This window comes from Tiliqua scincoides, chromosome 1 (assembly GCF_035046505.1).
Source record: "Tiliqua scincoides isolate rTilSci1 chromosome 1, rTilSci1.hap2, whole genome shotgun sequence".
Lineage (NCBI taxonomy): Eukaryota > Metazoa > Chordata > Lepidosauria > Squamata > Scincidae > Tiliqua > Tiliqua scincoides.
In genome coordinates, this window is record NC_089821.1 from 262161331 (window position 1) to 262613988 (window position 452658).

General features: G+C 44.5%; 1 protein-coding gene across 1 annotated transcript; it reads left to right on the forward strand.

Annotated features, from left to right (window-relative positions):
* The first annotated feature begins 11923 nt into the window (after positions 1 to 11923).
* On the forward strand, positions 11924 to 418218 carry PRKCE (protein kinase C epsilon). The gene is made up of 15 exons (XM_066624640.1): positions 11924 to 13170; positions 172046 to 172109; positions 282554 to 282713; positions 284018 to 284052; positions 285160 to 285245; positions 288430 to 288559; positions 294239 to 294381; positions 298301 to 298397; positions 301114 to 301325; positions 305791 to 305964; positions 364298 to 364452; positions 382743 to 382881; positions 384308 to 384496; positions 391103 to 391249; positions 410546 to 418218. The coding sequence occupies exons 1-15, from the start codon at positions 12823 to 12825 to the stop codon at positions 410696 to 410698; spliced, it is 2232 nt and encodes a 743-aa protein (XP_066480737.1). The 5' UTR covers positions 11924 to 12822; the 3' UTR covers positions 410699 to 418218.
* The last annotated feature ends 34440 nt before the right edge of the window (positions 418219 to 452658 follow it).

The following is a 452658-nucleotide window of genomic DNA, read 5'->3' on the forward strand; positions in this document are numbered from 1 at the left end:
TGTCTACAGAGTTCCTTGATTCTTGGCTTTGCCATTTGCCTCTCTTTGTTCTTGAGTTATCTTATGTTGCAGCACACAGGAGTTAGGACCCAATCCTATCCAATTTTCTGGTGCTGATGTGTCAGTCGGGTGCACGTTGCATCCTGTGGTGCAGGGGCAGTCGCTGGAGGCTTCTCAAGATATGGGAACGTGTATTCCCATACTACAGGGCTGCATTGTAGCTACACCAGAGCTAGAAAGTTGGATAGGATTGGGCCTTTACTTATGATTAAGCATCCTGCCATGGCAGAGACAGGCAAGGGCATTGATAGGTCACTGATGGAGAGAGGTGGCCAGCTTTCCATTTCCAAGTGCTCCAGCCTCCATCAGTCTGTCATTGCAAGAGGCAAACTTGCAGGAGAACAAAGTTCTTTGCACTGGATAAAACAGATAGAAATGAGGAAGATAACTTCACAAGCCAGTCTTCTCTTAAATCCTCCTTTCTCCACTATGCATTTACGACTGGGAATACTGGGGACATCAGTCTGGGGAACTAATGTTAATTCAATTATTTATCATGCTTAGCATTTATATATCACTTTAAAGGGCTCAAAATATCTCACATCACAGTACTTTTTACAATAAACCTACAGGTAGGGCAGTATTAGTATCCTCACACTTTAGATTCTAGAGGACAGTGGCTCATCTTAAAGTAATCTAATAAATTCAGTGGCAAAGATGAAACTTGAACTAGGATCTTCCTATGACTCTGCCACTGCAGGGACACTAACTAAAGACGTCATATGTTAGGGCAAAGAGGTTGCCAACATTTTTCTCATTCCCTACTCCTGTGCTGTTAACTGTGCTTGCAGATATTATTCTCATTTCCATGCGATGAAAAGCTTCTACAGATCACATTGCTGTTAATGGCACTGGATCAAGCCAGGCCTTTTTCTGCTGGCTAGTTAGCAACCATAACTGCCCATGAAACAGCCCATTTGGGGGGGGGGAGATACACCTGCCATCTTCCTTGAAGTACGCAAAGCCATTGTGTGAATATAAATAACCTCCTAGGCTATAAATGTAAGCATTTGATCTAGAGTTGTGGTTTTTTTTTAATATTGGTGATGAAAGGCTTGGATACACCCTCAAAATAGCTCTATGCGTCATCTGCTTCCTACAGTGCTCTGCTGTAGAATTCTGTGTTTTAATATTAATATTAAATTTAATATTTAATTGTGTTTTAATTGAGGCATCACTCTTGTAAGATCCTGATCCAGTCTACACATGCTGTAGAATGAGGAGGTAGAACAGACTCTGACACTTTGGACTTGCAGTTGGGGGGGGCACTAGTTTTGAAATGCTCCTTCATGTTGTTTTTGTTTTTTTTATTCAGTGCAAGGTAAAAAAAAAACATACAAAAAATTGAATCCAGCAAGGAGAAAGATGTGGTCCAGACTGTCCTCTACTATTTTAACAGCAAAGACAATCTTTTTGTTTTGGTTCAGTTAAAGCCTAAAGCTATCCTACAATATATTACCAACAACCACAGTGCATAAAATGACTGTTTGCTGTGTTGTGCTTTACAGGCCAGTCTTCAGCTATCCAGTGCCCAGAGAAGCAGCAGCACCAAAATGGCTGCTGCTGCATCCTATGCATACTGGGCAGCCACCGGAGTCTCCTCCGGGAAAGGGGACATTCTTCCCCTTCCCCCAGGGAAAGGCCCAAGCCACACAATGGGGCTGTCAGTTGTAAACAGGAATACACTTAATAGCATCAATGAAATGGGAGGTGAAACTCTGGCTTCTCCTACCTGTACCATCCTCTGACCTTTTGCCAACCATCTCCCCTTGCTTTAGCAGGCAGAGGAGGAGCAGGCATGAGGTCTGTGGGCAGGGAAGCGGGGTGGTGAAAACACCTTTACTGCTTTGTCTTTTTGCTTCAAAAATCATATAGCACAAATGTCCTGGTTGTCAGCTGGCAACCCTTGGTACAACATCCCCCACCAGAAAAAAAAAGTTGACCATTCTAATTTCTAATACTGGCAAGCTTCTGCAGCAATTGGACAACAGCTGAAATACAATGCAAAATAAACTGTATTCCAAAGGAGCCACAGAACACTTATTTCTGCTTCAGTTGCTAGTACAGTATTATTCTTTACAGATGAAGAATCAGGAGTCCCTGCGATCTCAGAGCTAAAAACACTGTAGTTGATTTAGATCAATGCATGCTTTCAATTAGAGCTAATCTAGAGTACATATTTCCTCTTCAAGGAAGAACGTTCTATCATGAACGGAAGTTGTGAGCCAATCAGTCTTCTAAATGCATTTGAAACCTTCCTGGTGGAAGACTTCAGCTATTTAGTTGCTGGGGTGTCAGTCAATTGCACGTAAGAAGCACTCGTTATATATCTTTATGAAGATTTTCACATCATTAAGCCATGAAATGCAGTCAACAGGGATGAGCACAGTAGCATTTGCACACAAGTAGGCTTTTCTCATTGCTGGTGATGTGCCACCTCCTGAAACAGACATAGGTGCTTTTCCTAGAATTTCTTTCACTGACATTATTTTGCTCCCCCCCCCAAGAGAACTATCCATTGAGCTTATGTGAGTTGGGATGTGGCTATGTTCTTTGCAAGGAATAATCTTCCCACCCCCACCCCATTATTATCTCCCCACCCATCTGGGAATGAACCCTGAACCATAGACTATAGATCCAAAACACTAAACCAAGTCCTTTGGCAAAGGCTACTGTCAACTGAGAATCTAAGGAAGCCAACCTGCAGCCAATCGCCTACCTGACAAGAAACTGATGCAATGATATCAGGAAGTGAGGAATTTGCAAACCCAGTGATGGCAGCAATATTACATTCAAGAGTCCACACATTGCTGGAATCTGGCAAGCTGGACCTTGATGTGACTGATTCTGACATTTTGTAAACAGGTTCCCCCCCCTCCCGCCTCTAGGGCTGTGACCACAGACAAGAAAAGAAGAGGAATCAGAGCTGCTGCAAACCAAGACACAATAGGAAAAGAACAGGAATAGCTGCAAAGACTATTGTTTGTACTTGTTTATAAGCTTTATTAGCCGCCTTGGGCATTTGCTTTGGTATGGGTAAGGTGGGATATAAATAAATACATAATTTGATATCATCTTGGTCAAAGAAAGAAGCTTTATTGGGCCAGTTCAATATGAAACTTCAGACAAAATTAAACTGTTGTCAGGAAATGAGCACTTGTAAAAAAGAGCTTTGAGAGGGTGCATGGATGCTCTCCTGTGGCCACAGCTGGGGCATGCTCCCAGAGTCTTACAAATTCTTCAACAACCCTGTGCAAGCACATGGCTCCTGTGTTTGTGCTGAAGGAAGCTAATGAAACATCCAGTCCCTGTTGGGGATTTGCACACTCTTTCCACCAGATAGTGCTGTTTCTCCACACAGCCCACTGATCTCATTCACAGGCCATACAGAGGTCAGGGACTGACTTCAAGGTAACACAGGGCCTGCAGGCCTCAAGCTCTTCCCATTACACTGTGGTTACAAAGGAAGAGAAAGTGTGGATTCAGGCTGCAGAACACCACAATCTCTTCATATACATTTGGGTTTAAAACACTACATGAATCACACCTGCAAAACAAAACACAGCTTCTTGCTGTGATTGCAAGATTACCATAGATACTCTCCTATAGTATGTGAAATTTTTGCCAAGTAATCAAGCTCCAATTCTCACTTGGCCTTATCTCCAGATCAATCAGAGGGCAAAGACTTTCAACTCTGAAAAGCTTCCTTTCTCAAGGGCAGGCAGTGGCCAAGTTTCTCAAGCAGCAAGCAGGCAGGCACAGCTCCTTAGAAGCAATTTGTTAACCTTTTATTCTCCTTCCTTCTGCTGCAGCCTGGTTCTCTGATTTTTGAAACACCAGGATGGGAATCCTTCTTTCCATTTGAAACAGGCTACAATTCAATGCAGCATTACTTAAGCATAACACCCATGAAAAGCAGTGGGTCTACTTCTAAGTAAAAAGGGTTGCAAATATATTCAGCTCCATCTCTCTGTTGTGAATTGAATTGCACTCTCTCAGTTATTTGTTATGGTTGTATGTTGTCCATAGAGCTTCTGGCTTAACACACCAGACACCTTAAAGGTGGATTTGATTCATGGTTCTCCTGCAGTGGTTCCCAACCATTTTCACTTGCATATCCCTTGGCAGCCCATTTCCATAAATTGTACCCTTCCTATTAGCAAAATGTTTGTAATAATACAAGCCCTCATCTCCTCTATATGAAAGCCCAGACTTCATGTATTCATCAGAGTGTTTTCTCTTTTCATTTGTTTGAAGAACAGAAGACTCTGCCTTTGCACTGTTTTGCACCAGAAGTGTGCTGAGAAATTCTGGGTGATTGATCACTTTCCATATTATGTTTCAGCTTTTTTACTGTGCTGGTTTTCAATCACTGGTTCATACATGAATTGATGACCAAAAACTAGCTATTGGTGGGGCTTTCACAGCCAACTAGCTACCTCCCTTCCTGCCTTGCTGGTCCTTGCAAGGCATTCCTGTCTTGTAAGGCATTCTGGAGCATGACCTGCCTTTTTCTACCTTTATTCCATTCTTTTTCAAGTACCCCTAAAGGTCCTGTTGAGTGTCCCTGGGAGTACATGAATACCAGGTTGGGAACCACTGTTTTACTGGTATGTTGTTTACAGTACACTTACACTGATAGTGCTTACAAAAAGGTGATGAAGACCAGAATTTAAAAAGAATAAAAATGTATCTTATGATCTTCTACTATGCTTTAAATAAATTAGAGACTGTACAGTTCTTAGGTAACAATTAGTGGTGGGTTATTTTTCAGGATCTGGCCTCAAGTAAAATCAGACAAAACTATAGTCAGACACCCCCCTAAGTTTAACCCCTGACTTATCCGAGGGTCATAGAAAATTCCATGGTTGTTGGCTCAAAACCTGCCCTCGACTTATCTGTGGGATCGACTTATAGGCGAGTATCAGCGGTAATTGAATTTGCAGAAAAAAATCAGTGCATTAAGGTCAAGAAGACATCTCCACCAGCCAACCCTTCAAATTTGCTGAAGGCCTAAAGGTTTTGTTTTTGCCTTTCTAGGAGGCAAATAAATGCACAGGACCAATCTCTGTAAGTCAGACTTCAGTGCAGTACATTTTGTATATCCCAGGGTCAGGTAGACCAGGATCTACCCAAAGAGCTCTGGATGATTTGTATATCTGCAGATCTTTCCAACTTTTAGGCTGCAATCCTAACCACACTTTCCTGAGAGTAAGCCCCATTGAACAAAATAGGACTTACTTCTGAGTAGACCTGGTTAGGATTGCGCCCTCAGTGGTTTAACAATAGCAAGTAAAAAAAAAAAATTATTTGCAATGGCTGGCCCTGTACTGATTACTTATCTCTCAGCCTCTACCTCTAAAACAGAAGCAGGAATCAGATGCCTTTGACCAGCAATTTGTGCATCTGACTTGCTATTCTTCGGTTGAGTGCTGTACAAGTCAGAGAGGTGATCTGTCCAGCAAAGACAGTTCTTGCATACTCATCAGTGTGTGGTGCACAACTGAAATTATCAGTCACGTACAAAGCACTCACCAGGGGAGGATTCCCACAACTACTATCCACTAGAGAACTCCAGTTTACCATCTCAGTTTTAGTGAGATCAGCACATGCATATAAGTAAAAGTACAATTTTGTACAGAACGCATGCACTTTGTGTACAGTTGAAAAGGTACACATCATTTCTGGACCATGTGCGTAAATCAGTCACAGCAGGCACCAGCTCCAAAGACAGGAAATGCCTTTCTCCAAGAGTGGCCTCTGCCATGTGCTGTTTACTGCCCACAAATATACTGTATATGCATTAAAAATAATGGAAATAGTTTTAAATATTTTAAAATAATGGAATAGCACTAAAATATCCTCTGCCCAATTGGTGGACCCTTTCTCATCTACCAAACATTTCAAATTATTTCAACCAACCAATTCAATTAGGCAACAAGGGCTGTGATCCTATGCACACTTACTTGGGAGTAAGTCCCATTTAATTCCATTGGGCTTTCTTCCGAGTAGACAGGCCTAGGATGTTACTGTAGCCCTAAATGTTGCAGCTCCAAAAAAAAAAAAAATGCTACTCATATTTTGTTATATCTGAGTGTCTAGCAGGGGTTAATCACACTGTCTATCCCTGGTATTGCAGATGCTGCCAGAATTTGCGTGTATGAGGCCAAAGGAACTCATTGGTGGAAAAATAATTCAAACTCCATCCTGCTGCACTGTTTTGCTGGTTTGGATTTTCCCCTCCTCCTTCCAAACCTCTCTGTCACAAGAGGGATATCCACTATTCTCTTTCTTCAGTTTAGTCTCGGATCCAGCTGGGAAGACTGTTTCCCTTTGGTTTTCCGTTCATTTCCCAGACACGTAAGGGTTTGAGGAAATTCTTCCTGCAGAAGCCAAGGCTCGGCACCCCCCCAGTAGTGTAGGAAGTGATGTCTATCCACTTGATTCTGCTTGAAAGAGCATGTGCTGAAATCCGGACATGTTACCTCACTGTCCCTTGTGGGCGGAGGGGGAGTTGGGGAGGTGTACTGGAGCCAGCCACAGCTCATCAAAGCAATTAAAGGAGAGAAAGGATTCCAATCCTCCTGGTGTCCAAGCTTACATTTGTCAATGATTTATCACAGTGTGGAAAGTGCTAAAAGATTCTAGTGGGATTTTGTACAAGATAAATTATAGCAGGCCAGGGAAAAGCTAAACAGCTGGATGGAAAATCCTAAGCAAGTCATATTCACACCAGGTTTTTTATATTATGCACTGTCATGTATTGACACCAGTCTCCATAGGTTTATCTTCTTTACTCATGTTCAACAGTGTAATAGCTGACTTAGACATAAACAATTACTATAAGTTTACAGCCGGGGGAAGGGTATGGACAGGAAAGTGGGCAAGTGTTTGTCCCTTGAGTGGAACTTACTTCTAAACATATACAGTATGTTCAGAATTTGGTTGCATGCTGGAAAAGTTATTCAAGTGATATGGAAGCAGCACAACTGAAAGTATAAAGCACTTGTGCAAAGGGGAGGAGGGGCTGAGCTTGTTATAACAAGTAAGGTTGCTTTCAATTTCTTGCACCAAATAGCACTTGTCATCTCCCATTCAGTCAAACAGTTAGCATGTTATCTCTGTGTTTATCTTTCTACATGCCTGATTTCCTTAAACATTTTTTTTTTCATTTTTGTCCATGTATATTCCAAAGCTCTGGCCATTCAACAAGGCATTACTAGGTCTGATATTATGCAATTTGGATACAATGATCTGGAAGAGTTGGAAAAGTTCCTGTATTACATTAAAGGGGGGGGGTGTCACATAAACTTCACAACATTTCCAACAATGCAAATTTTCTGTGATTTTTTTTTTTCTAGACCAAGCAATTCCCACATAGGTATAAATATGTAGGAATATGGTGGTAGCTACCCTGGGTTAAATCCAGGTGTAAAAACAGGTCAATTTTAGACTACTGACCTCTGACCAAAGTATCTCTGATATATGGCCCTTTAAAGTGTGGAGTACATGTGCTCAATGCAGTGTTCTGAATTTTACAGCTTTCTGTTTCATTGCTGTACACAGTGGGGCTGCAGGTATTCCCCCCCCCCCCTTTTAATGCTAGGACTTATCCCTGGAACATTTAAACCAACCAATAGATTGTATCTAAGGGCCACTTGGAAGCTGACTCAAGTTCAATACACAGAATGAAAGTATTTCTGTGTGGGAAATAGCATGCAGCCTGGCTGTGGGTTGTTCTTTTTGATGAGTGAACAAGTATGCATTTCACTACATGCAGATTTGCTAGGAGACCCTGGCCAACTGCAGCATGCCAGTGTGTTTATAAGCAGTAAAATATACATGATTGTCACAGTCAGTGCACTGCTATGCACATGTTGCATGCAATTTCCCATCAGAAATGGGCTTTCTGTACAGTAGTTTTGAAGCACCCCTGTGTCAGCACTGAAAAATGCTTTGTCTGTACAGCTGAAGAGCTACAGCCTCACATATCTGGGATTAGAGGCCAGGGCTTCCAGAGCAAATGGCACACTTTCTAGCTAGGCTTAACCCCCAAATGCAAACACTTCAGAAATGAAACACCGCTTGCAGTCACCCCTTAGAAGGCCTCACCTGACATCTCACTAGCAGACAACCTGCTGCTTTGGTGAAAAGCAAATGGAGGATGGAGTGGGAGTGAAGGAGATATTTTTAGTCTTTAATTAAAGGAGGGAGAGAGAAAGAGAGAAGCACATCATCCTTTGCACTTCCAATGCGGCCTATGGCACCCCAGCACACTCAGAGTGAATTATTAAGGCTGCAATCCCATACATACTTTCTTGAAAGTGATAGCACAATCCTCTGTGTACCTCCTCAAAACTAAATCCCATTGTGTTAAATGGGGTTTACTTTCAGGAAAGTGTGTACAGGATAGGATTTCAGCCTAAGGCTATTTGTGTGGGAGTAAGTCCCATTGAATGTAGTAGGACTTACTTCTGAGTAGAAATGCCTAGGATTATGTTGTCAGTCTAACTGAATTCTTACTTCTGATGAGATGTTCATATGATTACATTGCAAGGCTGCAATCCCAGGCACATTTAGCATAAATCCCTCTGAGATTGAATTTACTTCTGAATAACCATGAATAGACTTGCATAGACACACCACAGCTAGGTATATGTTTGGGCAAGGTCCATACAAGGTAGCTTTGGGGGGGGGGGTGGATTTTATTCTTGGATCTGCCAAGACTATATACATTTGTCATCTTATTCTTGCTACAAATATTCCAGAACAGATAATTTGCTAGAGATGCAAAAATAAGAATACCCATTTTTCCTTCCTTCCCTCAAATTTGTGTCTAATTGAGGCAGAGATGATGTCTTGATGTTGGATTCAGATTGAATAAAAAAATGGTTGGCAACCTTCAGTCTCGAAAGACTATGGTATAATATGGCACCCGGTATTCCCAGGCGGTCTCCCATCCAAGTACTAACCAGGCCTGACCTTGCTTAGCTTCCGAGATCAGACAAGATCAGGCATTAGATGGGGGTCAGATTGAATAAATGGCATGACTTCCACAGGGGATTGGGAAGGTTGATAGCCCTAAGCTTTGAGTGGCATTTGATTGCCTGCATTTTTCTCTCTGTATATTGTTTTATACCTGTTGTGCTCTGATCTGTGGTGTTGGTTTATGGCCCTGTTCTTATAATATAGTTTTTGGTGATTGTGGGGCATCTTGGGAGATCAAAGTGGTCAAAAAGCAGAGCAGAACCTTAAATACAGATTTTATTTATCTTAAATAAAATAAGAAAAAGCCTGGGTCAGATTTCTTTAAATTGCTTCTTTCAGATGCTCCAATGGTTCCTGTTTTATTCTGTCCCTGGTACAACACATCATCCTTGTTTTGTTTTTATGGGGAAAAGAAAATCCATTGAGTTCAATTGGACTTACTCCCAAGAAAGTATGTGCAGGATTTTAACCATAATATCCTGGGATGACAGCTCCTGCCTTATCAAAGGCTGTAGTAAAAGCAGAGGAAAGCCTCTAGCAATGTTTAATTATGTCCTTGTTTAATCAAAAGTAGTAATCCCTGGATCTGAGACACACACTAGCCTTGGAGTGCAGTCCAAGCCTAGGCATGCTTACTCAGAGAAGTAGGTTCAATTCATTTCAATGGGACTTACTTTCAGGTAAGTGTGCATGGAATTCCAGCCAGAATCATTTGTGTGTAGCAGTGTGCATTAGGGATGCCTAGAGGTGTTTGTTTCTGGTGAGTAAGACAGGTTTATACCCTAAGTCTTCCTGAGCACAGTAGGCTTACATACAGTAAATAATAGGCTTAGTAAGGTAAATAACACCATTTTCAAAAACCTCTAGAGATGCCACAGTTTGCACTGGGAACTGCAGAATGGCATAATAATATAATTACTTTGGAACACCCAAAAAGGGCAATGTATCCAGGGTCAACTCCAGAGAAAGTACCTGGTGGGGCAAAAGCATTTTTTGAGGTGGAGGCAGGCTTGCTTTTGGAAAGAAAAAGGTGTATTTAATATGAAGGCTCCTGTCTCCTGTCTAGCCTGTATTGATGCAGGCTAGCCTCTGGGGAACCTGCTCTTTGTTTATATTAATGCTTTCTTAATTTATATGTTGACAGGCGACATGAAAGAAAAACATTTTCCTCCTTTCCAGCAAGTTAGCAGCAAGATCCAGCAATGGGGAAAGGGGGGGGTGAGGTGAGCTATTCCTCTAGGGGGCGCTTAACTCCCCCCTCCCAGTTCCACCTATAGCTGTATCTATTTTCCCAGATGGGCTGATTATAATAATTCTCCTTCATTTCTATTTTTTGTAATGGTTCTAGAACAATGATTTTCAAACTTTTAGCACCAGGACCCACTTTCTAGAATGAGAATCTGTCAGGACCCACCAGAAATGATGTCATGACCTGAAGTGACATCATCAAGCAGGAAATTTTTTGCAATCCTAGGCTGCAATCCTACCCACACTTACCCAGGAGTAACTACCATTGACTATAATTGTTTAAAGCATATACATAGTAACCTATTCAAAAGACAGATCTGTAACATTTCTCCAATGCAGTCACATGCCATGGTAGCATCAAGTCTAATATATTAAAAATAAAATATTGAAATGAATGGGGACCCTCCTGAAATTGGCTCGTGACCCACAGTTTGAGAAACACTGTAGAATGAAACCCTCTAAATCAGTGGGTTCTCACACATTTAGCACTGGGACCCACTTTTCAGAATGAGAATCTGTCAGGACCCACCAGAAGTGATGTCATGACTGGAAGTGACATCACCAAGCAGGAAAATTTTTAACAATCCTAGGCTGCAATCCTATCCACACTTACCCAGGAGAAAGTCCCCATGTATCATTGTTAAAAGAATATACATAGTAGCTTGTTAAAAGTACAGGTCTGTAACATTTCTCCAAATGAAGTCATGTATTATGGTACTGTCAAGTCTAATATATTAAAAATAAAATATTGAAATGACTGGGGACCCACCTGAAATTGGCTCACCACCCACAGTTTGAGAAACACTACTCTAGATAAATGCCTGATCAAACAAACATACAGTGTACCATTAAGGGGAGGAGAGCACATAAGAATATTTATTTAAAACCCTCCAAGATGGCTGTGTTTTCATGGATGAAAGGTAGTGGCATAGCTCGAGGGGGTGCCATGCACTAAGGGCCCAATCCTACCCAATTTTCCAGTGCCTGTGCAACCATGCCAGTGGAGCATGCACTGCATCCTGTGGTGGGGAGGCAGTCATCACAGAGGCCTCCTCAACGTATGGGAACATTTGTTCCCTTATCTCAGGGCTGCATTGCAGCTGCACTGGAGCTCGAAAGTTGGGTGGGATTGGGCCCTAAGTCTTGCAGGGAGCCTCACTGAAGCGTGCAAAGGACCCCTCCCCTTCGGTGCCATTGCAAGTCGAGGAGTATACGCCTGTTTTGCTCCCCCCCCCGCGCTCCAAAGGGGAGGAGGAGGTGAGGCACGTGCGGTGAGGCTCCCTGCAAGACTTAGTGCTTTGCACCCCCTCTGGCTACGCCACTGGCTGTGGGAGGGGGTGATGGCGATCAGCCCCCCTAGGCAGGGGCAGCACCGACTTCCGAAGGAGGAGGCAGGGGAGTCACACCCCAAGTGCCGCCCAGGAGGAGACCGGCTGAAAGTCACGACCCTGAGCGCGGCAGCAGCGCCTGGCCGGCTGCAGGGCGCTGTGGCTGGCTGGCTCCGCGCGCACTGCTCCCCCAACAGGCAAAACTTTCTGCTCGCTCGCAGCAGGAGCAGCGGCGGCAGAGACACACTGACGTCTTTTGCGCATTTCCTGCACTGGGGAGAGACAGACACGGCGGGCGGGCGGGCGAGCGAGCGAGGCAGAGGTGGGGTGGCGCTTCGGAGCCCAGCCGGCGGCGGAGGCACCGGCCATCCCACCCAGCAGGCGCTTGCCGAGAGCCCCTCTCCAGGGCTCTCTCTCCGGACAGGCGAGCCGCCCGGCGCAGATCCCGCCCAGCAGCGCGATCCGGAACAGCCTCTCCTCATGCATTGGATCCGATCCATTGGATCCTTGGCCTTGGAGGAGGAGGCGGAGGACGAGAAGGCGGCCAGGAGGCTCCTGCAGCCGATGCGGATGTAAGGCTCCCCGGGCGGCGTGATTGGGGCTCTCCCTCCCCTGCCCTCTCCAGTCGGGAGGCTGCGAAGGAGGCAGGGCTGCTCGTCTGGTGGGGGGCTTCCCCCTCTCCCCCACCCCTGTCCCTCCCGCCCCCTCCTCTGCTGCTGCTACTACAACCCAGACCAGGCAGCACCAGAGCTTCGGATTCCTTCTGGCCAGGGACTGATCCAGGATTATGGTCTAGAAAGGGGGGGAGGAGGGGGGGAGGAAAATCTGCTGTTGCATCTACCTCCGAGGATCTTTGGAGTGTGCTAGGATTGCATTTTGGATTTCTGCAAACAGGGACGTTCCCCCCCTCCCCTTCCCTCCTGTCCCCTCCTTGTTTTTCCGTTAGAAAACACACAGATTCTATACACATGTGTGTGTATGTATGTATTCACTGGGTGTCGCAAGAGGAAAGGCTAAATAGTCATAGGTAGCAAGCAGAAGGAGCCCCCCCCCACTTGTAGCCCGCAGCCTTCCCTCTCCTCCTTCATTCAAGCCTGCCTTCTTATTTATTGGAGAGGTCTGCTAGGCTCCCTCCTCACTCCAGAGAGTGCTGAATCCCAGGAAAAACAACAACAACAAAAAGTGAAGCCATCTAACCATGGTGGTTTTCAATGGCGTCCTGAAAATCAGAATCTGTGAAGCGGTGAATCTGAAACCCACACCTTGGTCACTCAGGCATGCAGTGGGTCCCAGGCCCCAGACCTTTCTGCTGGACCCATACATTGCCCTCAACGTGGACGATTCCAGGATTGGGCAGACCTCGACCAAGCAAAAAACCAACAGCCCTGCCTGGAACGATGAGTTTGTTACCGAAGTTAGCAATGGCAGGAAGATTGAGATGGCTGTTTTCCACGATGCCCCCATTGGGTACGATGACTTTGTGGCCAACTGCACCATCCAGTTTGAGGACTTGCTGCAGAACGGGAGCCGCCACTTTGAAGACTGGGTGAGTGTTCGAATGGCTGGGTCAGCCCGCTATTCTGTAGGGAGCATCTCCCTTTGTTTGACAGATGTCTCAGCAGCATGTGTGGCTTGGATAGGCGGTTTTGCTGGTGCTCAGGCAGGTGGCAGAGTTGTGTAGACAGATGTGGTGAGAGGAGGGTTTCTAGGCTGCCATGTGAGCATGAAGATAAAAATTCATATAAAAATTATCAGCTGTGAATCCTGACAGTTACAATTTTCACACATGTTACTCACCAGAGAGACATGTGCATTCCCAGGTGCCTTACCAAAAAAAAAGTACAATCAGATATGCTGAGAGAACAGCTACTGTTTTGATACTACTAGGCCCACATTGTCTCATGCTGTCCAGGTTCACACTGGAATCAAGACCCGTTTTTGCCACAGCTTCTCAGCTCCTTTACCTTGTTAGCAAAGGAAATGCATTACTGAAGTAATTTCTGATTTTTGTTTCCATGTGTGTGAACGTGGCCCACACAGTGAAAGAACGCCCCCCCCCCCGAGATACCCAGATCTGGAGACTTGGTCCTCCGTTGCTGCTTTCCATGGCCTGGATTATGGACAGGACTGGCCATATGGAAATCCTAAAGGCACCTTGATGCTTGTGGGTTCCCTGTGAAGTAAATCAAGGGATAGATTGTTGCAACAGGATCTGATGTTTGAGAAATGACAGAATTTAAAGACCATGGCATGAAGGGCTGGAGTATGCCGAAGAGAAGCAAGTAAGAAATTAAAATAAATGATAACGTAATGTTGACAACAAAGCAATCTGATTTCTGATAAGAGATGAGGCTGGCCAAGACTGTTTGGGGCCTGTTCAGATGTTACTTTGCCCTGAGATCCTTCCTGGGGTGACATCAGCAAAGGAACTTTGGCATGCTCTCCTGGTTGTGGATAGAAGGAATGAATGAACTGGGACATCCAACATCTATTTGAATGTGGAAATCTCCTGGTTCATAAGTTATTTTCTACACATCCACAGGTTACCCAAGGCTCCCTCTTGACCTCATCCCAGGTAGACTCCTGGGGAAGTAGTAACATTTAAACAAGGTGCAGAGTGTGAATTCTGTGATTTTTGATGTGCAAGTCTCACACAGTATGACTGAGAAAACACAAGTAGAATGTAATTGGGCTTTGGAGAACTGCTGTGATGCTTGGTCTTATAAACACCTTGGCAGTTGTTTTGATTAGCGGCTTTAAGTGAAACTATTGCTCCATCTGTAAATGGGGCATAAGATCTCTGCATAATTCTGACCATCTACAGTGACTATACTCAGGGTATAGATGAGTAAAAACATCATTCATGTGTCTCTTCACCCTGTTCTTATGGAATAGCTGCAAATTATGAAACTCCAACCCCCTGTATGTCATGGCTAGGAAACAGATAAAGCCCATTGTATATCTTCCTTTCGTTCATGTTTTAAATTCCTCTGTGTGTCATTTAAAGTAGTTCTGTGTTGCAAGTAAAGATTTGTGCTTAGCAAAATATACATCTGATCTGAATGTTCTGAGCCCTGTGGATTTTTATAGTTGGAACAGGAACTAAATCTGCAGGATCTTTCATCCCAAATCCTGAAACCATTTTTCTTGGAATCAGCCCCAGTTATTCAATGAGATTATCCCTAAAGAAGTGATTTGAGGATGACAGTTTTGGATGGGGAAGTTGAGGGCAAGAAAAAGATGTCCATGTGCACATTTTGCATCGTCCCTGAATGTTAGTGTTTTGGTAGGACAGTGACAGTAACATGCTTTCTATAGTATGTGGAATATCTTGTTCTGTAAATATACTGCATTGAGGCAGCCTCTTCCAGAAACCATTTTCTTAGAATTCATCATGTAGAAGGCCCATTTGATGTGCAAAGTAGTTGGCAGTCTTTATCCTCACAATCACCATGTGCCAGGTTTTTGTTGTGCCCATTTTTACAGGTGTGAATTTTAAATTACGAGAGGGTGCCTTGCCAAAGGCCACCCAAAGTGTCTATTGCTGGGCAGGGGTTGATCAACTTTGGGCTGCCAAGTCCAACACTCTTAACAGGACCACATTACTTCCAGTTACTGGTACAAATTCGAGAATTTTGTAGTGTGATCTTATGCCCCTAAGTCAGTCTTATGAAAAGAGTGCAGATTTGCACAGAACTTTGCAGCTGAAATATCTGCCAGTGGTTCCCAAATTTTTTTCAACTGCGGACTCCCTTGACCTATGGGGCCGCTGGCTGCAGTTCCCCACTAGGGCTACCATCCTATACATTGTATAAGAAGGCGAGTTTTTCATTAGGATTCCACGGCTCCCCTGGCTGGTTTCTGTGGCAACCTGGGGAGACATGGCTCACGGTTTGGGAACCACTGCCCTACCCCAAACTCTTGTGGCACACGTGGACCACTTGCAGCACACTGGTTGAAGATCACTGGAATATTTGAAGCTGCCTCAGGATGAAGACAGATGTGCACTCTGTGGCTGGGCATACATTGTCTGCCCAGATAACAAATGCCTCACAATGCTGAGGGTGCAACAAAAATGTGGGTAACTGTCATATCCTGGCTCAGGATTGCATATGCTTATTAGCAACTGCTATCCAGAATTTCAAATAAAATTTTACCCAATCCTGCCTACAGCTGTTGGGGATTGAATCTCACAGTAGGGTTTGATGAAGAAAGTCTGTATTCTACCATTTAGCTGTAACATCTCTGAGTACACATAAAGCAGCCTTCTACCAAGTAAAATCATTGGTCCACTCAGGTCAGTACTGTCAACACATGTTGGCAGTGACTCTAATATTTCAGAGGGAGTTTTCCCTGGAGATGGTAGGATTGTGTTTTTTGTGAGAGAAAAATGCTTTTGCTTTCAACCATTCATTTCTTCATGCAAAGCACAAATTCTGCCTCAAAGATATTAGACCACCCCAAAACTGCAGAGATGTTGGACTCCTCTTCCTTGGAATAAATAGTTCTGACCCAGGGACCAGATCAGTTCTTATATCCACAACACTCTGAAAATGGGGATGTTCAGCAATTCTGCACACATGTCTCCTGGAACTCATGCATTCAGAGCATGATTATTTGGGAATGATACATTTAAATGATACGTTAAATGATAAAATGTATCACTTTTGACTGTGTGACTTTTGTTGTTCCTGGTATAGAAAAACTGAAGAATAGAAGGAGCAGAGTGGCTGGTGTAGTGCAGGTGTATCTGATCATGATGTCATCTCACCTGTAGTGTTAGAAATTTATGAAGAGCCCGCTGGATCAGGCCAAAGACCCATCTAATCCAACTTTCTGTATCTCATAGTGGCTCACCAAATGCTTCCGAATGATGGATGAAGCCAAATATTGGCAAGGTTCAGATTTCCCTTTTGGAGAAATGACTTACATCTTCATCCCATGGATATTACCTTGGCCCAGAATTGCGGCCCTAATGCTTAGGGTTTACGCAAATAAAAAGTATATTTATTTTGGAAGCTGGAAGGGGAGTGGGAATTAATACTTTCAGCAAAAAATGGGACTTGGTTTTTAGAACAGGTAGACTTGTAGTGAGAGCTATTTTACTAATTTCACAGAGGTTGTTTCTCAAACTGTGGGTCAGGACTCACTAGGTGGGTCGCAAGCCAATTTCAGGTGGGTCCTCATTCATTTCAGTATTTTATTTTTAACATGTGTGATGTGATGGTATGTGACTGCATTTGGGGAAATGTCACACATTTGTACTTTTAATAGGCTACTATGAAGATGCTTTTAACAATGATAGTAAATGGGAACTATCACTCCCGAATTGGCCTTTTCAGCCACACTAGACGCTGTTCCAGAACCACCTTTCAGAGCACGATACCATAGTCTTTCGAGACTGAAGGTTGCCAACAATATAGTAAATGGGATAGTAAATGGGACTTACTCCTGGGAAGTGTGGGTAGGAAGTGTAGCCTAGGACTGTTAAAAATTTTTCCCTATTTGATGATGTCACTTCTGGTCATGACACCACTTCTGGTGGGTCCTGACAGATTCTCATTCTAAGAAGTGAGCCCTAGTGTTAAAAGAGTGAGAACCACTGACACAGAGGCAAACACAGAGCGCGTACTTAAAAGGGAGCTGCAGCCAACCCCAGTTCCCTATTGTATGATTCATGTGTTTGACATGTTCATATATTACATGTTTAGGTGTACTCTTCAAATATCTTCAGTGTGCACATGAAAATGTAATACGTGTGGTAGTTCTATCAGTATCCATGAACAATGTGTATAAAGAAACAGGTGTCTCAACTATTTTTATAGCATGAAATAATTTGTGAACATAAATTACTTTTGCCTCATGTATTGGGCGAGCAGGAGGGAGAAAATGCACATGACCAAAACCACCCAACATATAATCTCACTTGTAATAATACCATTGCCTCTTGTGATCCTTAGGGATGTTACCATTCTCAGGTTTTTAAAGAGAAGCAGTTGCTGTTTTTCTGCTCTATAAACTGAAATGAGGTGGCTTTCTTTCTTTCTTTCTTTCTTTCTTTCTTTCTTTCTTTCTTTCTTTCTTTCTTTCTTTCTTTCTTTCTTTCTTTCTTTCTTTCTTTCTTTCTTTCTTTCTTTCTTTCTTTCTTTCTTTCAGCGGCTTTCTGAATTCTTCACAATAAAAAAACCCAAAAATATACAAGTGAAGAAGCACATTCCTAATCTGTTCATTCAAATACAGCATTACATTAGTGGAAGTAATAAAGTATCTTTAAAATATTATTTTTTAAAAAATTATGAACACTAATAGTCACATCTTAGTTTGTTTTACAAGAGGTTAGTATGGCTCCAAACATTTTCCAATGTCTTTGTTCCATTTATCATAAATTCTCTGTTTTAAGACCAGTTTATACTTTCCATGGTAGGTGGAAATGTAGATGGACTACTCCTAATCTGTTCCTTCATATGTTGTGGACATTAACCTCCCTGTCAAACATTAGGTTTCCACAGGGATCACATAGGAAAGTCATCTCCTGCTTAAAGCATGGATTGGCCCACAATATTCCCACATTTCAGTTTGAACACATAAATTATCTGAATTGTTTGAACTAGGTAAAGGTTAAAGAATAATTCAACCACTTAATATGCATAGGATCAATTGCCACAGTTAACATACATACAGCATATACTTTGGAGAATCTTATATCCTTTTATAAAATAATAACCATAACACCATTTTTATATTTGCCTTCCAAGCTGCATATGTATAAATGATGTACATCTCTCAGAGTGCAATCCAAAGGCCCAGCTGGGCTGGCACAAGTCCCTTGCACTGGCCCAGAGGTGTTGCAAAAGTGCTGTAAGGCACTTTTGTGCCATTGTGGGAGAGGGGTAGGTTGACTCACAGACGTGCGACAGCTTTCAGACACCGAATTTGTCTTCTGGTGCACCAGCAAGGTAGGTTTGCTCTGGCCTGCCTTAGCCAGCACATGAGTCTGGGGAAGGTTGGGAGAAGGCAGTTAGGAGGTGTACTGGGGCAGGGGGAGAGCAGGCAGCATGGTGGACTGTGCCTGGGAGTGGAATGGAGCCAAGATCTGGCACTTAAGCTGGATCCTAACCCTGCTCCCGGGCTGCCTGGCCTAGTGCTAGGCTGCTCAGATCTGCGCCACCTTTTTAGGTGGCACAGATCCAAGTAGCTCCATTAGGGCCGCTGCCTCGTTACCTGATTGATTGGCGACTTTCAGTCTCGAAGGACTATGGTATAAGCCTACAGCACCCGGTATTCCCAGGCAGTCTCCCATCCAAGCACTAACCAGGCCTGACCTTGCTTAGCTTCTGAGATCATGTGGTAAGGAGAATCCGTTCCCCTTGCCCCGGGTTGCATTGTAGCCAGGCCCAACTCTGCACTGTTCCAGCAGCCTGCCTGTTCCAGCACAGGATAGAAGTATTTTCTTTCACCCGTTATTGTCTGTGTTTGTGTTAATTTCCAGGTCTTTATAACCAATATACTTGCTGTAATTTTTAAATTATTAACTAGTTCTCCATGATTTGAGCATGGCTTTTTTACAGTTCCGGAAAGCACAGAAAAGGTATTAAGCCTGCTAATTTATTTTCTTTATCATCACCTTATATTTAGAGTGTTGATTCAGTGCAGCTGCTATCGTTTTTGCATCTCACACAATGCTCTTAGGTACTGTTACCAGAACCGCACTTTCTTATTACAGTGGAATTGCCAAAATCATAATACATTGGTAATGGGTCCCATCAGCACATTAATAACTTGGATGCATTCTACTGTAAACCAAAGATAATTTTTAATGGTGCATTTTCCAGCAAACGTCATTCTTTATTTGCAAATGTCAGTGAGAAAAAGAGATCACTGATTGTGTCTTGTATTCTAGAACAGTTGTTATGGAGCCCATATGTAGAAATGGCATCTGAGTCAATACTGCATATGAAAAGGAATGTTGTATTGTTTCTGAAGAAAACATGGCCCCCATATGCAGTTAGTCATTTCACTTGCTTTGGTTGTTGTAGTTCATTGCGCACATTTTAATATCCTATTTGAGATGGTAATTGTTTTCAGAGGACCCAGGACTTATCCCTGTTGTTTAATCCCAACAATAAATTGACTTCCACCATATATTTCTGCACATTCTCTCCGTTCTCATTCTTTCTATCTGTGACTCTCTGTCTTCTCTTAAGGAAACATAAACAGCAACAAGATGCAGTGGTGGTATCACTGGCATGACCCACCTTACAGTAGGTCAAGGCATGACCCCACATGTGGGTGACATCAGTTAAAGGCCAATAGTTTCTGAAGATTAGAGTTCTTTATTTCATTCTCTCCTATAGGAAGATGCTGGATATATTTCTCTCTCTACATGGATGTGAGGTAGCCCGATTCCATGGTTACAGAGCAAACGCTTGCTGTGATACACAAGTACAGTGCTTAGAATCACAATAGCAACTGTTGTCTTGGACAGAGTATGACATGCATGCACAAAACCATTTTCCTTCTCACTTATGAAATATTATTCCATGGTCCACCAAGTAGCCTAATCCTTAATTGGTTACGTAGGCCACGTCAAAGTATATCTGTAATTCACAGGGTATTATCACTGAGGGGAGCCGTATAAGGTATGATTGCTCCCACAGATCAGATGATTGATTTGTGTGTGTGAGGGCGAGAAATGGTATTCTCTGCTTTAAAAAACAGTTTGCGTAATTAGAGCAATGGCTGTTCATTTCTGGAAACAGAAATTAGAAAGAGGGCTGCTTTTTAAAGACATATCAGTTTGTTCAGTTTTGTGTGATGGTCCTACAGTATTGAAGACTAACTTTAAAAGGTTTGATGGTAAGAGAACATCATAAGCTATATAGCATAGGAAAAGTTGCTAAGCCAATAAATTGTGTGTGTGTGTTATAAATTAATAGTTGGATGAGGTACCACGAAACAACAGTGACAAATATATATGTTGAATGAATGACTTCATGCTGATTTAGATGCACAGAAGCTTGTTTATTGTATGACTGAGGGCGCAATCCAAACCTGCACTGGAGCAGGCAAACCAGGAGGCTTGCGCTGTATCCAATGTAGGTTCGTTGGCTGCAACAGCTCAGCCAGAGGCAAGGGGAAGCTCTTCCCCTTAACCCGGGGTAAGGGCTGCTCACCTCAATGGGTCTCCTTGGACCTGCACCACCTCTGGAGGTGGTTCAAGTCTGAGGAGAGTGGAGCGGCTTGAAGCCGCTCTGTTCTCCCTGGGGTCGGGGGTTGGGATCTGGAATAACCACCGGGTCCCAGCCCCGCCCCCGACTCCCCTCATGCCCAACCCTGGGGCCAACCATCACCTGCCCTCCCCCTGCCCAGAAACTCCTCCCTCCCACCTCCTCCACGCCCCCCATGCCTACCTTTGCCACTTGTGTTGGTGCGGGTGCGCTCACACAAGTGGTGCTGAGGAAGCCGCCGCGGAGGCTTCTGCTGGCCTCTCTAGTAGTATCTATCTTCTGTTACTTCTGGCCTTCTGTAGTATCTTTGAAGTAGCCACAGAATTGTCAGTACTGGTTCTTCCTTAGAGGAGAAACAAGAGCCCTCGCATAGCGAAGGATCACATTGCTCAAATTAAAGCCGGATTTCTCAGGTTTAAACATGGCATTCCTCTGGTTTCTGTCAAAGTATGCAGTGAAACTACACTTAAGCTTTATGTGCTGGCCTGAATTTAAACTTGTCTAAACAAGGGGCCTTCCACACTTGGAAGATTTGATGGTGGGGAGAGGTGGAGGATATAGCAAGATTTGTTTGATAATTGTGTGATTTTTGTTTTTCTTTCTGTACTTCTTCTCCATTTTCTTGCTGACTCTGAAGAACTGTCAGAAAGGTTCTATCTTTTAAAACAGTTCTGTTTTTCTCTGCCTGATTGATTTGGTGATAGCACAAGTACTGCTTAATCACATTGCATTTCTGTGAAGACGTCTGTGGCTTCAAATATGCAACTACAGAATTACTATGTGATCCAAGATTGGATATATCCTAACCAGGCACTTAAACTCAGTTACACTCAGTACACTTGTTGTTTTGCTGTGTCCAGAGGTGGGTAATGGGAGCTCTTGAGTGAGTCTTTCCCCAAATACAGGCCACTTTCATTTGCAACTCTTTATTTTCAGTCACTACATCTGGCTACCCTCTTTGGCATTAGCATTTCTGAAAACAGGTGGGTGCCCCCAAAGGGTGTGAAGGAAAGAGGTGTGGTACAGGAAGCAGGTGGTATTGACTGATGATTGTCCTCTCTGTCTGGTGGAACAAGGTCAGAGGCAACCTGCTTTAAAAATTGGAGGGATGTCAATCAGAACCAGAGGCTAACATATCTCTAGGAAGTGCAGTGGTGGCCCACTGAAGGGTCATATCTATAGGTTGCCCCTTTTCCTTGAGAGGTAGAAGAATGATTTACATGGTTCTCATTCACACGCCAAGAATCCTACACCATCTAAAGGACTATATAGGGACAAGAAAGCTTTTCTGGATCAGATCTGGTCTGGCATTCTGCTTCCCTGAAGAGCCAATCACTGGGACATGAAGAGAATATGAAGCAAATAGCTTTTTCCTGTTGTTGGTTTCCAGCAACTGATATTGACAGCATCCAGATCTGAAGATGCAATATTAAGCAATATGACTTGTAGCCATTGATACACCTTTTCTTCATATATCTAATGAAGATATATGAGATCTAATGAGATTACCCATTAATCTCAGTGAGTGACTCTCTCCACTTTTGTGGTGGTTAAAAATACATATTAATAATGCCTGGCTGTAATTTTGTTTTTAGTAAAACAGCTTTGGAAGAGATGATTGAGAGCAGAGAAATGGCAGTGGGGAGGGGGCAGTTAACCTTTTCTGGACTGACTACTTTTCAGTAGCTGCCTCAAGCAGCTTTCTTCTCCCAAGGAATTCGGTATGATTTTCATTGCCTGTTTGTTTCTGGTGATGGTTCTGACCTTCTAGACCTTAGCTGCTTGGGACCTGGTGCTCTGGGTCCACTGCTTAGACAGTAAGAATATAAGAACAGCCCCACTGGATCAGGCCATAGGCCCATCTAGTCCAGCTTCCTGTATCACAATGGCCCACCAAAAGCAGTGCTTGCTGACGAAAGATGTCTTCAAGCAGAGCATTTTTTCAGTTGTGGCACGAGCATTAGCTTTATGCAGATGTTATGAAACCATAGACAGTCTCCACAGTTTCCTAACCTTTGCATCTGGTTCTTAGGGAATGCACTCCCAAAGGAGGCCTGCCAAGCCCCCAACTCTAAGCAGATGTCAGATAAAAACAAGCATGCTTTGGGTGACACTCTTTGGCATATGCTAAACTGTTGTTTAATTCTCTTCTCCAGCTCTCACTGCGATTTGACTGCACTCGTTTTTGGGGGGGGGGGGCTATGAGATAATTGCCTCAATTTACAGTAGCTGTTTTGGTTTTATTACATTTTATCTTACTTTTGAGAACCGTTCTGAGTGCTTCTTAGAAGAATAGGTTGGGCTAGTCCAGTGTTTCTCAACGTTTGTCCCCTGCCGTACCACTCTGCATGATTCACCTATTGGAAATATAATCAGAAGAAACTGGTGATGGTGTCATCGCCAGTTACTTCTGGATTAGGAAGCCAGATGCGACACAACACTGGTAAGAGACTCAGGGTGATCAGGAGGGGTTTTTCAAGCATGCGGAAAGCACATGCTGGAGCTCTGCCTGCTGAGCCAAGTCTCCTACCACTGTTTGTGGCATTGCGTTGTTGGTCTCACTGACAGGTGGCAGGGGTCTGGGGGTCCCACGAGTACCACTGGACACTACCCCAAGTACCACCTGTGGTACAAGTACTACTGGTTGAGAAAAGCTGGGCTAGTCAATGTTTATGATATGTGAATAACTGGATATCTCATTTTCTCCGGTGACCTAGTAGGTCACATAGGATGGTGGGAGGCGTGGCAGTACTTGGGGTACTTACATTGGGGCAAAAATACTTAGGTTTCTTTTTGCAAATCTGAGCTTCTTATGTGGCACTCCCTGTGCCATTCTTTTCAATGAGACTGGCAGTATTTTCATTGTAGGAAAGGAAAATAAATGAGAGAGAATACCAAATGTATTTACTGGGGGTGGGGAGATACAGCTAGTGGTGATATCCCTTGAAAAGGAACATGCTGCAGCCAGCCACTGCTGTTCTGTGTGCTGATTTAATTGTAGAGGTTGCATCAGTGCCTGGCCTTGCCTTTCAGTTGTTTTACCTCTCCTTGCCTTCTGTGATAACTCACTGTAGCTGTCAGAGCCAGAAGTTCTGCTGTAGCCAGAGGACACCAAATTAAATCATAATTATTTTCATGCAGGTCAGCCATCACGTTAACCTCTTCGTATGCTCAAGGTAGCCTGCTGGAAAGCAGGCTAGTGGAGCGCAAGTCCTTTCCATTCTGTTTGGTTCTGGTTTCTCATTTTTTATGCATTGAGCCAATCTGTACAGAATATAATGCTTATAGGACTGTGCTTGTAAAATACTTTGCTTCTCCATTGCATAGCCAAGAGGAGATTCTGACAGGTGAAACTTGGTTCTTAAGTGCATAGCTTCTAGTGGTGATCTGCTAAGTGTGATCCAAGTATCATTTTAAGGTCTTGCCAATCTTTTGTGGTTGTTGTTGTTGTTGTTGTTGTTGTCTTGTGTGCTCCCTGAAACATTTGGTGGGCCACTGTGAGATACAGGAAGCTGGACTAGATGGGCCCTTGGCCTGATCCAGTGAGGATCTTCTTATATTCTTATGTAACATCTTTTCTCTTTTTCCCTTCCTCATCAATGCCATAAACATCAGTGCTGAATTTTCTTCACTTAATAAGTGTGACTGAAGGAAAGCACTGCTGTCTGTTTCCTTTACCATTCAATTCTGATCTCCCTCACTAGCAGCCTGCATCTACTTAGCAAGGCTCCTTTCAAAGTCAGCAGCTATGAGATACTGCTGGCATTTTCATCATACCTGCTATAAAGCCCTTCTAACCCATCCTGATCCTTGAGATCAGCTGTACTGTTCCTCCATCCAATGCTTTCTGTGCTCTGAGACAACACAAGAAGGGTAGAGGGATTTTCACCATGGCTGTTCCACATTTGTAGAAATCCCATCTCCTGGAAACTCACCAAAGTGGACAGCTTTTTGGAGTTTAGTAGTATAGCAAGGAAAAGGTGCTTCTGGGTGAAAGGATTTGCCAGTGGCAACACCATTGCCCAGGGGACGCCCAATTGCCAAAAATAGCGAAGTCAAAGCAATCTTCAAGGAAGCTCCTTTCTACTTTCCCCCTCCTAAATTTCATAGGGGAAGTGTGGTGCAGAAAGAGTGGGTTAAAGCAACGTCCTTAGGAACACATCCACTATATGGCCATCAACTCCCACAGTCAAGATTGAGATCGAGGAATAGTTTCCTTTGGACTGCGCCCCCCCCCCAACAACCAACCACCACAGATTGCGCTGGAATTATGGAAAGTAAATAAGGAACTGCTGAGTGAATGGGCACAAACGCATGTCTGCCCATCACCCGGCCATGGACAACCTTGTCCGATATGGAAATCTTTAAACAGATTGCATACTGGGGTAGGAAGAACAAAGAATAATTTTGTTTGACCCTCCTCCCTCTTGCTGCTTCTTTCTCTACTCTCACACAGAGATGGTGAGCAGAGACTCGCAACTCGACTCGAGTCAAGCTGCTCTGGATTTGCTCATCCCTGCAAATAACTTTGGTGAAAGTATATCTAGGATGCCATGTAGGTATGTTGGAACATTCTGCCAAAGAACCATGGTTGATTATACAGCAACAAACAGGGCAGTCTGACCGAGCAACATATGCTTAATGACATGCTTCAGAAATCTCATAGGATTCACACATTAAATGTCACCTGAAGTTTGACCCTTACTTTGGATTAAATATCGTTAAGCTGCAACTGTGGGCGTCTGTTTTCAAAAATATATTTCACAATGCATTTTATCATCTCTGTGTCTTTTGTTTTAGCAAGAGTAGTATGACTCTTTAAAAAGTAAACTGGCAACCTTTGTGCATAGAATGCATTTGTTACATAATCATTGATTTAATTAAGTGCTTTTGTAGACATCTGCATATGAGAACATCATGAAATATTTGAATAAAATTGCTTAATTATCTGTACACAAATAATTGCTATCATACAGTATTATATCCCAAGAAGCTGAACAAATGTGTATTCTGCAGTTATTAAATATCTGGATTAGCAAAATAGGATTCCATGGAAACAGCAGTTAAAGCAATACATATGGAATGGCCTTACATCAAGCCAGGATTGTGCCAGCCCAAGACACCCTGGCATCTAAAGCTGCACACCACATCTGCCCCTCCCGCACCTGATGACATTGCAGTCTCTGCTCCTCCCAGTCTGTGAACTGGAAAAGAGAGGAATGGCGAGAAAGCGGAAGTGTGGAGGAGAGTATGAAGAGCTGGAGGGCTAGAGCGTTGGAGACTTTATTATTAATTTAAACTCTCTAGCAGCCTACCACTCTCCTCCTCTTCACACTTCCTCTTCCGCTTTGTTCCCTACTTCCTTTTCCAATTCAGTGGGTGGGAAGAAGAGCAAGGAGGGTGAGTGGGCAAATAGAGGTATGTGCCTCCACCAATCTGCTGCCTGAGGCCACCACTTTAGTTAACCTCATGAATGGGTCAGTCCTGGAAGTGGCTCTAGGGCAGAAACCTTTCATATCTTCTGTTCTTTTTTGGCTGAAGATGCTAGTGATTGAACAGGTGACCTCCTGCATGTATGTGCTCAACCACTAGCCTATGTCTGACTCCCGAACTGCTAGTATTCCATAAAAGAAATTTTAGTAAACTGTGGAGGGAAAAAAGGGAAACCAATAGTTTCCTATGAGCCAAAGGTATCTACTTCCAGAGAATAATTGTGCATAATTTTCTCCTTTAGCCTTGCCTCCTCCCTTAGAATTTTATTCTAAGAATGGGCAGTAAGTGTTTTGAAAAGGAATTGGTGTTTGTGCACCTGCGTGTACATATGCATGTTTGTGTGTGAAATTAAAAAGGCTCTTTTAACCATTAGAGAGCTAATATATCATAGTGGCTAGAAAATAAGTTATGACTCGGGAACTCCCTGGTTTGAATCTCACCCCTGCCATGAGCTCCCTAAGTGGAATTGGGGAAATAATTCCAGCCTCACCTGTAGTTTGGAAGAATAATGACTCTTACTCCTTATCTTAGGGGTGAAGCATTTCACCTGAAGTGCTTTGAATGTGTGAAAGGGCTATACAAGTGCTAAGCATGATGGGTGCAACATGCAAATGTAAAACAAAAGTGAGATAAACTTCCTGGGTGACCTTGGGCCAGTCACTTTCTCTCAGCCTCACCTAATTCACAGGGTTTTGTATTTAATTTACAGGTTTTAATTCTGTGTACACCGCCCTGGGCCCTTCGGAAGAAGGGCAGTATGAAAATGAGAAAAATAAAATAAACGCATTTTAATATTAAATGTCATTTCACAGCTTTTAACCATCACAACTTTAGAAAAAAAACTGGATTATGGTAGTTTGGTGAAAAAAAATGATGCATTTTCCAACTTCTGCTCCTGTAAAATAAATAGAAAGGCTTCCGGGTTGCATGAACAGAAGCAGCATGTGGAAGATGTAGAAAGAAAGAGCCATTTCATAATCAAGCTTTTCCTATATGAGGATAATCTCTGGGTCGAGAAATGCACAGACAAGGCCGTGGCTGAAATGCTGCATGAAAGAGGCTTTGCCTGGAGGATTCCCATCAGGCAGACCATATGCGCAGCAGCTGCCTGTTCCACTGGGGGGTAGAAAACAATCCCATCTAAACCCAACCTGAAACAAAATGCATCCCTCCTCTTGCCCCACAACGCAGCCATTATAGTGCAAAGGCATTCTCCTCTGCAAGGATCCTATCTACACTTCAGAATACACACCCATTTCTAGAAGTTCATCAAATCTTTCCCCAAATGAATGGTACTTGGGTGAGGACCTATTGCAAATTCTATTACACCCACCCACCCCTGCGATTCTCATAATTCTCTGATAAGAAGGAATGACTGTTAAAGCAATTTAAGCCTGTAATGTAAGCTTCAAGATTATCTCTGCACAGGAAAAACATTTGTTAAGGAGGTAGTCCTGAGAATCCCATTCCTCTCCCTGCTGTTTGAACCCTGAAGCTTACTGGGGTGGCCTGGGGAGTTGGGAGAGCAAGTCTTTGCTTGAACTAGGGAGTGGATAGAGTATTGTGCAAACATTTGGATCCCCATTCAGCTGTAAAGCTTGGTCCAGGTACCATCCCTTGACCTAGCTTATTTTAAGAGGTTTTTGCAAGATCAGTAAAAGAGAGAGAACCCCACCTGAGCTGCATTCAGCCCCTTGAGAAAAAGAAAAAGATATAATAGAAGCATTAATATAGTACAACTAGAGATTGTATAGCTTCCAGCATCTCACAGATGCAAATGAAGACATATTTGTAACCCCCTTATTTTCATAACCAGGATCACAATCTGAGCCTCCGCACCCCAGGTTATTATGCCTTGCTGGCTGCTCTACAGCAGCCATTTTCAACCACTATGCCACTGCACACTGGTGTGCCCTGAATGGTCTGCGGGTGTGCTGTGGGAGTTTGGGGGAGGATTATTTGTTAGCAGAACCACTGTGGGATGCAAGCTCCTGCCAGCGGTGCAGTGCATTGCCTTCTGTGCATTGGCAATTTTAGTACCATGTCAGTGTGCCATGAGATGAAAGAGATTGAAAATTGGTGCTCTTCAGTGTGCTGGAATTATTCATTTACTCTGAAATCGCTAGGCCTTTAATAATTGGACAACAAAGGAACTCTTTTTCATCTGATGAAAGAAAAACATGTCTTTGTGAGTTACATATCCCACCCCTCATAGGAAATTTGCCAGCATGGTTTACACAACAAAAATAAAAAATAGCTTGTGATAAAAATCAAACAGGATAATGCAGCATAAGTCCACTACCAGTTCAGGATAATAATTTTTTTACACTTCTGGGAAAATTTAAAATTGCCTTGCATGGAAAAGAGTTCAGCATGGGTGACTGTTGAACCTCTCTGGGAACCTCATATTCTTGCTAAACAGTAGTACTTTATCAACAACTCATAATACTGCATGTAGCTCAGCAGCTGCAGAGTATGAAATGACATGTGTGATGCTTTAGTGTCCATGCACTTTTATTTATTTTTGGCATACACACTAGAATTGAGGTGCATTCACCTCCCTGGGAAGGGAGCTTAACTCCAGCAAAAGAAGTGCCCAACAAAAATAGAGTACCAACCAAATGTTGCCACAAGGCAAAAATAGGACTTGAATAGGTGTAATGTGACTGATGGAGCTGAGGTTAAGGAGAACACGTTCCCTGGAGGGAAACTGTTTCCAGGCAAGCAGCTCACACAGCATCATTGTGGACAGGGCTGGTCTAAGGTCTTCTGAAACCTAAGGCACCATGTCAAATGCTGCCCATTTATCCAGTGATGTGCTAGTTTCTGCTGCTCCTACTCTCCAGTGTTCTCAGCTCAGCACTCTCCTGCCTTCCACATTTCCTCTTCCCCTCTGTCCCCCCTCTTCCTTTTCCAATCCAGGGAGTGGAAGTGGAGTAGTGGAGGCAAGAGGGTGGACAGAGATGAGTGCCCCCCCACCAACCTACTAGCTGTGTTGATTGCTTCAGTTAGCCTAAAGCAGGGGTGCCCAAACCCCGGCCTTGGGGCCACTTGTGACCCTCGAGGCCTCTCAATGCGGCCCTCAGGGAGCCCCCAGTCTCCAATGAGCCTCTGGCCCTCTGGAGATTTGTTGGAGCCCACACTGGCCCGACGCAACTGCTCTCAGTCTGAGGGCGACTGACCTCTTGCATGAGCTGTGGGATGAGGGCTCCCTCCACTGCTTGTTGTTTCACATCGTGAGGCAGTAGTAGCAGCAAAGGAAAGGCCAGACTTGCTTTGTGCAAGGCCTTTTATAGGCCTTGAGCTATTGCAAGACCTTCATTCATTCATATAAGTTCATCTTTAATATATTCATTTATGTAAACTTATGTAAATTTATTCAAATTTTTAAATATAAATTATTTTCTTCGCTGGCCCCTGACATAGTGTCAGAGAGACGATGTGGCCCTCCTGTCAAAAACTTTGGACACCCCTGGCCTAAAGCATGAGCTGGCCATGATTGTAGCTATAGCTCACAGCTCAGTATAGCTTTTGTTGCAAGTTTTTGTCCTGAAACTCTTTCTTTCCATTTGAAAACATTAGTGGTTTGCCAGGGCCAGTGACCAGAAAATAGGGAAAGTTTGAGCACATTCAGTTCAGTCTCTAGTTTTCCTTGTTGCATTTCAGAGAGCAACTGCAATGAAGATAATAAAGGCTTTGGAATCTAGGGCATATGGGGAATGACTGAGAAGACCCGGGCATTTTTAGCTTAGGAGAAAAGAAGATTAAGGGGGAAGCATGATAGCAATGTTTAAATATCAAAAAGACTGACTTAATGATGGGGAGGACCTGTGCTTAGGCCTATTGGGGGAGGTCTAGGTCATTTTTGAACAGGCAGCAGGTCGACTTGTACATTGCAGAAGATAGTAGTTTCTCAAAGTTAGGTAGAGAGCAAACTGCATGGTCTGGTGACTGGCATTTTCTACTAAGCAGTTTTTGGAACTTTGTTGTTGGCAACCTTCAGCCTCGAAAGACTATGGTATCGCGCTCTGAATGGTGGTTCTGGAACAGCGTCTAGTGTGGCTGAAAAGGCCGATTCGGGAGTGACAATCCCTTCCACACCGGGAGCAAGTGCAGTCTGTCCCTGGTCTGTCTCCCTGGCTATGGGCCTTCCTTCTTTGCCTCTTCAAACTGGGAAAGGCCATGCTGCACAGCCTGCCTCCAAGCGGGCCGCTCAGAGGCCAGGGTTTCCCACCTGTTGAGGTCCACTCCTATGGCCTTCAGATCCCTCTTGCAGATGTCCTTGTATGAAATTTCAAATATATGTATTTCCAAGCATGTTGAAAGCACATCTTTGTCCACAGAACTACCCCAAATCTATAAAATTTAGGTATAGATCTGTTTAATTATTTGGTACTAAGGAAAGAGAGTGATAGCACAGTTCCTGCCATCCTGGCAGAGGATTGCAGTCAGCGTATGGCAACAGCTGAGATGATTTGCCTTCTTTGGGCTCATGGCTCTTTGTTTATTTTAGATGCAGGTTAAGCATTTTCAGTGTGGTATGTCATAATTCTTCATCCATGATAATGTAAACATGATGAATGCAAACTGCTATTCACACGTACAAATACTATGGCCTGGTGCAAACCTCTTAACCATGTTTTACGTATATTGCATTAATGCACATGCAATGCAAAATTATGGCTAGCGTTAGGAAGGAATGGGAAAATCATGATGTGGAGGGTTCATGTGAACCTGTATCAGTGGCATTACATCTGCACTAAACCAAAGTGGCTCATGCAGGCCCTTTCTCATCTAAACCAGTTAAGTTTATTGTCTGATTGTCATGCATGCACTGTCAGAAATGCTTTGACTACCACAGAGATGATTAATTCAAATCATTACCTTGTTTGCATGCATCAGGGCAAAAAGCTGAGCAGCGTTTATTGTGTATTGCATCAGTCTGTCCCAGGGGTGTCCAAACTTTTTGACAGGAGGGCCACATCATCTCTCTGATACTGTGTTGGGGGACAGGAAAAAAAGAATTAATTTACATTTCAAATTTACATAAATTTATATAAATGAATGTATTAGAGATGGAACTTATATGAATGAATGAAGGCCTTGCAATAGCTCAATGCCTATAAAAGGCCTTGCACAAAGCAAGGCCGGCCTTTCATTTGCTGCCGCTGCTGCTTCACAGACATGAAACAGCAAGCAGTAGAGGGAGCCCTCACCCCACAGCTCCCGTGGGAGGCTGAACAGTTGCCCTCACACTGAGAGAAATTGCGACGGGCCAGCATGGGCTCCAGCAAGTCTCTGGAGGGCCAGAGGCTCATTTGAGACTGGGAGCTCCCTGTGGGCCGGATTGGGAGTCCCCAAGGGCTGCAAGTGGCCCCCGGGCTGGGGTTTGGGCACCCCGGTCTATCCAATCTTTAATGTCTAAAAATGCTGAACTGAATTTTGGTTTTATTTTACATGTTATTGTCTAAAATAATTACATGACAAACATTATAGCTTTACTTCCTTGTTAAGTTACCTTTTTCATAAAGTGTGCTTATTTAACTTAAAGTATGGAAACTGCCTTATACTGAGTCAGATCATTGATCCACCTCGCTTATTATTGCCAACACAGTCTGGTAGCACCTCTCTAGGTTTTTAGAGAGAAATGTTTCTCTGCTATACCTGGAGATGCCAGGGATTGGACCTGGAACTTGCTGTATGCAAAGATGCGATCTATCTCTAATCTACAACCCATCCCTTAAATCGGGAATTCTTAACCAGGGGTATCCATCCCCCTTGGGTATATGGGAACCAAATGATGGAGGTGTGGGACTCACAGCACAATCCTGCGTACTTACTCAGATGGCACAGCCGTCTCTGCACGGCCTAGAATGTCCTAAACCTGCAAACACTAGTAAAGCACATTTGCAACTATTCTAGTGCAGGCAGTGCTGGGAGGAAAGCCTGCTGGTGCTGAATCCAAGCCCTGGCTGCCAGTGGAGGTGAGTAAAGTGCTGAGCAGTGCAGGAGCTGGGAGAGGGCATCGGGAGGGTGTTCCAGAGGTGGGGAAGGGGTGTAATAGGGTGGGGGAGGGTAGAACGGGATAGAACAGACCTGGGAGGGGAGCAGGATTGACAGAGCAAACCTCCACCATATCCTAAACCCCATCCTGATCCTGGAAGTCCTACGCTGGGCTTCTCAGACTTGCACTAGTTAAATAGCTGTGCAGATCCAAGCAGCCCCATTGGACAGGCTGGAGTGTTACATGAGATAAGGGAAAAATATCCTTTTACCCCACCGCCAGCCTGTTCCTAATGAGTGCTGGATACAGTGGAGGCCACTTGACCAGCTGTGCCAGTGCAAGTTATGATTGGGCAGCCCATCTTTGAACATGAAAGAAAAATGTTGTTAGATGATCACCATTATCAATACAGATTGAGACCTTCAGTTCCTAGCTACCCAAATGTAAAGTAAAACCAAGCTATTGACATCTTTTGAAGTCATTCTGATACCTAATTGGACTGTTGATTATGATTTTGTCTCTGTGGCAATGGGGATATTGGGTAATTCATTTGGGGGAGGTCTGTAATCATAAAAAGATTAAGAACCCTGTCTTAAATATATAAACCTCAAAGGCCTGAAAGGTCATATTTAGCATCAAATCTAGAGAATAAAACTATAATGCAGTGTGAAGAACTCATACTGTTAGCCTGTCAGGATCTAGCCTCCTTTGAGTGAATTTCTGGACTTCAAAACTGACATGTTTTAAAACAGTCCAGCAATTATATTCCCTTTAAAAGCAGGCACTCCAGCCAAGTGCTGGTGTGTGACTCCCCACCCCCCCTTCCCTTTTCTATTTAAGTGTGAGTAACTTGTCACAAATCTTTCAAAATCCTTGCAGCATAATCCAAAGTTTAGATCAGAGGCCAGTTTTTTGTTTTTTTTTAAAGTCAGATTTGAAGCGTGAGAAGGTCATTTGGCAAGAATTACAGTCTCTGTAAAGCTGGGGTGAAAATTACCATGCAAGTGAAACTGAAGACTTAAAGATAAAGTGTGTTTGCCTAAGGAGTGCAAAACCATTTTGAATCATGGTTTCATGGCTTGGTTTGCAGCCAGTTCTTAATTTTGGTGTAAGTATTCAGATGTAATGCTTAACCATGGTTAAATGCCTACACAGAAGCATAACAGAGTGAGTCAAACATGTAACACTAAACTACGGATTGGAATTATGTGAATGAGCCTCAGGCTTGCTTGCACCCTCTTCCCTTTGGGCACAGTAAATCCCTTTTTCCTTTCCTACTATGAGACAAGCTATAGTTTGCCATTTCTAACCAGGAAATGTTTGTACGTCTGCTGCAGACCGGACTGAAACCAGAGTGCCAAGTCCAGCTTGATCATATCAGTGGCATAGCTAAGGGGGTGCAGGGGGTAGCAGCTGCACCAGGCATCAGGCTTTAGGGGAGCAACAAGCTGAGCTTGACACTAGTGACCAAAATTGTGAAAATCTTGGTAAGTATGAATAATACCATCATGTTATATATCATTGGAAAGGTATTTTAATGCAGAATGCAATGAAACAAACTGCACTGGAATATTTGTTTTCTATCAAAAGTTATGGCCAATTAACTAGAAAATGAAAACACAACTATCTCGCGGAACAAAAGTGGATTTGCTTAACTCCAAACTTACCTATGAGACTGATTGTTCTGAGTGCCAATGAGATGTTATTATGATACGGCATGTAACCAATAACTTTTTATTTATTTACTTAATTAAACTTGATTTTATTATGCAGGGGGGCCTACAAAATCTTCTTTGAGCCCAGGTAGCAGATAGATGCCTTAGCTATGCTACTGACTGAGGGGAGGCAGTAGCGCAAGTGGGTGGTGAGCTGCTGGGGGGGAGAAGGTGGGTTCCTCCCAATTTTCACTTTTTAAGAAGCCTCGGTGTGATGTCACTTCCGGTTGTGACACCACTTCCGGGGCAACATTTTGAGCTTGGCACCCGGCTACATGATCATCAGCTACGCCACTGAGTCATATAACTCAAACTGAGTCAGTTACTGTAGTGGCTCTGGACTTGAGCTTAGACCTGGAAGATCCAGGTTCAATCCTGGCTCAGCCATGGAGCTTCCTGAGTCACAGAAGGCCAGTCACTCTCTCTCTCAGACTCACCTCCCTCACAGGGTTCTTGTGAAGAAAAAATGGGGGAAGGAACTATGTACACTACCCTGAGCTCCTTGGAGGAAGGGTAATATGTGTGTATGTAAGTACATCTGTGCATGCAAATAAATAAATCTGAACCAGCTCAGTGCCCCTTCTAGCTCCAGCAGAGCTTTATAATATTCAGAGGGATTCTGCAGCGCAGATGGTAGGCATTTCTCGTGCTTACTGGGTTGCAAGTCCTGCTCCCCCCGCCCCAAACATGACGGCGCCTCAGGATGAGTGTATCTTGGCCTGTGCATAGTATTTCTTCTTGGCAAAGCGGGCTGGCTTTTCTTTAAAATGTGTCTAAGGGCACTGTGCCTCTGAGAATCAATGTCAGTGTATGGAAAAAGTGCCCCTGTAGTGTCCTGCTTTGGGGTGTTTCATCGCTGGTTTACTAAAACCCGTATTTTATTTATTACATTCCCATGCCACCTTTCTTCCATCCAGTGCCAGCATCAGAGGTCAGACCTACTTGGGCACATGCTGGGAGCCCATGCCCCTTATCTGCTCCATGGCTGGCTGCCAGGGGACTCAGCTGCTGCAAAATCACTTTTAAAATCTAGAGTTACGTCTGTGTGTGCCTCCAGATTTTGAAAGTGCACTTTTGTATCCATAAGGCTATCTAAGTACCCTTGGAAAGGGGCCCCCTGTTGACTACTGAGGAGGGAAAGGAGAAGGAGCACTGGACACTTCTTCATTCTTCAGTGGCCAGTAGTTCCAAGTGAGGATCACACTGCCCGGGGGAATTGCAAGATGGGAAGGTGGGAAATTTCCCATTGCCTGCCATCAAGTCAAGCCCCGTGTCAGCAGGGGAAAAGGAAGGCTGAGATGGAGGAAGACAAGGAGGGGGGGTGAGCTGCAGGAAAAGAGGGCCTAGAATTGGCCTGTGCCCAGCACTGTTGAATGCAACAGAGATTCCCCTCTAAAGTGGTTACCCATTCAGGTACTGACCAGACCTAGTCCTGTTGAAATTTAGCAAGAAGATTTTATCACAAGACACACCCTGGACTATGTTTGTAGAGGAGGTCCATAAGAACAAAAAGACTGGACATACATTTTTTTCCTGGCTTTCTGTCCTTATTTTCTTGTGACTGGCAAGGAGGATGAAACTCTGGCTGATTGTCAGCACCGCTTACTACTCCTGGCCTCATGCATTCCTGGGATTTGAAAGGAGTGTTCCTTGCTGCTGATCCATTGCTGAATTTTAGGAGAGAAGAGCACAATGCGCAGGGTTAAAAGGTGCCCTGTGAAAAGGGGCAACTTGGGAAGAGTTATGTATGTGTCATACATTGTCTGGGTGTTGATTTAATCCAGACCTGTACTCAAGTAGGCAGTGAAGGAGGCCAGGCTGAGCACAAGCAGTTGGAATCTTGTTTACGGGGAAGTGCACTTAGCACATTATACAAATGGCATGAATAGACTACTGTTTGCAGAATTATAGCCACAGGACAGTGTGAAAGTTGCTCCAGTTAATTTGTTCGGCTTAAACAAATTGGGCCGATTCAATGCCCCTGACAGGTTCTTCTTTACAGCCTTGGCTGTTTTTGAATGAGACACAGTGGTTGCAGGGAGCAAACTGTCTTCAGCATTGCCCAGTTTGAATTGGGCAGGCAAGTTCTTCCAAGTATTTAAAGTGGTGCGCCTGCTCCTGGACTACTTTGCCAACTACCTCTTTAGCGTCCATGGCGTTTTTTGAGACACTTTCTGAAATCCAGGCAGTGTGCTCTTACAGTTTAAGTTCCAATGTTGGCTCTGGAGTTATGTGCTTCTCCTTAAGGTAGCTCCTGCCAACCAGTTCTTCTTGCGGATCTTGTCGAGGGGTTGTGGCTGCAGCTCAGAAATGGGGTACATTCACTGCATGCACTGCATTCCAGGTTTAATCCCTATATGTCCGGGTAGAGCTGGGAAAGGCCCCGGAGAGCTACGGCCAATGACCATAGATAATACTGAGCTCAATGGCCCAGTATTCTAACTCAGCAAAAGACAGTGTCATGTCTTTGCTTTGGATCCATGAATTTCTTAGCAGACATTTCTAGTCTGGCTGTGTACACTGTAATTGCAATAGTACCCTCAATCACGGCTTTCTTGAACTGCTGAAACCGATCTATAGTACAATCCTATGCATATTTACACAGAAGTCTCATTGAGTTTAATGGAACATGCAGCGCAATCCTATCTTGTGCTGGAACGAGAAGGTCAGGAGGCTTGCGCTGTATCCAGCACGAGATAGGGCGCCAAAATGGCTCAGCCAGAGGTAAGGGAAAATTCTTCCCCTTATCCCTGGGTAAGCCACTGCAGCCCCTATGGATCTCCTCGTACTTGTGCCACCTCCTGTCCGCCCTCCCCTGCCCTGGAACACCTCCCTCCCGTCTCCCTCCCCCCAGACCCCTGCATTGGCTGAGCCGAGCTGATACAGCTTACCTGGGAGAAGCTGCCACGGAGGCTCAATGCAGCCTCCATGCTCCAGCGCACCTCTATGTGCTGGGACAGCTTCTTCCTGAGGAGGTGCAAATGTGCTTGTGGCACGTTTGCAACCCTCCTAGGCTGGCGCAAGGGAATTGTGCCAGCCTAACATGAAGTTAGGATTGTGCCGTTACTCTCATAAAAGCGTGTATAGGACTGTAGCCCTAGCTTGCTTCTAGCCAAGGATGTAGTGTGATACCATCCCATGTAAATCTGCCCATCTGAGGAAAACTATGTAAATAAAATACCCCTATACTCCACGGTTACAAACATTTGCAAGATGTAGCATCTGTATAGATTTTCTAGGAATCAGAGGAAGAGAATGTGTCAGTAAGGGGATAGATCTAGTTCTCACTGGTACATTCTAATTTTGACCTCCCTGCTTCCAGGCAGAGCTTAATTGAAAGATGCTACTGCTCACGTTGATCTGGAACACATCATTCCTGATTTGATTCCTCTCTCTGATTACCGACTGCTCCTTGCAGTCACTTATTCTCTGGTGAGGGAAAAACAGTCTGCATCTGCTTACTGGATAACTGGTTTGCCAGTAGGATGACTGCTAGTAGGACAACTGCTTGCTGTGGCCACCACTGTGGGACAGCCAGAAGGGGCAGAGCAATCGTGTCCTTACCAGAAAAGGGCAGGAAGTGGCAGTGGAACAGGGATTCCTCAGTCAGCACTGTATAAACATGTAGTTGCTGACTGGCTAGTTGCCCTTGCTGATGTCAGCAGGCTATACCTGCACAGAGGATGGCTAACCCATCAGCAGCTCCTGACTGGAGCAAGCCCCTGCTGTTACCACTGCACCCCACCCGTTCCTGGCCGGGACAGGAATTCCACTCCTACTTTGATTGCCCTTCAGTGGCAGCTGGTGGTTTTTATGAGCACACTGCTTCACCAGCCACTGTCAGTTGCGTACTATTTTATATCATGCAGATTTGAGGCGCAGCACTGAAAGGGGTTTTGGAGCATTGCCCTGGAAGGCCTGACTTGAATTAGGTCCTGCTTCCAGGGAAGTCTAGTGGAGAAAAGGGAAAAAGCATGTGTCATGCTCTATGTATGTAGAGGCTGTTTTCATGCAGTGAGCTGAACACATGGGCATCAGAGGCACATCCTGGGCTGGGTGCCAACAATGGGGGCATGCCCTACAGGTGCAGTCCTGCTGCCCCCTCTACATATGTCTTGGGAGGGGGTGACTAAACAACTAGCCATGGTGACAGCTAGATCCTATGCACAGCAATGTGCATGGGAGGAATAGAGTCTAGTCTCTTACCCTCTTAAGCAGTGCACGTGTCCATCACATGGCTCAATGTTTATGTTGCCAGGAGCAACTGGACACCTGTATTTTTGCCCCTCAGATTTTTATCTGATTACTGAGCAGTGAACATATGCAATGTACATAAGCATTGTGGTAGAATCACCAACCACACAGGGGACAAAGAAATAAAGACAACAAATGCATCAACAGCTGAATTCTCATTAAGCTTTACAGCACTGATGCAGCTGTGCCAACATTGTGCCTGCTGCATCCTGCATTGAGGGGGCAGTCACAGGAGTCTCCTCAAGGTAAGGGAACATTTATTCCCTCACCTCAGGGTTGCACTGCAGTTGCATCAGTGCTGAAAAGTTAGTTAGGATTTGGCTATAAAATAAAGAAAATAAAGAATTGGATACAGTAAAATCCTCCTTGGTTGTCTAGATACAGAGAATACTAGAAGTTACTCTCTGCTATGGGTAATTTGCTCTTGCTATCCTGTCTTAGGGCACAAGCCTAACCAGGTCTACTCAGAAGTAAGTCCTGTTTTGTTCAATGGGGCTTACTCTCAGGAAAGTGTGGTTAGGATTGCAGCCTAAGAAACATAATACCTAAAGTCTGCATCAGGCCTCCTGATGTCACCAGGGGTCTGGCAAATATGGGATCTGACAACTGGTTCACATCAGAGCAGATCAGCCAATGGCATCCAAAGAGGTGGGGCTAGCATATGGATGCTGTCAGACAGCATCTGGTGCCGTTTTTGGTCATGCTGCCCATGGCTCCATTGTACAGGATGCGTCCTTCAGTGCTTAGCACATCTACACATATGCATAAAGATAGCATGTGCCCAAGTAAACGGCACTGACTCAGAAGCAAAACTATATTCTAACTTAAGATGTGGGTAAGTTAGGAAATGAAGGTAATGATAGTGGTTGAAGGCAAGAGCTGTAGACTGCGACAGCAATAGGCAGTTGAATGAATATATAGTAACATCACAGTTAAAGGCCTCTAGAAATCTTATTTACTGACACTGTGACTTGCTCATGTTTGTATCCTACTTGCTATTCCTCCGCAAAGCTCAGGGCTGCATACGTGGAACGATTTCGCTTTATTTCTGTGAGATGGTTTTGGCTAAGGGATGGTAATTTACCCAAGGTCTCCCTGGTACAGGAGTGACTTTCAAACTCCATGCCTTCAGGGAGCCTAAATTCCATGACAACAAGAAGAGGGAAACCTTCAGCTTTGCCTTAATTCTAAAAGACATGCTAATGTGCTGCTAAAATGCTGCACAGTGAATTATTATGGCATGTGAGCTATAACTATTGTTATTTCTATTGTTGACAACAATAGTGATTGCTTGTAGGGAGGTAAGGAGTTTTCCCCAAGTCCTACAAAGCCTCTCCCTTTTTGGTTGGATTCAGCCTGAGACACTCTTGACATGATGGTGCGGTGAGGCTGGGGTGTTCTAGCACAGGGGTCTCCAAACCCTGGCCCAGGGGTCAGATGCAGCTGGTCGCGAGCCTTTATCCAACCCGCGCTAGCCTCTGATCCCCTGTGAGCCTCTGGTCCAGTTGACCAAACACGACCAGAGTTGTGCTTGTGGGGTGGGGGAATGAGAGTCAATTTAAATGTGTGCTTTATTTCTTGGGCTGTGTTTATGGTTGGAAAAGTCCTGCACATTTGAGCCCATTCATTTACTCATTTATCTGTGTTCCATCTCTAATGTATTTATTTAAATTTTATATAATAAAGTCTTGAATAAAGACCAAGAAAGGCGGTATATAAATACCTGTATTTTATTATTATTATTTAGTTTTTTTCTGGCCCTTGACACTGTGCCAGATATTTGATGCGGCCCTTTGGCCAAAGTTTAGAGACCCCTGCTCTAGCAGATGACTAAAAATGCTACAGAAACCAGCAAAAGCAAGCCCTCTGACTAGTGGGACAGAAACAAACCAAGTGTATATACTACAGGCACCCATGGCTCTTTCGTACTGCCTTTAATTTCCTTTAAAAAAAAGCAAACCATTGTTTCCAGTCTTACATTCAGTGACTAGAATTCAGCAAATTATAAGCACCGATTCACCCATGTAACAGAGGTTTTTCTGCCTCCTCTTTCAACTGCAGGCCCTTGAAAAACTATTCCTGAGAGGTGAGAGATTCTTCCAAACAGTGTTTGATGCAACTCAGGCTCTGTATGGAAGTTCATTCAATGGAATAATAATAATAATAACTTGGTATTTATATACTGCCTTTCTGGTCATCAGATTACTCCTCTGACTTTATTCAAGGCGGTTTACATAGGCAGGCGTTTCTAAATCTCTCAAGGGGATTTTTACAATCATAAAAGTTCTCTCTTTCAAGAACCAACAACATTTCAGAATGAATCTTCCTGGTTTGGTCTCACTTCTGGCCTCCAGTTCTCCCACACAGACTGACAAGCAGCTCCATCTCACACATGGAGGGCAGCCAAGACGCTTCTTGCTCACACCAAGAGCAGGTGGAATCACTCAGCTCGACTTGTCAGCTACTTCAAGGTCTCGCCATTCTCAGCCGTTCAGGGAGCTGCCACTGTCCTCGAACTGACGACCTTCTGATGTTATCTTCAGGCTAACGGAGGTTCTACCCTCTAGACCAGACCTCCTGCAGGAATGAATGGAAGTTCCGCAATTGGCACTCACAAGAGTGTCCTACTGCTCATGGAAGTGCTCTTTGCTCTATTAGAAAATGTGCCTGCAATAAGTCCCCTGAAAAGCCACTATCTTGGCTCATCTTGGTCCATCTTGTCCAGTCTTCCATCTTCAACAGTGGGTAGCCTGAGAACTGCACAGGGCAAAGCATGCGCAATCTCTCCATGATACCTTAAAAGTCAGTTTACCACTTCCCCGTTCAGGAGCTGAAGATAACTATGAGCTGCCTTTAAGACATGCAAAAGCTTGAATGATCTGATGTTTTACTTTGGACAGTGAAGTTACAAGGAGAGGACAATTCTCCATCCTTCTCCCATCTGATCAAAATCTCCCACTCACCCTAGCCCTCCAGGTTTGATCTAGTCTGAGACTGCACAGTGAAAAAAGCATGAGAGCCTTGCTTGACTGGCACTACTCCAGCTGAGCCCAGCCAGAGTTGTCAGTGTTTGGTAACAGGTGCTCCGCAGTGGGAGACAAACATGCTCATAATTAACACCTGAGCACGATGATAACCTCCCATTCCTTTGTGTGTGATTTTATTAATGTGGATGGTGTTTTTTCATTCTCTGCAATGTTGCGCTTTATTATGAAGGCCACTTCACTTCTTATAATTTTCACTTTACACCTATGATTTATTTTTAAAGTATATACCTAAGAATGTGAATATGAAAAATGCATGTTTGGAAAGGCATATACATCACTAGGACATACAGTGCATGTTGGAGAGCCAGGATTGAATGCAGCCATCTGTTGAGCGTATGCTTAGTAGCAAACCTGGGTTTACTCAGTGGTGGACCTCCCATTATATTTGATGGGGCAAATGCCCCAGGCGCGAGCCTTTAGGACCCTGTGGAAGCCTCTCTGAGGCTCCTGATGGGGTCGGAAACTGTGCTTCCAGTAAAGCGGAAGCACAGTTTAAAGCCTCAGGAAAGCCTCAGGAAGCTTCCCCGATGCAGCCTACAGTCATGCGAGGCTCCATGAGCCTCAGGTGAATGGGGGGTGATTTTGCACACGGGGGGAACAGGGTGGGTGCCATCACAGACCTTTGCTCTGGAACGCGGGGCTAGGGAGATCCACCACTGGGTCTGCTTCAATGTGATGTGTGAAAAAGCCCAGTCAAAGCTCTCTCTCTCTCTCTCTCTCTCTCCCTCTCCCTCTCTCTGCTATCCACCTGAAGAAATACATGAAACAACAAAATACTTGATTTGTGTGTTTTGTGCTGGACTCTTACATCCTGAGTCTAAATGCAGAATATGGATGTTCTGTTGAAATCAACAGGCTTTAATTCTATGAGCATACTTTAGCAAAGGTGTAGAGTGCAGATCAAGAGAAGCAATAATTCCACTTTATCCTGCTCAGTCAGACCTCACTTGGAGTACTGTCTCCAATTCTGGGTATCGCATTTTGAGGACACTAATATGCTGGAACAGGTTCAGAGGCGAGCAACTAAGATGGTGAGGGGTCTGGAAACCAAGTCCCACAAGGAATGGTGAAAAGAGCTTAGTTTGTTTAGTCTGGCAAAGAGAGGACTAAGCCAATATTTGATAGAAGTTTTCGTGTCTGTGAATTAGGGTCACATAGAACAGGATTTCTCAAACTGGGGTTGCAACCCAGTTGGTGGGTTGCGATCTGATTGTGGGCGGGTTGCGAAGGTCAAGCTGTTAGCTGAGAAGGAAAATGCACGGAGTTCTATGAAAAGTGAAACCGAGCCACATTGTGTGTGTACTTGTGAGTAGGCAACTGTGCCTTGGCCCATTGCAAAGGACAAGTGTAGAGGAATCCAGCACCACCGGAATGGTAACAATCCAATGAATGCAGCCCGAAATAACACTCGAGAAGGAGGTCCCTCCCTGCAAGCTTACAAATGTATAGAGCCTGTGGAAAGCAAAAGTAAGCTGCATTTCTTTGTGAGTCAGCAAATGTGCCTTAGCTCACACTGAAAGTCAGGCAAAGGGGAAAGCAAGGCCATCAGAATGGTCCCGATCTGATGAAAGTGGAGCTCAACAAATGCTCCAGAAGGCGGCCCCCTCCCAACACTAAAAAGAGATAAAAACAGAGGCTTGAGCTGGTAAGGGGAATTTTTTTTCTTTTTTTGACTTGTAAAGCTAGGTGGGTCCTGAAAGTGTACAATTTTAAAAAGTAGGTCAGGTGCTAATAGGTTTGGGAAGCACTGCTTTATTGGAAAGGGTTGTTGTCTTTTCCACACTCCTCTACCCTCTCCCCCAGAGCCCCATTTCCTCTCCTAATCACTCTGAAATTTTCATGCTGTTTAGAGGGAAAGTTTAAATCTCAATCTAGCCCAAACAAAAAACATGTTGGATTTAAATTATTTCATCCTAAATCACATTAAACTGGTTTAAATATAAGAACTTAAATTGAACTGTCAGTAGGTAGGGCTGATTTTTTGGCAGGCAGTTGAGGTTATTGCAGTACTGATAGAACAGTACTGGCTTCCCCATCTCATCTCCCTTTATTTATTTGTTTTACTTTAATTATTTGTAGTTATTTATTTTAATTTGCTTGATGATGTCACTTCCTGCCATGACATAAGTTCCAGTACGTTCCAGACAGATTGTCATTCTAAAAATTGGATCCTGGTGCTACAAAGTTTGAGAACCACTTACAAAGAAGAAGAAGAAGAGGATTTATTTTCTGAGATCCTTGAGGTCAGGGAAAGAACCAATGAGTTGAAACTACAGGGAAGTAGAGTTAGGCTAGACACGAGGAAGATTTTCTTAAGAACAGTTGTGCCTTGGTATCTGCAGACTGTCAGTCCTGGAAACCCCCCCCCCTGCAGTTAATTGAAACCGCGGATACCAGGGAACACCCCCCACCTTCTGAGGTGAGGGGAGTTGAGCTCCCCTTGCCTCTGGAGGATTCGTGACCTCTGCCATCCATGACCTCTACTGGGCTCAGGCTAAGCCTTACAATAAAAAAGATGTCACTTCCTTATGAGGCATTAAAACATCACTTCTGGTTTTATAAAAAAAAACTCTGTCTGAGCCCAGCAGAGGCCATGGATGGACGTGCATGGCCTCTGTGGGCTCAGAGAACCCTCAGAGGCGAGGGGAGTGGAGCTCCAGTTGCCTCCAGAAGGGGTGCGTGTGTGTGTGTGTGGGGGGGGGGTCCCACAGACCTGCTCCACAGATAAATGAATTCACAGATATGGGATCAGTAGATACAGGATGTGGCCCTGTATAAGATCTGTCTATCTTGTGCAGTTGTAAGTTCTCCTGTATTGGTGGTTTTCAAGCAGAGGCTGGATAGCCACCTGGCAGAGATGCTATAGCAGTTGCCTGGACTGGACAGCAGGTTGCACTATACAGCATACAAGGTCCCTTCCAACTCTGACATTCTAGGATTCTATGGTTGAAAAAAGAAGCATGCATTCTGTTTACAACTAGTTAATGCACAGTGGCACAAGTGGCAGAACAAAAAAAATTGCAGAATTTTTGTGAATTATAAACAAGATACTGAAAATTCAGGAGTGTCAGACAGTGAATTCTCAAGCAATGATAAATAGATTTTACATAGATTTTAAAAGTCCACTAGAATGATAATTAAAGCAAAAACCGCTGCCATGCCAATTTGAAAAGTTCAGGTTTGGTCTCTGAGCATCTGATCTGGCTCTAGTCAGATTTTGTTCATTCTTAAATATTAGTAGCATTCCTCATTGTGAAGAATTTATATTTCTTTTGTTCATTGCAGCAACCAGAAATCTTAGGCTCATGGAAGCAGTTTGTGCTAGTCCAGTATAATTTTTTGACTTTTCATTTTCATACCCTTGACCGAAACATTTCAAACTGTTTTTGAAATCGTGGGTGATTTTCTTGGGGTTGAGGGGACGGCTAATTTTTGAGAAAAAAACAGCACCCCCTCCAGCTCATTGTTTCATAGATACTTGGATCTCAGTCCAGGAACTAGGGGACACTAACCAAATGTGTAGGCATGAGTTATCTGAAGGTTTTCAGCCACACTAGACGCTGTTCTAGAACCACCATTCAGAGCGCGATACCATAGTCTTTCGAGACTGAAGGTTGCCAACAGCAACAATATAGGAGTTGAAGGGACAAACTATTGACTTTGCTTGGAATTGTGCTGTTTGCAGAAGGGCTGAGCTCTGTCATTAGGTTGTTTTTTTAATCACTTAAGGTGCTCTTGATATTTCTTTCCGTGTGAAACAGTGAACTTCCTAGATCAGATACACACATGTATTCCCTTAGCAAGGACAGAACAAGTTATTTTAAGGCCAAGGAAGGTCAATTGAGTTATAACTGGCTCTAATTATCACGCAGCTAAACAGCAGTTTGCTTTGGTCCATCTGGTTGGCTCTCAGAAAGGGGAGAGATTCTTTCCTGCCTTTTGAAGCCATCAAAGAAAATGAGAGAAATTATTTCCAAAACGATCTGCATGTCGGAAAGCCCTGCAGTTCAGGATAAGTGAGCAGTAAACAAAGCAAACTCATGCCGTTTGCAGCTTTTGTAAAGTAAGGGCTGGATCCTCTGATGTGCTGAGTACCTCCAGGAAGGGCAAGGCGAACACACTCAGTTTGTGTAGAGAGTCAAGGAGTGCAAAATGTTCATTCCCAGCAGCTGCTTACTGTAGCGTTGCCACCTTCCATTCACAGTGATCACTTTTAGTATGGATACTGTGCTGCAGCTGTTTGCCCAGAGAAGCTGTTTGCTTCTCTGGCCTTTGTGTTTTGAATTTCTGATTGAAAGCAACAGAAATTACACATTATGGATAAAATATTGATCTTCTTAAATGTGATTAGAAATAACTGTAGGTTTAAAAACTCTGTAGGCGCTGAACTCTGATGATTATGTAGTTCTACAGAATGAGAATGTGTCTACATGGCAGGTGTAATGGGGTTTCTTGAGCATTTCCTATCCTTGGGGAACCCTGGGAACTGTAGCTCTCTGAGTCAGGAACCAACAATCTCTAACCCAGTGGTTCTCACACATTTAGCACCGGGACCCACTTTTTAAAATGATTATCTGTCAGTACCCACTGGAAGTGATGTCATGACCAGAAGTGACATCATCAAGCAGGAACATTTTCAGAAATCCTAGGCTACAATCCTACCTACACCTACCCAGGAGTAAGTCCCATTTACTATCATTGTTAAATGATAGTACATAGTAGCTTGTTAAAAGTATAGGTCTGTAACATTTCCCCAAATGCAGTCACGTACCATGGGAGCATCAAGTCTAATATATTAAAAACAAAATATTGAAATGAATGGGGACCCACCTGAAATTGGCTCGAGACCCACCTAGTGGGTCCCAACCCACAGTTTGAGAAACACTGCTCTAACCTATATGAAACCCTGGGAAGCAATAGAGATACTGTCTTCATGCACCTGGTTGGCCACTCTAGGAAGCAGGATTTTGGACTTGATTTAATTTTGAACTGATTTGATAAGATCATTCTTATGAGATTTATTAGTCATCTCCCTGATCTACAATCCCCAAGATACTTTGGGAGAAGTCTTGATAAGTTACTATGAAACACATGTTTGTAGTGTTGATACAACAATTAAAAATTCATACTAATATGTGTTATTTATAAGGCACTGCTGAAAAAGTGCTTGACAAAGATTTTGTTAAAAGTCAGACACCATGTTCACACAATAAAAGGTTAAGACTTTAAGGAAAGGGAATGCAACACCAAATATGTCCCCAAAAGACTTATTATTCTTAGGAAACATCCACTAAAATTGAGTGGTGGCAGAGTAAGAATAGACAAAAGAAAATTTTTATTTACCCATAGAATAATTAATATGTGAAACTCCTTGCCACTGGAAGTTGTGATGGCACCTAGTCTAGGTGTCCTTAAAAGGGAATTGGACAGCTTTGTGGGAGGAAAGTCCATCACAGGTTACGAGCCATGATGACTATATATAGTCTCTGTATTTTAGAGGTGGCCTGTCTCTGAATGCCAGATGCAAGGAAGTGGCAACAAGATACAGGAAGATGGGCTAGATGGGCTCTTGGTCTGAAGCAGGGCTCTTCTTATGTTTTTCCATTCATTCAAATATATATTCATATTTCTTTTTTTCATCTTGGCATGTGGTCAAAAGGATAGTAATAAGCAATCTGTCCCAAGTCATTTGCTTTAATTCCCTGCCTTATACCAAAGTACAAAACTGCCAACAAGAGTTTTTGTCTTAACTGTTTTTATAGCAGCATATATTTCCAGTGCATCCATGTCATGGATATGTACAGTTCAGGCCTAGTAGCATTGCAAGGCCTGAACTAAGCTAAAACAGTAACACAGAAGTGGCTTGCATTTCCTAGCTGCTAGGATTTACATCTCAATGGAAGGTGATTATGTAGCACCTAGGCAGCCAGAAAGACACCCATCAAGGATGGAATGCAGCTGCAGATGTCCAGGGGGGAGGGAAGAGCTGAGAGGGTGAGCTTCCAGCCCCACTACTTGAGGACAGGGTCTTGGTTCCTAGTCTCTTGGTGAGAGAGGTGGTGGGTGCACATCCTGCCCCGCCAGGGCCATGTGGCCATAGGTAACTGGCCTGAGGATCTACAAAAGAAGCTGACCCAGGTGAGGGTTAGAGAATAATAGAGTTAGCAAGTTAGCTTTGTTGTTTTATGCTGTTATGTTTCCTAGAAGTTTTTACGCCTCTAGCATTTGCTGCCTTTTGTAACCTTTTGTAAGCCTATGTATTTAATAAAGTAGAAAATCTTTTTACCATGTTGGTTCATTGTCTGTTGGGGACAAAGGTTCAGAATCCTGCCTAGCCGTTCAGCAAGCTACCAAACATCCTCATTGTGGACTAGTAACTTGAGGACTGAGACTTTAAGTAAAGAAAGTGCTCTGTGCCTACAAGGGATATAGTTAAGCCTAAAGGGTCTTGGTTTCCCTGGACTGAGGCACTGGCTCTTACAGGGTGGTGGCAGTACTACCGAACAGGGATCTTTGAGGGCTCTAGGGTTCAGAACCAACAACTCTGAGCACCCCAAAACCCTGGGAGTGAGACCCAAGTGTACGACAATCCAGAAGAAAATTACCTTGGGAATGACTTCCTATTGCCTCTACAAACAAAATCAAATCAGAGCAGCTCCTTGTTGAGTTTTTCACTCCAAGCGAAGCAATAAAATAATGATAGAACCTTAGCATAGTTTTAGAATTTCTTTTATGGTGATACAAAAAGCTATTTAACTTCATCACTGCTTTATTTTGATAAAAGTCTTATGTAATACCGAGCAAGGCGGGAAATGAGGTGTTATCCTTCAAATGCCTGATGTACAGAAAAGGGTATTTCTGATGCATGACCTTAACCAAACAGGAATTCCTTTGCTCCTTAGCTTGAGCTTCATCTCTGTGATACATCCTTTTGCAGCTGTGCAAAATGCAAGGGTTTTGAATAAGGGATTTCAATCAGGATACATTATGTAAAGGTTGATCAGGCTTTTTAGCCCTAAGGACTATACCAAAGCAGCATGATGAGCAAAAGTCCTGTGGATAATTTTATATGCAGTTAACTCATCTGCACATCCACTTTGGTAACACTAAAACAACTCAACTAAAACAATACCTGATAGGAGTGTTGCACTTTTTAATTATTCTTAACATTCTGTGGTTATCACTGTCAGATTAGGAAAAAAATCAAGTCAGTCCTTGAACAGCTGTTTCCAGAGAATTGGGACACAATCCTATCTTGTGCTGGAACAGGCAAGCCAAGATGCTTGCACTGTATCTAGCACAGGATAGGGGCCCAAAGTGGCTCAGCCAGAGGTAACCTTTCCACTTACCTCCGGGTAAGCTACCCAGGCCGCAATGTGTCTCCTCAGACTTGTGCCACCTCCTGAGGTGCCACCTCCTTGCACCTCACCCCCTTGAGGTGGCACAAGTCAGAGGAGAGCGGAATGGCTTGCAGCCACTCCACGCTCTTGGGAACTGGAGTTGGGATCCAGCATAACTGCGGGATCCCAGCCCTGCCTCCCGCTGTTGGAAGCTGGTGAGTTCATAATTTCCCAGAACTATGTGTATGAAGTCAACAGTGACAATAAATAAGAAAGTCTCCTATGGCTGCTGTCGATGTAGCAAGACCTCCAGAAGAGAGGAAAAAAATGGGAAAACACACTGCATGTCATTCCCCTTGATAAAATGCTGTGTATGGACCATGATTCAGTTGTTGTATCACACAAGTACCACATTAGGTTCTGGCTGTAGGATTAAAAATAATCGCAACCTTCGCCAAGTTACCCAGTTACCAGTCCTTTTGGATTCAGGGATAAACCTGGAAAATTCTTAGAAGCCAAATGAAGATTGAGGAGAACTTCCTGTAGGACCTGTAGATCATCAATCTCCAATATTCTCCTGGCTGAGCTCTTTTGACTGTAGATATAGAAAGTTCAGTTCTGACTGAAGCGCTAAGCTTCAGTCATAAATTGTGCAGTAAAAATATAACTTTAGAGGTTGGAGTGTGGTGGGGGGCAGTAAGGAAGGGAGCAGGTGGCCTGTAGAGAGCTTGCATCCACAATTTTAGGTGGGCAGCTGACAAAAGTGTGTTGGGCTTGAAGTGTGCTACACACAAGTCCCTCTTCCCGATGACTTAAATTCCAAATAAGGTATGATTTGTTCCCCACTCAAGCAGTACAAAGTAATACTAAACCTAAGAATTCTTTTACATATGGACACTACTGCTCCAACAGTTTTCCTGCTATCTGTTTCATTCTAGTCATTCCAATTGAATATGCAGTTAATATTACTCTGGGGAAATCATGTCTGTAATGAAAGGTGTGTGGTTATGAAATTGGTGTAGTGGTTATTGTAGGAGCTGTTTATTACATAGCAATTAGAAATGGGTGGCAGAAAACCTGTCACACTATTTTTTTTTTTTTTTTAAGTACAGATGGGCAGAACCGGCTTCTGTAAAACCAGGAAAGCGTCTACTTGACCTCCCTGGGATTTCTGCCAATAAAGATTGTCACACTAAGTCAGGACTTGGCTGCAGAGCCTGTCCCATAGGAAATCAGTGAGGGGAAAAGCAGGAGTGACTGTATTCTGAAATATGCTCATTACAAATTGCAAATAAGAGCATAAGGAAATAGCATACATATGTGGTTTCTTTAATAGCAGGCTGTCAGGGAGAATCAGGGCTTTGAAGAATCTTTGTGGGCTGTAAGTCTTGGGAGCACAGGATTAGGAGGATACTAGCCCCTTGTTTCTAGAAAGTCTGTAATTGTAAATAGCCTAAATCAAAATAACATTAACACAACACTGTACTAAATAAGTAGATAAGGTTAGTCATGACTAATGCCTAATATGACAAGACGCTTGTGGTCTGCATGTTTTTTTTTGTTAATACGAATAGCAACTAGGGAAGATCCAATCTAGATCAGGACCACAGAAGATTAAAGCTCACCTGCCATGATCCTGTACCAGATTGGGGCTCCATGCAACTGCTATTTCATGGAACTATAGAGTTGGAAGGGGTCTTTCAAGGCCATCTAGTCCAACCCCCTACTAAAAACAGAAAAGGCCTCTCTAGAGCATCTCTAGTAGGTGCCTATCCAGCTTGAAGATCTCCAGCAAGGGAAAACCCACTACTTCAGAACAGAACACATAATAAAAATTCACTTGAAAAACCAAAGCCAACCCAATTTATATGTAACAACCCCTTTTATAAGATTTGCCCTTCCTTATTCTTTTCATAATAGAAAACTTATAAAAATAGTTCTCAGTTTTATTATATTTTCTGTGTATTTTTTAAAATACATTATGAAAAATTTCAGCTTTGCTAAACATTTTCATTTTGAACATGCCGTCTTCACTTTCTTGTTCCATGTTTAGAAGAAACTAAAAGGACATTGTCAGTACCAATGAAGACAGAACACCTGTCTCATTTTAAGACAATTAATTTTTATTTTTTATTTGTACATTTATAACCTGCCTTTCTTCCATTAGGAAACTCAAGGCAGGGAACTTGAGCTTTGCACCCAAGACCTTGACAGTTTCAACAAGGTGGTTGGAATGTACCTTTAATCAGATCACTGATACAAGCTGAAAGGTGCCTTTATTTGTAGAAACAGTTTTTTTCAAACTTTTGGAATTTGGTCACTTCTTCTGAACTTCTTTTAAGCTGCCCTAGCCTGGCATCAGCCACAGCATGCAGAGCCACAGCACAGCTTGCAGGGGTTCCTGCATGCAACCTGCATACAACCATGTACATACACTGTGAGCAAGGAGCATCTAATATTGGTGTGCAAAGGGGACATAGAATGAGACATCTCTGACCCCTTCTAAAATCCTATGTAAGGGGAAAAACGATTGGACCAAAATATCAAATAAAGTATCAAATAAATATCAAATAAAGTGGAGCTGATTGAGCAAGTTGGGGGGGGGGAACAGTCACCTACAGAAATTCAAAGTGAATCAATGAAGATCCTTTGCTTGGAGGCCATTCAGTCACCCATGTCTTGGCTAGTCAGGGGAGGAAAGCTTAACCTGTATCCGTCTTACTCCTCTCTTGGTCCTTCCAAGTATTTGCACCCTCCAAAGCTTGAGAACCACTAGCCTAAGTCTAACGCAAAATCTCCATAGACTTCAATTTTTAGCAGTTCAGAACACAATTATGCTGATGTACTAACTGTACTTTTTTGCATATTACTTTATAGAAGAAACAGTATACCTGCAGACAGAACATTCTCTAATTTCAGTGGTTTGCAGCCAGATTATGCAATCCATACTGGATTTACATCAGTTTCCTCCACATTCCTTCATATTTGTGCTGGTCTTGTCTTGGGCAGCTTGTGTGGCTCAGATCTTATAATAATGACACATTGCTGTGTTTCCAAAAACCTGAGCTGGCTAGAGAAGTCTAGTATTCAGTAAGATGTGCCATTTTGGTACATTTGAATAGGTTCTGAGAAGCTTGGCTGAAGGAAATTCGAAACAACCAAGGATCAATGTTGTTTGTCATAAAGGTTATGAGTATGAGAGTTGCATCTTTGCAAAGCCAGTGGATCTTCTCACCAGTTTGCACACCACATGCATGCATCTGATGGTGATCTGTGATAAAGATAAACATGTTCAGCCATTTCCCCCTACAAGTATTATCCTCTGTCCTGTTAATGGCGGTGCAAAATGTGCCCCACCATTGTTCATTCCTGAACCTTTGGTGAAAATGGCTGGAGGCTCTGTGCACCTGCCAGTGGATCCTGGATGCCCACTGGAGCAGGTACCTGCTCCAGTGAGCATCCAGGAAAGGATGGGGGCAGTTTGGAAAAGGGTCAGGGCAAGGGTTGGATCAGGCAGGGGGCAGTTTGTTGGCAGGAGAGGGAGGATCTTGGTAGCAGCAGCACATGCCAAGACCTTATGCCCCCTTCCTAGCCCGCCTCCTGTTTCTCCTCAGAGCTGGCATAGGTTTGAGGAGACCCATTAACAACCAGGTGGCCTATGGGCCTTCTGTCCATCCCCTGCCATTGCATGCATGCACTGGCAGTGTAGCTTTGTAGCATAAACTGGCAGAGAATAGGATTGGGCCATTCATTATGTAACAGTTTAAAATAGTTGAAATGGTTTATCTTCCTCTTCTTTCCCTGTTCCTTTTTCCTTTGGTGTCATGCAAGCCATTGTGATGTGCAAACTATCTTGAGTGCTGTGATACAGAGATAAATGTAGCAAGCAGGTACGTTTTCAAAACATACTATTTTCAGTCAAGGCGCATGTTTGATTCTGAACGCGGGCTCCAAAACTGGATACAAGCACTTACCCATGTTCACGAGGGTTTCCTTTGTTTGTTTTTTGACCTACTTCAATTCTTCATCCTTTGTCAGATCCCACAAGCAGATGCCTGGTGCACTTGGACAGTGGCTTCTTGGAAAGCAGAGGGCACTGGTTGTAAGAGGCCGGCCCAGAAGCCCTAATGTGCGTGTGAAGCTCTCTGTGACCAAAACTAGATTTTGTCATAACTTGATTCAAATTTGGTAGGGATGCCAGGATTAGGTAAAGTAACTTCTCCTCCACAGGTCACCCCTTCTTTATAATATTAGCACCCACTTCTGTTAGACAGCGCTGTAACAAAGTGTTTGCTTTCAAGGCAATTATATCTTTGAGCTTCAGGGTCCAACATTTTGTGGGCCAAACTGGACAAGCCATCAATCATGTTGTTTGGCCTGCATTTTTTTTTATTAAAACATTTTTTTTAATGTTTAAGGGCCCAGTGCTATCCATCTTTCCAGTGCTGATTACAACAGGGTGTGCACTGCATTTTGCAGTGGAGGTACAGTCACAAGAGCCTCCTCAAAGTAAGGGAATGTTTGTTCCCTTACTTCGGGGCTGCACTATGGCTGCATCAGTGCTGGAATGTTGAATAGGATTGGGCCCTAAGTCAGTAGCGACTGAGGGGGTTGGGTGATCTGGTTCAGGACCATATGGTAGGAGGAGGGGGGCTGAGGCAGAGGTCAAGGGTCAAAGCCCCCCCATCACCTCAGTCCTAATCGAGATAAAGGGAGCAGGCTCCATGGCTGCTGTTTACATGAAAAATATATTATAAATAATTTTTTATTTATAAAAAATAAATATTTATCATGTGACCAAACAACATGACAAATAATATCTTGTTTGGCCCGAGGGTTACATGTTTAGCAACCCGGTGCCACAAAGGCTGTGGGGACCTGGCCAAAAATGTTCTCTTAGTTGTTGCCCAAGAAATGATGGAATGGGAGGCTCAAGTTTTCACTTGTCCACTGGATGATGACCCAAAACTCTTAGTGGAAAACCACTTTCTTTGGAAACAATCAATAAAGACTTTAGGGAAACATGAGTCTTAACCTAAGTATTTACCATTCAGTTTTTCCTCTACGATGAAAATTAGAGATGGAAACTGTATGAGGTGACAAATATTACCATATTCAAAGCAGCAACACATTTAATACTTTCCTCATGAGCCCTTGGAAAATAACCCATAAATCTGCCATTCTTACTATAGTTTATAGGTAGGAACACACTGTTTATTACTTAAAATTCCATAGAGTCCATCGCATTGATTCTTTTTTTTATTAAACGTTTTTGGAACCACTGGAGCAAATTATTCCAACTAATATTATTCCCTTTGTTTTGTGCCAAGGTGGTAAAAAAGAAAACAATTTGCATTTCTGAAAAAAACGTTAAAATGAGGTTCAATTATACAGTCAATGAGTTTGGAATCTAAATAGGTATAAAATGGTGTCACTGTAGTTGAGGAAAATCATTCAGATTTATGGCCCAATTTTGAAGCCGCTTTGATGGGTGCAGCAGCATCAAAACAGCTACCACTGCATCCAGTGGCACCGCCAAAGGCCTGGAGGTTTCCTCAGGAGGTTTCTGCTGGCTTTTTTGCTGGTGCAGACTTGAGGGATTCTGTGTCGGACCTTTCAGCCCCACATAGAGTTCAGGATCTGGTGGAGTTGAGCTTTACTGGTCCAACCCACCTCCCGCTCCAGTTCCTCTCCTCACCCTGCCCTCCCTCACACAGTTCTGCCCATTACCTGCCTCCCCTCCACCCCAAAACTATTTTCTGCTGGCCAGTGCTGCTGGAGCACCGGCTTGCCCTCTACGTGGTGCTGAGGCTCGGTGCCGACTGTTGCTGGCCTAGCTCCTCCTCACCAGGTACATGCCTTTAGGGCACATTTAAAACATTCAGCACTGGTGCTGGAGCTCAGCACCGATGCTAAGAGAGTTCAGGATTGGGCCTTTGGACACTTGTATCCAACAAGTGAGATACATGTGCACGCACATAGGTCAGCCATGACTGTATACCCGTGTTCCATTGATCATGATGGATGAACTTGCTTAATGGAGGTGGGGATGCGCAGCATGGGTATGCACTCCAATCATTTCATTTCAGAGCCTGGTTTTTGGCACCCTTTAATTTAAAAAAATTAAAAAAAATTAAAACCCTTTAATTAAAAAATCAGACCCACTTGGGCCCTTTTCCTTTCATTTCCTGTTGCCTCAACAAAAACTACTTGTTAATTAGCAAAAACTACTTGTTAAAGGAAATCTTTTTTTATTCCATAAAAAATCCTGAAAATAAATGGGTATGAATGGAATGCTAAAAATACTAATTTGCATCATTCAATTTCCTGCATGTCCATTTTAGAACAAATGGGAATCGATCCGAATAAGCCCCATTCAGTTTGGTTTCCATTCATTTTGAAAACAAATGCACCCCATATATAATAAATGTAACCCCATGTATAACAAATTCAGATTTCTTTGTAGCTGATCAGTTTCCAGGTAGCCCAAAACACTGCAAAAAGACTCTGCCTCACCCAGGCAGAGAAATAGCCCTGGAGCCCTGGAAGAGGTTACCCTTTCGAAGGAACAGTAACACTCTTGGAGCCCCTGAGCCAGCAAAGAGGCTGAAGAGGGGGGGGGGTGGAAAACTGCTGTAGCCAGAACATGTGCAGCAAGGTGGAGCTCTCTCTCTCTCACTCACACACACAGGGGCAGGTGTGGTAGCAACAGAGGGGATTGCTTTAAAAAACCCAGGGAGTGTTTGCCAAATTTCCCCCCCCCCCCAGATGGTGCAGGCTCTCCATGCTCCAGCCTATGGAAACAAAACAGTCCAGCAAGGCTACAATCCTCTCCACACTTTCCTGGGAGTAAGCCCCATTGACTGGAATGGGACTCTGAGTAGAAATGCATAGGACTGGACTCTTAAAAGCTCAGCATCCCACCTGTGAATAAAGCTGGCAACTGGGAGGGCTGAGTATGGAGGGGGAGGAGAGGGAATTGCTTTAAAAACCCAGGGAGTGTTTGCCAAATCCCCCCCAGATGTCGAAGGCTCTCCTGCTCCTGCCGACACAGACAAAATGATCCACACTTTCCTGGGAGTAAGTCCCATTGACTACAGTGGGGCTTACTTCTGAGTAGGCAGGCATAGGACTGGACTCTTAAAAGCTCAGCATCCCACCTGTGAAAGAAGCGGGACAGCTGGCAATGGGAGGGCTGAGGGCTGAGTACTCTTAGGGGAGGGGATTGATAACAGCTGCCTTAGTTTTCTTCCTTCCGGAAGTGTCAGGCTGCAGTGTATTTGTGTAACTCTATGGAATTTAGCACAAAGTGTTTTTTGTTAATCACACCGAGTCATGGGATGGAACTAACGTGGATAAATAAGCTTCACCTGTACCTCATTACATTGAAATTAAGATGGCAGTGATTAATGCTGTTAGGGCGCAATCCTAACCCCTTATGTCATTGCTTTCCAGCACTGACATAAGGGCAATGCAGCATTGAGGTAAAGGAACAAACATTCCCTTGCTTTGAGGAGGCCTCTGTGAGTGACACCCAACTGCAGGATGCAGCACACATCCCATTGTCACCACTATGCCAGTGCTGGAAAGCATGGACACAAGGAGTTAGGATTGTGCCCTTAGTTGATTACAAGCCAGAATTTCAGAATCTTTATAGTTGAAGGTTATGAAATTAGAAGTATAACATCATTCTGAGTGGGGCTTCTGGGAAGTAAAAATGGCAACTTCCAGCTACATGGAGGAGTGTTGCTGTCAGTGATATGAAGCAGTGGCAAAAAATGGTAAGCTGGGGAGGGATGAGGTTTGACTTCCCTTCCATCTCCACCTTCCCAAATTTTGAGTAGGTGTTCTTTTTAAAGAACTTACATCCCAGCATTAGTTCTGATTGGCTGAGTGATTGATAGCAGACTTCACAGTTTATCCAATTGTGTATTTCTGGTTGAGTGATTAATTAGTCAACAACAACAAAACAACAACAACAAGAGATTTCTTCTGTTGTTAACAGAGTAATGAGATACCTAGAAAGATATCTCTGTAATTCCCAGAATCTTGTCTAGATCCTGAACTGAAGAATATAACCACAGCCAGGCCAGCATAGGCTGTGATGATGTCTGATCTACAACAACAAAAACAATAATAAAAAATAAAACACAAAACAGGCCCAGCCTGCAGGTTTAAAATCTAAAGTTAAAGAGAAGACAGAATGTTATTCTAAATGTAGAATAACCAAATGCATATAAAGTGTATTGATCCCTTAGTCCTTCCTTATGAAGCTCTTCTCCTGGATCTGTAGGTGGAGAATCACTAACAGAAAAAGACCTTTGTCTTAATGAGAGCCGACTTCCCTGGTGGCCTGTGGTTCACAAATCACACTTAAGAAAGGTAGTTAACCTGTGAAGGTCTTAAAATGCTGATGCTTTCCTCTAGGAAGACAGAAGCAGCAGTATCAGTTTCAAGGCTCAGCGAGAAGCCTGTGCAGGTGGCTAATCTTGTTCTCGTAATAACTGTTGTATGATTGTTTATAATTGAGATCTTCTCCCTACTGCACAGCAGCATCCTGTAAAAAAATTGGGATCAATGCCAGCCTTGGGATTTGTCAGCAGAACAAAATGGTTAGGCTCCCTTTGGAACCTATAGTAACTTGCTAGGTAAGCAATGTCACTGCCTTTAATATTTGGCAGCCCATGGCTGTTTTCTCCTGTCTGTGAATGGTAGATAGTGCATATTTGCCATAAGTGTCACCATTGTGTGGACCAACAGACCTGTGACTCCTCCAGCTGGTTATTCTGTAGGGTGTTGTATTTCCTACTCACATTACATCTTCTGTGCTCTACTGATTAACTGAAAAGTGTGCACATTATCCATTCCCCATGTCTCACTTCCTGCACTGTGGTAGGTTCTTATAATGACTTTGGCAGAAACTAACAGTGGCAAGGGAATTCTCTTCTGTTGGCTTACTGTGGTTAAATTCTTCCTGGGCCAATCCTACTTATATGAAACTGCTTGATCCTGCCCAGATTGTCTCCACTGGCTGGCAGCAGCATTCCAAAATTTCTGGTGTATGCCTTTCCTACCCCTACCTGGAGATGCTGGATTTCCTACGTACAAAGCATGCATACTACTGATCCAGAGCCCTTCCCCACTTCCGAAAGGAGCTGGTGGATCGCATGCTCGAATGTCCATCACATTGAAAGCTCTTTTTACATAGAAAGCTAGCACCTATGCGAGAGAGCTAGTTCAGATCCTTTCTCCCTAGCATGCTGACTTCCTGCAGCTGGGGAGCTTTGCATTTGGAGAGAAGAGTCATATAATCCACAGGCTGCATCCTGAAATGAAGCTGTCCCTGGAGGGATGAATAATGTGAATGTATAGATCAGTGATAAGATAGTTGCTTGTTTTACATCCACATTGGAACAAATGACAGGGTGGGATACCACATATGGACACAATTTTGGGAAAAATAGTTAGGCTGTACCTTTACTGTAAACAGGTTGTTTTATTTTGAAAGTGTGTCCAGAAAATAACTGCAGTGCATAAAATACAAGGTCCTGATTAGGTTTATGACGAGCACACTGGACACACAGAAGGCTGCAAAGGAACAGAAAAGGTTGAATTAGTTTCCATTGCCAGACTCCAGATAAGATGTGTTTTTTATTTAAACAAGTATTCATCTAACCAATAGGAAGAACTTGCTGAATGCAGGCTAGGCAGGAACCCAGAAGTGGCAGACATCTGATTGATATGTCTGTCAAGTTACACTATTGCGAAGAGGTGTCACAGGATCATGTTGTCAGAGGACCGTTGACTGTGACATTTTTATTTGCTGGAGGGTCATGTAGGAGCTAACCCAGGCTGTAAATTGCAAAATGACTGGTTGCTTTTGGAGAGAGAGAAAAGTATTGCTAACTTGGGAATTTTCGTGACCTGAAGCCCTTCCCACTCAACTCTCAAGATACAGAAAGGTATATTACTATCAGATTTTGGCAATTCTGTTGCTGAGCCTCACATCCTATGCACAAGAAGCTTGATGCTGCTGGAAGGCACACAGGCAGAGAATGCAGGCAGTGGCCCTCAAGCGGGCAGCTCATATTTCACAACTTCCTGCCTCTGAACTTGTTCCACACAGCTGTCAATGACCAATGCCCAGAGATATACTGCCATCCTGCAAAAGCTTTGGGGCCTCCTGAAGTGGGGCTGCTGTAACAGTCTCTGCAATCCAATTGCTTGGCAAAGCAGCTGGTCAACTGGGAGAGGTGGAGGGCGATGATCCTGCCCCCGATCCTACTTTGTTACCTGCAGCTTTTGTGTAGACTCCTTGGAGTTGTTGATATGGGCTGGGAACAGAACTGCAGTTTGAAGGCTGACGCAGTGGCGGGAGTTTTATTTCCCCCTTCTTCAAGTAGCATTGGAATGGGACTGCCACTGGCCCGATCCTGCTTTCTCTCAGTAAGCAGAAATAGGATTGGAGAGCCAAATGAAGTGGTTCAGTGAGCTGGAGAGGGTGGTGAAATGAGGCATCTCTCATCAGTTCACCACTGCCCCCCACTCAAGCGACTGCTTGCTGTGGACAGTTCAGGCAGCATCCTGGATAGCCCAGCCCCGGATAGACCTCTCCTCCTCTGTGAATTCTCTCACCCCCTTTCAAAGCTATCTAAACCAAGGGGGCATTACTGCATTTTGTTGGCATCCTTCAGTCTCGGAAGACTGTGGTGTCACGCTCTGAATGGTGGTTCTGGAACAGAGTGTCCTCTCCAGTGCGCAAAGCCTGGGTAAAGTAGGTATGGAGGATAGGCTGTTACCCATGCAGCAAATCCCCCCTCTCCACGTCGCTGAAATGGTCCAATGGAAAGGCAGAGGCCAATACGGTTGGTTCCAGCGGCATCGCAGGAGTTGCCAGAAAGTGACTGTGTTCAGCCATGAACTGCCTCAGGGACTCCGGCTCCGGATTTTGCCTCGAGGTTGTCTCCTGAAGCCTTTTCCACAACTGGATGTAGCCACAAGGCAGTGGAGGTTTGGGATCAGAGTTTTCCTTCTCTCAGATGAGCTGCCTTCCCAGGTTAACGAGTCCCATCTACCCGGTGGCTGTTTAATCGCCTCTTACGACAAGTACAGCCAAACTGAGGGCCTATTCTTATCCCCAGCCCCCAGAGGAAACTGGGGTGCTGAATGGTGTCTGTGTGTGAGTCTTGAAGGTATTGCCAGTACATTTTATTAGATGACCCCAATTTCTAGTATTATGAAACAGGAAAAAATCTCTCTTTCAGCTTTCCACTGAAAGAAAGCTTCCTGTCCACTTTCTTTACATTATGAATGAATTTATAAATACATTATTACTGCTAATTGTGCAATTAAGCACTTCATGAAGTGTTACTGCTGTCGTATTTAGCAGGGGGAAGCAACTATTCAACCTTATGTAGCAGGGTTTCTCAGACTGTGACAGACCAGATGTCTGGTGGGTCCTGAGGTGGGTGGTTGATGATGTGGAAAGGGTATCAAGATTTTGGTACAAATGGACTTGATCATGTTTGCCTCCCCCTATTTAATCTGTAAAAAGAGAAATGGAGAAATGTATGAAGTACACATTTACCTGAACATGCAGTTAAGTCCTTTGGGCACTGAGCCACACATCATGTGTGGTTTCTGTTCATGTATTTCCGCCCTAAATGTTGCGAGGGGAGTTGTAGAACAAAGGATTCACGGCAAGACAGTGGAATGTATCTGTTAGGCTGCAACCCTGTGCACTCTTTTCTATGAGTGTCAGTGAATTCAACAGAAATTCTTTCCAAACAGACCTGCATAGGATTGCACTGTAGCAGTGTGATGCTATTTTGAGGCTTAATTGTTAGCACCACCCAGTGTGCAATATGAAACCAGAATTTTTCCTGTTCGTTTTGGAAATAGTTCTAAGCTCATTTCTAAATACATCAGCTGCTTGAACAGCCATGAATCATGTCTTCCTACCTTGAGATGTTACCCTGCTATATACAGCACACTGCAGTGTAACCTTCTTGTCTACCTTTTTTCCCCCTTCCTTGCTTTACTCCTTGTGATTAAGTGCACTGCACCGAACAATTACTCTTTCAGGAGACACTGCCCTTGTTTCTAATCTGTAGTTAAGTGATTAAACAGCCATGAATCACAAGTTATTGCTGCCTGCCTTGAGGGAGTCCCCATAGTGTATTTTCCATGGAAGAAGGCTCAAGTTAACCTTCTAGGTTTTTTGTTTGTTTGTTTTGTTTTGCAAACTGAGCATTGACTTGTAAAAATACTATACTTTTCAGAAGATTTTGGTTTCAGTTTCCTTCTTGGCTCAGCTGCTGTGGGCTTTCGTTTTCCTTCCTCCCTTTGACAACTGCAAAAACCTTCACCAGGATGTGGAAACAAGAGTCGCGTCACTTTGAATTATGCTGCATCAAATTGTATGCTCTTGTTTTTTAAAATACCTGTAACTCCCCCTGGTAACTGAGCAAAAATTCCTGGAACGCCAGGCTTTCGTTGTGCAGAACACTGTAGTCTGGTTGGAGCCACACCTCCCACCGGACCAATCAAGTATTTGCTTTGGCTGCCAGCACTTGACTTTCTTTCCCTCTCCTTCCATTTCCATTTCCACACCTGGATTCTGTTCTGCTGCCATCTCCCAGTACATGAAGGTGTCATTTAGTTTTCCTTGCCAGCAACAAACAATACACCTGTCTCTTATAGATTTATTTACAGCTAAGCAAGTAGGCTGTTCAACCATGGGGCAGCAAATTCCATACATTCATAACGCACTGCATGAAGAAGTACTTTTTTTTAAGCCAGTGCTAATCCATTTCCTATCTCTTTCTGCTTCTGCAAACAGAGCTGGATCTAGCTTTTTACTGACTGAAAAACGCACCTCCAGCATGGCAACATTGGTCAGCGAGGTGTCTGTGTAGACAGCTCTCAATTTATATGGTCTTGATTTCCCATTTTCGAAATAGCGTTATTTGCCAATTAATACCTGAAGTTTAATTTATGGTGGCAATTTCTGAAATAACACGGCCAATTTGTTGCTAATTAGCTGCTGATGAGCAACCCTGTTCAATGTTAGCAGCTTCCTGTTGGGAGGTGTGGGTGGGGAGTCTCCTCAGAGGCCAGAAGATAAAAAATAGAGAAAGAAAATGCATTCACAGAGCTGCCATATACCACTTTCTCAGTTTCTTTACCTGCATCTTTGCCTTCCTCATTGCTTTCTCAGTCATTGACTTCAGTAGCCATTTCCACTCCCAATAGCCTCCATCCTCAACCCTTCCCCTAAAAAAACAGGTTCCAGTAAAGGTTACATAGATACACACCCTTTCCCTACACCACTGGTTTCCAAACTTACCTGTGCCCCTGCAGTCCCTTCTTCCTGGCTCAGCTGGATGTCACTGTCTTGGATCCCATGAAATCTTGCAAGATTTCTTGTAAGATTTTGTGAGATCCAAGGTGGTAGCACCCAGGTGAACAGGGAGAAGGGACAGCATCCTGTGAGTGTGTCTTGACACACACTCACCCTAAGGCATCATGACACACACTTTAGTAACACCTTCCCTACACCATCTTTGATGTTGGTTCCTATGGGGAAAATATTTTTAGTTGATATGTTTTCAATATATGCACAGGTTTCTGGGAGTGCAACTCCCATGTAAATTGAGAGCTGCCTATATTGTCTGGTCAAGGATTTGGGACACTACAACCTTGACAGATTTCTAATTGGATGCTGAAATGCCGTAAACCTGGCAAGACAATGAGGATGACTGGATTGCCATGGAAGTTACAACTGGAAAAGAGAATCTATATTTGCTCTCAAATGAGTCATGTGTATGAATTGGGAGAGGGTCGTGGTTCAGTGTTAGAACATAAGAAGAGCCTTGCTGGATCAGACCAAAGGCCCGTCTAGTTCAGCTTCCTGTGTCTCACAGTGGCCCACAAGATGCTTTAGAGCAGGGATGTCAAACATGAGGCCCAGTGCTGGATGTGGCCCACAGAACCTCTTTATTCAGCCCTTGGGCTCTCCTAGCACCACCATCAGCTGCTTTCAGTTGCTGAATTGTGCTGGAAGGGCAGTTCACACAATAATTGGACTCTTCCGTATCTTGAAAATATGATCAGGATTTACTTAGTTTCTCTTCTGTCATTTGCAGCTGAGTTCCTAAGTGAGAACAAAGTGCTAATTTCTGGTCATGACCTGCTTAGTTACATTACTTTCTGCTTAATGACATCAATTCTAGCCCTCAGCAGGCATCAGGAATGCTATTTGGCCCTATGAACAAAACAAGTTTGACACACCTGCTTTAGAGAGCACATCTAACAACAAGATACCTGTATCTTGTTACCACTCCTTTGCATCTGGCATTCAGAGATAGCCTATTTGTCATGGCTTATAGTCTGTAATGGACTTTTCATCCATAAGCCTGACCAATCCCCTTTTAAAGGCATCTGCACCATATACCATCACCATGTCCATATACCATCACTAAAGAAATATTTTCTTTTCATGTGTCCCAGAAGGTCCTGGATTCAGTTCCTGACTCTGGATATAGTATTGAGTTATGATGGGAAGTTTTTATATTGTGTTCTTTGGTTTCTTTAAAATGTTTTATGTCTTTTTTTGCTGCCATTTTTGATGTCTTCCTTTTCTTGCTTTATTATCAGTTATTGAGGTATTTATTTTTCTGTGCTGCTACATTTTTATGCATGTTCCTATGTTATATATATTTTTCATCTACCCCTGACGTTTTTTATGTAATAATGATGGTTCTATAATGTTTGTGCTGTTGCATCTGGCTTTTTTGATGTTTTATTGCTGCATTGTATTTACATTGTTTGATCTTTATGTAAGCTGTCTTGGGCACCCATGGCACTGGGGGAAAGGCAGAGTAAAATTGCCCGACATGAAATAAATAAATACCCAGGCTGATATTTCTCATAGTGACAGGTAAACCTCTCTTGACTTGATTTTGGATCAGGACAATGGGAGGGAAACAATGACTGCAGCCAGCCAGAAGAGTGTATCAGTGGGCAGTGAAAAAGGTGAGCCAGGGGCTGTTTGGAGGCACCTCTCCCAAGTTTTAAGCTGTTCAGCTCCCTCTAGATAGACAGATATCAAAATGAAGCAATTGCATTTCAGCCATTAGTATTGTACAATATCAGTCTTCCCCAGAAGGGCCCAGTCACTTTTTCCATTATAAACTCCTGCAACACAGATTTGAGAGAGCTTGGCATTAAGACTTCCACTCTAGGAATGCCAGCTCTTTTTTTTTTTTTTTTTTTTTAAACCCACATCTTATAATGTTCTCCAGATGTTTTTGGTTTTTAGGGATTAAATGTAATTTTAACTTTTTCATAGCTGGATTTTTTTGGAGCATGTGTGCAGTTGAGTACGCATGCAAAAGCTGTGACACTATTCACATTTTGATGTGGCATTTTTAAACAGGCAGAGTATGCTATAGTGTCTTGCACAACAAACATGTAAAGTTGGTGACAATTGTTTCGATTCCACAGTTGTGGAACTGAAGTTGCCCAATAGCAACTGGAACCTTGGCATAATGAACATTGGCATAGCTAAGGCATCTAGCATACAACGGCACAAAAATTTTTAACACCCCCATATCCCCAACATGCCCTCATTTTTAACACCCTATACAACATCTTGTCCTTTGACAGGCACTTCAAGTTTTTGCCAAAAACCAGAAATGCCTTTTGGAGGCCTCTAAGACCCCCTCAAGGTGTGGTGCCTGGGGCAAGGTACCCCGCCTTAGCTACACCGATGATAATGGAACAGTCATATGCATGCTCTGACCTGTGTGGAGGCCATTATCCACCATGTTCCATGTAGCCCAGTTCCTGAAGATGTTCCTGGTGTTGGAACATTAATGCTCCTTGCCAGAATCTTCCCAGATTATCTAGTCATGGAGTCAAGTAAAACGTTACAGTAAAAATGTTGATGAAAGCCTTTTTATTCATGAAACAATTGTAGGGAACAAGGCAATTTGGATGTGCTTCACCTTTGCCCTTCCCTGAAATTTGGCCCCAGTCTGCTTCCTTGCCAATCAATACATGCCTAAAAACCTGGTGCAGGCAGGGTTAAGCATGCACACATTCTGCCGCTTTTCTGTTCCATATCACTCTCTCCCTGTGTGGCTTTTCAGTGAAGAAGCAGGCTGCTGGGCTTTGATTTGCACAGTAGTTCTAAAAGGCAGAATATATATCCAGCAAGGAAAAAAAAAAAAAATTGCTTGCTTAGCCAGAATTGGTGACTGCAATGTGTACCCTCAACAGGGTGTATGAATCAGCCCTTGGTATCTTTCTGTAATTTCTTATTTGGAAAAAGATGTCTAATATTCTAGTATGGCAACTATCTTATACTGTACTAAGGGACACAGGGACAGAAGTTCATCCTCAACTGTCTTGTGCCCTGGGACTACCTGCTGCCTGGCCTCTAAGGTCAGACTCCCAGGGCATGCTCTCTGGTCCCCTGTTAACAGAAATTGGGCCGGTGGTTACCAGAGAAAGGGCCTTTTCCATGGTTGCACCGCAGCTTTGGGACTTCTTCCCTAGATTCTCATGGCTCCTTCTTTTTTCCATTACTAAATGAAGGCTGGAAACTTTCTCGTTTCAGAAAGTGTTTAATATTGTGAGTAGTCGTCCTTCTGCTGATTTTGTTCACTCTGTTATCGGTGGTTTTTTTTACCGTGGTTATTATTTTTTAATTGTTTGAAATGGACTTCTTTTCTAAGCTGTTTTGCCATTATTAAATGAAAGATGAATACAGAGAATGAATAGAAAAAATAAATGGGGCACTAGCTTGTGCTTTGGGAGGCTTAGGCTCAAACCAGATGTGATGTTGGGAGTTCCATCTCTCTAAATGCGAGTCTACTCCCCAAATAGATTTAGAGTCTAGGCCAGGGGTGTCCAAACTTTTTGGCAAGAGGGCAACATCATCTCTCTGTCATGGAGTTGGGGGCTGGGGAAAAAAGAATTAATTTATGTTTAAAATTTGAATAAATTTACATAAATAAATGTATTAGAGATGGAACTCATATGAATGAATGGTCTCGTGATAACTCAAGGCTTATAAAAGACCTTGTGCAAAACAAGGTTGGACTTTCCTTTGCTGCCACTGCTGCTTCACAGACATGAAACACCAAGAAGCAGAGGGAGCCCTTAGCCTGCAGCTCACGCGAGAGGTCAAATAGCTGGCCCTCGCACTGAGAGTAGTCGTGTTGGGCCAGTGTGGGCCCCAGAAAGTCTCTGAGCCTTTCTACAGGCTCATTGGAAACTGTGGGCTCCTTGTGGACCAGACTGGGCCAGCTTGGGGGTCCCCGAAGACCGGGTTTGGGCACCCCTGGTCTAGGCTATGGGCAGGTGGACAGTGCTGTCTGAGGTTGGGCACTGTCAGAATGCCTGACATCAGTGTCAGAATGCCATCAATCAAGGTGCCCACTTGGCTGCATTGACCCCTGAACCCCCAGAGGCAGTGGACAACTGTTACCCTGCACATGCCTGATCTTGTCTGATCTTGGAAGCTAAGCAGGGTCTGGCCTGGTTAGTACTTGGATGGGAGACCACCTGGGAATACCGGGTGCTGTAGGCTTATACCATAGTCTTTCGAGACTGAAGGTTGCCAACCACTCTCAGGGAGGACTATTGAGCAGTGCATGGCTTGGCCCAGGGGCTTTCAGCAACTTGGTGTCAGCAGTGGCTAGGGGGGTCAAATGTTAAAGTGGTGCATTGGTGAGGGGTGCTTCACCTCCCACACACCATGGCTATCCTCTTTGTAGTCTGTCTTTCAGTGTCACTTTTCCTTTGGTCATGTTCAGCTCTGTTATTTGGGCTTGGTTGAGGGGAAAGTGCATGCAGAGTGCATTGAGAAGAGAGATGATGGAGGGGTAACCCACAGGGGCAGGGAAGATATAGCACTCTTCACCTGTGCACCCCTTTTGATCTCAAAACTGAATACCCAGCCGCTGTTGCATTTGTGATTGAAGCACATCTGCATTTAAAAGAAATGACTGTACCCAGCCAGGAGCCTTGCTTTTGTGAGTGTGTGTATGTAAAAACTCTCAGTTGCAAGTCTTTCTCTCACTGTGCAGCTGATGAACTGACAGCGGTAAAGGCAGTCTGAGCAAATTTGCAGCCAAGGCAGAAACCTATTCTTATGCTGTGGTTTTAGAAATAGATACCAGGGGACCAGTTAGTGGGTAAAAATGATTGCCAGCATTAGCTGGAGTAATTTAGGTGTAGGCTTGCCCATTGATGTTGCCAACCAAGGAATGATCTGATGGTGTGTGCTGTCAAACATGCTTTCCAGCTAATGCCAAACTAGAGCTCCCCCTCATCTCTCCCTTGGCCCTGTGTGTTGTCTTTTCCTTTTCATCATTCTGACTTTCCACTACTCCCTCCTCCCAGAGTGGGAGCATAATGCTGCCTGTCTTTGCAATGACCCAGCAATAGTTGTTTGCTGCCACAGTGTAAACAATACCACAGTGAAGCACTTTGGGACATGCCATGCCAGAGCTGTGCAACTGGAACTCCCAGTGTAGTTTTAATCTTGGAAAAGTAGGAGGGGAGGCTAATTTGGATCAGGATCACAACATGGAAGGAGGGGTACAGTCTTTTCCCCCATGCCATGGCTCTGATCAGATTGCCTCCCCCTGTTTCTATTAGCCACTGGGGGGAAATGGGACAAGAACTGTGCTGCTTTTTCAAGAAAGTTACATTAAACTCACCCACATGTACAGGGCAGGATGCTGGCATTCGCTTTGACGTTGCATCATTAAAAAATGCTTTATCAAGATTGAACTGTTGCACGCTACTATTTAAAAATGGGTCTCTGCAGTAGAAATAATGTAGCTGTTATTCAGCAGTGCTGAGGGTACATCTTCTATTGAATGACATATTATCCTAATCTTGTGAAGTTCCCTAGAGGTGAATGTGATTCATTATGTCTTCATAGGTTTGCATTGAAGCTACATTATCCAGTGCATCGCTGAGAATAATAGAGCATAGGAATGAATTTTGGCCCACCTAAATGCATATAAATGCCTTTGCACTTTCAGAGAAATTCTGGCAACCAGAGATGGTTTCTTTTGCCCCAGTGAAAAATCCTAGCCTTTGTGCTGAAGGCAAGAGAAGAGAATTCTGACAAAGCTAGGGTGGTATGGTGGTTAGAGTGCTGGACTAGGACTTGGGTTCAAATATCTGCTCAGCTGTGAAGCTTACTTGGTACCCTTTTTCAGAGTGGGAATGTGTCTCAGATGTCAGCCATATGCTTCACTTGTGGGAGAACACCATCATCATCATCATCATCATCATCATCATCATCATCATCATATTATTATTATTATTATTATTATTATTATTATTATTATTATTATTATTATTATTAACAGTATTTATATACCGCTTTTCAACAATAAGTTCACAAAGTGGTTTACAGAGAAAAATCAAATAACTAATGGCTCCCTGTCCCAAAAGGGCTCACAATCTAAAAGATGCAAAACACCAGCAGGCAGCCACTAGAAAAGACACCACTGGGGTGAGGAGGCCAATGACTCTCCCCCTACTAAATAAAAGAGGAGCACCCACTTGAAAAAGTATCTCTTACTCAGTTAGCAGGGGTTTATTGTATTGTATTGGCAACCTTCAGTCTCGAAAGACTATGGTATCGCGCTCTGAAAGGTGGTTCTGGCACAGCGTCTAGTGTGGCTGAAAAGGCCAATCCGGGAGTGACAATCCCTTCCACACCGGGAGCAAGTGCAGTCTGTCCCTGGTCTGTCTCCCTGGCTATGGGCCTTCCTTCTTTGCCTCTTAGCCTCAGACTGTTGGCAAAGTGTCTCTTCAAACTGGGAAAGGCCATGCTGCACAGCCTGCCTCCAAGCGGGCCGCTCAGAGGCCAGGGTTTCCCACTTGTTGAGGTCCATCCCTAAGGCCTTCAGATCCCTCTTGCAGATGTCCTTGTATCGCAGCTGTGGTCTACCTGTAGGGCGCTTTCCTTGCACGAGTTCTCCATAGAGGAGATCCTTTGGGATCCGGCCATCATCCATTCTCACGACATGACCAAGCCAACGCAGACGTCTCTGTTTCAGCAGTGAATACATGCTAGGGATTCCAGCACGTTCCAGGACTGTGTTGTTTGGAACTTTGTCCTGCCAGGTGATGCCGAGGATGCGTCGGAGGCAGCGCATGTGGAAAGCGCTCAGTTTCCTCTCCTGTTGTGAGCGAAGAGTCCATGACTCGCTGCAGTACAGAAGTGTACTCAGGACGCAAGCTCTGTAGACCTGGATCTTGGTATGTTCCGTCAGCTTCTTGTTGGACCAGACTCTCTTTGTGAGTCTGGAAAACGTGGTAGCTGTTTTACCGATGCGCTTGTTTAGCTCGGTATCGAGAGAATGAGTGTCGGAGATCGTTGAGCCAAGGTACACAAAGTCATGGACAACCTCCAGTTCATGCTCAGAGATTGTAATGCAGGGAGGTGAGTCCACATCCTGAACCATGACCTGTGTTTTCTTCAGGCTGATTGTCAGTCCAAAATCTTGGCAGGCCTTGCTAAAACGATCCATGAGCTGCTGGAGATCTTTGGCAGAGTGGGTAGTGACAGCTGCATCGTCGGCAAAGAGGAAGTCACGCAGACATTTCAGCTGGACTTTGGATTTTGCTCTCAGTCTGGAGAGGTTGAAGAGCTTTCCGTCTGATCTGGTCCGGAGATAGATGCCTTCTGTTGCAGTTCCAAAGGCCTGCTTCAGCAGGACAGCGAAGAAAATCCCAAACAAGGTTGGTGCAAGAACACAACCCTGCTTCACTCCGCTTCGGATGTCAAAAGGGTCTGATGTGGAGCCATCGAAGACAACAGTCCCCTTCATGTCCTTGTGGAAAGATCTGATGATGCTGAGGAGCCTGGGTGGACATCCAATCTTGGGGAGAATCTTGAAGAGGCCGTCTCTGCTGACCAGGTCGAAAGCCTTTGTGAGATCTATGAAGGCTATAAAGAGTGGCTGTCGTTGTTCCCTGCATTTCTCCTGCAGTTGTCTAAGGGAGAATACCATATCAGTGGTGGACCTGTTGGCTCGGAATCCACACTGCGATTCTGGATAGACGCTCTCTGCAAGTACCTGGAGCCTCTTTAGTACAACTCGGGCAAACAGCTTTCCTACAACGCTAAGGAGAGAGATGCCGCGGTAGTTGTTGCAGTCACCCCTGTCACCTTTGTTCTTGTACAGCGTGATGATGTTTGCATCCCTCATGTCTTGAGGTACTCCACCTTCTCTCCAGCAGAGACAGAGGATTTCATGCAGCTCAGTGACGATGATTTCTTTGCAGCATTTTAGGACTTCAGCAGGGATGCTGTCTTTTCCAGGTGCCTTGCCAAAGGCAAGGGAGTCCAGGGCCACGTGAAGTTCTTCTAGGGTTGGTTCACTGTCAAGCTCTTCCAGCACAGGCAGGCACTCAATGTTGTTCAGTGCTTCTTCGGTGACTACATTTTCTCTGGAATATAGCTCAGAGTAGTGCTGCACCCAGCGTTCCATCTGCTGCGCCTGATCCTGGATGACCTCGCCTGTGGCAGACTTCAGAGGGGCAATTTTCTTCTGTGTTGGACCTAGGGCCTGCTTGATACCATCATACATCCCCTTGATGTTGCCCGTGTCAGCTGCTATCTGTATCTCGGAACAGAGCTGGAGCCAGTAGTCGTTAGCACATCTCCTGGCAGTCTGTTGGACTTTGCTGCGAGCAGTTCGGAGGACCTGCAGGTTGCGCTCACTGGGACAGGCCTTGTATGCTGCTTGAGCTCTCCTCTTTTCCTCAATGACTGGTGTCAACTCCTCAGAGTGGGCTTCAAACCAGTCTGCCGCCTTGTTGGTCTTCTTGCCGAATATGGACAAGGCGGTGTTGTAAACGGTATTCTTGAAATGTTCCCATCTGTTGGATGCGTTTGCGTCGGCCGGGCCTGGAAGAGATTCCTCAAGCGCTTGTGCAAATTCCTCCACTTTTCTCTGATCCCATGTCTTGCTGGTATCAATGCGAGGTCTTCCTTCCTTTTTCGTGTGATACAGTCGCTTTGTTTGCAGTTTCACTCTGCTGCACACCAGGGAGTGGTCAGTGTCGCAGGCAGCACCATGATAACTGCGTGTGATCTTGATGCTGGGAAGGCTGGAGCGTCTGGTGAGGATCAGGTCGAGCTGGTGCCAGTGCTTTGATCTTGGATGTCTCCAAGAGACTCTATGTTGGGGCTTTGTGTTGAAGAACGTGTTGCTGACACAGAGACCGTGATGACAGCAAAACTCTAGCAGGCGTTGGCCATTTTCGTTCATCCTCCCAGTGCCAAACTGACCTAAGCAAGTGGGCCATGAACTGTTATCAGCACCAACTCTAGCATTGAAATCGCCGAGGATGAACAATGGCTCTTTTACAGGGATTTTCTTGACAGTGGTGGCCAGGTCATCATAGAATTTGTCTTTGGCTTCTGCTGGAGACGACAGAATCGGTGCATAAGCACTGATGAGAGTGATAGGTCCTGCTGATGACTGGAGCTGCAGGGACAAAATTCTTTCACTTCCCACAGTAGGTGGGATGATGGATTTCAGCAGGGTATTTCTGACCGCAAAGCCAACGCCATGTTCCCTGGTTTCGTTTGGTGGTTTTCCCTGCCAGAAAAATGAGAAATTTCTCTCCTTGACAGATCCGGAATCTGGCAGCCTAGTCTCTTGAAGGGCGACGATGTCCATCTGCAGTCTGCTCAGCTCCATGTCGATGACAGCTGTTTTGCGTGCGTCGTCTATTTCTTGCAGGTCATCAGAGAAGCCAGGTGTCATTGTCCTAACGTTCCAGGTGCCCAGCTTTAGGGCAGTAGTTTTCTGTTTTCTGTTGCATGGTGCAGAGTTGTCGATCCGCTTGTCGGTTTTCACCCTAAACCCCACGCACCCCATGAGGTTAACGGACCGTGGCGAGGCAACACCTTACTGGCTGGGGACTGCCCAGCTTAAGGCGGGCGGTAGCTGCCCAATGAGATGCAGTGATCTCTCCCACCGTCGGAAGCAGCCCCTGGCGTCATGCTCTACGCCAATCGAGCAAAGACTTATAACCGGTAAACTGCTGCTTCCCGTGTTGTGCCGACGCCGTATGGCGAAGTTGGAGTGTCCTCTCCAGTGCGCGAAGCCTGGGTAGAGAAGGTATGGAGGATAGGCTGTTACCCATGCAGCAAATCCCCCCTCTCCACGTCGCTGGAATGGTCCAATGGAAAGGCAGAAGCCAATACGGTTGGTTCCAGCGGCGTCGCAGGAGTTGCCAGAACGTGACTGTGTTCAGCCATGAACTGCCTAAGGGACTCCGGCTCCTGATTTTGCCTCGAGGTTGACTCCTGAAGCCTTTTCCAGAACTGGATGTAGCCACAAGGAAACTCTGAGGGGTTTATTAGGGATTGTGTATCATTAGGGACAGTGCAGAGAAGATCAAGAAAAGTACCCAGTTTGGCACAGCTGTAAGTGCCAAGAAGAATTCTTATGCTAGAAGCTTGATTATGGAGCATATGGAGTGAATGCTGAGCACATGGATAGAGGATCAGAATTGGTGCAGTGTACTGGTCAGCATGTTCCTGTTGTAGGAGAAAACTATGCAATTGGGGAAGAACTGCAGAAAGAGGAAGCCCCCCGAAGCTATTCAAGGCAAACTCTATCTGGTTTGCTAACTTTTGGCGAAGATGGTAACTTTTTGACTACCACAAAATAACAATCATTGGAGACGTAGCATCTGCTTATGCTGTGGCCGCTGAGTGGTTCATGGTCACCCTGAAGGCTATTCTTGAAAACTGAGGCTACTCTGCAGAGCAGATGTTCAAGGTGGACAAACCAGCTCTGTTTTGAAAATGAATGCTAGTGCAAACTGACATTTCTCGGAAGGAGAAACAGGTACTTGGTTTCAAGGCCTCTCAGAGTCACTACACTTTGGGCAACTCTGGATTGGGGCCACACCACCTGCCTCGTCTAGCCCGTGGATCAGGGTGTGACTAGTGTGTTTAAGGTTCTTATCTCTGTAAAACTTTTGATTCTGTTGTGAAGGCTACCAATGATGGGGGAATGACTGTTAAAGTGTTCTGAAAGTCATTTAACATCGGGGACTGTCATGCTTGTCAATGAGATATGGGAGCCTGTTAGTCATTCATATATGAATAGGCGGAGGTGTTTGAAAACAATTTATTTTACTCAGATGTAAGCCCATTGTGTTCAGTAAGATTTGGGCTGTAATCCTGTCTTACTCACTGGAAACAAGCACCTCTATGAATAGCGTTTGGAGAAAGGTGTGCTTGTGACTCTTGAGGCTTCAGGGTTGAAAGTGACCTATCTGAGCAGGGAGAACCCTGAGCTTGAAAGTGGAGATGAGGTGGAGTTAGAAGATGAGCAGGAGATGTTAGAGTCTTAAATAGAGGAGCTTTCACCTCAAGATCTGCTTGTGCTTGAGAAGCAGAAGGAAAGTGAAGAGGAGGAGAACAAAGAGGAGGTTGATGTCATGCAAACTCTGACAGCTGAGAGGTTGATAGAGGCATTCAGTTTAATCAAGAGTCCTTTGACTATCTTTGATGAGGACTGTCCAAACACCAAACATAGCTTCAAACGGAGTAGAGCTGTGCAGTCAGCTATGCAGTGTTACTTGCAGAAAAAAAATTAATGAAAGTCATGCAAAAGACATTGCTACCTTACTTCTTCAAAACATGCAAAGACTACAAACTATTGAGCCATCAGCATCTCTGCCTCACTCCCAGGAATCTCTCACCATAATTGCCATTTGTCAAAGTGAGCACTTGCAAAATGCTCTCCTAAACTATACCAATCCTTCTGTTTCTTATGGGAAAGCCAGTTTTTGTTTACACGTTTTTGATATACATGTGACATTCTAGGAACCTAACCCCCTCGTAAATTGAAAGCTACCTGTATTATAATTTATTTGAGGGAGTTGGCTTGAACTGAAAATCCTGCATGCCTCCAATGGGATTTAATTACCTTATCTGTTCCAAGGACGGGAGCTAACTTTTTGATTTTTTTATAGTAGGAAAAATGTCATTCAGTTTTAATGATCTAACAGGATGATCACACAGATGGCACTGCTGGGTCCATCTGACAGTATGAACCGCAGGGAATTTCTGTTTTTTTCTTAGATTTCCTGCGTTTCCTGTTGAACTTAAAAAAAATGGATTTTTAAAGTCCTGTTGGATTAAAAAATTTTTTTTCTTTTTTCTTTTATTTTAAATAGTGTTTTAAAAAACGGATGGTCAGTGTGTGGTTTAGATGTCCACTTCCTGACTGTGACCTCGGTTGCCCCAACCTGCCTAAGAAGGGAGTTGGAGCTGGAAGACTCCTATTCAATTTTCCAATGCCGGTGCAGCTATGCCATGGGGCATGCACTGCATCCTGTGGTGGGAAGGCAGTCACAGAGGCCTCCTCACAGTATGGGAACATTTGTTCCCTTACCTCAAGGCTGCATTGTGCTTGCACTGGTGCTGAAAAGTTGGATAAGATTGGGCCCTAATGCTGCAACCCTGTACACACATCCCTGAGAGTAAGTCTCCAATGAACACAATGGGACTTACTTCTGAGTAGGCAGGCATAAGATTGTGCTGTAAGGGAAAGTGTGGCTGTGTGGAGGCTAAGTTGTAAACCTGAGCAGTATGTCAGACCACAGAATATTGTTATTACTCAGAAGGCATGGAAATTTCCATGCTTTTTGGTTCTTGTGTGAATTTTTAAGTGACTTTATTCTTTTAAACCAAAACTTTTTGTGTTTTTTAATTGTATTTATGTGACTTTTAAAATGGGAATTCACAGAACTACATGAGGCTCTGTAGCTGGCACATGTGTGTGTGTGGGGGGGGGCATTTATATTTCCTGTGGTTCTGTATAGTTATAATCAGTAGTTAGACAGTAGTAGTTAAACAATGGACTGAAGCGTGCAGACATGACCGATTCGGGTTGTTACATATATTATTATTATTATTATTATTATTATTATTATTATTATTATTATTATTATTATTATTAAACAGTATTTATATACCGCTTTTCAACTAAAAGTTCACAAAGCGGTTTACAGAGAAAAATCAAATAACTAAATGGTTCCCTGTCCCAAAAGGGCTCACAATCTAAAAAGATGCCAAGGAATACCAGCAAGACAGCCACTAGAACAGACAGTGCTGGGGTGAGGTGGGCCAGTTACTCTCCCCCTGCTAATAAAAGGAGCACCCACTTGAAAAAGTGCCTCTTACCCAATTAGCAGGGGTTATTATGAATACTTCTATACTGCTTTTCCACAAGATAGTTCACAAAGCAGTATATATAGGGAAAGCTGAGCTCCATTTTTAGCCATGAAGATTTTTTAGACAAACACATACTTCCAAGTCTAATTTATATCACAAAATGTGTTGGTAAAACATTTTGTTCAATATAGAAATTCAATATAACAAAATTTTTAAGGCTGGAGTCGATATTAACCACAGTACCAAATATGTAATTAATTAATCCCCCACAGTTTTGGCTTCCGAGGTGGGTTACTGAGGAATGATGCTGATGTGCATTGATAATTTCCTTCGTTGCAACTCTTCTTTAATACCTGACAGCCAATCAATGTAAATCCCCATGCTGTGTCACAGCAGTGCTGGTGCAGGCTATCCTACATCCTGTGGGGGATTTTTGGCTACTGGAATATCTTGTCAGGGTAAAGGGACATTTGTCCCCTTGTCCCAGGATAAACCCCAGCAGCTGCAACTGGTCAAAATGGGATTACAGCCTAAATCCTACTGAGCAGGATGGGCTTACTTCTGAGTAAAATAAATATCATACTTTTCAAACACTTCTGCTAATTAGCTCTTGCTGAAAATGCATTGGCCCATGTAAACCTTACAACTTGATAACTACACAATGGATTTTGATCAAAACAGGAACGCCAAAACATCTGCTATTCATTGGGACTTCTGGATATATTTAAAGGGGCAAGGGGGAAAAGGGTACATTTTGTTTTGCTATGTAAGCCACTTTGTGAACTTTTTGTTGAAAAGAGGTATATAAATATTTTATTGTTGATGGTGATGCCTGGACAAAAAAGGATTCCCAAATGGGAAAAAGAAACGAACGAGGCAATGTATTTAAACTGCTGTATCTCAGCCATCTATCAAGGGTTATGTCTGAAGTGCAGCCAGCATATGTGGCTTAACATGTAGATACTCCATGCCAAATTTTAGACAGGCTGGACATATGAACTGAATTTTATTTGCATATGTAGCATTCAGAGTTTATAATGGTGGAATGTAGTCCTGTCAAACTACAGAATGTACATCTGTCTAGCTTTACTATACAGGAATTGAATATTACTACAATTTCTTTCATATTTCTTCATATTTGCTTCGACATAGTTCCAGGTGTCTTTCCTCAAAATTCTGAACTGAGGCACAGTTACTATGGCATATATTGTCACTTTCCGATATGAAATGCACAACTTCTCAGTTTGAAAAAATGAGTTGCAAATCCCCCCCCCACAGCCAGTTTTTCTTCTTTCTCAAGAAAGATCATGAAATGGCAGTTCTAGGCATGCTCAGAATCATCATTTGCTATCAGATCAAGAGACAAGCAGTTTTCTGCACCCAGTGAAAACTACAAAGCCCCTTAATTCAGCAGGAAATGGCAATTCCACCTGCCTGATGTCTTCCTGCTGTCAGTTTGTCTCCTTGTAAGATGTTTTTTCTAGGGGGTGTGTGTGTGTGTGTAAACATGCCATTTCCAGTTTGCAGGCATTCTTTCCAAATGCGCAGTAAAGGGTTTTGAGCACTTTGAACTTGGTTTCAGAACTGAATGGGGTAGTTTACCCATCCTTAGTCATGTTTCTATTTAGTACTTGTGAGCAGATGAGCAGAACTAACCAGCCAACCAGCTGTGAGCCCCCTCGTTAGTTAAGGTCATCATCTAAGTTTCTGCTATGCTCCCACGCAGTAAAAATATCAATAGTTAGAAGCAGGGACTTTCTTGTGGCTTCAAAACTGTGGAACTGCTTCCTGAATGAGATATACAAATTACTTCTTTCAAGAAGGGTTAGGAAAATATACAATATAGAGAGACTGTTAAGTTCCAGTCTGTTACATGTTCAGAATTTAGGTAGCTACCACTGCAATTGGAAATTGTGCTGTTATGTTTTGTGCTTTGGTTGTATTCAAAGTTTTTATGAATACCACCATTAATGTGTTGTAAGATACAGTATGTTGTAAACATGTCAAGCCATGGAGAGATGAACTAGCAGTCTTTTAACTAATGAGTGGAATATTGCTATGGTTAACATAAATGAGATTTTGAATGAAATTAATGTATGTAATTTCAGAATCAGCCTCGACAGACTGAAAACTGTAAAGCCTGCAAACGTCAGGCAGACATTATCACCTGCATAGCAATGAATCTGTGGTTGGTGGGGAGAAAGTGTGCCCCAATGTCAATGTGATCTTGAAGTTCTGCCCAGGTGTTGTTACAGATGTTGATTGTTAAAGTTAGTTGCAGTGATAAATGCCGTAATCAGGGAGATAATTCCCCCCATGCTTAGGAAATGCTGGGCAGCCATAGAAAGAATCTTTTTGGGTACACTGTTTTTCCATGCAGGTACAGTCTACATGTGGGGTCAGAGGAGAAATTTTGGGAGCATGGTCTCATGGGAAGTGGGCTTACCGCTGCATTCTCAGCATTTCCATCCCCCGCTGCCATGTGTTCTTTACGACTCAGACAATGTCACCTTCATTGGACTTCAGATGTGCTACAATCATACCTCCATTTCAAATAATTGTCTTTTTTGTAGTTTCTAGAATGGGGGAAAAGACCAGGGCAGCTCCAGATCCAAACCACTGAATGCTATTACTGACCACATCCTGTTGGCAACCATAAAACTTTTCCCTGTCCTCTAGCACTGACTGGGCCTTAAGCACAGTGGTGATAGAGGACGTTGGAAACTGGCTACACAGAGATAAAGGGGGGGGGTTGGAGAATACAGAGCAGAAGTTGAAAAGGCAGGGAAACCATGATCCAGACAGAGGAATGGGTCAAAGAAACTGTCCTCTGTCCATGGTGCTCAAGTATACTGTACAGTATATGACTTGTCTAATGCCACCCCAGCACCTAACTGTTGGTTAAAAATACCATTTGGAGCCGAGGTGGCATTATTACACATGAGGACAAGCTATATATACTTGAGCACCATGAACAGAGGGCAGTTTTGTCAGGGGGGAAAACCAGGATTCAGATCTAGTTGAGCCCTGTGCTGCGTTCAGTGATGTGTTTGTGCCAGACTGCACAAATAAATCAAACCTTTTGTCATGGATAGAGCCTATGGCTTGAGAGGCAAAATTCAAGTCTTACTTCAGTTACAATGAACGTCCTAGGTACCGCAACTTGCTACATATCAGCCTGCCTTTCCCATCTGTAAACTGGGAAGAACACAATCCTGTTCAGTCATTCACCTCTATGGTTTCTTTCAGTGCATGGATTGGGACAGCAGCCATTGGCCATACATGGATCCTGCACTTGCAGCTGAATATGTCAAAAGGACCTTTGCATGCATACATTCTGGACAAATGGTAGTCCCGGTCATATGGAATTTCCAGTCACGTGGAAGCATAGAGGCCATTTGTACATGCAGAGGAAAGATGTCATAGCCAGAGAATTTGCTGAACTCTGTGTTTGGTATATCTATGGAACGGAGTTACTGAGCTGTGCTTTCAATAAAGAAACCATTTTATCAATGTATTTCTTTATTTAGTGGTTTGTTTCTGAAGGTGGGGGGAATGGTCCAATAAGCCTTGGATGTGTGTGTGATAAGATGCAAGCAACTCCCTTGTATGATTTTGTACCACAGTGTGAGAACTCTGTGGTTTTGAGTCAGGAGGTGGGGAAGCTGCTAGAAGGACAGTGGAGACCAGGTTGGCAGGGAGCAGCAACTGTACTTGGACCATTCAGAGTCTTGATGTTGCTCAGGGATGATAGGTATGCAGGATTGTTACCTGGTTCTGGATACCTCTAGCACAGTGCTTCCCAAACTCCTGTAAGGGAGTTGGGAGTACGGTTAGTGTGTGTGGGGAAAGGGCTATGGCAGCAACACAACCCCCAGGAACATGCTACTGCTGGGGGAAGGGGGTGTTTTCACTCACCTGAGGAAGTGCCAGCTCAGAGCTTGGTCAGCCAGAAGTCGGTGATGACATCATTATGTTGTTGCTGAATGCTAGGAAGTTCCCATCATGCTGTTGCACAGCCATGAGAGGGTTCCGCACAGCAGCATCAATTCTAGGGGGAGCCCTATGCTTTAGTTGCCATGTTTCTAAGTATGATTCTTTGGCTTGAGTCACAGTGTTCTTCTGCTTCTCTGTTTTCACCTTCATATTTTTATATATTGCTGACTGCCCTGTCCATGATTGGGAAGTGGGCTGGGGAGCAGGTAAGAAATCATTTAGATAAATGAATTAACTAGAGAGGCAAGAGGAAGAACGGTGAATGCGTAAAGACTCAAGGTGTGAGAGACAAAGTTGATATAACTGTGGAATTGCTAATTGCTCACCCAAGCTGTTGCTCACAAAATGCTGTTCCTTATGATATAGCCCACTGCAAATGTAGTTGGCTTCTATGCTGCTTCTGAAATACAACAGGTCTCATTGGGAGCCTGAAATGTAAACTTTACATCCTCGTGTTCTTCCCTCTGTACTGCTCAAATATAAATGTTTGCAGAATGGCGAACCTGCATTAAGCAAGAACATGAGAGCTTTGGGGGTCAGCACTTCTGAGTTGGGAATGTGCCTTCCAAAGAACTCCTGTCAATATTCAACACTATTCCAAATCCTTACCAAGGCAGATTTTCTGAAACAACTCCCAGTGTCTGTAGGTGGGCTCGGCACCCAGCCATGAACAGATGGGCATTTGTGTAAGCATTGGCGAGGGATGTTTTGGGCACAATTCCCCAAGTGAAAGCGTTTTTAGAATGTCCTGAGCCCTCAGCTCCCACAACGAAGGTAAAAGAGATGTGTTATTGCTTATCCGTCTCTGAGGAGGATTAACATTTGAACGTTAGAACTCGCCGTTGCCAAAGTTACATAAACAGAGCTCAACAGACCCAGATTCAAGAAATAACCTGCCAGGATGGCACTTCTGGGTCTGTGCATGCTTCTGAGCATGGAGTGTACGCTGAAATTGATGACATTGGTTTACATGTGCATAAACTGCACAGGGTTACAGTTATTTCCTATAATCAGGCAATGGCTCCTATGTGAAGGCCTCTGGCTGTGTGTGGGGCACAGAGCTGCCTGATTGTATGAACTGGTGCCTCCAGAGGAGAGTGGCTATAGTGATTTGCAGCATCACAGCATCTCAGAAAAGGTTGCCAGAATAGCACAAATGGTGATGGATTCACGGAGCAGCCATAGCTCTGTGGTACAGTGCATGCTTTGCATCTAGGTATGTCTCAGTATAAGGTAATGGAATTCAAGGCATGGAAACTGATATTACAAAAGTCTACGAAACTGATTTTACCCTGTGATCTGGATGGGGTCCTGGACCCAGCAATGGGCTCCTAGGGGACCAGTGCATGTTAGGCACTAGTTGTATGATTTAGGGCCACTTCAGAGCTGTTTAAAAAAAAACAACACAAAGCTTCCAGGTGTTATTCCCTGACTCTTCCTGAGATGCAAAGAGGTTGGAAATGTAACATATGACCCAGACTGTTTCACCATTCCGTGTTAAAACCAAGGCAGAACTGTCCACAAAAAGTTTGTCTCCATTTGCAGGCTGTACAGATGTTCTTCAGAACCTTACCCCCATCCAGATAATTGGAAGCAGGCTTTCTGGCATATGGCAGCAGAGGCCAGTGTGGCTCTTGGTCTGCTGGAGCTGCTGCGAAAGCTGCATGTTCCAAAAATAGATCTCAGAAAGCAGCACAGTTGAGGCTCACCTGCCTATCCAGCCATTGTCTCCGAGGATGGTGGTTTTACATCTCACTTGTTTATCAGAGCAAGAGCCTCCTTGTCTTTGTATTTATTTAGAAAAGTGCAATGGATGTTTATGATGGCACAGTAAGACTTTGGTAATAACAGTGCTCTTGGTCTGGCACCAATTTTAATGTTTTCCCTTTTGGTTTACAACTATGTAAACCCCATGCACTGGTAGCTAGCTGCTTTTGGCAAAGACCCTGGTGAAAAAAAAGGAGCCTCAGAGCATGCCAGTGATCCAGAATTGGGACTCTCATTCTTTCTATTATTTTTTTAACTTTTTGTGTGTGTTTATTGAGAACTCCTATAGAGAAGAGTGAATTGGTAGCAACATGCAGTCTCAACAAGGCACCATGGTTCAGAGCTATAGGTTGGGTTCAACATGGAATTCCAGAGCGTTCATTCACATGAAACATGAATATGATGAAGGTGTTGTCTTGCTGGGAAAGACGTATTTTATATATTTGTGATATTTAAATATTTTGATACAATATTTTATGTATTGTATCACTTGTATTAGTTTGTTCTCAAATCCACTTGTATATTTGCATGTGCTTTTTTAAAAAAGTGACAACTTGAGTGCTTGGGAAAACATGTTCTTCCCCCTTGAAAATTTCAGGCACTGAATTTTACAATAGTCCCAAATTCTTTTTGCTTTGAAACTGACTATTCATACATCAAGTGTCCTATCACAGCTAATAATTGATGTTAAGTGACAAAGGAACACTTTGCTGTCATTTTTCGTTTTAGGTTCTACCCATCATCTTGATACTGGGGAGTATATTATTGAAGTGAATAGAAAAAAATGTTTCCAACATGTAACAAGCATTTGCACCAATGTGAACTCTATGTTTTCCAGTCAGCTGGTGAGATCAGTTACTCTTAGGTAAATGACCACCTAAAAACAATGTTAAAGGAGGTTTAACAACAACAAAATGAGAGAGAGAGAGAGAGAGAGAGAGAGAGAGCATATCTCATAGGTATTTCAAAAAGAACAGATTCTGCTTTTGGAGAGACTTACAGCCCAATCTTAAAGGTGGTGCTGCCACCAGGTGCAGTGGTGCCAAATCGGCTCTACTGCACTTTCATCCCCTTTCCCCAGGAAAAGCCCCAAGCCCCACAATGGGGCTTCTTGAGTCTGCACTGGCTATTTTGCTGGTGCAGGCTTGAGAGACTCTGTGTCAGGCCTTCTGGCCTGACACAGAGTTTAAGATCTGGCAGAGCAGAGAGCCGCCAGTCCCACTCCCTTCAGCTCTGTCTCCTCCCCCATCCCACCCTCCCCCACCCCAGAACGCCCCCCCCCGAGGCTGTCACCACCGCCCAGAGCTCTTACCTAGTTCCAGGCGATGTCTGGCTGGCACTGGGCTCAGCGCTGACTGGCGCTGGATCAGAGCTGGCACTGGCTTGACGCAGGGTGTCACAGGCACACCTTATGGCATGTTTGTGACATCCAGCATCAGCACTGGAGGTCAGCACCGGTGCTGGCCCAGATCAGAATTGGGCTCTCCAAGAGTTATTTTAGTGCTAGTTCAGTTGGCAAAAGTGTTCCTGGATATTCCTGCTGTGGGGAAAATTTCCTTCACATAGAAATCCAGAATCTAGATATTAGGGAGAAGTAATCTTGCTACCTTTCTATATAAAGGGATTTTCTTTTTCCTTGTTGGAGAAGCATTGAGCGATATACTCCTCCACCTGCCATTTGAAGTGGTACAGCCCAGGAACAGGTTTGCCATATGATGCACCACTTGCAGACACCAGGCCTTAGTTCAAATGACTGCAGTGTTGGCCAATTCATTCTCACTTCTCCTCCCACAAATATAAGGATAAATGCCATAATTTCTGGAACGTACCGACCACAGAGAAAGCCTTAACGATTGACAAGAGAAATGAAATTGTATGAAAGCTTAGTTGAAATGTTTCAAAATTCTTGCTGTGCTCCCAGAGCATGCTGGAGCTTGGCCTGCCTCAAGTCTATAGGAAAACAAGGTGATAGCACAGCAGCTTCCAAAGCTGTACATAGTTGGCTATTTCTTGGAGTGATTTGTCTCCCCCCTGCCCTCACCATATTGGTTCTGGAATTTATGCTCATGGTAGAACAAAGGCAGCTGCAATGCTGAGTTGAAATGTTTCAGGATTGTCTACACTGGCCATGGTTCTCTGATTCAAGAAGGGGTTGACCTGGAGATTCCAGGGACTGAACCTGGTGCTTTCTCCATGCAGACCACATGTTCTCCCATTGAGCTGCAGCCTCTCTGTAAGCTTACACTGTGGTGAAGCAGTCCTCAAACTGCTACCCCAATTTAGTGTCACAAGCCCAAATCAGAATCTTCCAGGCCTATGTGCCAGAAAAATGCTGTGGAACCTCCTTGGGTGCAGGTCTAAGGAGAAAGGGAAGAAGATTTCTTTCAAGAGGCAACTCTCGCAGCAGTGCTGGTTGAAAGTTAACGATCAGATGAATGCTGGACGTCTGGAGGCTTATTCTTCTTGGCATGTTGGTCATCAGGAATCTCTAGGTTAATCCCTTCTGTTTAGGTACAAATGTGAGGAATTTGAAGTCTTCAGTGCAAGCTAAATTGAAGCTGACAGGAGACCTAGTAACCCTGACTGCTCTGTTCTGGTGAGTGGCAGAGAAAAAAAATTCTGCTTTGGGTTGACAGAACCTGGATACTGCAGGCTTGTCTTTTGTGGATTTGTGCGAGCCAGGGCCAGACTGAGAGAGAGAGAGAGAGTGAGAGAGAGTGCAGAGCAGTTTCTCTGGATTTCATTAAAGGATCTCAAAAACTTGGCAGGCTATTTTTTTCCTTCTCTGTTCTTGTCTGTGTGTTGACTTCAGCAGTTGAAGCTACTGAAGTCATATTATTCAGAGTACTGCATCTTTTGAAATAATTTTCTTTATCTACGCTCTGCTGCAACTTGTAGGTAGATGCTCTGCAAATGCGCTTTGGGAAGTCTGTGCCAAACTAGAGGCAATAGGACAACCCCCTGTATTTAAACTACATGTAGGCCTTGTTTACCTATGAAGGGTGGGAGATCCGCTCTTTGCACAGGATGGAGTGTGCAAAGTAGAGGATCGAAACCCACCTTTGTCCTGGACCTTGGAGGACCCTCATGAAAGACCCTTGCTTTAAACTTTGGAGAACAACAGCCCCTCCGCGTTGCCTGAGACCTTGAGGACAATTCTACCAGTCAGAGAAGGTAATAATGGACCCGATGCCCAATAATTAGGGTCAGCGGAGGCTGTTCTTCATGTCCCACTGGCATTCAAAACCTGGATGGTTGGATGCGGGGAGTGGGTTTTCTCCCTGGTCACACTCTGTTCCTTGCCTTCTCCCTTTGTGACCAGTCTGTTGCCCTCTGAAACAACTTAACTTTGGCCTGCAGGCTGTTTTCTTAAGCTCACCTGGTTGGCTCTGTAGTGTTGTTTTTCCCCCCAGTGTGATCTTCATCTGCTAGGCTGTTGCTTTCTATTTTAAATTGCATGTGATACTATTCATGTTTTATTGCACATTTGTTTTCTGTTGTTAACCACATGGACATTCTTTGGAAACAATACCCAAACAAAGGTGGATCAATGGTGTCACTCACTATCCAGTAGCATCATACTTTCATATATATGCCCACTGCCAGTGGCAAACCTCCCCAGCCCAGTGCCCCAGGGCAAAGATCCATGATGGCACCCCCCTGTGGGCTGTTGCCACCCCTCCACATGCAAAGCTGCCCCCCCACTCACTTCATGGAGCCCCGTGTGACCTGAGCCCCCGTCGGAGAAGCCTCTCTGGAGGCAGTTTCCAACCCCGTCAGGAGCCTCAGAGCAGTGGCGTAGCTGGAGGGGGGCAGAGCACCCAGCCTGGCAGGGAGCCTCAGTGTGGTGGGCAAGCGGCCCCTCCCTTCGGAGCCAGGGGGCAAAACGGCTCCAGTTTGCCCCCAGCAGGGAATGGCTCCAAAGGGAGGGGCCGCTTACCCGCCATGCTGAGGCTCCCTGCCAGGTGGAGTGCTCTGCCCCCTCCAGCTACGCTACCGCCTCAGAGAGACTTCTGCGGGGTCCCTGGGGCATTTGCCCCATAGACTTCTATAGTAGGTCCACAAGTGCTCATTGCTCCCCTGCCTTACTTCATTGCTCTCCAGTTTACTCTCAAACAGCCTGCCTCCAGCATTAGAGCAGAGCAGGGAGAAAAACCAATTCACTGCTGCTTGAAGCAGCAGTGAAGCAAGGTAATGCGGGGAGGTGGGTTGTTGCATGTTTCACTCCCTTCAACTGTGTGCTGCTTTTCGTGTAATGAGTAGAGCCTCCACTCATTTTATCTGGGGACCTGTACCCTATCCCATCCAGTCTGGCCCTGAGCTGTAGGAGAACTTTCTGATGTCCCTTCCCTGCAATGCCATGCAAAGCCATGCCCAAGGCAAGGAGTACCTCAGCAAAGACCAGTGTCTTATGACTGGGGCTTGGACCTTCTGTGGCTGGTTTGCCTGTCCTGCCAGCATGGTGGCTGACAACCTTCAGTCTGGAAAGTCTATGGTATAAGCCTACAGCACCCAGTATTCCCAGGCAGTCTCCCATCCAAGTACTAACCAGGTCTGACCCTGCTTAGCTTCCAAGATCAGACGAGATTGGGCATGTGCAGGGTAATTTCTGGCATACTGGCAGGTTGGTCACCTGCAGAAATGATAGGCTATTAATAACACCTTACACTTCAGCTTTGCAGCTCGTCACTTCTGCCCAATCAGACTTGGAACAATCTCTCCTTTCATCACCAGGTCACTTTAGTTGAAGAGTTTATTACATTGCTTCAGAAAGCTCAGTGGTAGCACACAAGGCTTGCATGCAGAATAGCCCAGGTTTTTTTTGTCAAGGATTTTGTCCCATTCAAGGATGGGGAGAGACTGCAGCTAATGGTAGTGCATGTGTTTTTTCCTTGCAGAAGGGCCCAGGATCAGTCTCCAGGCAGTACTGGCAAAAGCTACTCTCTGAAACCCTGGAGAGTCAAAGCCAGATGGTGCTGATAAAATGGGCCAGTGTTCTCAGTCTGCTGTAACTTCCTATGACTTATTTACCCCTCAAGCTGACTGTTACCTGTGGCCATTGGATGTGCCGTTTCCCATGCAATATTCGTACCCATCTTGTGCTTAGGTGAAGTCTTTCAGAAAGTCAGTGAATACAAGTATTTGCAGGCCTTGTTTTATGGTGATATAACACATTCATATGGGAGTGAATTGGTTTTGGACCTTCTCCAGCTATAGGAATGCTGGACAATGAAGCGTATCTGAAGACAATTCAGTGTATATTATTATTCTTGTATCCCACTGTTCCCCCCAAGGAGCCTAGGGTGTTGCATATGGTCCTCCCCCCACATTTTATTTTCACAGTAAAACTAGGTGAGGCTGAGAGCCACTGATCTAAGGTTACCCATTGGGCTTCATGTTGAGTGAGAATTTGAGTCAGAAAGATGTGCCAACTAACTTATGGACCCTCGTGGGGGAAATTTGGAATGGCAGGTGAGGAAAGGTTTGTGCACTCTTCCTTCTGCCACTTCTTCATTCTCAGTTACACTTGGAGGTGGCTTGTCTTGTTCAAAATTAATATCTTGGTAATTGTTACACACATTTATATGAATGTCCAGTTTGGACGCCATATGTGGACAAGTGGAAGAGTGTGATTTGGGCCCCCTTTCCCTCTACCGATTTATTCTACATGCTGGGATTTGCTCAGCTTGCATCTAGAAGTTTCTTTTGTGATAGCCTACCTTTGCTCCTCAAATCAGTTAATCCATACTGCTTAGATTTCATTTATGCATACCTAGACTGCCATGGGTGCTGGTACCTTTTTAGTTATTCCCAACTGACTGGGGTGCATGTATGATTTGTGCCAATTGTGTTCAAGAGAGGACAGTCCCTTTGTTTTAACAGAACCTAACCTCTTTTCAGCAAATTTATCTAGTAGTGGTTTTACGCATAAAATTTACACATAATGTTTTGCACAAAATGTTGTGAATGCCTTTTAGTTTGGGATGCATACCTTTGGAATGTTCTCCTTGCAAAATAAAGCTTTTTTTTAAACACAGTGTACATTTTATTTAGTCAATGCAGCTTTTTCATTATATTTACAGATCAGAAAATGAAAAAAACCCTACAAAATTTGTCACTTGTAAAAACAGTCTCAAATGGTTTTAGTACAAGTAGAAAGCTTAACTGGTTTGTTAAATTGCAATTTAAAGTCAGCGGTCCATCATGGATCTAGTCATGGTTAACTCCATGGAAATCAATGAGCCTAAACATATTTAATGCCTAAGTCAAATTATTTTCCCTTAGGTAAAAGTAAAATAGATTTTATAATAGATCATGGAGGATCTTACTTGTGTACCTTGGCTTCTGCTGCTGAAAGACAGTGACTAATTGTTATTTTTCCATCCCTGCTGGAGGAATTTATGCTTCTAACATGCAACACATTTAATTTAGCCTTCAGATCCAAATTATTACTATTTAAATGCCACAGTGTAATCTGCAGTGCTCTTTGACGTGTTTTCGATGAGGAAGGAGTCATATTCTAGCAGTATCAGATGTTAATTCCATATGGCACTATTGTGTGAGGCAATGTTGCCTGCTAGTTAGCATTTAGAACACGGTATTCGACGCAAATAGATCATGATGTGGTAGAACTCCCCAGAGGCTACAAACACAAGAGTTAAGAGTTGACCAGTCTGTTGAACGTCCCTTCATCTACTCATCCATAAGACCAACTGAGGTGGTCGCCTCAGGCAGCACAGTGGTAGGGGCACCTCCTGCCATCTGGCCATTTACCTCTCTTACTGCTCCTCTTCCTGGATTGGAAAAAGGAAAGGGGGATGAAGTGCGGAGGAGGGTTGTAGGCTACAGCTCAGGAGATGCCCATCCCTTTCCTCTTCATGCACAATGTGGTTTGTTCAGTTCAAAGATTTGGTTGGAATGGACACATGCAGTCTCTGAAAAAAATTGCTGTGTGGATACTCAAACCAAGCAGCAACAATATTCTTGGCGTTTGTCACTTCTGAGCTAAGCAAGAGGCAGATGCATGTCAGCCTTCATTTGAAATTGCTGAAGAATCCTGAACAGCATTGCTGAACAAACCTGGGAGCTTAGAATGCCTCTGAATGTGAGATACTGTTGGCAAAAAAACCCACAAGTGTCTTGGGCACATGGCAGGGATGGATCCTGATTAGTTCATCCTGTTAGGTTGACTTATAAATGTCAATAAAGATGGGTACAGTACTGATGACTGAGCACCCAAGCTGGCAAATGTGTCACTGCTCAGTTACTCAAGCTGCTTGGAAATAAGGAAGAGGAGAAATTGGTACCTTGAATCAATCTCTCTCTCTCTCTCTCTCTCTCTCTCTCTCTCTCTCTCTCTCTCTGTGTGTGTGTGTAAAACAAACATTGCTTTTTGAGAAACAAGCTTGTTTCATCTGTCCACAGGACTCCAATAAATCATTGCTCTTTTATTATAGGCAATGTATGAGAAATGTAGGCCTTTTAAAATCACTTCACAGATTCTGATCTGCCCGATTCGGAAGCACTTGCCATGCTCTGATGCACATGGTTCCTCTGTCATTTGAAAGCTCAAGAGTTCACAACTTTGCAGAAAATAATGCCAGGAACAGAACTTGAACCCACATTCAATAAATAGCACTCAGTCACACATCCTACGTGTACACCCATCCTAACCTTCAGTTCCCCATATCTCCCTGCCATCCAACCACTCTTTGCCAACGCCTTCACGTTCTGTAAAATGTCAGGTTTTTGAATGATTAATCCAAACTGAGCAAGCTGTTCCTGATGTAGTACCATAAGGATTGCCTATGCCGGATCATTCCAAGGGCCTGTCTAGTTCAGTGTCTTGTCCAAGAGCAACCAACCTGATACTGACAGGATACCCATAAGTAAAGAAAGATTACTCCCAGGTGATTTGGGTAACGGCCCAATCCTAAAGGGGCTGGCTGTCCTTTGCACTCCTCTTACGCTGTTGTAAAGCAGTGAGTGCCAGTTGTAAAAGGTGCTCTGACAGTGTGCTCAGTGAATGCATCCCGGTTAGATTATTGAAAAATGGTTGACTTTGAAGACCTAAACTTGTCCAGAATGCCACTTCAGATTATTGTCAGGAGCAAATAGATGGGAATGTATAACACCTATTTTGCATCAACTAGATTAGTTACCAGTTCGCTTCTGCACCTAATTCAATTGCTAGTTTTGCCATTTAATTTCCTTAATAAACTTGGATCAAATGACCTGAAAGGTCACATTCTCCCATATCAGACTGTCTCGCTCATGAGATCTGCATCAGAGGCTCTCCTCTTTGGCACGTTGTTGACGCAAAGCAGGCTGGCATGCACAAGAGGCAGAGTCGTTTCAGTGATAGCCCTAATGGTGTGGAACTCCTTTCCTGAGAGACACATGCAGCTTCCACACTTGCAAATTTTTGCAAATATTTTTATTTGGCAATACTTTCCCAACTTTGTAATTGGTTATTGATTTTAATCTTATTTTACTGTTGGATCGACACTGCATTAATTATGAGTTTACAATTTTTTTAAAACTATCAGTTATTGTACACCACTTTGATCTCTGGGAAGAGTGGACTAAAAGTTAAGTAAATAATAAAAATAAAGATGAGACGATGGAGATGTTGTTAGTCTTGGGCATTTGGCAATCTAAGATTGCCACCACCCTCTTTCTACCACCACCATCTTGTCACTTTGCTCGATGTGGTGAGATGGGCAAAGAGATTCAAGTATGTGGTCCCATCAGTCTGCCTGGTGTTAAGTTTAAAATGTAAAGGTAACTGGAAGATGAATATAAATCTGTATCTGGATGATGCAACTGGCAGTGTGGTTATTGGAAGCAAATCAGTTGCACAAAATTGTTTCTCTCTGTTCTCAGCGCCCTGGCAGAATTAAGTAAAGCCATTCCTGATTATGAAGGTGTTCATGATGCAGTGTATTGGCATCAGTATACCGATTTTCTTCGTTTCGTCACAGAATTTGTGTTTCCTTGACATAGAATTTGCAGTCCTTTGTGATACAAACAAGGAACTGTCTTCAGCCACAATCATAAATTCATTCGGACTTGGTCTGAGCGACGGAGATTTGACCTGAAAACCAAGTGGTAGACCACATGCTTTGCCTGCAGAAAGGGCTAGGTTCAATCCAGGCTTCTGTAGGTGAGACTGGGAAAGACCTCCTGGGAAAGGTTTGACACTGGCTCAAAACCTCCTACTGCCTGAGGTATCTTGCTGAATGCTGCCAATCCTTAACCTGGTGATGTGCTAGGCTGCACTCCTTCCATTTCCTGGACTGGAAGAGTAAACCGTAAAGAGGAGGCTGGAACAGGAGAGGTAGCATGAAGGAGGTGCTCTAGCCCTTCAGTCGCCTATCCGTTACACTTCAACTCTATTGCCCTCTTTCTTTTACAGTCTTGGGAGTGGGAGGAGGAGCAAAGGAAGTGAGTGGGTGGATGGAGATGGGCAATGCCCAGCAATCTGCTGCCTTAGGCAGTCTGCTCCCTCAGTTGACCTCATTGATGGGGCATCCCTATAAAGATCTAAATCTGTCTAAATCCCTGCAGAACTACTTTTAGTCATGTAGACAATATTGAACAGGCAGCTCAATCCTAATTCCCCTGCGCTGTCACAGGCTATGCTACAGCCTGTGGGGAATTTTGGCTACTGAATGCCTCCTCAAGGTAAGGGGACATTTGTCCCCTTGCCTTGGGGTCAAGCTTAACTGACGTGTTGATTTGTGTCGGCAGATCAGGGCTGGGAAGGGGAATAAGATATGATGCGTGCTGCTGGTGCCACCTATCCTGGCCACCTTTGCACCAATCACTGCCCACCCTGTTCCACCACCTCCCTGCCCTCCCCTGCGCCATACTTTCCTGCTTTGGCAGGCATTCATGTGGCCATTGGCACTGGTGGGAAGGCTCTGGCCTTCCTATCTGCATGTCTATCTTTCGAGCCATCACAAAGTGCTTTACTGTGCTTTTGCAACAGTTCAAAGGCCTGGTGCGCTGGCTGAGCGCCAGCACTCACTTAGTTAGAATTGGGACCTAAATGGACCACTGCCCTGATTCGGACAGCTTTTGTATGTTCAATATCCTAAGATGGAATAACTGTTGAAAGTGCTGCCTTCAAAGATGTAGGTCTTTTTTTCTTTTTCTTTTTTAAAGCATTGAATTATTATGAGTGGTGTTTACAGAATGAAATCAATGTAGGAGTGAGCTGTGCTACTTCTCAAGGTCATTGACCAAACAGATACCAAGCTATGAACATGTCGTGCCTCAGGGAAAGGTTGCTAAAAGGAATAATTTATATTTCATCTGCAATAAATATTTCATCTCTAGGAATTAATCTTGCAAACAGGGTCTGGTCAACAGCCTGCCTCCTGCTTTAGGGTAAACTCTTCAAGAGATGTCCAACTGACAGCCCTGATGTCAGGAAATAAAGGATTGTGATTTTATGCTTTTAAAATGTACAGCAGATAGTATCTTGGCTCTTATTTAGAACTGTGTCATGCTCTGAATATCCCAATTTTCAGAAGAGAGATTAAAGACTACAAATAATGCAGAGGCAAGATAATAATAAATCAAGAAACTGAAGCTCAGGACAGGTGAGATGAAGGTGCTGTTGGTAAGTGATTTGTCTGATGGGGGGTTCTAGATCCCTTTTTGCAGATCAGAGTCACAGTTTGGGGGTGTAGTTTAGATTTGGTCCCATATTTGGAGGTTCAAGTACCGTCTAAAGCAGGGGTGTCCAAACATTTTGGTAGGAGGGCCACATCATCTCTCTAACACTGTGTCAGGGGCCAGGAAAAAAAAAGAATTAATTTACATTTAAAATTTGAATAAATTTACATAAATGAATACGTTAGAGATGGAACTTATATGAATAAATGAAAGTCTTGTAGTAGCCCAGGGCCTGTAAAAGGCCTTGCACAAAGCAAAGTCAGCCTTTCCTTCGTTGCCATTGCTGCATCACAGATGTGAAACAGCAAGTAGTGGAGGGAGCCCTTATCCCACAGCTCAGGTGAGAAAACAGTTGTTCTCACATTGAGAACAGTTGCATCGGGCCAGCACAGGCTCCAGAAAGTCTCTGGAGGGCCAAAGGCTCATTGGAGACTAGGGGCTTCCCATGGGCCAGATTGGGAGCCCCCAAGGGCCGTAAGTGGCCCCCGGGCTGGGGTTTGGGCACCCCTGGTCTAAAGTACTGGCAAAAGAAATGTAAGAAGGTGATATGGGAGACCAAGCGAGACTATGAGGAACGCATGGCTAGCAACATTAAGTTGGCATCCTTCAGTCTTGGAAGACTATGGTGTCATGCTCTGAATGGTGGTTCTGGAACAGAGTGTCCTCTCCAGTGCGCAAAGCCTGCGTAAAGTAGGTATGGAGAATAGGCTGTTACCCATGCAGCAAATCCCCCCTCTCCACGTCGCTGAAATGGTCCAATGGAAAGGCAGAGGCCAATACGGTTGGTTCCAGCGGCGTCGCAGGAGTTGCCAGAAAGTGACTGTGTTCAGCCATGAACTGTCTCAGGGACTCCGGCTCCGGATTTTGCCTTGAGGTTGACTCCTGAAACCTTTTCCATAACTGGATGTAGCCACAAGGCAGTGGAGGTTTGGGATCAGAGTTTTCCTTCTCTCAGATGAGCTGCCTTCCCAGGCTGATGAGTCCCATCTGCCCGGTGGCTGTTTAGTCGCCTCTTACGACAAGTACAGCCAAACTGAGGGCCTATTCTTATCCCCAGCCCCCAGGGGTTTAGCAACATTAAGGGGAATAATAAAAGCTTCTCCAAATATGTTAGAAGCAGGAAACCCACCAGAGAAGCGGTTGGCCCTCTGGATGGTGAGGGAGGGAAAGGGGAGATAAAAGGAGACTTAGAGATGGCAGAGAAATTAAATGAGTTCTTTGCATCTGTCTTCACGGCAGAAGACCTCAGGCAGATACCACTGCCCGAACGGCCCCTCCTGACCGAGGAGTTAAGTCAGATAGAGGTTAAAAGAGAAGATGTTTCAGACCTCATTGATAAATTAAAGATCAATAAGTCACCGGGCCCTGATGGCATCCACCCAAGAGTTATTAAGGAATTGAAGAATGAAGTTGCTGATCTCTTGACTAAGATATGCAACTTCTCCCTCAAAACGGCCACGGTGCCAGAAGATTGGAGGATAGCAAATGTCACGCTGATCTTTAAGAAGGGAAAGAGGGGAGACCCGGGAAACTATAGGCCGGTCAGCCTAACATTTATACCGGGTAAGATGGTGGAATGCCTCATCAAAGATAGAATCTCAGAACACATAGACGGACAGGCCTTGCTGAGGGAGAATCAGCATGGCTTCTGTAAGGGTAAGTCTTGCCTCACGAACCTCATAGAATTCTTTGAAAAGGTCAGCAGGCATGTGGATGCGGGAGAACCCGTAGACATTATATATCTAGACTTTCAGAAGGCGTTCGACACGGTCCCTCACTAAAGGCTACTGAAAAAACTCCACAGTCAGGGAATTAGAGGACAGGTCCTCTCATGGATTGAGAACTGGTTGAAGGCCAGGAAACAGAGAGTGGGTGTCAATGGGCAATTTTCACAATGGAGAGAGGTGAAAAGCGGTGTGCCCCAAGGATCTGTCCTGGGACCGGTGCTTTTCAACCTCTTCATAAATGACCTGGAGACAGGGTTGAGCAGTGAAGTGGCTAAGTTTGCAGATGACACCAAACTTTTCCGAGTGGTGAAGACCAGAAGTGATTGTGAAGAGCTCCAGAAGGATCTCACCAGACTGGCGGAATGGGCAGCAAAATGGCAGATGCGCTTCAATGTCAGTAAGTGTAAAGTCCTGCACATTGGGGCAAAAAATCAAAACTTTAGATATAGGCTGATGGGTTCTGAGCTGACTGTGACAGATCAGGAGAGAGATCTTGGGGTGGTGGTGGTGGACAGGTCGATGAAAGTGTCAACTCAATGTGCAGCGGCAATAAAGAAGGCCAATTCTATGCTTGGGATCATTAGAAAAGGTATTGAGAACAAAACGGCTAATATTATAATGCCGTTGTACAAATCTATGGTAAGGCCACACTCGGAGTATTATGTCCAGTTCTGGTCACCGCATCTCAAAAAAGACATAGTAGAAGTGGAAAAGGTGCAAAAGAGAGCTACTAAGATGATTACGGGGCTGGGGCACCTTCCTTATGAGGAAAGGCTACAGCATTTGGGCCTCTTCAGCCTAGAAAAGAGGCGCCTGAGGGGGACATGATTGAGACATACAAAATTATGCAGGGGATGGACAGAGTGGATAGAGAGATGCTCTTTACACTCTCACATAACACCAGAACCAGGGAACATCCACTAAAATTGAGTGTTGGGAGAGTTAGAAAAGACAAATGAAAATATTTCTTTACTCAGTGTGTGGTTGGTCGGTGGAACTCCTTGCCACATGATGTGGTGATAGCATCTGGCCTGGACGCCTTTAAAAGGGGATTGGACAAGTTTCTGGAGGAAAAATCCATTATGGGTTACAAGCCATGATGTGCATGTACAACCTCCTGATTTTAGAAATGGGCTATGTCAGAATGCCAGATGCAAGGGAGGGCGCCAGAATGAGGTCTCTTGTTATCTGGTGTGCTCCCTGGGGCATTTGGTGGGCCGCTGTGAGATACAGGAAGCTGGACTAGATGGGCCTATGGCCTGATCCAGTGGGGCTGTTCTTATGTTCTTATGTCTATGGCACAAAGTGCCCCTCCTATACAGAAATAGCCTAGGTGTAGTTATCCATGCTCTGGTAACATCTAATCTCTTGTCTACTGCAATGCATTGTGTATGGGAGCTCCCCTTGAAAAATGCATGGCTGCTACAGATAGAAACAAACTTTTGTAATTTGCACTTAGTTAAGACCAGGCATAATATGGAATGTATCTCACCCATTTTGTAACAGTCATATTTCTGAGAATATTTCTGAGCACAGTTCAAGGGCTTTGAAAGCCCTTGGGTTCAGGAGGTTGAGACGTCTAGCATTGGTTGCTGTCATGGTGCGTACATGTTGGTGCTTACTTGTTCTGCCCCAGGTGAGAGTAGGCTGAGACAGTTCTGCCCATGCTCCACCACAGCATCTCTCTTGAATGGTAATTCCACAGTTGGGGCACAATGGAGACTTGTTCTCTGGCAGCTGCCTGCCTAGGCTTTCCAGGGAAAGGCACATGTTCATACAGAACAGGTAGTCCTTCACTGTAATAGTTCCTTGATATGTCAGTTTGCTTTATAGATACAATCAGCAGGCAGTGAGCTTAAAAAATGATAGTTGTTTGTAACAGATTTTATGTACTATATTTTCTCATGTTTTTACAGCACATAGAGGTCCATGTTAATGTATATTTCATTTTGGATTTGAATTCTGCACATCATCTCTGCATATTCATGGTGTGACCATATTGGGCCCCCATTAGGCATATTCTAATGGTAGCTTTCTTGTGCTCTTATTGATACCATCCCTGTAGTTTTCAAGTGCAGGACCTATGGTAGGAATAAACATAACCCTCATGTGAAAAGTGCAATGTTTTTTTGACCCTTTAGTTCTTTTTGCCACTGTACAGTATTTTCAAATTTACAGTGCATCCCTACGCATGTCTATTCAGAAGTGAAGCTCAATGAGTTAAATAGGCTCTCTCCCAGGTATGTTTGTATGGCATTACAGCTTAATGGTCCAATAATATCCTTTCCCACTCCTGCTGGTGCAGCTGCAATGAAAAAACATGTGCTGTGTTGGGGGGGGGGGCAGAGTGAGAAATTTTGGAAGCGAAAGAGGATGTATCCCTTTTCCCCCTATAAGTCTCCTACCCCACAGTGGATCTCCTTGAAGCTGTGCCAGCTAAAGAGCTGTGCCAGCTGTGCCAGCTCTTTAGCTGGCACAAGTCTGAAGAGTGAAAAGGGATGGAGAGGCTGCTGCTGGAGGGGATAGGATTTGTGGCATGTCATCCCCACTGGATCCACCCCCAAAGTCTCTGTGTCCCTGTTCCTCCCCCTCCCCATTCGGTTTCATCCCTCCCCACCCCCTTCTGCCCTTCCCCGCATAGCCTCCTGCACTGGGTTACCTGCTCCGGCAGGCAGCCAGCATTCCTATGACACAAGCAGGAAGGCTTTGGTCTTCCTGCTGGTGCTGCAGCAGCATACTCCACTGGAGCATGCTTTACGGCTGATTTACAGCAGCCAGCCCTGGCAGAATGCTAGCTCTGCCAGCAGGATAGCCCAAAAAGATTGGGCTGTTAGTTGCAAACAAAAGAGCGCTAGAAACTTTTTTTAAAAATTAGTATACCCTGTTAGTTGCTTTGACAATGACTTCTGCTTTACCAGCCTTCTCTTAGGGCCTGTGCATATCTTACAGCCATCAGAGCCAATCTACCTATGATGCAGGTGGTAGAATTCTGGACTGTATCATTTCAGACTGCAGGGGAGGAACATCCTCATGTTTGAATGCTTTCTCACATAAAAAAAGCCATCCAACCTTTAATGGACTAGCTAGTACATCAGAAAGAAGCATTATCCTAGCCCCCCTGTCTCTGAGAGAGAGGTAGTAGCTTACTAATTGCAGGGGAACGTTCTGAAACCAATTCCCTCACCTGGAGTCTGAAGTAGTAGGGTCCAGAATTCTATCAATGCATTCTGCATAATATGTAGATCACCTGTACAGCGCTCTAGGTGGGGATAATCACCACATTTTGAATGGTTGATGTGTATAAGGAAGTAGCCCACACATGGTGCCTGTAACATGAGCACCAAGCTATATTTGGCAGAATGTGATTGTGGAAGAAATTCAAAACAAGTGCGCTGTAGTAACGCAAAAGAACATACCCTTGGAAAGGGATTAGAGTTTTGTCTGTGTCTCTTCCTGGAGTGTTTTAGTAAAGGAATATTTCTACCCCCACCAACTTGTCACTTTGCTAGATGTGGTGAGATGGAGCAAAGAGATTCAAGTATGGGGTCCCATCAGTCTGCCTGGCATTCGTGTTAAGTTTAAACTGTAAAGGTAACTTGAAAATGAATATAAATATATATCTGAATGATGCTGCTGGCAGTGTGGTTATTGGAAGCAAATCAGTCACACAAAGTTGGCTCTCAGTTCTCAGCGCCCTGGCAGAATTAAGAAAAGCCATCTGTATCCTATTGTTTCTTGGGCCTGATTTATTCATTGAATTCCTGCTCCCCACAGTTCAGCTCTGTGTGATAGCCACAATAACATAAGAATATCCATATACACGCCAATGACATATAAACATCCACAAGAAAATCATATTGTTAGACAAAAATGGCTTCATTATGAGCCACAATGGAAGAGGTTTGGAAAACATGGGCAGCAAGTTAATGAACTCACAACAGACCTTTGATTGCAAATGCATTCAGCATTCAACTGGAGATGAACTAGAGGATTAAGTTGACAACAATGGAGTCTTCATTCTATATTTGGTGTGGTTGCAGTCCTGTTGTTAAGTGCATCCAAAGACCGGCAGCCGATGGGCAGATATGCTGAACACTGAAAGTTGAAATAATGCAGTTTGAAGACTGAAGATATTTTGGTAATGTTGTCCAGATGGAGGAAAAGCAGTGGCCTAAGAGGTTTATATCTCAGTTAAATGAGCGTTGGTGCATCACGTGATTTTCTAAACCAGAAGGATTATGTGCTGTCATGTGAATACTGCAATGGGAAGTGCCTGTGGACTGGTGTAGGCTTTGTGGATCATGCCTTATGTAGGCTTGGTTTAATGGGAAGTGGCTTTCTCTCGAAGATCATTAAAGAGTAAATACATCTTTGTAACTAAAATTCCTACCTACCAACCTAGTGCCAGATATAAGTTACAAGTCAATTCTTGTTAACCGCGGACTCTGATTCTGCAATTTGCTTGTCCATGTCAATAAAAGTGTTACCTATTTCACCATAAATGCAGTCTCTTTGCATCCATTTGTGGCCAGAAAATTCTCGCAACTTCTATTGTTCTCCCAGTTTAACACATTCTCAGTCATTCTCCCAGCTTAACCAGTCTTCACATGCTCCTTTTCCCATAGGATCAATGATTTAGTAACCATCCAGAACCATGGGGTTTTCCAGGAACCTGACCCCAGTAGTTAACAAGAATTGACTGTATATCCAACAACTCTACTAGTCGTGCACATTTAGTTATCCTAAAATTATTTTTCTCACTATCTTTCACTGTTACTCAGAAAATTCAACCATCCCTGCTCCTTTCCTTAAATCTTCAGGCAAGTTAAGCTGTTGTCTCCCTTGCAGTTGGAGATCCTACGTACCACGTCCTGCTCATCAGCCTTGCACATTGAGTCTTAGATGATGATCCCTCAGAACTTGTGTGGTAACTTTCATTAAATCAGTGGACTGTAACATTAAACTGTTTAAAAGCATTGAATTTCATTCCCCAGTCAGGGAACTACAGTACATCTCCTTTTACCTATGATTCCTGAGATGGAGCCAGGTTTTGTGAACTTGAAGTCACGCTGCTCTGAAACGTGAATAATTGGGTGCATGATTCATAATGACAGATGGGAAGCTTTCCAAATCAAATTTACAGTTAGAAATATTAACATGTTACTCAGATTGGCTAATAATGCTTTTTGAGTGGCTTTCCGGCTTGGTTTGCAAGCAGCATTGCATCTTTAGACTTTACACTGAACTTCTGCCCCAAAATCTGTGATTTCATGCAATCTAAGAATTTGTTCTGCTTGAAAAATATGCTCAGCCTCCTTGTTTGTGACCTCAGAGAGATGAATTCAGGCTGCAGTCCTGTGGACACTTACCTGGGAGTAAGACACATTGAACTCAGTAACATTTCTGAACAGGCATTCATTGGATTGTGCTGTAAATGAATTTGGGGGGAAATAAAGTCTAGGAGAAATTTAGAATTTTGGAGAATAAGAAGCAAATATGGATGATTGGGTACCTCAAAAGAGTTGGGGGGGGGAATTTGGGGAGCAATGGCTAAATCTAGGATCTTCAGTATGAGGAGAATCCGATCTTCAGTATGCAAAATCTAGATTTCCTTATAGGGCATTGTATATATAACACTCTTGGCTGCTATGAATTGGCAGAAGGTGCCATGCTTTCTCTGCCTCTTCTGATCAAGCTGGCTTCCATCTTCCCCTGCAGATGGGAGGAAGGCATGGCAGTGTAGAGAACAGAGAGGAGTCAGTAATTTGGAGGAAAATTGGAGCTTGCCTGAGCTTCTGGGCAAGCACTAGCATAGCTAGAGGGGTGCAAAACAGTAAATACTGCAGGTGCTGCAACACATTGTGTAACCGGCCCCTCCCACTCACTTTTGGAGCCATGCCAGGCAGTGATGGCAATGTGGAGGCCCCCACTGAACCAAATGGTGTTTTCTGCACATTGCTGTCGCTGTCTGGAATGGCTCTGATGGTGAGTGGGAGGCGGTCGCTTACACGGCGCATTGCAGTACCTGGAGTACTTATCATTTTGCCCTCCTCTAGCTATGCTATTGTGGGCAAGATCTGCTCCTGTCCCAAGGAAACTGAAATAACTTCATCTTCAGAGTTCTCCTTTTCCGGTCGGACCATGCTGCTTTTTGCTAAGCTAGATCCTTGGTCCATCTAGGCCAGTGTTGCCGCCACTGACCAACAGCTGTTTACCAAGTCTTGAGACAGGGATCTTTTCAGTTCTGCCTAAAGATATCAGAGTTTGAAACTGGGACCCTCTCTGTGAAATGCAGGTGCTCAACCACTGAGCAATAGCCCCTTCTTTCTGACTGACTTGTATCCAGAGCATATGCAAAGCAGGGCTGGCTCAAGATCTCTTGACACCAAATGCTGCCCCCCTGTATGCGATAATGTGTCAGCCTCTGCTCTTCCCAGTGGTCTAACACAACACTTCCCTCTTCCTCTCTATCCTCCTCTTCCTTTTCCAATCCCGGGAGTGGAGAGAGGAGGAGGAGCAGTGCTATTAGGTGGACAGGGGTGAGTGTCCTTCACAAGTCTGCTGCCTGAGGCAACCCCTTCAGTTGGCCTCATGGTTGGACCAACCCTGACCACAAGGGATAAGAAGGAAGAAGGCCAGTCAATACTGATTGAAACGCCACTGATTCTTCCTATGCTATATGGCAAGCTGCTTCAGGTTTTACAGTTGCCATATGGAGGTACTTCCCATAGGGGTAAGGTAGCTTATGGACTGACCCTGATGCCAAGTGGCACTGCACTGTGACAGGCATCCATGCACATGCACTCCCAAACCATGGCATAGCAGCATCCCATGGCATGGATATGATGATATAAATATCACACCATAGCTCAAACTGTTCTGTCAAAATGGGCTCAACAGCCTGGAGTTCATCCAGTTTTCTGCATGCAGGTCCTGTCTTCCTTCCTAGAGATTTCCTTCCATCCGTACATCCTTAGCAGATGGTCTTTCTACCCTTTAGCATTGCTTTTCTAGTAGAGGGTAGTAAACATAAGAGTATAAAATCAGAAGATTTGTCCTGCTTCTTACATGGGTGGTGGTGGTCTTGAGATAATGTTGCCAATTGGATAATGGCTAATACTGACTCTGCTATTTTTAGAATATTACTCAGATTCTACCAATAACAGCTTGTGTCCAGTGACTGAAGTCAGTGACAGAATCCCCCCAAGTGGCTACCCTTTCCTCCCTTGCAATTAGTGTGGCCATCCATCAAGAGGAAAATAATCCCTAAAGGCTCCTTTTTTGTGCAGCAGATGGAATTGTGCTAGTGCACAATCTGGCCAAAAGTAGGCCGGTTTAAGACTGGATACAAGTGGCAGTTGTGCAGAGAGCTGAAGATGATAAGTGAAACTGTTGCTGCCTGTGGCTACAGATATCCATTTTTCCCCTATCCTGTGATATCTTTTGACAAAAGCACTTTATCAAGTTTTTGAAGCCCTGCAGAAACCTGCTGAAAAAAGGAACTATGTTTTTGCGCAATATGTACATTGATTTTTGGAATTTGCAATTTGAGGATGAAATGATGGCCAGAGGTTTTAAATGCCTTTTTTTAACAGGCATTTAACAGGCTTTTAAAAAGCCCATTAGGCTGTAAACTTGAGTGGCTTCTAACCAGCACTAGAGCTGAGTGGCCCATGCTGTATCCTGTGTTGGTTAGGAGCAAGCTGAAGTCTACTCAGGGTAAGAGGACATGTGTCCCCTTACTCCATGTAAAGCCCCAGCCTGCCCAATGGCCCTTCTCGGAAACTGTGCAGGCTAAATAACTGGCACAAATCTGAGAAGACCCTGTTGGGGGAAGAGTCTTGGGAAGAAGGCATAGGATATGGCGTAAGCCAGTTTCACCAGTCCCACCCCACTCAAAGGGCTGATCCACCCCCTTTCCTTCCCCACCCAGAAACACCCCCTGCCTGCCTCCATCTCACCCTCTCCCCGCCCCTGCACTGCACAGAGCAACACTTTCTTGCTCTTGTGGCCACAGGTCCAGATCTGGTGCCAGCAGGATGGTGCAGGCCTTCCTGACAGCACAGCTTACTCCTGAGTCATTGCAGAGTGCTTTATGGCACATTTGCAACACTCTAGACCTGAGCAACAGCTGGTGCGGCACTGGCAGAGTGCAAGGTTAGGACTGCACTTGGGCAGCCCAGTTCTGAGCTGTTGAGGGGCTGTAGTGCTGCCGAAAATGGCTGCCACTGCATCCAGTGTGCCCCAGGCAGCCACCGCTGCCTCCTCAGGAGAAGGGGACTTTTGTCCCCTACCCCTTGATAAAGCAAGTAGCCCTGCAACAGGGCTACACAATTCTGTGACAACCCAAGGGTTGGTGTAGAATTCAGAGCCTCTGTGTTGGGCAGATGGCCCTACATGGAGGCTCAGAATTTGGTGAAGTAAAGCTCCACCTGTATGTATGTATGTATGTATGTATAAATAAATAAATAAATAAATCTCAGCACAGTTGTCTGTAACCAAATGGGAAACAACCGTGTCTACAGGGCTGTACTACCATGTCTCTGATCAGCAAGTTTCCCCATCTGGCTACCATGTTGAAATTTCCAACATCATGATCACGGTCATCTCTTATTTGTGATCTAATCTAAAACTTTTCTAATCTAAAACTTTGCAGTTTCTAATTTGCAAAGATTAGTTTCTGCATTTTCTAATCTAAAACTTTTCTTCGGTTAGAAAACTGTGGCTCTTCCAATCCATGGATCTTCCAATTCAAAACTGAGCAGCCCAATGGGAAGGAGGGAGGGAGTAAGTGGACTGAGGCAGAATGATCAAGATTATAGTCCTCATATAGTCTACAGTGGGAGATCATGTAGCATAGTGACTAAGCAACTGAGGCCTAAATCCTAACCCACTTTCCAGCACTGGCATAGCTGTGCCAATGGGACGTGTGCTGCATCCTGCAGATGGAGGTCACTCACAGAGGCCTTGTTAAGGTAAGGGAATAAGAACATAAGAACATAAGAACATAAGAACAGCCCCACTGGATCAGGCCATAGGCCCATCTAGTCCAGCTTCCTGTATCTCACAGCGGCCCACCAAATGCCCCAGGGAGCACACCAGATAACAAGAGACCTCGTCCTGGTGCTCTCCCCTACATCTGGCATTCTGACTTAACCCATTCCTAAAATCAGGAGGTTGCGCATACACATCATGGCTTGTACCCCATAATGGATTTTTCCTCCAGAAACTCGTCCAATCCCCTTTTAAAGGCGTCTAGGCTAGACGCCAGCACCACATCCTGTGGCAAGGAGTTCCACAGACTGACCACGCGCTGAGTAAAGAAATATTTTCTTTTGTCTGTCCTAACCCGCCCAACACTCAATTTGAGTGGATGTCCCCTGGTTCTGGTGTTATGTGAGAGTGTAAAGAGCATCTCCCTATCCACTCTGTCCATCCCCTGCATAATTTTGTATGTCTCAATCATGTCCCCCCTCAAGCGTCTCTTTTCTAGGCTGAAGAGGCCCAAACGCCGTAGCCTTTCCTCATAAGGAAGGTGCCCCAGCCCCGTAATCAGCTTAGTCGCTCTCTTTTGCACCTTTTCCATTTCCACTATGTCTTTTTTGAGATGCGGCGACCAGAACTGGACACAATACTCCAGGTGTGGCCTTACCATCGATTTGTACAATGGCATTATAATATTAGCCGTTTTGTTCTCAATACCCTTCCTAATGATCCCAAGCATAGAATTGGCCTTCTTCACTGCCGCCGCACATTGGGTCGACACTTTCATCGACCTGTCCACCACCACCCCAAGATCTCTCTCCTGATCTGTCACAGACAGCTCAGAACCCATCAGCCTATATCTAAAGTTTTGATTTTTTGCCCCAATGTGCATGACTTTACACTTACTGACATTGAAGCGCATCTGCCATTTTGCTGCCCATTCTGCCAGTCTGGAGAGATCCTTCTGGAGCTCCTCACAATCACTTCTGGTCTTTACCACTCGGAAAAGTTTGGTGTCGTCTGCAAACTTAGCCACTTCACTGCTCAACCCTGTCTCCAGGTCATTTATGAAGAGGTTGAAAAGCACCGGTCCCAGGACAGATCCTTGGGGCACACCGCTTTTCACCTCTCTCCATTGTGAAAATTGCCCATTGACACCCACTCTCTGCTTCCTGGCCTCCAACCAGTTCTCAATCCACGAGAGGACCTGTCCTCTAATTCCCTGACTGTGGAGTTTTTTCAGTAGTCTTTGGTGAGGGACCGTGTCAAATGCCTTCTGAAAGTCCAGATATATAATGTCCACGGGTTCTCCCGCATCCACATGCCTGTTGACCTTTTCAAAGAATTCTATAAGGTTCGTGAGGCAAGACTTACCCTTACAGAAGCCATGCTGACTCTCCCTCAGCAAGGCCTGTTCGTCTATGTGTTTTGAGATCCTATCTTTGATGAGGCATTCCACCATCTTACCCGGTATGGATGTTAGGCTGACCGGCCTATAGTTTCCCGGGTCCCCCCTCTTTCCCTTTTTAAAAATAGGCGTGACATTTGCTATCCTCCAATCTTCTGGCACTGTGGCTGTTTTGAGGGACAAGTTGCATACCTTAGTCAAGAGATCTGCAACTTCATTCTTCAATTCCTTAATAACCCTTGGGTGTATGCCATCAGGGCCCGGTGACTTATTGATCTTTAATTTATCAATGAGGTCTGAAACATCTTCTCTTTTCACCTCTATCTGACTTAACTCCTCGGTTAGGAGGGGCCGTTCGGGCAGCGGTATCTGCCCGAGGTCTTCTGCCGTGAAGACAGATGCAAAGAACTCATTTAATTTCTCTGCCATCTCTAAGTCTCCTTTTATCTCCCCTTTCCCTCCCTCACCATCCAGAGGGCCAACCGCTTCTCTGGCGGGTTTCCTGCTTCTAACATATTTGAAGAAGCTTTTATTATTCCCCTTAATGTTGCTGGCCATGCGTTCCTCATAGTCTCGCTTGGCCTCCCCTATCACCTTCTTACATTTCTTTTGCCACAGTTTATGTTCCTTTTTATTCTCTTCATTAGGGCAAGACTTCCATTTACGGAAGGAAGCTTCCTTGCCCTTCACAGCCTCTCTAACTTGGCTGGTTAGCCATGCAGGCACTCTCCTGGATTTAGTGGAACCCTTCTTTCTTTGTGGTATACACCTCTGCTGGGCCTCTATTACTGTTGTTTTAAGCAGCCTCCATGCACTCTGGAGAGACTGGACTCTTTTTACCCTCCCTTTCAACCTCCTTCTAACCAGCCTCCTCATTTGAGGGAAGTCCGCCCGTCGGAAGTCAAGGGTTTTTGTTAGAGATTTGCCTGGTATTCTTCCCCCAACGTGCATGTCAAAACGGATCGCAGCATGATCACTGTTCCCCAATGGCTCAGTAACGTTTACATCTCTAACCAGGTCCTGCGTACCGCACAAAATTAAATCCAGAGTCACCTGTCCTCTGGTGGGCTCCTTGACTAGCTGATCTAAGCCACAGTCATTTAGCACGTCAAGAAATCCGGTTTCCTTATCGTGACCAGAACACAAATTGACCCAGTCAATATGAGGATAATTGAAGTCCCCCATGATTACAACCCTGTCCTTCCTTGTCACCTCCCTGATCTGTTTCCTCATTTCAAGGTCCCCATCAGATTTCTGGTCTGGAGGACGATAGCACATCCCCAGTATTACATCGCTGCACAAGCCTGGTAATTTAACCCACAGAGATTCTACGGTGGAGTCGGACCCACCTTCAATCTCTACTTTGCTGGATTCTATCCCTTCCTTAACATAAAGGGCCACCCCACCTCCAACACGCCCCTGCCTGTCCCTCCTGTAGAGTTTATAGCCCAGGATTGCGGTATCCCACTGATTCTCCGCATTCCACCAGGTTTCCGTTATGCCCACTATGTCAATATTTTCCCTTGTCACCAGACATTCCAGTTCTCCCACCTTTGCTCGTAGACTTCGGGCATTCGCATAAAAGCATTTATACACGGAATGCCCCAGGATGGGCTGCTTATTCGCTCCTTTGTCCCCGCATCCTCTCATTGTGCCAAACCGTCTATCACATCCCATCACCCTACCTTTCCCAATTTCTTCTCCTACCCTGCCTTTGTCTTGTTGTTCTCTAACCTCCCCATCCTCATCCCATAGGGATGAGGAGTCCCGAACCGGATGCCCCTCGGCTCCTGTCGGCCTTCCCCCAGGGATCAGTTTAAAAGCTGCTCTGCCACCTTTTTAATGTTATGCGCCAGCAGTCTGGTTCCATTCTGGTTCAAATGGAGCCCGTCCCTCTTGTACAGGCCCCGCTTGTCCCAAAACGTTCCCCAGTGCCTAACGAATCTAAACCCCTCCTCCTTACACCACCGTCTCATCCACGCATTGAGACCCCTGATCTCCGCCTGCCTAGCTGGCCCTGCGCGTGGAACAGGTAGCACTTCAGAGAACGCTACCTTTGAGGTCCTGGCTTTCAGCTTCCTGCCTAAAAGCCTAAATTTGGCCTCCAGGACCTCCCAGCTACACTTGCCCATGTCGTTGGTGCCAACATGCACCACAGCCGCTACCTCTCCCCCAGCACTGTCTACTAGCCTGTCTAGACGAGAAGTGATGTCCGCAACCTTCGCACCAGGCAGGCAAGTCACCATGCGGTCCTCACATCCCTCCTCTCTATGTTTCTAATAATCGAATCCCCCACTACAAGAAGCCCCCGACCCCCCTCCCACCGAGGAGTATCCCGAGTGCGCTCGGATACGGGTGCGCTCGGACATGTGGTGCATGTCCCCTGGAGAAGGGATCCCCCCTAGGGGATTGTTTCCCTCCTCTCCAGGATGACGTCCTCCAGTCCCGAGACTTCCCACCCGGGCAGCCGAGGAGCTGCATGCCTGAGGTTGGGACGAAGCCTGATCGTCCCCGGAAGTCTCCCCACGGTCCTCCTCTGGCTGCCTGCGCTTCTCCAGGTCGGCCACCAAGGCTTCAAGGGAGCGGACGCGTTCCCTGAGAGCCTGGAGCTCCTTGCACCGAGGACACACCCATGACTTATGCCCCAGAGGCATATAATCATACATGTGGCACTCGATGCAGAACACTGGATAGCCCCCACCCTGCTGCTGGCTGTCTGACTGCATAGCTTTTTTGTTGTTGTTGTTGTTGTTTTATTTATGGGTCCTTTTAAAAACCGTACACTGGATAGCAGCCCTCTTCTCAAGGGAAGAGGAAGGGCAGCGTATGGGGCCCTGGCCTCCTCGCCCTGCTGCTGAACTCGCCCAGATGCTAAACTCTTGTGCCTTACCTGGCACTTAGTTCCCGAGGCACTGGGTTCCCAGAGGCCACACGCGTCTGCAGAGAGCCTCACGCAATGGCCCGCCTAGCTTTATACTCCTGGCTGGCTCCTCCCCCCTCCTTCCTTCCTGATTGAAAGGGGGCTGGCCTTCCCAGGTGAGTTTACAAAAGCTCAGGAAGGCAAATGGCTGCTGATGGGCGTGACCTACTCTGCAGGCTCCTGAATGGACTGCTTGGATTAGCCTAATGGGGCTCTTAATGGGTTGGGAATTGGCCCTTCCTAGGTCCTTTCCCTCCTAGTTCTGTTCTCTTAGGCTGGACTGTTTTTGTAACCTCAAGCTAGTTTTTATTTGGGTTTGTTTAATTATTTATTGCTCTCTAGATCCTGTGTCCCAATTTACTGACCTGTTTAGGTTATGTTCTAACTTAGATTAGGTTTAACCTGGGTTAAGTATAGGTTTAATTTAAACAAGTAGAAAAACCTGCTTTCCACTTTATCCTCCTCCCTTCCTTCGATTAAGTGCTACCTTAGGTGCAGCTAACTTTCAACTTTGATTTAAATGCCTGACCCTTGGGCTCTTACTCACAAGTAGGACTCTGTACCCAGAGTAGCCCTATGTACCTCCCTTAGGTGCTAACTTTCAATTTTGATTTAAGGTTGCTTTAAAGGTAAGATTAAGGTTAGAAGACAGGGAGTTAGAAAGACAAAGCGTTAGAATGAGTACACTTACCTCCTCCTCCTGCTCCTCCTCCTCTCCTTCTCCAAAACTCAGAGGTCTCCTTGCCTTCTCCTCGCCCAGATGCTAAACTCTTGTGCCTTACCTGGCACTTAGTTCCCAGAGGCACTTGGTGTCCCAGAGGCCACACCATGGCCTTTTCCTTGTTTGTTTCCTTACCTAGGTGGTGCATTGCCCTTAAGTTGGTGCTGGAAAGTGGGTTAGGATTGCTCCCTGAGCTCCTTAACACACTGGCACTCAAACTTCTTGTGAGTAAATCCTCTGAGATAAGTCTTCGGGGGCTATTTTTAAACTTTCCTTACATGCTGCCAGGGTCTGGGAGGTGCCTGGAGCCCCGCAGAGCACTCTTCAGGGCTCCCTGCGGCTTTTGTGCAAGTGAAAGTAGCTATAGCTGGACCCACTTCCAGTTTTGTGATGGCAACCGAGAAGTGGGTTGCGATCATTACTTTCACTTTCTACAAGTTGCGGGGAGCCCTACAGAGCGCTTTGCAGCCCGTGGACCCCGGCAGCAGGTGATAAAGTTTAAAAATACCCCCCTTCCCCTGCAGCGGCATGATCTTGGAGGACAAGTGCAGGGGTTCTCAGGCTGGTGGTCGCAACCCACCAGTTTGAGGACCACTGTCTTAGCATGATTTTTCCATTTCAAGCTATGAATTCTGTGGGTGGTGTTAGCTAAGTCACTCTCTCTCAGCCTGTTATACATGGATAACACGTAAAACAGTTATACATGGATAACAATATGTACTACCTTACAAGGTGGGTGCAAAGATTGCATCAAGGTAATACTTACGAAGCACTCTGCACCGTCAAAAAGCACTATGCAAAGTATGATTGTTATAGTGGCAGAGGGCTGAAGTACATTTGCAAACTGTGGTTGATGCTGGCTTTTGGCTTGGTGTGATGAATTAACAACTTAAGGCCATTCTCCTTCAGGATCAGGGAGTGCTGAGCTGATGACATTTGGGAAAAAATTTGTATGCCATGAATTGTCTGGCCATGTGGATGCTCCGTCCATGCCTTCACATGATGTCTCACTGGAGCCTGCAGTTTTTATGGCAAAACAAACTTTGCACTTGCGTCTCTTAATAAAGTGTTGGTAGCTTATAAAACAGCGTAAGTAAATAAGAGTTTAGAATATGAGATTAGTACAACAGGTGATTATTGTGTGATTCTATAGCTGCAGTGTGTTTGTCTTTCCATTCAGATTATGGTGATTGTTTTTCATTAACTCAGGTGGCTCTTATCATTAAAACCAGAAAATGAATGTGATTCTTCATAGCTTTTTCTGAGAAGGTTAATACCCTTTCAGATCTGAGAAGTGACTTTCCAAGGGTCAGCAAAGGTAGCATTGGGTGTTAAAGTAATTTTTCCTAAAGATTGAGATAGGTGGAACTGCATGCTCAGGGAACTACACTCTAATAAATGGGGAATGAAATACTTAATAAGAAGATAAGTTACAAAAATTATTTCCTTGGAGCCTTAAAAAAAGAAGAAGAAGAAAGCAAGATATATGTCAATAACAAACATAGTGTCCTGGTGTGAGGTTCTCTATATTTTAGTCCAGTGGTTCCCAAAGTCCTCCTTAGGAGGAAGGAACCACGTAAAGTATTTGCTGGGGCAGGGGGATTGCAGCAACACAATTCCCAGGATTGTGCTGTGACTGGGGCAGGAGGGTTTTTTTTAAAACTTACCTCCAACAGTGTTGGAGCCCTCAGAGATCTGGAGGAACTGGGGAGCTCTCCGCAGTGTAAAAAAATTAAGAAAAAACTGGGCACTTCCAATTTCTGTCACAAAACCAGAAGTGCCCTTTATTTCTTCTTTTTGGCTTGGGGAGCTCTGCAGAGAGCTCCCCAGACCCCCCCCCACCTCCCAGGACTCCAGTGCTGGCTGGAGGTAAGTTAAAAAAAACAACTCTCCCGTCCCTGGCAGCAGCTTGATTCACTGGCTGGTGGGACGCAACCCACCAATTTGGGAACCATTGCTTTAGTCTAGTGCAGTAGTTCTCAAATTTTTAGGGAGTGTTCCTCCCTAAGTAAGTCTTTGTGGGGGAGGGGTGAGGGCAGTGATGCGATCCCCAGGATCACGTCACTAAGGGGGGTGTTTTTACTTACTGTGGGCTTCTGCAAGCAGCAGGAGGTGCAGGGAGCTCCATGCAGCCCTCCACAGGGCTCCCCATGTGTTAGAATGCTGAGAAACAGCATGCGCACACCACCTCCTGCAAACCAGAAGTGTTTTGCATGCACTGTTCTAACATTCTAACACTTGGGGAGCCCTGCAGAGGGCTGCGCAGGGCTCCCTACACTTCCTGCTACTTGCAGAAGCACACAGTAAGTAAAAGCACCCTCCTCACCCCCTTTAGCGATGCAATCCTGGGGACCTTGTCACTGCCTCCCCTCTTCCCCTGCCCCTTAAAGGGATGGGGGAAGCCTTACATGAACTGGTGGGTCGGGACCCACCAGTTTGAGAACCACTGGTCTAGTGGCTTTTGAACTTGCAATCAATCCGGGCCTCTAACCTTGCCAGAGGTTCAACCTTGCCAGAGGCGAAGACAATCACACCCTCCAGTGACATTCCTGCTATTTTGTAAATTTTGAATTGGCATCCTTCAGTCTCGGAAGACTGTGGTGTCACGCTCTGAATGGTGGTTCTGGAACAGAGTGTCCTCTACAGTGCGCGAAGCCTGGGTAAAGTAGGTATGGAGGATAGGCTGTTACCCATGCAGCAAATCCCCCCTCTCCACGTTGCTGAAATGGTCCAATGGAAAGGCAGAGGCCAATACGGTTGGTTCCAGCGGCGTCGCAGGAGTTGCCAGAAAGTGACTGTGTTCAGCCATGAACTGCCTCAGGGACTCCGGCTCCGGATTTTGCCTCGAGGTTGACTCCTGAAGCCTTTTCCATAACTGGATGTAGCCACAAGGCAGTGGAGGTTTGGGATCAGAGTTTTCCTTCTCTCAGATGAGCTGCCTTCCCAGGCTGACGAGTCCCATCTACCCGGTGGCTGTTTAGTCGCCTCTTACGACAAGTACAGCCAAACTGAGGGCCTATTCTTATCCCCAGCCCCCAGGGAAATTTGTAAATTAGTTATATATGAAATATATTATTAATATAGATTCCACTTTAAAAGCCCTGAAGATTGTGTAATGTGAAGGACCCTAATCAATTTCAGTCCCCTGCTTCTGATGATAGCAGCAATGAAAGTGACACAATGGATTGATAGCTGTTAGATATACTGCAGGGCAGACATAGAAAGAAAGCAATTGAGATGAAAGATGCAATCCCTTCTCTGTAGTGCTGAAGATCTTTGTGGCTCCCAGCCCTTTTAAAATGAGAGTATTGTACTTTGCTTTGTCTCATTTTGGCAAAGAAAATACTGTACTGCAATAGCTGGCACAAAGATTGCTCCCTACCTGCCCTGTCTAGTTCTCTTGTCGACTGGATGTAAAAGCATTGTAATTTCCTTGGGACTTATTTTGCAGGATCGTTTGGGTGAGCCCTTAGGGTAGGAGCATGTAAAGGCTACGGTATGAATATTAAAAACTCAGATGTTTCGTCCTTTTCGCCCCTTTTCCTAAACTTTCCAGTCTTTAACAACATGTGGTTGATGTGTACACATGAAGCTGCCATAGATCCAATCCTGCTGTTAGTCCAGTGTAACTTAGTATTACTCGCTTGGACCAGGAGTGGCTCTCAAGGGCTTCCCACCCCTACCTGAACCAGGAACCATCTGGATGTAAAGTACCTGCTCCTCATCCCACATCTGTGTGTAAAGCATCTGCTCTACATGAGCTACAGCCCCACCCTAGTTCACAGCAAATTCACTGAAGCTCAGTTCATTCTGTTCCAGTTTGTTTCTGAAACTTACAGAGAGTTCCTGGAGGTTCAATCAAGCTAATTTCTTCTTCCTGAGTTTAACCTGCTGCTTATGCCGTGCTACCAGTGCCTACTGACCCAGAACGTGATGATCAGGGTTGGAGATCTAGCTGCAGCAAAATCCTACTTAACACTCTGATTTGCATAATCTTCTGTCTAGATCAGGGGTGCTCAAACTTTCAACTTTAGGGATGCTGGACCTTTAACAAGTGTATAGAAGAGAGAATTGCAGCAGGTGCAACTTGTCATCCCACAGATGACAAGTTGCACCTGCTGAAATTCTCTCTTCTATACACTTGTTAAAGGTCCAGCATCCCTAAAGTTGAAAGTTTGAGCACCCCTGGTCTAGATGCTTCTGACTCTGTTGCTGCTTTAAGTTTGTGGTTGTTGCTGCAGGGACTGACAGTGGAGGTGGTGCTCCCACACCATTTCAGATATACCACAATGATTTTCACCCCCAGAAAATGCTAAAGATCAATTTCTCTCTTCCTTTTATTTACTGATAATTGGCTTCCTGCTCTTGTAAGCCTGCAAGAAAACAATACTGCCATCTAGTGGGAATGGAGATGTTGCCCTGTTAAATTCCCTTTGCCTCTAAGAGAATATCCTTTTTATCTTTTTCTTTCTTTCTTCTTTTTAAATAAACTTCCAGCATTTCTTCCAGCATTTCTGTGCTCTGGTTAATCCCCAGTTTTGAAGGGAAAAAAACACAATTACAGTTCCAGAATTCTGTGTTTTTTTTTATTTCTCATCCTTTGCACAGGATGCACAGCTACACCTATTGCCTTACCCTAGTTATGGCTTTGTGAAGCCTCCCTGGTCTTCTCCTCCGGAGACATTTTAAAATGGAGACTGTTGTTCACGAGACTGCCAAATCTTTGCAATTGCTGTGTAAAGTACTTTAATTATGAAGTTGCCATACAGAGAAGTGGATTTGGCCAGTCCTAAATGCTGAGCATACACAACTTTCAAAGCCAGCAATCCATTCTCTTATACAATTAATTGTCTTCCTTGGTCCTTCTGGAGACATCATGGGATTAAATCACACCTCATACCTCCAAGACATGTGGATCTTTTGCTACTGCCTGTCCCAACAAGATTTGAAGGGTTAAATCATGGAATTCCTTGCCACAGGATGTTGTGCTGGCACCTAGCCTAGATGCTGTTAAAAGGGGATTGGACAGATGTATAGGGGAAAGTCAATCACAAGTTACAAGCCATGAAGACTACACACAACTTCCAGGTTTCAGAGGTAGCCTATCTCTGAATGCCAGATGGAAGTTAGTGGCAACAGGATGCAGGTATCTTGTTCTCTTGTGTCTTGTCTTCTCCAGAAGCATCTGTTGGATCACTGTGAGATACAGGAAACTGGACTAGATGGACCTTTGGCCTGATTGGGCTGGCCAAAGGGCTGTTGTTATGTAACAGAGCTGTTATGTAAATTGAACCTGAACCTACTCCTACAAAACATATAAGGTTGCCTTAGGTGGACTGAGACCATTGATCCAAATTGCCTGGCAGTGCTTGTTCTGACCATTGCCACAAGGCTGATAGATTGTCATTGAGTAAAGAGCCTTCCTCTGCACAAAATAGTCTATGGCCAAGTTGTTCTTTAAAGGCCTTTAAATATCTCTTTAAATAGCTTAAAAATAGATTTTTCCTTGTTTTCAGCACAGGTTTAGGTGGTCTTACCAACTCATACACAAAAACATGCCCCATGAACAGAAAGTGGTATTTGAAAAGCACAGAAGACATTTCTTCTTCTGGTATTTGCATGTGCTTTGCCATGTACTTCCAAGCTGACAAAACAAAATCTGTCTAGCTGCTCAAACTCTGACTGCCCAGTCAATGTTCTGCTAGCATGTGAGGACTTGTATTCATACTTGAGTTAGTGGTGGTTGAAAGATCAGGGCACTCTTCCTGGTGGGTTTTCATTGCTCCAATTTGCCCTCACCTCCATTCCCTTTTTATTTACTGTTTCCTTTCAGACAACCAGACAACTGTAGTAATCTCTAACAGCTGATCAGTTTATTGAAGTAATCCTTAAAATATGTATGTTTCCTGTTTGTGTCATTATCCCTGAATTTGGCCAGGATCCACCATGTATCTACAGTCAGTTCTCTTTAGATGTGAACTTGCTATCTGTGAATTCACTTATCTGCATGGGGCAGAATTGCTACCTTCTCTCATTATCCACGCCACTGTTCTCGTTATCTGCTGTGCAGAGACCTTCTTGAGGCTGCAGGGACCTTTAGAATTGTGCTTGTGACAATTTCAGACTTCTTTAAAATTGCCAATGGAAGCTTCCACCAGCCATTTTAAAGGTGTCTGCTCTGGTTGCGGGTACTAGTCTCAAGGTCCCTGCAGCCTTTGGAAGATCACTGCAGTACTCAGAGATATTTTTGGCACTTCCTGCTGCACTCTGCTGGCTTCCTGAGGGTCTTTGCTGGATTCTTCTGATGACAGAGAGGTATCCCTTCCCCCCCAGGGTATCCCTTGTACCTAACCCCACTGATCACTTGTTCATTATTTGTGTATTCACTATCCGCTAGGGTTTCCCGGAACCTAACTGTCTTGGATACCGAGAACTGGCTGTACTTCCAACCACAGCATTTATTTAACTTCTTGACTTTTTTTTTTTTTAAAGAGAGATATTTTGACTTCATCTTGCATCACAGGAATTTCTGATTCCCTGGTTTCCTTTATAGCAAAACTGTTATGATGTTGCCCATTTGTATTGCAGAAGTAGCAGGATAGAGTAAGATGATTTTGGACTCTCCTGCCACCCAATTTGTTTTTCCCCTTCCTACTTCAGTTTTCTCCTACCTGTTACCCCAAATATCTGGCTTTTCTGTGGCTCTTCCTCACCAGAAGATGGAGGGTGCTTCCTGGCCTCCCTTTCTTTGAAGCTAACCCTACCCACAGCGGAACACCTGTTGACCTGATATGAAATCAAATCTTTGGGGCTATTTTATGCTTTTTCTTTAAATAAAGGATTTTATAAATGATGTGGGAATCATTAATTCTTCACAGAGGGTAATGCAGACATTGGCTGGAGTACAGAGTAAGCTTAAATACCAGATGAGAGCTGAGCTTGTGCAAAAGGAGCCTTTTCATAAATTGATTCACCCCCCCCCCCATTTGATTGTAGGAGAGGAGATGAAAGGAGGAATGTTTGTTCCACTAATGCAACTTTTAATATCTCACCCTGTAGTTGGCAGTGATGGGTGTGTGTCAGGGCTAGTTCTTACATACATACACAGCACTCAAGTTCTCTTCACGATGACTGACAGTTGAATGTGTGAATTGCTGCCATTGAAGACCACTCAGTTTATGTTGATGCAGAATTCTGCCTGTTGTGATATATCATGATGGTTTAGTCACATGTACAGTTCTTCACTGGATTTGCATTTGCTTGTTCACAGATGCATGTTCACTGTGTGATTCCTGCAACTTCCACCAGCTGTATGTGTGAAGGAGTCATCACACTTAGAAATACCACAGATGATTTTTTTTCTCTCTCTTACCTCATCTCACAGTGCTTTTCAGTTGAGTGGGTTTATATATTTAACTGGCAGTCATGAAGTGCATAGTAATTAGATGTAGAAAATTCAAGTGATGCTCTGTATGTATATACATGTGCAAATCAGGCCTTACCCTTCTTAGCACATCCACAACTGAGATTCTGGTCCTGGAGGATACACTGTGTTCCATCATACATCAGCTGAGTTATATGTTACTAATGAACCTTCTCTATAAGTGAAAACATTCTTTTTCAAGTGGACCTTTTGCATATGATGAGATTGGAGTTTTAATCACTTCTGTTTCCTGCTACTTTTAAAATGTTGTAAGCTACTTTGGGGGCCTCTTTGGAGGTAAAAAGGCAGGATATAAATACCTGGATCAAATAAATCGGTAATATTGACCCAATTCAGATTATAATCTCAATAATGATTTAGGGCCCAGTCCTATCCAAATTTCCAGCACCAATTACATAAGAACATAAGAAGAGCCCTGCTGGATCAGGCCAAAGGCCCATCTAGTCCAGCTTCCTGTATCTCACAGTGGCCCACCAAATGCCCCAGGGAGCACATAAGACAACAGGCACAATCTACATCCTGGTGCTCTCACCTGCATCTGGCAATCAGAGGCAGCTTGCCCCTAAAACCAAGAGCTTGCACATACCTACTATGACTTGTAACCTGTAATGAACTTCTCCAGAAATTTGTCCAATCCCCTCTTAAAGGCATCCAGGCAAGATGTCATAACTACTTCTTGTGGCAAGAGTTCCACAAACTAATTACACGCTGGGTAAAGAAATATTTTCTTCTGTCTGTCTTAACTCTCCCAACACTCAGCTTTTGTGGATGTCCCCTGGTTCTGGTGTTATGCGAGAGGGAAAAGAGCGTCTCTCTTTCCACTCTGTCCATCCCATGCGTGACTTTGTATGTCTTTGTCGTCCCCCCTTTTCTTTTCTCTTTTCTTTTTCTTTTCTCTAGACTCTTTTCTAGACTGAAGAGGCCCAAACACTGTAGCCTTTCCTCATAGGGAAGGTGCCCCAGCCCAGTAATCATTTTGGTTGTTCTCTTTTGCACCTTTTCCATCTCCACTATATCTTTTTTGAGATGCGGTGACCAGAACTGGACGCAATACTCCAGGTGTGGCCTTACCATCGATTTGTATAACGGCATTACAATATTAGCTGTCTTATTCTCAATGCCTTTCCTAATGATCCCAAGCATGGAATTAGCCTTCTTCACTGCTACCGTGCATTGGGTCGACACTTTCATCGAGCTGTCCACAAGGACCCCAAGATCTCTCTCCTGATCTGTCACAGACAGCTCAGAACCCATTAGCCATGCCATGATGCAAGGGAGGGCACCAGGATGTAGGTCTCTTGTTATCTGTGTGCTCCCTGGGGCATTTGGTGCGCTGCTGTGAGATACAGGAAGCTGGACTAGATGGGCCTATGGCCTGATCCAGTGGGACTGTTCTTATGTTCTTAAGCCTATATGTGAAGTTTTTATTTTTTGCCCCAATGTGCATGACGTTGCAGTACAGCTGCAATGCAGCTCCAAGGTAAGGGAACAAATGATCTCATACTTTGAGAAGGCCTTTCTGACTCTCCCTCCACTACAGGATACAGTACATGTCCCATGGGTACAGCTGTGCTGACCCTGGAAAATTGGATGGGATTGGGCCCTTAGTTCACTATGAACAAGCTATGGCGAGCCTGCAGCTCTTGTGCTCCCCTTTCCTCCCCCTCACATGAGGGGAAGAGATTGAAAGCTGCCGTGTTTGCTTTTGAATAGATCACAGTTTCCTGTTATATCTTGAGAAACTTGAACTTGAGAACCTGTGGCTTATTTTAATGTGGCTAAGCGAATGTGGATCAAAACATAGGTTTAGATATTGGTTTGTTCGGAATACAGTTTCCTGGGTTTGGTTATTATAGGAAATTGTTGTTTATTCCAGATCCAAAAGTGGACACTTTCAATTTCCTCCCATAGAGTGTAGGCATTAAAGATGTGGGGTGGAGGGGGGAACGTGTTAGCCCTAGACTCATGGTAGCTCATTCACAAATAATCTAAATCATGGTTTTGATGACTATCTGAGCTGGGCCTATGTTTATTACTGTCTTGTTAAGAGAGATCTGTCCTGTTTTCAAGGAGTAGGCCATATTTTAAACATCTTCTCATTGACGCCCCTGTGCTTCATCACCAGCTTACAAACCCATCACAGCAGCCCTTTGTGTATGTGTCGTGGCAGGCAAATAATTACTTTTCTCCCTTTGACCTTGGGCAGAATGAAATGGTCTCATGTAAATGGTACAAATTTGACATGCCCCTCTTTGGCTTCCAAATTCTGCTGCCTTCAGCGCCTCACTTCCTTCTCTGTCTTTTCATTCATTTTAGCATACACTTCTGCCTGCCCTGGGCATTTTTGCTGCTTTATTGCTTGTCTCCTTTATTCTTCCTCCTTTTGATGTTTTGTGTAGGAGGCATTTGTATCCACAGTGCCCATATGGCAACTGCTGAGAATGTCCAGGATCATAATTTCAGTCCTTTCCCTCCTCAGACTAGATCTCTCTCTTGCTCTCTCGCTCTCATATGAGGAAAATGGCATGCTATTCTCATTATCTAGCTGAATGTACAGTGTGGGCAGAATCCCTGTGTGGGAGACAAGAATGAAGAGAAGTCATGTTCTGCCACAGTTTTGGTGCATCCATATGGAATGGCAAGGAGTTTGAGGGCTAAATGAGATTAAAGCAAGGAAGCAAATTGAGCATGAAATTGCTGGTGTGTATAGCTCTGGGGGAAAGGGGGACATGTACAGATGGGGGTAAATGAAACATAGATAGCTGTTTCAGAGAAACTGGAATAGCACTAAAGGTGTCCACACCATTACTCTCTAATACATATACTCGAAGTTGGGTAAATTTTGTCCTCACCTTGTTGTCCTTACTTTGGGGGCTTGTCAGTAAGTGCTGGAGATGTATTTGTGGGGCTTCTATCTTGGATTTGTTCCTGACTAATGAACATATCAGAATGCAAGGAGGCCTATGTACTCTAGTTATGGCATGTGGTGTGTCTCCTCTGATCCTGGAGATCAAATTCAACTGTTGAGGACAGGGTTGCATTTCCTCTTCATGAGTCATGTTCATAGCTTGAGGGTATCATTAGGTCTGATCCTTACTTTGGAAGTCCAGATGGTCTTGTATGGCATAAAGGCCCTTTCATCAGCATAGCCAACTGTGTGCTACCTGTAATTCCTCCTGGACAGAGATGCTGTTATCCATGTCCTGGAGGCATCCAGATTCGGCCACTGCGAGACTCTTGAAATGTGTTGTGCATGAGCCAACTTTGAAGATAAGTTTGACACATCAAAATGAAGTTTAAAAAATGATCACAATGTGGTTGATCAGTATGGGTCAGCTGGGACAAATCTCTCCATTTTTGAAGCTCATTCAGAGGCTTCAGCTGCAATCCTTTAACACTTTCCTAGCAGTAAGTCCCATTGAATTTAATGGGTCTTACTTCTTAGAAGACATGCGTAGGATTATGTTGTTCCTGCACATTTCTCAGCACAAGTCAAAGTGATGATCTTAACCTAGGGTCTTATGTGACTTAGGGCACAATCCTAACTAGTAGTTAGGCCAGCACAAGTCCCTTGCTTCAGCCCAGGGGTGTTGTGAAAGTGCCATAAAGCACTTTCATGCCACCCTGGAGGCAGTTAGGCTTGCGCAAGAGACTTGCACCGGCCTAACTGCACCATTGCAGGCCCCAGGGATGGTGAGTTTGTGCGTGCTGAGCTTGGCCGGCGCAGGAGTCTAGGGAGTGTGGGGAGGAGGCGGGGAGGAGGCATCTTGCCGGGAGGGCGGGCAGTGAGCGGTCCCAGGGGCAGGTGGGTGGGGAGTGGGAGGTGGGGCTGGGACCCAGCAGTTATGCCGGATCCCATCCCCATGTCCGAGCCACGCGGACCAACTCTAAGTCGTTCAGTTCTCCTCGGACTTGAGTCACCTCCTGAGGTGGCACAGGTCCGAGGAGACCCATTGGAGTTGTGGTGGCTTACCCAGGGATAAGGGGAAGAGTTTCCCCTTGCCTCTGGCTGAGCCGATTCTGGCCCCTCTCTTGTGCTGGATACAGCGCAGGCCTCCTGGTCTGCCTGTTTGCAGTGCCAGTTAGGATTGCACTGCATGGAACACACATACAAACCTGCTTATTTGTTACGCTCCTCTGGAGATGATAGGTTTCCCCGAAACCTCTATCTGTGAAGCTTAGGGAAGTAGTAACCAGGGACTAAACTTTCTCAATAGCAGCTTAAGAGGCTTTAAAACTCCCTCCTCCTGAGTCCTGTTCACCTGTTACCTACTCTTACTGTTTCCTTTGTAGTGTTAAATCTTCTGATTTTATCGCTGCTGCTGGTTTAGGCTGCTGCATTGCTGCTGCTTCATATTATAGATTTTTTTTTGTTTTTCTATTATAACTGGTTTATTGATGTCTCCAACATGTGTAATTGAAAAGCAGGGTGAAAATGTTTCAACCAAATAATGTAAAGTAACATGCCAAATAAGTAGGGGGGTCTGCATGCATTTTGATAAAGCCTCAGATGGATGTATCTGGAGGATAAAAATAGGGAAGCATGGCGTTGGCATGAGCAGTCTCTCTTCCTCTAGATTCCAGACCTAAAAGGAAATATGATGCTGTTCATCATTCATTTATATTGAAAAGTAGATTTCAATTGTTATATGAAGTTGCTTTATATTTGGTGAGACCAGTGGTCAGCCCAGCCTAGGATTATCTACTGGGACTGGCAGCAACTCTCTAGGGTCTTAGGACCCAATCCTGTTGTCCCTTAGCAAGAGGACTGAGTCCAGTGCTGGTGCTAGGTGCCGTAAATGTACTGAAAAGCATGTTTATGGCACCTTTAGAGGAAGGAGCACTGATGCCAGCCAGCGCCAGGAGGATGCTGGCTGGAGCTGAATAGCACTGCCGGCTGCAGGTGTTTGCGGTGGACAGGAAGCATTCTGGGATGAGGGAAGGGTGGAATGGGGAAGGGGCTGGAGGGGATGGGATTGGTGGAGTCCTCCTCCACCAAATCTTATCCCCCAGGTCAGGCTGAAAAGCCCAACCTGGAGGTACACAAGTCTGCACCGACAAAATAGCGCAGATTTGAGAAGCTCCTTGCAGGGCCTGTGTCCTGACTTGGGGGAAGGGGACAAACCTCCCCTTCTCCCAAGGAGACCTCTGTTTGCCTTTGCGGTCTCCATTTTGGCAGTGCTGCACCCAGCGGTGCTAATGCCCATAGGATGGGGCTACTAGGCAAGCAGGTCTCCCATAACTTGCTCTCTGACTCTCTTAACTGGAAATGTCATGGCTTGAACCTGGGACCTTCTGCATCCAAGCAAGCACTCCTAAGCTTTGATCCTTCCTCTAAGGAGAATCCTGGGGACAGAGGTTTGGCTTGTTTTGATAAATTAGTATGTCAAATGAAAGCCCTCCTCACCTCTCTATAACTCCTTTTTGACATGTACTTATTTAAAAGATTTCTGAACAGCACATCAGCAAATGAATTACAATATAGTTCCATTTTACTAAAAAAAAAAACCTATTTACGTTTTCATGGCAAAAGGTTTGTTTCCAATTTTTCCCTTCTTCATTACATTTTATAACATCTTTGCTTAACTTTTTAACATAATGCATTTAAAGAACATCAATTTAGAGTATTTTCCAGAGATACCTATTTTAACAAATTTTCTGCCTCCTGCCTACTGCATTTGCCAGTACTCTGTTAGTCCCTCGAGGCAGAGTTTGTCTGAATAGTTAATTTAGCCTCAACTTTATTGAGATTGTATAGCTGAGATGGAAGTTACACTTCATCTTCATGCACTTGCTTAACAACATAATTCATTTTTCTAATGTGCAGAGTTTTTTTCCTGGCTTATTTATGCATGCATGTACACAGGAAAAGGTCCTGCAACTACACCATAATATAGATGAAACATCAGCAACAGGCACTGGAAAAGACATCATGTTTTTTATCATCTGGAGTGCCCGCAGGCTCGGAGAGCTTTCACACTTGCAAGATGTAACACTCTTCTATCGGCCTTGTTAAGGGGCAGGTTCAGTGGTATCCCCTACTCAGAGAGGAAATGCAAAAGTGGTAGGGATTGTACTGAGACTCTAACACAGGGGTGCTCAATAGGTGGATCGCGATCTACCGGTAGATCGCGAGGCAAAATGAGTAGATCACGGAGTGCCGACCCCCCCTTCAGGTGCCTCTGGGAGGAAACACCGGGAGTAAGGCCCATTGTACTCAATGGGGCTTACTCCCAGGTAAGTGTGGCTAGGATTGCAGCCTCACAGCCTAATCCTAGGCATGTCTACTCAGGAGTAAGTCCTGTTATACTCATTGGGGCTCAAGGTACACCAACATACATTCTACACATAAATGTTATATGTTATGATGGCGCGAACATTGTAAAAAAAACTCTGGTAGATCTCCGGGCCTTGCTGGGTTTCAAAGTAGCTCTCGAGCCAAAAAAGTGTGAGCACCCCTGCTCTAACACATACCTTTTTCTACTGCCAGTTACATGATGCTTCACGCAAGAAATATCTAGGCCCATTGTTAGTTAGGATGCAGGTCTGGGAGGATTCAATCATGCTCCAGTTTCTTCTTTCCACATCTGAATCTGAGTCCCTGGATAAGACCGCTTCCTTTTTATCTGGGGTAATAGCCAAGCGGAACTCTGAGACTCTGGGCAGTATGTGAGGAAAGGAGTGGCGTTTATGTTGTGTTGTCTTTGTATATTTGTGTTTTGTTTTGTTTCTTTCTCTGTATTTTATGCCACTAAAGGTCCTACTGAACTGAACTGACATCATGCTGGGGAGAAAAGGGACAGTGGTTCTCCCTTTTCCAAATATAAGAGGGCACCACTTTGAAAGGTGCCTTTTTGCCCAGTTAGAAAGGGTAATTGTATGAGTTACAGGCAGCTTAGCTAAACGCAGTCACCCTGAGTCAGTACAGAAGAGATGCATATGGAAGTGGAGGCCTGTGGTCATTGTGAATGAAGTGGTGTGCCCATATTTCAGTGCTCATCTGCTTGCAATTGGACTGGCTGAATGTCTCCTGTAATATTTATTTCATATGCATCCACACAGGCAGCCCTTCCCTGCCCTCAGGCTCTCAGTGTCAGGAGGGGTCTCTATGACTCTCCCTGCTCCCTCCCTCAAGTCCTGTTGCTGGAGGAAGATTCCTTTCGCATATTTCAGGCAGGACTGCATCCTGGAGTACAAGGCACAAGTTTCACTTTCTTGAGCAGTGCAGTAACTTATCTTGCAATGGTATTTGCCTTAGCAGTTTTCCAAGTCAGATATGGTAGATATGTGTCGTATGCCATGTTGTGAAGTGAGCACAAATGGGGACGAGAAGAGCTTTGTGGAAGAGACCACAGGTACAGTTCGTACTTCTCCTTCCCACAGATGTCAGGCAGATGCTGCCAAAATGGTTGGCAACCTTCAGTTTCGAAAGACTATAGTATAAGCCTACAGCATCCGGTATTCCCAGGTGGTCTCCCATCCAAGTACTAACCAGGCCTAACCCTGCTTAGCTTCCAAGATCAGATAAGATCAGGGATGTGTAGGATAACAGATGCTGCCAGGGAGCTCACAATCTCCATACTGACAATTCCCAGTTTTGTAATATTTTATTCCCATTTAAGGTGTGTCCTGTTTTGAAGTGGTATTAGTATTGTCATGGTTATCAGAATTAGTTTGTCTGAATTGATGTGTTCCGTTATCAAGTGTTTTTTGCCATGGTGGGTGGTGGCTTAGGGTTAAATCATCGCTTTAAACAATAAATCTAGATGCTAACTGGGGTTTGTAGGGTGATGAATTATGTTTTCAGAAAATCTCTCATAGAGCTGTCTTATAGTTCTTATAGTCTTATAGTTCTTGCTTGCGTTCTTCTGCGTGCGTGCGTGCTTGTGTATGTGTGTGTATCAAAATATAACTTAAAAAAAAAAGTCCAATCATGTAAGGCAAGATACTGTTCCCTTCAAATGCACTAATACAAATAAGAAAAACAATTAGACAAAAATGGTTCAGTGAATTCATACTGTACTGGTGTAGTACAGAGAAATGTTTGAAGTTGTAAACACCTTCAGTGAGGATGTGAAGTGTGCCATCTACACAGAAGCCTGTTGGAAGTGCTGTAGGCCAGGGGTGACAAGCATAAAGCCTGCAGGCCAGATATGACCCATGGAAGCTCTTTATCTGGTGTATGTGACAATTGGGCTTTCCCGGTGTCACCCTTTCAGCAGTGCTGCTTCTGCCAAAGCTCCCTGTCCCAAGAGAGGGAGCGACAGAAGGAGGCCTCAGCAGGTAAAGAACACTATGAGGGAAGGGGAAGACCAAGAGGGATGAGAGAGGGAGATGCTGCTATGGTGCTGGTAGAGCCCAATCATCACACGGGCTGCCCTTTCAGCAACATCACTTTTGCTGAGGCATCACTTCACAGAGCACCTCTCTGCCGCTGAGCTGTGAACTGACCCCTCGGCAAAAGCGGCACTGCTGAAAGGTCAGCCCACTTGATAAGAAGAAGAACCCTGCTGGATCAGGCCCATCTAGTCCAGCTTCCTGTATCTCACAGTGGCCCACCAAATGCTTCAGGGAGCACACAAGACAACAACACGCAACCTGTGTCCGGGTGCCCTCCCCTGCATCTGGCATTCTGAGCTAGCCTACTTCTAAAATCAGGAGCTTGCACTTTTATTTATTTATTTATCTATCTATCACATTTTTATATTGCCCTTCCTCCAAAGAGATCAGGGTGGTGTACACAGCTGCTCCCCTCCTTTTGTCCTCACAACAACCCTGTGAGGTATGTGAGGCTGAGAGAAAGTGACTGGCCCAAGGTCATCCAGGAAGCTTTATGGCTGAGGGGAGATTTAAACCTGGATCTTCCAGGTCTAAGTTCACCTCCCAAACCACTACACCACCCTGGTTCTTGTAACCCATGATGGACTTTTCCTCCAGAAATTTTTCCAATCCCCTCTTAAAGACATCTAGGTGAGATGTCATCACCACTTCTTGTGGCAAGGAGTTCCACGGACTAATTACACCCTGGTTAAAAAAAATACTTTCTTTTATCTGTTCTAAAAGGTATGATAACTGGGCACTTCCAGTGTAATAAGTGGGGTTTCCCATATCTTGAAAATACTGCATGATCAAGATTTGGACATTTTCTCTTCTGTCATTCGCAGCTACTGATTTCCTGCCCAAAGTTCTTGTTTTAGGCCACCATATACTTAACGATATCACTTCCTGCTTAATTATGCCACTTCCAGCCCTCAGCAGGCACTCATGAATTCTATTCAGTCTGCTGCATTAAATAGGCATTAAATAGTAAGGCTGCAATCCTATCCGTACTTTCCTGGGAGTAAGCTCTATTGACTCTAATGGGACTTACTTCTGAGTTGACAGGTATAAGATTGGGCTCTTTGACACTCTTTGACACTGGCTCTAGGCCAGTGGTTTTCAAACTGGGGCGTCGCCCTGGCCTCTGCCCCCTTAAGGGCTGGGAGCAGCGAGGAGGCAGGGAAGAGGCAGCCAGGTGATCCCCAGGATTGCGTTGCTAACAGGGCTGCAGGGACTGGGATGCACTCACTAGTCCCTGCAGCAGCCTCCTTGGGGTGCGGGGAGCCCTGCGCGAATGTCTGCAAGGCCCCCCAGCTTGTCCGAAGTGAAAGTGGAGCGATCGCGCTTCACTTCCAGTTTTGAAACTCACAGCATTCGTGAGTAAGGAACCCTAAATGCGACAGCTGTGCTCCCGTGCCAGTCTTATGCATGTACAGCCTCTTTCTCACCAACAGGGAAGAAGTTGTGGCCACCAGGGAAAGGTCTGCTTCCCACCCATGATTTTAGCAACATGTAAGGGAGAATGTGAAGGCAGTAGTCTTTTCTCTGTGGAGAAAAGATCTGAAGATGTCAGAGGACTTCCAGTTAAATCAGAGAACAAAATTAACTCCTCCTACTCCTTTGACTTGAGCTCATCCAGAAAGCAGCTTTATTTGATTTTGCCCAGATGTGGCCACAGATGGCAAACACGACTCCACTAGTTTTACTCATTTAAAATTGCCTGAGGCAGGATTTGCATCTTTGTTTTTATATTTATACCCTGCCAGCCTAGCTTAAAGGACCTGTTAAATTTGTTAACAAAATTATTAATAAAATTACAAACAATTTAAAAACATTAAAAGACACAGTTTACAATTCATACTAGTTAAAGGCACAATCAAATTAAAAAGCAAATATAAACTACTTGATGGATTTGCAGACCATCCCTATGGATGTTTACACAGTACAGTAGTTGGTTCCACTGAGTCCCATGAAACTTTTTTCCAAACACGTGTGTGTAGGTTTGTGTATCAGTCTGTTGATTTGAATTCAGGTTTAGATCAAGGTTTGTTGAATCTGAATTGAGCTGTGTGCTGTATTTCTTTACCCAGCATGTAATTAGTCTGTGGAACTCCTTGCCACAGGAAGTAGTGATGGCATCTTGCCTGGATGCCTTTAACAGGGAATTGGACAAATTTCTGGAGGAAAAATTCATCATGGGTTACAAATCATGATAGGTATGTGTAAGCTCCTGGTTTTAGAGGTCAGATTGCCAGATGCAGGGGAGGGCACCAGGATCCAGGTTGTGTCTTGTTGTCTTGTGTGCTCCCTGAAGCATTTGGTGGGTCACTGTGAGATACAGGAAGCTGGACTAGATGAGCCTTTGGCCTGATCCAGTGGGGCTCTTCTTATGTTCATGTGTCCCCTTCTCCCCCTTTCTGTTTCCTTCTCCTCCTGCATGCTCAGCTGAGTGCTCCCTACATACCAGGATCCAATGGCTTCCCTCTGTGGATGAAAGATCTGGAGATGTCAGTGCGCAAACCACAGTTTCCTCTTTTGGATTTCATGGAAAACTGTGGTTTAACAAACCAAGAAGTTTGCAGTTTAACCACATGTGCAAGAGGCTCAGGGAAGGGGTGTACATCAGCTGCTCATGCTCAGTTCAGCGGATGAAGAATGTTACATCTGAACCAGACCTCAGTGTGACATAATACTGACCTTCAAAGCAAACTGTCAGGCTTCTCTGGAACTGTAAGAAAGCACCTTATGGGTGCAGGGATAATATCCACATGAATACAAATTGCTGAGTTTGATTTTCACAAGCAGAGTCTTTGAAGAAGATAAAAGCATTCATGAGGGCCTAACATTTTGAAGTCATAAAATGATAAATTATATGTAATGCCTGGTAATAATGTTTTAGTGCACTTCTGTTCACCTTGGAAATTAATACCATTGGAAGAGCTTTATATTGAAAACCACATGAAAAAACATATTAAACCTGATTCCATCAAAGAAATTCGCATTTGAAACTTGTTTTCCGTTGGCTTTCATACATATGTGCACCATTTGTTTCTGCATGCCTAATGGTAGAGTAGAATAATGAATAATGAATCAGAGCTTGTTATTTAAAATAACCTATGTTGCTAAATGATGGCTTAGTATAGAAATTTTGTTCCACTGAAAAACAATGAAAGGAAGCTAGATAACAGGAAGTCTTCTTTATATCAGGAGATCCACTTTTGCTGAGATCAAGCTATCTCACTGAACTGTACTGTGCTATACAAAATTTGGCAGCAATGTTTAATTCTGACGCCTTTTTGTTTTTTGCTATTAACCCTTTGAGACATCTCCAATAGGAAATAAGGATTTGGTGGGAATTTGCATGACTGCCCCAGAACATGCTGGATTAATGCGAGATATTTTTAAATTATGAGAATTCTGAAATCCTTATTGACACCACACCGTCTTCACCATTTCCTTGCAACTTCCTGGCTTTTCTAATTCTCTTGGGAGCTGCATTCCAGGTTACTAGGTTTGGCATACTCTCCCACTGTCCCTGTTTGCCAGGAAAAGTTCCAGTTCGGGGGTCAAGTCCCTTTCCATCATAATTCATTGCACCTATTTTGCCATTGGGGAATCTGTTTTTAAAAATGTGTTAGTCTGCAAAGATGTGCATTAAACGTTTTTGACATTTCAGCTCTCTCACACATACCCCACAGTCTCTTGAAGTTAAATCTCTGAGTGACTTGCAGAAACATCCTGACTCTAGTGTGCATACATGTACATCAGGGCTTTTCAAAGTGGGGCGTCGTGACGCCCCAGCCAGAGAGCCCTGGCCACTTTCCACTTAAGTGGCGGGGGCAGGGGGAGGAAGTGACGCAATCCCTAGGATCACGTCGCTAAGGGGGCTGCAGGGACTGAGATGCACTCACCAGTCCCTGCAGCAGCCTGTTGGGGGTGTAGGGAACTCTGCACGAGTGTCTGCAGGGCTCCCTGAAGCTTAAAAAGTGAAACTGCAGTGATTGCACTCTACTTCTGTTTTTGTGGAGGTGGGGCACAATGGCTGCGCTTTCACTTTTACAGTCCCAGGGAGTCCTGCAGAAGGTCGCTCAGGGCTCCCTGCACCCCCAACAGGCTGCAGCAGTGATGCAATCCTGGGGATTGCATCGCTGCCTCCCCCTGCCCCGCAAGAACTTACTGCGGTTCTGTACAACCGCTGATGTACATGATCGCAGATTGCCAGCACGTGGCTTCCTCCATCACTCCAAATTGGCATTCCCAGCAGATAGGCTTCTTGCTACAGAAGCTCATGCAGGACAGGCTCTTTCCGAGAGAATAATCATCAGGCAGCCAAGAGCCGTGCAGTGCAATCCTAACTTATGCTGGAAACAGGCAGGCCAGGAGGCCTGCGCTATATCCAGTGCAAGATTTGGGCCAGAATCAGCTTAACTGGAGGCAAGGGGAAACTCTTCCCATTACCCCCAGGTAAACCACCACAGTCCTAATGGTCTCATCAGACCTGCTCGACCTACACCTCAGTAGGTGACTCAAGTCCAAGGGGAATGGAGTGGGGTCTCAGCCCTGCCTCCTGCTCTCTGCCTGCCTACCCCCTGGAATGCCCTCTGCTTTCCTTCCACCTGCCCTGGAACACCTCCCACTCTCCTCCTCCCTGACTCCTCCCTGCCTTCCCCAGATCCCTGCACTGGCCGAGCTTAGCTGGTGCAAACTCACCGTCCCTGGGGCTCACGACTCCACAGTTAGGCTGGCGCAAGTCCCTTGCGCCAGCCTAACCACCTCCAAGGTGATGCGAAAGTGCTTTATGGCAGTTTCGCAACACCCCTGGGCCAGCTCAAGGGACTAGTTAGGATTGTGCCCTTAGTTATGTGTAATGATGTCCCACTTCAGATGTCATACTTCTGGTCCAATAAACTGTGAGTTGTTTGACTAGGAACGAGTAATCAACTCATGGATATCCTCTTCTCCCTTTCTTCTGTCCCTCATGCTCCCAGCTTCATGGAAAATGTCCAGGTTTGTTAAACCACAGTTTGCCATAACATCCAAAGCAAGAAGCCATGGTTTGACTGCTTCCTACAGATCAGCATTGCAAACCATGATTTCTAACTCGGGATTGTAGAGAGTGCTTAAACTATGCTTTCCTGGTTCCGACAACATGGCTGTGGTTTAACAAGCCAGGGTGATTCTGTAAAGTTGGGTGCATGGGGGGGGGGGGGGAGAGGAAGGAATTATCAGGCTCAGTGCTCATTCCTCCAATAACACATGGTTTGTTGAACCAAGGGTGTATCTGAATTGATCCAGTGTGTGTGTATGTGTGTGTGTGTGGGGGTGTAAATCTTGAAATACTGACCTTGAATTGAAAATAGGAATGCTCAAAAGTATGCAAGTGGCCCTAATTTCCTTCATGAAATGTTGGAGAATTGGGTTTTAGTTGATAGATCTCCCAGCAAAGCGAGGTAATGCTTGCAGCCTTCATAGCCAAAAGTAGTCTGTTCATTCATTTGAGCATTTTCTACAGAGAACAGAATTTCCTCTAAAGAATGTCTTTTTGCTGTTCTTGTCTTTATGCGGTTGTTTCCCATATAAAGCTGAAAAACTTGCATTTGCAAAATGTTCCTTAAAATGACATTCACTCCACCATTGTCTCTGTGCATGTTGGAAGAAAGCCCATGTCTTAATGGAGCATTCAGAGGGCAGATGCTTATAATAACACACTCTGTTGCATTTCCTTGCTGTATGAAATGTGTTCTGGAATTGTCCCTGCATGTTCCTTTTGGGTCCTTACCAGGTGTTTCAAGAGTGATGCCCACACCTTAAAAAAACCAGATCCAAACATTAGCTGGGTAATGTTGATTGTTCATTCCTCATTCAGTTGCCATTCCATACCCACTCCTTCCCTGCTGTTTCTCCCCTTTGCTTTTCTCAATGCAAGATAATGCTGAAATGAAAAAGCTGTTATTTTTGGAAGTATTTTGAGGAGGTTGTGTTCGTTGCTTTGTGTACCCAACAATTAACTGTGACTGGTGGGAAAGGGAGGGTATGATTGTGCAGATGACTGCTGGATGTTGAATAGGATTTTAGCACATTTGCGTTTTAGGAGTATCAAATATGTAACTATAATCTGGATCACTGCATGTGGATATGCTAAACATGCTGTGCACTACATTGGTCTGTACCCCACAATGTAAAGTCATTTGGGGAGTTACGGTGATCAAAAAGCTTATCCTTTTAATTGGGCCATTTTGGAGCAAGTAGTCTGAGAACTGCAGCCTGACTCCATGGGACTTTGTGCTGTCAAATGCGTGTGCATAGGAAGCTTGAGCTACACTTAGCCAGACCATCTAGTTCAGTATTGTCTACTCTGGCTAGCAGAAGTTCTTTCAAGTTTTCAGGCATGAGATCTCTTTAGTAGTTTCCAGGGATTTAGCCTTGGATGTCATGCTTACATTGTAAGTACTATGAAACTTTTCTATTTACTTTCATCTCACTGAAAAAATGGTATTTAGGACATCTGCCCATGAGAATGGATTTGTGATTTTCACAAGGGTAGAATTATTCTGAATGTATTTATTTTATCTGCTTGTTGTAATTGCTCCTATCCTGCCTTCTCACCCCAAAAGGCCTATGAGATGACTTCCAAAGAGTAATATATATATCTTTTCCCATCAAATGTGCTTATCAGTTTTCTGTTATATATGATACTGGACTGATGTCCAAAAGATCAATTTTTTGTTCATTTTATGAACTGCCTTCGTTATGAAAGGTATTGTGAGCGCAGAAGAAAAGCCTTGCTGGATCAGACCAAAGGCCTAACTAGCATCATACTTTCCACAGTGGTCAATAAGATGCCTCTGGGAAGCCCAGCACAAGACATTCCTGATTAGAATGAAGATGAATACACTGTAGTTGGAGACCAGTTGCTTTATGCTGACATACATAAATAGCTGTGAGCATTTTGTTTCCCACTGGGAACTGAAAACTATGGAGATTTGTTGGATTCCTACCAGCGACAGTGTGAAAAGACCCTTTCTCACACCGACTTCCCATCTTAGCTTAAATAACATTTGTGTGAATTTTCTGAAAATCTGCTTACGTTGTTATGTAAAAGTGTGCTAATGTAGGAGGGTGAGTTGTGCATGTATGATGCTGCCTTCTGCCAAGTCAGATCAGTGGTCCATGTCAGTTAGTACGTCTGCCCTGACTAGCTGGGGCGCTCTTGGGTTTCAGGCCCCTTTTGTTCCCGATTCTACCTGAAGACTCCAAGGACTGAACGTGGGACCTTCTGCACGCAAAGTATGTGCTCTGTGCCTGAAAGGATTTCTGCTTTCCTTTTTTTTTCCACCTGTCATGCTGATCTATAAGCATCTATTGTAAGTGGATGTAAGTAGGTGTGGCCACCTACGCAAAGAACCACCTGGAAGCTCTGAAAATCACAGCTCTTCTAGCACTGCCTCTGCAAATGTGGTTGCATCATCGGAAGAGTCCTTTTAGGGAATAGCTTTGCATTATTGATGGCTGAGTACTGTGCCTTTCAGGCGCTCTGCTTATCTTTCCCGTTTTTCAGCTACTGACTTCTTTGCCTGCTCCCCCTGAGCTGCATCTTTCCTTTTTTTTTTTTTTTTTTTTTTGCCATCAGGAAACCTTTTCAAAACAAGTTTGAGATTTGTTATTTTAAAAAAGAAGAAGCCAGCATCTGAACATTCAATTTGTAAGAGAAGGGATCAGGGATTTCACATTGCTAAATATATTTCACTGTAGAGCTGGAAGGATGTTGTCATACAGTCTGTAAAGCTTCTCAGTTTAGTTTAGACTCATTTCAGGAGAAGGATCATATTGGGCCCCTTTCAGAAACTGTGAAATGGGAACTGCTTCTCCTTGGTGTGATTCCACCTTGCTAGATTTTAACTACCTGGGTGGTTGCACAGGTCTTTTCCACATATTTGACTTGCTCCATCATGGGATATGGATCAGATGATAATGATGTACTGCCTTTCGACAAAAAGCAGTACAGGTGGAGCCTCTTTATCCTTGGAGGTTCCATGCCCGGACCCCATACGGATACCGAAAACTGCTGATAAAAAAATCCATGGTTTTTGGAGCCCACTTTTGCTCTGAATGCTACTGAACCTGCTCTGGTTTATGGTTTCTTGCTTCCAGTTTTACTGGAAGTTGTCAGAAAACCACTCCGGGCATCATTCTGAGCCTCAGAGAGGCTGCATGTGGTGGCATGCAGCCTCTCCAAGGCTCCGAAAACCTCTCATACGCAACTAGAATGAGGTTCCAATCATGTCTGGGAAGTCTGAGGGGGGGTCATCTGGGGGTTCAGCATTCGTGGTGGGGCAAATCTTTGGATGTCAAATCCGCAGATAAAGAGGCCCCACCTGTACATAGCAACGTAAATCAATAAATGGCTCCCTGCCCCAAAGGACTCACAATCTAAAAAAGATGGGAAAGTCTTATATGATCAGCCACTTGCTTATGGTTGTAGTATCTATACATATTCTGCAGTGACAGGGAAGTGCACCATGGGGAGGCAGCAGTTCCCACAACACTAGGTGTGTGTCTGAATGGGCCTTAGACTGTTGAAGCAATCAGAATAGCGAATCACCACGTTGCTGAGGGGCCCAGGGCAAGATCCTGTGGTGCCTCCTCCACGACACATTGGGTGCTACCTTTGCAACCTTTCCTAAAGGTTCAAGGTCAACGTGGCCATGTAGACCCACTGATAGGCATGGATCCAAAGCCAGTGCCCAACCTGTGTGGCATCAAGATGTGGAGTGGAAGAAGATGTTGATGGAAGAAGAGAATTCATTGTGGGGCTCTTGGTCTCCATGGTGACCTTGTGTTCCTTACTGTTCTATTCATAGTAGAAAAGAAACCGAAACTCATAAATTCTTTCTCTACATTTGAACTCTCAGGAAATCAGATTTAAATTGTTGCTCCTTCTGAATTTATATTGTAGTTAGAGCTGAGCAAAAGCAAAAGTACTATTTTAACCTGCTTAGATAAGAACATAAGAAGTGCCCCACTAGAATCTCAAAACACATAGACGAACAGGCCTTGCTGAGGGAGAATCAGCATGGCTTCTGTAAGGGTAAGTCTTGTCTCATGAACCTTATAGAATTCTTTGAAAAGGTCAACAGGCATGTGGATGCAGGAGAATCTGTAGACATTATATATCTGGACTTTCAGAAGGCATTCGACACGGTCCCTCACCAAAGGCTACTAAAAAAACTCCACAGTCAGGGAATTAGAGGACAGGTCCTCTCGTGGATTGAGAACTGGTTGAAGACCAGGAAACAGAGAGTGGGTGTCAATGGGCAATTTTCACAATGGAGAGAAGTGAAAAGCGGTGTGCCCCAAGGATCTGTCCTGGGACCGGTGCTTTTCAACCTCTTCATAAATGACCTGGAGACAGGGTTGAGCAGTGAGGTGACTAAGTTTGCAGATGACACCAAACTTTTCTGAGTGGTGAAGACCAGAAGTGATTGTGAGGAGCTCCAGAAGGATCTCTCCAGACTGGCAGAATGGGCAGCAAAATGGCAGATGCGTTTCAATTAAGTCAGTGTAAGGTCATGCACATTGGGGCAAAAAATCAAAACTTTACATATAGGCTGGACAAGTTTCTAGAGGCAAAATCCATTACGGGTTACAAGCCATGATGTGCATGTGCAACCTCCTGGTTTTAGAAATGGGCTATGTCCAAATGCCAGATGCAAGGGAGGGCACCAGAATGAGGTCTCTTGTTATCTGGTGTGCTCCCTGAGGCATTTGGTGGGCCGCTGTGAGATACAGGAAGATGGACTGGATGGGCCTATGGCCTGATCCAGTGTGGCTGTTCTTATGTTCTTATCAAACCAAAGGTCCATCTAGTCCAACTTCCTGTATCTCACAGTGGCCCACATGAGGCCTCAGGAAGCACACAAGACAACAAGAGACCTGCATCCTGGCGCCCTCCCTTGCATCCGGCATTCTGAGGTAGTCTACTTCTAAAATCAGAAGCTTGCACATACTTATCATGGCTTGTAACCCATGATGAACTTTTCCTCCAGAAATTTGTCCAACCCCCTTTTAAAGGCACCTAGTGCAGATGCCATCACCACATCCTGTGGCAAGGAGTTCCACAGACTAATTATGCACTGGATGTGGAAACAGGTGTGGAATCAGTGCTCAGATTTCTGTCTAGAATATTTTATGCGCTGGCCCTTCATAAAGAATAAATTAATTGAAGGCTTTTGCAATTTTGTAGGAAATAATTGCACTCTGTTGGAACTAACTTTATGTCTAATTTTGTAAGGTTTTATTTACCTGGACATGGTTTATTGATTAATGTGATAAAGTCTTGAGACACAGGTGGCCACTTGTGGCCTGGCTAAATATCTAGGCTTGGCTTGGACTTTGAGTATAAATAGTCCTGATTTGAATAAAATGAGAGAATCTGGGGCCAGCCATGGACAGAGATTCAGAAACGCTCTGCTCACCTTCTCTCTGTAGCCCTTGGCAGATGTTACTGTCATTATGGAGACCATGCTGTCAAGCCCTGTTCCTCCCCTGTGTGCATACAGTGTTTGGAGTGACAAATGCAGCAGCTGTAGAGCAATTCTACTTGTGCATAGGGAGGCTGGGCTCCTCTGCTGGCATGTTCTTCATCCACCTCTGCCACCCCACATTATCACTCTTGATGCAGTCATGTCTGCACAGAATGGAACCCATGGAGGTGGAGCACAGTTGCATGTGCAAGCCCCACTCTCATTTTCCACATGTTCGGCAGGACGTGGGAATTGGACTGTATCAGCATACTAAAACAGAAGTCTCCTTCCCCGCCCCTGTTTTCACTATCCCATTTTAAGGCAGTGAAAATGGGGGCATTTTGGTGATTTTTGCAAGATGACTTGCCAGGGTAGCAGGAACAGAAATTCAACTGTCTTGTTTTGTTTTGTTTGGCTACTGCTGCTTTCTTTTTAATGGACGCAACAGAACTCCTCTTAGTGGCTACTGGCTGACAGCCACTATTTTTGCCTTCAGAAGGCTCTGCACAACATTGCATAAGCAGCGGCAAAAGGTGAGCCCCTTTTGCCTCCCAAAATTGGCTGGAAGTTCTTGTGTGTCTTCCATCCATGGGAGTTTGTCTATGGCATTTCCAGGCGTTCACCCATCCAGGCACTGCCTGGAGTTAGACCTGCTTAGCAGCAGCTGGCATCCTGTGCCCTCATGCCCCTCAAGCCCTCACCTACAGCCTGATGTGGCCAGATTCTCCCATCCACATACCTCATCTGTACCAATTGATTTGCTTTGTTGAATCAGCCAGCTCTGGTTTTTCTGCTCTCCTTTGGACTGTTTACGCAGATTCTCTGCACATGGCTCCCCTGACCTGTAGTGTGATCCTTGTTTCCCTAGAGCGGAGTCTGACAAGAACTGCAAATGCATTCTGAGCCTCCCAGGCGGTTCTCAAGGAATGCCTCGGGCAAGTCAGCGAAAGGACGAATAAACAGCAGGCAAAAAAAGTAACTGAATCTCTGGTTACTTAGCATGTGTCCTGACGTGATGCTTGCGAAAAGTGCTGGAAAGAAGGAAAAGGAAAAGCTTGTGGTGTGTGAAGAATGCAGGGCCTTAACAGTGCAGTCCTATCAATGGTGGCAGGGTTGGCATTCAGGGACAGCACCCCTTGGCCCCTGAAGGCCCACTGCCAGTGCCTGAAGTGCCTTGAGACAGCATGCCTTGAGGGCTGCTGGCTCCCCAAGAGCATAATTTTGCTGCCTCTTCTGCCAAGCACCATCACATCACCTGTCAATGGGAGCTTGCCCCCTGATGACCTGCATCTTCATGGGGGCCTCGGGGGAACAGATCCCATTTGCAGATGGAGCAACTGCGAGGAGAGGAGATGACAATGTAGCCTCCTCCTATTTGCAAATGGGAATTGTATGCTTTGGTCAGAGTTCTGTAATGCATTTTCCCCCCATGGGCTGCTACCATGCAGAAAAGACTGCTTGGTATTGATGTAAAATTCTGATCTATGGAAATTGAGAGACAGAAACAAGAGCCCAGTCGGTCTCTTGCTGTGTGGTGGTTTTTAAACAACCTTTTCTGGCAGGTCTTTTAGGAAGAGTGAAACTGAGAAATCATTCCTCTGCACCCCATCTATTGAAGTGCTTTCTGGCTCAGTTCTGCCTTAGAATCCAGGGGTGTTCTGGTGGGGATAAAGAATGTTGGGAATGGTCTGTAGCTGTCCCTCTCTACATCTATTCCTTTGGCACTTTAAATTGGATCTCTTGCCTTATGTTTTAGGTGGGATTGGGGCAAATCTTGAAGACATAGGTTTGCTTCCACCCTATGAAACTGAGCCCTGTCTTCTGCATAATCAGAATCATGTTGACCTGGCAGAATAGATTGTACCAATTCAGACTGCATGGGGGGGGGGAATCTCATTTTTGAATCCTTACTTATGAAGGAAAAAAAAACCCCATCCAGCTACTAGCATAGCGTGGAGCACCCTTGATCTGCTGTGCTAGTGTTTTATTTGCAGAGAGTTTTTACATGGGAATCATTAAAGAAAGGCACAGCCCTTTTGCTATGTGAAGGGGTGTCACCCACCTTGCTACTTCTTTCTGCTGTGTGCATGGACCAGGCCTTTATCCCAAAGCATTAGTATGCTCCAACTCGGATGGGTGAGTCCCTTCAGAACTCATCCACAGCACTACACTTTGGCAGATTAGGAGTTAAAACCCTGTCCCCCGACAGCTGGACTGTTCTCCAGATGCTGCCAGCAGTGCAACAATTAGGGTTAATAAAACAGCGGGAGCTCCTTGTGGGGAATGTTAACAAGTCAAATTGGCAGCACATCCTTCATTCCCAGGGGACAGGAGACTGTAAACCATCAACTGGTGAGACTTCCTAGAAGGTAGTGCGGAGGAGAAAGACGAGTGTGCTGTGTCCTTCCTCATCCTCTGATCTTCTTTTGCTTAATCAGGCAATGCTCTTCCCTTGGAGATTCTATAGGCTATTTCACTGTGCCATTTCTGGCCTGCTGATTCTTAGCTGTCAGTCTACAAAGTTTCCCTCCTGCTTCCTTATTTTGTATGCTCTCCCAGTATCCCTGTGATAGTCCTGCTCCTAGAAATGCAGAACTGGCAGTGAGCATATAGGGAGATGCCTTCTACTGAATTGATGACTTGGCCCATCATTCTTGGAATTGTCTACACTGTGACTGGTAGCAGTTCTCCAGATTTTGGACAGTGGTCTTTTCTCAGTCCTAACTGGAGATGTGAGAGATTGAGGTTAGGCCCTTGTTTGTGCATCCCACCCATCACTGAGCTACAGCCCCTCTCCCTGAGAGAGCAACTGGACTTTCCAAGGCAGTCTGGTTCAAAACCAATAGGGTTCAAACTACACCTCCCCTGTCTTCTTTAGTGTTTCTGTTCTGTTGACTCAGAATGTGTGCATGCATGCACTTGTGCAGAGTTGTCAGCTTCTTTTCTGGTGGGACTTCTGTGCATTTGACAGCTATCTTGTACCTGGAAATGTATAGGGTGAAATATTTAAAATTACTTCATATCTGTGCCATGAACAGCTTCATGTGCTAAATTGCTGCCTACTGGACAGCTAAGAAAGTCATACAAGCCCTGTTAGGGAAGAAGAAGAAGAAAAAACTGGCACTCCTAATTGTTGCAGCTTTTCATGCAACTTACAAGACATGTTGAGAGGGGACTGTAGGAAAAATAAAGATAAGCTTTAGTTCAGAGTAAAAGATCGTTCTGTTGGTTATCAGGTCATTCAAGGTTCTTTTCTAGGGAATTCGAGACAAACATTCTGGAAGAAAAAATAAGTGGCTAATTCTGTTTTGATGTTGGATTGTGCATTGCTTCCCCTCCTAACTTGTACTATTGCTAGCTTTTATTGTCTTCTCAAAGCGCTTCTGTACCTTTAAAGCTTTGTAACAGGCAGAGACTAAGAAAGCAAATCTCTGCCTCTGTATGCAGGAAAAACTTCACCTGCTCCACATCTGTTTGTCCTAAGCTGCCAACTGTTTCCTAGCACCTGTTCCTCCCTTTTACTGATGGAGTTGGGAGCTCTGCAGTGTGTGTCAAAAGCGGGTGGGGGGGGGGCAGGCAGGCAAGGGCTGACCCCTTTATGTTGCCATTTCATAGGAAAGCTACGCTTTCAACTACATCCCAAACAGGAGGGAGGAAAATACAATTATTTGCAAAATGGTGTTTTATTTTTTCTTAGTCAGTTTCAATAACAGTGAGTGGGTGACAATGCAGTGCATGCTCCCATTTAAAGGCAATAACTGCATAATGGTCTGAGTGGGAACAGTTCAGTATAAGGTGTAGAGACTACCCCCCTTTTGTCAGAGGTAGCAGCTCATTAGGTTATTATGGCTGCATAGAGATTTCCACTTAAAACTGGATGAATCACTCTCTGTTTCACACTTGAATGGTTTAATTAAGTCTCTAAATTTGGTGCAGTAATTCTTTACAGAATAATTGTGTTTTCTACCTAATATATTTAGTAAAATGTTTACCCCCTTTTTTTCTTTCTGTCTGTCAGTGGAAAAGACATTGAAATAGGATTACCTCTTTCAGAGTAAAACAGTTTGTTCTCCAATTGTTTGAGTTTAACTAAACAGCTATTGTTCCTGTACACTGCTAATTTAATGATTAGGCTGTTATACTTGTTTCTGCTAGAAAACAGACCCTTTCAGACCATTGGATGTTCGAGAAAACAGTGCCCTTGGAAATACCCTATTTGTGTGTGTGTGTGTGTGTGTGTGTGTGTGTGTGTGTGTGTGTGTGTGTGTGTTTATCAGTATGTTTGAATTGGCTTTCATAAGATACTACACCGGTGTCTTATACTATACTATGTCAGTGGTCTTGACGCCTTATTGTTTGAACAAGATTTGCAGCAAGGTAGCCAAAGCTTGCATTTTGCATGTTTGGTGTAATTGTCCTAAGATTAAGGATTTGGGAGATAAGATTGTCTATATGCAATTGGATAAATTGATAACTGTTTAGTACTCTCCCCTTGAGCCAAACAGTGTTCTCACTTGGATATTTGGGTAGCACAGTTCAGAAAGAACATGACAAATTTACCTGTATCTGAAATTTACTAACTATAGTAAAAGATTCTATTTCCAGAGAAATTTTGTAATCTAACTGTGTTTTAATGTAAAGAATAATTAGTGATGATTTAGAGCCTACCAGTGATTAGAAGTCAATAGGGGATTTAATTTAGAAGTGGAGGATTAGATAACTATCCAACTAATTGTATACTATATGTCCATCAGGCGTCAATGGACAACTAAAGACCTGGAGAGTGGAGGAATGCCTTCCCTTTTAACTGCTAAATATAATTTAGGTATAGGTGTAAAAAGAGTTTCCCCCTAGTTTAAGAGGATATTGTTGCTTGTGTTTGTATGTTTCAATAATTTGAATTTTAAATAGCTAAAAATGCAGTGCACTCTTTTTTGTGGCATGTTCGGTTATAGAGCTATTTGATGTTGGAGACACCAAGTAGAGGAGCAACCATCTGTGATTCTAAGTGCAATTGTGTGGACCTTATTATTTTTCATTATGTTTAGAAGGATGACATTGGTTCTTTCATCCTTCCTGTTAAGAGAACCACAGTGGTGGTTATTTAAAGCACAGAATAAATTATCCTGTTCTTGAGTGTCATGGCATGATCACCGGTGCTATTAGGATTTATTACCTTATCGCCATTTGGATTGCTTACTCTGAGCCATATTATCATGCACGTTGTAGAGACAAAAGATGCTCCACAGTGCATCTTTACAAAATGTTACAAAACGCTTATATGTCTCTTAAAGAGAGAAAGAAATATACTGGAAAATGAGAGGAACTAGTCATCTCATCCTAGAGTCCAGTGCAGGGGTATCAAGCATAAGGCCAGGGGGCCGGATGTGGCCCGTGGAAGCTTTTTATCCGGCCCTCAGGCTCTCATCTGCTGAGCAGTGCTGTGGTGTTACTGCTGAAAGGGCAGCCCACGTGAAAATTGGGCTCTCCCATATCTTGAAATATAATCAAGATTTGTGTATTTTCTCTTCTGTCATTTGCAGCTAATGAGTTCCTAAGTGAGAAAAAGTGTTTATTTTTGGTTATGACTTGTTTAATGACATTACTTCCTGCCTAATGACATCACTTCTGGCCCTCAGCAGGCATCATGAATACTATTCGGCCCTCTGTTTGAAATGGATTTGACACCCCTGGTCCAGTGGTTTTCACACATTTAGCACGGGGACCCACTTTTTAGAATGAGAATCTGTCTCTGGACAATCCCGGAAGTGATGTCATGACTGGAAGTGACATCATCAAGCAGGAAAAGTTTTAACAATCTTAAGCTGCAATCCTAACCACACTTTCCTGAGAGTAAGCCCCATTGAACAAAATAGGACTTACTTCTGAGTATACCTGGTTAGGATGTGCCCTTAGGCTGTAATCCTACCCACACTTACTCAGGAGTATGTCCCATTTACTATCATTGTTAAAAGAATGTGCATAGTAGCTTGTTAAAAGTACAAGTCTGTAACATTTCCCCAAAAACATTTCCCCATATCACAGTAGCATCGTCTAATATATTTAAAAAAATATATTGAAATGAATGGGAACCCACCTGAAATTGGCTCGCGACCTACCTGGTGGGTCCGAACCCACAGTTTGAGAAACACTGCTCTAGTCCTATATGTCAAAGCAAAAAAATAAAAATTATTTCATCTATCCTATTCATGAATCCTATTCATTTCTACTCAGAAGTAAATTCAACTGTAGTCAATGGAGCTTACTCCCAGTTAAGTGTGGATAGGATCACAGTCTTAGTTAATATGTTCCCCTCCCTTCATGTGCTTTCTGAGGACAGAACTATGTTTAAGACACACAGAGCTGCCGCTGAAGGACAGTACTGAGTTCTCCCTTTCTCCTCCATAACATGTAGTACAACTGACCTTATATCATGTCATTTATGCTGTGAATTTTTCCACATCTGCCTTCATCAAATTTGCCCACTATTGACTAGGGCTAGGGCAAACGTTGCCTTATGATGTCAAGACATGCGGTAGACTGTACCATGCCATACAGAATGGGAGAACCTAATATGGGGCTGCAGCAAAAAATGTTTCTTGTAAACTCAATGAAAGACTGTGGGAGACTGTCATGTTTGAACTAGCTGCTATCTTGAAATGAGATCTGTAGATTTCAGTGACATAAAACTGATGACGCTGCCTAGATGAGGGTTATGATCTGAGAGATCTAGTGTATGTGTAGGGGCATGTGCCTTTCTCCTGGTTCTCCCTGAGCATGCAATGGGGAACCCAGTGTATACACTGGACAATTCATTTTGTAAACTAGAATAGGTCTGTATGTACTGGCTTTGGATCTTGTCCACCTGATATTCCAAAACATGAAGGCAGCGAAATGGTTTATCCTTAGGAATTTGAGTATCTGAATCGATCACTCCTTGTTGATAAGACTGGCTTAATTACATGTATAGATTGATCATGCTAATAATGCTTATTTATCTAGGCCACAGTAATACCTTATTATTTACGTAGGAACTTTCAGGGCTCCACTTGATGTTACAATAACCTTCTGCGCTGCAACTGTGTGCATGTTTTTTCTTTGTCAAATAGCACACTTGGTGGGTGTGATCCAGATCGAGACCATAGCAAGTGGGCGTCTGGCCTGGACGCCTTTAAAAGGGGATTGGACAAGTTTCCATTGGAAAAATCCATTACGGGTTACAAGCCATGTTGTGCATGTACAACCTCCTGATTTTAGAAATGGGCTATGTCAGAATGCCAGATGCAAGGGAGGGCACCAGGATGAGGTCTCTTGTTATGTGGTGTGCTCCCTGGAGCATTTGGTGGGCCGCTGTGAGATACAGGAAGCTGGACTAGATGGGCCTATGGCCTGATCCAGTGGGGTTGTTCTTATGTTCTTATCAGGCCAAAGGTCCATCTAGTCCAACTTCCTGTATCTCACAGTGACCCATATGAGGCCTCAGGAAGCACACAAGACAACAAGAGACCTGCATCCTGTGCCCTCCCTTGCATCTGGCATTCTGAGGTAGTCTACTTCTAAAATCAGAAGCTTGCACATACTTATCATGGCTTGTAACCCCATCATAGTCCCAGTTGGGACTGGGGACATCCACCTCCCTGCACATGCTATTTAACATAGCAAAACAAGCCTGCCGCTTCATAGCACATATTAAAGTAATGTCTACTTTAGTCTTGGGTGTATATAAGCATACTATTTCTTATGTTGTCATTTAAGGGTGGAGGAACCCCACAGTATAAATGACACATTATTCCTTCCTACAGAATTCCCGGTGATGAAGTGTCTACTAGTTCTGTAGCAATGATTTTTATCCCCAAGGACCCCAACGTATCTTTTCTCTGTGTGTGTCAGAGCTGGTTTTTCACATTTATAGGAGAAAGTGAAGAATGAACTCAGAGGGTGAACACTGCATTGAGAGTTGTCAGGGAGAACTCAGTGGGTGGTCTTGAGAACTGAGACATCCTGAATCTGCATAGCCCTGCCCCTCTTTCTGTTTCTTAATATGAAGTGGGGATGTGGCTAAAGCCAATGGATTAGCGTTTACATATATTGATATGTACATAGTTAGCATCCTCATATTATAACCTGTGAGCTGCTCTGAACTATTGGAAGAAGTATATGTTTCACTGTCAAATTTTACACTTGACATGTGTGATAAGTTTGGGATGTGATCTTTTATAGGTGGAATGTTAGCATAATTCCCATTTATAAAGAACTCCCATGAAATGTATCGTGTTTGTCTTTAAGGAAAAGATGTAGGCAATGAATCTCTCTGAATATTTCCACCCCCCTCCTTGATTTATATGTCTTACAACAGAGTTAAAACATAATTACACTTAAATAGCTCCAATTAGCTGCCTTAAGTTAACATTTTCTATAGGTGGGAGCTGTGCAAATCACTCCTTCCTGTGTGCTGTTGCTATTTAGGAGGTGATGGCAGGATGGAATTTGAAGGGCAACACCATGTAAATTTACACATTGTTCAATGTTTTAACATTGTTTTAATTAATGAATTCTCCTCTGCGTTTGTCAGCGACCACAATGAATCATAGTTCCCCTGCAGATTTAATTTCCTTGGGTAGATAAACGTAAGGGTAGCTTCAAGAATAGCAGAGCCAGGATCATTTGAACATTTAGAGAGGACCCCAATATTTGTATATAAACCTCCTCTGGAACATAGTCATAGAATTACAGACTAGTAGTAAGAGTTGGGAGGCACTTTGAAGGCCATCTCTTCTAGCCCCCTGCTTGTTGCAGGCAGCTGCAGCATTCCTGATAGGTGGCCCTGCAGCCACCTCCACTTGAAAGCACCTCTAGTGAGGGAGAACCCACATTTGTACATGGCAGGCTGTTCTAGAGCCACACAGCTCTTATAGTTAGGAAATTTGCCTGAATCTACTTCCCTGCAGTTTGAGCCTATTGGCTCTAGTCTTGCCCTCAGGAACTACCAAAAGCAATCTCTCCCCTTTTTTTTATGTGTGATACTTGAAGTTAGCTAACATATTTTATTTATTTATTTATTTATTTATTTATTTATTTATTTATGGAATTTATATCCCGCCTTTCTATCCAAATGAAGGGCACTCAAGGCAGCTCACAATTAAACCATATTAAAAACATAAAATATACATATATGTATAAAATACATTTAAAAAACAAACACATATCCCCTAACAAAAATACACATATCCCCTATAACTTTTTCTTCTTCAGGCTATGCATGCTGAGCTCTTTTAATCATTACTCACAAGACAGATGTCTCACCACCTTAGTTGCCCTCCTCTGAACTCACACCATCTTATCAGTGTCTTTAAAATGCACTGTCTTTAAAATCCAGGACAGGGTGCAGTATTCCAAGTGAGGTCTGACTAGTGCAGTATAGAGTGGAACTATTACTACTCTTGATCTGGACTCTAGGCCTCTGCTGATGTAGGTCAGCAATGTGTTTGCTATTTTTGCAGCCACATCACACTGCTGGTTCATGTTCAGCTTCTGGTCTCCTGAGGGCCCGATCCATTGCCCGTGTGCACTGGCTTACTGCCAGCGCGCATTGTCACAAATGTGCCATAAGACACATTTGCAAGCCTTACTGCGGTCCTAGCGCCAGAGCTTGTGCTGGGGTTGGGCCAGCGTTCGGCTGCTAGGAAGTCACCCAGTGGCAGAGAGGTGAGTGGGCGTATGGGTTGAGACGGGGAGTAGGCGTTCTGGGACTCTCCAGTTCTATGGCAGCTACAGAGCTGCCGTAGAATCAAGTAGCCCCATAATCAAGTGGGACTGCTTCCCTTACCCAGGGGAATGGGACAAAAGTCCCCTTCCCCTGATGAGCCGCTGCAGTCTGCCCGAGGTGCGCTGGATGCTGTGGGAACCATTTTGGCGCTGTGGCAGCCCTGCCAGCCAAGCAGCTCAGGATTGGACTGTAAGACGCCTATAACTTTTTTGCACATACTGCTGCCTAATCAGGTTTCCACCAACCTGTACTTCTGCCCTGATTATTTGTTCCAGAATTCAGGATTTTATATTTGCCTCCATGGACTGTCTTGTTGATATTGGTCCACTGGTTGAGGCTGCCAAGATCATTTTTGTCCCCATCCTACCCCATGCCAATGTGTAGGATGCAAGGCCATCAGTGCAGTGGCTCCTGTATCCTACCTCCCTTGTAGGGACCAGGCCAGCCAGGAGAGGTAAGTAAAGAATTATTTTACTCACCTCTCTGGCTTCTGTCAGGTCCCTTAAGGGACTCCTCAGATCTTCATCATCTTGCTAGTGTAGAACTGAAGTGCTGAAGGGGGCATGTTTGGTTCAAGGGTGTTTGGGTGCAACAGGCACCAGTGCTACTGTGATCTGCCCCATCCCACCCACCCCCCGTCCACCCTGCTTTCAGGCCTTCCCCCAGCAGAACCCTGCTGATGACTGGTCTGCATGGTGCTGCTGCTGGTGCCTGGTCTTCTGGACCTTACACCAGCTGCAGTGCTCCACAGATGAGCGGAGGGCCTGCCAAGCTGATGGCTTACTGCAAGGATAGGACTGAGCCATATAAATTCCAGTTCAGTCTTCCAGGATGTTAGCTCTCACTCCCAGCTTGGTGTTATCTGCAGATTTAATACACATCTCCTCTGCCTCAAGGATATGATGGGGGCCTTTGTCAAATGCTTTGCTGAAATCTAGGGATGTTCTGCCTGTTGTATGTTCATGCTATTCCAGACTAGTCACATTAACGAAGAAAGTGATGCGTTTTGTCTGGCATGTAAGGGCCCAATCCTATCCAACTTTCCAGCACTAATGCAGTCTCAATGCAGCCCCAAGGTAAGGGAACAAATGTTCCCACTGGCGTTGCTAGGGGGGTGCGGGCCGCACCGGGTGACGCGCCGGGGGGTGACGCGCCCTGGGAGGAAGACGCTCTAACATCGCGGGGTTGGGAGCTATTGCATCATGCCATACACCGTTGGATGCGGAATGGCCAGTGGAGTGCAGTGCTAAAACAGAATTGAAATTGCTCCTTTCGTTCAAATGTTATGGCCAAAAGACCGGAAGGAAAATTGTATGGAGCCCTATGGAAAGTGAAAGTGAGCCGTATCACATGTGTACTCGTGAGTAGGCATACTTGCCACAGTCCTTCGGAAAGGGCAGGTTGAGAGGAATCCAACAACACCAGAACGGTCCCGATCCAATGAATGCAGCCCCCAAAAACACCTGAGAAGCTCCCCCCTCCCAGCTGCGAGTCTGAGCCCGAAACAAAGCCACATGGCCGCGTTTACTCGCAAGTGGGCGGATTGCCTTAGTCGAGGCAGGCTGAGAGGCTCCAAGGACATCAGAATGGTCCTCATCCAATGAGTGCAGCCCCCAAAAACACCGGAGAAGGAGGTTCCTCCCTCCCAGCTGCTTCCCTCCCAGTCTATGAAGCCTTATGAAAAGTAAAACAATCCACATTGAAATATCTGTGTTCTAACAAAAGGTACAGCCAAAAAACTGGTGGGGGTGGGGCAATGGTACATCACCATGCCCACCACCTGGGGCATTGCCCTGCCCACTACATGGGCTGATGCACAGGCCTCCTGCACCAGGTGACGCGAATCCTAGTGATGCCACTGAATATTCCCATACCTTAAGGAGGCCTCTATGACTGCCTCTCCATCACAGGAAGCAGTGCATATCCCATTGGATCAGCAGCACCAGCACTAGAAAATTGGATAAGATTGGGCCCTCAGTCAGGCTGCATTGCTGGAACATGAATTCTGGCAGTGCAGCCTGATGATAGGATTGGGCTATAGATGTTTCCTTACCATCTCTTTGCCTATCCTGAGTTGTGGTGCCCCTGGAACTTCATGAGTATAATATTTAGAGTAGGCCATCTTCCCCTTGTGGAGGAAGACAGATGCAAAATGAGGATTGGGCAGCTCTGCCTTCCATCTGTTTTCTGTTGCCCCTTCTGCATCTTCTCTGTTCAGCCAGCCTCCACTTCCTTGACCATCCTCTTCTTTCAGGCATAAGCAGAAAACCCCTTTTTCTTGTCTTTGGCATTCTCACCAGCCTCCACTCATGCTGTGCTTGAACCTTCCTGACATCATCCCTGCAGGTGCAGCCTAAACTTGTGTGCTGTTCCTTCAATAATGGACCCCCCCTTCCACTTCTTGTACACATTCCTCTGACTCCTGCTGCATTTTTCAGAAGGCTCTTTGTGCAGCCACACTGGTTTCTGTAGGCATTTCCCAACTTTTCTTCTCTTGGAAATGGTCTGAAGTTGTGCCTTCAGTATCTTGCTTTTTAAAAAATCCCATCTCTCTTGGACTGTTTTCTTCCTTAACAGTTCTAGCCTTGGAATATGACTAATTTGTTCTCTGAGCTCATTAAAAGTCAGCTTTCCCGAACTCCATAATTATATCAGACTGCCCTTAGCTGTCCTTTCCCTAAGTATCAAGAATTCTAAGATTATGTGGTCGCATTCATCCAAAGTCCTTACCACTTTCATTTCCTTGACCAATTCTTCCCAGTTGGCAAGGATTAAATTCAGGACTGGAAAATTGGATAAGATTGGGCCCACAATGGGCTAACTTCTGAATAAGGTAAATAACACCATTTTCAAACATCTCTACCGATATCAGACAAGTGAGGGACATGAAAGAAGTCACCCCACTGGAAGCTCTTTGGGCACAGGGTTGCATGTGGACACAGAGCACATGGACATTATGGAGTAGGGTGGGGGCCATATGATTGGGGGCCCAATCCTATCCAACTTTCCAGTGCTGATGCAGCCACAGTGCAGCCCCAAGATAAGGCACCAAATGTTCCTTTACTTTGATGAGGCGTCTGTTACTGTCCTCCCACTGCAGGATGAAGTTCATGCTCCATTGGCACAACTGCATCAGTGATGGAAAGTTGATAAGGATTGGGCCCTTAATGCACCCTTTCTGGCTTTCTTGGATCCTTTATGGCAGTGGTATTCAAACTGGGGTATCACAATGCCCCAACCTGAGGGTCCTGGTCCCTTTCCCCTTAAGGGGCGGGGGCAGCCAGGAGGCAGGGAGGAGGCAGCGGTGCGATCCCCAGGATCGTGGCGCTCAGGGGGGCTGCAGGGGCTTGGTGCACTTGCCCAAGCCCCCTGCAGTCCCCCGGGGGTCCGGGGAGCCCTGCGCGACCTTCAGGGACGCCACTTCAGGGACGCCACCTTCAGCCCTGCGCTAAACTGGAAGTGCTGCGCGATCGTTCCTCTTCCCCTTTTGACCGGGCTGCAGGGACTGGGGTGCACCCTCCAGTCCCTGCAGCAGCCGTCCCTGGCTGTGGGGAGCCGGGCGCGAGCGCCTGCAGGGCTCCTCGGGTCAGGGAAAGTGAGAGTGGAGTGATCGTACTCTGCTTCCCGTTTTGCAGAGGCGGAGCGTGATCGCCCCACTCTCAGTTTCCCTGACATGGGGAGCCCTGCAGGCACTCGCACCTGGCTCCCCACATCCAGGGACGGCTGCTGCAGGGACTGGAGGGTGCACCCCAGTCCCTGCAGCCCAGTCAAAAGGGAACGTGGAGTGATCGCGCACCACTTCCGGTTTAGCAGAGCAGGGTGCGAACTCTCCACTGTCACCTTCCCTGACCCAGGGAGCCCTGCTGAAGGTCGCCCAGGGCTCCCCGCACCCCCAGGAGGCTGCAGGGGGCTTGGGCAAGTGCACCAAGCCCCTGCAGCCCTCCTGAGCGCCGCGATCCTGGGGATTGTGCCGCTGCCTCCCCCCGCCCCCGCAAAGACTTACTGCGGGATTCAAACTCCCTGCGAGTTTGAAAACCGCAGCTTTATGGGTAACTGTTTCTTCTGTGGAACTGTGTCTGTTAATTGTGGAAAAGATATGCTGTCATTCTTAGGTGATCACTTATGCAAGGGTGAATGAGGGCCACCTCATACATGTCCACTTAAAAAAGTAAGGTGTGAATATGATGAACACTTATTTGCAAACATGTGTGTCATTCAGATGTACTCATCAGGAGGTGAAAATTGGTTGCAGCAGGGTGTTCACTGTACCCTCAGCAGTACTCTCAGTGTACCCAGGTTTGCCTCTAGTTCGCACAATGTGTGCGGTGGCCTGAGAGGTGAGGCAAAACACACTGATCTCTTCAGCATTTTTTCTTTGCTTTTCTCTCTTCAACCTTTCATTGACCCCTCGAATGTATTAAACAAAGCAAAAAAAGAGGTTGAAGGGAGTTCAGGGATTGTTATCCTAGCATAACTGATCATGTAAGCAGGCCTCTAAACATCTTCTAATGGCTTCTCTGGTTTCACGTAAAATTTTTATATTTGAGAGGGACTCTGTGGGGGGTTGGAGCGAGGGCAGCAGCTTGTGATTGGGTTGGAGGGCATTTTGAAGCATCTGGTTTGCTGGGGATTCAGTCTGAGCTCAGGCAAAAGAGAAACTTGGTAAACTCCTGGGAAAAGTTAATACTGCTGCTTATTGTGGATATAGCCACAAGCAGCAAACTGGAGAAGGTCTGTGAATCATACATGGAACCAGTCCAAAGCTCGCACTGGAGCGTTCCGCAGGCGTTGAAGAGATCAGGTCCCCCTGGGACTTGATTCAAGAGGGCTTACCCTGCCAGTGGGCAAGGTCACACATGAGTCTGAGTCGGTTTGATCATTACACCCATGCAGATGACCCCTGCTTTGAGTTATCAGAATGTAAATTTGGAGAAGTTGTGGGCAATGCTTCCTCTTTCTTTGTGACCTCTGGCATAAAAGTAAGGGAGTCATTGCTATAACTGTTCTTATTTGGGGTTCCATGGCTATATTTTTCAATAGTTTACAAGAAACAACTCAGGCAGCCATGACTTGGGGCACGCTTGGGTGAAAACAGGAAGATTTGGGTCTAGCAGTGGAGTGGTCAGCTCTGCACTTCAGCCTGCCTCTCTCTCCAACCTTGTGATGCACCCTGGGTCAGATGATAGGGAAAACCACACTGTGGCCAGTCCACATACTGCACTGACGTGGCACTGCCTTATGAGTTCAGCTTGCTGGGGTTGGCACCAAAAACACTCTGGCTGCCTATGAGTCTCCTTGGACCCACGCCAGCTGTAGTTGGTGTATGTTTGAAGAGAGGAAGAGGGCAGGATGAGTTGGAAAATGGGAATAGGATCTGGAATTGCCTTTGTTGTCACAATTCATCGGCTCCAGCCCAATCCTTGTCCCAAACCTTCCATGATCTCCCCAGTCCGCCACCACCAATTTACCTATGCTGGCAGAACATTTGGATAATCTGGTGCTTGTGCAGTGCTGTTTGCTATATCTTCCAATGGCTCTATCGTGTGACTGTGGTGCAGCTTTTGGGCCACCACAATAGGGCCTACAGCTTCCTTAGACCCTTGATAGAATTGGGCTGTCAGGTTCCTCCCAAGAGGAAACATCAGAAAAATTTCTGAGGGAAGTAGTGTAAACTTACCAGTCTCAGTCAGCACGGATGCTGGATCTGGTCTCCGCCGGCTGGCGCACATCCCAGCACCAGCCCAGCCAACTCACACGGAGGTGCAAATGTGCTTTATGGCATGTTTGCGACCCTGCCAGGCCTGTGCAAGGGACTTGCGCCAGCTGAGCATGGGATTTGGATTGCACCCTAGGTTAGTTCACACATAATATCAAATGACGGTTTGTACCAACCATCATTTAGAAGCCAAACCATGGTTTCTGTAGGATGCCCAAGATAGAAATAAAGTAGACTGATGTGTAGTGGGCATATTTTATTTGAAAGGAAGCAATTAAATACTGTAATACAAAAGTGACTGGAGACTTCAATGCCAAAGGGATTAGGAAAGATGTTGCCAGCTGTTACAGCATCATCGCTGCATTCAAAGCCAGTAATAGGATTTTATTGACATTTGACCTATTTACACAGCCAGTGTGTTATAGCAGATGGAGTGCTAGTCTGGAGCAGGGGTAATACACAATTCATGAAACTTTTTGGCCAAAAAGTGCTTCTCCAAACCCCATTCCTGCCCTCCACCATGCTGTTGTCCCATTCTTTTTATGCTTGAGAAGGGGAGGGTCCTTCCCTCCTCATCTATGTTGTTGCTGGAGAGTACAGCAGGAGAGCTGGAAGAAGTAGGTGTGGCCACTGCGATCTCCAGCAAACAGGAGGAGGATCACCACCTTCGTTCTCCTCTGCCCAACCAGTGAGGGCAAGAAGGAGAGGGTCTTGGGAGCAGAACTCACAACTACTTCCCCACCCAGACAATTTTGAAGATATGGCAGGTAAAAGAAAAGAAAGATGAATGCATTAGCTTGCACATGCAAAAACCAAACATGCAAATATGAGGTGGAGTTTGGACGCCACCTTGGCTCAGGCCAGGCCTGAGCCTAACGTATCATAAAGAGTTGGTGTGAGGATAAAATGGGGGCAAGAGAACCATGCACCTTAGTTCCTTGGAGAAAGATAAAAATAATAGTAAATAATGTCTACAATAATATAGCTCTGAGCTTAGATTTGAGAGAAGCTTGAATACAAATTTGTAAGGAAGCAAGCCCATTAAGTGAAGCTTGGCTGATTTGAGTTGCCTGTTGCCTTGGGTAATTGGCAGCTGTGGTACACTCTCTAGGTAGAAGTACAGCTGGATAGTGACAGCTGGATTCAGGTGAAATCTGTTGCAAAATGATAAGCATGTGATGTGAAAAGTCAAGGCTTTGCAGGGCAAAGTCCCCAGATAATTTTTCCATTTCAAAGTCTAGCAAAAAGAGTCCCCTACTCCCAAATGGGTTTCTTTAGTTTCTATTTTTCTGCAATACAATAAACATGGTACGTTTTCCCTCGTTCCCTCATCACATACACTCATACTTTAAAATGATGCTAGAAATTATAACTGTTTTTAGTACTCTTGATGTTTGAGAAAACATCTGAATGCCCTTCCTCTCTCTCCTTGGTGTGGTTTTATTTCCCCCCAAGACCTGGCCTATTTTTTTTTTCTGCACCCAAGATTACATAAGTTCAGCTTCTGTGCTAGGCCATGAACATACTGCATTTAGGTGTTGTCATTTCATTAAGCAAATTTTGGACTGAAGATGTTCACCTAAGTGCATTTTTGAAGAGACATCTTGACCACTGGAAGCACCTCTTCTGACAGAGAAAGCAACAGTGGGTGACCTGATCCTGTGGAAGGGGAGAGCAAACTCTTCCCCTACATGCTAGTTTTCTGCAAAAAACCCTCCCCCTGGAGTGGCTGTTTCCTGCCTGCCTTGTGATTCTGCCTGCCGACCTGCAGGCATTCACTCACACTGCGTATTCATGGCAATAGCCTATGTGTCAGTTCCCCTGCCCAACTTAGAATTTTAACTGGTTGCAGACTCTGGTTTGCAACTGTCACTGCCCCACCTCCTTCCCATTCTCCTCCCCATCCTAGGAAGACAAGTCCTGGTGGAAGAATAAGACGCCTCTTGGGGAGACGCCTCTTCAGACGAACTGCACATAGCCCAAGATGCAGTCTAGTGGAAGGCTTATTGGCCATGACGGCATAAGAGGGGAACAAGAAAGGGATGGAACTGCAGGCGCAGAATGCCTCATTTTTTTGTCATCAAGTCACCGGCCACCCCTAGTTATCATCAATGAGGGGAGCTTATGCCTTTGTCCCATTCTGACCCTCTGTGGTACTTGCCCCAGCAATCGGGGGAGGGGGGACTAGTAGAGACTCACTCTGGAACACTTGGGGTGCCTGTTTATGTGACCCTTCCATGGGGCAGAAGTCTTCCTGGGGACTTTCTAGTGGTCTCCAGCCAGTCCCCTGGTTGTCAACCCTTAGGGAACTAGGGTTTCTCAGGCCCATCCTGCTCTTCCTCAGTGCACTGGCCCCTTGTGTATTACCTTCCCGCCTCCTATCTGCCCCCTCTTCCCTTTCCAAGTTGGTCCTGCCTTCCCTTTTTCTCCTTCCTCCCTCTTTTATCATCTTTCCCAAGTTCTTGTACCTTCCTCCATCCTACAGCCTCCTCATCCATCTCCTTCTACCGCCTCAATTTTGCTTTGCCTGTTTCTCCTTTTGCTTGTGATCCTCTCTCCTTCTGAGTCTTCCTGCTGTTGATAACCCCACCCCCTCCCAATCAGCTGGCCTACCCAAGACTTCTCATCCTCTGCATTTCATGGCTCCTGGCAATAACTTAATTGCTGGTTGCATTGGAGTCAGGCAGCTGGCCAAAATGGCCCCATGCGGCTCCATCAGTTCCATGGGCTGAAGCAGGGTGCCACAGCAATGCATACTGTAAACACCACCTGAAAAGTGACTCTTATTTTCATCTAGCAAGAGTTTAGGAGCATAGATTGCTGCATTTGGCATTTCCTCTGCAGTTCCTCTGCATATAGTTGCTTCTTCTCTACAATGGCAAAAAGATTTCAATGATTTCTGTCCCCAATAATTAGCCTGGAAAGCCAATTGAACAATGGCTGAACAATGGAAATTACTGCAGACAATTGCCTGTAAGGCTGTCTCACAGATAAGATAGGCTAGCTTTTCAGCCAAAAATCATGGAATGTTTCACAACCCTCAGATAAGTCAGGGGTAATACTTGGGGGATGCTGCTTGTGAGGATGAGCTGTAGCTTGCCCTGAGCCTGATCGAAATGGAGGAAAGAATCTGAGCCAGGCTACTCAGGTTCTTGAAGATACTGGCAAGGTGCTTATGTAGTACTGTGTGTGCCTCCTCCCCAAGCAACAGAACTGAACATTGCATTGAACTGCTTAAAAAAAAAAAATCTAGGTTGAAACTGCAGAAAAGCATTTGCAGTTTTAAAAACCATCCAAAACAAATTCAGCAGCAATATAAAGCAACATCAAAAGCTTACCACAGCACAGCACTCTGCTTCAATTGCTGCCAGACAACTTTTTATACTGTTCATTGTTGTTTTAAGAGTCACGCCTGGATTTTGAGTTAAGGAGCATGCTCAGAAGACTCTACAACAGAGCTCCGACAAATGTAAACAAAGGTGCCTACTTGAAAGCTGTCTGCAATCACTCAAAATGTTCCTCAGATGCTTCACAGACCCTCCACAGGCACTATTAAAGCTCCTCCATACTTCTCCTGGTTGCTGAGACACACCTAAACAGCCCTGACCCCAAGTGACCCACAGATAAGACAAGGTGTCAGTCTAGCCTTGATTGATTGGTAGAAATTTGTCGCCTTACAGGTGAGTATCTACTGCAGTGATTTTCAACCAATGTGCTGTTGCACATTGGTGTGCTGTAAGTGGTCTGTAGATGTGCCGCAGGAATTTGGGGAAAGGTCATTTATTATTATTAGGTGTGCCTGGTCAATGATTAAAAAGCTTACAGTGTGCTTTGACTATTTTAGCACCTTGTTAGTGTGCCCTGAAGTGAAAAAGGTTGAAAATCGCTGATCTACAGTAACCATATTTTGTTGCACCTAACTAAAGCACACTCTATTGTGGAATGATTGCTCTAGTGCAGGGGTGCCCCAACCCCGGCCCTGGGGCCACATGCGGCCCTCGAGGCCTCTCAATGCGGCCCTCAGGGAGCCCCCAGTCTCCATTGAGCCTCTCCAGCGATTTGTTGGAGCCCGCACTGGCCCGACACAACTGCTCTCAGCATGAGGGCGACTGTTTGACCTCTCGTGTGAGCTGTGGGACGAGGGCTCCCTCCACAGTTTGCTGTTTCACATCTGTGATGCGGTAGTGGCAGCAAAGGAAAGGCCAGCCTTGCTTTGTGCAAGGCCTTTTATAGGCCTTGAGCTATTGCAAGACCTTCATTCATTCATATAAGTTCATCTTTAATATATTCATTTATGTAAACTTGTGTAAATTTATTCAAATTTTAAATGTAAATTAATTCTTTTTTTCCCTGGCCCCCAACATAGTGTCAGAGAGCTGATGTGGCCAAAACTTTGGACACCCTTGCTCTAGTAGAAAGGTAAAACATGAAAACCAGGCCAGGAGAAAATTAATAGCAGACTGTGTGCTAATAAAAACGGGTACTTGAAGGTGGGCAAACTGGAAAATGAAGCTGCCTTTTGGCCAGTATTGGCTCCAGCACTGGAGCCAGTACTGTCTACTTTGATAGGAAGCAGAATTCAGATGGAGGACTTTTCAGCAATAACCTTTCTAAGGGATGCGCCAGAATTTCTGGACACACAGCAATGACATCATAAGTCATCACCTGACTTCCAGAACCACCAAGCACAGACCTGTGTGGCTTCCCACGGCTTTGAGCTATATAGCCGTATGGCCACGCAACTTTAAAGGGGACATTGTTTTCCATCCCCACTCCCTGGGACTGTCCTTGAGTGGAGATGTAGGGAATTGAATGCAGGACTCGCTGCAGGCAAAGCATAAACTCTATCATTGAGCTGTGCTCCCGTCCTTCCAATAAGCTACTGACCATGCTCCAGGTAGAGCCAGACCTATGCTGCTCTATTTATGTACAACCAGGTTGCTCGGTTTTGGACATACCTGTGCATTTATTTTGGTTCACTGTCTCTCTTCTGGAAGGTTTTTTGTTGTTGTTTTTAAATCTATAAAAGGAGAACAAAGCTGTTGTGAGCATGAATTTGAGAAGGCCAGTAATGCTATCTAACTGGCCAGGGTTATTGAGCATGGAAGCTGATATTGAGATATGATCATATGAGTTATTATATCCTGCCCTCCAGCCACTTATATTCCAAGACAGCTGATGACAGATCAAAATATAATCACTACAGCAAAATAATACTAAACAGAAAAATCAAAGTCTTCATACAAATAATGAAATTCAAACTCACGGCTATTGTAAACCACATGAGTTTTACTACCGCCTGTGCAAAACCCATGTGGAAGATAAGCAACTCACGGAATAAGGAGTGAAAAAGGTACTTAGGTTATTCTGTTGGAAAACACTCATGGATGACTCATGAATAAGGAAACCCATGTGGGTTTTATACCCAAACGCGCAGTCATTATGTGGGATATGCTCATTTTAATGTGGATTTCTGGTCTGGGCCTCGGTTATTTCCAAAAGCCAACAAGGTGAAAAAGTTCAGCTTGGATTGACACAGGTGGAGTTGTACAGCTGTATGTTTGCATATTTGGGAAAACAAAAATCCTGTATGTATCCAAAATTCAAAAACATCAGCAATAAAACAAGGCCCTTCTCCCTGAGATCTGGTTTTCTCTATGTGGGAAGTTTTTATGTGGACGAACATTCAAGCATCTGATTTCTGGACTGGTACAGTCCAAGAACAGTTTTACTACCTCATCCTTTGGTACTGGTGAATTTGGCCACACACAGACAGATGAAATATATATCCCTGGAGCATAGGGATTAGCCATGTCTGGAAGAGGTGCTAGTGGAGACTAGGAAATGCTTTTTCTTAAGAAGACTTCTATCTGGCAGATACTTGGTACTGAAAGCTGTTTCTGCTAGAACTGCCTGAACTCAAAAGAAATTTTGTTTTAGCTGGAAGAAATGGTCATAACATAGTTCTGTGCTCTGGGTTTTTGCTTGTCGGCCCCTCCAAATGCAGCTATTTTAGGAAGCCATCCAGGATTGGAATATACTTTCTTTCATTTCTTGGCTGAATCCCCATTAGTTTTTCCTCCCCTCCTCACTGCTCATGTTTTTTGATGCCTCTTTTCTCCTTTTGAATTGTGCTTTCCTGATTATTCCAGCAAGGTCCAACTGTTGCAATGTTCTTATTTTGAACTTTCTCATTCCTTTTGTTGTTTAAGGTCCCTTAATTTTAACTTGGTTAACACAGGCCCTGTGTACTAACACTGTATTTGCATTTAGAGATAATCCTGGAGAAGAGTTCTGTATCACTTAAAAACTTGCTTTCAGTTCATCATGTCGATGATCCTCACTAATGTGAGTTAGGCCAATAGCAAAATGCATTTTCCTGGGCCCTGTCTGTTATTCTATGACAGAGGAGTCCAAACTTTTTGGCAGGAGGGCCACTTCATCTCTCTGACACTGTATTAGGGACTGGGGAAAAATTTATTTACATTTAAAATTTGAATAAATATTAGAGATGGAACTTATATAAATGAATGAAGGTCTCACAATAGCTGAGGGCCTAAAAAAGACCAGGCTGGTCTTTCCTTTGCTGCCACTGCTACTTCATAGGCATGAAACAGCAAACAGCAGTGGGAGTCTTCAGTTCTCAGCTCGAACGAGAGGTCAAACAGTTGGACCTTGCACTGAGAGTAGTCTTGTTGGACCAGCAAGGGCTCCAGTAAGTCTCCAAAGGGCCAGAGGCTCATTGGAGACTAGGGGCTCCCTGAGGGCCAGATTGGGGGTTCCCAAGGGTCACAAATGGCCCCTGGGTTGGGATTTGGGCACCCCTGTTATATGACACCAAAACAACTGCACAATATGAATTTGTTCTGTATCCCCCCCCATCTCGGCACTTGAGAGGTGACATTGGCCTGATCTCACTCTGTTTCTCCTGCAGATTTTTATAGCTGTTTATTTTTGGTTCACTAAAGTCTGACAAGGCAAAGCCTTTTCCGTTCTGGCTGTAAATGCAGGTAGAACAGATCCCTGTTTTTAGAAGAAATTGGTGGACATCAGGGGTTGCTTCAGTTTTGTTGTGGCTAAGGAACTGGAGAGGAAGCTGGAGTGAATCACAGGCAATTTGCAGTCTTTAGCAAAGATGACCATTTCGTTAAGAGAATTGGCTTCATTAATCCCTTTCTAATCTTCTAAAGTAAACAGAGGCACACCATCTTCAGAGGGAGAGAAAAGCTGTGTAAATAAATCAGACAATGAAGTCTCTCTCTCTCTCTCTCTCTCTCTCTCACACACACACACACACACACACACACACAGAGGGAGAGGAAGGTGTTTATCAAGCCAGTCTTTGTACTATGTTGTTGTTGTGTGTGTTTTTTTATGGTGCGTGTATTCCAAGCTGGGGAAAAACAAAAGTACATTTATTTCAGGCAGGAACAATACAGTATACTTATTTTTAGAACGGGTCATTTTACTCCTTTGGACACATTTGTCTTCCAGAGGTGTGCCTTTCATGAAAGGCTGTGGAGCCATTTTGTTTCACTTGGTATTTTCAGTTCTCCAAGACTGCTTTACAACCTCCAGTGAGTTGCAGAAGAGAGCAACCAAAATGATTGCTGGGCTGGGGCACTTTCCCTGTAAGGAAAGGCTACAACGTTTGGGCCTCTTCAGCCTAGAAAAGAAGCGCCTGAGGGGGGACATGATTGAGACACACAAAATTATGCAGAGGCCGGATAGAGTGGATAGAGAGATGCTCTTTTCCCTCTCACATAACACTAGAACCAGGAAACATCCACTAAAATTGAGTGTTGGGAGAGTTTGAACAGATGAAAGAAAATATTTCTTTACCTAGCATGTAATTAGTCTGTGGAACTCCTTGCCTCAGGAAGTAGTGACAGCATCTTGCCTAGATGTCATTAAGAGGGGATTGGACAGATTTCTGGAGGAAAAGTTCATCACGGGTCATGGTAGGTGTGTGCAAAGTAGAGGTAGGCTGCCTCTGATTGCCAGATGCAGGGGAGGGCACCAGGACACAGGTTGTGTCTGTTGTCTAGTGTGTTCCCTGAAGCATTTGGTGGGCCACTGTGAGATACAGGAAGCCGGACTAGATGGGCCTTTGGCCTGATCCAGCAGGGCTCTATGTTCTTAGGGGTTGACTTTCCTCTCTCCTATGAGTATTGCCCTATGATGAGGTGGCAGCGCAACCTTGAACATTGCCTGATGTGCCTCGGGTCTTCTGCCACCACTGCCTTTGCACAACAAAACAAAAAAAAGCCGCTTGTGCTCTTCGCACAGTTTCTTCAAATGCGAAAGTGCAGAACTTCTGGTTTTATTAAAAAGGACCCACCTAATGAAGTAATGCTCCTTCAATTGCACGGTCCCTGTAAATAAAACCAGAAGTCCTGTACTTTCATGTTTTAAGAAACCTTTCAACAGTATAAGGTCGATGTTCTGCTTTTCACTCACTTGTAGTGGGCGAAATGCGGATGAATGTGGCTCTCATCCATGGTGGGCTAGAGGGAGTCAGCAGGGGCAGCAGACTGGGGGTGAAGAGCACCCCAAATGTGCCATTCTCTCTCACACACACCGTCAATCTGCTGCTGATACAGCCCACATCAATGTGCCTCCTGGATGGCTATCTTTGATACTATGACATCATAATCACCTGGCTTGTTTGCGGCAACAATGAACTTGCTGCTCTTATGTGAAAAATGTTAAGAACTGGGACCAGCATAACAAATTTGGGGGTGCCACCTTGCTACACAGGAAAAATGAATCTTTATGGGAGGGCCTGTAGTTCAGTGGTGGTGGAGCACATGCACTGCATGCGCACGGTCCTCGGTTCAATTCCTTACATCTCCACGTAGGACTGGGAATGACCCCCAGCTGAACTTCTAAAGAGCTACTGCCAGTGCTGGGCAGGTGAATGGTCGGACTCAATGTAAGGCAATGTCCCGTGTTTCATATTGCAGGGGTGCCCAGTTTATCAAAAGTTTGTGGACAGCCATGTATACCCCATGAGAGCCAGTGTCGAATAACGATTAGCATTAGATTAGGATGGAGGAGAACTGAGTTCAAATCCTCACTTAGCTGTGAAGTTCCCTGGGTGAGATTGGACCGGTCCCCTCTTTCAGCTGCATCTACCCCACAGTATGATTGTGAGAATAAAATGAATCGGAAAGAACCATGTATACCCCTCTGAATTCCATGGAAGGACTAATGCCAAACCTGATCATAAAATAAAATGCTCAAACAAATCCACTTTAATTACACTTTTATTTTGTAGGAAGAGTGCTCACATTTACACAAACTGCAGAGGTTTTAAAAGCATGTAAATCAGCTCCATGCTTGGCACGCGGTGAGCAGGCCAAGACAAACGATTGCAAGGAGGGTACATTGTTTAGCTCCCTGAATGTGCCGTTCTGTCACTGCCGTGACTGTGTATCATTAGATATTCAACTATTTATTTTAACATTTGTTTTAAATGGAACTTAAAAGCCTGGATATCGCTCTCTAAGCCCCCATTGTATATCAAAGGGCCTACGAAGCTAGAGCTTTCGTGTGGAATAAATGTCTCGCTTTTACCTTTATAAACATAAAACAAGGCTTTTGTATATGATGCCTGGAATCTTCAGCTCTCTCTCTCTCTCTCTCTCACACACACACACACACACACACACACATGCCCACACAAACTGCATTTTATCTTGGTTAGAAGTAGTTTTCTTCTGACTTACACTCACGAGTTCTGTTTCTATCATCCTGATCGCCCAGAAATGTGCATTGCTTTAGTGATGCGTGGAAACTGGTCTGCACTGGTGTGGCTGTGGCTGTACATCAGGTGAAGAGAGTCACACTGTAATTTAAGCAACTTGAAAATGCTGTACAAAATGGCCTCCTAGCCTTCCCTCGTTTGCATGCAGGCAATGGTTTCACCTCCAGCTCTGCCATCCAGATGGTTTTTCTGAGTGTTTTCTTAACCCAACAGACCAGTCAAATCCTGAAGGCGAGTTGGCTCTGGTCATACATATCAATAATACACAATCTCTTTCTGTGCATTCCATCATTCCTCATTACATTAATGGATGGAAATGGAAGGAACATATTATGAAGGAACTTGGAAATGATTGCATTCATACAGAAGATTGACCACAGTCTACACTCCTTCCTTGGCTGGCTATCAAATGCTGGATAAGAAGCAGATTAGGACCCTCGCTGTATGTTAACAGAAGTAATGGGAAAGTGTTGCAAAGTTTTGAATTGTGCCAGCCATAACATTAGCAGGTAACTTCCTGAGTGTCTCCATTCCCAATTAATACATTCTTAATGATATCAAGCTTGCATCAAGGCAAATCAAGGCTAGAAGCGGCTTCTAGTGAGTCATGATCAGACCCCTCCCTAACATTTTCTTTTTTTCTGCTTTTCCAAAGGAAAGCAAGTGTACGTGGTATTTCATGAGACATGGAACTGAACTTTTGCAGAAAGATCTGGGTAGATGGGAGAAAAAGTAAAACATCCAGAACACAGTTAATTGAATAAAAGGGCAGAAATATGCAGGAATGGTGGCAGTTGCCATGGTGTCAGAGTACCAGACTTGGTTTGGGAAGGCCCAGGTTTGGACCCTCACTGAGCAATGAATCCCCCTGTGGATGCTGGCAAGTCAGTTGCTATCTCCCAGCTTAACCTACCTCACAGGGTTGTTGGAACAATAATGTGGGTGAAGGAAGAAACTTGTATTCCCTGAGGAACTTGGAGGAAGGTAAGGTGAAAACAGTCTGTTATTCCTTTCATTTCATGTTTTCTCAGTGGGAAAAAGGTCAGATAAAAGATTTATTTGCAGAATACATTTCTGTCCTACAGGCAGTTACAAAATCCTTGACAATTATCCCGAACATCTTCATAGGTGCAGCAGCAATCATGTGATTCCCTTCCAGAGAGTTTTGGTTACTTCTAGCAAGAGGAAGTACTACGTGCATTTGGGGTTAAAAGTAGTTCAGTGTTCTTCCAGTAATTGTTTCCATGTTCAGCTAATTTGCAGTCTCCCTGCTGAGCCTGCCAAGAAGTGTGCCAATTAATGTCAGTTGTGGACAGGGATTTTATTATTATGTGAACTTGTAGATGCTGGGCTCTTATTGCAAAGTCTTCCTAAACCAACCACTAAATGTCTGACGCCTGGTACTTTTCCCTCTGATTATTTCATCTGACCTAGATGTAGCCCCAAAATGTGATGAGCTCAGGCTGTCATGAAACTAAGGTCCAATCCTGGAGATATACTGGTGTATCTACACATATGCTGGTGCAACAACAGGCCTGGCATAGCCGTCTGCCTATGAACAGATGCAGCACAGGTGCTTGTGCAACATCAGAACTGCCCTGATGTAGCTCAGTCATTGCTTGGATGCCATTCAACTCTGCCAGAGGGGAGGCCAACCCAGGGAGGAAATTGGGTTGTGTTGTGGGAGGGCATAGGAGAGACAGGGAAGGGATGAAGAGGAGCCCATATACACCATATCTTACACCACTTCAGAGACAAGTGCTGAATATGCAGAGAGTTTCTTCCCTTGATTGACACCTGGGATCTTTCAGAAACTCACTCACTTGTGCGCTCTCTATTGAGAGCAGCTCTCTTAAGAGGATGACAGTCTGTGGCAATTTACACATTTCCATTTCTGTTTCCCAATCTGGACTGGGAATGTCACATGGAAAAACAATGTTAAAACTCCTTTTCCCCCACATTGTGCTCTTCATCTAGATTTTGCCCCATTTAGCTACTATTAAAAATAAATAAAGAGAGAGAGAGAGAAGTGCAATAACACTTTTTTTTTAACCTCATCAAGTTTGAGTCTCCAACGTGCAGATTAAATTCCAGTTCAGCAGTTCTTCATTGGCTTTTTTGTTATGTAACCTGCATTAAAACCAACCTACACACCCAAACCTCTGCTTATTCAGGTGTTTTGGTTATCATACTTCTTTTTGCAGGTAATGCAGATAAAGTAGTTCTGCATCCGTATCTTGATGCTTTGATAATGACCGATTTAGAACTATTGGAAGTCCTTTTGCTACAATGGAGGAGATTGCTAGTGTGTGCTGATGTCCTGAATTCACATGACCCTTACAGCTTAGGGATATTGGATTTTGTAAGCTTTAACAAATAATTTCTGAATATTTGGATTATCCTATCTATGAGGTTTTTTTTCCATTGGCTAAATTTTCAATCTCCCTCTCGCTTTCTTCTTTAAATTGTATGTGCATGGATTTCTTTTATGGGTTACCTAGACCAGCTTTGCAGTAAGTCTGTGGAGGACATTAACTCACTTTTGTTTTTCTACTAGCCTGGTTGCTTATATGTGTGTGATTTATTGCACACTAATCACATTTGTTGCAGCCTAAAATGGAGAAAGAATGAGAATAAATGCTTCTCTAGTTCAGCGGTCTCTAAACTTTTTGGCCAGAGGGCCACATCAAATATCTGTCACAGTTTTGAGGGCTGGGGGAAAAACTGAAATATAATATTTAAATAAATAAGTTAGAGATGGAACTTAGATGAATGAATAAATAAACAAACGAATGGGCTCATTAATTCAACCTCTTCGGCCCTCAAAACACCTCCAGACACAAACAGAGCACAGCTTTGGTCATGTTTGGTTGAGTGGATCAGAGACTTTCAGGGGACAAGAGGCTGGTTGCAAATCGCATCTGGCCCTGGGCTGGGGTTTGGAGTCCCCTGCTCTATAAATAAAATTCTTCCTTCCTGGGAGTTGGAAGGAATTTCTTACTTGCCCAGGGTAAACAGGCAAGAGACTATTTTGCTAGCCTGATGTAGGTAAGAATTCAGCCCAAGATCCTTATAATTCCAATGAGGTCTGCCAACCTTTTTACTGTTCTGCTCCAGCACTATTAATACCAGCCTAAGTGAGGGCCCAATCCTATCTGACTTTCCAGCACTGATGCAGCTGTGCCTTTGGGCATATGCTGCATCTTGTGGGGGGGGGGCAGCTACAGAGGCCTCCTCAAGGTAAGGGCATGGTTATTCCCTTACCCTGGGTCTGCACTGCACCTGCATTGGCCCTAAAACTTTGGAAAGGATTGGAGAAGTTTAACAGCTAAAGCTCTACCTGGTGTGGAGATAAAGTTTCCCTCTACTAAATTTCTTCATGTCAGGCTTCTGTACAAAGACACAAGAACAAAGCCAGTGAAATGTTGGCAACCCTACTTCTGAGCAACAAAGTGCAGTTTCTCCAGTTGCTCACAGTGAGTTTTTGAGCAAAACATGATTTTGATTTTCCTTTCCCAAGAGTAACTGAGGCTGGCATACACAAATAAAAAGTTAAAATTACAAAGTAGTGAGATTCTTCTGGACCTGGACCATGTGATCTGTTGGAGGTGTGGTGGGCTCAGAGGCCATCACTTGAGTCCAGCACACACTGGGTGTGGCTGCTACCAGAATGGGGCTATCTCAGTCTGAGCATTATGCCAGATGCTGTGGTTTCCACCATGTAATTGCTGCAATAGTGACCGGTAGTCTGATCCTATGGAGAATTAGATAGGCCTTAACTCACTGACATTTGAAGAGGGCAGATCTGGCAGATCTCAGTTAGATTGCTCTAATTTGCTCTGTGCGGGGCTGCCTTTGAAAGTACTTGGAAAGGGTGCATAGTTCCTAATGCTGTGACCAGTGCTGATGGGGCCCCCTTTCTGGATCAAGTTGTGCCATTATCTTTCTGTCCTCATTGGTTCCTCAGTGTTTCCAAGCCAAATTCAAAGTGTTGGTCATTGCCTCTAAGCCACATGCTCTCGCCTGCCAGTTGAGGTCTTTTGCAGTGGCCAGAGAAGCCAAAGGAGCCTCTCTTCTAGGACTTCTCCTTATTTCCTTAGGAAGTTCCTTTGGGAACCATGGAGTCTTGAAGAGTAAGAGAGACTGATAGAGCATGTGAGGAATGGGGAGAGTTGAACTAGATGGATTGTCTGCATTTTAGAACTTTTTCATACTTGAAGCTTAAATCAGCTTTGAGCTTCTCTTGTGCCATTATGTTCAGGGATGACTGGTGGAGAAGTATTTGTAATGCAAATGAGCATTCTGACCAAGGTAGTTTCTGCATTTTTATTGCAAGGAAATTGAAGAGAGATCATCTTTAGGACTGTATGAAAATGCCTGAGGACTGGCTTCTTTGGGGGGGGGGGATAAGATGCAAAATGTGTGGGTTGATCCTAATTGCTTCTGGTGTATTCTGAGTTTTCAGCATCTCTCTCAATTAGTAGATTGGGTTTTATTCATGTAAACACTTTGAAGTTGAAAAGTGCTAGCAGAGTGTTTTGGCAATCAGTGATATGCTACATAACTGCAGGGAAAAGATGTGGGTTTAATTTCAACATGCAGTATCAAAATGTTATCTCATTTTGTCATGGAACTGGAAAACCTTACATTAGTGTGTCCATTCATCTTGTCCTGCCTGCCTCTGACACAGTGTAAAATGAAAACTTCATGTTTCTATTTCAGTTTTTCATCTTCTATGAATGTCTTCTGCTGGTTCAATCAGAATTCTCAGTGAGGTTTAGAAAAAGTTACAAGTGCAATATGTTTGTTTAGTGGCCTTTAGATACCTAAGAGTCCAGTTTATTTGAATATTACTATTCAAAAATACATATTTATTCAGCAGTTCTGAGTACTAAGTGGGAGAAAAGTCTTCCTTAATCTCTGGGGAGTGGATCATGTAACTGGTTTTCCAGATTCATGAAAGTTGGAACATAAGATGGCTGGTGGGGAGTCGCATCTGCAAATAAAACTAGTTCACTTTGATTAATTTTTATTTAATGTAAGGCTCCAGCATGGTCCAGGGCAACTAGTTTACTAGATAATACAGGTTGAGTATTCCTTATCTGAAATGCCTGGGGCCAGAAGTTTCAGATTACAAACTTTTTTTTTCAATTTTGGAATATTTTCATATACATAATGAGATATTTTGGGGACGGGGCCCAATCAGAACACAAAATTCATTTACATTAATATGCACCACTTACACAAAGCCTGAAAGCAATTTTTAATAATTTTGTGCATGAAACAAAACCACTTGTGATGTCAGCTCAATACGTTTCAGATTTGGGAGCATTGTCAATTTTCAGATTACGGATGCTCAACCTGTATAAATGTGAAGCTGTTTCCACAATTAAAAAAAAAAAATCCTTTTAAGTGCTATCAGAGCACCTTTTGCAGCTTATTTTTGCTGTAAAAGGCTGAACACAGCCACTCTTTTGGAATCATGTCTCCTGTGCATTCTGTCACATATGTCAGGTCTCTTGTCCGGATGTGTGGCCAACAGGGAAAGGTGGGAAATAGAACTTCTGGATTACTCTAAAAACAGAAGCGGTGACATCTGTAGGGGTCCTCAGGAACAGCCTTTGCTTCTTTTTTCTATGAAGCAGCAGCAGGCTCAGCTGCAGGGAAACTGAGAAATTTGGCAAGGGGGATTGTCAGCTAGGCCCAGCCCAGGTGGCCGGGAATTCCTCAGGAGCAGGGATCTCCTCAAGGGTAGGGGCCTCCTCGAGAGCAAGACTTAAGCACTGTCAGGACTGGGGTCCCAGGCAAGACACCTCCCTGGGAGGAGGACCTAGTGCCTCCTGGGAGCAGCCAGCAGCCACGTGGGCAGAAGGGGTGGGGCTGGCCCAGCACAAGGCTGGCTTCATAAGGAGGCTGTACAGCCTAGAGAGGGGTTGCTCCTCTCCAGTTGGGAGCAGGGTTGAGGGGAAGGCCAGAGGGGGTAGCCACCCCGGCCTTATGCAGACGAGCCAGGCCCTGAAGGGAAGGTGGCTTACCTCGGCCCTGGAGAGAGGGGCCGGGAGCTGGGAACTCCCCGATCCTAGGCCTGCCCGGGCCCCGGGGGTGACAGCAGGAGAGGCGGGGTTGCAGAACCAGGGACCCGGAACCAACTACCTCCATTGGAGGCCAGCTGATCGAGGGGCAAGCCTGGAGGTGCCAGGGGCCCTCCTGAGGACAGCTAAGCTGACCCCAGACAACAGCACTGCAGCCCTCGGGAACCCATACCCCTGGCTGACAGGCATCAGCCAGAAAGCTCTGCCTGAAACCTCAAGGGGTCAGGAAGGAGCGGGGAACCAGCCTGTCGTGCACCAACGAACGAGTCTGTGTAAGGCAATGGGGCCTGTGGCGTAACAAGCCCCATGAATGTCAAGAGTTTGACGCGAGTAAACCGTCTGTGCAAAACAGCTGTGTCTGCCTCCCGTCCTTCTTTCTGCCGATGACCGACTTGCCTCGACAGGGTAAGCTCCCTGCGCTCGGTCGCACACCAAGGGGCGGGGTCTCCACCCGTCATGGACATTACAGGGATACACACCAATCTGCGTTGCCCTCATATGGGAGCGGAAGAAGCACATGGTTGGAAGGAGGGGAGAAGGTAGATCATGCCAATCAGGGAGGGGAGGGGGCTTCATTTCATTGAAACTCTGGTAACACAGATAGTGGAAATCAGTGCAATGTCTGAATAAAATGTACATAGGACTACACTCTAATAAACCAGTTATATATTTATCTGATATATTTTTCTTCCACTTTTCAATTTTTATCCATTTCTTTTTATCCTATTGCAACCTACTTTAACAATCCAATCCTATGCATGTCTACTCAGAAGTAAGTCCCATTATAGCCAACGGGGCTTACAGCCAAGTAAGCATGGGTCCGATTGCAGTTTAAGAGTTTGGGATGAAACTGCATACTGAAATGAAATATGAGTTTCCATGTAGAACAATGTGCAAGAGAAGAAACAACTCCAATGCAATAATTTAACATGTTGATGTATAATTTTATGGCACAACCCTATGCATGTCTCATTGAACACAATGGGATTGTGTTCAATGAGGTTTATTCCCAGGAAAGTGTGTATAGGATTGCAACCTTATCACAACACCTGCTGCACTTCAAAATTTACGATTACACAACTGCTGTTCTCATTAGACAGAGACCTGTCATCGCCAGAGAGGCTAAGGAGTCCTTGACCTGGAAACCAAGTACTATATGTTGACACTGGTGTGTCTAGTAGAGAAGACACTCCTTTCCTTTTAAAGCAATGTACAAGCAAAGAGGATTTATTTAAAAAGCATGCCCTGTTTCTTCATCCCAACTATGGGCTGCTCAGAGCAACTAGCCATCATCCTCTTTAAGTAATGACAATCAAATGCAGTCTCATTCACTGCTAGCATCTTACAAAAGGAGCAATCGTGTTTAAAGCCTCTTTCCTGCAACATTCTATACTCATAAGGCATCACCTGCAGCTAGACAGAGGCCCACCCATACCCAGAAATGTCCTTCCAAGCCCCCTCTCTGCTACTGCTCTCATCATGGCTTAGGGAGGGGTTATAGAGCCAGGTTCTTAAACCTATGATGACTCTCCAATCCCCTGTATCCCAATACCAAATCCACCTCCCACTTTTACCTGAAACGGTGGAGTACCCTGGCTCTCACAGCTTCCCAAAGAAGCAAGCCACCCACCTTTGGTGTCCCCTTCTTTGGGTATGATAGGGATATGAAAATGATAGCCACAGAAATATTGGATTCTGACAAGAATCCAAACTAAAAATGAATTGTTAATTCCACTAAAGGGTCTAATATAAACTCTTGTAAATGATGATGGCATTAGTTTTGATCCCAGCAGAAGCCAAATTGCCTTTTTCAGATATTCATCCAGGTCTACGCTGACTGGTTGAAGTCCAACATTGCTAATGAGATCATCATCAGCCTCAAACCATGTGTTCTATCTTTTAGGTTTTATCTTTTCAGACATTGCATAATGCACAAATGTCAAAAGAAGGAGGTGCTTTTCTGGATAGAAGGCAGACTGTATTCCTTAGGAGATGCTTTATTTTGTTTCCGCTGCTGTGTTGTTCTATTTAGATTTATGACTTCACGTAGCTCATGATCCCAGAAACAGACAGTCGTTCATTAGGAGCAAGGTAGGTTATATTGTTTTAGGGCTTCAAGCTTTAATCAGTAGAGAAATCATTGCATGTTAATTCCAGATTATAATCTGGGCACAGTCCTCCGGGCACAGTCCTGAAGTAGCACTGGGCCGGCACGTGTCCCTTGCGCCGACCCGGGAGCACATATGTGCCTCGCGCCTCCTCGGGTGTCAGCCAGGCTGGCACAAAGAAGTGCAATCAGCCCATAAAGGCTGCATCCAGCCTCTGCAGCAACAGAAGGTAAGTCCACAGGTGGCTGAGCTTGGCTGGCGTAGGGATCTAGGGGGCATGGGGATGAGGTGTTTTGGGGCAGGGGAGGGCAGTGAGAAGGCATTTAGGGGTGGGGGAGGGCAGGTGGGGGGAGATCGGTGGGTGGGGCAAGGAACTGGCACTTGTGCTGGATCCTGACCCCATTCCTGGGCAGCCTGGCACAGTTCCAGGCTGCTTGGATCTGCGCTACCTCTTCAGGTGGCGCAGATCAGAGTAACCCCATTGGAGCTGCTGTGGCTCTCCTGGAGTAAGGAGAAGCAATTACCCTTGCCCTAGGTTGAGCTACTTTGGACCCCAACCTCTCATTGGATACAGGGCAGGCCTGCCATCCTCCCCATGCCAGCGCAATTTAGGATTGGGCTTCCAGTTTATTCAGCAGGGCTGAGATCACCAGACTGTAGAAACATGGTGGTAACCTACTCTGGTTTATGATGGGGGAAACACCCTTAAAAATCAAGGTTGTAAAATTTGATTTTCCTCTTACATTTTTATTGATCCTTTAATCTCAGACTTTTTCGTGAAAATATAATATTTTCAGCACATAAAACAGTTCAGATCTAAACTGAATGTTCATAAGAACATAAGAACAGCCCCACTGGATCAGGCCATAGACATATATTCATAGGCAAAAATACAACAAGAAACTTATGAAACTCAAATATCTTGAACAAAGCCTGTTTGCATTATGAAGTACTTTCAAGTTAAAATACTTTATCATATTAATGATTTCTTAATTAGCATATCTAAAATCTTTGCAGCTGTTCATTTGACGATTGATTGTGGCTTTACTTTTTCAAGGCTCATGTAAAACTCAAAACTTTTGTATTCAGAGACTCTGCATAATGTGAGGCGCTCAGCTGGGGCTTACTTGATTTGTACATAAATCCGGCTCTGGTTCCTTGAAGTAATTCTTATGACCAAACCGTCAAACAGATCCACAAAGAAGTATGGACTTTAATTGTACTACAGCACTCCTCCTCTTCCCAGCAATGATGGCATCCCACATTACCGAGACATTAGCATCAATAATTAAAAAGTAAACTCGACTTGTCAAAATTAATGACCAAAGTGCCGTTTCTGAGGCATTACGCAAACTCTGTGATAAGTGTGTGTTTTCACCTCCTTAAAAATTGGCCCAGACCAAATAACCTAATGCTTATGCATAATGTGGCGCTCTCTTTTTTTCTTTCAGTAGCAGAATATATGTGAATTTAGGGGGAAATGGCTTGAGTGCTGCTTCCCATATATCTATACCCTACCCCTGCTAATTGGGTAAGAGGCACTTTTTCAAGTGGGTGCTCCTTTTTTTAGCAGGGGGAGAGTAACTGGCCCACCTCCCCCCAGCAGTGTCTGTTCTAGTGGCTGTCTGCTGGTATTCATTTGCATCTTTTTAGATTGTGAGCCCTTTTGGGACAGGGAGCCATTTAGTTATTTGATTTTTCTCTGTAAACCGCTTTGTGAACTTTTAGTTGAAAAGCGGTATATAAATACTGTTAATAATATACCTACAGTCAGTCTCTCTCTCTCTCTCTCTCTCTCTCTCTCTGTGTGTGTGTGTGTGTGTGTGTGTGTGTGTGTGTGTGTGTGTGTGTGTGTGTATTTCATTTGTAGAGTTCTAAAGTGTTAGGTTGCATTCCACAATCAGAGATACTTATTTTAGTTGGTATATCAATCAGCTAACACTGAAATCCTATTCACACTAATTTAAGAGTAAACCCATTGAAATCAGTGGAACTTACTTTCAAAGAAACACTTATATGATCAGGCTGTATCACTTGCATTTTGTCCCTTCTCCTGTACCTTTCAGTTACTAGCTAAGCTATTACATTTTGCTTCAGTTAAATCTTAATCGTACAGAAACTGGGAGTATAGCAAATTATAGCAAATTCCCTTGCTCCATTGTTGGGGATACATTTGAATTGTGTGTTTCGGAAAAACTTAATTCCTCCTTAATTTGCAGAACTTGTGGAGAAACCAATGAGTACCAAACTGCCATTGCATGGAGCACAAGTTATTAAAAGTGGGTTTTTTTTTGTGGTTTTCAAACTACACTCCAACTCCTGTGGACTTTTGAGGCTCCTTGGAAGATTGTTGGAATTTCTCAGTGAGAAGATTAGTGGACAATTTCCCCTAGAAAACAGCTTGATCTTCTTCATGTTAAGAATCTTCCCCTATGATATTATAAATGCAGGGGTGTGTTGAGGGTATTTTAGGGCAGGAGTCTTCAGCCTTTTCCATCCAGAACCTACCTTTAACCCCAGCCTGCTGCAAGAGACCAACTTTTCATTTTTCACTGAGCATAGCCAACCAACTAGGCTTATGTCCAGGGCTGGCTTTAAGCCAATAGGACAAATTGAAACCTGCACCTACAGACCCCCCTGTGCTTGAATAATCTAGTATTGTCAAATACTTATTGCAGTCAACACCTAACACCACATTGCAGGTTTTAAAGCGGTATATAAATACTGTTAATAAATAAAGTGAAAGGCAACAATTTAAATTTTCTTATGAATTCTTAAGAAGTCAGTAGTGTTTGTCATTATGGTTTATATTTTTTAAATTGTTCTTAAATTACATAATATATTAATTAGTTATAGAACACAAAATTCTAAAAATGTTTCCAATTAAGCCTGCAGCTCCTAAGGCCAGCCCTGTTATTGTCATTGTTGAGGAATGCCTCATGTATTTGAATCTGGTTAAACCAGTACAAAAAAGAATCAGGACATGTTCAACATCAAGCTGCTACGTTTTATGGATTATAAACGTGTGGTATTCTTGTTTCTTTTTAACCTTGAATAATTTCACCTGCCCTTAGTGTAAACTGGGGATGACGACATTAAGGCCAGAACCAATCCAACCATGAGGCCAACTGAAGCGGTTGCCTCAGGCCGCAAATTGATTAGGAGTGTGTGTCTCTATCCGCCTACTTGCCTCCACTGGTCCTTCTTTTCCTTCTACTCTCTGAATTGGATCAGGAAGGGGGGAGCAAAGAGGAGGAGGAGGATGTATGGCGAGTTGGAGAGTGCTCAGTGAGAACACTGGAGAGTGGGAGGACCAGATGCTGGCAGATCATTGGATAACTGGCAGTCAGCATTTGGCTTGTTGCCTCAGGCATCAGGAAGTCTGGGTCAGCCTTGCCTGTGGTTCTGCTACTGGTGGAACATTACTTCCTGGAGAGCCAGGAAGGCATAATGGTTCTGGAGTTGGACGTAAGCCTGGAACATCCAGGTTCAAATCCCTGCTCAGTTGTGAAGCTTCCTGGGTAGCCTTGGGCCAGTCACTATCTCTCAGTGTTACCTACCTCACAGAGCTGTTATTAGGACAAAAGGAGGAAGGGAAGTATGTACACTCTCCTGAGATCCCTGGAGACAGGGCTGTATAAAAATGTAAATAAACTTTGTCAAATTCTGTTAAGAGCCGAATTTGATGTTGCATGAATACCAGAAGACAGCAAAAAAAGGAAAGAGCTTGCAAGTACTGCTTCAGTTCAGGACCCAAAGGCCTTAAACTAAGCTTTAAACCCAATCAAGAATGGCAATGTAGATAACAAATCAGTAGTCACCTTTCACATATCCAAAACATATTATTATTATTATTATTATTATTATTATTATTATTATTATTATTATTATTAACAACAGTATTTATATGCCGCTTTTCAACAAAAGTTCACAAAGTGGTTTACAGAGAAAAATCAAATCAAATAACTAATGACTCCCTGTTCCAAAAGGGCTCACAATCTAAAAGCTCGCATTATTAATGTGATGTCTTGACTTTTATTAGAGTTAACAGTACAAAAGACAATCACTGTAGGAGGAAAAAATATTTTCAGACATAATTTTTGATGGAGCATTCCAGGAACTGCATATTGGTGCCAAATCCCCACAGGTTTTACATCTACAGCCTGAAATATGCAAGAGGCTGCCTCTTCCACCTTTGCTGCATAGCCATTTTCAGCATAAAGCACAAATACCATTTTCAAATCGTCATCCATGCAACAACTCAGGACAGAAAGAACAATTTGAGAGGTGGTGTACATGACTGCCTCACACCTCTGGAACTTCCTAGAGATTCACTCTAGCGCCCAAGCATCTCACTTCCCCACATGTTACAAGAAGTGGAGCAGTGCAAATAACTCACACATCTGCTTATCACTCTTGTGTTTTCTGAGGTGAAACTTGAGTCATTTCCCAGGTGAAAAGTTGCAGAAGTTAAAAATGCAGATAAAATGTTTGCAACTCATCTGTTTGATAAATCCCTCATTTGCTCATTGCACCCGAAGTTTACTTATAGATGCAGAAATAATTCGCACATTACTTTTTTTCTTTTTTGTTGTTTCTAAGGCACTCTCTCTGTCTCACACGCGTGCGCACACACACTTGCAAATTTTGTGTGTCTAGGCCTTTGGGAACCATTGTTTTGGTATTGTTTTGATAATTTTAAACATCTGTTATGATTTAGTTGATTTAATATATTGTTCTGGGCATTTTATATCTGTTTTTAATGTCTTTGTGCCTATCTCAGGCTTTTGGAATAAGCAAAGCCATAAATTCAGTCCAGTTTTGTCCTTACTTGTTTTCAGATAGTTCACCAGAGTTAGAAAATGGAAGTGTCTTGTCGGGTCCAAATCCGGACATGTTATCAAATATTCACAAGAATCCCAAAACTCAGTGAGTTTACGAAACCTACTTGATTAAATCTGAAGTTGCTTTGAGATGGAGCATAAGAATCCACCAGCCTTTTCAAGCCCATGAAATCACTGGCTGCTCTCAACATATACTGAGTACAAAATAGGAATTGCAGGACGAATTAAGTGAAAATTATAAAGACACTTTGTGAAAGGAACACTGAGAATTCTAATTAGAATATATTTACTTTCTCCAATTGCAGATTGATTTGGAACCAGAAGGAAAAGTGTATGTGGTCATAGATCTTTCTGGCTCATCAGGTGAAGGTAAGCTGAGGATTTTAACTTGCTAAATGGTCGATGTTTAGTACATTCTGAGTCCCTTAACCCAAAGACATTTCTTAATGTGTGTCTGTCATAGGAAGCCCAGCTGATTCGGAGGACTTTCTGACATGTATCTCTATCAAACACATATTTGTTACTTTTACATAACCACTTTTGTAAATGGTTGGTGGTGAAGCACCACATGCTCTACTACTGAAGCTAAATAGATGTGAATCTGATAAATTCCTAGATTGAAGACTTCTGGTATCTTCATGTAAGCTCCTCTGACCTTTCTAGAAGAAGAGCAGGAAACAAACATAAAAAATAGAACTTGTGAAATGAAACTTGCAATTGTAAAAATGTATAGATTTCAGTAGAGCCAGTTCAAATTGGCCACTTTTTATGGCTGCCACCATATTTGTGCTCTAGAATGCTTCTAGGAATAATGCTGCATTTTAAGGCATTCTGGATTAAAACAAAATGGTGGCAACCAACCAAAAGGGGTTGGGAGGACTACCAGTGAGTTCTTCCCAGAATTGTCCACTTTCCCCTAAATGTGAAAGAGGTAAAGCAGTAGGGATTCATCCTCTGTCTTTTGTTCCCGGTGCAAAATGTGACCAGAAGTTAATATGTTCACGTTGACACTGATGAAGGTTCATTTGATCAACATTAAATTGACTTTTTCATTAGCTTTGACCCTTTAAGCTGTGATTCTACTGTATAGGTATGGTGACAAGCAAGATACAGTGATAGCTACTACCTTAAGAAATAACTTCTGAAGCAGCAGTTCTCAAGCTCTCTGGGAGAGTTTGAGCCGCTCTAAGTTCTTGCGGAGGAAGGCAGCGATGTGATCTCCAGGATTGCGACGCTAAGGGAGGCTAAAGGACTGGCACTTACTTACCAGTCCCTGCCGCAGCCTCCTGGGGAGCCTTGCGTGACTGTCCGCAGGGCCCCCTGAGCATTCTAAAAGTGATCGCGCCCCACCTCTGCAAAACTGGAAGTGGAGCGCGATCGCTCCACTTTCACTTTTTAAAGCTAGGGAGCCCTGAGGAGGGTCACGCAGGGCTCCCTGCACACATGTGAGGCCGCTGCAGGGACTGCCAGTCCCTGTGCCTAACTTGGCGATGCAATCCTGGGGATCGTGTCACTGCCTTCCCCCATGCCCCCACTCCTTAAGAGGGCGGAGACGAGGGCCCTCAGACTGGGGTGTCACTATGGCCTAGTTTGAGAAGTCCTGTTCTAAAGGCACATATTTATCTAACTATAATAATCAGAGAATATTCCTGTATATTTTAAAACCCAAAGGTTGAAAGATAAATCCTGCACATGGGAGGATATTTTCAACTGTAATGACTGAATAGCTACATTTAATGATCCATCAGTTTACCCACTTCCCAAAAACAAGCCTGTTGTTACACACTATTCAACCTGAACACTAACAGGCCAGACTCTTTTTCAAATAACAGTATGTTGTATTGTGTGTCTTCTCAGTAGTCTTCGTGAGGACTTTGAAATCTATTGGTGTCTATCTAAGTAGGCAAGGGTGTTCTTTTGGTTATAGTGAGAATTTCTGCCTTTTACCTAGTTAATGGTCAGTCGATCCGTTTTGTAAATAGGAAGTGTTTAAGCTTGGCATTAGTTAAGGAATATTTATCAGGCATCTCTAGAAAGATAAATCGGAAATCATCTGTCTGGCTCTTTGAAGGAAATGCTTTCTGCATCTTATCACATTGTTGCTCAAAATGAATAATTACTACACTGGAGTAGATAGTAATTCATAAAAGCACATATTCTACTGAAGCTTTGCTTCCAAGAAGCTTGTTCAGACCATTTATTTTTTTTAATACCGTTGTTTAAATCCCTATGTTTGCTCTTCAGAAGAGTCTGTCTATACATATGAAATGATGTAGTGTTCCAAACGATTGATTTTTCAGTTTCAAGAATACATGAACAGTTTTCACAGGCTCTAGTTCTCTCCACTTACCAAAGGAGTTGCTATTTCCTGGTCCCAATCCTGGTACACGACTGTCCCTATTTTGATCTTTTCCCTTTTTGGGGATGCCTTGTTAAACTTTGTCTTTAGTGTGTATTGTTAGTACAGGTGTGCACCTATTTGCGAGGGTTCTGTTCCGGAACCCACTGTGGTTAATTGAAACTGTGGATAACTGGGGACACCCCCTGCCTTCTGGAGGTGAGGGGAGCTAGGCTGATTTCTGGTTTTAGGATAAAACCTGAGTAACATTTTTAATGCTTTGTAAGACATTAAAAATGTTACTTCCGGTTTTATCATAAAACCGGAATCCTCTTTTTTTGCCTTTTAGGCCATTTTGAGGCCTCTGCAGACCTCAGAAGCCCAACTCCCCTCACCTCCAGAGAGGGATGCATGGGGGGTGGGGGGTGCGTGGGGGGTGGGGGGTGCAAGTTTAGTGAAACTGTGGATATAGGATCTGTGTATAAGGGCACCCCCGCATTGTTATTTGTCTGGGTTCAGGTTCCTGTTCCAGGTTTCTAGGAGTTAAATATCTGTGGAAGTAAGCAGAAGCATCTTGTCCATGATGTGTATGCAGGCACAGCCTTTCAGTCCCATTACACCTGTGGTTCCCAAATGTTTTCAACTGGTGGCTAACTTGACCTACTGGGCAATTGGCAGTGGCTCTGCATTAGGGCTACAATCCTATATATTGTATAGGATGGTGGGGTTTGTGAGGATTTTGTGGTTCCCTTGGCTGGTTTCCACAGCTTCCCAGAGAGCCACAGCTTACAGTTTGGGAATCACTGCCCTACATCATTATAGCTATAATATATAGAGTATGTACTTTTGTAACATATAACTGAAATAGCTACATATTCTCCCCCTTCTTGCCCTGCCTCCATTTGCTTCATCTGGCTCTGTTTCCTCATTTGTGTCAACAGGCCAACTCATGCAAGCCTTTCCCCCTGAACCATCCCCCCCATGACTGCATGTGCACACACAGCAGTCACATCCAACTGAACACCTCTCCACACAATTGCAGAAAGGAAGAAATGAAGGGAGGACCACAAAGGGGACTAGTGAGGGGAGGAGACTGGATGTGTGCTCAGTGTGAACACACATGCCATAATTGTGTGGGGCCAATAACTAGAGAGGGAAAGTCCAATCCTGAGCTCCTGAAGCAAGGGGCTGCTGCTGTGCCAAAATGGCTGATATGGCATCCAGCATACAACCAGGCAGCCCGTGGTGGTTCCTTGGGGAAGGGGACTTTAGTCTCCTTCCCCTGGGTAAGGACAGTAGCCCCACAATGGGACTACTTGATTCTGTGGCTGCTCTTGAACTGCTGCAGAATCAGAGAATCCCGTGTGGGGCTGCACAGCCTGACATGGGGCTCAGGATCCAGTGTAGCTGAGCTCCACCGGTCTCACCCTCCTCTTGTCTCGCTCCCTCCCCCCACCATGCCATACCTGCCGTCTACCCACCCTCTTCCCTCCTTCCCCACCCCTTAACGCCTCCTCCTTGCCTCCCCCCGCACCCATACTCACCTCTCCGCCAGCAGGTGGTCTGGGTGACTGCCAGGCGGCGGAATGTGGGCCCAGTGTTGGAGCTGGCCCAGTGCAGGCTCGTGCTGGGCTAGCTCTGGCGCTGGGCCCATGGTAAGGGCTTGCAAACATGCCTTACAGCACTTTTGCAACAGTGTGTTCCAGCGGTGACATGAACATGTATGCAGGTACACCATGTACACAGATGACAGTATATAAATTATATTCATTAGCATAATGTGCATAAACACTGAGGCAGCAGGCCATGTGCACACTACAGTTTTACACACATGAGCTGCTGAGGTCTGTTTTGAACTATTGAGAACATATTGTCGGAGGATTATATTCTCCTAGTATTTCTGTAAGAGAATCTTCACCGCCTTGGCTGTTAAATTAGGGAAGGATAGGGGTTTTGCAGGGCAGGGGCATATAGCGCACAAGAAATGGTGAAAAGCTTTCCATGCTGTGTAGCAGCTGAGGGGGCGGGGCTCTCAAATATTATTTGTTTTGAAAATAGGGGCATGACACACATGTTGCTGTTTTCAACTGTGAAATGTTGGAGGTATGCAAATTACAATCAATCTGGCACACTTCAAACCCTCAAGTCTTATTGCATTACCAGATGAAGGGCTCCCAAGCACTTCTGAAGACTTTTGGAGCACAGTTAATCTGTTCATATGCATAGTTTCCCCAGGATTTGATGAACCAGTCTTTCTGGTAGGTGTTTACAATGATATCCATTGTCTTGTTAGAGTAAATTTAGCAGTTATAATCCAATTCGAATCAATTCACTATGAATAACATTAACATAACCCTTCAGTAGGACTGACAAATAGACTAAAGCAGTGTTTCTCAAACTGTGAATCAGACCAACTAGGTGGTCGCGAGGCAATTTCAGGTGGGTCCCTATCATTTCAATATTTTATTTTTAATATATTAGACTTGTTGCTGCCATGGTATGTGACTGCATTTGGGGAGATCTGTACTTATAACAAGCTACAATGTATATACTTTTAACAATAATAGTAAGTGGGACTGACTCCTGGGTAAGTGTGGGTAGGATTGCAGCCTAGGATTGTTAAAAATTTTCCTGCTTGATGATGTCATTTCCAGTGAATCCTGACAGATTCTCATTCTAAAAAGTGGGTCCCAGTGTTCAGTGTGTGAGAACCACTGGACTAAAGCAAGGAGCTTTTCTGAATGGTAGCCAAACAGTGGCGTATCTAATGATTGTGTAGCCCAGTAACAAGCTCAAAATGATGCCCCGGAAGTGACGTCACGGCCAGGTTTCTTAAAAAGTGTGCCGTAAAGCACGTTTGCACCTCCTTGGCAGGAAAATGTCTAGGAAAAAGGTGCCTGAGGGGGGACATGACTGAGACATACAAAATTATGCAGGGGATGTTCTTTTTCTCTTAGACAACACCAGAACCAGGGGACCTCATTAAAATTGAGTGTTGGGAGAGTCAGAACAGACAAAAGAAGCGATTTCTTCACCCTTCATGTAATTATTCTGTGGAACTCTTTGCCCCAGGGTGTGGTGATGGCATCTGGCCTAGATGCCTTTAAAAGGGGATTGGACAGATTTCTGGAGGAAATGTCTTTCACAGGTTATAAGCCATGATGGGTATGTGCAACCTGATTTTAGAAGCAGGCTACCTCAGAATGCCAGATGCAAGGGGGGGAGGCACCAGGATGTAGGTCCCTTGTTGTTTTGTGTATTCCCTGAGACATCTGGTGGGCCACTGTGAGATACAAGATGCTGGACCAGATGGGTTTTTGGCCTGATCCAGCAGGGCTCTTCTTATGTTCTTAATCCCCATGGTTTTCTCCTTGATCTGAAAGCTGATCTTCAGAGCATTATTTTCACATGAGCAATCTTAAGACATGGTCTGAGGTTGCATGGTAGGCCACCCTCGCTGAAAATAAGCAGGTATAGGTTTGGTCAGTGTCTAGTCAATTCCTTGTTTGGGTGACCACCTGGCAACCCCATCTACACTAGCTTGGGTTCCATGATGGAAAAAAGGCAAGACAAGTAAATGTAGTAAAGTCCCCTATGTGCTTTCTGTGGTGATACAGTCACATGAAAAGATTTGCTGTACAGTCTTCTATATTTAAATTGGCTCATAAATGAGAATGCATCTGTTGGTAGATATAGGATGATTTAACACCCATGATTTAACACCAGGTTCTTAGATATTCACACCTTAGCAGAGAAGTGAAAAATTATCCTTACTCTGCAGAATCCATCAACTCTTTTAGATAACAAAACTAGAGGATTTGCATGGCTGTTTTGTTGTGTATGCACAATGTCTGATACAGCCCAGGGATTCACTCAGATTTGAATTTGTTTATAAAATAAAGCCTCATAAAATAATTTTCATTGTACATTGAACCATTTGTTCTTTCAAAGCAGATTTGGGCTTAACCTGCTAAATTTATATTTCTTTGGATTCATATTGTTTAAATGAATAATTGAAAAAAAGATTTGTTTTAGCCACATGATTTGTGCATTCATTTAGCTCAGTGATTTTCAACCTTTTTCATTTTGTGGCACACTGACAAGGCAATAAAATTGTCAAAGCACACCATCAGGTTTTTGACAATCGACAAGGCACACCATGCTGCCAGTGGGGGGTTCACATTAAGAACATAAGAACAGCCCCACTGGATCAGGCCATAGGCCCATCTAGTCCAGCTTCCTGTATCTCACAGCGGCCCACCAAATGCCCCAGGGAGCACACCAGATAACAAGAGACCTCATCCTGGTGCCCTCCCTTGCATCTGGCATTCTGACAAAACCCATTTCTAAAATCAGGAGGTTGCACATACACATCATGGCTTGTACCCCATAATGGATTTTTCCTCTAGAAACTTGTCCAATCCCCTTTTAAAGGCATCTAGGCTAGATGCCAGCACCACATCCTGTGGCTAGGAGTTCCACAGACCGACCACATGCTGAGTAAAGAAATATTTTCTTTTGTCTGTCCTAACCCGCCCAACACTCAATTTTAGTGGATGTCCCCTGGTTCTGGTATTATGTGAGAGTGTAAAGAGCATCTCCCTATCCACTCTGTCCATCCCCTGCATAATTTTGTACGTCTCAATCATGTCCCCCCTCAGGCGTCTCTTTTCTAGGCTGAAGAGGCCCAAACGCCGTAGCCTTTCCTCCTTCCCATTGGCCCTACTAATAAATGATCTTCCCCAAATTCCTGTGGCGCACCTGTGGACCACTCGCGGCACACTAGTGTGCCACGGCACAGTGGTTGAAAATGGCTGATTTAGCTAATCAAGCATTTATTGTTTCTATTCATTTTGTTGATGAATGAAACATTTATATTGCTCCTACCATTTGGAATCGCAAATTTTTCAATTTCATGCACTTATTGCTGCATGAGTTTGCTTGGCCCCAGATTCCATTCCACTGGTCTTTCAGTTCATCATGAAGTATTTCTATCAAGTGAGTAATGGTACCTATACAGTATATTGCAGTTTTCCATTTGTGCCTTTTTTTTTGTCTTACAGGTACACATCAGTACATAGACACACTATTGATTCAATCATTCTGCAAAACGGAATCTTGATGCAATTGTGCAATTTCATCAAGATTACTGATGTGTTGTTGTGCATCAATGACATGTAAGACAAACAAATTGCATACTGAAAATTGCACATATCCATACCCAACAGTCTTGGGTGGGGGGGAGGGGAGAAAAGAAAATGGAAAAATAGCAGTTTGGCTAACAACGTGATGCTTCTCTTATTAGCAAGATCTAGGAATTTGGTATTGTACAATTTGGAAGACATTGCATTGATAAACCTTCATAAGCAACTTTATTGTCAACTAGCTGTTTTCCAGCTCTCACATATGGCAGCCCAATCCTACTTAAGATGATACTGTCATAAATGGCCATATGACAGTGTGCGCCGTGTGCCACTGGCAGCCTTTTGGGGGCTGCTGCTGCAGAGGGCATAGCGCTTGAGGTCAGCTGCTACTGCTAGCTACTTCTGGCAGTGAAGATAAGCCAGGGGTGGGATGGGTGGAACCAGCAGAGAAGGGGAGGAATTGGGGAGCTTCTGGGTGGGGAGTGGGTGGGCAGGAGGTGGAACAGAGGTGGATCCCAGGGGCCCCAGTGTGTGCCAGTTCCTAACATCATTCCCTTTTTCCTTCCCTCTCCCTAACTCTCCTCAGGCTTTCACCAGCAAAATAACTGGTATAGATCTGAGGAGTCCCACTGGGGCAGCAGAGGCTTGAGTTCCCTTACCTTGAGAGGACCTCTGGACTGCACCCTCACAGGATACAGTGCACACTCAATCAGCACAGCTGCATTGGCAAGGGGGAGTTAGTATGGACTGGACTATGGGTCTCCTAAAATTGTGCCTATTTCATTTTGACATAGTGTAGTGGTGAAAGGACATCTGGGTAAAAAAAATGGTGGCCGTTAGCTTCTGTATAGCTATTAGCTTCAGTGCAGGAGAGAAGTTCACCTAGCTTTCACTCCACCCTTGAAAACACTCAAAGAACCCTCTACCCCAGGGTGTCAAACATAAGGCCAGGGGGCTGGATGAAGCCCCCAGAAGCTTTTTATCTGACCATTGGACTCTCAGCTCCTGAGCAATGCTGACACTGCTGAAAGGGTGGCCAGCATGATAATTGGACTCTGCCATATCTTGAAATATGATCAAGATTTCTGTATTTTCTCTCCTGTCATTAGCAGCCAATGAGTTCCTAAACGAGAACAGTGTTTATTTCTGGTTTTGACCTGTTTAATGACACCACTTCCTGTGTAATGACATCACCTTCAGCCCTCAGCAGGCATCATAAATGCTATTCGGCCCTCTGTATGAAATGAGTTTGACACCCCTGCTCTACCCTGTCAATTGTAACAAAGATTGGGGAGGGCCTTGATGTATTCATACCCATGTTTATTTTAATGGTAACAATAAATGACATCTTCTATATTTCAACTTGGTTATGTGTTTGAAATGAAATGTTTAGAGGGGCAGTACTTCAAACATTTGTTGCATTACCATTGATTTCCGCTTTCACCATTGCTGAATATGTGAAAATATTAGCCATTCACAGTCCTTCCTTTATCTGCAATTGTATGTGCGTACGAGTGGAAATTAATGTTCACCCCTCCAGGCCTCCCACAAATCTGAAACCTTTGAAAATGAAATAGATTGCATTTAAAAACAAATTGGCAATTTCTATTTTTGAACATGGTATTGCACAGTAAGCCATTGCGAGCACTGAACATGTAAGAATATAGGAAATGTCTTTGCTTCTAGTGAAAATGGCAATTTCCTGAATTCCAGCGAGACCCCATGGGCTGCAAGTAATAGGTAATGCCTACCTGTTTGAAACACATTTGAATGTCAATAGTGTTACCCTCATCTGCTTTTAAATCTCAGAACAATGTTTTTGGAAGCATAGTGGTGATTTCTGACACCCACGCTGAATCAGGCATATGGATAATGTCAACCTGGGAAGGGGCTGTAGCTCAGGAACTTTGCAGGCAGAAGGTTCCTGATTTGCCTCCTCCCCCAGCATCTCTGGGTGGGGCTATGAAAGACTCCAGTTGGAAACTTTGGAGAGCCATTGCCAATCACTGTAGTGTAGAAAATACTGAGATAAGGCAATCAATAAGAAAGTTTTGTATATTGTATATAAGTTAGTTAGTTAGTTGGCAACCTTCAGTCTCGAAAGACTATGGTATCGCGCTCTGAAAGGTGGTTCATTGTATATAAATGGTAAGATGATTCTGCAAGAATTCATTCCTAAATTGTAACAAGCCCGCTGGCCTTATATTGTGTCCTGCCAGTTGTTTTATAACCCATTTATTTATGCACTCCCAGGAGGGGCAAAACTACTGAGTCCCCCTTCCCAAATGAAAGTATTCATCTTAGGGGGTCACAAGTTCTTCAGACTGATCAATAGTGAGAATGCCTTAATATTAACAACTGATATTTTCTAAAGCTGAACTATTACAAATGTGGGTTCTGATCTGGTCAGTTTCAGTATTTTTCAACTCTCTGGTTCTGACAGTGGGGTGGCTTTGATGATACTCCTAACCATAAAATTGCATGGGGAGAAGCATGAACATGCAGTCACCTCCTGTATCCAGTGTGATGACATAGGCAGCCCATTCCAGCTAAGTTGCCCCAGGCTAATGCAGCGGTGCCAGTGGGGCTTCTGCTGCATCCTGTGGGGGTTAGCAGGCAGAAAGTCTCTTTGGAGTAAAGGGGCATTTGTTGCCTTGCCGCAGCTGCACAATGGGTCAACTTGGACCTGTGCCATCTATATAGCTGGCACAAGTTCACATTGAACCATGTCAGCGGATTAGGTCCAGAAAGAGAGTTAGGATGGGCGTCCCCAGTTCCTGCACCTCTCAGGCTCGATTCACCCACTCCCATCTCAGTCATTACCCTCTCCTGCCCCAACCTGCCACCTATGCTGGACCTACCTGCTCCGGCAGGCACAGCTCCATCCACCAGTGCTGGCAGAAGGCTCTGACCTTTCTTCCAGTGCTGCCTGTAGTTGCACCTTCACAAGGTGCTTTATGGCACTTTTGCCACAGCAGTGAAGCACGTGCTCCTCCTGCACAAGTGAAGGATAGGATTGGACCACTAAAGATGCAAACTAGCTCTATGTGACTAATGCACTAGGGAGGGGAATGGGTGCCAACTCTTCTTCCCCACATACTTACAATGGCCAGTTTAGAGTATTGCCAAAATTGACCTGCAACTTTAAAAATTAGTTGGGTGTCCAATTGACAGCCATGTTGGCACATTTGCATCAGCTCTAGAAAGTTGATTAGGATTGGGCTGTCAGACACTTAGAACCAGTTTAGATCCATTTTGTGTAGAATAATATCAAACTCTCTTGCTTTCAATGCAATTTTAAAGTAAATGAAATAATCACAATCCTTGTGCAAATGCTTATTGCTTTTTAGACAGTTTCTTTTGGTGATTTTGTTCTGCAAAGGATACATAAAACAGGATGAATAAAACAAATAGGATACATAAAACAGCGGGAGGTGGGGCTGGGATCTGGCAGTTATGCCGGATCCCAACCCCCTTTCCTGGGGAGAACAGAGTGGCTTCAAGCCACTCTGCTCTCCTTGGACTTGTGCCACCTCCAGTGGTCTGAGGATGCAAGTCTGAGGAGACCCATAGAGGCCAGCAGCCCTTACCCAGGAGTAAGGGGAAAAGTTTCCCCTTGCTCTGGCTAAGCTGCTTCTGGCCACAGTCCTCGCTGGATACAGCGCAAGCCTCCTAGGTTCCATCGCAGGATAGGATTGCGCCCTAAGTCAGTTAATTCCGTTTTAGTTCACTGCAAGAAATAAAAAATAAAAACACTCCCCAAACCTGTTTTTGGGTTCAGGTTTGGTTTGTCTCTCTACTTTTGAAGAAATATACATTTGTTCAACCAAGGAATTCCCAGGGCATTTTCACAATATCATCCTCCCGTAGCCAAGTATACAGTAGTCAGCAAAGCATTAAGGAACATTTTTGGGATGGATAACAAATTTCACTTGTAATTGACAATTGAGTATGTTCTGCAAATGGGTCAATTCTCAGGTGGAAATGGTATTACATAATGGTACTTTTCTTATTAGTGGCATGAAATGGAACAATGTCCCCCATTTTAATTTAAATGGGTGACACTAATCCGTACATTTTCAACACTTTGAGCCTGTTTTTAATTGAAGCCTTGAACTGTCACAGCAATGGGGGTTACATGATCAATTTTTTCTCTCACTGTTCTAGGCCCAGCAAGAGTTTGAAATCAATCCTAACACTTTTTGTTAAAATAAATGAGTGGGATTGATCTCTACTTATTCATTCTGATCCAGAACCCTATGTACTCACCAAACAAGCATGGAGTGGTCTAGAAACTGAGAAGGTATTTTTATTTATTTTATTTAATATTTTCTACTCTCTCTAAAAGGGCCCCCAAAGCAGCTCACAACAAAGAAATAATAAGGCAACAAAACAATCAAGGAAACAAACAAAATAATCAGTTCATAAAAACATTAAAACCAGTTATAATAAATGATGTTATGAACCTGTGAAGAAGGAATAAGCTCATGAGTACAATTAAAACAACTGAATGCCTCAGGGAACATAAATTTCTTTGCCAAGAGCTAAAAAGCTAAATGTGAGAGAGCCAGATGGGTTCTCCAGACGTAGGGAGTTCCAGAGCCCAAAGGGCTGCAACTGAAAGGCTCGAGTTCGTCTCACACCCAGCCAAGCTTCCATCGGTGAAGAAACACAGAGCAGAACTTCAGATGGCAAATGTAGGTGATGGGGCAGACTCGTATCAAAGGAGATGATCCTTCAAAGGCTGTGAAGGTCAACAATGACACCTTGAACTGAGTCCAGAAATGAACTGGTAACCAGGGCAGATGGGCAACATTGGAATATCATGCTTCTGTTCACAGACCCCAACCAAAATCCATGATGCTCTGTTCTGGACCAGTTGATTTCAAAGTGCTTTTCAAGTATAGCGCCACATATAGCACATTACAGTAATCCACTCTCAGTGTAACTAAGACATCTGTTGCTCTGGCAAGGATGTGGCCTCTTTCACCAGCTAAACCTGTGCCTTTCACCAGCTGAACCTGTGGTCTCTTTCGCTAGCTGAACCAGTGCAAAGGTGCTTCTGGCCGTGGCTACCAACTCATCATCCAGGAGGAAAGCTAGATCCAGAAGCACCACCAAACTGTGAACATCACATAATTAACATTGCTAGATTTGTGGAGGTTGGATGGGACATACAATTGAGCTGCTCAGGTGGGACATACATTTACAGTCCAATCCTATGGTTCCTGGCACCCACAGCTCCAGCGGCACCAAAATGGCAACCACCAGACCCTGTGGGCACTGGGAATACCACCGGAGGTCTCCTCAGGAGAAGGGAGCATTTGCTCCCTTACCCTGGGTAGACACCAGCTGGTGGCAATGGGTCTCCTTGGCTCTGCACCCATGTTTGAGTGGGCGCAGAGCCGAACAGGCTTGTGTTGGACTGCCTGGGCTGGGAGAAAGGATAGGATACCTGGCCACCTGGCCCAGTCCTCCACACCCTCCCTCTGCCTTCCTTCCATCCCATTCTGCCTACTCTCTGGCTCTCCCCTGCCCTGAAAATACTGGTCACTGGAAGAACACCAGCCGGCAATCCAGGTGGTAATGAGGTGCAGAGCCGACAGATGCTAGCGCTCCCTCCTCCCCTGGTGCTTTAAGCGTGCCTTACGGCATGTTTATGACACCTACGCCAGCACTGGAGCTCAGCACCGATGCTGAAGGTCCATAGGATTGGACCTTTAGCAAATTTTTTAAAGTACCACCATCATTGGCTTTCATAATACTCATTTTCATGCAGTAGAGTGTTAGGAGCTGGGCTGATAAACATGTATTCAAAGGCCTTTTTAGCCAGTAATTAACAGGAAGGCCTTGGAACAGTCTCAGTCAACATCTGCTTCCAATCTGTAAAAAATAAGAATAATGACAGAGCCTAGTTTTGAAACTTGTTTAAACAAGTATTTTGTCCTTATGCATGATTAATAATGCCAGGTTGCCTTTGAAAAGTCTGATCGTATTCTCCGTTTACATCTTTGAATCTTGATTGTCCTTGATCGATCACAGTGACGAGTGGTGAGAGCTAACATACTTGCGAAGCCCTGAACTTTCAAGCCAGTGTATTCTTCTATGCGCTGTTCCTGCCCAAGCACACCGCAGTGGTAATTTGATCGTGAAAGCAGGAAAGACAAGCAGGAGTGTGGAAACTGTTCCAAGTGTTCCATTATCTGTTCTGGCAATTCTTTCTGTCATTCTTTTCACTGCATCGAAGTTCTTGGCATTAACCTCTTGTCATATTTCATCTCAGCATCTCAGAGTGGAAGCAGTGAATGTGGTTGGCTGTGCGTGTGTGAGAGAGACATGCACGCATCTGCTGAGCTTGACTTGGGACAGAGTGGTGCGCTTTGTAATCTCCACTCTGGTTGTCACTGAGTCAGCAGCTAGAAGGAGAAAGCATTTCCATTCTCTTCACTTTGATGGAAGACGATAGTCTTAGCAATATGACATTCCTCCTTCTTTGGCTCCTTTAATGATGGCAGTGGTCCAAGACCACATTGATTTTCCATAGTAAGCAGCCCTTCGTCTTCTGTAAGCATTATTTCTCAAATGAAATGCATCCCTGGGCTGCTTTTCCTTGTGCTCTTCTTACAACAGTGCCATTTTAACCTGCATCCTGTGTGCATGAAACTTTTGTCTGAATTGTCATTTTAAGATATCAAAAATGTGATTCCAAAGAAAAGAAAACATTGCCCTATTCTGTCACACAAGGTCTTTCAAATAGTTGACTTTTAAGGAATTCTTCCTACACAGCTTGTCTGCTGAGGACCTCCAGACATCGCAGGAGATGATTAGGAGTATTCTACGCGTAAGGTGTGCCGTCAGTACTGTGCAAAGAGGGAACATGTCCTGGAACTCAACAATCCCTGCATCTTTACCTTGCAGCCAGAGATGCAAATCATTTGTCTTTCAGAGAAGAGTATCTGCCATAGCTTGCTAGCAAGTGCTTTGAAGCTTCCAGGAAAACACTTGGGCTCCTCAGGGCACAGTGGTTTTCAAATTGTGTTAACACAGTGCCATGTGTGCTGAAAGAGAGAGGTTTGATACAAGAATACACTGCAAATTTCTTGTCAATTGCAGAGATGCTTTTGGTCAATTGCAGAGACCTTTCACTTCAAGCCAATAAAATGGTCACAAGGCATGTCAGGCCATCTAAGTTAGGTTGTTGGCGTAGGAAGGAAGGTATATTAATAAGTCCAGTTGAAACCCACATGCCACCTTGGCCTAAGTCAATCCTTCCTTCCCAACTGCCACCCCTCTACAGCTTCTCTATGCTCTCTCTATATCTCCCCTACCCCAGCTATCAGCCCCAATCTCCCTTGTGATTCCGATTCAAGTTTACCTCCTTGCCTCCAACACCCTCCTGCTTTCTGTCATTTAAAAAGTGGAAGGTGAAGACAAGTCTTCAGGGCCAGAGCAATTCCTCTCCCGACTTCCTGTTTTCACTCTCCCACCTTCTCTGATTTAAAGGCAGGGATTTGGGAGTAGGAGGAGGAAGGCAATTTGGTAGTGGTGATAAGCGGAGTGGCTGCCTTGTCAAAATGATGGAATAGCTCTTGCGTTTACTTGCTTCTCCTTCCAGCTTCTCTGCACTTCCAGGCTGATTTGGATATGGCTGCCTATGGTGCTGAATATGTCCTGAGATCCAAGTTTAGGGTTGCCATGTTGGAAGTACCCCAAACCTGAGTTTCAGGATGTGATGGTATCATTTAGCTGCATACTTTTGAATGACCCCAAAATTCTGGTGCTGGGGATAGGGGAAAAGGAGGGAACAAATCTAGGGAAGAATCCTAATTTTGTTTTAGAGGAATTTTTCTAGGGAAAAATTGCAGTATTTTCATCTTCATAATGTGTAAAATGCTTTTTTAAGGAAGTGATTTAAAATGATATCTTTTGTAGCCAGCTACACTGCTGCAGAATTTGTGCCGCCCCACCATTGAGGGCCAAAAGGAGGAAGTTGAGTGACTCTAAGGGCGCAATCCTAACCCCTTATGTTAGTGCTTTTCAGCATTGACTTAAGGGCAATGCAGCTGTGAGGTAAGGAAACAAACATTCCCTTACTTTGAGGAGGCCTCCATGAGTGACACCCAACTGCAGGATGCAGCACACATCCCATTGGCACTGGCTATGCCAGTACTGACATAAGGGGTTAGGATTTTGCCCTAAATGTTGCATGGAAGTGGTAGTGGCTCTGGAGGTGGCTCTTTGAAATGGAGGTGGCTCTTCGAAACCAAGTCTTGACCTGAAAACCTAAAATTCAGCAGCTGAGGTAGAGAGGCTGAGGTAGCTCTTGCAAACCTGGAGATCTGGCAACTCTGCCCAAGTTCTAGCATGGAAAAAGGCTCTGTGGTCTGGTGAGTTCAAAGTAAGCCCTCATCATGTCTGTGAATCCTGATTCTCTGGTCCAAAAATCTGCTAGAAAGGGTATCAGAGAAGAGGATGCTTTGTTTCTAGGAATAGGTGTGGCTCTGATGACTCTGCTAGCTCATTTGTTCTAATTCTCTTCCAATCGCAGCCTTTCTTGTTTGCTTCCCTTAATGCATGCTGGCAGATGTATCCCAGCAGGCAAATAAATTCCCTTGTCTGGAGGTCACCACCATTTTCCTCCGTTCCATATTTGGTCCAAGAACTAGATAATGATTCACCTCCTCCGTCCCCTCCTCCATCTTCCTCCTCCATCTTTCCATTTGCCATGCCTTCTAGAACTGTGTGTCTTTGCATTAAGCTCTGGGAGATGAGGTGATTAATTATGTTTGTCTTGCTGCCTGCACTTAACTGAAAACAGGGTTCAGGTTTCAGCTCAAGAGTGGGAAGATTAAGCTTCAATAAAATATCACAGCTCATAGGTGTAGGTGGGATTTGCGTGTGTCATCAAGTGTAGCACACTGAAATCTTTCGTTTCCATGCTCGCAAATCATGCCTTCACAACAACCATTTCATTTCACTGTAGCCTGTGCTGATTAAACCTTTCCCTCCATCAGAGGTTGTAGAATGTCTGCATCATGTCACAATCAAGACTGCGTTCCAGTGCCAGCTGTGAAGGGGGAATCCTGTTAAGGACTCCTAGTCCTGGGGTGGGGGAAAGACTGTAATGGATTTCATGCATTCCTATATGTGTGTTTTCTTTATTCCACAAGCCTCTTGCCTATTCTTTTTTTTTCCACAGCGCCCTCAGCATAATTCCATTGTTTGTTTGTTACATTTTGTTCTCTGAAAGAGTTGCCCAATTGTTAGGAACCCACTTATTTTATTTATTTAAAATAGTTGTATCTTGCCTCTTATTAGCAGAGATTGGGGAGGCTTGGGTTAAAATTCTCACTCAGGCACATATCTCATTGGGAGACCTTGGGACCCTTTTCTCAAACTCAACTTGCAGGGTTTTTTGTGAGGCTAAAGAAGTAGGAGGGCCATATAATGTACTCTGTCATGGGCTCTCTGAAGAAAACATGGGATATAAATGTACTAAATAAATACAAGCGTGCCCGCAGGGATTCTGCTCTGCAACCCCCCATGGCTAAGTGAAACCATGGGTATGGGCGAATGCCTCCCTCCCATTTGCCTTCTGGTTTCTCCAGAGCTGAGAGGAGTTCTGCTCCCCTTGCCTCCAGAGGGTCTTCTGAAATCAGCAAAGGCTGTGAATGTCAGTCTGTGGCCTCTGCCAGGCTCAGACTGAGCCAAACAGTAAACATTCAATTCTGGTTTCTCCATGAAACTGGAAGTGACATTTTTAATGCCTTGTAAGGCACTGTTTCTCAAACTGTGGGTTAGGACCCACAAGGTGGGTCATGAGCTAATTTCAGGTGGGTTCCCATTCATTCCAATATTTTATTTTTAGTATATTAGACAAGGCCAACATGGTATGTGACTGCATTTGTGGAGATCTGTACTTATAACAGGGTACAATGTATATGCTTCTAACAATGATAGTTAATGGGGCTTATTCCTGGGTAAGTGTGGAAAGGATTGCAGCCTAGGATTGTTAAAATTTTTCCTGCTTGTTGATGTCAGTTCTGGTCATGGCATCACTTCCAGGTTAATGATATCACTTCCAGTGGGACCCAATGGATTATCATTCTAAAAAGTGAGCCCTGGGTTAAAATGTTTGAGAACCACGGTAAGACATTGGGCTTATAAGGCTTCTCCAGGCCTCCTAATGCCTTATAAGGCATTAAAAACATCACTTCCGGTTTCATGGAGGAACCGGAAGTGACTTTTCTCACTGTCAGGATCATTCTGAGCCCAGCAGCGGCTGCAAACTGAGATTCACGGCCTCTGCTGGTCTCAAAGAACCCTCTGGAGGTGAATGTGGGCGCGCAAGTGGGAGGGGGGCCCAGACCCGATCTGCAGATAAGTGAATCCATGGATGCATGAGCTGCAGATACGAAGGTCTCCCTGTAAATGATGATCAACCTAAATGCCAGTCATGCATATACATAGTGCAAACCATAGGTGTGAAATATGTACAACCCAACGTTTACAAGCCATGTTAGCTTCATTGCTAGAACCAGTGAGAAGTTACCTTTTATTGGATCTAATATTTAAATGCTGGAAGTACACTTTTGGGTAAATCAGGACTTCTTCAAGTTAATGAAAGGAAAATAGTGACTGTATTGCTAGGATGATATTATGTAACTATGGGCGCAATCCTAATCAACTTTCCAGCAGTGGCATAGCTGTGCCGGTGGATCATCCTGCAGTGTGGGCGGGGGGGGGGGGGTAGTCACAGAGACCTCCTCAAGGTAAGGCAATATTTGTTCCCTTACCTCAAAGTTGCATTGCCCTTACCTTGGTATAGGAAAGTTGGTTAGGATTGCACCCTACGTCAGAGTAAACCATAGATAACATCAAACTGGTTCAAATATTGATGATCACAGATCTAGTATATGGGTAGTGAGGTATGGGCTCCATTCCCACAGTCACGTGCACTCTCTATGGAGAACAAGACAAGTGACTCAGGCAGATGTATGTGTAATTGTATACACAATCCTGCTACCCCCTTTTTGGTAAAGACAGCAAGAATGTTGGTGTGGAATATCTCACTGTAAATGGTAATGGTGTGTGTGTTTCTTAAATATGGTTACAGCACCAGCATCAGGAGGTGGGCCTAGCCAGGAGCCCACACCTTCCCAGGGATCCTGCAAACAGCCTCTGTTGGCTCCTGGGGAGGAGAAGGGAGGAAGAAGGAAATAGCTGGTGCACAGCTTCCTCCCTCCCATCCCTAGCAACTGATAGCTCCCATGTAGAGATCTGCAAAAGGGAACATTGCAGGGTGGGAAGACAGGAGGGGGAACCTGTCTCCCCATCCATGGAGCACCTGCCACTGAGAGCTGGGGTAGGGAGGTTTGAGTGGGGAGAGATGAAAATAGGGGACAAGGAAGGACAAACTGTGAGGGGGAAGAGGCTGATGGGGAAGTGGAACACAAATGAGTAAGGTCGTCCAGAACTGGACTGTACCCCAGGGTCCAGTAGACCCTGGCCCCAACCCCTTGTTCAGTGAGTATGGCCTTTTCAGTAGTTTTATTAGCAATGGGTGTTTTCCCTTGAAGTTAATCAAGTTGCATTATGTCATGTTTCATAGCAAGCTGCTGTGGTCAGAGTCAGGCTCTGCAATAATGTTTGCTGGCACTCGCTGAGACTTTCCAGAATCTGATTGTTGTTGGAAAGGCTGACTGACTATCTTTCACCTTGGCAGCATGGAGGTGCAATTGTATTTATGAATGGTTCCATTTGTCTGCATTTCTCATCAGGCCATTTCTTTGGTCCCTTAACAGTAGCTGCAGCAGTTCCCATTTGAGTCTAAGAGGTAAGCTAGCAGAGTTCCATCTCTGAGTTCCATCTCTGAGTCCAACTCTATAATTATTTGGTTTTATGTGTGCATCTAAGAATTAGCTCAGTGCTGCAGAGTTCAAACTGAGGAAGATTCTGGATCCAAATGTTTGAACATGCAGTTTTTCTGCATCTGGCATGGTGCACACCGAGAAGGGTTCCATTATGGCTATTTCTGTGAGTTTGATGGGCAACGCCATTTGTGGTCCAGGCCTTAGAGTTGTTTATGAACACTAATCAATTCATATTAGAATTGTATAACTAGGGAACACAAACATGAACAAAATATATTCATCTGTGTGCAATGTGTGGCTCAATGACAGAGCACCTGGGTTGCAAGCAGAAGGTCCCAGGTGCAATCCCTGGTGTCTCCAGGTAGGACTGGAAAAAGAGCAGCAACTTACCAGGATTTTCAGAGAGGAGTCATCCGTGCGGACAATGCTGAGTTAGATGGCCCAAAGGTCTGACTCAATATAAGGTAGTTTCCTACATTCAGTGCAGAATACCAGATGGGCAAAATGCGGTCCATTTTAACCTACCACATACATTATATATGCAAGACTCTTCCATATGAATCTCCTGGTTACTGAGATCATCTTCAAGGGGCATGCTCTGGATGCCCCCACTGTTGAGGTCTAGATAGTCAGCAACCAGAGGTAAGACTTCCTTAATGGTGGTTCCCCAGGTGTGAAATCCTGGTACCTTCCTTGTTGTCCTTCAAGTGCCAGGTGAAGATAATTTTGTTTTGTTTTTTAACTGATTTGTTAACCACTGTTTTCATTTGTTTAATTACTTGTTTTCTTGTTGAATGTTTTGCAAGTCTTCTTTAAGCAGGTGAAGTATCAATGTTTTTTTAAAAAATAAAATGTTCTTTTAATAGTTACATAGATGGGGAAATGTGGGTTATTTGACTTCCATCTTTCTTACCTGTGGAAAGGTAAAAAAATCCCAGGTTCTTTGTCACTCTGCTTATGAAGTGATGAGTTTGCTGCATACATTATGGGCACAATCCAGTCAACTGATTTTGATCAGAGAGTTCACCCCCTCAGGTCTCTCACTGAAATGAATGCTGCATGCAGGAAGCTCCAGGTCAATCCCTGGCATCACCAGATAAGGCTAGAAGAGACCTATGGAGAACTGCTGTTGACAGTATTGAGCCAGATGGACTAGTGGTCTGATACAGTACAAGGTGGTTTCATACATTCATGGGACTTAAAAGCTGGCTCTCTCCCATATATGCAAACTCTCCAGAGTGTTCTGCCTCTTGCTCTGAAACAAGAATGTGTTCCTTCTTATTTTATGTGATGACAAGCAAACGTTGCACAACCAGAGGGGATGATTCAAACACAACACGGAAGTGTAAAGATGCAGAGATGTCACACCACCAGCTAAAAATATGAAACGTTCTCGTGCATAAGAGATCAGGAACTGGCAAGTTTGCCGAAGATGCTAGGGCACAATCTAGCCAAAGATAACCCTTTAAAATTAGCACTCACTTTGATGAACAAGACTTAAGCAGATGTTTAATTTCCCCCTTGAAAGTGGTGGACTTGAAGTACCTAACAAACTTATTACAGGGAGGGAAACATTCTCGTGTTTCTCCAGAACAGACATTTCGTATATAGTTACTAGTTTCTGATGATCACTTTTCCGCTCTTTCCCTTATTGTTATTTATTAGCAGTAATTTTTAGAGTACTGTTGAACATATCAAGCACTTCATTTTCAATTTGTCTGTTTCCACAGTGTCCTTGCTAGGAAGATCACTATTGTTCCTTTAAAAGAATGAAGGATGCAATCCTGTATATACTGATTGGGGAGTAAGAGCCATCAGATACTGTTGGACTTAAGTATGAGTAAACATGCCTAGAATTGCACTGTAAGTCTCAGACTACTCTAAGGTTGAGTCACTGACAACTCAATCCTCTACATATTTACTCAAAAGTAATCCCCATTCTTCAATAGTGCTTACTCCCAGGAAAGTGTGTATAGAATTGCAGCCTCCAGCTATCAGACTAGTGTAGGGCTACTCAGTAACCTCACAATTCCAGATATACCAGAGAAATTTATACTTATAGGACTTATATACTAGATAGGAGTTTTGGAAGCTTAAGACTCACCTCAGAAAAGAAGCAATTATTAGGAGCCCCCAGATTCTTTTCTGACTTGGAAGAAAATTCATGCTGGAAAATAATTCCTGTCCAAGCTCATTCCCTTACACCCAGCCCCTCCTTGAGGAGGGAATAGAAAATGACTGCGGACACACAGAAGAGGTAGGCCAGGAGAAATTTGGTTTTGGCTCAGAAATAAACTGAACTTCCTGATGGGAATGGGTGGGAAGGATGTAACTTAGCTTATTTCTGAGCCAAAGCTGCAATGAATGATGGGGGTGAATGTCTACCCCAAACCATGGCCCCACACCATGTCACCACTGGCAGCCTATACGGGCAGCAGCTAAAGATCTCTCCTTGAAAGGAACCTGTCCTTTTGGTCTGCTAAACTGTGAGCAACATTTGCCACCAGAGTTGCCCACATGTGTTACCAAGAAGTCCATGAGCCCAACAGTAGCCCTGTGTGACCTGGAGAAAGGGATGCCACATGTTTGGACTGCCCCTATGTTATTTAAGCAACTGCCATTGAATAAACATTCATATAGTATCCGCGGGGGATTCATTCTCAGAATTCCCGTTGGATACCAAAAATTGCAGATAATCAAATCTGTGATTTTGGGCCACATAAGCCCTCCGAAGGGAACTGGAGTGGTGCTCTGGTTCCCTCTGGAGGGCTTTCTGAAGCCCGCAGAGGTAGTGTGCATCTGCCCGCTGTCTCTACAGTCTTTTGAATGGTCATTTCATCCAAAATTTGTCAAAAAGTTGCTACTTCCTATTTCCCAAGGGAAACTAGAAGTGACATTTTTATACCATATAAAGCATTCTGAGGAAGCTCAGCTCTGGGTCCCCTCTGGAAAGTTCAGGTGGGGCCAAGACTAGCTCCACGTGGGTCTGGGGGACCCATTGAGCCAGATCCGCGGATATACAATCTGCAGATATGGAGGCACCATTTTGTAGTGCCAATCAGTACTTGATTTGGAAGGCAACATGCAAAGTGATTTCTTTGTTCCTAAGATCAGAAGTTAGAGTGAAATTGTCATTCTGAAGCCAGACAAGGGCATGTGTAAGTTCTTTACTTCTTCTTCTCTTGGGTGTCCTGATTACTGCTTCCTCCAAAGTAGGAACACTTGCATTTTCCTTGCAAAGAGATGCATAAATCTTTAGCTGCTACATCTTATTGGAAGGGTTATGTGTGTGATTCCACTTTAGGACTTGTATAGGAGGTGTGATGTAAGGGAACATTAGTTGTTCACAATTTCTTGTCTCCTTCTGTGTGTAACATCTGAACTCCATCTGCCTGTTAGTATTTTTCTCTTATCTGTGGAAGAAAGAATGCTTTTGAGCAGAATATAAAGTTCACTGAAGACTCAGAGGGTCCCTGTGTGTGAAGAGGGGTGTTTGGTTAAAACATGTTTTTCCCAGATAAATGCGCAAAACATTATCCAAAAACTTTTATATGAGTATTTCTCTTGTAACAAAGAGTAGCTTTGCATTCTGCTTCAAAGAAATAGCTTCTCACTTTCTCCTCTGATCCAATAATTGCATTACTCTATGAGGAAAATTGCACGGATAGAGCAGCTTGTTGTAGTTGCTGTTGTTTTGTTATTCTGCTTTTCAGCAAAAAGTAGTTCACAAAGTGGTTTATGTAACAAAATACATTATGAAATCTAGGTAAATGTTGAACAAAACTTGTGGATTTATAACTGAGCCCTAGATGTACTCACTTAGCAGTGACTTTAGATGGGATTTTAACTGTAGTAGGATTTAACCTGTATAGAAGATTGGGGCATACGGAAGGCAGCCTCTACACCAGGGGTGTCAAACTCGTTTCATACAGAGGGCCGAAGTTAGCATTCAGGGCTCCAGCTGATGGCTGGAAGTGGTGTCATTAAGCAGAAAGTGACATCAGTAAGCAGATAATGGCCAGAAATCAGACCCTGTTCTCATATAGAAACTCATTAACTGCAAATGACAGAAAAGAAAGTAAGCATATCTTGATGATATTTCAAGATTTGGGAAAGCCCAATTTTCATGTGGACTGCCATTTCAGCTGTAACACCTCAGCAACTGAGAGCCTGAGGGCCGGATAAAAAGGTTCCGGGGGTCACATCTGGCCCCCAGGCCTTATGTTTGACACCCCTGCTCTACGCAGTTGCTTCCATGGCCTGGCTGAGATAATGTGGAGATGCTGATTGTGAAAACCTGTTTGTCTGTTTTTAAGATAATTTATACCGCACCTTTCTCCCACTCTTAGGGGCACTTAAGGTGGCTAACAAGATAAAAACACAATTCAGAGTATAAGATTAAAACAATACTAAAACATTAAAACATAAAACTATAAGAACTATCAGTCTTCTTTCCTGCCCCTCAAACATATTATTAGTAACTCAATTTATAGATTGGCTACCCAGCAGTGTGATGTGCCTTAGCAATCGTCAAAAAACTGATGGTGCACCTTGACAAATTTAGCACCTTCTCAGTATGCTGTGAGATGAAAAAGGTTGAAAATCGTGGTTCTACAAGCTACTAAATACTTAGGATGGGCTTTTAAACATGCACTATTGAGGAGAATTTTTCTGTATTGTGACCCAGAGGGTCACTGGACCACTCTTGTGGTGGTGATGATTATTAAGAGGTTGTACCCCCTTATCTGCAGGGGTTCCTGTTCTGGAACCCTTTGCAGATAGCTGAAACTGCTGAAACTGCGGATATGTACCAACACCTGTTCCTGCAGTCCCTGGAGCTGCCCTTCTGGAGGCAAGGGGAGCTCTGCTCCCCTCGCTCCCTGGAGGGGCCTTTGACCTCAGCAGAGGCCAAGGACATCCATCCCCAGCCTCTGTCAAGCTCAGACCTACCTCTGAGGCTAAAAAAGCAACCTCCGGTTTCACGGAGAAACCATAACACCTTTAATGCCTTATACAGCATTGGGAGACCAGGCTCAATTAGAGTCTGGGGACAGATGTCCTTGGTCTCTGCTGAGCTGAGAAGCCCGAGGGTTATGCCTCGGGTTATGCCCGAGGGTACACATGCTGGGAGCCCCTGGATCCAATCCACAGATAAGTTAATCCATGGATACGGGATCTGTGGATATGGGGGCCTCCCTGTATTTATATACCTTATTCAACAAAAAAAGTTCACGAAGTGGTTTATCTAGCAAACAGAATGAAAAGATGCTTCCCTGTCTCAATGGGGCTTGAATTCTTGACACACACACAAACACACTCAAGTTACCAGCCAAATATCTGAACAATTTGCTGCATGGGGATGAGTGGGGACAGTTGTTCCCCACTGTTACTTATAAGACAGCCACAACTTTAAAGGAGCCTCTTAGCTCAGTTAGCAGGAGTTTGATCCCAAAAATAGTCTTGTAAATTAATTTAGATATATGGAAATGGAAGAGTAAAGCTGCAATCCAGTGAAGAATATGCGATCTCACAGTAGTCAGAATATTGAGGTCTAGATATTTCACACACAGATCAGAATCAGTTATGGTTAGGACTGCCAGCTCTAATCAGTTTAAGAAATGTTTGCATGATTAAACAGGTGCCCAATCAGGTAGCAGATTCTTTAAAAAAAATAACAATTCTGTATTTCTAAAACCTGTGGATGACAAGAACTATCTCAAGTGGCTTTCTACCATTCCTTTTCCCCCACAGGAGGAATTAGATGCTTGCTAGCATGCACACACAACATCTGAAAACAAAGGCTTGGATATTAACCTTGTGAACCAAAGCCTCATCCATTCATGGGACAAAAACTGCTCACAGTAGATATCCTTCTGTATGTTGAAGGGACTTTCATTCACAGAGGACAAGGTTGAGATCTAACTCACTGAAACTGGTTTCTAGTTCAAAACTGTTGGTTTTACTTATCAGCAGATTTATGCCAGTTTAATTGACTGAAATGCACACCATTAACTAAGTCAGATTTTTTTTTAATAGGTGGCAGTCCTAACTACTACATTTTCTAAACAAACTTCAGTCTGATCCTCTTTGTTTTGCTCTGCAGTATGCCTTGTAGTTGTCTCTCCCCCCCCCCCCCCATTAAATGTGTCTATTTGCCCATGGCTGTAATCCTAAACTTCAGGGATGGTCTTGGAACAATTATGTATTTTAATTGTGGTGCAAATATCTCTGAAATGTATCTTCTCATAATATGGAATTTTTTTGAAAAGGGTTTTTAAAGAACCATGTTATTAGGACAACGTAACCCTTAAAGGTTAACAACTCTTGGGCTTAGAGAGTGTTATCGCAGGTAAGCCTTTTAAAGTCTTTTGGCTGCTTCATTATCGTTTTCCATTTCAGTGTGGCAGAACATCCGTTGTTCACAAAATCTGGAAGGAATTAGTGCATTATGATTACTTGCAGGCCTTCGCAAATGAACAAAAATAAAGCTTGCTGCAGTATACCCATGCAATACTGCAGTAAAACACAGGTGGTTTCTATTTGCCCTTTCCGCCCTCCCCCTGTTTTAGGAGCCAATGGCAGATCTCAGACTAATTTCAGTGAGAACAAGACCTTGACCTCTAATTTCTTACTGTTACATTTTAATAGTTCAGGTCTGGTTGCAGCAAGAATCATTTAGAGAAATGGATAGTTAGTTTCTGTTTCCTGTTTATAGATGGAAAAACATTAACTGTAAGGCAGTGTAAGGTTTTTGTAGTTGTTTTGTTTTTAATCTGTAGGGCAAATCATGAAATTAGTAGTTTATCGGCCAGCATGAATTTGGCACATATAAAGCTGCCTTGTACCAAGACAAAGCACTGATCTAGCCCAGTACAGCAATACCTCTGATAACACCACTTCCTTCAGGGCTGCTTCAATACTGTGCTCTTTGTTCTGTGTAGATTGGCAGAGACTGCAGCCAGTGGGAACAGGGTATCCTCACCAATCAGCACCACTTTTCCGCCTTGTCTCTTATAGTGCTGTTTCAGCATGAACTTAGTTTTTGAGGATGGATTCCCCCCCCCGTCCCACTGTTGGAGGTATTACTGTGTTTTTGCTAGGGGTGGGGCTCCTGGGTTTCAGACAGGGATCTTTTCCAGCCCTGCTACCTTTGTGTTGGCAACCTTCAGTCTCGGAAGACTATGGTATCGCGCTCTGGCACAGCGTCTAATGTGGCTGAAAAGGCCGATTCGGGAGTGACAATCCCTTCCACACTGGGAGCAAGTGTAGTATGTCCCTGGCCTGTCTCCCTGGCTGTGGGCCTTCCTTCTTTGCCTCTTTGCCTCAGACTGTTGGCCAAGTGTCTCTTCAAACTGGGAAAGGCCATGCTGCACAGCCTGCCTCCAAGCGGGCCGCTCAGAGGCCAGGGTTTCCCACCTGTTGAGGTCCACTCCTAAGGCCTTCAGATCCCTCTACCCTCTTCAGATCCCTCTTCAGATCCTGCTTACCTTAGGACCTTGAATATGCAGAGCATCTGCTCTTACTGCTCAGTAGGTGACCTCTTCTAACTTATTTGTTGGCAGTGCAACAAAGGTAAATAATACCTGTTTTTTTTGGCTCAGCTTTGTGTTAGTAGAAAATATGAGCTTTTGAATTGCGCCGAATGCAAGCACTGAAAGAGGATTTTTGTGAACATGTTCCAGTAATGCAGAATGCACTTGTAATGGTGAGGTCAGACTCCATATTTAACAGTACAGTAAAATTGTTTCATTGTTGCCCTTGTCCAGCATGCCCATGAACATGGAACTCATGGCCTAAGATTGGAGCCCAGTTTAGCCAGCTACTGTGCACTGTATTAGAGATGGGCAAGCTCTCCCAGACTCATCTTGGATTAACTCAGAATTGTTTGGAGTTCTTCTGAACAAAAGAAAATTCTTTTTTCCAAGCCACTTTTCAATCTGGAAATATGCTGTCCCTTTGTCCTTGCCACCCCTTGCTGACAAGTGGGCAGCAGCAGTACAGCATGGGGAGAGCAGGGAGGTATGTCTCCTCCCCCCCACGTATCTTCATTGGCTTGATGTACTTGGTAGTTGCATACCAGGCACAAAGCCTAGCAGACCATCAGAGAGGTGGTTTTTTCCCCCCAAGAACAACTGCAGCTGCAGGAACTCAAAGAAGAAATCCCTCTTGTCTAGTTCATGGAATGTGGTGCTGGGTAGTAGCACACAAAGCACATCAGGGTGACAAACTGTCCTCCTCTTCCTGTGCTTTGCTCTCACTGCTGTAGAGGGAAGCAACGGAATTGGCAGGGAGAGCTTTTAGGGACCATGGAGGCTACTGACGATGAAGGGTGGGAAGTTGGCATTTTGGGTTTTGTTTCAACCTAGAGAAAAATTTGAAGTCTTTCGGAAGCTTCCCTTTCATTCATTCATCCGTTCACATATGTATAACTTCCTCCAAGGAGCTCAGGGTGGTATACATGGTTCCTTCCAACCCTATGATGTAGATGAGGCTGAGAGATAGTGTCTCCCCCAAGCTTCACTCCGGAAGCTTCATGGCTGAGCTGGGATTTGAACCTGGATCTTCCAGTTTTACATCTAACTCTCAAACTACACCAACTTCCAAACTACACCATCATAAGATTTTATGGGCCAGGGAGAGCGTCAGGCAACCCATCAAGTGAATCATCAGAATGCATGAAAGTGAATGTCAGCAATGAATGTGTAAGCTTTCAAGGTGCCACAGGGCTTCTTGTTGTCTTTCCTTCAGCCAAGTATTTATGGTTGTTCCTCTGGCAACTAACAGGTGTAGATATTGAACAAATCTTACGCAGGCTGGAATTCAACTCCAGCAGGAGATGTTGGGATGTAACAAGTACATCCAGAGCTTAAGCACAGTGTGTCAAAATCTTCTGCGTCAGCCAGGCAATGCTCCCTGTTGATCATCTTCTTGAGAAATTCTCCCACACAACAGTTTCCTTCCTGAAAGCCATCTTGCAACCTCTTCACACCAGACATGATTCCTGTTTACCTGTAACCTTTGGCCAGCCTCCGTTTTATCAGAAACCAAATAAATACCTCCCTCCAAAAGCTGTTCAGCTGAATGTCTGTATAGCAAGAAAACACAAAAATCCAGATTCATTCCCAAAATTCTGTTAAATGGAGGGCAACTCATTACTACCTGCTAAAGGCAGCCTCATATGCAGGGTTAACACATTTGCTTGCCCACTAAAAACCATGTAGTAACTGATGGTCACTCTTCCTAATGACGATAGCAGCGTCATTGTTTTAAAGATTGTCTTGGCATCAGCATCCTTGATGTGGCCATTCAGTATCCATTCCTGCCAGCTGATGCATGCAGCCTTTGAAAGCCAAGCGGTCATACGCTCTAACTCCTGTCTTCCTTCCCTAGATGCCTAAAGTGCAGAACATAACCTTGTCCAGTTTCGCCCTTTGAATCCTTGTCTCCTCCTACATCCACATGTACACATGCATTGGATGCATAGTTTTTAAAATAATACATGTTTACTGCACCTTGTGGAAAGTTTTATGTTACCTATAAAAAATCTTTCTTTGCTGACATTAGTAATTCGTCTCCTTAAAATTAGAGGGGGGAAAAGACTTCATGTGTGTAGGTGATCTGGATTCCATTCTCACTCTCCATAGGCAAATATGTAAAGAGCTGTTTACAGTCTCACATGAGTAAAAGAAATTACCCTCCAAATGTTAAAGAAAATGGAGAACAAATAGTATCCTAAAGATATCTGCAAAAGAGGCCTAGGAAACAGGGTGGCTCTGAAGATGGCAACGTCATGTTGTCGGAAAGCCATGCTGCAAAATCTTCTTGCCTGGATGCAGCAGTAGTCATTTTGGTACCGCTGTACCCGGTGCAGCTTCCAGGGATGGGATTGAGCTATAAGCCATGGATTGATGGATGGAGGCAATCTGCTCGATAATATTAATTTATCCATTTAAAGAAAATTATATGCTACCTTTCTGTCTTTACAGGGTTTGCTAGGATGGCTCACAAAGTTATAAAACAAACAGAAAAAAAGATACAAAAAATATAAAAAATTACAAATAGAAAGAAAAAACAGAAATGACACAATCAGTGGAAGACACTGTAGGCCAAAAGTCAACCAGAATAGAGTTCCACAGATTTTTAAAAGAGCCCTCAAAAGGGTCGTTCAGTCCTCCCAAGTGAGAGTGTTCCACAACTTGAGTGCCTCCACCAAAAATGCTCTGCTTCTCTTTCCTACCAATCTAATTTCACCAAGAGGTTGGACCTGGAGAAAGACCTCTGATGAAGAATGAAATGCTTGGGCAGATACTGAGGTGCTACACCATACAGGTCTTGAAAGGTAAGGACAAGCACCTTGAATTTGCTGGAAAGCCATGCTGCAAAATCTTCTTGCCTTTTAAATGCTGATTTTTGTAGAAAAATGTAAGTGAAAGTTTGGATTTAAGAGCACCTTGAAAAAAATAAAATAAAATAATAAAGGTGCCATTTAGAGTTTGGCCAAGAGTTTCCAAAACTGTTCCTTCTCACCCTGTTTTTGTCACAATCACCTCCTGGTAAGTCGGAATTTTCCCCAGACAGAAGCATTCTGTCATGGTGATAAAGAGGTGGGCTGTTTTTATAGGTGTGATATCCTGTCAGACGGCAGAAGGTCACATCAGAATGAAAGTGTGCCTTGCTAAGTAATTTTACCCCTGAATGCTTCTGGAAAACAGCCAGCTCACCTTGGCATTGCCTTGTGAGAAACTTGCCTTGTAAGAAATCCTGATTTACAATTTGGAAAATTTATAAGGAAAGTCAGAATGTGCATGTAACAAAATGTACGTAATATAATATTGTTTTGTGTATTCTTATTGTGTTTGCTTTATAGTTTCTGATTAAATTGCTTGCCTTATCCCAGCGGCTCTCACACGTTTAGCACTGGGACCCACTTTTTAGAAAATCTGTTGGGACCCACAGGAAGTGATGTCATGACCAGAAGTGCAGGATAATCATCAAGCAGGATAATTTTTCACAATTCTAAACTGCAATTCTACCACACTTACCCAGGAGTAAGTCACATTTACTGTCATTGTTAAAAGAATATACATAGTAGCTTGTTAAAAGTACAGGTCTGTAAGGTTTTCCCAAATGCAGTCACATCCCATGGCAGCATCAAGTCTAATATATTAAAAATAAAATATGGAAATGATTGGGGACCCAACTGAAATTGGCTCGTGACCCACCTAGTGGGTCCTGACCCACAGTTTGAGAAACACTGCCTTATCCCAAAGAGTTAGGGTTTGTGATTTACCTCCATAAGGGGCAGCAAAAGAGAAAGTGAAAATGAAAACCAAACTTTAAAAAATGTTTGCATATGCATTGGTCTGAGACCTCCCAGCATGCCAAATGCCCCTTACCTGATTATGTGGCAATCCTCCCACTCCCTGGATTGGAAAGAGAAGAGGGGGTGAAGCAAAAGAGCAAGTGTGGAGGAGAGTGGTAGACTAGCACAGCTCAGAGGAAGAGGCACAGTCAGGGCAGATGGAAGGGAACACCATCTGCTGCCTGGGCTGACCCCCTCAGTTGGCCTCATGGTTGAGCTCTCCTTGTGTAAATGTGAATATTTCTTTACGTATAAAAAGATGCTTGTATCTCACTTACAGACTGACATGGGGGTATCAAAGCTGATGGGCAAGAGCCCTGAAAGTTGATATACATGTGGTTCAAGACACATCGGTTACTGGGACAATGATATAAACGTATAGCTGACCCTCAAATGGGGGACGGCTTCAGTTGCATTGCAGAAGAAGTAAGAATGTTTGAGGTGCATGGGTTTTCATTCACGAAAGCAGTCACTCCAATTTCCATGAATGTTCTTACCAAATATTACTCTGCTCACCTGAGTATTACAATTACATCACTATTATTTGTTGACATTTGACAGCCAATAGAACATTTATTCTGGCTCTGAGTTGTGAATAGTCTTTGCTGTCTTTGAACTGAAGGTGGGACCTAGTGCAAATTCCTGAAAGACAAAATCGAACCCGTTTGCAAGAGCCAGCCATAAACCCTTCCTAAAGGGGCACAGTTCTGCAGCAGACGCTCTGCTGAAAAGTACATGCAGTGATTGCATAGGCTTACATGTCCCCTGCTACTAAGCTGTAATTGCACACAGTGAATCAGGTTGATTAATAAACCTGGTGCAGCACAATCCTATCTTGCGCTAGAACAAGCAAGTCAGGAGGCTTGAGATAGGGAGCCAAAGTGGCTCAGCCATAGGTAAGGGGAACCCCCTTACCACTGGGTAAGCCACTGCAGCCCCTATGGGTCTCCTCGGACTTGCGCCACCTCAGGAGGTGGCACAAGTCCAAGGAGAGTGGAGCGGCTTGAAGCCGCTCTGTGCTGCTCAGGGAATGGGGCTGGGATCCAGCATAACTGCCTGGTCCCAGCCCCACCTCCCATTCCCAACCTTCCCACCTGCCCCCAGGACCGCCCTCCCCGCACCCCGGAACACCTCCATCCCAGCTCCTCCCCACCCACCCCAGAGCCTTGCGTCGGCTGAGCCCGGCTGACACAAATTTTGTATTTTTATATATTGTATTGGCAACCTTCAGTCTTGAAAGACTATGGTATCGCGCTCCGAAAGGTGGTTCTGGCACAGCATCTAGTGTGGCTGAAAAGGCCAATCCGGGAGTGACAATCCCTTCCACACCGGGAGCAAGTGCAGTCTGTCCCTGGTCTGTCTCCCTGGCTATGGGCCTTCCTTCTTTGCCTCTTTGCCTCAGACTGTTGGCCAAGTATCTCTTCAAACTGGGAAAGGCCATGCTGCACAGCCTGCCTCCAAGCAGGCCGCTCAGAGGCCAGGGTTTCCCACTTGTTGAGGTCCATCCCTAAGGCCTTCAGATCCCTCTTGCAGATGTCCTTGTATCGCAGCTGTGGTCTACCTGTAGGGCGCTTTCCTTGCACAAGTTCTACATAGAGGAGATCCTTTGGGATCCGGCCATCATCCATTCTCACGACATGACCGAGCCAACGCAGGCGTCTCTGTTTCAGCAGTGAATACATGCTAGGGATTCCAGCACGTTCCAGGACTGTGTTGTTTGGAACTTTGTCCTGCCAGGTGATGCCGAGGATGCGTCGGAGGCAGCGCATGTGGAAAGCGCTCAGTTTCCTCTCCTGTTGTGAGCGAAGAGTCCATGACTCGCTGCAGTACAGAAGTGTACTCAGGACCCAAGCTCTGTAGACCTGGATCTTGGTATGTTCCGTCAGCTTCTTGTTGGACCAGACTCTCTTTGTGAGTCTGGAAAACATGGTAGCTGCTTTACCGATGCGCTTGTTTAGCTCGGTATCGAGAGAAAGAGTGTCGGAGATCGTTGAGCCAAGGTACACAAAGTCATGGACAACCTCCAGTTCATGCTCAGAGATTGTAATGCAGGGAGGTGAGTCCACATCCTGAACCATGACCTGTGTTTTCTTCAGGCTGATTGTCAGTCCAAAATCTTGGCAGGCCTTGCTAAAACGATCCATGAGCTGCTGGAGATCTTTGGCAGAGTGGGTAGTGACAGCTGCATCGTCGGCAAAGAAGAAGTCACGCAGACATTTCAGCTGGACTCTGGATTTTGCTCTCAGTCTGGAGAGGTTGAAGAGCTTTCCGTCTGATCTGGTCCGGAGATAGATGCCTTCTGTTGCAGTTCCAAAGGCCTGCTTCAGCAGGACAGCGAAGAAAATCCCAAACAAGGTTGGTGCAAGAACACAGCCCTGCTTCACTCCGCTTCGGATGTCAAAAGGGTCTGATGTGGATCCATCGAAGACAACAGTGCCCTTCATGTCCTTGTGGGAAGATCTGATGATGCTGAGGAGCCTGGGTGGACATCCGATCTTGGGGAGAATCTTGAAGAGGCCGTCTCTGCTGACCAGGTCGAAAGCCTTTGTGAGATCTATGAAGGCTATAAAGAGTGGCTGTCGTTGTTCCCTGCATTTCTCCTGCAGTTGTCTAAGGGAGAATACCATATCAGTGGTGGACCTGTTGGCTCAGAATCCACACTGCGATTCTGGATAGACGCTCTCTGCAAGTACCTGGAGCCTCTTTAGTGCAACTCGGGCAAATAGCTTTCCTACAACGCTAAGGAGAGAGATGCCGCGGTAGTTGTTGCAGTCACCCCTGTCACCTTTGTTCTTGTACAGCGTGATGATGTTTGCATCCCTCATGTCTTGAGGTACTTCACCTTCTCTCCAGCAGAGACAGAGGATTTCATGCAGCTCAGTGACGATGATCTCTTTGCAGCATTTTAGGACTTCAGCAGGGATGCTGTCTTTTCCTGGTGCCTTGCCAAAGGCAAGGGAGTCCAGGGCCACGTGAAGTTCTTCTAGGGTTGGTTCACTGTCAAGCTCTTCCAGCACAGGCAGGCACTCAATGTTGTTCAGTGCTTCTTCGGTGACTACATTTTCTCTGGAATATAGCTCAGAGTAGTGCTGCACCCAGCGTTCCATCTGCTGCGCCCGATCCTGGATGACCTCGCCTGTGGCAGAATTCAGAGGGGCAATTTTCCTCTGTGTTGGACCTAGGGCCTGCTTGATACCGTCATACATCCCCTTGATGTTGCCCGTGTCAGCTGCTATCTGTATCTCGGAACAGAGCTGGAGCCAGTAGTCGTTAGCACATCTCCTGGCAGTCTGTTGGACTTTGCTGCGAGCAGTTCGGAAGACCTGCAGCTCACTGGGACAGGCCTTGTATGCTCCTTGAGCTCTCCTCTTTTCCTCAATGACTGGTGTCAACTCCTCAGAGTGGGCTTCAAACCAGTCTGCCGCCTTGTTGGTCTTCTTGCCGAATATGGACAAGGCGGTGTTGTAAACGGTATTCTTGAAATGTTCCCATCTGTTGGATGCGTTTGCGTTGGCCAGGCCTGGAAGAGATTCCTCAAGCACTTGTGCAAATTCCTCCACTTTTCTCTGATCCCGGGTCTTGCTGGTATCAATGCGAGGTCTTCCTTCCTTTTTCGTGTGATACAGTCGCTTTGTTTGCAGTTTCACTCTGCTGCACACCAGGGAGTGGTCAGTGTCGCAGGCAGCACCATGATAACTACGTGTGATCTTGATGCTGGGAAGGCTGGAGCGTCTGGTGAGGATCAGGTCGAGCTGGTGCCAGTGCTTTGATCTTGGATGTCTCCAAGAGACTCTATGTTGGGGCTTTGTGTTGAAGAACGTGTTGCTGACACAGAGACCATGATGACAGCAAAACTCTAGCAGGCGTTGGCCATTTTCGTTCATCCTCCCAGTGCCAAACTGACCTAAGCAAGTGGGCCATGAACTGTTATCAGCACCAACTCTAGCATTGAAATCGCCGAGGATGAACAATGGCTCTTTTACAGGGATTTTCTTGACAGTGGTGTCCAGGTCATCATAGAATTTGTCTTTGGCTTCTGCTGGAGACGACAGAGTTGGTGCATAAGCACTGATGAGAGTGACAGGTCCTGCTGATGACTGGAGCTGCAGGGACAAAATTCTTTCACTTCCCACAGTAGGTGGGATGATGGATTTCAGCAGGGTATTTCTGACCGCAAAGCCAACGCCATGTTCCCTGGTTTCGTTTGGTGGTTTTCCCTGCCAGAAAAATGAGAAATTTCTCTCCTTGACAGATCCGGAATCTGGCAGCCTAGTCTCTTGAAGGGCGACGATGTCCATCTGCAGTCTGCTCAGCTCCATGTCGATGACAGCTGTTTTGCGTGCATCGTCTGTTTCTTGCAGGTCATCAGAGAAGCTAGGTGTCATTGTCCTAACATTCCAGGTGCCCAGATTTAGGGCAGTAGTTTTCTGTTTTCTGTTGCATGGTGCAGAGTTGTCGATCCGCTTGTCGGTTTTCACCATAAACCCCACGCACCCCATGAGGTTAACGGACCGTGGCGAGGCAACACCTTACTGGCTGGGGACTGCCCAGCTTAAGGCGGGTGGTAGCTGCCCAATGAGATGCAATGATCTCTCCCACCGTCGGAAGCAGCCCCTGGCGTCATGCTCTACGCCAATCGAGCAAAGACTTATAACCGGTAAACTGCTGCTTCCCGTGTTGTGCCGACGCCGTATGGCGAAGTTGGAGTGTCCTCTCCAGTGCGCGAAGCCTGGGTAAAGAAGGTATGGAGGATAGGCTGTTACCCATGCAGCAAATCCCCCCTCTCCACGTCGCTGGAATGGTCCAATGGAAAGGCAGAAGCCAATACGGTTGGTTCCAGCGGCGTCGCAGGAGTTGCCAGAACGTGACTGTGTTCAGCCATGAACTGCCTAAGGGACTACGGCTCCTGATTTTGCCTCGAAGTTGACTCCTGAAGCCTTTTCCACAACTGGGTGTAGCCACAAGGCAGTGGAGGTTTGAGGTCAGAGTTTCCTTCTCTTAGATGAGCTGCCTTCCTAGGCTGACGAGTCCCATCTACCCGGTAACCATATGTAAATGTACATATGACACAAGACTCCTCAGAAGAGTCAGTACAGAGGCTGGATGCAGTCTTGTGCTGGCCCAAGGGCGAGCTAGGATTGTGCCCTTATACTGTCAGTGCCTGACTGAGACCTGATTTGGATTTAATGGATGCTGTAATTTAAATTTTGAGGGCATACCACATACATTTTTTAATCTGAGGGTCACCACACATGACCAGGTGCAGTGGCATAACTAGAGGAGGTGCAAAGCACTAAGTTTTGCAGGTGCCTAATGCTATGCAAGTGGTCCCTCACCCTCCCTTTTGGAGCCATTCTGGGCAGTGGGAGCAAATGGAGGTGAATGCTTCCCACTGCCTGGAATGGGTCAAAGGAAAGGGGGAGGGGCCACTTGCACCAGCAGACACCTGCAAACTTAGTGCTTATTGCCTCTAGCTACACCAGGTGTGGATGCATAGATGGCTTAAAAGGGGGTGCCCAAACCATGGCCTGGGGGTCATTTGCGATCCTCGGGGACCCCCCAATCAGGCCCACAGGGAGCCCCCAATGAGCCTCTGGCCCTCCGGAGACTTGCTGGAGCCCGTACTGGCCCAACATGACTATTCTGAGTGCGAGGGCCAACTGTTTGACCTCTTGCATGAGCAGCGGGCCGAGGACTCCCTCCTCTGCTTGCTGTTTCATGTCTGTGAAGCAGCAGAAAAGGAAAGGCCAGCCTTGCTTTGCGTAAGGTCTTTTATGGGCCTTGAGCTATCGTGAGACCTTCATTCATTCATATAAGTTCCATCTCTACTATATTCATTCATGTAAATTTATTCATATTTTAAATGTAAATTAATTCTTTTTCCCCAGCCCCCAACTCAATGTCAGAGAGATGATGTGGCCCTCCTGCCAAAAAGTTTGGACGCCCCTGGTTTGAAAGAAACACAGATGGGCCAGAGGGCTATTTGTCAGCCCAGAGTTTTAAGCTGTCAACCTGGAGAAGCAGCTGCCAGACTTACAGTGCAATCCTAACTTGCGCTGGAACAGGCAGGCCAGTGGGCCTGAGCTGTATCCAGCACAAGTTTGGGGCTGTCTGTGGCTCAGCCAGGGGCAAGGGGAAACTTTTCCCCTTACCTCAGAGAGAGCCGCAGCAGCCCCAATGGATCTACTCAGATCTGCAGTGCCTCAGGAGGTGGCGCTGAGCTGAGCAGAACAGAGCAACCTGGAGCCGCTATGCACTGCCTGGGGACGGTATTAGGATTCGGCATAACTGCTGGGTTCTGGCCCTGCCTTCCGCCCACCTCCAGGAATGCCCACCACCCAACCTACCCCACCCCCAAAGTCTCCCTCCTGCCTCCTCTATACCCTCCCCACGCCTCCCCCAGACCCCCCTGCATTGGCCAAGCTTGGCTGACCCATACTCACCTGCTGCTGCCACTGCAGAGGCTGGATCTGGCCTCCACAGGCAAGCGCACCGCTGTGCGCTGGTGCAGCTTACTCACACAGAGGTGCAAATGTACTTTATGGCATGTTTGCAGCCCTCCCTTGTGCCGACCCAGGGCGCAATTAGGATTGTGTCCTTAGTCCCTGGGCAACCCTATTTGAAATGTCTATTCTTCCATAAACTCACCAGGTGTTTTTAGTCAAAACTGCTATCTTTCAACTCTCCATCAGCAATCTGCAGATAATAATCCTGGTATATTTTACAGAGTTGGCATAAGAATTACTGAGTTAATGTCCGCAATGCACTTTGGACACTTTCAAGTTCTGTGTCTGTGCTGAGTTAACTACTTACTATGATTTCATATGGCCCAGCCACCTGTATTACTTTAAAATTTGTAATGATTTGGATGTACCCCCCCCCCCCCAAAAAAAAGCAAACAAGCAAAGCATAGCGGTGACTGCCCTCTACTCCCTAAATTACTCATTAACAGTACAGTGGCTATATTTTGATATGTAATTGATTAACTGTCTAAATGGGTTTGCATCAATTGAAAAACAACCCTAGAACCAGGAAAAAGCACAATATTGCTCCAAGTAATTTTCCAGGCCTTTGTCACTACAGCAGTTGATACTCATGCTTACCATGTAACGTGAAGCCTGATTTCAAGGCTCGATTGCTGTTCTGGCAGGGGCTCACAGACTTGGTGATTGGCAGTTGACTATTTGCTCCAGGCATGGAAAGCTGACGCTGGCTCATGAACTATACAACGGTATCAACATGGTTTGTAATGCATGGGTTCCATCAGAGATTAATGTGGCCTGCAGTCCAGCTTGCAAGTCCCTTTGAGTTCAGAATGTTTCTATAATTTTAGTTGATAGTAGTGGAGGAGGGCGCTCCCTTGGCCAGTCTTATCTTTTAGCAAAACTGGGGGAGAAAACAGACTCTCCTGACCCGTCGTTCTCTGTCATGTACCAAGAATGGCAAGACTGCCCTGGGTAACCTGTGCAAAATGTGTTGGAGTAATTCAGATTCCAAAGGAATTCATGACAAAGTTGCCATATACCCTTGTTAACGATGCCAACATAAACAGCAAGGGCTTAATGGCTTGGGCAGAGGAGAGGAAAATTAACATTTGATCCCCCCAGATATTTTCAAAGTTAAGCTGTAGATGCTTTTGATTTTGATTTTTTTCTTAGAAATTTTTTTTAAAGCATTAAGGCAGACTCGGGTAGGCAATAAAAATTGTATTGGGTTTGGCTTGTTCATAGTACTGTAGTTGCCAATCTCCTTTAGTTGCCATAGGACTTTAGTTGTCATAGTACTTTAGTGTGGAGCTCTCTCAAAAATCTGTGGCTAGATCCCCTTGCATTATCAGATTGTTCTATGCATTGCAACCACTTTAACTGTCTCCTCTCTTATGTCCTTTCATCCTCTTTCAAGGCGTGTCTCCTTCTCCATCATATTGTCAGGGTTTAGGTTTTGAATGTGAAACCTAAGAGAGATTGTGCCTGGCCATTAAACTCTGGGCCAGAACGAAGGAACCTAGACGCTCCTGGTACATGCCACATAGCTGCATTGTTTTTGTATTGTTTCACTGGCAGTGACTGGTTCAGTTGTAACTTTCCTCCCAGTCATGGTTTGGAAGACCAGAAGCAGTGTGCCCCTCCTTCTTTGCCTGTTTGCATAATCACAGTGGTCACTCAGTGGTAGAGCATGTGCCTTGCATAAAAGAAGGTTCCAGGTTCAATTATGTTGGCATTGCCAGTTGAAAGGATCTTACCTTGCAGAGCTGCTACTAGTCAGAGAAGGCTGTAGAGCAGTGTTTCTCACATGTTTTTGATTGTGACCCAAAATACAGTTTTTATCTCAGACTGGCTCTGTAGCACTGAGAGGGAAGTTGTGCAGGACTTCAATTCCAGCTGCGCGGCTTCAAGGCCACGCAGCTTACAGGGATTGCTGCTTCCCACAACCCTCAGGAATAGCCAGACAATCCTCATTTGGTTTGGGAACCACTGATGTAGAAGATGGATGGACCAATGTTTTGACTTGTTATAAAACAACTTCTCATGTTCACACCATGTGCCATGACTGAATCAGTAAGTAAACTGCAAGTAGTGTTTGCTTTCCAGGCCAGAACTGGACACTAGGATTTGAAGTGGCTTTCCCATTCTTGTCGGGGGGGGGGGGCGTGCTCATCATTTTGCTAATTTAGCACTGAATTGCAAACGGAAAATAAAACCATACTTGAGGATGATGCACCTGAACCCGCGGTTCATTTCTGATCGCTCACATTTTGATTGGAGGATTGTCCGTATTGAACCAATTTTGTGTTCAGTGCAATACTTAGCACAAAGCTGGCACTTGGTGAAGGTGCAGTATCAGCAATAGCAAGATCTTCACCCTACTCAGGTTTTATCATTCAACCAGATCCATCTTTGACTGAGGGCGCAATCCTATCCTACGCTGGAACAGGCAAGCCAAGAGGCTTGCTCTGTATCCAGCACAGTATAGGTACCCAAAGTGGCTCAGCCAGAGGCAAGGGGAAACTTTTCCCCTTACCTCTGGGTAAGCCACCCTAGTCCCTATGGATCTCCTTGGACTTGTGCCACCTCCTGAGCAGTTTAACCAGGGGCTGACTGGATTAGTTCCAAGAGTCACTCTTCAAATCAGCACACCAGGTCTTATTTGTGTGCAACCTTCTCTCTCTCTCACTTTCCTATAAAACAGGAGTCTCCAAACTGCAGCCCAGGGACCACATCTGGCCTGCCACAAGATTTTATCTATCCGCCAGCAATTTTTTTTCCAGAGCATTTTCTAATGTTTGACGTTTTTACCCATTTTATATTATTTCTCAGTTCAAGCACGTCATTGCTTCTTTGTAATTGTCGCATTTTGTTCTGAATCATATCATGCCGATTACAAAATGATCCAAATAAAACTTGTTCATTAATTTAGATTTCATTCATTCATTCATTTATAAAACTGATTTTTTTTTTTGCCCGTGAAAATGTGTAAAATATACAATGTGGCCCTCATACTGAAACATTTGGAGATCCCTGAGTGTCTTATGTTATCACTATGTTGATCGCCTCCATGCTTTACTGGCCCTGTTCCCAAGTCTTTCATATCAGTCTTTCATATCAACCTCTTTCTGTTCTTCTCTTAAAATTCAGGGTCCTGCAAAATGCATGTAACCCAGTTGTGGCCCTCCTGCCTATATTACTCCTAGGTGAAGGGAGCAGGCAGTTGCTGGAGAGTCCTTCTGAGGACTTGTTCATCTTGATGATGTGAGAATGGCAGTACGTTGCAGGCTGCTTCTGAGAACTCGCAGTTTATTGCTATCTCAACTCACTGGGAAAGCCCAATGCATAGATGCGGGTTGATGATCATACAGGCTCAACTGTTCTGCGCCTTCTGCAAAACTGCCACAATTCCCCCTAGGAAAGCCCCCATGAGGCTTTCCCCTTAAAGAGGGAGCTACACCTTTCCCCTCACCTTATCTTTAAGGTTGTCAGGTCAGCAACCTGTAACCCTTTAATTATCGTACTACAGTGGGAGTTACAGCTTGTGAAATGGGGCAGGAGGGGAGTACTTAGTTGCTGCTGCTGGTGGTGGTGGTGGTGGTGATGATGATGATGTTCAGAGACTGGGGGAGGGGCAGGCCATTACTAGCTGGCATGTTATAGACAGAAGGGCTGACATCAGCACTGTGCAGGCATGTGGCTGCTGACCCACTAGCAGTGCCCACCATGGGACCAGCATACATCATGTTTGTACATCTGCACTGAATGCTGCTAACCATGCACATGTACGATGCTGGCTTAAACTGCTCCCTTTTTCTCCTTCGTGGTTCTCCTTGGCTCCTCTGTTTCTTGGTTGCAACCCAGTGGTGGCAGCCAACTATCCCCTCCCAACTCCACCTCATCAGCTACAACTCCTGCTGCCAGGAGGGAATTAAAGGTAATGCTTATTCTCCAGGTTGCCAACCTGCTGACCGTATCCAATGCCCAGTGCTCTCAATAAGAAAAGCTTGATGCCACTGGTGTTGCTTGTGGAGTCCAGACCAAGACACTGGCATCTCCATTAATAATCTCATTCATTCTGTTGGTGGCTATTTTCCTCTTAGTAAATGTGTGAACTTCTCTCACTTAATGGCCTCAGAGGGGGGAGGCCAACATTTGTTGCATCCTTATTGTCCTGGGAAAAGCCAAAGATTGATTCTTCTTTTTTGGAGGATGAAGAGAGATGTACACATGACCTCCAAAGCAAGAAAAGGAGGATAGTTTACATTGACTGGGCATTCAAAATGATTCAGGAGGAGAGGGGAAGAAGATCCACCTTGCCCATAGATGCTGGAAAACTAGTGCAACTTCCTGTCCCACAGCAGATCGTCCATGATGGGCACGTTTGGTGGAGTTAAATTGGAAGTATGCCATCAACTTGGATTAAGTTCTTTAAACACTGATCAACATCAGTAGTCCCACAATGGACATGTGTTGGGGTGCTGGCTAGGTGGCTCAGTGATGCCTGCACAGTAGTCACACTTAAACAAGGGCATTTGCCCATATGTCAAGGGATTGAGAAGGTCATCTGCATTCAGGCATTATATCATGGTTTCTTGGAGGGACAAAACTTTGTAGGTGGGCCAAATGTGATTTGTTTTGGCAGTGTGCAGCATCAAAAACACTTGTGCATCATGTAACTTCCACATAAAGTGTCAAAATGTGTTAAAGGGCTGGTTCAGACAACTCTACAGTGGTTAGTTGAAGTGTGGAGCTCTGCAAACAGCTTTGAGCTATGATTGAATTGTACTACATACAGAATCATCCAAACCTAGAGCTGCCTGTGGCTTAACTATGGTTTACACTGCAAGACTTGAAACCAGGATCAAATCTAAAGTAATTGCTTCTAAGTGAGTGCTTAAAGGGAACAAGAAACTTTAGTACAGTTTATAATAGCTTTGAAAAGAAATAAATGTTGATGACATGTTCCTGCCTCGTTTTTACTGTGTGTGTCTTTTGGGAAACAAAAAAACTTTTTTGGCAGGCTTCTGGGTCAGTGAGTCCACTGTTCCCAGGGCACTGAAATATTACCTTTTTCATCATGAAATATTTTGCTTGCATCCCTTGATGCTTAGCTAGGAGGCTGAGTGCAAGGCAGACCATTTTAGAGGGTTGTGGCTTTTTTGCAGAATTTTCGCAACTGCATCTTTGCTGCTTTCAAAAAGCTGAAAATCAATCTGCCCAGGGGCACTTTGGTGTCATTTTCAGGAAGAGATGTACTTTACAGTTCTTAGGACAACAATTTCAGACAGATTTTTTTTTTAAGTGCCCCAAATCCATGTTTGGGAAGAATCAGATTGTGTTCTCATTTACATTTGTAAAACTTTTTGAAATCAGATCATTTCATCACCGATGAATGAAAATGAAGCTGAATTTTCTTATCCTAAGGGTATATCCAGTCTTACTCTTATGCTATACTCAGTCATTCATTTTAGGTATTTCCATAAGCAAATCAGAGGGCTATTAGTGAGACATACTGTGACATCCTCAGTTTGTGAAATCTCACCATTGGAAGTTAATCATCTTCCCCAAGGGGTTTAGAATGGCATGTATGCCAACATAACCAAGGCTTGCTGCTCCCAGCTGTCTTCTTCCTGGCTTGCTATTCCTGTCTAGCTAGAAAGTATGCAGGGATCATTAAGATAGCCAGAGTTTGCTAGAATGGGTTGGGGGCCCATGGGGGTGGGTGGGGTGACAGGTGCACTGTCAAAAGTATCCTGCTAGGCCTGGTGGCTGTTCACCACCAGGAGAGCAGGGTGCTGTGCCTTTGGGGAAGGAGCCAGAGGTTAGTGATAGAGCCAGTGCTTTCCATGCATGGAGTCCGGGTTCAATTCCTAGTATCTCCTGGCAGGGCTGGGAAAGAAGAGTCACTAATGTAGAAAATGCTGAACTAGGAGGGTCAATTGTCTGACGTGGTGTAAGGCAACTGTCCAGGTTTATGTGAGTCTTCTCAGGGCTCTGAGGCTTGGAAGATAAAAGTACAGTGGTTCTTAGAAGGGTAAAAGATCCCAGGTTACTGTCCTGGGAAGGACACAAGAGGCTTGGAGAGAGAGAGACAGACAATAGGGCATTGTAGGAACAAATGTCTGCCATATCACATGCAGCAGTAGTTATGGGATTATATGGCCCACACAGTGAGAGGTGCAAATGAACCTTTTGCAATTAAAAAAAAAAAGCCTGTTTTCTCAAGGTATTTCTTTGGTTAGTTTTGCATAATTCCTTTTCGGTGCGCCACTGCAGGGTTCCACTGAGCAAGAACAATGCTTCACTGCACCCATCTTGCATGCCCCAAATCTGTTGCCCTCTGCACAGCGAAGGCCCTGCTGAGTATTCACAAGTAGCATGGTGTACTACGAGCATTTTTTCTTTGGTGTGTTCAAGCCTTCTTAAAAGTTGCCACCTTCTGTGACTTGTGCTCCCGAGAAAAATGCTTTACAGTGCAACTTCATGTACACTTGAGGAACATGTCATGTTACTTTATTTCTTATCTCTTAAAATAAGAATTTTTTTTCTCTCCAAGCTTGTTTTTAAAGACATTAAAGCAAGCACATTGTGGGCAATATTTTAATTGGGAGGGGAGTTTGGTGATGGGGAGATGCATTTATTCAGTGCTGTGTGTCTCATTACATTCCTGCAACAGAGATTATATTTTCTGTTTGCTATACCAACACAATATTTAAAGATATTCAATTCAAGCTACAATTTTGGGTAAGCCAAGGCTGCAGCCAGTGTGAAGAACAACATACCACAGTGACACCAATGGACTGCTACTGCAGGGCAGCACAATCACTATACAATGATGAACAGTAATGGTGCTGAGTTGGTATTATATTCTTTGCCTGCTGCAGTAATGGGTGCAAGTGGATTTAGTGTTTGTTTTGCTAGGAGGAGATGTAGAAAAGGCAACTAGTAGGAAAGCCAAGGCTTGCTGCCATATACAGTACTACAAATGCTACTCTCAAATATTCTTTTTCCTCTGGGTTGGCTTAATTGGTTGGGATGCAAAATGGAAGATACCTCTGAAAGGATGAGACTTGACTCAGTGGCCTCCACTGGCTGATCTCTAGGCTGTTAACCAAAAGCACCAGTTTAGAGTAGTGGGTTGAGTGTAAAGCAGAGACCGCTAAGTCATGACTCAATCAAGGTCACAGAATGGCAGTCATCATCTTTCAGTTTAAGCTACCACCCAAGTTGTTGTAAGATTAAAAGAAGGGAAATTGTGTTTCAGCCTGAACAATTTCAAAGAAGGGCATGAAATAAAATTTAACATAACAGGTTAATAACAACATAATGCAATGCGGCACATTATACATGACTAGGAAATTTTCCAGTCTGATACGGCATGATTTACTACGCTGGGTGCCTTACGCAAACTTCCCATGCATTTGCTGATTCCCAGTCCAGGATTTAAAACTCTTGCTTTTGCATATGGGTCTGGGTGAACGTTGAACTGTCGGGTTCACCACAGGAACTCTGTGTAATGAGTCCATTAGAGGCAACAGTAATCAATAGAGGGCTACTGACTCTGATGTATATTGATGAACTGATGGCTCTTGGACAGCCATCCGGGAATTGGGATTCATTTTGATACAGTCAGGATGGCTGTTGAGGGCTTCTATAATCCAATTAAAGCATCGGGAGATGTAGCAAGACACAACCATAAGCAGAGCAAAACCTTTTGCAAAAATGTAGCACATACTAAGGGCTTGATGTTACTAAAGACACAGGTATAAGTGCCACAGTAAATACTGAATGGCATCTAACTTTGCAATGAGAAGGTCAGGGACGCAGTGCAATGGGAAATAACAATACTTTAAAACTTTTAAAGGTATACAGATTCTATCATTTTGTTAATCCATCTTCACAGCATGCCAGCTTCAGAGATCCTGGACTGCAATGCCTGTTTTCCTTCTATGGAAATAAATTGTATCCTCCAAAGTTATTTCCATTGCTTGGTCTATTTTACTCCTGCATACTGTGATTGGCAGCAGCTCTTAGAAGTCTGGCTGTGACCGTGTTCTTATTTGAGACTTCCAGTCTAGTTATGCATCTTGTCATTTTGTTGTATTTTTGTTGCTTTAAAATGTAGCTTCCTTAAGAATCTTTTACCCACAGTCAGGGCAGAATGATTTTAGTAAACAAAAGTCTCTGGAACTTTCCCAGACCTGCTGCCTTCAAACCTTATGACTAGAGATGCCACAGATTGAACCTGGGATCTTCTGCATGCAGCTACTCCACTACTGAGTCATGAAGCACTGATGGGGGAGACCAAAGCGATGAAAAGGAAGCCCATTTCTACATGCAAGGCCATGCCAAAAATTGTTCACTGTTCCCAATTTCTGGCTGTCATTCAGCTGCTGCTAATGGCTCATCCATGACATCTAAGAACTACTACTACTGCTGCTTTAAAGCTTTTCACCCTGTTATCTGTGAGTAATTGAGGCAAACAAGGGAGGCCATACTTACTGCAAATATTTACGCAACTGGCTCAATGTATCCGACCCTCCACCCTGACAAGGATCATGGTAGACCCAGACTTAGTTTGACTTACATTCTTTCCCCTTCTTCTTCTGCCTTCTTCACACAGCATGTGCTCCTGGTTCATACATGCAGCCAGAAGGAGTGCTGAATTAGCGTGATGGAGAAGTCGCAGAAACACCTCTCATGCAGATAGCTTGCAGCCTTAGATAGCTGCTTTGGCTAGGGAGGGGTGAGTGATGGCCTCCTGAGGAAGCATGCCAAATTCAGCCCCTTCCTTTCTGGATGATGTGCCAGCCTCTACTCTCCAGTGTGCGCCACATTTCCTTTTTCTCTCTGTCCCCCTCTTTCTTTTCCAATCCACAGAGTGGAAGGAGAAGGAGGAGCAGTAGAAGCAAGTACATGGACAGAGACTATCACCCCGCCCCACCCCACCTATCTGCTGCCTGAGGTGATCCCTTCAGTTGGCCTCGTGGATAGGTTGGCCTAGGAGGGGCACACGGCCTAAGAGGTGCTCACTTGTTTGCTGTGATGTTTCAGCATTCCCCTGGCTAGATGTTTGCGCTGGGGAAAGGAAGTAATCCAAGAGATAGCATTAATTACTTTCCAAAAGACCTAACTTGCACAGCAGAGTCTGTTTTTCTTTACTACAGTGATAATTGTGTTGCACATCCAGATATGTGAAGCATTCGCACAGCATTGTGTGTTGTCTCTTGAGCCTAAACTTCTGGATTCCAGCTCCACACAAGTGTTGGTAGCTAGTCTGCTTTGCTTGCATTAATTCAACTCCCTAGCAGAGCTCGTAAGACAGAGCTGCACCAGGATTTCTCTCAGTGTAAGTAGTTAGAGGGAGGGGAAGACTGGAGGCTGAGCTGTAAGGACATGGTATTCAGTTCACTTCACTGTGCCTTAATACTACATATGTTGCATATTATATTTTCACATTGTGCTTTGAAGTTCAGGCATGTCAGTTGAGACATCCCTGTACGGATCCTTGGGGCCTCCCTTACAGACAGAGGAATCAAAACTGTTATTTCCACAACTGTTTAAAAGGTGTAAATTGATACACACGTGAGATTTACCTAATCTAGCAAAACATAAACTGTATTTACTAGAATGTAGATATTTATAAAACATAGATATTTGAAGGGCACATCTCAAGACGCCTTAAAAAGTCTGCACGATGGTAATTATTTGTTTTCCAATCACCAAAATACAAACCTAAAAATATTTTGCCTATAAATAATTTTAGGCTTTTGACCAAATTTGTCTGCTATTTATAGGAACATGGCAATGCATCCATGCCAAAATTGTGACTAACCCTCCATTAAATGCTTATTCCTCTGACTACCAAAGCGAGTACACTTGTAATTTTTCATGTATGCATTCTAACCAGCAGCAAAGTTGTTTGCAGATATTTAAAGAGGTGGAACTGCAGCTGGATCAGATACATGCTATAAGCATAAACTTTTTTTTTTAAGTGTTAAGTTTAAAAACTGCTGGTCAGTTGTGACAATAGGAGAAGAAAAGTTGCATTGAAGGACAGATCTAAAATAAAATAGGAATGTCCGTTTCCTTTCATCTATTGTGGAAAATGTGGTTACTAGCCAGGCTCTCCCTTCTCAGCTCCTCTTCCCCTCCCAAATTCTGCACACTAGGTAGCTTCCTTGCAGCCCAATCCTGTGCCGCCTGGGGTGTGTGGCTGCGGCAATGCCGAAAATGACTGCCGCCACATTCTGCACACTTCGGGCAGCTGCCAGTGGCTCCTTGGGAGAAGGGGACTTTCGTCCCCTTTCCCAAGGTAAATGGAGTAGCCCTGCAATGGGGCTACTCGATTCACCACCAACGAAAAGGTCAGCAGTGAATCAAGTGCTTCCGTGTCAAGCAGTGAGCCTGACACAGAGGCTTTGGATCCAGTGGAGCATTGCTCCACCAGTCCTCCCTCCCTCCCTCTCCACTCCCTCTCCCTGCACACCTCCCCCACCCTCTCCCTGCCTCCCATCTCCCTGTAATGCCTCCCCCACCCTCCGCCCACGCGCTGCTCGCCTACCCCTCCCTGGAATGCCTCCTCTCCGCCTCCCTCTACTCCCCAGCGTATCTCTCTGCTGCTCAGCAGTCCATGTGACTGCTGAACAGTGGAGGTTGGGTGCCCACCTGGCGGTAGCTTGGCACCAACCAGCACTGGGCTACCACTGGCACTCGCCCGGCGGTAGGGCCCGCAAACATGTTTGCAACATGGCACACCAGCGGTGAACTGGCGCGCCGAGCCCAGGACTGGGCTGTTAGTGATGTTTGCAAGAGCCTGGGTGGCTCAGTGGATAGAATGTTGAACCTGGGGTATTTTGGTCAAAGCATGAGCTCTCCATTCTTGAACACTGTACGTGTTCATTCTCGGCCGGGGGAGGGAGAACTGTGCTGGCTGGCTCCTCCCCCAGCCTCCTTATGTTGGCTGGCTCCACTCTGACCTTTGCAAATCGAAGGAAGGATGAAAACCAGGTTTTGGTTCTTTCTGAGTACAGCAGGGGTGTCCAAACTTTTTGACAGGAGGGCCGCCTCATTTCTCTGACATGGGGGCCAGGAAAAAAAGAATTAATTTACATTTAAAATTTGAATAGATTTACATTAATTTACATAAATGAAAATATTAGAGATGGAACTTATATGAATTAATGAAGGTCTCGTGATAGCTCAGGGCTTATGACAGACCTTGCGCAAAGCAAGGCTGACCTTTCCTTTGCTGCTGCTGCTGCTTCACTGTTATGAAAGCAGCAGAGGTAGCCCTCAGCCTTCAGCTCGCACGAGAGGTCACAGTCGGCCCTCGTGCTGAGAGTAGTCATGTCAGACGAGCATGGGCCCCAGCAAGTCTCTGGAGGGCCAGAGTCTCATTGGAGACTGGAGGTTACCTGCAGGCCAGATTTGGGGTCCGGAGAGTCAAAAATGGCCCCCCCCAAGCCAGGGTTTGGACACACCTGGTGTATAGCAATATGCACATAGAACCTCCATGTGATTGGGAAACCTGTTCAGTTGAGGTTCCCATGTATACAGAAGGCTCATGCACATGTAGCAACCTGATTGCACTTTTGCCTCTCTGCTTGGCTTAGCCCCACCCCATGTGTGGGGTCAAGTTGGTACAATCCTGTTTCCCTTCCATGGTCTGAGAGTGAATGTGTAGAGAGTATGAGATGAGGGCTACTGTCTGTCAAAGCAAACTTAGATCAACAGGGCAGATACATGTAGTTTTGTGCAGGTCTGCCCTGTTTGTCTATAAAATAGGAAGTGAAAATGGTATCTCCTTTTCACACAGGAAGGAGAGTACAAGGTGGAGATGGGGAGCTAAACTGTTTCTCTACCTTACCTTTCTGTACTTGTTTGCTTCAAGTATTTTTATCCCTAACCAAGTTCATTCCCAGCTGGGCTAGGAAAAGGGTTTAACGTGCAATTGTAGTTCCCTTTCTTGAAAATAATCTATCACAGGTCTTGGAAAGCTAGGTTCCATGCAGCATTGTGGAGACTGAAAAAAGTGGAGCGAAGACACCGGTTGTTGTTGCCTCAACTTTAGATTGCAGAGTCAGTTGGGAAGGCATCCAGTATTTAGGGGAGTGGGGGGGGGGGAGGGAGATCATACACACTAGTTGAGGCATGGCTTGTACGAGGGCCCTCATTTATCTACACACTTTTCTTTGGTCCGCATCAATGTCTACATTTTTTGTTCCTGATACGGTCAGTCAGGCGAACAGGACAACAGTTAGAGGACACATAGGACAGTATGATATTAGCACATCAGTAGTTGCAGCCTTACCTCCTTCTGCAAAGTATGTGACTTGCATAAGCTGACATTTTAGTAGCAGAGGTAAAGTTCTAAGTGTCTGACCTAAGTTTCAGAAGGATCAGTCTACATGAGAGCCAGGATGGTGTAGTGATTCAGGAGCTGAACTGTTTAAATCGCCACTCAACCATGAAGCTTCCTAGGTTACCTTGAACCAGTTACTATCTCTCAGCCTCACCTACCTCACAGGCTCGTTGTGAGGACAAAAGGCGGGAGCAACTACATACACCCCTGAGCTCCTTGGAGGAAGGCCAGTATAAAAATTTGAAAAAATGATAAATAGGCTGCATATTATGACTTAGGGAAATAGTCCAGAAACATATAGCTCATAAGATACATGAATATGTGGGAATAATTCAAAATTAATTATATATATATATATATATATATATATATATATATATATATATATATATATATATATATATATATATATGTATGTATGTATGTATGTATATGTATGTATGTATGTATGTATGTATATGTATATGTATATGTATATATGTATATGTATGTATGTGTGTATGTGTGTATATATATATATGTGTGTGTGTATATATGTTTGTATATATATGTGTGTGTGTGTGTGTGTGTGTGTGTATATATATATATATATATATATATATATATATATATATATATATATATATATATATATATATAAACCTAATACTGCCACAGAAAAAGCCCATTCTCTGGTTATTGGCTGCCTGATCTTAGCAACCTGGGGAACATTAAGAAGGGCCTTACCAGATGAATATAGCCCATGAGCTTGGCAGTTCTTGAGATGCCCTTGGCCTAAATCATACAAAGGGCACAATCCTAACCAGGTCTACTTCTAAGTAAGTCCTATTTTGTTCAATGGGGCTTATTCTCAGGAAAGTGTGGTTAGGATTGCAGCCAAAGCTTCACTACCACTGCAGCCTGAGTTTCTGTTTTACTTGCAAAGCCAGGGAGCTGTCCATTAGGTCAGGGAGCAAAGTGTCTACAGAGCAGGAATGCTGGTGAAGGAATCACCTGGAACCGATCCACATGAGATGTTGCATCAGCAACTGCCAGGCACCAACTCAGCAGTTTTATAGCCAGCCCTACTGCCCCACTCCTTCCTGAAATATCAGCAACCTTTTGCTCTAGACAGTATGAGTTAGTTCTGGTTGTCTCCCTCCTCCTCCTCCTCTCCCTCCTCCCCCTCCTAAATAGGGGAAGTGATGGAAGTCTTTGTGTTGCCAGATTGGCAGTGTATCTCCTGATCTGGGCCTCTACCTATTTGCCACTGGGCCTCTGCTGCTGGAGGCCTGGGGTGGTTTTGTAGGGTCTGGAGCTGGTGTGGCAGTGGGATCCACCAAGGTGCATGAAGCCCTTCCAATCTGCTTGGAGATGGAGTTCCTCCATGGATTGAAATTCTCTGTGTCCTTGGACTCCCCTGGATCCACTCCCCTTCCCCAGAGGGGGAGAAGCACTGTTGTCTTCTCTCCTTTGCTCTTGCTGCTGCGAATGGCTCCAATGATGGGGGGAAGGTGATTACAGGTCACGTTGAGGCAGCCTGCAAAATTTAGTGCCGCCCTCCTAGAGCAATACTGCCTGGATCCCCCAGAAGCACTGGGACTGGTGACTGACTTTCTCTGAGGAGGTTTCATTCAGTTCTACTCTGATTCTGACAGAAAGGCAGTGAGGCACAACACCTTTATAGGTTAACACCAGCACCTTAAATTGCAGTCAGAAACACGCTCCTTTGAGAATGTTTTATGAGATTGTATTAGTCTTTTCCATCTTCTCCTGAATCCAATTTTCACATGAGGAGGTTAGGATGCAGTGTAGTTTAACCTTCCCTAATAGGCCCATTCATTCCTGCCCAACCGATGCTTTGATGTGATACTTTGAACAGTTCCATTAGACTTTAAAAGGCCCATCATTCAAGCTGTACTGCAACATTAATTAGCTTTTGAGAAAAGGAAAAGGAATGTAATGCACGTTGAAAAGTTTCAAATGTGTTATCTTCCCAAGTGTTTCCTCCCATCTTCAGTAATAGCATTTTCAGTAATCATTTTATGTATATAAGTTTGGGGCTTCTGTGTATTCCTAAATGCATTTTCAGTCTTAAGAACATAAGGACATAAGAACAGCCCCACTGGATCAGGCCATAGGCCCATCTAGTCCAGCTTCCTGTATCTCACAGCAGCCCACCAAATGCCCCAGGGAGCACACCAGATAACAAGAGACCTCATCCTGGTGCCCTCCCTTGCATCTGGCATTCTGACATAACCCATTTCTAAAATCAGGAGGTTGCGCATATACATCATGGCTTGTACCCCATAATGGATTTTTCCTCCAGAAACTTGTCCAATCCCCTTTTAAAGGCGTCTAGGCTAGTCGCCATCACCACATCCTGTGGCAAGGAGGTCCACAGACCGACCACACGCTGAGTAAAGAAATATTTTCTTTTGTCTGTCCTAACCCGCCCAACACTCAATTTTAGTGGATGTCCCCTGGTTCTGGTGTTATGTGAGAGTGTAAAGAGCATCTCCCTATCCACTCTGTCCATCCCCTGCATAATTTTGTATGTCTCAATCATGTCCCCCCTCAGGCGTCTCTTTTCTAGGCTGAAGAGGCCCAAACGCCATAGCCTTGCCTCATAAGGAAGGTGCCCCAGCCCCGCAATCATCTTAGTCGCTCTCTTTTGCACCTTTTCCATTTCCACTATGGAAATGTTTATGTTTATGGAAAAAATGTTTATGGAAAAAATGTCTTGTTTTCTAAATGGAGTTGAACGCTGAATGGAAGGATTTTGGGTGTGTAAGGGCGCAATCCTAACCCATTTTCCAGCACCGACATAAGGGCAATGCAACTCCGAGGTAAGGGAACGAACATTGCCTAATCTTGAGGAGGCCTCCATGAGTTACCCCCAACTGCAGGATGATGCACATTCCCCACTGCCACAGCTATGCCAGTGCTGGAAAGTTGGTTAGGATTGCGCTCTAAGTTTGTAATCACAAATTTATAACAGAAGATCACTGCATGAGAAGAACCTGTCTGGGTCAGACCAAGAGCATCCACTCCAGGAATCCATTTCCAGCAATGAGTATTCAGATGCCTCCAGGCAGAGGTGACTCATGCCTCCCTACTGCCCCTGGAGTGCACACCAACACACCCACCCAGTGGTGTAGCTAATGATCGTGTAGCCCGGTGCCAAGCTCAAAATGTTGCCCCAGAAGTGATGTCACAACCGGAAGTGACAACACGCCCGGGCTTTTTAAAAGTGAAATTTGGGAGGAACCCACCTCCTCCCCCCAGCAGCTCACCACCCACTTGCTTTGCTGCGTTGCCCCAGTCAGTGGCATAGCTAAGGCATAAATCTGCTACCTGAGGTCAAAGATTTTGTAGCCCCCCCTGCATGACAAAATCAAATTTAATTAATTAAATAAATAAAAAGTTATTGGTTTCATGCTGTATCATAACAACATCTCATTGGCACTCAGAGCAAGCAGTCTCACACGTCAGTTTGGAGTTAAGCAAATCCACTTTTTGTTCCACAAGGCAGTTGTGTTTTCATTTTCTGGTTAATTGGCCATAACTTTTGATAGAATACAGATATTCCAGTGCGGTTTGTTGCACTGCATTCAGCATTAAATTACCTTTCCAATGATATAGAACAATACCATCATGTTATATATCATTGGAAGGTAATTTAATGCTGAAGCAGTGCAACAAACCGCACTGGAATATCTGTATTCTATCAGAAGTTATGGCCAATTAACCAGAAAATGAAAACACAACTGCCTTGTGGAACAAAAAGTGGATTCATTTAACTCCAAACTGACCTGGGGGCTGGGGATAAGAATAGACCCTCAGTTTGGCTATACTTGTCACAAGAGGTGACTAAACAGCCACCGGGTAGATGGGACTCATTAGCTTGGGAAGGCAGCTCATCTGAGAGAAGGAAAACTCTGATCCCAAACCTCCACTGCCTTGTGGCAACATCCAGTTATGGAAAAGGCTTCAGGAGTCAACCTCGAGGCAAAATCCGGAGCCGGAGTCCCTGAGGCAGTTCATGGCTGAACACAGCCATGTTCTGGCAACTCCTGCGACACCGCTGGAACCAACTGTATTGGCCTCTGCCTTTCCATTGGACCATTTCAGCGACATGGAGAGGGGGGATTTGCTGCATGGGAAACAGTCTATCCTCCATATCTACTTTACCCAGGCTTCGCGCAATGGAGAGGACACTCTCTGTTCCAGAACCACCATTCAGAGCACGATACCATAGTCTTCCGAGACTGAAGGATGCCAACAACAACAGGTATTGTTCACACATACCAAGATTTTCACAATATTGGTCGCTAGTGTCAAGCTCAACTTGTTGTCCCCCTAAAGCTTGATGCCCGGTGCAACTGCTACCCACTGCACCCACCCACCTGCACCTGGTGGATAAAGAGATGGGTGGGCTGGCAAAAAAAAAAAAAAAAAAAGTGAGCATGTACCTCCTGTCAGTAAGGAGGGAAAAGGTGCCCTTATCCCTAATTCCTTTCTCTTCCCTGCAGCTCAGTATGCATCCTGCCTCCTTCATGCTGCTCCTATTTTGAATGAATAGGAGCAGAGCATGTTGGGTTCCCAGCATGCCCTGCTCCCATTCATTCAAAACAAGAGTGGTGAGAGGGGAAGAGGTGCACCAAGCTCCAGGAAAGGGAAGGGAAAAGGGGCTGGCTCGAAGTACAAACACGAGGTCATTGGGAACAGACAACCAGGAGTCGCAGCAGATTTATCCCCCTTTATCCTTCAGCAGTACTGGAGGGAGAAGGGGGCTGCCACTGCATAATCCTATTCTGTCTTGCTCACAGGTAGCAGGAAGAGAATTAGAGTGCCAACTAGAACAGTGGCAGACAGACGAGCTGTGGGCTTGTCAGTTTGCCATCCCTCCAATATTGCTGCCCCACACATCATTTTCATGTCAGTTCATGGACAGACCAGCCTTGCCTCCAGAACTTCCACAAGCAGGGCATAAGACATAAGCCTTCCCTGGTTGTTTATTTCTTGCATCTAGTGTCCAACTGGGTACTCTCTGTCAACACTGAGATTTTGTATAGAGATGAAGCTACCTTATCCAGAATCTAACCATTGGTCCATCTAGCTTAGCATCATCTACATTGACTGGTAGTTGCTCCCCAAGGTTTCAGATGGGAATCATTCCCAATTTTATTTAGCAAGGCCAGGGACTTAACCTGGGACTTCTATAGCGTAACCAAGTGTCCTGCCTCTGCAAAAGGGAATTTTCCTTTCAAGTCTAATTCCCCTTTTAGAGACATCTAATGTAGCAGATCACCATATCACGTGGCCTTAGTCATATACTGAGCACATGAATCATTTTAATGTTACTTGTTTAAACTAAGTATTTCGTTCCATTGTTGTGCACTTGTAAATGGTTGTGCTATCTGACTTTATCAGCATGAAATAATAACTGAAATAACTAAATGCATCTTGTAAAACCATCCCAGCTTGTGGACTCAGGGCAGATCAGCACTTAGGTCAAAATGGAAGTGCTCACTAAAATATACAATGCTTCACTTGTCATATAAACTAAAATTGCCTTGTAACATCTTATGTGAAGCCATTACAGACCAGGCAAAGAAGGAAGGCCCATAGCCAGGGAGACAGACTAGGGACAGACTGCACTTGCTCCCAGTGTGGAAGGGATTGTCACTCCTGAATCGGCCTTTTCAGCCACACTAGACGCTGTTCCAGAACTGCCTTTCAGAGCGCGATACCATAGTCTTTCGAGACTGAAGGTTGCCAACTATATACAGACCAGGCTGAATAATCAGGCAGTATTTCTAGCAAATTCTGAAAGATAGTTCAGATGTTGGAAAAGCCTACATGCTGTGACTTATTATTTATTTACTTTTATTTGAGAAATTTATACCCCACCTTTCCCATGCTAAAGCAAATGCCCAAGGTGGCTTACAAAGCTCCATCATAGAGTACAAATGAGTTAGAATAATTGTTCTACTGGCAGCTCATAGAACCCTCCTCTTCCAGGTGGAATCCTTCACGGTGTGGTCATCACATCTGGCACAGAAGCAGTTTCAGATCAGCCAAGCTGTAAGCAGCAACATCTACTAGCTCTGTTGTCTCATGACAGCTTTATCAGTTTTCAGTCTCCCATCCAAAATTCACCCAGAACCACTACTATATAGCATTCTTTAGGGAATCTTTTGCTCAATCACCAGATCACATCTGCTGCCATGGTCTGGACTCCCCATGGACACAGCCACAGGCTGGATATTACTGTTCATAAACTGTGTTAGCATTCAGCAGAATTTCAAACTGTAGCCTAGGTCAAATAAGAACATAAACATAAGAACAGCCCCACTGGATCAGTCCATAGGCCCATCTAGTCCAGCTTCCTGTATCTCACAGCAGCCCACCAAATGCCCCAGGGAGCACACCAGATAACAAGAGACCTCATCCTGGTGCCCTCCCTTGCTTCTGGCATTCTGACATAGCCCATTTCTAAAATCAGGAGGTTCCACATACACATCATGGCTTGTAACCCGTAATGGATTTTTCCTCCAGAAACTTGTCCAATCCCCTTTTAAAGGCATCCAGGCCAGGCGCCATCACCACATCCTGTGGCAAGGAGGTCCACAGACCAACTACACGCCGAGTAAAAAAATATTTTCTTTTGTCTGTTGTAACTCTCCCAACACTCAATTTTAGTGGATGTCCCCTGGTTCTGGTGTTATATGAGAGTATAAAGAGCATCTCTCTATCCACTCTGTCCTTCCCGTGCATAATTTTGTATGTCTCAATCATGTCCCCCCTCAGGCGCCTCTTTTCTAGGCTGAAGAGGCCCAAACGCCATAGCCTTTCCTCATAAGGGAGGTGCCCCAGCCCAGTAATCATCTTAGTCACTCTCTTTTGCACCTTTTCCATTTCCACTATGTCTTTTTTGAGATGCGGTGACCAGAACTGGACACAATACTCCAGGTGTGGCCTTACCATCGATTTGTACAACGGCATTATAATATTAGCCGTTTTGTTCTCAATACCTTTTCTAATGATCCCAAGCATAGAATTGGCCTTCTTCACTGCCGCCGCACATTGGGTCAACACTTTCATCGACCTGTCCACCACCACCAAGATCTCTCTCCTGATCTGTCACAGATGGCTCAGAACCCATTAGCCTATATATGAAGTTTTGATTTTTTTGTCCCGATGTGCATGACCTTACTGACATTGAAGCGCATCTGCCATTTTGCTGCCCATTCTGCCAGTCTGGAGAGATCCTTCTGGAGCTCCTCACAATCACTTCTGGTCTTCACCACTCGGAAAAGTTTGGTGTCATCTGCAAACTTAGCCTCCTCACTGCCCAACCCTGTCTCCAGGTCGTTTATGAAGAGGTTGAAGAGCACCGGTCCCAGGACAGATCCTTGGGGCACACTGCTTTTCACTTCTCTCCATTGTGAAAATTGCCCATTGACACCCACTCTCTGTTAGCTGGCCTTCAACCAGAACCAGTTCTCAATCCATGAGAGGACCTGCCCTCTAATTCCCTGACTGTGGAGTTTTTTCAGTAGCCTTTGATGAGGGACCATGTTAAACACCTTCTGAAAGTCCAGATATATAATGTCTATGAGTTCTCCCGCATCCACATGCCTGTTGATCTTTTCAAAGAATTCTATAAGTTTTGTGAGGCAAGACTTACCCTTACAGAAGCCATGCTGATTCTCCCTCAGCAAGGCCTGTTCTTCTATGTGTTTTGAGATTCTATCTTTGATGAGGCATTCCACCATCTTACCCAGTATAGATGTTAGGCTGACCGGCCTATAGTTTCCTGGGTCCCCCCTCTTTCCCTTTTTAAAGATAGGCGTGACATTTGCTATCCTCCAATCTTCTGGCACCGTGGCCGTTTTGAGAGACAAGTTGCATATCTTAGTCAAGAGATCAGCAATTTCATTCTTCAATTCCTTAATAACTCTTGGGTGGACGCCATCAGAGCCCGGTGACTTATTGATCTTTAATTTATCAATGAGGTCTGAAACATCTTCTCTTTTAACCTCTATCTGACTTATGTACCATTGACTTGTGGTTTAGCATTATGGACTCAAGTGGGTATGAGCTTTGAACTTTTCCACTCCCTCTAGCTTTCCTTTGTGCGTGATGAGAAATAATTTCAAGCTTCTGATTGCCGTTTGTAACAAAAAGCAGTTTTTTGTGTTTTCTGAAAACTGTGTGAAACAGTAATTTTTTTTTTCAAACTACAGTTAGTTAGCAAACTACTAGGATATCAAATCAGTGCTTGATTCCAGTCTGAACAAACCATAGTTTCCAGTAATTGGACAAAACTGAGAACTGCAATTTGTTACAAATTACACGTGGAATCATTAAATATCATCCTTTTGTGCCCAAGGCTTGTGCCCACTCATGCACATAACACTGAACCATGGCTTGACAGCATTACATCCGACACAAGCTACTGTAGTTTCATGGTAATTTTAGTTAACAATAAGGCACACTTAACCTACAACATGGTTGAGAGCTCAGTAATATCAAATTTCAACTGAGTCAGTGAACAGGTTTGCACTATCCTAGTTTAGATTATTGCAAATGAGCTCCAAAAGGTACCCTTTCACCCTTTTCTCTTCCTTCATGCTCTGAATTGAGAGACTGACAGCTTCCACTTTCTTTCTTTCTTTTTTTTAATTTGTCTGAATTCAGGGAACTGTCATTATTGTAATTTTAAGTGTAGTTTCTTCCAACAAAGAGTGGTTTGAGATCCTAGATTGTGAACTAACCACAGTTCCCTAAATTCAGATGGCATGTAGACGTGTTTAAAATTGAAAGTGTCTGTTTTCATCTCTTATTTTGGCAGGGGTGAGGGAAGCACATTAATCTCCTGGGTTCATTCGCTGTTAGCTAAACCATGGTTTATATTTTCATCTTAACCTGGCCATAAAGAGACAATGAGGGCGTATTCCTTACCCCTTATGTCAGTGCTTTCCAGCACTGGCATATTGGTACCAATGGGACATGTGCTGCATCCTGCAGTTGGGTGTCACTCACGGAGGCTTCCTCACAGTAAGGGAATGTTTGTTCCCTTACTTCAGAGCTGCCTTGCTGGAAAGCACCGACATAAGGGGTTAGGACTGTGCCCTGAGTGTAACTGCAGCAGTCCCAATGTATGGGCTTTGTATGGGCATTTTTCTTGTCTCTTCTTCTTCAAGAAGTAGCACATACAGATGAGGAATCCACAGTGCTCTACTTTGTTTCACTAGACAGAAAGCTGGTCTGTTATTTTGAAGAGACTGATCTGCTTGCGACTCAGATATTTTTTGGCTCTCAAGCTTTTTCCTTCTTTCCTGAGCACTGGAATAATGCTTTGATTGTTTGATTTTTGAATGTAGACTTCAGACAGTAATCTTTAGTTGAGATTCATGTGGAAACAACAGAGATCCTCCTGCCATCATGGCACAGTGTTGCACTTTAAACACTTTCAGAATTATTGATCACATGCAGAACTCACACAACGATTGAAATCAATCATAACCTCTCCTGGGTGTTAACTATGTAGTCAGAGTAGCCTGCTGGAAGAAACATTGATTTTTAAGGGAAAAGGATGATGTCCTAAGACTTCTGCCTCTTAAAACTGTAGTAGTGACTTTTGACTTTTCATTTCCCTATTGTTATTATTGCTGGACATTTTAAAAGGTAATTCTAGGCTTTTGTTCCTTCCTAAAAGAAAATCCTTAAAATTAAGGTTCACCCAAAATGCCCCTCTCAATGTTTCTGTCCCATTTACAAGAGGTGAAAATAGTAGGGGGGGGGGGTGAGAGGTGGGTCCTTACTGATGTCAACACCGCTATTCTGGGCAGCTGCAGCCACCATTTTAATTTATCTGCAAGTCTCCTGGGTATGTTGGCACATAATGACATACTGTCATTTTCAGAAGGCTAATGGGACAGTGACTGCCCAGAATAGCAGTGCTGTTATGCAACTTGTAGCGGCAGTGACACATGGTGAACTGGGGATGGTGGTGGTGTTTGCGGTCAGCTTTTGCTCTTCACCAAATATTGAGCTGAACATTTTCAAGAGGAACTCTAGGCTCTTGTGACAAATATTTGAATCCCCTTCCCTCAAATTAAAGTTTTCTCTTAGCCATAGACTAACTGTGTGAAACTTAGCCAGCGGTTTTCAAAATTTGTAGTTTTGAACTCCATCCCACGAAGCAGCATAAAATGGATGCTGCCATCCTGTGTAACTAAAGCCTGGTCTATCCATCGAGTGCAGAGATTTTCAAAATCTAGGACACTTTGAGCCGCTCTAAGTCCTTACAGTCTAAGTCCTTGCACTCTAAGTCCTGACGATCAGCCTGAAGAAAACACAGGTCATGGTTCAGGATGTGGACTCACCTCCCTGCATTACAATCTCTGCACATGAACTGGAGGTTGTCCATGACTTTGTGTACCTTGGCTTAACGATCTCCGACACTCTTTCTCTCGATACCGAGCTAAACAAGCGCATCGGTAAAGCAGCTACCACGTTTTCCAGACTCACAAAGAGAGTCTGGTCCAACAAGAAGCTGACGGAACATACCAAGATCCAGGTCTACAGAGCTTGCGTCCTGAGTACACTTCTGTACTGCAGCGAGTCATGGACTCTTCGCTCACAACAGGAGAGGAAACTGAACGCTTTCCACATGCGCTGCCTCCGATGCATTCTCGGCATCACCTGGCAGGACAAAATTCCAGACAACACAGTCCTGGGACGTGCTGGAATCCCTAGCATGTATGCACTGCTGAAACAGACGCCTGCGCTGGTCAGGTTGTGAGAATGGATGATGGCCAGATCCCAGAGGATCTCCTCTATGGAGAACTCGTGCAAGGAAAGCGCCCTACAGGTAGACCACAGCTGCGATACAAGGACATGCGCAAGAGGGATCTGAAGGCCTTAGGAATGGACCTCAACAAGTGGGAAACCCTGGCCTCTGAGCGGCCCGCTTGGAGGCAGGCTGTGCAGAATGGCCTTTCCCAGTTTGAAGAGACACTTGGCCAACAGTCTGAGGCAAAGAGGCAAAGAAGGAAGGCCCATAGCCAGGGAGACAGACCAGGGACAGACTGCACTTGCTCCCAGTGTGGAAGGGATTGTCACTCCCGAATTGGCCTTTTCAGCCACACTAGATGCTGTTCCAGAACCACCTTTCAGAGCGCAATACCATAGTCTTTCGAGACTGAAGGTTGCCAACTTATGTTAAGTCCTTGCAGGGGTGGGGTGGGTTTGGGGGGGAAGCAGTGATGTGATCCCCAGGATCATGTCGCTCAGGGGCCTGCAGAGTCTTGGCTGTACTTACCAGAGCCTCTTGCAGCCTCCCAGGGGTGCGGGGAGCCCTGCGTGACCTCCTGCAGGGCTCCCCGGAGCTGAAGAAGTAAAAATGGAGTGATTGCGCTCCACTTCCAATTTTGTGGAGGCGGGGTGCGATTGCTCCGCTTTTGCTTTCTAAGCTTCGGGAGCCCTGCAGACAGTCACGCAGGGCTCCCCGCACCCCCAGGAGGCTGCAAGAGGCTCTGGTAAGTACAGCCAAGCCCCTGCAGCCCCCTGAGCGACATGATCCTGGGGATCGTGTTGCTGCGTCCCCTGTGCCTCCTCCGTGCCCCGCCCCAGCCCCTTAAGGGGGCAGAGGCCAAGGCCCTGAGGCTGGGGCATCATGACGCCCCGGTTTGAAAAGCCCTGATCTTGCAGAAATAGCGACAAAGTGATGGAATGGACTGTACCACTTCAAACCGCAGGTGGGGAACTGAATTTTGAGAGCTTTTTGAAAACTCTTTGCAATACAGAAACAGATATATCAGGAACAGAGTGTCCTAGAACCTCTCCTTGTGGTTTTTTTTTAAAAAACTGATAAAAGCATTGTGTTATTTATTTGAAAGGTGTTGGTCTTTTGAGAAAAATCATTCTCAAATAACCTGCCACAAAAGTGGCCACACTCACTTTACCATGTCAAGATCCTGTCGTCATTCTGCTGCATGTATAGGCCAGGTCTAAGACTAAGAATATGCATTAATGTTTGTAAGGCGAGAAATCACTCCTGTGATGTAATGTTTCCTGTTCTAAATATAGGATAAAGGGTCCTATGAAAGGGTCCTGTGAAATCCATTAAAATCTACTGTAATTTAAACAATTTCTAGGTCTCCTTTCAGTTCCATTTAAAGTCACCAGGGAGGCTTGCAAAATAAAACAACAGTATATAAAAACATTTCAAAATTACGAACACGGTAATGCCACCAAACAAAAATCAAGGGAACAATCCTAACCAACTTTCCAGCACCGAGGTAAGGGAACAGACATTGCCTTACCTTGAGGAGGCCTCTGTGACTGCCCCCCAAGTACAGGATACAGTACATGCCCCACTGGCACAGCTATGCCAGTGCTGGAAAGTTGGTTAGGATGGTATCCCATGTAGCACAGTGTCATCAAAGGAACTAATAGCAACTGAAAAATGTCAGTTCCAAGGGATATGAATTCAGGAAAAAGCCAAACACAATATTTTTACTGCCCATTTTAAAACAGGCAGTGTATGGGCTAGCTAGGCCTGTCAGGGAATTCCACAGCTGTTGTTTCAATGCTAAGACATTTCTATACCATATCGCTATCAGACATGCCTCTGATGGCAGTGGGATGAAGTGCTCTGCCTTTGATGATGAATGCTGAGTGTGGATGAGGAAGGAGATGTCCTGCAGGTGATACCTTGGCCATTTATCATGCCTTTTTAATAGCTTCTTATTTCATTATGTGTAGCTTACGAAACCCTGGCCTCTGAGCGGTCCGCTTGGAGGCAGGCTGTGCAGCATGGCCTTTCCCAGTTTGAAGAGACACTTGGCCAACAGTCTGAGGCAAAGAGGCAAAGAAGGAAGGCCCATAGCCAGGGAGACAGACCAGGGACAGACTGCACTTGCTCCCGGTGTGGAAGCAAGTCACTCCCGGATTGGCCTTTTCAGCCACACTAGACGCTGTTCCAGAACCACCTTTCAGAGCGCGATACCATAGTCTTTCAAGACTGAAGGTTGCCAACAACAATACTGCTTTTATTGATGTCTCATTACGTGCAGGAGGAGATGGTTACATCTTTGAACAGAGTAACAAATCTTTCCCTTGCATACGAAAAAAGAAACATCTTCCCTTTTTTGTCGTGCCAGAAGAGTAATGCAGATCTGACTTTGATGAGCACAGAAAGGGAAAAATATGTGTGTTAGATGCCGAAATGCAGTGGCTTATTTGTCAGTCGCTCATGTCAAAAATAACTTGGATTAACCCTTTTGAGCACTCAGTGCCTCAACGTGAACTAAATTTAACAACAGACTATTGAGATATAAACATGGTTGAAATGCCAAATTGTAATATCAGAGCAACTTTCCAAGGTTTCAGAATTGTCTGGGTGATGATGAGCTGAGTTGGTTGCAAGTCGATGATGAGTTTTCATCATACTGCAGTTGCATTAAGTCAGACGGGTGTCACTGATAGCCCAACACTATCTAGTAGTTATACTGGCTGAACGCGTGTTCCACCAGCATACTATGTTTTATGGCAGTTGTACATGCAACTTTGCCAGTGCATGTGGCCTGGCTGCTTCCATAAGTGGCGAGCAGCCAGATCCACACTCCAGCGGACCAGGGATGCCCACCAGAGCAGGTAAGACTGCAGAGGCGGTTGAACACTGCAGGGGAGAGCAGGGTGGGCGGAATGTGGAGGAGATGGGGCAGGGAGAAGGGTGGGCTATGCCTGGGGGCAAGTTCAGTGGCACTGGTGCCTGCCAAATCCTAACCCCCTTCCCAGGCCTGATCCACCTACATAAATCAACTTGGACTAGTGTCAGCTATAGATCTAAGTAGACCTACCAGGCTGCTAGGGGCTTATCCCGGGGCAAGGAAACAAATGTTCTCTTACCCCAAGGAGGCCTATGGAGACCAAAACTCCCCCACTTGATACATTGTTATAGAAAAGACATAATTTGTTATAAAGTGGGCCAAGTAAATTCTGCCAGGATATTGTATTAATCAATAAATTGAACCGTCTGGAAGAATGTTTTGTGCCAACAATATAGAATGTTTGGAAGCAGGAAGAGATCAAAGTTAACCCAAGAGGTAGTATTAGATAATGGTACATCCAGAAGAAGGAGTCAAAGAAAGCCTAACACCGACCAGCTACAAAGCCAGTGAGGAACAGAACTTTTTTATTTTTTGTTTAATGCACTCTGTGTACTACATTTCTATTACCACTTTCCTGCTGAAGCACTTGAGTCAGGTTAATATACTGGCTTGTGGTATGAGAGAAATTGAAAGAAGACAAGGTGAGAAAGGAAAATAAGCGCATTCCGGTTCAGCTCTTTCATACTGTAATGCAATTGAGTTAATCACGACAAGGTAAAATGGAGACGGTACTGGAAGAGAGGAACAAAATGGTGATTGGTCCTAGCCAGGCTAATGGAGGTGTCTCATTTTCTTTTCTTTTGCTTTAATTTCATTTATTTATAATAATGAAGGGAAATGAAAACAGTGAAAGAAAGAAAGAAAGAAAGAAAGAAAGAAAGAAAGAAAGAAAGAATACTTCTAATAATGTAGCATGGGCGAAGTTGAATGTTCTAAGCTGCATCCGGCCCCCGGGCCTTATGCTTCACATCCCTGGTTTAGATGATTATCTGAAATGTATGAGCACAGAAGAAAATACAGGAGAAAGCCTATAATTCCTTATTTATCCTATTCTGTTTATTCATCTGTGAGCTTTTCCTCTTGTTTCTTCAATTTCTTTGTTATACGTGAAAGATCTCAAGTCAATAGCGCAGCCATGCTGTTCAAAAGATAGAGAGAGCCAGTGCCTGATATGTGCTGTTGAAAGTTTTTGGTGAAATTTGGAACTGAAATTTGGAAAGGGGCCACAGCTCAACGGTAGTGCATCTGCTTTGTATGCAATGGTAGTGCATCTGTGCTTTGTATGTCATCCCTTGCACCTCTAAGCTAGGCAGCATCACCAAGGCCACCACCTGTCAATGTAGGCAACATCAAGCAAGTCAGAATAATAGTGTGGCAGTATAAAGCAGCTCAAAACCCTGATAACCCCCCCTAATTGTATGTGATAGTGGCTCAGTTTGTGCCTCTACTATACAGGTGAAATATATCTGGACTGTACAGTCCTTGCTTAACTCAATTTGATCATCAGGGGGGCATTATTAAAGGGCCACCACGAAAGACCTAATAGCAAATATGAAGAACATATGGTATTACACTTTTTCAGAACTCGGGGAAGATGAAAAAGATTTAAGCTTGTTCTTTTTCTTAGAAAGCAAAGAAAGCACGACTTGCATTTGATTTATAGTGATAAATTAATGATGGATTTATAGAGCCTCTTTTTTCAGAGGGCTTCACTTTCTATCTGCAAAGGCTGTATTTCAGCAAACTTTTTCTCCTCTCTTAGGACACAAATATTCTTCAGGTTGCTGTCTTACGAGCCCCCTTTCCCCCCGAGAGTCCCTGGTATTAACGTTATCCCCTGTCCACCTTCTTGTCAGACTTGATCTATATCAGAGGATCAGCAAGGAGGATTTTACTGGAAAGTCAATTCTTAGAAAATCATATTGAATATTACAGCATAACATTTGAGCAGGGATCTGCTCAGGTTAATTGCCACCACTGTATTCTGCGAAGACTAAAACCAGGCCATAATAGCCTTCCTTCCTCCTAAACCATCAGCAAAATTTTAGTAATCCTATAAAAGGGCAAAGTGACTAAAGAGATGATTCAGTGGCACCAGAGTGACATGTTATTTATTATAACATTTTTCTGACTCCATCTTGAATATCTCAGGAAAATGGAAAGTATAAAAGGATTTGTATGAGGTGGAAGCTGTTAGGGACTATAAGGGTGCAATCATCTGCACATTTTTACCTGGGAGTAGGTTCCATTGAATTTAATGAGACTTCTGAGTAGACGTGCATAGGATTGGACTACAAGAAGCCTAATAATAATTTGGGTGACTTACAGTGTAATCTTACAAACGTTTTACACATTTCCATTGTATTCACTGGAGCTTACTTCCAGGTAGGTGTGTACAGGGTTGACTTTGACTTTTCACAGTTGGATTTAGTGGGACAACTGAATGTGATTTTGAATTAAAAGGCACGAGTAATATCAAGCAGAAAAAGTGATGAATGGTTCCCCTACATTTGCCAGATGAATATAGGTACATTTCCTTAATAAAGGAAGTTGCAGCATGATTTCATTGGGGCACATGGGGCACATGGGTAGGCCATTTTCATGAGATCTCACGATGTTGCCTGCCAAAGAACTATTTGCTTAACTTCAAAAGGGGTGGGTTTGTTTGTTTGTTTTTGCCACCCAGAATGTGCATTTCAGTTTTGTAACTGGTAAACTTCTCCATCATTTTGATCACAGTGCATCTTACTCTCCAAGCATTAAACTGTTCCAAATTTCAAAACTCAGGTGACAAACCAAAATTATGATTATGATATCTAGTTCCCAAGTAAGGTGGTCATAAATAACTCAAGATATAGTTCTTAGAAACCGTGCCAGTATTAGATATAATTCAGTGCACACCAGCAACTAATTTTAAGAAGGTATGTAGAACCATCTGTGGTTCTACAGGAATCATCAAGGAGGGGATAATTTGAATTTTGAAAGTGACACAGAAATCAAATGTGAGGATTATAGATGTAGGACAAAATGCACACTTTTGTGCATATGATGTGGCTAGGCTTTTAAAACTGCACTCACACTTAAAGCCAAGCAGCTTTTTATAGCTACTTATTTCAAACCACTGCTAAAACAACAGTGGCAGCAGAAAACAAAACCTTGTCCATCCCCAAAGGAATCCTCTCCATGAGCAATGGCACAGTCATTATTTTGCTGTGAAGTTTTCAAGTAGGGAACCCCTGGTACGTGTAGGTAGGAAAACAACTATCTATTGCACCTGACATCCTGTTGTTCCCTGTGGTCAAAAAGGCTAACTTTGAAATGAATTTCTCTATGTTGGATTCCTGCCACCTGGACAGCGCACTGAGCTATATTTTGACATGCTCACTGTCTCAACAAGGGAATAAATAGATATGGCAGGAGGGGTACAATGTAAAGTGTGCCTTGTAGATCTAATTTTGGCCTTATTGGCCTTGATCATGTCCTTTAGCTGAGTGGGTTTTTCTTTTGCTTACCTAAGGCTTTAAGTGATGAAATGAAAGGCAATATGTCTGGCTTTTGGTCTTTAGCTTCAATTCTATGTGAAATTTCTTCTAGGCATGATGGGCCAAGTGCAATTTATATTCTAGGCTTAGTTTACTTTTTTCTGTATAAAACATTTGCAGGTGATCCCACCTCAAGGTTTCATAATCTCATTCTTGCTATCTTACTTCTGCTCTTCTTCAGATTTTCTGCTAAGTATGAGGTGGAAATGTGAAGAGTGAGGAAATCAGCAGGTGTGGGGGTCAAGTGAAGGAAAACTTGAGCAGATAAGATGACATCATTACACTTTTTTGCACTGATATCCATGTCTGCTACTCCTGCAGGGGTAAACGAAGTCGCATGAAGTTCAGGGCATGGGAACTGATTTGGAGTCCCCATAACTGAAGCTGAAGCCATAGCACAAGTAAAGAACCAGAGCAGGGGGCTGGAACAGTAACTAGAATCTGCCTCTATGAGACGCTCCCAGTGTGAATCTGTTGCACCAGCAATTGACAGGCTGCTGCAAAAGAGAGAGAAGGCACTGGGACTAGAAATAGCAGTATTTTTATGATGTTCTGTACTTATGGTTTTTGTGCAGATTTATTTTTTTTTTTGCACTAGGGGTGAGGTTTTGCCACTTTTGTAACATCTGCTGTAGGCCTGTGCTGTGCTGCAGGGAGAGGTTATTGGTAACAAAACAGAAATGTTTAATTTTAGTGCAGTGTGAACTCCTTAGCGCAGGGGTGTCCAAAGTTTTTGGCAGGGGGGCCACATCCTCTCTCTGACACTGTGTCAGGGGCCGGGGGGGAGGAAATTAATTTACATTTAAAATTTGAATAAATTTATATAAGTTTACATAAATGAATATATTAAAGATGAACTTATATGAATGAAGGTCTTGCAATAGCTCAAGGCCTACAGAAGGCCTTGCACAAAGCAAGGCTGGCCTTTCCTTTGAGCCCGCTACTGCATCACAGACGTGAAACAGCAAGCAGTGGAGGGAGCCCTCATCCCACAGGTCATGCGAGTGGTTAAACAGTTGCCTTAATCCAGGTGACTCTGGATTTAATTTTGTGCGGTACGCAGGACCTGGTTAGAGATGTAAACGTTACTGAGCCATTGGGGAACAGTGATCATGCTGCGATCCGTTTTGATGTGCACGTTGGGGGAAGAATACCAAGCAAATCTCTAACAAAAACCCTTGACTTCCGACGGGCGGACTTCCCTCAAATGAGGAGGCTGGTTAGAAGGAGGTTGAAAGGGAGGGTAAAAAGAGTCCAGTCTCTCCAGAGTGCATGGAGGCTGCTTAAAACAACAGTAATAGAGGCCCAGCAGAGATGTATACCTCAAAGAAAGAAGGGTTCCGCTAAATCCAGGAGAGTGCCCGCATGGCTAACCAGCCAAGTTAGAGAGGCTGTGAAGGGCAAGGAAGCTTCCTTCCGTAAATGGAAGTCTTGCCCTAATGAAGAGAATAAAAAGGAACATAAACTGTGGCAAAAGAAATGTAAGAAGGTGATAGGGGAGGCCAAGTGAGACTATGAGGAACGCATGGCCAGCAACATTAAGGGGAATAATAAAAGCTTCTTCAAATATGTTAGAAGCAGGAAACCCGCCAGAGAAGCGGTTGGCCCTCTGGATGGTGAGGGAGGGAAAGGGGAGATAAAAGGAGACTTAGAGATGGCAGAGAAATTAAATGAGTTCTTTGCATCTGTCTTCACGGCAGAAGACCTCGGGCAGATACCGCTGCCCGAACGGCCCCTCCTAACCGAGGAGTTAAGTCAGATAGAGGTTAAAAGAGAAGATGTTTCAGACCTCATTGATAAATTAAAGATCAATAAGTCACCGGGCCCTGATGGCATACACCCAAGGGTTATTAAGGAATTGAAGAATGAAGTTGCAGATCTCTTGACTAAGGTATGCAACTTGTCCCTCAAAACAGCCACGGTACCAGAAGATTGGAGGATAGCAAATGTCACGCCTATTTTTAAAAAGGGAAAGAGGGGGGACCCGGGAAACTATAGGCCGGTCAGCCTAACATCCATACCGGGTAAGATGGTGGAATGCCTCATCAAAGATAGGATCTCAAAACACATAGACGAACAGGCTTTGCTGAGGGAGAGTCAGCATGGCTTCTGTAAGGGTAAGTCTTGCCTCACGAACCTTATAGAATTCTTTGAAAAGGTCAACAGGCATGTGGATGCGGGAGAACCCGTGGACATTATATATCTGGACTTTCAGAAGGCATTTGACACGGTCCCTCACCAAAGGCTACTGAAAAAACTCCACAGTCAGGGAATTAGAGGACAGGTCCTCTCCTGGATTGAGAACTGGTTGGAGGCCAGGAAGCAGAGAGTGGGTGTCAATGGGCAATTTTCACAATGGAGAGAGGTGAAAAGCGGTGTGCCCCAAGGATCTGTCCTAGGACCGGTGCTTTTCAACCTCTTCATAAATGACCTGGAAACAGGGTTGAGCAGTGAAGTGGCTAAGTTTGCAGACGACACCAAACTTTTCCGAGTGGTAAAGACCAGAAGTGATTGTGAGGAGCTCCAGAAGGATCTCTCCAGACTGGCAGAATGGGCAGCAAAATGGCAGATGCGCTTCAATGTCAGTAAGTGTAAAGTCACGCACATTGGGGCAAAAAATCAAAACTTTAGATATAGGCTGATGGGTTCTGAGCTGTCTGTGACAGATCAGGAGAGAGATCTTGGGGTGGTGGTGGACAGGTCGATGAAAGTGTCGACCCAATGTGCGGCAGCAGTGAAGAAGGCCAATTCTATGCTTGGGATCATTAGGAAGGGTATTGAGAACAAAACGGCTAGTATTATAATGCCGTTGTACAAATCGATGGTAAGGCCACACCTGGAGTATTGTGTCCAGTTCTGGTCGCCGCATCTCAAAAAAGACATAGTGGAAATGGAAAAGGTGCAAAAGAGAGCAACTAAGATGATTACGGGGCTGGGGCAGCTTCCTTATGAGGAAAGGCTACGGCGTTTGGGCCTCTTCAGCCTAGAAAAGAGACGCTTGAGGGGGGACATGATTGAGACATACAAAATTATGCAGGGGATGGACAGAGTGGATAGGGAGATGCTCTTTACACTCTCACATAATACCAGAACCAGGGGACATCCACTAAAATTGAGTGTTGGGCGGGTTAGGACAGACAAAAGAAAATATTTCTTTACTCAGCGCGTGGTCAGTCTGTGGAACTCCTTGCCACAGGATGTGGTGCTGGCGTCTAGCCTAGACGCCTTTAAAAGGGGATTGGACGAGTTTCTGGAGGAAAAATCCATTATGGGGTACAAGCCATGATGTGTATGCGCAACCTCCTGATTTTAGGAATGGGTTAAGTCAGAATGCCAGATGTAGGGGAGGGCACCAGGACGAGGTCTCTTGTTATCTGGTGTGCTCCCTGGGGCATTTGGTGGGCCGCTGTGAGATACAGGAAGCTGGACTAGATGGGCCTATGGCCTGATCCAGTGGGGCTGTTCTTATGTTCTTATGCCTTCATGCTGAGAGCAGTTGTGTTGGGCCAGTGTGGGCTCCAACAAATCTCTGGAGGGCCAGAGGCTCATTGGAGACTGGAGGCTCCCTGAGGGCCGCATTGAGAGGCCTTGAGGGCCGCAAGTGGCCCCAGGGCCGGGGTTTGGGCACCCCTGCCTTAGCGTCTTACAGATTCTGTGTGATGCCATTTATCAGTGCCTCTTGTGGTGACATGATGGTGGGACTCACATCAACACCGTCTGCAGGTGGAGAGCCTTTTTGAAAGAGCCAAACAAACCACTCAAAATATTGAAAGTGGTTTGGAAAAATTGATGGTTTTGGGGGGTAGGGAAAAAATGGGATGTAGTACCATGTTAAGATCACTTTCAACACTGACTTACTTGGATGGTTAGATTCATTGATTGCAATTACTTTTGTAGAGCAATTAATATCCGCTGCTTAGTTTGTCCATGTGCAACCCAGTCTATGCATGATTTCTCCAGGTGTAAGATCTACTGGCCCTAATCCAGCTAGTTATCATAAAGTTTTAGAGGTAAGACAGCTTGAAGTTGGGGTGCAGGGCATTCTCATACCATCCATAGATCATGTAGATCTGGCAGCTAGAGACTTCCTGTGTTTACCTATAAGCCCCTTCAAAGCAATGTTTCTGGATTTGTACTACTGCTGGTCAGCTTGGCCAGCTTTCATTTCCCCCTCACCAAATTGTGTAAATAACTCCCCATTTGCTGCCTGTGAGTAGGTTGTGAATTGGAGGCCTATTTCAGCCCAGCTGCAGTTAGTAGTTGGCAACCTTCAGTCTTGAAAGACTATGGTATTGCGCTCTGAAAGGTGGTTCTGGAACAGCATCTAGTGTGACTGAAAAGGCCGATTTGGGAGTGACAATCCCTTCCACACTGGGAGCAAGTGCAGTCTGTCCCTGGTCTGTCTCCCTGGCTATGGGCCTTCCTTCTTTGCCTCTTTGCCTCAGATTGTTGGCCAAGTATCTCTTCAAACTGGGAAAGGCCATGCTGCACAGCCTGCCTCCAAGCGGGCCGCTCAGAGGCCAGGGTTTCCCACCTGTTGAGGTCCACTCCTAAGGCCTTCAGATCCCTCTTGCAGATGTCCTTGTATCGCAGCTGTGGTCTACCTGTAGGGCGCTTTCCTTGCACGAGTTCTCCATAGAGGAGATCCTTTGGGATCTGGCCATCATCCATTCTCACGACATGACCGAGCCAACACAGCCGTCTCTGTTTCAGTAGTGTGTACATGCTAGGGATTCCAGCACGTTCCAGGACTGTGTTGTTTGGAACAACTGCAGTTATCACTGAATTATTTTAAAGGCAGTGGGCTTTGAGTTGGTCACACAAACTTGTGACCACACAAGCCCCATTACTGCCCACTGAACAAGTTTGTGCCTTTAAAATGGTTGACTAGCTCTAGCTAGATAGGGGCTGCCATGTTCAGTGGAGCTTTCTCCTAGGAAATTGTGTAGCTTCAGACTTCCTCCTGCTTTGTAGATTTGGCTTCTTCTGTTTTTGTAGGTACAAGATCAACATACTGCTTATTATTATTATTATAACTGTTGTTTTTTTTAAGAATCGCCTTGAAAATTGACTTGTCGTACAGCTGCAGTTGCTATGGGAACTCTATTAAGAGCTCAGCTGCAGAGAGGTGGGAATTTCACATGCTGGCAATGTTCTTGGTGAAAATGGCAAAACAGCGTTTTCTATTCACGGCTCTTAAGAATCAGTTGCTTTTGTTCATAAGAACGTAAGAACAGCCCCACTGGATCAGGCCATAGGCCCATCTAGTCCAGCTTCCTATATCTCAGTAGCCCACCAAATGCCCCAGAGAGCACACAGATAGCAAGAGACCTGCATTCTGGTGCCCTCCATTGCATTGGCATTCTGACATACCCCATTTATAAAATCAGGAGGTGACACATACACATCATGGCTTGTAACCCGTAATGGATTTTTCCTCCAGAAACTTGTCCAATCCCCTTTCAAAGGCATCCAGGCCATATGCCGTCACCACATCCTGCGGCAAGGAGTTCCACAGACCAACCACACGCTGAGCAAAGAAATATTTTCTTTTGTCTGTCCTAACCCTCCCAACACTCAATTTTAGTGGATGTCCCCTGGTTCTGGTGTTATGTGAGAGTGTAAAGAGCATCTCTCTATCCACTCTGTCCTTCCTGTGCATAATTTTGTATGTCTCAATCATGTCCCCCCTCAGGCGCCTCTTTTCTAGGCTGAAGAGGCCCAAACGCCATAGCCTTTCCTCATAAGGAAGGTGCCCCAGCCCCGTAATCATCTTAGTCGCTCTCTTTTGCACCTTTTCCATTTCCACTATGTCTTTTTTGAGATGCGGTGACCAGAACTGGACACAATACTCCAGGTGTGGCCTTACCATCAATTTGTACAACGGCATTATAATATTAGCCGTTTTGTTCTCAATACCTTTCCTAATGATCCCAAGCATAGAATTGGCCTTCTTTACTGCCGCCGCACATTGGGTCTCTTGAAGCTATAATGGGAGCAAGGGCTGCTGTGATGGGCTTTCCCCTCTCAATATTCTGCATAATTTCAAGGGAAGAATAAAGAAATTGCATATATGAAGCGTCAACTGCTATGAAATACAGCTGCCCACTTTCCAGTTAGGGATGGGCAGGCATGTTCCCATTCAACCTCTTCTGTGCAATTTATACTGGCTACCAATTTGCTTGCCAATCCAATTCAGGGTGTTGGTTCTAATGGTTAAAACACTTCACAGTCAGGAACCAACATACCATACATCTCTCCCCATATAAACCTCATGCCAACTAAGATCCGTTCAGTTACTACAGCTTTCTGCTCCATCCTTGTGGCGTGTAAAGTACACTCAGCTAGCAATAGCACTGAGAAATTGGATTGGAGGACAGTGTCTTCATCTCTAGGCTCACAGCCCAATCCTGAACTGCCCTTATCCCTCTGCTGCTTGGCGGAGCTCCAGTGGCCGCCTGGCAGTAGCCCAGCAGCAGCCAGTGCACTGTTCAGGATTGGGCCCTCATTGTGCTTGCCGGCAGTGTTGGCAAAAGCAATGTCACGCATTGTGCACCAGATCCAGGCACTTCCTCCTAGATCTTGATGCTTCCTCTGGCGGATTGTGCTTCAGGCTGGTGGCCCCAATCCAATAGGATCGGGCCATTAGTCTGATACTGTGACACCACAATAGTGTAAACTATTTCTCTTGTTTTTCTATAGATTATTTTGTTTTATGCTTTATCTGCTGCTTTGAGCTTTAGAAAATGAGTTTTAAAATCTCTGAAACTATACTCTGTAGTAGAACTTCTGTATGTGTCCCCAGAATCTGTCCCCAGAATCTTCAGGCAGTGTTGTACCTGGGTGGGTCAGCGAGTCCTAGTGCTCCTAGGTGGCATGGCTGGGGGACGATGGCACCCCCAGCCATGCCAATCCGAGAGCTGCCCATGCCTGCTGCCCCCCATCCAAAGGTGTTCTGAGGGCCAGAGAAGCCATGCAAAGCCTCCCTGACCCTCAGAATGCCTTCTAAGGCCTTCTGAGGTCCTTCAAATGTCACTTATGGAAAAACTGGAAGTTATATTTTAAAGTGGGCGTAAGAGTGACACTTCTAGGCTTCCCTCAGGGTGGCACAGTGGCCAGGACCATCACTGTCTCCAGGTAAGCCCTTCGCTGAAACTTAGGGAGACCCACTTCCAGTCACTAGACAGTATTGAGCTATGGCTCAATCCTGTTGGATGTCTATGGTAGTGAAACTCCTGGTCCATTGTCAGAAGTACTACAGCGATATCATAAAAGGTGTGCTGCTGTGTGTTTTGGGGCCACTAGCACACATGGCCACAGGCCTTGGACATGATGTGGCAGCTCCCAGATGCCGCGCTGGAGCAGGTAAGACGGTGAAGGGGTTGGTTCAAGGGCAGAAGTGGGGGAGGACCAGGACAAGGAGCAGGATGGGCAGCTCAAATGGGGTGGAGAATGGTGGCAGCAGCTCACACTTGGATGCTATCCCCATTTGCCCAGCCTGACGCCCTGCCCCCCGCTTCTCCTCAGACTTACGCTAGCAAAACACCTGGCATAGGTCTGAGGAGAGTCATATTTTTATGTACCTATCCCAGGACCCTCCCTAATTGCCACCACACATGGATGGCAGCCCTCAAGAGGCTCAATAAACATCTTAATTCTCCAATCTGCAAGGGACTGTTCAATCAGAGTGGGAGTGTCAAGCACTTGGCAGGTCACACTGCATGCCTGGTGGGCTGCATTTGTCTTGGTGGGTCACAGGTTGTGGAAGCCTGTTCCAGAAAATTAGCTTCCAGTAGTGCTTTGTTTGATTGTGACTGGAGATTATTGTTTAGATTAAAACATTAATGGATTGTGGTCTTCTACTCAGCATTGACTGTGGTGAGCTTGGTGCACCAGTGGCCTGACTCAGCATAAGGCTGCTTCTTGTGCTCCAAGGACCCAGGTAATAGGGCTGTTCCCTGCCATTTACAAACAGAATACTTATGAGGCACACGAAATTGCTCACTATGACAAATGGAGAGAAATCTGGCCATAATATGCTTTTCACTTAGCATTAGGGATTAGCACATTCCCTTAGTCTGACTGCATTACTCTTCTATTATTCTAATAACCCTTGTCTTCTGTTTCATTTTAATTTCAGCAGGAGTTGCAGATTTTGGAATGATTGTACTGAACTGTGTATATGTGTTCTCAGAATAATAATTTTAAAAGCCAAAAAGGAAAAAGAAATCCCCCATCATTTTGAACTTCTCTGGGAGGATTTTTTTTTTAAGAGAAAGATATTTGAGTTGTTTCCCCCCTCCCCAAAAAAATCATGACTTTTTTTTAAAGAAGGGCTAAAAGAGATTTTAAAAAACAACTAAATATTCCAATTTCATGGCAGTAGAATTGCACAATTCTGCAAAAAAGAAGCAAAATAAAATATAAAGAACTATTCTTGTTTATTTTTATTTTTATTCTTGTTTATTTTTACATATTGAAATCAATGGCCCAATCCTACTCTTTGTGTTGGGGCAGCGGCTGCTGCACTGGCACTAAGTGTAGCAAACACATGGAGGAAGATTCCATAAGCATCCTTACTTGATATAGACCAGGCTTCCAAAATATGAACAGACCGATAAAATTATGAACAGGCCGGAGCATTAGCCAAGCCAAAAGGAATAATCAGGGGATCTATCTTCTCTCCACTGAGCTTCCTTCTGCTCCCTGGAGTTCAAGAAATGATGCTTTTATAGGCATATTCCAGGATCACCCACACATCATCAGTGCACTGTAAGGGAAAGGTTCCAGTATTTATTGAGTATGACACCCCTATTTAAGACCAAGGTCCTTGGAGAATATTCTGGTAGGGAAGCAGGCTGTGGAGAATATCTGAAAACCTGTCAGTAGAAGGGTTCCGTGTACTGTAATGAACACAGTTCACATTGGGAATTGAAGATGGCAAGCCAGGCATCAGGACCCTGGACAGTGGAGTTGGATGTAGGGCAAGACCACCAATCAGGTAGCCCAGTGTTGTTCCAGCATTGGCCAGTAGCCTCATGAGAGCTTAAACACTGCTGCAAGGAGGTGTCTTCACTCCATCTCCACCATCAGGTCTCTCTTAAATGGACAGGGCTTTGATTCTTAGGCATGGGCTCTGCTGATAGTTCTGTGGTTTGCTTTACTTCCACCTCTATCACTAATATGTTGTCAAAGGGCATGTGATGCCCCATCATATGTGGAAAGCATAAACTAAGAGAATACAGTGAGCTACTGTGGATGATGCGAGTTAAGGTATCTGAATCCTGAAGTGGCGTAGAACATCAGTGGTAATAGCTTAAAGCATACTTAAAGCCCCGGCCAGGTCTGACATAATTATGGAGAGCCAGCCAGGCCTTGTGTCCCTTGCCTTGGCAACAGAATAATCTCTTCTGTCTTGCTCACTTCTCTCTCCAGTTTCCACAGGTCCTGCTACTGAGCTCAAGATTTCTGAGCTGGAGGACACACACTCTAGGTCTGGATTCAGGTGTGGCTGCTCCTGTAGTACTTTTATTGCTTATAGCCTCAGCTTGTACTACTCTCTGCTCTAGATTGTGTACATTGTTACATGGTGGGGGGGACGGGGACTGCCACATGAATGACTCATATCCTGCAATTGGATTTGCTGGTGTCCTCTAGTTCTGTGATTCTATGAAAAGAAAAGAATGAGGTAGTCTAGAGCACCCCTGCATCCTCACAACCCACCCACAGAAACACTAACCACACCATTAGCGTGGGTTACATAAGCACAATGATGTGTACTCCCATTGCTGGCCCCCCAGCATTCATTTAGCTAATAAGTGCTATTCTGAGACCAGTGCTGACATTATCCGTGATGCTGGTGCAACAGCTAAGATGCTCTCCTATGATAAGGGGTTACATAAACTGACGTTGCTGCTCTTGCTGTAAACCAGAAAGAGCTGTGTAAATTGCAGTTTAATTGAAAACACTGGGAAGATATTACAATGGAAAATGACAGAACTGACAGCAGACTGGAGGCAGAAGTGTTGCTTCATGCTGGGGACTGTGGGAATGGGGCAAGAACAGGCAGCATCATTTGATGTATTTATTATTAACAGTATTTATATACCACTTTCCAAATTAAAATCTTTGCATACATACATACATATATACATATATATTCACAGTTCACAAAGAATGTACACAAATATACACACATATATTTTCTCTGTCTCTCTCTCTATCTCTGTATGTATGTATGGTTTTGTGTCCCTATGGTTTGGTGTGTAGATATATACTGTATATATGAACACACCAAACCAAAACACCTAGCGGTACCAACCCATCAAGACAGCAAAAATCAATGTATCAATTAAATGCCTGGTCTGCATAAAATCCATTTTGTCTACAACAAAAGCATCATCCATTAAAAGTGGCATGGAAAGGATTGGATTTATTTGAGAAAGCTGTATATTTTACATGTCACTTTGTACTTGGTTATGCATTCCTTTTTTTAGCATATACACCTAAGATGTATTACATAACAAACGCATGTCTGTATGCACACTGAAACACAGTAGAACTTCCTTCCAAGTGAACATGTGTAGGACTGTGCTGCTAAATGCATACGCAAATTCTACAGTATGACTATGGCTTTGTGTGTGTAAGGCCAGAAACATGTATTTGAATGCTGCCTCATGTGTGAAGATGCTGCAAGACTGCTTGAAGTGCCTATTGGCAAAAAAGGTTATATATAGCATTCATGAATGAATATAAATCCATTTTGGATTGTGAGTCATTTGGAGGAACAGAACTTTCTTAACTCTTAAATAGCATTTCTCCTTTACAATTTTCTTATGTCACTGTTTGTATCTGTCAGCCTCCTTATCTATAAGCTGTTTAGAAGCGATTTAATCTGCCTTTACACCAGTAACTTTATAGCAAAGATTCATGAATATTTACATAGTCACACACACACATGCACGCATGCACACTTGTACACACACAACCTTTCTGTGATTGTTGACATCCAAGATTTCTAACAAAATATCAAAAAAACTAATAAAACCCAGATAAATTGCATCCATGTTTTCCCTTACTAGACCAGACGCATTGCCTGGACTGTGCATTGACTGAACCACACACATTGACTGGAGGAAGATGCACATCCTGCAATGTACCTTCAGAGGCAAGACATCCAGTATGCTCCCAGTTTGCCCTTCTCAGTGTCAGTGCAATACAGATGGGGGAAGCACATCCACTGGCAACTATATTGGGCTGAGTGCACATTGCTACATTTCTGGTTCTGATCCATTTTTCCTCTATGGTTGTTGCTGTGAAATGGCTCAGGAATTAATTTCTTAACATGGATTTTTTAATGGTCTAGAAGTGGATTTGGGGAAGATGTTAGAAAATTTTACAATATTTCGTTTTGATATCAATCATCTCTATAAATTTGTGTTCTGTTTTATTTTTGCTTTAAAACTGTCTTGAGAACATTTGTAATGACCAATGGCCCAATCCTGTGCTGGCTTTATGCTGGCAGATCTCATGCTTCGCCAATGAAAAACCGGGACTGCTAGCACCATTGCTGCTTCATTGTTCTGTGGCTTGCTACCAGCCGTGCGGAGCCAGTAAGCCCCATGCCAGTTGTGGACTTCAGAGCCTCTTCTGCAGCAGGAAACTTGGTAGCAGAAGTGGTTCAAAGGAGGACTGGATATGGATCAGGTCGGGGAGTGAGCCAGGCCGAAGGCAGGAGAGTAGGATCTCAGCAGCAAAAAAGGTTTTTTGCTTGCCCCTTGTTGTCTGGTGCCCACCTATAGAATACAGCACGCACTCTGTTGGCGATGCTGCACATTCTGAACTGGTGGCCTGATATTGCTTTATGGCAATAGTATCTAGAACGGTGCGACCCAGTCTTTTCCTTTGCCTTTGATTTCATAAGACCATTTGGGTGCTTCAGACAGCATCTTTGCCGGTACTTGGCGTGTCTGACAGTATGCTCCTTTTGATTTCATTTGTCTGGGTGTCACAGATGATAAGAAATGAAGATTGCCCTCTTTCCTCATAATTTCCAACGGAAATAGCTTACTAATAGTAGAACTGATGCTAACTAAACCTGCCTGGACTTCTGTTGCTTAGCAGCACATTTGGTAGTTGTGTTTATTTTAAGGAGTTTGGAACTAGAGCTTTTTCCCCCTCTCTTTTTTGCAAAATTAATTAAAGTATAGGATGTACGTGAACGTATTTTGGAGGGGGGGGGGTCCCTAAGGCCTCCCTGAATGTTTTTTTAATCTATTCTGATGTGGGTCTGCATATGCTTGCTAAATTACTTGTTAGAAATCAAATGGAATCAACATGCTGCCATTGGTTATCTTTCATCTATGCTTGTTAATGGATATAGAATAACTAAATACAGCTTCCAGTACATCAGTCTCCTTCACTGCTGGAAATGCATCTGCCAACAAGCACACCCTCTTGGGGGGGGCACCTAGTTCAGGGGCAGTGCATGCCTTGCATGGGAATCAGGTTCAGTCCTTCAGAAAATTCAGCTCAGAAGCAGTCCTTTCTGAAGCCCTGGAAAACCACTGCCAGTCAGTGTCAGCAAGCTAGGTGGACCAATCGATAGACTCAGCAGAAAGCAGCTTTCTTTATATTCCTGCACCTGGCTCTTCATATGGTTGGCAACCTTCAGTCTCGAAAGACTATGGTATAAGCCTACAGCACCCTGTATTCCCAGGCGGTCTCCCATCCAAGTACTAACCAGGCCTGACCCTGCTTAGCTTCCAAGATCAGACAAGATTGGGCATGTGCAGTCTTCATATGGTGGATTTTTTTTTCAGATTTCTCAGAATACAGGCTTCCCCCATATCTGCAGATCAGGTGTCACTGGATCTGGTTCTCCACAGCCCCCCATGCCCCCATTTGATTCCCTGTGAGACCCTTAAGACCCAGACTAGATAAAAACATTTTTTAAAAACCCACAATCACACACTCACTTGTGAGTCTTCAACGTCCTCCCCACCCACCCCCCATGTTCAGAGAACACGATGGGGGGGGAAATATAACTTTGTGTTATTCCCCTTGGAGTGCATATTGGCCATGTCTGTGATGTTCATTCATGCACATCAGATGTTGGGGGTGGGGTCCAATTGGCACAGTCCTGTTTCCTCTTCACAGATTCCCTGAGCGTGTCAGAGGGGTGGAATGAGCTAACTATCCTTAACAACAATATGAAATAATCAAAGGCATCTCAACACTTAGCTGGTTAAATTGTGGCAAACTGTTGGAAATAAGGGTGAGGAAAAGGCCTGGAGTTCACACTCTGAGGTCTCAGGGGTCTTACATCAAGGACTGAAGCAAGAGAGTACAGACGTTTCTACTTGCTTTTTCACCATTTGCTAGAGGAAGGAGATGCTGGCTTGCTCTCTGCTACACTGTCCATTGTAAATGACCAGGGTGAGGGCAAGGGAGAAAATATGGGCAGTATTGCACCTATGAGCTAAGAGGGGATCAAGTGACACAAAGGGCCCTTTAGGGTTCTTCTTCAACCTATAGAATTCTGAGTCTGGTCAAGTTCCTGAGCTTTGAGCAATTTGTCCCTGAGACCAAGCCGCCTATCTCCAGCCTAACAGTCCTGGCAGCTCTGCAGGCAGCCATGTTTCCTTCTAGCTCTCCCTCCCATTTTCTAGAACATTTTGCATCATTTACCACCAGTGAACTAGGAAAGGGAAGGCGTCTGGAACCAACGGACACCACTAGACAATAGACCAGGTGGTGACTGTTCACGAACTGGATTTGGCCCAGGTCTGCTACATGACACCGACATGTAGAACATTTGTTCAAGAAAACAGTAGCAGTTTCAAAATTTCATGAACTCTGGGCTATGAATAAAACTTTGACAAGTAATGATGCCAAACTAATTGGAGCTTATTTAGTTTACAGGTCCTTTTTAAAAATTTTATACAGTTCTATATCCATATCTACATTGATAGAGTTATAGATATCACCTATATCAGGCATGTCCAACTTCAAACAGGTCGTGATCTACTTTTTCCGGCCAAAAGTGCCGGTGATCTACCACCATGAAAATTAAGTTTCAAATTAGTTTCAGATTAAATTTTAACCCAATAAAGTTGGAGGATTCCCCCCCCCCATTTTTAATGAACCTTCTGTCATTTACTTGGATGTGATCAGCTGTTAAGCAAATTAAGCAAAAACAAAACAGAGAGACGAAGATCCAGTAAGAACTGGATCAAGGGAGGGCACCAGGATGAGGTCTCTTGTTATCTGGTGTGCTCTCTGGGGCATTTGGTGGGCCGCTGTGAGATACAGGAAGCTGGACTAGATGGGCCTACGGCCTGATCCAGTGGGGCTGTTCTTATGTTCTTATGTTCTTAACTGCGAGGGGAAATGGAAAGTACATTTTTTCTTAAAGTTTTATTGAGTAATAACTTTCTTTAACTTTTATTGAGTAATTTGTGTTAAATTTAGGTCAAGTATTGATCCAGGTTGATCTTGCACAATCTTTAATATTTCGCTCTTGCTCATTAGTGAGACGTCTGAGCCTGCATTTCATCCACCAGCTTTTTGAAGTTGGGTGAATATTGCGTGAGGGCCAGTCTCAGGGAATCCTGGAGATGTTCATCTGTCATGTTGGAACGTTGTGTACTCTTTGTCATTTTCAGATGGGAAAACGCAGATTCACACAAATAAGGTGAACCGAAACAGGAGTGTACAGCTTCACTGCATCTTCTCAAGTTGGGAAATTTGTCTCTAGGCACTAGCTTCCAACACGATTCTTGATCAGCATGGCTCTTGAGAAAAATATCATTTTTAAGGGTTAATATTTCAGATAAAATGAAACCGCCTAACAAGTTCAAATACCACCACACGCGATTTAATAAATTCTGCACACAGTGCAGAATCAACGCAAAGGCAAGGTGAAATAAAATTGCCATGTAGAATCAACGCAAAGGCTAGGCAAAATAAAATTGCAGAGGCAAGCAAAAGTCACAGTGGTTTGAACCAATTCGAAGGCAAGGCATAGGCAAGTTAGAACAAAATTGGAAAAGCCAGCCAAAGTCACCAAATTCTTGACACTTTGTTGTGTCTGCCCGAAAATGTTTAATGAAAGTGAACTATAAAGTGAGTAACAACCAGCAGACAACGAATACGGTAAGTGTATTTGGTTAAAGCCCAGGTGAATGGATATCGCCTGGTATATAACACACTTCTAAGGGGTGTTGGGGCAGGGCAGGAATGGGTGATTCTGAGAGGCAGGAGACCAGGTATGACGCCGGGCCTGTGGCATCTCGTCACGGGGCAGGGAGGCAGCCCCCTGGGTTAACCACAAACTATTGGCACGAAAACAACAAGCGCCCCCCAATACATCCACAGGCAAGATTCCCGCAGGCAGGGAAAAAAGACAGGCAAAGGATCAGCAGCAGCGGCAAGCCCTCGGCAGACGACCTGCCAGCACGAGCTCTCTCCTAGCGATGGGGCGAGCTGCTGGAGAGATGGAGCCAAGTGGGGCTGGTGATCTACCTCTGACCCCTCTGCGATCTATAGGTAGATTGCAATCTACCTGTTGGACATGCCTGATCTATATCATCACTGCAATGTCTGAGCAACAAAAATTTAAAATATAAGATAGCATTTGACTGGTTAATTGATTATATTGCTATCCTAACATTCCTCCAAGGAACTCGGGATGATGTATAGGTTCCCCTCATCTTTTAACCTTAAAACAACCCTGAGAGGTAGACAAAGCTTGGAGAGGATAACTGCATCAGCAAGCCTCATGGCCAAGTGGAGATTTAAGCCAAAAGCTCCCTTATCCTCATCTGACATTTTAAGTACTGCACCACAACACATTAGTACTCTCTATATGAATTCATTATGATTTATGTATTTCATATTTTTATGTATTGCATATGAGTTTAGTTTGTCTATCCCATGTGCCTTCTGGAAGTGCAGAAGACTGTGGCCCATTTGCTTCTTGATGGGGCCTTTTAGTTGTATGCAGTTGTATGCACATACCGTAGATGCATACAGTCCACCCAACCAGTGACTTTCTCCCATATTGGCTTTGCTAGTTCTTTCTTCTCCCCTGCCCCAGTGCTACCCCCTAGCCTACCGTAGCTGTACACACTACTCTCAGGACCCTTAAAAAACATCCAGTGTTGGTATCTTTACAGCACAAACCTATGCACCCAGAAGTAAGTTCCATTGTGCACTATGGAACTTACGCCCAGGTAAGTGTGTATAAAGCAGCCTTAGTTCTCACCCTTACCTTTCAGTTCAAACACTTTTACTACTAAGAGCCAAATTCTATTCTATTACCCCCCCCCAAGTGGTACATCTGTGCCAAAAAGGCACACACTGTATCCAGTAGGGGAGGGGATCAGGAGGCTTCAGAGATTAAATTTTCTTACCCCTCAATAAGCCTCCTGTTCTACAGTGGGTCTTCTTGGACCTGCTCCAGTTCTTTATCTGGCACAAGTCTGAGGAGAGAATGGGGTTGAGGAGGCTGTGAAGACGGAGGATAGCGCGCCATGACCACTGTGTCCACAGTCTCCCCACTCCCTGTTTCTAGCCCCTCCCTGCCCCATTTCGCCCCCTCACTGCTTCCAAATCTGCCAACAAACGGGAACTGCTGCCACCTCTTGCAGGAGTGCTCCCAAAATGTCCACTGACAGAGTGCTGTGTGCTCTGACAGCAGCCATTTTACAACAGTGGAACTCTGTTCGACTCTCACAAATATCTGTGCCCAACAGCACAGTCCTGGATAGGATTGGACTCTCTGTTGTGTGCTTAGCTGATATACATGTTCCAGTACCAGTTCTGGAAAAAAGATATACGTGTGTGTCTGGAAAAAAGATATGTTTGTGTTTTTTGTATAGGGGTGGGAATAACAGAAGTTTTTGTGATAGCCTGAGAATTATGGGGTATTCCTGGTGTTTAAGTGGGTATGTAAAACTTCAGGACTGTGGTCTCATTATAAACCAAGAACACAGTCACAGTCTTTAAGTTAACCACATAACTTTCCTCAGCCTCCAGAAGTCCACATCTAATGAGTTTCCTCATGGCTTCAGACTACTGGTTAGAGCTGAGGAATAATATTTTCCTTTTATTTCTCTCATGTGGTTCACATTTTCCATAAAAGACGATCCCATTTAAAAAAAGACAAAAAATATATTTAGATCCATTTTTCTGTGTGACTGGAAACTTGAAAAGCCACATGTTGGTGAACTGCACATGCCTGCAGTTCACAGAAAGTTTATGTGCATTTTCTCCCTTCTGCTTGGGAATATTTTGCATGGCTCGCAGACCTCACAAAGGTCGCTTGCTGCAGGTACTCCAAGAAAAATGGCCTTGGCTACAGCTTTTATATTTTTATCTCATCTTGCCCTGATGGTTTAAGGTGAGTTATAAAACTTCTCCCCCTCCTCAACATGAGGTAAATAAATCATTGTAGATCTGTAGGGGTGAAGATGTTAAAGCTATGAGGTGCGAATTGTAATAGAAACCCCACCTGGAGCGGTGTTGGGTCAAGTAACTTTTATTTTCTGTTGTGAGGAAGACTTCCAGTAGTGTTTGGGGACTGTTCCGTGGTCCCCAACAGTCCAACTTGGAACTATGATAGCTCCTTTGCTCTCATTAATTCAAGTCATTCCAAAGGGGCATGCTGGGCCTGGTCCAGGGGCAAAGGCAGTGGCGTAGCTAAGGGGGTGCAGGGGGTAGCAGTTGCACCGGGCACCGGGCATCAAGCTTTAGGGGGGCAACAAGCTGAACTTGACACTAGTGACCAAAATTGTGAAAATCTTGGTATGTATGAATAATACCATCATGTTATATATCATTGGAAAGGTAATTTAATGCAGAATGCAATGAAACAAATTGCACTGGAATATTTGTTTTCTATCAAAAGTTATGGCCAATTAACCAGAAAATGAAAACAACTGCCATGTGTAACAAAAAATGGTTTTGCTTATCTGCAAACTGATCTATGAGACTGTTTGTTCTGAGTGCCAATGAGATGTTATTATGATACAGCATGGAACCAATAGCTTATTATTTAATTACTTAATTAAAATTTGATTTTGTCATGCGGGGGGGGGGGGCTACAAAATATTCTTTGACCCCAGGTTGTATGTAGATAGATGCCTTAGCTATGCTACTGACTGGGGGAGGCAGTAGACCAAGTGGGTGGTGAGCTGCTAGGGGGAGGAGGTAGGTTCCGCCCAATTTTCACTTTTTAAAAAGCCCGGGTGTGATGTCACTTCCAGTTGTGACATCACTTCCAGGGCAACATTTTGAGCTGGGCACCAGGCTACACGATCATTAGCTATGCCACTGGGAAAAGGATATTAGTGCCACAAATGCCACCAAGATCTGGCTCCAGCTTAGCGTTGACACACCCCAGTCTGCTCCTGTTCCCACCCTGATCATCCCATGAACCGCACCCTCTGCCACCTTACCCACACCGACAGAGTGTATAGGCAGTTCTGGTGTGCATGTGGAGCCACTGGCCATTTGCTCCAGTGCTTCTGAAGTGTACAATGGCAACATGTCTTTCATGCTGCCACAATGGGGCCTGCAGTAGCAACTCGCAAGATCTGCTGCTGCAGTCCCTTGATAGGATTGGGCTGTAACAGACCAACAATATCCACAAGTTATACTCACTGAGCAGCACAGCTACAAAATCTCCTTGTGCCGGCAGAATACAAAGTTACCCTCATGTAATCCATTAATACGATTGATTAATTAATTAATTAATTAATCAATTAATCCATTAATCGCTCATATGTAGTGATACGATTACTATAGTGGTGGAAATATTTTCCTGTTGGTATAATGCCCAATGAAAGAGGCAAAGTGGGCAGAGTTGAGGACATGTCATGACTCTTTTGCAAAGCCCCTCTTTTTATTATCTGATACCTCCAATCCTTTAATAAACTCAATTTTTTACTGATTTACCTGTCTTGTCCAGATTCATATGGGAGGAAGTGGGTTTGCCACACCTACCCAGAAAACTCAAGTTGCTCTACTGTTCATCTTCAAAGTGAAATTCTCAAGTTTTAGGGGTCCTTGGCAAACCTGGGAGAAAGGCTTTCCCAGGGCAGCTTCTTTCTCTCTGCCTTCCCAGTTTTGGTGGCAGCAAAAGCTTTTTTTTTTTTCCCTCGAGTTAACCTCAGTCTGATGGAGGACGATATTTCAGCATGTAGAGCTTTTTCTGCTCTTGCAAGATAAACAGCAGCTGTTGACTTTTTCTACAGAGCAATGCAGGACCCTTACTCTCCTGTGCACCTAGTCCTCCCAATGATGATCTACCTTTTGGCCTTATGATCTGTGCGTTTACCAGTGTGCCTCCCCTGAACTTTGAATGACCTCCTCCAAAGAGATCTAAAGTTCGGAACTAAAGTCTAATGTTCTGCTTCTGGTCTTTCACTCCTAGTAGGAGCATCTATTTTGGAATTGTTTTGTACAAGTACCATACGATCCAGGGCTGATTGAGGGAGAATGAATCCTTTGTGTGTGTGTGTGTGTGTGTGTGTGTGTGTGTGTGTGTAAAGAATTCTCCTTTATAAAGGAAGGGCAGCCCAATCCTATCTGAGGGGCAGGGGAGACATGGCCTAGGCTGTATCCAGCACTGAGTTTGAACAGGTTGGAGGTCTCCTCAGAATAAGGGAACTTTTGTTCCCTTACCTTGTGTTGAGCCCCAGCCTGCCCAATAGGGCTACTCAGAGCTGCATCAGTGAAATTGCTGGCACATGTCCTAGAAGCCCCATACAGGTCTTTCAGCCCCAGGAGAGGGAATAGGATTTGTTGCTGGACTCTTCTGCTGATCCTGCCCTCCCCGCCCCAAACACCCCCTCTCCACCTCTGTTCTAGCCTCCCCCCCACCTCTGCACTGCTATGCTGTGTTTACTGGCACCATCTGTGTGGATGCAGCACCTGCAGGATGGCTCAGGCCTTCCTGCTGGCACAGCTTACTCACATAGTGCCGTAAACCTGCTTTATGGCACATTTCCAACATCTAGCACTGGTGCAGTGGCCGCTGTGCCAGCATTTGGAGCGATTAGGATTGCACTGTGAATTTGTACATGAGTTCTTGAGTATGTTACATAACTGGCCAAAAACTGACAAACTAATTCCCAGAAAGAAAATGTTGCCTCCACCTGGTTGCTGGTTTTGTAATTGACAGTCATGATTGAGCTATGATTACTTGTTATTTTAATGTAATACACATGGAATAATAACAGTTGGCATTTATATAGCACTTTTTAGTGTTCACTATACTTCACATACATTATCTCAGCTTGTATGAGATGATATGAGAGCTCTTTCTAGCAGAACATATATCTCCATTAAGCTTTTTTCTTTAGCTTAATGTGAACAAAATTTGAGCATAATGGAGAGAGAATAATCATTGATGCTTCGGTAAAAGTATTATTTCAGTGATTCCCCGCAGGACGCTCATGGTCTGTGTCCAGTGTCACTTTGACTGTTGTTGGAACTGAAGCTCTTCAGCACTCATTCATTTTTTTTCATTCATTGCACATCTTCAGGCTTGTCTTCCTGACATACTTCTCAATTCAGGAAGTGTGTCATTACTTTGAAGACAGAATCTTCCATAGCCATTGTTAACCTTGTTAGAGGAAACAAATATATTGTCTGGATTGCTGACCTCAGTGGAAGAATTTAGAGCCATTTATATGTGCTTGGCTGTTTCCGACCAGGTTGGATCTGAAGATGTCAGTATAATAGCAAGCCGTCACCTCTTCCTTGAGAGGAGAAAAATATTGTCTCTGATTTCTGCTTTGTTAGCAGAGCTGCAATGTTCATCCTCAAGAGAGCTTTGACTGCAACTGTGCACCTTCCAGCAACCTTCCTGCAAAGTGTGTTTTGGAAATGAGATGGGCAGAAAACTCAGTCTTAAGTCCCAGTTGTTGCGTAGCAGACTGCATAAATTCTAGATGCTTAAAGGCCCAATCCTGAACCTGGCCAGCATTGGCGCAGAGCCCTAACGCCAGCGTTAGCGTAAGCACTTTCACAGCACCTGGCGAGTGAGGAGTTAGGCCCACACTAGGTACTGGGCCCACACTAGGCCCACACTAGGTAAGCTTTGGGCCCAGTGCTGGCAGGAAGAGGACATGCCACCACTAGGGGTAAGTTCAACTGCCAGGCGGTGGTGTAGTCCCTGAGAGGCGGGGGGGTGAAGGGTGGAACAAGGCCGCCAGATCCTGAACTCTGTGTCAAGCTGGAAGGCCCAACATGGAGTGTTTTAACTCTGCACCAGCAAAATAGCCAGCCTTGAGAAGGCCCATTGTGGGCTTGGGGCTTTCCCCAAGGATATATCTGGCTGCTTCTTGGCACCTGCTGAACACAGGGGTCACTTTGGTGCTGCTGCTCCATTGGGTGCCGGGAAGCTCAGGACAGGGCAGTAAGAGAGCTCCCCTGAGAGATACCAGACTACATTGCATTAAACATCCAGCTTTAGATTTGTGTAAGCATGTCTAATGCCAGAAGCTTACAGAGCTGATAAGCAGAGCTGGTGGATATGGGATGTGGTGTTCTGCTTTGTTTTATATTCTTTTCTTAATATTCATAAAACTGAAATGATTTAACCTGAAGAACAACACTGAAAGAGCTGGGAAGAGAGTCCTGGACTGTCTAACATTCCAGTCTTGCTCCTATTGCCATCCCTGGGGGGGGGGGGAAGAGAGTAGGGATATATCCACACCCATGCAAGTTATGCATTTTGTTTTTGGATAAGTTTTGATAACGTGCTATTTCAACTCATCTCCCATTTCTCTTTGTGGAGTTGTCGTTGTCGTTGTCGTCATTATCTCATAGTGAAAAGCATATCAAATATTTCACGTCTCTCTTGCTGGCCAAACATGAGGAAGCTCAGGAAGCTTAATCTGCCATTTCAAAAATCTAATTCCACATTCTGGCTTTCTTGAAATTATTGATGGATCCTGCCCTGGGTATAGGGCCTCAGAGAAAGCTTTTCTGGAAGGCCACTCTGAGAGATGGGTAAATCTTCACAAGTTTACAGTTTTCAGCTCAAAAATGGCTAGAACTCACAGCTGCTCTATTGGGCATGCAGACCCTGAAAGTATGTCCCAAATCAGGTGAGAATAAATTAAGCAGTTACTGACAGCTATGAAATTGCAATTTACATCAAATGAAAATGTATATTCCTGTCATCCATTAAGACATGGTTCTCCAAACCCTGGCCCGGGGGCCAGATGTGGCTCACTGTCAACCTCATCCGGACCGCAGCCAGCCTCCTGTCCCCTGAAAGCCTCTGGCCCACTTGGCCAAACATGACTGGAACTGCGCTCTGGTTGTATCTGGAGGGTGTTCTAAGGGCCAGAGAGTTTGAATGAATGAGCCCATTCATTCAGCTATTCACTCATCTAAGTTCCATCTCTAATTTATTTATAAAAATTTTATATTTAAATTTTTTTTCCTGCCCTCAACACCATGCCAGATATTTGATGCGGCCCTTTGGCCAAAATGTTTGGAGACCCCTGCATTAAGAAAAGGTTAGGCAAAACATGGAAATTCTTAGGGACAAAATTTCAATGCTGATTAAAGGATCAATCAGTCCTTGCCTTGTCAGTGATTTCTCAGAGAAGTTATTTTCATTATTCATTTGGCTCCAACAACCACCTAACAACTAACGATTCTGTTCTGTTTTTATTTTGTAAAGTATAGGTAAGGAAGCATTGCTAATATTTAAAAAAGAATATCTGGAATCAGGATCCTTTTTTATTGATTAATGCAAAGTCCACAGACTGGTCTGTTTGGTGTGGTTTGATCTGGGAACTGTTTTATCATCTTCTACTGAGTTAAACGGTAGGTCCATCTAACTCTGACTGGTGGTGTCTTGGGTCTCAGAGAGAAGGGCTTTCCCATAATGTGCTACCTTTTATTGAAAAAAAGCAAAAAGAAAAACCATGTGTGCCAAGCATATGCTGTACTCCTAGGACTTCTCCAAATGCAAATCTATAAGAACATAAGAACAGCCCCACTGGATCAGGCCATAGGCCCATCTAGTCCACCTTCCTGTATCTTACAGCGGCCCACCAAATGCCCCAGGGAGCACACCAGGTAACAAGAGACCTCATCCTGGTGCCCTCCCTTGCATCTGGCATTCTGACATAGCCCATTTCTAAAATCAGGAGGTTGCGCATACACATCATGGCTTGTACCCCGTAATGGATTTTTCCTCCAGAAAATTGTCCAATCCCCTTTTAAAGGCGTCCAGGCCAGACGCCATCACCACATCCTGTGGCAAGGAGTTCCACAGACCAACCACACGCTGAGTAAAGAAATATTTTCTTTTGTCTGTTCTAACTCTCCCAACACTCAATTTTAGTGGATGTTACCTGGTTCTGGTGTTATGTGAGAGTGTAAAGAGCATCTCCCTATCCACTCTGTCCATCCCCTGCATAATTTTGTATGTCTCAATCATGTCCCCCCTCAGGCGTCTGTTTTCTAGGCTGAAGAGGCCCAAACGCTGTAGCCTTTCCTCATAAGGAAGGTGCCCCAGCCCCGTAATCATCTTAGTCGCTCTCTTTTGCACCTTTTCCATTTCCACTATGTCTTTTTTGAGATGCGGCGACCAGAACTGAACACAATACTCCAGGTGTGGCCTTACCATAGATTTGTACAACGGCAAGAAATGCTGATTGCTGCTTTGTAAAATTAAAAATTTTTAATTACAAAAAAATTGCTTCTTAGCAAATCATCTCTTCACAACTGTCTGCAGTATGTCAGGACTTTGCAACTGGGGATGGAGAGGTGATCGTTGTCACTTTCCTAGGGAAGACTGATTTGGGTTATGCAGGGCTGCCCCATTCGTGAGGCCAATGGAGGCAGTTGCCTCAGGCAGCACATTGGCATGGGACACTTCTGTCTGCTGACTTACCTCCGCTGCTCCTCTGACTCCCTGGATTGGAAAAGGAAGAGTGGGACAGAGCAAGAGGAGTGGGACAGTTCAGAGGAAAGCAGCAGGTCAGAGTGTCAGAGATGCTCTAGCCCACCAGCCTTCTCTCCTCCACACTTCCTCTTCTGCTGTATTCCTCTCCAATCCAAGGAGTGGGATGAGCAGAAGCTGCCACATCACCAGGTAAGGGGGGCAGTACTTGACACACTATTTCAGACCCCAGGGGGGTCTTGAACCAACCCTGGGTGAATATGACTGAGCACTGCAGGAGCGCATAAAACAGTAGTGGTAGCTCTAGTTAATGTAGTCATATCACTACACATTTAGTGCTGATGAGATCAGAAGCTTTCCTTACATTCTACAAAAAGTATTTAATTCTCCTCTATGTTGACTTCAATTGTCAGGGTCTGTGGTTTTAGGCTTCTCAAAGTGCTTGCAGAGTCTTTAAAGCTTCATTGATTTTGACATAGCACTGAGGCTGAGCCTTTGATACTCAATTCCTTTTGCTGAGCTCAAAAATAAATTAAGTTTATCTTCACAGGCAGGGTTCACCTCTGACACTGACCATCATGTACATTTGAATTCCTCTGTATTAAATAGCAGAAATGCTTGAGGGAACCCTGATTAATGGGGGGTCTGTTGGTTGCAGCTTGTCGTAATGTACTGACTGAAGACTTATCAGCTACAAGGAAAGAAAGGCTTTTGCAGTTGATAATTACTAGGCCGTGTCTTGTTTCTCTCTCCCTGTCTCCCTCCCTCCCTTCCTCTCCAAGGGCTCTATTAATACTACTAGTTATCAGATGCAGTAGAGGAAGAAGCACCTGGACTTCCAATAGTTGATTGAGACAAAAGATGTTTAGCTGGTACAGTGCCTCTTGTTCTAGCACTGCAGTGGTAAGAAATGCTGACCTGTCAGAATCCTTTGGCCTTCCTCATTCAAGAAACAGAAGGTTTACATCTGCTAAGATTCAGACATGTTTTACTGACAGCTGATATTTCCAAAAGAAAGATATACTTGTCAATTACAACTTTATCCCCTTTTGTAACTTCATGTTTATGTCAGGCCTGTTTTGCCTCTATTTACATTGAGATACTCAATGAGCTGCCTGTGGGTTCCATCTGTATTCCATTGCTGAAACACAGAATACATATATAATGCTCATAGGAAATGACTATCTTGGAATCAGATTACTGATAACCCATAAAGAGCCGGGCTTAAGAGCTACGGGGCCCAGTTAGAAACATTTTGTTTTTTGCAAGGCCCCAGGTTTACAGCATCTGACAAGAAAGATGAAATTTAGAGTGTTCAAAGCCACCATCATTCCCACCCTGCTATATGGCTGAGAGTCCTGGACCATAAAGAAACATGATCAACAGAAGATAGTCAGTTTTGCAACATGCTGTTTACGTAAAATAATGAAAATCCAGTGGTGGCAACACTGGAGGAACAAAGACATAGATAATATCAGAAGAGAAACCTCCTCCAGTGTCAGTCCTTAAATCGAAGTTACGCTGTTTCGGCCACTTATCACATAAGGATAACCATCTCCTAGTGAAGCAAACATCTTGCGAAAGGTGTAGGAACAAGATCATGAGGGTGGCAAAAGAAAAGATGGCTAGACAACTTAACGAAGGACTCGAAGTATACAAATTATGATTTACAAACAGCAATCCAACGAAGCCTAATATGCAGTGGGTGGGCCCATATCATGGAGGACGCTGCTATGTTGTATCAGAGAGAACTTGCAGTGCCATGATCTCTGGCAATTTGCACTAAGAGAGGGGGGGTTTACAGCATCTGTGGAATCTTAAATATATAAATAAAATTCATTACAAACTTCGTATCTCTATGGTAGAATGGAAAGTACAGTAATCAAAATGCGAACTTAAAAATGCATGTGAGTTTATGGACCAAATGAATCTAGACACATTTTAATATAAAATTGCATACAACAGTAGAGTAGATTAGAGCCCATATTATCCTCTCTGTCTGAAAGCAGCTATCCAAGGCCCAAAAATAATCTTTCCCAGTTTTTACCCAAAATCCTTTCAATTTTGGCACCAGGGACTGAACCTGAGATATTTTGCTCTGCTAATGAGCAGTGATTTGTCTCCAAATGTAAACAGTGAGTTGTAGTTGTTTGTTATTGTTTTCTGTTTTGGTAGGTAGACATCCATCTCCATTCAGCACTGATCTGACTTCAAAGTACAAACTATATGTGACATTAAATGTATTACTGATTCTGACATGGTTGAATTTTCTTTGCTCAATAGTAGCCAGATCAGAATCTGGATTGAGGCAGGAGTCCTTAACCCTATTCCTCAGTCTCAGCCTCAGTCTAGATTGGAACTCTGCAAATACTATTTACCAAAGAAAAATGGAGCATGCTGGGGCCTGTGATGCATCTAATATATGTAGTTTGGTTCTAAGCATATTGAATTGCTAGAGAAGGTTCAAACACACAACTTCAGCTTTGTAAGGGTGGTCTCATATTGCTATACAATTACCCAGACCCACTGTGCCGGTAGTGCCCCAATATTTGCCTTTGTGCACTAGTTCAGCAATGCAATGATATTTATAGAAGTATAGTGATATACAGGTGGAACCTATTTATACGTGTGAGTTCCGTTCCGTGACCCGGCACGATTAAGAAAAAACACGTGCTAAATTCAATAGAGTTACGCAAATACACTGCAGCCTGACACTTGGGGCTGGAAGGAAACTAAGGCAGCTGTTATCAATTCCCTCCCTTCTGCTCCTTTCCTCCCCCTCCTCCGCTCCGTACTCAGCCCTCCCTGTTGCCAGCTGTCCCACTTCTTTCGCAGGTGGGATGCTGAGCTTTTAAGAGTCCAGTTCTATCCATTTCTATTCAGAAGTAAGCCCCATTGTCATCAGTGTGGCTTGCTCCCAGGAAAGTGTGGATCGAATTGTAGCCTAAATCTCATGCTTTGGCTTGCTGGGAAGACTTGCTTGCTGGGCTGTTTTGGTTCCGTAGGCTGGAGCACGGAGAGCAGTCTGGGGGGGGGGGTAATTGGGAAACACTCCCTGAGTTTTTTAAAGCAATCCCCTCTGTTGCTACTGCACCTGCCCCTGTGTGTGTGTGAGTGAGTGAGAGAGAGAGAGTGCTCCGCCTTGCTGCACATGCTCTGGCTACAGAGGTTTTCCACCCCCCCTTTCCCCTCTTCAACCTCGGCTGGCTCAGGGGCTCCAGGAGTCTTACTGTTCCTTCACAAGGGGAACCTCTTTCATGGCTCCAGGGCTATTTCCCTGCCTGTGCCTTTTTGCAGTGTTTTGGGCTGCCTGGAAAAGGATCGAGACAAGCGCAGGGCAAAGGAGACAAAGGTGTGTTCGACTTTCAGTTCCCCCCACCCCATTTTCATTGAGACAAATCCAAAGATAAAAAATCCGTGGATAAATAGGTTGCACCTGTAATTTCAGAGGAATTCTCCATGGACTGGCTATGGAGAGAATGATGTGCTTTCATTAATTATGGAATTTTGTTTTCCAGTCTTTCTAGATTGCCCAAATAATAGGCATTATCCAGCCAATACTGGAAACTAAATAAATGGAGTTTAACTCTGCTTCATTTTGGCTGGATTGAGTGCAGAGTATATATCATCCTGATGTCTGTGTATGTGGAAAAGACATAGAAGTGCAGTGAAACCTGCAGATGATGTTACTGTACAGAAAAACAGCCAGGACTATTTCAGTGACAGCTGCTGTGCTTTGGAAAGCTAGGCAAGGAACAAAACAAAGACAAAATCAATGTTTGACAGACCATAAAAGGACAAAATTGATCCTGAAAGAAATACTGTGTGTTTTTTTCAAAGTTTCAGGTGGGAGTTACGAAAAGTAAAAGTACAGAATTATAGACACCAAAAAAAAACCCCCAGCATTTGTTTTAAATAAAGCTAACCTAAGCCTCTTGCAACAGCGTCAAGTAGACATACAAGTTACCATGGACTCCAGTTGGAGTCAAGGATAACCAGGCCCACCTAACACAGTTTTCAGGAACTAAAAAACTGGGGCAGGCAACTTGACTCTCTTGGGGACACAGCCAATCTCAAAAACTTCCTTTTCAGCAGATTGACCAGATTTATTCCTGCTCTGGCCTATCAGATATGCTTCTTTGAAGCTTGCAAATGCCATGCACTCTTTTTAACTGTTGGGAAAAATGTAAGATAACTAGAACAAGGCTGCAATCCCATACACATTTACCTGGGAGTAAGTCCCACTGAACTCAAGAGGGCTTACTTCTGAGTAGACACATATAGGATTGTGCTGTAAGATGTCCTAATTCATGGACCAATCCTACCTAACCAGGTGTGGCGATGCAGAGGTGGCGGTGCAGCCTCCACTGTATGCTGTGGGGGAGTTTTGGCTGCTGGTGGTCTCCTTGGGGTAAGGGCAACATTTGTCCCCTTTCCCCAGGATAAGTCCCAGCAGCCACAATGGGTCAACTTGGATCTGTGTCAGCTGGCACAAGTTCGAGTTGATCCATACAGGCGGATCAGGCCTGGGAAGGGGTTTTGGGTTCTATGTGCACTGCTGCCAAACACTCATTGTCCCAGGCCTGATCCACCCAGTCTTCCCATTCTGCCCTCCCCTGCCCTGTTCAGTGCCCTCCCACCTCCCTGTTCCACACCTTTCTCCAGGTTACCTACTTTGGTGGGTCTTCTGACACCCACCAGCGCACCAGCGCATGGGTCTTCTGACACCCACCAGCGCATAAGGAATGCTCCGGCTTTCCTTCCAGAACACCTTGCACTGCATCCATGCTTTCCAGCTGCCTGCACTGGCATCCACATATTTCACTAGTGCGGCAGCTAGATAGGATCAGGCTTGTTAGAGTTCTCCAAGGATTCATGATAGGAGATGACCCCAAATAAATCTGTTTATTCTATCAGCATGGATAGAATATGGGATGGGAACAGATGGGAACATTTCAAGAATACCGTTTACAACACCGCCTTGTCCATATTCGGCAAGAAGACCAACAAGGCGGCAGACTGGTTTGAAGCCCACTCTGAGGAGTTGACACCAGTCATTGAGGAAAAGAGGAGAGCTCAAGCAGCATACAAGGCCTGTCCCAGTGAGCGCAACCTGCAGGTCCTCCGAACTGCTCGCAGCAAAGTCCAACAGACTGCCAGGAGATGTGCTAACGACTACTGGCTCCAGCTCTGTTCCGAAATACAGATAGCAGCTGACACGGGCAACATCAAGGGGATGTATGATGGTATCAAGCAGGCCCTAGGTCCAACACAGAAGAAAATTGCCCCTCTGAAGTCTGCCACAGGCGAGGTCATCCAGGATCGGGCGCAGCAGATGGAACGCTGGGTGCAGCACTACTCTGAGCTATATTCCAGAGAAAATGTAGTCACCGAAGAAGCACTGAACAACATTGAGTGCCTGCCTGTGCTGGAAGAGCTTGACAGTGAACCAACCCTAGAAGAACTTCACATGGCCCTGGACTCCCTTGCCTTTGGCAAGGCACCTGGAAAAGACAGCATCCCTGCTGAAGTTCTAAAATGCTGCAAAGAGATCATAGTCACTGAGCTGTATGAAATCCTCTGTCTCTGCTGGAGAGAAGGTGGAGTACCTCAAGACATGAGGGATGCAAACATCATCACGCTGTACAAGAACAAAGGTGACAGGGGTGACTGCAACAACTACTGTGGCATCTCTCTCCTTAGCGTTGTAGGAAAGCTGTTTGCCCGAGTTGTACTAAAGAGGCTCCAGGTACTTGCAGAGAGCGTCTATCCAGAATCGCAGTGTGGATTCCGAGCCAACAGGTCCACCACTGATATGGTATTCTCCCTTAGACAACTGCAGGAGAAATGCAGGGAACAACGACAGCCACTCTTTATAGCCTTCATAGATCTCACAAAGGCTTTCGACCTGGTCAGCAGAGACGGCCTCTTCAAGATTCTCCCCAAGATTGGATGTCCACCCAGGCTCCTCAGCATCATCAGATCTTTCCACAAGGACATGAAGGGCACTGTTGTCTTCGATGGCTCCACATCAGACCCTTTTGACATCCGAAGCGGAGTGAAGCAGGGCTGTGTTCTTGCACCAACCTTGTTTGGGATTTTCTTCGCTGTCCTGCTGAAGCAGGCCTTTGGAACTGCAACAGAAGGCATCTATCTCCGGACCAGATCAGACGGAAAGCTCTTCAACCTCTCCAGACTGAGAGCAAAATCCAAAGTCCAGCTGAAATGTCTGCGTGACTTCCTCTTTGCCGACGATGCAGCTGTCACTACCCACTCTGCCAAAGATCTCCAGCAGCTCATGGATCGTTTTAGCAAGGCCTGCCAAGATTTTGGACTGACAATCAGCCTGAAGAAAACACAGGTCATGGTTCAGGATGTGGACTCACCTCCCTGCATTACAATCTCTGAGCATGAACTGGAGGTTGTCCATGACTTTGTGTACCTTGGCTCAACGATCTCCGACACACATTCTCTCGATACCGAGCTAAACAAGCGCATCGGTAAAGCAGCTACCACGTTTTCCAGACTCACAAAGAGAGTCTGGTCCAACAAGAAGCTGACGGAACATACCAAGATCCAGGTCTACAGAGCTTGCGTCCTGAGTACACTTCTGTACTGCAGCGAGTCATGGACTCTTCGCTCACAACAGGAGAGGAAACTGAGCGCTTTCCACATGCGCTGCCTCCGACGCATCCTCGGCATCACCTGGCAGGACAAAGTTCCAAACAACACAGTCCTGGAACGTGCTGGAATCCCTAGCATGTATTCACTGCTGAAACAGAGACGCCTGCGTTGGCTTGGTCATGTCGTGAGAATGGATGATGGCCGGATCCCAAAGGATCTCCTCTATGGAGAACTTGTGCAAGGAAAGCGCCCTACAGGTAGACCACAGCTGCGATACAAGGACATCTGCAAGAGGGATCTGAAGGCCTTAGGGATGGACCTCAACAAGTGGGAAACCCTGGCCTCTGAGCGGCCCGCTTGGAGGCAGGCTGTGCAGCATGGCCTTTCCCAGTTTGAAGAGACACTTTGCCAACAGTCTGAGGCTAAGAGGCAAAGAAGGAAGGCCCATAGCCAGGGAGACAGACCAGGGACAGACTGCACTTGCTCCCGGTGTGGAAGGGATTGTCACTCCCGGATTGTCCTTTTCAGCCACACTAGACGCTGTGCCAGAACCACCTTTCAGAGCGCGATACCATAGTCTTTCGAGACTGAAGGTTGCCAATACTGAATACTGATTCTATCAGCATTTATTAGCTAGGGAGGTTTTAATCTGGACGAATCAGAAAACACTGCTAGATCAAAGACGATCAGTACATGTTAAGATCATGCATTAACAGTATCAGTTAACATACATGTCCTAGAAGGAGTAGGGTATTCCTTTCTTTCATGCAGTTCTCTACCTGAAGAGGTTCATCATCAGACCGTGTCGCTGGTGGTTTTCTGAAAGTTGATTCTTCAGACCAGCCTCTGGAGTATAGTGCGGTTGCTTGGTCACTGACTGATTGTCATAGATTGCGTTTATTCTGTTGATGTTGACTTTGAGCTAGTTTTAATTATTTTCAATTGATCTTTTTAGTGTTTGTTTTGATCTTATGTAAGTCTCCTTGAAAAGCCCATGTTACAAGCTAGAAAGCCAGGATGTAAATTTTTAAATGGATATAAATGCCAGCCATTTCTGAGGTTACATGGAAAGTCCTTATCTTCCACATAGTACAAGAAATATAAAATATTAATAATATAATATAAAATCAAGGACTCCTTATTTAAATCTGAATACCAGAATAATGACTTGGAAATCCCTGAAATGGCTCTGTATGTTCAGCTGTGATTCACTTAGGCCCAAGCACATGTTAATACCCTCCAACATTTCAGAGATAAAAATACAGACACTCTCATGCAGGGATGGGCAAATCAAGCATGGCTTGACTCAAATTGATGCCCCCCAGAACTCAAGCAAGTCCTAATAGCTGGGCTTTCTGAGTCGCCCAAAGCGTTTTGGTGACTCGAAAGATTCTGCCAGTGTGTGTGTGTGCCAGTGTGTGTGTGTGCGTGTGCAAATGTTCCATTGGCATCACTATGCCAGTGCTGGAAAGCACTGACATAAAGGGTTAGGATTGCACCCATAGACAGACAAGATATTTATGCAGTTGCTTCTAAAGCCTGATCACCGCTTCACTTGCATTTACCTTTAATATATGGGACCGTGCAGATATATTTTCTTCTAACTGATAATCTTCAGGAGCGGCGGACTTACTCCATGGCTAGTTGCAACATATTCCCGTCAAATATTGTTAAAGCCAGATTCAAAGGATGGGGAAATGGGGCGAAATGCTGTTCATGCAATGAGAAAGACCCTGAAACTGTGGCCCATATGCTTATGCACTGTCCTTGGTACAATGATCTGCATCAGACATATTTAGCCCCATATTTAATTCACTTATCTATAAAATAGGACACAGATATTGTTTGTGATTTACTAGCAGCCAAGGAAGAGGATCTTGTGCAGTCAAAAGCAATATATTTACAACTAGTTGTTCAAAAGAGCCCAAAGGATAATTTCACAATATGTGAACTAGCCTATTGTGTAACATAAGAAAGGTAAAGGTTAGTTGATGTGGCCTGTTAGAACTCCTCATAAGGAGCTGCATTTATCTCACTGTGCTATGACTGTGAATGAAGTTGCTTATTTTTATGCCAATAAAGATTAAAAAAAAAAAAAAGCAGCACCTGCCAAATCCTTGTGCCAGCTATATCACTGGTGCAGGTCCAAGTTGACACATAGCGATTGCTGGGACTTACCCCAAGGCAAGGGGACAAATGTCTCTTTACCTCAAGGAGACATCCAGAATCCAAAAATTCCCCACAGGATGCAGTGGAGGCTGTACCAGCACTTCTGCATTGCCACGCCACCCAATCTGGTAGGATTAGGCTGTGTGTTCACTGTCTTCACATCCACTTTCTTCTGATTGCAGTTCAAATTTTTGAAGAGCCCCCCAAAAAGTGACAGTATTTTTGTTCTGATAAATTATTAGGACTTTAAAAGAGTTTGGTAGTTGTTTGATTATTGAAAAATAAGGCTCTTTGTAGAAGTATACTTTTAGAAAGTGCACTCCTGTTTGTTTATTGTTTTTCAGCAGTAGTCATAGTGCATAACCCAAAGTGGGACATATTTCTATCAGAAAGTTCATTGTTTAAAGTGATGGTAGAAGCATATTTTCTCCCACAAATGTTGATTAATTCTTCCATGGAGTTTTTACATATTTTGTGTGAAAGTCAACTCTTATTGAATGCTGTTGGGAAATTGACTTTTAAGAATTCTGTGCTTCAATAATGAAGAAGAACAGCATTTCAATGTGGAGCTCATTGGCTATTGTTTTAATTGCCAGGCTAGAGTGACCCCCAGTGGTGTGTAAGAATAATTTAGATTGCTGACCTGGAGGGAAGTTAATCACTCATGTGGGCTTGAAATAATAATTTGGCTACAGCATCATGAAGAGTTTGCTATAAATAATCTCTTTTTTTTCCCCCCTTTTTTGGCCTGTGGGGTTCATGTTCCTTTGCAGAAATACAATTAGTAATACATTTTGAGAATCGCATAAATGGCTTGATTTGGACAGTGAGATAGCATTCACATAAACTTCATTTTGTAGATGTCACATTTCTTTGATTTTACAACTGCTGCAAGTTTTCCAAATGTGTCTTTAAATAATAGTAACCTCAGATATAATTTTCCTACCTGCTTGTTTTATCATCTCACCTTTCTTCTATTAGTGGTCAAGACAGCATACATGGGCTTTCCCAGAAGATCACACAGTGACTAAACTAAGATCTGTTAGCTCCAACAAGGTGGCTGTGTCATGCACCCTGAAATCTGTAATGTTTTCTGCATAATGTTATTTGCACCTTTACCAGGTCTTCATATGATCCCATTTCCTCTCCCTTCCTTCAAAGAGACTAGCGATTCTTGTGACATTTCATTCATTCCCCACATTTCGTACAGCTCAATCCTAGGCATGTCTGTTCACAGGTAAGTCCCACTAAGTTCAATGGGACATTTCCAGGTATGTGTGTATAGCAGTGGTTCTCACACATTTAGTACTGGGACCCATTGGGACCCATTTTTTAGAATAAGAATCTGTCAGGACCCACTGGAAGTGACATCATCAAGCAGGAAAATTTAGCAATCCTAGGCTGCAATCCTACCCACACTTACCCAGGAGTAAGTCCCATTTACTATCATTGTTAAAAGAATATACATAGTAGCTTGTTAAAAGTATAGGTCTGTAACATGTCCCCAGATTCAGTCACCTACCATGGAAGCATCAAGTCTAATATATTAAAAATAAAATATTGAAATGAATGGGAACCCACCTGGTGGGTCCCGACCATCAGAAACACTGGTATATAGGATTGCAGCCTCAGCTCTTTGACTGTGTCTGTCAGTAGGATTTTTTTTTTGTTGGCTTTACAGAACCTGCTGTTGAATGGGATACTGCAAAACAAAGAATTCTGCCTCTGAAACATCAGGCAGGGCAAATTTCATTGTGTTTTCAGGGTGTATCCACATTTGTTCCACACGAAAATAATCCAAAATGTCTTAGATCCTTCCACCTTACTCACAGCAACACAGACTGAGTTGAAGGATGTTAAAACTTTCATTTCTAGTTGTGTTGTCAGTGTAGTAGTAGTATAGTATCCCAGTATTCTCGAATCCAGCATCCATTTGACTCACCACAGATGCCAGCAGATACTGGGGTCTGAATTTAAATTGCTTTAAAAACAAAAAAAGTGTGCCCAAATTGGGGTTCCTACCCTTTTTGTAGCCAAACCACGCTGTTTCGAAGCATATACAGCTACTTTTAGGACTGAAAGACCCACTTCCAGGTTGCACGGAGATTCCTTTCTCCTCCCAGTCTTGCCCTAGATTGCATCACTGCGAAAAGGGTAGGAACCCTGATTTTGGTGCACATTTTTTGTTTTTAAAGCAATTTAAATTCAGGGTACTAAAGTCCCACTGTAGTAGTGGTAGTAATACTGGTTACTGTAGTGTAATAGTAGTAGTAATTCTGGTTGAGAGCTGATGTTCAGAACACAATTTCCAAGTATTTCACTTTGGTCAGCTTGTGCCCCTTGTGCATGTATCTATAATAGACATGCATATGCATGCAGAGATATACAGATGCATTTTTGTTCTCCCAATCCTTGAACTGCAAGCTGAATTCAGAAGGTTTGCCAACCACACATTCATTAGGAGGTTGCTAGATTTGATTTTTTTTCCATCTAGTATATTTTCCTGTATATGAAGGCATGCAAATCACATGTCTGAAAAATCTCACAAGCAGATCTGCCTTAGGATGGCACTGAGAACTGGAAGTTATCTGGGAAAATGTCTTCCTGTAGCAAGTACAGTAGAGTCCCAGGTGTGCGGCAGGACAGCTGCAAGGGGCGGGATGAGTATGGTTCTGAGGATCAGTGGATAAACAGTTATGAGAAACCACAACTTCCTCAGCTCCTGCTTCTTCCATAGAGTGAAACATCCCCCTTTACACATTCTGGGCTCCTATCGTGGTTACCATTTCCTCTGTATTTGCGCCTTCACCAGTTCAAGTATGTGTAAAGATGGTATGTGTAAAGATTTACATCATATTTGCTCATGTAATAAACCTCCCAAGGGGACAGGCTGGTGTTATGGCAACACACTGCAAGGAAGAAACACATGACTTGAAGTTTTTGCCCATCTTGGGACTGATGTGGGAGCAGCCATAATGGTAAAAGGGTGTGCAAAGGGAACTCAGGTGCTGTTCAGATGACTGAAACGTAATTCTGTGATCCAACAATTTAACATGTCTGGGTGGTTGTGTCAAAGGATTAAAATCCATGTTGTTGAAAAGGTCCAACATTTTATTCTGTAACTTTCTAAGAACTTTGTCAGGGAACGAGTCTAGATAGGACATGTTGTTGCTGGCCATGAAAATCTATGGACATACTTAATTCTGTGAATTTGTTCCATGAGAGCTGATGTGGTGTAATGGTGAAGAGACTGAGAGCCCAATCCTGAACAGTGCACGCCGGCTTACTGCCGGCACGTGAGTCTTACCACTGGGCCAGCGCCCATGCTAGCCCAGCGCTGGGCTAGCACTGGGTGGGCGCCTGGCCTCCGCCGCATGGCAGTCGCACGGACGGCTGAGCTGCGGCACGGTAAGTGGGGGTGGGGAGGAGACGTTCCAGGGAGGGGGGAGGCAGGCAGAGGGCGGAGAGAGGGCAGGGAGGAGGCGTGACAGGGAGGCAGGGAGAGGGTGGGTGGGAGGCGTGCCGGGGGAGGGAGGGAGGGAGGGAGGTCCGGTGGAGCAGAGCAGATTCTGCAAATTTGTGTAGGGCTTGGCGCCCTACACGAAAGCCTTTACCCTACTTGAGTAGCCCCATTGCAGGACTACTTCCCTTACTTGGAAGATGGGGATGAAAGTTCCCTTCTTCTGAGGTGCCGCCTGCGGTAGTCTGTGGTGTGCAGGATCTGGCAGCAGCTGTTTTTGGCACCGCCGAAGCTGTGTGCCACGGGAGCTCAGGATTGGGCTGTGAAGTGGGAATCAGAACTTTCCCCAGTCTGAATCTTGCATCTGAACTCACAAGGCGGGCCTTGGGCAATCCACTCCCTCTCAGTCCCAGCTGACCCTTGGCGCCCTGACCATTCCTACCTCAACAGGAGGCCATAGTAGCCACTGCAGAGTGCAGCTCACCAAGGTGGAGGCTCCTCTCTCACCTTACAGCATTGTTGTAATGATAACAGCAAGAATAATATGACAGCTCAATCCTAAGCTGCTCTAGCACAGTGGGGCTGCATGGCCTCTGCTGTATCCAGCATTGCTTTGGAGCAGGCTGGGGGTCTCCTTGGGGTCTTCCTTTACCCTAGTCTCTCTTATGGGACTGTTTGGATCTGTGCCTGCTAAATGGGGGCGGGGGAGAGAGAGAATAGGATATGGCCTGAACCACCTCGTTCTGCCCTCCACCACCCAGGAACAACCCCTCTCTGCCTCCATTCCATTCTCCTGCCCAGTGGCATCACTAGGGGGGTGCAGACTGCACTGGGGGGTAGGAGGGAGTTGACACCAGTACTGGCCAAAATTGTGAAAATCCTGATATTTTTGAATACATCCATGCTATACATCATTTGGTGGGTAATTTAATGCAGAACACAATGACACATGTTGAAATATCTATACTCTATCAAAATTTATGACCAAACAACCATGAAAGGAAAGCTCAACTGCCTTATATAACAAAAAGTGGATTTTCTTAACTCAAAACTGACCACTGATTGTTCTCAGAGCCATGAGGTGCTTTATGACCCAGCAGGGAACCAATAAGGTCTGGTCTAGAGGGTAGAGCCTCCATTTGCCTGAAGAAAACATCCACAGGTCGCCAGTTTGAGGCCACCGGCACAGTACGACCTTGAAGCAGCTGACAAGCTGAGCCGAGTTATTCCATCTGCTCTGAGCGTGGGAGGATGGAGACCAGAATGTGTGACCAGATCAAGAAAGAAACATCTGAATGTTGTGGTTCCTGAAAGATAGAACCTTCTTTAATTGTAAAAATCCCTACGGGGATTTAAATAGCCTGCCTATGTAAACCGCCTTGAATAAAGTCCAAGGAGAAATCTGAGGACCAAGAAAGGCGGTATAGAAATACCTGGAGTAGTAGTAGTAGTAGTAGTAGTAGTAGTAGTAGTAGTAGTATGAGTCAGCTCTCATTTCCATATATCAGAGCTAGTACTAAAACCTTTATTCAGTGGTGTGTGTGTCATCAAGTTGGCCACTGATTTTTTGTTGGTTACTAGTTTGTTGGGTGACCTGTACTGTTATGTATTTAAATAAAGTGAATTGCGGGGGTGACGTGACACCAACCCTATTGATGCAACTGCATTTCGGCTGTGTGTATGATATTGACTTTATTCTGTATGGTCTTGCATGGGAGGAGGTCCATCGTGGGAGTGACGCAATGAGCTCTTGCACCAGGTGATGCAAACCCTGGTGGCACACCTGCTCCCATCGCCCTTCTGCCACTTGGTGCTGCACTTACCTCCACTGGTGGCTGTTCTTCTGGATGCAGTGAAACATTTTCATATTTGGATACCAATTCAATATTTTGGTACTTTGATAGCACTTTGATATTGTGATACATGGAAGGAAATGTATCCCAGTGACTTTGCAAAAGGAAGAGGAAGGGGGCATTCTTGTAACCTTTCTGTGAGATAATTTTTTCTGCAAGTCTAGGGGCTCGTTTGGGGTCCCTCGGTCCTTTATGGGATCTTGGGCTCATGTGCTCCCTCCTCTCATTAACATGCAATAGAACATTTTCCCCAAGATAAATTATCTGCTCCAGGTTGGAACAGATTGTGACTGTGATGGGAGCAAAGGGTTAATTCCTCCCACAACATGGTTCTGTTTCATGAACAGCCTAATCTTGGTTTTATTTACTGATTGAAAACCAAGCACACTAGTTTTCATGACACACTTAAAATCTAGTTTGACCCTGTGTCCTGGGCAGCTAGTAGAGGTCCACTGCTTTTTAACTGTGTCTCCTAGAATTCAGAAAATATTTTAGCCTGATAAATTCTGTAGTGCCTCAGTGTTCTGTTCTCAAAAGTTATTACTTTAATTTCCTTCATTAACCCTCCAACTATGGAGAACTTGAAAACAAATTGCCCAATCCAATCACTCACCATTGGTACTGATGTAGCCGTGCTGACAAAGTGCGCAAGTGGGGCAGCAGGAAGTAGGTAAAATTTTGTTTTACTTATTCCCTAGTAAGCAGTCCAATTGCCTGTGGGTCTCCTTGGACCCATTCTTTCCCCCTATTCCCTCTCCCGTACTCTCCTCAGTTCTGCACTAGTTAAGTAGCTGGTGCAGATCCAAGGAGACCCATTGGGACAATGGAGAAAAAGAACAAATGCTCCCTTACCTCAAGGAGGCCCCCAGAACTACTTCCCCTGCAAGATGCAGTATGTGCTCCTTTCGCAAGGGTACATTGGTGGGGGGAAGGGTGTTTACCGTAGGGATTGAAAATCCATTATATTCTTGATGTCTTGCAACTTAGTTTAATAGCATCCAAAGCCTGGTACTGTGCTGCAGTCTAGTCATTGAGATATTTCTAGCATCATGTTAATGTTTGGTGCATATAACCGAATTCATATAATGAGATGGGGGTGGGGGAGAGAGAACAACAGATCTGATCTCTGCTGTGCCAGCAAAGATACCGGTAATTTTTAATGCTTTGCCCAATGATCATTAGTCTGCTCAAGTTCTAGCTTAAAATAACTTGGTCTGCGCTCAGCTACTTTATCTAGCCTTGAAGCTAATGCACTTTGGCACTTATCTGCAGGATGGAATCCTGTGACTATATTTCTTCCCAAATTCTACTCAGCGTGTACAATAAATTAAATTAAGTAATGATTTTTAATTACAGCATTGATTTTGCGATGCTGCAAGTGATTATTTTAGAGTACCAGGAACTGAAAAATTATAGTACTGTGTAGCTGTGCTGCTACTCATTGTTTTAAAAGTTTTGCATGCCTATTCCAAGTTGGCACCAGAATGGAACAGCTTGCCTGCCTACTAAAATCTTGGTGACAAGGATGAAGAAGGTAACAATTTACAGACATTAGAAGCTGTCTCATACTGAGTCAGGCCATTGATCCTTTTGCTCAGCATTGTGTACTCTGACAGGCAGGAGCTTGTCAAGGTTTCAGGTAGAAGAATTTTCCAACTCTCCTACTGAAGATCATTTTACTGGCACAGTGGAGGTCTCTGCTAGGGACTGTGTGCAGTGCAAATGCATGTGTTCTTCTATGGAGGTATGGCTCATTCCTAATGAGAACTGTAATAAAGTACATCCGCGCATTGAAAGTGAACTCCTACAAAGCTGGTCTCTGAATCTGGACAGTGCAAAACTCATGACCCAATACTGTTGGGCCTTGCTACCAGCAGAATGTGCATTCCGCTGGCAGTAACTATCAGACTACGTTTTAGGGCCAGAGCAGGTGAAATACCATATTGAAATACACCAGGACTGGAAGAATCCTAGACGCCCAGTTGCCAAACTCCTACAAATTTCATCTGCCTTGTTCATACATTATTCTCTCCCAAGAAAGGCAGATCAGTAAGAATGTTGGTTGCTGGCCTTCTGCTTTAGAGGTACCCCTGAAATGGCCATTGGTTCATTCAGCTTTTCCTGTGATATTTTTTATCCAAATTTGGGGGGGGGGGGCTGTGCTTTGCTCAGTGAAATGTGACACAGCTGGAAGCAACAGCACGGCTTTGCTTTGATGGCGGAGTCGCAGCTGGAAACAAACAGATTTGTGTCTGATCTCCTTGCACGCCTCAGCCCCCCTGCAGTGTTTGGTTTAACACAATAGCAGAAGACAAGGAAGAAACTGCCAGATTCCAACTGAATACAAGGAGCGCTAGGATGTTCAGAGGGAGCATTGCAAAGAAAGAAGCCAGGAAACCAAACCAAAACGACCCTCAGAGCTGTCGCGCTGTGTGCTGTTTCCCCTAAAGGAACCATCAAAAATGCGCGGAATGTTTGGAAGTGGGAATTAGATGTGCTGATGGAATGGCTGGTTTCCACTTCTTGAGGATTAATTTGTATCTGATGTAGGCAGTGTGAACTTCACATTCACACTGTTTCCATCTGCATTAAAATTCCTGCAGTTTCATTAAGAGATGAGGCAAATGATTTAATTTGTTGCACATCCTGAGAGCTGCTGACGAGCATGGGGATTTGACACTCAGCTTATGATGCTAAGGATGGGGCCACTGAGTAACTCAGTGAGAGAGCACCTGCCTTGTATATTGCAAATTCCCTGCTACTTTTAGGTGGTCTGGGAAAGACCCCTGCCTGAAATCCTGGATAGCACCTCACTGTAACTGCCGAACACTGTAGACCAGCTGTTCTCATTGTGTCATCCATGGTGAGTTCCAGGCCAGTTGCCAGGCCACCAGGCATTATGGGACATGATATAGAAGTTGCAACCAGGTCACCGCTGTGACCTGCATCATTTGTCACACTTTGCCACATTGTACTCTGCACTACAATGCGTTCCCAAACTGTGGGTTGCGAGACACCAGTGGATTGCAACCTGATTTTTGGTAGGTTGTGGACCCACCATGACCAGGAAGCTGCAGGGCAGCTCAGGGTGCAGTGGAGAGCGATGTGGCCAATGATGCAGGTCACATGTCAACACGAACTGGAAGTAGCTTCTGCGTCATATACCATGAGCCTGCTGGCTTCCTGGTCATAGCAAGCCGTGATACACCAAAACTCAGGTTGAAACCCACCGGTGTGTTGCAACCAGAAGTTTGAGAACCATTGCTGTAGACAATACAGAACAAGACTGACAAAGGGTCTTGATCCTTCCACCAGTAGAAGATATCTTCACCTGTTTAATTTTGCGAGCCTTGCTCGTAGCTCAACCAGACACATGTGCAGGAAGACCATATCAGGGGCTGAAAGGGGGGAAGTTGTAAGGAGGAATGAGGAGAAAGACGTCACTGGCAGCATCTGTTTTCACAGCATTCAAAGGCTGTCAGCATTTAGGACATTTTTGCACCAGTGAAAATTTGGAACAGAATTCCCTTTCCCTGGAATTAAGAACAGCACTCTCTCTCTCTCTCTCTCTCTCTCTCTCTCTCTCTCTGGAGACCTTTTGGCAGGGCCTCAAGACTTTCTTATTCATGAAGGCTTTGAATTGATACTGAGGGCTGGCACTTTTCAATGATTTTTAATTGTTGTGATCCAGTGTGTTTTAATTGTTTTAATTGATTTTAATATTGATTTTATGTTTCTTTGGTGTGCCCTTTGGTATGGGGACAAAAATACTATAGATAAATAAATAACCAGAGGCAGGGGACTGTCATACAATTATGCATGGGGGAGTTGGGAGATGGAAACCAATTTTTTGTGCCAAACAAGCACACTGGAAATAGATTAGAGAACAGTATCCAGAGGCAACAGCAGCAAATCTGAGGAGTGCCAGCCACCTGTTTGCCTTAATTTATGTTTTGTGGCTTAGTCCCTTGTATGTACCCAGCTCTTCAGGCCATGGATTTCCAAGATGGCTAATAACATTTCAATAACAAAAGATCCAAAAATTTAAAAAGTGTAGGGTAAAAGGAGCAACAATCTAAAGAGCACAAGATATTCCAGCCTGTTACCAAGGCAAGGTGTGTGTGTGTGTGTGTGTGTGTGTGTGTGTGTGTGTGTGTGTGTGTGTGTGCGCGCGCGCATATAAAGACAATACCTATATCAAAGGGATATGCTGGTAGTCTATATGTATGTCAGACCAATCATATCCCCTACCATCTTCCTCCATGCAACCGCCTGATGGAGCACATGCTGCATGCTGTGGTGGGGGGGGCGATTAGATGCCAGTGAGAGATAAGTAAAAATCTTATCTCCTGATTGCCTACAGGTCTACTTGGACCCACGCCAGCTGTTTTGCTGGCATAAACCTAAAGAGAGGAAGGGGGCATGGTGTGTTGAAAAATTGGGGATAGCATCCAGCGTGCTCCTTTGCCACTGAAATCCAGCCCTTAAGGTCTGCTCTCTGCTCCCTGGCCACTTCTCTCCCTGCCCAGAACTTCCTCCAAACTGCTTCCAGATGCCCCCTCCACCACCTTACGTGGACCAACGGAGCATCCAGACGAGTCTAGGGTACACACAGAGTCACTGGGCTTTTCTGTCAGCGGCTCCATCACTCGCAATAGCAGTTCAGCTTTCATGTGAGATCCGCTGCCGTAGGTTTGGGCTGTAAATTGTAAGCATGGAGGAGTATGTCCTCTCTTCAGATGGGCTCTTCCACACTACTTGCAGCTCATCAGGGAAATAGGTTTTCTCATAGAGTTGGCAGCTTAGCTTTTATCCTAGCTTGATAGGTTTTGGTTTGCAACATAATCTGGGTAAAACTGAAAAGTAGTTCTCGATGACCTTCAGATTCTAAGTCCTAAATTTTTAATTCCTTGTAAGGAAAGCATTTTTCATGTTGAGCCAAATTAATAAGAGGTTAATCCAGACTGGCTCTGTGCCATCCTTTCTGGATAAACAAAGTGTCTCCCTGTGGTGTTTTTTCTGCTGCTAATTGGTTTCATTTCTTCAGTCTGATGCAAGAAAAGACATAGGAAAAGGGAAAACACATAGGATATGAGTTGGTTTAGATTTTGTTGATTTATAGTTCACGGGACGTATGCACATACATCTCATGGAGCCTTGGGAAATGGAAGTGGTGGACCTCCCCAGCTCTGTGCCCCAGGGCAAAGCATGTTTTGCTTTGTGTCTCTGAGGTTCCCCAACATTTTAAATTGTGCTTCCAGAAAACCCCGTTTCTGACCCTGTTGGGAGCTCCAGAAAGGCTTCCATGGGGTCCTAAAGGCATATGAGGCTCCACACCTGGGGCATTTGTCCCATCAAATGAATGGGAGGTCCGCCACTGGGAAACAGTCTACTTTTGATAGGGATAAGGGAGTGTTTCTTTTTGAAATCTTGATCATTTTGTCTTTTACTTCTCTTCCTACAGTCCTTGATGTGGATAAACAATAAATTCACCAAAATTAGGCCATGTGTTTTGCTGATGCTTTCGTTTTATGTGGTTCTCTTGTTTCATGGCATGTTGTCACTTTCTCTTGGTCCTTGTCTTTATCTACTGCCTTGGGGGCTTTTTGAACAAGAAGGTGGACTATATTTTTAAGATAAATAAACACTTTGCTAACACCTCTACCAAAAACCTTACAGACAACCTATTTGGTTCCAAATATTTTCCTCAGACATTACCTACCCATCTTTTCCAGCTATAACTAAACTATGAGAAACATGCTTTTAAAAAAAAAAAAAGTTGATGTTTTGGGGATGCTGACTTCTGCATGAAGTAGCAAAGTCTGTGTCTAATACAGTTCCATCAAACTGTAGACTTTACAGGGATCTGCGTGCACAGAATTCAGTTGCAGCTGCACATTCTACTTATTTATTTCTTCTCTTCTCATTGTGTATCTTAAAATGTTTCAGTTTGTGCTGATCCTTCCTTTCTCTCTCTTTTTGTCTCTCCAGCATCCAAAGACAATGAAGAACGAGTGTTTCGGGAGCGGATGCGTCCCCGGAAGCGCCAGGGGGCTGTGCGGCGCAGGGTCCACCAGGTCAATGGGCACAAGTTTATGGCCACCTATCTTAGACAACCAACCTATTGTTCACACTGCCGAGATTTTATATGGTAAAATTTTTATCCGGAGCCATTCCCTGTGCCATGTCATTTGTTATGTTGCATGATAGCCTTTTTGTCATAAATCTTTAAGCTCATTTGAGAAAAATGACTCATAAATTGTCATATTTTTATATTTTACAAGCACATAATTACCGTTAACATCTCTAAATATACCTAATAAGCGTCACTCTGTAGCAGTCATATGGAAGAAGGATTTAATTCAAAAACTTGAGGAGTTCAGACTAAGGGCTGGTTCAGTATATTGTCATTTCCTATCCCCAAAGGGTGGGTATCATTGTCTGAGTTAGGATTCAGCATTGGTAAACTCCATAACCACTACTCGTTTGACAAGCTAACCTGTCCAAAGAATGAGAACTGCAGAGTTTGCTCCTTGGTCCATTCAGACAACCTAATTTGACTTGATTGCCACCACTTAGCAGTTGCAAACTGTGGTCTTTGAACAGGAGAGGGACAGGTAGTCTGAATCTACACGTGATGTATCTTTTCATCTGTGGTGGCAACATGATGCCTGAAGTAAATTTTCATGCAGTCTTTGGCCTAATCTATGCATGCAGAAGACTGGGAGCCCAATCCTATGGGCTATGAGTGCTGCCACCGAGCTCCAGCACTGGCGCTGGGTGATCCCAAATGTGCCTTTATGCACTTCTGGGATATCTAGAGTGTAAGGAGCATTGGCACTGGGCCCAGTACTGGATGTATGCTGCCTGAAGCACAGTTAGAGCTCTGGGTGGCGATGAGGGCCTTGGGGGCAGGGGGGAGGCATTCTGAGACATGAGGAGGACGGTGGGAGGACAGGGTGGGGGAAGAACGAGAACAGGAGGGGTGGGACTGGCAAAGCCTTGCTCCATCGTATCCTGTTCTCGGTGTTGGGCTGCAAGGACACCATTCCAAATCAAGTTTTGCAAACTGTCTCAATGCTATGAACATTGTACAACTACAAAGGCATGCTCAACTCCTTTTATGTAATTATGTTTTTTAAAAAATTGAAGGAAAAATCAGTGTAAATGAGCCCTAGAAATTGTCTACAGTATTTCCATTTTTGGCATGAAAAGAAGGATAGTTTGGTGGCATTTCAGAAAATGTAGGAGGCGTGTGTGCTAAAGCAAGTTTCATCTATGAGAATTCCATCTGTGCAAACAAGAGAAGAATCTCCTTGAATGCAGCTTTCCAGATGGTCCATTCATTCCTGGTCATTGACTGTGCCTCTTTACCATATCAATGTGATGATGTGCAAGTACATCCAGCATTCTGTTACAATTCCTAATTTGGTGTTTATGTCTTCTTATCTACAGGGGAGTAATAGGAAAGCAAGGGTACCAATGTCAAGGTAAGGAAAATTGTATATAATTATTAATATAATATATAAGGAACTAGCCTATTTGCAGCTCATCAGCCCATGGATCAGAACTGGTGATTTGTAACTTAGAGAAAATCACTTCTAGGAAGACTTTGTAACTATAAAGGGGGGGCCTCTATCTGCAGATCCCATGCCTGTAGAGTTACTTATCCGCGGATTGGGTCCTGGGGCCCTCCCAGCATGCACAGCCCCACACGCACACCGTCCGGAGGTGAGGGGAGCTCCACTGCCCTCACTTTCGGAGAGGCCTCTGAGCTCAGCAGAGGCTGAGAATGTCTGTTCCCAGCCGCTGCTAAGCTCAGACTGAGCTCTGGGGCAAAAAAAAAAAAAAAGCGCAACTTCCTGTTTCACAGAGAAACTGGAAGTGACGTTTTTAATGCCTTATAAGGCATTAAAAATGCCACTTCTGTTTTTTCAGTGAAACTGGAAGTCACATCTGCCATCACATCTACTTGGAAGTGAAACTGCCATCACATCAACTTGGGCCCTAAAAGACCTACTTCTTAGAAGATCTCCTCCAGAGAGAGTCAAGTAGTGATAGATGGTCATTTCCAGAATATGATAACATTTCTAGAAATTATACATGGACAGTACAAAGTTGCACATGTTTAGTCACAGGTAAACTCCCATGCCCAGGACATTGTGGTTAGAATTACAGCCAGAGCCTCATTCCTTTTTTTCCCTTATAAGTAAAATTCAAAGCAGAAATGCAGACCATATTCAAATTTGATCAGACAGCTGCCATAAGGGAATGTGTGCCATTGGCTGTCTGTGCTCTGGTTCATGGGCAGTGCCTCTTCGTGTGCACTGAGCCTTGTGAAGCTTTTGAGATGGCCACTGAAATATCATATCATGCTGATTCAGATTGGGTACTCTACTCTAGCCACCCCCACCCCTGTTTTCAATTTAGGAAAAGTTTGGCTTAGGTATTTTGCCCCCCAGGAAAAGACCTAAGCGCCAAAATAAAAGACTTTTTCCCAGGACAAGAAGCTTCTGTTTAACTTCAAAAGTTCACTATGGAAATGAATATAACTATTTGTGAAAAACTTAGGCTGTCGCCGTTTCTCTTGCTTACAGTTTGCACTTGCGTAGTCCACAAGCGATGCCATGAGCTGATAATAACAAAATGCGCCGGCTTGAAGAAACAGGAAGCCCCTGATGAGGTAAATATTTATAAGAGAAATGCTGTAGATAAAAGGAAAACATTTTTTTAAAAAAATGTTGGTTCAAATCCCTGCTACCACACCTATTTCTTAAAAGGAACAGCAAAACAGGGGGGGGGGTGCCTTGATAGCATCCTTCCAGCCTCTCTTTTGTATAACATTCACTAATGAATGACAGATTGCCCTGGAAGTTCCATTTGCATGGGAATTGCTATTTTTTTTACAAGAAAAGAAAAATAATTCTGGAATGGTTGACCAGCTGTCAAAATCAGCTCTGACCTTCAGGATAGAACTAGATGTTACTCAGTCATGGAGGTTCCACTAGAAACACTGGCTCTCATTCATCTTGCTTCCCCCTGCAACATGTAGTCATGAAAAGGCATGATGTAATATTGTCTCACTGTGTATTTCGTACTCCATCTCTGCCTTCCCCATGGCAACCAGTAACTGTGAGGGTAGCTGTGAAACAAGTCATATATGTCATTACTAAGTATCACAGGGGAAAGTGAAATTGTATATTTTCCAGTCTGTGGCCCCAGTTCCATTCCATATAATGGGATCCCAACCTTAGATATCATATGATCAAGAAAAAATGGGTGGAGAGGAATATTCAAATTATTCTTATGAAATATCCTTTGCGCTTCCTCTGTGCTGCTTCTTCTATATGCTAAGTAATTTACACTTCCAAGGCTGAATTTGCAGAGCTAAGGTGGCTTTTGAGGCACAGTGTAGTGCAATTGTTAGAGAATTGGATTATGACTGGTGAGACTTGGATTCAAATCCCCAGGTAATGGGTGACCTTCTGCTGGACATTATCTCTTACAGCATAAACCTATGCATGTGTACTCAGGAAGTCCTCTTGAGCTCAATGGAATTTACTCCCAAGTATGTATGCTAGGATTGCAGCCTTGGCCTCAGCTTCCAAACTGGGTTATTGTGAAGATTAAAGGGAGGAACCATTGATGCCGCACTGACGTCCTTGGAGGATCAATAAAGCAGAGTTGAGGATGTGCATAATCTGGTTTTTTCCCCCCTTACAAACTGGGCAGAATGAATAGAAATGCTGCAGGAACATCCACTATTGATGCGTCTCCCCCCCATACCATTGTTACAGTCTTATTTCAGAGGGAAATGATGTTTTCATCCTCTGCACCATCCCCTAAACCTTGCCAGGCAACTTTTTTGAGATGTGATCTCTTAAATGACAAGGAGATCTACCAGGTGATGCCAGGCTTCAGTGCCAGCAGAGGGATGGGAGTTCCTGTGTTGATTTACATTCTCTGGCTCCAGACCGCAGGAAGCTTTAAGACATTTCTGGGCTGGTGCTCTCATTGTTTAGAGGACTCAAGACTCCTGGATAACAGCCAGCAAGAGAAGGATCATGAGAACAGAACAAAAAAAAAAAAGAGAGAGAGAAAGCCTGCAGTGCATCTCCTTCTGCAAGTGGACACTTTTTAAACAACCAAGGGCCCAATCTATCCAAATTTCCAGTGCTGATGCCAATGGGTTGTGCGCTGCATCCTGTGGTTGGAGGTACAGGTATAGAGGTCTCCTCAAGGTTAAGGAACATTTGTTCCCTTAACTCGGGACTGCATTGGTGCTGGAAAGTTGGATAGGATTGAGCCCAAAGTGTTTGTAGCAAACAGGGTACAGTTAAGGCAGCATGTTCTGTGAACCCCTTAAAGATCTTAGCAAGATGAGGAGGAGGTTTGTCCATGAGAAACCTCCATGATATGCCTGCTACCTTACTATTGTTCCCCTGCAATGGGCAACCATAGGGATATGTAAGCTGCTGTCTCAAATCACACAGACCGTGAAGCTCAACAAACCTGGCCAGCACCCCACAGTACTGTAGACTACAGTTACACAAACAGCAGAATAAGATGGTACCGTTTATGAAGAGGCACTGTAGCTCAGAAGAAGCACACATACTTTATGTGCAGCAGGTTCTGGGTTCAGTTCCTGCAGTCTGCAGGGAGAGCTAGGAAAGTCTTAGCTGTGATCTGGAAGTCCCACTGGCAGTCAAGCTAGACAGCATTAACCTACATGGACCAGTAGTCTGACTCAGCATAAAACACATTCATATATGAATTCTGAGGTGATAGAAAGGATGCTACCACTGCAGGTGGGGGAAATAACATTTTTTAGTGTTTCTCCAAGCAGTGAATTAGGCCTTGTTCCCTGAGACGATTGTTTTCTATTTATAGGATGTTTTTAACATGAAAGCATTGGAAAATGGCATCTCCCAGCCATTTTACAGCCTGAAGTGCTACAGTTCACCATAGTACCTCAGGATTCTGCCCACCCCGCCCCAAGCCTGAAGTGATACTGTTCATTCTGTCCTCTCAGAATCTCCTCATTCTACTGCATATGTAGTCCAGGCCTGTGTGCGTGCGCTAGTCATGCAGTAGAATCCTCTGCCCCTATATTTCTTTTCCATGCAAAACCGTTTAAATATGTTGTAATTGCTCAGAGACTTTGGGGTAAGTCAGGGATGTACAATGTATCAAATAAGTGCAGGGCTTCATAAGAACATAAGAATAGCCCCACTGGATCAGGCCATAGGCCCATCTAGTCCAGCTTCCTGTATCTCACAGCGGCCCACCAAATGCCCCAGGGAGCACACCAGATATGCCCCAGGGAGCACACCAGATAGCACACCAAAAGCTTCACTTTTCCTCATTGGTGTGAACAACGATCATTTGTTTATATGAGCACGTGACTGTCAGAGAACCCACCCAGTCCCACGGATTCCTTAACCCTCAGTTCCAGTAGTACTGAAAGTATCAAACGCAGCAAAAAGTGAGAGGTGGGGGTATTTTGGGGGGCAGTGCAGGACTTTGTTCCAAGGCTCCCAGCAACCTGGCACCAGCATTGTGGAGTGTGATGGAATGTCAGAAATCAGCTTCTTAAATCCATTGACTGGAATTCATTCGTGTGGGCCCAATCCTATCCAATTTTCCATTGCTGGTGCAGCTGTGCCAATGGGACATGCACTGCAACCTGTTAGGGGACACAGTCTTGGAGGCCTTCTCAGGGTATGGGAACATTTGTTCCCTTACCATGGGGCTGCATTGCGGTGGCACCAGTGCAGGAAAGTTGGATAGAATTGGACCCTAATGCATTTACTGGAAAGGACCATACAGAGTTGACTGTGCTATACTTGTGCTTCTTTTCCTGCCAGGTGGGTTCCCAGCGCTTCAGTGTCAATATGCCTCACAAGTTCAGCATTCACAATTACAAAGTGCCCACTTTCTGTGACCACTGTGGGTCCTTACTCTGGGGTCTTCTGCGACAAGGTTTACAATGCAAAGGTAAGATTTGGTCCACCATCAGAGCCTGTGTTTCTCCACTAAATGCTGAAAAAAAGCATGTCTTTGTGCTAGCAAAGAAATATATTTTGGAAGCAATTCGGGTCCTTTTTCCATCACCAAAAATATAAAGTCCACAGTCCAACTCAAGAGTTTTCTGTAGTTAAGTCAATTGATTGTGGTCAATGAAATCAATAAACTGAACTCTGGAGGATAGGAGAATAATGATTATGGCCATTATTATTTAAAGTCGTGACTATGATTTGAATTTCCTTACGTTCTCATAGTCTAAATCGCTAGCTTGTATTTGCAAGTGACAGTGAAAGCAGATGTTTCTTTAAAAAAAAGATAAAAATAAATCTCACAATACCTAGGTAATGGAATAATCTGTTTTACATTGGGAAATTTATTTCTAACTCCAATGAAGCAAGAAGTTCTTGTGTCTAGGTTGCAACGTGCCTCATCACTGATTTAGCACTGCAGGGCAAAGCTGAAATTAGAGGAAGATGTGAAGGTTTGCGATACAGTTCCTGATTCAGCACACTGGACATCCACGAACACTTTGGCCATTTTGCCAGTGCTGTTTCCTTGCTTTCCTCATGTGATTTTAGGGGGTTGGTGTACTGAATTATCCTGACAAAACCCCTTCGTGAGGATCATGAGAACTAGCCCCATTCAGTTTTCACATAGCCTGCCCATTCCTGCTTATCATTTGCTTAGCACTTTGGAAATTTAAAGTATCAATTTTTTTTTTAATTCACTCAGTCTTTGCAACGGTGTGTGGTAGGTCACTATTATTATCATACTACAGCTGGGGAAGTGAGAGACACTGACTTGCCTGAGGCAACCTGTCATGAGTACATAACAGACATGGATTCCAAACCCAAATCCAGGTCTACCTCTGTCCCCTGGATCACACTGGATTCCATAGCAGGTATCTTCCTTTTCTGAAATAATGCAAAATGCTTCTATGGCTGTATTCCAAACTGGAAAAATATTTCAAATTACTAAATTCCTGCCTCAGTGTTTTTTGCAAACTAGTATCATATATCTGACACTAGTCTGGCGGACAGCTTTATAAAACTTTCAGTGTCCTGACTGCCAGCATTACATTTCTTGGTATCCAGGGCAGTCAGGTACCAGGAATTTTTCCAATTTGAACTCACTTAAAAAACAAAAAAAAATTAGAGGCGTCCTAATTCTCACACTTTACCATCTCATTTTCACACGAGGACCAGTTTTATCTGAAAGAGCAGCAGTGAGGGAAAACCAAAAAGGTACCAGATCTGGGTAATCAACTCAGGTGCTCCCTTCTAAAATGCCTCGTTGTGTGTCTGTATCAAACTGCACGAAGAATATTTCCAAAGGAAAAGGATAAATTGAGCCTGTCGACAACAGCTGCTGCTGTCCGTTGTGGGGTTTTTTTCCCCCCATTCTTGGCAGTGTTGGTAGCAATTTCTCCCTGTCTCATGTTCACTTAATTGGATTACTTGGAATTTTCCCCCACTCTGATTTATGATATTTTGAAAATGTGCAGCGTCATACCACAGTGGGCAGCAAACAGAAGCCAAAGTAAGTTGTGTAGTATCCATAGATTGTACTATTTTGAAGTGCATCTATGGTCAGCATACCCTAATTAAATATTGCAGAGGTTATGTTTCAAACCATTTGGGCTTTTGAAGCACATGCTGCCAAGATAATATGTCTGAGATGATTTTTTACCTTTTTAAAATTTGGGTAAGAAGCTGGATAGAAATGTCATATTAGTTGGCAACCTTCAGTCTCGAAAGACTATGGTATCGCGCTCTGAAAGGTGGTTCTGGAACAGCGTCTAGTGTGGCTGAAAAGGCTGATTTGGGAGTGACAATCCCTTCCACACTGGGAGCAAGTGCAGTCTGTCCCTGGCCTGTCTCCCTGGCTATGGGCCTTCCTTCTTTGCCTCTTAGCCTCAGACTGTTGGCCAAGTGTCTCTTCAAACTGGGAAAGGCCATGTTGCACAGCCTGCCTCCAAGCGGGCCGCTCAGAGGCCAGGGTTTCCCACTTGTTGAGGTCCACTCCTAAGGCCTTCAGATCCCTCTTGCAGATGTCCTTGTATCGCAGCTGTGGTCTTCCTGTAGGGCGCTTTCCTTGCACGAGTTCTCCATAGAGGAGATCCTTTGGGATCCGGCCATCATCCATTCTCATGACATGACCGAGCCAACGCAGGCTTCTCTGTTTCAGTAGTGCATACATGCTAGGGATTCCAGCACGTTCCAGGACTGTGTTGTTTGGAACTTTGTCCTGCCAGGTGATGCCGAGAATATGTCGGAGGCAGTGCATGTGGAAAGCATTCAGTTTCCTCTCCTGTTGTGAGTGAAGAGTCCATGACTCGCTGCAGTACAGAAGTGTACTCAGGACGCAAGCTCTGTAGACCTGGATCTTGGTATGTTCCGTCAGCTTCTTGTTGGACCAGACTCTCTTTGTGAGTCTGGAAAACGTGGTAGCTGCTTTACCGATGCGTTTGTTTAGCTCAGTATCGAGAGAAAGAGTGTCGGAGATCGTTGAGCCAAGGTACACAAAGTCATGGACAACCTCCAGTTCATGCGCAGAGATTGTAATGCAGGGAGGTGAGTCCACATCCTGAACCATGACCTGTGTTTTCTTCAGGCTGATTGTCAGTCCAAAATCTTGGCAGGCCTTGCTAAAACGATCCATGAACTGCTGGAGATCTTTGGCAGAGTGGGTAGTGACAGCTGCATCGTCGGCAAAGAGGAAGTCATGGAGACATTTCAGCTGGACTTTGGACTTTGCTCTCAGTCTGGAGAGGTTGAAGAGCTTTCCATCTGATCTGGTCCGGAGATAGATGCCTTCTGTTGTAGTTCCAAGAAATGTCATATAAGCACATGAAAATGCCCTGTACTTAGGCCATTGGGCTGTCTGGCCCAGTGCAGTCTGCTTGGGACAGTGGTGGATCTCGGCAAATCAGGTATAGGTCATCCCAGGGGCAGTGTGGCCCAGAACACCGTCTGATGCCATCTCACGTCCACCATCTCTGCGTGACAAAAAAAGAAACCAAAACCCATCTCCACAGGTCTCATATCCATGGTTTCACTTATCCGTGCATCACAAATTCCCCCATTGTGCAAATTACTTGTCCGTCTCTGATTTCAGCCCTCCTGTCACTGTCTCCTGAAGTCTCTCTGTCTCTGTGCTGTGTGCAAACGCTAATAGGAAGCAGGAAGTACTAACAGGAAATGGAAGGCTGAGAACAATGTAGTGCTCAGTGGGGGGAATTTGTGAACTGCTCTTTGTAGGGTTCACTGCTGTCCATAGTTGCGGATATCTGCAGTGGCAGCTGGAACCTATCCCCCGCAGATACAGGGAGAAAGCCAATACATTTGTCTCTGTTCTGAAGCTATTTTGGTTCCAGTGTGCGACTATATTAGGGAATGGAAAAGAAAATGTTATGGAATGCCTAACGATGGCTGGTACCATTTATTAAATTGCAATTGATCTCAGGTGCTCTTCGATATAATATGTAGTTATATTGAGGTTTTGGTAATATGCACACTTGTTTAAGTTCACCAGTTAATAGTCTGAAAGGCAGGTGATTGATCAACTAACATTTATTTCATCAGTGAGCATCCCTATTTTTATTGCTATTTTTCTTACTAACGATCAAGAGCAATTGAAGCGAACTTAGGGCTCAGTCCTATCCAGTTTTCTGGTGCTGGTGTAGCAGTGGGATGTGTGCTACATCCTGTGGTGGTGGGGCAGTCACTGGGGGTTTCTCAAGGTATAGGAACATGTATTCCCTTACTACAGGGCTGCATTGTAGCGACACTGGAGATGGAAAGTTGGATAGGATTGGGCCCTTAAACTGGAGTCTACTTAGTATAGAAATGCAGATTGTTCTTGGGGGTGTTTGATGCTCTTCATTCTTCCTTCTAAAATGATGCTCACAATTTGTTGTAGGCTCTGCTAAAATTCTACTAAAACCCCATCTTTTCCCTCAGGCCAAAACTTGGGGGACAGTCAATAAAAATTTTTCCCAGTCATTCACAGAGGAAACCACCCACTCATTTGTAGACATTTCTTTCTTTCCATATTGTACCTCAGATGGCTAAATGTTGTATGGACCCAACTGCACAATCAACCCAAGCAGCTTCCTTGAAGTGGCAAAAAAGTGGAATGGAGGGTCAGAGGTGTGCACTAAGAGGATGCCTTGCAATGGCCCAAAGGATGCTAGGACTTTGCAAGGGATTCTGGGCACACCTGTTGGATCATACAGGGAAGCGATCTGGCATAGCAAAACATACTGGTCTGATCCCCCCCCCCACTCTTTCCCTGATCTGATGTCTGTGTAGGTGTGGATGGCAATAGTTGGACAGCCACAGCATCAGCAATGTCAGATAGTGTGTTTAATGAATGCCACTAGATCTGACTGATAGCGTACAATGAAGCATTTGATATTACAGTAAATACAAGGGGGCTGCTTGACTGGAAGAAAAGTCCATTTCAGTTCCAGTCTAGTTTCTCTGGAGCTGATGCAAGGAGCTTGAAGCCTGTTCATCTTAGGATAAGAAATAGTTTTTCTCCAAAGTATGCAGCATTGAACCTGTTCACAATTTTGTAACATTATATTGGTTTGTTTTCACCACAAGAGGGCACTCACAGATAAGGCATTATACTAGTACCACTGGGCAGCCAACAAACAAGAAAGGGCCTGTATTTAAATATTTGGAGTTAAGTCCATCACAGGTTGCAAGCCACAAATGACTATATGCAGCCTCTGGGTTTTAGAGGTAGCCTATCCCTGAATGTTACAAGGGAATGACAACTGCATCTAGTGGGCCACTGTGAGAAACAAGGAAGCTGAACTAGACGGCCCTTTGCAAGGTCTGATCCAGCAGGGCTCTTTGTATGTTCTTATGTATGTGTGCATGTGGATGTGTACTCATACACACGAACCCACTGAAGTATTTGTCATGTACTGTTTTCAGATTAATGTGTGTTTTTATTGTTTTCTGATAATGGTCTTGGTCTGGACCTATACAACATGAGTCCTGTTGGCTGATTTTGGCCATTTCTTGCTTCTTTGTGTCTGTCCAAGGTCAGTAAAAATGAGTGTGGGAGAATGCCTGTGTTGTTACATTACTCTGCCTTTTCCTTTATTCAGAGTCTCATCATGGAGGAACCGATGCCATTTTTCTTCTTTCTGTTGAATCCCACCTGCCACACTGCAGAGTCTTTCTTAATTCAGTTAGATAGTACATCTACTCATGTATGGATTTTGTTTTGCTTTTCTCTTGTAGCCTTATAGTTGCTTTGTTGTCAATAGAAATCCTGAATCTCTCTGTCTTCATAGCCCACCACCCACTTCTTTTTTTGTGGTATTTGACAGAGAGATGAGTGTGAGCAACCAGGGGCCCCTAGTTGGTGCTGTTGGAAATTGAGTACTGGCTAGTCAGATTTTGGACTGATCCCTTGAGGCAGTTCTTCTGTCTTTCAGCCAATATGAAACAGTCACAAATCCAGCTCAGCCTTCTTCTCTTGAAATTGTTTTCTTATCACAGGGTATGTTGTTACCCTCCAAGACCCTAATTAATACAATATAGATATTGGTATATCGAGACAACCTGATCTAATTTAACCCTGTTTTGCTTTGTTTTTGTCCTCTTCTCTCCTTGGTCTAAATTGCAGTTTGCAAGATGAATGTACATAGACGCTGTGAAACAAACGTGGCACCAAACTGTGGAGTGGATGCTAGAGGAATAGCTAAAGTACTCGCAGACCTGGGTGTCACTCCCGATAAGATCACTAATAGTGGACAAAGAAGGAAGAAGGTAACCAAATGTCCTCTCTCTATGTTGGCAGTAGATTGGAGGGGGCTCTCGAACACAAGCCTTGTGGGGGAGCCTCCCTTTAAGCTGATGTATGCATTTAAACAAGTGCATAATAGCAACCCACCCCCAAGCAGGGGACAACTCTCCTTCATGCTGTGGTTCTCCTGCGCTATCTGAGAAGACCACAGAACTCATCTTCTGCTGCAGCATCTCTTTTCTCATCACCCAGTAGGCATCTCATGGAGGAGGGAAAGAAAAGGCCACCATGTAAGGAGAGTTCTCCTTCATCCCAAACACACTTCTGGATGGGAAATGGAAGAAGATCTCTCCTTTGCTGGTGCTCCTTCCCCTCCTGCCATTGCCCAGTATGTGTCCCATGGCTTACTGGGCCATGGGAGAGAACCACAGTTGTGGTGGTCCATCTTCTTTGGGTTCTGGCCATTTTAATTTTCAGAAGACCCTGACTCCAGCTGCTGCTCCCCTTCCCATCACCTGGTGAGCCATGGGGCACTTGCCAGATGAAAGGGAGACAGCAACCAGATGGGGTATAACCAGGCATCTCCAGGCATGACCGGGTGTGGGCACTAGGCCCATGCCTGACAAGATCTAATTTGTGCCATCGGCCTTCGGCCCTCCCCACTTTAAGTATTGGCCAACAAATATTCTGCACTGTGAAGAAGGCAGGGCTTCATCCTGTTTCCTTTTCTTAAGTGTGAATCTGGGAACAGAACTACACATTGTAGTTGAACTGGAGGTGCAAGGGATCAAATCTGGAATCTTCAATGTCCAAATCAGGGACTGTACTAATTGGCTGTACTCACTTCTCATTCACCCTTAATTTCCCACTGGCTGTCCACCTCCAACCTGCCTAGGTAAACATGGAGAGCATGTGAATGAGGTGACAGAAATCAAAAGCAGTCACAATAGTGGTATAATATCACAGGCCACAAGAACTTATGCACATTTGTGTACACCAGCCTAATGAGCGGAGGAAATCTTGGAAGAGCTTAGACTGATTTGACCTTCCTAGTAATGAAGTCATTAAGCGCTTTATTATTTTTTCAATTGTCAGAAGGACTCATTCTTGTCAGAAAGCCATGTAAACAGCAAAGCTGCTACTTTGAAGTCCCTTTGTGGGAACACATGTGAACATAAATATTCTTATCTAGTTGAAAAACTGGCACAAGACAATTCTTTACCAGATGTTTTGCTCTGCCCTCCGTGATGTTACAATGATGATAAATGGAAGTGCACTGGAATAACGTTCTTCAGAAAGAGACTGGGATTCGGAAGACGTTTGCAAAGTCATTTTGTGGAAATGGATCCCTTGTACATTAGGACCAAAAAAATTTAAAAATTTAAAAAACCCAATTTCATGTATACACTTGCTCCAGAATTACACTTAGGTTCTGCATATGAACAGCAGGAGAGTTGCAATAATTGGTCTTTTTATATACAGCCTGTTTCAAAAGGTAATGGATAAGATTCTAGTCGCTAAGCTGTTTCTCCTGCAGTTCTCTCACTGACCTCAGGGGTCTTACTTCCAAATAAAAAACCCTTAAAATGGATTCTTACACCTGGAGGATATTTAATCCTTTCCTCACCCACTGCTTAGCTTAACTTCCTGCTTCCTGTTAGTGTTATTTTAGTGTTAGTGTTAGTGATCTAGTTTTTTCAAGCATTCAGGCTGTCTGCAACTGGCCTCCATGTCGCTATAAGCTTATAGCAACCTGTAAAAGGAAGAACAATTTTTCAGTGGTAAGGATCTGACTAATGTTAATGGGTATGCAGGAGGTGCTGGGGAATTGCAGAGCTAGGGTTCCCCCATATCTGTGGTTTCTGTATCCGCCAGGGGGGCTGGAATGGATTCCCCCATGGATATGGGGTGACACCTACACAAGTAGCTACGAAAGAAAGAAAATCTTGCTGGATGTACAGAAGATTCTTTGGGTGCCAGACACAGGTGGCTTGATCCACATAAAGTAAAATAACACTCATTGTCAGATTTCATACCTGAACCATACATGGTTTGAAAATGATCTCAGTGTTGGAAAAGTATAATCAACAGTAGACAGCTATAGGCAACCAAACTCACAGTACTGAAGGTTCAAATCCAGTCAGGGTTGGAACTGGAATTGGAGTAGGTCTGCAGAAGATCCAGAGAAAGTGCAAGTCAGTTTGCAGGCCCAGGTCTGAACCAAGTAACCTCGTGGATGGGGGCTGGAATGAGGGAACAGGAAAACAGCAGGCTGAGAAAGAGATAGGCAGGTAAGAAGGTAGGCTAGAGGAGGAAGAGGACAAGATGGCAGGTGGAAATATCTAGAATAACACTAGGAACCTACATTGGACAGCATCTGTCTGTTGTTCCAGCAATGGCCCCGATATAACATGGAAGCATTTATCACCAGGTCTGATCTAGAGAAACCGAAAGGCTTCTTGGAGGGTGGTGGGGATGGAGCCTTAGGACGCAATCCTAACCAGGTTTACTCAGAAGTAAGTCGTATTTTGTTCAATGGGGCTTACTCTCAGGAAAGTGTGGTTAGAATTGCAGCCTTAGTTGGATTATTGGAGATGGATGACCTCACTTCTTCCTGTGCTCTGCCAGTTATGCAGTTCACCACAAGAGATACCAGTATGCTAAACAGAAGGTCCTAACTCCAGTCTTGGCTGACCCCAACAGCAACATATGAAGCAGCCCAGAGATGAAGTCCTCAACATGTTTTTAATTTCTACAGAAACGTGCTCGTTCCCCAGAACCTCCTCAACAGGAACTCTGTCTTCTTTCTCACTGCAGGGTCCAATATTACACTGCACGTTTTTGAACATCTAAGGGGGAAAAATAAACCCTACATATACACAAAAGAAAAGGGCACTGAAGAAACCTTATCTTCGTGAATATCATATTTTACTCAGGTCAATTGTTTTTAGTGCTTATGGTATCAACTAACACTGCTGCCTCATCACAGAACCCTCTTCCTATCCCATTCTTGGATGACGTTTGAATTTAGATTTTGAAAAATAGTAGAATTGATTTTCACAGCAAAGTTCTAATCTTGATTACAGTAACTTGTAGCAGAGGTAGCCCTGTGCAAAATTATGTCACTAATAGGACAGAAGTTTTAAAAATGAACTGCTATGACTTACAGCAAAGTGTGAGTGGGAGCCTAGAGTATGGGGATAGCTGAATTTGATTCTCAGGAGTAGCAGCCATCTCGTTTGGGTGGGCTTAGGCAAATTGCTCTGACTTTATTTCAGTTTTGTATCTGTTAAATGGGAATAAGTATTATAAAGATGAATAGGTTAAGAAGGTATTCTCTCCACTGAGGTTTTAAATTGGGGTTTGCTCCCTTGCTGAAGCCTCCTTAGGAAGGTCAAAAACAGGCTGCAAGTGGAGGCATTCAATAGGATAAAATGACCCCATATGTCTTTAGAGCGCGCTCCGGAGATTTACTGTGAATGCAGACCCTCATGCAAACATGTCCTCATCTTTTGCTGAACAAAATCTGTCTGAAATTCACCCACATCTGCTTAACTCTTGTTGGTTTACTCACACTTGTGTGGGAACAGTGAATTATTACCTTTTGTTTTAGGTAAGATTGGAATCCAGTGCAGAAGTGTTGTTAGGAATAAATTGTTTCAGAAGTGATTGAGGGTGGGCTGAGCTTTCCATGTGTTGGTGCTTTAACTAGATTTCTTTCTGTGAATTTGGCAAGCATATCAGTTCATCTTTAAAAAGAAAAAAAACTGTATTTGCTGTGTTGAAAGCTCAGTTTTTTCAAGCAATTCAACAAGTCTTTTCAGTTTCCTTCCTCTTTGTGTAGATGCTTTGTTATCTGAAGTAGCAGCTTTTCTCTCTCATAATTGTCATGTTGAGATGCCTTAGTATGGCTAAGTATCTCTTTTGTCACGCTATTCTCAGCTTGTTCCAGGTGCTGAGTCACAACCTCCAGTTCCAGGGTCATCACCAGGAGAAGATGACAGGTCAAAGTCTGCACCGACCTCTCCATGTGATCAAGGTTCACCAACTTTTTATTTTCTGTTGAGAAATCTTGTATTCTTCTGGTCTTGTCACTGAAATATAGCTTGTAAAAAATGTGGCCCTGCCAGCTCCAATTCAACAAAGAATATTACATATTTATTTAAAGTCCAAACTTTTAATTCACGCGCACTTTATACTTAGTCTGGTTGAGGACTGCCTACTGTGGTTTGCCATGGTTTTTCAAGATCTCTGTCTTAAGGTTTTTCCCAGCTAGAAATGCTGGGGAGCAAACCTGGAACCCTTTGCATTCAAGGCTTGTGGTCTATAGACTGTTGAGCCCCACACTCTTTACCTGTGGGCCATAGCATTCCAGATATCATGGGGGGGGGGAGGGTTGTGTTGTTCAGTTTTCTAATGTCAGCTTCTTAAGAATGGATTCATTTTCAAGGTAAAGTCAAGTGACTTTCCACGATCTCAGAAAGAGTCCTTTTCTCATCCTAGTACCTGAAATTGGTCTGGGACCTTTTGTATGCAAAACATGCTCTACCACTGAGCTGTGTGCTCTACTACTGAGCTGCCACTGAACTCTACCACTCCCTTAATAGTTGCACAGATTTTCATATTCAGTAGTCAGCTTTAATGCTATTGCAGTCTGCTCCATACTGGTGGATGTAGTAGTGTCCTACACAACAGTGGTATTCAACCCTTTTCATGCCATGACCCAAACAAAAGAAAGAAAGAAAGAAAGAAAGAAAGAAAGAAAGAAAGAAAGAAAGAAAGAAAGAGGCGGTGGACCCACCATTGATCCCACTCCAACCTGGGACCCAATCTGCTCACTCCCTACTCCCACAGGCCACAGTGGGGAAGACTGTTTTTGAACTTAGCGCAACCATTTCTGCTCAACAAGAATCTTGACTCAAGATAATATAAAATATCTTGACTCAGGATAATACATCCCCTTGACTTTTGTATCAGTGCTGGATAGGCTACTGCAGAGTAACATAGAATGGCATGCAGCAGACAGCAAAGTCTAACAGTGGAGCAAGGCTCAGTGCTATGTATGCAAGCAGTGTGTAAATTACCTTCACGTGCGGAACGTTGGCCATATGCAACTCTGCTCCTCATACTGCACCATGCCACCTCAGCTGTATGACTTGGCATGAATGGTGGCCATTCTGCTCTGGCAGAGAAAAGGAGGGGTAAAAATCTTTTAAATAAATAAATAAATAAATTTTGGTTCTCCAAACTTGCCGCAAACCATGAAGTTATTGCCCATTGGGGCAATAACTCCAAGGTTGAAGAACACTGCTATACAGCATCAGGAGGCAGGTGGAGGGGGCCATGGGGAGCCTAGTGCTTTGCCCTGGGGTCCCCAGCAACCTGTCACCAGCTGTGCTTATGCTTTCACCACAGGCCAAACCAGAAAGGCCCCTGGCTAATGTTTTCGGAATTCCCACTCCTGCATTATGCATTATGTCATCTTTACACAGAACCATAGAGTTGGAAGCTCTTACCCTGGTTACAACATCTTTGGTGAAAAGCACCTCTGACAAATATATGCCTAGCCTTTCCTCTATTTGGAGGAGGAGCGTTTACCAATGTGGCTTAGTCCTAGCAATTGCAGCTTTCCCATGGGAACGGGATTAGAAAATATTCACATGAAGTTCAGGAATGGAAAACTAACCTTCCAGAATCGCAAGACCAGGGATGTGTTGAGATTATGTGTGGCCTTCCAGATGGGGAAAGCAAGGTCAAGGAGAAATCTCTGGAGATTTGGAATGTTCTAAAGAAAGGCCCTTTAGGAGGAGGTATCCAGATGGAGTCTGTGGCAAATGTTCCTCCACTGGATCACACTGTTCTTTTTCTCTCTGGATACCTTTAAAACACAATATTTTGTCAGTCATGTTATATTCATTCATGGTTGGCAACCTTCAGTCTCGGAAGACTATGGTATCGCGCTCTGGATGGTGGTTCTGGCACAGCGTCTAGTGTGGCTGAAAAGGCCGATTCGGGAGTGACAATCCCTTCCACACTGGGAGCAAGTGTAGTGTGTCCCTGGTCCGTCTCCCTGGCTATGGGCCTTCCTTCTTTGCCTTCCTTCTTTGCCTCTTTGCCTCTTTGCCTCAGACTGTTGGCCAAGTGTCTCTTCAAGTGTCTTTGCCTCAGACTGTTGGCCAAGTGTCTCTTCAAACTGGGAAAGGCCATGCTGCACAGCCTGCCTCCAAGCGGGCCACTCAGAGGCCAGGGTTTCCCACCTGTTGAAGTCCCACTGTTGAGGTCCACTCCTCAACCTATTGAGGTCCACTCCTAAGGCCTTCAGATCCCTCTTGCAGATGTCCTTGTATTGCCTACAGCAATACAAGCTGTATCGCTTGTATCACCTACAGCGATCGCCTTGTATCGCCTTGTATCACCTACAACACCCAGTATTCCCAGGCAGTCTCCCATCCAAGAACTAACCAGGCCTGACCCTGCTTAGCTTCCGAGATCAGACGAGATCGGGCATGTGCAGGGTACATTCATAAAAATTGTTATGCCTATAAGGCAGGAAAGAGGAATGTCAACAAGAACTGGAGTGGGGCCTCAATCCATCTTCACAAGACTTCTTTTCAGACAATCATTTAAATGTTTTTGGTGGAGAGACTGAGAGGCACATTCTATATAGAAATCTCCTAAATTAATATAAATGCAAGTGGCAGAGATGGCTGTGATTTCTGTTAGAAACAACAGAATATATTTTAATCTTTTTGCAGAAATTAAGGAGCTTGAAAATAACATTAGGAAAGCGTTGTCCTTTGACAATCGAGGAGAGGAACACAGGGGAGGAGCTGCAACCTCAACTGACAGCCAACTGAACACGCCTGGGGAAAATGGTGAAAACGGGGACGTCAAAGCTCAGACCAAGCGCATGGGCCTGGAAGAGTTCAACTTCATCAAAGTGTTGGGAAAGGGCAGCTTTGGAAAGGTGGGTCCCCTTGGACGGATGCTAGAGTTCTTTTGTTCTGGGTATTACAAATGTACATTTATTAAGACGCCTGGGCAATGATGTGAGTGCTCCTATCCAAGCTGATACAGCCTGTGGCATGTGGCATCACAGTAGCATGACCTCTAAGTGAAATGTATTCTTTCCTGGGTGAATATGGGCTCCGCCTGCCGCCAGGTGTCACTTCATAGGGGTGGCAGAGAAAACCAAATTCATGTTGGAAGTTTGCAGCCAGGTCAGAGGTGTCCGTACCTGGTCGCATACCATTATCATAATCTGCCTGTGCACCAGGGTTTCAGAGTATCTACAACTTCAGTATAGGAAGCAGTGGCACTGGCAGTTAATGCAATTAGGGTGCAATCCTAACCCCTTATGTCAGTGCTTTCCAGCACTGGCATAGCTGTGGCAGTGGGGCATGTGCTGCATCCTGCAGTTGGGTGTCACTCACGGAGGCCTCCTCAAAGCAAGGGAATGTTTGTACCCTTACCTCAGAGCTGCATTGCCCTTATGTCAGTGCTAGAAAATACTGACATAAGGGGTTAGGATTGCGTCCTTAATGAGTTACATTCAAGGACCCAGGGTAATTCACATGGTTCTCTCTCTAAAACAGCCCAGTGATGTGGATTAGGCTAAAAGGACTGTGCCCATGTCATCCACTGAACTCCATGACCCCAGGAAGATTTGAATCTGGGTTTCTCTAGTCCAACACTCTAACCAGCAGTTCAGTTATCATTTACTTAAGTGGAATCCCCTTGCATAACACATGTAATGCTGCCTTGTACCTGATTGCATCTGTCAGCCTGCTAACCCACTAGCCATGATGCCAGTTCAGAACAGCTATGTGCTATAGATTCCCTGACCCAGTAGTGCATCAGCACATACAGCTTGATGGAAATTATCAATTTGGCAACAATCTTAGTGCAATGTGTATATCCATAGTATTACCGTGCCATTTTTTTCAAAAATGATGTGCAACAACCTAATCCTATTCTCCCCCTCCGTCATGCAGCTGTGCCAAAAACAGGCATGCTATATCCAGTTGGGGGGGGGGGAGGAAATTGAGAGGTTTCAGAGGTGGAAGGGGATTTAAATCCTCTTACACCTCCATAAGCGTCCCGCTACGCAATGGGTCTCCTTGAACCTGTGCTAGCGATTTTTTTAGCACAAGTCCGAGGAGAGAAAGTGGGTGGAAAGGCTGCAGAAACTGTGAATAAGATCTGGGGTGTGCCATCACCGCCAGATCCACTCCCTCCTGCAGCTGCCCCACCCCCATTTCTCCCCTTCCCTTCCCAGTTTCACCCCCACCCTGCCTCCATCTTCCTGCCAGCCCTGCCAGCCCTCATCTCTGCACCATCTTACCATCATCGGTAGGCTGCCAGGGATCCACTGGAGCGAAGGTCCTGCCTTCCTGATAGCACTAAGGCGGCACACATAAGAACATAATATAAGAACAGCCCCACTGGATCAGGCCATAGGCCCATCTAGTCCAGCTTCCTGTATCTCACTGTGGCCCACCAAACGCCTCAGAGAGCACACAAGACAACAAGAGACCTGCATCCTGGTGCCCTCCCTTGCCTTCCAGAAACTTGTCCAATCCCCTGTTAAAGGCATCTAGGCCAGATTTCATCACCACATCCTGCGGCCAGGAGTTCCACAGACCAACCACACAATGAGTAAAGAAATATTTTCTTTTGTCTGTCCTAACTCTCTCAGCACTCAGTTTTAGTGGATGTCCCCTGGTTCTGGTGTTGTGTGAGAGGGTAAAGAGCATCTCTCTACCCACTCTGTCCATCCCCTGCATAATTTTGTATGTCTCAATCATGTCCCCCTGCAGGTGCCTCTTTTCGAGGCTGAAGAGGCCCAAATGCTGTAGCCTTTCCTCATAAGGAAGGTGCCCAGGCCCAGTAATCATTTAGTTCCTCTCTTTTGTACTTTTTCCGTTTCCACTATGTCCTTTTTGAGATGTGGTGACCAGAACTGGACACATTACTCCAGGTGTGGCCTTACCATCGATCTGTACAACGGCATTATAATATTAGCTGTTTTGTTCTCAATACCTTTTCTAATGATCCCAAGCATAGAATTGGCCTTCTTCACTGCTGCCGCACATTGGGTTGTGCACTACTCAGTGCATTGGGTTGTGCACTACTCAGTGCACTGCTGGATTGAGTTTTAGGTTCATTTTGTGGCAGTCATCACCACCAGAACATGTGTTCCACTGACAGTGAGGACCAACAGGATTGAGCCCAAAGAATATGCAACCACCCAATACTAACTAGTTATAACACCTCTGAGTTAATGAAAGAAGTTGCCTTACACAGTCAGACTATTGCTCTATCTACCCCACTATTTTCTACGCTGACTGACAGCAGCTTTCCATGTTATCAGTTCTACCACTGAGTTACAGTGTCTTGAGAGCCAATGTTTTATCAGTGTATAAGGGAGAAGTTTCAATGCTTTGTCAGCCTTGATTTAGGTAAGAAGTGTCATGCGCTAAAAGGAGCCGTTTCAAATAATGGAGAGTGATGTATTTTCTTCATAGCCTTTGATGGTGAGGAAGTCCCTTCTCTCTTCACTGTATTTGGAAAATATTGCTGTTAAAGTATGTTTGTTAATGTAGAAAAGACGTCTTCTGAGTGAAGTGCTAACCCACAATTGGTGTTTTCTAACAGGACACCTGACTACCAAAGGTGTTTTGTAGGGGGTCTGGCACTTATTCCCCCTGAAGTTGATTTCCACTTCACACTCTCTGATTTTGCAAGTCAAATAATTTGTTTTGCAACTTGCCAGCCATACAGACTCGACAGAGCGTGTAAACGTTAAACTTTGTTTGCTCTGCTTCCTACCGTTTGTGCTGTAGAGAAGAATTCTAAAGGTGATTTTAAATTATGATGGAAGTGGCAGTCTCTCTGTTACTGATGTGTTGTGGCTTCTTGTTGACAGCACCAGTTCAATTTTTAATTTCTCAAGCGTATACATTGAAATCTCTTCACATTGGGAGTGTCAACAAAGCTGCTTCTCTGCTTAGCTGTAGTTCTGAAGCCCCGGACAAGCACAATAAAAACATTGAAAAAGTATAATAAGTTTAACCCATTGCATTCAATATGCTGCATGCATTGAGAGCTTGGGTTTGATTTACATCTAAGAACGGTTCCGCACTTTACATGGATATTACCTGTATGAACATATATTTTTAATTAGCTTGCTGCAATAGGGCCCAATCCTATTCAATTTTCCAGTGCCAGTGCCACTTCCTGTGGTGGGGAGGCAATCACAGAGGCTTTCTCAAGCTCTGGGGACATTTGTTCCCTTACCTTGAGGCTGCATTGTGGCCAGTGAGGCTGCATTGTGGCCAGTGGAGCCACAATGCAGCCCCAAGTTATGGGAACAAATGTTCCCATACCTTGAGGCCTCTGTGACTAGACTGCCTCCCCAACACAGGAAGCAGTGCATACCCCATTGGCATTGCAGCACCGGCACTGGAGAATTGGATAGGATTGGGCCCTAACATAGCAGCTGTCCCACGGAAAGTTGATCATTTGTGACATTTACAGCCCAAACTTACTAGGGCAGTGTGCCACTGGAATGAACATTCCAGTGGCACAATGCACTCTGCAGCAGTCACAAAACACAACGCGCTGGAGCAAATGTCCCTTACCCTGAGGAGGCCTCTGGAGGCTGAAACTCTCCTGTGGGATGCAGCAGTAGCTGTACTGGCACTGCTGCATCACCACATGGGGAGTCAGAATTAGCTTGTTACATTCTGAATGGGACCATTAGGCAGTGACCCAGTTGCATCCTAATTCTATCTACCATTTATGACAGCGGAACTTAGTATGTTCTTCTGTAGTAAATGGTGTGATGCTGCCATAAATGGCACACTTCTGGTGAGCTTGAAGACCCACCAGCAGAAACAGCTGGTAGCTCCCCACATGTGCCAGTGGCTGACCTGGGCCACATAAGGTAGCGGTGGCGGCAGGCCATGGGTAGTTTATTTGCGGTTCAGGTGGGGAATAGAACAAACTGGGGGGGGCAGTTTGAAGGAGGGAGGGGGAGGATCTTGGTGGCAGTTGCTAGGTACTACCCCTGATTTTCCAACCTGCCTTGCCCCTTCCTCTCATTGGATTTATGCCAGCAAAATACCTGCCGTGGGTTTGAGGACACCAATAGGTGATTTGGTGGCCTACCAGGAGGTGAGTAAAAAAAAATTTTCTTACCTCTTGCTTGCCCCTTCCCCTCACCATAGCATGCAGTGTGCCCTCTGTTAGCACTTCTACATGCTATGAAGTGGGAGGGATAGGTTTGGGCTGTTAGCTTCAACAAGGTGACTGTACCACATGTACCGTCAGATCATGCCCTGGAACCCCAGTGCGTTCTTCTCCAGCTGTGTTTATCTTGTGAAATCTGCATGTGATGTATACACATGGAGTTTTCTCCTTGATTCTAGGTCATGTTAGCTGAGCTGAAAGGTAAAGATGAAGTATATGCCGTGAAAGTCTTAAAGAAAGATGTCATCCTACAAGATGATGACGTGGACTGTACAATGACAGAAAAGCGAATTCTGGCGCTAGCACGGAAACACCCCTATCTAACACAGCTCTACTGCTGCTTCCAGACTAAGGTAGGCTAAGAAAATCTGTCATCTAGCTTACCGTATGAAAGCACTACAGTGTCTGGTCTGCGTGCTGGTCGATGGAAAACTGCCTAGAGATATGCATCAGATATATATAAAGTTGCAAGCCAGTTTTTTTTTTTGTGGGTTGTACTGGAAAATTGTTTCTTTCAAATTGATCCTGTGAGCTATTAGATACAGGAAATAACAGTATGTCTGCAACGCATGTAGTCTATGGAGTCCAGGGCACTACATCCCAAAAAAGATAAGGATCTTTTACAGGACAAAAAAAGGGTTAACAACAGAAGGTGTATGGAAACAGGATAAACAACTTGGAAGGTAGATGGAAGCTTATAATGGAGAGACTGTAAATAAAGCCTACTGTTATTTGAAACTGACATGAGGGTAATCTGTAATTTTAAAAGTGTGAAAGAAGATTTAAAACACGGGACACTGATCTAGCAAAAGTCACACTTTATTTTTAAGCAATTAATTGGGACTTCAATGCTCTGGACACTTTCTTAAGAGTAAGCCCCATTGAACTCAGGTATTTCAGAGTGAACAAATAGAGGGATAGACAAATCTGTTTCACTATATCTGAACCTTACAGTTTCTGTTGATTTCCACTGTATTTTTAACACACACACACACACACACACACACACACACACACCCCTATTGTTTTGTTTTCCTCCCTTGAAAAATCCAAGTTCAAATACATGTTTGAAAACATATTTATTTCAAATATTTTCACATATCTCCTACTGAAACAGGTGGCATGATAATACATTGGAAAGCACACATTTAAATACAAACATGTGGAATGCATAGAATGCATAGGCATGTCTCTTATCTTAAGAAAGCCAGTCGGCTGGGGAGTGGGAGGCATTTGGAACCATGCATTCTGTTGAGAATTTCAGCAAAAGAAGAATCTGTTATTCTCCAGGATTGGTCTGCACATTGTGGCTGACTTGAAGCCCCAATTATTTCAACCATGAGTCATGACTAAGACACACTTTACTCATCCCCTCCCCATGCATTCAGTGAAGATGGGGGAAGCACAGTGGGAATATATATATCTTCAGATACCTTCTAGCTCAGGGGTGTCAAACTCATTTCAAACGGAGGGCCACATAGCATTCATGATGCCTGCTGAGGGCCGGAAGTGATGTCATTAGGCAAGAAGTGATGTCATTAAACAAGTCATAGCAAAAAAGAACACTTTTTTCTCACTTAGGAACTCATTAGCTGCAAATGACAAAAGAGAATATATATGAATTTTGATCATACTTCAAGATATGGGAGAGCCCAATTTTCATGTGGGCTGCCCTTTCAGCAGTAAACACCTCAGTCCTACACAGCAGCTGAAAGCCTGAGGGCCGTATAAAAAGCTTCCGCGGGCCACATCCAGCCCCTGGGCCTTATGTTTGACACCCCTGTTCTAGCTGTTGATACTATAGCCTTACCAAATTGTTGCCTTTTGTGGAAGATTTTACTGAACATGATTCTGAGAACGTGAACATTTGCATGGGTTTGGTTTCATTTGTTGCACATTTTGACCAACTTATGACAGAAAACATTTACTATGAAACTCTGCTTGACCAAAAAGGTTATTTAAAAGGTATTAAGAGTTGCATATGCCACCACAAACTTCGGTTGTGCAAATTTTATTGAAATGAATGAGGTGTGATTGTAACTTTGTGTTGCATGTGTTACTTGGTGGATGAATACTCTTCATCTGCTAGATCAGGTCTCTCCAAACCTCGTCCCGCCGACTGGATCTGGGGTTCAGGAGAATTCCCCCCCCCCACAATGAGCGGCTCTAACAATTCCACCATGCTGTGGCTCTTTAGGACATCAGATCTGGATGATACAGCGCGTTGGGCAGTCGCATCTACCCGGAAATCCAGATGCAATGCCTTTTGAGGTATTGAACCATAGATGCGACTGCCCAGAGTGTTGCATCATTCCGATCTGGCCATTCAGATCATTCACTGAAGAGCCATGGAACAGCGGTACAGTAAGAACAGGCCCAAATAGGGACCTCTTTTTTGTTGCACAGCAGTCGCAAGTTTGGCCACTGCTGCACTAGATCAGGGGTCTCCAAACTACCCCACATCCGGCCCACCACATCTGGCCCACCAAAGGTTGCCCACAGCAACTTGTTTTTTATCAGAACATTTGTTAATGTTTGCCATTTTTTACCCATTATATATCATTTCTCAGTTTATTTATGGCATTGGTTCTTTGTAATTGTTACATTTTTTCTTTTTTTCTGAATTATATCATGCTGATTACAAAAAAGAGCCAAGTAAAATTTATTCATTCATTTAAATTCCATTCATTCATTTATAAAGCTGATTTTTTTTGGCCTGCAGAAATGTGTAAAATATATGATTTGGCCCTCGTATTGAAAAGTTTGGAGACCCCTGCATTAGATAACGCAAACACTTGCTTAAGTTTTTGTGTCATTGTGGTAAGCCCTAAGAAAGCTATTGCTAAAGGGCCCACCCTAACCAACCTTCCAGTTCTAATGCAGCAGCAGTGCAGCCCAAAGGTAAGGGAATAAACATTCCCTTACCTTGAGGTGGCCTCCATTACTGCCCTCCCATGCAGGATGCAGCACAGGCCCCATTGGCACAGTTGCATCAGTGCTGGAAAGTTGGATAGGATTGGGCCCTGCATGTGGCTTTTGGTTATGTTGTACTGTCATCCAAATGCCAGAAGGTGGCACCAAAGATGCAAAAAAAATGACTTTGGTTTTCTCTGGAGATCAGTTGCTTACATAATATCTTCATGCAAAATATTAGAAGGAACTACATTGTAAATTTAGATTTTTCTTGAAACTGTTCAAAAGTACAAACAGAGACATAGAAAGAAATGATGACTGTTATGCTGGAAACATCTGTGCTCAAATATAGAGTGCATGTTGTAACATTTGGACAAATGTCATGACAATTCCAGTCAAAGGACTTCAAGTATTCTTAATAAATAATAATGAGGCTGGGGAAAAGTTGGGTAGCTGCTGTTCAAGTTTTTAGTAGAGATGCTGCAGTTCATTATATGCTTAGGTTTTTCCACATCTCATTTCACCCTGTGAAATGCAACAAATACGCCTTTGTTTACATCAACATCAAGATCTAAACATCAGTATTTCACATGCTTTATCAAGTAGCCTATAAATGGACCCTGCTCATGTTCTGTCTGAGCTGAAAACCCATCACTGAAGTGCTTGTTTAGTTTTCCAAGGTAAGCTCCCCAGTTGGGATCTCTGATATGAAATCCCTCTTCTCAGACTGCAGGGAAAAGAATTTCCTAATAAAAACATGTTAGGAATTTGGTGCTCTGTTGGAATTAGTATAGTTGCATTTCTAAGCTTGGGCGGGGGTGGCATAAATCCTTAATCAGAATGGTTGAGACTTTCCCTTAATCCAAAGCTATGTCTAATCTGCTGTAGAAATGGCGATATCCCCCACATAAACCTACTGCTAATAATAACTGGCATTTATATAGAGCTTTATCAGTCTTCACAGAGTTTCACATACATAAGTCCTCTTTATCACACCCCCATAAGTCAGGTTATTATGGTACAGTATAGGACTAATCCTGTACATGGTTTCTTGGGAGTAAGCCCCCTTGAACACCATGGGAGCTGGTTGGTCAAGGAGTGCAATATTCCTTGTCTCTGTGTTGGTTGCAAATTTACAGCTGTCCTTGATCCTCATCTTCATTTGTTGTGAGGGTCAAACTAGAGGTAACAGTCAGTGGTGTCACTAGGTTTGTGACACTAGGTTGGAGCAGGAGGCCAGCACATCACCTCTGTGATGGACTTTCTCCCATGCAGTGGACAGAGCAACACTCCTGGCAGTGGGTGGGGTGATGGTACCATCACTCCACCCCACTGGATTTTTAGGTATAACTTTTGATAGGATAGAAATATTTCTATGAAGTTTGTTCCATTGCGCTCTGCATGAAATTGAACATCGATTGATATATAACATTTTGGTATTATTCGTAAAATACCAAGATTTTAAAAATGTTGGTGGTGCAAAAAAATTTTTAATCTTGGCTGTGCATAACCAGATACAGCCCACACACCCCCTAGCGACGCCACTGGCAACAATGAACTCATCATTCTTGCCTAGTTTGATCCTCAGGGATTAAGCCAACAACTTCATGGGAGAAGGTGGGTTTTCAAGAAGGATTTGGAGGACAAGAGAGACAGTTGGCAGGCAGTTGTTTTCTTCCGATAGCTAAAGTGGTATAAAGAGGAATTGCCACTCATGGAAGTTCTTACCTCACAAACTGCAAACACCATTGAACCAGAGGCAATAGTGGGGGGGGGGATGTGTGTGTATATACTATGGCATCTCTCCAGCCACTTTCAATACTCCAAAAAAACTGTTCTCTTTCTCCTATCAGGACGAGACACCGCAGAGACATCCAGCAGGTATTATGTAGGCACCTTGTAACGTATGCAAGCTTGGCATATCCTTAAAAAAGGGGGGATGTGAATGGCCTCAGTTTGTCCCTCATTCTGACAATGAGTTATTTTCTCCTTGCTGTTGTCTGGTGAAATGTAAACACCTCTGGAGTTGGTGCATTCAGTCCCATTAAAAGCCATGTTACTACACCATGACAAGCTTCCAGTAGCTGATTTGTGGGCTGAAGCCTCAATTTCTCTTGTAATAGTACCTTGAGGGGCAAAATGTGTCAATTGTGATTTAGAGTACAAATTAGCCTGACTGGCTACTCAGCATCTGGGGCTCATCTGCAGTTTGTAATCTACTTTCCCTGATAGTCTTGTGTATAGGTTGCTAAGCAGCTAAACCTGTTGTGCAGATGCTCCTGGATGAGTATAATTCACTTAAAGAGCGTTTACATTGTCCAATATGACTGCCGTGTGTCACATTAGAGCCTTGTGAGGGCTGTATTTCATGTTCCGCCCTTCACTGGGACCGTTCATGATTACCAGATGTCAGTATGCAATGGTACATTTCTGGCTGGATCGTTCTATTTAGTCCACAAATATTCTGTGGGCATAAAATAAATAACCCATAAGCCAACATTCTATGGCTATGGCAGCCTCTGGGCCTGGATCCTTGACAGCAAGGGGTCCTCCATGTGTGCTTCTGGATGGGTTTTATTAAGGAACACAATCCCTGAGTATGAGGTAACATATAGAGTTCCATTTTGCAGGATGGGTGAAGAGGAAAAGAGGAAAAGAATAAAGCGTTAAACTGTGTATGTTAGACTTTCTTTGGTACAGGGTGGTGTGGCAATAATTTAGTCTGGCACATAATGGCACATTATTTCTTTACTCAGCGTGTGATTGGTCTGTGGAACTCCTTGCCACAGCTTGTGGTGATGGCATCTGGCCTAGATGCCTTTAAAAGGAGATTGGACAAGTTTCTGTAGGAAAAATTCATTACGGCAGGGCTTTTCAGACTGGGGTGTGGCAACACCCCAGCCTGTGGGCCCTGGCCTCTGCCCCCTGGAGGCAGGGAGGAGGCAGCTGAGTGCCTCAACTTCACTCAGTTGAGTGCCACCCAACTGCAGGATGCAACACATACCCCACTGGCACCACTATGCTGGAAAGTTGGTTAGGATTTGGGCCTAAATTTCACTTTTATCACTAGTATGCAAGTACCATGCAAACCTATGCATGTCTACTCAGAAGTTAGTAATTCAGTGCTATGTATACCCAGTAATTGTGTATAGGTTTGCAACCTTAAAGCCCATTTTGTTAACCATTTTGAGATTTCATATGATTATTTTGATGGTATATTTGATGGTATTTATTTACCATCTATTTTAATAGTCAGATGTCAGCCTGTCCCGTATGTATCCCAAATTTCAGTTGCTAGGTACTTGGATAGCTTAGATAGCTTACTGAATGAGTTGGTCCCAAGCATCTTATGAATGCATTAATGCTGACTTCCCTGTCACTTAAATCCCCTTTAACTCCCCCACTGCAGATATGGGTTACATCTTCTTGCTAATCTTCCATACATACAGATTAGAACAAACAAACAAACTGGCATGAGCCTTGAAAAAATGCCAGAACCCGAGTCTTACAATAAAGTGGTCCAGGTGTATTCCCTTCCTACTCATTTGTATATGGTTGAGGTTGGTACAACTCCAAAGGGATCCAGGGGTGCTTTGGGGTGGGGAAAGAGAGATAGGGGCAGGATGGGGAAAGGGGGATAGGTTCTCAGTGTATGTGGCTGCTGCTGAGATCCCCATGCCCTTTCCAGCCCCTGCCCAGACTCCTCCCCATCCCAAACCACTCACAATCCTCCCCTGAACTGCCTTCCACCAATCTACCTGCTGTGACTGAGCATCAGGGAGCAGCTGTCATCTGTACCAGTGGCCCCACATTTACAACAGCATTGTGGCTTTCACACTGCCTCTCTAGGATTTACTGTGGGGGATCGCAAGATCTGCCATCATAAGTACTGGATAGGACTGCGCTGTTAATAAGCACATTATGTTCGCCTCCCACAGTTAGAATGTGCACAATTAGAATAGGCCACAGCCTTTTTCTGAGGTGGCTGTGAGGTCAGGCCACTGGATCTGCACTCTCTGGGTGGCCTTGTGTCATGATGCTTTGCAGGGTCAGACACAGGGTTGGCAACATGTGCTGCACTCTGGATGTCCCCAATACTTAGAGAGTCTGATGGTGCAAATATAATCAGAAGACACAATCGTAGGGAAGAATAGGCAGAATGGCAAAGTGAGGAAATACTAAATGTTATTATTGTTTCATACACACGAGCCCCTGTTGTGTCCAGATTGCTGACCTGATTTTGGGAAACTTGCTGATATGCTGCTTTGTTGTTTCTAGCTGTCCTTGGAAAATTATTAAAGCCTGGTTAGCTCACTGAAGGCCTATTGTTCCCAGCAGCCCTTTTAATTTTAGCACTTAAGAGTGAGGATCAGTGCAGACCCATCCGGCAACTCAGCTGGGCTTACTCCCTCAGAGCACAGACAGCACAGACATCCTAAGCTCAGAGCACAGACATCCTAAGGAATCTGCTTTTTAAGACCAGTGAGAAAGAAAAAGTTCAAATGTTAATGAACAGATGTAACTTGTTACAATTTTGAAAAAAGTTCTTTTAAACCTTCACCAGCAACATGATCCAGATTTACTGGATCATTACTGGATTACTTTACTGCGTAAAGTAAGTGCTGAAGCTGCCTTCGTACAGACGGGTCTATCTTAGTGTTAAGATTGTCAGATGAGAATGTAGCTACAATTCAGGGCAGCTTGAGTTACATGACCCATCCAGCCACCCCACCCAAGATGGTGCAGAGTTGTAAGAGAGGCTACACTTTTCCCAGCCGCCATAATGACTGGAATTGCTGCAAGCCACATCCACTATTCACACAAAATAATTTATTGGTTCACACATTCTTTATCCAAGCAAATGTGTATCTGAGGAAGGTTGGGACAACTCATAATAGAGGCGGGGGGGGGGGGGAGAGAACCATGTTGTGACATCCAGCCAGGAGTTCCTGCTCAAAGTTTGATTCAGTTGCATCCTTTTCTCCTTGGGGAGGGCCCTTGGTTCAGGACTAAAACACTTGGTTAGGTAGCACAGTGCCCCATGCTTAATCCATGCCACTTCTGGTTAAAGGATATCAGATAGCAAAGGCTGGGAAAGATCTCTCGCTAAGATTTCAAAAAGCTGTGTCTAGCTATGGCATGTGTAACACTACTATTTTAATATCATGGTGGTTCTCACACATTGAGCACCAGGACCCACTTTTTAGAATGAGAATCTGTCAGGACCCACCAGAAGTTATGTCATCACCGGAAGTGTCATCATCAAGTGGGAAAAATTTTTATCAATCATAGGCTGCAATCCTACCCACACTTACCAAGGAGTAAGTCCCATTTACTAGCATTGTTAATATACATAGTAGCTTGTTAAAAGTACAGGTCTGTAACATTTCCCCAAATGCAGTCACATACCATGGTAGCATCAAGTCTAATATATTAAAAATAAAATATTGAAATGAATGATCCACCTGAAATTGGCTGGTGACCCACCTAGTGGGTCCCAACCCACAGTTTGAGAAACACTGTGCTAAAGAATTCTGGGAATTGCAGTTTTATGCAATGGCTGGCCTGTGGGGGCAGGGGGCAAAATCCCTTGGCGCCACAGCCTCGCTATTGCCGTCTCTGCCCACCACCCCACCCCATCTGCCTATCAGAGCCATTCTGTGGGCAGGCAAAGCCCCATGTGGCACTCCACAGTGCTGGAAAAGCCTTCTGAAGCTTCCAGCGTGCTCTTAAAGAGTATTTCCAGTTTTATCAAGAAACCAGAAGAATCCTTGAAAAGCTCGTCGGAAACCTCAGAAGGCTTTTCCAGCACTGGTTTTGTGCGGGTGCTGAGAATTCTGTTAGAGATCCCTGCTCAAATCCCCAGCATAACTAGAATTTCTAGATATCTCTGGAAAGATGCCAGAACTGTTAAATTAGTTGAAATAAGTAGTATATATATGCTCTTAGAGTAGACAATACTGAACTAAATAGCCCAATGGCCCAGCTTACTATAAGACAGCTCATATGCTGGATGACAACCTCCTTTCTAAAATGTATGGATCTTATTGCATGATTACTACTTCTTAATAATTTGCTTTTTTCCCTGTGTATTTTGCTGACCTTTTGGATGTATATGATCACATCAAATCAAGTCCTCCTATCTTGATTTTGGGGTCAAAAGTTTTGCTTTTGGGAAGCAGAAATATTTCACAGACACCCCCCTCCCCACCTAAATTGTGAATGGTCACTTTTTTTAACCTGTTCACTACCATTCACATATATTCTTATGTTCTTATTATTTTCTGGATCAACTGTTGTAGCACCATTTTTTTTTTCTTGTAAATACTTTGTAATCAAGTAATCCCAACCATCAGTGGTCATGAAGGGAATGGAATTACATCATGGTGATCATATGTGGCTGCATGATGATACTTCTAAGGACAAACAAATCCAATTCAGAATGAGGGCAATGCTTTCTGAACTGGCAAATACATTTGAACCTTTTTATAGCAATCACTTTCTCAATGTCAAATTGCTTGCAAAAAGCACCCCCCCCCCTTTTTCATTCAGTTCAAGTCTCTAATTGTTAAAACAGCAAGGAAACAGCCTTCTGTGGATGTGGTCAACTGATTGTGGGAGACTCCTTTAGACACACATTTATGTGTCTTGAAGTCAGTTTTCCTTCAAGTAAACAAGTACATAACCTTGTAGGAAGGTTTAGTAAAAAGGAAACAGTACATAAAATCTGATTCTTCAGCAGCTTTTTCCCCCCTGAATGCAGGAAGTGATCATACAGTATTTGGGATTATTCCAAGGCACTTTTATTACTTTGGAAGGGGGTGGGTAGGGGTAGAGAGGGAAGCCAAGTATAGTACAGAGTAAGTATACTCCAGTGTATTTCACCATGGGAAATTGTGGGGCTTATAAACAATTCTACTTGCATGTTAAATATAACTTTATAGTTTAAAAAAATCTTTTTTTTTTTAAAGCAGTCTTCACAGAACATGTAGTTTTAGTGGACAATTCACATTTATTACATTCTTCTAGTCACAGGGCTTAATTTCTGGACCAAAAAATTCATAACATAGGAGATCAATGTATGAGAAGGCCCAGGGTGCCTTTCCCATGTAGAAAATCCCTGAAATCAATTGTGTGTGCGTGTGTGTGTGTGTGTGTGTGTGTGTGTGTGTGTTTGTCAGCATTTTGCAAAGTCCACGTAGCACATGCACCCAGCGCACAAATGGGAAGTGTGTGTGTCGTGGACCCATTAAGACACACAGAAAAATGTATGTGGGAATGGCTAGGGAGGAGCTCACAGTTCTTCCTAGCAGCTGTCCATGCTTCCTTAGGAAATGCCACTTAGAAAACCTTGGCTCTAGGGTGGATTAAACTGCAATCACTGTTCTGCTCATTTCCTGAATACCTGCTTGGGAAGCTGTATCGCTCCCTGTAGTAAAGACGAGGTGCTGTCCTAGAAGAAACTAGCACGGTCCCTGTGTAATTGAAGCTGTGGGAGGCAGTTATGCCTGTTTCTAGGGCTAGAGATGAAACAGTTTCAGGCAGTCATGGATATGACTGACAGCTACTGTGATCATTCCTGTTGTTTATTCTGTTATCCACGCAGGTGTCCCACAGAATTTGGGCATAGCCATGATTGCCCTTACCACACATTTATTTTATTTATTTATTTAGGCATTTGTGTGCTGCCTTTCCACCTCCTAAGAAGCTCTCAAGGTGGCTCACATAGTTTACATAGTTTAGCTTTAAAAGCACAGCCAGAGCAGGCAATGATGGGGTCTACCTTGCTAGCTCTCCTCGTTTTTCCTCCTCAGAGATGTTTCTCTGGGATAGGGAGGGCACAGTTCAGCTGAAAGAAAATAGTAGGTGGAGGAGGAAAAAATTTATTCCGTCTTGTTGGCTTTTCTTTGTCCTACCCATCTCCTTTATATCCTTAAGAAGACAATCCACAAGAATGCACATCCACGGGAAAACCAAGGCTGTTTATATGGGCAGTGTATGAACTTGATTTGTTTTGGGATTTTTAAAATTGCAGCTTGGTTCACACTCACCAGTATGAGAATCCCACACATAGATCCAGGATATCAAGGGCAGGTGCAAAGCTCATCACAGATGTGGTGTATTGTGAGATTGTAACCAGTTAGAAGACTTGGGGATCATAGTTCATGCTCTTAACCACTGCATTACATTCTGTTCTGGATGCTGACCCTGACTACTGGTCCATTTAGCTCAGTCCTGCCTACATTGCTAGTGGTTCTCCAGTGATCTTTCTCGGTACTTGCTGAAGATGTTAGAGATTGAGCATGGGATCTTCTGCATGCAAGGCATGCTTTACCACTGAGCTACAGCTTCAGTCCCAAGGTGCAGGTGTTCAGGACAAGTGTTAGCCTTGGGGCAACAGGTCTGGGTGTGAAGTTGGCAATCTTGCACTTTAATTAGTACTGTCTTCTTATTAAGTTGCGTTGAACATAATAGATGTCAGTAGATGTATTGGTAGATCTATTGATCTGTCAATAGCTGTATTGCTATCAATAAATCAATAGCTCCATAGATCTAGGATGAAATAACCACGTTGTTTTTGCAGTCTTATGGTGTCCACTAGGGAATAAATGGCACTCTAATTCTTTTTTGTTTTAACCAGTTGGGGTCCACTCTGCAAGGGACAATTTAATCTACATTGTGACATTTAAATACTATAGGGATAGCTATTATGGCAAAAGAAGAAGAAGAAGAAGACATATTAACATTTATATGATGTTTCTAAGTTGGAAGTTTGAGCACTGGATTTTTGTTGATACGTCCAACCAGACATGATCCATCTGTGGGAAAAACCAAGGGAGGATTGTTCCTGGTGATGTGCCCAAGGAGATTATTTGGCATCCCCATAGTTTTAGCTTAATGCTGTATTGTTGTATAAAAACATTTCGGTGTGGTTCATATAACCCTAAGGCTAATATGTGAACTCAACCGTGTGAGTAACACAATATCTGCATATTGTTTTCCTTTGCCACTCTATTTAGGATAATTCAGTTTCTAAAGAGGCTTGCAAGGAACTCCAAATCCAAATATGTTCCCCATTCTTTTGCCAACCAGGCTTGTTTGTGATGACAAATCCATGCAAGTGAACCACTCAATACACAATTTGGAAAGATTGTGCAATGGCCATGGACACACCTAACGCACCCGTAGCCTCTGTTGAAGGAAGGAGGAAGAAGCACCTGAAATGCTTACTGTATGTTTTACTTGCATTCCCAGTTATAATCTCTACTGGCTATTTGTGCCAAGGCACCGGACATCCCATCCCCTTTGCAAGGAAAATAACAATTTCTACTGGGTCAAGTAACAGTTACATTTTTGTATATGAATATTTCAGTTACACAGAATTCTTATTAAACCTTGAAGAGGAAAAGCTGTGTTCTAAGCCAGCATCTCACCTAGCTCTCTGGCCAGGAAATAATGCCTTTAAAATCCAATTTCCCTTTCTATTCCACATGGCTTCCAAGCTAATTTCCATCAGGACTATTTGGTTTTATCTCTTCTCTGTATTACAGAAATCTGTGAAACCCAGCTGGTCAAGGAGCTGGAGAACTGCATTTGCTCCCTCCTTAAAGTTGTGTCTTTGCTCTGGGTGTGATTGTGTAATTGGACAACTTTACCTGCCTTCAGAAGAGGCTGACCAGTTGCATCACTGCATGAGTCAGTGTTCTGAACTTCCTTCATTAGAACACATACCAATATCTGTGACTCATATGGAAAGACTGGCTGGATTATGCTTACTCTTACATGCTTAAACATTTTCCGCTCTAAGAGTGACAGAGTGATGGGAACAAAGCTTCTGCAGCTTGCCCTGGAATCTACTTATTTTTTTTTTGTAGGAGAATTCTGGAAGGGAGGGGGCAGACTTTTGTCTTTCAAAAGCTGAGAGGGATAGAATATACTGTATGCCCCATGCATCCCAGCAGGAAATGCTCCACAGCCTGCAGGTCTCTGAAGCCTGTCTTGTCTCTAGCAAGCCTTCTGTATCACCAGTTCCCCTTTGCAAGAAAAAAAAAAATGGCAAGAATAAATGGGGGGGGGGGATGGACGATGGACTTTTGAGCAGTGGCAGCAAAGCCTGTTCTGCACCAGACTTGAATGCAGAAGTGTTTGGACTCAGCAAGCTGCAAAGGGATCTGGATTGCCCAATTTGGGGAAGGTCATATTCAATATTTTTAGATCTTGAGCCCTCTGGGGATAGGCATCCACTTATTTATTTTGCTATGTAAACTGCTTTTTTACACACATGCAAGATACCTCCCTCATTAGAGGTGTTTTCTACTTTTGATTCTGAAAACAAGTAAATCTCAGGTATTGGAATTTTGGGAGAAGTGAGCAATGACAGTTGATAATGCATTCCACACACTCTTCTTTCCAACCTCCTCCTCCTTTTTGCTATAAAGCCACATTTAACAGAAGCAGAGTTGCCTGGCTAACATGAGCCTGCAACAGCAAATAGGTGCAGGCTGGTGATCTGGTCCAAGGAAAGCTCATCCTTTATCCATTATCAGTGTGGTGTTTTTTAAACTTGTTTACATTCTTGGGGGTAAATGTAGAATTAACAGCTTGGAGAAGTAGATGGGGTGTAAGGGTTTGCCTTTCTGGGGTGTGTGTTTTCTAATGTGAAGTGAAGGGAAGGTTATATTAATAATCAAACTGTTTCCCAGACAGTAGAGAGAACATTGTGTCTTGGTAGATTGGGTGGGGAATTTTTTCTGTTGTATTTGAATAAAAAGACCTAAACTACACAGAAACAAAACAAAACAAAAGCTTTCCTTAGATCTTATCTTTGTAGAAGGCAGCATTTGATTTTTTTGGAGCGTGTTTTTTTTTTTTTTTTGTAAGCTTTCTGTTTGTCCCAGCTATGTCTATTTATCAGTCGTACAGGAGGTATCTTTGGTTAAAGTTTGTGCCATTAATAGCAAGAAGGCACATGGCCAAAAAATGAGATGGCATTTAAATCAAGTATAATATAGCAAAATTATATTTATTACTCCACATTTTTATACAACTCCTCCTCAGAGAAGCTCAGGATGGTGTATGTGGTTCCTCCCCTCTCTTGTTCCTCACAACAACCTTGTGAGGTAGGTGAGGCTGAGAGATAGTGACTGGTCTGAGATCACCCAGGAAGCTTCATGGCTAAGTGGGAATCTGAACTTGGATCTTCCAGATCTAAATCCAGCTCCTGAATCACTAGACCAGGGGGTCATACAGCCCATTGTATGAAACAAGTTTGACACTGCTGCACTAGATAGTGCTTCAGTGGGAAGGGACTGAAGAAAAGAGTTCTAACAGGCAGCTTCCCAGATTCTTTTTTAAAACACTTTTATTACATACATTGTATTGGCAACCTTCAGTCTCGAAAGACTATGGTATCGCGCTCTGAAAGGTGGTTCTGGCACAGCGTCTAGTGTGGCTGAAAAGGCCAATCCGGGAGTGACAATCCCTTCCACACCGGGAGCAAGTGCAGTCTGTCCCTGGTCTGTCTCCCTGGCTATGGGCCTTCCTTCTTTGCCTCTTAGCCTCAGACTGTTGGCAAAGTGTCTCTTCAAACTGGGAAAGGCCATGCTGCACAGCCTGCCTCCAAGCGGGCCGCTCAGAGGCCAGGGTTTCCCACTTATTGAGGTCCATCCCTAAGGCCTTCAGATCCCTCTTGCAGATGTCCTTGTATCGCAGCTGTGGTCTACCTGTAGGGCGCTTTCCTTGCACGAGTTCTCCATAGAGGAGATCCTTTGGGATCCGGCCATCATCCATTCTCACGACATGACCAAGCCAACGCAGGCGTCTCTGTTTCAGCAGTGAATACATGCTAGGGATTCCAGCACGTTCCAGGACTGTGTTGTTTGGAACTTTGTCCTGCCAGGTGATGCCGAGGATGCGTCGGAGGCAGCGCATGTGGAAAGCGCTCAGTTTCCTCTCCTGTTGTGAGCGAGGAGTCCATGACTCGCTGCAGTACAGAAGTGTACTCAGGACGCAAGCTCTGTAGACCTGGATCTATACATACATTAATTATACATGCATTAATTATGTATAAATAATGTGTTTATACATTTGCATTTGAAATACTTTTTCTCTACATCAGTGATTCTCAAACTTTTAGCACTGGGGCTTTTTAGAATTAGAATGTGTCAGGACCCACCAGAAGTGATGTCATGACCGGTAGTGACATCATCAAACAGGAAAAAAATTTTACAATCCTAGGCTGCAGTCCTACCCACACTTAACTCAGGAGTAACTCCCATTTACTATCATTGTTAAAAGCATATGCATAGTAGCCTGTTAAAAAGTACAGATGTGTATCATTTTCCCAAATGCAGTTGCATACCATGTTAGCATCAAGTCTAATATATTAAAAATAGAATATTGAAATGACTAGGGACCCACCTGAAATTGGCTCATGACCCATCGAGTGGGTCCCAACCCACAGTCTGAGACTCTACATCAACAGTTCTCAAACTTTTTAGTCTTTGTAGCCCTTGACACTCCTAAAAGGAGTCTCAAGGAGCCCCGCTGGTGCATGCACAGAGTCTGGAGGAGTCCCAGAGAACCCATGCATGGGCAGTGTAGCACAGCACCGGGCAGATGGTGGCCACTTATGGTGTGCTTGTGGAGCCACTGAAGGGCTCTCAGGGAGTGCCAGGGCTGCTAGAAGCACACTTTGAGAAACACTGCTCTATGTCTCCTTTTGCAGTGTCAAATCTGTATGGCTATCTGTGTAATTTCCAAAGCGTAATTGCAGCTCCAAAACTTTGCAAGGTATCAGTTTGAATTTTTGTGTTGCTTGTTTTAACTAACATGTTTTGTTTTCTGAGTAGCAATACCCCAGGGTTTTGTTTTGTTTTTGTTGGCTATTCTTTTTTCAGGGACTGCTGGATCATTCTATAGATGCCCAATCCAAAACATTGCCCCCGTTAGCAAGTTTGGCACCAGAGTTTGATCTTTCAGAGGAGCAATTCCGCTTCCTAAATTGTACAGAAGTTATTTCAACTTCATAGTGGCCTGATTGCAGCTTTATTCTTGTAGCAGCAACTTACTGGGGAATGAGGGGCAACGTGATGCTTCACAAAGTTGTGAGCTGGGTTTCAGACAGAGTTGCAGTTCTGTTGCTGAGCGTCTCAATTTGGCACTTTGGGGGAGAGTTGCATGGATTGCAACTGAATCAGTGAGCAAGAGGCAGGGGAGGACTGGTGAAGAAGAGGTTACCTTTCTTGCTAACTGGAAGTGCTGTCTTTTGACTGAGAATGTAGGGTGTTATAAAAGTGCACAACTTCAGCTGTAGGTTTTGATAAGAATTCCAGATTTTGACTCTCTGTCCAGTAGTCTTTTTCAGTTTTTTTCCCTATCAGGATTAACTTGTAGTCCTTTGTTTTCCTGAAGGTCCTTCTGGCCGCCTGTTGTGTTTTACAGTTAGACCTCAGGTTGGTCTCTTTTTTACTTCCAGTTTCTGAGGGTTGGTTTTTCAGGAGATATTTGGGCTACAGATATAGCAGTGGTTCTTTATCTACCAAAAGGGCTTGGACAGTCCTTGCCCATGGTGAGGGCAGAGCATATCTATTTAGGAATTGGTAGGGGAGATCATTGCTTTTAGTTCATTGTTCTTCTTTGACACCAAGCGATCTTGCTTTTAACTTGAACTCCCGTATCTTGAGTTGACAAGGCTTTCTGTGTGTGATCTGGAAGTTAGAGCCACTTTGGAGAAGTTAGTGGTTCCTAGTCAGACTTTGCTAATTCTAATTAGGGTGGAAGAGTTTGGAGACAACAGAGGAAAAAAGTCACCTTTGAGTCTGACTCTAAGGCTTCATTTTGACCTGGTCCTGACCAGCGTTTCAAAGCAAGCAACTAGGGTGACCCGACTGCCTTGAGTGTCGATTGCTAATTCATAACAGGCAGAAAAGGAAGACAAGGTTAAGGAAGAAAGAGCATGGGAATGCTGTAACATGGATTGAAAGCTGGCATTCACTGGGAATGAAGACTAAAAAGATATGTCAAAGGCCATGTGGAAGTACGTGGAAATGGGGAGTCATTCTTAAGCTTTCCTGCTACATATTCTGTCAGAGCCAAATTCTTGTTTGGCCCACATTCTTCTTCCTCTTCTTTCTGTTGGGTTACCTTTGTTGTGGGAATGGACATCTAGTCATGGTCCTTGTAGACTGAGCCTTGATCTATTTCTCATCTGCTTATCTCCCAGCTTCCCTTGCCCAGGGTCAACATTCTTCCTTGGGTGCCTCTGTCCCTCCCCCCTTCCTTTGGAACTCTCCTGCTTTGCTTCAAGTGGCATGCTTAGAGCTTGCACAGGGTACCATGAAGCCTGAATTGTGAAACTGTGCTCTTTGATACAGTGGGAAACTTTCTTTGGAATACCAGGTGCAATTTTTTTGTCTTTTGAATAATGGAATGATTCATAATTTGTGTGTCACAGGAAGTTAGCATTTAGATGTAGTGGAAGCAGTGAGAGTTTATTTCTTTGCCTTGTCAGGATGATGGCAAAAAATACCACCAAACATGCAGGGCTCTGGCCCACTGATTTCCATTGGGAAACATCCTCCCCCACAAAGAGGCATTCTAAACAGATTTTTAAAAACCTGTTCCTATTTTGTAGGAAATTAGATTAAGGCAATTTCAAAGAGCAAACACTGTGATTGATTTTTTCTGGAACTGGTTTCCTCTCTGTAATGGTACATGGTACTGCTTGTTTCCTAAAACCAGTTACTGTAAGTGTTCAGGCAAGCCAATCCTGAAACTGTTCTACACATTACTGCTTCCATGCATACCCTCTTGCGCATAACTGTGGTCTCCACTCTCCCCCATTCTGCAAAACCACTGTAGTGAGAAGATGTGAATTGTCTTTGTTGGATTAAGGCCAGTGCTGAGTCAATGCAGGACCAAGTGTGTTAAGTTACTGTAAGGAAGAGGCCAGGAGGATATATGAGCAGTTTGTATTTCCATAATTGCACTGTGCAAGCACAAAATGTTTCTGAGGGGTCCAGAGTTCAGCATCCTGGAAATCTCAGATTTCTTTGTTTGAAAATGTTTCTAGCCTTTATGGTGGCTGACGTAAGTTCCAGTGGGGGAGGTGACTGGGTTAGTCTGTTGCATCAAAAAACAAAAAGACTCCTGCAACAGAATAACCAGTTTGTTGCACCGTTGCCTAAGTTCATGAGCCATAACCTACATTATCAGCTTCTTTAAGTGGGCTCTTGCCCCCAGAGTAAGATTCTGTGCTTTCATGATAAAGTGACAGAAGCCATCCATTCATTGCAGAAGTGTGATCCATGCATTTGAGTCAAAGGATCTGACCACAGTGAGCAGGATCCCACCCCCAAATGATAAGAGATTGGCAAAGCAAGATGAATTGTCTACAGAAACACTTAAAGAGTGACAATCACTTTCCTTTGTGAATGAGCCCCTCCCTGTCTCTCTTGAGAGCCCAGTCTCGAAAGTCCGTCACTTGTCAATTCCAGCTGGCAACTTCAAATTGAAGTTTCCCTTTGAAACTAGTTTTTTGTTTAATTATAGTAACTTTCAAGTCTGTTACAGAAAGTCCAGGAAGATTTTGATTTTCCCTGATGTTTCCTTAGTATTTCTGATCTGAATGTACTTTACTGAGAATATTTGAATTTCTGATCTGGGTTTGCTTTACTGAGAATATTTGACTTTGGGTGGGAGAGGCAAAATGGGGTGGAGGGAACTACCTATTTTTTTTTACCAGTTACCTTTTTAGCTTTTATTGCTGCTGCAGTTTCATACTATCAGCATTCTTCCTGGTGGCCACCGGTTTTTCCCACAATGTCTCCTTGGGATGACACTGTGTTGTGTAGTGGTGTTTGCAGAGGGTAAATGCCAGGGGCATTCTGAATACTTCCATTGTTCAGCAGCTAGGAGCTAGGTAGCAACTTTTCCTTATTGGCCCAATCCTAACTAAAAGATGCACCCAGTGGCATAGCTAATGGGGTGCCGGGGGTAGCAGTTGCACAGGGCATCAAGCTTTAGGGGGGCAACAAGCTGAGCTTGACTGTATTGGCCAAAATTGTGAAAATCTTGGTATGTATGAATAATACAATCGCGTTATATATCATTGGAAAGGTAATTTAAAGTAGAATGCAATGAAACAAACTGCATTGGAATAGCTGTATTCTGTCAAATGTTATGGCCAATTAACCAGAAAATGAAAACATAATTGCCTTATGGAACAAAAAGTGGATTTCTTTAACTCAAAACCGACCTATGAGACTGGTTGTTCTGAGAGCCAGTGACATATTATGTTACTGACATGTTGCAATGGCATGTTATGATACAGCATGAAACCAATAAGGTGTTAATATGAGTCAGCTCTCATTTCCATGTATCATAATATAGTTACCCCTGCTAACTGGGTAAAAGGCACTTTTTCAAGTGGTGTCCCTCTTATATTTAGCAAGGGGAGAATAACCATCCCTCTTCACCCCAGCACAGTGTGAAGCTATCGAACCTGTCGGGGTACACTTTTTATTTATTTACTTAATTAATTTGATTTTGTCTGGGGGTGCTACAAATCTTCTTTGACCTAAGGTAGCAGACAGATGCCTTAGTTATGACACTGACTGGGGGGAGGCAGCAGAGCAATTAGGTGGCAAGCTACTGAGGCGAGGAGGTAGGTTCCTCCCAATTTTCACTTTTTAAAAAGCCAGACGTGATGTCACTTCCGGTTGTGACATCACTTCCAGGACAACATTTGGAGCTTAGCACCAGGCTACCCGATCATTAGCTACGCCACTGGATGCACCAGTGAAATGTGTATTCTGCTGGCGCTGGCTGCTGCAAAATTGCCTAAAGCACTTTGTGGTAGCACAGAGAGCCGGCATGCCAGCAGGAAGGCTCACAGAACAACAAAGGCCCACTAGAGCAGGTAAACTCAATGTGGAGTGGACCGGAACAAGACGTAGGGAAGGCAGGGAGAGGGTTGCAGGGGATGGGGTTAGAGCAGAACGGGGAGAAGATGGGGCAGTGGTGGGTGGATCAGGCTTGATCCGTTTGCACAGATCAATGTGAACTTGCACCAGTGATATCGTTGGCATAGATCCGAGTTGACTTGGAAACCTCTAGCAGCCAAAAATCCCCCACAGGATGCTGTGGAAGCTTCACTGGCACATCTGCATCACTGTGCAGGGATTTAGGTAGGATTGGTCTCCCCTGCTAGTATTAATTATGCAAAATAAGCCAATACATTTATTTAAGCATTTGCATTGTTGGGTCCTTGAATTGGGCATGTCTTTAGACATATTACCTTAGTGTAAGCTTTGCAATTTTACAAAAGGGCAGAGTATACAAAAGTCATGGGCATACCATTCTATGAAAATCCATTCTCCATTACTGCTGCTTCCTCTGTTAGGGGAGATTTTGTTTTCTCTATAAGGTCAAATAGCAACTGGAGGTGCCATTTTCACTGGGAAAACAGCACTGGGAGGAGAGGTTCCCTCCCCTCCATTCCTTGCTCTGAATCAAAGTCACTCATTGCTATTGCTCTTACCTGCAGTTTAAAGTCATGAACAAACCAATCACGCATCTCCATCATTTCATTTAGTTGGGTCCTAAGTCATGGGGCAACTGCACCTGTCATTAACCCTATTTTGATGCCAGAGACCATACATTCCAACATTTCACAGCTGAAGAGAGACCCTTTTGGAGACTTATACCAACCCTGACTGAGTTTTCTTATACTTCTGAAGGCTCATCTATGTCTAGTTCTGCCACATTCACATTCAGAACATTTAATAGAATGTCTAAGCTCTGAGAGGACCTGGAATTGCCCGTATTGTGGAACAGCTGCAACACATTAAGCAACATTGACTATCTAGAGAGACAGTTGGGGGGGGGGAGGATGCAAGGGAAACAGTGTGTTCTCATACACATGAGAATACACTAATAACATTTTTGGAATGGCATTCCCATATGTCTGCAGGAGGCAAAATGGGGACAGTGATTATTTGCCAGAGAAAGGAATCAGAAAGCAGAGGCTGTTCTCAGTAAATACAGTATTAGCCCTTCAGAAATACCTTTCTCCTTTAAGGTTTAAGGGTGTAAATTGAGGGTAAGTTGCAGGTGAATAATCTCTTCCATCTATCCCTTCTTGCTTCTGCTATGAGGCTTCAGAGATTTATAATAAATGTTCCAGGCTCATATGGGGAATCCAACCCATATATTCAGCCGCACTTTCGCATTGCCCATTTTTAAACTCTCCATGTCTGAAAACAGAGATATATGTGTGGACTCTAAAAGCTAATTTATGATCTGGTTGATTGCTTTGCAGGAGGTTTGTTTATAGAAACAAATACGTCATGGTTCTCTCCAGATGCAATAATTTCTCAACGACTATCAGAAAATACAGAGGTCTACTACATGTCCATATAAGTTGCAGCTTTCTTTGATTTTCTTTCTGTTTTCCCCAATACTGTATCTCCTCCTCAACTCCAGTCCTCTAATTGCTTAACATTTCTTTGAGCCCCCCCCCCAAATAGTTGCACCAATAAATTTATTTTCTGAATATTCTAGGCCAGTGGTTCCCAAACTGATAGGTAGCAACCCACCAACTAGGGAAGCAGTGGCCTATGTCCCTTTAAAGGGCAGGGAAGGGTAAGGTGGCAGCATGATCCCCAAGATTGCACTGCTGCTGGGAATGGGAGGGGGGTTTTTTCACTTACCTCCAGCCAGCACTGAAGTTGTGGGAGGTCCGGGGGTGATGATCTAGAGAGCCTTCTGCAGGGACCCCTAAGCCTCTGTAAGTCTGTAAAAAAAAGTGGGGGACACTTCTGGTTTTGTCCCGAAAACCAGAAGTGCCCATTTTTTCCTATTTTTCAGACTTACAGAGGCCCTGAACAGGGCTCCTCAGACCCCTTGGATCTCCTTGGACTCCAGCACTATCTGGAGGTAACTGAAAAACCCCCACTCATCCGGGGCAGCAGCATGTTCCTGGGGATCACATTGCATCAATCACCCCCCCCCCCCCCAAGCAAATACGCTCCAGCAAATACTAAAGAGGACTTTTGGAACTACCCTACTAAGTTGTTCCTTTATATATAACTCTGCTTAATATAATTAACAGCCCAATCCTAACTAAACCCCTCTTGCTGATGCAGCTGTGCTAAAGGAGCATGCGCTGCATCCTGTGGGGGGCAGTCACAGAGGTCTCCTCATGATAAAGGAACTTTCACTCCTTACTCTGGGACAAGCCTACGCAGCCCGAATGGGTCTGCTTGTATCTGTGCCAGGCGTTTTGCTGGTGCAGAACCAAGGAGAGTAAGGGAGAGGGAAGAATGGGGAGGAACAGGAACGGGGAAGTGGGGCTTCAAGGTCACATTGGTACAGAAGTGAGGCTTCCTGGCACATTCTCACTCTGCACACATCATGTGGACAACCTTCACATCTCTAAAACCTGAACAGGGCTATGTAATGCTTGTTCTGAGGCATCTATATTAGATAATTCTGAGGCATATGTAAAGATATTCCCTCTAATCCAAAGTAGAAGACAGAGGGCACAAACCTAACTAACTTTCCAGCACTGACATAACTGTGCCATTGGGCATGTGCTGCATCCTGCATTTGGGGGGCTGTCATGGAGGCCGCGTCAAGGTAAGGCAATGTTTGTTCCCTTATCTTGGAGTTGCATTGCCCTTATGTGAGTGCTGGAAAGTTGGTTAGGATTGCAGCCAGAGAGTCCAGTCCTATCCAACTTTCCAACACCAATGCAGTCGCAATGCATCCCTGGGATAAGAAAACAAACATTCCCTTATCTTGAGGATGCCATCACCACCCCACTACAGGATGCAGTGCATGCCCTGTTGGTATGGCTGCATCAGCGCTGGAAAGTTAGATAGGATTGGGCCTTGAGTTTATTTTGCCATGTATGAGAAACCTTCTGGCCCAGATCAGACAGCAAATGTATTTATGTCTTCTCCCAATAACTTTGTGAAGTGCACTGTTGTTCCATTTTAAAGATTATGGGCGCAATCTGAGGTAGGCGGGGGGCAGGGAGGAGGTGAGAGAGAGGCGTTCCTGGGCGGGGGGAGGGCGGGCGGTGGGCAGCCCTGGGGTGGACGGACGGGGAGCGGAAGGCAGGTCTGGGATCCGGCAGTTATGCCAGATCCCAACCCCCGTTCCCGGGGAGAGCGGAGTGGCTTCAAGCTGCTCTGCTCTCCTTGAACTTGCACCACCTCAAGAGGTGGCGCATGTCCGAGGAGACCCATAGGGGCCAGCGGACCTTACCTGGAGGTAAGGGGAAATGTTTCCCCTTGCCTCTGGCTTAGCCACTTATGGCCCCTATCCTGCGCTATGTACAGCGTAAGCCTCTTGGCTTGCCTGTTCCAGCACAGGATAGGATTGTGCCCTATGTTTGTTACATTTTTCTGCTGTCCTTCCTCCCACGTCACTCTGCTTTATTCTCAGGTAGGTTAGACTGAGGGTCAGAGACAGACCCAGAGTCATACAGTAGCCTTTGAGTGGGGATTTGGACCCAGATCCCCCTGGACAAAGACTAAGGGCACAATCCTAACCAACTTTCCAGCACTGACAGAGCTGTGCCAAAGTGGCATGTATGGCAGCCTGCAGTGGGGAAGCAGTCAAGGGAGCCCCCTCAAGGTCAGGGCATGTTTGTTACCTTACCTTAGAGCTGCACTGCGGCTAGGTCAGTGCTGGAAAATTGGTTAGGATTGCGCCCTAACACTCTGGCTGTCTTAGATCAAGAACTGAAACTTGCCCAAGGCCAGTCACCAAGATCTGAACCATTACTAGATCTTTGCAACTTCATCCCTTGTCTAACAGTAGAACTTTTTCAGCCAATTTTTCTATCCTCTCTAAATGAAGAACTGAAAAAAAAACCATGTTTTCTGTACTCATCATTCTCCCCTAGGGTAGTTGCTGATACAGAAGATGAATCAGAGGCCAATGAGTTCAAAAATGATTATAACGTATCTGGAGGAAAGTAATTGGTTTTCCCAAATTTCCAAAAACAGAAGTATAGTTGCATAAAGAAAACAAAAGTGCCACAATTAACCTGGACTTAGAGGGCACTAAGATTTTGCACAGACAGTGTTTGTAAATATCTTTTTGAAGCAGACCTATCTTGTTTATTTAAATGTTAATTCCCTCTGAACCGGAGCACCTGAACAGAGTGGGGGTTATGTAGAACACTGTATTCCAGAACACTACAGTAGTCCATCAAGGTGAAAGACTCAAATTACAGTTAGTCGCACCTGGTGGCAGAATACATTATTACCTTAAGACTGAATAAAATTTCTAAAAGCTTTATAATTGCATGTCAAATACCTTACAAAATTCCCAGTATTGCAACAATGTGAATCTTCGGAACTAGCATACAGCACAAAACTTAGCACAGCAGTCAAACAGCAGCTGTAAAATAAAATGCAGATAAATCAAAGTACAGAGTTATCATATGTCATTGATATCAATCAGCCCAGTGATGGGATTTTCAGAATGTGCACATTCTGGTTCAGCAGACCCACCTCACACCTGGATTGCTTCCTTCCCATCTCTCACCTCCGGCATTCTTTTCATTCCATGCTCCCTCACACCAGGAGTATTCCAAGATCTCACTGCCAGCCCTCCCTTCCCAAGGCTACATGGAATGGCATCATTTCAACTCCCAAAGGAGCATACACAGGGGAGATTTCCCTTTGATATCCAGAGTGACCACCTGCAGTGGATCAAGAAGATAGTCCCCTCCCTAGAAACAGATGTCAAGTGCAACTGAAAGAGCTTTTCACCCGTTTTGATTTTAGGAAAAAAAAAAAGGTATAAAAGAGGCTGAGTGACTGTGATTTGAAAAAATCAGCACTCCTCCCTAGGTCAGGTAGAATTGGTCAAGTCTAGAATTTTGCCACTAAACCACATAATAAAATAATAATACTATATTAGCATTGATCAACTGAAACCTACTAGAACAGGAGTTGTCAGATCAAGAGGGACTTCTAGCCGGTAAGTTTAGACTTACAGACAAAATTTTGAATTAATTTGCCATAGGGCATACCTACCTGACAGTCTAATGGTTTAATAGTTTTTTTCCTTTCATTGCCCTAGCGAATGTTTTACAAGTTGGGGTTCAGAATCTCTTAAAGCAGTCATTCTCACACTTTTAGCACCCGGACCCACTTTTTAGAATGAGACGTGATGTCATGACTGAAAGTGACATCATCAAGTGGGAAAATTTTTAACAATCCTAGGCTGCAATCCTTCCCACACTTACCAGGAGTAAGTCCCATTTACTGTCATTGTTAAAAGAATATACATAGTAGCTTGTTAAAAGTACAGGTCTGTAACATTTCCCCAAATGCAGTCACATACCATGGTAGCATCAAGACTAATATTTTAAAAATAAAAATATTGAAATGAATGGGGACCCACTTGAAATTGACTCGTGACCGACCTAGTGGGTCCCAACCCACAGTTTGAGAAACACTGTCTTAAAAAATTCTCAGAAGCACCACCGAACTACAGTTCCCAAAATTCTTTGAGGAAAGACATGGCAGTCAAACTGGTGTCAAATCAATGTAAATTCATAATACATATGGACCTAGCAGTTTTACTAGCTTTCTGTTAACGGTGATTTCAAGATTTTCATTAGATAGGATTGGCTTCTTTTTCTGAATCACTTGCATTCTAGGCTCATTGCAGAAGCAGATTGGGTCTTGTTTTGACGCTCACACCATATTACAAAGTTCCATTTGCTAGCAAAAATACAAAAACTTGTTGACAGTTCACTGTGTACCTAAAGACAATCCACCCCCATCCAAAACCCCAGCTAGGCCTGTACTTTTCAAGACCCTGCATGTTCACTCATCACAAGAGGTCAGTCTCGATCTGTTCTCGGATCTCTGCCATCATCTTATCACTCTAATTATAAATCCCTAAAAGGCAGAGGAATTATATAACCCTTAAAACTTGTTAGAACATCCCATAGACCTATTTCACATTGCAGGGTAAACATCTTGCAATGCAGTAAATGGCACATGGGGAATATAAAACAAGGGGAAACAGGGCTTCAGTTTGAAAAATCTAATTTGAGAACTGTACAGTGGGTAAAAATACACTCTGAGAACATTCAGGCCTGAAAGGACATTAATTCTTAGGATCATAGTACATGAGAGTGCAGGACCTTGCCATTCTTAATGTTGGAAGTCTGATTCATACTTTACAGAGATGCTGATTTGTCAGCCGTAGGACAGCACCACAATTACACAGTAACAAAACTGTGGTGAAAACACTTGGGCAGGGCAGCATCATGGGTTGACCAAGTTAGGCACCAACCAAGGGCCAATATGATCATCTGTGTTCCCCACTCTGCCCACTCACTAAAAGGCCAGGAGCAAGAAGATGTTTCAGCCAGCCAAATACCATGGAACTTGGCAATGATGTCATTGCCACATGCCAACAATCTGATGAGGCAGCTGGCAGCGCAAGAGCCGGGAAAGCCCCCGCTGGAAGCACTTGGCCAGGGAAGGAAGGCTGTCAAAGGAGGGAGGAGTGATGGAGAAGTGGAATGCGGAGGAGGAAAGGGGGGAGACAAGCGCAACAGCCCCATGAGGAAGAGCAGAGAGAATCAATGGGAAAGACGGGGAATTAAGGACAGGAAGGCAAGAAAGGAGAGCACCCAGAAGGGAGCCAGCAAGAAAGAGAAGAGCAGGAAGTGGAAAAGGAGACAAAGGTGAGGACAAACCACATCAAGGTCTGGGAAAGGGTGAACCAGCCCAGAGGCATCACTGGGGGTTGTGTCACCTGGAGTAAGAGCTCATTGTGTCATCCCCATGATGGACCTCGTCCTGTACCAGATGACACAGAACAAATTTCAGTATCGTATGCACAGCCTAAATGCAGTGGCAGCACTAGGGTTGTTGTAACCCCCATTAACTTTATTTATTTTAATCTATAGCAGAATAGGTCACCCAACACCAAAAAAAAAAAAAAAATCCAATGGCCAACATGATGACATTCACACAGTTGAATAAGAGTTCTACTATTAGCTCTGATATATGGAAATGAGAGCTGACTCTCATTTCTAACACCTTATTTGTTGTATCATAATAATACCTCATTGGCTCTTGAAACAATCATTCTTTTTGTTTTGAATTAAAGAAAACCACTTTTTGTTACAGAGCGCAGTTGTGTTTTCCTTTTCTGGTTATTTGGCTATAACTTTTGGCAGAACACAGATATTTCAATGTGGTTTGTTTCATTGCATTCTGCATTAAATTACTCATTGAGTGTGTCACCCAGACTGGTCTGCCCCCTCCTCCCCAGTGACGCCAATGGACCAGCCAACAACTTTTCAGTTGAAGTGAAAGCCATCCTCCCCTTGAATTGTCAGAAGCTAGCTGAGTTCCAGGACAGGAGGCTGCAATTGTACTTAGGGCCAGAGGGTGTGCCCAAAGCCAGCCCCTGCTCCCAACTGGCAGAAGCCATCCTAAGGAACCTTTGGGCTTCTCCTTCAAAGTCAACTGGGCTTTGCAATACCCGAACTGTCGCTTGCTGTGGGTGAAGGACCTGACAGGGTGTTGCATATCCCACTTATTCTGCTGCATTGCCCTCCCCCTTTTCTTTTCTTGAGTGAAAAACAATAACTAGACTCAGTGTTAAACCTCCTGCTACCATCTTCTGTGTACATTTGACATTGAAGTGCCCCACCCCCACCCCAGGCAGAGGATGGCACCAAGGTTATACCATCAGAGGGCCCATCTGGTCAAGTTGACCTCCTAAACTCAGTATCAATGGTGATAGCATCTAAAGACTTGTACTATGACAGCTACCAGCCGAGGAGTTTGCCCCAGAGATCCCTCCATCATACAGCCTCCAGGGAACACTCCCATTAACTGGTGGGGAGGGTGGGAGGCATAACTGCTTCAGAAGTCCCTTGAAGACTCACACAGCATCTCCTCCCTCAATTAAACTGCCTTGCCACCCACACACCCTGTCCTGCCTTGCCAGCAGCATAACCAAGGATTGGTGGGTAATAACTCAAAGTAAACACTCAATATTTAACTAAAGCTCTCTTTTGCCTCCAACTGCCCTCCCCTGATATCTGGTTCTCTTTTAAAGTTGTACTTTCTCCTTTGTGCCTGTACAACATTTTCTAGGAATTCTCAGCTCATTTCCTTACACAGAGGTCCACAGCAGTTGCTGTTCTTCCAGTGATCACCATGCACTAGAAACACACTTCTGCTAATTCCCTCTGGCTATCCCTGCATCCTTCTGCTAGAACTATGTTTCCTGTGCTGAGGATCCAAGAATAATAGTGCAGAATATAATACCTTATTGGAAGTCTGGATTCTAAAACAAAAAAAGTTCCACACACATAATCCCACACCCCACATTGTTTTCAAGAGTTGCATCATTGCATGACTGCAATTATGACATTCAGGGGACACAGGTATCCCTACAAGCGCCCTTGTGTAAGGAGCTTACATTGTCTTCTGTAGTGTTACAGACAATCAGGACTGAAAACAGTCTGATGTGGGGTCATACCAATTTATAAACCCCTCCAAAAATAAACATAACAAAGGAATCCCATCAGCTCTGCAAAAAACTTTATACCTTGCAAAAATGAAATAAAATTACCCTGGCAATATATCCACATATCAGAGCAAAAATTCTATAGCATTCACAAGTAGGTTGTACGTAGTTCAGAATTCTTGCCAGTGGTCCTTGAGCTGAAAGGAAAGGTGGGCTTTCCTAGATCCAAGAAAAAAGAATAGCAATATGTTACACCAGAGGGAGAGTAAGGGGGAGGGGAATGTGACCCCTCCTCTTGCTGACCTTCCTGCTGCTGCAGTTACTCGGAGGAAAGGCACGTCACATAGTCAGAATGCTTGTCTTTATTGTCGTCAACAAACATATAGAAATAGCAGCTCCCACTGGACTCAGTTCTTTCTGTCAGTGGCAGAACTAGGACAGAGAGCAGAACTTTTAATTCCATTGAAATCTGCAGGACTTATACCAGAATAAGTGTGTTTAGGACAAAGTGTTAATGTGAGATATACTGTTATTTATGTTTTGTAAATCAAATGTGGGACAAAGCTTAACTCCCCAAAGTCGCATGTGTATGTGAGAGAGATATTTTTTACTGGTGCCATCACTGTACATAGTTCACATTGTTCTTCCATCAAAGAAGGATGGTGCAGAAAAGGTTAAGTTTAGTTATGTAGATTCCCAACCTGCCCTCTCTCTGAAGACCCTATCCAACTGGAGCATACCTTTGAAAGAGTAATGGAAAATAATGGAGAATATTTAACTTTCAGCTCCAATGTCTGTTTACCTCTTCCTATATAAAATATACCTTCCATTGCATGAGCAAAGGTTATAGTTACGAAAGCTGTTCGTGTCTGAAAGGTATTTGACAGAATGAGAGCCCAATTCTATACTTACTGGCTGTTGTCAGTAGGGATTTTCCTCAGGCGCTGACTGCTATAAAGCAATTAGGGTTAGTCGTAAAAGGCACTCTGAAAGCACGCTACTCAGAGCACTGTCCGGAGTGCTGGCAGAAAGCCTGCTTTCCCACCTGCCCACTGAAATAGGTAAGCCAGTGGGAAAGGCAGGAAGGATTGGTGGAGGGCAGAAACAGAGAGGGGTTGGGAATGGATGGATCAGGTTCGGGAAGGGAGAAGGTTTGGTGGCGGAAGTGTCTGCCGAATGCTATCCCCTTCCCAGACATGATCACGCAGCACTAGTCCATGTAGACCTGTGCCAGCTATTTAGTAGATCCCCTCTGCCACCGAGGCTTACTATTGTTCCCTTATCCAGAGAATGCTTCTACAACGTCCTTGCCTGCAGGATGTAGCGGTAGTCATTTTTGTACTGCTGCATGAGTGTGGGGGTGAGGAGGAGGGTAGGATTGGGCTGTGAGTTGATGAAGGTGTTCAGACATCTTCCACAGTTTGTCTTTTGAATTTTCTGAATCACAGACAAGCCTGATGTGGAGGTATTCACAAGGTGCTTTGTTACCAGGTTCTGTGCAGCCTTGCTAGTTTAATCTCTTTTACTGCTTTGATTTACATGATTGATCCTGAATTTGCTTGGAGGTCTGAGCCATATACTGTTTTGGTTTTTGAAGAAATTCCCCTTTTGCAGAAGTTGCTGGCACATGCCAGGGAAAGGTGCATGTTTTAAAACATTCTGACAGCATCACTTAGCAGTTATGTAAGTTGTGTTGTACTGGAAGTTGCAAACTTCCAGATAAGATGTGAATGTTGAAACATTGTTCTATAGGTGCAGCCACAATTAATTGTATTTTCTTTTCTTTTTGGAAAAAAAAATCGGTTACACAACCCGATGTTTATGCTGGGGTGGGCTATAAACGTAAATATGTTATCTGTCTTTATTTCAATTGCCGCATCTGTGCCTCCTATTAAAAAGTCTGGAGATAGAAGATGGGACTTTGAAATAGCTTTCGATACTGGTAAAATTCCCTGCTGTTTTCTGCTGTGCTTTCAGTTCAATAGTTCCAAAAACAACACCAATTTAAGACATTCCCTTCATTATTCTTTTATGAATATGGGGTAAATTTTCAGTTGAAGCTTTTTTCCCCTAATGTCAGTAGCGTAGAGGGTGTGTGTGCACAACTGAGATTGGAACCATTCTTGGGGACAAGGCCGCCCCAGACATTCTTTTGCTGGATTTACCACACACCCCCACCCTCACACACACTATTCAAGAAAAGATACCAGACCACAACAAGCATGCAAAGTAAGATGTGTTTTAGCCCAAGATAAAACGAAGCACACAGGAATGCAGAAGTTCTGCTTGTGGAAGTGTCGCACCCCTTCCTATTGGTTTTCTCCTTCATGCCCAACACTTACAATAAAACTCTCTGCCCCAGCTCTTCAGAACAGTAGTAACCCAGCTGTGCGGTCCTTCCTCTGCTTAAGTGAAGTTCAAGAAGGCAGCTGCTTATGAAGAGGGGAAAGACTTATTATTAACATCCTCCCTTTTCCTTCTTGTCAAGGTTAACCATGCCTTCCTACATCAACACTGCCTTTGTAATGTGTCCCTAGGTATTCTGAATCATGCCTTTTAGGCTATAAATTCAGGGGTGTACTAGAATATTGATTTTTGTGTAGAGGGGCTAACAAAGATGAATCCTTGAAGGCTTTTTCTCTCCTAGACATGATTTCCTTTAAAAAAAAATCCCCCAGTTGCTATTCTTAATTGCTTTAGTAACACTTTCCTATGACTTTTTCACATTCATTTTCATTGCTACTGTAACGTTTTTATAGTCTCTCCACTGACTGCCCTACTGCACTCAAGGAGATTTGCTCAGAGATAGCTAGAATCGCACTGCACATCTATTGCATCAAGGTTAATGTAGAATCAGTTATTGAGCTGATTTTCCTGTTGCGTACAGCCCAGTCCTATCTTGGGCTGCCCCAGAGGATGCAGCAGCACTGATGCAGCCTCTGCTACATTCTGTGGGCCAGCTGGGTACCGGACAGGAATGAAGAGCTAAGTAAAAACCTTTTTTTAGCTGCCTCCTCTGCTGCTTCTTTGGCTTTTGGTTGGCAACGTTCAGTCTCGAAAGACTATGGTATAAGCCTACAGCACCCAGTATTCCCAGGCGGTCTCCCATCCAAGTATTAACCAGGCCTGAGCCTGCTTAGCTTCCGAGATCAGACGAGATTGGGCATGTGCAGGGTAACAGTTGCTATGGGCCTACAGCTGCAGTTTTCAAACTCTCTGGGAGTTTGAAAAGTGCAGTAAGTTCTTGCAAGGGAGGGGAGGGAGGCAGTGGGGGCAGGGGGAAGGCAGCGACGCAATCCCCAGGATTGCGCTGCTCAGGGGGGCTGCAGGGACTGGGATGCACTCACCAGTCCCTGCAGCATCATCCTGGAGGTGCAGGGAGCCCTGCGCGGGTGCCTGCAGGGCTCTCCAGGTCAGGTAAAGTGAAAGTGGAGCAATCGTGCTCTGCCTCCGCAAAACCGGAAGTAGAGCGCAATTGTTCTACTTTCACTTCGAGCCAACTGGGGAGCCCTGCAGATGCTCACGCAAGGCTCCCCACACCACCAGGATAATGCTGCAGGGACTGGTGAGTGCATCCCAATCCCAGAAGCCCCATTAGTGACATGATCCTGGGGATCATGTCACTGCTTTCCCCCCTTCCCCTGCTCCTTAAGGGGGCAGAGGCCAGGGACCTCAGGCTGGGGCATCGCGGCGCCCCAGTCTGAAAACCACTGGCCTACAGGGATCTGCACCAGCTCTTTCTCTGGCATACTTTTGAGTAGATCTAAGGTGGCATGTAGAGCCCATGCCAAGTGCATAGGATATTGGTGCCGCCGTTGTTGCCAATATCCACCTCCAGCCTACCCACAACACACCCCTAGCTGGTCATGGTCCCTGTCCTGATCCTCCTCTGGTATGCCCCCTCTGCCAACCTACTTGCTTCAGCATGAGGTTGACACTCCTTTGGTTCACATGTGGGACCACCATATTTGCATTGGAGGCTCCACTCCATGTGCCATTGCAGCAGCTGACCTGCAAGTGGCCCAGGTTTTGCGCTGAAGTGCAAGTTCCATCAATACAAAACCCAGATAGGATTGTGCCATAAGTTTGTAAGTTTTTTTGACTGAGAAATAACACAGAGGGCTTTTAGATGATACTTATTTTTGGGTATAGTTTACTCTTATGTCCTAGGTTACTTTTGGATTTCCAGCTGTCTAGCACATGTAAACATGGACATGTGAGAAGGTGATTGAGTGCAGGACCAGTAACATACCAGCTGTCAGCTGATCTGGTCTCATCATCATCTGTACAATCACCTGTGTCACCTCCAGAGCTGCACATTTTTTCAACTGTTCAAACTCAAGGGAGACCCTCAAAATTACATGGTCATTCACAGCTGGTTGTGTTCCGTATGTGTAAATTAGGAATGTTGCAAATATCCATGGTTTTCTTCTTTCATTGTGTCAACTGCATATATGAAGTGGAGTCTCCCAAATGTCTTATTTGGGGCTGAAGCTTTTCAATTTGCTCATAAATGATCTGGAGCTAAAGGTAAATGGCAACGTGGTCAAATTTGCAGATGACACCAAACTGTCCAGAGTGGTAAAAATCAAATCAGATTATAAAGAGCTCCAAAAGGATCTCTCCAAACCGAGTGAATGGACAACCAAATGGCAAATGTGGTTTAGTGTCAATAAGTATAAAATGATGCACATTGGGGCAAAAAATACCAGCTTCACATATACACTGATGGGATCTGTTGCTTATGAACAGGATCTTGGGGTCATGGTGAATAACTCAGTGAAAAGGTTGACCCCATGTGCAGCAGCTTTGAAGGAGATAAATTCCACACTAGGGGGTCATAAGGAAAGGAACTGAGAATTAGACAGAGAGAACTATGATATTGCCCCTCTACAAATCTATGGTGTGGCCACATTTGAAATACTGTGTACTGTTCTAGTTGTGGTATCTTAAGAAGGATATTGGAAAAGATGCAAAAAAGGGAATCCAAATGATCAAAGGGCTACAATACCTTCCTTGTGAAGAAAGGCTTCAACATTTTGGGTTTTTTAGCTTAGGACAATTAAGCACTTTCTTTCTTCATAAGGAATAATAATTAAGCAATTGTCCTAAGGACAATTAAGCAAAGCAATTAAGGGACAACGTGATTGAGGGCACAATCCTAACTTGCACTGGAACAGGCAAGCCAGGAGACTTGTGCTGTATCCAGTGCAGGATTGTGGCCAGAAGTGACTTAGCCAGAGGCAAGGGGAAACTTTTCCCCTTACCCCGGGTAAGGGCTGCTGCCAGCCATAGGCGTCGACTACTCCACCTCTTGAGGTGGCACAAGTCAGAGGAGAGCGGAGTGGCTTGAAGCTGCTCCGTTCTCCCCGGGGACGGGGGTTGGGATCTGGCATAACCGTCTGTCCGCCCCTGGGGCCACCCACCGCCCTTCCTCCCTCCGCCCAAGAACACCTTCCTCTCCCTCCCTGCCTCCCCCACACCTACCTGTCACCCTTGCGTCGGCTCATCTGGGAGGAGCCAGGACAAATCGGGAGCCAGGAGGAATCCGGTACGGAAGCCTCTGTCTGGCTTCCTTTACAGCACATTTGCGACCCTCCCAGGCTGGCCCAAGTCTTAAAGGGACTTGGGTCGGCCTAATGTTAGGTTAGAATTGCGCCCTGAGCCTTTTAAAATTACACACGGCATGGCAAAAGTTGATAAAACTTGATAAAGTTGATAAAGCTAGTGGTAGTCACTAGCTTGGATGGCTTTAAGAGGGAACTGGACAAATTCATGAAGGCCCATCGGTGCCTACTAGTCATGATGGTTATGTGCTACATACAGGTTTAGTGGCAGTATGTCTCCGGATTATAAATTGCAGGGGAGCAATGGTAGGAGAGAAATATGCCTCTCCTGCTTGTGGGCTTCCTAGAGGCAGCTGCTGGGCTGCTGTGGGAAACAGGATACTGGGCTAGATGGTCCCCATTCCATTGCTATTGCAAATAATGGTTCCAAACAGGCAGCAAGTTTGAAAAAAGTATTGTCAGATCTACCATGGAAAAAAAGAAGCATCTGATGTTCAAGATTATAAACAGCAGTGTGCAATCTGTAAATGCCTGAGAATGTCACATTGAACTTAATGGAACTTACTTCTAAGTAAACATACAGGGAATCAGGGTGCAAGCCCATTGGAGAGTATAATATGCAGTGTACAGCAGTGATTCAGTTTTGCTTTATAACTTCAAATGAATTTAATTTTGTTTTATATAGAGCCATTAGTGGGTAGGGTGCTTCATGGAGTATAAGAGGTCAGATTCCTTTTAGCTGTTTTCACCCTATTTTAGTGTGGTAGAGATTTTATTGTTGTTGTGTGGATCTGCATTGAAAAACACCAAATATGTGCTTATGTGTATTACAACTGCAATTTTGTGCACACTTACCTGTTAATCAACCCCACTGAACACAATGGGACTTGCTGACCCAACTGAACACAATGAATCAACCCCACTGAACACAATGGAAACATGCATAGATTTGCACTTCACATATCCCACCTGTGAGAAAATGGTAATATCCCTGGAAATGAAACAGGATTCATGTATCCTGAGTGTAAATGAATGAGATCTTTCTGTTTCCCCTATTGTTGATGGTAGTACTGTTGATGTCACACTTTCGAGAAAGCTAATATTTAAGCCTTCTTTCTGGTGGAGCAAATTCTATTATTTTTACATACGGTAATTTCAGAATAATGCCTGCCTTCAAAGTGGCAGCCACTGCATGTAGACAAAAGAATGCACAAAAGAATTGGTCATATGAACAGGGCCCTAGGGGTATTTTGTTCCTGGACCCAGGGTCAAAAAGGGGGCCCAGGAGCCAAAGGGGGGAGCTCTGAATATTCCTAGGAAAATCTTATATTTTCCAAATCTCACCCAAACTTGCAGACTGCATGGAATGCTAAGCACATGTTTGCAGCTACTGCCCCAAGTCATATCTGCTGGGTCGAGGAATGCATACAGGACTCTGCTTAATACAGTGTCAGATATGGAAGGAAACTGGTCTGTTATATGAGCTCTTTCGCTTCTGAATCCACTAACCATGAAGGAGTGTATAGGAGTTCAGGGACACCAATGCAGAACTACAGCTGCTGCAGAAGTACATTTTGGTTCACACTGAACACTTTCCTTTCTAGTGTGAGCATAGCACGATGATGCTAATTTTCTGCAATGGTTTTTTAATACTTAAAATATTTTACTTAAGAGTGTGTTGTATTACTGTAGCTAGCTGTCAACCCTGTGGAGGCGGGTAGACCTGGGCTCTGCATAGGGAAGCACAGTAGACCTGGGCTCTAAAGACTTTTCTGGCTGTTGCCACCCTCCCCCTGTCCTATTTTGCTTCCTTCCCACCCCTATTTTGCTCATCCCACTTGTCAGCCTCCATTTCACCCCTCCCCACCCCTTTGGAAAGGAACCCAAAAGAAAATTTGTACCACCTGATAAATTCCTCTTGGAGGCCCTATATGAAAATACTTGTGGACAATATCCATGCGCCCAAAGCAAAATAGCAATATGCTAAAAAGAAATGGTGTCACCTTTTCTGGGGTTGGGGGAGACAGGCAGGAAATTCAAGGGGAAAGGATCATAAATCCAAGAGGGAAACTGCTAACGTGCGATTTTGTAACATGCAGTCTTGTTTCTGTTAGAATTAGGGAAGAGAGAAAAAGAAAAAAGGAAAAAACTGATTTTTTAAAGAGAGATAGCCCAGAGAGGTTTGATTTGTGGGTTTATGTAATGTTTGGATCAGTTGTCAGGGTGCCAGCTCACACTGGCATATACAGGTACAGCACCAGCATTTACAAATGAACTATACCCTGGCTTTCCCAGTCATGAACTTGGCAACCATTCTGAAGTTATAATTTAACAGGTTCTTAACATGTCTTAAGCTCCATTGAAATGCACAGTGATTTGATATGCAAGGGTAATCCCTTTTTTAAAAAGGTACACAGGCATTTTGCAGTTGTGTGACTCATTGCAGCTAAGGTGAGAGGGGCAGCCACCTTTTATGGAGAAGAGGCATAATCAGTTGTGGATGACTTATTCCTCTGAGTCCTGCAGATTTACTCTGTGTGGATCAAATGTGTGGAAGGAGCAAATGTCTTGCTCAAGGTGGTAAATATTTATTCAGTCAAGCCAACCTACATTTCAGTAATGTTTAACTTTCACATTTACTGGGGGGGGGGGGAGGAAGAGACCCAGTTCATAACTTCAGGCAAGCTCACACTTTCTGCTGTTTTTTATGTGGTTCCTGTGTCCAACTTTCTGGCACAGGAACATAGTAGTGGATTACAACGATACCTGGAATCCGCCTGCAAGAATTCCATTAGTAGGGACCAGGCCCCTCTGAGTCAGGGCAAGACAAGGCAATTTTGCCTTCACTACATTCAGCTTCCTGTGACCAAGAATTGAGCCTACTCTTGTCAGCAGGATGTATATTAGCTGAAGGAACAGGAGTCTGTGTGTCTTGAACCCAGGCCTGTCTTGAACCCAGCAGCAATTCCTGGGCAGCTCTCAGGCAGAGGGAATTATTGGCATCCTCTTTCCTGCAATGCAGCACCACCCAGGTGATGATCAGCCCCTTAGCCCAGCTAAGTCAGATGAACTGGGGAATCTGGGTCATTGCTTCAGCTTTGTTCCTTGGTCTGAGCAATCTGTTACTTAGAGGTAGCCACGACAACTGTGATAACATGTGTCACCTTTTCCTTTCTTGCCTTGCTTAACCTTGCCTGACGTTGCCTCCTTCCCCCACTCTGCTATGACTTCCACATTTGGCAACCTAGCCTCAGCTACGTTTTTCCTTCTGCTCTCCAGACTGCGCTGCTCCCTGACACCTGATGTTATTCAGTAATCTGCCCCTTGCCCTGGAGAACTTGGGCTGCTGTCCCTGGAGCTTGGGCTGAACCACATTGCTTGTCTCTGAATCTGATTGAGGCTTGACACTTGATTACACAAGTGTGGCTGTGCTTGGCATTGGCTCTTATATAGAGGGCTGACTATTGGTTATCACCAGTAATCTGGGTCAGAAAAGGGTCCAGAAAATTTTGCCCTGCTGTTATTTTCTGTGGAGAAAAAAAAAATTCAATTTCTAAAATGAATGATTTTTAAAATGAATTTTAACAAAATGAATAGATACAGTACCAGTCAAATTAAGAACACTCACAGTCCAATTCTATAAACCATACATGACAGTGGCTCTATCTATTTGCTTTGTTAAACACCCTGTGGTGGTGCAAACGTTGCACTACTGTCCCACATGATAGAGCTGCTGACAGAAATGGCTCTCCGCACCCCATTCCTGCCCCTCCCTACCCAGCTTCGTCAATTCTTTACCCCCATAGTGCCCTCCTCTGCCCTCTCCTTCCTCCCCCACCATCTTACCTTCATTGGTGGGCACTCTGTTGATGCACTCCAGAAGGTTCTGGGCTTCCCACCATCACACCGGCTATGTGCTACTCAGCTTTTCAGCAGCTGCAGCCACCAGTACAGCACATGTTCTGCTGGTGGCTTCAGCCGATTGGATTGGGCTGTATGTGTGCTTTACTGGCCCCTTTTATTGATTTATTTCAGTTCAACCACACTCAGGATGACCAGATACAATGGAGGACAGAGTGCCTATATGTTTAACCATTATATAGAAGGGGGAATTTTGGCAGGTGCAGCTCAATATGAAGGGTTTAAAAAGCTGCACCTGCCAAAATTCCCCCTTCTGTACAGTGGATAAAGATATAAGCATCGTGTCCTCCATTGTATCTGGTCACCCTGACCACACTGCTCTTGGAAAACTTTCTGAAACCATTTGTAGAATGTAAAATTAACATGGCATACTTTTCATTAACTAGAAATGAAGCATGCCACATCAGATCCCAATTGATTTAACAAATCGAAATTTTATTCTGGAAACGTTTTGGAACTTTTTCCACTTCAGATTTTTCTGCAAAGTCCACATCACTGCTAGGTATTGGCAACCTTCAGTCTCGAAAGACTATGGTATCGCGCTCTGAATGGTGGTTTTGGCACAGCGTCTAGTGTGGCTGAAAAGGCCAATCCAGGAGTGACAATCCCTTCCACACCGGGAGCAAGTGTAGTCTGTCCCTGGTCTGTCTCCCTGGCTATGGGCCTTCCTTCTTTGCCTCTTTGCCTCAGACTGTTGGCAAAGTGTCTCTTCAAACTGGGAAAGGCCATGCTGCACAGCCTGCCTCCAAGCAGGCCGCTCAGAGGCCAGTGTTTCCCACTTGTTGAGGTCCATTCCTAAGGCCTTCAGATCCCTCTTGCAGATGTCCTTGTATCGCAGCTGTGGTCTACCTGTAGGGCGCTTTCCTTGCACGAGTTCTCCATAGAAGAGATCCTTTGGGATCCGCCCATCATCTATTCTCACGACATGACCGAGCCAACGCAGGCGTCTCTGTTTCAGCAGTGCATACATGCTAGGGATTCCAGCACGTTCCAGGACTGTGTTGTTAGGAACTTTGTCCTGCCAGGTGATGCCGAGAATGCATCGGAGGCAGCGCATGTGGAAAACGTTCAGTTTCCTCTCCTGTTGTGAGCGAAGAGTCCATGACTCGCTGCAATACAGAAGTGTACTCAAGACGCAAGCTCTGTAGACCTGGATCTTGGTATGTTCCATCAGCTTCTTGTTGGACCAGACTCACTTCGTGAGTCTGGAAAACGTGGTAGCTGCTTTACCGATGTGTTTGTTTAGCTCAGTATCGAGAGAAAGAGTGTCGGAGATCGTTGAGCCAAGGTACACAAAGTCATGGAGAACCTCTAGTTCATGCGCAGAGATTGTAATGCAGGGAGGTGAGTCCACATCCTGAACCATGACCTGTGTTTTCCTTAAGCTGATCATCAGTCCAAAATCTTGGCAGGCCTTGCTAAAACGATCCATGAGGTGCTGGAGATCTTTGGCAGAGTGGGTAGTGACAGCTGCATCGTCAGCAAAGAGGAAGTCACGCAGACGTTTCAGCTGGACTTTGAACTTTGCTCTCAGTCTGGAGAGGTTGAAGAGCTTTCCGTCTGATCTGGTCCGGAGATAGATGCCTTCTGTTGCAGTTCCAAAGGCCTGCTTCAGCAGGACAGCGAAGAAAATCCCAAACAAGGTTGGTGCAAGAACACAGCCCTGCTTCACGCCACTTTGGATGTCAAAGGGGTCTGATGTGGAGCCATCGAAGACAACAGTGCCCTTCATGTCCTTGTGGAAAGATCTGATGATGCTGAAGAGCCTGGGTGGACATCCGATCTTGGGGAGAATCTTGAAGAGGCCGCCCCTGCTGACCAGGTCGAAAGCCTTTGTGAGATCTATGAAGGCTATAAAGAGTGGCTGTTGTTGTTCCCTGCATTTCTCCTGCAGTTGTCTAAGGGAGAATACCATATCAGTGGTGGACCTGTTGGCTCGGAATCTGCACTGCGATTCTGGATAGACGCTCTCTGCAAGTACCTGGAGCCTCTTTAGTGCAACTCAGGCAAACAACTTTCCTACAACGCTAAGGAGAGAGATGCCACGGTAGTTGTTGCAGTCACCCCTGTCACCTTTGTTCTTGTACAGCATGATGATGTTTGCATCCCTCATGTCTTGAGGTACTCCACCTTCTCTCCAGCAGAGACAGAGGATTTCATGCAGCTCAGTGACAGTGATCTCTTTGCAGCACTTTAGGACTTCAGCAGGGATGCTGTCTTTTCCTGGTGCCTTGCCAAAGGCAAGGGATTCCAGGGCCACGTGAAGTTCTTCTAGGGTTGGTTCACTGTCAAGCTCTTCCAGCACAGGCAGGCACTCAATGTTGTTCAGCACTTCTTCGGTGACTACATTTTCTCTGGAATATAGCTCAGAGTAGTGCTGCACCCAGCGTTCCATCTGCTGCGCCCGATCCTGGATGACCTCGCCTGTGGCAGACTTCAGAGGGGCAATTTTCTTCTGTGTTGGACCTAGGGCCTGCTTGATACCATCATACATCCCCTTGATGTTGCCCGTGTCAGCTGCTATCTGTATCTGGGAACAGAGCTGGAGCCAGTATTCGTTAGCACATCTCCTGGCAGCCTGCTGGACTTTGCTGCGAGTAGCTCGGAGGACCTGCAGGTTGCGCTCATTGGGACAGGCCTTGTATGCTGCTTGAGCTCTCCTCTTTTCCTCAATGACTGGTGTCAACTCCTCAGAGTGGGCTTCAAACCAGTCTGCCGTCTTGTTGGTCTTCTTGCCGAATATGGACAAGGCGGTGTTGTAAACGGTATTCTTGAAATGTTCCCATCTGTTGGATGCGTTTGCGTCGGCCGGGTCTGGAAGAGATTCCTCAAGTGCTCGTGCAAATTCCTCCACTTTTCTCTGATCCTGGATCTTGCTGGTATCAATGCGAGGTCTTCCTTCCCTTTTCGTGTGATACAGTTGCTTAGCTTGCAGTTTCACTCTGCTGCACACCAGGGAGTGGTCATTGTCACAGGCAGCACCGTGATAACTGCGTGTGATCTTGATGCGACATCACTGCTAACTCACTTGACATCTACAGCGTGTGTGACATGATCTGTGTGAGTTCTAGCATGTAGCAAGTTTGATTTCGATAGACTCAGGGGTTCTAAAACAAGCCAGCATAGCTTTAACCTAAGTTTAGTGCCTATTTTAGGAGCAGGACAATAATGCTCAAAAGAGAACGAGTCTGAAAGCCAGGGATATTTTTTCCTTTTTGCTCCTGTGTAGTGTTTTTGTTTTACTTCCTGAGCTGCAGCAGCTGAAATAATTTTTTATTGTTTTATTCTCACTCAGTGCAGACATAGAAACATGTTTTCTTTGGCTTGGCTCTTAAAAAGCCCACCTGATGAGAGAACGGAACCGGTTGTCTAAGAAGCATTTGGGGTTGTGTGAATTGATTTCAAGTTTATTTTTTTCCTCTGGGCAGTAGACTACCAACCAAAAAGAAAAGAAAAAAATGCTCCCATGACATAAATATGAACTATATTGAATGTGAACTAGACTTCCGGCATGGGAGAAAGAGCCTTCATGTTATGAAGTTATTTCAGGGTGTAAATCTTACTTTATTAAGTCTTAAAGTACCCTCTCAGCTCAACTACTTAAGGACCTGCATCATAATGGATTTTAATGATACTTGATCCTAATCAGCCCTTAGAGTTATTGTAGGCTGTTTGGAACAAATGCGCAAAGCTCTTTCTCTAGCTTGGCTGAGGACAGCCTTCTCAAAAAAGCAGAAAGATTCACTCTCTCTGCCTTCAGATAGAGGCTTCAGATTCAACCTGAACGTAATGCAAGTTTTCAGTGTGTCTTGGAAGAACATAAAGGCCACCTTCATTGTGCCAAATTTTGATATTTCCCAGAAATGTGATCTCAGGTCTTGTGATCTTCTTCCTTCCTATTTGAAGGCTTAAACCCAGCATCTAAAACTGGAACTTTTTCCAGGTGCTAAACAGGTCTTTTTAAATATACCTCTAAGTGTCAAAACTAGATGTGACCCTAAACACAGAAGTTAACCTCCCATTTTTCTTGGTTTTATTTTAGAACAGGGATTATCAAACGTCATCCCACTGTGACCCAGCTGTTCCGTGGTGCTGGGCTCTGCGACCCACCTCATTATCTGGTGCACAGGCCTCAGAAGGCCACCGCAGTCTCTTGAAGCATCTGGAAGTCACTTCACAAATCTGGAAATAAATCAGAAGTTACTTTCCAACTGCTTCTGAAGGCCTTCGGAAGCTTGGCGTAGCCTCCAATTATGTCCAGAGAACTCCAATTTGGAGCCAACCAGACACAATGACAGGTGGGAGGGCTCAACCCACTGGTTACTGAGTTGTGACACACTAAGTGAGTCATGACCCATAGTTTGAGAAACGTCGTTTTAGTAAATAGCGCATACTGCAGAGAGATCACAATGGGCAGAAATAGAATGTTTCTAGTGCTTTGTCCTTACAGTGGTTCCAACCCCATCACAAGGACCCCCCCCCCACACACACACACAAAGTTTTAATGGAGAAAAAGCTTCCATTGATTTTCAGTTGCAGTGGCATAGCTAACGGGGGAAGGCAGGCTGCCCTGGGTGCTACCCTTGAGGGAGTGACAGCACTAGTGACCAAAATTGTGAAAATCATGGTTATTAGGAATAATGCCATTATGTTGTATATCATTCAGTGTGTAATTTACAACAGAATGCAATGAAACAAACCAGAATGGAATATGTCATTTCTGTCAAAAGTCATGGCCAAAAAACAAGAAAACAAACATACACCTGTCTTATGTAACAAAAAGTAGATTACCTTCACTCAAAATGGACCAATGATTGTTTGAAGAGCCAATGAGATGTTGTTATGATATGGCATAGAACCAATAAGGTGTTAGTAAGGTGACACCACTAATGGCCAAAATTGTGGAAATAGTGGTTTAACCTCCGAGGCGACAGGACACAAACCCGAGGAATTTTCTGGAATTTTCTACTCACTTTATTGCCGAGCCCTGCACAAGTGTTTTGGATCCTGCGGAGCAGAGCTCCGCAGACCCACCTCCCTCCCTCCCCCTGGCACGCCTCCAGCCCGCCCCCTCCCCACATCACCCCTCTGCGTCACGCCTCCCCCGCCCTCTCTCCGCCCCCTGCTAGACTCCCCCCTCCCCGAGCCACAGAGGCTCTGCCACAGAGCCTCCCCAAGCCACAGAGGCTGGGCGCCCGCCCCGCACTAACCCAGTGCTAGCCCAGCACTGGCCAGCGCTGGGCTAGCATGGGTGCAAGCCCAATGGTGAGGCTCAAGAACGTGCCTTACGGCATTTTTGTGACAGTCCGCAGTGGCACAGAGTCATGCCACCAAGCACAGGATTGGGCTCTTACTTACTTACTTGATTTATATTCTGCCTGTCTCCCCAAAGCGCACAACTAGTGTGTCATTTGTGACAGAAACAAGAACTGACCTGGCCATTTTGAGTCAATTTCAGCATTTTCAGTTTCATTATGCACTTGAAGGACTTTAGGAGAGCTTTGCATCATCCCAGTTTGAGAAAACAGTCTCATTTAGGTCACCTCTGTGGTGCGTGTTAAGTAGGATCTTAACAATGTCCATGATTTTGTACATTCCTTTCTTAGTTTATCTTAAAAGTGGAACGATGTTCTGCAGCTTCATTCTCCAAGCATCTTTCTTTTTTTATGGACATTCCAAACAGGAGGGTAATTATTCCAGAGTCATTTGTCAGTGTTGCAATAGGAGCTCTGTGAGTACAGTATCAGCCAAGGAGGTGCACTTTACAAAAGCTCAAAAAATGATATTGTTGCTTTCTCCCCACTTCCCCAAACAGTGAGAAGTTACAGGAGCAGCACTGTCTGGGTTTTCATTTTCTGTGGAGAAAAGACAGTTGAAAGCTTAAGGATATTTTAGTAATATTTGCTTTATTTCTTTATACACAAGTAGCACATCAGTGGAGGCAAACAGTACATTCTTCTCCCAGGTAGCAGATCCATTGGTCCTCAAAGAGAGGCACCATTGCACTCCAAGATCTCTCTCTCTCTCTCTCTGAGTGTGTGTTTGTTGGCAACCTTCAGTCTCGAAAGACTATGGTATCGCGCTCTGAATGGTGGTTCTGGAACAGCGTCTAGTGTGGCTGAAAAGGCCAATTTGGGAGTGACAATCCCTTCCACACTGGGAGCAAGTGCAGTCTGTCCCTGGTCTGTCTCCCTGGCTATGGGCCTTCCTTCTTTGCCTCAGTCTGTTGGCCAAGTGTCTCTTCAAACTGGGAAAGGCCATGCTGCACAGCTTGCCTCCACGCGGGCCGCTCAGAGGCCAGGGTTTCCCACCTGTTGAGGTCCATTCCTAAGGCCTTTAGATCCCTCTTGCAGATGTCCTTGTATTGCAGCTGTGGTCTACCTGTAGGGCACTTTCCTTGCACGAGTTCTCCATAGAAGAGATCCTTTGGGATCCGGCGATCATCCATTCTCACAACATGACCGAGCCAACGCAGGCGTCTCTGTTTCAGCAGTGCATACATGCTAAGGATTTCAGCACTTTCCAGGACTGTGTTGTTTGGAACTTTGTCCTGCCAGGTGATGCCGAGGATGCGTCGGAGGCAGCGCATGTGGAAAACGTTCAGTTTCCTCTCCTGTTGTGAGCGAAGAGTCCATGACTCGCTGCAGTACAGAAGTGTACCCAGGACACAAGCTCTGTAGACCTGGATCTTGGTATGTTCCATCAGCTTCTTGTTGGACCAGACTCTCTTTGTGAGTCTGGAAAACGTGGTAGCTGCTTTACCGATGCATTTGTTTAGCTCGGTATCGAGAGAAAGAGTGTTGGAGATCATTGAGCCAAGGTACACAAAGTCATGGACAACCTCCAGTTCATGCACAGAGATTGTAATGCAGGGAGGTGAGTCCACATCCTGAACCATGACCTGTGTTTTCTTCAGGCTGATCGTCAGTCAAACATCTTGGCAGGCCATGCTAAAACGATCCATGAGGTGCTGGAGATCTTTGGCAGAGTGGGTAGTGACAGCTGCATCGTCGGCAAAGAGGAAGTCACGCAGACATTTCAGCTGGACTTTGGACTTTGCTCTCAGTCTGGAGAGGTTGAAGAGCTTTCTGTCTGATCTGATGCGGAGATAGATGCCTTCTGTTGCAGTTCCAAAGGCCTGCTTCAGCAGGACAGCAAAGAAAATCCCAAATAAGGTTTGCGCAAGAACACAGCCCTGCTTCACTCTCCTTCGAATGTCAAAGGGGTCTGATGTGGAGCCGTCGAAGACAACAGTGCCTTCATGTCCTTGTGGAAAGATCTGATGAGGCTGAAGAGCCTGGGTGGACATCCGATCTTGGGGAGAATCTTGAAGAGGCCGTCCCTGCTGACCAGGTCGAAAGCCTTGGTGAGATCTATGAAGGCTATAAAGAGTGGCTGTCGTTCCCTGCATTTCTCCTGCAGTTGTCTAAGGGAGAATACCATATCAGTGGTGAACCTGTTGGCTCAGAATCCGCACTGCGATTCTGGATAGACGCTCTCTGCAAGTACCTGGAGCCTCTTTAGTGCAACTCGGGCAAACAACTTTCCTACAACGCTAAGGAGAGAGATGCCGTAGTAGTTGTTGCAGTCACCCCTGTCGCCTTGTTCTTGTACAGCATGATGATGTTTGCATCCCTCATGTCTTGAGGTACTCCACCTTCTCTCCAGCAGAGACAGAGGATTTCATGCAGCTCAGTGGCGATGATCTCTTTGCAGCACTTTAGGACTTCAGCAGGGATGCTGTCTTTTCCAGGTGCCTTGCCAAAGGCAAGGGAGTCTAGGGCCACATGAAGTTCTTCGAGGGTTGGTTCACTGTCAAGTTCCTCCAGCACAGGCAGGCACTCAATGTTGTTCAGCGCTTCTTCGGTGACTACATTTTCTCTGGAGTATAGCTCAAAGTAGTGCTGCACCCAGCGTTCCATCTGCTGCGCCCGATCCTGGATGACCTCGCCTGTGGCAGACTTCAGAGGGGCAATTTTCTTCTGTGTTGGACCTAGGGCCTGCTTGATACCGTCATACATCCCCTTGATGTTGCCCATGTCAGCTGCTATCTGTATCTCGGAACAGAGCTGGAGCCAGTAGTCCTTAGCTAGACTCTAACAGTCGTTAGAGTGTGTGTTAAACCATATTATACCTTTAGTACTTACAGACTTAAATTGCCTTAGAAAAGTAGTCTTAATTGGGACCTTGGGATGGGGGGAGGGAACTTGAAATCTAATCTCTGCCACCATTCAATTCACATTGCACTGCCTATGGCTGCTATTTGATTGGTGAGACTTGCCAAGGAGAAGGGCAAGAAGGCTTCCAAAAGTGACACTTTCAAGAAAATCTTGCTGTCTTTGCTTGTATTAACAGATATGTCATCATTGCATTTTTATTGTGCTCTCAGATGCTCAGAATTATATGGGGCTTTCCCTCTGTCTGTCTGTGTGTGTCTGTGTGTTTATATGTATGCAGGTGTGCCCAACACACAGGTTGCCATCCTAACCACACTTTCCTGAGAGTAAGCCCCATTGAACAAAATAGGACTTACTTCTGAGTAGACCTGGTTAAGATTGTGACCACAAACATATTTTCTTCTCATAATAACCTACCTGTGAGGTAGGTTAGGCTGAGAGATTATTAATGACCCAAGTGAATCTCCTAGCTGAGTGGAGATATGATTCCAGGCCCCTTAAACTTAACTCAAAACTCTGAGCAATATCACACACATCTCTTGCCAACAAGGAGTCGTGGCTAGGCCCGTAAAGTTATATTTGAAACAGCTGAAATTCATGTCGAAGACATCTTAACCCATACCCATGAATCTTTTGTTGTTAGTTACGCAAAAAGAGATGAAAACTGAGACTGTTCAAATATTCACTGATTGCAGGCAGTGGCAGAGCCCATATGTTACATAACAGGCCAAAGACAGCCCTATCTAATGTAACCTCCTGCATGGTGATTCAGCGGTGCCAGTGTGGCATCTGCTGTATCCTGCAGGCGGGTTTTGGCATGCTGAGACCTCCTTGGGGTAAGGGAACATTTGTTCCTTTACCCCAAGGACAGGGTGACCCAATGGCCTCTTGACATATCCTCTTTTTTAGCTTCATGTCTTGGAAAAGAACTTAAATGTCCTCCCATTGGGGCTACTGCAGCATTACCCAGGGTAAGGGAATAAATTCCCCTTACCTCAGCTGAGCCGCAACCAGTTCCAACCCCATGTTGGATTCGGAGCAGGCCAGCTGGCCTTCCTGTTCCAATATGGGTTAGAATTGGGCTGTATATGTAATAAATTATAAGTATTATAGTTTAAAACTTAGTAATGTAATATAGTGTTTAAATTAACCACATGAAATCAATATACAAGTGTTTTTAGCTTTTATTTTGTCATGTCCTGCATTTTTCTTGGATGTCCTACATTCTGGGGTGCCTTGTCCTCTTTTACAGTTATGACATCCGGTCACCCTGTCCAGGGAAGGCCTATGCTGGCCTGATAGGTTTATTTGAACCTGCAGCAGCAATACCGATGCGCAAGTCTCCTGTGAATGTGGATCCAGCCCAGGAAAGAAAGGTCAAGATTTGGCAGATGCCACCACCGCTAAATCCAGCCCTTTCCGGGGCTCAGTGCTCTCCTCCCCACTCCCATCACCACCCCGTTCTGTCCACCCTCATCCTGCCCCCCATGTCCCTCCCAGCCCCTGCACTGCGTTACCTGAGGTGGCAGGTGTCTGTGGTCCATTGCCTCACTCATCATTTCTGGCGGTGGCCAGGCCACACTTTCCAACAGGATCATCTTTGTGATAAGAGCCGGAAAGCACGCTATGCCAATGGAATGTGTGTTCCATGGCATAACATGCAGTTGGGATTGAGCCCTAAATCTGTTCCAACTTCCTGAATACCACAAGTATTAATATTTGTGAACACAATTTAATATGGTTCAATCATTTTATGAGAAGAGATTGTGAAATATCCTTTCTTCTTTGGAAGTGTCAAGAAAACATGTGGTCATCCTTAGGCCTATTATAGCTTGCCAGGCGCAAAATAACATTATGGCCATCTAATTTAAATTAACTAGCTGGAATTTGAAGTAAAAATCCCTGTTCTCAGTGTCTAAAACAGATGGCACTCAGAAGTGAAGAGAGAGTGCACTTTAAATATAGCTAGGAATCCACCCCCTATGGAACCCCAAACAAGTTCTATTCATTTTTACTTGCAAGATTGTATGAGGAAGCTCAGTGCCTCTATTCATCAGATCCAGTTGACCTCAGAAGAACTACACATGATGTTCATGTGTGTGTAACCATAGCGAGATAGCTTGGAGGGATCTGGAGGGGAAACAAGGTGGATGGAGAAAGGGTTAAGTAGCACCCTCTCTTCCTTTACTCCTTAGAGAAAGCAGCTATCAAGTTTGTGTCACATGTAGTTAGACCCAATAGGAACCTGCCAAAGTGTAGATATTTGCTAGTAAAAGCAGGAGAAAAAAACCCTCTTTCTTAACCATGTGAAGTGTTTCGCAAAGTTCCCACGTACTTTGATACAAAGGTCAGCCAGTGACAACAGTAGGTTCCAGCTTCATAGCACAGTGAGAGGCTTCTAAAAGTGCTGTGATCTTCCTGAATGGAAAATTTACAAAGTATACTGTTGGGTCACAAACTGTGCCCTCGGTCTAAGAAATAGCTTATTTTCACAATTTATTTGAACACAGTGTTCTGAATAATGTAAATTTATTAAATTTCCACAAAGTCAGATTTCTTTTAACTGACCAGACCTATTCCTTTGGGAAGGAATGTTAGCATCCACTAAATTGTTGGAATGCATGAAACTGTCTTCTGTAGAATATGCCTGCAGATATTGTTTCATGAACCGGTTCAAGAGTGCATGGGTTTGAAGGATCACAGCCAAGAGGTCTTACAATTGCCTGTTCATAAATCTGTTTTGTGTTAAGGCTGCAACATCACTGCATCTCCATGTCAGGGGAAAGCTGCACCTGTTGAAAGGACTGCCTGCTATGCAATCAAAGAAGATACCTACTCTATTTGTACAACAGATGGATCATGTCTCTAATTAGAGGTCTCTTACCAGATATTTTCATAGGGAAGGTGTTACTGTGGGGCAGTAAGGGGTGCACACTGCATTTGCTCCTTTGCTCCAAATTTTCTTCCTAAAGCTGATTATCTTTAGAGAAAGAGCTATCGGGCTTGTGTCTCATGTACACCTAAGGGTGATGGAGGGGCAGTCATGGAGTCCTTCTCATACTTGTTTCTTTATGTCAGAGCTGCATTGCAGTTGCATTGGCGCTAGAAAATTTGTTAGGATTGGGCTGTTATTGTTGTGATGAACTGCCCTGGATGCCCTTCGGGGAAATTTTATTTATAAAATAAATATAAATAAATTAATTGTACCACTTTCTATTCATTACAGAAAAAGAACTTGACCCAAAGATGCCATGTTTGGTCGCTGCCCTCCTATGTTGTTTGTAAAGTAGTAGGTTCAACCTTCAACAAGCGCAAGGGCTTTAAAACAAGCTATATAAATGCCTCACATTATGGGTGTGCCTGAAAGTTATTTAGGCATCTGATCAAATCTGACATTTGACATAACAATGCTTATGATGCTCAGTGGTCAGTAGATGTTTCCTCGAATGGTTGGGTGATATCTGGAGAGATCTTGTGAATGTTTCTCCCACCTGTTATCTGACGTAGTTCTGTCCATTCTACCGCTTCTTTTTGCTGCATGTGTAGCCCATGTATTTGTTGGGGGGGGGGGAGGAAATCCCTAATTCAAATCTTGCCTCAAATGTGAATTCATTAGGGGCGGAGCCGAATTGATTGCAGTGAACCCATGTGCAGAACTGGGTCTTCTACCAGTTCTACCAGCATGGGAGTGGGGTTAGTTCAGTGATCTTCAACCTTTTTCATATCATGGCACACTGACAAGGTACTAAAATTGGCAAGGCACACCATCAGTTCTTTGACAATTGACAAGGCACACCCTGCTGTTGATGGGGGGCTCATATCCCCTACTCATAAATGACCCTCCCCTAAGCTCCTGTGGCACACCCGCAGACCATTCACAGCACATCAGTGTGCCATGGCGCAGTGGTTGAAAATGGCTGGGTTAGTTTACAGTGCAGCATGAACTGGCAGAAGGAGTGGGGAGATAAATTGTTTTCCCATGTGTTGTTCCCCACAAACTCCATTTTAAAGCCATTTTTCTCTCAATGGATATCAAATGGGAGCTAATGGTTGGGAGATATCGGGGGATCAGTTGATCCACAACCAAAAGTAATCCCTGTCAAGAGCAAAACTGCTTCAGAGGGAGAAAATAGTGCTGGAGAAGGGTTCTGCTCCTCTGTGTTGCACCCCCATGGCATGGTTTAAATTGGCCTCCTTCTTGTTTTATAGGGAAATAGTAGATCCAAGGTGATCATGTCCAGTTGCATCCTTAGGAAAGCCTGACACAGAGTGTTCTTCAGTGTGGGGATAAAAATACTGAGCTCTTACAGGGCTGTTGAAAGGATAGTTGAGATAATGTTTATGAACTTTTGAAGTCCTATAGGAATGCTGGATGTAGTTAAATTATTACTAGATTGTGGGTCTTGAAATAAAAATGAGCTTTATGTAGCATGCCAAAATGAAGAGGCATTTGTATAAACTTGAAAGCGAATGAGTTGTGTAGTTTTGTCGCCTTGATTGACAGCAGCCCCCAAGATGGAGGCAAGGCAACTCGGAATATGGGTTTGTTGTCATTCAGACCCTTCTCTTGTTTGCATTTAATATTGTGTACTGAGTCCAGTGTCTCTGTGCAATTTCAATCAGAAGCAGGAAATGTTTATTCAAGCCCTAATGGGTGGGACAGTTGCTGCAGTTTTCAGTAATTTTAAACAAACTGTTTGAGCATCCTGTTTAAATAGAGTTAAGTAATCACAGTTTTATGGTGGCTGGGAAAGAATTTCATACACCCGTAATTCTGAATAAGATATCTTCTTACAAGACCATAATACATTTGCCTAGCTTCAGTAAACTTCCCTGTTGAGTTTTGCATCCAAAGTGTATCTTGCCATTTCATAGATGAGTCTCTTGGAGAAGCACATCAGTTGTATCTTAAAGTATCGAGGTCACAAACTGGTGGGCTCTAGCAGTGGGAACCAGCTGCCTTACTGCCTTTCACTGCCTTACTGTGAAAAGAATTGTTGAATCGGTCTCTGCTGCACATCATCACCATCACTGCAAATCGTCAAAGAGTGGTACTGCAGAGAAAGTGGCACATAGGGCCAGTAGCATTCCATCTGGTACTATGACACTCCAAACCCAGGCCTCCAAAATGCTAGCCTAAGTAACATTTTGCTGAGCTCCTCTCAGACCACCTGACCATGCTTATTCACTGAGCTGTTTATCTAGAGACTTTAGCTTGATTCCCCACCTGGTTCCTGGTCTGACGGACTGCCTGGTTGGTAGCTAGCTGCTCCTCTCCAGATTGTCCCAACATAACATTACTTATTACATACCTACTCTTGAAGCTTGATGCTTATGAATTGGTTTAAAGCAAAGCAACAGTATGCTTTGGGTCCAGGATACTTAGGGAACCTTCTCCTTCCATAGCAACATGCTTGTACTCTGCATTTGTGATGACACGTTCTGTTCTGCATCCCATTGCCACCAAAGATTCATTTGGCAGGTGCTCAGGACATGACCTTTTCAGGGGTGGCTGTTACCCTGCACATCCCTGATCTTGTCTGATCTTGGAAGCTAAGCAGCGTCAGGCCTGATTAGTCCTTGGATGGGAGACCTCTTGGGAATACCAGGTGCTGTAGGCTTATACCATAGTCTTTCGAGACTGAAGGTTGCCAACCATTTCCCAGTTTTAGAATTCCCTTCCATGTGATGTCCAACTGACCCAGATGCTGTTTGCATTTAGGCAAGCAGTAAAATCAGTTCTGCTTTGTTTAGCTTTCTTCTGAGCTTCTTTTGTTAGCCATTTGTTTTATCTACTGCTGATGTTCTACCTTGTGTTTTATTTATTATGTTTCTGTTGCTGAAGTTGTACTGGATTGTTTTATTGTGAATTGTCATCTGCAAACTGTCTTGATAGTCTCTTGAATGGAACCAAAAGGTGACACACAAATCTGCTAAACGCACAAACAGTAGTGACGTATACTAGCAGAGATAAATTCTGTGCCTAAGAAACAAGATGGCATCTCACCCACCTGAGTGAGGCAGGCAGTGACCAAAAACCAGGCTGATCCACTTGTGATGCTCCTCCAGCTCTGATATTTCCTCCTGAAAGAGGTTTACCTGTTGTCTTCTTGTTGAGATGTTTTACTGTTGCTTCTTTTTTTTAAATGTATTTTATTGTACTCTGCTCTGAGAGCTTTAGTTAAGAGCATCTAATACAGTGACTCCCATCCCTTACCTAAAGGTAAGGAACCCACTGAGTTGTGGGTCAACTCACATTATGTGGGGTGGTAACTCAGCAATGATGTGGCAATGGCATTTCTGGATTCGCACAGACCATGATGACTAAGAAAAAAGTGGGTTGGGGACTAACTGTTTGTGGTGATGGCGAGAACCTGAGTTTTACGGTGTCTCTAGCTGCCGTTGCAGATGGGTAAGTTCTCAAACCCTTTTTTTACTTAGTGGCAGTCATAGCATGAACCCAGAAGAGCCATCAACACTGCCAAAACAATTGAATCTTCCTCCCCCTTAAGGGCGAAAAAGTTGTTTCCCACTGTCCTGGAGGGTCATGACCTGCAGGCTGGGAAACAGGGATCTGATAAATATCAAATGTAATGAAATTCCAGCACAAGCCTAGGCATGTCTACTCATAAGTAAGGCCCATTGAGTTCAGTGGAAACTCCTCCCATGTAACTGTGTCTAAGATTGCAGCCTACATTGAACTACAATGCTCCAGATAGGGTTGGAAAGTTGCAATGCAGAGTTCAAGCTACTGACTCCAGTGTATTCTGTTGGCTTGAATGAGGTGGCTGTTGAGTAGGCAGTGTGTGACCTCCAGCCTTCCTGGGCTTCCATTCTGAAGCTTTCAGAAATACTTTCTATTTCCTGAACAATTGCAATATGTTTTAGCCTTTGGAGAAATAATGTAACTTACTGGAATAGTTTCCAAGGTGGGGGGGGGGGAGGAATTATTGACACAGTGAACTTAGTTTGAGGACTTGTTGGAATCAGGAAAAAAATCCTTCACACCCATTTATATGAGAAACATAAAACAAGGGAAAAAGGCTCCTTGGAGAATGCTGATAAGTCTTATCAGCTGTGAATTCTAGTTGTGGAGGGGTGTGTGTATCGTGCCTTTCCTGATTTGGGGGCTTTGAACCACGTGCGAAGGGAGCTCCTCGAGACTAGGGCCAGAAGTGACAATGTTGCTTGCCTGACACACAGCACGGATACACGTCTCTGATTTGATTCATGGTGTGATTTATTTCTGCTTTGTGGCATTTCAGCCTAATCAAGCTGTCTTCAGCTGCCGGACAAGCCGTCCAGCTCTCAATGGTTCATGGAGAGCAGGGCGAGATTGTCCTCCGGGTCTCTAGCAATGGCCACACATGTCTCCTCGCTCGCTGCAAAGCATGTTTTTCATCACATGGTAATCTAATATAGTGTCATTGAACTGACAAAAGTGGAAAAATAAAGAAGAGGTGGTTTAAGTGTTGTTAGGCTATAGAATGAAAAAAAAGTATTCTCTAAATAGTATTCTAGTAAAAAGTAAGGAAAAAAGTATTCTCTAAATAGACAAACTGTGAACATTTCTCACTGAAAACAATTCCTCAAAGATGTTACCTTTAACCTAGAATTTACATGAAGTTCCATTGATGGCATCTTTTTGTGTATAAACAATGACTGGTTAGTTAGTGGGCAGTGCTGGACCAAGACAAAATAAATTGGAATGCATACGTATCTCTCTTCATACGAAGAGGTTGGCTGCCACCCCTGCCTTCTCATTAGAGTGTCAGTTCTGTTCTTGATGGTTTACATTTAGCCTGGAATGAAGGACAATGAACTCCATACCTTCTTGCAAGCAAAAAGATGTATTGTACCCTAAGGAGGTTGCAACCGCTCTAGTATGGGGAGGGGTAGCCATAGCTTAGTGGTTGAGTGCGTGCTCTCCCTGAAGAATGACCCGGGTTCAATCACTTATGAAGCACCAAGTAGACTGGGAGAAGTATTCTGGATCCTGCTCCCTTCCCTTGTACATAAAGGAGCAAACCACACAGCCATCCTGCTCCACACCCTTTGCAATGAATGGCAGTGATGCAGCCTGGGACCCCAGAAGGGCGTGGTGAAGGGAGGCTGCAGTCTGTGCTGCTGGTATATAAAGGGAAGGGGAGCTCATTTGCCCAACCACTCTCCCCTCACTTCTATGGAGGATGCATGGATAGAGGTGGCACCTGGGGGGCTGAGGGGGTGCAGGGATATGCTGCCTCAGATGTTGGGTCATTTTGGGCTGGCCCTACTGGTACTTGTGCCTGTTTTCACAAGCTCTCATACATTCTGGTTTGTTTGCACTTTAAAATTGTTCTTGGTTATTTCTGGACTTCATGCCTATCACATCTAAGCAGCATGTTTGGGGAGCACCATAACCCCCAAGCAGTCCTGGGAACTCCTGAATGACATAAGCCGAAATAAGTGGAAAGATCACAAACAAAATTGCTGGAGACTAATCCGCATTTGGCATCTGTACAGCAAAAGCAAGGAAAGTTTCCCTGTAATGTAATCTTGATAAGTAACGGTAATTAAAGGTTTTTAAGAAACCTATTTTTGTTTTGTGAGTGTGCAAGCCAAAACCTGGAGGTCTGAAAAACCATTAATATATGACTAGTGGGCTTCCTTCAGCTTGGCAGGTCACAGATTGTGGAGGGTCTGATTCGCAGTGATTAACTGAACTGTTCTGCTGTTAAAGAAGAGTAAGGCAAGCGTAAGGCAAGTGATGGAGGTGTGCTCAGACCGTGAAAAAGGACAGGACAGGCAGAGGGCTTTGGAAGGAGATGCTAAGGACCTTGACAAGAAACTGGCAAATGCATGATCCAGTCCAGGGAAGTGGGGTAGAATGATGAAAGGAGGTTTAAGAAGACGGTGCAAGTGGAAAAGGTCAAAGGTGGGAGCCTGCAAGGGGAAGACTGACTAAGAGCAAATGGACAGAGAGGAGATGTTTAGGAATTACATAGAGAAGAACCTGAATGAGATGTGAAATCACTTCCATCATTGGCCCTGGAGCGCTTGGGCATTCTTTCTGTACACAGCACATACAGGCAGCTCTGATCTGGAGGTGGGGGGAAGAGGGCTTTAATCACCACAATCACACACACTCCACATGTGTACTATAGTATTTGTCCTGGAGAACAGGCTTGCAGTGAAACCAATGAACACAAAAGGGTCTGGTCTGTTCTGGCTTGGGAATATAGCAGGATGGCAGGCTATCTGGGGAATAGCTGTGACTCCATGGCAGTATGCCTACTTTGCCTGCAGAAAGTCCCAGGTTCAATTCCTGGCAGCATCTCCAAGAAGGGCAGAGATCAATTTCTGTCTGAAAACCTGTAGAGCTGCTGCCAGTCTGTGTTGACAATACTGCCCTTGATGACCGAATGGACCGATTCAGCATGAGGCAGCTTCCTATGGAAAGCACCACTGCAGTCTCAGTTTAGCTCACTGTATGGGTATTTACAGGATTTTTTAAAACTTAAGTGTAATCACAACTTGCTTGACCCAAAGAAGGCTAAATTTCACCCCATGATTTTAAAACCCCAGTTAAATCTTTGGCAGTAGGCCTTTATAAAGCATCCGTCTCATCAGTGGAGTGTATGGTTCTGTGTCTTTGACTCCCATCTATTCTGGCTGGCTATATTCACCTTCCCCTCCCCCTCTTCAGCATTCTTCCTGGCTAACTTGAGGTTGGCCCTAATCCATCTTGTGGGTGGGGGGGGGGCTCTCTGGTGTGTTCACTGTTGAGGCCTTCCCACTTAGAAAGGAAGTCCTGTTCACTTCTGTTAAATGCTGAGTCCATGACCTTGTGGCCCTGATTCTGTGTACAGAGGGAAATACATGGAGTAATTCACAAAGAGAGTGGGAGGCCCTTACATGTCCAGGGCTCTGGACTGTATCCTTGCACGTCAATCCAGCACTTAGGTGAGGTTCATCCTTTTAATCCTTGGCTTTCAGTGGAGCCAGGAGGCTTCCACAACTCCCTCTCTGTTTCCAGTGCTAGCTCCTGAATGTTCTTCAGTGTGCTATAGAAAATAAAACAGGCCTGTTCTTGAACTGAGCATGTATTTTGGTCAGAATGCCTCCTTCAATTGATTTAAAGGTGAAGGAAAGTCTCAAAGCCATTTGTGAAAACTAGCTGGCTGCTTGAAACTCAGGTGCAGAATTGTAGCTGTAGAAACAACAGAAGATGTGGGTTGGGGGGAGTGTCAGCAAGTGGAACACCTTCACGCATGGCCTGTTAGAAAGACACTTGTTTAGTCAGAGATCAAAAATATTTTAAGTGTTCACCTAAAAAGCATGGATTCAGCAAACACGTGTCATACAGGTTCACTTGCCTAGGATCTGGTATCAGCCCCTTGTTGAGAAGAGATGTGTTGGTAAAGGCTTTACATAATGTGATAATGACCTTCAGTCCCTCCTTTGTTTTCCTTCTTTGTCCTTGACCTCTCCTCAATAACTCCCAGATTGTTCAGTAGACTGATTGCAAAGGAAGAATCCAGAAGGACCCTCAGGCACATGCATAGTTACATGAACAGCAGGGAAGGGAAAGGCTTGGCTATGGACACAGAATAGGGGATTACTTGATCCAGAACATCAAGTTTTGATCACCTAAGGAAGCTACAAGCCTTTTTCAGAAGTGCTTCTACAAGTTTTGGAAAGGGGATTATATCTGTTAGATCTGCTCCCAACATCACCATCCCCTGCAGGCACGGTCCACATGCTCAGCACAACATCTGAATGGAGTGTCACCGGTGTACAGCTGTACACATGTAAGTCCTTTGTACAACCTGGAACACCTGTACAACCTTATTTTTAGTTATGTGCAACTGTTTTCAGACATCATACAAAGCACACAGAAATCAGATACAGGACCTTTAGGACATTCAAGGCTCGGCTAACAAATGTACTCTTGCTCCCTACTCCTTGCATTCAGTACACCCATAGAGGCAGTCTGAAAAGGGCTAATAGCCAAATATACAGCTATGATACGAAGGAGATGCAGGACATATGGCAGCCATCTGAAAAGTACTAATGTAGCTTCTCCAGCCAAGCAAACCATTCATACAAGATTCCACACAGGGCTGTTTACAGATCCTGGCAGACTCACTTAAATGTGAATTTTCAGCTGATATGTCAAATAGGTTTGTCACATGACACCAGTGATGGCCAGAACAAAGCAAGCAGTAAGTGTACAAAATGGTAAGCAAGTACAGATAGTCTGAAAGCAAACTGGTCCTTCCTCAGGCAACAAGATGCTCACACAGAGGAACCAGGCCAGAGTCCACAGCTGGAAAGAACCAAGAGGAATCCTATTGGCCTTTTCTCCTTATGTTATGTAATAGCCCAATCCTATCCCCCACCAGTCCATAGCATGCAGCTGCACCAATGAAGTCACTGTGGAGGGTTAGGGGCGACCAGATAGCCAGTGGGACATAAGTAAACAACTTTTTTACTTATGTCCTAGTAGGCGAACTGGTCATCCATGGTCTCTGCAGATCAGCACCTATAGGCACAGCACCTTTAGTGTACCTCCATGGAGAGAAAGGGGGTGATTGGGATGGGAAAGGGAGATAGGATCCTGCAAACTCTGCTGCTGCCAGGATCTACTCCCCTCCTCTAACCTGCCCCCAGTTCCTTCCCCAGACCACCCTGATCCTCCCCCAAATCACCCACAGCCTGCCCCCACTGCCACCTTTCCTGTTCCTGCTCAGCCTGGGTCGACCATTCGCAGGCATGCAGTGCCTCTGGCCATTTGCACTGGTGGCTCTGGCGCATCTAATAGTGGTGTGCCTTTTGTACCATTGTAAATGGATGGCAGCGAATCACAAGATCTGCTGCCTCAAATGGGAGGTAGGGGTGGGGCATTAACTAGAAACTGCAGTTGCTGCCTTTGACTGACTGCTGTGGTGGTGCCCAAGTGCAGCATAGGGCAGGCCAGCAGCTCCTTCTCTTGCACAGCAGCCTAGAGCAGGCACCTGGGTTTGTTTGCCAAAGTCCCTGGTTTGAGATCCCCAGCAGTACATTTCTATCCCTGCTAAACATCAAAGGCTTACCAGATATGGGGGAGGGGGCAATTTTAGGTGTTTTTCTCATGTCCAGAGGCTATTTTGGTGCTAAACTGAATGCACCATCAACATTCTGGAAAATCTGGATAAGTCTGTAGGTGGGTCAGTTTGTGATGTGATTCAAACAAATACTTTTGGCTTATGGCTCTCTGTTTGCCTGGAGGGGAGGATAATGTGTGGCTAATGTCAGGAATTTTATGTCAAAGTTCCTTGGGTATTGTACCTCTTGTAAATTTTCCTCTAAAAAAAATTCAATAAAGTGTAATAATTTTAAGCAATGCCTTGCCACTTTGGCTTCAGCAGTTGTCCATTCTTCATTATCAAAGTCTGTGCATTCAATGGTCATCTTTCCTTCATGCAGAAATTACCAGTTTTGTTCCTTCCGTTTCTGGATGCAAATCCTTGCCTTCTAATCTGCCACGTACATACAGCATGTCTTTGTGCAACCCAAAGAAATCAGCTAAATGGCACTATTTTCCTGAATTGCAGGACCGCCTCTTCTTCGTCATGGAATATGTCAATGGAGGAGACCTGATGTTTCAGATTCAACGTTCACGGAAATTTGACGAGCCTCGCTCCCGCTTCTATGCAGCAGAGGTCACATCAGCACTCATGTTTCTCCACCAACATGGCGTCATCTATAGGTACTTTCTCTCTGGGTTGGAAATAAAGAATTCTTGAGGCTTTCCGTCCGATTTTGGCTGAAATCCCTGTCTCTTAGCAACTGGATTGGCTGTTTGTCTCTGCTTGCTTACATAGAACTTTTTTTCTCCTTTCTTTTTTTTTGGGGGGGGGGGGAGGCAGAAGACTGTTTATCATTCCAAATGTTAACATCTGAATAGTCTCTGCAGTCATCGCCAGCTGTGGGTGCCAGTTTTGTATTATAAGACAAGCAAAGCTTTTTTTCCAAGGCTTGGCACACTGTGACCCAGAATTGACTTTGGTTGCAGAGCAGTGTGATCACTTCAACGTTCTCCTTCTGCCATAGATTTCCTCTCCGCTTCAAACTCCCTGCCACTTCCTGAGTTTGTTTGTCCAAGTTGTCTCCAGTCTGACAGAGCTGGGATAATCATTTTGCGAGACTTTGTACATGATGCCCTTTCCTCTTGACTGCGAGGGCGAAGGCTTCGCCATGAACAGGAAGCCAGTTTTTTTGCAGACAGTTTTGCCCCTCGAAGCTCCCAGATCACCATCCGAACAATAACAAGACCAATTTGCTAATCTTTCTGTCCAAAGTCCATTTGTGCATTTTTTTTTGTTATGCTGTGAAGAATGCATCAAGGGATAAATATTTATTATTAGAAACAAGGAACTACTTGAGGAATTTTCACCTACTATCTCTGTGTTTATTGAGGCCTTTATCTTGTCGTTTCACCCTTCCTCTCCTTCTTGAAAAAAAAATTGGCAGCGTTTCAGCACTTCAGAGAAATCTTGGCAGGAGCATACAGAATGAACTGCAGTTAGGGAAGTTGGCTGTAGGGTCATTTCTCTTTCATGAAGAAGGGCGCAGCCACAAAGCACTATTCACACTTCATGTGGCAAAGGAGTTTGCCACTCATACACCACTAAGCGTTCAAAGTGGCAAGCTCCAGAAAGTTCAAAGCAGAAATAAGGCATGTTTGCAGTTTCTGTTCTTTGAATGTGGTTGTGTCTTAATGGTAAGCCACTCTGGTTTCTTTTGGATGAAGAATGTGTGGCTGTGTTAAAAAATAAATAAGTGAGCACCCAGGAGTGCGCTGTGAATGTTGCTTCTGAGCTTGCATCCCTTCTTTGTGGACAAACATGCATTTCCACTTTGCCCTTCACAGCGCTTGCTGCATATAACAGCATACATGTGGCAGACTCCCTTGCTGAGTGCCCTTCGAGTGTTTGCTGTTCAGAAAAGGAGAGGTGTAGGCAAGTCTCCTCTCCCACTTCTCTGGATTGCAGTTAAGGTCTTTGACTCTATTCAGAGGATTTTAGTGTGATTGTCAAGTGTAACTTTTCATAGCCTTAAAAAAAAAAAAAAAAAAAAAAAGGAAAAGCAGCCATGTTTTCATATTTTTCCTCCACCTAGAGCAGGGGTGTCCAAAGTTTTTGGCAGGAGGGCCACATCAGCTCTCTGACACTGTGTCGGGGGCCAGGGGAAAAAAGAATTAATTTACATTTAAAATTTGAATAAATTTACATAAGTTTACATAAATGAATATATTAAAGATGAACTTATATGAATGAATGAAGGTCTTGCAATAGTTCAATGCCTATAAAAGGCCTTGTACAAAGCAAGGCTGGCCTTTCCTTTGCTGCCGCTGCTGCGTCACAGGTGTGAAAGAGCAAGCAGTGAAGGGAGCTCTCATCCCACAGCTCACACAAGAGGTCAAACAGTCGCCCTCACGCTGAGAGAAGTTGCGTTGGGCCAGTGCAGGCTTCAACAAATCTCCGGAGGGCCAGAGGCTCGTTGGAGACTGGGGGCTCCGAGGGCCGCATTGAGAGGCCTTGAGGGCCGCAAGTGGCCCCCGGGCCGGGGTTTCGGCACCCCTGACCTAGAGAAACGCAATTATGGGTGATTTTGAGCAGAGAAAAAACCCAAGGGAAGGGATTATTCAGCCTCCCTCCCCACATAATGCACTAACCAAAGTTCCAACCTGATGTAGCCGCTTTTTATTTTTGAGAAGTTGGTTGAAAATTGACATAATGTACAGTTTGGCTATCAGATTAGAATCTAAAACCACAGACCAAAATACCATTTAACAGTACTTTGCCTTCATTTTGGGGCCCTGCTGGCCATTCAGGTTTCCTTAACCATGTCATTAATTAATCAAGTTTTAAAAAATAATGACACTGATAATGTCAGAATGAAAAACTTAATTGGCCAGTTTAACAGCCCTATCCTGTGCTTTCCATCCCCCACTGATGCAGACATGCCAAAATAGCTCATGCTGCATCCTATTGGAGGGACGTCTGGGAGAGACATTCGTTCCCTTACAGGCGATGGGCAGCCCAGTCCTGAGCTGACCGGTGCCCAAGGCTGCAGTGGCTCTGAAATGGCTGCTGCTGCATCCCATGACTGTTTGGGCAGCTGTGGATGGCTTCTGATGCCTCCTCCTCCCCTCAGTAACGGAAGTGGCTACTCGACTCTGCGCCGGCTAATAGCTGGTGCAGTGTAAAAAAGCCCTGTGTTGGCCTATTTTTTGAGGCCTGATATGTCGCAATTTTTTTTCTCACATAAAATGCAGTAACACAAGCAACAGAAACACGTACTATTTTTTCATTTATTTAAAAAAATCTACTTACATAAATTAATAAAAGTGGATTTCTTGAAAATGCTTCTGTGCCACCTTTCAGTCCCATCAAAGGAAATACCAAGGCTGCTCACAACACATTCCAAAATTGTCACATAATAAGCATCAAGTAATACAATCAACAGTCAAAATTAAAAACTTTGAAGGCTTTTTAGGGGTGCTTTGCCTTTGATCAGACAAAGGTAGGGTTCTCAGTCACATGGGAAGGACCCTCTTTGTGTCTAGCTGTAAGCACAAAGATGGCATTCAGAAGATGTTTAGGGAAAGGGGCTTTCCTGCATTCTCCAGGAAAGGGCTTAAATCTCAGCCAAATGTACCTCCCAGGGTAGCTCCAGTAATGCATACTGCCCTGTGTTCATTGACAAGAAGGCAGGATTCTGAGTTTGTGAAACCACATGACAAAGCACAGTAAAGGAATTTTCTACTCAGCAGAGGCAGCAGCAGCAGATCTAGAGGTGGCACCGGGTGGTGGACAGGTCACACTGCCCCTGTGAACATATGAAACTGCCTTCCACCTAGTCAAATCCTTGGCTCATCTAGCTCAGGAGGGTCTCCTGTGACTGGCAGCAGCTCACTGGCATTTTAGGCAAGGGTTTTCCCTGCCCTCTCTGGAGTTGCTGCCAGGAATTGAACCTGGGACTGCCTGTGCACAAAGCACATGCTCTGCTGTTAATCAACAGTCCAACACTGCCTCACAGCCACATATGGAAACCTGCTTGATAAACACATTTTTGATGCCTGCCTGGGCTGCAGAAACAGCGACCTTGTCAGGCAACTGACATGCTCTTGGCTTGGTGGGCCCAAAGTTAATCAGGTCTGTTCTATGTAACTGTGGATTTCCGTCACTTCTCGCCAATGTCGAGTGGCCACTCCTTGTTGTCCAGTGTTTATCCTCATTTTACCCATAGTTCAAAGGGTCATTTCATTTGTGGTTGCCCAGAAGGACTCCAATTCTCTGAGTTCATGACATCTTTCAACTGGCACAGCCCTATGTCTCAATTACATTCCTTTCAGTTAAAACACAGTAGAATGGAAGCACGGCCTTATCTGATCCCTGTGGTTGAGGTGAACACAAAAGTCACATTCTGAGTTCATATAAATATTTTCATAGAAAAATACATTGTTATATCAAAGCCCATCCTGTCCCTATGCGCCTCCCTTGGATTTACAGTTCCCGTTTAATTATTATTAGCTCCCCAAGGCACTGCCCAGCTGTTGAAAGCATGAGCTGAGCACATCATTAGTATCTCACATTACCTGATAGAGCCTGGAGCAGACATAATGTTTCCTACTTTCTTAACCATGTTTAAGGTACCAACTATGCCCTGAAAGGTGACACATGTCCTTTTCCTCTCCCCCGTTTTTAAATTCCCTTTTCAGCATAAACCACAATGTAGTGTCATACCTACGCTAATGTCGATACTAATCATGATCATTTTAAAACCAATTTGGATTTGGAAGGCAAGCACGAATTATAGCTTGTCAATTTGATTGCGATACCAGGTGGTGGATTTTCCCAAAACCAGGAAGTCGGGGGGCAATCAGTGCACTTGGAGGGGAGGAGCACACAGGAAGCTCGGAGTCGATAGCCAAAGTGTAGTTTGGAGAAGAGGGTGTACCTCCTTGCTAGAACATGTGCTTTGCCTGCAGAAGGTCCCAGTTTCACTCTCTGGCATCCTCAGGTAGAGCTGGAGGTGAGACACTGTCAGTGTGGACTGCACTGAGGTCCAGTCCAGATGTGTAGAAACCCACCTGGAAACTAGCATTTCCCACAGAATGACTGACTGCGTGTTTGGATGCAAAACCCATGTGTCGGTTTCCTTATCTATGGTAAGGGTTTCCATGATGACGATAAGCGTTGCCTTATCTGTGAATGCTTTCTCACAGAATAAGCTAAGCACTCTTTTCACTTTTTATTCCTTGAGTTGCTAATCTTTCACATGGGTTTTGAACATATGGCTGCAAAATTCACATGGTTTGCAATATCTGTGAGTTTTAAGTCATCAAAGGGCTGAGGAGAGGGGGTGCATTCGCTGCCCCATAGGGGGGAGCTTCCCCCTCTATCTCCTTCCATCTGAAACAGAATCACAGAGCAAAAGATCAAGCAAAAGCCATTTTTGCTGCTGTCTCTCCTATTGACCCCAAGCAAGGTGGCAAACATTGTCACCCTTTAAAGTGAAAACCAAGGATGAGTGCTAGTGCAGGGGTTCTTCGAAGGGAGGAAGGGGGGAGGGTGCCACCACTGATATTACCTACTCAGAATAGATGCCTGCTCAGAAGTAAGTACCACTGTGTTCAGTGGGGCTTACGCTCAGGAAAGTCCATATAGGATTGCACCCAAAATTGCAAGGAAGGAGGGTCACAATTTTTCTTGCAAACTACCACTTCTCCAGTTGTATCAGTCTCCTCACTGAAAATACCTGCCTTAAACACAGGGCTTCCTTCCATTGAGCAGTTCTTTTCTTCACAGTTCACAGAGGGATGGTCTTCCAAAGTGTGGCTAAAGACACAGGATGCAGAGAGAAAGAGGGACAGCATGCACTCGCACAGGGAGATGTCTCTCAGATGTCTCTTGAAGAGCCACTCTTTGCAAGGGGTCATGCTCCTCTTATTTTCACCTTTAAAGAGCAACTGTCTCACTTCGCATGGGGGGGGAGCACCATGTATACCCAGGCATGTATCTGTATGGGATATATACAGAGAAAGGAAGTCTGACAAAGGATGGTTGACAGTGTCAGAAGATGGACTACTGTAGAAACCCCCAGACTGAACTGAACTGGTGGTTGCAAATCCCGTGTGGGTTGAAATTCATAACTGTGACTCATGAATGCATTTTCCAACAGACTAACTGCTGAGATAGAAGGGGTCAGAGATAGAAGGACTCCGTAAAAAACAACTTTATTAGGCCATTGCATCTAAACCAGCTCAGTAACTTTGTGGTGGAGGTGGGATTCGAACTGGGGTCTTCACAGCTCTTTACCCATGCCAGAGTATCTCGCCATGTGTCTCAGAAAATGCCTCTTGGTTAGGCCAAATTCATTCTTTAAATTGCAGGAATTGCAAGCATCTTCTGCCTGTAATACTCACCTGTACATTGTTGTATCATGTAAGCTGAGCCTTGGCCTTCACATTCAGATAATTGCCTGGGGCTTTTGTTGAAATGAGAATGAGAGAGACAGCAGGAGACTGCCAAGAAACATGCCAAGTTTACATTCCGGAGAGGGCAGCCGTTTTCCTGCAGAGTTTGTAGGAAGGGGACCCATACCTTTCTGTTAGATAACAGCAGCAAAATAATTCAGTGGAGAGGAAGTGTGGGAAAAAATATTTATCTTCTGCCTTCTCTTTTAAATGGCAATTATTTTAGATTATTTGATTGTTATATTTACTTTCTTAAGAAGACAAAGACCTGTATTGTCTTCCTGTATTGGTGAAGTGCAAGACAGGCAAAAGTACACATATTCTCTTGAACAAATGCAACATTTGGCAGGGAAACACAAGTATCCCTTCCCTCTTTTATAAGTGAACAAGGAGCACAAAGTATAGCCAAATGCGCAGAAATGTTTTCATGGGGGTGGGGGTGGTGGTAGCATGCCCTTTAAAAGGCAGACAAATTAACCAGTTGCATGTACCATCCTGAAACTACATCTTTACTTTTTTGCATTTTCTTTCTTCAAGTACATTCAGCTTCATTTTATTCAAAGTGCTTTAATGTCCTTTATTAAACTGGTTGTTAATAAACACTGCCTTAGGCCCTTCTCTGATGTCTTCAACATCATTGTTTAGGTGGGCGATGCCAAGGTTGTGGCACTCCAACTTTGGTATGTTCTCACCAGAGAAGCTCACTTAGTACCAAATTTGATGAGGTTTAGGTGCCAGGAAAAGAAGTTTTCATTTGCATGGGTCTGCTAGGCTTGTAATCTGATGCTGCTGCTTGTACAGTTCTTAAGTTTATCGGCGAGTTGTATTTACTGCCTGTCTGTTGCTTTTCTTATGGTTTAAGGTTGTTTAATATTGTATATATTCTCATTACATTGGAAGGCCACCTTGAACATTCTTAGAACTTTGAGGCAGAAAAGGCACTTAAATTGGCTCATTCATTCAAAGAACCTTTGTTCCCCAAATGCTAAACTCTTCATTCAGCACATTTTGAGTACTGATATAGTGTGGGACTTGCAGCACAATCCTATGCATATTTACTCAAAAGCAAGTCCCACTTTTTTTTTTTGCACAGGGCTTACTCCTTCTAGGAAAGTTGTAACCTGAGAGCAGGAGTCGAGAAGCCTCAGGTTCAAATCTCACTTCAGCCACAGATCTTGCATGAAACAGAGAAGTTTACAATGAAACATGAGTGACGCATTGCATTTTGTCTAAATGCAAGAGTTCTGAACCCAACAGATTTCCCTCTCTGGCAAGCCACCTCACTGTGCTCTGCCACTTTTCCAGTGGCCGCGCTTTACCCTGAGCAAGCTATGAGGAGCTGCTGTAATGGCCCTTGTCAATTGACCCCCTGCCTATTCCTGCCTAACTCAAGTAACGACTTGAGTTGCAACATGGACTTGCAGTGCTTCTCCCTACTCCTCCATCTCAGTTCCCCAACCATTCATCAGCTTGGAGTAGGAATCTCCTTGTTTAATGCTCAGTTGCATGTGGTTGCCCTTAGCCTTTATGTTATGGTAATAGTAGAGACTTGGGTTAAAAAAAAGAAAAGACGCATAACCCATTAGCAGATTGTTTTAGGTAACTATGTACTTAGGCAGTCCTTTTAATGTGTATTAGTACCCTCCTGCCAAGACTTCTGAGCGGTTCCAGGACTATTAGTTCAGCATGTGTTTGGAATCTTTAAAAAGCCGTCATTCATCCAGTAAACGGTATAATTTTCACTTGCTGCTATTTAGCCAGTAGACCAAAAAATTGCCCTTTGAAGCCTTTTAGTGTCGGGTAAATACTGAGCTTCACCAAAGATACCAGAAATGTTCTAAGCATAGTGCCAAGACTTTTGATTCCTCCTTTACAGGTTGAGATGACGCATAGGTCAGAAGCCAGCAACTGGCAGCTGCTGCGCCAGTCCTGTTTCCCAAGAGATACCAGCTAGCCATCCAGTTGCCAATTCAGGTGCAAGAAGGGGGTGTGGAGGGAGGGAGCATGACTATCTGTAGAATTTTGAGTAACCCATTTGGGGAATAGTAGTGAGATTGTGGAGCACCCCCTCCCACACACCTCAAAATGTCCTTCCAGTAAAGCTAGTTGCCAACCAGGGCCAAAGGTAGGAGGGATTTCAAGGAAGCAGGACTAGTTTCAAGATATTTGCTTCTCTGTGACGTTGGGCCAGGCTGAATTTCCAAACTTGAAACACGAGTAGCCATCATGTCCAAAGTTGAGAGTGGTGCATTTGAGTAGTGTTAGTACAGTAAGATGCTCAATTCTTTTCTTCCTCTGTTCTCTGTTCATTCTTTGCCTTTTATAGAGTTCTGGGAAAAAGTTATTTTGAGGGCCAAAGTAAGCAGGAGATCTGTGCTTAGACCTCTCAGGTGTTGTTGTTTTTCATCTGTTTAAAGCTTCTGTATGGAAACAATTTTGATTGAAGCAGCAATGCTGAGGAGGAGGGATGTTCAACCCATACTGTTTCCCCATACACTAGTTGGCCTCTCCGAAGCTATCAACCCCTCTGGGGGAAAAAACATCATGCATGATACAGATACACAGATTTTTTTCATAGTGCTGCTAACAGCAACTGTCTTTGCACACTGATGGAGCGGCCTTTTGTGGCTGCTGCTGACTGCTTTATTGCAGTCAGCGCCAGTGGAGTAGGAGTGTCTCCAGCAGTTGGTAAGTATAGGATTGGGCCATAATACATTGCTGTACATGGCTCTCCCCACTCATAAGGACTTGACTTTTTCCCAAGAAAGAACCACTTGAGGAGAAGCCTGCGAGCTTTGCAGCTGGAAACTCTCTAGTAGGAGAAACTAAAACCTTCCTTCATGTAGTCCTTATAAGTGATCAGCTTGTTAGGGAACCACATACTTGATACGTTATTTCATTATATACCGTAAATAGTACAAACTTCTGTTGTTATGGAATAGTCATCTAAATTAATTGGCCAGTGGACAGACTTCCCATTACAAAGTCCTTCTAAAGTCCATCCTTCAACCCTGGAATCTTGCAAGGGAGATACTGTAGAGCTAAAAGCTACTTGTCTGCTACAAAGCCTGCTCTGTCTGGCTGCAATTGCAAACCGGAAATGAGCCCATTAATGCTGAATCCAAATAGGGCTGAAGTGATTATAATTAGCTAGAATAGTGATTCCCAAACTCCTACAGGGGAGTTGGGAACCTTGTAAGACTTTGCAGGGCCTTGGCAATGGCAGCCGTACCGTACCAATTGTGCTGCTGCCATGAAGAAGATACTTTTTAATGTACCTGAGGGGTTAGCGCCAACCATACATAAGGTGTGGGGGGACTCATGGTCCCCTCTGTATGCCTCCCAGCTTCTCAGAAAGGCTCTTATCTTCAATCATGACCCATTTCTGGTTTGTGATCATGAACCTGGAAGTGGTTCACAATAGGAGATAAGAGCCTTCCTGAGCAGTGGGGAGCCCCCCACTGAGCAGCCCCCCACGCTGGATGGCTAGCGATACCCTTCAGGCAAATTTAAAAGTCTTGTCTTCTCCACGGCGGCATGATCACTGTGTGCTGCTGCACAGTCATTTCGTGGCCACTCCCCTTAAGGAGGAATGGCCTTCTTCCTGTTCCCATGGTGGGTTGCGACCCACCAGTTCAGGAACCACTGAGCTAGAAGGTTTTATGAACTGAAGGAGACTAGAAATCCTATCATTGCTGTGATTTACCTCTTTGTATCAGACTTTTGGTAGGGCTGATATTTTTGAATAATTTTCCATGAAAAAAGCTTCTAGCACGTTAGTGAGAAACATTTAGGCTAGCCATCCTTTTGGTGTAATACGTTGCTACGTTCAGGTAACTTCTTCCATAGAGGAGCATTATAAAATATGAGCTTTTCCCTCCTGTAGTTACATGCTCCAGATTTCTTCTTTGCCACTGGTGGGACAATATGGGGGACCAAGTTATCCTAAGAGAAGAATGCCTAACCTGGTTCATATGCAGCTTGCACATCTATCCTTGGAATATTCTGGATAAGGCATTATAGTTTTATCCTGCCCTTTCTCCAAGGACCTCAGGGTGGCATTCAAAGTTCTCCCTTCCTCCTTTTGTCTTCACAGAAACCCTGTGAGCTGCGTGAGGCTGAGAGGAGGCAAATGGTCCAAGGTCACCCAGGCAGCTGTATAGGAATTTGAATCTGAACCTCTCCTGTCCTAAGCCTATGCTTGAACTGCTGTTCCACATGGGTGCTAATATTCATTATGCTGTATCTATCCTGAACCACGCCAAGTGACATTTTCTGGCAGTTTGGCAAGATGGTCAATGATTAACAAACCTCATTTCCCTCTCTCTGCACCACATTTGCATTCCTTAGGAAAACTGTGGCAACCTGCCAAATGCACAAAGCATTCCAGAATGGAGACAAAGCAGCAGTCCTGTGCATGTGTACTGAGGCCTGATTATCTAATCGCTTACTAATGTTTTCTAAAGAAGCTTCACTAGTTGCTTCGAAGCCCCATAAATTATGAGCTGAACTGAACAATTTAAGTGAGGGCAGATTCCCATGATCAAGCCAATTGGGCAAAATGCAATGTGGGTGGGTCTACACTACAGCAGAGTTGTGAGCAGAAGTGATCATGTGGTTAATGTGGCATAGAGAAGCAACTAGCCTGCCTGTGACCATTGCCATTTTGGAGCTGGGCATATACACGCTTCATCCAGTCAAGCACTGGCACAGTCAACTGCTATGCAATTCCAACTTGCATCATGCCCCATGAGTTGTCCTGAACCAGCACAAATCCACTTATCATCTTGCATTAAATTATTTTAAAAGTTTATCTTTTGTAAGCAGCTGCATTATACTAAGTTAGGCCCTCCAGCTAGCCATTGCCAGCTAGCCATTGCCTCTTATGACTCACAGCAGGTCTTCAAGTTCTGATGATTACATTCCACCCGTCCTCTTAGGTCATCTGAGGGAGCTTGTCTGTCCCAAGGGAGAAGGTTGGCAACCCAGGGACAAGTCTTCTCTGTCATGGCACCCATAACTATGGAATTCCCTTCCATGGGAACTACTCCCTCCCTCATCGCTATTCAGCGAGGGCTCAAAACACACCTGTTCCGTCTGGCATTTGGTTGCTGAGTGGATATTTCCCACTAGGCCTCTGAAATACAGGCGTGACTTGGTAGATTTCCTGGACTATTTTGTTCATTTGTATCATTGGCCCAATGATATCTGTTAAATTTTGCTCTGTTTTAATTTACATTTCAATATTGAAATCAATGCTTTAATGCCTTGTTTGTTGTTTTTACCTGTTGTGATACTTTATACTTTATTATAAAGCTTTGTAAGCTGCCTTGGGCATTTGCTTCAGCATGGGAAAGGAGGGATACAAATTTCTTAAATAAAATAAATAAATGATCAAACTAGATATAACTTCAGAGATGTGCAGTTACCTCTGCAACAGGTTTTTGTTGTTGTTGCGAAAAGCACCTGCTCTTAATCTTTTCCCACACTGGTTCCCCAATGCAAATCCCTCCTCTCTAGAGCCATTAAGTCACAATGTCACATATAGCACTCTCTGCTCTCTAGAAAAATGCTGTGGGTATGCTCTTAGTGCACATGGGTTCTGACTCTCTAGAAATCCAGGTGCCTAACCAAAAGGAGGTGAGGAAGACAGGCAGCTACCTAAATAACAGCCCAATTCTGAAATGCCCAAAGTGCAGGGCTGTTGTGGCACCATAAATGTCTGCTGCGTCATTCTGAGCACAACCAGGCAGCCGCCACCAACGCCTTAGGTGAAGGGGATGTTCACCCCCTTCCCCAGCTAAGGAAAGTAACCCTGCAATGGGGCTACTCAATTCTGTGGTAGCACTTCCCCCACCTCAAAACGCTTCCTCCCCGCCTCCCCCATACCCCCCACCTACCTCTCTGCCACCTGGCAGTTTGGGCAGCTGTGGAGCAGTGGAGTACCAACTTTCCACTGGCACAAGCCCAGTTGATCGGCACTTATGGCATATTTGCAACAGTGCATGCTGGCAGTGTTGACCACATAGTGACTTGTCTGCTGATAAGCTTGCAGATATCAAAATTAGTCCAGGTAAACTATTAGAAAGCTGTGGAGCACTTTTCTTGATACTTGTGGGAGTTCCAGTGCCTTTGGAAAATGTGGTTGAGAAACCTTGAAAGTAAAATTAAGATGTTTGGGTTAGCAGTTGAGGTCTGCTTTCAGAATTGTTATGTGATCCATGATCAACTAATCAGCCAAAGCTGTAATGAAGGGCTCAACATGAGTGCAAGCAAGTTAAGTTTTTGGTTGAATGTTTTTACTAGAACTATTTCTGCCCTAGGACATGAGGGGAATTGCATGAAACATGGGTGTCACAACTGCAAAAAAAATTCTCTGAAGTATTAAATTTATTAGGGACAGGGAAGAAGAGAATCCTGATAACATTGGCGATCATGGCCCCTGTACTGCCAGGACCCAGGACCACAGAATGATACTCCCTTTAACAAAGAGAATGCCTCCTCCTCAGGTCCTTCTGAGGGCCAGAAGATGCAGTGCACTTCCGGTTTTCAAACAAAATCCAAAAGTGGGATTTAAAGGCCCTCTGGAGGCATTAGAAGGCTGGAGGAAGCTGCACACAGCCTCCCCAGCCCACCAAAGACCTCTATATGGAGGCTGAGGAAGGGGGCGGGGGACAAGGAAGGGGACGCTGCCCCTGCAGGCATGGTGCCCCAGGGCCTTTGCCCCCCTTGACCTCCCCAGATATGCTAGTGCCTGATAAGAAAAGCTCTCTGGTGATGACAATATGAGAGGATTTATGTGTGGCTTTAAAAATCAACAGATAGTATATGAAATTGCAATAGTGACCCAAAGTGAAATCAAACTTCCAGAGTGTGGGATAGAGATAGGAGGGGGAATTGTGTTGACCATTTGGCAAAGTGCACTTTGTCTGGATGTATTTCTGGTTCTTGTTTTGTTGTTGTTGTTTTTGTTGTTGTTGTTTTTTTTTGTGGTCCTTTAACCCTCGTGGAGTTCACTAGTATATGATTGCAGTGCAACCTTCTCTTTGAATTGTCAACTGTGGTGTGACTTCATTTTAAATAACTTGTTCTGTTTGGGAGACTTTTTCCTTTCTCTCTGATGAGAAGGAGGGAGGCAAATATGGATGATGAATTTGGATACTCTAGTTTCCCTGCATATCTTGCTCATGAGACCCAGATAGATTTTGCTTTGCATTATGATTTCTCATCATTAGTTCTCAAGATATGTTTGTTTGACATCTATGCACTTACTGAAATCACCTGAATGGAACAAGCACTGGGCTGTTTGAGAAGCAAATTAACCTTTTCAACTGAGATGAATGTAAAACTCAACGATATGTCTAGGGATACCTTTGGCCCCTGAGGACATGCTGACCTCCTTTTTTAAGCATTCAACCATCAGACTTGATATGACTAGAATGTTACTGCATCATACCATCCTTTCATAATCTTTCATCATGTGGGTTTTTCAGGTATTTTTTTAGTGGCTTTGCCTTAAAGGATTAAAGGTATCCACTGACAAAAAATTTTTGTGTTTTTACAATTTACACTTCATTGCCTCTGTTCTAAAGAAATTGTTATTTATTTTATAATAATTGAATGACAGCTTATTGTCAACTTCTTTTTCCTTCTGAATAAGTGGGAATAAAGTGTTATGCCTTCACGGATAAGTTGCCTTGAATAAATGAATCTTATCCTTGTTTAAACATCATGCACTCTGTTGCTTCCTGCTATGTCACAGCTGGTGTACCAAAGTAAGGGTTTGGAACATGGAAGGCTACTCAAAATGTTAGGAATCCTACCAAGAAGCCACCAGACATATGATAGCACCAGTCAGAATAGACAATAGTGAGCTTAGTAGGCCAGTGGTCTAAGTGAGTATAAGGCAACATCATTTATGTGATACAATGTCTGTCAAGTCTCAGTGTGACAAGCTAATGGATGTCTGACAAGGATTCATATTGGTTGCTACTGACCAACTCTGGACAAAGGAGGGAACTACAGAGAAACCAGCCACTTGAGTCTCTTTACACCAAGAGGCATAGAACAGATCAGTTGGTTCTCTATGATCCTTTAAGAGGGATTCTAGCTTGCTTGGAGGAGATTCTAGCTTGCTTGTAGTGCCTTCATGGTTGCAGGGTGTCTTGCACTTGCTCCCAGTGTGGAAAGGATTGTCACTACCGAATCGGCCTTTTCAGCCACACTAGACGCTGGGCCAGAACCACCATTCAGAGCACGATACCATAGCCTTTCGAGACTGAAGGTTGCCAACAATTATTAGCCTAAACACACACATACACCACACCCCAGGCCTGACATTTCAGCTCCTTGCCAATGGTGCCAGTACTACCAGGGATATGTGTACTGACCTGGAGACATGGTACAATTGGCTCATTTGCATAGTCTAGTTTCCTCATCACCCCTTCCACCACTTCCTGAGCAACTGTCATGCACATATTAGTGAAATGTGCTGTTTGAGACCATTCTCTCTCTGTTGGACATTCTGCCTGTGTCACACCGTCAGAATAATCCAAGCATCTCTTCATAACTCCTGTTTTGAGGACATTCTACAGACAGTTCACTATGTGTGTGTCAGTGTCTCCCCTAAGCTGCATGGCTACACAGCTCAAAACTGAGCTCCATGCAGTTCAAATGTTGGCAATGACGTATGACATCACTGTCAAGTGTCTGAAGGTCCCACTGCACAGCTATGGAAATAAAAATATTTTTACTCACCTCTTACTGGTCGTCTGATTGCCCACCCCCATCACAGAAAGTGTGTGCTCCATCAACACTGCTGCATGGCAGAAAATGATGGGGAATAAGATTGGGGTGTTAGTTCATACATTCACTCCTGTCTTCCTGGCATATTTGCCTATTGACCTAGAACAGGGGTGTCCAAACTTTTTGGCAGCAGGGCCACATCATCTCTCTGACACTGTGTCGGGGGCCAGGGAAAAAAAAGAATTTACATTTCAAATTTGAATAAATTTACATAAACAAATACATTAGAGATGGAACTTATATGAATGAATGAAGGTCTTGCAATAGCTCATGGCCTATAAAAGGCCTTGCACAAAGCAAGACCAGCCTTTCCTTTGCTGCCAGTGCTGCATCACAGATGTGAAACAGCAAGCAGTGGAGGGAGCCCTCATCCCACAGCTCACGCGCGAGGTCAAACAGTCGCCCTCACGCTGCGAGCAGTTGCGTCAGGCCAGCTCGGGTTCCAGCAAGTCTCCGGAGGGCCAGAGGCTCGTTAGAGACTGGGAGCTCCCTGTGGGCCAGACTGGAAGTCCTCAGGGGCCACAAGTGGCCCCAGGGCCAGGTTTTGGGCACCCCTGACCTAGAATATGGTTCGAACGTTTGCTTGATAATGGTCTGTGAATGCTGGCATGACAGGAAATCACAATTTGTACAAATCGAGGTTTGCACACTAGCTTCAGATTGTGGTTTCAGATCCTGGTTTGCCATCCCCAACCCCCCACCCCAAAAAAAACCACTGTTTGTTTGCAGACCTGAATTCTTAGTTACATAAAAACATGATTTAGCATAAGAGCCTCCAAATTCTGGCTCACAGGGCGTATCTGGTGTGCCTGATTATTACGTCCGGGTGCCAAAGCCTTACTGTTCCGGCATGAAATGACCCGTTTTCACACCATCAATTTGCAGAGCATCATGCTGGAGAGACAATTCCTCTGGAAAGTCTCCTGGGGCTATTGGCAGGTGAATCATCTGCCAATTAGATGAATTCATGGTGCGATAATGAGTCACTTCACACCAGAACAATAAGGCTTTGGCACTGCCGCCCCATACCCAGACGTGATTGTCAGGTGCACCATGGGCCACGGTTTGGAAAGAGCTGATTTAGCTAAACAAACCATGGTTTCATGATATGTCTGACTCATGCCAAAGTGTATCTCTGAGGGAGTACATCCCTGTACATTTTTTGGCCAGTTTAAACCTGGTAATGTGATCCTCTGACAAAGAATATGATCCCTTGGCCGACATCGGTATTATTGCTAAAGATCTAACCTTTCCTTAGCAGTTCCTTGACAAGTCTGAAAATTGTTGTGTCCTGTGAAAGGTATTGGCAACTGCATCAGAGGCTCAGCCCAGCTCTTTCTATTAAATTCTGCTCTTGTTTTCCGAAAAGTAGAGTTTTTGTTGCTGACTGTTTAAATCGACTGAATTGTAGGTGTAATACGTAGATAACTGCCAGCCAGTTGTGAAGAAAAATGGCTCAATATATCACCGTTTCATTTGCACAAGCCAGGCATTTTCCTCCTGAAGCTGTTTGTTATCATGTGCAATTACTCAGTGAACAGAACTTGCCTTTGCGAGTTTGGGGTGACCCCTTCTTTTGCTGTCCAGGCTGAACATGTAAAAGGAGAAAGAGAGATTTAATAGATAGTTGTCTCCTAAGCTGCCCAGCCAGCACACTATCCTTGGGTAAGCTCTGGTTCAAAAGCAGATAGCTGGCATCAGTACATGGAAATCAACAAAGGGGGAGAGGGATGGTTGTGTAGACATTTGTCTTGCATTCCTGGGTCTGACAGTTACTGCCTGGCTCTCCCTGCTCACATAATAACTGACTGGTTTTTTGAGCAGGTTCTAGGAAGCTCTGTTCCCTTTCTATAGCTCATAAAATCCAAATCCTACAAGTTATGAACAGATTTTTACCAGCACATTCTGCATAAATTGAGGGAGTTCACCAACCATCAAAATCTTCTTTGGGGTTTTTGCACTAGTAAATCTCCATTACCTGAGTCTATTTTACCTGCACCACAAGGCACCAACCAGGTCACTGGAAAAAGAGGGCTCATTTGAACATAGCGCAATCATGCCTCCTCCATCAGACCCATCAGACAGTTATCCAACTCACTGAAGGCAATGTTTTAATGCCCCAATTGGCTAGGGAATCAAGTTATGGTGCTTACCATCTGTGAGACCATCCTTGGAACTTTTTAGTCAATTATTTTGATTACACAGGCCTACAAAATTGAGGGTCAGAAAAGTTTTTCCCAAACTTTATGGTGGTTTGATATGAATTTGGGGTGCCGATTCCAAAAATGGCATCCATTTTGCCCTATCATGTCTAATTTTGGAGATATAGTATAGCCTCATTAGTGAATGGTTCAAGCAGCTTCCTCATGAGGAAGCCATGGTGTAGGCTTCCTCATGATGAATTTGCTTGAACCATTCACTAAAGAGGCTATGCCGTGTCTCCAAAACTAGACATGATAGGGCAAAATGGATGCCATTTTTGGAATCGGCACCCCAAATATACCCAGGAATTGGTGTAGCGTTTAAGGAAGCAAAATGTGTGTTGGCCTGTGTTATATGTCAATAAACTGAATGTGGATTTTATAAACCACCGTGTCCCTAACTTTCAGCATGCATATGGAACATCTTTTGGTTTTAAAAAGGAGGGTAGTGTTTAGGAATTTTGTTTGTAAAGAGGCTATTGGAAAGACATTCTGTATAACGCATGCACATCTCACCACTCAGATGTTATGACACGATGACATTACTATAAGAAAAACCTGCAAAATAAAAAAGATCTTTTTCACTTTTTAAATATGCAAACGTGGTTGTACATGGTATACTTTGGTTAGGCAAAGGAACTGATGATACACACAGTGAGACAAAATATAATTAAGGAACAGTCCTTAGTATCCTGACAAAGTATCTAAGTAAGAGGACAATCCTAGGAGCTTGTTGGGCCGGTGCAAGTCCCCTGTGCCAGCACAGGAGTGTTGTAAACGTGCCATAAGGCATGTTTGTGCCTCCTTGTGAGTTGGCTGGACTGGCACAAAGATGTGTGCTGGCCTGGGGAGGCCAGATCCAGCCACCACACCAACACAGGCAGATGTTCATGTCGGCCTCTCTAGGGCAAGGGGAGGGCAGGGAGAGGACAGACCAGTGGGTGGACCGGCCCAGGGAGGGAAGTGGGACTAGGATCCAGCACTTAGGCTTGGGCGGCTGTTCCCAGCTTGGGCGGCCTTACACAGGCTGCTCAAATTCGCACCAGCTATTTTGCTGGTGCAAATCTGAGTAGCCCCATAGGGCTGGCTGACACATTACTCAGGGTAAGGGGTCATAAGTCCACTTATTCTGAGTTGTGCCCCAGTCTGCACCTAACCTGTAGACCAGCACAGAGCCTGCCTGTTCCAGTGCAGGTTAGGATTGCACTGCCCATGAACTTATTCATATATCTGGCTGCATAATACAGATGCACATATGGAGTGAATTTGTTTATGTCCTTAAACTTAGTGCTTCCATTAATGAATCAACGCAGCAGAACAACTAGTATTGTACTGTATATTGTACTTTTTTAATCTATAAATTATAAGCTGCCTTGGACATCTGCTTTCAGCAGAGGAAAGGCGGGGTAGAAATCTTTTAAGTAAACAAACCAACCATGCTAGGTTTTCTAAAACATGAAAGAGTGGCTTTTGCTAATGAAAGATAATTCTCCTGTTTTATTATTCTAGGGACCTGAAACTGGACAATATTCTTCTGGATGCAGAAGGCCACTGCAAACTGGCTGACTTTGGAATGTGCAAGGAAGGGATCTTGAATGGAGTAACAACCACTACCTTTTGTGGAACGCCAGATTACATTGCTCCAGAGGTATCACAGTTTGTATCTAACTACATGGAAAAATATTTTCAGTAATTATTGTTTAAAATATTCGTATATCATATTATTTAAAGAAAAGTTTTACAAAGCCATTTATATAGCAAAAGAAATGAAAGCTGTTTCCTTGTCCCAAACGGACTTGCAGTCTCCCCAAAAAAAAAAAAGTCACAAAGGTCTTTGAGGAAGCTACAGTTTTTTTTTCATGTTTTCAAGCAAGGGTCTCAAACTATGGTCTTGGGGCCAAACAATTCGGTGGCCACAAGATTTATTTCCGGCCCTTAGCACCTTATAGCATTTTTTTCCCAACTGCGTAGTCGGACAGTTAACATGTGCAGTTCTGTCCACCACACTCTTTTCCATATGGCCAGAGTAGTGTCAGCCTAGCTGACTCTCATTTTCAGTCACCTGGGCCATATGTTTTAAAACCCCCAAACCATACTTATTCAATGTTAACCTCACCCCTGCCAATAAGACAAATTGGTTTTCTACGCGTTGACTTTTCAACAGTGCTGTAAAACAATCACAGTGAGGAAATAGTGTCATTTTTTTGGCATTTGTAAACAAATAATAACAAACTGGGTTTTGCCACAGATCAGGCAGAGACAGTGTGCCATGCGTCACTTGCCTCTGCCTTACATAAAGCTGATTTTTTTCAGCCTGCAAAAATGTGTAAAGTATATAGTGTGACCCTCTGTACACATGTGTAAAGTGTACAGTGCGACCAGTATAAAGTTTGAAGAGCCCTGTTTTAAAGCACAGTGTGCTCCTTTCAAAGTGGTGGGAAACCTGAATCTATCTCCTACTACAATGCAATTTTAGCTTGTGTTCGTAGAACCGTAGCTTCCAAGTCGCAAGAAGTTGTGGTTTTGCTTTGTTCCCTATTGGTCAGATCTCACCTGGAGTACTGTGTCCAGTTATGGGCACTCACTTTAAGAAGGATGTCCTGTGAGAGGGAACTTGGTATGGTTAGCCTGGAGAAGAAATGGTTGAGGGGGGATATGATAGTGCTCTTCAAATACCTGAAGAGCTGTCATATGGAAGAAGGAACAATTTTTATTTTCAACTGCCTTTGAGATTAGAACTCAATCCAATGGGTTCAAACTGCAAGAGAGGAGATTCTGACTGGACATTAGGAAGAAATTCTTGATAGTCAGGGCAGTTTGGCAGTGGAACAGATTGCCAAAGGAGGTGGTGGATTCTCCCTCACTTGAGATCTTCGAGCAGAGGCTCGACAGGTATCTCCTGGAGATGCTCTAGGAAAGTTTCCTGCTACAGGCAAGGGGTTGGACTAGAAGACCTTTCAGGTCCCTTCCAACCTCCAGTGATTATGAAATAGCAGTGAATGGGAGCCTGTTCATTTTTGTCAGTGTTGACCTCTCTTTTTCTGTCATTCTCTTTCTCCTGGTTTTCCTAACAGATTCTCCAGGAATTAGAATATGGTCCCTCAGTAGACTGGTGGGCGCTGGGTGTCCTCATGTATGAAATGATGGCTGGGCAACCCCCCTTTGAAGCTGACAATGAAGATGACCTCTTTGAGTCCATCCTGCATGATGATGTGCTCTACCCAGTCTGGCTTAGCAAAGAAGCTGTTAGCATTTTGAAAGCTGTAAGTCTGGCTCTCTCTCTCTCTCTCTCCCTCCCTCCCTCCCTCCACCCTTCTTGAATTTGAATTTTCCTACAGTAGTTTCAGAATGACCACCATGGAGAGTTCAGCCACAGTTCAGAATGCCACTGTCAGTATAAAGGGATCTGGGATGAATTACACCGCTTGTGGGAAAGGGACAAACTATTTGTGTTCTTTGCTGTCCAAATGTATGTACTTGAGAGTCATGTTTCAGGAAGAAAAGAAAAACACATGCGAACTGAACTGTCTTATGCTGATGTTGTGCACTGTAAGGCTAGTGTAGTGAGGAAAAGGATTATGTAATTGTGCTTGTGTTGGGCATGCTTGTGTTGGGCCTACTCCTGAGTGCACTTAGAATGCTCATCTCTCAGTTCTAGCCACTTTTACTTGCAAGGATTTACCCATTGATTTCAGTGTGCCCCATAAAAGCATGTTTAGCATTGCAACTTCCGAGCCAATTTGTTATGTTCGATGAGCATTTAAAATTTGTCATCTTCTTTCTTTCTTAAAGGATAGATGAGTTAATTTTAAAAGTTTTGGTTTCTTCATTTGGAATTATGAGACAGTCACACAAAGGCCTCCTGTTTGGTGCTATTAACTCAATCGTCAGTTACGTGACCTCATTCCCAGTCAGTTGTCTGAGTGAGGGAATGACCCTGAATATCATGTGCCTCAAACACATGAGACATCAGAAGCAAGTCTGTGTGTCATTTTAAAAATGAACATACACTAAAAATGTAACTATTCAATTAACATTAAATCAGACTTTTAATTTCATTTAAATTTTCATTGCTCCAAAGTATTGCTATCATAGGTCTATGCTAAACATGAATTGGCATGAGCACCTTTGTTGTCCTCAAGGGATCCTGCAAATAGTGGTTTTTGTGAGGTTGCTGAGTGTTCCGTTTTTCTGATCCAAATACGCCTCACAAAACTACACTTTCCAGAATTCCTTGAAAGGAAGGGCTCCCTGATCCAGATAGAAAATTACCAGAAAATTCATTCTTTCTTCATCCTTAAACAGCTGATTGGCATGGTTGCCAGTTTTCTTAGATGCTGACAGTCCCAGGCTCCTGCACAGATGCATCAGGGTCATAGTGTAAAACTTTATCTTAGAATGCCCAGGCTTATTATTCTAAGGGCACAGTCCTAACCAACTTTCCAGCACCAAGGTAAGGGCAATGCAACCCTGAGGTAAGGGAACAAACATTTCCTTACCTTGAGGAGGCCTCCATGACTGCTCTCCAACTGCATGATGCAGCACATACGCCATTGGCACAACTATGTCAGAACTGGAAAGTTGGTGAGAATTTGGGCCTAAGACTGTCAGCCTTGGTGCAACTTTTTCAGCAGATAAGCTCGTTGGGCCTTCACTCAGTCTGGCTACTAAGCACTGCAGGACTCAAACCCAACAAAAATGAGTCCCTGGTCTGTACAACAAGGCAGCTGCTCTTCAGAAAAAGGAGAATTCTATTGATTAATTTAAGTGATTTATTTATTTTAAAACCCACCTTTCAACTTCATGGCAGCTTAAAAAAATAGAACCTCAACTCAGGCTACTGCCTGAGGTCCTTTAACCAGAGATAGTGGGAATGGAACCTGGCATTGTCTGCGGGCAAAGCACGCTGGGCTCTCTGACTATGCTATGGAGACAGGTAGTTTACTACTTATTTCCAGAGAACCAACACTAAATCTCAAAAAGGGTTTCATACTCCCAGAAATCATGAGCCATTCAAATATTTTAAAGAGGTGTAGCCAGATTTTCAAGGCTGCGTACCAGCAAGAAACCTCTAAAATGAATGGGACCTCTGCCAACAGAGCACTGTAAAGGGATTTCAGTTTTGTTTCTGGGAAATTAAATCCCAGATTTCTCACAGTTTTTAGTTTCCCAGTACTAGACTCTAAGCAGCACTCATGGAGATTATGCACCAGTTTTGAAAAATCATTTTTGTTGGCAACTTTCAGTCTCGAAAGACTATGGTATCGCGCTCTGAATGGTGGTTCTGGCACAGCATCTAGTGTGGCTGAAAAGGCCGATTCGGGAATGACAATCCCTTCCACACTGGGAGCAAGTGCAGTCTGTCCCTGGTCTGTCTCCCTGGCTATGGACCTTCCTTCTTTGCCTCTTTGCCTCAGTCTGTTGGCCAAGTGTCTCTTCAAACTGGGAAAGGCCATGGTGCACAGCCTGCCTCCAAGCAGAATGCTCAGAGGCCAAGGTTTCCCATCTGTTGAGGTTCATTTCTAAGGCTTTCAGATCCCTCTTGCAGATATCCCTATAGCGCAGCTGTGGTCTACCCGTAGGGCACTTTCCCTGCACAAGTTCTCCATAGAGGAGATCCTTTGGGATCCGACCATCGCCCATTCTCATGACATGACCAAGCCAACAGAGGTGTCTCTGTTTCAGCAGTGTATACACGCTGGGGATTTCAGCTCGTTCCAGGACTGTGTTGTTTGGAACTTTGTCTTGCCAAGTGTTACCGAGGTTGCGTCGGAGGCAGCGTATGTGGAAAACATTCAGCTTCTTCTCCTGTTGTGAGCCAAGAGTCCATGACTCACTGCAGTACAGAAGTGTACTCAAGACGCAAGCTCTGTAGACCTGGATCTTGGTATGTTCCGTCAGCTTCTTGTTGGACCAGACTCTCTTTGTGAGTCTGGAAAACATGGTAGCTGCTTTACCAATGTGTTTGTTTAGCTCAGTATCGATAGAAAGAGTGTCGGAGATTGTTGAGCCAAGGTACACAAAGTTATGGACAACCTCCAGCTCATGCGCAGAGATTGCAATGCAGGGAGGTGAGTCCACATCCTGAACCATGAGCTGTGTTTTCTTCAGGCTGATTGTCAGTCCAAAGTCTTGGCAGGCCTTGCTAAAACAGTTCATGAGCTGCTGGAGATCTTTGGCAAAGTGGGCAGTGACAGCTGCATCATCAGCAAAGAGGAAGTCACGCAGACATTTCAGCTGGACTTTGGTCTCAGTCTGGAGAGGTTGAAGAGCTTTCTGTCTGATCTGATCCAGAGATAGATGCCTTCTGTTGCAGTTCCAAAGGCATGCTTCAGCAGGACAGCAAAGAAAATCCCAAACAAGGTCAGCGCGAGAACACAGCCCTGCTTCACTCCGCTTTGGATGTCAAAGGGGTCTGATGCGGAGCCATCAAAGACTACAGTACCCTTCATGTCCTCATGGAAAGACCTGATGATGCTGAGGAGCCTGGGTGGACATCAGATCTTGGGGAGAATCTTGAAGAGGCCGTCCCTACTGACCAGGTTGAAAGCCTTCGTGAGATCTATGAAGGCTATAAAGAGTGGCTGTCATTCTCTGCATTTCTCCTGCAGCTGTCTAAGCGAGAATACCATATTGGTGGTGGACCTGTTGGCTCGGAGTTCACACTGCGATTCTGGATAGACGCTCTCTGCAAGTACCTGGAGCACAATCCAGCCTGACCCCTCACCCCCCATGTCCCACAATCCTCTCCTCCCTCTGCTTTCTCTGTCCAGCACAATCCAGCCTGACCCCTCCATGTCCCACAATCTCTTCTCTATCCACCACAATTCTGCAATCCTCTCCCTCCACAACCCCAGTTTGGCTGTACTTGTCGTAAGAGGTGACTAAACAACCACCGGGTAGATGGGACTCATTCACCTGGGAAGGCAGCTCATCTGAGAGAAGGAAAACTCTGATCCCAAACCTCCACTGCCTTGTGGCTACATCCAGTTATGGAAAAGTCTTCAAGAGTCAACCTCAAGGCAAAATCCAGAGTTGGAGTCCCTGAGACAGTTTGCGACTGCACACAGTCACACTCTGGCAACTCCTGCGACGCCGCTGGAACCAACCGTATTGGCCTCTGCCTTTCCATTGGACCATTCCAGCGACGTGAAAAATCAAAAGAGCAAAATACTGCACAGAAAATAATGTTGAACTGAAAAAACAAACACTGTTCTTCAAAAGCTACCTAAAGGTTGCTTTAAAAGTGCTTTAATAGCACTCTGATTTACAGTGCCCAAAGAACAAAACCCATGTCTCAGAGTACAATGTGAGGAAACAAAGTGTTCCAAAGCTAATCCCTTGTTAATATTCGGCAGTCAAGTACATAGACGCCCCTCCATTTCCTCTGTTTTTCCTGCTCTACTGAATACCACTCAAGTACAAGGTGAAGAACGAAAGCCTAAAAGAAACCCAGCAGAATGATTTTTTAAGAAACCTAAATGCTCAGGCCAGAATCCTATATGTAGGTTTTACCCAAGAGACCTGAACTGGAGAAGGAGTGGCTGAGACCCCGGTCCCCTTCCCCAAGCAGCCTTCAATATTGGGGAGACTCAGGAAGGCACCGTTTATCTTGGTGCTGCTGCCTCAGACATGGAAGGATCTTGCCTTCCATGCTCCCTGACTCAGAGCACTCTTGCCTTTTCCCTGACATAACTCCCTGCTGCTGCCTCAGACATGGAAGGGTCTTGCCTTCCATGCTCCCTGACTCAGAGCACTCTTGCCTGCTCCCTGACTCAGTGCAGAGGTATACAGCAGCCTCCTCCTTGTCTGCTTCCCTCCCAGTTAGGAAGCCTGCAGGGCCAGCTAAGCATGCACTCCACGGCTCTCGAAACTCCAATGAGATGTCCAGATCTTGCAGAGAGGCTTGATGTTTGATGTAAACCTTGATAGTTGCAGGAAAGCAGCAGTCTCAAATTGGGATTCTTGGGCTTACTTTGCCCCCTGCCACCGTTTGAGGGCTTCTCTCCAGTTCCAACAAGCTGGCACACAGTGGTCAGTCAGCCGAGAGCTGAGGCAGAACCAGCATATCCTTCATACATGTTCATTGATACAATTTGATTGACCTCAACAGAGTCACAGTTAGTATCTGAGATGTCCAGGATATCAATAGAATCTGCAGTGCAATCCTATCTTGAGCTGGAACAGGCAGGCCAGGAGGCCTGTGCTGTATCCAGTCAAGATCGGGCCCCAAAGTTGCTCAGCTGGAGATAAGGGGAAACCCTTACCCTTACCCCTGGGAAAGCCACTAAAGCCCCAATGGGTCTCCTCAGACTTGCGCCACCTCCAGAGGTGGCATAAGTCCGAGGAGGGCAGAGTGGCTTAAAGTCACTCCATGCTGCTCAAGAACAGGGGCTAGGATCTGGCATAAGAGCTGGGTTCCATCCCCGCCTTCCACTCCCTGCCCGCCCCTGGGACCGCCTTCCTCCTGCCCCGGAACGCCTCCCTCCCACCTCCTCCTCGCCTCCTCCCTGCCCACCCCAAAGCCTTGCATTGGCCAAGCTCAGCTGACACAAGGCTCCATCCCTAGTCGGTGCTGAGGCTGAATTCAGTCTCTGTGGGCTGGCGTGCATCAGTGCACAGCTGACTCTAGAGGAGGCGCACATTTGCAACCCTCCTGGGCCAGCACAAGGGACTTGCACCGACCCAAGGGCAACTCTGGATTGCATCCTTAGTATCTGAAAAGTGCAGGACATCAATAGGACAATGTGCAGTATATCAACAGGACTTAGGGCTGTTTCAAATGTTACAGCCCCTACCTGGAACTCTCCCTTTCTCCAAAGTGCCTCTGTGTGGCAGCACTTCATACAGTAGTTATAAAGTTTGCAAACTGCTTTGCCTGGGATTCAACCAATCACAGGAAAAAAATCACAGGAAAAGAATCCATGCCAGTGCTTGGAGAGCTCTTGTAGAACTCCATGTGGGGCGGGGGGGGGGGCGTAACATTTGAATTGGACAAGTAGTACAAGAGATTCTACCTTTCTCATCACAGCTTTTTATGACTCACTGGCCAATCTAAAACTGAGGTACAGCACTGAAGGCATAGAGAACACACAGCATCCTAGTAGCAGGTGTCCAAGCACCTGATGCAGTGGTTGCAGCAAGTAGGAAGGCTACCTAACTGCCTCAAAGCACAGAGGGACAGCTTAGATGAATAACTACACTGACAACCTGGGAGTTCTTTGCCACTACCTCTATAGGACTGATTGTCTGGGAGTACTGGCTTTCCAGAATGAAGTGGATTTCGACTTTCATGTGGTGTTAATACCTAGCATGAACTGCCTGGAATGCCCAGGCAAGTCCTTTTTCAGAGACGTACCAGAAAAAAGAATGGAAAAATCCCTTGTTTTCAGTTATGTATCAGTGGCTTATTCTCAGCTGCATATATGACATTCTCTTTGAACCACCACATGTTGAAATGTAAAGCATGCAAATACAAGAGACAAATATTCAAAAATAAATGTATCATATAGCTATATTTATCCAATGCTGGTGTTGGCTATGTTTTATTGCTGTGTTTGATGGCTTTGTTTTACTGAGTAATATGTGATGTACTCCTGTTTTGTCCTATGAAATTTTTCCTGCCTTCAGGTTGATCTGGGAGCTGTGCCCATTGTTGTTTGTTAGTTAGCAGCAGGAGTAAGAAAAGAATTTGTTTGCAGGTTCTGTATGGGGGTGTCAGCAAGGAGCACCAGAAAAGAACAGTCTCAGGGAAGGAAATTGAAGGTAGGGGCCTTCCCTACCTTCTTGAAACATTGAGCTGGTGCTCCTTATAAACTCCTTAGTACAGATTTCCACCATGTAATTTAAGTTCTTTATTTCCCCACTAGTTCATGACAAAAAATCCAAATAAGCGACTTGGCTGTGTAGCATCACAGAGTGGTGAGGACGCCATTAAGCAGCACCCATTCTTCAAGGAAATTGACTGGGTTCTTCTAGAACAAAGGAAAATCAAGCCACCCTTCAAACCTCGGATTGTAAGTAGTACCTTGAGTTTGTGCAATAGAACATGATAGAACAAATGTAAACATTAGTTGGTTTCTGTTATAAGATTATAATACTGCAATAAATTCGAAAAGCAAAATAGCAAAATATATGCCATTCTAAAGACTAAGACTGTTGGTTTCTTTAGAGGTAAGTCCCAGGTTAACTTACAATAAGTTGAATGAGAAACCATCTTTTTCTCTTGATGACAACTTCGGGGGACTCATGGATTACTGTCTGCTTGAAGTAAGTCTGCATGTTGACTCCAACAAAGACAGTGGGACTTACAGCCTCCCTCACTGATGCAGCTGCACCCAAAAGGTGGGGAGGAGGAGGTGGGGAGGCTTTGGAAGCAAAAGGGGAATTAAATCTCCTTTCCCCTCCTAAGTCCCCACCCCCACCCCACCCTGCAATAGGCCTCCTTGAACCTGCACCAGTGATTTCACTGGGCTCAAGTCCAAGGAGAGAAAGCGGGTGGAGTGGCTACTGCTCGGGGGGATGTCTGGCCCATGCCATCACCTCTGGTCCCACCTGCAGCCTCCCTGCCCCCTTTTCCCCCTCCCCCAGTTTTGCTCCCTCCCTTCCCCCATTCCACCCTCCCTACCCCCTTCTCTGCCACCTTACTTTCCTCAGTGGGCTGCTGGCTCTTCATCCACACATGCAGGAAGGCTCTAATCTTCCCACTGGGGCACACTATACAGCCATAAAGCCATTCTGCTGGCTGACAGGGACGCCCATATTGGGCTGGTACTTTTTATATGCATAGAATTGTGCTGCTGGTCACATAAGTTCTATCACTTGATCGCCTGAGTGTTATAAAATGATCAGGCATCATGGACCATGTCCCCTTATCACATCATGGCTGAGAGAGAGAGAGAGAGAAAGAGAGAGCTCTCAACTAAGATAGCCATTTACTAGAAGATGCCTATCAAGGATTAATCTGAATGTGAAAAATGTTTAGCTTCACTGTTGAAGAATGTATCTGGCTGAAACATGTCCTTCATACTAGAATATGCAGCTCTTTCAAACTATAATGTCCCGCAGTCTTTATATCATGAAACTTTGGGGTTGTCTAATATTGGGGATACATGTCCCTAATTGTATGATTTTCAGGAAAAATACAATGAAAGTCTAAGAAGTAAAAAATAAAACCACTTTGTAATTCTTTGCTTGTGGAACATGCATATGGGATTGCCAAATAAGGAATACTTAAGTATGTTTTTAGCACACATTGCTCTTGGCACAACAGTCAAAGACAAGCAAGAACACCCCCCCCCCTTTTTCTGGTAATATTTATTTCTTCTTTTGTGGCTAAAAATGTGTCAAGCAGCTTCCATCTTGTCTGGAAGTGTATAACTGACCTCAAAGGTTTGGATATTGTCCAGGGAGTTTAATGACAGCTTGTGTTTAGACTTGATGCCTCAGTATTCCATGGAAGAGCCCTGACACTGGATCTATCTGTGAGGCCAGTCCCTGTACCCACATTCTTTATAAAATGAACCTTGGAATGCTTTGTGCTTTTTATCTCTATTTTTTCTCTATTGCACCACTTGTTTTTGCCTATCTGTATTGGAATTTTTTTTTTCTAATAATTGATGAAGATACTAAAATGGTATTGCCAACAACTGTGGTTTCTAACACCATGAAAATAAAAACTTTAAAAGACTTCCTTGACCATGTAGTGCTTGGTCCTGCATCTCACAGAGAGTTTCGGAGAGACTGCACTAGGATCCAGTCCACAGTCCATCCTTTTACTGCTGGTGTCAGAACATTCAAATGTGCTCTTTTAACATACCTGGTGACTGAGTACATCCTTTCCTCAAGATAATATATAATTGGTATAAATCACCTTGAAAATGTCCGAGATAATCTTTTGTTTCATTTTTCTTCCCATTATTCTTAGTGTTAGGTCTGGCTCCTGTATGATCATTAGATATTGATTTTAGCATCCATGGATTAATTTGCATGTGGGAAGGAGCCAGCCATGAATCACCACCATATAGAATGTTTTCCTTATCACAGACAAAACAGGGATCATTCTTGCCTTCCAGTGAGAGTCATAGAGTGCTGACTAATCACATGATGAGAAGCCAGACCACATATGTGAAGCAGCCCCTCTGCATCTCTTAAATTATCCTCAGTCATTTATTTCCATCTGTTGTTTGCATGCAGTAGGTCTTCTTAACAGTTGATTTTATTTGGACATAACATGTATATTGATGCTTTTTAATTATAAGCAGGCCTGTCCAGGCTGTATTAATTTCTGTTTTGTTCTGTCCTTCCTGTGCCTCCAATCTCATCAGAAAGCCTTTGTCAAAAGAACAAAAAGGTCTGAATGAAGAGTTCCAGATGAACTCACTCATAAGTCCCAGTAATTGTTATCTATTTTTTCTCCAATACTGATGATGAGGAAAGTCATTTGTTGGCTGTGATCCATGAACTATTTTCTTCCCCTCTCCCACAATTACTCATTCCTGACTTTATTGATAAGAACACTTAGTCAAGGCTGGCACTGATTCCAGTTCTGCCAAGGGAAGAGGAAGGTGTTCTATGAACTTGGAAATGTTGCACTTCCGTGCATTTGTTTGTTGTTTCCAGTCAGCAACTGGACTGGGGAGGATACAGGAGTAGCTATTTGTGCTGGCCCTGTAGCGGGGGGTGGGGGTGGGTAGTCTTTCCTACTCAAAGAAGCCACTTACGCAGTTGCCTCTACTAGGCTTTCTGAGCATTATAATGCCAAGTCATCTATAGCTTTAACTGGACTATATCTATCATAGAGCCAAGGATTCCTGTTCAGGGGTGGAAACCTGTAATCTTGTGACACAATGTGCAAAAGGGGAAGATTGTGACTCTGTCACTTATTTCTCCATCAAAAGTATCTCACCTATTGTTATCATATCTTCTTTATGCAAAGAAGTCAATTTCGGGGTCACACGCATTATACTATATGTTTATTTTCTTCAATCTGACCTTGGAGCTTTCTCGCTCTTCATAAGTCTTGTCTTAAGGATGCCAGCAATGTGTTTGATTTTTGCGTTTTGTGCTGCAGCAAAGGTTTCTATTTGAGGAATCCCACCACCCGAACACAATTTTAGAAGTAGCCAGGCTGCGTTCCTGACAAATGCCGGCCGTCAATATACAACAGAAAAGTCACCAAATTTTTCAGAAGATCATCTTCAGTAATACATTTGAAAAACTGTCCAGGCAGTTTTCTGCATGCATAAAAATATCTGAAATCTGGGTGAAAAGTAACAATTACCAATAGTTTTGCTGGAGTGAGCGGTAGCTCTGTTTGAAGATAGAAACGTATATGCAAGGCACTTGCTCACTTGGCGGATGAGCAGAAAGATGGCATATAAATCTCATAAGAAAGATGTATCTGTGGATTGCTGCAGAAAGATCAGTGTTTGGTTTTAAAAAATGCACTGTATGTTGCAACAGATATCAGGTTGCAAAGAAATGTGGCTGGAATCCTTAAAGAGGGACTTTCTTTCTGGAGACAACATTTTAAACAGAAATAAACCTATGGAAATTTGCTGTGTTTGCACTCACTTTTTATGACTGTGCTGATGAGCCAAAATATTTGCATTTTTAGCTAGGGTTTTCTGTTCTGCTGCTTTGAAGTCATAATGTTGCATAGGCAATTTCTGACTGGACCTATCCTAGGCTGAGGATTATGACTTTGCAGTTTGACTGTGGCAAAGGAATCCCTTCTTAAAATGCAGTAAAAGTAATGGGAACACCAGCAATTACTGGCCAAGTAAATTTCTTTTTGTGTGAATGTTCTCTCTTTTCAAGTTTGCTTCAGTGTGAATGTCCCTCTTTAAGGTAAGGCCAACAGTGTGGGGAATGTCCAGGTAGGTCCATTTTTAGGCCTAATATAAACTTCAGGTGTCCTCCAGTATCATAATATATTTCCATTCAGTCATCCGAGTGCATGGCAATTGGCATTTAGAAGAGGGGGACACAAGGTGCTGTACTGCATGCATTTGCATGGAATGTATTTTGCTCAGATCAACTGTGGGCAGTGGCCCATGTTCCATTGTAACACACTATTCCATTTATTCCCTACCTCCCTCTGTATCCTTAAGGATATCATGCCCCCCACCACCACTGGGCCAAGATTCAGATCATTGTATAAAAGTAAACATTACCTATGTATAGCTTATTTTTTTAATGTGTGTAGCAGTACCCAGCAATGTTAGAGAAATAATCCCCAAATTGTGTTCCAGACCACACTAGTATGCACTATGAGAAATGAACTGACTGCAAACACCTTTACACTCTACACACTAACCTACAGAGGAGGCTTCTGCTATATCTCAGTGAGAGTCTCTCCTTTGGGTGAACCTCCTTCCAGTTAACCTCTTCACTATGGATAATTTTGCTCCATTGGGAATTACTGGTTCATTCAACCACAGTCAATACAAAAGAAGGAATAGACTTTACCTGCCATCAAATGAGCCTACCCACTTATTCATTCACTTATTAAACCATCATTTAAATGGTTGGGTTTTGCTATAAGAAAATCCCTGTGGGATCAGACCGCAGGTTCATCTAGTCCAGCATTCAGCTTTCGACCATGGCCATCCAGATGCATGACTCACTGGTCTGAGCATGCCTTCTTCCAGTGAGAAGACATGCTCAAAACAATGATTCATGCAGAAACATTTTGCAGATAGCTTTCGCTGAGGGCAGGTAACTGCTACCCATACACTGATGCAGCTGGGAAGGTAAACTTTTAGAGTGAACATTCCCTTCAGTTTTATTCCTGAAAAAAGTATGCCTCACGTTTTAAGCCTGACAAAAGTATGTCAGAAATTTGAGGAAAAACTAGGTTCAAGTAATTTTGCAGTTTGCCATATCTGGAGCAAGTCTCAGTTCTTTTGGATGAGTGCTAGACCTATCACTGAACCTGAAGCTGCCCTGTGTGTGTCACACATCCTTTGTGTGTGAACCTTTTCTTGTTTTGTTTGTTTATTTTGGGTAGCAACTGCCTCATGATTGATTGCCCAGGAATCTGTATTGTGAGAAGAATAGATCAAGCAATCCTTAGGTACTATCCCTAGAACTAGGCATTTTCTGAAAATAGAGCTTTGTGTCTTGCTGTGCAATTCTGTCACTATCTACTCAGAAGTTAAGTCCCATTGAGTTCAGTGGGACTTACTCCCATGTAAGGGCCCAATCCTATTCAACTTTCCAATGCTGATGCAGCTGTAACACAGCTCTGAGGTAAAAGAACCAACTTCCCCTTACGTTGAGGAGGCTTCTGTGACTGCCTTCCCACAGTAGGACACAGTGCACACCCCACTGGCACAGTTGCATCTGCACTGAAAAGTTGGATAGGATTGGGCCCTAAGTGTGTAGCCTTGATATGCTGTTGTGCCATTTGCTGGGCTGCAGTATTCCCATGAATATTTGCCTAAAAATCTCATTATAGGAACCATCATAAGAACGATTTCCTAACAGGAAGCCTAAATTGTATAACTAGAAGGTTAGGGGACAAGAGTTACTGAATAAATGTTATTGTACACAGGATAAGACATTGCTGTTTTAGTGCCAGTTCACGTAATTAGTGGTGGTTATTATCAATGGATTTGCTATTTGCCTCAATAGCTTTTTAGACACTGTGTCCATGCACCGCAAAAGCCCTAGCCATTACAGATGCCTCCTGATCCCTATTTCAGACAATAAAGCTGTCACGTGATCATTATAAGAAACAGGGCCATGTGAATCAGCACTGTGAAGAAAGGAAGCCCACATTCTAAAGCACCGTGCTTAGAAGCAAATTTAACTGATCTTGGTGGGGCATTTTTCCAAGCAAATAATCTAGGGTCAGGGAGTCAGAGGTGCCACCCCATAGGTTCAAATTCTGCTATGTTCTGGAATAATAAAAGAGGTAAGTAGATATGAAATGCTGACATTGTTGGACAATAGCTCTTTTCAGGATGGTGTCATCCCTGGCAGCCTTAACTGAATTGGGATGTGAATAAGGGTGCAGTCCTAAATACACTTGGGAAGAAGCCCCACTGAACTCAGTGGTACTGACTTCTGAGTTGGCATATATAGGATTGTGCCACATAGCACATTTGGAAGTGCAGCTAATTCTAATGCATCCTAATGGAGACTGATCAACCCTGCAGGTATAAAGTGATTTAAGAGTCATTCCCTCTTCCCAGGAAATCCTCAGAAATGTAGTTCTGTTAGAGAACTAGAATTCTCTAACAGAATAAGAATAAGAATAAGAAACTCTCATGATTGCTGAACGGGTATAAAACCAATACATATCTGTAGTGTCTCAACGCCCTGAGATGAAATGTAACATTAACAGCCCGATCCTATTGGACTGCCCTGCTGGTGGGACATGCATTCTACCAGCACTGGTTGCAGACAAGCAGCCATCAAATGCACTCAGGCAGCATACCAAGTAGCAGGGAGTGGGTGATACTAGGCAGGGAGGGGGAAGAATGGGGATAGATCCAGTGGCGTTGGCACACACCAGATCCTGTCCCCGCCTAGCAGCAGCCTCCCCATCCCCTTTCTCTCCCCAGACTTGTGCCAGCAGTTTCTCTGGTGAGAAAGGAGATACATTGCAGAGCAGGGGGCTTACAGAGGGGTAAGGAGATTTAAATCCCCTTTCCCCTCTGAAGCCTCCCACTCAGCACATACACACTGGATACTGCCTACGCCTTTTTGGTGTGGCTGCACCATCGTGGTGGAGATAGGATTACGTTGTAAGTCAAGTAACTTCTGGCAAATTTGCAACATAGATCTGCTACTGAAGTCAGAGGCCCAATCCTAATGAAAGATTGCCTGTAGGGTCCAGCAATGCTGGTACAAGCTCCACTGCATCCTGTGGGCAGCCAGAGACCATGCAGGGCCAAAGAGATTTTATTTACTTGTCTTAGCTCCTGCATTGGCTCCAATGAGTCTACTCAGACCTGCACCATCTCTTTAGCTGGTGCAAGTACCAATAGAGGCAAGGGGATGTGTCAGAGCCAGAATGGAGCAGAGGATATTGCTGGAACCTTTATTGCCAATACCTGCCATCTGCCTGCCCCCAGAGCCATAACTAGAGCAGAGCCTGTGCGGCACCTGCCCCAGGTGCTACGCCAAGAGAGGCACATGACAGCCCCTCAGGCCCCACCCTAGTTATGGAGGAGGCACTGGCAGCTTTTTGCCCCATTCCTTCTCCTGTGGAGGCTTCCCCACAGGAGAAGGAATGGGGGGGCGGCATAAAGCCGCTGCAGCAAACTCCCCTCCTCCAGGGAGAACCTAATGTTAACACCTCTACCTGCCCCCACCACACTGCCTAAGGCTCTGATCCATATCCTGTTCCTCTCACCCCTGTCACTTACTGGCTCTGGCAGATAGGGTCCTCACTGCCGGCAAGCATGCGCAGCTGCCAGCAATTGCACTGGTGGCCTCTCTGTACTTGCCAGCAGAAGTGCCGGCCAATTGAGTTCTGCCATTGGGCAGCACAGTGAGCATTGTGCTGTCCAGACTAACCATTGAGAGCAGGCAGTCTGTGGCGTTTGACCAATGGGGCTCCTTTTGTCCAGAACAAAGCTCCTGATACTTCCATACAGAGAGAGACCATTCAGTTAGCAGCATGTACCTTTGTACTGGCGTGCAAACAGGAATACCAGTGATAAAACATGAAAGTAGTTCCCTTTTGCATACACTTGTCTTTGTATAGTGTCAGAAAGCCCATGAAAAACAGAGGGTTAAAACAATAGCCCAGTGAATTTCAACCTTTTTTGTCTCACGGCACGTTGACAAATTGTCAAGGCACCCCATCTGTTTTGTGACAATGGACAAGACACACCATGCTGTTGGTGGAGGGCTCACATCCCGCAATGGCCCTATTAATAAATGACCTCCCCCAAGCTCCCGCGGCACACCAGCAGCACACCAGTGTGCCATGGCACAGTGGTTGAAAATGACTGCAATAGCCTCAAGGTCTGTCAAAATGCAGGACATATGCAGCCTAGATTTTGAAAAAGATGGCCAGGTGAATATTTTGATCCATTCACTGAAAGTGATGCAGCATGCATTAGGTAAGCTGGTAAACTCTCATGTACTTTAAGGAAGATGTCTTTCATGCATTGAGAGCTGTCATTTTAAGGACTACAGAGCCAGTGATGTAGGTGCTTGAGACAAGATGAGTGTTTACAATTGCTTTTTTACAGGCAAATTTAGTAGTCTAGATCAGGGGTGTCCAAACTTTTTGGCAGGAGGGCCATGTCATCTCTCTGACACTGTGATGGGGGCCAGGAAAAAAAAAGAGTTAATTTACATTTCAAATTTGAATAAATTTACATAAATGAATACATTAGAGAGAGACCTTATATGAATGGATGGTCTTGCAGTAGCTCATGGCCTATAAAAGGTCTTGCACAAAGCGAGGCCAGCCTTTCCTTTGCTGCCACTGCTACATCACAGAAGTGAAACAACATGCAGTGGAGGAAGTCCTCGTTCCACAACTCACATGAGAGGTATAACAGTTGGCCATCACTCTGAGAGCAGTTGCGTCAGGCCAGCACAGGCTCCAGCAAGTCTCTGGAGGGCCAGAAGTTCATTGGAGACTGGGGGCTCCCTGTGGGCCAGATTGGGAGTCCCTGAGGGCCACAAGTGGCCCCCTGGCCAGGGGGCCTAGATGTTTCAACTGTAATCAACAAGCAAGTCAAACACTTTCTGCAACAGTATTTTAGATCTCTGTGAGTTTGTCTCCTCAGGAAGCACTTCACCAGCATGTGTGAAAGTGAAACAGGAAATTTTCCTTTCCTAGGATATTGCATAGGAACCTATCAGTGCTTTCCCCTGCAATAGGGAGCCATCAGTGCCTTTGTAACATGAGCAACCAGTACACAGATCCTCACCCTCATGTCAGACCTGTTAGCATATCTGGAAACCAACAGAATTTGCACTAAGAAAGGGGGCAAAATTGTCATGTTTAATCGATCTGAGACGGAGAAAGAACCAGCACTGGTGGTACTCTGTGCATATACAGTGTACAAGCTCTGTACCTATTATGAGCATTTAGCTAAATATATAATTAACAACACTGTACTATTAGTAGAGCAGTATCCATTATGTGGATGGTATGAATTCCAACAGAGGATCAAGGGATAGCAATAGTGGGCACTGAGACAGTGTAAGACAGTGGTTCTCACACATTTAGCATCGGGAGACCCATTTTTTAGAAAGAGAATCTGTCAGGACCCACCGGAAGTGATGTCATGACTGGAAGTGGTATCAAGCAGGAACATTTTTAACAATCCTTGGCTGCAATCTACCCACACTTAACCAGGAGTAAGTCCCATTGTTAAAAGAATATTAAATGTTAAGAGCCGCCTTGAGTGCTCTTTTCTGGAGTAGAAAGGCGGGATATAAAATGCAAATAAATAAATAAATATACATAGTAGCTTGTTAAAAGTATGGGTCTGTAATATTTCCCCAATGCAGTCACATACCATGGTAGCAACAAGCCTAATATATTAAAAATAAAATATTGAAATGAATGGGAACCCACCTGAAATTGGCTCATGACCTACCCAGTGGGTCCTGACCCACAGTTTGAGAAACACTGGTCTAAGACCTCCTGTCTCCTGAGGCAGCATGTCAGATGTTCTCTCCCCTTACCTGGTGAAGTGCCATCCTCTACTCCTCCCACTCCTTAGATTGGAAAAGGAAGAGAGGGACTGAGTGGAAGAGAAGGTGTGGAGGCTAGTGGGCTAGAGCATCTCCAACACACCAGGCCACCACTCAAGTCTTCCAGTCCAGAGAATGGAAGTTTTGCAAAAATCACAACCCACCTTGGACTGCAGGTGGGACTGAGGTATGCAACCACAGCAGGCAGGCAGACATAGGAGGTAATATTTACAATGCTTTAAGAACAAAAGAAGTGATTTCAGCTCTCAACAGAATAGCCATACAGATATAAACACAGTAACTTAGGACTGGGTAGCAGTCCTTTGGATTCCTCCCAGAACAGACCCTTGTCACCTTATCAGCTTCAGTCCAAAGGACTGAGCCCCAAATGAGGTTCTCTTCACTCTTTTACAGCCTGCTTGTGGAAGCCTCTAGCTGCTTGTGGCCATATGGTGAGCTGCTGCTCCACTGCACCTCAGAACTTCAGTTTTCACTCAGGTCAGAGAAAGAAAAGGCAGAAAGCTGTTTAACCCTTTCCTGACTGTCTGTCCTCCTGTCCAAGGCTTCCTGAGGGAACCCAACCAGTCAAACAACACAAACATTTCAGAAACATACATCAAGGAATCATGTAAACATTAACATTTTCCCCATTCTGCCTTCCTTTTCCCTTATAATCAATAACCCTGAGGTAAGACCTTTTTGCACAAGAGGAAAGAGGAAATGGAAGCAAGTGAGTGGATGGAAGTGGGTGTCCACCATACCTGACACAACTGCTTCAGTTGGCTTCATGGATGGGCCATGTAACCTCAATGGGCATCTAGTAACAGAGAGGGGTGTTCTTGGAACTATAAAGCAAAATCATGTTGTTTTAAATGAAAACCTGTGTACTGATAAAATAAGCAAAAAAAAAATGAGGAGAAATTATTTGACCAATAAATACCATGGGCTGATAAAGAAAGATCCTGAGTCGAATGGAAATGAAGCAAAAATGTTCTGTTTGGCATCATTATATTTGGTGAGGGAGGGTCAGCAAAACAAATGACGGACAGTTGGACATTTGGAAGTGACAGTTATTTTGAAAAAGTGCACCTAACTGCCACAAGCATTGTAGACTTTGTGAGAGAAAGGAAGGTGGCACACTAAAGCACAAACTACTGTTTTAGACCAAAGGGGGAAAATACAGCAAAGTGATACAAGAAAAGAAAAAGCTCACAGGGATGAATGCAAATCATGTGAACAGAGAAAAAAGGAAGAGATACAAAATTGTATCAAGAATAAATATTAAGTATAGGTTGGGCATCCCTTATCCAAAGTGCTTGGGATCAGAAGCGTTTGGGATTTTGAATGTTTCCATATTTTGAAATACTTGCATATACATAATGAGAGATTTTGGGGATCAGACCCAAGTCTAAACACAAAACTTATTTGTTTCATATGCCCATTACATACATAGTCTGAAGGTAATGTTACACAATATTTTTAATAATTTTGTGCATGAAACAAGGTTTGTGCATGAATCATAGTTTGTGGTTTTATTTCTTTAGGCAAAAAGATGTTGGTGTGATAGAATGTTCCATATTTCAGAATATTCCGTATTTCGGAATACGAGATAAAGGGTACTCAACCTGTATTGTATACCCACAAAAAGAAAAGGGGAAAGTAAGAAACTGTCAGTTAAAAAATCGTATACAGTGGGACCTCGGTATCCACTGGAGTTTGGTTCTTGGACTCCTTGCTGATACCAAAAAATGCAGGTACACAAGTCCCTATATTAAAAGGGCATAGTACTGTGTTTGTACATACAGCCTTATGACATGTTTGTGACCCTCTGAGCTGGAGCAAGGATGGCCACGCTGGCTCAAGGGCAAGTTAGGATTTCACTGTTCATTGTCTTCACACAATCAGCAGACTTCTGGGATCGACAATGTAAAACTGAATCAAAAATGTATCATAAAAAAAGTCTTCATGCATACTTATATCCTGGCAGAGGAGCAGACAAATAGAAGGAAAAGGTTGGCACCCTTTCTTTTTTATTGGTGTAATATCCTCAAAGAATCCCGTAGTATATGGGGGGGGGGGGAGTTTGACAGCCCCTGAAGCCAGCATTGCAAATCAAGATGATACCAGGAATGTAGTTTGCTGGACACAGGGCACATGTTGACATGAAGGAACAGAACAGAATTTCAGAAATATATTCCACTAATTACTGAAAACTATTGAAATTATTGAAACTATTGAAATTACTGAAACAAAACTTTATTTGCCTTAGTACATCCACACTTCAAGGACACTTGTGAGTACTGACAAAACTGACCATGTGAATTGGCCTCATTTGTATAGGCTAATCAAGTATGTAACATCAACATAGCTGTTGGAAATATTACTCATCCTGAACCTGGGCAGCAGTGTAGACTGTACATTTCAGGGCGCAATCCTAACCCCTTGTGTCAGTGCTTTCCAGCACTGGCATAGCAGTGCCAATGGGACATGTGCTGCACCATGCAGTTGGGTGTCACTCACGGAGGCCTCCTCAAAGTAAGGGAATGTTTGTTCCCTTACCTCAGAGCTGCATTGCCCTTATGTCAGTGCTGGAAAGCACTGACATAAGGGGTTAGGATTGCGCCCGAACTGAATATCTTCTGATGGACACACACCTATCAATGAAAATGGAGCCACCTTTTGTAAATCTCTCCTTCAGATTCAGTGAAGCTTACAGTTATTTTCAATACCATACAAAGAAATGTTCTTATATTTGGTGTATCATACTATTATTACTTTAACCTGCCAATATACTAGGTATCACACACACACACACACACACACACACACACACACAAGTGCTAAAAGTTCACAAGTTCCATCAGTGTAAGGCCCAGATAAGATTGGGCTGTAAATGTGTAAGATTCTGGGCATTTTCCCAGCTAATAGAAAGAAGAAAGTGACCATATTTATATGTGAAATGTGCATACTGATCAATATGATTTTTAAAATTTGACTGTGATGTTGTGAACATCAGACACTGCTGCTGGAAGTTAGATTTGGAAACATGAAAGCAATCAGGCCTGTGCAACTGATCACAGCATTGTTAAGCTTGAAGAAAATGCCAAGAACATTATGTGTCAGTAGAGCCAGAGAATTATGCTCTAAACATGCAGTGGTATAATATATTACAGTAAATGCAGTTGTAAATTAAGGTTACACCCTGCCCGTGTTTTTGTGGTGTTCAGCATCCTATATGTTTCATAGTTCCTGAAATTTATCTTCTTACAATCTTGCAGAAACTCCATGGCTGCTGCACCTTTAAAATCACCCTTGTCCTTGGATTAAGTATGAGTGCAACACCCATAAGATCAGAATGTTAAGATAATGATGCTAAGAACCAGTAGAAATGCAGCTGGACCTGTTTGTGTTCAGCCGATGGGCCCCTACAAAGGGCTTCAAAACAAATCACTTGCAAAGGAAAAGGAGGGACAGTCTCCAGCAAAAGGTTCTCAGGTGTACATTTTAAATAGGTAATGGCTATGTTGCTACACTTGGTTTCTAAATGATTAGCTTTTGCTCATGCCCACAAGTTTCATTTTTAGCTGGGCAGCCTGATTCATCAGAGGTCCCTCAGCAGATTTTTCAATGTTGATTCTGGCACAAGGCTGACATGGGCTCAAGGGATACAGCTTGTGGCAACCACCAATTCTGTTGTGGTTATCAACAGCCCCCCATCCCAGATTAAGAAATTCACTCCCACCATGCTTTTCTCTCTCTCTTAATCCCTTGTCTCCCTCTGTTTTACGTACTAGTTGCTCTCAACCCCAACTAAGGGTGCAATCCTAACCAACTTTCCAGCACTGATTAGCCGCAATGCAGCCCCCAAGGTAAGGCAACAAACATGCCTTAGCTTGAGGAGGCCCCTTTGACTACCTCCCCACTGCAGGATGCAGTGCACACCTCATTGGCACAGCTATGTCAGTGCTGGAAAGTTGGATAGGATTGCACCCTAGGTTGAATTTATTTTGTTTCCAGTAAAATGCATATTTATTGGAATGGGGAAGGCAGGCTATAAATATGTTTAATGAATTATAGGCCAATCCTGAGCTGCCCCAGCACGTGAGGCTGTCGGCTACTGCAGCATCCAACTCAGCTAGGCAGCCCACAACAGCTCCTCAGGGGAAGGGGACATTTGTCCCCTTCCCCTGGTAAGGGAAGTAGCCCTGCAATGGGGTTACTTGATTCTGTGGTGGCACAGAATCAAGGAGTCCCGCGTCAGGCCATGCAGCCCGACACGGGTCTCTGGATCCAGCGGAGATGAGCACTGTTCTGCATCCTCCCACCTCACTCACTCCCCCCACCTTCCTCGGCCCGCCTCCATCTCCCCCCACTCTGGTAAGCTTCCCCCTGCCTCTCCCCACACCCCACTCACCTGTCTGCAGTCTGGATGAACACTGGGTGGCAGAATGCAGGCTCAGCACCAGAGCTGGCCCAACACGGGCTTGCGCTGGGCTAGCTCTGACACTAGGCCCATGGTAAAGCAGGCAAACGTGCTTTGTGGCACATTTGCAATAGTGTGCGCTGGTGGTTAAGCTGGCACGCCAGGCTCTGGATTGGGCCCTTAGTTGATAATAAGCAGTGTTAACAGTATGGAAGCCAACAGACAAATTAATAGTGCACGCATCCAAATGTTCAGCATGTACACAGATCTTCCGTTTGTATGGCAAACATACGCAGGTGAGCATGACCTATTCATCCCATATTATGTGATATGAATGTAACTGGCACCCACAACCTCTTCTCTAATTAGAAAGGCCACTTCAGGAGGGGGTGTCTGCACATGGAGCGGCAGCAGGTGTACTTAGCCCTTTCCCCACTTGCTGTTTCCCCACTCCAATTTTCCTTTCCATGCAACCTTTCGCCCCACAAGGTTTCAGATGAATGCTTGCTCCCACTCAAAGGTCCACTGGGTCACATGTGTTTCTATGGTGAATAGGTCATACTCAGATGACTCATTTGTCATGCATGCAAGCTAACACAATTTGACTGACACCGAGTATCTTGTGACAGGAAAAGGAGCCACCTGGAAACAAAGCCATGTGCACTGATCTTCGTTTATGACTATACTGAATACATCAAACACCCACATATGAGATCCATATTGTCCTCCTAGGAGCATTTCCTATATCACTCCATCCTATTCCATCTCTTTTCTCCCATTTCCCTGTATCTCTCTGTCAATCTCTCTCTTATCCTGAATAACCACAGAGCTCCTGCCTTTGTTTCTTATCTTCAGCTTTCTACTCTGCTCCTTGAATCTGATGTCAATTTTCTCCATTCTGCATAAAGTAAAAAAGTAAACTAAATGCATATAGGATGACACACAGTCCAGTCCTATCCCCCACCACATTATAGGAAGCAGCCACGCCAACAGAGCACTTGCTGCATGCTGGGGTGGGTGTGGGGAGGGGGGGAAATGACCAGAAGGCCAATCAGAGTTAAGTAAAAATAACTTTTACTTACTTCTGGATAAGCCTCCTGGCTACCTATAGATCTCCTCGGACCCACACTGGCTCTGTAATGTAGTATGAGGAGAGGAAAGGGGCAGGACAAACGAAACCTTTTAAGACAGGATGTTGGGAGATACCCTGTTGCAAAAGGCCCATAGGATTGCTAAAAGCCACAAAAGCCTCAAATGTACAATGTGGCTTTTTGACAGGATCATTCTGAGCTCACAAGCCATCTTCTGCAAAATGTGCCCTGCTTCCAGAGAGAAATCGCCATGCTGCCCAGCGACTCTCTTCTTGCCTGGATTTCTTCATGAAAGCCATTTTTTTTGGCTTTGCATTGATACGCTTCTGCTTTATTGTACAAATGCTTAAAAATAAAATATCCAGTCAACCTGGCTAAGGGCCCAGCGCCGGTGCTCAGTGTTGCAAACAGGCTGTAAGGCATGCCAAATGCCGCCTCGAGCTCCAGGTGAGCACCCTGGTGGCAGAACGGTAAGTCAGGGTGGAGGGGGGTGTTCCAAGACGGGGTGGGGGTGGGAGCAGGGCAGGAATGGGCGGAGATGGCAGCATGCCCTACCGCCCTATTCTAACCTCCTCCCAGCCCAGGAGACCCAACACAGCTCAGTTGCGGGTGCAAATCCAAAGAGATCCATCAGGGCTGTTTGGGTCTTGCATAGGGTAAGGGAGCATAAACCTGAGTAGACCTGGTGCTGCTTCCTAGCCCCATGGGATGCAGCAGTCACCATTTTGGCGCCGCTACAGCCCTGGATGCTGGAAAGCATGGGATTGGGCTGTAAGGTCATAGCACTCCAGCTGCTATGTCGTCCTGGAGCATGTGATGCTGAACTGAATTCTTGACTGTTCCTCACCCACAGTTGGGAGTTGAGGCTGGATTGTTGTGGTCCCGTCCCCCCCCAATAACAGACCTTGTCAGATACGACAAAAAACTGAGAATCTCCAGCCCCCTTTCTGATCCCTAGAAGTTGTGGATAGAGTGGCATCTCTCTCTTGTATTTAGCCGTGGGAGAGCAGCCACCCCTGTTCATCCATGCATGGTGTCCCATAGGTTTTAGACTGAGAGGACAAGGAACCATCTTTGCATTCCTTTACTATGTTGGACCGGCTTTGAGAAGTGTTGTTTATAAATATTCTTCATTACTTTGCCTGACCGTAACGAACAGGCTGGTGCTGTAATTGCAATCAGAAACGTCGGGGGAAAAATGGCTACAAACTAGGTGTTTAAAAAGATAGGTGTATAACAGGGAAAACACTGAAGTGCAAGAGTTTGATAGCAACGTAATCTGGATTCTCTGTAACAACTGAGTGAACAAATGATGTCACTGCCAGGGCAAACAGCTAGTGTGGAAACACATTGAATTCCATACTGTACCTTGAGCAGCATTCTTAATTCACTGTTCCCACATCAAAATTTCTTTTCAGCCACTAAGAGGCAGTGAAGCCCTCTTTTCTCTTCTGACAGGTGCTGCAGAAGTAGTAGGTAGTAGAGACCAATTAACAGCAGGGGATCTGTGGTTTATTTGGAAGAGCCACTGACACTGTTTTAGCATTGCCAATTACCCAGGACAAATTCTGACCTGCTCCTGTGCCTTTAACAGCAGCTCGAACTGCAAAATTCAGCAGCAGTTGTCTGTCACAGCAGCGAGATAAGCATTATCACCTTCTCACAGCTACAGAGCAAGCTGTTGTTAGGAGGAAGGGGCAAAAAGATAGACATTGCCAACCCAACGTATACATTATTCTAAATTGTGCACATGAGATGCATGTGTGAGAGTGGCTTGTGTCACTCTCAACAAGCTTTTGGGACATTCATGCCAAAGCAAATTCGTCTAGCTGCCTCACAGAGGAATGTATCATTCTTGTATTGCAGGCAAATTTTTGTTAGGGAAATTTATTTTTAATTCATTTTTGGGCCCAATTTCATTTCAGCTGTAGCAATTACATTCCCCTGCTTCAGCATTTCCCTATTAACATTTTCATGTTATCCTCTCTTCTAATGTGGCAGGGGAAGAGTTTGTAAGTAGGTCTAGGGACTAAAGTTCCCCCCATTGTAGCCCTGGGTTTGCCAATTCATACTAGCCTACAAAATGATTGCTTCCATATGATATTATAATAAGGATGTATCAGATGTGTAACTATGAATAGAACAAGAGACAGACCAATAGTATTGGGCAGCATTCACTAGTTTCTTTTTTTATTATTCATTTTTTATTGTTTTTCCACAAACAAATAAGCATTCACTAGTTTCTGACCAAATATATTAAAGATAACTGGTGAGTTTGTGTGTGGGGAGGGGTTGAGATCTAGATTCACAATGTGTTTTTTAAAGGAGCCTAGGAAAAAGACCCAACCGAAAAGAGAATCTGTGGGAAAACCAGACACACAGCCCAATCCTATGCACATCTACTCAGAAGTAAGTCCTATTAGATTCAATGGGGCTTGCTCCCAGGAAAATGTGGCTAGGATTGGGCTGACAGTCATTAATATACTTCTGGATCACTGGTGAGGTAAGCAGGGAGAGTTGCAGAAGTCACTTTAGATAGGGGAAGAGTTAAGCAGGTATTTGCCTTCCTTCTGGATAAGTTGATTATGTTCTTCTGTTCTTTCCTAGGGGTGCTTTGCTTGGGAGGAGAGCTCACTGCAATTTTGTTGCTTTCAGTAGCAATATAATGGGGAGTTCGTTCATGGCTGGAATGCGGTGTGTAGCTATGGTGAATTCCAACTGCATCTCAGTTGTATGTGCCAACCTTCATTCTTGGAATCCACTAAAACATCCCAGTGAGACCATGGGTCCCTGGCAGCCTCTACCTGACAAAGGAATGGTGATTAAGGGCTTGCTATCACAATAGTGCCATGCTCCTGTTCCGGTCCCAGGTCTCTGCCATTTACAAAGGCAGGGAACGGAGAGAAGAAGGACCTCTCTATGCTGGCAGTTGCCATTCTCCACTTCCTCCCTCTCTTCTCTGCCCTCTCTGCCATTTCAAAAGGCAAGGAGTGGGAAATAGTAGAAGGATGGATGTAGTGGCAGCAGGTAGAGGAACAGGTAAGCTGGATGATCCAGGGCTTGTGGGAGCAATGGCAGTAGGCGATCCACGGGCCTGTGGAGAGAAAAAAAATGTTATAATGCACTTTGTACAAAGCAGGAGGTGTGGCCAGATCTTGGTTCCTTGCACCAGGGCAATGTGAGCTGAGTTTTCAGAGAAAGGTTTCTCCAGGGTAGTTGCAAACTTGGAAAAGAAACAGGAAGCATTTCGCAGTTGATGCAGTTGTAATCCCAGGAATTTGGATCTACAGTTCCTGATTTTGTCCAGTAATTTATATTGGCCCTTCTCCGCTGTGCTGACTTTGCAAGCATGTGACGGTCAAACAAACTTTGATACTTAATGCATCAGTGTGTGGCTACAGGCTTAGGTCTGCCTGTGTATAGTAGCTGCCTGAGGCTGCAGTTGGGATTGGGCCCATAGTTCAGAGGTAGAGGATGTTGAATTCTCTCCATGATTTTTCCCACTGAAAATCACCAGTACCACACAGCAATTTAAGTGCCATTTGCTACCTTGTTATGGTTACACTATCACTTTGTTAAGACTGTTTTCAGAAGGAAGGCAATATCTGGGGTGCAGGTGTCGGGCAGGTCAGGAAACTGGTGATCACAGTATCAACATCACTGTGGCTAAGAGGGGCTGCATTCTCCGCCTATCTTTCTGTTCATGCCAAGTCTGTAGCCAACCTGTGACATTTACAGGCAAGGTACATTCGACCTCATGCTTTCCTTGCCAGGATGACTGCTTCCTGAAATATACAGTGGCTATCCCTGCTGTATATCATAATTCCAGCTATCTGCTGTGTCATTGTGTTGTTCTCAACTTCTCTCTCAGAGGCCAACCAATTTACCTAAACCATTCTTTGCTTTTGTGATCTCGCTTGTTCATCTTCGTTATCCCCTGTATGAAGTAGCTTCTCTTTATATCATTTCAGAAAACTCTGCTTTTATTTCAGAAGCAAAACAAAACAAACCAAAAACCACTCCACACCACTCAAAAAAGCTACTGTTTTGTTGGGGGGGGGGGGGGCTTGATAGCAAAAAACAGCTTCTCAGCCATAATCTTCTACTTTCTTTTTCCTCAGAAAACCAAAAGGGATGTAAATAACTTTGATCAAGACTTTACTCGAGAAGACCCGGTATTAACGCCAGTGGATGAGACCATTATAAAGCAAATCAACCAAGAAGAATTTAAAGGCTTCTCGTATTTTGGAGAAGAGCTGCTGCCATCCAATTAGGACCGCCCAGCTTACTGACACTGCAAAGCGTGGCCCTAAAGAGGTCCTCCAGTTAGATGATCAAGAACTACTTCTCTGACCATGAGCCCATTCCCCTTCACTTTAGACTATATATAAATATATATATATATATATATATTGTTACTTTTCTTTCATTTTTGATCTGGAGGCACTCCTAATTTCTGTCTCACAAAGCAATGCAAGATATTTTGTTTCGGAAACTGTCAAGGTAACACAGTGCTGCTGTTTATTGCTTCTTCTTCCATTTGGGATCGTTCTTTTATTCCCAGGAAGACTGTGACTTGCTGCTTTAAAAAAAAAATACAGGCACCTCCAAAATGAATTCCAACTATTGTTTTTGAGGTGAAAAAAATTTACAAGAAGGTATGTTTTCTGGTCATTTTTCCCATGGAAAATTGGGCTGAAGAGCATGCCTCTTGCAAGTTAAGATGTTTGAAAATGAACAGTTTTTCAAGATATAATAATCATCCCATCACGTAGTGTCACGTGTCAAGCCCTTGTACTATGCGTAAACTGAGGCAGAGCGAAGAGGAGTCACCTCATGATGTCTTTCTCCACCTCAGGCATGATTCTATAGATCAGCCATAAATCCCGACTGTGCCAGGACAGGGTAGGAAAACATGGTGATATGTCAGTATTGCAGGGACATTGTGACAGCACTAAGTGCAAACCTAAAATCAATGGGAGTTTTGCCATTGATTTCAGCAGGATGTTGATCACACCTGTTCAAGGCAGATGCCCCAGTGCAGATGTGTAGTATTAGTGAACCATACTTCTTCAAATGGAGATTTTATACTCACATTTAAAAAAAATGAACAACAGCCCTTTGAAATAAGGCATGGGTGAAAGGAAGACAGAGTTTAACTCTTTCTCCAGTGGCTATATGCCCACTCAAAACCATCACCATCCATGATGATGGATGCCCTATCAGGATTCCAGATCCATGAGTAAGCAACTGGGGAGCAGTTTAGAGTGGAAAAATGGCTGATGAGAGAAAGGGTTCAGCAGTCCCATCACTCTTCTCTCAAATCCCATAAGATCATAAGAACAGCCCCACTGGTTCAGGCCATAGGCCTATCTAGTTCAGCTTCCTGCATCTCACAGTGGCCCACCAAATGCCCCAGGGAGCACACCAGATAACAAGAGACCTGCATCCTGGTGCCCTCCCTTGAGCCTCCTAGCTTCCCAGATCTGCTTTTCATTTTTTTTCAATGACGCTTTATTACATGCACCTGCAGTTTGTCTCCCTTGGTTCATTTGAAACAATTGGGACTTGCTTCCTATCGACTATGTTTAGAGTTCTGGTGTCAAAAGATTTCATGTAGATACAGAAAATATGCACTTAAGTGTTTAGGATCAAGGTCCCATTCTTTCAGTGAGCACTGTAATGCATTTATGTTTGATGCCTAGGTGCAAAATTCACTGTTGAATTATATTATTATTTAAACCACTCAGCTTAGGATGAAACACTAGGATTTGATTCTGGTATCTGAGCATCGCTGTGCCTAACACAACTGCTACATGTTGGCCACATTAATACCAACCAACGGTGGCTTTCACTGCATCAGAAACATTTGGCGTTCAGGAGAGTTGGAGAAACTCACCTGATCTTACCATGGCAAATTAGTGCACGCAAAAAGTTCACTACCCAGAGACCACCTTCTTAGAAAGCTATTCAAGGCAGCCTCCAAGAGGAGACCACTGTATCACTGTGTGCTGGTCCCAGTCAAACTTAAATGAAGTAAAGTCCAAGAACTTCATTGTAATTGACGTATTGGTCATAGCATTAACTGGAATACATGCATAGGCCGAAGGAGTGTAAGCAGCTTATTCAAAGCTGGAAAAAGATTCAGAGAGACTGTCTTCTTAACAGGTTCTTAAAGGATCATAAAACAGCACACAGTCCAACTGTGAGAAAATGAGACATTTCTGTATTGGATTCAGCTGTAGATCATTGCTCCACTGCAAAACCAAAGATATATTCAGGGGCACACACAGAATGTCTACATTCATAGGTATTCCTCATTCAAAGGAAGGGGAAGATTTGCACATGAAAACAGAAGTCCCTCATTTGTATTTGAGTCTCCATGCCTATGAGGGATTGTTGGACTGAGGTGTGCGTATACCAGCTGAGGTACTTGCAGAGGGTGGATTCCTTCTCTTCTTAGATATCAAATGCATCTGAGTCCAATATTTGGTGTAGGGTTTTTGAGGAAGATTCCATATAGAGGATTTCATTAATGCTGCATTTCAGTTCAGTGCTTTGACTGTCTTGGGCAAGGCTTAGACTGGAGGTGCATCCTAAGCAGAAACCAATGCATCTTTTTCTTGTTTTAGTTCTGCATAATTAAGCTGGGCAGCTGTTAAGAGGATTTAGTTCATGAATTCCCAGAAATTACATGACTTCTGCTGCAATCCTACCTTCCCTTACCTGGGAGGAAGCTCCATTGACTATAATGGGACTTACTCCTGAATAGACATGCACAGGATTGGGCTCAGTGCAAAGGAGGCTGCAGAGAGATTGTTCCCCCTTTGTTAATTTTGTTAGGAACCTAGTTGAAGGTGCAATAATGATAAGTGCCTCACAGGCTGAGCAAAACTACATAGTTATACTAAAATTTTCAATGCAGTTATGGAAGTGGGTAGAAATGTGTTTTAGGATCTCCATGAAGCTACATTCATGGACAATAAATCTGATCTTTGGACACTTCACCCCCTGAATATATGCAATTGAGGAGAATCTCTCTGCCTTCTCTGTCTCCCCCCCTACCGGTTGCAGCCATGCTTACAGTCAAACAGCCGCTATCCCACACATAACTGAATGGAGTGGATGGGTTAGTACAATATTCCCCAAAATATTTATCCCCCAAGTTACCAAAATACATAAAAACTGCAATGATCTGCAAGGCTGATTGTGAGGTTAAAGTATATTAGAAAATTGGCTTACCAGACTGACTGCCCAATCCTGTTTCCTGCCACTTGATGCTGATGCAGCTGTGCTGGTGGAATGCATGCTGCATCCAATGTGAGGGGATTGATAGATCAGCTAGCAGGAGGTAAGTAAAAATATTTAATTACCCAGTTGCCCATTTTGCTGGCATATTGTCCAAGGAGAAAAAAGGAGCAAAGTGGCTTAGGAAAGAGGGGTTAAGGTCTGGCACACAGTGCTACTGCTGAGGCCCACCCACTCCCGCCCCTGATCCTCCCTGAAACTCATCTGCCCTCCCCCTCCCTGCCCACGACACATCCCTGCCACCAGCTTATCTCTGGATAAGTTGGAGGTCTCTGGGGCCACTGCTTCATGTGCCATGCTGTTGCCCGTTGCAGCAGCTGCCTGGAAGTACAACAGCAGCCCAGCTTTAGTCCTGCCATAAAGGTCCTTGCTCTGCCAGAATGCTAGTTCAGTTCAAAACTAGTTCAATGCTAGTTTTGGGGCCTCAGTCTTGCCCAGTAAGAAGATCCTTAAAAATTATTTCAGGAAAATACATTTTTATTTAAGAGTACATACATTTTTAAAAAAAAAATAAAATTTAAACACACAACAGATGCTTTACAGACAGGTGATAAAGGGCTAAAGAGTGGACAAATTCTCCAAAAGCCTATATTAGCTTTAATAAAGCCAGATAGGTTTTCTACAAATCTTACAGCTTTTTTGCCATGTACATGCTTCTTTTCCATAGTAAATTATATGAAAGCAGCACCTGAAACATTCGTGTCATTGACGCAATGGCAAGTATGAAAGGGATTTAATTATTTTTTTTGAGATACTATATCATTGAATAGAATTTGAATAATATCCCACTTTGGCTCAAATCCTATCCCGTTTTTCAGAACTGACATAGCTGTACCAGTGGGACATCTGGGGCATTCTGCAGTTGGGTTGCAGTCACTGAGGCCTCCTCAAAGTAAGGGAATGTTTGTTCCCTTACCTCGAAGCTGCATTGCCCTTATGTTGGCGCTGGAAAGTGGGTTTGAATTGCGCCCTTCAATGATTTATTTTTACTTTTAATAGCAGTGTGTTACTTTTGCAGACTTTTACACACACACACAAAAAAAATTGGGCATGATCCACCCTCCTTTGTGCACAGCCTTTTTCCTCCCTCTCCTTTACCGGCTGACCTTTGGCAAGGAATATGCACACTGCAGTGCGCCAGCTATTACCTTCTATAGGAACTCAGATACACACCTGGCATTAGATTCAGGAGGCCATGTGGTACCAGGCGGTGAGGCGTCATGCAGCATGCTGGAGCACTCAGAAGGCTGTGTGAGCCCCTGGAAGGCCCTTTAAACAGTACTGCCTTGGGGAAGGACGAGCGCCAGCCTGGGGGGGGGCGCATTCTGTGGTCATGGCCCTGGACATGACGTCACCCAAGGATACACCTCCCATTTGTACCTCCACTCAGACTCTATGAGTAGTCTGTGCAAATGGTCTTAGGAAGGAGTGGGCTGGTTAGAGCTATCTATGGGAGAGAACTTCCTATAGTTGGTAGTGGCTTGGACATTGTGATACACCTGACACTAACCCAGGGCCAAGGGAAAGAGGGAGGAACAAGGATCACATGATACTGTACTACTGTACTATGGGTCCAGCTGGATCATGCCCAATAGTACTACTGTTATTTTGTTTTTTTTAATATTTAGAAAAATCTGGTATGAAAACTGTGCTATAGGAAGAATATAAAGCCAGGCAAAACCATTCAATATGTGAAAGCATATTGAGAGACTGAAGATTAACATTCAGAAACTGACATTGCTGAGGCTGTAAATGGATTCTATTGTGGAGTCATTAAAATGGTAACTCATGTGGACAATATTAACAAATGTGAAGTTACCGCCTGTAGATATGCTGACAGTGTTATGTACTTATATTTCTGGGAGTAGCCTGTGTTTTTTGTGTACGTGTGTGTGCGTGTGTGTGTTCATGTATTGCTGAGGTTTATATATATAAATATATATATGTATAATTTTCTTTTTTACTGGACTGAGTGAGCAGTTAGGAGAATCCATTTTACTTGTTGCACTTGGATTTCCCAGCTGCACAAAATATATATATACTTGTGACTGGCAGAGTGGCACTCAAGAAGCTTTCTTTTCTTCTTCTTTTTCTTTTTGGGTTTTTGTGTTGTTGTTTTTTGCCTTTTGTACAGGTGAGGATTTTGTATATAGGTGTTAATTGCAAGGCCTGTGGAATTCAATGAATATAGAGGTATCAATTGCTGCATGTTCAGGCGTATTATTAAAAAAAAAATTAGCCTATGAAAGAATAATTATGATAATGTCCATGTGCAATACTCTGTATGTCTATTGGTTCAAATTACTGTCCAAGATCGGTTTTTTCTGTTTGTTTTCTGTTATAAAAGATGTAGACTTATATTAAGCTGTACTAAATCTCCTGTATAGTTCTCTTAAACTCTATATGGAATGATAGAGACAGGGAAAATGAAAGACAGGACCATTATTGACAAAAGCACAGACTATTGGCTTGGAGAGACAGGCCCTCTTCTCATGTTCTCACTGCAGCATGGAAGCTACTGAAGCGAGGCTCTTTTCCTTGCTCAGATAACATGAGAAACTCTGGGCCATTTCAGAGCAGCCCCACACTGGTGGAAATAACGTGCCCCAGTTCCTGGAAGGGGCAACTCTGGTGTGGGGAGCAGCTACAGCATAGACTCCGCCCCCAGGCCTGGAGCTTCCCATGTTTCCAAAGCAGAATGGGAAGGAGCAGTACTACAGCAGCTTCTCTACTACAAAGGTAACTTGAGAAGTTGCCTCAGGTTGTCTTCTCAAATAGATGGATTAAGTTTGTGTCAGTTTTGCATCTGGCTGTTCATAGCCACTTTCAGCAACGATCATATTCAGTTCCATTTTGTGTATTTTTTTAAACTCAGGTGTAACTATATATATATATATATGTATATATACATATACATATATATATACATATGTATGTATTCATATGATGATTTCAAAATATTAAATATGCTATATCATGTCATGTGTTGTCTGGCTTACCGGTGTAATAATGGATCAAAACCTTTAGAATAATTTATCATCATTAAATTTTAAGGGCTAGCAGGGGCAGGGGCAGGGAAGCAAACCCCTAGCTTCTGGGTGGAAGCACAGAGACGTCAAAAAGATTGCATCATCTCATTATTTTATTTTTATTGTAGAACAACAGTATAAAACTGCCCGTTGGGTTTTGTGTGGCAATACCAGCAATGTGTATTTCAGCCACATTTTAGCTTTGGACATCCAGGCAAGAACTGACAATGCTAAGTGGTCTTTTCCAGAGTTGAACTGCAGCTTTGGAGGGAGGACGTGGCCTTCAAAAGCCGCTCATCGACTGGCTAGAATGACAAACTATTATTAGGTGCACTACTGCTTGTATGAAACGACAGGCCTTTATACAAAATGGGTATTCACAATTTTTGTGGAAAGGAATGCATACATCCCACAAAGCTTCTATAGGCAAAACTGGAGTATGTGGCTCCTTCGTTTCTGCCATGGAAATCACTAACAAACATTTGTACTGAAAATGCCCCACCACTTGCATTTATTTCTATAGAAAGTGGAGTCGAAAAATTGACACCTTTGCAAGGGCAGAACTTTTGGCAACAGTCTAGCTAACATTCAGGCTGCTTGGATCCTATTGAAGTCAGTGGGCCCAATTCAGGAAGAGAAAGCCATGCACAGAAGCAGTGCTCAATGGATGCTACCAGTGTAGATGTATACCTCCCACACAACCACATCACAAAGCTCATCTAAGCCAACTGACTGGATGTGTCCTTTGCTAGAAAAATGGATGCATAGTTACATTCAGGTCCCTGAGATGTGCAAGGTGTGACTTTTTGTTCATAGCTACTCATGGATCTGCACCAATAGGATTTAAGCAGCCTAGGACTGCAGCCTTCCTCAATGCATATGAAAATTCCAGTAATGTTCTATTTGGTTTACATTAATAGAGTTATCTGTTACCTTGAACCTTTTTTTAAGCTACTTCTTTAAAATAAACATGCTGTTAAATTTCTTCCTCTCCTGTAAATTTTTTCCCATCCTATTATTTTTTAATTGGTGGAAAGTGTGCAAAATGCCAAACAAACAAACAAAAATTTGGAGAAATGAAGTTTTTTTTCTCTTTCTCTATTTTTTAATGACAAGGTTTAGTGGAGGGAAAAAATGGGTTTTTCATACCATAAAAATAATTCATGCTCCCCAAATAGGCATTTTTTCTGTTCTGAAAGACCTCTTGAAATTATGTGCAGAATAGTTCTGGAAAAATATGAAATGTGTTCAGTTTTACAGGAGGGGGGGAGGTTTTTTTTTATTGTGAGAATTTCTTTGTACAGATTTTTTTCTTACGGTTGTAATTTGAATCTCTTGCCATTCATTAGGGTTATTTCATTGTAGCCATTATTACTGTGCCAAATGTACTGTATTCTAAAGGATGTGAATGTGTATTGTTTCAGAACCTAATAAATACAATGATGTTAAAATCTTAATTTATTTTGACCCTCTGGTGTTTTCAAGTCAGGAATGAAAAGATCCAGGTGGAGACTGAATTTAAAAAACACTTTAAAAAAGAATTATGCACAGAGTACATAAAATGTAGTGTAGTGCAACCGTTAAATCCAAATGGATGGTGCAGAAGAATTGTGTCATTCAGGCAAAAACATCTTAGCTGATTAATCAATTAATTGTTTTGATGTACTGTGCATATGAGTGAAAATTATTCTGAAGGTCAAAAGGCATACAGTAATTTGTTTTCAAATGAGGCAACGATTTGTCACAGCAAGCATTCCTACATTTATGAGTGGTAAGAGGGAATGCCTCTTCCCTCTTACCAAAGAGGGAATGTCTCATTTAATTGGATGGGCACAACAAAGAATGGGAAAAGTTTATACTTTTAAGGAATATCCAGTGATGCCTCGCAAGATGAAATTAATTCGTTCCGCGAGTCGTTTCGTATTGCGAAAATTTCATCTTGCGAAGCGCGGTTTCCCATAGGAATGCATTGAAATTTAATTAATGCGTTCCTATGGGCAAAAAAAGTCAGAACAAAGTCAAATTTGGTTTACAAAGTGTTTATTAAGTGCTCTTTAAAGGCATACATACTTTAAAGGATTTCAAAAATTTCAAGCACAAAACTTCAATGCATCCTGGGTATTAACGGTTGTGCGATTTAAAACAAACCAAAACAAAAAAAAATGCAAAAAAAATCGTCTTGCGAAGCACGGCCATAGAAAAATTCGTCTTGCGAGTCACCAAAAAAATCGCAAAACACTTTCGTCTTGCAAGTTTTTCGTTGCGCGAGGCATCACTGTATTCATATTTATATTACATTTAATATTTATATTACCATGTGTGTATGATTTGCCACTTTGCCCTAAGTAATAGCCCTCAGGGCACAATCAAAAGAACATTAACAGCAACAGTAAAATCTCACAAAAAGGGGAGCAGAAGTTACCAACCAATCAATCTCATCAATACCAGAAATTGGGGGGGGGGGGGCAGAGTCTTAACTGGTATTGAAGTCATGGCTAAAAACCAATGCCCCTTCTCAGCAGAGTTCAAAAGGGAACTCAGAGGGGTGGAGTTTCACAATATACGTGCTGTCCCATGACAATGCCTCTGAAAGGGGGATGACCCAAAAAAGAGCCACTCTCAAAGATCTCATGGGGAGGCAGGGGCTGGCAAACCTTTGAACATATGAAAGAGCTACAGATAAAAGGCGGATCTTAGTACATCAGTCAGGGTTACTTGGCTTGCTTTTGGAAATCGGGGCTGCAAGTATTTTTCATGCATGCGCCTTCTTAGCCTAATAAATCCATATTACGTTTTGAAAAGGTAATACAGAAGCTTCTTCAGGTGAAATCAGTAAGTGGCAGGCTCACAGGTGACACTGCAAAAAATAGAAGGACCCACTGCCAAAACAGATTTATTGAAAGCTCCAAAGATTTTAAGAAAACTTTTCTTTCAGGGCTCAGGAGCCGATGGTACGCTGCAAAAGCAGAAACTCTTGCTGTAGATTGTCATAAAGTACAACAGACCCTCACTTTATAATGGGTTCCCTTTACACTCAAATCACTTTACAATGGACTCTCCATGGTAAAACAAGATTCACTGTTTTTCACTTCACAATTGCCATCAACAGGACCTTGTAGGTGATGGGTAAGCCAATCAGTGATGTGAATGCAGCATTTGGTAGTGTCTCAGCCAAAGCGGTATTTTAACATTGCATATCCAGAGGGAAGGCTATAGCCAATGAGGATGCTGGTGCAAACGCAAGCCTTTTAGGTAGTACCTCTGCAGGAAGCAGCATTTTTGACATCTTGGCTGTATGTATTGAGGGAGGATATAGCCATGTAATTTGCCTTTTATAATTACAACATAGTGTAAACTGATAACCTTTGCCCCTAAACAGCAGAGTAGACACCTTCTGCATCACCTTTCAGAGAAGGAAATAGCTTAGTTCTGTGGCAGAAATGTCAACTTGTGAGGTCTTGGCACAAATTACCCCCCCCCCCCACAAATGTAATGGTGTTCACATTGCAATATTTTCACAATGGTGTCTCCAGAACAGAATATTGTTGTAAAATGAGGGTCCACTGGTAAAATACCCTTCTGCACGCAGGCAATGGCAGGCCAGTGAAAGGCATGTGTTCAGAAAGACAAGCTTTCTCAAAACACTTTTAGACTCTGGATCATTGTCTGTATCTGTCTATTAGTCTAAAGAAGGGTGATAATTCCTATTGTATGAAACTCAGATGTTCCAGGAGACATAATTCTCAAAGACCTCTGGCATATTGATGCCATGATGGGAAAGGAGTTTGGAGGTCTTTGAACTATGCTATTGATGCAATGAGAAATACCAAGACTGCAGCCTGTGATAACTGCTCTTTCTTTGACCCCATACAAATAGAGAGTGCAATCCTAAGCAACTTTCCAGCACCAAAGTAAGGGCAACGCAGCTTCAAGGTAAGGGAACAAACATTCCCTTACCTTGAGGAGGCATCTAGGACTGCCCCACCACCACAGGATGCAGCACATGCTCCATTGGCACAGTGCTGTCAGTGTGGGAAAGTTAGTTAGGAGTTGGTCCTTATTTACCTAGTAAAGCATTCACCAATTATAGCCCAACAGCTCGACTTTTTGACTTGGTTCTCACTTCAGACAGTTGCTGGGTGAAGCTTTATATTTTTAAAAAACTGCCTCCACAGTATGTTCTAGCCTAGCCTACTTCCTGACTGTTTTATATGAGTGGCATCAACCATGTAACCCTGAAGTCGTACAGCCCAGGCCAGACTTATCACTTCAGTAAGGATCTAACAACGAGAAATGAGAATGGATGTTAGTGTTATATCAGTGACCCCTCATCATCAAAGGCTTCCTAATACTCTTTGCTCTTTGCTCTGCAAAAAAAACTTGATCTGAGGGCAAATTACATGTTACAGTACAGCTGCAAGGATCAAAGCCTCAACAGCCTCATTCCCCTCCCTTGCAAAGCATCCTCAGGGAGGAAGGAGGTGCTTACTTAACTTCCTACTACTCACTTTCCCCCAACTCTCCCCCCACCCCACCAGTTGCTTTTATCGATACAGGAATTTCAACCCAATTGTGAAGAAAGCCAAATTTCATTGTAACTCCTCAGTGTTCTGCAGATATACCTGACAAGTACAGAATGCAAAAGAGGCGACATACAGTTTACTGACTCAAAGAAATGGAAGCCTCACCAAAAATTTCTAAAATATATACCTAAATAGTGGTAAATATTTAGGCACATATTATAGGAATTTTTGGTGGGAATTCCATCATTTTCCCTGTAGACTTCCCCCTCTCCAAAATCATGTCATCTTTAGAACACCCAACCAGCACTCAGGCATCCCATAAAGCACCCCCCCAAACAACTGCTTATCTCCTTTGCAAGCTGCCAGATGCCTCCAGCAGCATCCCTTACCATCGCCTGTCTGAAAAGCAGGCGAGGGCAGTGGTTTGATGTACACTGCTGTGTTTTTCCACAGTGATGGCTATCTTGGCTTCATAGGCACAATCTCACTTATTATGCCTCACTTTACTTTCCCCTCTGTACATCCTTTAGAATATGAGTCTTCAGGAACATCCATGTTTTGTTTTTAATCTTATGCACATGGCATAAAGTTGCTACAGGTGCTTAAGAAATAACATTATTGGATCATGTGCAAGTTCCATATGTGTAAATTCCTACCTGGATGGGGAATCATGCACACATGCATGCACGTGGTTCCCTAACCCATTCCAATATGGATAGATAGACTTTCTTCCCCCCAACATCCCCCTAAATTGCTCCTCAGAAGAAGTGGGAGTGGGCTGGATTCAGACCCCCTTCACTCTTCCTGATTAGATAGCAGATCAGAGACATTTCTGCTCTGTTAAAATACCATATACAGCCCAGCTACTGTGTGCAACTTAAGAGTCATAAGGATGTGCTTAACTTGAGTGAATGGTGACCATGATGACGATGAACAACAATCAGAACTGAGTTGAATAATTTTTTTTTTTTACAGGTATGGTCAACACAGGTGCAGGGATGGCCTGCTCTTCTACATCTGAACCCCTCTCCAAACTTTAGTGCATGTGTGTTTTTTGAAATTGTTCCATATTCAATTTCAAAATGTGTAGTAAAAATGTATCCCCAGGCACAACAGACCTGACAGCTTCTGATATTTGCTTGCAGTGATTCAAGCGGAAGAGTTGTACGTTAATATTGCATTTGGGGAAATGGGTGCTGCAACAAGCAAATTATTTTTATTTTTTGCTTTCCCTGAAGGCAGTAATATTCAACCAGGCTCTGTTTGTGCAAAAACAAACAAACAAAAACATTGTGAGAAACTAGAATGTTGAATACTGAGTTTACTATGCAAAATACTTTAGGGATGGACCTCAACAAGTGGGAAACCTTGGCCTCTGAGCGGCCCGCTTGGAGGCAGGCTGTGCAGCATGGCCTTTCCCAGTTTGAAGAGACACTTTGCCAACTGTCTGAGGCTAAGAGGCAAAGAAGGAAGGCCCATAGCCAGGGAGACAGACCAGGGACAGACTGCACTTGCTCCCGGTGTGGAAGGGATTGTCACTCCCGGATTGGCCTTTTCAGCCACACTAGACGCTGTGCCAGAACCACCTTTCAGAGCGCGATACCATAGTCTTTCGAGACTGAAGGTTGCCAATACTATGCAAAATACTGTACAGGTGTGCCCCCATTTAGTGAAGCTGTAGAGACAGGCAAACACCACACTCCCACCCTCTGGAGTGTAGCAAACACCTCCCACTCCCATCTGCGGCCTCTGCCAGGCTCCGGAGGAGCCTTAAAGTGAAAAACTCCTGACTTGTTTTTTTCCAGAAAACTGGAAATGACATTTTTAATGCCTTAGAAGGCATTGGAAGGTCTGGGGAAGCCCCTGAGAACAAATATCTGCAGTTGTCAGGTCTGTTGCTTGGGGATACATTTTTAGCACACGTTTCCAAACTGAATATGGAGCCATTTCAAAAATTCATATGTGCTAAAGTTTGGAGAGGGGTCAGCTCTAGCAGCACAGGATTGATGTGCGCGGCCTCGGTTTGGCTCAGATGGCCCTCCAAAGGCAAGGAGAGCAGAGCTTCCCTCACTTCCAGAAGGAGTGTGCAGGGAGGGACATGGTGGGCAGGGAGACCTGATCCATGATAAGTGAATCTGTGGACACAGGATTCGTGGATATGGGGGCACCCCTGAATGTTTTTAGCAGGCTGCAGCTGTAGGGAAGCCTCTGAGGGCCTGCCGCCATCAGGGTTGTTCCAGGCCTTTCCCTAAATATTCTGTTTTAATTTATAAAAGTTAGGGTCGGACAAGGACCTTGTCATGGAAGGAAGGAACTTAACCCTTCCCAAAGCTACAGGGAGGAAAAAGCACATGGTTTCAAATAGCAACTTGAGGGCAATTTTAATCAAGGAAACAAATAATAACACTTGGAGCGCAATCCTAATGGTGTGTCGGCTGCCAAAAGTCCCTTACGCCAGCCCAGGAGTGTTGAAATGGGCCATAAAACATGTTTGCTGCTACTCTGGAGTTAGCCATGCCAGCAAATGGAGGTCAAATTCAGCCTCTGCACCACCAAAAACAGGTAAGTTTGCGCCAGCCAAGGGAGCAGAAAGAGAAGGCAGTGGGAGGGCACAACAGGTGTTTTGGGGTGGACCAGTGGGTGGACCAGGCCCAGGGAGGGGGGTGGAACTGGCCTGGACAACCTAGGCCATATCCTAACTCCCTCCTGGGTGATCTGCATCAGTGATTTCACTGGCGCAGATCCAAGTAGCCCCATGGGGTGACCACCACACTATATGGGGTAAGAGGAAATAAACCCCCTTACTCCAAGTTGTGCAGCAGCCACTGGTTATGAAGCAGGCCAGTTGGCCTGCCTATTCTAGTGCAGGATAAAACGTATACATTTGTATCACATTTTTGAGTATTCAAAATACATCATATCAATCATCTTGATGTTATCTTTACAGCCACATTTTTTTAAATAAATGAATGCTTAGATAGATTTATATGTGACTTTTAGGGATTAAAAACTTTGCAAGGCTTACCCTTTTTTCACATTTTATACTGCCCTCCCTCCAAGGAACTCAGGGCGGTGCACGTAGTTCTTTCCCTCCTTTTGTCCTCACAACAATCCTGTAAGGTAGGCAAGGTTGAGAGATCTTGGTTATCCCAAGGTCATGCAGGAAGCTTTGTGGCTGACAGGGATCTGAACCTGGATCTTCCAGGACTAAGTCCATCTCCAGAACCACCACACCATCCTTTAACTTGTGAAGATGTAAGCAAAAGACATGCAGGCAGCCTTCGACCCAATTGGTTATTCAGGAGTAATACAAGTCAATAACTGGAAATGCATGAGTTTGCTCTGAATGTTTTATGATTGTGGCCAGCCGCCCCCCCCCCTCCCTCCCAGGCATCCTCATCCCCCCAAATCTGGCTACAATCCTGGTTTTTAGTGGGTTTCTTTGGGTTTTTTTCTCAACCCTTTGAAGTAATTTTTATTTCTTTTAAAATAAATTTACTGCAATCATTTTGAACCTATTCTTCTGGCAAAAAGTATGTAAGTACACTGATATTTAAACTGCACACACAGTCCAGTAGCTAGTTTTGGAAACAGAGGAAAATTTCAGCTGGGTGCCTATCTTATAAAATGCAGAGAGCAATGATAGCATTGTTCATCCCGTGCAGCTAGAAAGAATGTTTCTCTGACCTCCCATCCTTGTTTGTAAACAGCAGATTCCATGAATTCTCCCTGGAACCAAACCGTTGCAAGGCAAAAATTCAGCCTAGCCACCAACGTTCTTCCCTAAGCAATTACTCGCCGAAGAAGCAGAAGAGGAAGAATGAGAGACCTCGGGTGTGACATGAGCACCAAGGAAAACGCATAGATCATCTCCCCCCAAACAGCTGGGAAAGCACGCTGCAGTGAGGTCCCACAAAAGGCAGAAAATGCTATGTGACTATACCATGCGATGCCTTGTTACCAACCAGAAATAGCCCAAGACATTTTGATCTTGGACACAGAAAATCCAAGTGGAGCCCTCCAGTGGGAAAAATACAAATAAACTAAGGGCACGTTCCACCCTTACATGGGCGCATCTGCCCACGCGCAGAGGGATCAAAATAGGAACACTTTGAGCATTTGGTCTAACAAATTAGGGTGTAATTCAGACTTGCTCTTGGGCTGGTGCAAGTCCCTTGTGCCAGCCCAGGAGGGCTGTAAACATGCCTTAAGGCACGTTTGTGGTTCCTCAAGCGTCTGCTGCGCTGGTGCACAGAGATGTGCCAGCCCGTGGAGGCTGAATCCTTGCCAACATAGGGAGTGAGCTTTGCGTTGCCTCTTGCTGGGGAAAGCCCCAGCTGCAGCAACTGTTAAAGCAGTGGTACAAGTCTACATTGCCTCGTGTTAGCAGATCTGGAGCAGGAAGGGGGACAGGACACAGGTGTGTGCCAGCACGGCCAATCTGCCTCCTCCCAGGATCCCACCCCCCTCCTGGGACCCAATGTGCTTACCCTCAGCCCACCCTCCCCTGCTTTGTTACACCTCCTCTCTGCCCCCATCCTTCCTCCACTGCTCAGTCTGAAGCTTACCTGTTCCATTGTATGCTGGGAGGGATGGCACAGGCCTTCTCACCAGTGCTGCTAACTCCTACACTGTTGCAATGTGCTTACAGTGTGTTTGTGATAGCCTGCACTGGCACAGCCAGCACAGACACATAATAAGGTCTCTTTCATCCTCCAAGTGGCTTAAGGTACAAGCCCGTTGAGGTCAAAATAATCAGTATTTAGGAAAACTGCTAGAAATTGCTCCGAGCCCTTCAGATAGAGCCAGATATTAAAGTTTGCATGCTCCTACACACCTACATTCTCAGACAGATTGAGAGAGAAAGAGTGCCTTTGTTTTACATAATTAATTAATTAAAATGGCACCCTATTCTTAGACACACGATGGTGTGGATGGCAAGAGGTGCTAACTAAGCAAAATCGCCCGGTTTGCCAGGCTTGAGTTGCAAGGTGTCTCTTCAAGCCATTGCCACAGACTGGGGTTTCATCCTGCTTAATGACTCTGATGCCCTTGGGGTACTGGCAGAAAAAGGACTGCTGGCACATGTCAAATCCAACTTGCTGATCGGTGTATGACAGTTGGAGCACATGCGGTGGGATCGTGACTCGTGCCTGAATGTTCCCAGCTTCCAAAGAAGCTGCAAATGACCTGCCTTGCCTTGTGCTCCAGAGAGGAAAACTATACAGGTGCTGTCCTGTTCTCCACTTTGAGAAACTTTTTTTGACAGAATGGTGATGTAGAAATATTTTAAGCAATGAAGATAATTCTTCTCATTCTCAACAGTAGTGTGGGGGGGGGGGAAGCTCAACATAATGATACTATGTCTGAGACTTAAGGAGAAGGTGCTTATCTAGGCGTCCGCTCCTAACAGTATTTTTTTTTTTTTAATATCCTAAACTAGCCACATAACTCTTTGCTCGCTTTGGGCTCATAAAAAATGGGACTAGGGGAAAATATTACTGAGGTTTATAAGAGATATACAAAATATTTTTTAAAAAATGGAAAGGGAGAGGTTCTCTCATGTTACCAGAAATTGCTTATTTAACATATTTTTATCTCCCTTCTGAAACCCAAAATAAAAAATTCTAAAATTTCCAGTTTGAATTACATAAGAACATAAGAACACAAGAAGAGCCTCGCTGGATCAAGCCAAAGGCCCATCTAGTCCAGCTTCCTGTATCTCACAGTGTTCCACCAAATGCTTCAGGAAATACACTAGACAACAGACACAACCTGCATTCTGGTGCCCTCCCCTGCATCTGGCTATCAGAGGCAGCCTACCTATCATGACTTGTAACCCGTGATGAACTTTTCTTCCAGAAATTTGTCCAATCCCCTCTTAAAGGCATCTAGGCAAGATGCCGTCACTACTTCCTGTGGCAAGGAGTTCCACAGACTAATTACACGCTGGGTAAAGATACTATGATATGAAACTATGATATGATGCTATGAAAAGATAAAATATTTACAATATGTGAGATTGTAAAGAGCATCTCTCTATCCAGCCCCTGCATAATTTTGTATGTCTCAATCATGTCCCCCCTCAGGCACCTCTTTTCTAGGCTGAAGAGGCCCAAATGTTGTAGCCTTTCCTCACAGGGAAGGTGTCCCAGCGCAGTAATCATTACAAATGTGATCCAAGAATAAAATATTAGCAATGCACTTCTGTTCAAGTAAAAGGCAATATAGGCATAGCCCTGTATCTGTGGATCTTGTATCCACGGTTTCACTCATCCATGGTTCACAAATTCCCCCCCCCCCCATGGTGCCAATAATTTATCTAGTTTCTGCTAAACATAGTTTCCAGACTCTTCGGTCGCAGTTGGAACTGATACCACAAAGATAAAGGGGAGAACACAACTGAGTTCCTTCGCTCTGTACAATCACTTAAGGAATCTGGGGCCACAAAGTGTGGTGATGTGCCAATGACTGACAGTTTCACAGAGAAAGAGAGGTCTAGTGTTGCCTACTAAGGCCAAACTAGATGTGTATGTAAGAGGCATGCTTCCAGTCTGAAGGTCTCTTTTCTCTCAAAAACAACTGAGTGTGTGTGTGTGGGGGGGGGGGGGGGTCAAAGCACATGGAGACAGAGGTTGAGTCCTTCCTCATGCATTATTTTCATTCAGGAAAATGTGAGGAAATTACCAGAAGCAAATCATGAGGCCAAATTAGCTGGTCGCTTCAGGAAGCAAATTGGAAGAGCTGCTCACCTACTTAAGAACATAAGAACAGACCCACTGGATCAGGCCATAGGCCCATCTAGTCCAGCTTCCTGTATCTCACAGTGGCCCACCAAATGCCCCAGGGAGCACACCAGATAACAAGAGACCTCATCCTGGTGCCCTCCCTTGCATCTGGCATTCTGACATAGTCCATTTCTAAAATCAGGAGGTTGCGCATACACATCATGGCTTGTACCCCATAATGGATTTTTCCTCCAGAAACCTGTCCAATCCCCTTTTAAAGGCGTCCAGGCCAGACGCCATCACCACATCCTGTGGCAAGGAGTTCCACAGACCAACCACACGCTGAGTAAAGAAATATTTTCTCTTGTCTGTTCTAACTCTCCCAACACTCAATTTTAGTGGATGTCCCCTGGTTCTGGTGTTATGTGAGAGTGTAAAGAGCATCTCCCTATCCACTCTGTCCATCCCCTGCATAATTTTGTATGTCTCAATCATGTCCCCCCTCAGGCGTCTCTTTTCTAGGCTAAAGAGGCCCAAACGCTGTAGCCTTTCCTCATAAGGAAGGTGCCCCAGCCCCGTAATCATCTTAGTTGCTCTCTTTTGCACCTTTTCCATTTCCACTATGTCTTTTTTGAGATGCGGCGACCAGAACTGGACACAATACTCCAGGTGTGGCCTTACCATAGATTTGTACAAAGGCATTATAATATTAGCCATTTTGTTCTCAATACCCTTCCTAATGATCCCAAGCATAGAATTGGCCTTCTTCACTGCCGCCGCACATTGGGTCGACACTTTCATCGACCTGTCCACCACCACCCCAATATCTTTCTCCTGATCTGTCACAGACAGCTCAGAACCCATCAGCCTATATCTAAAGTTTTGATTTTTTGCCCCAATGTGCATGACTTTACACTTACTGACATTGAAGCGCATCTGCCATTTTGCTGCCCATTCTGCCAGTCTGGAGAGATCCTTCTGGAGCTCCTCACAATCACTTCTGGTCTTCACTACTCGGAAAAGTTTGGTGTCATCTGCCAACTTGCCTCCACTTGTCCTTCTCCCACTCTCTGGACTAGAAAAGGAAGAAGGAGACAGAGCAGGAATGGGCAGGAGAGGACAGTGGTAGGCAGAAGCATCCAACACTGAAGCCCACCACTCTTCTATCATCCTCTTCTTCCTTTTCCAATCCAGGGTATAGGAGGATCAGAGCTTGGCAGTGCATTTGAGATGTCACCACAGGGACCTGTAGGTCTTGAGCTGGTCCTATCCACCAGCCTTCAACCAAGACCACACTCTTGGCTCCACCTCACTCTGCACAATGGTAGGGCTGGTAGATCTTCTTGATAACTTGCCTGTGTCCTGCTTCAGTTCTTCTGATTCATGCTCTGAAACAGCCTGAATCAGCTATTCTATGAAGTCATATCCAGAGCCTTGCGTTTCAATGAAGGAAACAAAGCTGAATGCCTGGAATTTACTGTTGAAGGGATTTCCCCATCATGACTCAAAGGTGGCCAATGCATACAAGAAACCTCTTAATGGCCCCATATTCATTACAATACCCATGAGTCACACGTTTTAGCCAAACAGGCTACAGTGCAACACACACACCCCAACCTAATGGATGGCAAAGGTGATCCATTGCTGCCCCTAGAACCATATAATGTAATGCGGGAGGGTTTTCATCTAGATGTAGCCTGCAAAATGACAGCTCTTCCAAGATACACATTGTGCTCTGTGTTGGCTGATTTCATAACACTGTTGACAGTTGTGAATGGGTTCAGGCAGCACACACAAAATTGCCTGTTGTTACTGGAACAGCAAACACCAGCCCAACAAAATTCTCTGCTCCTGATCAGGCAAGGGCTGGAGGCATTAGTTCAGAGGTGATTGCTTAACTAGCAGACCAAAGAGTCTGTCCACTGGAACTGTAGGTCAAAAAGTTATCCTTCAAATTGGATTTGTGTGGTCAGAGACAAGTGCTGAAACTGAGACCAAAGGTTCTAAAATGAAGGGAGAAAAATCTTAAGGAAGTCTTGCCTCTACAGATGAGGACTGAACCAAAAGAGAGGAAGAGGGGGCATGATCACAGAGCATGCTGGCTCCAGGGAGCATAGCTAGCCAACATGCTCTCACCCCCACCCCCATCGCCACTTTTAGAACACCTGAAGAGAGCTTATGGTTTGAACAAAACCACCGTTTCCAGCTTCCAATCTCATTCTTGTGCTCACAAAAGAAGAAGGGGAGACAAAGGTGTGTGTGAGAACTCATGGCTCTCTGAATCTTAATCTTGTAGCAGAAAGCCATGGTTCCTGTTACATCTGAACATGGTCACTGTATAGAACCACTGTTCTAGCCAGAGATATGACTGTCCCTGGGGAATGAATGCATTTGGGGATTGAGGGGATGAGATCCTCCATGAGTGGCATCCCTGCAGGCCCTTGGAGAGAGGTAGTCTTTAAACATACAGCATCAGTTCCCAGAATTTCATCCTCCCTTTCCCCACTCCCCCAAATCTGCTTCTTGCCAGATAGCTGCATAAACTTAGCCTTTTTAATCCTTCACTGGCTTCTGTCAAGATGCCAAACTATTTCCTGCACTCCAGCAAACAGCCACCAGCCATCAAAGGATATCAAGCCTGCTATCAATCTATGCAGAAGCTTAAAAGGATAGAAATCTCTTCATCAGATACACCACCGCATCATCATTCCCATCATCTCCTGCTTGTGAACCTCACTTACAGTCTCCCAACATCTGCCCTAGCAGGGTTACCCAGTGATAAGGCCAGCCCCTGGCCAATGTTTCATTCACAGGGTGATGATGAAATGACACTGCTATCCCTTAGAGCACATTTCTGATTGGGGCTACCAGGAGCCGCAAGTTTCAGAGATTTGTGACTCAGGTCATTCCTCCGGCTAGCAGGCACGCATTCCCAATCCAAGAACCATAGATACAAATTCCTGCATTGTTGTGTCTCTTGAATAATTTCAGCCTCTGAGTGCCATAAAAGAAAGACAGAAAGGATCCACTGGCCTCTTAGGGTAGCAAAGGCATTCATGATTAACTTTGCAAAATGATTTTAGAACAGACAAACATTGGTCTTGAATTTCTTTTTCTTTTTTTTTCAAAACAAGGAAAAGGCTTTGGCATTCATTTCACATTTCAGCCTCCCGAAAAGGAGTGGCGAAATTAAGGGAAGCAGATTTCCCAAAGCATGTGACTTGACAAGTTATTACAGAGCCGCATTTCAGAGCATGTATCCTTGGAACGTATCACTTTTGGAGATAAAAAGGGAGCCTTGATGGAGATGCTAATGGGTGTCCTAAGCATCAGCTTTTGCCCCCTTCAGCTGGCTCGAAAAATGGCCTTGCAAGTACAATATAAGAAGCCAGGGTCCTTTGTGCTATTGGTATGGAGGGGCCCAGGACTAGTGAAAGAAGCTACTGATTCAGCCCATCATGCTCTGTCACAGATGCCAGTGACGAAACACAAACTGAATCTTTGAAATCGTTTCAAAAGAGATCTTTCCACACACAAAAACAGGGAGAAAAAAAACACTCTGACATCAGATACTTGGGGCTTTGCCTTTAGCTGGCGTGACAGTTGAGCAGTCCTCTTCCTGGGATTCTGAATGGACTGGAGCCCTGCAAAAAAGGAAAGAGCAGCTAAGAGCTCCTGCAAATTTGACTGGAAATCAAAAGATCTGTGTAGTTAAAAAGCCACTGAGCCCAGTTTTCCATTTTCTGCATGTCCAGGAAAAGCTGAAAAGAACAGACAGGCAAACTGGCACGTTCCTGCTTCCTATAGGACTGCAAGGAGACTTTGATTATTTTTAAGGGATATCTCCAGGGATTAATTGGAGCCAGGGCTCACTAATGCTCACCTCCGATATCAATTTCTGTGATTAAACCTCTGCTCTGAAAGCAGTGCAGATGTAATTGTTTTGAGCGTGCATAAAGTGCTTTTCAGTGAAGGCAGCACCTTTAATCAGAAATGACAACTTTGCAGTTTACATCACAGGCGTATGTTTTAACAAGCTGAATGTTTAGTTAGCTGTTGGCCATTCCATCATGCATGTGTTCAACAAGCTGCTTGTTTCATTTTAAAGAAATATTCTGGTACCACATACAGGCAGCTCCCTGTATCCACAGATCTGGTATCCATGGATTCAGTTATTTTGCTAAAGAAAGGGGTGCATTAGCACCTAATATATGAAAATATGAAATATATAAAGCTGCCTTAGGGCCCAATCCTATCCAACTTTCCAGTGCCAGTGCTGCAGCAATACAGCCCCCCCCCAAAGGAGGCCTCTGTGATTGCCCCCCCTTCCACTGGCTGCAGTGCATGCCCCATTGGCAAGGCTGCACCAGCACTGGAAAGTTGGATAGGATTGGGCCCTTAGTCTGAATCCATCTAGGTGATATTACCTATGCTGGCTGGTTGTAGCATTTTGAGGTTTCAGGCAGGAAGACGTCCAGCCCTACCTAGAAATGCCAGGAACTAAACTGTAAAACCGTGCCTGCAACTTAGCCATAGTCCCTCTCTCTCATTAAGCTCAACACAGCCTCCAGACACGTGTGGCAGAGCACAAAGGGCTTGATAGACCTGCATAGGCCCCAAATGATGTGCTCTCCAGCCCCTCTCCCAAAGTTGAAGGGTACATTCACCACATTAAGGACTCCAAATGGCAGCTGTGCAAAGCCTCCTGAATTCTTCCATTGGCTGGCTCCACCTGGGGAACCTCCACTCTGTTGGTGCTAAAGTTCTGTGAGAATGGCATGGCAGTTTTGAGAAGCAGGGGTGTGTATTTGACAGACTCTGAAGGATTCCAGACACAATCTGTACAATTGCCGCCTGCTATACTGTTGGCAATGAATCGATTGGTAAATGACTTGTGGCAAGTGTCATCATCAAGGCCAGCATTCATGTCATCACATTGGCCTCTGTGGGAATTCAGAGCATGATCTGTGGTTTGGCAAGCGATCCACTTCAGCGTCATAGAAGTGAAGGCTAAACTCACCCCGGACAAGATGAGGCTTATAGCTCTGCTTGTGAGGGGCTCCACTTGAGATTTCCAGGCAGGAGCTCTGGGGAGCTGAATGCTCTCCAACAACTTTGGTTCACCATAGAAGATAGTCATCTATAAACCCTGGAAGCCCTGCTTTAAAAAGCCAAACTGCACAGGCATAGCTGCCTGCACCATTGGCATAACCTCATTATCGTACTATTGTGCTGAATGGCACCCCACTCAGCATTTAACAGCCAATTTTAGAATGAGCAGAACACATTCCTTAAGAGCTGCAGTCTGTGGCCTGTTCTATACTTGCAGCAAAATGAGCTGGTAGAACACTGATGTGGGGAGAAATGGACGGCACCACTGCACACTGCAGAAGGAGGGGAATTCTACGTTTTGAAACTTATTCCTGCAAATAGAAAATCAGCACAGCAGGCTTTTCTTCCTGATATGCTAGTTTTCTATTTACAGGGAATTGTTTTGTGCAGAGAAAGCTCTCAAAACTCAGATCCCCCACCACCTATAGTACACAGTGGTGCAGTTTCCTGTGCCATTCTACAACCTTGTTCTCTTCTGTGTGCAATTCCAACCTCAACCGCCCTCCCACCACAGGATGTGGTGTATGCCTCCGTGGTGTGTGTACTTCGGTGGGGCGGGATTTGGATAGGATGACTTTGTGAGTGATGATTTGATATAAGTGTAATTAAACCCAATCAGGAAGAATTCACTCATTACAAATAACCATTGACTTATTTGCAGTGTGTAATTTCTGAGGTGCTGGGGATGAACTGGCTCCATCTATGACATTTTTGCATGAGCCAGTGTAGAGATAACCAAACAAGGTCATAGTCTGGTGGATTGGAGAGCATGGAGAAAAGTAAAGAGGGGGAGAGAATAGATGGTGTTGTGGTCTCAGCTTCCCATGATTAAAAGAAAATAAACAGCGATCACCTCCTCACTTGGACCAACTGAAATTTGTCATAGTACTGAATGCAGTAAGTTTCCTCATGAGATAAAAACTGTGGCCATTCCTGGGTTCACCACAACATGCAATGCATCTTTCAAGCAAGAGATTTGCATCAGCTGGAGCGGTTCTCAGATCTTACACAAGTTCACAGAGTTTTTAAAGAAGCTATTACAAAAAATACCTTTTGGGCTGAGCATGTGGCATTATTTCAGGTTCTTGCTGAGCAACAAACTGACTGTGACTACAAACTACAAGTGAAACACCCCAACAACAACAAAAAAAATCTCAAAGAACTGTTGCAAGGGGCCCACTTTGAATCAGTGCCATGGTGCAGGGGGAGAGAGTTTACGGGTGCAATCTAGAGTCAACGTGCCATAAGGCACGTTTGCGCCTCTTTAGGAGTTGGCAGGACCAGTGTGAGAACGCACGCAGGGCCTGCAGAGGTTACACCCAGCCTCTGTGCAGCTGCGAAATGGTGAGGTTTTGCTGGCCGACAGCGGTCAGTGTAGGAGGTTGGAGAGTGTGGGGGGAAGGGCAGAACTGGGGTGTTTCAGGGTGGACCAGTGGGCAGACTGGGCCCAGGAGGAGGGTGGAACCATTCTCTGGCACTTAGGCCAGATTCTCAACCCCCTCCCAGGCAGCCAGGCATTACCCCAGGCTGCTCAGATCTGCGCCAGCAATTCTGCTGGCACACATCCAAGTAGTCCCATTGTGGTGGCTGGGGCATTAATCTGTGTAAGGAGACATAAGTCCCTACTCTGAGTTGTGCTTCATCTACCTTCCAACCTGTGCTGGATGCAGCACAGGCCAGTCTGCCTGCCTATTCCAGCGAAGGATAGGGCTGTTCGGCTGTAATCCTATCTACACTTTCCTAGGTGTAGAACACAATAGGACTTTTGAGTACACATTCATAGGATTGTGCCCTAAATCTCTGTCCCTAAATCTGTGGTTCCCAGTCCAAATTACTGCTCTCTCCCCCTTGCCCAAAGTTGCCATTAAACATACTGTTAACATTTTCAGCAAAACATTGCTGAAAGTAGCTGTTGGGGATCATTTAATAACAGTTTTGGGGAGGTCAGGACCCCCATTACATGGTTGTGATCCAAATCCTGTCCCCCTACATCTGCGGTTTTCAAACTCTCAGGGAGTTTGAAACCCACAGTAAGTCTTTGCGGGGGCAGGGGGGAGGCAGCAACGCGATCCCCAGGACTGCATCACTCAGGGGGCTGCAGGGACTGGGGTACACCCTCCAGTCCCTGCAGCAGCCGTCCCTGACCTTGGGAGCCCTGCAGGCACTCGCGCACTTTCCCTGATCTGGGGAGCCCTGCCGAAGGTCACGCAGGGCTCCCCGTACCCCTGGGAGGCTTCAGGAGGCTTGGGCAAGTGTACCCAAGCCCCTGCAGCCCACCTGAGTGGTGTGATCCTGGGGATCGCACCACTGCCTCCTCCCTGTCTCCTGGCCGCCCCGCCCCCTAAGGGGAAAGAGACCAGGACCCTTAGACTGGGGCGTCACGACGCCCCAGTTTGAATACCACTGCCCTACATGCATGACTGCATTTTGATACAGTAAAAAGTGAGGCATTCCTAAGAGAACCTGAATTCAGTTCCTTTCCAGTTCAACAAGCTTCAATTGCCTGGCCCTGCCAAGCCTCTGTAATTGCATCTGCTCTGCAAAGGCTATTTGCTGTAAGCTGCATGCCACTGCATCTGTGATGTCCATATTTGAGATCCACTTTATGAGGTTGTGTGTGTGTCACACATTACAGAGGGAAAACCTTTTGCATGGTTCGTTTTGGGGAAAGTCTCACACTCACCCTCTTGAAGGCAGGAGATCTGGTCTAGAGGGTTGAGCCTCCATTTGCCTGAAGATAACATCCAAAGGTCGCCAGTTCAAGGCCACTGGCACCGTGCGACCTTGAAGCAGCTGACAAGCTGAGCCGAGTTATTCCATCTGCTCTGAGCGTGGGAGGATGGAGGCCAGAACGTGCGACCAGATCAAGAAAGAAACATCTGAATGTTGTGGTTTCTTGAAAGATAGAACCTTCTTTCAAATTGTAAAAATCCCTACGGGGATTTAAATTGCCTGCCTATGTAAACTGCCTTGAATAAAGTCTGAAGAGAAATCTGAGGACCAAGAAAGGCGGTATAGAAATACCTGTATTATTATTATTATTATTATTGAACACCTGAAGCTGCCTTCTGCGGAGCTAGACTACAGTCAGTCTAGCTGTTTGCTGCCTTTGGGAAGTCCAGTCTAGTTTGGTACCTTCTCCTCTGCCTGACAGCAGCTCTCTAAGCCCTCCAGCAGAAAAAAGTCTTTCCCAGGCCTGCTCTCTGAGACTCTTCAACCAGACAGAGCCTGAGACCTTCCCCATGTACACCCAGGTGTTCTCTCACCTGACTTTGACCAGATTTCATTGAGCTTTTTACATTGATGCAAAATGGCTTCTCCCTATCTCTTAAATTTCACAGCGCTTCACGCTTTCTAACTGGTTTATAAAGTTATGAGGTGTTGGACTCACTTTTTCATTCCTCCCAAAGACCTTGTCCTAAAATATGACAGCACTATGGAATAAGACCACTGCAAAAATTGTGGACGAAAGACATCCAAAGCCAAGCAGATCCTGTTCAACATTCCCCTCCAGGCTTTGGAACCTCAGAGATAGCTTCTGTGTTCCCCAAGGAATGCAAGCTGGAATGCTGCGGGGACAAGGCGTCTCCGAGACTGTCTAACTGTGCCTGAAAACAAGATAGGCTGGGAAAGCCAGCATTAGTAACTGACTATGTCTCCAGGAGGCAATACGTGTTTTTTTTTTCCTTCCATTCCTTCAACTATCTGCCATTTGTTCAAGAAAACAGACAGATCCTAAGATGTGCAAAGTTATCACTGAAGTCTTAAAATGGAGAGGACATATTTGAACAAAGAAAAAAATGCAAACGTTTGAAAAGCTTAACATTCTTGAAAGGAAGATTAAGCTTATTTCTGAGCAGATAATAACATGGAGGAAGAGGTTTTTCTGGCTGGTATGGTTGTTCCCTGTCATCATGACATAGTTCTCCCCTTCATTGGAAGCCACAACTCTGATCAGCATCAGTGATTTGAGAAAAATGGAGCACAGGAAGATGAAGGAGCCACATCGCACACCTTGGTACATGAGCTCCAGCTATCCCTATTTTCCCAAGTATGGTTAGTTACTGGCACCTGTCCCTGGTACAACAGTGTCCCTGACTTTTTGCCACTCCAAAAAGATTTGGGAGTACCTTTTAAAAAAATGTTTTTACAGTAGAAATGCACACACATACACACATCACACACATAGAGTAGGCGCACAGGCTTTCCTAACATCCTGGCTCCCTCTAAGTGCCAGTTCAGAAAGTAAATTTTCATGACTGTGTTTGGATTGCAGCAGCTACTCCAGTCCAGGTACAACTTGGTGGGCCGCTGTGAGCGGTTATTTGGTGGGCTGCTGGACTAGAGGGCCTAGGAAGCTGGACTAGATGGGCCTATGGCCTGATCAAGTGGGGCTGCTCTTAAGTTCTTATGTAACCAATCCAGGGTGAGATACATAGGTGGCACCGGGGGGGGGGGAGAAGAGGAGCAGGTGCCATCCTAGACAAGGAGCTTGCCTTCCCCTCCCCCATTGCTGAACCTGTTACTGAATCATAAATGGGGAATTAAATACTTAACAGAGCAATCCTATTTTGTGCTGGAACAGGCAGACCAGGATGCCTGCTCTGTATCCAGTGCAAGATAGGGCCCTGAAATTGCTCAGCAGGAGGTATGGGGAAACTCTTCCCCTTACCCCAAAGTAAGCCACTGCAACCCCAATGGGTCTCCTCGAACTTGTTCCAACTCCAGAGGTGGCATAAGTCTGAGGAGAGCAGAGCAGCTTCTAACCACTCTGTGCTGCTTGGGAACAGGGGTTGGGATCCAGCATAAGAGCTGGGTCCCAGCCCCGCCTCCCACTCCCACCCATCCGTCTGCCCACCCCAGGAATGCCCTCCGCCCTCCCTCCCCCCACCCCAGTATGCTTCCCTCCCGTCTCCTCCCTGCCCACCCCAGAGCCTTGTGTCGGCCAAGCTCGGCTGACACAAGGCTCCCCAGCAGAGTCAGTGCAGAGACTGGATTCAGCTTCCATGGGCTGGCGTGCGTCCCTGTGCCAGCCCAGCTTTACGGCATGTTTGTGACCCTCCTGGGCCTAAATGAAACTCAGGATTGCACCCTAAGTGAATTAAAAACAGCAATTTTAAATAAGTTTACTTAAAAATTAAAGTCATCAAAATGAACAGGACTTATTTCAGAGACAGTACATTGAGGATGGGAACATTACACTGCGCTCCTAGGCATGTCTCAGCTTTCAGACACCTGCTTCAAAAGCTGGTGAAGGAGATGCTATTAGAGAATAGTGTTGCTCATTTGTTTGGTTTTTCTGTGTTTCATTGGTCTTTTAAGTTTATATTATTTGGGGAAGTTATCAGCCACCCTGGGGGCTGCACTGTCAAAAGGAGCCAAGACATGTTTTTATGTTTTTATGAACAAACAAATGAATAATGAATACAGTGCATGGCAGGCAGAGAAGTGCCTCCTGCTCTAGCCCTCTTCAGTTATTACTAAAATGAGAACACTGTACTTGTGTGTGTGTGTGTGGGGGGGGGGAATTCTAGCCTGTCTTGCTCCCAGAACCAATGCAGTCAGCCACACGCCATACGCTCCTCAGTTTCAGTGCCAGAATTTTATATTGCATGGAGGAAACATCCCCACATTGAGCACTGCTCTCCAGAGACAAACACAGAGTCCAGGGACAGCAAGCGGAGTGATTTGCTCCCGGGGATCTTAGATGAGATGGATTATCTGGACTCCATTCAGTTTGGCTTCAGGCAAGACATTGGGGCAAAGGTGACCTTGGTCACCCTGCTGGATGATTTATCTCAAGGATTAGACTGAGGGAGCATGTTCCTGCCAGTCCTGTTGGACCTCTCAGCAGCTTTCGACACCATTGACCAAGTTTGAGGGTAGGCATTTGCCCATCTTTGCTGCTCCAGGTGTTGCCAATGCATTTGCTTCAATGGAAGGAGCTGTTTACTTGGGGGGGGGCAGAAGTGCAAAAAGAAGGAGCAAAGAAGACGCGGACTGGGAAAGTTCAGACTGGCATACCAGAATCTTCCCACACAGACATATCTCCATATCTCATGGTAATTTCCCGATCCTTAACATATTTGAGTTTCATTGACTTTAATGGGATTTATGTCCATTCCTGGTCAGTAAGTTAAGGAGTTCAGCCTTAATTAAACTTCTAAGGATCTTAGAAAAATCTCGCAAGATCAGGTCCAAGACCCATCCAGTTTCCCACAGTGGTCCACCAGCTGCCTCTGGGAAGCCTAAAGCAGTATAGAAAGGCACACTTCTCTCTCACCATTGCTCCACTGCAACTGTTACTCAAAGCAGAATAGTTAGTAGTGCTGGACCTGGAGGTAGCACAAAGCCATCATCACCAGTAGCCACTGATAGACTTGTATGGCTGTTTTTACATGGTTTTTCCTGCTTTTACATGGTTGCTATCTCTAGGCATAATATGCAAAAGATTTATGTGATCTGAAGAGAAACCAGAGTATATATGCACATAATACTTTTCTTTTGCCTTTTTCCCCTAAATAACAAAACAGTTATTGATCAGGAGACATCATGCCTTCACTGAAGATCTCAGTTGCCGAGTAGATCCCTAAAGGGAACAAGGAGTCCTTTGGCTACCCTAATCCCAGGCAGTCATCCTCTAATCCCCTGGTAAAGGGCAACAGTTACAACACTACTCTGCACAACTTCCAGTGGGGCAGCCATGTTGGTATGTTACAGTCTTGTGTAGGACAGACATATTTATTGTAGGTGGCAGGCTTCAGCAAAGGACTAGAGATATGAGGCAGAGTCATATGGGAGGAAGTGGTATTTAAGACACTCTGGTTCTAGGCTGTTTAGGGCTTAGTAGTCTGGGATATGCAGTAGGAGAGGCTCCGAATGGAGACTGGGGCTTTTAAAATGGTGCAATCGCCCCTTAGAAACAGTGCTGCAGCTGATGTTGTCCACAGCGTATCTCTGTTCCCCAGACAGTAATCTCACATTGCAAGACATCAATGTTTTGATCTGAATTCCAAGGTTTCCTGGGCCGTGGAGGTGATACTGATATTAGAGTGGCCTGTTTTGTTTTTCTTCTTCAGCATCATGCAGCTTTGGTTAAACTGTACCAAGATCCGCTATGGTCTCTTTGCCCTCTAGTAGAAATGCATCTGGAAAGTTCACAGGTACAGACAATTGCAGACACATTTTTCAATTAACTTGTTGATGGTGTGTTTGCCCTTACAAACTCTCTGTTTGCCAGCTCAACCATTCTCTCCTTCCAATGAATGGCTTGGGGTATGAGCACACTTAACTACCAAAAGAACATTTATAGCTTCCTTATAGGGCTTTGTTGCTCACTTGTCTTTCCACTTTCTGATCCAGGTTGTACACTAAGTGCCCTTTTGACATTCTAATAACATCCTTTGTACAAAATGCTCCTGGAATATCTTCAGTGGTCTCTGTTTCATATGTGTGAGGAGCATTTATTCTGTGGCTGCAGTTTAGCTTCCCTGGGGGTATAGTTCCACATATAATTATTACAGGATTGACTGGTCTTGTACCTGAACCCTTGTACCCTTTTCAGATGTTATTCTTGCACAAAGCATGCAGAGGGATGCTAGAACTCCTAGCACTGGTTCTCATTAGGACAGGAGAATGTCACATTCTCAGTATGGTGCTGTAAACAAAATATCTTCCCCAACCCCCATATTCATGATGACATCATACTCACAAGCCAGGCTCTTTGCTTCAAGGGCACCACCTGAACTGCAGTACCATCTGGCTGGGGGCTGTATCAGCTGACCTCAGGAGCTAATTGCTGTCCACCAGCCCCTTTCCAACCCTTGCCCCAGAACACCAGTCCTTGCCTGGTTAAACTCCAGCTCCATTCCTTAGTCCTTCTGCCATTTGGACTACCACACCTGCCTCTGGTCTTTAAGAATTCCATTGGAGCCTTTCAGACATGACCATTGCCTGCTTGGGACCATGTTACTTGTGTCTGCCCCTTGGATTGTTAATCAGTAACCTTTGTGGACCCCAAAACCAGATTACCAGAGCCATAATTTCTTGACAATGCTAAGCATCCTTTGGGGGAAAGAGGGCAAGATGGGTGCATTCAGTTCAGGTGTCTCCATCCCACCTCAAACAGGTGATTAATGTTGGTGCTGACCTTAAGGTTGCTCAAACAATCCTGAAAGAGGACACAACAGCATGTGGGTAGCTCTGGAACAGAGCCTTTACACCATTTGTTCATGGAGCTTTTCAGCTGCCTGAGTCTCTCTCCACTATTAATATCAACTTCTGCTCATTTTCTGTACAGAAGAGCACTCAGAGGAGGGATATTTGTAATGCAAAGAGCCATTCAGAAGCAGGGAATTTTGGCAGGTGCAGCTTTTTAAACACTTCCTTGTTGAGCTGCACCTGCCAAAATTCCCTCCATACAATGGTTAAAGGAATAGGTACTCTGTCCCACTTTGTAGCTGGTAACCCTAGGAGGAAAGGCACTTGCAGCACTGAAATGAGGGGGAAAAAATGTGGTGGAGCATGTGCGATCACAGTGCTAACAAATGATAATTAGGAAGAGCCCTACATTGTCACAATAATTTTCTTTTGCTGCAACCACTATTGCTGCTAATTCTCCAGGCTCTGTGATTGTCTTCATTGGTCTTGCTTGGCATTTTCTGAAGAACATCAGATAAGACAATATTGTTAGTGCCGAACTTTATTTGTGGAAACTCCTGTGTCAGGCCAAGAGTGTGTATATCTGGTTATCTCCCATGCCATACTTCTCCTATTCATTTATCTGCAAACAGTCTGTCTTCCCTGCAAATGCTGACACTGTAAGTATAGGATATATTAATGCAATCATTATAATTATGCCCATCTTTCACATCAGATGGCTTTTGGAACTCCTCACCTGTCGCCTCAAGGGCAGTTCCTACGTAATTTCTCAGATTTTTTCCAATCAAGCAGGCTCTGGGTGGGGTGAGAGGTCTGCAGGAATTTGTGTGCACTGCAGATAAGGGGGCAAAATTTTGCCCTCCCAATCAGCACAGCAAATCTCTCTCTCTCTCTCTCTCTCTCTCTCTCTCTCTCTCTCTCTCCCCCCCTCCCTGACAGTAGATGAAGTTAAACACTTGACAAATACCAGCAGCCAGTGTCGTTTATGCAACAGTCTGATGGCTTCTGCAGTCTCCACAAAATGAGGCTGCTTAGATTAATAAATTGATTGCACTGGCCTAATGACATGTTCTTCACACATAAGCAAACTACATGATCTGCACAACACAGCAGCCGCGCCTCTAACGTTGATCTGATAGAGGCCCTCATATGTATGTAATGGTTAATGTCTCATTCTGAAAATGCAAAATGCCACCAGATGATGAAAGGCTGCAATCCTTACTTACTTCTGAGCAAAAATGTATAGGATTGCATGGCGTGGAATCTTCAACTGACAGCACTGTCCTATTGATGACTACTCAGAATTAAGTGTCACTGAATTCAATGGCACTTATTCCCAGGTAAGTGCGCATCGGACTGCAGCCTAAGAAGCTGGGGGTGGTATATGTGCATTTATTATTGCAGTTTCTATACTGCTTTTTGTGATAATATCTCAAAACAGCTTACAAATTCTAAAACATATTCAAAAACAATAAAAAAAACAAGTACAGTCGTGGGGATAACACAACTGGCACTCTGGAATAACCAGGTCTGCATTAGTTGCGACAAAAGATGAGACTCACAGTCCAATCCGGTGCAAAGTTCTCCACACCAACGCAGCGGTACCAACATGGCTTGTACTGCATTCCTCAAGGGAGTTTAGCAGGTGGAAATCTTCCTTGAAGTAAAGAGATATTTGTCCCCTTGCCCCAGGCCTGCACAACAGATCTACATGGACCCACACCAGTTATATCACTGGGGCAAGTCTAAATTGATTCATGTTGGCAGATCAGAGCTGGGACGGGGGACAGGATGCAGTGAGTGCTGCTGCTGGCAATCCCACCCTCCTGCTGGGTCCCATCTGCCCACTCCTGCACCTGTTGCCATCCCCAACAAAATAAATAAATTGTGATCAAAAGTCAGTTACAAAATTTTCATATTTTCTATGCTGCTTCTTCTGCACTTCTCAAAGTCAGAGAGATGCCTGAAGGGCTGCAAGTTGAAAAACATTGTGGAACTTTGTTTCATCCATGACCAGCTTCATCATGACTTTCCAGTCCAAAAGTGAGGCTGGCGTCCTTGCCTATTACTTGCTGGGCCATGGCAAGTCTGGAAACGTTTCATTTCTTTTCGTCACTGAGGATTGCTGAATCCCCTCGAATGTCCACAATCAGCAAAAGATATGAATGCCTGGAATGTCTTTTTTTTTTTTTTAAACTCTGTGGGATAATTTCACCTGAGCAGTCTCCAATCTCATATTGGTGAGGTCTCGCTTCCATTTTATAATTTATTTTATTTTGTTTATTTATCTGTTTATTTTAACAGGCACTGTTTGTACTGCACTTGTTTGTCTTTAACTTGTTCACGTAGTGCAGCCTCAGAAGTTTTCAACGCAAAGCTGCAGACTGGACAGGTAATTAGTTTTATGCTGGCTTTGTGCCCTCTGAACAGTTAAAAGGGTGGTACTCACTGAGTAATTGAGTGTGGAGTAGTCCTGTAAGCAAAGAGCATTTTCCACAAGGAATCTTCCCATGGAGCCATTTGCTGACTAGCAACTTTTAGGCTCTCTTTTATTAAATCTGTTCATTCTCTCCACCCAGCCATTCACACTTGAATGATATAGTGGCTTTGTGTCTGAAACTATTACTGTGGAGCTATATATGCAGTTTTGTTGAGGGTAGCTAAACCCCATTATCTATATCTTTGGGGAAACTTTCTTCTGCAAAAATCAAACACAAATTTCTGTTTCCATTGTTATTTTTGCAGCGAATGTAACACCAGCCCATTTAGAATGATAGTCAACCACTACTATGGCAAATCAAATATGTCCTGCCAGTTGATCCTCAAATGCCCCCATTATGTCAAGGGCTAACTTCTCCCATGGGTGGTAACAGTACAGTAGATCGTTAGTGATTTCTCACTACTAGCACATGATACATTATTTCTAAGCACCTCTTCAGTTTGTTTGTCCATCTCTGGCCACTAAAGTCTTGTCACAGTCCTGTTTAGTAAGATTCATTCCCAAATGAGCTTCATGGGACAAGTGGATCAAACTTTATGGGACAACAAGACAATCATTTCTCCAAACTTAAAGTTCAATCCTGAGCTCAGCCCTCTTTCTTCCCATCATCTCCCCACCCTCCCTCTGCCCCCCTCACCCCAGAATGCCTCCTCCCCGCCTCCTCCCCATTGCAAATGTGCCATAAGGTGCACTTGTGAACCCTACCGCCAGTTATCTGCCAGTGGTAGCCCAGCACTGGTTGGCGCTAGGCTACCGCAGGGCGAGCACCAGAGCTCCACTGCTCAGCGGTCCTGAGGAGCACTGAGCAGCAGTGAGGTAGGTGGAGGTGTGGGAGGAGGCATTCCGGGGTGAGGGGAGGAGGAGGGAGGGCAGGGAGAGGGTGGGGAGGAAGTGTTTCAGGGGAGGGAGAAGAGTGGGAGGGAGGTGGGACCAGTGGAGCTTCGTTCTACAGGTTCCAGAGTGTCCATGTTGGGCTCACTGCCCGACATGGAGGCTCTTGATTCTCCACTAACCTTTGGGTCGTTGGAGAATCTAGTAGCCCCATTGCAGTTTACCCAGGGGAAGGGAAAACTTCCCTTCTCCCAAGGAGCCACTGGCGGCTGCCTGGGGTGTGTTGGTTGCAGTGGCAGCCATTTTCAGCACTACTGCAGTCCACACCCCGGGCAGCTCAGGATTGAGCTGTTATTCATCTACTACAGATAGCTCTTCCAACACTTGCTGAAAATCTTCGTTTCCAGTAACTGAATAATACTTTTCTGAGGCAGTTGGAACATGAGCGGCAAATGCAACTGTAGTCTCTTGCCCATTTTTGAGCTGAGTCAAGATAGCACCAAGTCCACACTAATGTGCTGCAGTGTTTGCTCTCAGATTCCAAAGGGCTTTTGTGGAAAAGGAGTGCTGAATCTCCCAGAAACTTGCAAGCTGTGTCCTGCTCAGATGTTACTTCTGTCTTTGGGAGATAACATAAGAAGAGCCCCGCTGGATCAGGCCAAGGGCCCATCTAGTCCAGCTTCCTGTATCTCACAGTGGCCCACCAAAACAAGTCTTTTGTGTTAGCAAATTGCTTTACACACTTTGTGTATTAGTCACAAAGTAGTCAGAGTTTTGACACAATCCTATGAAAGTTGTGCACTGCCAAAACACTAGTTCCACTTTCTGGCAGTCCCAAGAGTTTTTCTGAAACAGTAGATATGCTGCACTGATTCCCTCATAGGAGTTTTCTTCAGTGCAGGACTGATTTGATGCAATTTAGATTGAGAATCATTTGGAGTGCTTCATGATTCTATCCCAAAACAGAAACACCTTTTAAGCTACATATATTTTCCCATAAGAACTGCAGCCTTTGTATTCCACACATGCAGAAAAATAGCCTTTGAGGCTGTTGGAAGAACCACTGTATGCTTCTCAATGAGTGCCTGGAGGATGCAGATATGGAGAAGTCACCACAAACAGAGCACAGCACAACTGAAACAGAATTTATGGTGAACCAGAATCTGCTGACGTTTTCACTTTGAGGCCATTAAGTCACACTAGACACTGGGAAGGAGAAGATCTTTGCATAACACTGAATGGCGCGGCAGAAGGTTGTTTTTCCATCTTCTCATTCTCATCTGTGCAAATGTCTGCTATTCTGCAAACTGTAGATGTACAGACTTTAGTAAAAGGCATTTCTTGTTACATTTCTTGTATTAAGTCCCTGCGTTTGTGACCTTATTGTTGGGATTTGCACACCTGCAGCACCGATTCTTAGTTTGTGGGTGCACAGGTTTGGGAACTGTAAGCCTTTTCTTTGGAATTTGCAGTATATTCATTATACTGCATGTAATTCTACTGGGTCTGAGACAGCCAGTCTGTAGAGAGGGGTTTCATGCACAGGTAAGAAGACTGTCCATCCTTCCAACAATTTAATTGTTTTTTAAAGAGTAATGTTCTTTACCATATGGAGTTTCTCATGGACACTTGAATTATTTGTATTCATGACCACTTGATCTTTGATCATCTCATCCACAAAGAGAGCAAATGCTTGTGTTGCACTCAGTTCACACAGGGTAGCTATATATTGTTCAATGGGTTTATTATGGGGTCACTAAAAACATTCCCCTGGGGGCTGGGGATAAGAATAGGCTCTCAGTTTGGCTGTACTTGTCGTAAGAGGCAACTAAACAGCCACCGGGTAGATGGGACTCGTCAGCCTGGGAAGGCAGCTCATCTGAGAGAAGGAAAACTCTGATCCCAAACCTCCACTGCCTTGTGGCTACATCCAGTTATGGAAAAGGCTTCAGGAGTCAACCTCGAGGCAAAATCCGGAGCCGGAGTCCCTGAGGTAGTTCATGGCTGAACACAGTCATGTTCTGGCAACTCCTGCGACGCCACTGGAACCAACCATATTGGCCTCTGCCTTTCCATTGGACAATTTCAGTGACGTGGAGAGGGGGGATTTGCTGCATGGGTAACAGCCTATCCTCCATACCTACTTTACCCAGGCTTCGCGCACTGGAGAGGACACTCTGTTCCAGAACCACCATTCAGAGCGTGACACCATAGTCTTCCGAGACTGAAGGATGCCAACTAAAAACAAGAATGGAATTTAAAACATTCTGATATTGTATTCAGCCATGGTTTAAAGTGTTCATCTAGGATCTGTATGGGATAATAAATCAAAATAAGAAGCAAACAAATTTGTTATTTTTCTATGTTTAAGCATGTACTCTTAATGGGTTTTTTTTTAAAGCCATAATTTCTTATCCTGCTTGGGGCAATGAGAAAATATGCTGAATGAAGTTCATGTTAAAATAGTTTGAAGATAGTTGAGCAATCAGGGCAGGATTGTAGGGAACTGTAATCATTATCAAGATTAGCAGGTAATCTCCAATGTGTAGAAACAGAGAGCTATCTGAAGAAATGGGGGGGGGGGTTTGCAATGGACCCCTTATTTCCCTCAAAGTACTGGAATACCAATGGTGGGAGGGAAATGCTGATGACTTGCATGGGAAAGGATTATGCTTATACCATTTTGGAGGAAAGAAAGGAACTCATGTGCCACACACTTATAGAGTAGGCACTGTATATTTCTCAGTAATTGGATACTTGCCCACGTTTGCTTTCCAGGAAGTACAGGTGATTTATGAAAGCATTTGTTCGAATGGATCAGAAAAAAAAACAAGGTTGATCTTTTCAGTAGGTAGCACTTTTAATGAAAAAGGGATAAATCATCACCTTCTAATTAGTGCAGACGACTCTGCTGTTAATGGCACAGGGGTAGACACCAGTAAAAATGTTGGCAATCCTATGAGACATGTATTATTATTATTATTATTATTATTATTATTATTATTATTATTATTATTTAATTTATACCCCGCCTTTTTGCCCAACGGGCACACAATTTACATTGTGGTGTAAATTACAATTTAAAAAGTGCAACATGAAAAACAATTAAAAACAATTTACAATAATTAAAAAATCTAAAAACAAACAAACCCCGTGGATTTTCATATAACAAGCAAGAAGCAAGAATGCTAGCCAGCCTGTCAACAATTAAAAGCTTTTTGAAATAAAAAGGTCTTCAGTCCACGCCGAAACGTTAGCAACGAGGGAGCAGTTCTCAGTTCTAAGGGGAGGGTATTCCACAGTTCGGGGGCCACCACCGAGAAGGCCCTCTTCCTGGCCGCCACCCCTCTCACATCACTTAGTGGCGGCACAGTCAAAAGGGCCCCCCCAGATGATCTAAGAGCACGGGCAGGATTGTAGGGAAGGAGGCGGTCCCTCAAATACCCCGGACCCGAGCCGTAAAGGGCTTTAAATGTCAAAACTAGCACCTTGAATTGGGCCCGGAACAGAACCAGAAGCCAGTGTAGCCGCTGGAGCGTATGTCTGTGTAATGTTAGAGACAGTAGACTCAGTGATGCTACCACTGAGCTCAAGAGGAGGCCCCAGATCTTTGCTGACATGGGTATTATTACCCTAATTATAACCAAGGTTGTGGATTTACAGTAACTTGACTACTGAAAGTACATGCAGGGAGCTCTGTTGTAAAGGCTGGCATGCAGATGAAAGCACATGTTTTCCCGTTGGATGTTAAAAGTTGCTTTTACTATTTTCTGACTCCACTGATACATCTCTTCAGGCTACAGACCAATAAACTGCCTTTCACTGAGACCATTCTTATGAGTCTTGGTAACACATCAAACAATAAGAAGAAAGTGGGACTTCTACCTCAGATTTTGAGCCTTCTTTTAAAGTTCATAATTAGCATCATTATTGTGTCATGCAAACTTACTTCTTTGCAGCTTCGAAGCTTCGCAAAAATTTTATAAGGTCTTCAATCTGTGGATGTTGTTTGAATATAGGAGCTCTACAGCTCAGCCCAGCCCTCTCTGTTGGGCTCTGCTAGCAGATCACATGTTCTGCTAGTGGAACTAGCAGGATACAGACCTTATCCAGTGCCTGGATCTGGATCTGGTCTGGTGGATGTCACATGTTCTGGCATCACTGGCAAGCGCAATGTGGCTCCATGTGCAGTTGCTGGCGGCTGCACATGCAGGCTGGTGGTGAGGGCTCTGTTTGCCAGTGAGAGGTGAGTTGACAGTGGGAGCGGGCAATAGAAGGGGTGGAGAAGGGAGGATTGGGGGGCATTTCTTGGAAGGGGGGGAACTGGGGGCATAGAGGAGGCAGGAGAAGGTGGCTCTGGTGGCAAAGGTGCACACCAGATCCGATACTATCTTTTTTGGATCTCTCTATCCCTTTCCTCTCCTCAGACATACAGCACCAAAAGAGATGGTACATGGCTTAGGAGACCCATTGCCACACATGCAGCCTAGCAGGAGGTAAGTAGAAAATATTTCTACTCACCTCCTGCAGATTGTCCAAGTGCCTCCCACCACAAGATGCAGTGTGCCTTTTTGGGATGCATGCAGTGGTGCAGGCTGAATTGGATAGGACTGAGCCCTTGATGCACTTGGGTTGTACCAACTGGTACATAACATAACAAGTATGTAACGTACTTACATAACAAGGAGTGAAATAGGTATCCTTGCAAGGTAGGTATCCTTATATAACAAGGAGGTAATCCTTACAAGGAAATAGATATCTTTACACAACAAGCAGAAGATATGTATCCTGACACCAGTTGTCTCTACACTCTGCACCTGGACTCAATGATATACTGTAAGCCACTTTGTAGCATGATGCAAGATGATTGATTGATTGATTGATTGATTGATTGATTGATTGATTGATTGATTGATTGAAGGCTTCTCTATGCCAAGAGCACTCAACCACACATGAAGCTGCCAACTACATTACCAAACTGTTTCCTTCTTTCCAGTCTCCCTCTGGTGGGGACAAGTAATTTTGCCACATCTGTGTACTGGGATGTAGTTGGATCAATTACTCACAATACAGAACTGCAGCAGTGGTCCTCAGATCAGCGCATTTGCTCATTGCATCTCCATGTGGTTCAGAGCCTTGGACTTGCCTCTAGTCCATCCACTTGGAAGATATGCTTGAAAAAGCAATTCATCCAGTTTGGATTACTGTAGGGCACTATATGGAGGGGGGCGGGACTGTCTTGGATAATCGGAAACATCAACAGCAATAGCCAAGTTAACAGGAATTGGCAGACTTGAGCATGGTTCTCCCCTTGTATCCTCACAGTACCTCTGAGGTAGATGACAAACTCAAAACTGGCTCAAAGACCAGCTCATAAGTTTCATGACTAAGTGGGAATTTGAATCTGACTCCAGTTCTATGTTGACATTCCCACTACATCACATTGGCTCTGGTTGTGTAGGTGAAGATGTTTGGACAGATGCAGTCTCATATGCATTGGAGGGAAAAACTGTATCTGCCCAATAATTCCAATACTATTAAAGGCACAGGGGCCCTTTCCTCCTTTTTATCTAGTCTTCTGCTTCTCTAGAAGCAATGTGAGCCCAGATGGCACCACAGGGTAATAATTATATTGCTATGATTGCTATGCGAAACAAACAAGTCACAGCTTTATTATTCATTACAGCTTATGAGGGAACATTTTGATTCTTGCACCAAGGGTAGGGCCACCATCAAAAGGCCCAGACTGTGCACTGAAGTTGCCCTGGGGTGATGTGGAAATGCCACCGAAACAGGTCAGTCCTCCTTTCCACCTGAGGCAGAGCAAGAGGACCTATCATCACAAGGCACCTGGCCTCTGCCTCTGTGCCCAGGATGCCATAAGGGGACCACCCCACTCAAGGAGGCAAGGAGGTGGTCAGGCTGACAAGAATAACGATACATTTGTACATTGCTTCTCAAACATGACTGGCTTCCCAATGGCTTACAGTGAAAAACCCACCAGAAGATACAACAGAAGTAACTGGGTTGCCACCTTTTTTTCTGGCACAGATCCAGCACCTTGAGGACAAACAGAAATTCAGCAGGTGATGCTCTTTTTGGCATGCTGGCACAATAATGGGCTTGACTGTGTCGTGGGAAAAACAAAGCCAATGGGAATGGACCCTGAATCTGTTCAGACAAGGAATGTGCACAGGTCAGGGACTGGAGTCTGTTGCCACAGTGCCACCCTTTGCACATTCTTGGAACATGATTTGAATGCTGAACAGCTCTTACAAAACAACAACAGGCCAGAAATGTGTGCATATCACCAAATCAGAGTGCTGCAAAAGAGATGTAAAACTGCTTGAACTCAGCAGAGCTGGTATGATGCACCTGGCCAGGGAGTACACAGCTGCTGAAAAATGTGATCAGATGCAAGGGGGGGGGGGAACGACTTCTGCTAAAGTTATGATGTTTATTGAAAAATCTATTCTATGCTATCACAATACAATTTTTAAAGATACAAAATATACAAATACATTCAAGAACATGACATTTATAAAAGGCTGAACAGGTCCACTGGGTAAAACTTAACTACCAAATCCAGACACAACATAGGGGATCCTTTTACTTAACCATATTTCACCCCCTACCTTCTTCTATTTCTGCTACCCTCACCAAAATGTCTCCTAGCATCTCAGAGGCTCCCTTACACCCAAACTCTTCCCACACTCATTTCTGCCAGTCATGCACCACAAAAGCTCTTCCTGAACAAAGGTAGCAATCCTACAAGGATGACTGAGGGGATAACCACTAAAACTGGATGCGGGGAGAGTGAGAACAGACAAAAGAAAATATTTCTTTACCCAGTATGTAAATACTCTGTGGAACTCCTTGCCACTGCATGTGGTAATGGTATCTGGCCTAGATGACTTTAAAAGGGGATTGAACAGATTTCTGGAGAAAAAGTCCATCACAGGTTACAAGCCTTGATGGGTATGTGCAACCTCTTGGTTTTAGAAGTAGGTTACTTCAGAATGCTAGGTCCAAGGGAGTGCTAGGTGCAACAGGATGCAGGTCTCTTGTTGTCTTTGTGTGCTCCCTGAGGCATCTGGTAGGCCACTGTGAGATACAGGAAGTTGGACTAGATGGGCCTTTGGCCTGATCCAGCAGGCCTCTTCTCATGTTCTTATGAGTGCCCTCCCCCCTGAAAAATACTGTGCACACACAATATTCTTCCTGAGTCTGTAAATTAAGAACTGTACCACATTGCCTCCAGGCTCCCACCCTTCCCTCAGACTAGGAGAGACTAGGCTGCAGGCCTGTGTTTAGAGCTCTGCCTGGCAGCTATGTATCACCATCTTAAATACGTTCTGTAATTTTCACTCTCAGGGTATTTTTCCAACTCCAGATATTCAATAACTCCCAGTGTTTTCACAATTATGCCATCCCCTAGCAGTGATTTTCAACCTTTCCCATCTCATGACACACTGACAAGGCACTAAAATTGGGGTACAGGGCCAAATAAGCTGCCCACCCATTCTGCACAGCAGTGCCCCTATGCCTAACCTGAGAGTTCTGGGTATGTACAGTCTGAGATTAGCTGGTCACTCATTGTGAAGGCCAGGTAGGAATCTTTTTCTGTTATTTGAATTGGCCGTGGGTGGCAGTTTTTTTGCCTACCCCAGACTGCTGAGGGAGGGAAGGTATATTCAGTAGGTTTCATGCATTAAAAATTGGTCACTGTGTTTAATAAAGCAGCACAAGTTAAACTCAATTGCAATCTGGTGTCTTTGCTGGGGTGTGTGAACGTAAATAGAATGCTAGATATAGGGAGGTGGCAGCGAGATGCATGTATCTTGTAGTGTGTGCTTCCTGAGGCATCTAATGGGCCACTGTGAGATACCAGAAGCTGGACTAGATGGGCCCTGGGCCTGATCCAGCAGGGCTCTTATGTTCTTCTGTCATCTTTTTTCAAGCCATAACCTGGGATTCTGGAACGAAGTGTATACTGGAACTGCTGGCACCAACGTTCCAAAACCATCACCAGCAACAAGTCTC

Coding starts and splice junctions, on each gene's coding strand:
- PRKCE (XM_066624640.1), top strand. CDS start 12,823: ATGGTGGTTTTCAATGGCGTCCTGAAAATCAGAATCTGTGAAGCGGTG. Junction 288,560..294,238: donor ACAAGGTTTACAATGCAAAG/GTAAGATTTGGT, acceptor TCTAAATTGCAG/TTTGCAAGATGAATGTACAT. Junction 301,326..305,790: donor GAAAGGGCAGCTTTGGAAAG/GTGGGTCCCCTT, acceptor CCTTGATTCTAG/GTCATGTTAGCTGAGCTGAA.